The sequence below is a fragment of the Manis pentadactyla genome, chromosome 11 (genome assembly GCF_030020395.1).
Source record: "Manis pentadactyla isolate mManPen7 chromosome 11, mManPen7.hap1, whole genome shotgun sequence".
Classification (NCBI taxonomy): domain Eukaryota; kingdom Metazoa; phylum Chordata; class Mammalia; order Pholidota; family Manidae; genus Manis; species Manis pentadactyla.
In genome coordinates, this window is record NC_080029.1 from 68,838,468 (window position 1) to 69,415,183 (window position 576,716).

At 36.2% G+C, this 576,716-nt stretch overlaps 1 protein-coding gene and 1 non-coding gene across 2 annotated transcripts; one reads left to right on the plus strand and one right to left on the minus strand.

Moving 5' to 3' along the window:
- Positions 1-68,605: 68,605 nt before the first annotated feature.
- On the plus strand, positions 68,606-392,618 carry PRKD1 (protein kinase D1). Its single transcript, XM_036881284.2, has 18 exons — positions 68,606-69,009; positions 264,167-264,305; positions 321,203-321,334; positions 322,673-322,833; positions 343,496-343,706; positions 343,871-343,948; positions 346,269-346,473; positions 347,948-348,071; positions 349,613-349,690; positions 351,002-351,281; positions 352,307-352,359; positions 353,562-353,634; positions 355,822-355,928; positions 371,767-371,928; positions 372,448-372,546; positions 373,493-373,760; positions 390,759-390,844; positions 391,642-392,618. Exons 1-18 carry the CDS (start codon positions 68,764-68,766, stop codon positions 391,858-391,860), a joined length of 2,721 nt encoding a protein of 906 aa, XP_036737179.1. The 5' UTR covers positions 68,606-68,763; the 3' UTR covers positions 391,861-392,618.
- LOC118910332 (U6 spliceosomal RNA) lies at positions 163,335-163,437 on the minus strand. Its single transcript, XR_005023913.1, has one exon. It is a non-coding gene; the product is annotated as a U6 spliceosomal RNA (small nuclear RNA).
- Positions 392,619-576,716: the final 184,098 nt, after the last annotated feature.

A 576,716-nucleotide genomic window follows, 5' to 3' on the forward strand; every position in this document is an offset into this window, starting at 1 on the left:
TTCTGTGAGTCTGCTGCTGTTTTGTTCCTTCAGTTTTATCTTTGTTCTTATACTCCACATATGAGTGAAATCATTTGATACTTGTCTTTCTCTGCCTGGCTTATTTCACTGAGCATAACACCCTCTAGCTCCATCCATGTTGTTGCAAATGGTAGGATTTGTTTTCTTCTTATGTCTGAATAATATTCCATTGTGTATATGTACACATTTTCTTTATCCATTCATCTACTGATGGACACTTAGGTTGCTTCCATTTCTTGGCTATTGTAAATAGTGCTGAGATAAACATATGAGTGCATATGTCTTTTTCCAACTGGGCTGCTGCATTCTTAGGGTAAATTCCTAGAAGTGGAATTCCTGGGTCAAATGGCATTTCTATTTTTAGTTTTTTGAGGAACCTCCATACTGCTTTCCACAATGGTTGAACTAGTTTTCATTCCCACAGCAGTGTAGGAGGGTTCCTTTTTCTCCACATCCTTGCCAACATTTGTTGTTGTTTGTCTTTTGGATGTTGGCCATCCTAACTGGTGTGAGTTGATATCTCTTTGTCATTTTAATTTGCATTTCTCTGATGATTAGTGATATGGAACATCTTTTCGTGTGCCTGTAGGCCATCTGAATTTCTTCTTTGGAGAAGTGTCTGTTCAGCTCCTCTGCCCATTTTTTAATTGACTTATTTGCTTTTTGTTTGTTGAGGTGCATGAGCTCTTTATATAATTTGGATGTCAACCCCTTATCATATATGTCATTTATTAATATATTCTCCCATACTGTAGGATGTCTTTTTGTTCTACTGATGGTATCCTTTGCTGTACAGAAGCTTTTTACTTTGATATAGTCCCACTTGTTCATTTTTGCTTTTGTTTCCTTTGCCCAGGGAGTTATGTTCATAAAGAAGTTGCTGATGTTTATGTCCAAGAGATTTTTGCCCATATTTTTTTCTAAGAGTTTTATGGTTTCATGACTAACATTTAGGTCTTTGATCCATTTTGAGTTTACTTTTGTGTACTGAATTAGATAGTAATCCAGTTTCATTCTCTTACATGTAGCTGTCCAGTTTTGCCAACACCAGCTGTTGAAGAGGCTTTTATTTCCCCACTGTATAACCATGGCTCCTTTATCATATATTAATTGACCATATAGGCTTGCGTTTATATCTGGACTCTCTATTCTGTTCCACTGGTCTATGGGTCTGTTCTTGTGCCAGTACCAAATTGTCTTGATTACTGTGGCTTTGTAGTAGAGCTTGAAGTTGGGGAGTGAGATCCCCCCACTTTATTCTTCCTTCTCAGGATTGCTTTGGCAATTTTGGGTCTTTGGTGGTTCCATATGAATTTTAGAACGATTTGCTCTAGTTCGTTGTAGAATGCTGTTGGTATTTTGATAGGGATTGCATTTTATCTGTAGATTGCTTTATGCGGATGGCCATTTTGACAATATTAATTCTTTCTAGCCAAGAGCATGGGATGAATTTCCATTTATTACTGTCCTCTTTAATTTCTGTTAAGAATGTCTCATAGTTTTCAGGGTATAGTTCTTTCACTTCCTTGGTTAGGTTTATTACTAAGTATTTTACTCTTTTTGATGACATTGTGAATGGAATTGTTTTCCTGATTTCTCTTTCTGCTAGTTCATCGTTAGTGTATAGGAGTGCAACAGATTTCTGTGTATTAATTTTGTATCCTGCAACTTTGCTGAATTCACATATTAGATCTAGTAGTTTTGGAGTGGATTCTTTAGGGTTTTTTTATGTACAATATCATGTCACGTTCTGATGTATTTTTGAATTCAGGTTACTAGTATGTGTTGAGGATTTTTGCATCTATGTTCATCAGACACAAAAAATTTTTTTTATATGTGTTAGAATATTGGTCTGTAGTTGTCTTTTTTGGTAGTGTCTTTGGTTTTGGTGTTAGAGTAATGCTGGCCTCGTAGGATGACTTTGGAAGTATTCCCTCCTCTATTGTTGGAATACATTAAGGACAGATGTTTATCTCATCTTTAAATGTTTGGTAGAATTCACCTTTGAAGTCATCTTGTCCTGAAATTTTGTTTATTTGGAGTTTTTTGATTACCAGTTCAATTTTGCTACTAGTAATTGGTCTGTTCAGATTTTCTGTTTCTTCCTGGATCAATCTTGGAAGATTTTGTATGTTCCTATGAATTATTTACTTCTTCTAGGTTTTCCAATTTACTGGCATATAATTTTTCATAGTATTCTCTTAACATTTTTTGAATTTCTATGGTGTTGGTTATAACTTTTCCATTTTTCATTTCTGATCTTGTTTATTTCTGTCCTCTCTTTTTTTTCTTGGTAAGTCTAGCTAAGGTTTTGTCTGTTTTGTTTCTCTTCTCAAAGAACCAGCTCTTGGCTTCCATGATTTTTTAATTGTTTTATTCTTCTCTATTTTATTTATTTCTGCTCTGATCTTTTTATGCCTCTCCTTCTACTAATTTTTTGTTTTTGTTTTTTTTCTTCTAGTTCCTTTAGTTCTAGGGTTAGAATGTTTATTTGAGATTCTTTTTGTATCTTGAGCTAGGCCTGTTTGCTGTAAACTACCCTCTTAGAACCACTTTTGCTGCACCCCACATATTTTAAACTATTATGTTTCTGTTTTCATTTCTATCCATGTGTTGTTTGATTTCCTCCTAAGTCTCTTCCTTGATCCATTGATTATTTAGAAGCCTGTTGTTTAGCTTCCATGTGTTTGTGCTTTTTCCAGTTTTTTTCTTGTAACTGATTTCTATTTTCATACCATTGTGGTCTGAGATGATGCTTGATACAGTTTCAATCTTCTGAAATTTGTTGAGACTTGTTTTGTGTCCTAAATTGTGACCTACTTTGGATAATGTTCCATGTGTGCTTGAGAAAAATATAGTTTAGTTGTTCTTGAGTAGAATGTTCTGTATATATCTGTTAATTCCATCTGGACTGATGTGTCATTCAATGCCTGTTTCCTTTTTATTTTCTGTTTGGATGATCTATCCATTGATCTAAGTGGAACTTTAAAATCCCCTACTATTATTGTGTTTCTGTCAGTTGAGCTTCTGTGTTGGGTGCACAGATATTTATGATTGTTATGTCCTCTTGTTGGACTTTTCATTTTATCATTATGTAATGTCCCTCTTTGTTTTTTGTTACTTTCTTTATTTTGAAGTCTGTTTCATCTGATGTAAGTATTGCAACTCCAGCTTTCTTTTTGTCCCTATTTGTATGACATATCTTCTTCCATCCCTTCAATTTCAGTCTGTGTGTGTCTTTAAGTCTGAGGTGAGTCTCTTATAGGCAGAAAATAGATGGGTCATTTTTTTTTTTTATCCATCAGTCACCCTGTCTTTTGACTGGAGCATTTAAGCCATTTATATTTAAAGTAAGTATCAATGTGTGAACTTATTACCATTTTGTTAGATGTTTTCTGGTTGTTTTTGTTCTATTCTGATCATTTTCTTCTTCTTTTTTATTTTATGACTTTCTTTAGTGTTATGGTTGGGTTCTCTTCTCTTGCTTTTTTGTGGATCTAGTATAAGTTTTTGTTTGCAGTTACCATGAGGTTCTTCTATGGCTATGAATAAAACAATCTATAATAAGCTGATGGTCATTTAAGTTCAAATGCATTCTAATAGCACTATGTTTCTTACTCCCCCTTCTTCATATTTTATATATATAATATCTTCTTTTTATTGAGCGATTTCCTTAATTTTTAGGTGTAATTTATTTTCTACTTTTTTCTTCTTCAACTTCAGACTAGCATTTAAGTAATTGATCTACTACCTTTACTATGTGTTTGCTTTATATAATGGAAATTTTTTCTTTTCTTAAAGTTCTTGCTTCTATTTAGGGTCGTTTCTTCCTCCTAAAGAAATCCCTGTAACATTTCTTTTCAGACTGGTTAAGTTGTCGTGAAATCTTTTTAACTTGTTTTATCTGTGAAACTTTTTATGTCACCTTAAATCTTGAATGATAACTTTGCTGGGTACAGTATTCCTTGTTGAAGGTTTTTCCTGTTAAGCACTTTGAATATACCAGGCCATTCCCTTCTGGCCTGTAGAGTTTCTGCAGAAAAACAGATGATAACCATATGCAGTTTCCCTTTTATGTAATTTGTTGCTTTTAAGATTCTCTTTCTTTGATCTTTGACATTTTAACTACAGTGTGTCTTGGTGTGGACCTCCTTGGGTTCATCTTGTTTGGAGCTTTCTGTGCTTGCTGGATCTGGTAGAATGTTTCCTTCCTCAGATTAGGGATGTTTTCAGCTATTATCTCTTCAAATAAATTTTCTACTCCTCTCTCTCTCTTTTCTCCTTCTGGGACTCCTATAATGCAGATGTTAGGATGTTTGATGTTGTCCCAGAGATCTTTTAACCTAGTCTCATTTTTTTAAATTCTTTTTTCCTTCTGCTGTTCAGCTTCAATGCTTTCCATTACTCTATCTTTCAAGTCACTGCTCTGTTCTTCTGCAACCTCTAGTGTGCCGTTCATTCCATCCAATGTATTTTTTATTTCATCTGTTGAATTCTTCCTCTCTTCTTGGTTCTTTTTTAGACTTTCTATCTCTTTGTTGAGGTCTGCCTTGAGTTCCAATATTGTTTTCTTTAGTCCAGTATCTTTAAAACCATTGCTTTAAACTCTTTATCAGGAAGATTGGTTAACACTATTTCATTTACAGTTTTTTCTGTTTTGTTTTTTTCTTGTTCTGTCATTTGGAATGTATTCCTCTGCTCCTTTTGCATGACTTTCTGTGCTTGGTTCTATGAATTGGTTGAAATGGCTTGCTTTCCCTGTCTTGAAATATTGGCCTTGTGTAGGGGAAACCTCTGTGTAAGACTGCATGTGCCTCATTGTTTTGGCAAGTTTGAGGCCAAGTAAGTATGAGATGGACTTTTCCTGGTACTGGAGCTCCTAGGTTGTGGTCCAAGAAGTACAGCCTTGGGGGCCCATTGGAGGGGATCTTAGGTGGACACCTATGTACTCCTTGCTGGCAAGGGGTGGGTGGTGAGCCAGTGGTGGGTTGAGGGTACACTCCAGGCAACTCCTGGACTGGTATAGCTGAATTCCTTGTGTCTCTTCACCTGTATGCCTATGCACACTCTTAGCCACTTGGGACCACTCCAAGGAATTCCTGTGTGGGACACTCACCAGATCCCACTGGCAGTGTGGAGTCAGGATCCATGCATGTTGCCCCATGGCTTCTGCATGCTCTGGGATGTCCTGGGGAATTTCTGCTTCAGGGCCTGCCAAGTCCTGCTGGTGGTGAGGGGTCAGCCTCACACATGCATTGCCCTGTAGTACTCTGGGTGACTGCCTTGGCAGCGCTGGCATGCAGATCCATGCACCGCCCTGTGAGCTGGGGAACTTTATAGTCCTGCTGATGGGAGCTGGGCTGGTGGATAAAAGTGAGCAGCAAGGTGGGATTACTGGATCTCCTGCCGTGCGTCTGGATATAGGGAGTCAGGAGTCTGCCTCGATCAAGTCTGAGATGGTGTGTGCTCATCCTGCTCTCTGCTGCACTAAGATGTGCAGAAAGCACGTGACCAATGGCGCTGATCAGTTCCTGTGATTCCAGATTGCTTCCAGTGGTTTCGTTGCCAAGGGGTGGATGATTAGTTCTGAAACTTAGGTTCTTTCACTATGATCTAGTTGCACTTTAAACCACAGGGATATTTTTCCTGCACCTCAAGACAGGAAGTCTGAGCTTGGCTCTCCGTTATTTTCCTTCTCCTCCCCTCTGCCACTCACTGTGCTGGAGGTGAAGTTCTTGCAGTTACTCTGTCCCTGTCTCTCTTGTTGTTCTGGTTCTTTTTTTAGTTTGATCTTTCTGTCCCTCATTGTATAGAAGGTATTCACCTCAGTCTTCATTCTTCTTCAGGGTGAAATGCTCAGTGTGTAGGTATAGATCTGATGGTGGATGAAAGTGGATTCAGGCTCTCTCTACTCTGGCATCTTCCCAGAATCCTCTGAAGATTTGTCTAGTCAAGAAAATATTAAGGATCACTTGAAGGCATAAAAATCCCAGACATTGTCTAAAAGCCTTCCTTTGACATGTTCTTATAAGATCAACAAATGCCAGCATCAAAGCTGACAACTTCAAAGGCAACCTCAGAAACAACAGTGAAACTCATGTTGTCACAGAAGATAATACTACATGGAAAAAATGGATTTTGGCAATGTTGAGTAGCAAAATGACTTGAAGGAGATTTCTGAATGTGAAAATATTTTAGGAATGCTTTAACAATTTGTTTTGCTTATGTTTTCCTTTCCAGAAGAGTAAAATATGATTTTTTAAAATAAATAAATCTAAGAAAGCTCTGTCAGGATACAAAATCAACACACAGAAATCTGTGGCTTTCCTATATACCAACAATGAACCAACAGAAAGAGAAATCAGGAAAACAACTCCATTCACAATTGCATCAAAAAAAATAAAATACCTAGGAATAAACCTAACCAAAGAAGTGAAAGACTTATATTCTGAAAACTACAAGTCACTCTTAAAAGAAATTAAAGGGGACACTAACAGATGGAAACGCATCCCATGCTCATGGCTAGGAAGAATTAATATCGTCAAAATGGCCATCCTGCCCAAAGCAATATACAGATTTGATGCGATCCCTATGAAACTACCAGCAACATTCTTCAATGAACTGGATCAAATAATTCAAAAATTCATATGGAACCACCAAAGACCCCGAATAGCCAAAGCAATCCTGAGAAAGAAGAATAAAGTAGGGGGGATCTCACTCCCCAACTTCAAGCTCTATTATAAAGCCATAGTAATCAAGACAATTTGGTACTGGCACAAGAACAGAGCCACAGACCAATGGAACAGACTAGAGAATCCAGACATTAACTCAGACATATATGGTCAATTAATATTTGATAAAGGAGCCATGGACATACAATGGCGAAATGACAGTCTCTTCAACAGATGGTGCTGGCAAAACTGGACAGCTACATGTAGGAGAATGAAACTGGACCATCGTCTAACCCCATATACAAAAGTAAACTCAAAATGGATCAAAGACCTGAATGTAAGTCATGAAACCATTAAACTCTTGGAAGAAAACATAGGCGAAAACCTCTTAGACATAAACATGAGTGACCTCTTCTTGAACATATCTCCCCGGGCAAGGAAAACAACAGCAAAAATGAACAAGTGGGACTATATTAAGCTGAAAAGCTTCTGTACAGCAAAAGACACCATCAATAGAACAAAAAGAAACCCTACAGTATGGGAGAATATCTTTGAAAATGACACATCCGATAAAGGCTTGACGTCCAGAATATATAAAGAGCTCACACGCCTCAACAAACAAAAAACAAATAACCCAATTAAAAAATGGGCAAAGGAACTGAACAGACGGTTCTCCAAAAAAGAAATACAGATGGCCAACAGACACATGAAAAGATGCTCCACATCGCTAATTATCAGAGAAATGCAAATTAAAACTACAATGAGGTATCACCTCACACCAGGAAGGATGGCTGCCATCCAAAAGACAAACAACAACAAATGTTGGCGAGGCTGTGGAGAAAGGGGAACCCTCCTACACTGCTGGTGGCAATGTAAGTTAGTTCAACCATTGTGGAAAGCAGTATGGAGGTACATCAAAATGCTCAAAACAGACTTACCATTTGACCCAGGAATTGCACTCCTAGGAATTTACCCTAAGAATGCAGCAATCAAGTATGAGAAAGATCAGTGCACCCCTATGTTTATCGCAGCACTATTTACAATAGCCAAGAATTGGAAGCAACCTAAATGTCCATCGATAGATGAATGGATAAAGAAGAGGTGGTACATATACACAATGGAATACTACTCAGCCATAAGAAAAGGGCAAATCCAACCATTTGCAGCAACATGGATGGAGCTGGAGGGTATTTTGCTCAGTGAAACAAGCCAAGCAGAGAAAGAGAAATACCAAATGATTTCACTCATCTGTGGAATATAAGAACAAAGGAAAAACTGAAGGAACACAACAGCAGCAGAATCACAGAACTCAAGAATGGACTAACAGGTACCAAAGGGAAAGGGACTGGGGAGGATGGGTGGGTAGGGAGGGATAAGGGGGGGAGAAGTAGGGGGGTATTAAGATTAGCATCCATAGCGGGGTGGGAGAAAGGGGAGGGCTGTACAACACAGAGAAGACAAGTAGTGATTCTACAACAGGTTGCTACGCTGATGGACAGTGACTGTAAAGGAGTATATAGGGGGGACCTGGTATAGGGGAGAGCCTAGTAAACAAAGTATTCGTAAGTATTCGTCATGTAAGTGTAGATTAATGATTAAAAAAAAAAAAATGCAGTTCCTATGTGGTGACCTCTAATGAGTTCTACACAATAATATAAAGGACATATAAAAGTGTAGGCAAAGGGTCTGTTTGTGTTTATACAGAGGATCAAAGCCTAATTTGGCTACCCCGAAAATGAACTAAGAAACGATATGAAAGAGAACTTCCAACATCAGCACTCTCGGGAAGACTCATGCCAGAAGATGATCATCAAAAAACCCCAACAAAGATCCACGCACTGCTACAGCTGTAGATGCACTCATCCCACCAGCTCCTGGACTTGCCATGGGAATGAAGGAGATATCTAAGCTGGCCTGTGCATACAGTAAAACAACAAATTTGACTGGATCTATACTGTTGGAACTCAACCAAGAATTAGGAGAAGTGCAAATTGTAGCGCTCCAAAATCTTACAACTACAGACTATTTACTGTTAAAAGAACATATGGGATGTGAACAGTGCCCAGGAATGGGTTGTTTTAATTTGTCTGATTTTTCTCAAACTATTCAAATTCAGTTAGATAATAACCATCATATCATTGATAAGTTTTCACAAATGCCTAGGGTGCCTAACTGGTTTTCTTGGTTTCACTGGAGATGGCTGGTAATTACAGGTATGCTTTGGTTATGTAACTATACTCCTATTATGTTAATGTGTGTGCGCAATTTAAGTAGTAGCTTAAAATATATACATGCTGAAGTTACTCTACAAGAAGATATGTCAAAGAAATAATCAATCTTCCCATGTTTTCTCCCGCCTGCTACTTCTATAGCTTTTCTTCTTCCTTCCTAATTACAACGAATTCTTAAATAGAATTCGTGCCTCATATCAAATTTACCGAGTATCATAACTCCTCCAAGTGGTAAAGATACCTCAAGACAAATGCTGGGCATAGAAGCCACAGGGCATAAATATGCAAAGAAATAAAAAGCTAACCATTTCAAACAATAAGGCTTCTCTCTCACTTACCAACTTAACATTTCCCTGTGTGGCCCCGGAAGATGACTGGTTAGCCAGAGACGGGTAAGATTCCTCAAGGGAGGAACAACCTAAGACAGGCACAGTCGCAGGGGGGTCATCAGGTGAGAAATTGGGGATCAACAGAGGTGAGGCTTAGAACCTCACCCCCCCTGTTCTGAGAGAAATCTTCTGCATATGTGGATGTTTTATTGCCCTTGTCTAGCTTGGATTAACACATAGTCTACAGGCACACACCTGATCATCTACATTTGCTCTCTTACAACACTAAACTATGTTTTCTACCTTTATGTTGTATCTACCTACCACTTCAGCATCTTATTAAAAATAATAAAGAGAGAAATGTGGTATCCACATATAAATCAAGTATAAAAATCAAATGTGTATTCATATTTGAACTGACTGTTTATAGTTCATAATGCATGAGCAAAACCAAAAGTTTCTGTGATGACTGCCCTTGTACTGTTCACCATGTAACTTATTCACTATGTAAGAATTTGTTCTCCATGTAAGAACTTGTTCGTTATGCTTCAGAAGATTGGAGACTGACGAAAATTAGGCTTGGGGTGGATTAATGATTGTGCATTGAGCATTGACTCCCCTATACAGAATTTTATTGTTGTTAACAACCATTTGATCAATAAAAATGAGAGATGCCCTAACAACAACAACCAAGAAAAAGTACACACTTCCAATTGTAAAATAAATAAGCAACCGGGATGTAATGTATAGCATAAGGAATATAGTCAAAATATTGTAACAACTTGGTATGGTGATAGCTGGTACTTAGAATTATCATGTATATAAATGTTGAATCACTGTGTTGTACACCTGAAACTAATGTAATGTAATACTGTGTGTCAACTACCCTTCAATAAAAAATAATTATCTAAAAAAAAAAAAAAAAAAAAAAAAAAAAAAAAAAAAAAAGAAAGCTCTGTCAGTGGGTTGGAAATAAAGATTCTAAGGGATAAGAAAGCATTATATCATAGTTTAATAGTATTTTTTCATAGAGGTAGAAGAAATAATGGTACATTTTCAATCAAAGTTGACAAAAATTGGTAATACTATAAGCTAAAGATGATCAGAGGCTTCCACAATATCTTCACCTTGTCAATTTTTCCTCTGGAATATAATTTTGATCTGACCACCCTCCCCCATTCCCACTGTTCCTTCCCTAATTATGACCCTCATAATTTCTTGGAATATTGATACAATAGCCTTTTATAGATCACTTTGTCTTGGGTCTCTTCCCAGACCAATTCATTCTTTTCAATGACTGACTGATCCCCATGAAATTTGATTACATTCTGTCTGAAAACCCTCAATAGCTCTACATTTCCTAAAATAGGGTTAATAAATGTACTGTAAGCGTGTCCTCTCCTCACATACCATGGCTAATCAATCGTGTTTCTTTTTCTCCTTTAGTTTATATGTTCGGTGAGGGCCAGGTTTTTGTCTTTTTTGCCAACCATTAAATTTCAAATAATTATCATACCACTGGCACATAATAGGTCTCAGTAATTTTTGATGAAAGAATAAATGGGCCTAATATGCTTTTTAATCCATGACCAAACTCCAGGTAGCACCTATTTATCTCTTGGAGTTAGTACGCAGAGTTAAACATCCCAACCCTGTAAGATAATCTTTAACTCTTTAAATAGTAACCGAGGTCATTAAGAGTCTATCCCTATGTCCTTTCACAATCTCATCTCTTGTTTCTCTCCATCATGTACCCTTATACTCCAACCTCATCAGGCCACCTGAAATTTTCTGAATAATTTGCCAAACTTCGTAACTTCTTCCTCTGCACTTCCTTCATGCTGCTAACTAAATGTTATTACACTGTGTTAAAGTATTTGTGTCTGTTTGCCCTCTAGAAAATGAACTCTTGAAGGAATTATGCCATAGCCATTTTATGTTCTGAGTGTCTAGCATCATTTCCACCAGAAAAATGTACTGAAGCAAAACGTTTATGGATAACTGTATTAGTTTCCCAGGGCTTTCATTACAAATCACCACAAATGTGATGGTTTATAAAAACAAATTTATTTCCTCACAGTTCTGGGAGCCGGAAATCTGAAATCAGGGTGTTGGCAGGGCTGTACTCCTTTCAAAGTGTCCAATGGGGGAATCCTTTCTCACGCCTTCTAGCTTCTGTGGCTCCAGATGCTTCTTAGCCTCCATCTTCATCTTCCCTCTGTATATCTCTTGTACAGACACTTGTCATTGGATTCGGGGCCTAGCTGGATAATATTATCTCAAGATAATTAGATTATTGTATCTGCAAATATCCTTTTTACAAATAAGGTTGCATTCACAGGTTCAGGGATGTGGACATATCTTTTTTGAGGGCCACCATTCAACCAACTAAATGACTTCCTAGCATACATACTTCCCTCACAAATAATTCTAAGAGTATGAATTCAATAAAACATAAGGGTAGATCTTAAGGGACCACATGCAAAAAAACCCTCACATAATTTTGAATAATACTAATAAATATTCATGTTGCTTAAATCTCAGCTTAATGTTGCCATTTTGTATTACTGCACCTTTACTGATGTTAGAATTATGGCCATCTTATGGTATATCACTAAAATGAAAATAAATGATTCTATTACAGACCATGAAATATGATCACATCTCTGCACGTTCAAAGTAAGCATTCATTTTGTCTGTATACTTTCCAAAGACAAGTAAATTATCCTCAAATCTATATATAGTTGTATATGTGGGGGACCTGCATGGACTTGGCGATACGGACTTTGCTTCACTAAGGCTGAACACTTGTTACTCTATTCCTGACCTCTACACAGTCTCTTACTTCATCCCTGAACCTCATCTCATTCCTGAGGGAAAAGTCTACCACTGCAATAGCAAAAAGTTGAAGTAACAGAAAGACTGGTGCTTGAAATTTTACTCACTTTACATGTATGCCTGGAATCTTATCTCCTTCCCCACCATTTGCTTAAAGTGATATTTTATAATGTACAGCTATATGGGACTGGTTTTCTACTCATTTCACACTTCACATTGAAGATGGGAATTCAAGTCTGCTTAGAAGAAAGGCATTTTAGAAGAAACTGCATCTCTCTGCTGACTTGTCATTTTAAACATTTATTTGACTGGCTGCTATAAATATCTGAAAACTTCAGCAAGTTGCAAAATACAAGTCTGTTTGCTGGCATGGACTTTGAAAGTGATCCAACTGTCCCTCTTAGCTTTCTACAGCCCATACCATGACCCTGAATTCATGTAAATTGGAATGTTTTTATTCATTTAGAAAAGTTTAGATTTGGAGGCACCACTGTAAAAGTATCTAGACAATTGGTTTCACTTACAAGAAGGTAACCTGGATCTAAGTCAGATACCTTGACTTGATGAAGGTCACACAGACCTAAGAGTTAGGGCTTAGACCCACTCTGTCTCCATGCTACTCAGGATGATGTAGGCAGGGATGTTTGCCTGGCCTCTCTGGAGTATATATGCCACTATTTTCATGAAAAAACCAACAAATATAATTAGTCAACAACAATAAAATAATGAGAAGGAAGCACCAGGTCTTTCCTGGAGATGTGAACATCCAGTTTCACATGTCACTAGACATGTCAGAGTACCTCTGTTCTTTCATTGAGCATTTACTGTGCATTGCTGCCAGAGTCTGGTGGGGCAGAATTCTGTTTTCCTTATATGAACAGAACTGTATATGAAACCTGCTGATGGGTGGGCACGGTCCATTTATTCAATTGCCAGAAAATTAGAAAATTAGAGTTTGACAGGAAGTGTGGTAGGGAATGTTAGGCAATCATATCACTTTTGTCTGTTGAGTTCAAGATACATAGTGATGCTACTATTGTATAATGTAATCTGATCTTATTAAAATTCAAAGTTTTATAAACTTGCAAAAGAAGAGGAAATTTATCTAGATAGATAGGTTTTTAGTTCAGCAGCAGAAATTTCAGGCCAATTTTTTCTCCTTGAGCTATGATTTATTGGTCCAATAACTTCTTCAATTTCTATTTCCTCATTTAGGTTTCCACAACTTAGTCATCATTCAGTCTGCATTTTTACTTTGTAAGAAGGCCCTATAATCCCTTTAAATTTAGGTTGTTTGAGCTGTGAAAATGCTTACAAAAATAAACATGCTTTGTTTATTCTGTTCTAGTTGCTGGAAAACTGCACCCAATTCATGCTTTGGTTTTGTTCATTGTCTTGGCCGTTGTTTATTTTTCTGATGGAGTAAAGCCCATGATTTCCAGTCTAAATTTTTTATAATTGTGATTATTTTAAGTTATTTCTGTTATAGTCCCTGTCATATTTAGTTTGCAAACTATGTTTAGGGGCTAAAAACTAAAGTTAAGTAGGGAATTTAATTTTGGTTCTTGAATTTACTGACAAAGTGTCATAGCTACATTATTCTCTATTTCCCTGTGTCCCAGTCAAATAATTAGAAAAATTTAAGTTACTGTGCCCACTGAGCAATATAAATTAAACTCTGTATACTTTTTAATGAACCTTTTTATCTGTCAATCCTTGCTTAAAGTAAATATATTAAATGAATTTATTAAATCACATTTATTTCTATAGTTTGAACTTAGCATCAGTAATAAAAACCTGTTTCTAGAAGGACTTCCTTGGTTACTGCTTGGTACCAGACAGCCTTTTAAATAAATATAAATGGAAAAGTCTACCTGATTCAGTCATAAATTTGCTTCTCATGACTTTGTGTCCACTTAAATTGAAAACTCAGTACTATTAATGTTTCTGAAAGTAACGGAACGATTCCTTCTAAGGTTATATGGCTTAAATTCCATCTTCTTTTTCAAATGCACTAGGCTATTAATATTTATTTAAAGTAATTATTAAAATAGTCATTTCTTTTAACTTAGCTTTCTAATCAATTATTAAAGCATGCATAATGATTCAAAATGAACATATGCAAATTTGGAAACTCTGGCAGTATGGAATAAGCCATTTACTCCAATATTTGAGGAGTAATGCATGTAAGACCTGGTGCTGATTCTAGTTTGATTAATATCTGGCTCATCAGTCTATTCATTTCCATTTTTAATGTTGACATGTATAAACAACAGGTGCTATGCCTGTATACCTCCAATAAATGTTTTTTTCATTACACTATTACTTACATCATAAGAGATTTGTATCTGTCTATACATGCACATACACCAACAGTTAAGGAAAGTGATTTTTAAACCAATTAAATGCACAGATTAAAAAAATGCTATAATGAAAGGGTCTGAGATAAAAAGGTTGTATTAAAAAGAAAATGTTCTACTGATTATCAATTGCTTATTGAACTTTTTTTAACAAAAAATATACAGCTATGATAAAAATGCCTTTTAGTCTCTGCCAGTATAATGCTAATTCTCTTTAATTATCTTTAGAACTCAGAGGCCAAACTATTTGGCAGATAGTATGTCAGGATAATCTCTGCAGTCAGGTCTCTCATGCTCTTGGTTAAAACTCAGAGGTAGGATTGTCAAACTACACCAGAAACCAGCAGGTGAGCAAAATTAACATAGTGGTATTTCTCTTCATGAAATTGTAACATTTTTTATCCCTTTGGGAAGTCTGACTTTAAAAAGTGGATGCTATTTCAAATTTAGAAATTCTGCAGGGTGAGGTTTGCTAAACCGACTCTGGAGATTTACCAAGAGACAGACTTGTACGAAAAATACAGATCCTCAGCACCGCAGAGCATGTACTTGGGAATCAAAACCGACCCTAACTTCTCCATGCTCTCTGGGGTACTGCCTCACACATTAGTCCCCATTCTTGGGCATTCTCAACCTACTCTGCCTCACAAGCTCCCTTCTCTTTTCCTTCAGCCAAGCATAGGTCTCCCTCATTCTGAAAGCATCTTCTCTCAGCTACTCTTCTCCTCTAGTTAGTACTGTTCCTCTCTCACTCCCCTCACCAACTGGCCTTCTTGAGAAAAAATGGTTTATATTGGTTCAGTTCATTTCCTCAGCATTTATTCTCTCGGAGTCCTCTTACAGTCTCAGTTCTGCTTCCAGTTTTCTGAAAACTGCCTTCACTAAGGTCACCAAGACGATTCTTCAAGGGTTTGGAGGGTCACTGGGTTACAGGTTGAAACCTCAGATAAGATGGAAGTTGAATCTAGACTTCCAAATGATGCAATTAGGAGAAAGGCAGCCTAGGCTTTTCATTGTGGCATGAAGGAAGGAGGCACTTTTTAATGTTTCAAAATGTGTGCCCTCTGATTCAAAAGAGCTTACAGCTCAAGCCCAGTCAAGTTAAGGAAGCAAAGAGAAATTCTGACATAATCAAGAAATCTGAAAATAGAAACTTTGCATATTTTAACAAAAAAAATTACCCTCAAACGTACATAATTTAACTGAGAAATGAAGCAAAATTAACAGCTCAAGAATAGGAAACTTTTAAGAATTTGTGTAAAATGATGTCATGAAACAAGGCAAAAATAGAAGTAAGTCTAAGTGATTCAAACTTTCATGACAAAACTAATATCAGAGATAAATATTGCAAAAGAAGCTTTGTAATATAAAGAGCATATTTTAATTAAATTATCTGGATCAAAAAATAATAGATTATTCTCACAAGGATCAATACATGGATAGGGAACCCAAAAAGAAGGAGTTTATAAAATTCAAGCTGACAGAAGAGATTTACAAATAATTAATGACTAAAAATATATAAGGGTTTAAACTCTCCTAATAAAGAGAAAGATTTTCATATGGAGTAAAAAATTGAAATAAGTTCAATTACATGTTTTTTCCGACAGCTACCTCGTTAAGAATACAATTCACCTATTTAGGCTTCTGGGTCAAGATAGTTTCAAGTAATAGATAAAGTAGATAACTCCCTGTTATTATAGGGCCTGAGAGCTTAGATTTTTAAAAGGCAGCATAATACAGCAAACAATATAAACTCTTTAAAAGCTTTTGTAGTTTAAGAATTCAAAAATCTCCCCAAATCAAAAACCCGAACATTGAAAAATACACAATCTACAATGGAGTTGTTAGTTATGGACCTTTAAGTACAAGCATAAAAACATACAAATGCAAAATGTAAGAATACAAGAATTCATTGATAAAAATGTAGAAACAGACCACACTGTTAATATTTGATGAATGAAAGCAAAACATGAATAAGTTACAGGTGTGAATATATTGGAACGTTCAACTTAAGAAATAGCAAATATGTAATTTTTTTGTTTTACTATTGAGAATACCTACTTTTCAGAATCCAAGGACTGTCTGGAAGATAGTCTTACAGTAAGCCATAAAACAATACAGTCTACATATTCTGACCACATTAAAATAAGTATAAAATTTAATGTCTTACAGTTTAAATATAGGCAACTTGGAGACAAAAAAAATATTATTCTGATGCTTAAACTATAAGGTATTAAAAACAGAAATTCACAGTAGAGGGAGGGCTTATATTTAATTATTTCACAACTCAAATTTGTAAGCATAAGATTCTCATATTGTTAGATTTTGCTTTAAATTTTTGAGAAACAATTTAGGTTATAATTAAAGTGACTATATATTGTGTATGAAAATTCATAGGTACAAGTCAGGCTTGAAGCAATCCTTAAATGTTTCTATTATTAACCAATAAGAATTAAAATAAATTACACATAATGATTAAAAAGGTAGAAAGAGAACACAACCATGTAAAGAAATGAGGAAAAAAAGAATTAATTTACTTACAGATATCAAATCAAAAGTCCTAAGCAAAATGTTCCACAAATTTGAAAATTGATTTGAAAATGATTAATGAAGGCAAAGTTAGGTTAGTAGGAGAGATACTACTATCTTTGTATTAGTAAATCAAAGAAGAAAAAGTTTCACTGTCTGGAACAATGTTGAAAAACTTTTACTAAACTAGAAAGACAAATTATCAACATGATCAAGAATTTCTATTTCCAGCCAACTGCTGGTCCTTATACTTAATGGAACATTTCTATTAAGTTAAATTTAGGAATGAGGTAGCCTGGCATCACCATCTCTATTTTTATTATTTTTTCCCAGAATTCTAGCTAATGCTATGAAAGAAACCAAAAAACGAAGGAGGGAAGGAGGGGATGGAAAGAGGGAGAGAGGGAGGGAAGGAAGAGGAAGAGAAAGAAAGGTGGAGGAAAAGAGTGAGAAAAAGACAGTAAGTGGTACAAATATTAGAAAAGACAAAAATATACTTGGAGGTAACAGGATTATCATATAGTGCCCTAAGGATATGTTCTCTATTAACAACAACAAAAAACAGAATTTTTTATGAAAACAAATTAAATGAAAATGTTACAAAGGAAAAAATTTACATGAATGGGTATTTTCTATTGGATTTCTTGGTAAGATTCAATGGGATAAATATATCATTTCCTCCCAAATTAATTTACATGCTAAATTCAGTTCAAATAAAAATCTTCCCAGAATGTATAAACAATCTTAAAGTACTTCTCTGATGCTTCTGGAAGAACACATGAACAAATATTACAAGAAAAACTATAAATAAATAAGAGTGATGAGAAGGAAATTGGCTTATTGAATACTGAGACATATTTGTAAAGTTACAGTAATTAAAACATTAAGGTATAAGAATAGTCAAGTCAGTGTTATGAACTTAAAAACCTTTCAATAGGTGTATTTTTAACCATGTGAATCATCAGAGGAGACACTGAAACTTCATCTCTAGGAACTTGCAGTGAGGTCAACCATTGTATCTGCAACATTAGGGAAATCCACATATGGACCTTCTGAAAAAACACACAGACAAAATAACCATATGTTTATTTACAAGTGAAGGAATGAAAGCACTTAGTGAGCCTGGGTAAGGCATGACTGAAGGTAAAAAGGAAAATTCAAAATCTAAGTACATAAAAAAGGGGCACACAAAACAATCCTGTGATGCTGCTTATAGATAATGAGAAAAGGAAATCTGCAAAATAAGAGTTACTGGCAAAACATTTAAAGTAGTAAAATGTATTTAGAATTTTTCTTTTTCAAATATTTGTGGCTCAAGACCAAGTAGAATTGATAAAAGATCATCTTTTAAAGGATTTGATCACTTGTGAATGAGTGTTTTTGCAAGTTTTTGGACTTCATTCCAATTAGCAGTCCCTAAAGCAGATGCGGGATTCCATGTTCTCAAAGATTTTGTTACAGTCTTTGGTAAGCTCTTTAAAGTGGAAAATAAGCTGACCTTGTAGTAATATATCATTAAAGGCTCTCTACAAAATAAACTTTAAAAATCACAAATGAACTGTCCAAAAACTTGTCACGAGATAAGTTTTCTGCCTACAGACTTCATAGGAGAAAGCATTGACCTTGCTCTGGCAGTTGTCAGATATTTTTGTTTGGAGACAGAATAAGTGAAATAGGTGCTTGTCCTATCAGTTTATTTTGTAGCCTTAAATCCTGCAGGTGGAGCATGACATTTTTTTTTTTAAGAGATTAAAACATGATCATGAGAGTTGTGCCTCCTCCCTATCATTCCAGAGGATATTCCCATCAGGAAAAGTATTCTAATGGAATCCCTTGTCCACAGATTACCTTCTTCTCAGTGCTTGCTTTTCTTTGCCAGACACAACAATCTTTGAAATCAGTCCTTAGGTTCACCTCCCAATTGCTTTTCAAAAACTTCCCTGGAGGCAGGATAGGGGAGTGGACAGAGGCTAGGTCAGAGGAAAAGGAAACTGATTTTGATAATAGTTGTGCAGCTTTTTACAAGTTGACTTCTTTATCTGAAAAGGAAAGGTGATTCTATCTCTGCCCAACAGTCCCAAACCCTGGCTTGATTTTGTTCATTTAACCTTTATCTAAATAATGCCCCCATAATGTTATCTAATTATTTCAACATGTTAAGAACAAGAGACCATGACATGTACTTATTTATAGTCACGGTTCTATCATGGGGATAAGAACTGTAGCATACTATTTTATATTTCTACGGAGTATCACAAATTTTGAATTGAATGAGAATTATCATTCCATGTTACCATGTTGAAATGCTTTTAAAAGTCTAAGTTGATAAATAGAAGATTTTATAATTATTTATTCTCACAATAACAGAAATCAGAGGTTTACAGTATCTTAGGTCTCTTGTCTTTTTTTGTTAATCTTATTTAGTCCAACACTTATAATCCAAATTCTTTAATAGTAAACTCTTAGCAAGTGGTCTAAATTTTATTGTTGTGTTACATTCAATAACACTTCAAAGTTGCCTGGATGCTGGAAATAATTCTGTGATATATAAATTTAATACATTTTTGATAGAAATAATTTTAGATTTTCTTTCAAGATAGTAATTATCAGTTACTAATGCTAATCCTCAGTTTATCTTCAGAATGGTCAAACATATTTTTGTTAACTTAGATCTTAAGTACAATAGCTTTCTTTCGAAGTGAAAGTATCTTTTCTTATAGACATCTTCAGCTACAGCCAGTCTATTATAGGTGAACAATCTTTGGTCCACATTTATAAAATTCAAAAGGTTCTGAAAAATAAAAACTTTTCATGATTCACGTAGAGCCAGAATCAAACCCAAATTGCACTCATTACGTGGCAAAACCTAACTCGGACTGACCTGAAGCTATTTACATCTGTATCTATTTTTGTACAGTTTGTTACAAATACAAAAATATTAATGTGTTTGATTACAGAGTGTGGACATAGACTTGGATGAAGTTGTGAAGAAACATATAGTAAATGTATTGCATTGCTTCGTAAATTTGGAAAACAATTTAAATTCCCAAACACATCTGGGAATGTCAACCTGCATTTGTATTTTAATTTATGAAAACATTTTGATCAGAGCAGGAAAGATCATAAAACTTATTTTTAGGTTTAGTCTCTACAGGTAACTCCTCATCCTATTGCTGTTTGATTATTTGTTTGCTTAAACTCCCCTGGTTATGACCCTCATGTTTCATTCTTCCTTTACCAACATCCTATACTCAGTGCTCCTTTGTGTTCATTGGACTAAAAGCCACTCTTTTCACATCTGTCCGCTGTCACTAGCACCCCTCCTTGCTTGTCCCTTTGGGGAAAGAGTCTGTGCACACTACCAAAGTAACCCTTGGACTTGTTCTTCAAAATTTCTCTCTCCCAAACTCCAAATTCTATCCTTACTTACCTTTTACTGTTATTAACTGGCAACAATCAATTTCTGCAGTTTTTAAAACATTTTTGCTCTTCATAAAATGGGAAGCTTACAACCCAGTTTAAGCGAAATTTATCCCAGTGTTCTTTAAGCCCAGAGATTGGTATACTAAACAGTATTTAGCACATGTAAACTACTGAAGATGGCACAGTGTTTTGGTTAGCTGTCACTGCATTACAGACTATTCCAAAACTTGATGATTAAAAAAAAAAACAATTCATTTTTATTTTATTTCGTGATTCTGTGAGTCAGGATTTTGGACAGCCACAAGGGGATGTCTTCATCTTCACCACAATGTCTAAGGCCTCAATTCTCTCTGTCTTGACCCACTGCCTCTTCACATGGCTATTTTGAGGTCCCTCACAGCATGCTTGCCTCACTGAGTCAGACTTCTTACAGAGTAACTGAAGGCACTAAGAGGCAGAACAATGGAAATAGGCTGTCATCTCAAAGGCTAGGCCCAAATTTGGCCAAACATCATTTCCACCATACTTTATTGGTAAAGCAAAGAGAGAATTGTCAAAGAGCTTGTGGCCGTCTTCAATCTGCCACAGTGGGTCAATCAACTTCCTCTGTTCTCTGAAGTTCTTCTCTTTCCTTTTATTTTCTTTATTCTTTGATCATATGACCTGATTCCATGATCACCCTAAGTTGATTTCCGTAAGTTTTCCTGAGCTGTTATTTAAAAAATCCAATTTATTTGCATTTTCTGTAATGTTTTTGCTTCCTCCGTTCTTTCTACCTCATATATTACAAGAATGCTAATGAGGTGATGATAGCCCTAGCCACTTATTCAGACTGCAGTCTAGCATTTATTTGGAAATACAATCAGTGGCCAAGAAAGAGAGTATTTCCATCTTATTACTCCTCCAAAAAAGGCTCACAATGAGAAAATCCTGGATACCTCTGCAATATCATCACTGTTTTATATATATAAGATTAACAATTACAGAAATGAATTTAGAGAATGATACAGAAAAGATCAAAGGAGAGATTTTAAAAGGTCTTTATTTCTCCCTTCTGATACCACATATTCTTGAAGACTAGGTTCAAACATATGTATTTTATAGAGTATAATTAAAGTTCTTAATCACAAACAAGGGAATCCACCCTGGCTTATTTACAGAAAAGAGTTGAAGGAAAGGAAGGAGAGGTAAAGAAACCAAGCAGGCTCCCAGGAGCAACGAACAGGAACACCTCAGAGAATGGGCCTGACAAGGGATCTGTCACCAACACCTCAAGAACAAAAGCATTACTGGCAGTAACAGAAAAAAAAATAATCACCATATGGACACTTTTCACTTCTTTACTTCTGAATCATTGTTCACTCTGAATCATTGTCCTCTCCTAATGTTTCTTATTGATGGAACCATGGCCACAGGTCTCATCCAAGCTAGTAGACTCTCTAGGACAGGTAGGATTTTTGAAAGATGGAATCAAACTTGAGAAGGTAGATCTTAGGGTGTGGAAAAATATCAAAGGCAAAGTGGGTGTTTAGAATTTGTTAGGCAGACATAAATGAGAATTATCTATCTCAGCCCACCTTTCAGTTGACATACACCAATATACATTCTTTTACCATATTAAACTTAAAAATAACACAGCAATAATATTCTCTAACCTACCACTCTATAAATACCAATTATACTTTATAGGCTGTTATTTTTTTCCTGAAGGGAATACCCAAATTCTCTTCAATTATTTATTCCAGCTCTATGTTTGAGATCCTGGGGATATCCTTTTCTCCTCTGGTATATTCATAATTCCATCTTGATATTTTCTAACCTATGGACTAAAATATAATAATATTGGGAAGGGTGAGGCATGGAAAATTTTATTATATAATATATACATGATTATCAAGAAGTAAAATATAAGTGTCTACAGGTATCGTTTTTTGTAATTGTAAAACTGTAGTTGGTACTTACAACTTTGTGCTTTCACTATACATTCCAAGTTCCCCCAAATCTTAGTTATGGTTCATCGCCTTATAGAGTGACCCAAATATTTGTTTTTGAGGAAGCTGAACCTCTTGTCGATTTGTTTATATGAAGTTGTTAGAGTCTTTCATTTACTTTTACACCTGGACAAGCCACTCACTGTGAAGGCTTCTCTAGATTCCAGATAGAATTCTCCCTGTCCTGTCAATGACAAAACTACCTGGTTTTCACTCCACTTATAAAGATCAATTACCAACAACTAATATGATACTTTCTCTTATATCTCATTGACACAAAAAGTAAAAAAACTGCTATCAATTTCCAGTTTAATGGAACCATTTTTTTGTGCCCTTGTACAAGTATGTATCCATTGGGTCTAAGACATTGAAACAGCAGAATCCTCTGTTGCAGGCACAGGAAGTAAATCTCTTGTAAGGTAGGTATAATAGTGAGAGCTGCTTATCGCACTTCTACCTGTTGTATAGAGTTTTGTGGAGATGGAATAGAAATCACCATTGCTGGATTTTTTGATTCTTTGATGGAGGCACTGACTTCTGCAATTCCTCCAAAAATGTAACGTTGCTTCTGTTTTATTATGTTCAAAGAGAGTAAATTCTCCCACAGTTTTCTCTTGGCTGTTCTACCTTAATGGCCCTCATTCCCCAGGGTAAATAGCCAATATATAAATTTTTGCAGCCTCTGAGGTTATCTATTCTTACAATAAATTCAGGAATTGAGGGAGTACCTACAGGATGTGTTCACAGACCCTGGCCCCACCTTGATAAGTAATTCAATCCCCACTGCCATTTATCACTTGACCCTCCTCCCCATCAAGGTCCACTTCTCCTAGTAGAACATGGTATTTTGGGCTGCAGGATGAGCATTACATCAGACCACCTGACCACTGAATCCCCGGGGCACAGCACAGGTCCTTTGGGGGAAGGCTAACAGTAATATTTATTGTGATTTATATAACATTTATAGTGGTCATTGTTACTGTAATGACAGTGTAAATGTCAGTGCTCCGTACAGTTCTACTTGGATCTCTTAACATTTCTGTGAATGGCCTGCATCTATAATTCTTCTTCTATAAACTGCCTTTGGGAAGATGGAGCCACTTTGTCTGCCAGTGCAGAAAACCAATGTACCTTGAAGTATACACTTGGATTCCCTAGGACGGCCTTTAGTCAGTTTCTGTGGATACAAAAATATGAGAGCTCAGCTTCATTGCCCCTTAGCCCTCAATTGGGACAAACTCTGAGGCCCAGTTTATACTCCAGAGATCTCTCAGGGTCAGGCTGACACTAGGACAATGCCTAAAATTGCACTCTGATTTGGCTTCTCCTCTTCCTGGTCCAGCCTCCCCAACTCTCTTCCTGTCTTCTCTTGGGAGCAATTTTAAAAAACACCTCTTGTACAGGAATCCTCACTTCAGAGTCTGCTTCTGAAGGAACCCAATCTAAGACAATGTCATCACAAAGTTATCCACAAGAACTCTCAGCCTTTTCTTCATTCAGAAAATTCTGTGCTGTGAACTGGTTTAGGGAGCTATGGCATGGAGGCTCAATCCTGGAATCTGCTTTTCAGGTAGAGTTATTGCTGTTGCTGTTTGTTTATTTGTTTTGTTTTGCTTATACAGATAAAGTGAGACATTAGTGGGTGCACAACTTTTCAGGCCATAGGCCCCAGGCAAGATGCTTACTTAATTTTCAAAGAAGGCAGGAACAGCTCAAATACTGGAAAAATACATCCAATACTGGAAAAGAAGCCTATCTTCTGTAAAGGATGTTTATGAGTTGGAGGAATCAAAGTATTCTGAGCTTTCAACGTTTTCCCATTTGTCCCAATTACAACTGGGATTCCAATGGTTTTAACTTTCAGTAAGAGACATGATACCATTCGAATTCAATTGACATAATTCAGAAACCACAGGATTAGACTGTGCATTTAATTTTCACTTTCATCAGCCCTGGAGAGATGAGAGCTAATTTTAGGGTAATCATTTTATCACCCTGGCTTTTTGACTCTCTTGAGCTGAGAATTTAACGCTTTAAGCTCATCATTTCCTTTCTTTCAAAGCTCAGCACTTTCAGAAATGGTTGACTCACTTTTAAAGCTCTTGGATTCTTCACGCCCATTATACTGTTCTAAGGAAGCAACCATTTATTCCCTCAATTCTTTGCCTTTAATAGTCACCTTATTCCAGGTGGCCAAGGGCACAGATGATAAAATAAGAAACTGTTCCATTACACTATGCCATGGGTACCAGTGCTCTTCTCTGAGATTAACTGGATCCTCAGAGCTTTCACACCTAACCTGCCAGGTAATGAATCCCAGATATCCATTTGCTTGAGGGTTCCTTGCACCTCTGATACAAATTTTTCTATTGTTAGGAATCTTAGTTGCAAGCAACAACATTCATTCTGACTAGTTTCAGCAGAAAAGGCATTTATTAAAGATACTAGCTAGCTTATATGTTTAAAAGGGCTGGGGAAAGAAACAGGCTAACCTCACCAGGACATTACCCATAGTCTACTGCCAACTTCTGAACTGCTTCCAAAACAGTCCCAAGGGAGAAGCTGCCTGGGACACTGCCAGGCTCCACAACCCCCAGAATAAAATGGATGCTTTGCATAGTCTGCCCTTACTTAAACACTTCCAAACTGAAAATTCACTGGGTGTAGAAGATAGGTGGAAAATGGTTCCTTGCCCACAGTCCTGGGCACAAAGCAAGCTAGGAAATGCAGTTTTAAAATTCTATCTTGGGAAAGCAGAATTGAAAAATACCAAAATGTAGGTGGGGGTTCAAAGTATGTTGTGAAACCAAAAATGACAAGTGTATACTATATATGGCTACTGTGTTGGAAATACTTTCATAACACTTGAGAAAATATTTCAGTAACTATACCTCTTTTTGTCTCACATATTTGTAATATGGAAATGGTTCTTAAGTAGTATAATACTTTCAGCAAAGTAATAATAAGCATAGTTTTATTAAGAACATCTAGGTTCACGATGCCTTATCTCCACATGTATAATTCTACAAGTGCTATTGGAGTTCACTCTAGCCAATCTGTTTGTATTTGATAGAAATTCTTAGGTGGCAGTTAAATCACCAAATTTATCAGTTTTTTTGTCTGTTTATATGAGTTATCAATGCAAGATGTACAGCCCTTCATTAAGATATGAACAGAGGATGTGTATATTTTCTGAGCATGGCTTATTTATGTTTATAGGGAATTCTACATGACTGGAAATTTTGTGCATTCCATCTACCTATAAATAAATGTGTGTGTATTTATACACAAACACACTTATATGTGTATGTGTGTTTATACACAATCTCCATAAATGAGAAACCTGAAAATAGCAATCCTTGTATTTATTAGAATATAATAATTAATATTAAACAATTCTATAAGAAATCTTAAGATTTAACTTAAAAATAATTTCCTGAAGACTAGACACTGTTCTTTCTTCTTTCTCCCTTAAGTAATGTCATACATGCCTAGTCATTTAAATACCATTGACACATTGATCACTTCCAGATTTATGTCTGCACTCCAGACTTCTGAGCTTCAGAACCACACCTCCAATTACATGTGTTAAAGTAGATCAAGCTCAACATATTCAAACATACAATTGTCCCCTCCAATCCTTGTCTTCTTGTGTTTTCTACCTCAGTACACATTGCAGCTTTCTGCTTTTACTATCTTGGCACCCTGAGACTACCAGGGTATGAAAGGATGGAGGATGAAACACTGCAAGCAAAGAGTCCCAGCCTCCCATCTGTGCCAGCCATCCTACTGAGACTCTAGATTGTGAAAAAGGATAACTTAGATTGTCCTGCCCCAACAAAATCAAACCAACAAATTCTTGTCTCAGTATTTATCTCGCAGGGAACCTACATTAAGACGTCTATGTGAGCTTTCCCTACCTTCAAATTCCAATTCCAATCTAATTTCAAATGCTTCAGTTTTACACTCTGAATATATCTTGAATCCTTGTATATTTCTTTTACTTTCAACCAACCTATACTGTTGTCTTTGAAATGAGTTTCTAACAGACGGCATGTAGTTGGATCACACTTTTTCTTACTGTCTTTTCTTTTGTTTGTTTTCAGTCCGGCCTGCCAACATCTGGTTTTAATTGACCACCTACATTTAATGTAACTTTTGATATGTTAGGGATGAAGTTTTCTATTTTATTTGTTGTTTATTTCTTTTTTTCCCTACCCTTTTGCTTTTATTATCTGCCTGTGAATTACTTGAACAGTGTTGATGACCTCATCTTGATTTACTTATCATGTTTATTAGTATATTGGTTTATAATTTCTTAGTTATTGATCTAGATAATATACACATACATAACATCATAGTCTACTGTTACTGACATTTTATCATTGTGAGTGTAGACTTCCTTCCATTTAGGTCCCATTACTACCCATTTTTAAAGTATAATTGTCTTAAATATTTCCTCTATATTCATTGAGTACCACCTCAGATAGTGTTATAATTTTTGCTTCAACTATCAAATATGACTTAAGAAACTCATAAGAAGTAATGTAGTCTATTATTGACCCTTAGTTTGATCCATTCTGGTGTTCTTTCTGTTCTGAAGTTTCAATTTTTCTTTTGTTATAATGTCTCTTTTTAGAGAACTTCCTTTAGCCATTCTTTAAGAGTAAATTTCTTGGAAACAAACCTATTTATTTTCTTTTTTTAGAGAATGTCTCTATTCTCCTTTCATTCTTGAATGGTATATTGTTAGTTTGCTTTTTTTTCTTTTTCAGCTTTACTAAAGAACAATCGACAAAGTTGTAATATATTTAAAATGAACAACATAATAATTTGATAGATGTATACATTGTGAGAGGATTCCCATAATCAAGTTACAATTCTCAATTAAAAGAAAACTTTTAGGACCTTAAAAATGTACCACTTTCTTCTGACCTCCCTGGTTTCAGATGAAAAATCTACCGTTTGTTTCACCTCTAAAGGTAAGGTGTCATTTCTCTTTGGGCGCTTTGAAGGTATTTTCGTTGCCTTCACTTTTCAGAAGTTTAATTTTTGTATCTTGATCTGAAATTCTTTGGTTTTTAGCTTATTTGGGTTTCCCTCAGCCTCTTGAAGCTGTAGGTTTATGTATTTTCACAAGTTTTGGACATTTTCAGCCATTATTTCTTTGAAGACTTTTTCTGTTCCACTGTCTCTCTCTTTTCCTGGAAATTTGGTGATACAAATGTAGCCCTTTTGTATTATTCCATCAGTATCTGAAACATAATTTTTTACCAGTCTTCTCTTTGTTGCTCAGATTACATAAATTCTATTGCTCTGTCCTCCTGTCCACTTACTCTATTCTCTGTCATCTCCACTCTGCTAGTGAGCCTACCACAAGTGCATTTTCAGTTGATACTGTATTTTTCAGTTCTGTAATCCCCATGTGTTTTTTTAAAATAAGTTTTATTTCTTTGCTGAGATTTTCTATCTTTCATTTGTTCCAACAAAATTTATAATGGCTTGTTGAAACATTTTTATTATTATGGTTGCTTTAAAATTTTTGTCAGATAATTCCAACATCTGTTTCTTCTTGGCATTGCAATCTGTTGATTTTTTTTCGTACATGTGACTTTCTTGGTATCATGAATGATTTTTTTGTATCCTAGCCAGTTTGGAGGTGATATTATGAGATTCTGGATCCTATTTTTTTAATCTTCTTTTAGAACATGATCTCCTGGTGAGGTGTAGCCCAAGGGCTGGGTGAGTGTGTACATTCAGCATCTTGCTGGGCTTCCCTGACACCACCCAGGCAAAACTGGAGCACTGACTCACACTATTTCATCTGTCAAGCCAGAATTCTGTATCTAGTGAAAATATCTTTCAGGAATTAAGGTCAAATAGAGTCTCAGGTGAAGGAAGATGAAGAGAATTGAACTGTAGTCAACAGACTTGCTCTAAAAGAATTACTAAAGAAGGCTCTTCAGATAGAAGGGAAATGATACCAGAGGAAATGTTAAGCATTTGGAATGAAGGAAGAACAATACAATCCATGGGAAAGTTACATAGTAGCTGGGGATATGGAACAAAAGAGAGTTGAGCAACATGGAAGTTTAGGCTGGTGATCCAGAAGATAAGGATGTGGAACTATGGGGAAAGGGGCTAGGTTTAGGGCATGGGCTAGCAGGTTTTCCAGCTAAGAAGAGGGGTTGGAAGCTACATAGAGATGCAGGCCAGCCGGCTTTGTGGCCAAAGACACAGAGTGGTATGGTGGCACTGTGTGGAGGGTTAGCCAGTGCTGCTGAGAGATTGGTTGTGTTGAAAAAATAAGTAAATTAATGAGAAAATAATAAAAATAATGAGGATGATGGGAACCAATTTCTCATGCTGAAGAATATATTAATAAAATCAGAAAGGGAAAATGCTAGAAAACCCTGAGGTACTGGATTATAATTAGAGGTACCAATATGAACTCATTGTTTTATATTTGTACAATGGATATAAAAAGTTATAGAAGTATGAATGTATGTTTATATATGTATACATATATACATACACATATTTCCTAGCTCTATCTGCTAAAAGGAACTAGAAGGTAGGATCCAGCAGTAACAGTGAGCACCAGGCAAGGTCCTGATTTTAGTTTCTGGTAATTATCTGCCACTACAAGAAACCAGAACTTCTTGGGGAAATGTCTGACTCCAGGGTTGATGTTGGAGGATGAAGTGAGCCTGGAATACCTTTTTGTGCCTCAAATTAAGAATACTCAGTGATAGGGACATATCAAAAGAACACAGGTATCAGCCAGAAGGGGCTCACTGGACAAGTACAGGAAAATTTGAGCACCACAATAAATAATAATTAAAGATTTCAACACTTAAATAGGAATCCATGAGCACATGATTATAAATTTTTTTTTTTTTTTTTTTTTTATTGAAGGGTAGTTGACAACAGTTTTGCATTACATTAGTTTCAGGTGTACAACAAAGTGATTCAACATTTATATACATGATAATTCTAGGTACCAGGTATCACCATACCAAGTTGTTACAATATTTTGACTATATTCCTTATGCTATACATTACATCCCGGTTACTTATTTATTTTACAATTGGAAGTGTGTTTATATATATGTATATATATATATATATATTTTGTGTGTGTGTGTGTGTGAGGGCATCTCTCATATTTATTGATCAAATAGATGTTAACAACAATAAATTTCTGTATAGGGGGGTCAATACTCAATGCACAATCATTAATCCACCCCAAGCCTAATTTTCGTCAGTCTCCAATCTTCTGATGCATAACGAACAAATTCTTACATGGAGAACAAATTCTTACATAGTGAATAAGTTACATGGTGAACAGTGCAAGGGCAGTCATCACAGTAGCTTTCGGTTTTGTTCATGCATTATGAACTATACACAGTCAGTTCAAATATGAATACTCATTTGATTTTTAAACTTGATTTATATGTGGATACCACATTTCTCTATTATTATTATTTTTAATAAAATGCTGAAGTGGTAGGTAGATATGTGATAAAGGTAGAAAACATAGTTTAGTGTTGTAAGAGAGCAAATGTAGATGATCAGGTGTGTGCCTGTAGACTATGTGTTAATCCAAGCTAGACAAGGGCAATAAACATCCATGTATGCAGAAGATTTCTCTCAGAACATGAGGGGGGAGGTTCTAAGCCTCACCTCTGCTGCTCCCCATTTTCTCACCAGATAGCCCCCTGCGACTGTGCCTGTCTTAGGTTGTTCCTCCCTTGAGGAATCTTACCCATCTCTGGCTAACCAGTCATCTTCCGGGGCAATACAGGGAAATGTTAAGTTGGTAAGTGAGAGAGAAGCCTTATTGTTTGAAAAGGTTAGTTTTTACTTCTTTGCATATTTATGCCCTGTGGCTTCTATGCCCAGCATTTGTCTTGAGGTATCTTTACCACTTGGAAGAATTATAATACTCGGTAAATTCGACATGTGGCACGAGTTCTATTTAAAGGTTGTGATTAGGTAGGAAGAAGAAAAGCTATAGAAGTAGCAGGCAGAGGAGGGGCGGAGCCAACATGGCGGCGTGAGTAGGACAGTGGGAATCTCCTCCCAAAAACATATATACTTTTGAAAATACAACAAACACAACTAGCCCTAAAAGAGAGACCAGAAGACGCAGGACAGTGGCCAGACTGCAGCTACACCATCGAGAACCCAGTGACTGGTGAAAGGGGTAAGATACAAGCCCCGGCCCTGCGGGAGCCGAGCGCCCCTCCCCCCAGCTCCCGGCGGGAGAACAATAGGCAGAGCGGGAGGGAGACGGAGCCCAGGACTGCCGAACACCCAGCCCCAGCCATCCGGGCCAGAGCGCAGACACAGTACATGCCCAGGGGGCCCTGGATACTGGGGGAACAGGGAGTAAGACCTCTGAGCGGGTGCTGAAGCTGATGCCCCTGTGACAAAGAAAAGCGGGGGCTTTTTGAAAGTCTTAAAGGGACAGGGACTTAACAGCTTGACGGAAACAACCCAGGTCACAGTACAGCAGCTGGAAATTACAGGGAAAACCGGGTGCACTAAACCCCTGGGCAACAGCTCTGAGACCCCTCACGGAGGCAAACAGTCAAGCAGCACCCCCATCCATTACCCCACCGGGCGCTGCGAAAACAGAGAAGCAGCCTGAGACAAATTCCGCCCACAGAAAGGGAAATTTCTCCCTTCCAGACAGGCAAGACACAAAGACCCACTCTACACGCAATTAACCAACACAAGCCACTAGGGGTCGCAGTTGCCCCAGTAAAGAAAGGCCAGTAGCAAGTGAAAAGTTTGGCCCTCCCAGCTGACAGTCAATAGCACCTGTCAACATGAAAAGGCAAAAAAATATGATCCAGACAAGACTAACCCAGACAGCTTCGGCATCTGCTACATCTTCCCCTGAGAAGGAATCTGGGGAGATAGATTTAGCCAGTCTTCCTGAAAAAGAATTCAAAACAAAAGTCATAACCATGCTGATGGACTTGCAGAGAAATATGCAAGAACTAAGGAAGAAGAATTCAGAAATAAAACAAGCTCTGGAAGGACTTCAAAACAGAATGGACGAGATGTAAGAGACCATTAATGGACTAGAAAACAGAGAACAGGAACGCAGAGAAGCTGATGCAGAGAGAGATAAAAGGATCTCCAGGAATGAAAGAATTTTAAGAGAGCTGAGTGATCAATCTAAAAGGAATAATATAAGAATCATAGGCATTCCAGAAGAAGTAGAGAGAGAAAAGGGGATAGAAAATGTCTTTGAAGAAATAATTGCTGAAAATTTCCCCAAACTAGGGGAAGAAATGGCCTCTCAGACCACAGAGGTACACAGAACTCCCATGACAAGGGATCCAAGGAGGGCAACACCAAGACACATAATAATTAAAATGGCAAAGATCAAAGACAAGGACAAAGTATTACAAGCAGCCAGAGAGAAAAAAAAGGTTACCTACAAAGGAAAACCCATCAGGCTATCATCAGACTTCTCAACAGAAACCCTACAGGCCAGAAGAGAATGGCATGATATACTTAATGCAATGAAACAGAAGGGCCTCGAACCAAGACTACTGTATCCAGCACGAATATCATTTAAATATGAAGGAGGGATTAAACAATTCCCAGACAAGCAAAAGTTGAGGGAATTTGCCTCCCACAAACCACCTCTACAGGGCATCCTACAGGGACTGCTCTAGATGGGAGCACTCCTAAAAAGAGCACACAACAAAACACCCAACATATGAAGAAGGGAGGAGGAGGAATAAGAAGGGAGAGAAATAAAGAATCATCAGACTGTGTTTATAATAGCTCAACAAGCGAGTTAAGTTAGACAGTAAGAGAGTAAAGAAGCTAACCCTAAACCTTTGGTAACCACAAACTTAAAGCCTGCAATGGCAATAAATTCATACCTTTCAATAATCACCCTAAAAGTAAATGGACTGAATGCACCAATCAAAAGACACAGAGTAATAGAATGGATAAAAAAGCAAGATCCATCCATATGCTGCTAACAAGAGACTCACCTCAAACCCAAAGACGTGCACAGACTTAAAGTCAAGGGATGGAAAAAGATATTTCAAGCAAACAACAGAGAGAAGAAAGCAGGTGTTGCAATTCTGGTATCAGACAAAACAGACTTCAAAATCAAGAAAGTAACAAAAGACAAAGAAGGACACTACATAATGATAAAGGGCTCAGTCCATCAAGAGGATATAACCATTATAAATATATATGCACCCAATACAGGAGCACCAACATACCTGAAACAAATATTAACAGAACTAAAGGAGGAAATAGAATGCAATGCATTCATTCTAGGAGACTTCAACACACCACTCACTCCAAAGGACAGATCCACCAGACAGAAAATAAGTAAGGACACAGAGGCACTGAACAACACACTAGAGCAGATGGACCTAATAGACATCTACAGAACTCTACATCCAAAAGCAACAGGATACACGTTCTTCTCAAGTGCACATGGAACATTCTCCAGAATAGACCACATACTAGGACACAAAAAGAGCCTCAGTAAATTCCAAAAGATTGAAATACTACCAACCAACTTTTCAGACCACAAAGGCATTAAACTAGAAATAAACTGTTCAAAGAAAGCAAAAAGGCTCACAAACACATGGAGGCTAAACAACACGTTCCTAAATAATCAATGGATCAATGACCAAATCAAAATGGAGATCCAGCAATATATGGAAACAAATGACAACAACAACACTAAGCCCCAACTTCTGTGGGACGCAGCAAAAGCAGTCTTAAGAGGAAAGTATATAGCACTCCAAGCATATTTAAAAAAGGAAGAGCAATCCCAAATGAACGGTCTAATGTCACAACTATCAAAATTGGAAAAAGAAGAAGAAATGAGGCCTAAGGTCAGCAGAAGGAGGGACATAATAAAGATCAGAGAAGAAATAAATAAAATTGAGAAGAATAAAACAATAGCAAAAATCAATGAAACCAAGAGCTGGTTCTTCGAGAAAATAAACAAAATAGATAAGCCTCTAGCCAGACTTATTAAGAGGAAAAGAGAGTCAACACAAATCAACAGTATCAGAAATGAGAAAGGAAAAATCACAACAGATCCCGCAGAAATACAAAGAATTATTAGAGAATACTATGAAAACCTATATGCTAACAAGCTGGGAAACCTAGGAGAAATGGACAACTTCCTAGAAAAATACAACCTTCCAAGACTGACCCAAAAAGAAACAGAAAATCTAAACAGACCAATTACCAGCAACGAAATTGAAGCGGTAATCAAAAAACTACCAAAGAACAAAACCCCCGGGCCAGATGGATTTACCTCGGAATTTTATCAGACATACAGGGAAGACATAATACCCATTCTCCTTAAAGTTTTCCAAGAAATAGAAGAGGAGGGGATACTCCCAAACTCATTCTATGAAGCTAACATCACCCTAATACTAAAACCAGGCAAAGACACCACCAAAAAAGAAAACTACAGACCAATATCCCTGATGAACGTAGACGCAAAAATACTCAACAAAGTTTTAGCAAACCGAATTCAAAAATACATCAAAACCATCGTACACCATGACCAAGTGGGATTCATCCCAGGGATGCAAGGATGGCACAACATTCGAAAGTCCATCAATATCATCCACCACATCAACAAAAAGAAAGACAAAAACCACATGGTCATCTCCATAGATGCTGAAAAAGCATTTGACAAAGTTCAACATCCATTCATGATAAAAACTCTCAGCAAAAAGGGAATAGAGGGCAAGTACCTCAACATAATAAAGGCCATCTATGAAAAACACACAGCCAACATTATATTGAATAGCGAGAAGCTGAAAGCATTTCCGCTGAGATCGGGAACTAGACAGGGATGCCCACTCTCCCCACTGTTATTTAACATAGTACTGGAGGTCCTAGCCACGGCAATCAGACAAAACAAAAAAATACAAGGAATCCAGATTGGCAAAGAAGAATTCAAACTGTCACTATTTGCAGATGACATGATACTGTACATAAAAAACCCTAAAGACTCCACCCCAGAACTACTAGAACTGATATCGGAATACAGCAAAGTTGCAGGATACAAAATCAACACACAGAAATCTGTGGCTTTCCTATATACCAACAATGAACCAACAGAAAGAGAAATCAGGAAAACAACTCCATTCACAATTGCATCAAAAAAAATAAAATACCTAGGAATAAACATAACCAAAGAAGTGAAAGACTTATATTCTGAAAACTACAAGTCACTCTTAAAAGAAATTAAAGGGGACACTAACAGATGGAAACGCATCCCATGCTCATGGCTAGGAAGAATTAATATCGTCAAAATGGCCATCCTGCCCAAAGCAATATACAGATTTGATGCAATCCCTATGAAACTACCAGCAACATTCTTCAATGAACTGGAACAAATAATTAAAAAATTCATACGGAAACACCAAAGACCCCGAATAGCCAAAGCAATCCTGAGAAAGAAGAATAAAGTAGGGGGGACCTCAATCCCCAACTTCAAGCTCTATTATAAAGCCATAGAAATCAAGACAATTTGGTACTGGCACAAGAACAGAGCCACAGACCAATGGAACAGACTAGACAATCCAGACATTAACCCAGACATATATGGTCAATTAATATTTGATAAAGGAGCCATTGACATACAATGGCGAAATGACAGTCTCTTCAACAGATGGTGCTGGCAAAACTGGACAGCTACATGTAGGAGAATGAAACTGGACCATCGTCTAACCCCATATACAAAAGTAAACTCAAAATGGATCAAAGACCTGAATGTAAGTCACGAAACCATTAAACTCTTGGAAGAAAACATAGGCACAAACCTCTTAGACATAAACATGAGTGACCTCTTCTTGAACATATCTCCCCGGGCAAGGAAAACAACAGCAAAAATGAACAAGTGGGATTATATTAAGCTAAAAAGCTTCTGTACAGCAAAAGACACCATCAATAGAACAAAAAGGAACCCTACAGTATGGGAGAATATCTTTGAAAATGACACATCCGATAAAGGCTTGACGTCCAGAATATATAAAGAGCTCACACGCCTCAACAAACAAAAAACAAAAAACCCAATTAAAAAATGGGCAAAGGAACTGAACAGACGGTTCTCCAAAAAAGAAATACAGATGGCCAACAGACACATGAAAAGATGCTCCACATCGCTAATTATCAGAGAAATGCAAATTAAAACTACAATGAGGTATCACCTCACACCAGGAAGGATGGCTGCCATCCAAAAGACAAACAACAACAAATGTTGGCGAGGCTGTGGAGAAAGGGGAACCCTCCTACACTGCTGGTGGGAATGTAAACTTGTTCAAGCATTGTGGAAAGCAGTATGGAGGTACATCAAAATGCTCAAAACAGACTTACCATTTGACCCAGGAATTGCACTCCTAGGAATTTACCCTAAGAATGCAGCAATCAAGTATGAGAAAGATCAGTGCACCCCTATGTTTATCGCAGCACTATTTACAATAGCCAAGAATTGGAAGCAACCTAAATGTCCATCGATAGATGAATGGATAAAGAAGAGGTGGTACATATACACAATGGAATACTACTCAGCCATAAGAAAAGGGCAAATCCAACCATTTGCAGCAACATGGATGGAGCTGGAGGGTATTTTGCTCAGTGAAACAAGCCAAGCAGAGAAAGAGAAATACCAAATGATTTCACTCATCTGTGGAATATAAGAACAAAGGAAAAACTGAAGGAACAAAACAGCAGCAGAATCACAGAACTCAAGAATGGACTAACAGGTACCAAAGGGAAAGGGACTGGGGAGGATGGGTGGGTAGGGAGGGATAAGGGGGGGAGAAGTAGGGGGGTATTAAGATTAGCATCCATAGCGGGGTGGGAGAAAGGGGAGGGCTGTACAACACAGAGAAGACAAGTAGTGATTCTACAACAGGTTGCTACGCTGATGGACAGTGACTGTACAGGAGTATATAGGGGGGTCCTGGTATAGGGGAGAGCCTAGTAAACAAAGTACTCGTCATGTAAGTGTAGATTAATGATTAAAAAAAAAAATGCAGTTCCTATGTGGTGACCTCTAATGAGTTCTACACAATGATATAAAGGACATATAAAAGTGTAGGCAAAGGGTCTGTTTGTGTTTATACAGAGGATCAAAGCCTAATTTGGCTACCCCGAAAATGAACTAAGATACGATATGAAAAAGAACTTCCAGCATCAGCACTCTCGGGAAGACTCATGCCAGAAGATGATCAGAAAAAAAAAAGACTCCAACAAAGATCCACGCACTGTCACAGGTGTAGATGCACTCATCCCACCAGTTCCTAGACTTGCCATGCGAAAGATGAAGGAGATATCTAGGCTGGCCTGTGCATGCAGTAAAACAAAAATTGGACTGGATCTATACTGTTGGAACTCAACCAAGAATTAGGAGAAGTGCAAATTGTAGCACTCCAAAATCTTACAACCACAGACTATTTATCGTTAAAAGAACATATGGGATATGAACAGTCCCCAGGAACGGGGTGTTCTAGTTTATCTGAATTCTCTCAGACTGTTTAAGTTCAGTCGGACAATATCCACCATATCATAGATAAGTTTTCACAAATGCCTAAGGTGCCTAACTGGTTTTCTTGGTTTCACTGGAGATGGCTGGTAATTACAGGTATGCTTTGGTTAGGTAACTATATTCCTATTATGTTAATGTGTCTGCACAATTTAATTAGTCGTTTAAAACCTATCCATGCTGAAGTTACTCTACAAGAAGATATGTCAAAGAAATAATCAATTTTCCCAGGTTTTCTTCTGCCTGCTACTTCTATAGCTTTTCTTCTTCCTACCTAATCACAACCTTTAAATAGAACTCGTGCCACATGTCGAATTTACCGAGTATCATAATTCTTCCAAGTGGTAAAGACACCTCAAGACAAAAGCTGGGCATAGAAGCCACAGGGCATAAATATGCAAAGAAGTAAAAAGCTAACCTTTTCAAACGATAAGGCTTCTCTCTCACTTACCAACTTAACATTTCCCTGTATGGCCCCGGAAGATGACTGGTTAGCCAGAGACGGGTAAGATTCCTCAAGGGAGGAACAACCTAAGACAGGCACAGTCGCAGGGGGCCATCTGGTGAGAAAATGGGGAGCAGCAGAGGTGAGGCTTAGAACCTCCCCCCTCATGTTCTGAGAGAAATCTTCTGCATACATGGATGTTTATTGCCCTCGTCTAGCGCGGATTAACACATAGTCTACAGGCACACAACTGATCATCTACATTTGCTCTCTTACAACACTAAACTCTGTTTTCTACCTTTATCTCGTATCTACCTACCACTTCAGCATTTTATTAAAAATAATAATAAAAGAGAAATGTGGTATCCACATATAAATCAAGTTTAAAAATCAAATGAATATTCATATTTGAACTGACTGTGTATAGTTCATAATGCATTAACAAAACCGAAAGCTTCTGTGATGACTGCCCTTGCACTGTTCACCATGTAACTTATTCACTATGTAAGAATTTGTACTCCATGTAAGAATTTGTTCGTTGTGTATCAGAAGATTGGAGACTGACGAAAATTAGGCTTGGGGTGGATTAATGATTGTGCATTGAGTATTGACCCCCCTATACAGAAATTTATTGTGGTTAACAACTATTTGATCAATAAATATGAGAGATGCCCTCACAAAATATATATATATAAACACACTTTCAATTGTAAAATAAATAAGTAACCGGGATGTAATGTATAGCATAAGGAGTATAGTCAAAATATTATAACAACTTGGTATGGTGATACCTGGTACCTAGAAATATCATGTATATAAATGTTGAGTCGCTGTGTTGTACACCTGAAACTAACGTAATGCAATGCTGTTGTCAACTACCATTCAATAAAAAAAAAAAAAAAAAAAAAAAGAAGTAGCAGGCAGAAGAAAACCTGGGAAGATTGATTATTTCTTTGACATATCTTCTTGTAGAGTAACTTCAGCATGGATAGGTTTTAAACTACTAATTAAATTGTGCAGACACATTAACATAATAGGAATATAGTTACCTAACCAAAGCATACCTGTAATTACCAGCCATCTCCAGTGAAACCAAGAAAACCAGTTAGGCACCTTAGGCATTTGTGAAAACTTATCTATGATATGGTGGATATTGTCCGACTGAACTTAAACAGTCTGAGAGAATTCAGATAAACTAGAACAACCCGTTCCTGGGGACTGTTCATATCCCATATGTTCTTTTAACGATAAATAGTCTGTGGTTGTAAGATTTTGGAGTGCTACAATTTGCACTTCTCCTAATTCTTGGTTGAGTTCCAACAGTATAGATCCAGTCCAATTTTTGTTTTACTGTATGCACAGGCCAGCTTAGATATCTCCTTCATCATTCCCATGGCAAGTCCAGGAACTGGTGGGATGAGTGCATCTACATCTGTGACAGTGCGTGGATCTTTGTTGGAGTTTTTTTTTTGCTGATCATCTTCTGTCATGAGTCTTCCCGAGAGTGATGATGTTGGAAGTTCTTTTTCATATCGTATCTTAGTTCATTTTCGGGGTAGCCAAATTAGGCTTTGATCCTCTGTATACACACATACAGACCCTTTGCCTACACTTTTATATGCCCTTTATATCATTGTGTAGAACTCATTAGAGGTCACCACATAGGAACTGCTTTTTTTTTTTTAATCATTAATCTACACTTACATGACGAATACTTTGTTTACTAGGCTCTCCCCTATACCAGGACCCCCCTATATACTCCTGTACAGTCACTGTCCATCAGCGTAGCAACCTGTTGTAGAATCACTACTTGTCTTCTCTGTGTTGTACAGCCCTCCCCTTTCTCCCACCCCGCTATGGATGCTAATCTTAATACCCCCCTACTTCTCCCCCCCTTATCCCTCCCTACCCACCCATCCTCCCCAGTCCCTTTCCCTTTGGTACCTGTTAGTCCATTCTTGAGTTCTGTGATTCTGCTGCTGTTTTGTTCCTTCAGCTTTTCCTTTGTTCTAATATTCCACTGATGAGTGAAATCATTTGGTATTTCTCTTTCTCTGCTTGGCTTGTTTCACTGAGCATAATACCCTCCAGCTCCATCCATGTTGCTGCAAATGGTTGGATTTGCCCTTTTCTTATGGCTGAGTAGTATTCCATTGTGTATATGTACCACCTCTTCTTTATCCATTCATCTATCGATGGACATTTAGGTTGCTTCCAATTCTTGGCTATTGTAAATAGTGCTGTGATAAACATAGGGGTACATTGGTCTTTCTCATACTTGATTGCTGCATTCCTTGGGTAAATTCCTAGGAGTGGAATTCCTGGGTCAAATGGTATGTCTGTTTTGAGCATTTTGATGTACCTCCATACTGCTTTCCACAATGCTTGAACAAGTTTACATTCCCACCAGCAGTGTAGGAGGGTTCCCCTTTCTCCACAGCCTCGCCAACATTTGTTGTTGTTTGTCTTTTGGATGGCAGCCATCCTTCCTGGTGTGAGGTGATACCTCATTGTAGTTTTAATTTGCATTTCTCTGATAATTAGCGATGTGGAGCATCTTTTCATGTGTCTGTTGGCCATCTGTATTTCTTTTTTGGAGAACCGTCTGTTCAGTTCCTTTGCCCATTTTTTAATTGGGTTTTTTGTTTTTTGTTTGTTGAGGCGTGTGAGCTCTTTATATATTCTGGACGTCAAGCCTTTATCGGATGTGTCATTTTCAAAGATATTCTCCCATACTGTAGGGTTCCTTTTTGTTCTATTGATGGTGCCTTTTGCTGTACAGAAGTTTTCAGCTTAATATAGTCCCACTTGTTCATTTTTGCTGTTGTTTTCCTTGCCCGGGGAGATATGTTCAAGAAGAGGTCACTCATGTTTATGTCTAAGAGGTTTGTGCCTATGTTTTCTTCCAAGAGTTTAATGGTTTCGTGACTTACATTCAGGTCTTTGATCCATTTTGAGTTTACTTTTGTATATGGGGTTAGACGATGGTCCAGTTTCATTCTCCTACATGTAGCTGTCCAGTTTTGCCAGCACCATCTGTTGAAGAGACTGTCATTTCGCCATTGTATGTCAATGGCTCCTTTATCAAATATTAATTGACCATATATGTCTGGGTTAATGTCTGGATTGTCTAGTCTGTTCCATTGGTCTGTGGCTCTGTTCTTGTGCCAGTACCAAATTGTCTTGATTTCTATGGCTTTATAATAGAGCTTGAAGTTGGGGAGTGAGATCCCCCCTACTTTATTCTTCTTTCTCAGGATTGCTTTTGCTATTCGGGGTCTTTGGTGGTTCCATATGAATTTTTTAATTATTTGTTCCAGTTCATTGAAGAATGTTGCTGGTAGTTTCATAGGGATTTCATCAAATCTGTATATTGCTTTGGGCAGGATGGCCATTTTGACGATATTAATTCTTCCTAGCCATGAGCATGGGATGCGTTTCCATCTGTTAGTGTCCCCTTTAATTTCTTTTAAGAGTGACTTGTAGTTTTCAGAATATAAGTCTTTCACTTCTTTGGTTATGTTTATTCCTAGGTATTTTATTTTTTTTGATGCAATTGTGAATGGAGTTGTTTTCCTGATTTCTCTTTCTGTTGGTTCATTGTTGGTATATAGGAAAGCCACAGATTTCTGTGTGTTGATTTTGTATCCTGCAACTTTGCTGTATTCCGATATCAGTTCTAGTAGTTCTGGGGTGGAGTCTTTAGGGTTTTTTATGTACAGTATCATGTCATCTGCAAATAGTGACAGTTTGAATTCTTCTTTGCCAATCTGGATTCCTTGTATTTTTTTGTTTTGTCTGATTGCCGTGGCTAGGACCTCCAGTACTATGTTAAATAACAGTGGGGAGAGTGGGCATCCCTGTCTAGTTCCCGATCTCAGCGGAAATGCTTTCAGCTTCTCGCTATTCAATATAATGTTGGCTGTGTGTTTTTCATAGATGGCCTTTATTATGTTGAGGTACTTGCCCTCTATTCCCTTTTTGCTGAGAGTTTTTATCATGAATGGATGTTGAACTTTGTCAAATGCTTTTTCAGCATCTATGGAGATGACCATGTGGTTTTTGTCTTTCTTTTTGTTGATGTGGTGGATGATATTGATGGACTTTCGAATGTTGTGCCATCCTTGCATCCCTGGGATGAATCCCACTTGGTCATGGTGTACGATGGTTTTGATGTATTTTTGAATTCGGTTTGCTAAAATTTTGTTGAGTATTTTTGCATCTACGTTCATCAGGGATATTGGTCTGTAGTTTTCTTTTTTGGTGGTGTCTTTGCCTGGTTTTGGTATTAGGGTGATGTTAGCTTCATAGAATGAGTTTGGGAGTATCCCCTCCTCTTCTATTTCTTGGAAAACTTTAAGGAGAATGGGTATTATGTCTTCCCTATATGTCTGATAAAATTCCGAGGTAAATCCATCTGGCCCGGGGGTTTTGTTCTTTGGTAGTTTTTTGATTACCGCTTCAATTTCGTTGCTGGTAATTGGTCTGTTTAGATTTTCTGTTTCTTTCTGGGTCAGTCTTGGAAGGTTGTATTTTTCTAGGAAGTTGTCCATTTCTCCTAGGTTTCCCAGCTTGTTAGCATATAGGTTTTCATAGTAGTCTCTAATAGTTCTTTGTATTTCTGCGGGGTCTGTCGTGATTTTTCCTTTCTCATTTCTGATACTGTTGATTTGTGTTGACTCTCTTATCCTCTTAATAAGTCTGGCTAGAGGCTTATCTATTTTGTTTATTTTCTCGAAGAACCAGCTCTTGGTTTCATTGATTTTTGCTATTGTTTTATTCTTCTCAATTTTATTTATTTCTTCTCTGATCTTTATTATGTCCCTCCTTCTGCTGACCTTAGGCCTCATTTGTTCTTCTTTTTCCAATTTCGATAGTTGTGACATTAGACCGTTCATTTGGGATTGCTCTTCCTTTTTAAAATATGCTTGGAGTGCTATATACTTTCCTCTTGACTGCTTTTGCTGTGTCCCACAGAAGTTGGGGCTTAGTGTTGTTGTTGTCATTTGTTTCCATATATTGCTGGATCTCCATTTTGATTTGGTCATTGATCCATTGATTATTTAGGAGCGTGTTGTTTAGCCTCCATGTGTTTGTGAGCCTTTTTGCTTTCTTTGAACAGTTTATTTCTAGTTTAATGCCTTTGTGGTCTGAAAAGTTGGTTGGTAGGGTTTCAATCTTTTGGAATTTACTGAGGCTCTTTTTGTGTCCTAGTATGTGGTCTATTCTGGAGAATGTTCCATGTGCACTTGAGAAGAATGTGTATCCTGTTGCTTTTGGATGTAGAGTTCTGTAGATGTCTATTAGGTCCATCTGTTCTAGTGTGTTGTTCAGTGCCTCTGTGTCCTTACTTATTTTCTGTCTGGTGGATCTGTCCTTTGGAGTGAGTGGTGTGTTGAAGTCTCCTAGAATGAATGCATTGCATTCTATTTCCTCCTTTAGTTCTATTAATATTTGTTTCAGGTATGTTGGTGCTCCTGTATTGGGTGCAAATATATTTATAATGGTTATATCCTCTTGATGGACTGAGCCCTTTATCATTATGTAGTGTCCTTCTTTGTCTTTTGTTACTTTCTTGATTTTGAAGTCTGTTTTGTCTGATACCAGAATTGCAACACCTGCTTTCTTCTCTCTGTTGTTTGCTTGAAATATCTTTTTCCATCCCTTGACTTTAAGTCTGTGCACGTCTTTGGGTTTGAGGTGAGTCTCTTGTTAGCAGCATATGGATGGATCTTGCTTTTTTATCCATTCTATTACTCTGTGTCTTTTGATTGGTGCATTCAGTCCATTTACTTTTAGGGTGATTATTGAAAGGTATGAATTTATTGCCATTGCAGGCTTTAAGTTTGTGGTTACCAAAGGTTTAGGGTTAGCTTCTTTACTCTCTTACTGTCTAACTTAACTCGCTTGTTGAGCTATTATAAACACAGTCTGATGATTCTTTATTTCTCTCCCTTCTTATTCCTCCTCCTCCCTTCTTCATATGTTGGGTGTTTTGTTGTGTGCTCTTTTTAGGAGTGCTCCCATCTAGAGCAGTCCCTGTAGGATGCCCTGTAGAGGTGGTTTGTGGGAGGCAAATTCCCTCAACTTTTGCTTGTCTGGGAATTGTTTAATCCCTCCATCATATTTAAATGATATTCGTGCTGGATACAGTAGTCTTGGTTCGAGGCCCTTCTGTTTCATTGCATTAAGTATATCATGCCATTCTCTTCTGGCCTGTAGGGTTTCTGTTGAGAAGTCTGATGATAGCCTGATGGGTTTTCCTTTGTAGGTAACCTTTTTTTTCTCTCTGGCTGCTTGTAATACTTTGTCCTTGTCTTTGATCTTTGCCATTTTAATTATTATGTGTCTTGGTGTTGCCCTCCTTGGATCCCTTGTCATGGGAGTTCTGTGTACCTCTGTGGTCTGAGAGGCCATTTCTTCCCCTAGTTTGGGGAAATTTTCAGCAATTATTTCTTCAAAGACATTTTCTATCCCCTTTTCTCTCTCTACTTCTTCTGGAATACCTATGATTCTTATATTGTTCCTTTTCATTTGGTCACTCAGCTCTCTTAAAATTCTTTCATTCCTGGAGATCCTTTTATCTCTCTCTGCATCAGCTTCTCTGCGTTCCTGTTCTCTGTTTTCTAGTCCATTAATGGTCTCTTACATCTCGTCCATTCTGATTTGAAGTCCTTCCAGAGCTTGTTTTATTTCTGAATTCTCCTTCCTTAGTTCTTGCATATTTCTCTGCAAGTCCATCAGCATGGTTATGACTTTTGTTTTGAATTCTTTTTCAGGCAGACTGGTTCAATCTATCTCCCCAGGTTCCTTCTCAGGGGAAGATGTAGCAGATGCCGAAGCTGTCTGGGTTAGTCTTGTCTGGATCATATTTTTTTGCCTTTTCATGTTGACAGGTGCTATTGACTGTCAGCTGGGAGGGCCAAACTTTTCACTTGCTACTGGCCTTTCTTTACTGGGGCAACTGCGACCCCTAGTGGCTTGTGTTGGGTAATTGCGTGTAGAGAGGGTCTTTGTGTCTTGCCTGTCCGGAAGGGAGAAATTTCCCTTTCTGTGGGCGGAATTTGTCTCAGGCTGCTTCTCTGCTTTCGCCGGGCCCGGTGGGGTAATGGATGGGGGGGTTGCTTGACTGTTTGCCTCCGTGATGGGTCTCAGAGCTGTTGCCCAGGGGATTAGTGCACCCGGTTTTCGCTGTAATTTCCAGCTGCTGTACTGTGACCTGGGTTGTTTCCGTCAAGCTGTTAAGTCCCTGTCCCTTTAAGGCTTTCAAAAAGCCCCCGCTTTTCTTTGTCACAGGGGCATCAGCTTCAGCACCCGCTCAGAGGTCTTACTCCCTGTTCCCCCAGTATCCAGGGCCCCCTGGGCACGTACTGTGTCTGCGCTCTGGTGCGGGTGGCTGGGGCTGGGTGTTCAGCAGTCCTGGGCTCCGTCTCCCTCCCGCTCTGCCTATTGTTCTCCCGCCGGGAGCTGGGGGGAGGGTCGCTCGGGTCCCACCGGGCCGTGGCTTGTATCTTACCCCTTTCACCAGTCGCTGGGTTCTCGCTGGTGTAGCTGCAGTCTGGCCACTGTCCTGCGTCTTCTGGTCTCTCTTTTATTGCTAGTTGTGTTTGTTGTATTTTCAAAAGTATATATGTTTTTGGGAGGAGATTCCCACTGTCCTACTCACGCCGCCATGTTGGCTCCGCCTCGATCATAAATTTTTTAAATAAATAGAGTATCTTCTTAGGAAAAGAAAATATGATAGCGAACAATGAGCTTTATTACCTTATGGAGGAAACCTCCATTAGAGGACAGGGGCTCATAAATACTGAAAAAAACTTCCTGACATCCCTGGATCTGAGACAAACTTCTCTTATACTTTAGATTTGAAGCTGGCATTAAGTGATACATACATTCACTTGTCATTTTGGTATCTACAGGGTTAATAGTGATATACCTAGCTGCATTTTTGATATCAGAAATCTGTGTCTTTTTCTCTGTCAGTTTTACTAGAGGATTTTTTAGTTATATCAATTATTTTAAAGAGCTCAGTTTTTATTTCCTTGATTTTCTCTATTTTTATGTTTTTAGTTTTGTTAATTTCTATTCTTTATTATTTCCTTCCTTCTACTTATTTTCATTTTTTTCCTCCTATTTTCTTATGGTGGGAACTTAGGTAATTGATATGAGATTTTACTTTTTTCTAATGTTTGCCTTTAGTGATAAATTTGTCTCTCAGCATTGTTTTAACTGCATCCCACACATTTGTATATGTTTTAATTTTTTATTTAGTTCAACATATTTGTGTCCCCTAAAGAATTCCCCTCAGCCAATTGCTACTTAGAGGTATGCTGCTTGTTTTTCAATTGTTTTGAAATTTTCCTATTATTGTTCTCTAATTGATTAGAATGTTTGGTTCCATTATGTAAGAGAACATATTCTGTATGGTTTCAATTCTTTTGTTTGTTGATGTTTGTCTTAAGGCCCAGGATATGGTATATTTTGATAGATGTCCCATGGGTATTTTAAAAGAATGTATATTCTGCTCTTGTTGGGAGTGTTCTATAATTGTGAGTTCAATGTTGCTTGATAGTGTTGTTGATATCCTCTATATATTTGCTGATTTTCTGCTTAAATGTTCTAGCATTTGTTTAAAGGGGAGTGTTGACATCTCCAATTCTTAAATGTAAATCTGTCTGTTTCTCCTTTCGGTTCTATCAGTTGTCTCACAGCCCCCACTCCCCACCCCCACCACACCAACACTCATTTTGCAGTGCTGATGTCTGGGGCATATACATTTAGTATTGCTATGTCTTCTTGGTGGATTCATCCTTTTATCATATGTAATGACCCTCTCAGTGCTTCATAATTTTCTTCACTCTAAAGTCTGCTTTATCTGATATTAATATAAGCACCCCTGCTTTCTTTTCATTAATATTTACATGGTATCTTTTTCATCCTTTTATTTTCAATCTTTCTATAGTGTTATATTTACATTAAGTTTTTATAAATGGTCTACTTTGGGTCATGATGTTTAATCCACTCGCCAATCTCTGCCTTTTAATTGGTATATTTTGACCATCTACACAATGTAATTATGGATATGTTGGGGTTTATATCTGCTCTTTTATTTGCCTCCTGTTTATCTTAACTGCTTTACTTTTCAGTTTTTTATTTTATTCTTATCTTTCTGAACATTTTTATAATAATTCTTTGATTTATTGTTGTGTGTATATCTTGGTATAGATTCTTTTTAATGGTTACATTAGGTTTTACATTATTCATTCATAACTTATTATACTATACTGGTATCAACATTTTACCCATTCAATGAAGTGTAGTAATCATATCTTTCTTTAAGTCCCTTTGCATCCCACCTTTTATATTTATCTTATCTATCCCTTCTAGTTAGACTGAGAATTATAACATAGAATGTTACAACTTTTCTTTAAACCAGCAAATCTAATTTTAAAAGCTCAAGAGAAGAAGACATCCATGCATTTATTTTCCCATTGTTCTTTCTTCCTTGCTTATGTTCCAAGTTTCCTTTTTTTATTGTTTCCTTTCTGTTTCAACAACTTCCTTTAGCCATTGTTTCAGGGTTGGTCAGCTGGCAACAACATTCTCTGTATTTTCCTTTAATCTGAGAGTATCTTTATTTCCCCTTTATTCCTCAAGGATATTTTCACTGGATATAGAATTCTGTGTTGACAGATCTTCTCCTTCAACAATTAAATAATAGATCTTCCTTCTAGCCTACATGGTTTTGATGAAACACACTGTCTTCAAATCGTTTTTCTTCTAGAGATGAGGTAGTGGTATCTGTTGATTTTCTTTCTCATTGAAGTTAGGATTTTCCGGTTCTTGCTTTGACAGTGATTTTCCAATTGTATCCTGAATATTTTGGATATTGTGTTATGACCCTCTGGGTCTTATTTAATCTTCCTTAGCAGGTCTTTTTTGACACTGTTTGAGAAGGGGAAAGAAGATACCATCTAATTATAAGTAGGAGGAGGGGAAAGTCCGATTCCCCTGTCAGTCTCCATTGACAATCCAGTGAGTTTCAGCCTCCCCATTAGGCCTCTGCTGACACCACTCTAACCAGGGGAAGGGTTGCATCATTACCACTTGTAGGAGATGGAAGTCTAGATTTATCATGTGCTTTTTACTGATAAAAGATTGTTGACACCTCAAAGGATTGAACATCCATCTCCCAAGTTGGACTTCTCTGTTATCATTCCAGGGACAGAGTTGTGGGTTGTTGTTGTTGTGTGTGTGTGTGTGTGTGTGTGTGTGTGTGTGTGTGTGGTGCCTGTTACAGTAGGTTGATGAGGATTGAAGTGTAAACTTTCCTCTCAGTCTTTGATGATAGGTATGGGTCCCAGTTTTTCTCATGTTGTTAGACTGGAGCAGTGCAGTTATCATCTCAACATCTTCTGTTTTATTAGGCTTCTTCTCTCCTAGACCTTTGTGTAGAAAAAGCAGGCTTTTCCTAGGGCTTTTTCATTTGCATCTATTGGTGTTAATAGATTGTAGGTTTCTTCAGCACCCAGTTCAGACACTGAAGCAAAAAGAAAACACAGAGAACTTACTTCCATGATATTCCTTGGGTCTCAAAGTCCCTAGTCGGTCTTCTCTCCACTTTCTTGAGTTTCCCTACATTTCTTTTGTATACAGTGTCTGGGGTTTTTAGTTGTACTTTACAGTAGGAATAGGGAAAAGTATATCTACCTGATGTTATACAGAAGTGGTGGAAGCCCTACAAATGCCCTTTTAAATTTCTATTTTTGTATATAATTTACATGTCATGTAATGTTGGTATAATTATATATACATATATATTAAATGACAAATATACAAAAATATAGACAAGGTACATGTTCAATATTTTTTACTAATGGGGTGCATAGCCAGATGCAGATCACAGACCAACAATGTAATCAAAGCAGTGTTACTCATTTCTTAGTTTGCTAATGCTATCATAACAGAATACCACAGACTGGATGGTTTAAGCAACAGAAATTAATTGTCTCACAGTTCTGGGAGCTGGAAGCCTAAGATCAAGGTACCAGCAGAGCAGGTTTTTTTTTTTAAGGTCTCTGCTCTGCTGATGACTGTTCTCTTGTTGCATTGTCACACAGTCATCCCTCTGGGTTTACATGTCCCTAGTATCTCTCTGTGTGTCTTAAAATCTCTCTTCTTATTAAGATACCAGTGAGATTGGATTAGGGCCCACCCTAATGCCTTCATTTTTAACTTAAAGGCCCTATCTCCAAATACAATCACATTCTGAGGTACTAGGGATTTGGACTTCAACACAGCCATATTACTTACCATTCTGTCATTACAAAGTAAACTCTGCAAGTTAAGATTTTGAGATTAGGCTCAGAAGAGCCATTTTATAATGACCATAGCTTTATTCTAATACAGTACAGTGGAGAGTGTGCATACATGTGTACGTGTGTGTGTGCAATTGCACGCATGTATGTGTATGTATGTGCAACATATTTGTTCAACCTTCCCCAGCTTGTTTTAAGGCTGTGGGCTGCCAAAGTGCCCCACAGATATGTAGTTTAACAGTACTTAAAAACCTGGGTCAGTTAGAGATATTAATTATACTGACATAATTTGGGGATGAACAAAGCAAATTTTATAGGCCAAATAGAATAGTGTTTGAAACTAAAAACTATTATTTCATCAACTGTATCATTTCTCAATAACCTATGGCTATAAATTTGAAAAACAAGATTAGTTTCTTAAAATAGAAAGTTTTCTTTTAACATGTTTTTTTTATGTTATAGAAATCAATGTTAAACATCCTTTATTCCATCTGCTTTTGAACCATGTGTTTGTAATTTTAAAGGACCATACTTTAGCATTAAGATTAAATTGTAGTGAACAGAGTCAATAAAAAAAAGAAAATTAGATTGGCATTTATATTTTTAGCCAAAATGTATGGCTGGAAAGTAGGAAAGCAAATATTTTACAATTTCATTTGTCAATGACATTTCATAAAGTTAATAAATTTCTGTCATAATAAAATACAGTAAAAATATTACATATATTCTATTACTTTCCAAATATAGCATACATCACTGTTTTGATTTCTGACAGCAGAACTGTTCTCCTGAGGTGTCAAATTTGATTTGAATATTCAAGTTAAAAATTTACTGAAATGCCTTTCTAATTGAAAGAGTGGCTTTGTAGGTTTTATGTCAGCTTAACATATTTCACTATTATGAATTTTTTGAAATTTTGTATATCTTTAAATGATTTTTTTTAAAAGACTCTAGATATAATCCTTGTTAGTAGAGTCCATTACTCCCACAATTTATGTATTATTCTTATTTATATTTCTTTCCTGCATTCCTAAATTTTTATTTCAATTTATGAGTACATTTTCTGCCCAAGTAATAGTACTATTAGTCACATATTTTTAAATGTGCTGACAATCACAGAGATAAAATAACTGTTCTACCACAGGGAAATCACAAACTATATTCTAGAATATTCTGTAGCCACCCCAAATGATGTTTTGGAAGAATATTTAATGACATCAGAAAAATGCTTTGATGTATTAATATTAAAAATCAGATTAACAAAGATTTTGAAAATATGATTCCACACACACTCACATAAGAGTAGAAGAGAAGGTTAATATTAATTCTGAATTAGGAGATTATAGATGATTTTTACTTTTTTATATTTAGATTTTTTTCCAAATTTAAAAATTAACATGTATTACTTTTATAATCAGAAAAATAGTGATACATGTTATTCTAAAACAGAAGCAAAGCTGAAGTAGTTGATTTTTGGGAAATACAGGCCATTAGATTATGCTGTTTAGCTATTGGAGGCATTTTAAACTCAAGTCATTAACTCATTCAGTAAACAGTTATTGAACTATACCAAGTATCAGCATCTATTCTATGCCAGGTATAATAATTGGTTCTGGAGACTTGAAGAGGGATATGTGGAGATGATTACAAAATGGCTCCACAAGTATAAGATGCAAGTAAAATCAACACTATGTGTTAGGTTCTAGAGTAGCAGTCCTAAGAAAGTGCTATAAGCATGTCAGGACAGGGGAGTTAACCCTGTCAATCTGCATTGGACTAGATCACAAGAATAGAATTTACCTGAGCCTCATTAACTGAGTCCCACAAGGACATGTCTGTATGACACAGAGTTGGTTTCTGTGACCTGAGATTTTGAACAGGGTGGATATAAAAGCCAATTGTCTTGAAAAAATGTTTGCAAAATTTTAATCTTAAAAATGTAGTTGAACATTTTCTTGAAAAATACATTAATAAGCATTTGCTATGTTCTGGTACTACATGTTTTCTCTCAGGCAGCTCAGAGACTAAATCAGAGTCTAAAGTGTTTTGCAGACTTGTATAATATGAACAATTGGGAAAATCTAAAGGTTTTGTTTAAAATCAGACAAGAATTAGAAAATACATCTTTTTCCTTATTTAATTTTGGCTGTGAAGATTAGAGCTAAATGTTACAGTAGATATCATGGCTATTAGTTGAGAAATGTGTGCTATTTATTTTGTTAAATTTTCTATTCATTAAAATGGATTAATTTTTTTGAAAAAGACAGGTGAATATATATAATTATATATATTAAAACCACATAAATTCAATTATTTTTTAGTTATGACGTATTTAAAATATTATATAGACAAAATATTTTGGTAAAGGAAATAAAGGTTAAAATGAATCTTCCTCATTGGTGACTTTATTGTTTTATTTCTCCAAAGTAAAAATTTATTTCAATAATTAAATGTTTTAAGAGTTCATCGCAGGGTCAGACACAGATCAACATGTAAAGAAATAAAGAAAAGACTAAGATGTGTTAGGAAGTGATAGGATTGCTGTTGCTTGGACAAACTAACAAGCATTTAAATCCCACTTTAGACACTTGCTCACTTTGGCATTCGACCAGAACAGCAAAGCACAAAGGTTAAGGTGCTCTAGAATGTTCTTTCAACTAAAAGAGTAAGTACATAATTCTGTTCTTGAATACATTCCGAAACAAGTATAAAATATAATGATTTTTTCTTTTTTCAGTTTATAATAACTTCAGTTTTCCTAGACAGCCTGGATGACTGAACAAAAGAGAACATATTTATAAAATGTATATATAATATAATATAAAGAATTTATATAATTAAAGCAAATATAAACTTAAGTTTTAATCAAGAAGTAAATACTATACTTAAAGCTATATGAGGCTGAGGTTTTTAGTTTGAATGCATGTGAGATCAAATGTGTACTTTTAAAAATAATAAAGTATGGGAAAGAAGGTTTACTGTGGTTCAGTAAATCCTAAAACTAAATTTTTTTAGGATTGTATATTTAAGGGTAAGAATTGAAGAAAATGTAGCATGATGATTAGATAAAGCATGGCTTTAATTCCACATAAATGACTTCATTTTAATTATGCATCCTTTTATCCTAGTGGAAAATGAATTTTATAGTAATAAGTGGATTTTAGAAATAATGCCACTTAGGATTTTTCTAAGCCAAGAAAAGCAAATTATTTTTTCTTAAACTATTAAAACTATCTTTCCTGGTTATGTCACTAAGAAATAAATCTGCCAGATTCTTTCCCTTAAAAAGTTCATTTTCCAAATCAACCATTAGAAACCACACAGAGGAAATTTCGGCTCACAGATTTTTTTTTCCAGGAAGGGACCCAAAAGTTACTTCGGGTTAATTGTACCTCCTTTATTCTTTCTTGTTAAATTTTCAAACTTTAGTCAGTGTTTTATAAAATATGCTGAATAAAAGAATGTAAAGTCTCATAAAATGACATATACTAAAGAGAATAAATTAGGTAATGGAATATTATTAAGTAATGGAATGCATTTGGTAATTATAGTTGGAAAATGTTTGGCTATGACAACAAATAAGATTCAATAAGAATGGAGGGAAAGTTTGTGTTTCTGGAACCAATGGCCATGAAAATAGGATTAGAAGAATTGCATCTTAAAAAAAAACTAAATGTGGTGATGTTAATGGTTTCTGAATTTGAATGTTGGATTGACTTAATAAAAGCTAATGTGGACAATTAGAATTGGCAAATCTAAACAATAGCCTTCTGAGTATATCGAAGTTCAAGGAAAAAGTGTTTTATTCTGTTTTCTGCAGGGGACCTGAGCAAATTTTATGATACCTTGCAGTCAGCAGATTTTAGTTCTTATTAGAACAGCAGTCAAAATTATTACTGTCTAGGAAGGAATGATGTTTAGGAAATAAAATCTAACAAAAAACATGGTATAATAGAGAAATGCAAATATAGATATTTTGCATGTATGTAAGAAGTAAAAGCTTCAACATTTTGGACAAAAATTTTCAAGTGCAGTCATGACTTTAAAAATTAGAGAAATACAGGTTAAAGGATAGTCTTAAAAACTTAAAGCTAAACACTGGAACTTGGATCTATTTATTTCTTCTAGCCCATTGATGAACATAAAAACAAAAATGTCCTTCAATAGCCATTGCTAAGGCACTTGACTTTTTAGGAAAAAATTGTCTAGAAAACAATACATATACTTAGATAGCTCCCATATTGATTAAAGTTTTTAAAAAAACACAACTATAATAAGAATAATAATGGCAAATAAAAACTATAGATGGTTTTTTTGATCAGATTAGCAAATGCCTTTTTAAGCAATATAAGCAGGGGCAGAAAAAGATATTTATAAAGCAGATTGAAAGATATGACCCCATAAAATATTAGACAATGAATGACAAAAAGCATTTGTCTTTTGGTATAACAAAGGAATAACATTCTTTACATATAACAATCCCTTACTCATTAACATCAGAAAAGGAATATTCAAAAATAAAAACAAGGAATTCATATTAAAAAAAGATACACAAGTGATCAACATGCATATTAAAATGTTTAACCTTATATGAGTAAAAATCATATGAGAATGAAAAATTCAGTTTTGCCTATAAATTAATTTTGGGGAGGGGAGGGTCTTAAAAATCTTAGCACTCATATATAGTTAATACAAATTATTTTTATATTGAAATAACCTTTTTAAAAATTTACTCCTGCTCTTATAGTTTATGTCTATTTTTATTCATTCTCTTTGCAGATCTGTACTCATCTAAAATGTGTCTAAGTTTATTCATCATCTAGATCAGTTGTGATTTTGTAGCTGAAAGCTTGTCTTTGACAACCTCCTGTCCTTTTGGGGTCTCTGACTCTAAGATCATACATGCTTTATCTTTGAATTTTTGAAATCTGCTTTCTTAAAGAACAAATCAATTTTTCTTCTTGGTGGAAATTACTTGCACAAGTTCACTTCTTTTCTGTTTTCTATTCCATGAGGTCATCAGCAAGATAAGGCAACATTTTGTCACATGCTGAAGTTTCAGCAGAAGACTTCAGCAGTTGTCCAAATATATGACTGATGTCTCCATTAGGAATTTATTTTTCTGATGTGCCAGTTTTGTGCCATTATTTTTATTTAATCTGATCTTACAGACTATAATTTATGACACTTTTAAACAAACAATATAAAATGTCTAATATATATTAATCCTCTATCATCCATCCATCCATCCATCCATCCATCCATCATCTTTATCCTAATGCACACAACTTCCAGCACTCAGTCACATAAAAGGGAGGACATCCTGGGACCACACTTTCTTTACTAAATTTCTAATTTCCACATTGATATGTAATTTCTCTGAGCCTCAGTTTCTTAGGCTGTAAAATGGTTGTACTAGGGGACAGGATCCTTTCAGCCATAGAATTGCATATGTTTTCTACTCTCTCTGCTGTCCATTTCATCTGGACAAAGCATACAATGCTTTAAGACTAACTCCCATGCTAATCGGGTTTTCCTCAATCCTCCTGATTATTAATTGTGAATTACTGGACACTTCCCACATTATGCATCTGTCTTGCCCATTCATGCTCCTCTTCAGACAGTCTGCTTTAAACTATCTGAGCATTTTCTTTACCTTCAACTTTAACCAAAATTCTTTTTTTTTTTAATTAAAAAAAAAATTTTGGTATCATTAATCTACAGTTACATGAAGGACATTATGTTTACTAGGCTACCCCCTTCAACAAGTCCCCCCCACATCCCTGTTCACAGTCACTGTCCATCAACATAGTAAGATGCTGTAAAACCACTACTTGTCACCAAGTTCACAGTCACTGTCCTTCAACATAGTAAGATGTTGGAGAATCACTACTTGTCTCCCCTGTGTTGCACAACCCTCCCCGTGCCCCCCCAACACTATACATGCTAATCGTAATGCCCCCTTTCTTTTCTTCCCGCCCTTATCCCTCCCTTCCCACCCATCCTCCCCAGTCCCTTTCCCTTTGGTAACTATCAGTCCATTCTTGGGTTCTGTGCTTCTGCTGCTGTTTTGTTCCTTCAGTTTTCTTTTGTTCTTATACTCCACATATAAGTGAGATCATTTGGTACTTGTCTTTCTCCGCCTGGCTTATTTCACTGAGCATAATACCCTCTAGCTCCATCCATGTTGTTGCGAATGGTAGGATTTGTTTTTTTCTTAGGGCTGCATGATATTCCATTGTGTACATGTACCACTTCTTCTTTATACAATCATATACTGATGGACATTTAAGTTGCTTCCATATCTTGGCTATTGTAAATAGTGCAGCGATAAACATAAGGGTGCATCTGTCTTTTTCAAACTGGAGTGCTGCATTCTTAGGGTAAATTCCTAGAAGTGGAATTCCTGGGTCAAATGGTATTTCTATTTTGAGCATTTTGAGGAACCTCCATACTGCTTTCCACCATGGTTGAACTAATTTACATTCCCACCAGCAGTGTAGGAGGGTTTCTCCTTCTCCACAACCTCGCCAACATTTGTTGTTGTTTGTCGGTTGGATGGTAGCCATCCTTACTGGTGTGAGGTGATATCTCATTGCGGTTTTAATTTGCATTTCTCTGATGACAAGGGATGTGGAGCATCTTTTCATGTGTCTGTTGGCCATCTGTATTTCTTCTTTAGAGAACTGTCTATTCAGCTCCTCTGCCCATTTTTAAATTGGATTATTTGCTTTTTGTTTGTTGAGGCGTGTGAGCTCTTTATATATTTTGGATGTCAACCCTTTATCGGATCTGTCATTTTCGAATATATTCTCCCATACTGTAGGATACCTTTTTGTTCTATTGATGGTGTCCTTTGCTGTACAGAAGCTTTTCAGCTTGATATAGTCCCATTTGTTCATTTTTGTGTTTGTTTCCCTTGCCCGGGGAGATATGTTCAAGAAGAGGTCACTCATGTTTATGTCTAAGAGATTTTTGCCTATGTTTTTTTCTAAGAGTTTTATGGTTTCATGACTTACATTCAAGTCTTTGATCCATTTCGAATTTACTTTTGTGTATGGGGTTAGACAGTGATCCAGTTTCATTCTCTTACATGGAGCTGTCCAGTTTTGCCAACACCATCTGTTGAAGAGACTGTCATTTCCCCATTGTATGTCCATGGCCCCTTTATCAAATATTAGTTGACCAGATATGTTTGGGTTAATGTTTGGAGTCTCTATTCTGCTCCATTGGTCTGTGGCTCTGTTCTTGTGCCAGTACCAAATTGTCTTGATTACTGTGGCTTTGTAGTAGAGTTTGAAGTTAGGGAGTGAGATCCCCCCACTTTATTCTTCCTTCTCAGGATTGCTTTAGCTATTCGGGGTCTTTGGTGTTTCCATATGAATTTTTGAACTATTTGTTCCAGTTCATTGAAGAAAGCTGTTGGTAATTTGATAGGGATTGCATCGAATCTGTATATTGCTTTGTGAAGGATCGCCATTTTGATGATATTAATTCTTCCTAGCCATGAGCATGGGATGAGTTTCCATTTGTTAGTGACCTCTTTAATTTCTCTTAAGAGTGTCTTACAGTTTTCAGGGTATAGATCTTTCACTTCCTTGGTTAGGTTTATTCCTAGGTGTTTTATTATTTTGATGCTATTGCGAATGGAATTGTCTTCCTGATTTCTCTTTCTATTAGTTTATTGTTAGTGTATAGGAAAGCCACAGATTTCTGTGTGTTAATTTTGTATCCTGCAACTTTGCTGAATTCCGATATTAGCCCTAGTAGTTTTGGAGTGGAGCCTTTAGGGTTTTTTATGTACAATATCATGACATCTGCAAATAGTGACAGTTTAACTTCTTCTTTACCAATCTGTATTCCTTCTATTTCTTTGTTTTGTCTAATTGCCGTGGCTAGGCCCTCCAGTACTATGTTGAATAACAGTGGGGAGAGTGGGCATCCCTGTCTTGTTCCCGATCGCAGAGGAAAAGTTTTAGCTTTTCACTGCTCAGTATGATGTTGGCTGTGGATTTATCATATATGGCCTTTATTATGTTGAGGTACTTGCCCTCTATATCCATTTTGTTGAGAGTTTTTATCATGAATGGATGTTGAATTTTATCGAATGCTTTTTCAGCATCTATGGAGATGATCGTGTGGTTTTAGTCTTTCTTTTTGTTGATGTGGTGGATGATGTTGATGAATTTTCAAATGTTGTACCATCCTTTCATCCCTGGGATGAATCCCACTTGGTCATGGTGTACGATCCTTTTGATGTATTTTTGAATTTGGTTTGCTAATATTTTTTGGAGTATTTTTTTTTTTTAGAGGGCATCTCTCATATTTACTGATCAAATGGTTGTTAACAACAATAAAATTCTGTATAGGGGAGTCAATGCTCAATGCGCAATCATTAATCCACCCCAAGCCTAATTTTCGTCAGTCTCCAATCTTCTGAAGCATAATGAACAAGTTCTTACATGGAGAACAAATTCTTACATAGTGAATAAATTACATGGTGAACAGTACACGGGCAGTCATCACAGAAACTTTCGGTTTTGCTCATGCATTATGAACTATAAACAATCAGTTCAAATATGAATATTCATTTGATTTTTATACTTGATTTATATGTGGATACCACATTTCTCTCTTTATTATTATTATTTTTAATAAAATGCTGAAGTGGTAGGTCGATACAAGATAAAGGTAGAAAACATAGTTTAGTGTTGTAAGAGAGCAAATGTAGATGATCAGGTGTGTGCCTGTAGACTATGTGTTAATCCAAGCTAGACAAGGGCAGTAAAACATCAACGGATGCAGAAGATTTCTCTCAGAACAGGGGGGGTGAGGTTCTAAGCCTCACCTCTGTTGATCCTCAATTTCTCACCTGATGGCCCCCCTGTGACTGTGCCTGTCTTAGGTTGTTCCTCCCTTGAGGAATCTTACCCGTCACTGGCTAACCAGTCATTTTCCAGGGCCATACAGGGAAATGTTAAGTTGGTAAGTGAGAGAGAAGCCTTATTGTTTGAAAAGGTTAGCTTTTCACTTCTTTGCATATTTATGCCCTGTGGCTTCTATGCCCAGCATTTGTCTTGAGGTGTCTTTACCACTTGGAAGAATTATGATACTCGGTAAATTCGACATGAGGCACGAATTCTATTTAAGGGTTGTAAATAGGTAGGAAGAAGAAAAGCTATAGAAGTAGCAGGCAGAAGAAAACCTGGAAAGATTGATTATTTCTTTCACATATCTTCTTGTAGAGTAGCTTCAGCATGGATAGGTTTTAAACTACTAATTAAATTGTGCGCACACATTAACATAATAGGAGTACAGTTATGTAACCAAAGCATACCTGTAATTACCAGCCATCTCCAGTGAAACCAAGTAAACCAGTTAGGCACCTTAGGCATTTGTGAAAACTATGATATGGTGGATAATGTCCAACTGAACTTGAACAGTCTGAGAGAATTCAGATAAATTAAAACAACCCATTCCTGGGGACTGTTCACATCCCATATGTTCTTTTAACAGTAAATAGTCTGTAGTTGTAAGATTTTGGAGTGCTACAATTTGCACTTCTCCTAATTCTTGGTTGAGTTCCAACAGTATAGATCCAGTCAAATTTGTTGTTTTACTGTATGCACAGGCCAGCTTAGATATCTCCTTCTTCATTCCCATGGAAAGTCCAGGAACTGGTGGGATGAGTGCATCTACAGCTGTAGCAGTGCATGGATCTTTGTTGGGGTTTTTTGATGATCATCTTCTGGCATGAGTCTTCCAGAGAGTGCTGATGTTGGAAGTTCTTTTTCATATCGTATCTTAGTTCATTTTCGGGGTAGCCAAATTAGGCTTTGATCCTCTGTATAAACACAGACCGTTGCCTACACTTTTATATGCCCTTTGTACCATTGTGTAACTCATTGGAGGTCACAACACAGGAACTGCTTTTTTTTTTCTTTTTTTTTTGTTATCATTAATCTACACTTACATGACGAATATTATGTTTACTAGGCTCTCCCCTATACCAGGTCCCCCCTATAAAACCCTTTACAGTCACTGTCCATCAGCATAGCAAAATGTTGTGGAATCACTACTTGCCTTTTCTGTGTTGTACAGCCCTCCCCTTTCTCCCACACCCCCCATGCATGCTAATCTTGAAACCCCCCTTCTTCTTTCCCCCCTTATCCCTTCCTACCCACCCATCCTCCCCAGTCCCTTTCCTTTTGGTACCTGTTAGTCCATTCTTGAGTTCTGTGATTCTGCTGCTGTTTTGTTCCTTCAGTTTTTCCTTTGTTCTTATATTCCACAGATGAGTGAAATCATTTGGTATTTCTCTTTCTCCGCTTGGCTTATTTCACTGAGCATTAATACCCTCCAGCTCCATCCATGTTGCTGCAAATGGTTGGATTTGCCCTTTTCTTATGGCTGAGTAGTATTCCATTGTGTATATGTACCACCTCTTCTTTATCCATTTATCTATCGATGGACATTTAGGTTGCTTCCAATTCTTGGCTATTGTAAATAGTGCTGCGATAAACATAGGGGTGCATCTGTCTTTCTCAAACTTGATTGCTGCGTTCTTAGGGTAAATTCCTAGGAGTGGAATTCCTGGGTCAAATGGTAAGTCTGTTTTGAGCATTTTGATGTACCTCCATACTGCTTTCCACAATGGTTGAACTAGTTTACATTCCCACCAGCAGTGTAGGAGGGTTCCCCTTTCTCCACAGCCTCGCCAACATTTGTTGTTGTTTGTCTTTTGGATGGCAGCCATCCTTACTGGTGTGAGGTGATACCTCATTGTAGTTTTAATTTGCATTTCTCTGATAATTAGCGATGTGGAGCATCTTTTCATGTGTCTGTTGGCCATCTGTATTTCTTTTTTGGAGAACTGTCTGTTTAGTTCCTCTACGCATTTTTTAATTGGGTTATTTGTTTTTTGTTTGTTGAGTCATGTGAGCTCTTTATATATTCTGGACGTCAAGCCTTTATCAGATCTGTCATTTTCAAATATATTCTCCCATACTGTAGGGTTCCTTTTTGTTCTATTGATGGTGTCTTTTGCTGTACAGAAGCTTTTCAGCTTAATATAGTCCCATTTGTTCATTTTTGCTGTTGGTTTTCTTGCCTGGGGAGATATGTTCAAGAAGAGGTCACTCATGTTTATGTCTAAGAGGTTTTTGCCTATGTTTTTTTCCAGGAGTTTAATGGTTTCATGACTTACATTCAGGTCTTTGATCCATTTTGAGTTTACTTTTGTATATGGGGTTAGACAATGGTCCAGTTTCATTCTCCTACATGTAGCTGTCCAGTTTTGCCAGGACCATCTGTTGAAGAGACTGTCATTTTGCCATTGTATGTCCATGGCTCCTTTATCAAATATTAATTGACCATATATGTCTTGGTTAATGTCTGGATTCTCTAGTCTGTTCCATTGGTCTGTAGCTCTGTTCTTGTGCCAGTACCAAATTGTCTTGATTACTATGGCTTTATAGTAGAGCTTGAAGTTTGGGGAGTGAGATCCCCCCTACTATATTCTTCTTTCTCAGCATTGCTTTTGCTATTCGGGGTCTTTGGTGTTTCCATATGAATTTTTGAATTATTTGTTCCAGTTCATTGAAGAATGTTGCTGGTAATTTCATAGGGATTGCATCAAATCTGTATATTGCTTTGGGCAGGATGGCCATTTTGATGATATTAATTCTTCCTAGCCATGAGCATGGGATGAGTTTCCATCTGTTAGTGTCCCCTTTAATTTCTCTTAAGAGTGACTTGTAGTTTTCAGAGTATAAGTCTTTCACTTTGGTTAGGTTTATTCCTAGGTATTTTATTTTTTTGATGCAATTGTGAATGGAGTTGTTTTCCTGATTTCTCTTTCTGTTGGTTCATTGTTAGTGTATAGGAAAGCCACAGATTTCTGTGTGTTAATTTTGTATCCTGCAACTTTGCTCTATTCTGATATCAGTTCTAATAGTTTTGGGGTGGAGTCTTTAGGGTTTTTTATGTACATTATCATGTCATCTGCAAATAGTGACAGTTTAACTTCTACTTTACCAATCTGGATTCCTTGTATTTTTTTGTTTTGTCTGACTGCCGTGGCTAGGACCTCCAGTACTATGTTAAATAACAGTGGGGAGTGTGGGCATCCCTGTCTAGTTCCCGATCTCAGAGGAAATGCTTTCAGCTTGTCGCTGTTCAATATAATGTGGGCTGTGGGTTTATCATAAATGGCCTTTATTATGTTGAGGTACTCCCCCTCTATTCCTATTTTGCTGAGGGTTTTTATCATGAATGGATGTTGAACTTTGTCAAATGCTTTTTCAGCATCTATGGAGGTGATCATGTGATGTTTGTCTTTCTTTTTGTTGATGTGGTGGATGATGTTAATGGACTTTCGAATGTTGTACCATCCTTGCATCTCTCAGATGAATCCCACTTGGTCATGGTGCATGATCCTTTTGATGTATTTTTGAATTTGGTTTGCTTATATTTTGTTGAGTGTTTTTGCATCTATGTTCATCAGGGATATTGGTCTGTAGTTTTCTTTTTTGGTGGTGTCTTTGCCTGGTTTTGGTATTAGGGTGATGTAAGCTTCATGGAATGAGTTTGGGAGTATTCCCTCCTCTTCTATTTTTTGGAAAACTTTAAGGAGAATGGGTATTATGTCTTCCTTGTATGTCTGATAAAATTCCGAGGTAAATCCATCCGGCTCAGGGCTTTTGTTCTATGGTAGTTTTTTGATTACCGCTTCAATTTCGTTGCTTGCAATTGGTCTGTTTAGATTTTCTGTTTCTTTCTGGGTCAGTCTTGGAAGGTTGTATTTTTCTAGGAAGTTGTCCATTTCTCCTAGGTTTCCCAGGTTGTTAGCATATAGGTTTTCATAGTACTCTCTAATAATTCTTTGTATTTCTGTGGGGTCCGTCGTGATTTTTCCTTTCTTGTTTCTGATACTGTTGATTTGTGTTGACTCTCATTTCCTCTTAATTAGTCTGGCTAGAGGCTTATCTATTTTGTTTATTTTCTCGAAGAACCAGCTCTTGGTTTCATTGATTTTTTTCTATTGTTTTATTCTTCTCAATTTTATTTATTTCTTCTCTGATATTTATTATGCCCCACCTTCTGCTCACCTTAGGCCTCATTTGTTCTTCTTTTTCCAATTTTGATAATTGTGACATTAGACCATTCATTTAGGATTGTTCTTCCTTTTTTAAATATGCCTGGTTTGCTATATACTTTCCTCTTAAGACTGCTTTTGCTGTGTCCCACAGTAGTTGGGGCTTTGTGTTGTTTTTGTCGTTTGTTTCCATATATTGCTGGATCTCCATTTTGATTTGGTCATTGAGCCATTGATTATTTAGGAGCGTGTTGTTAAGCCTCCATATGTTTGTGAGCCTTTTTGCTTTCTTTGTACAGTTTATTTCTAGTTTTATGCCTTTGTGGTCTGAAAAGTTGGTTGGTAGGATTTCAATCTTTTGGAATTTACTGAGGCTCTTTTTGTGGCCTACTACGTGGTCTATTCTGGAGAATGTTCCATGTGCACTTGAGAAGAATGTGTATCCTGTTGCTTTTGGATGTAGAGTTCTGTAGATGTCTATTAGTTCCATCTGTTCTAGTGTGTTTTTCAGTGCCTCTGTGTCCTTTCTTATTTTCTATCTGGTGGATCTGTCCTTTGGAGTGAGTGGTGTGTTGAAGTCTCCTAGAATGAACGCATTGCATTCTATTTCCTCCTTTAGTTCTGTTAGTATTTGTTTCAGGTATGTTGGTGCTCCTGTATTGGGTGCATGTATATTTATAATGGTTATATCCTCTTGTTGGACTGAGCCCTTTATCATTATGTAATGTCCTTCTTTGTCTTTTATTACTTTCTTGATTTTGAAGTCTGTTTTGTCTGATACCAGAATTGCAACACCTGCTTTTTTCTCTCTGTTGTTTGCATGAAATATCTTTTTCCATCCCTTGACTTTAAGTCTGTGCATGTCTTTGGGTTTGAGGCGAGTCTCTTGTAAGCAGCATATGGATGGATCTTGCTTTTTTATCCATTCTATTACTCTGTGTCTTTTGATTGGTGCATTCAGTCCATTTACATTTATGGTGATTATTGAAAGGTATGTACTTATTGCCATTGCAGGCTTTAAGTTTGTGGTTACCAAAAGTTCAGAGTTAGCTTCTTTACTCTCTTACTGTCTAACTTAACTCGCTTGTTGAGCTATTATAAATGCGGTCTGATGATTCTTTATTTCTCTCCCTTCTTATTCCTCCTCCTCCTCCCTTCTTCATATGTTGGGTGTTTTGTCCTGTGCTCTTTTTAGGAGTGCTTCCATGTAGAGGTTGTTTGTGGGAGGCAAATTCCCTCAACTTTTGCTTGTCTGGGAATTGTTTAATCCCTCCTTCATATTTAAATGATATTCGTGCTGGATACAGTAGTCTTGGTTCGAGGCCCTTCTGTTTCATTGCATTAAGTATATCATGCCATTTACTTCTGGCCTGTAGGGTTTCTGTTGAGAAGTCTGATGATAGCCTGATGGGTTTTCCTTTGTAGGTATCCTTTTTTTTCTCTCTGGCTGCCTTTAATACTTTGTCCTTGTCTTTGATCTTTGCCATTTTAATTATTATGTGTCTTGCTTGGTGTTGCCCTCCTTGGATCCCTTGTCATGGGAGTTCTGTGTACCTCTGTGGTCTGAGAGGCCATTTCTTCCCCTAGTTTGGGGACGTTTTCAGCAATTATTTCTTCAAAGACACTTTCTATCCCTTTTTCTCTTTCTTCTTCTTGTACCCCTATAATGCAGATATTGTTCCATTTCATTGGTCACTCAGCTCTCTTAGAATTCTTTCATTCCTGGAGATCCTTTTATCTCTCTTTGCATCAGCTTCTCTGCATTCCTGTTCTGTTTTCTAGTCCATTAATGGTCTCTTGCATCTTGTCCGTTCTGTTTTGAAGTCCTTCCAGAGATTGTTTTATTTCTGTATTCTCTGTCCTTACTTCTTGCATATTTCTCTGCAAGTCCATCAGCATGGTTATGACTTTTGTTTTGAATTGTTTTTCAGGCAGACTGGTTAAATCTATCTCCCCAGGTTCCTTCTCAGGGGAAGGTGTAGCAGATGCCAAAGCTGTCTGTGTTAGTCTTGTCTGGATCAAATTTTTTTGCCTTTTCATGTTGATAGGTGCAGTTGAGTGCTATTGAAGCGTCTATCAGCTTTCCAATTGATTCCTGGCCTTTCTTCACTGGGACAACTCCGCCCCCTAGTGGCTTGTGCTGGGCAATTGTGTGTAGACTGTGTCTTTGTATATTTGTCCCGCCGGTATTGAGGAAGCTCCCTTGCGCAGGGCGTGGCCTGCCTCAGTCTGCTTGTCTGCTTTGGCAGGGCCCCGGAGGGGTAATGGACAGGGGGCTGTTTGGCTGTTTACCTCCGTGAGGGGTATCAGAGGTGTTGCCCAGGGGTTTAGTGTGCCCGGATTTCCCTGGAATTTCCAGCCTCTGGACTGTGACCTGGGTTGTTTCCATCCAGCTGTGGCGTCCCTTTCCCTTTAAGACTTTCCAAAAGCCCTCGCTTTTCTTTGTCACAGGGGGATCGTCTTTGGAACCTCTCAGAGGTCTTGCTGCCCTGTTTCCCTAGTTTCCATCCCTCCGCGCATGCACTGTGTCTGCGCTCTAGTGCGGATGGCTGGGGCTGGGTGTTCAGCAGTCCTGGGCTCCCTCTCCCTCCTGCTCTGCCTATTCTTCTCCCGCCGGGACCTGGGGGAGGGGCGCTCGGGTCCCTCTGGGGGCCAGGGCTTGTATCTTACCCCTTTCACTAGGCGCTGGGCTCTCGCAGGTGTGGATGTAGTATGGCTGTTGTCCTGTGTCTTCTGGTCTCTCTTTTAGGATTAATTGTATTTGTTTTCTTTTCAAAAATATATATGTTTTTGGGAGGGGATTCCCACTGTCCTACTCATGCCGCCATCTTGGCTCTGCCTCCAAAATTCTTTTACACATGTTGTCTGGTATTCAATTTCCTGAAGTTGCTATGTGGAACACTTGTTATGTGAAATGTTAAGATATGCTCCATAATAAAAGACAGCAACAACAAAAAATGTGGAGTTCTGAGGTTAAAAACTGTCTAAAAAGTAATAGGTCAAGTGGAATAAACTTTTGTAGGACTTCTCAGTGTCTTTAATTGCTGACTTAATTTAAAGCTTTAAAAAAAATAAAATTTATTTCCAAAATTACTTTAATATCCAACCTTTTCTTGAAGGGCATCCTACAGGATTAGCATTCATCTATGAAAATTATCATTAAGTACCTCGGCATACTTCGGCATTCCCAACTCATGTTTACATGGAGTCTTGATGAGGGTATTGGACCTTATTCTAAGATGGTATTCCCAGTCACTGTCAGCAGTCCATTTTTCCAGTAATGTCAGCCATAATCCAAAAAATTAAATTCCAGTTCATGAGTATAACTTATATCAGCAGCTATTCACTTTCTATATCCTTCCCCCACACTCCGTATTCCAAAGTTCAAACATCTAGAATGGATTGAAACCACTGAGTTATCTCTAATCCTTCAAGTGTTCTATGTATAGCTTGACGTTACCAGAGATATTCTGTCAGGTATTATCTATCGTTCATTCTCTTGTCATTCAGCAGAAATGGATAGCAGGTAGCAAACTGTCAGATCTCAGGTGTCTACTATAGAAATTGCAATAGCCAACTCCACGGCAGTTTTCTGCTTGTAATGGGGAACTCCAGTGGTTTTGAGATTTTTTTCTTCATCTTATTTCTCTTGATTCACTCTTTTGCATTTTATAATTTATCATCTTTGTAAAAGTAATTTTAATTCTCTAGGGCTTCTTAAAAATTCTCTCCCCTGTCCTTGCATCCTTTTCAATTATTTCCAACACCCTACAAGAATCCTTCATACTATTGAGAAAGCAGAGTATCAGAAGCAATTATTTACACAGCTTATTTTCTTCCTAAGTAAGACATCTAACTTCCTGTAAGCCTCATATAACTGATGAGTGCTTCAAGCGCCCCCTCTCTAGAGAGCTCCTCTAGTCTCACTTTAAAATATCTTCTCCACATTGGCAATTTCCAAATGTATTTCTGGCTCTCCTTTCTTCCCTGAACTCTGCACTCAGATATTAAGCTGTAGTTGAGGTTTAATGTCTAGTGGCATCTCAAACTCAGCATGGTCAAAGCAGAACTCTTACTTATTGCAACACTTGCCTCCTCCCTATGTTCTCTGTCTCAGTTATTGACACTACCCTCAGGCTAACAGCTCAGAAACTTAGGAGTCTTTCATAACTCCCTGGCTCTCTCCCTAGATACATGAGGAAGAGACCTTTAGTTCTGCCTCCAAAATAGATCCTGCATCTTTCCATTTCTTGGTATCTCTACTGCAGCCACAGTCATCCAAGCCACAAATGTTTCTAGACTGGACAACATCAAGTCTCCTACCTGGTGTCTCTGCTTTGGCCTTTTTCTCTTACAGTAGCCAGAGAGTGATCTTTTTAAAGCATGATATTAAATATTATCACTCCCTGGTTTAGAACCTTCCAATGGTTCAGCAGTACACAAAGAATAGAATAAAAACTCTTTACTATAGCTTTCAAGACCCTTTGTGATCTGGCTTCTACCAGTTCTTTGACCTCCTCTCTCACACTTGCCCCTCTTTTCTGGTGCCTTGAAAATGCCATGTACATCTCTGTGTTAGGCTCTCTGCACTAGCTGTTCCCTATGTCTCAGTTATTGACACCACCCTCAGGCTAACAGCTCAGAAACTTGGGAGTCTTTCATAACTCCCTTATTCTCTCACTCCCTAGATTCATGAGGAACAGACCTTCAGTTCTGCCTCCAAAATAGATCCTGCATCTTTGCATTGCATATGTTTTCTACTCTCTCTGCTGTCCATGTCATCTGGACAAAGCATACAGTGCTTTTAGACTAACTCCCATGCTAATCAGGTTTTTCTCAATCCTCCTGATTATTAATTGTGAATTACTGGACACTTCCTACATTATGCATCTGTCTTGCCCATCCATGCTTTTCTTCCTCAGGCAGGCCCCTTTCCATCCCGGTTTTGGCTCAAAAGTAAACTCAGTGAAAACTTCTTTTATTTCCTAGTTCAAAGTAGTTCACTAAGCACCCGCACCCCCACCCCAAGTCATTCATTACTACCGCATTATTTTTATTCATTGCAATTATGATTATCAGAAATGATCTTACCTATTGTTTTCCTTTTTAATGTGATCTGTTATGGCAGAGACAGTAAATAAAACCTCCTAGGGATATCAAAAGGGCATTTCATCAAGAATGATTCCAGCATTCTCCTACCTTAGCTGAATCTGGTACATTAGGAAAATTATAGTCTATCATTAAGAGAACCATTTCATAAGTAAATAAGCAGGTTAAACGCCAGTACATACATGTAGACCTCATCACACTGTCAGATCCAGAGAGTAAGTTCAAGTCCCTTCTAGAGCAGTGAATGACAATGTCATTGGCAGACACTGGGGAATGTCCTTGGGGACATTCAGTGCTCTACTACTGGCCATGGGAACAAGGTTTTAAGAGGAAAGTACCTTGCAATATCCTGTCTTGGGCCAGAAAAAGAGGTCACGACACAAACAAACAAGACAAAACAAAATACAACTGAAGACAAAAGAAAACATACATATCATTTTGCTTGGATATATGTGTGTGTGCATTTGTGTGAGTGCGCGTGAGCACGCGGTGTTGAGGGTAAGATAGGGAAGTGGAGATGTTCCATATGATTTGCCTGGCTCACTGTAAAATGAAAAAAACGTACTAAGAATTATAGTACGGTGTCAGGCAGCAGACACTGTGGCAGAGCATCCCACCTGAGTAGGGCCCTTCCGAGGTCCGGGCCTGCAGTCATACACCTATGAAGTCCGCCCTGCAGAGAGATTAGAATTCAGCTCCAAGGCCTGGGAAGCAACCCCCCTCTCCTACACCCACCAAAACAACAGCAACAAGAAACAACTACCAAAATTAGAGCAGATGGTGCCCAGCCTTGATGTTGGAGCTGAGAGCACCACTCTACAAAGCGGACTTTAGAGGGATGGAAAAGAAAGAAAACAGTTTCTGAGGCTCTAGAAGTGGGAGCGCCAGACACAAAGTATAAGGTAAAGGGAAAGAGGCCACATCAGACCTTCCTGCTGTCTTTGTGCAGACAATGCCTTTTCTTTCAAAGAAGACCACCTTCTGAATCTGGGCACTTGTGTACGTCGGGTGCTTGGAGTAGGTAGCGGTGGGTATCAGGGTGTGTCAGAGAGACAGAAAAGGTAGAGACAGGTTAAATACATTTCTGCGGGCTTCCTACCCTTTTTGGTAACAAACCCAAGGGGGTCCTAAAAGGAGCTATAATGTGGTTTCCGAGGACCCTCTGTTTCCATCCTCCCTTTGACGCTCCGAAGACCCACGGGGAACCGCAGGACTCGGCGTCTTGGGTCCGTCACTGGTCGCCTCACTGGTAAAGTGCGCTGTCCCCGGGCACTGAAGAGGCGGCGGGGACTGTGGGGACCGGGACGCCCGCGGCCCAGGGCGGCGGATCGGAGGAGGTGCGCCCTGTCCGTCCGCGGAGGCTGGAGTCCCGGCGCGGAGGCACGGCCCAGGCGCGCGGAGGCGGCCCTGCGCCCGCCGCTCGGTGCTGCCCCGGCGGGGGAGGCTCAGGCCCCGGGAGCCGGCGGAGGGGGCGGTGACCGGGCAGCCTGAGGCCACTGCGGTCCGGCGCCCGCCGGGCGGAGGCTCCGCGGTCCCGCCCCCGCCCGGGCCGCGCCGGCCCCGCCGCCCCGTCCCTCCGAGCGCGCCGCGGCGGCTGCTCCCCGGCGGCGCCTCCCCCGCGCGGCGCCCGCGCCGCCGGCCGCGCTCTCCCGCCTCGGCCATTTTCCCTCCTCCCTCCCCTCCCGGTCCTCATCCTCTCGCCCTCCCCCCGTGCGGGGACTTTTCCGGAAAGTTTTTATTTTCCGCCTCGGCTCTCGGAGAAAGAAGCTCCCGGCTCCGCCGCAGCAAAACTTTTCGGCCGCTGGTCGCCGCGGCCCCCGGCGGCCCCGCCGAGCGATGAGCGCCCCTCCGGCCCTGCGGCCGCCCAGCCCGCTGCTGCCCGCGGCGGCGGCCGCGCTGGTCCCGGGGTCTGGGTCGGGGCCCGCGCCTCTCCTGGCTCCCGCCGCGGCCCCGGCCGGCGGCATCTCGTTCCATCTGCAGATCGGCCTGAGCCGCGAGCCGGTGCTGCTGCTGCGGGACTCGTGCGGCGACTACAGCCTGGCGCACGTCCGCGAGATGGCTTGCTCCATCGTCGACCAGAAGGTAGGGCGCCGCGCCGCTCCCCTCGGGCGCTCCCCGCCGCGCAGGGTCGTCGGCCGGCCGGTCGTCCGTGGTCGCGCCAACTTTCGGGCCCCGGCGGCGCGACCAGGGGCCAGCCTCACCGGCGCTCCGTGAGGGTCCGGCCCCGGCTGAGGCTGGCCGCCGCACTGCACTCCCTGCTGTCCGGCTTTCCCCTCGCCCCATCTTACATGCCCGATTTTTGTGCAGTCAGCGTCCTCCTCGCCCATTCCCACTTCTCTCAGGACACGTCCAGGTATCTTGCCCTTCTCCCGTTGCGTCTCTTCCTACCCTTAAGATTTCCTGGCTCTCCCTTCTCTTGCCTCTGGACCCAGCACATTCCTGGCGCCGGAGTCCTCTTTCCTGCACCCCCGGGACACGCTTAGCACGATTTCAGCACCACTCCCTTCCTCTTCAGGCCCCTCTCCCAGGTCAGATTGATGCTGAGGAGTTCCTGGAATGATCTGGAGATAAGGAACTAATTACCTGTCAAATAAGGTTTTAGGAGCGGATGACTGATGCAGCCAGCTGTGAAAACAACTGGCCAGAGCACAACTACCCACCTTCTTGTCTTCTTTTAGTACAACCTCTGTGTGAACATGGGAGTAAATTTTTCAACGATAAAACCTTAAAGTTGCAGCCTTCTTGCTTTCTATCCCTGGGCATTGACAGTGGGGCATGGAAGTGCGTACACAGGCGTTTAAAGGTGGGGTTACTTTCCAGGAACACCCCAAGCCTGACTGTGCCCTTGAGTTGGAGGCTGTGGGACTCTGGACAGCGGTCACCGAAGGCAGGTTGAAAAAAAGGGCCATTGTCCTGGACCAGGCCACCCGGGGAGGAGACCAACCAGCCTGCTCACCACTGTTTACGTGCAATTCTGAATTTCGGGTTGCTTCTGTGGCCATCCAGAGAGATGTTGCATGGAAGAGGGTGATAAGAGTGTAAAGGAAAGGGGGCCAGTGGCGCCAGTCTTCTTTGTATAAACAAACAGCCAAGGTTTAGTGGGTGGAGACAGAGGTGTGTCTAAAGGTGATGAATTTCAACCCTGGACGACTAGCTAACACTTGCCTTATAAAGATCACTTGAATAATCATGAATGCTTTCTTTAAAATTTTGGAACAGAGTTTGCAAACCTGAGTTTGTGAATTGTGGCACTGAACACAGAGACATTAAGAAAAGCCCCAGGGAAAAATCACTAATCTGGGAAGTTGTAAAAGTTCTGGAGGCCACACTAAAGTAACAGTGAGTGCCAGAAATTTTGGATCATTGAATGGACTGACATTTTTTATTACACGGGACTGTCAGATTTTTGCAACTTCCATGTAAATGACAAATTTTGTCTAATTCTGATACAAACCATATCATTTGCCTCCTCATTGTCAATATTAAGGGATGTCTGTGATACATGAACAGGAGCGCTCTCCTGACACCAAAGACCTTCCTGCATTGGAAATTGTAGTCTACAGCTATCTCCGTTATGGTGCAAATCAGTTAACTAAAGAACAATTTTATACTGGATAAAAATATAAACAAGATATAATAAAATTAAAAAGCTAATACAATTGAGTAGAATTTTAACTTGCTTAATTTTAAGGCAAATGGCTAGAAATACAGAGTATTCAAAATAGGTCAAATTAATATGAACAGACTCTTTTTGACCAGCTTTAGAACAAACACATACGCACACACACACACACACACGCGCGCGCACACACATATGCATACATATATACGCACCTTAACAGAGTTTAGGATGGGGAGAAACGTGTGGTTCAAGAGGTTTGTTCTGTGATTTTGAGTGGAGAGTGAATTACAGTTCTCTCAGTAGCTCCCAAGAGGGTCTGTGTTAAATGGAGGCGATGATGTGAGTGCAAAGAGAGAGAGGCAGCCAGCACCTATGAAATGCAGCAAGCATGAGGCTAGTGATTACTATATTTAGAAAAAGTATGATTATTTAGAGGCCTTGAAATGGAAATAAACCCAAAATCGTAGAAACCTCAGTCATGTTCTACATAGAGATATCCAAGCGAGGACATCTGAAAGATGGATTTGCTTTGTGGAAGATGTTTTAGAGTGTAAAAATGTTATGGCGAGAAGAAAACTGGAGTTCAGGCATGAGCTAATTGAGACCTGATTCAAAACCCCGTGGGGCCAGACCTGGAGAAACACCTGGAGGGGAAAATCATCCCCGTGGGGACTGATGTATACTTGAGTAGCTCTTCTGTCTCTAAAAGAAAAGTTTGAAAAGTTTGCTCAGCATAGCCAAGGTAGAGATCTCACTTGCATGTTTTTAAGGTCATGGCAACAGTAGAGTTAGATTTAGAGATGTGGGTTTGGGAGTTATTTATATGCAGGATACTGTAAATAAATATTTACTGCGTGGTGAGTCTAGACATGAAAATTTCCGTCCATCAATCTATCTTCCATCATCTATTTTGAGATACATTATCTTCCCAGGTAGAAGCAAGATTAAGAGAACCAAATATCCATCACAGGGTAGCAGTCATCTCTTTGCTCTGTGGCTATTGGAATGGCAGAAAGGGTCACTGTGGAGTTAAGGAAATGGGAGGAGGTCCATTACCCCTATTGCAGGGTCTCTGTAAGTACTTTCTGAAGATATCAACTGTGAGAAAGAATGACAGGAGAGAAAAAGAAGAGGGGGAGGGTGGGAGGAGAAGGTTTTTGTTGAGAGCTGAGAGTCTGAAGTCATTTAGAATTTGCTATATAGACTGAAGTCAGGTTGAACTTACAGCAGAAGATTCTCCTAATTTTTTGAGTCCTCCACATTTCATTGGTTTATAACATGTGAGGGTTTTCATAGGATTTGTTTAATAGTTCCCTAAATATTAACAGAGGTCAGATTGGCTTAAATCTTCAGAAGTGTTAGCTGAAAATCCAGTTTATTTCAGCAGCATTTATGGGACATTTTCTGTGGGCTGAACAACTGAACTGAGGTAAATAGCATGAATAAGAGAGATCTTGTCCATGAAAAACTCATCTTTATTATTATTATTATTGTTTAGACTTTATAGTTTTTAATTACGTAGGTTTGAAAAGTGGCAGACATTCGATTATACTTGAAAAATTTTGATGGTAATTCAGCAAAAATATTCTTGTTTTAATATAATGTACCCTAAGTATGTACTGAATTTTATAACAAAAGATTTTTTTTTTCTTTTAGTTTAGATGAAAGATCTAGTATTGCTTTTTTTGTCTGTAACAATGTATGAATATAGAAAATCTAATCATTCTTTTTTTGTGGAAGTATTAGCCCAAGGTTTTATTTACATTTTACTTATTTCTTTACTTTGCAGGCATGTAACCTTACAGTCTGGTTGTATCTAAAGACATGCATTCTGTTAGTTACTCTACATGATTATTATTTTCACTTTGAAATAACAGTAATTCACATTGAAACACTGTTGCTTTCTACTATCAAAGTAACCCTGAATATATGGACTAAGAAGGAGTTGTTTTCAAATAAGGACCACTATTCCAAAGGAAGAATTAGTCTGGTTTCATAGTACATCCACCCATCCGTCTGTCTATCCACACACACACACACACACACACACACACACACACTCTCTCTCTCTCTCTCTCTCTCTCTCTCTCTCTCTCTCACTCACTCACACTCACTTTATTTTAAACAGGCAGCATTAATCTGGGGATGTGGGATGCAATTCAATTTATGTCTATCCATTAATTTTGACTGTTACCAGAAAGACAACTCGTATTTCCCTTTGAATTTACTAAAATAGTGCAATAACATCTACAGGACTCCTGGCATATAGTTTCACCTTGTACTTTCATAAATCAGCCATTTATCTAATTAAAAAAATAGGGGGATTTTCTAGAAGATAATTCACTAGAGGAATAACAAAGGTTAGTGTCTTGATTTGAGAGCAGCTTTGCTCTGCTGGTAATTGTTTCACTTTCATAATTGTAAGTTATTTTTTTGACAGTTGTAGGGTCATTTTTACCTTTATTGTTAGTTTTAGCTACTCTGCTTCTACAAAAATTGAGAAGGCTGGAAGTAATTAGTGGCTTGACTACACTGCATGTGTAACAAAAAAAATCCTTTTAAGCTAATTGGATCTTAAGTGTATGTTTTTAATTCAGGTTTTCTGTTTGTCTTTATTGTGTGTCCATTGATTTGATTTAATGATGGCATGTAGGATTTGTCATTTCATTAGTGATTTTTGAGTATTATAACTTTAGTACCACATATTTAAAATTTTAATTTCTTTTCAAAGTTAGTACTATAATAATAGGATTATATTTTGGTGTATATGTAATGCCTCTGTAATATGTATGTTACATTTGCGTACATACCTAAGTATCTAAGTGTGTTTTGAAACTTATCTACTGAAGCCTAACTATCCACATGTAGCCTCCAGATGCTGAAATATCGTTTTGTATTTTGTATTGTAAGCTGCAAAAAGTGAGGCCTCATTATGTATCTCATAATCCAAAAGAGAAACTCTGTTTTGTAGTTTTCTATCAATACACAGAACTGGTCACCTTTTCTTATATGTGTATACTGTCTAACACTTTTCACAAGGACAATATCCTTGGAGCCTGTGGAGTTAAAGGCTCAATCCTTCCAGTCTTTGGGCTGGAGAGAATTGGATGATTGGCTATTTTGGCAAATATGAATTAATTTGAGCCTGTAGATCCAGGATTGAGATAAATTTGAAACAATTTCAAATATTCTTTGAAAACTATAAGTGATGTGGGAGTGAGATTAGGTGTAGGGAGTGTAGGGGTGGGGTTGGAAAATTGTTAATAAAGTTTGAAAATTTGCCCCATACTTAATGCCTTTATTGCTCTGTATCAGTAGACTCTTATCATAATTATCAAGGGAAGTTTAAAACTGTATTTTGCCAGTTATTATTACTTTTTTTTTGGTGAGATGATTGTATATGTCTTCACCAATTTATACATGAATGACTTTTAATGGCCCTACTAGACAATACAAACAAAGCTGTAAGCTTATGAATGTATGGTGGTGACTTACTTTGAAGATTGAAGGTAATATGTGTAAAGGATAAATATACTACCTGTAAATAGGTGCATTATCAATAGGATTATTAATATTCTTGGGCTTTACAGACTAGCATACTGTCTTGTTGACAAAAGAAATTTGTGCTTTATTATCTTATTCTTATCTGAACATATAATTAACATTGTAGTATTAAAAGACAATATGGCTGTAAAGCCCAGGTAATATTTTTTTTTCTTTACCCTGTAACAGTAGGGCAAATCTTAGGAGTAGTTGCATTTTGAAACTGTCTCTTAAATCTCAATCTCTTAGAATTCATTAGGAGTTATTTGATTATTGCTAAAAGAAAAACATATATGCTGAAAAAAGTAAAGCTTATCTTCATTGCTTTTTATTATTTTTGACAAGAGGTTCATTTAAATATTTTTCAGTTGCAGGTGTAATTGCAATGATACGTCATTTGATAAGAAAGGGAAGTAAAATAGGTAATAGTGCAACATTTGGCTGCATAATCATTCTCAAATCTGGTCTTCAAGACTGAAATTAAAAGTTCCTTTGCAAATCAACCCTTAACAAGAGGAAAATACTTGGAAATGACTCACGGAGATCACACTGTGCTGTCATACTAGCATCTAGAGGTTATTTGCTAAGTTGTTATATCTCATGAGTAGCTAGTATAACATAGCAGACATATTATATTGGGATAGAAGCAATTTAACTGGGAAACAATTGAGTTAGCAGTTTGGCTAAGCCAATCGCCAGTCTTTCCCAGACCTTTTCATTACCTCTAATCACTAGCTTACCTCTCATGGAAGTCCATTTCCCATTATAAAACATTTAGACAACCACAGTCAGTAATTATTCATCCACCGCTTTAAAAAGAGTGGAATGACAATTACATGAAGTGTGTGTGTGTAAAATTGGAATAATTGAATAAGTTCTTGAGCTGTACCAAGAAGCTAGTGTAATGATCAAGATAGTGAGCTGGACTCAAGAGTGACTTAGAAGTGGGTAAAATGCAGTTCCATAGGAGTTGATCATAACATGAAAGTTCTTTACTATGTTTTATATTTGTTTGCTTTGTTTTCATGTGTTGGGGATAGCTAATCAATTTTTTTGACCTCTGATCTCTGACCATAACCTTGGTTCAAATGAAAGACCTAAGCCCAAATGTGATAATAGAGGCAAAACAAGGGTGTTTTAAAATAGTGTTCACCTTTTACTTGCCCTAGCATTATTCTAGAGAGGTTTTGAAAATGAGTTTTCAGTTTCTTAAGTCTCTTCTTAATATATGTTAGGATGTATTGGAACAACACAAAACAACAACCATCAAAAATGCATCAATTTGTCTCTATTGATAAAATTTAGATACAGAGAAAATGGTAATTTTTCTCATATATATTCAGAATTCTTTTCCATCTACAAGAATATGTGAAATTTCCCCTAGGAATTCCTCTGATACTGTCAACCAAATATTTTTGTGCCATTAAAAACCAACAATGACAGCACCACTTGAAGTTACTTGGCAGCAGAGAAACCCACTTTATGCCATTTCTTACTCTTTCTAGTCTCACACAGAAAACAGATAATTAAACTAACAAAACCTTTAATTACATGGCTATTATGGTCATTATGGAATATCATATAATTTATGTAGTTATAAAGGTAAGAAATGGTGTAAAAACACCACATATTGAGACACAATTAAGCCTGTCCAAATTTACAGTTTCCTGTATAGAAGTTTCTTCCAAAGTTGCAAAAAGGTTTTATTTGGCTAAAGCTAGACAGTTGATACAGCAGCTTAGCAATGTTGGCAAATACAAAGATTAGGTTTTTAAATATGCAATCATGCAGGAATTTTGTCCAACTTACTTTGACGAAAAGGAAAAAATTGATATGTACCCTTCACTGGTTCATTGGCTTTTATTTTGACTAAGCCACTGATTGATGAGGAATTTGTAGAATTTACTGCTTTTATTTAGGCACAATTTCAAAAATTTCTGAATGCCTCCCTCCCCCAAACTATCAGCAGCTGTTTTGTCACATATATATCATAAAATGAATGAAAGTATGAATGTGATAATAATAATCGAGCAAAAGGTATAAACGTGCATAATAAATGGTATTATTGGTAATCTAAGGATCTGTAGACAAGTACATTGCCTTGTTAATAAGAGAAACATTTACTTTTTATTAGGAAATTTGTCCAATTTATTTTGGTAAAAATGAATAATTTTTATATGTACCTTCTGTTCATATTGTTGGAGGGACTGTGGCATACATATGAAATGTTACACACTGAGACAATTGGAGCATGCTTCAGTAAACAAAGTTTGTTAAAGAAATAATAGTTCAGATCCAATTAAAAGAATATTAAATATGTGAAATAAAAATCTGAGTCTATTTCTTTTTTAAACACAATAAGATAAAAGGAATCTGAATATAACCTAAGCCTGAGTTGACGTCCCAGGCAAAAACATATTTGACATCAAATGAAACAACAGTTTATTCAAATATCAAATCCATGTACCACTACATCAGCCTCCTTTTGTGTATTTTTGTAATGGTCTAGGTTGATTATAAAGTAAGAATATTTTGCTTGGAGCTTATTCAGCTAGATTTATGCTGATGTAAATTTCAGACATTATTAAGCAAAATATTTTCCAATAATCACTAATAAAGATTAAACCATTAGATTAAGGTATTATTAAAATTTTAAAGCTGTCAGTGTTGGACATAATCAAAAAGATAAAAACCTTCTCCTAGATGGTCTAAATCAGTCATGCTAATGATGTAATAACTACTGGATAATTATAGAACTATTGCCTTACTTTGAATCGATAACTATAGCCAAAGTCAGACCAGGGATTCAAATCTAGTTCAGGTTGAATTAAGTTCCGAAGAAATTAATTGATTGAAATAGACCATCTATCACTGGTCAAATACTTATTCATGATACTGTGTCTCAACCTTTTTGTCAATTAAACATGAACATTATTTTTCCTCTTTTAACTCCTCATATTATTGAGAAATGGTAGGTTTTAGTCTGGTAGGGCCTCCTATATGGTACCAGGTCCTTGTAATACCTCAGAGTGGCTACATCCTTCTCAGAGTGCCAGGAGAGTCATGGCCGCCTTTGGGATGAACATATATAAGGGCCCTAGGGCACCTGGCATGGGGAATAGGAGGGATTTGGAGACATCCAAGGGTGATTTCTTTGCCTAAGAAAACAGATGATGAGGGTGGGACAGGAAAAGGAATCTCAGTTTGCAGAAAGGTGGGGTCTGTGGTCCATCTGTATTGTCTTTGCACTCAGCATCTTTGAAAGGTTTGGTCTGTATCCCAGATTTGGAAGGCTGCAACTAAGAACATGTGTGATCAATAGAATTGTGATTACTTAGAGATTGGTTAGTCCAGTTAGACCCTCAGAACAGTAGTAACACTAGAAGTTAGGGCTCCTTGACCAGAACTGGTGGTCTAGGGCAAACAGCAGTAGCTTTCACCATTGTCAAAAGCAGGAAAGAATGGAGGGAATGGTGGGGGCAGGAAGCTGGCAGTTAAACTTTGCCGATAGCCTTGAATCAGTGGTAGTGGGGAGACCTGAGCGGGCTGCCATGGGCAAGGCCTGAGGGATTATGAGGCTGGTGGCCTCTGAGGGCAGAAAGGGACAGTGACAGTGAAGCTCTGACCTTCTGTGGGTTATGTAGCAGGAATGGCCTCACTAGATAACTCATGAATAGCAGTGGGGAGACGTTTAGCAGGTGACTTTTTACAAGCACAGTAACACTCTTTGGACATTTTCAGAGTGTCACAGGTGAGAGGCTCAAGGAGCCACCTCAGGATGACTTGACTGTGAGGGTTTTCAGACGAGCTTGTCCCAGGAGTATTGGGTTGTGGTCTGCAAGATTCTGGGGCCTCATGGTAACAGTGGCCTGCAGAGGGGAGCCTCCAGGAGCAAAACCTTTCTGGCATTTGTCTGTGCCTGCCTGAGTCTTGGCTTCTTCTCATTTGTTTTCCTGATTTTCACAGTAGCTCTTTCCAATAGTCATTTTCTCTTCATTTTGAGGATGAGAACACTAAGGGTTAGGGAGGTTAAAGCATTTACCCCAAATCACTTAGCTATCTATTAGGAAAAAAAGCACTCTCCGCCACCACCCCCACCGCCATCTGCCTGTACTCTATTCACTCCACTATAGCTAATCCTAAACACAGGGGAGGGCTGGGATGGCCAAAGATCTGTACAGAGCATTTGGAATTATCAAATTGTGGGTGAGGGGGAAATATTAAACTTTCTATTATGTGGCTGAAATTTACTTAAAAACATTTCAGCTTTCACAGTGTGATATTACTTATATGTTAGTTTAAATTAGTCTTTAGTTTAGAAAGCTCCCCTCACCTGGAATTCACACCTGTTAGTGGTCAGCTACAATTCCAGTCAATTGGGAGGCTGCCACAAGGCATCTCTTATCAGGGGCAAGATTCCCACTCTAGGTATTGATAGTTAATGTAAGGAACGTGAACACGGACTCTCATTGGAGATATTAGGGCCATTAAGAGATGCATGATTGCCTAAAGTATTTTAGAGACTGCTCATACTTGAGGAGTCATGTGAACTGTAATGTATATTCTTAATAATTTGGTTTGAAATTTGGTTTCATTAAACTCTGGTAAGAAAATGTGGGGATAGCCAGTCCTCACCCATCCTTAAATTTCTACTGATATTTATATAAAGAAGTAAATTACCTTGTGTAATTTAGTTGGCCTAGGTTGATTCACAACACTTCTTCCAATGAAATATGGACACAGAGGTGTTTTGGAGGAAGTGATTATAGTAAGACCATATATTGATCAGTGTGTCTCAAGACTTGTGGATGTAAAAAATCTTAGCCACCACTGTAAATCAATGAATCATTTCTTCTTAATAGCACATTGATTCTGAGCAGATTCTGAGAAAGTAACTAAGGGGGCTTAAGTAAAATACCTGCCAGTGGTTGCTTTTCATTTGAGAATTATATGTATTGTCCCTATGCTAAGGATCATGCTTTGCTAAGGATATATTTTCTTTTCTTAAAAAGTTTCTGTATTTGTTTGCTTATTTTTGGTCAGTTATGAATGAACCCACCCTCTGGTAACCTTACTCCCACTTTCTGTGCATGATCAATCACAGGCTGTGTGAAGCGTCTCTTTCATCTCAGGAGTGCTTAACATTCTGAAAGGTCAATTTCCTTGCATTCCTTTGAATTGCCTGTGTATAGCACTAAGGTCGAATATTCCCTTGAAGACTAACTGTACTATCTTTAGGCTTTACAAAATGTAGTTGTATTTATGGGTGGACATGATTTAATTGGAAGTATATCCATAATTCAATTAAATTCTAAGGGTTCCTGTCCTGAATGATTATTGGGAGGCAGATAGTAGTTATTCATTCCTTAATGGACTAATAAGGTACCTGAAATATTTCCTCTTTTCCATGTATTTGGACATTATGCAGCTTTAATACCATGGACAAGTTCTCTTTTGACATGACACACTTGTAGTCTCTTGACTGATAAAAAGGCAGCAGATCTGTGCCACTGTGCTAGAAGTCTGAATTTACTAGATGTCTACTAGTCCAGTACTGTGTCTTATAAGCCTTATCCTGGGATAACCCATCATTAACTAGTAGGACACAAGGTACCAAGTGTTGTTTGAGGAGTAGTAAGGTGGATCACTCATGCTTAGCTCTTCTCTACCAAATGGCCAGTGATGAAAAATAATTGATTAGCTGCAGAGTAGCCCCTGAACAGGAAGGCTCTGTTCCCTTCCCTGCTCCAGACCTTAGCTTCATTTACTAATGTGGAATGAGCTGTTGTCACCTGGGATGATCTTTAGAATATTTAATGAATCCAATAGCTTACACAGATTTTCAAAGAATAAAAAGACTAGATCTTACATGATTTTTGCTTTTATTCAATTCCTTGGAAAGAATCAGGTGGACAACTGAACACATAGTGAGAGTGGACTAATGGACTAGTGGAGTTGAGCTAATACTCAAAGAAGAGTGGCCATCTACCTACTTGTCCAGAACAGTCCCAGTTTATTTATATTGTCCTACAGTTGTTTTAAACTCTGTGTTCACTGATAAAAACTATGGAGTTGTAAGTTGAAAACAACAAACAAAAACAGAAAGAAAAACTTTACTTAATAGACATTTTATTACCTTTTGTCCAAAAATCCTTGTACATTTAAAGACAAAAACAAAACTTATATGTAGAATTTGTTTCATAGAGAGAGTCATCAGATTACATATATTGGCAGTGTCACTTTGAGTAACTTTTCTAAATGGAGTCTAAGCTATAAACAAAAATAAATAAAAACCTTACTTTGGTTAGAATGCTATCCCCTTTGACCAAAAGTTTCTGTACAACTTAAAAAAGAAAAGATAACATTTAGAGTTGATTTCATAAAACAATTATTTGATTGTTATGATTTCATGAACCATTCTCACTTTGTAGTATCTAATATAATTTTAGCTCAATTTTTTCCATCCAATGGAAATCAAGATACTAAGATAGGTATGTGCATTTTTTTTGTGTGTGTCAAACAGCAAATAATTTTACTTATTTTGATGGTTCATACTACCTTTATTAACTTAAATAGATAAACAGATAGGCCTGCCTTGAAGCTTCAACACCCCTGGCAACCATCTAAACAGCAAAATATACTGACTTACATGTTGAGGGATATCATTATCATAGTTTCAAGTTTTACTTTAGTGTATTCTTTTGTCTGGAGAAAATACAAGATGATTAGCAAAAAAGAAGAGAAATTACGAACAGATGCCCTTGATTATTTAGAAAACTTGTTTTATATTTAAAACCAAGAAGGCAAATAAGGGAGATAAAATTTTGGAAATTGTGTTGTCCCACAGTAACAATGTGTAGGCTGTAGCTCCTATTTTCTTAGGTGTTCACAGGCATAGCCTGGATGAAGCAGATGTAAGAGTCACACCTATTACTGTACAATCAGTGTCTGTTGATGAATATACTGTTGAAGTAATATCAAGAATTATAGGTTCAGAAATTATGTTGAATGTTCTGGCTCCTGAAAAATAATGCAAGTCAATGGATCAAAAAACCACTTGAAAAGGAACTTGATTTTTCATAATAATTTCTGTTTAGAATTTTTCCCCCCATGGAAAATTATAATTTTTATACTTCAATTACATAATAGTTTTCCTTTTATTTTGAAAATTACAAAATTACCCTGTGTGTTAGGTTGAATAAATGACCCTCAAAGATGGCTGCCTCCTAAACCCTGGAACCTGTAAATACTACACCAAAAGGGACTTTGCAGATGTGATTAAGTTACTGATTTCTAGTAGAAGAGATTATCCTCGATTTTCTGGGTGGACCCAATGCAAACACATGAGTCCATAAAAGTGGTGAATCTTCCAGGTTAGGTCAGACAGATGAGAGTGAAAAGCAGGAGAGATTCCAACTATGAGAGGGGCTCCATCCCGCAGCCGACTTTGAAGATAGAGGAAATGGGCAAGAGTCAAGGAATGCTGGGTCCTTATAGGAGGGAAACAGGAGTTAAAGCATTGTAGTAGTGGTAGGAGACGTGACAATAGGAACAAGAGGTTGTAGTGATGCAGTGAAAGGGCTATGAACCAAGTCAAAACTGGAAGCTGGAAGAAATAAGAAAAGATTCTCCCCTAGAGCCTCCAGAAGGAAACACCTGTTGACTTTAGCCCAGTGTGACTGATTTCAGATTTCTGATTTCCAGAGCTGTAAGAGAGTACATTTGTGTTCTTTAAAGCTACTAAAAGTGTGTGGTAGTTTATTACAGCAGTTAACAGGAAATGAGTATGCTACATTCACTCATAAATGAGTATGAGAAAAGGTGAGAAATTCAGATAAGCCGCCAAATGGATCATATGCCTCAGAGTGAAACACAGTTAACATTTTGGTGAATATCTTATCAGGTCTTTTTTTCTGTAAGTGAATATACTCATCATAACTTACATATGGCTTTATTTGCTCTTTTCATTTGATACTATGTCTTTCTTTTTTTGTTTCATTTTTTTCCCCAGCTTTATTGAGATATAATGGACACCTAACATTGTATAAATTTAAGGTATACAAACTGATGATATGATGTGTGTGTGGGTGTGTATGTATTGTAGAATGATTACCACAATAAGGTTACTTAACAGATCCATCACCTTAGATAATTTTTTTTGTAGTGAGAACATTTAGGATCTCCTCTTTTAAGCAACTTTCAAGTTATATAGTGCAGTGTTGTAAACTATAGTCACTATGCTGTACATTATATTCCCAGAACTTACTTATAGCTGAAGATTTGGTACTCTTTGCCCAACATCTCCCCATTTTAATCACCTCCCAGCTCCTGACAACCACCATCCTAGTGTCTTTTTCTTTGAGTTCAGTTTTTTTTTTTTAAGATTGTACATACAAGTGAGATCTTACAATATTTGGCTTTGTCTGACTTATTTCACTTTTCATAATGCTGTCAAGATCCATCATGTTGTGGCAAGTGACAGTATTTCCTTCTTTTTGTGGCTGAATAATATCCCTCTGTGTGTGTGTGTGTGTGTGTGTGTGACATTTTCTTTACCCATTTATCAACACTTAGTTTGTTCCTATGTCTTGGCTGTTGTGACTAGTGCCACAGTGAAGAGGCGAGTGCAGACATCTCTTTGAGACAGTGATTTCATGTGGCTTGGATATCTCTTTCTAATCAGTCTTTCTTTGTACAGATGGGAAAAAAGAGGAAATGTCCAAACTCACAATTTCACTCCATATTTACTGTAACAATCAAAACCACATGGTTTTATTTTTCTTATTTATTTGAGGTAAAATTAATAGATAACATTGTATACTATTTCAGGTGTACAACATGATAATTTGATATTTGTATACATTACAAAGTGATCACCACAATAAGTCTAGTTAACATCTGTCACCTTCAGTTGACCCCCTTCACCCTTTTGCCCACTCCCTTACTCCTTTCCCCTCTGATAACCACCAATCTGTTCCCTGTACCTTTGAGTTTTGTTTTACTTGTTTTTCAGAATCCACATAAAAGTGAAATCATATGATATTTGTCTCTCCCTGACTTATTTCATTTAACATAATACTCTCAAGGTCCATCTATGTTCTTGCAAATGGCAAGATTTCGTTCATTTTTATGGTTGAGTAGTATTCCATTGTGTATATATACCCCTTATTTACACATTCATCATCCATTGATGGATATAGGTTGATTCCTTTTCTTGGGCCATTTGATACTGTCTTTCAATGTTAGTTTTAAATGTAAAATCTTCAGTGCTCTTGGGGGTAATTCTTGTGTGCATTAAAGGCTTTTCAGATATTTACTTTGGTTTTAAAATTTAATATTCACATTATTAAAATTGCAGGTTCAGATGTTAGTCTTAATCTTTTTTAGCACCTTTCATAAATACTTTTATTTTTTTTAAAGTCTAGCAGACCTTAACAATCATATTTTAGAACCTTTGAAGAATTATTAGTATACTTTATGAGTAGAATTATTTAGATACTTTCAAATATTTTAAATTGCATTTCTAAATTTAAGAGATTCAATTTCCTTTAAATTCTGTAATCACCTGCTTGATAAACCTGTGTATGTTCTTAAGTAATTCTTATACAGCTAATAGATGAAACTTATAAATATATAAATATGGTAAGGTTTAAGTTCTTAAATGTTTCAATGCCATACATATAAGCCAAAATTAATTGCTTAATTATATGTGCATAATATGTACAAAAGTATTAATATTATGGTTTTAATTCTCTTAAACTTTTCTGTGTTTAATTTTAAATATTTCCACATTTGAAAGATGTTTTTCACCTGGAAATAATTTCCAACACAATTTGTGGTGTTCCTATCCCATGTAAATTTCGCAGTTGTCTCTTGGGGTTGATGTTTCATAACCCCCCGTGCTTTTAGCTGGGACAAAGATTGGATTCTTACTGGCAGTGTGGATGAGTTTCACAGAATCCTATTTCTGTCAGTGGCTCCATCAAGAAAGGGGATAACTATGTATTCCACATCCCTGGATTCAATTTATGTATTACCTCTGTGTGCTGAAAAATCTCAAATTCCTAAACAGGTTGGATTTTGAATTTCTTTAGCTTTTAAGATTGGTGAATCCCTTTTCTACATTAGAGACCTTTGAACCTAATGGAATATTGCATTTTCATATTATTTCCTTCTTTTAAAACTGTATAATTCTTATAGACGTTAAGTATGTGATTTAATGTTGACAGTCTCTGAGGGCTTTCCTGACCTGGGAGTCACAACTCATAAGGTCATTCTTCTAACTCGGTTATCTGCCCCTGTAAGTAAAAGAATGCTCAGGGTACCACTTTCTAATGCCTGAATAGAATGGGTGTGTGGATTTATCACTATGTTTAACTTGTCCCCTATTTTTGGATATTTAGGATTCTTTTGATTTTTGTTTTTTGTTTTTTTAAACATTGTTATGTATATGTGTTGGCAGATTTTTTTTCACACTTCCACATCTAATACTTGTATTTGATCTTGTCTGTTAATATTCCTAAAGTTAATATTATCTATTAATCTTAATATTCCTAAGATTAATATGTAGATTCTAGTTTCTATTTCAGAATTTTAGTTATTCTTTGTTATTTTTCAATTTCAAAAGTACAAATGCATTGGGTTTTGGGGTTTTGTATTTGAAGAGAAAAATCAATTGAAGCAAGTAGCAAGATGCAGAATAAACTGCTATAATTAATAGCCAATACTTAAATCCATTATTGGGTAGAGTACATATGAATTGTATCTAGCAAATGCATAATGAACAAATAATAAACTAAAAACAATGGTGAACACTTTCCATTTTTCTACTTTTCCTTCACAAGAACTGGCCTGATATTATCTCTATATATCCAAATTCACTTTGATTTTTAAAAAAAACATGTTGAAAAACAAACATTTCTATATTTAAGAAAATCTCATAGAATAATTTCTTAAAAGTAAAATTTTACCTTTTTTGTTCTTACTTAGTTTTTTGTAGTATTCTTTAAGAAACCTGAAATACAAACACAGGTTTTAAAGACAAAAGTATGAATGTCATTTTTGACATTTCCATTTTCCTCCCAAAGTCCTTTCTTTTGCAAAGTAGTTAAATTTTTTATTAAATATCATAGAGCTGTCTTTGGTAATTTAAAATATATTTTGATTGAGAAAACTTTAATTTACATAAAAGGTTCAGAAACATCTTTATTGGTTGAATTAAGTAACACTGAGTAAATCCCATTAAAGATGTAAACACCTACCATAGGGACAGTGTTCTTTGATTGTTTTTTCACTGTTCTAGCCAAGGTATCTAGAACTGTGCCTGGCACTGAATAATTTGAATGAATGATTTGTCCCATTAAGTTCTTAGGAGCAGAACTGTGTAGTCAGTCTGTATGCAAATTAAGTCTTTTGTTACATCCGGGCTATTTGCTTTCTAGGAAGTGCTCATTTCTACCTTTGATCCATAATGATTATTCAAATAGTTGTGTTTTTAAAGTGAATTAGAAGGGTTTTGGAAATTAAGATGTATTTAGGGAGAGTGTTGGACTTACTTGAGGAAACATATGAAATCCTGGGATTTGAGTCTTCTGAGCAATTGGTATTCTTTTCATATAACTGGGCCAAGGATTTAAAGCTAGCAAAAACCTTCCTTCCTGAAATCACTTTATGATAGGGCCTGAATAAATACTTGTTGAATTGAACTGAGTCTTGGAACAGAAGGAGTCTTTTGTGGTTGTTAGTGAATACCTTGTTGAAATATTATGAAAGACACATCGGTGTTTTACTTGTCAAATCTCAAGTCTAATTTACCTGTAGATTTTTAAGAATATAATTGTGGAAATAATAAAAAGGCTGACATAAAAAATATAGTGGTAGGAGAGATGGTGATGGAGAGGGAAGAATAATGTCTTTGGAGGAAAAGAACCATCAGAAAATCACACAGACTCAACCAGTGTTAGCTGGAAATCCCTTTGCTGTTTATTTGCTTCCCACAGGCTTGTGAAGTAAATTTGAGAAACTCAGATGGTCTGACAGGAAACATTCAGCAAAGTGGCCTCCAGTGAGGGACTTTATAATAGTTAATAGTCACTAGTTTGGCTGCTTTGATGTGAGTCAGCAGGATTACAGTTTAAAACCATTTACCTTTTCTTTGTTTCCTGACAATTCTTAATCTTAGTTACTTTAATTTTTTTTTGCTTTTCACATCTAAATTCTTGAAGTCTGTGCTATTTACATAAAAATATTTTATAAATATAAGTGTCTTAAATATAAATATCTTAGAAATTTAAATTTCAACTTTTAAAATGATTTAAAAAATTAGGCTTGTTTTTAAAAATAATCTTTCTTCATACTTTCAATACTTACTATATAGTACAGGACAAGTGTTAAATTTGTCTATATCCACCCATTTGTGTGTGTGTGTGTGTGTGTGTGTGTGTGTGTGTGTTTCTTACCTTCTGGGATTTTAAAAAATCTTCTCCTAATTCTTATTTTCTTCTCTTTGTAATTTTAGCTCTTGACAACCCAGATTTACACCTCATCTGTTTTAGATTTTCTGCCCTGCTGTTTGTATCTTTTTTTTCCTTCAAAGTTTACTTTTTCATGTAGTTTTAAGCCTTCATGGACATTCTTAAATGTCTCATAGATACTCATGAGTTGATTTTTTCCAGAGTCATAAACCCCAGGAGGTGGATATCATATTTGACTTTCTGTAACCCCGTTGCTTTTTAACATAACATCCAGTCCTTGGATGAGGAATCTGTGATTTCCCAAGTACGTAAGTGCAGTATTTTGGGGAAACAATTGAATGCTGTAAGCCAGAAGTACTGTAACCTCTACAGTTACTCCTGGGGACAGCTTCTCCCAGCCAGGGGAGATGGTATCTTCTTATCACTCATTCATAGGAGGCAGAGCATTAATAATTTTGTAGTCATGTTTCTAAACTATCCTGCTTCTAGGCTATTTATTACAAGAATTGTCGCTATCTTTCCTGAAACATTTTACAAAGAACTAAGGTGGTGTGAGAACAGGAGTAATCTCGCCTTGGATTTTCACAATGGAATCAGTTTTCTCAGTGGGAAATAGTTGTTTAAAATCATCAATGTATCCTTAATTCAGGAATTTTAAGAGTAGAGCTCTTGTTATATAAAAAACATTACTCCTGTTTATTTTTAGACGTAACTTTGGGGGGAAAATGTGTTTCCAGCCTAGGGCAAATAAACCTTTGAACCTGAAATCAGTCAAAGGGAAAAAGAAAGTGGGAGAAACCTGCTTACAAGAAGTGATCTGCTCCTGCTCGCCCATGTCTGTCCCCATCCTGGCTGGGAAGAAGCCTCCCCCAAAAAACCTCTTTGGTCCCTGCAGGAATACTCCTCTCCACCTGCCTTGTAATCATCTATTGATAAGGAGATGGACTACTTCTCTCCACCCTTCAGAAACACCTATTGATATAGAGATGCACTAAGGCCAGGCAAGAGATTCTGGAAGTATTGCTGTTTCACCCACATCAGATTATTGAACAGCCCCCACCCCCAAATTCCTTGGAGTGTAGGAACTTGGAGAAATAGAGTCCCTGGAGGGAAACTTGGTCAAAATTACAACACTCTCAATGGTGTAGTATGACTTTCCTGTCTTTTCCCTTTAAGAACTTTCTCTCTGACACCCTTGAAGGTTTGCTGTTCTGTTACAGGTAGGGTTTGTTCTCCTTGGTTCTTGTCCCCATTGAAACAAAGAATTTTGTGCAGAGACACAATAGTGAAGCAGAACGTAAGTTTTATTTGAGTACACTCCAAGGGAGGAGAGGCCCAGTGAAGGTAGACAAAGGCCCTGAACTTTGAGGGGAGAATCTATTTATCATGTCCTAGCCTGGAGGCACCTCTGTGGTGATGTCATTTGATTGACACCTCTAGTCATACTCCCATTCCTCTTGGTGTGCTTGTGTTTTCCCAAAGCACACAGAAAAGCCCATGGGGTTGGAGGTGGGTGGAGGAAAGCTGCAATTTTATTTTACTGAGATTACGATGAGGTGTCTTTTGGGTGGTTAGTTTTGTTCGATTGTGCCTGAATTGTGATCTGGTTGGGATCAGTTTGGCCTGGCCCCAATAGGCAAGGAAGTTACTCCCCTGCAAAGCCTTTGTTGTCTTCAAGTGGGACCTCCTAATAGCATTTTTTCCTTGAACCTCATCTTCACATTCCCTGGTTGCTCATGTCTATCTTTCTACCTAACACTTCCACCTTGAGGGGGTCTGTCACACACTATCAGTGTGGTTGTGCATCTGAGAACCATCTTGGAAAGTGACATCACTCATCTGGCAGACCTAGAATACAATTAAACTGTCTTCAGAAAAAGTAACCTTAGGTTCTCCACAAATTGCTGATTTATTGGTCTTTTGGCCAAACTGATTTCCAACTGAAAATCTAAGTCTTGATATTTTAGGCCAGTGATTTTACACTAGGAGCAGTCAGGATTTAGATACTGTTCTTGTACCATCTCATCCAACTGGGAATAATATCAAATTGCTTTCAGATTTTATCAATCTCACTTTGGCCTTAGAATCTGTGAACAACAACCAATTGTGAGCTAATCTGTTTGAACTCAGCACATAACTGGTCATTTAAGCTCTGTCAGAACCTGCTCAGTAAAGGACCATTGGCATAAAGAATCAGTAGAAATCAATTTAAGGTCACTTAAAACAATAATAGCAGTTACTGTTATTATTATTATTATTATTTTCTTTAATATAGCTGACATTTATCAGCCATTACTATAACCACTCTTTTAAAGGGCCTACTTAAACAAACTCATTTACCCAAGAGGTAGGTAACTACTTTTACCCCCATTTTACAAGTGAGGAAATTGGGGCACAGAAAATATTGTCCAGGATTATATAGGAGTGACAAAGCTGAGATTTAAGTTTAAGCATCTAGCCTCCAAAGTTTAAACCACCAGACTATCTGTAGAAAGTCTTAAACATTTTCAGGTGGATTAATACATCTGAAAACATAAGGACTGCCCCTTCCCTTTAGCTTGTTTCTTAGTGATTTGATAATACTTTCGAATGAGCTGGATGTCTGTCATAAAGAACACGAAGAAAATATTCTTTTATAAATGGATAAGTTTTATTATTTGGGACTGTGGGGAGCCCAGACTGGAGACTGATCCTGTTAATTAATGATTGCCATAAAAACAAGGACCTATATATACACTTTCCTGAAACTATTATGTTGGAAAATGTTTCTGAGCTTATAATTGGTTTAAAAGAAGCAATCATATTATAGATGTGTGTGTATTTGTATATGTAAAAAAACTGTATTCATAAAACATATAATTACATGTAAAATGTATGTGTTTATTTATTTTAAGTTTCTTGATATCCTTCTCACAACTAGTTAATTTTAAAGAGCTCATTGAGACTAGCACTGTACAATGGTAGGCTTTTGTTGGATACTTTATTAGATTGTTAGTTTCACATTTTAATTATGGACTCTATATACCCATCACCTAGCTTTAATAATTCTCAAAATATAGCAAATCTTATTACATTAATAACCAATTTCTTATTCCCCAGTCATTAACCCTTCAGGTTCTTCTTTCCAGATTATTTTAAAGCTAAATATTAAGATTTTTTTTTTTTAATACAAGGTCTGGAAAGTCTTCAGAATGAGTTTTAGCAAGAATCCAGGTGTTGCAATAGTACTCCTCTCTCTGAGAAGGCCTTGCATTTAGGTGCTCAGCTTTCTAAGTTTCCTTAAATGTTCATTTTATTGTCTGCTAAAACATCTTCTCAGTTCAACTGGCAACAAAGAAAAGCTCTACTCCCGCCGTTATAACTGATGTTTGTGCCTTGCAGTTCCCGTGAGAGAGATGGCCTCAAGAGGAATTGCTTAGGATATGCAGTCTGTCCATTCTCCCATATCTTTCCCTATAGTCCTGAATCAAGTTATATTAAGCAGCTGTGTGCCAAAAGGCATTGCATTAGTGAAATGCAATTATTGTGGTGATGCCATTACCCCTTTTCTAGGTCAACTAGATTGTGATTCTGTGAGACTCAGGGCTAAAGGGTAAGGCCCATACATTGGTCATTGCAACGTTTGGTCTTCTTCATGAGGAATGGGAGGAAAAATTTCCTGTTAAATTTTAATTTCAAGGATAGCTGTTCTTCTTTGGAGCCATTCCTATGCTTTAATCTCATTGACAGTGTGGACTGTGAAATTAACATTTTTCTGTCTTGCGTTGACTGCTCTAAAGATCAGAACCAAATTTGGGGCTACAAGAGCAGATGTATAGGACAGTACAGCATGGATTTAAAAATTTGGCTCCACCTCCCCTTTGTCTTTACCCTTGTTTTTCTTTTTTCCTTTTTCAGTTAAGACAAAATGTAAACAAATTAACGTAAGTCCCAATAGTGGTTATCTCTGGTTTGGGATGAGACAGGTAATTTTGTTATTTCATTTTTACTTGTCTAAATTTCATGCCATATGCATGATTACAAAAGTAATAAGGGAAAGATGAAAATATTAAAAAATTTGAATCTATTAAATAATGAACCACTAATGTAAAAATTGTGGTTGGAAAGCCAGGGTCATGTGAGAATTAAAGGGATCTGTGGTGCAGGTTTTACTTTGTCATTTCCAATTAGACTTATTTGAAATGACCAAACAAATCTTTATGGCGTAGGGCTGTATGCTATGCACTTTCAGAACTCTATCTCCTTCCATTCTTGAGGCATCTACATAGGATGCTTCACATAGGAAGGACATTTTCCACTTTGGACCAATTAAAAAAACGTAACGACCCATCCTCAAAAGTACCTTCAAAAGGAAATGACAACTTCAGCTAAAGCTTTAGCTTTCCTGTATTGGCCTCACTTTTAGAAGGCATTGTACTCTTCTAATGAGCCGTATTATTGATAAAAATAATTTTTCCCATTTCTTCCAGTAAACAATGTATTTTGCATGAGATTCATGTCATGAAAATGAATAAACCAAAATTCCAATGCACCTCCAAGTCATGCTTTGAGCCCCATGAGCAGAGTGACATCATGACAGTGTGGGAAGAGCGTACTGGCTTGTGAGTAGAAGACCCAGTTATGGTCTTATACAAATGTGTACCTGGTACTTAGTTTTGAAAAGGGCCCAGCAGTGTTGCAATTCAAAGGTAATATTACTGAGTGAAATAGTTTGACATTTTCATTATTTGTTACAATAGATCAGATGCAAATATGTTTTGATCAAATGATAAATGTGGAGTTGAAAACTCATAGAATTAATGAACTTTTTATGCTTTACCTTTTAAATTGCTCTATAGTAGGGTTATTATAAAGATTTCTCTTTTTCCCTTTACAAAGCCAAGGGTTTTTATTAACAGTGGCTTTCACTGTGAACTCTATAAAAGAATGGTTAAGGGAAGGAATCTGGGTTGAATCCTGTCTCTGCTACTTGCTTTCTGAGTAACCTTGGGCAGTTTACTTAGGTTTTCAATTGCCTCTTCTGTAAAATGGGGGTAAGTGGATGATCATAATAACTTACTTTATAAGGTAACCCTGTGGGTTGGTATCTACAGAACACCCCGTGCTATGCATATACTAAGCAGTCAATTCATGCTAGCTATGATGACAAATTCATTTATAGTATTATTAAGGTCATTATTTCAGGGCTGTATGGGCAAAATCCTAAGGGATAAATTCTTATTTTACATGAACAGCCTCTCTGTGTTTAAGGGTACATTGTATAAAAGAAATTGATTCTTCAGTTTTTTGACAAGGTCTGAAAACTGACAAATTGATTTATATGATAGTAACTCTCATGAAATGGTGTCTAAATTTTATTTACAAATGTGCCTAAATTCAGGGTTATGAAAATACTGCTTTTATTTGATGTAAACTGCATTCTACTGGTGTATGCTTATATTGATTCTTAGTGAATTGTGGATTGAATTCAAAATAGCAAGTACTAATAACTTTGATATAAATATTTTCATATTTGCATCATAAGTATGAGAATTTGCACTTTGAACATTTCATGAATATTAATCAATTAAACTTCAGAACACTCCAGTGATCAAGATATTGTAAATCAGCCTTCAGGATGAGTATTAAAATTTGCCATCCCACAAAGATACTCTCTGCCTCTGTCCTCTAAAATAGCATTCAGATGAGTCTGTAATTTGATTTATCCTCAAATTTATCTTCCTTTTAGCTTTACAGAAGTATTTTTAAATGTCTGTACTAAATAGCAAAGGAAGGCTCAGGCAAGTTGTATCTGTGGACATAGCTGATGTAATCATTTGGGCTGGAGTGGAGCCTACTTAAGTCAAATTCTCAGCCAGCTCAATTAAAAACAAACCCCACATGAATAGTGATAATCGTGGCTTTTATTTTGGTTAGAATTACTGATGTAGTTTTGTTGTAAGATATAATGATACAGATGAACTGCTAATGTTTTGTTGAACTGATAATGCTTTGTCTTAAGAAGTTTCATAACCAAGTGAAGTGATAAAATGTGTTGTATTTTGCACTTGCCCATCAAAAGTACCAGTATTTGAAGAATGTGGGATTCATTTATTCAGTAAACATTTTGAAATGTATTTTTATTGTCCTAAACAGACATAGAAAAGAGGAGACAAAGGCCATGCCCCTCCCTGAGGAGCTCACAGACTACTCCTTGACTTCCTTAGGCACATCAGCTAAAATGCAGTGAATCTTTTGAATCCCTTTAAAAAAGAAGTAGCCTCTTTTGCTATTTCAAGCTTAGATTATTGTTATATTTAACTACCTGTGTAAACATTATACAGAGAGTCCCTGCCTTTCTTGTCTTACTGTGCAAAAAGACATATTTAACTTTTAAATTTGTGAAATTAAGAAACAGTTAGTAGTTTTAGGGTAAATTCATTTTAAGTTTATGTTAAGGGGATAACCATGTATGACATATATTATATTTCCTTTGTTTTAAGAAACATAGGTAACTCTCTATTAGTTTCCAAGATTATTTTTGAGAAAACACCCTCAATATATAAGAAATGTTAACTACTGTTCTTGAACATTACTTTACAGAATTTGTCTTTTACCAAAAATCATTGACTACTGTTGAAGAAAAGAACTTAACCAAATTATTAAAAAACCCTTAATTTTTTCCCCCAGATTTTAAGGTATTGTGTTTCTGTCATTAGTGATATAGCATATGTGACCAATATTTGTTCCTGTTAACTTTTCTTTTAATTGAGGTACAGTTGACTTATTTGTTGGTTTCAGGTGTACAACATAATGATTTGGTATCTGATACAGTGCAAAATTATCACACAGTAAATCTAGTTATTAACCATCACCACACAAATTGCAAAACAATTTTCTTTTGTGTGTTGTAATGGGAACTTTTAAAATTTACTCTCTTAGCCCCTTTCAAATATTCACTATGATATTATTGACTATAGTCACCATGCTGTATGTTACATACCCATGTCTTATTTATTTTATAACTGGAAATTTGTATTCTTGACTTTCTTTACCCATTTCACCCACCCTTCAACCTCCCTTTCCTCTGGTAACCACCATTCTTTTCTTTGTATCCATGATTGTTTTGTTTTTTAGATTTCATGTAGTATTTTTCCTTTCCTGTCTGAACTGACTTAGCATAACGCCCTTAGTGTCTATCCGTGTTGTCACAAATGTCGTTTCATTCTTTTTTTTGGCTAAGGATTCCATTGTATATGTATCAGAACTTCTTTATCCATTCATCCATTGGTGGACACTTAGGTTGTGTTCATAGTCATTACCCCAATTTATATTCCCACCAACAGTGCACAGGGGTTCCCTTTGCTCCACATCCTTGCCAACACTTACTTCTTTCTTTTTGACAGCAGGTTTGAGGTGATATCGCATGGTTTTGATTTGCATCTCCCTGACGATTGAGCATCTTTTCACATGTATGTTGTCATCTGTATGTCTGTCTTCTTTGGAAATTATCTGTTCAGATCTTCTGTCCACTATTGAATCAGATTGTTAGTGTTTTTGCTATTGAGTTTTATAAATTCTTTATATATTCAGGTTATTAACCCTTATTGGATATATAATTTGCAAATATTTTCTCCCATTGAGTAGGTTGCCTTTCCATTATGTTGATAGTTTCCTTTGCTGTGCAGAAGGTTTTTAGTTTGATGTAGTCCCACTTGTTTATTTTGCTTTTGTTACCTTTGCTTTTGAAGTCAGATCCAAAAAATCACCAAGACTGATGTCAAGGACCTTACTGCCTATGTTTTCTTCTAGGAGTTTTATGGTTTTAAGTTTTACATTCAAGTTTTTAATCCATTTTTGAATTAACTTTTGTGTGTAGTTTAAGATAGTACTCTGATTTCATTCTTTTGCATGTAGCTGTCCAGTTTTTGCACAACCATTATTAAAGAGACAGTTCTTTCCCCATTGTGCATTTTTTCTCCTTTATTGTAAATTAATGGGTCATATATGTGTAAGTTTATTTCTGGGATATTTCTTCTGTTTCATTGATCTTTGGGTCTGTTTTTATGCCATACCATACTGTTTTGATTACAATAACTTTGTAATGCCACTTTAAATCAGGGAGCGTGGTGCCTTCCACATTGTTCTTCTTTCTCAAGATTGCTTTGGCTATTCAGGGTCTTTTGTGATTCTGTATACATTTTAGGATTGTTTGTTCTGTTGTTGTGAAAAGTGCCATGGGATTTTGATAAGGATTGCCTTGAATCTGTAGATTGCTTTGGGTGCTGTGGACATTTTAACAGTATTAATTCTTTCAGCCCTTGAGCAGTCTGTTTTTCCATTTATTTGTGTCTTCTTCAGTTTCTTTTATCAGTGTCTAATAGTTTTTAGTTTATAGGAATTTCACCTCCTAGGTTAAATTTATTCCTAAGTACTTTATTCATTTTGGTGCAGTAATAAATGGGATTATTTTCTTAATTTCTCTTTCTGATAGTTTTTTGTTTATAGCAACACTACAATCTTTTTTTATTAAGATATTGATATACAATCTTATGAAGGTTTCATATACATAACATTGGCAACACAACAGTTTTATTTATATATATATATATATATGTTGTTTTTTGTACTTTGAAACTGAATTCCTTTATTCTAACATTTTTTTTTGGTGGACTCCAGGGTTTTCTATATAAAATCAATCATTTTGTCTGTGAATATCAAATAGTGACATCTTTACTTCCTCTCATCCAATTTGGATGCCTTTTATTTCTTCTTCTTGTCTAATTGTGGTGACTAGGACTTCTAATAACTATGTTGAATAAAAGTGGTGGTGTGGGCATTCTTGTCTTGTTCCTGATCTTAAAGGAATGTTTTCAGCTTTTTGCATTGGGTATGATGTTAGCTCTGTGTCTGTCATACATGGCTTTTATTATGTTGAGGCATGTTCCCTCAATAACCACTTTCTTGAGAATTTTTGTCATAAATGGATGTTGAATTTTGTCAGTGCTTTTTCTGTATCTGTTGAGATGATCATATGATTTTTAGCCTTCATTTTATTAATGCATATCATGTTGATTTGTGCATGTCATTCTATCCTTGTATCCTTGACTAAATCTCACTTGATTGTTGTATATGATCCTTTTAATGTATTGTTAAATTTGGTTTTCTGATATTTTGTTGAGAATTTTTGCATTTGTGCTCATCAGGGATATTTGCCTGTATTTTTCTTTTTTGTGGTGTTGTTGTCTGGTTTTGGTATCAGGGCAATGCTGACCTCATAAAATGAGTTTGAAGGCATTCTCTTCAACTTTTTGTAAGAGTTTTTTGAAAGATAAGTATTCAATCTTCTTTAAATGTTTGGTATAATTCACCAGTAAAGCTCTCTGGTCCTGTACTTTTTGTTTTTTGGGAGGATTTTGATTACTGATTCAATCCTCTTACTAGTATTTGATATATTCAGGTTTATGGTTCTTCATGATTCAGTCTTGGAAGACTGTAAGTTCCTGGAATTTATCCTTTTATTCTAGTTGATTTGTTGGCCTTTAATTGTTCATAACACTCTCTTGTGTTGCTTTGTATTTCTGAGGTGTCAGTTGTAATTTCGCTTTAATTTCTGATTTTATTTGTAACTTCTCTCTTAATTTTCTTTTGTAAGTCTAGCTAAAGGTTTGTCATGTTTATCTTTTCAAAGAACCAGCTCTTAATTTCATTGATCTTTTCTATTGCCTTTTTAGTCCCTGTTCCACTTATTCTGCTCTGATCTTTTTCATTTCCTTCCTTCTACTAACTTGGGCTTATTTCTTCTTTTTCTAATTCCTTTAGGTATAAAGTTAGATTATTTATTTGAGATTTTTGTTTGTTTTGAGATACACCTGTATCACTATACATTTCCCTCTTAGGATTGATTTTGGTAAGTTGTGTTTCCATTTTCATTTGTCTCAAGGTATTTTTTAATTTCTTTTTTGATTTTTTTGTTAACCCATTGGTTGTTCAGTGGCACATTGTTTAATTTCTAGATATTTGTGATTTTCCCAGTTTTCTTCTTGTATTTGATTTTTAGTTTCCCACTGTTGTGGTTAGAAAAGATAATTGATATGACTTCAGTCTTCTAAAGTTTATTGAAATGTTTTGTGGTCTAATATATAATCTGTCCTGGAAAATGTTCCATGTACATTTAAGAAGAATGTGTATTCTTTGGATGGAATACACCAGATTTGAGCTAATGTATTGTTTAAGGCTGATATTTCCTTTTGATTTTTTGTCTGGTTGATTTATCCATTGATATAAGTAGGGTTTTTAAGTCTCCTAGTAGTATTGTGTTCCTGTCTATTTCTCCCTTTATGTCTGTTAATATTTGCTTTATATATTAGGTGCTCCTATGTTGGGTGCATAAACATTTACAAATGTTATATCCCCTTGTTGGATTGACTGACCTCTTTGTCATTATGTAATGCCCTTGTTTATCTTTTATTACAGTCTTTGTCTTAGAGTCTATTTTGTCTGATATTGGTATAGCTACTCCAGCTTTCGTTTGGTTTCTATTTGCATGGAACTTCTTCCATTCCTTCACTTTCACTCTATGTGTGTCCTTACATCTGAAGTGAGTCCCATGTAGGCAGCATATAGATGGATCTCTTTTTTTTTTATCCATTCAGCCACTTTCTTTTGATTGGAGAATTTAGTCTATTTACATTTGAAGCAGTTATTGATTGGCATGTACTTATTGCCATTTTGTTAATTGTTTTCTTATTGTTTTTGTACTTCTCTGACTCTTTATTCTCTTGCTCTCTTTCCATGTGATTTGATGACTTTAGTGCTGTGCTATCTTTTGTGTACCTACTATAGGTTTTAGCTTTGTGGTTACTTTGAGGTTCATATATAATAGCCTATATATGTAACAGTCTGTTTGAAGTGGAAAGCAACTTAAATCTTAAAGCACTCGGAAATTACATTTTACATTTTTTGATATCACATTTTACATCTTTTTATTTTGTCTATCCTTAACTAATTGTTATAGCTTTAGTTAATTTTGCTCCTTTGTATTTTAACATTGTAAGTGGCATTTAAGTGATTAATCCACTACCTTTACTATATATTTATCTTCACCAGTGCAGTGAGAATTTTTACTGTCATATTTTTTTTATTATTTATTATTAGGCCTCTCCTTTTCAGCTTGAAATCCTTTTACATTTCTTATAAGGCAGGATGAACTCCTTTAGCTTTTGTTTGTCTGAAAAACTCTTTATCTCTTTTTGAACTCTGAGTGATAACTCTCCAGGTAGAGTATTTTGAATATATAGTGCCACTCCCTTCTGGCCAGCAAAGTTACTGCTGAAAAATTTGCTGATAATCTTATGCGGTTCACTTGTACCAGTGTTTTTCTTTTGTTTTTAAGATTCTTTCTTTTTAACTTTTGACATTTTAATTACAATGTGTTTAAGTGTGGCTTTTTTGTTTTCATCTTATTTGGAACTCTCTGTACTTGGAGCTGGATGTCTGTTTTCCTTCCCCAGGTTAGGAAATTCTTACCCATTACTTCATCAAATAATTTTTCTGCCCGTTTCTTCCTCTTTTCCTTCTGGGACCCCTGTAATGTGAATATTGTTCTTTTGATTCCATAGTGCCCTTAAGATATCTTCACTTTTTAAAATTCTTTTTTCTTTTTGCTTCTCTGTTTGGATAAATTCCACTGCTCTGTCTTCTAGATGGGTGATCCTTTCTTCTGGTGCATCCAGTCTGTTTTTGAACCCATCTAGTGCATTTTTCTGTTCAGTTATTGTATTCTCAGTTCTATGACTTCTGTTTGGTCTTTCTTACATATTTTATATCTTTATTGAATTTCTCATCCATTCTTCTTCCAAGTTCAATGAGCATCTTTATGACCATTAATTTGATTCTTCATCCGGGAAATAACTTATCTCCATTTCATTAAGGTCTTATTTTCTAAGGTTTTATCTTGTTCTTTGTTTGTAACACATTCCTCTGTTTCCTCCTTTTGTTTGACTCTTTTTTTTTCTGTGTATTAGGTAAAATAGCTTTGTCTTCTGGTCTTGAAGGAATGACCTTGTGTAGGAGATAAAACTCTTCTTTCAACCTTGTCCTAGCTCTTGATTGACTCTTGTTCCTGTGATTGTGTAGGCAACCTGAATTATTTTCAAAGGTCTCAGTTGTTGAGAGGGTGCCGGGAGCTATTGGTGTTCCAAAGAAGGGGATATCTGTCAGCACCTAGTTTCAGGCTGATTGGAAGTGAGATCCTTAGGTAGCAGCTTTAAAAGTATGCAAATATATACAGTCTTTAGGGCTATAATCATAAACATTATTGGCCTTGAGACCAGGCAATCTGGAGGTGTCCCATTGGCGACATTTGCAGAAATCTGGGCTTCACAAAAGCACTTTCTTGGAGGTACCAGTGAGCTGCTGTGAGGCTGAGGGAGTTAGCAAAGGTGTCCCCTGGCCTATATTCCCTGACAGCAGCTCTTTAGCCCCTATATGTGTAGCAAATCTGAAGTCTGCCCTTCATGCTAAGGCTCCAGGACAAGTAAATAGGCCTTTTCCCAGAAAAGCTTGGGAGTATGCTTCAATCTGTTTGTGCAGTGCCCTATGGGTAGCTGCCTGCTAGGAACTGTCTCTTTCTTTTTACTGTCCCATGGGACCCAGCAATGCCATGCTTCCCCTGGCCACCAGAGCCAGGTGATTAAGGAGTGTCCCCTTAGTGTACTGCTCATGCTCATTAGCTTTCTCAGGCTGAGGAAGAGCACAAGGCCTGGGCACACCTGCAGCTTCTGTGGGGCTGAGGGGAAGTGCAGGGCTGGGGCACGCCTGCTGGCTTTGTGTGTCTGTGGGAGAGCTCAGGGTCAGAACGCCCCCACCACTCTGGGGCTATGGGAGAGTGTCAGGGTGTACCCACTGCCTTTAGTGGGTCAGCGTGAGCATGCTGGGCCAGGGTGTGCCAGCTAGCTGGAGTGGGAGAGTGAGAGAGTTAAGGTCTAGGGCATGCCCACCTGTGTTATCAATGCAAAGGGAAAGCAAAAAAATTGGTGCCAACTCGTGCCCTGCAGAGTGTCCCAACAGAACCCTGCTGCCCTGGCAGATACTGTAAGATTAATGAATGCATTTTCATATAGTCTAGGTGCTTTTCAAACTGATGCTTTTGCATTGGTTCCTGGGGTGAGTGAATCTGCACACGAGCTCTTTAGGAGAAATATCTCAGTTCTCTATAGCCCTTTGGGTCTCCTAGATGTGACCCTGTTGTTTTCAAAAGCCAGACATTTTAGAGGCGTGTCTCTGTTGCTGGTCCCCAGGATGAAAGTGCCTGATACGGGGCACAAACCCCTAGTTCCCCAGGGAGAAGCTCCTGATTTGTGAGATCCCTCCTGACTGTGGGGTGCCATGCTGGAGGTACCATTTTGGTATGATCAAGTCTCTACCTCTTTGACCCATTTTGATGTGGCCCACTTACCATATTTGTTGTGAAGGAGCTGTTGAGCTAGTTTTCAGGTCTTTTCAGAGAGAATTATTGCTTCTGTAGCTAAAGATTTTGTGTGTCCACAGGACGAGGTGATTCAGTGTCTTCCTATGCTACTATCCTGGACCATTCCAGATTACTTCGACCCTTACGCTTATCTCTTCAAGAAAGGAAAACATTAGTTTTCTACTTTTGCATAAAATGCCCTCCAAATCAAATTTCATGTACGAAGACCTTTTTTTTTCTGATAACTGTGCATCACAATCTCTTAAGCAATAACCCAGCTTTTCTTGGATGTTTAATAGACTTTTTGGTGGGTCCTATTTTACTTGATAGCTTACTGTAGCTATTGTGCACTGAACAGTTAGTTAAGCTGTCAAAATACTATGAGATCATACAGAAGCAGTAAGTTTCTGCCAAGTTAGTACATCTTTTAGAAATGCAACTGTAATTCTTAATTATATCTTTGGAAAAAACATATGAAGGCACTTCTAGGTACATAGCTCTTTACCTATTTTCTTTCCTTTTTTCTGTTTATCTTCATAAAAATGCTGTGAGATTGGCATTGTTCTCATTTTATAGATTAGGAAACTGTCACACAAAGAACTTAGTAACAAGGCTGCATAGTTAGTAAATGACAAAGGTCTATTTGCTCTACAACACTTGCTTTTTCATACTGGATCGTGGTTCTGCCCCAGAGATCGTTGCACTGCAATGCACAGTTTGTATGACATTTGTCATCGGGTCATGGAAATACTCCCCTTTGCAAAATGAATTGGAAATGTTACAGATGTGCATGGGGTTCTATCTGTACAGAGATTTAGTGGGGGCTTTGGACCACACTTTCCTTTCCAATACATGCTTCCTCTTTGTTTTCTCTGTAAGAGTGTTTATTTTTAATTCCTTTAAAAAAATCAGTTTGAAACATAAAAACATTATATAATGCTTCCTTACATGGTTGTGCTTTAACCCTAAGGTGAAATGTGAGTTGCCGGAGTCACAGTTTACTACTAAATAGTCTCCAATTTATGATGCATAATTTTAAGATCTCTGAAATTGGAATATGTTTAATCTCTGTTCTGTGGCATTATGCAGTGTTCATTCTTTTATTAACTATGTGACCTTGGGCAACTTACTAACCTTCTCTGAGCTTTCTTTTAAAATTTTGGGATGTATCTCCTGATCTTCCTTCTCCACCTGTTTTGTGGGTAGATCTTTTGAGGCAAAGTAACAAGATCATTTGTAAGCCAATCAGCACTATAAACATTTAACATATGAAAGGCATAGTCCTGGGACCCTTTCCCAGTGATTCTCCTTGTGTGAATGTGGGGAGTTTAAACAGCCCATTATATAAAAAAGAAGATTGTACCAATAAGCATGTGAAATTTTGTAATAAAAATGCACATAAAGCATCTTTGAGAGACTAGTTTTCGCCTATTAAATTAGTAAAGATGAAAACAATTAATAATACTTGGTGTGGAAAATGACCATTCTGTATGTCATTGATATGAGTATAAACTTGGAATCATCTTTCTGGAGTATAGTCTGGGAATATGTACTAAAAACATGGAAAAATTCTTGTCCTTTGATCTAGCAATTCCATTACTTGAATTTTTAAAATGAAAATCCCACATGTAAACAATCATATATGCAGAAATATCCATTGTATAGCTGTTTCTGGAAGGAAACCAACTGAAGACAACTCAAGTATCTCAGAATAAGGATCCAGTAAGTGAATTATGTTATATTCACATAATGAGGAATTATGCAGACATTAAAAGTATGGGTATAGAGCTATACTTTTATTTCCATGAAAGATGTCTGTGTCATATATGATTAAGTGAAAAAAGTATAAAACATAGAAAATGAGACAATAAAATATGTGGCTATATATATATATATATATATATATATATATATATATATATATATATATATGTATCTGTATCTGGAAAGACTCTGATCATCTGAAATGGTAAGTGGTTTTCTCTGGTTGATGGTATTATAATGTTTTAATCTTTATTATATATCATTTTTAATAAAGTATGAAATTTAAAAATATTTTTGTAATGAAAGTCACGAAAGCATTTTTTGCTTTTAAAAGGAAAAACAGAACACATTTTGATTATTTTCTCTCATACTTTGTGTGTATAGCCCCTTTCACTCCCTTATTCTTCTGCTAAACATATTAGTTACTAGGTTTGTTTTCTTCTAAAGCTCTTACAAGAAGACGTTTGTATGTAGTTGTAGTGACAGAAGCCAAGGAGATTCCTGCCCTTTCCCTGAATTTTGTATCCTTAATTCTCATGATAAATTGGAATGTCTTGAAGCTCAGCCTTTCTGGACCACTTTATGTAAGTAAGGTTTAGCCACCATAATGTAATGTACTTTTACTTGTTTTGTATTGTGTTTGCCCAGCTTTATACCCAAAATGCAGATTTTTCTGATTGAGGGAGAAATAAATCCTTTCTTTTATTTTCCTGATAGCTTACTCTGATCATCAGGGACAGAAAACCACTGATATCCACTGGTCCTGTCGCCTAAGCAAATTTTACTTGTAGGAGGGAAAAACAAACCTATGTTTAGGCTAAAAGACTTGCTGGGGAATGTTTGTGTATATGCACACATCTGCACGTGTAGAAGCTTTAAAAATCTGATGATTGGAAAATATTAATGAAAAATGGATTTACTAAATATAAGAGTCAAGAAATCTAGATTTAAGCTTTTGGCTTAGGATATTAACTATGTAAGAAAATCATTTAAATTCTCAGGTTCTGTTTTCTTATCTACAAAATAGATGAGAAAAAATTGTTCATATTTTACCTTATAGGGTTTGGGACATGATTCAATCAGACAATCCTTTGTCCTTACTTGATTAACTTGTTCTACAAATGGTGTTTATTTACCAGTACTGCTGTGTACTAGGCACTATTCTAGGTGCATGGATCTATCAGTTCACTTAACAGACAAAATTCCTGCTTCTTTGGAGCTTAGATTCTAGTGGGCAGAGAGGAACAGTGGAAAATAAGCATAATAAACAGCAAATTATAAAAAATGTGATTAGTGCTATGGATAAAAGTGGAAGATATGGGCGAGGAGAACCGAAAGTGCTGTGGGTGGGCAGAGGAGGCTGGTGGAGGCACAGATTGAAGTTTTATAGGGTGGTCAAGGTGGAGAAGGTGACATTTGAGCAAAGACTCAAATGAGGAGAAGGAAAAGCCATGTGGATATCTGGAAGAAGGTAGCAGGCTGAGATAACAGACAGGGCAAAGGTCCTGCAGCGTGTGAGGGGCAGCAGTGAGACCAGTGGGACGGGAGTCAATGGAGTGAGTATCTGAGGTCAGACTGAGACAGCCTTGTGGCCTCTTTAAAGACTAGCTCTTCTTCTGAATGAGAGATGAACCACTTCAGGGTTTTGTTAGAATAAGTAATGTGACCTGATTTAAGTTTTTAAAGGGTAACTCTTGCCTGCTGTGTAGAGACTAGACTGCAGGAGTAAGAGTGAGAACAGAGAGGCGAGTTAGGAGCTTTTACAGAAATTCAGATGAGAGATGATGGTGGCTTGGATTGGAGAGAACAGTCTAAGTGGTGTGAGTAATCCATGAAGCACAGTATAAATGAAAGCATGTTTATTTTTATAAACATGACATTGAGCTAGAGGGTATCTACTCAAAGTTTTCTTCAGGGCTTGGAATTTAAATACATACTATTATTTGAATGGATGCTTTTTAACATCATATGTCTAGAAATTAAATAGGACCTCTTATTTTTAGACTGCTTTTGCTAAAGCCCTTGTAAAGAATCAAGTTTCAAGCTCATAAAGATTTCTTTTATGTTTCATCTGATAACACATGCAGCACATGATCCTGGGGTGATTCAGTATTGCCCTTGTTACTGCAGAAATTGAGAAATCACTCTCAACACCACCCTCTCTCTCTGTCCCCTCTCTACTTTATAATCACCAAATCTTGTCCATTGTGTTTTCAGATGATAAATCTGTTTACTTCTCTCCATCTCTGCTGTTAACCCCATGTCCTAGACATCATTAGTTTTGCTTGTATTTCAAGTATCTTCAGACATTTTCTACTTAGTAAACAGAGTACAAATGAGAGTCTCATCACATCACACCAGGTAAAACCCCTTCAGTGATTTCCTCTGTAGATATTCTCCATAGGTGCCTGCTCATTGTCTGCCTTTCTCTGACTTGCTCTGAACCCCAAGAGGTACAGGCTACATCACTGGAACTCCTTTGGCTTCCAGATTTCCACTGAAGGTGAGATGTTTCTCCTTACACCTAGGATGAAGTCCACAATCCATGACATGGGCAAACATTTGCAAAGAAGGCCATCCACAAGCTGATTAATCTGCCCAGGAAACTCAGCTCACTGCTTTCTTCATCTCTGGTCCTGACAGGTGTCTTTCCTTTCCTTAAAGACTCCAAGTCCCTCCTACTTCCAAGGGTTCATACTTCCCAGTCCTTCTGACTGGACCACTTTCCTCCACTTTCCATCCCCTTCACTTGTCTCACTCTTGCTCATTCTGAATATCTCAGCTTTAAAGTCACTTCCTCAGAGAAACCTTCCCTGGTTATACACTTTCATTTATCACTGAATTTTTCCTTTGTAGCAGATGGCATGACTCTACATAAATATTCATATAATTATTTGCATAATATATCTCTTCTGTGCTAGATTCCAGGCTTCATGAAGGTCAAAGATACGTAAGTTTTTGTTTATCATTTAAAACTTTGCTTCAGAAGTACTTGCTACATACAGAACACTCACAAACTCACTAACTGCCCAGAAAATGGCATTCAGAAAGTGAAGATAGCTTCATGGGTAGTTTTAGTAATTATCAAAGAAATTTTGCTGTGTAAGTTTGCAGTCAGACCAAGGAGCAGAATTGGAAAGCAGAATTGCAGCTAGAACTAGAACTAGAATCCAGGCGTCTTTGCATTCTTTCCCCTGCTGAAGCTGAGCCTCATGAGCCCAGCAGTGCTATGTACAATCCTAAGCATCACATGCTAAAGAAAACAGTGTGAACAAGGCATTTCTCATTTTTCAGTTTTGGAGTTTAAAAAAATATATGTATTTTTTCCTTACCTATCCTTATTATAACTTTTGAAACTGGAATTATTGACATTTTTTTCTAACCTTAATGAAGAACAAAGTTATGTTTCACAAAAAGAAATAGAGGAGAGAGGGAAAGCTTGGGCACTAGATATGTGGGTACAGATAAAAAGAATGTCAATAAGACTTGAAAAACAAAACTTAAGAAACAGTATTATATATAATACTAGTTATTTAAAAAATAAATTCAATTATTTTTAAAAAGAATAACTTTGGTCATTAATGTCCTAACTAAAGTATACCTTTTAAAGAAAATTTGGTTTTGCCAGTAATAAACTGTTATACACATTAAATGGTTTGAAATCTGAGCTTACACGTATTTGTTATGAAACTTTAGTTATGGCTACTATTTCTACTAGCAAATGGAAATGTACTAATCTCAGAGTATTATAGCTTAGTTTTATCTCATTCATTTTTAAAAATTTGTACACTGACAGGGTCCATCAGTAACCATTTCAGAAGGAAGTAAACAGATACGTTATTGAAATACATATGGTATTCTAAGTATTTCAGATTTGTAGAGATGAATGGAATTTATTGTTAACTTTATAAAGAAATAGTCTTTTATGGACTTTTTAAATGGTGCTTCTATTCCAAAATAAGTTTTGTGGCTGTAACATTCTAGAAATAGATGTGTTTGATGGAAATGTTGACAGATTTTTATTTGTAAGCAATGATTGAAGCCACCTACAGTTTTAGTGACCTCCCTTCTGATGAATGGCTATTCATACTTATTATTATCATTCTAATAATAGTGTTAGAATGCCAGCTGGGCAGTGTATAACATTTGATGTGATCTCACGTCTAGTGAGTCCATGTCTCAAGTACTGGCACTCAGCACATTAAAGGCAGTGCACACCTAAGGAAAAGATTCAGCCTTGAGCCCCCCCACGAGTTAATAATATAGGATAGGAGGTCAGGACATATATGTAATAGACCTTGTAGCATTAAGTCATTCTTGGGTAAGACTTATTGTGAGGTCTGTCAGCATGGAAACTGCAAATCAAACTCTTAAAAGCTATGATGCCTAACACTCTTGTCACTTTTTTTTGGCATGGATTGCCAGAAGTGATTCCACATTTAGTAGAAAAAGGCATAAAAGATTGTTTTTGATACAAAGAGAAACTTTCTCAGTAATTTGGTGGCTAAGGTGACTCCTCACTAAGGATTCCTTAAAAGAAAAGAGAAAACCCAATTAACAATTATTTAATTATCTGTTGTCTCCTATGTACTTATCAAGGTGTTACATACTCAATACATGGGTGTGTTTTTAAATGAAAGAGAGTGGTTGTATGTATAGACATGGTTGTTGAAATGAAAGTAAGGTGCCGAAGAGCTGTGAATAGGAAAAGCTTCTGGAGGATTTGTGACTTGTAAGAAGTGTGTGACACAACATCCCCCATATAATAAGAGGACATGCAGTTTGATGAAATTAAATAATTTTTCATTTATGCCAAGTGAAGTCATTACTATTAATAACCAAGGCAATGAGTTAAGTTATTTATTTGTGAGCGTCAGTGGGCCTTACAACTTTTGATGAAAGTCTTTTAGGAACTTTAAGAGACAAGTAAGGAAATCCTTTAGAAGTTTTTATAAAAAATAAATTTAGAGTGAATTATTTCGGTATGCTGACATATGAATATGTTTGTAAATAGCTAACTACTTATAAACTGTCTCTGAATTTAATTCCATAAATATCCTCTAGATACTTTTCAGGCAATGTGTTTTCTGTAAGGGCCAAAAAAGGGGTGAGGTAATGTGTCCTCTAGAAATTTTCCATATACATGGCAAAAAAACCCCACAACAATCTAGAAGGAGATTTAAATAAAAAAACAAACAAAAAATTTACCCCAGTAGTAAAGACAGATTGTGAGAGACTGTGTCTTGGAGAGATGGGGTGCGGTACTGTTTAATTAGAGGGATCTTGGAAGCCTTCATGGAAGAGGTAAGCACTGGGACAGACCTTGAGGGGAGAGCTTATTTGTGCCTATGAAGATGGGGAGGGAAGAGGCATCATGATTTTAGGGGATGGACGGTAATTGTATAATTAGCACAATGTATGGATACCACAGACTGAAAAAGAAGGAGAGAGAGAGAGAGAGAGAGAGAGAGAGAGAGAGAGAGAGAGAGAGAGAGAGAGAAGGAAAACTGGTATTTAACGAAATATTTCACTTGAGTTTTTCGTTCTTGTCACTGAATTGAACAGAGGGTTTTGTCATCCTTGGTGGCTCTGCTTCCATTTCTGATTATTACTCTAACTAGGATGTTTTGTTAAATCCATTGAGTCTGAGCAGCCTGTACCTGTACCACACTAATGATATTTATGCTTTTTTAAAGGAGTTTTTCTGCCCACTCATTTTACCTTTGCAACTTATTACATAGCTGTCTTTTGGGCGTTCTGCTAGCATCCATTTGCCATAAGTGTGCTTTCTGATAGTAATGTTGTGCATTACTGCATTTCTTCTTTGATAAGTCCTCAGTGTCTAGAAAAGTGCCTGGGTTATAGGACACACTTGTTAAATATTTGGTTAATGTTTGGTAGGGATTCTTGCTTGTTATTTGAAATCAGGAATACTTTGTGTGAAATGAAGATAAAACTTGTCACAGAAACTGTGGCCATGCTGATAGATACAATTTTTAATCATATAAAGCATCTGATTTCACAACAGTGAGTCAGTTTCATAAAAAATTGCACATCTTTGTTTATCACAGAATGCAATGTCAAATAGCAATCTGGTTTCTTTGTATAATTATTTCCTGTGTTTGTACTACCATCCAGTCATACGCTATTTAGGCAATGTCTACCTTGGAAGAGTTATTTTATAGGAAAATATCCTTTGCTTGGAAGATATTTGGAATAGTTTACCTTTAACCATAATAAATATTGAAAAAAAAGAGATGAGTCAAGGGGCTTATATCAGTGCTGTGAAAGTCCTTAAAGTGTGTCTGAATTGTCTAATAAGGTTACTCCCTAACTCACCTTCATTCTTTACATTGTCAGGCATTTTCTTATCTATGTTTTATCTGTCTATCATCTGTATCTATACACACAGATACACAGACATATTTCTTTTTGGGTAACATTTATTATGTCAGGTCCTGGGCCACATTTGTTATTGCTCCCACATATTTGCTTCAGAGATGAAGAATTGAGGATTTGGGAGCTTAGCTCTTGGGCCAAGAATAAATATAGTAAGTTATGGGCAGAAATTAAAATCTAGAGAGATTCTTTATTTGATTGGGTTCTTACTTTCAAAAGATACCACCCAGAGATTTATTCTTTTACTTATAACAGGTTGGGAGAATTCATAAAAGTTCTCAACAGTGAGAAAAAAATAAAACACTTGAAGTATCTGAGCATGTCAGAAACTAGTGGCTCTTTGCTTTATCTTAGGAGAATGGACAGGTGTCTGGAAAGAAATGCATTTGATAAAATATTGGCAAAAGTATTAAAAGGCTATTATGGCAGTATCAATAATATAATCACCCAGGGATTTAAGAAATTCCTCTGTTAGAGAAAATGACACAAATTATTTGCAAACCTTTTTAGAGAATTACCAAGGAAAGATTTTTAGCTTCAGTGGTTTCTTATATTTCCAGGGCTAACATTTGTCCTAAAGTTTCTCTCTTGAAGAGCCCAGAAGAATGCATAGGATTGAAATGTATCCGTGAGCTTCTTCAGATTAGATTGGCTTAAATGCCTGGAGTATTACCAGTTGTTATTGCCAAAATTCTCAGTTTGTAGCATAGGGTATACTTTTGTGCTTCTGGTAATAATTTCGGGGTATGACTGTGTCATATGATTTCAACTCCAAAGTGAGCAGTTTTTATAGTGAAATTAGCTTAGTTATTTTATGCTACAGTAGCATAGACCTTTGGCTTTTACTATGTATTTCTTTTTTATTTACTTATTTTTAGTAATACTGCATTACTGTCTTACAGTAGTGTAATTTTATATTTACTTGTGTGATTCTCTAATTGATGTCTGTCTTCTTTATTGGCCTCTCCGCTCTACAAGAACATTTTTTTGCTTCCTTCTGTATTACCAGAGACTAGAATAGTGTCTGCCTTTGAATATATGCTCTGTATGTTCTTGTTGGTTGAATGAACCGACCTCTGAGGGATTTTTAGACTAAGCTAGATAAGAAACCATTTTATAGCAACCTTGATTCCATTATTTTCTAAATGCTAAAAAGGCGTTTATAAAGGCTGGAATTGTCATTTAGTAGCCCATAGTCTTTAAGTGACAGCTTTTCCCATTTTGATAATCCTACTTTGATTTACCTGAATTTATTCATAACTGAACCTACTTAGATATGTTGACTTGTCTGGTTTTCCCAACAGTTTTTTTTTTTTTAAGAAAACAACATAATATATATTTGAGATACTTGCCTGTATTTACAGATGAGGAAATTGAGGTGAAATAATTTATGATCACTTAGCTAATAATTAGTAGGAAGATGGAAAAAATTATACTTTCTTATCTACTTTTTTTTGCAAAGAAAATACCCACTTACATAGTAGTTGTCAGTTGCTTCTCTCTCTATTTAGAGGTACAATAATACTGCAAATAATGGTACTGTCATTTCACCGTTCAATATGTAACTCTTTCATTCCTTTTTTTATGTCCATGGCATTGGTCAAAACTTCATAAAAAAGGTTTAAGATGTGAACAATAGTATTTCTAGAAAAATCTACCAGTGTTTCTTTATCAAGTAATATTACCTGTTGTTTCATATAGATCTTTTTCATGTAAGTGGAAACTTTTTTTATCTCTAATATGAGCAGGTCTTAGTATGTTACCAGAAGAAACTCTGGCAGTGATCATTGCAACTACAAATTCTAATAAAAATTTTGGTTTGGAATAGTCATTTTACTTAGATCTGAAACATTTCTGTTTTTAAAATCATATTTCAATCATTTTAGGCTAGCAGTATTTATACTTATAAATTGCATTAAGATTCAAATGAGTTTAAGAAATAGCATCAAGAGCTCAAGGACCTAATTTTAGTACTTTTAATCTGAGGAGAGCCCAGACTTGGAACACTTGTGAGGCGTTTGCACACAATAGTTCAGGGGACAGGAGAATAGATGTTTTGGAAGTTTAGGTCGCTATCACTGCTTTTTCAATCACATAAGCATCTGATTTCAGTATAATATAGGGCTGGCCATGCTCAGCTTTACTTAAGTTATTTTCACTTTATAAGTTGAATGATTTTTTGTGAACTTTTAAAAGTCATTTTAGAAACATGGTTGAGTATATATCAGTAAATACTGGGAATTTTGGAACTAGGTGAACTATAAATAATTAAGTATGGTAATAATAATGAACTATGCATTACCTAGGAGCTGAGTCTGTGATTTGTGTCAGTGCCTTCTCTTTCCATCACTCCTTTCCTTTTTGCCATTTCATCACAATATGGAGTTTTATTCCCATTACTTATGCCAACCTTGTTGGTCAGTACGGATGTCACAGATTTCTCAAATTCCCCTTGTGATTTGCTATCCTTTTAGTGTTGAATGAAACTATTTAGGTCTGAATTTTTTTCCTTCTCTTTAACATATTTGTTTACCGAAATACAGCATGTACTCCAGGTCTCTAGGGTATTGTCTCTCTCTTCATGAGATGCCTTTTCAGCCTATTCCGTGTAAAACTTGATGCGTCTTTCTGTAGCCTTTCTTGCATTGTGATGTTTTTCCACTCATATGGTATTTATACATTGCCTCAAGTCTTGATGAGTGGGGCTCATGTCACTTAAGATGTTATATTGTATATTAGTAATTTGAGCTTTTCTATCTTTTTCACTTTACAGTCTTTGAGGAAAGGCTCTAATAGACCTTACATAGTTTTATATCTGTCAAGGAGCCTAGTGTTGTTCTGTCTATAGATCAGGTGCTCAGTTTGTCCATTGTATTCTTGGCCTCACAGAACAGATAGCTTATTGATGCATATTTGAAAGAAATATTGCTTCTCCTGCTTCATTAATATAGACATATTAAATGCATACACATACAGGTATAAAAAAGATCAAATCTTCATGCAACATAGAGAGCTTGCAGTGTGTTGACTCCCCATTATGTACCTGTTGCACCCCTAGTAGGAGATCTGACATCTTTGTGCAACAGAAAGGGAGAGCAACACTGCCAGTAGGCTGCCACAGAAGTTAACTTATGTCTACCCACAGGGCAGTTAGGAGTACATCCTGAGCTTTCCTTGTAGTTTGAGCTGATAGTAAGCATTAGAACTGTCTCTATAAGATTTTATGTTAACATTGGCAAGAAACAAACCATTGACATCAGGCATAAGTCTTATTTTGAGTTATGCTTTTGGTGTATTGTTGCTGGGAAAATCATGCTAATCCTCACCATCTGCAGCTACCGGATGTGCCATTGAGAGGTGCACAAGTTCCTTTCCAGAAAACTGCTTAATGTTGAATGTCAGTCATTCATGTTACAATGACAGAAGAGGAAGAATAACTACAATTCATATTTTTCCTTTATCATCACATACCAATCCGGATGATTAATTCTGTGATAAATTAATGACATGGGATAACAAGCAAATGTACTTAACTGCTTAATCCATCTTTTGTTCTGTTCCAAAACAGCTATAGAATAAGCTAAAGACTGTCCCATTGAGTGCACATGTGGGTGTGGTTATTACATCCTGCCGACTGCCTTCCATTGCCCACCTTGTGTGGTTTATTAAGAGAATTGGCTGGAAGGGTGTCAGCAGATGGTGCTAGGCACAGAGTGACTTCCATCACTGTAAGGTGGAAGTGCTTTCAGGAACTCTCTCCCAAATACTATTTTCAAAATGAACTTGTTCCTTTGATTACACCAGCAGCTCTTCATCCAGATTCCTCTATCATAGAAAACATTGCCTTCAATTTAGTGGAACTATGATTTCGTGTTTTCGTTTTGTTTTTTGTTGTTGTTGTTGGGGAAGAGAGGAAAAGAAAGAGAAGCAGTTACAGTCAACTTTCATCTGAGATCTTTCCGTGTTCTACCTGGGTCTGAATGTATGTACACCTAGAGATAATAGAAATGCTTTATGTTCTAGTTTCATATCTTCTCAATTTTGGCAGCTACTGCCAAGCATTAAAGGAATGCTAGGGCACAGAAGCAATTTGAACTGTTAAACACGCCAGGTACACCCTCAAATTCCATTGATTTTTAGAATATTAATGAATAACAGTGTTTGCCAGCGGCTAGAATTTACTGCAAGCTTTCCCGGTACAAGACGGTGTCAGAGTGGGAGCAAGTCTCTTCCTCTCCTTTCCTTTATTACTTGTTCTGAAGTTCCTGCCAGCCACATGCACTGTTGCCTGAAGGGCTTTGTATGGACATCAGAGAGTATTTTCTCATAGTTTAGGCATTCTGTAAACATGTTCCAACCATTGTATCAGAAAAAAGTATTTTGATTTAAGCTCCTCTCCTTAGGGAATGGGGAATTCCCCTTAAGCCCGCTAAATGCTGTTCTTATTTAAGTTGTGTCAGAAACTGAGGCTTTTTTTAAGTTATAATTGTTTCTACAAACTGCCCTGGATAAATATCTGAAGTCGCCTTTTGGTCCTATACTTGGTATATGGTGGTGTTCCTAAGTCCTGAATAAATGGGGATTTATAAAGGGATGTGAAGAAAGACCCAGCTTAGTCCAAAAAACATGGGGTTCTCTTGGATGAATAAGAGATCATAAATGTCAACAGTTACTCTGTTTTACCTTACTGAATAATAGCGCTCACTGAAAGCTCATCTCAGAAATAAATCAAACCATACATTTCATTTTTTTAGGACTGAGGATTAGAGTCTACAAAAAAAGTATTTTAAACAATTTTTGCTGGTTTCTGTGCCTTTGCCCTGCTTGTTTCTACTGCCTAGAGACTTGTCACTTGACCTGAGCAAACCCCAGGCTCAACACCAGGCAAACTGTTACTCATTCTCAGGCCTTAATTTACTCATCTTCTTTGTGGAATGCCTTTTTTTTTTTTGTCCACTTATGAGGGAAGAATTCTATGCTTGCTCCATTCTCTACCCCCACCCTCCAAAACTATATATATATATATACATATATATATACACACAAACTATTTAATTTATAATTATAAAATTATAATTATATATTCTTACATGCAAAATTTTCATGTATGAAAAATCATCTTTGCTGTCCTTCAAGGTTCATGAGGATATAAAATTGTGGAGCATAAATTATAGACCAAATGATTTGTAATTCTTTTAATTTTTAACAATGTAATAACAAAATGCCAAATTAAGTGGTCATTGGTATTGCTAATATTAGACTTGAAATATTAATGCATCAATGTATATTTGTTTTTTATGGTCTAATTCTCTGTACAGTTTTACATTTAAGACACTATTTGTTATATGTTTCACATAAAAAAAGAAGTTACCTGGTTGAAAATCTTAGCTGCAAAAGTAAACTTTTAAAAGTTTTGTTCATTATACAACCAGAACAGTGTATATACACTTTGTAAAAATTCTTTTAATCCTAATCTCAGTAAATTGCTCTTCACATTTTTGTTTGTAGCCCTATAGACCTTTTAAATGTACTTATGTATAAACTTTTAAGTAAGAAGATGATTACACCATGCATATTGTTCTTTAACTGAACATCACTTTTGAGTTGGCAAAATTACCCAAAACATTTTAGGGTAGGAGTTGCCATTTGATGATTATCCCTGCAGATGATATTCACATTGAAACTATAAGGTCACCCATATGGAGAGGTTAAAAATAAAATCTGCTGGCCTTCAAAATCCTCTTATCAACCACCTAACGGGGTCAGATGCTGACAGTGATGCATCTGAGAGCAGTGAGTAAAGACAGATTGCAGAAGTTTCATAATTGGAATTGTGTTCTCAATTTTTTCATTTTTGTTTATCTTTGTTCTCAGTCTTGGGGTCTTTGGACTGTGCAAATTTAGGTGAGAAACCTCAGATGGTGCCCCAAAAGACTAGTAGTCATTTATATATATTCATGTATAAGATAAAGTATTTTATGATATGCCAATCAAATATAACCAGAAATCAGAAAATAAGTGTTTTCCCAAAGTAACTTCCTTCTAAATGTAGCTAAAAAGAGCCACTTTGTCATTAAAGTGAATGAATATTCATTTTTAGAACAGACATGTTTGGATTGTGTTAAACATATGTCTGTTAGTGAAAGTGTGAGTCACAAAGATAAAATTTCATCTAAAAATATCTATAGAAAAAAGCAATAAATATACACATGGTAAAATACCTTTTCTGTTAACTTTCACTTCTTTATTTTTAAAGGTTGTGATACCTTTTTTTCTCTTATTAAAACAAACTGGAGACCATGTTCATACCTCATTCTTCACTGTAATCGTGAGGTAGAAGCAACCCAAGTGTCCATCAGTGGATGAGCGGACACACAAATTGTGGTATATATACATGTAACAAAATACTGTTCAACTGAAAAAGGAAGGAAATTCTGATACATGCTGCAACATGGATGAATCATGAGGCCATTATGCCACATTTAAATAAGCCAGTCACAAGAAAGACAAATACCATATGATTCCAGTTATCTGAGGTGTCTAGAGTTGTCAAATTCATAGAAACAGGAAGTCGAATGGTGATTTCTAGGGGCTGGGGAGAGGGAGAAGCAGGGAGTTGTTTAATGGGTGCAGAATTTCAATTTTGTAAGATGTAAAATTCCTAGAGATACACAACAATGCGATTATACTTAACCCTTCTGAACTGCACTGTCAAAAATGGTTAAGATGGTAAATTTTATATTATGTGTATTTTACCACATTAAAAAAAACTGGAGAGAAAGTACAACTTTTATACTGGAGTTTATTTTTAGCCACAATTGTTTCTATGTCATAAACACCCAAGATTGGTTTTGTGCCATTAATAGAATTATAATATAATACATAATTACTGAGCAAATGCACATTTATAAGAAAAAAATAGTTAAGGTTCTGTGGCAAGTCACTTGCCCCTAAGTTGTCCTAATTCACTTATTTTTGGTAGAAAACATTGAACATAGTAAATTATTATTTGTATACTAATAAAAGCTAATTAAAGTATTGAAATTCACCATGTCCAAATATGTATTTAACAGAGATCCTATGCTTTAATGGTCATTAATTCATAGTCCAGAAATATTGTTTATTCTAATATTTATTAACTGCTTACTGTTGTGTTAGAGACTGAGCTGGGTCCCACATATATAATGATGAATAAGTTAAGTCTTGTCTTCAAGGAATTCAAAGTCAATTGGAGTAAGGGGGGAAAGAGTAACAAACAAAATTACAATAAAGTACCATGAAGATTATGAAAGGGGTAAATTACAAGGTGCAATGGGAAATGGTAGGAAGAACTGGGATTTTAGGGTTTCTGTTCTGGGACTTCAGGGAATACTTTATGGAAAAAACCAATACCTTAGTTCAATGAGAGATGGACATTAATTCAATGAAATGGTTGGAGAAGCAAATGGAGGGAACAATGAGTATGGAGGGCTGTAAGTAGATCTTCTGTTCTAGTTTTCCTAGGATTGTCCTTTATGCCTGTTGTACAGCCAGTCCATGGTTTCTTTTTCATTCTCCTATGTGTAGGTGTGGTGGCCTGCCTGTGGGGCTCAGAGAAGGTGGTCAGTAACTCAGGGTGGTTTACTATGCTTAGAGTGTTGAGTTTGGGGGTGGGGGAGAGAAGAGACACCATAAGTCAGAGGAGGTTTTATAATGAAGATATACTCCACCTTGTAACATGATTCCAGTGGCAGGGAGAGACCATGCAAGATTTTTATAGAGGAGAATAGTATGGAGAGAAGAGATTGGAATGGAACAAGTAGCAGGACCATCACTAATAAAGCAGCAGTCCAGTGGGAGCAATGCCTGACTTTGGTCATGGGCATAGAGAGGAGTGAATGAATTCCAGAGCTATTAACAAGTTAGACTCAACGACATTTAAGAATATGTGAGTTTGTGTCTGGGCACTTATGTGTGTGTTTGTGTGGATGGAAAAGTAAATGATGACATTATAACTTGGACTGCTGAGTCAATGATGGAGCCGTTCACCAAGATAAGGACTGAAAAGAAGAGGTTTTGGGAAAACACATGCATTTTTACTGACGTCTTGGCAGGGAGAGGAGTGGATAAGTCCGGTGGAAGTCCATCATATGGGACCAAAAGAGGTCCAAAATATGGAGCCCAAGGGAAGAAAATAAAGAATTTAAAGATGATAATAGCTCATTACCAAATCTAACCAGAGCAAACCAACAAAAACCAAAACAAATAACAAATACAACAAAACTGAGCAAGAGTGGGGTCAAAGAGGAAGGAGGAAAACCTAATGCCATTTCAAGAAACCAAGGGAGTGGAGTGTTTTGGAAGCGATAGTCAGTGGGCATTTCAGTGGGCATTTCAGGGGGGATTTGGCAATGAAGTGCTAGGCTGTGTGCTTGGTGGGAGGCAGTTCAGAAACTGTGTCAGGTCTGGGCCAGGTTGGAGATGAGAAGTGGTGGCTGTGGGTAAAGAAAGCCCTTGCAAAAATTTTCACTATAAAAAGATGGAGAGAGGAGTAGCACTAATTAGACTGAAGAGAATATAATAATATAATTTTATATTTATTAAAATTTTTGTGGTATAATACACATAACATCAATTTACTACTTTAATAATTTTTGAGAGTACAATTAAGTACATTCATGATGTGCAACCAACACCACTATCTAGTTCCAGAACTTTTTCATCACTCCAATGAGAAACTCTGTGCTCATTAGATGTAACTGTGCTTTCCCTCCTCCTGCTACCCTTTGGTAACTTCTAATTTTCTTTATGCCTTTCTTAGATATTTCATATTAATGGAATTGTACAATATTTGTCCTTTTGCACCCTGTCATTTCACTTAGCACAATATTTTAAAGGTTTATCTGTGTTATAGTATGTATCAGAACATTCATTTTTATGGCCGAATAATATTCCATTATGTGTATGTACCACGGTTTGTTTATATATTCATCTATGGACACTTGGGTTATTTCTACCTTTTGGATCTTGTGAACAATACTGCTATGAACAAGTACCTATTTAAGAATCTGTCTTTTGAGTATATACCTAGAAGTGGAATTGCTGGGTCATGTGGTAGGTAGTTCTATGTTTAACGTTTTAAGAAAACAGGAATCACCAAACCATTTTTTACAGTAGCTGCAACATTTTAAATACCCACCAGCAATATGTCAGAGTTCCAGTTTCTCCACATTATTACAAACACTTGTTATTTGCGGTAATTATATATGGTTCCTGGACCTTAATAATGATACTACTTCCTACCATACTGGCTTTAGTATACTCCCCCAACACCACCACCTACCCACCCAATTTTTTAAAAATCCATCTCTGAGGCATTATCTACATTTTATTGATGTAAAAACTGAGGCATAGGAAAGTTCAGAATTTTGTCTGAGATAAGTGTACCACATCTTTCAGGGTAAAATCTTTATAGTTACAAAGACCTAATATGCTTATTGTATTCATCATTGGATTTTCCTTTTTCTTTTCTATGAACATTAGCTAAAATTCAGAGCTGAAATGTGTGAGATTACAAAGCAGTCTGCTTGTTCAAAAATAAAGTCTGCTTACATAAAGCAGCCAGCTTTTACCACGCACTACTGAGCAATGAAAATATATATTAATACATACACAACAGTCACGTTTGATGAAATTGTTAGGTAAAACTCTAGCAAATAAATCTTAGTAACATATAAAATGACTGCATGAATTTGATCTGTGAATGAAGTTTTCCATTTTTTTATAATTTTCTAAGTCTTTTGAACACACAGCATTGGTAAAAACAATTTGATTGCGTATTCCATATCAAGTATATGCTGTATATGTATGTTATAATAAAATTTACATGGTAAAATAAACATTTAATAAAGAATAACTATGAAATTATTTACTAGGAATATATTTTCTCTCTCTTTACAGTGGTTTTCCTTCCCCATTTCTGGGATGGGTGCACCCCTACTTGTGTAGATTACTGATGAAAAAATGGCCAGCAGCCATCTTAAATGAAATGTTCAGACACTTTTTAAAACAAATATCTAAAATATCCTTTGCCCATGAAGGTCATTTACTCAAATCAATTTACCAGATACATGTTGGATATCTGTTATGTACAAAGCATTTTTGTACATGTCATGATCTTGTTTTGCTCTCTGCAAAATGGTAGCTGTTTTTCTGTATCAGTAATCTCTTGTGAAATCTTATTTTAACTTAATATCTAGCTAAAATTCCAAAAGTTTGTCCTTGGGGAAGTGCCTATAATTATAAAATTAGTGTAGGCAACATCAAATTTATTCTTAAGGCAATATTTGCAACCAACCTTTATCTATAAGGTGAAATTTACCTCACAAAGCTTTTTGAGCTGATGTTTTGGCGTTTTGAAGAAAAACACAAATACGTAAATCTAATGGACTGTCAAGGGGAAAACAGCAAATGACTCTATGTGATTTCAGGAAAACAACATCTAAATACATATATGTATTTTAGTAGCCTGAATTCACTTGAATATGTTTGTGTCTTGACTGCTTCTGTACATCAAGAAACTTTCCAAAGGGGAAGAAAGAATAGGATACTTGGTGTGGAGATTGTAAATGGTTTTTGAGTCAGAGCAGTCAGTCATTTTCTTTTTGACTGTAGTAATTATTTAAGAAGATTTAAATTGTATGTGGCTACATTTTAAGTACATTTGTAAGTTTTTCTTAAATGGTGTGTTTTGTTTCTTCATTGGGTAAATGAAATGAATTTCCTCTTCTGAAACATCATATTTAATTTTTCAAGGTCAGAATGTGTGAACTTTTCCCTCAGTGGCTCCTGAAAATCTAATGGCTAAGTAGAGGTTACTGTTCAGCTAAACTCCAGAGATGAGACTGAGTGAGAAGAATAACCTCATGGGAGCAGCTTAATAACAAATGCAGCTATTGTTACATTAGGTCTGGAATAAGCAAAAGATGACAATTTTCGATTTGTGCAGGAGAGTCAAGAACCCAGTGTGTTTCATATCTTTCACATAGCTCATCCTTATTTTAACTGGATTAATAGATGGTATTTTGGGCCAAGAAGTTTACTGTCTCATGCAGAGCTGACTTGATTTCCAAATATGTTATATCCTTTGGAAAACAGGTTCATATATGAGACCCATGAGGATCCAGACCTAGAAACAAACACTTGGCAATCAATTCATGTAAAGCAGGTAAGAGCACTTACACTGATGCTCAGACAGCAGACATACTAGAACTGCTCTGTCGAACAATGATGCTTGTGGTGTTGATGTGCTGATAAAAGTAGCTAACATTTACGAGAACAGAGTAGAACCTACCTTGCTTAGAAGCTTGCATGTATTATCTAATTTAATCCTGAGGTACTCTCATTATCCCCTTTTATAGCTGAGGAAACTGTGACACAGCAAGGACAAGTCCCCTGTTCAAAGTCACATATTTAATGGACTTGTCAACATGAGAACTCAGCCTTTGTGACTGACTATATGGCCTGTGTCTATTACATTGTACTGCCTCTAATTCTGGCAATAAATTTTTTGGCAGATGGTGATCACAGAAGTTGCTTAAAGTCACAACTTTTAAGTACTCTTTTCTCCACAGGCAAATTATGTAGCTTTTATCCCCCCAAAATTATATTATCACTTTTGTAGTTTCGGAGAAGAAGGTGTGAAAATTTGAAGTTATCTATTCTCATTTAATTTCTCACTTTACATGAAGAACATACCGTACCCAGATCTAAATGTCACTACCAATTGTTTCTCACACTTAACAAAAGGGAAAGTGCATGCTCAGTTTTGAGCAGAGGCTTCGTTGTAGTACAACAGCCCTCAGCCAAGTTTTGGCACTTGCATTTGGCAAAACATCCCAGGCAGATGAGTGATTCATATGGTAGGAGCACTGCTACTCAAAAAGGTACATTAATATAATATTAGCATCTCTAAGTGTTTGTGAAATAACCTTAATGCAAGGACTAGAATATTGATAAAAAATTTAAAAGAAATTATTACTACATTTAATAAAGATATAAACAAAGAGTAATTTATTGCAGAAGTCTGTGATGATTCAATTCCAAGTTGTATGTGGTACCTGTAATTATATTTTAGAGAAATATTAAACAATATGGATATAATAATCTGATTCTTAAATATCATCATTACACTGAATTCTAAGTGTAATTCTATAACCACACAACAGATATACTATGTCACAAGCAATACTTGAATGTAACAAGAAAGAAATGGAAATTTAAACTTATGTGATTTCAAAATAATTCTTAGCATTTTTTCAGGGGTTATTAAGGCAAATGAAAGGGGTTTTTACAAGGTATAGTTCACTTCCAGTTTTATTCCATAGAATTCACATTATTGCCACAGCCTACGAATGACAAACATTTGTGGACTATGGCAGCAATCTGTTGGGTGTTTCAATCTATTTTGAGCTGAAATTGATTAGCACTTTATGAAAAGTGTACAGAAAATTGCCATGCTTATCAAGGCAAATCAAGCCATAATTCTATCTTTTTTTTTGTACACCTGCAGCTATGAATATTTTTTGGTGGATACATTGAGATGTGCTCAAGAATATACATATTGGACTGCATATCATGCAATTTATTCTGATCTTACTGACAGTTTGCAAACAAAAACTGAAAACAAGATGCAACTGTGTGCGGCTCCCAAACTGTAGGTTCTGATTTTGGCATCTATGAATGCATGAGGAATAGGGCTCTAGCTGAAGAGGTGTGTGTTTTTGCTCATCTAACTGTGAAATCTAATCTGGGCATTTGTTTGGTGAATTTCATGTAATATGGAGGAAATCTGAACTAAGGTTTTACCTGATTGCCTTTATTTTTACCTCACCTCGGTAATAATAAGAAGTGGAAAGGACCTGGAGTTTGTAGTGACATGAGTTAACCATATTCAAGGAGAGTCATTCAGAATGAGGAAAAGAGGAAATGAGGAAGTGAACAATCATAGTGAACTTCGTATTTAGAGAGAAAGAGCTCTCTCTGTGTGGCAATACTTCAAGAAAAAGCAAGTATTGTAGGCCAAAGGAAAAGGAGGAAGACCATGGACTACCTGGTATTATTTGATAGGATTTTTATAAAGAAAAACTATGTAGAAATAGGCTGGTTTTCATCCTGTTACTCTGAGGCATAGTTAAGGATATAAAGAGATTAAAAAAAGAAAGAAATCACTGAAAATTTACATTTGCTATGGACTAAGATATTTACCTAAAGCTCATCTGAATTTCAGCAACTGTTATAAGATCCTAAAAGTAGCATATTGTGTGCAAATATTTTATTTTATGCCTGGCTCTACCTAGAAAGAGATCATGAATCATCTTGCTAAACTCTGTATTTGCAATGAGTCTATTCTGATAAAATTCTGTATCTTACATGAAAAGCATTTCTAATAAAAATTGCCTTAAAATAACTTTTTTAGATGTTTGTTATGAAAAATAAAGAGGAAAAGGTAAATTTAAGTCACTCACGATCCTAACAGTCAGAGATAACACTGTTAACATTTTGGAGTTTTATAGAGATTTGATATGGGATCTGGTTTTTTACATAATATATCATTAGCCTATTTCTATGTTATTAAATACTCTCCTGTAATATATTTAGAAAATAAACAGTGTTTTTAATCATATGGACTCTCCAGCATTATCATACAGATTTCCAACATCCAATCTCTACCTGGTTGGATGTTTAGATATTTCCAGTATTTTGCCATTAACAATGATAGTGATTTTCATCATCATCATCAACATTAAAAAATTAATTGAGGTGAAATATACATAACATAGCCCTCACAGTATTGTGATCTACTACCTCTGGCTAGTTCCAAAGCCTATCCATCACTCCAAAGTAAAAGCCCTTACCCGTAAAGGATATTTCTCTTTCTGGCCCCAGCCTACCTCTCCATCATTATTTTTTTTCTTTTTATTAAGGTATCATTAGAATCTTATACTCAGGTTTCACATGAGCAACATTGTGGTTACTACATTCCTTCGTATTGTCAAGTCCCCACCACATACCCCATTACAGACACTGTCCATCAGCATAGTAAGTTTCCATCATTATTTCCATTCCTCTCAAGGTTAAACTCTCCAGTCTTTCAGAGCCCAAGCCAGCCTTGTACACTCCTGCCCAGTCAACTTTGTCAGCTGTATTCCCTGTTGCATTTCTCGCCATTCATTCTTCAAGCCTCAAGTCAGTTCTCATCTCCTTTGTGAAAACTTTTCTTACCAGCTAAGCCTAAGTTACCTCTCTCTTATGAAAATTCTTAGCATTCATGTCTATACTGTTCATTTGGCCCATTTTTTCATCTTACCTTATAATGCCAGTTGAGTAGCATGTGTTGCCCAAAAATTATATTGCAAACAATTTCTGTTTTGCTGGAGTGGTATCTTACCTATTTTATGTTCCCTGATGATTATCTTAGTGCATAGTAAAACAGAAAAGCACAAAATGAATTAAAATTCAGTGTTTTGCTTTATAAACCTTAGTGTAGTGCTTAGCACATAGTAGAGTCCTAAAAACATTTGCTGACTGATTATAACATATTTATACTTTTATCGAATTCTCTCTCTTGAGGTCAGAAGTTGTACAAAACTAATACCTTTGTAAGAAAGTTTTCTATGTACTCTTATTTATATTACCTGAGATTTTTACTGATATGTTTAAATCCCTGATATATTTAAATACTGAGATTTATTGAACAATGCAAGTTCATCATATGTAAACCAACATTTCTTCCACCCTTCCTTTTGCTTCCCTCCCTCCCTTCCTGACTTTCTGTCTCTCCTCTTTTCTTCCTACCTTCCTGTCCTCTCCTCTCTTTCCCCTCTCCTCGCCTCTCCTTTTTTAAGTAAGAGTTTGGTCTCATCTTTTCTCACCCTTTATTTCTAGGTGTGATGTTTGTTTGCACATGGCAGATTCCAAGTGTGGGATTCTGAAATGTAGGATTACATTTTTGCTTTTGTTTTCATAATTGTACTAGTGGCTAGTAACTTCAGAAAATATTCCACAATGACCTGTGGGTCCTTTTTGGCTATTATTTCTGGTATTTCAGAGCTGTTTTACTAGAGATATGAATTATATGATTTCTTCTAACAGTATTTGCCTTGCACTTGTGTCCATATTGATTGGCCTTAGTAAGTTGAATGCATGTTTCCATAGGAACCAGAAGTAATAAATTGCTATTACTATGCCTAGAGTTTCATTGTTCCATGAAGACATTTGCAAAGCAAGAGAATTTATATGCTAAATAATCTATCCATTTTGCTTTTAAAAATAATTTGTATTTTTGTATAGCTCCACTTTACTCCAAAAAAAATCTTTATTTTCCTTATTATTTCAGAGGAAAAATTCCTACTAGGAATTGATGCGTTTTTCACACCCCACTTCCCTTCTTATAATTCCACGAAAAACAAATGAAAAAAGAAATGCAGTGAAGATCAGATTCAGAGTGAAAACTCTCAAAGTGTACATACCTCCACGTATTTCTGAAAGACTTTTTACAGTATAAGGGACACCATTTATTTTTATTGTTCTTGTAATCAGTGAATTGGCTGAGCTTAATTTTATTGACACTCCTTTTAAAAACAATTCAGCCTGATTTCATGAGTGACATCTTTTGCATCAGAGAGGACTCAACTATGCAAAGTGGCATCTTTTGAGGAATGCTCATTACCAGAGTGGCGACAAGGAACTCAGCTCAAGCAGTTTCCTATAGTGATTGCAAACTGGCTCACTTCCCAGCTCTGAATAATTTCAGCATGGGTTTTTCTTGATTGACCATCAGCCTTCAGCATCACTGAATACATACATAGCACCCACATGCACACACACACTTGGCTAGACGTAAAATAAACAAACAAAAGACTCTTATTAAACTTGAACAGTTTATGCAGAGTGATTTAATCCTTTCTGCATAAATAACATCCCTGTTCTGTTATGCTGCTTTGGAATATGGAAAGCCTATAAAGCTTCACTCAAAATTTTCAGAAGGCATAGTCAACCATAGAATGCTTTCCAGTGATCCAGATATTCAGGGTCTATGACTAATGTTCTGACATAGATTCTCTATAGTCTCAAACAGATTGCCAGACTACTCATTCTGAGACTAATTTGTGACTGCCACTTCTGCCTTCTAAAGTGGCTGGCTTATTTTCATTAATTCTGTCATCTGTTTTTGGGATGTTTACCATGTGCCTGGCTCCCTACTAGACAAAGTGTCAGAAGCTCCCCTATAGTTGCCCCCATGCCCATTCTGCCTCTGGCATCACTTCTGCATGCCACAGTCATTGTCATCTCTTGACGACACACACTTGACCATGTTACCCTCCTGCTCAAAACATTTCAGTGAGGTCCTATTACAATTTGTGTAAGTTCCAAACTCCTTATCATAGCTCACAAAGCCTTATGCAGCATAGCCCCTGCCACCTGGCTGACCTCCTTTCCTTCTATTCTGTCCTTTAACCACAGTGTTCCAGCCACACTGGCTGTCTTTCTGTTGCTAGATGAAGTCAGGATCTTTCTCATCTACAAGCCTTTGTATATGCTATTCCCTCTGCCTGGAACACCCTATTCCCTGTTCTTCCCAAAGTTGGTTCCTTCTACTCCTTCCTGTCTTACCTTAGATGTCACTCCTCAGTTCTCCTCTGAACACACTGTGTAAATTAGCTTCTCCATAACTCTATCTTGATATACTCTGTTTACCTTACAGCACATTCAGAGTTCTAAACTCATAGTTACTTGCTTTATTATTTTCTGCCTCCTCCATTAGCAAATGATGTGAGGAAGGAGTTTATCAACTGTGAGAGTAATGTTTCCTTTGAATTTTAGAGAAGGTGTGGTAGGAATGAAGGTTTGGGAGAACCAGAAAGATGGAAGGTTGTGGCCAGATTAGCTTCTGAGATTTTAAAGGTACAGCAGTTCTCAAGACAACTTTTGGGGTGAGGCTGTGGGTGTAGGAGGCTAATGTCAAGTGGAGTTGAAATGAGGGTTGCTGGAGATGAGTGTCTGCCATGACCAGGCTTCATTAGGCATTGAATACATAAGCCTTAAAACAAAATCCAAATTGTATATTCTTGATTCCTTTGTCTAGATTAGTTGACCATAAATACATGGAATTATTTCTGTGATCTCTGTTATGTTCCATTGATTTGTGTCTTTATTTTTAATGCCACCACTGTATGGATTTGATTACCATAGCTTTATAATATAGTTTGAAATCAGGGAGCATGATGACTCCAACTTTGTTCTTTTTCTCAAAGTTTCTTTGGCTATTCAGGGTCTGTAGTGGTTCCATACAAATTTTAGGATTCTTTGTTCTAGTTCTATGAAAAATGCCATTGGTATTTTGATGGAGATTGCATGAATATGTAGATTGCTTGGGATAGTATGGCCATTTTAATTATTAATTCTTCAAATCTATGAGCACTGAATATCTTTCCATTTATTTGTGTCATCTTCAATGTCTTTCATCAGTGTCTTACAGTTTTCATTGTATAGGTATACAGGTCTTTCACCTCCTTGGTTACCTTTATTCCTAAGTACTTCATTCTTTTGATGCAGTTGTAAATGGGATTGTTTTCTTAGTTTCTCTTTCTATAGTTTGTTGTTAGTTTATAACAACACAACAGATTTTTGTATGTTGGTTTTATACTCTGCAGCTTTACTGAATTTTCTTATTAGTTCTAATAGTTTTATGATGGAGTCTTTAGGATTTTCTGCATATAAAATCTTGTCATCTGCAAGTAGTCAAATGGTTACAGTTTTACTTCTTCCTTTAAAGTTTGGATGTGTTTTCTTTTTCTCGCCTAGTTGTTCTGGTAGGACTTCTATGTTCAATAAAAATGGAGATAGTGGGCATCCGTGTCTTGTTCCTAATCTTAGAGACAAAGCTTTCTTGTCAGCTTTTCACCAATGAGTATGATGTTAGCTGTGGGCTTATCATATATAACCTTTATTATACTGATATATGTTATTTCTATACACACTTTGTTCAGAGTTTTTATCATAAATGGATGTTGAATTACATCAAGTGCTTTTTCTGCATCTGTTAAGATGGCCATATGATTTTTATCATTTTGTTAATGTGGTATATATCATGATGATTGATTTGCAAATGTTGAATCATTACATTCCTGGAGTAAATCCACTTGATTGTGGTGAATGATCCTTTTAATGTACTGTTGAATTAGGTTTGCTATTATTTTGAAGTATATTAGGGAACACATTGGAAAAAAGTGTTTGCTGATAGAAAATTAAGGGAGGATTTCTTCTCATGTCTAGCTGCCAAAGTATTAATATGGTGCTAATAATATATAACTGATTAAAATGTTAACTATTTGACTGCTTTGTTTAAATAATGTTTGTGTTGCCTGTTATTTCTGGAAGAAACTAATGGACAGAGACCTCTAAATGCCATAGTTGTATTTAGGGGTAATCCTTTTCTTTTCCTTCTTTGTTCTGAATTAATGGCAATATACTTACTAAATTCCCATGCCTTGTTTTCTACCACTTTATCTTATGTGAAATTTCACAATGATTAATGTACACATGAACATCGTCATTCAACATGTTTGAATAATGGTAGTTTTTGTTCATTTTGGTTTTTGGATAAAGTTAATCAATTAAAAAATTAAATCACACTTAAGGAGTATTGAACACAAAGTAAACTTTGTTGATTAAAAGCTAAGGACCTAGAAGTTGTAAATTTTCAACAAGAATTATTGTTTCCCAGATGAATGAAAATTAATGGATAGTTCTGCTCAGTAAAATACAGGACTAGCAGAGGGATTATTGTAATAGGTAATCTGTAGAGTAGCCATGTGAGTGGGGTATGGTATTTCATTTCCTAGCATTACCAGAAAGCAGTGGCAGAGAGAGATATGGCAAATGGCAAGACACAGATAGTTCAACTAACAACCATGGCAATTGTGATTTCCTCATTTGCAGCATTTTTTAAAACTTATTTATTCATTCAGTAAATGTTTATTCAGTGCCTGCTCTGTTGTATTGGAGGCTAAAGAATATTAGAAAGGGAATAAAGACAAGCACAGTCATCTCCCCTCATGATGTTTACATTATCTTCACATGCAAGTGAGCATGCAATTTTCTGCACCTACTTGCCTTGCATTTTGTATGTTAATTTCATATTAAGTAATTCCTGATTGATATTATCATACATATATGTTGGTAGCTGCTTTGTGTATATTTTTATAATTAGATATTGCTTGCACATGTGACTTGTATCTCAGAAAAATACAGAAAATAGTTGAAGATCTGAAAAGACTACCATAATTTCTCAGTTCATTAAAGACACAGCTATTTGAGGAAAATCCTCATTAAATATTTTGAGTCTGTGGCTTAATGATCAGACCTACAGATGATTCAAGAGCATCCTCTAGCAAACTGAGGATTCAGTGAGAGAAATCCAGTAGGTCTGTGCTAAGTTTATTCACACGGGCTGTTAACTCTACTGCTCTAGTTCCTTTATTTCCCTGCCCTTTTATACCTTAATCCCAGGCTTTTGAGATTTTAACTAAATTGCTTTTTCTTCAAATCATTTTCTGAGTGATTTGTTTTGGGTACAAACTGGCCATCAATTTATCTACACATTCACACTCCCTCTTTGGCTTGTTTGTGTTGTAGGGGACATTTAAAATGTTCTGAGCCTTTGCAGTACAAAAATGACAATATGCTGTTGATAAAAAGTAGTGACATTCTTAGGAGAAAAAGTAGCTGTGCTTTCTTTTTAAGGGCAGAGCCTGCATTTAAAAAGAGAATTGGATTAATTGGTAGACAAATTGAAATTTCATATTCAGGAATCCTTATAGTCTTTTAAGTGCAGACTCCACTGTTTGGATGTTGGAGTGAAACTTTCCATATATATATATATATATATATAGTCTTTGATTCCTTCTGCAGAGTTATAAAGATGTATTCCGATGAAGTTACTTGGAAAGAATATTAATATGTTATCAGTTGAATTCACATATGGCCATTGGCCAGTAGTGAAAAGTATGTCCCAGTTAATGTGATTTAGTTCTGCTTTTTAATTCATAAAATAAATGCCCTTTTTAGAATCTTGCTTCAGAGACAGAGTCATTACTTTAATTGATCCTGTATATCCGTATTCTAAAAACAAACTGCAAAATGGTATCCCACCATTTAATTTCAGGTTTACCTTAAATATTTTGTTGGCTGTTCTTACAGCCTCTGTTAACTCAATTTAGCCAAAATTGCTGTTATTCTTTTGTGGCTTTTGAGATCAGACCATGTCATATTAGATTATCTGGAGAGCTCCTTATGCTTTACTGATTTTTGTGGGGAAAAAGTGTGCATTTCAGGACACTGTTCTCCAGGGTTATGGACATTACCCAAATATGAATGAAAGTAAGAATGAATATGTAATATGAATGAATATGAATAGTAAGAATGTAGAATGTCCTAAGGAGGCTTGAAAACAAAGAACAAGAGAATTGCGGTCACATTTTCTTTGTCATGTGTTTTGCTTGATTTTCCACTATACGTTTACTTTTTCTCCCTTTTTTTCTCAGTTATATGAAGTCACATTGTGATCAGAGCTCTGGGAATACACTGAGGGCTCGTTTGGCTTTCAGTGGTTAGTTCTAAAGCCACATTGGGTGTTGAAGCCTAAAATCTTTGTTTTGAAAGAAGTAAAGTGAGAGATTTGGAGAGAAAGGAAGATCATGAATTGAAAATTTCAACAAAAAGAAAATGATTTCATTAGCATCAAGTTAAGATGGGAAGAGAGGAAGACAAGAACACTAATGAATAGAAGCCATACTTGGAAGTGAAAGCTGGGGAGAAAAGAATTTTTATGTTTAAATATTACTTTCTCATGGGACCCATTTCCATCCTCTTAGACCAGGTCGGGGGAGGGCACCTCTTCTGCTTTCTCACAGCCCTAGATGCCTTCTTGTTCATGGCGGCTACTGTGGTTGTGCATGTCATTATTTAATGACTATCTGTCTCTCCCTGTTATTTTTTTATTCCCTGGCATTCCCAGTAAACATCATGGAGCATGGCTCATGGGCTCAGTGCATTAAAAATAAAACAAAATTCAAAAGTTGGAAAAACAGACAATTAGAAGAATGAGAAATAGTGTGCACATTATCATGTGAGGGCCAAAGAATACAACTTTTGTTATGGTTCCCCAGATGAAGAACAGACAACAGAACTGAGAAATAAGATGGTTTGTTTTCGGTTCCAGGGGAGTGGTATATTTTCTTCATACAAATGAAACATTCAGTTAAAAAGTGTTTCAAAATTTTTGTATCTGATACCTTGTTTTTACCTTAGTATACTTTAAGTAGGTAAGAACTGAAATTTATACTCGCTTATTGATTGCTTTAAAGAATGATATTGAATAGATAACAAAGTGACCTACCTAAATGTCCAGAGTAGGAAATAAAATAAACTCTTTGATTTTTGATCCCTATACTGACTCTCTTCTGCCAATTTTACTTAATATATGTTTTCCCCATTTGAGAGGTCAGGGGAAGGAAACCCTTGAAACTCTGCTACAGTTATTCAGTAAGAAATTTTCAGTAAAGAGTGGCAGCCTGATCTAGGTATTCAAATGTTGCTGTCTTTATCCAAGCCAAAGTTGATTTTGCTTTATGAAGCTGCCAAAGAAGAAAATGCCTGGTAAAGAGGTAAGATAGTTACATATGGTATAGAAGTCTCTAGAAATGGTGTGTCAGGATACAGTTTGTAAATCAGGGTTCTTCCTGTTAGAGATAAATGAGGTAAAACCAACTCCATAAGAACTGGCGTCAACTGTACTGAGGGGATTCTTTTCTGCTTCCCATTTTTCCCCACAGCTATCACTTGGTAAAGGTTATGCTTGGTTTAGGAGTTGCCAGTTATAGTTTATTTGGACTATTTTTGTCATTTATTCTGGTTGAAAAGTAAGTTTAACTTGGCTTACTTGGTGTATTATCAAATAATTTTTAATCAAGAAATATAAAGTAAATAATGGAAGGGAGGTCCTGTTTCATCTAGGCTTAAAAATCAGGCTGGTCTGTTTTTTAGTGAATGTGGAAAATGTAACCTGTCTAATTATAGAATTAACACATAATTAGGTGAGATAATGATCTGGGAAAAGCTAGGAAGTTGATGCAGTGGAAAGTCTATTGGCCCTCGAGTCAAATGATCTAAATTTGAGTCCAAGTTCTTATCGAGTGACCTTAGGGATATCATTTGACTTATTTAAGCCTCAGTTGCCTTATTTATAAAGAGAGGATAAAAACACCTACTTCAAGGGGTAGAGGTAATATCTATAAAAGCACTTTAGAAGTTGCAAATGGTTAAACACATACAAGCTATGACTATTAAATGAAAAAGGCATTTGTAATACATGCAAATCTTAGAATAACATTAGTAAACAATAGCTAAGTGTGATCTTAATTTCTAGAGTTATAGCTATAGATTAAGCATCTCTCTCTGTCAGCTCTAGGAAACAATGTCTCAGATGATATTAGAACTGAATGAGTTTAAGTTTGAACTGTCATGAAACCTCCATGTACTGCTTCTTGACTTTGCTGCTTCAAGTCTGAGAAGCCTGGTTTGACATCCTGCCTTGCGGTTTTTAATATTAGAAGCACTATTATCGTCTGTCTTCCCTTATGTTAAGAGGAGTATCTTCATGTCCCCTTCTAAGCTACACATTACCTATGCAATTGAGTTTGGATTTCATTCTTCCAGAAAAGCATAGCCACATATTTTCCAGTAGACCTTCTGCTCCTTCATAGCTTCCAATGCAATATAGTGGGTCTTGGCGAAAACTGAAGAGCTTGTCTTATAATCATGACTCTCTTAAGGAATAGCACTCATAGCAGAAAGATGTGTACTTATTTTGGAGATAGTAGCTGTGACATATTTATTCATTTATTTATTCCAAGTGAACTGTTTATTTTCCTGAACCACTTCTTGCCCGTCCCCTCTTACTCTTTAGTTTTTCAGGATGAAGAGCTGATTTGACTAGTGCTGAATTATATAGGAAAATGTTCTAAAACGCCAGCGGTGTCCTTTAATACATTTGATTCAATTCAAAGATCAGTTTAATTGTTCAGGCTGTGAACATATTAATTATACATTGTTTTAAAGAAATATCTTAGACTGAATGCATTAGACTTAATTATTTTAAAACATGCAATTTCCTGAGCATTATCTCCAGCTGAAGAATTACAGATCTCTTTCTGGGCCTTGAATGTTTACTACCAAGTCATGTAACTTTTTGATCATTAGTAGTTACTAGTTATTAAGTTCCCCTTTCCATCTTTGAATTCTTGTAATGAGATCAGGATTATAAAAAGAAGCTTATTTTGTTTCACCCATTTATCTCCATGAGGAAGCTGGGTGACTGAATATAAAGAAATTATTACTGCCAAACTTTTAAATAAGGTTTACAAAGCAGCTGGACTTTGACTATTGATAGCCTGATTTATTTTGAGAATTATCAAACAATTAATGTGTAAGTCTATCCAAGTGAGGAAAGGGTTTACTTAGTATAAACAATGACTCCTGGTCTAAGAAGGTAGATTTGACCTGCCTTATGCTATTAGTTAATAATCCAGGTCTTTTTGTAATTAAAAGGATAATAATTTCTTAGAAATAAATGGTATTGTGCCATTAATAGAATAGAGGAGACTTCTGTAATATTGGCAGTAGATGGCTCCAGGGGAAGTGACTTTCAGACACTAAACATGAAGTAGGCTGTAGTGTCTCTTCCCTCACTTTTCTAAATGTCAGTATTTTTTCCTACATAAAAAGACATGGGAAGATCTTGCTGTTTCATTTATGTGATTTGGCTTCAGAGGTCTTTTCAAGGAAAGAGGATAAAGAATACATGGTACTGGAAGAAAATGTGGGGAAAGCAATTATATATGGAGATTTTCTACCTTTGGTGCCGGTAGAAACTCTCTTTGAAGGTTTGCCATTCTTCTTAAAAGAATATTCCTGGGGAGAAGTGGTACCAATGCCAACCACCAATATAACAAATGACCTGTACTGTTTCAAAGTGATCAGAGGGGCCTTATTTAAAAGAAAATGATCACAAGCCTGGAGAATAGTCAGTCAGACACTTACGGTGTGAAATAGGAAGTAGAGACTGAGTGAGGAAGGGACCTAGGGTATTGTTTTTAAAGGTTTGTGTGTTTAACTTCAGTGTCTTATGAAGACATTTCCTGTTCAATCATTCACTCACTCAACAAATATTTACTGAGCATCCATGATTTACCAGACACTGTTGGGTGAGAACAGTATATACCCTCGTGGAGTTTATGTTCTAATGAGGAAGACAGACAATGAATTAACAAACAAATAAGTATGAATTATAAGTTCTGATAATGATATGTGCTTAAAAGAAAACCAAACTGAGATCGGGGGAGAGATTAATTAGGGTGCTGTTGACACTGGGTTGACAGGATGCCTTCATTTATTCACGTACTTGTGCCTCTGATCGCTTGTTAGCTGAATGAAGTATGTTACTCATCTTCAAGGGGACAGGTATGGTTTCTGCTTCCAGGGGGCCATGTGAGTGGGTTCTGTGGAGCTTAGAACTCATTTTCCTGTACAAAAAAATGTTAAACGAATGAAGTTAAGATTTCTAGCTGGCTCACAGAAGTCCCTTTAGCCCATGTTAAAGCGTCACTGTGGTACTAATGGTGGGATACTGCATTCTGGTTCTTAGGAGAAGGAAGAAACTGAGGACTGGGAGGGAGGAGAAGGAGCATGTCTGGCAGCTCTCCTGTGATCAGACTTCTGAATTGGCTACTTTTTAGTTTCCCATTCTTCTATCAGATTTTCAGCACCCCAGACTCCTAATTTCCTCCATGCTACCCTTTTCACCTCCACTCACCCTGCTCTACTCTTAGAAAGTGCTCTGCGGTAATCCAGCATTTTCTCAATTTTTGGTTCTCCCTCAGGGACCTGATGAGGAGAGCAGTTAGAACTACTCGTAAGTGTAAGGGGGAGACACAATGTGAGTGTAACCCTAACCTGAACAAAGGCATTTGCGTTTTCTAAGAAGGATCCTTGAATCACTGATCGCTGGGGTTTTAAGCTGTCTAATAAAGTTAAGTGAAAGTACTCAGAGCGTGTAGAGGAACTAGTTAGTGTGGGCAGGGGTCGCTGGGTTCCTTTCCTCTGCTGCCAGGTAACATTTGCAATGTCGCTTTTTGCCTTTTTCTTCTTTTCCTCCAAACAAATTGGATGGTTCTCTCCGATGGCTCCCATGCCAGCAAGGGAAGAGAGAGCAGGGACAGAAGGCATTTTAATTTCCTGCCTTTTATAAGTTGGACGTTAGTAAGTCAGGTGGTCGTGGGTAGATTTGTTCCACTGAGGTAGGTAGGCTGGGCCTTCACCACATGGGCAGAGAGCCAGTCAGAAAGACAAGAGCGATTGTATCAGAGACTGTGCTCTCAACTGTCTAATATGCTAAGCATTTCACCGGCGCACGTGGCCTCATTCAGTGCCCACTGCAGCCCTGCAGGGTGTGTGACAAGACCATCCGCAGGAAGGCCGGGGTCGGGTCATGTGCCCAGGGCCACGCGGCTGGTGGTAGCGTCGGCGCTCACACCCAGGTTTGTTTGACCCTGAAGTCTCTCTCCTCACCCCTCTCATCCCAGAAGTAAGCCGGGATGACTCCTGAGCACCGGTCCCCTGTTAGACTTGAGCCGTGTTAGCTCAGGATCATACGTGGCTCCTCCTGCCCTCGGGCGAGGTAAACGGGTTGCTGCGGGAGGGGAGACGGGCTCCCGAGCTCTGTTGGGATGGCTGTTGTGTCGGCTGTTTCTGCTTCTGCCAGCCAGACTTGAGCAGGCTCTTGGGGCCTCGGGCTCGGACTCTGCCCTGACCGGCTCCTCTGCTCTCTCTGGGGGCATTTACAATGGAAACATGGGGCAGGGAATTCGCGCATGGGCCGCAGCCCTGTTGGGCCTTCTCATGCTCTTTGTTAACAGGCCTCTTGCCACAGATTTTAGATAAAGTTCACGTCATTTAGCTGTTCGTATTTCACTCCATGGGGATACTTTCACTAATTGTTTATTTTTATTCCCCAAAACACCTCATAAGAAATCTGTGATTTTAGTGTCTTTGTTCTGCTGGAGAGCACCTGACAGATATTTGGTTGTGGTTATATTACCAGAAATACAGGTTTCAACAACTTGCTGTGTTATTTTTTTTCTTCTTTTGAGGGTTTCGGGTAATGGATGCTGGTGCCTGAGTTGCTATATTTGGATGTAAAATGATCTGTTTGGCTTAAGTGAAAAACTTGTAGACTTGGCAAAAGGATTTTTCTTTGTATAGCTGTCAGCTACTTTTTGGTTTTCTAGTATTTTCCAACTGGCCAATTTTAACTTCTTTTATTCCCTTTGTGATGTATTGGATGCATCCTTCATCCAGATGCACAAATTTTAGTGAAGCCCAAAGCTGAAGGAATAGAATAATTCCATAGTGATAGGTGTGTATACAGTTCATGATTGTATTCTGTATTATCAAAGATGTCAAGTATACTTTTGCATCAGAAACTGCATCACCGGAGAAGTCAATAGAATTTAGTGGAAAGAGTAGGAATCCAGATGGCCTGGGTATGGTCCTGTCTCTGCCACTTACTAGAAATGTAACCTTGGATAAGTTCCATTATTTTGTGGGTCTTAGTTCCCTAGTTTATAAATTAAAGCTATTATTAAGGTGGCCATGAAGGCTGTAGTTCTGATCTCACATTCTGTAATCCAAGGGAGAAATAAAATAGGACACAGGAAAGTGCATTCTAGAAATGAAGAAAATAAAACTGAACAGTTAAAAATGTGTCATGAAATATAGAAACAATAGCAAAACAGAACTGCATCTGTAGATTTCAGATTGAGATGTGCTAGAAGGATATGGATTTGGAATTCACTACTATAATCTACCTTAAAACATTTCATCAACATAGTGTTATATTAGGTTTGTGTTAGTTTAAGCTGTATCCTAGGGTAGTCATTACCTTAGTCAGGAATACATATTACTGAGAGCTAAGCATTTATTCAGAAGTTCAACTTGAAAAGGTGGATACTGCCAGCTATCATTGTCTCTAGTCAACATGAGTTTTACTATTAAGCCAATAAATATTAGAACTGGATTTTCACTGGTGAAATGCATGGTTTTTTGGTTAGCATAATGGATGTGAGAATGAGTTTTTATTTTTAAATAAAAAATTGTGTTCAAGATTCATGGATTGGGTATAGTATCTTAGACATACATCCTGCTCCTGCAAGAACATGGCATAGGAATCTAGTGAGGCCTTCAGGAATGGCAATGGAGTCATGAATCCTAAACTAGCCAATTGATAATTTAGAGCATTGTCATTGCTTGATAACTGTTCAAGTATAACTGAGACTACTCTCTGTAGATTGTTCCATGGAATGTGTGATCAAAGCCCCTGAAAGAATAGAAACCTGGGACCTCATTGGAGTGCATAAACAAGTTTAAAAAACTGGGATTTTTTTGTTTGTGTGTTTTATGTCTATTTGCTGTTTTTTATGCCTGATAGCTAATTAATATTCTAAGTGGGTCACACCTTGTTCTAAGACGTATTTTCATACCTGCTTATGGTGTCTAGGGAAAGAAATTCAGACCCTTCACTTCTAAATATTGGTGATGGCTGTCAAAAAGAGCTCCATAGTTGTGAATGTCCAAATTAGCCAAGTTTTCATGACAGTCAGAAAATCCTCTGACACTTAACTGTGATGATTTATGTAGCATTTGAATCTTGGTTTTGCCGTCTGCACATTACCTCCCCTGGTGGTTGTGGTTACTGAGATAATATATGCACTGTTCTTGGCACAGCTCTTGGAATAATGGTCAAAAAGAAGGCAGGGTTTCATTGCATATTACCTGACATATTTGTGCCTGACCAGATTCCAGATGAAGCCAGTGATGTCAGACATAGCCCCTGGCCTCTACAGGACTCACGGAACCTGCTGAGTTAAACACCTGGTCCAAGATGGGCCAATTAGATTGCCTTTCTTAGGGATTTGGCCACTGACCCTGCAGTTGATCTCTGTGTGCAGCTAGAACTGTATAACATGCTTAAATTTGGGAGCTGTGGGGTGGCCACCTTTCTTCATCCTGAAGTCCAACTCCATTTCTGCCTTGACTGTAAGAGAGACTTTTGTGTCTGTCTAGTGAATAAAATAAATAATAGGTTTTATTTGGGCTAGTTCAGGTTAGTTTCTTTTAGTTATAGGCAAAAAAACCCACAAAACAAACTATTCTATTTTTAAGGTAACCAAGTGGTATAGAATTAGTCACATCTTTCTCAAACTGTCAGTAGCATTTGATGTAGTTGTAGTTGTCTTTGTCTGTCTTAAAATACTTTCTCACTGGGTAACTATTATACTGCATTCTTCTGACTTTCTTCTTACAACAGTGGTGACTTGTTTTCAGTCTCCTTTGCTGAATTCAGGTTCTCATTCCAGCCTCCAAATGCTGGAATCTTGAAAGGCTCAGTTGTTGGCCTTCTCTTCTCTTTACGCTTACTCCTGGTTGTTTCATCTTGTCTAATGAGATCAAGTCCTGTCTACTTAACTAAATATTACCTGTCTGGTGATGGGGCCCAGTTTTGATTTTTGCCTTAGCCTCATCCTTGAGCTTCAGATCTGCATATTTAATGGGATAGTTAACATCTCCTCTTGAATGCCCAGTAGGAATTCCAAACTTAATGTGTCCCAACTGAACTCTTGATTTCCTTTGCCTGTTTCTCCCATTGTCTTCTTGATCTTAGTAAATGGCACAGATGTTCATCCAGTTGCTTGGTTAACACTGGTGTAGTGCTTGATTTCTCTCCTTCACTTTCATCTGTTTGTCGTCCATCAGCAAGCGCTGCCAGCGCTGCCTTTACAATGTGATCCAATCTGACTCCTCCTCATCTGTCACCTCCTTGTGTTTGCCGCTGCCAGCCTCACCTGCCAGTCTACTTCCTAGCTGTCTCTCTGCTTCTGCCCTTATGTCTCTGGTTTCTTTTCTTCTCAGCAACCAAAGTGATCCTTCTAAAGTGTCATATCATATCTGTGCTCTACTATAAACCTTCCCAGTGGCTTCCCTTTGCACTGTGAGTAAAACCCAAAACCCTTAACATGGTCCACTGGACTGTGAATTCTCTGACCTCTGTCTGCCCTGCTGACCCATCTTCTGTGACTTCCCTCCTTTCTCCTTCCAGCTCCTCTCCTGTGGTTTAAGCATGTATATTTAAGCATGTAGGGCTTTTGTGCTCACTGAGCTCCTGGTCTGGACTGTCCTTTCCTTGGATATTCATGTGGCATCCTTCAGTTAAAGCTCTGTTTAAATGTCACCTCCCCAGAATGACTTACCCCAGAGAGAATTTGACCAAATTCAACATACCCCTTCCTTACCCTCATGCTTGATTTTTCCTAACTAGTTTTATTTTTCCTTTTAGCACTTATCACCACCTGCAATTGTATTTTACATTTATTTGTTAATTATCTTCCACAGTAAAATCTAAGCTCCATAAGCCAGAGATTTGTTCTGTTTATTCTTGTATCCCCAGGGCTTGGAAGAATGCTTGACATCAATAAATATTGATTTTAGTTTTGTAAATGAATTAATACATACCACCAGCAACTGTCACCACTTAGATGTTGAAAAATACACAATTTGTTGGTTAGGTATAGAATATTTATAGTGTATTTCCTTCATTTTAAGTTCAATTTGTATTTTTTTATTTGAAATCAAGTTCATCTTACAAATGATACCCATATTTAATGGTAGTGTAACATTCTGAGCTGTTATTAAATAGATTCATCAACTTCTCATTCTAGATTTAAATTTTGAGCGTAATACAGGCCTGAAGTTCATAGAGTTACCAACCTTCTTGTCAAATATTTAATAATAATAGATGCATAGTTTGTTGTTTCAAAGTGTTTTTTTCCCAACAGAGGTTTTTGCTACATATTCTTTATTATTTAGATAGTAACAAATCTCTTTCAGACATTATTTCCATTGTCCTATATATTATAAGTCATACTACAAGTGCCAGGTAGATTCTGGTTTTGATTCTTTCTTTCTTTTTATTTTTTTTGCAATTGTATTAGTTATATCAATTTAGCAAAATATGCTGCTATGTAAATGTGACATATTTTCTAAATCATATATAATCAAAATCATATGCTGTCTTCCATTTACTCGTATTTTTGGGATTCTACATTGATCTTGTGTTCAGAGTTTATCTAAATATTTTCCAAATGTTGAATTTAGTGGAAAATATAATTCTGCAGTTCTTTTAAAATATATTTTTGCTTTTAAGTTGTTATTTCAACATTGCAATTTTCATTTCCTAAGAAAGGTGAAACTGTAATAAATTCTTAGCCAAAGAAAGGAGATTGGTGTCCAAAACAATTGACTAAATTAGGACTCAAGGAGGAAGGCAGCCCCACACTTCTTGACTTAGCATCATGTTTGAACTTTGAGAAGCAATATCATAGATCTGTTATCCTCTTCCTCCTTCCCACTAAGACTTTTCAGTAAGAGGATTGTTGTTTTCACTATTTGAGAAGCTACAGTGTTAGAGTTTAGTGGATATTTGGAACTTACCATAAATATATTATTCTGGTTTTATATTTAAAAAAACCTCTTGTGTTTTTAATGGCTTTTTATCTGCTTAGTGTCTAATGACTCAGTGGTAATATAAGTTTGTTTATTTTGGTAGGATCATTTTCCAGTACCTCAGCTCTCTAGACACTTTCTTTTTCTTAAATGAAGTATAATTGGTATACAATATCCTATTAGTTTCTGGTGTATATCATAGTGATTTGGTATTTTTATGCATTGTGAAATGACCCCCATAATATGTCTTCCATGTGTTACCATACAAAGTTATTACAGTATTAGTGACTGTATTCCCTATGCTGTACATTATATCCCCATTACTTTCTTGTTTATAACTGAAAGGTATACCTTCACCTATTTCCTCTGTCCCCCAACTCCTCCCCAGTCTGATAACAAGCAGTTTGTTTCTCATATCTTATGAGTCTGTTTCTGGTTTGTTTTATTTGTTCATTTGTTTTGCTTTTAGATTCTACAAATAAATGAAATCGTGTAGTATTTGCCCTTCTCTCTTTGACTTATTTCACTTAGCATAATACCTTCTAGGTCCATTGGTGCTATTGTAAATGGCAAGATTTCGTTATTTTTATGGTCAAGTAATATTCATATATATATATATATGTATGTATGTATTATACCACATCTTTTTTATCCACTCATCCATCAGTGGACACTTTGGTTGCTTCTGTATCTTGGCTACTCTAAATAATGCTGCAATGATCATAGGGGTTCATATACCTCTTTGAACAGGTGTTTCTGTTTTCTTTGGATAAATACCTTGAAGTGGAATTATTGGATTGAAAGGTAGTCTTACTTTTAACTTTTTGAGAAATTTCCATGCTATTTTCCATAATGGCTGTACCAGTTTATATTTTCACCAACAATGTATGAGGATTCTCTGTTCCCACATCCTTGCCAACACTTACTTTTTGTCATTTTGATGATAGCAAATCTGACAGATGTGAGATGATTTCTCATTGTGATTTAAATTTGCACATCCTGGATAATTAGCAGTGTGAAGCATCTTCATGTGCCTGTTGGCTAACTGTATGTCTTCTTTAGAAAATGTCTATTCAAACCTTCTGCCCATTTTTGTGTTTTGTAATATTAGGTTGTATAACTTCATATATTTTGGGGTTTCTCCCATTCAGTAGTTTGCCTTTGCATTTGTTCATGGTTTCCTTTGCTCTGCAAAAGCTTTTTAGTTTGATATAATCCCATTTGTGTATTTCAGCTTTTTGCCTTGACTGAGGAGACTGGTCAAAAAAAAAAAATTGCTAAGACCAGTTTCAAGGAACATACTGCCTAGGTTTTCTTCTAGGAGTTTTATAGTTTCAGGTCTTACATTCAAATCTTTAAATTTATTTTTGGGTAATGTGTAAGACAGTAGTCTGGTTTCATTCTTTTGCATGTAGCTTTAATGTATGGTTGAATTTGAATTTGATTTGCTGAGGATTTTTGCATCTATGTTCATCAGGGGTACTGGCCTATAATTTTCTTTTTTTGTGGTGTCTTTGTCTGGTTTTGGTAAAAAGTGTATTTTATAACCTAGTAAGCCTTTCTTGAAATAATTATTTTGGTAGTGTGTTTTAGATGGAAGCTATATTAAACGTGTGGATTTTGTATCTAAGATAGTATAATTTTTTAATATTTATGACAAATAGATATTTAATTAACTTCTCAATAAATTAGTTTTTTTCCTTTTAACTTTAAGCTTTTTTTTTTTTTAACAGACCACTTATGTTTTGGTATAACTTAATAACTGAGTATCTTAAGCAAGAAAACCTTTTTGTTTCAGGGTTATTAATTTTACTATGCATTATAGAAAATTTAGAGATTGCGGAGAAGACTTGTGGTGAAGAGTGCTAGGTGCCTTCCTATCCCTTCTTTCTTCTCCATTAATTAGGAAAAACAGCAACAACATGGTTAGCCTGGCTTGCTGACGCCCATATAAGGACCTTTATCTTTGTCATGCTATAGATGGCTGTGTTCCAGCCAGAAGTGTTGTGTGATCCTTGTGAGAAATCATCTTCACAGTGAGAGGGCTCTGTCTTCTTCCCCTTGTTCTCCATCATGCTGACTGCAATAGGTGTCTGATGGATAAACTCAACAGCCTTGCTAGACCATGAGGATGAGGTTTATACTGTTAGGGTAGCAGAGTGATGAACTGGAAAGTGCCTGGGTGGTTGATAAGTTTGTGGAACCATCATATCAGCTCTGGGATGCCAACCTCCAGACTTTTTCTTTAATGTGAAGAAAAAATTAAGCTCTGTCTTGTTTAAACTATTGTTACTTGCAGGTGATGATTTCTTATCCTGCAGTATAGGTATAAATGCTGCTTCCCTTCTTGCAGCCTTCACCTGTGTCTGTGCATCTGATACACATATGTGCATAGTACACATGCACAAACCCCTACCAAACTGATGCCAACTGCTCATAGTGTACCTTATTGTATTTGTGTTTGTCTCAATATTATATTCTCATTTTCTCATATCATCAAAATTATTTTTAAACATTTTTATATCTACTTAACATGTCTCTATATCATAATCTGTTTAATTGGTCCACTATTTTTGGATACTTATTTGTTTTACTATATAGCATCTTTTTATCTATCCTAGGAATATATTGATTCATATTTTGACATACTGAGTATATGTGGTGTCCAAAACCATATTTAAACACAGCACATACAATTCACTTTTACTTCTGCAAGAGCTCTTCCCTCTGAGAGATGCATCTTCATTCTCCTATAATCCCTTGCACTTGCCTCTAGTATAGTGCTTGGCAATCTTATTTATTTTCTTCCATGCTTCTCTCAGTTGCCCTTCAGGAAGGCCTGGAACTGGGTTTGGCTACTTGCTGAATATTTGGTTCATTCAGCTATTGCAAACTCTCCACACAATAGCTCTATGTTTCTCTAAGCTTGAATTGTCTTATCTGTAAAATAGGTGTAATACATTTTTTCCACTATTAGCATCTTGAGGATAATGAGATAATATGTATACATTGCTTACTACAATTCTGGACCCAAGGTCAATACTTAATAAATAACCTATTGCCTTCAAGTCTTTACTCAACTGTCACAGTTTCAGTGAAGCCTATCCTGCAGTTATTCACTTTCTCTGAAATGCGTTTTCTGTAAGCTGCATGGTGGGAGACTGTCTGAATTTCCTTTACTTATTTCAACTTTTTGATGACCTTTTGCCCAAAGCTTGATTTGGCCAGTCATTCCCTCCTCCCTGTACTTCCCCCATCTCTCAATATCTAACCCTGGGCCTAGTTCATATTTCCAGGAGTCTTTCAGAAAAACGGGTTCAAAAAAGAGATAGCTTTTATGCCTGTTATGTTCCCAATCCTGTCAGTTTAGTTTAGTTTTGGAGGGTAATGTGGGTCAAAAGTGGACAATTGAACAGAAAAGGATTACCTTATTATGTATTAAAAGAGTAATTCTTCAGGACAGTGTAACAATTTGGATATTGTATACATCCAAATAACAGCCTTGAAGTACTGAAAGCAAAGCAAACAGAATTGCAGGGAGAAACTGACAAATCTGTAATGGAAATAGGTATGTTGTTTTTTTTTTTTAAATAGGTAGGTTTTTAACATATTTTGCTTAATAATCTATAGATCAAACCAGTGTTTTTCCTGCGTTAGCATACACCACAAGCATTTGGAGAGCTTGTTAGAACAGATTGCTGGGCCCCACTTGCCATTCCCAGGCTTTCTGATTCAGGAAGGCTGGTTTTTTCCAGTAGTTTCCCAGGTAACTGTGATGCTGCTGGCTTGGAATCACACTTTGAGAACCACTGAATCAAACAACTAGAAATGAGAAATTAGTAAGACATAGAAGATCTTGACAACAATTAGCAAACTTGATCTAATGGACGTATTAGAATATTGCACTCAATAATTAGAAAATAAACCATATTTCCAGTCATACAGTATTTCCAAAGTGGACCAAGAACTATGGCATAAAGCCACCTCAAAGCACCACATGTTGTTATAATACAGACAGCATTTTTTATCACCATACAATTAATTAAAAACCAATATAAACAGATAACAAAAAAACGCCCCATTTATCTCAAAAGTATTTTTAGAAAAGTAACTCTAAGTAGTTTCTTGGTAGGTTTATATAGAGGGCTTCAAGTTACTGTAATTTATTTTTATTAATAAATAAGATCTGAAGTACATATGGCATAATGCTAAGAATGTACAAATTGGAGGTGGCTCCATTGATGTTTGTTTTATTCTGCTGTTCAGTTTTCTCTTTGTTTTAAATATTTAAAAAAATGCTAAGTGACGTAGAATCCTATAGCCATGCCCTGAACTTTATGTGGGATGGCAAAATAGGGACATTTGCCCAGACTTAAGAGCCCAGAAAATTCACTACCTGTACCTGTGGAACTTATCTGAAAGATAAAATCAGAAAAACCGTACAATCCAATTCACTTCACTAGGCATCCTTAAATCTTCTCTTCTGAAAACTAGTATGTGAATATAAACAGAGCATTTTGTGTTCTGCTGAGAAATCTGTACAACTTCCAAAACCCAGCAGTAATGAAGTAGCTTAATAGTATCTTCTAATGAAGTACAACATTGACTAATCAAGAATGTTTGAAAAATGGGTGTACTGATGAAGAAAATCTGACATATTCAAAATTAATTAGAAAAGCTTTTTATTGTGGTGCAAAAAATATGATCAAATTCTTCTAAAATATAGGTGTGTAGTATTTATATATATATATATGTATATACACTTATACACAAATACATATACAGTTCTGTGTGTATCACAATACAGTTGGCAAACCTAAGTAAATCTTATTAATGATCAAGAATCAATTTTTAGTTATGATTATTCACATCAATTATTGTCACTCTATATATTACTATAATTAATAAGAATACATGACATTTTATTTAATTTCTATAAGCTTTAGGTACAAAATGTAGACCTTATACTGAATTTATGCCTGACAAAGCTACAGAGTATAACTGCCTTTTTAAAATAAATCTCTTATGCTACTGTATTTCATTATAATTTGTCTTTCTTGGAAGTAGGTTTTCAGTTACTCAAAGGTTAATATAAATAAATTTGATTACTGCTATACTTTTAGATTGTTAAATATTAAACTTCTTTAAATACACATAAAGAGCTGAATAAACATCCTTAGTGCTAATGGCTAATACTTATTAGAAAATAGATGATTGAAAGTGCAGTGGTTTATGTACTATGAACCAAATGATATTTATTTTGAAGGCAGACCAACCACATACTTCAGGGTGCAGCAAAACAGGGTGACCCAAAAGTAGGGGATGTCGTTTTTGTTTTTCTTTTAGTCTTGCAAATAATTTAATTTTGAAATCTTTTTAAAAAACACTTCAGTCATTTGACGTAAGGGTTTTAGTTTCCATTAGTATATTTATTAGAATTACTTAAAGTGTGAAGGTGCACAATCTTCTTTTCAAGTTTATAGGGCCATGTAAGGTCTGCCCAGCCATGGATATAAAAACCTTTTCTGTACAAGGAACTAGATGGAATCATTTTCACTATACTTATAGCCAGAAGCTAAGCCAGCCATCCTGGTGATAGGTCTGTGGTTGTGACTTTATTATGATTTTTAAGATTACTTTGTGGAATCATGTGGCCTGTCATTTCTTCCTGTCACTTCCTTCTTGCTAAACTTTATCCTTACTCAGCTCTGGCCTTCCAAATTTCTTCAAAAGCAAATCCCATCCATGACATGCTTTCAGAGTCTCGTCAGTTCAGATTGAGGAAATGAGTCTTTGAATGAGAAGCAGCCAATTTTTAATCAAAGTTGATCTAAAATAACAGTTTCTTTAAATCTATACTTTATGCCTGTTGAGGTAACTGTACTATTAAGATTTTTCATCCAATTAAAAAAGCAAAAGCTGAACCTGTCATCCAATTTTCAATTATTCAAGCCAATAAAGACAGGGAACAGAATATGAGATGGAAAGTATTATTAGTGTCCGTCACCATAACCAAGTTGCTAAATAAAAAGCAATGGGTAGTTTTGATCTTTTCATTTTCTTCAACTGCTCCAGTATTCCTATAAAACTATTTTTCTTCAGTGCATTGAAACAGTATTCACAGCATGGATACATGACACATTTTTAATTGAATTTACTTGTTGGCTGGTGTTCCTACATTTATTTTGATTTCTTTATATGCTAATTTTAATTGATCAGATTGTAAACTCCCAAATAAGAAGGATAAGTTTAATTCTTTGGTGAAAAAAATAATGGGACTTAGTACAGCATTATGTAATAGAAGGTAGTCATTCATAGCATTTAAAAGCATTAACTCTGGAGTCCACTGCCTGAATGTGAATCTTGGCTCCACTATGTTTAGCTGTATGGCCTTTGGCTAATAAAGATATATATATATGAGTCAGTTTCCTTCTCCCTAAAATGGGGATAATATTTGCTTCATGGTGCATGAGCATTAGTGAGAGACTCCTTGGTAGAATACCTAACACAGTAATTACTTTATAATGTTAGTAACTTGTTATTGATATTTTAATAAATATATTACAACATAGTACCACTAGTATTTAGTGAAGTAGAGAACAAAAGTACTGGAGAAAATTAATTCTATGTAAATTATGTATAAACTGGCAAACTAAGCATTAAATAATTAGAGTGTGCATTGGTTAATTTTTCTTATTCTAAGATTTAGATCTAACTAAACCTAAAACTTAATTATATGTGAGAACTAGTGTTAAAGAAAAATATTTATTGAAATACTGGTGATGTCTGCATATACTTTTGAAAGAAACAAGACAAAATTATCCTTTTATCTTAAAGAAAAAAAACATTAAAAAAATCAAGCCTCTATTTCAAGCAAAACAAGAAAAGTTAGACAATGATCTGTCAACACAAACTAGATAAATGGTAGGGCTTTATTTTGCCCAATTATACCTTGGATTTATGAGTTCCCCCAACCAGAACAATGAGCAGCTGACAGCTTCTGCCTCTAGCAGAGCCAGATTGATGAAACTCATTAACAGGTTTTAAAAATTATTATTGAGAACCCTTGCTTGAATATATTCATGTAGTTTAAAATGGAGTTTTATGAGCACATACAATTTAATATTAAAACCCACATAATTATATTTTAAAGGAAGAATAAGTATTGCTATAGGAAATCTATAGAGAGGATCTCCATCAGGGGGATATTGAGAAGGACATGCTCTTTCAGAAGAGAGCTGTCTTCGTTTGCTCTGTATTTTCCCTTGAAAGGTCTGAATAGCTACTGTCTTGAGAATTTTTCTTCTCTTTTTTCAGACTCACTACAGTCTATTCAGTAATGGGTCTGATGGATAGAAAATAGAGGAGTGAAAGGGATTGTATATGTGAAATTGAAATTGGTAGAATTCAACAAATAGCAATATCAATGTATAGGAAGAATAAACCAACCAAAATAAAGTTCTTTCAGAGATAACTCAGAAAATGGATATGTGGTCAATTGTAAAGTAGAATCCTATGTTATACATTTCTTATTCTGAAATGTTCCTCCTAGATGGGAAGGAAAAGCTGTTCAATTCTGTCTGCTCTGGAAGCAACAATAAATATGTGCCATCAGAATCCATTTGCTCTGAGACACACCACCTTTGCTTTGTGAGTGATGGTTTTTATTTCAGTAGATATATTGAAGAAAGGAAGTTACCTATCCCATTTTGGGAAGCTGAATTTAAAATAAAAGTTTAATTTCATAGCTGCTGTTTAGGCCCTTAGGAATTGGGGTTGTGTATGTCTGTTTTGCAGACTTATTAACAAGGAATAGAATTTTGTAGATCACATCTAATGGCAGAGCATTAGATATATTAGATGTGTAGAACTATTGAAAATACTATTTACTTTAAAAGAATGATTTCCAAAAGAATAAAGGATAGGGAGAGCATTCGTTAGGCACCACCTTTCAAAAATGAATTCAAATGCTATGCCTTTCAGATATATGTTTTTAAAGGAATATTTTATGGATAATGAATTACAGGGAAAAAAAATGATTTTGTCCTTATTATCCCTCTTATAATATTCTTTAGTAGTACATAGTTTATATTTCCAACTTCCCTGAAAACTTAAAAATGTATGCTACCTCAGTAATAAGAAAAATTGACTCAAAAGAAAAAAGAAAGCATGTGCAAAGTCTGATACCCTGGTATAAAGATGGTAAAGTAAGTATCACAGATGGGCCACTTGATAAAATGAATAATCATATGAGTTCCTGGGCCTCCTGTTAGATGAATACTGTTACTTTAATAAAAATTTTAAGTATTTTAATATTTTTAGTTAAAACAATATAAAATAAAAAGATGCTTCCACTTAAAATGATGAATTCTGAATTTTATTGATAATGGCCAAAGACTTAAATAGCCATTTTGAGGAGCATTATGCTCAATGCAGAGAAGAAACTAGTCCGATTCTTGTTGTTCTCTTACTTTTCTTTGAGGAAATTGTTATTCATTCCTGTAAATCTTGGATGAAAAATATATATGCTCAAGTCAATTTGAATTTTTTGTGCTAAATCAAGGGGAAGAATTATATAAACTTTAATATCTCAGAATTAAAGTTCCTAAGTAATCATGGATACTATAAACAAAGCTAAAAAGCCCATTTAGTCCAAGAGAAAACAACATATGTAACAGATAAATTGAAAAAAATTTTACAGATCAATAAGAAAAATACAAATAAGCCAATGGAGGAATGGTAAATGTTAGATGAATTAAGTAAGAGGAAATCTAAACAATTAGTATTAAAGCACTAGTTCCCAGGGAAATGCATAAAAAACCACTTCATTTCCACTAACACAGTTGAAAAGTTTAGACAATACTGTGCTTTAGAGAAAATTTGGCAGAGGCATCGGGTGGGGGTAACTCTGTATAATGGGGGGAAACGTGAAGTGCTACAACCCCTTTAGAAGAGTAATTGGCCATATCTAGTGAAGCTGGAAATACATATATACATCAAGTCAGAAATTTCTGCAAATAAGTCCAAAGAGACATGTATAAATATGTTCACTATAACATTGTTTGTTATGATGGAAAACAGAAACAACTTAAATAATATAGTGTGTTCATAGGATGGATTTAACTAGAAATTTAAAATAATTTCCTGAATATACATTTTTATATTTCAGGGACAGATCACCCAAGGATAATTTTGAGTGACAATGCAACATAATTATAGTGTATAACATGTTCATAGATAAAAGTAATTCTATGTAGGTCAGTTATGAACACCTATCATAAGTAATAATCATAGCATGATTGAAGCATGATCTGGAAGAATACACAGCAGATTTAGGAATAGATAGATATAAACCAGAAGAACAAAAGAGACTAAAAAATTAACAAACCTCTGCACAGAATGAGAAAAAGATACTTGAATGACTACTGGACTGTGAATGAGAAAAACTAGGTTTAGATCTCTTTCTGCCACTAATTTAACTGTGACCTTAAACAAGTCTGGCCTGTTTCCTAATCTACAAAACAAGATGATGTTATCAGGCCATCTTACATTTTCTTCCAAATTTGAAAATTTTATGCATTTTGTAGCTGTGTAGCTAGGCCAATTTTGTAAACATTCTTTGTCTCATTTTACTCATCTGTAAAATGGGGAGTAATAATAGTACCTACTTAATTAGGGTTGTTTTGAAGAGTATATGAAATAATCCATGTAGAGTGCTTAGTTCTGTGCTGGCAAGTATTATCACTCAATAAATGTAAGCTATTACAACCTTGACTTTATGAAGTTTAAATTAAGAAAACAGGTCAATTATAGTATACTTTAGTCATAAAGAATATTTCCTTCTTTAGACACTTGGTTTAAAGTTTTTTCTAGATATTACAGTAAACTTAGTATATTATAGTCCACAAGGACTCATGTCTTAAATAAAATAAGCTGTTCATACTTTTTCTAAATGTTGGTTAGATTATAGTTTTTAATCTGGAAAGGAAAAATTATATATGAAATAAGGAAAAATTTAAAGCAGTCTTTGATACGTGAAGTTTTTCTATGTATTGATTAGAAAGTAGACTGTCTACTTGATGCATGTCCTCTATTAAATCTGCTGATTATTATGGTTAAATATTTGAGGAAGTTGTAACACATAGACCACTTTGGTGGGGTATGTTGGTCATGGGGGCGAAGCTGTGCATTTGAGGAAGACTGAGAAATAGTTTATTGAGAAAACACCATTTCATCCTCTAACAAGAGAGTGGAAGCACAGAATACCTCCAGGGTGTACCCGACTTAAATCTTAGATATAATTCAGTAAAATATAGATTTCTTAAATGAGAAGATTTGACAATGTGGATAATTTAATTGTAAAAAGACAAACTCCACTCTGAATGTCTTTTTGGCAAACAAGGCCCATTAACGCATGTTTCACTACAGGCTCTGGGTGGAGGGGAGGGAGGGAGGGAGGGACAATTTGTAGTACACTGTATCTACTTTATGGCTACTGATTTTAAACAATTTCAGATTACCCTTATTGTCTAATCATATGTTTGGGAGGATGGGCTATTTATGAGATGTTAGCTTTCCAGATGCTTGAACAATGTGCTTTAAATGCTGTATTCATAAACCAGCCCCCAAAATGCAGCAGATTAGCTGTTTCTAATCTTTGAATTCAGAACAAATGTTAGAAAAAGGAACACTTGCAGAGCTGTGGAGTCTCTATTACCTCATTAAAATGTATTTATAAATGAAGTAGACAGAGGAGCAAATGTCTGCACAAAACATTGCTACTTCATTAATTTTTTTTATTACAAAAGCACTCTCTATGAAATCTGTCAGCCTAAAGGAAATAAGTAAATCAGTTGTCTTTCATTTTTGTGTTTTGTTTATCTTCCCTGCTATGCAAACGCAAGTTTAAAAGAAATATTTTAGCAGTAAATATGAACTTAGTGAAATGAAAAAATGTAGCACATGACTAGGAACAACATCTGGTTCAAAGTATGCATAATGCTAGGATTTAAATGGGGAAGTTGAATTTGAACAAGGTTCTATTTTGCTTAAATGTGAGGTTTCAGTGTTAGTGGAGAAGTATGTTGTGATGGGCTTGAAGCCTAAGGGTAATTCTTTAAAGGTTTCTTTTATCAAGAGTAGCTAGAAACAACAAACGGCCTACAAACCTTTTTTCCCTTCCAAATTAGGATATTTTGTTTAAAACATTTAGGTTTAAAAGACACATTAAAAATATTTTTAAAAGGACTGAAAATACCCTGATACTAGAATGATGGAATGATGGATCTCTATCATCATTATTAGACATTATACATAAATATGTTTACAACCCAACACAAAGAGTGAACCCTAAGGTAAACTGTGGACTTTGAGTGGCAGTGCTGTCTCAGTGTAGGTTCATCAGTTGTGACACAAACACCACTTTGGTGGGGTTATGTTGGTCATGGGGGGAAGCTGTGCGTGTTTGGGGGCAGCGGGTTTATGGGAAATCTTCCTCTCAATTTTGCTGTGAAATCACACTGTAACATTTTTCCTTATTAATTTTGTATAAGGCAGTTTATTTTGGATCCTACTTAAGAAAGATCTGATAGTGAACTATCTATCTTTAGTAAAAGACCTTTAAATGGATCTTCTTTTAAGGTTGGACCTTATGCCAATTATCTATCTATTTCTATGTAATGAATCACCCCAGGATTTAGTTACATAAAATAACAAAAATTTTTAAAAATGTTAGTATATTCTATAGATCAGGACTAAGAAAGGGCACAGGGAAGCCTTGAGTGGCTGGGGCTGGAATCATCTGAAGAGTTCTCTAGTCCCGTATCTGGCTCTGGCAGGGGTGATTGAAGACTATATATGTCCATTCCATGTGGCTTGGGACATAGCAGCTGGTTTCCCAGAGGTACCTCCTAAGAGAGAGAGTCCCAAGAGAGAGAATTCCAAGAGAGCCAGCGGGAAGGTCCATTGTCACTTAAGGATACCTGAGGAAGTCACATACCATCATTCCCACTGCATTCTATTGGTCAGACAATAGTAAGCCTGACTGGATTTCAGGCAAGGGGAGTGTTGACATTTGGAAAGTTACAGTTGACAAACAGTCCAATCTTTAAATCCTGCTTGATATAACAGGACCAAAATATAATCAGCCCATGTTATTATCCCCTTTGGGAATTAGGTCCATACCTTGGTGTAGACTTGTTATAAACAGCTTTTATGATCTGGCAAATACCTACTTGTCATTCTCTATCCCACTGAAATTTATGCTGCTCTTTACTAGAGTGACTTTCCTCTGCCTCATGGCAGTGACTGAGTACACACACACACACACACACACACACACACACACACACACACATACGACTCTTTGAACAGTTGCCACTACTTGTTGTCTGTCTGGTGTCAGTTCAAATGTCACTTTTTCAGACCTCATATCTGCTATACATACTCCTTTCTATGCATACCTCTGACATCACACTCACATTGTAAAGAAACAGTCTTTTTATATTTATTTTCCCCTATGATACATCTTTATCTTTATTTCACTAGGAAGCACCTATCACATTTCCTGGCAGATGTAATCTGAGAAAAATCTCTCTTCTGAAATCCAGAAGAGAACACTTATCTTTGAATTGCTTATTAAGGAAAATTGGAGACCCACTAGATTTTTTAGAACCAAAAGGATTATTTCTCTTTGGAAAATTCTTATACTCAACAAAATTTTAAAACCTGAATATTCTAATCCTCCCATGGGATGCAGCAATAATCTTAAAGCATTCCCTGTTGAAGAGACTGATTCTCTTGCTTTTTCAATATGTACTGACAAGTGGATAATTCCAGAGTTAGTGTCCAGTTGGACTAAATAAATGTTGTCATCATTACTGACAAATGCTGGGATATTTGGAATCATAAGGCTCTCTAATTTTTTTTTTTTAAACTTAAGCAAGACACATTCTCAAGTATCTGCCTAGGGGATTTCATGTGGCCAATCGTGTAATTATTTGCAGTTCACCTAGAACGGCAACCAGCAAAAGAATGTACTTAACAGAGTTGCTGGTAGAGTCACTTCCTCCTGTATGGTGAATAGATTTCTTGCATATGAATATGTTCTGTTGATGTCAGTCAAGCTGTTTTTTTTTCAAGTAACATTTTGACAGGTCTTTTGATACACAGATTATCCATTGGAGATACTGACATTGTGCCAGACTATTGGTTTAGGGTCCTGAACAGAAAATGATATTGACTCTAAATTGACTTCCCCTTGATAGATCTCATCTAGCAGGGAAGGGAAGGGGCCACTGTGTGTAGTGCTGCCTAAGACAGTGGTGGTTCTGAAGGGGGATGGGAGAGTTAAGAATCATGTTTATTTAAAAAAAAGTCATTTTGGTTGTTCAAAATGATAAAATATAGTTCCTACCTTTAATTTTCATAAATGGAAAATTGTGAAAGCTTGTTTTGGAAACTTGGACAAAACATTATTGAGCTTAGTCTGCTACCACTATGTTTGATCTTGTAGACTTTGGCAGAAGGTAGCAAGTGTGACAGAGGCTATTTCTCTGAAATGAATAAAGGATCATTAAAACATGTGGATCCTATTACTTCCATTTAAGAATTTTCCAAGTACAGAATTGCTGAACCCTCACCATAGCTGATAACTCACTTAAAATTCACATATAAACTGATTAAAAATCACAAAGGCCTGCCTCAAGCATTGCATTCCAGCTGTGCGTGTTCTGATTATACTGAATGCGTGCAGTGTGTGTCCAAAGAATGTGTCAGTTTATGGAGAACTGGGGGAGTTTCTAAGGCTTAACCTCAGAGTTCTCAAACTGTACATTTGGAGAGCCAAAATACACAATGGAAAATACACACAATCTTGCTGTTTCTAATTAGAAGTGGGCTTCTGTTTCTTTAATTTCAGCAGGTGGTTATTAATCATTAAGATGAAAAATGTTTATTAATGTGAATAGAGTATTTTGGAATGTTTGCAATTGAACACCAAAGACTAAAAACCTTTTTTTTTCTCTTGCATCAATAATTTATAATGGTCTTATCCTAATGTTTCTGTCCTCTGACTTATTATTCAAGAACTTTACAAAAATACAGAAAGGTAATATTTGGTGAGTACCTATATGGTACCAAGCGCTAGGCTTGTATATTTGCATAATATATTCAGTTATTTCCAACTGGATTCTCAGTAAAGTCAAGCAATTTGTCCAAGTCTCAAGCCCGTAAAATTCAAATGTGACTTTCAAACTTGACTGCACTGTTTCCAATCTTGAATTAGTCTTTCATATGTTACTTTTGGCATAATTAAAAAATTTCTTCACAGAAATATCCAGGTCTTCTTTAGTTAGATGTCCCTTTAAGAATGTAATGGGACTGAACCAGGAACTGTGGGAGTATTTTCTTGGTAGCAAGAATCAGTAAAGAATGTCCTTTTTGCATCCTAGCTGCTTGCGGGATAGTCCCTAAACAGAATAGTTTCCAGATATGCATGAACAAAACCCAGGATTCTGTACTTAGAGCAACATTTTAAAAAATGTTGATGAAAATCTAGATATTATGTACCTTAAGTAAAGAGCAGAACATTAACTGCTTGCAAACACATTGATTGCTTTTTTCCTTTGGAAGCTAAGGATCTCTCAACATGAGATTTTCTTTATAAACAATAATGCTACTCTTACAGGAGGTTCATCATAAGGTCATCTTTTTGACTATCCAGATTGAGGCACTAAAATAATTATTGCTGTCTTAGCATGCTGGACCAACAGCAAAGTTAGTTTGGATTGAGCCTTTATTTGCTGAGTTAGAAAGGCACAAAGTATTGACCCAAGAGAAATACTCCTAAGTGAAAAAGAAGGTTGTACAATGTACAATAGCATAAAATTCAGATCATTTCTGGAGAAAAGAAACCAAAGAATTCTGTATCAGGCATACTTACATCATTTGTTTGGAAGCTACTACACTTGATCTGTGACTGATGATTTTTTCTGTAGCTCATGTGTAGTGAATACTTGCACTCAGGTGCTGGCCATTATTTATTCAAATGATTGTACAAGAAAAACATTGCTTTCTGTATTGACCTGGGAGGTCAAGAATATGGAAAGTCTGGGCAGTACATTAATCATGAAATTTAAAGAGAAAAAACAATTAATTAGGGAAGAAATTGGTTATAGAGTTCATTGTGAAACCTGGTTTCTATGCTGAGTTACTCATTACTGGCATCCCTGTTTCTGTGGAAGGGCAGGTGTTGCTGTGGGGGATGCAGGCAGTGTTTAAAGGTGAAGTCTGTGTGGTTGAGGAGGTTGTGTAGGGGCATGTTTGTGTGCACACATTCATGCTCTCACATGAGCATCTCTAGGCTTTGCATGTGGGGGAGGCTTATTGTGTACCTCAGAATCACTTGGCATTGCTATGTTGAAATTAGAAGTTGGCATTACTGTTACCATGGTTTACTATTTTTCCCATTAGTAATTTTTAAAAGAAGGGTGAATGTGTTCAGTAATTAGTTTGTGAACTGTTTTCTCTTTGTGTTGCTTTATAAGCCTTGAGTGGCTATAAAGGCTCTCGTGTGTCCATGATTATACTTCCATTTAAAATTAAGTCCTTTGCTTAATTTTCAGTATGTAAGGAGAACATGAATAGAATGAGCACTTAACTTGAGTTGTATCCAAACTTAAAAGTCACTATCTTATGCAGATACAGTAGAAACTTGGGGCTAGTATAATAATCAGGATATAGTAAAGCATCTGGTGTCAGTGAATGTGTGTTGAATGTTGAAATGTGGTTACAGGGAGTCTAACCCATATGCAGGTACTTGTTATTGTATAATTCTGTCCTCTCATTCTTCTTTCTCTTAGTTTTATTTCTGATCATCTTCAAATAACTATCAATAACTTCCATCTAAATCCAAACAATCTTTTATTTAATCATCACTTCTCTCCTGAACTGCAGTAAATTTTAAACTCAATCCCTGGTAAATGACATCGCTGTTAGTGAACCCCAGAGTGTAAGCTGGCAAGCGGCATCATAGCCATCCATCCCCTGCTCATTCTGCTTCCCTATCTGTTTCCTTACTGGTACTGTCTCGGTTCAAGCTCTGACCCTAACACTTGAAGACTGTTGCAATTACCTGTGAACCATTCTTTCTGACTCCCATCTTTTCTTGATACAAGTTCGACATTTTAATCAGAATTGTCTTTCTAAAAAATTTCATCACTTAAATTTTCCTGCTGAAAATATTCAACCATTCCTTCCAAAGGATTACCTTGTAGTTCCTTAGCATGCCATGCAAGCCCATTCAGGATCTGGTTCTAATTGCTTTTACCTCCGCACCTTATCTACACCCCCAGAAGGGGCTGTGCCCCAAGCCATACCTATCCCCTTACTACTCAGTAAAAAAAGCTTACGCTTTCATGACTCTATGCCTTTGTCTTATGTCATTACTTGCTTTCGCCTGGGATTTCCTTCTTTCTTCTTTTCCTGTTACCTGGGAAAGCACTTAATCATCCTTGAGGTTCTTTTCCCTGACATAGAGTAAATATTTATTGAATAACTGAATGAAGCTAAGTCTCACCTATTCACTGAGTCCTTCTCAGAACACTTGATACACACCTTTATTAGAGCACATTCCATAGATTCAGTTGTAATTAAAGAGTAATATGTCTTTTTCTCCTTAGTTTGTGAGTTCCTTAAGATTAGTGCCAAAGCTTACTCATTCTCTCTTTACCAGCGCATAGCCCAGCGCCTGCATAGGGGAGGCACTAAGTATTCACTGAGTCAGACCTTTAGCGTTGTAGCCATAAGGTGTTGCCTATGGATTGATGGTGTGGGTGAACCTTATTTACAGGGCTGATCTGGGGTGGCTTTGTGATCCTATAACCATTGTGTCTAAGGTAGATATTCCTCACCTCATTGCAGAGACTGACTTTACAGGAACTGGAATGTATCTAGGAGTGCCATTTTGAAAATACCTTAGTGTCAGAAATAACTGGCACTCCATTTGGACCAAGGTCTTTAGAGACATGGATGTCTGTGATAGTCTACAACATGGTATCTGTAACTTGAGGGCAGGTTTCAGAGACCCCATGCTTCTGTCTGTGTCCTGCGAAGAGTGAGCCCAATCCATTTGGTTTCATTCATACTTCTGGTTCAGGTCAATAGTTCTTCACTGTTGCTTTTTAAACAGTTTTTTATTTGAAAATAATTTCAAATTCATGGGAAATTTGCAAATAATAAAAATAATACAAAGAACATTCTTCTAACTTTTTCTCAGATTCACCTAAACATTTTACCCATTTTCCTTTCCCTTATTCTTATGTTTTTTCCCCCCTAAACCATCTTAGGATGTTACCTACTTACGTCTGTCTACTGTAATGTGCCTTTCCTAAGGATAGGGTATTCTTTTATGCAAACTAAGGTATAATTATCAACCCCAGTGAATGTATCACTGATAAAGCACATGAATCCATCATTTGTATTACAGTTTTATCAACTGAGTCAGTAACTTCAGAGCATTCTGTCAGTGCCCTGCCCCAGTACAGAATCTACCTGGGGTCCGGTATTGCATGTAGTGATTATGTCTCTTTACTATCCTTTAATGTGGACATTTCCACAGCCTTTTTTTAATGTATTATGAAATTGACTTTTGAAGCATACAGTGTGTCAACTCTTTTTTTTTAGTAGCACATACCTTATTTGGGTATTTAATATGCCAGTAGATTTTGCCTTTTTTTTTCTTAAACTAACACAAGTTGGATTTGAGCTAATAGGTTATTATCACATCTAACATTAAAACTGTTACTAATTTTCTTCAAGTTAATTAATATTATTTGTTAAACTTCACACAGAAATAAAGCACATTTTTCAAAAAATGTTTATATCTAAAAGAAGCAGATTGAATGCACCAGTTTTTGGTAAATACACAGGTTCTTTCTAGTACTGCAGGAAAAAATAAAATGCCTACTATTGGCTTTTCACTGATAACAAAAACCAAATAAAAATAATTGTATTGGAGAACAGGTAAAATTTTTCTTTTACTTTGAAATAAAATGAAGTATTTACTTCAAATGGAATATTCATTACAGTATTTGAAATTTTAAATGCCAAGAAGATTGAGCTCATCTCCAGTTCCATATGTTGACCAATTAATTGATACTATAATTGATACTGTACCTTTAAAGAAAAGCTGGTGCTGGTTTTTTTTTAGGAAAGTGTGCTATTTTTACTACAGGAACTTATACATTAATTCTTTGAAGAAGAAAACCCTCAAGGCTTTAAAACATAATACATGAATGTTTAATAGGTAACAAATATTTGGAATGTTTAAACAAGAAAGTAAATTAGCATTGAATTAGGGAAGCTGCTGTGGATCTTCATCCCCCCAGTGGAGAGAATTGTGTGGTGTGGTGTTTCTGTTTGTTGCGGTTTGTCATCTGTTCTGCCATCTCAGCTAAACTCATGAATTGAGAAGCAGCCTGGGCTTATTTCCACAACATTCAGACCTTACTGTGCATTTACATTGGCTTACAATATGCTTCTCTTTTCCTTCAAAGCTTGGTCATCGCTCATTTTCACACCACAGTGTGTCTGCACAGCCATCGTGCACAGTGCAGTCAGATTATCATTGGCAGCAAGGTAAAAGGGATACTGTCAAATGCTTATTTGTTAAAACTTTAATTTGTTTCTCTCTCTTCATTGTTTATGATAACCTCCCAGAAACTTGAAAATAGCATTTCCTTCCCTGCTGTTTTTTGTCATTTGTGCTTGGAAGTGAGTTTTTTTTTTTTTTTCCAATCAAGAATAGTTATGTTGCCTTTACTGAGAAGGAAAAAAAAAAAAACTCCAAAGCTATACAGTTTTATTTTTCTCTGTAGTAAAGGCATTGTGTTTTCTTTCTTACTGGATCTTTTGGTGGAGCTTCTGAGAAGAATTCAGGAAGCAGTGTCGGGAGGCACAGAGTAAGGCAGTCATGGAGAGCAATGGGCTCTTGAGTCTTACCACCTGGGTTGAAGTTTTGGCTCCAAGCAGTTCACTAGCTGAGTATTCTTGGGCAAGGTACCCCATCTCTCTATTCCTCTACATTCTTATCTGTGAAATGCGAATTATATAACTTTCTTATTCATGAAGTTGTTATGAGGGTTTATTGAGTTAATATTTGTAAAATACTTCAAATAGTGCCTAGATTATATATAGTAAAGGGTATGTGCTTGTGAAGTAAAAACAAGTATCTCCCCCTCTTCCAGTCTTAATATCTACCCTTTTTGTTCATGAATGTTAGTGGAAAATAGAACTCACAGCTCTTTAGAGAGTCTTGCTCAGAGATCTTAATTGAAGATCTATAGATGGTTTTTTAAATTTAATCTTTTCAATTGTGACAGTGTGCCAATTTGCCCCCACCCTTATTCTTTGGCTTGGTTGAGAGGAGACATTATTAAAAGGCTAAATATGTTTACTCACTCCTGGACTTCTAATACTCATAGCATATCTTTATTTTGCCTTAGAAGGAGCCCCACTTTATAGTTCTTGTAAAAGAACACGTAGTTTAAAATTTCACAGATGTGAGGTATGTAAACTTGAGAGAAGAACTTGTAAAATTACTCAGAACATGTAGTTTAAAATTTCACAGATGTGAGGTATGTAAACTTGAGAGAATACATTTTCAAATATGATCCTAGGACATCTATCCTCATTCTTCAAAACAAAACAAAACAGAAAAACTCAGTAATATAAAAGCAGAGTATATAAATGTATATTTAGAAAAAAATTAGTTGTTAATCCTCAGGCCTTAATATGTCTTCTTTATCTAAATGCAGTTAAAATGAATCATTTTTTAAGCCATAGTTTATATTTATTTTATACTGAAGGTAGCAACAGAGAAAACATGATATTTTGGACTGCCAGGAATTTGGGGGCATTTCAATGTGTGGATGTCATTTTGGTGTCCTATGGTCACGTGGAATCAATTATTCTATTGAGGGCGTGATATCCTGGATGGCAGCTGTCTTAGTTCTGGCCGCTATAACCAGTGACCATAGATGGGTAGTATAAACAACAAACGTTTATTTCTGAAGGCTGAAAGTCTACAATCAAGGTGCCAACAGACCTGGTTTCTGGCAAAAGCCCCCTTTCTGATTTGCAAATGGCCATCTTTTTTGCTGGGCTGAAAGGAGCCAGCAAGCAAAGGCAAGCTCTCTTATGTTTTTTCTTATAGTCCCATCATGAAGGCTCCACCCTCATGACCTGGTTACCTCCCACAGGTCCCATATCCTAAGACTATCACAGGGGAATTCAAATTTAAACATGAATTTGGAGGTACATAGAAACAACTTTTACATTCATTTGAAATACAAAACCATTAGCACAGCTGAAGAAGCCCTAACACACCATATTCACACAGGACAAAGAGTAAATATAAACTTTTGAAGATTATTAATGACATGGTTGAGAGTATATATTTAATAGAAAAAAATCATCTCGCAATTAAGGACAATAGATATTAAAAGAAGTTCGTATTTTGGATAGTGAATGATGAGAACTTAAAAAGCAAATAACTTTCCGATTACTTAAATGTATGCATGGGTAACAATTTTTCTCTTGTGTAAGTTTCATAACAATAGATTAAAAATAAGGCATATTTTTTAAAAGGAGTGAACATCCACTCCAAGCCACTATGGCTCTGTTGCCCTTCCTGAATGTGTGGCACATGGTTGGTTCTCTTATTAGACAGTGGTGTGAGCTCAGGGAGCCTGGTTTTCTCTCTGTGCTGTTTTCTATAAAGTGCTGATTAAAAACTTCAAAGAGGACTTGTGATTACTGACATGGCAATGTCCATTCATTAAAGTATTCCCTTTGCTTATAACAGTGAAGGTAGAAATATAATTTCAAGTTAAAGAAGAAATGAGTATTATTAATATGTAGAAAATTGGCAACACATTTAAATTGGTAGACATGAGAGCTATTTTAATTTCTATAGCTTACCTGGAAATAAAAATTGGTTCTGGAGTTGTGCAATAGGAGCAGTAGGAAGGCAGTGCTCAGTGCACTCAGAGTCCACTTAAAGACTTTCCAAGTACGTGCATTGTTAATGTCTGGGAAGAATCCTGAGACAAGGAGATAAATTCCACTCTGTCCAGCCAGGTGGGTGTTACATGATGCATTAGGCTGAATTGTTAGTGAATGTTCCACTGACTAGTTCTGTAAATTGTTCCAGGCTCTCTATTTAAGTACCACTTGGATGAATGGCTAGACTGGAATCAGTAAATTTCTCCCTGTTTTCTATTTTCATATTTGGACCTGAGTTTGTGCCAAAGGCTTGTATTTTATGTTTGTATTTTTCCCTCATTGTTATGATTAACATCTTGCTCTGAACAATTTCACTCGAGACATTTTGAAACTGAATTTCTAGAATCAAGAGGTGAGAATATGCTGGAAGGGTAAATCATGAGACTTCATATGGTATTCATGTTAACTATGATATATTGGTAGATTAGAGAGGAATAGTAGAAGTTAGTAGATTAGAAAGAAATTACCATATATTTGATTTATCTTAAATAATTTAGTTCTTTCAAATGGTAGTTTTGCCATGTTGTGGTTAATTATTTAATGTTACAGTATCATGCAGTCAAATGTAGTAATTTTTCTTTGATGGTTGAAAGGTCACTTGATGTACTTTTGATAGCTCTTTAGCTCTAAAGGTAGTGAGAAACCTCCGAAATAGAGCTTGGAAGAAGAGCAGGGATGTTTGAACAGCAATTGATTTGGATGGCACATGTCAGAAAACTAGTTTTTAAGAATCAACAGAAAACACTTTGCATTGTTTATCTAAGTTAAACCACAAACTTTGTCATCTTAGACTGGTATTTATTTAAACATTAAGCCATCCTTGTAACACTTTATACAGTGACACAATTAAAGTTGGCACTTACCTATATTTTGCTTAGTTATCAAAAGATTTGCATGTAGTTAACTAAATTTCATGTAATATAAGTAGCTTAGTTTCAAGTGCTAAGGAATCAGTGATAGTACAGAACAGAGTGAAGGTTTTTGTGGTGATTAGATACAAAACTGCATTTGTGTAGGTGCCAGCGATGGAGGCTACAGGGAGTCGCTGAGCTGGGCACACAGCCAGCCTGGGATCCAAGCCTCTGCTGAGTGGAGAGGGTTTGAATCTACCTTTGAGAAAGTGTCTGGAAGTCAGGTGTGTGGACTGTGGTTAGGGCACATGAGGACATTAAAGGTGAGCTATTCAGAACTTGCAGGCACAAGATGGGACAGGGGAAAGCCCAGTTCCTCAGCACACTGGCAGTCCAGGGTAGGAGCTTGAGATGGCCAGAATAAAACCAAAGCACCCACGAAGAGATGTTAATCGTCACTCAGTGCTGCTCTCCTGCCTCTGGAGGTTTATTAAGTGATTTTTGTTTGACTCCCCAGCTCAAAGCCTGTGGCTAGATGAGGCCTCAGTAATTTGCCACACCAGGCAAACCCTGACTTAGAGTCATTGGCATATCCACATCTGACTAGTGCTGACAGTGATTAATTATGTAGTGGTGGGGAGCATACAGTCAGGTGAGGTGGTGAGCCAAGTGCTGTTTTATTTGTGGTTCCCCCACTTCTGCTTTGATATTTTAACTCTAAAATGAAGCCAAAGGGAAGTTAGCTAGTAAAGAGAAAGAAGCCGGGTTGGAGAGAAGTCTGTACATATCCATTCATTAGTTCAGTCTTTCATTCAACACTTGTTTTTTGAATGCCATAGTATGTAATTACCAAGAGTCAGTGAATATTCATTTATTTTTGAAATTCAAATTGCATTTGACTAATGAGCAGCCCAGTGTTTTACCCAGACATACAGAGTTAGCAGTGGCAAAATTAATTTGGATCCCAAACATCTTGGTTTAATTAGTTCTTCAGGTCTCTGTAAAGTCCTGGCTTAAATCGAGGTGGGTTTGAATGCTGTTTCATGGAGCAAGAAATAGTAATTAGAAACATTATTTATACTGAGTTGGTGCTAAGCACTTGAGAGGTCCGTGTGGGAACAGGCTGCCATGGTTGATATAAATTGTTAAAGTCTATTGAGTGTTTCTAATGTGCTGGACTCTGTGGGGTTAATGAGTCTCTTCTATGGCCTTATTTAATGCAGTGAGAAGTAGGTGCCCTTTGAGCACTCTGTGTCACTGAGGCTCTCCAGTCATGGCCACACCCTTTCCCCTTGGACTGTGACAAGATTGGTCCCCTTTGGGCAATTGGTCACATACACAGCCCTAAAAAGCAACACAGAAATCTCACCTGCCTCAGTTCCTTGGGACTCAGCCTGGAGAATTCATATTTTCCCTGTTATACTTTTGGTGTTTCAGCATATATCAGGCAAGATATTTTGTCTTTTGTATATAAAAATTAAGTAACTGTACCACTATCAAATATGCAGTTGTGAATGGTATATAGACAAAATTTCTGGATCTACAACTTATTCTAAAGTTGATTTTGTGCTATTCCACACACAATTCTTCCCATTTTCTGAATAAAAGAATGATTTTGCATAAACCACTTTGGTTTTCAGACTATTTTTATAGTTCCTAGATTGTGTGTTTTCATTTTCTCTTTAAGTAGATAAGTTTCCACAAGAAATAATAGCTGAGCACATTCCTCCTGATAGTATACTATGTGGTTAACATGCTGACTGCAGATTTTGGATTTGAGCTAGTTATTTAAAAGATTGCTGTCTTACATATACTAAATTCAAATAATATTCACTTTAATGTTCTGAATATATGCAGGTATAGGTAGTTTGGTAATGGTTATATGCTTATTTTGTTCACTTAGTAGTCCTTGGAACTTTTTTAAAATTGATATAGTTACAATATAAAGTTGGGGTAAATAATACAGAGAAGTCCCTTGTACAGTTTTTGTGGTTTCTCCTAATAGTAACTATAGCTCTGGGGGGAAGGGTGTGCCCAGCCTGGGGCAAATCTGCTATGAAACTGGTGAAACCAAAATAAGTCAAGGGAAAGGGTAGGTTGGAAAAAACTGTTTTTTATTGCTCAAGGCTTGCTCGAATACACTAGCTAGGCCCTGCCCTGTCTGTCTCCTCTGGCCACTGCTCATTCTGCCACCTCTGCAGGCTCTCTACTTCCTGCCACCTCTGGGAAGAACTCCATTGGAGGATCCTTGGTGACTGGCAGACGACAGACCAATTATGTACCAGGAATGGAAGAGGAGAAACCGCCATTTCTCTAACCCTGGCCCCAGAAGCTGCAGGAGATTGCAGTGGTAAACACCTATTGGTATGTAAATGGACTAAGGCCAGGTGGGAGATTCTGGAAATTGTGCAATTTACCCCATAGCAACATTTTGTAAAATTATAGTATAGTATTGCAACTAGGACACTGATACCGATAAAATCCACTTTTTCTTCTGACTTACTCAGATTTTCCAATTTTTAATGTGTACTCATTTATCTATGAGTGTATGTGTGTGTATATATTTATATTTAGTTCTGTAATATAAAAATATGGAACACATAACAAATTTGTGTGTCATCCTTGTGTAGGTGTCATGCTAATGTCTCTGTTGTCCCATTTTAGCATATATGCTGCATAAGTGAGTACAGGCCTTTGGTTTTTTTTTGAAAAGATGAATTTTTAATAACTGCTTTTACTGCAAGGTTGTCATACAGTTACAAAGCAGTTAGACATTTCTGAAAGGTAATACTGTTTTTTAAAATTTTTTATTAAGGTATGATTGATATACACTTTTATGAAGGTTTCACATGAAAAAACAATGTGGTTACTACATTTACACATATTATCAAGTCCTCACCCATACCCCAATGCAGTCATTGTCCATCAGTGTAGTAAGATGCAACAAATCCACTATGTGCCTTCTCTGTGCTACGCTGTTCTCCCTGTAATCATCCACACTATGTGTACTAAACATAATACCCCTCAATCCCCTTCTCCCTCCCTCTCCACCCACCCTCCCACACCCCTCCCCTTTGTTAACCACTAGGCCCTTCTTGGAGTCTCTGAGTCTGCTGCTGTTTTGTTCCTTCAGTTTTGCTTCATTGTTATACTCCACAAATGAGGGAAATCATTTGGCATTTGTCTTTCTCCACCTGGCTTATTACACTGAGCATAATGTCCTCCAGCGCCATCCATGTTGTTGCAAATGGTAGTATTTGTTTCTTTCTTATGGCTGAATAGTATTCCATTGTGTATATGTACCACTTCTTCTTTATTCACTCATCTACTGATAGACACTTAGGTTGCTTCCATATCTTGGCTATTGTAAAAAGTGCTGCAATAAACATAGGGGTGCATATGTCTTTTCAAATCTGAGAAGTTGTATTCTTTGGGTAAATTCCAAAGAGTGGGATTCCGGGGTCAAATGGTATTTCTATTTTTAGTTTTTTGAGGAATTGCTTTCCACAATGGTTGAACTAACGTACATTCCCACCAGCAGTGTAGGAGGGTTCCCCTTTCTCCACATCCTCGCCAACATTTGTTATTCTTAGTCTTTTTGATGTTGGCCATCCTAACTGGTGTGAGGTAATACCTCATTGTGGTTTTAATTTGCATTTCAATGATGATTAGTGATGTGGAGCATCTTTTCATGTGTCTGTTGGCCATCTGAATTTCTTCTTTGGAGAACTGTCTCTTCATACCCTCTGCCCATTTGTTAATAGGGTTATTTGCTTTTTGGGTGTTGAGGCATGTAAGTTCTTTATATATTTTGGATGTTAACCCCTTGTCAGATATGTCATTTACAAATGTATTCTCCCATATTGTAGGATGCCTTTTTGTTTTGTTGATGATGTCCTTTGCCATGCAAAAACTTTTTAGTTTCATGTACTCCCATGAGTTCATTTTTGCTTTTGTTTCCCTTTCTGGAGGAGATGGTTTCAGGAAGAAGTTGCTCATGCTTTTATTCAGGAGATGTTTGCCTATGTTGTCTTCTAAGAGTTTTATGGTTTCATGACTTACATTCAAGTCTTTAATCCATTTCGAATTTACTTTTGTGTATGGGGTTAAACAATATTCCAGTTTCATTCTCTTGCATGTAGCTGTCCAGTTTTGCCAACACCAGCTGTTGAAGAGGCTGTCATTTCCCCACTGTATGTCCATGGCTCCTTTATCATGAATTAATTGACCATGTATGGTTGGGTTTATATCAGGGCTCTCTAGTCTGTTCCACTGGTCTATGGGTCCGTTCTTGTGCCAGTACTAAATTGGTTTGATTACTCTGGCTTTGTAGAGCTTGAAGTTGGGGAGCGTAATTCCCCCTGCTTTATTCTTCCTTCTCAGGATTGCTTTGGCTATTCGAGGTCTTTTGTGGTTCCATATGAATTTTAGGATGATTTTCTCTAGTTCATTGAAGAATGCTGTTGGTATTTTAATAGGAATTGCATTGAATCTATAGATTGCTTTAGGCAAGATGACTATTTTCACAATATTAATTCTTCCTATCCATGAGCATGGGTTATGTTTCACTTTATTGGTATCTTCTTTAATTTCTCTCATGAGTATCTTGTAATTTTCAGAGTATAGGTCTTTCACTTCCTTGGTTAGGTTTATTCCTAGGTTTTTTATTGTTTTTGATGCAATTGTGAATGGAATTGTTTTCTTCATTTCTCTCTCTGCTAGTTCATTGTTAATGTATAGGAGTGCCACAGATTTCTGTGTATTAATATTGTATTCTGCAATTTTGCTGAATTCAGATATTAGATCTAGTAGTTTTGGAGTGGATTCTTTAGGGTTTTTTTATGTACAATATCAAGTCATCTGCAAACGGGGACAGTGTAACTTCTTCCTTGCCTATATGGATGCCTTTTATTTCTTTGTGTTGTCTGATTGCCGTGGCTAGGACCTCCAGAACTATGTTGAATAGAAGTGGGGAGAGTGGGCATCCTTGTCTTGTTCCCAATCTTAAAGGAAAAGCTTTCAGCTTCTCGCTGTTAAGTATAATGTTGGCTGTGGGTTTGTCATATAGAGCCTTTATTATGTTGAGGTACTTGTTATCTATATGCATTTTGTTGAGAGTTTTTATCATGAATGGCTGTTGAATTTTGTCAAATGCTTTTTCAACATCTGTGGAGATGATTATGTGGTTTTTGTCCTTTTTGTTGATGTGGTGGATGATGTTCATGGATATTTGAATGTTGTACCATCCTTGCATCCCTGGGATGAATCCTACTTGATCATAATGGATGATCTTTTTGATGGATTTTTGAATTCGGTTTGCTAATATTTTGTTGAGTATTTTTACATGTGTGTTCATCAGGGACATTGGTCTGTAATTTTCTTTTTTTGTAGTGTCTTTGCCTGGTTTTGATATTAGAGTGATGCTGGCCTCATAGAATGAGTTTGGAAGTATTCCCTCCTCTTCTATTTTTTGGAAAACTTCAAGGAGAATGGGTATAAGGTCTTCACTAAATGTTTGATAAAGTTCAGTGGTGAAGCCACCTGGTATAGGAGTTCTGTTCTTAGGTAGGTTTTTGATTACCAGCTCAATTTCGTTGCTGGTAATTGATCTGTTCAGATTTTCTGTTTCTTCCTTGGTCAGCCTTGGAAGGTTGTATTTTTCCAGAAAGTTGTCCATTTCTTCTAAGTTATCCAGTTTGTTAACATATAATTTTTCATAGTATTCTCTAATAATTCTTTGTATTTCTGTGATGTCCATAGTGATTTTTCCTTTCATTTCTGATTCTGTTTATGTAAGTAGACTCTCTTTTTTTATTGATAAGTCTGGCTAGGGGTTAATCTATTTTGTTTGTTTATTTTCTCAAAGAACCATCTCCTGCTTTCATTGATTCTTCCTATTGTTTTATTCTTCTCAATTTTATTTATTTCTGCTCTAATTTTTATTATGTCTCTCCTCCTACTGACTTTGGGCCTCATTTGTTGTTCTTTTCCTAGTTTCATTAATTTTGAGTTTAGACTGCTTATACGGGATTGTTCTTCTTTCTTGAGGTAGTCCTGTATTGCAGTATACTTTCCTCTTAGCACAGCCTTGGCTGCGTTCCGCAGATATTGCGGTGTTGAATTATTGTTGTTATTGATCTCCATATATTGCTTGATCTCTGTTTTTATTTGTTCATTTATCCATTGGTTATTTAGGAGCATGTTGTGAAGCCTCCATGTGTTTGTGGAATTTTTCATTTTCTTTGTGTAATTTATTTCTAGTTTCATACCTTTGTGGTCTGAGAAACTGGTTGGTACAATTTCAGTCTTTTTGAATTTACTGAGGCTCTTTCTGTGGCCTAGTATATGATCTATTCTTGAAAATGTTCCATGTGCACTTGAGATGAATGTGTATTCTGCTGCGTTTGGTTGTAGAGTTCTGTAGGTGTCTGTTAGGTCCATCTGTTCTATTGTGTTGTTCAGTGCCTCTGTCTCCTTACTTATCTTCTTTCTGGTTGATCTGTCCTTCAGAGTGAGTGGAGTGTTGAAGTCTCCTAGAATGAATGCATTGCATTCTATTTCTCCTTTTAATTCTGTTAGTATTTGTTTCACATATGTGGGTGCTCCTGTATTGGGAGCATAAATATTTATAATGGTTATATCTTCTTGTTGAATTGACCTCTTTATCATTATGTAATGTCCTCCTTTGTCTCTTGTTACTTCTGTGTTTTGAAGTCTATTTAGTTTGATACAAGTACTGCAACTCCTGCTTTTTTCTCTCTGTTAGTTGCATGAAATATCTTTTTCTGTCCCTTCACTTTTGGTCTTTTGGTTTAAAGTGAGTCTCTTGTAGGCAGCATATAGATGGATGTTGTTTTTTCATCCATTCAGTGACTCTACATCTTTTGATTGGTGCATTCAGTCCATTTACATTTAGGGTGATTACCGACAGGTATGTACTTATTGCCATTACAGGCTTTAGATTTGTGGTTACCGAAGGTTCAAGGTTAACTTCCTTACTATCTTGTCTTGTACCTTATAGTCTAACTTAACTCACTTAATATACTGTTACAAACACAATCTAAAGGTTTCTGTTTCTCCTCCTTTTGCTTTCTCCTCCATTTTTTATTTATTAGGTATCATATTTTGTATTCTTTGTCTATCCCTTGATTGACTTTGGGGAAAGTTAATTTAATTTTACATTTGCTTAGTAATTAGCTGTTGTACTTTCTTTACTGTGGTTTTATTATCTCTGGTGACAGCTATTAAACCTTGGGAACACTTCCATCTATATCAGTCCCTCCAAAATAGACTGTAGAGATCGTTTGTGGGAGGTAAATTCTCTCAGCTTTTTCTTATCTGGAAATTGTTTAATCCCTCCTTCAAATTTAAATGATAATCTTGCCGGATAAAGTAATCTTGGTTCCAGGCCCTTCTGCTTCATTACATTAAATACATCATGCCACTCCCGTCTGGCCTGTAAGGTTTCTGCTGAGAAATCTGATGTTAGCCTGATGGGCTTTCCTTTGTATGTGATCTTATTTCTCTTGCTGGTTGCTTTTAATAGTCTGTCCTTTTCCTTGATCCTTGCCAGTTTTATTACTATATCTCTTGGTGTTGTCTTCCTTGGGACTCTTGTGTTGGGAGATCTGTGGATCTCCATGGCCTGAGAGACTATCTCCTTCCGCAGATTGGGGAAGTTTTCAGCAATTACCTCCTCAAAGACACTTTCTATTCTTTTCTCTCTCTCTTCTTCTTCTTCTGGTATCCCTATAATGTGAATATTGTTCCATTTGGATTGGTCACACAGTTCTCTCAATATTCTTTCATTCTTAGAGATCCTTTTCTCTCTGTGCCTCAGCTTCTTTGTATTCCTCTTCTCTAGTTTCTATTTCATTTATCGTCTGCTCCACCATATCCAACCTGCTTTTAATACCCTCCATCGTGCTCTTCACCAATTGGATCTCTGACCGGAATTCATTCCTGAGTTCTTGAATATCTTTCTGTACCTCCATTAGCATGTTGATGATTTTTATTTTGAACTCCCTTTCAGGAAGAGTCATAAGGTCCATGTTATTTAAGTCTTTCTTGGAGTTATATTAATTTTACTCTGGACTCGGTTCCTTTGGCGTTTCATATTTGTATATGGCACCCTCTAGTGTACCTGATCAGCCCCTGAAGCAGTGTCAGGGGTCACAGGGGAGCAGTATTGGTGCCTGGGGTGAGGAAAGAGCTGTTTCCTCCTTCCCAGCTGCTATGCCTGTCTCTACTGCCTGAACCAGTGGGCCGAGCACAGAAGTATAAGCTTTTGTCCCAGAGTAGCTGGTATGGATCCCTGCTTTCCACAAGTGGCTGAAATCTCAGTCTCTCCAGGAATTCTGCCTGTATAAGCTTTCCAACCCCGTAATCATGCGAGTATCATGGAAGCACCATGAAATCTAGTTTTTTGCTCCCATGGCAGATCTCTGGAGCTAGGTATTCCACAGTCCCAGGTATTCCACTCCCTCCCTGCTCCGTTTCTCTTCCTCCCTCCAGTGAGCTGGGGTGGGAGAAGGGCTTGGGTCCTGCCGGGCCACAGCTTTGGTACATTATCCTGTTCAGTGAGGTCGGCTCTTTTCTCCAGGTGTGTGCAGTCTGTCTCAGTCCTCTTTCCTGTTGCTCTCTCAGGATTAGTTGCGTCAACTGTATTTTCCAATTGTATATGGTTTTAGGAGGAAGCCTCTGTCTAACCTCTCATGCTGCCATCCTTAATCCAGTCTCTATTCCAGGCCTTTTATTTTATATGAACCAGGGCTGGCTTCGGGGACCTGTTACTAGAACATTAGGTAAGAGTTTAATTTGTGGCTTTGCTATCTTGAAATCCTTAGTCTTCTGTTTGAATTTGTGTTTTGTAAGTGAAGTTCAGTGGGATAGTGGGGTCTACCCAGTACTGGAAGCCTTGACTCCTTGGGGTGGGTACTCTTCTCTCCACTTCTTCCTCCTCCACCTCCTAAGACCTAAAGGACCTGGCTTCTTGCTCCACACGCCTGCCCCCAACTGCTGTTGTCTTCAGTGCCTTGCAGAAGAGGGTGGGACCTGAGCCCAGGTGGAAGCAAGAGCCCAAGACCTTTTGAGACAGGACACTGATGCAGCCCCAGGCCCAAGTGTCACAGAGAAGCCTCAGTGGGGCAAACCTCTCACCCACCCCAATCTAAGTACTTACTGCATCCTTGGGAAGAGATTGCACTGCTCCTGGGGGTCTGTGGGTTGGGCCAGTGGGCCTGGGGGAAGGGAGGTACCTGACTTCACTTTTCTCGTCATTGGTGTGCAGAGCATTGGTCTGTGGATGGAGGGAGGGGGATCTCAATATCTAATGTCTGAGAAGTCTGTGGGAACTGTGGGGACAGGGGAGGCCATATCTCAGAAGTTCTGCACTCATGCTGGCTGCAGGTATCTTGTGCCTGTGGGAGCACAGCACTGAATAGCAAACAAATAATACCATGGGAGATAGAGAGAGATCACAGAAGAAAGGAAAAATTTTGATATTTTAGTACCTTTAATTGAAGTTTTTCTCTGCCTTTTAAACAGAGGGTCCCACATTTTCATCTGACATGGGTCCTGCAAATTATGTAGCCCATTTATTATAAGGGATAGTGTTATCTTGAGCAATCATTTTCTTTGCACAGTATCCACTTGTTTTCACTGCATTGTCCTATATTTGCTTCAAATTTCAGTGACATAATAAGAAGATATTCAGAGAACTATGTGGGAACTAGAACAGCACAAAACCCATAATGATATAAATATGTGGTGGAAAATTACAATAAAACCCTTGCATCTTCCACTTTAATTTTGCCTCAAGGAAATGGCAAAGTGCCCAGATGGCGATAACCAGTTCCAAAGAGCGGCCAAAACTGCTAGGTGCTGAAATACATAGTTTGTTGCTTTTCCCGTTTTGGTGCTTGACTATAGGTTTTGAGGTTGGTGTTTGAAAGCTGGAGCAGGTGCCTGACACCTGGAAGTGTTTTCTTTACTGCCTTGCTAATATCAACACAATGAAACCTATTGAGGTGTATTTTTAAGTAACACTGAAACTCCTTTACATGTGTATATATGTCTATTGAAATACAATCATAAATAAGCCTGAAGTGTTTTCATTTGGAATTCAAAGGGATATGATTTGTGTCTTGGAACAATGAAGGATTCTTATGAAAAGGAACATGCTGATGGAAAACATTTAGATAAAATTAAAATATTTGAAAAGTTTGTAAATGTAGATTGAAGTACCAGCATAACAAAATTAAATTGCTTCACCTTAGAACCCTACAAACAGAGGTGCCTAGTAAACATCAGGCAGTGGTGCTATGGGATGATGAAGAAGTACAGTTGTTCTGACAAATTTCAATCTTGGAGACTGAGAGACCTCTCTTGTTTCATTTGAAAAGGACATCTTCATTTTGGTGCTTAGAAATACATTTGCACATTAGATCATTTCAGGACACTGGAAGGTGGTTCCTTTTTCCATTGAAGGTTTTTCTTTTCCTTAAGTTAGTGTTGGAGTTTTCCCTGAGCATCTCTGCATATATATTGCATTAGGGATCGGTGAATGTCAGAAGTTTCCAAGGTCAATTTTTGTTTTAATGCTTGTTTGAACAACTTGATCTGTTTCCCAGTGCTCATTTAACCAAACAACCACTTTGTTTATAGTTCTGCCTGACCTGAAGTATACTCTGCAGAATGTGCTGGCTGTTTTTTGTTTGAAACTACATGATTCATACTGGGTCCAGCAACATGAAGGCCAGGCAAAGGAGGTTCTTTGAAATGTAGGACTAATAAGAGTGTGTTTTTCATCATTACTTTCACATCCTAACTCCCTCTCTGAAACCTATTCCTAGATCCCCAAATAAGAGCAAAAAAATGGAAAAAGCAAAAAACAGCTCCCTGCCCCAACTGTCCCCTCCCCCTGCCCCAGATTTAATATCTTCTTTGCTCCCTACTCACTCTCACAAAGTTGTTAATTAGAAGCAAAATGTCCAAATGTCTTTGTTTTTCCTACAGAGAGACCCAGGCATTTGCCCAGATAACCTGTAAATTAGGTCATTAGTATAAGAATAATCATGCCCTGATGTGTTTGAGTGCTTTTTTTAGACCAGGAGGTGGAAGTAAACTCCTCATGCCCTATGGTGGTTGCTGAGCTCTACAGCCTGACTTGCCTTCCTCTTCTGGGAGAGGACTTGTCAAACAGATCGGTTTTCATTCAGGCACCTGCATCAGGTGGAAGATGTCTTTGTGACCACAGTACACTCTCCTCAATCTACTTTTCTCCAAACATGACTGCATTTTCTAATTTTTCCCTTTTCCAGCTTCTTCTCACTTTCTATATTGCTTTAACTTTCAAATTGTCTTTCTCCTTTCTGTTGCATATTCAACTGCATTGGCAACTTACAAGTACTTATATCACCTTGTGGTCATTCATACTTTCCATGAATATAGAAATGTGTTCCAGAGATCAGAGTGTGTGCTTTGGAGGCATCCTGCAGGGGACTGTGCTTGGCTCCACCACTCACCAGCATTGTGACTGGGCAAGTTACTTAACCTCCCCTGGCTTCTTTTTCCACATCTGTAAAATGGGGATGATAATGTAATTTCTACCTCATAGAGTGACTGTGAAGATTAAATGAGTTTTTCCTTATCAAGTATTTAGAACAATTGTTGGCACAAAGTAAGTGCTTCACAAATGTTAACCAATATTATTACTTAATTTTGTTTGGCTCGATTATGTACCATTGGGCCTTCTATTAGCATCCTATTTTTCTGGCAACACCTGTTAATATCCCAGATAATAAGTGTAAGATAAATTCTAACTGAAATAAGCAGGCAACGAGAGGCAAAAAAGGGACAGGCAGTTTATTTGAGTGCGATTACAGGGTGATGTTCCCTGGTCTGGCTATCACAACCAGGGAAGTCACGCTCAGCAGGGCAGGCAGCGAGATTTTAAAGGAGGTAGGGGGAGGCAGAGCTTAGATTTACAGTGGCACGAGGATTGGCTAGCCTAAGGCACATTTTTCAGGTTGGGAGGGGGCAGTAGCCGGGGACTTTGGCACGTCATCAGTGTCTGACGTGCTCACCCCTCCCTCTCGTGCCTCCAACCTTACATTCTATCCTTTTAGTTATAATAGGCACCGACTTGATCTGGCTGTTTCATGCTGAGACGGGGCGCAGTAAAGGGTGTAGCTAAGTTTCTATCACTGGTCAGTTGAGAGGGTCTCGGAAGGTTGGCGCTTCTATTCTGGGTTTCATTTCTATTACTATTTGCAGTTTTGTGGCTTCTAGGCAAGATAGAACAAATTGTGTTATTAGGTTAAGTAGCAACACCTGGAGTTGGATTTTCTATTCTGGAAGGACAAACTTGATGAGATTAAGAATGCATGGCTGAATGTGAGAACTAGAAATATGAAGAGTCTAATCGAGAATCATAGCTAGGTATCATGGGGAAACTAGAATTCTGGATCGAGTTTACATCTCAATGACTAGTATTAGGATTTAGTATAGATAAGACTGCATTATTGAAACAATACTTTTCTCTAAAATCACTCTCATTTTTATTAGAAGTAGCCAGATTAAGAAAAGAATTAGCAGTTGGCTTGATTATTTGCATAAGTGCAGCAAGAAGAGTAATTGATTACATGGGATCTTTTAAATGTGCTTTGCTGGGACTTTTTGTAAAGAATTTCAGATTAAACTTTTAAAGGCTTCTCAAGGTCAGACAGCCAAGCCAGACTTGCCATCAGGTTGTGCCTGCAGTACCTGTACATTTGGGTGAATTCCTCTCTTCTTGAGGTTCTCAAGACATTCCTGAGGTTCCTGCACCTGCCAGGAAGTGACCTTCTTTACTCACCTGGTAAAGATGCTGGAAACTCTGTAAGCAAGGTACCAGGCCAGTTCTTCTAAGGGGCTTTGTGGGCTTTATAAAGTCAATCTTAGTTCTTTAAAGCTGTTTGTTCATATCTGAGTTTACACACGTGTCTCTCAGGTATGACGTTCTAGTCAAAGCCTTGGTAATATAACCAGTGTTTTTAATTGGTCTTCTTACAAGGAAAGCAGATTCTTATTGAACTTGTGCAAATAAACATACTGCCATGAAATATAAAAATAGTTACTGAGAGTTTTTAAATTCTGGAGGGATCAGGTAGAGAGAAAGATAAAGTTTCAATTCTGCTTATAAAGGCAGTCATTTACTAAACTGTTGTCAGCTTAAGAGAAAAAGCTTAAAACACTTTATCAACAACATTTGAAACAAAAAGCCACAAAATCATTTCCTTAGTTTACTTAATCCTATGTAACTAATACCTGTTCTGCTGAAATTTAGTTTTTTACTAGTTTCGGAGTAATAAAACAGTCACTATAAATGACAAAAGACTTACAAATGACAATGGTTGAAGATCTGATGAGAGCTTACTGTAAGACAGTTGTCATAAGGAAATTTGGATATTTCTGTAACACAAAACATTCAGTAACAAAGTTTAGCATCATTCCTTTTGACAGTTCTTTCCAGGTAATTAAGCAGGTAATTATATATCAGATAAATAGGCCAAATTAGCCAAATATTTTCTCCAATGAGAAAAACTTCTTCTGACATGTTTTAGGGGCCTTCTGGGAAATATCAGAGTTAACTAGAGGTAAAAGTACCTTTTTTGAATTTGATTTTTTTTTTTTTTGGCACTTGCTTAAATAGGATTATAGGTTGCCATGAAGCAATACTTATCCATTTAACTAGAATGACAACAAAATACCTTAAAGGCAAATAAAGAACAGTTAGAAAAGTTTAGCTTTTAGTCCTTTTAATATTAAAATCTTATTATCTTAAATACTCAGACAACTCATTGAGACTTTAAGCATGAGAAACTGCTTTGATAAAACAATTAGAAAAACCTTTTGCAATCTTTCAACATTAAGAGCAGACCTTCAGTTTAAGAAAACTTTGTCTTTTTAACTGAAAACAAAATTCCAGTTTTGCTGTGTACTTGATACAGAGACTCATTTGCCTTAATTTTATATAGCATGACCATATCAATTCTTCCACAAACTTTCTACAACTTCTTTTTACATTTAGAGTTCTCTCTCTTTCAATAAACAGCTGTACTTTAGAACAAAGTTATTTTCTTTTATCAAAAGACACATTCTTTAGCATGCAAAAATGTTTTCTTTATTACTTTAACTAGTTTTAATTAGAACTTAAAACTATTAGGTACCTTAATATTCAGTGAACACTGAGAAGTAGGCTATTATAAACTGTTACACTAGCATTCTTTGAAAAATTTACGAACACATTTTATAATTTCTGGAATCGTGTGCTTTACAGCATAATCTCATTAAGCACAAAATATGTTTAAACTTAGCAAAACTTAAAGGTTTTAGGTTCCCACGAAGATTTTCAGGCTGTTTTTAGGTATACACACTGTAACACACAAGATGTTCACTTGCTACACTTACTTTAGTCATTCTTAACAACTATGCTAGATTACTTACAAAACTTTTACTGAACATTAGACAAAGTTAAGCCTTTCTTTAAGCATCTTCTTGAAATGTTTAACAGATAACATCAACTTAAATGACTTTAGGTAAATTTTGGCAGCTGATAACTATAAGGACATGTCCATTTCAGTTAAACTTAAATTAGCATTAATGCTTAAATTTTTTATTAGATTTTCTGGAAGTTTTAGAATGCCCAATTTTCACAAGTGCTTGTTTTTAAATCAATTTTTATTAATACCATCCGGAGGTAGGAAAATATTTTTCATTTACACACTTAGACAAACATGCAAATTGAAACATAACGACTATAGTCAGGAACACTTTTCATATAAAAACATATACACAGACAGACAAACTGGTATAAAGGTCTGGGCGGGAGCACAAAGTCCAAAAAGCCTGCACATATGGGATTTCACCTCACTCTCCACTCCGGTGGCAATAATTAGTCAAGTCAGTGAGGAGGCCAAAATTGAAAGTTCCCTCAGGGGGCCAGCGAGATTGATTGTCCAAGGGATACTGAGGCCCGGCCTCAGAGCAAAGAAAGACTAGCTTCTGTTTGCGAACTTCCTGGGACAAATATAGAGTAGCCAAATTAGAAATGAGACACCTCAGCGGGGTCTGAGCCTCTGCTTTTGAGGGCTGGTTCCCCATGTCTGCACCACTTCTCAATTAATCCCGCTGAGAGGAGTGCCCAGTGTCCCAAGTGCACCAAGTCAGGGGAGATGTTCTGGGAGCCTGGGTGAAGGACGTCTCCCACACCGTAGGGCCAGGGGCAGGCCGGATGCCCACAGAGGGTGGGCTGGATGCCCTAACCTGGACGTAGCTACGATTTCTAACGGACCAGGTAAAATGGAGTTAGGAAGGGAAACAGACCAGGGGAAACTGAGGGACTCACTGGAAAATAGTCCACGCAGCGAGAGCAGGCTGAGGGCCCAGGTTGGGGAAGGAGGGGACAGTGCAGCTGGTGGTCGGTTGGGGCCGCACACTCACGCTCCTTCCTGGGTTTCGGCACCAAATGTAAAATAAATTCTAACTGAAATAAGCAGGCGACGAGAGGCAACAAAGGGCCAGGTAGTTTATTTGAGCGCAATTCCCGGGTGGTGTTCCCCAGTTTGGCTGTCACAGGCCAGGGAAGTCACACTCAGCGGGGCAGGCAGTGAGTTTTTAAAGAAGGTAGGGGGAGGCAGAGCTTAGATTTACGGCGGCGCGAGGATTGGCTAGCCTAAGGCAATTTTTCAGGTTGGAAGGGGGCAGCAGCCAGGAACTTTGGCACGTCATCAGTGTCTGACGTGCTCACCCCTCCCTCTGGTGCTTCCAACCTTACAATAAGGTATAGAGAATGGAAGTTCCATGGCCAGAATCCTCACCTGATCCTAATATCTACACATTGTAATATACATGCAATGATGTAATACTTAGCCTACTGCACAGGCACGTATTTGTATATACATTGGCAATATGCCATTACTGCCAGTATTGTATTAAAAGAGTTCCCTGGTGCTAAGAGAGAGCCTAAAGAAGAGAGCAATAGAGCAGGAGAGAGGAGAGCAGAGGCTGGAAGTGAGGGCAAAACCTGGGGCAGAGCCTGAACTAGAGGGAGAGATAGAGCTAGTGGGATTCTAGTGCTCGACCTACCACTGTGAGAATAAAGCTTGGTATGGGCCCCTTTTTATCCTCAACGTTTCATTGTCATTTTTCAGTCTCACCAAATCCATAGTGAACTTACTAACCCAGGGCTGAAATCCTCAGGAGAGACAGGAGTTCCCTTGGAACACATTTGGAATATGCTACTCTTCAAAACAAGTTTAGCATTGGCATTTTCTCAAGTCATTTTCCAAGGATGGCACTTTGAGGTAGAAGATACAGAAGCGGAATGTCTCTTATGGTCAAATTCTTTTTTTGTACCCATCCCTCTCCCAGTGAGTACACCTTTTGCTCTTTCTCCCAACCAAACAGGTATGTATTCTGACATCCTGATGCTTCACATGTGATCAGCTGACCAGCATCATGGGCAATGCCTGGGAGCTTGTAGAATGTAGATCCGAGGCCCCACCTCAGACCAGCTGAATCAGAATCTGCATTTTAACAAAATCCCCAGGTGATTCTTAAGCACATTAATGTGTGAGAATATTATTGAGCTGATACTTATGGGTCTGGAGAACCAAAATTCTCCTCTAGGGGAATAGTTAGAAATCAACCTGAATTTCATTTTACAATACATAATATTGACTACTTCTACAAGTACAGCACTTTAAGCCCAAGAGATTTCCTGGAAAACCCGTTGGCATTCTCTTGAGCATAATTGTTATTGATTAATGTCATGATTAAAAGTAGTTTAGGTCTACTGGGAAGTTTAGCTCATTCAAAGAAAAAAAAATTGATCTGAGCCTTTAGTCAGTCATTCTTAACTTTTCAGAAAACACTTCAGATAAATAGCAATAATCTTAACAGTGAGGGATTTGTCTCTAGGGATAATCCTTCCAACAATGACTTGCATTGATTAAGTTCATTGCTTTTGAACTGTTCACTTTGTTGCCGTGGTAACTGTTTTAAAATTTAGGATGCATTTTCTTAGTTGGGATTGAGTATGGGGAAGGTAGCACAAAAAAGCACATTTGAGCTTCTTCTGCCACTGGTTAAGTACTTGATAAGAGTCTCGTGTTCTTGCTGATTTCTGAAACAAGGTTTTTGGACATGTTTATGTGATAGGTAGAATATTGAAGGGTCAGGCTAGTATTAGGATTCTTGGTATCTCTGTCAGCTGTCAAAAAGGACCAAAAGCACTAGATTATTAGTGACAGAACTTTGCTTTTTAAACCAGCTTAGTCTTATAAAGCAGGTATAATAGTGTTGTTAGATATTGTTCTCTTGCCTTTCACATATGTCTGTCTTTATGGGTGAGTGGAAGATTTGGAAAATCTCCAGCTTGCTGTGGTTGTAAAGAATGAAGGCTCAGCTTGCTAGATTAGATTTTGACTTATGAAACACAAAATGGAGTGTATTAACTCATTCAGCTCCCTTGGCTACCATGCATTCTTTATAATTGCAACCATAAATATTAATTCAAAAAATAGAACTTACCTGAGTTTCCATAACATTTGTTGCTTCTGCACAAAGAAAGACAGCAGAAATAAAAGACTGCTTTCACTTGTCTCCTATTCTTTGCCTCATCAAGGGGATCTTTTAAAAATGTAATTCAGATATTGTCTCTTCCTCATTTTAAATGCTTCCCATCACCCTCGGGACAGAGCATGACTCACCGAGACTGAGCTTCTAGTCATCCTGTATCTGTACCTGGAGTTCCTGCTGGGGAGAAATACTTGACATTTGCCTGAACACTTGAAGCTCTCTTAAACCTCTGAACTCCTCTACCTGGATTACACTGTGGTCCCTTCCTCCCTCCCTTCCCTCCCTGGTGCCACAGCTTCAAGACTCAACCAGTGGTACCACCTCGGGGGAACCTTCTATAACCCCACAGGTCACTCCCTTCTTGAGCTCATACCTCTGCTGTGGCATTTGTCATACTGTATTAGTCAGGTTCTCCAGAGAAACGGAACCAGTAGGTGGTGCGTGTCTGTGTGCGCGTGCATGTGTGTGTATGAAGTTTATTTCAAAGAACTAGCTTATGTGATTGTAGAGGATGGCAAGACTGAAATTCACAGGGCAGGCTGTCAGGCTGGAAGCGCTCAGGCAGGAACTGGTTCTACAATCTTGAAGCAGAATCTCATCCTCCTCAGGAAGTCTCCATTTTGCTTTTAAGTCCTTTTGACTCATGGGATTAGGTCCTTAGGTCCATCCAGATTCCTGAATGTGATCCATTACGTAAAGTCAACTAATTATAAATATTAATCACATCTACAAAGTACTTTTACAGAAACATTTATATGAGTGTTTGATTAAATAACTGGGTACTGTAGCCTAGCAAGGTTGACACACAAAACTATCCATCACACATGTCGTACTGTAATCGTTTATGTACCTGTGTTTCCACTTTAGAACTGTGAGCTTTCTCAGTCATAAACAAACGTTACCTTTACATAATTAAAATATTTACTTGTAGACTGCTTAAATTGTAAAATTTTAAAAAGCCCATAATATTTCGATCGTTTAAATATATTGGTCCTTAAAAACTTGTGAGTCAGTTTGCTCATGAATTATAATGAAGTTCTCCATTGATACTGTGCTAATATTTTTAACTGAAGGGAAAGAAAGGAAGCAGTATATTTATTAATAATAATTTATACATTATATATTTGTAGATGTTCATGAGGTACCTTATTAAATTATTAAACTTATGGAATATGGGTATAAAAATGAAAGAAAAAGATCTGTAGAAAAATTGAGATTTAGCTTGTTTTAGAAATAAAAGATCTGTACCATTATATGTACATAAACGCTATATTTATTTCCATTCAGAAAAATCCCCACTATAAAAATATTAAGTATACTTAAGTATGGCAATGGAAGCCACCAAGTTTTGTTTTATAAATATTTAAAACATACTGCTTTATAAATATTTAATGTCAGCTTTTTTCCCATGCTGGGTCACCTTATTTTGATCTTATCTTTATAGTACAGATTTTTGAAAATATTGTCCAAAACTCTCTTCCCTCATGAAGACTTTCAGGATTAATTAGTATATTTTGATGTTCTTTTTTTCTCCTTAACCCTTTTATATGTGTTCACCTTTGCTTTTTTAAAAAAAGTACTGATATGCTGTTCCATAACTTTCAAGCATCATTTACGTTAACGGTTTGACTCTCTTAACATCACTATTTGACATCTGCACCTGGGTTCATTATTTAAGGCCAAATTCAGATTGTTGAAACCCATCTTCTTTGTCTTTCCTGCTGCCCTATATCTGTGTTTTTCCTTGTGTATTTCTCTTAGTGGTGCTGTTGTACTCCAAACTTGACTTGGAGTGCACAACTTTTCCCAGTCCCTCACCTTTCACTCCAATCAGATGCTCAGTGAATCCCAATGATTGTTCTTTCCTTAGGGTCTCATCTTTACATCCTCTGTTTTTATTCCAAGAACCATATTTCCAGCTTGGATTATTATTATTACCACCTATGGAAACTGTTACAGTAAATCTACTGGAGAGTTCTCCTTAAAAATCTACTGTGTTATTAACATGTTAATTATGCTAAGATAGAGTTGCAATTTTGATATTCACCAGTTCAAAAACAAACAAAACAAAACTTGGTGGCTTCCATTGCCATTAATATACAAAAACACTTTATAATCACTTTAAGTGTTCCAAATGGCAGTTTACCTTTACAGTTTTCTGTTCAGTTTTCCTATACATGGACATCAAAATTGGAGTATTTATTCTAATCAATATATACATTGTTTCCCCATCTCTGAATGTTAGCTTTGCTTTTCTTTCCATCTGGAATGGTCTACTTGGAATTTCTGCCCCTTAAAGTATTTTTTATCCTCTTTTTCCGGAAGTCTGTGGGTCCCTTTAGCCTTTGACATAAAGATATGACTCAAAGACCAACTTGGGGAAGGAGAATAAAGGGCAGTCTTGAATGGCCTGTCAAGCTGGCTTATGACATGACTGGTTCATTGAGGTAGTTTCTGGTTCTCAAAATTTAAGTTACAGAAATTTTATTTTTACTTCCACCCAGAGTTGCCATAGTTCCTAGAAGACAACCTCCTGCTAATAAAACTCACAAAAGATATTTTTATGAACTGCAGTGCTTTTTACCAATTCCGAGCGAGTGGTGTGCTGTTCTAGGGTATAGCCTCTGTGGCCAGAGATGGGTCCTTGGACTCGTGAGAAAGAATTCAAGAACAGTTGAGCAGCAAGAGTTTATTGGGAGAAAGTAAGTTTGGGTAAAATAAACCTACAGACCTGACAGGTGGGCTTTGCAGACCTTCAGGGAGCCATGCCTGGGGAAGCATTAGGAAGTCTTCTTTATGTAAAGGAACCTGAATACTCACTAAATGGGTGTAGGTTTCAAAGCGAACACGTGGAGTTTTTTCGAGTTCTAGCTTTCTTCACCCTCACATCAGGAGGGAGAGTTGTGGCTCTATTTGGTTTTCATCGGAGCTGTCCCGGCGGGGGAGGTGTGATTTTTACTGTGTTTATAATGGAGGGGTGTGATTTTTATTATGTTAGTGAGCGTATAATGTATTTTGGGGTGAAGTTTGGGTCAACTTCTCCTCCCTGTTGGAACCAGTGAGTTTTGGGCCGTCTGTTACCTAGGCTAACTCTCCTCGTCCCAGTAGGACAGCTTACACAGAACGTCTAGAAGCAAGCCTCTAGCCAAATGTAAACATCGGCCGAAGTCCCCCTCCCCTTCCCTGCTCCTGTCTGGCTGTTTACCTATCGTAAGACCTGTCTATAGCAAGATGCTTGTGAAGCAGAATCAGTAACTAGAAAGTTGCTGAATTGGCCCAGAATTGAAACATAAGGAATTGACTGATATTGAAGGATTTAGGTTATGGGAAAACCTCATTGTCTTATTGGGTCACCTGATAAGTTTCTTTCCCTTGAATAATTAGATATAAGTAATGATGGATTTTCAGGTCTTCATCTCATATCCATCACCCCAACTGTCTGAATTGCAGTTCTCCCTTATGTTTTCCATTCCAGTAGTAGTGCCATTCTAAAAATGTTGCATTGTTTTAAATTTAGCAACACTCTTTCCTTATCAATTAATATGTAAGGTAATCAGGTCTACAAAACCCCTCTTAGATCCATCTACTACAGTGTCTTTGGATGGCTGATTTCATACATTAAATGCTTAGTTTTGACCCTTCATACTCTCAAAATGTGCCTTTTGTTTGAACTTACACCAAAATTCTTAAATTGTTTTATACATTAGATGCATTCACTTCTGTGTTTCTTTCTTAATATGTTTGAATCATGGTCATTTGCAAAGTGACCTTTTTTTTTTTACTGTTTGTTAGGTCTAAATTGCTTGAAAGCAGGAACCCTTTTTAAATTCTCGTTTGTTTTTTTCTATAGTCTCAACTATAGTGACTTTGTTAAATTCATTCCAGAAGTGAATTTTGACATTAGTTCCTTAATTTACCTATTTACTAGTTCACTTTTTCTCTTCCTTTCTTCCTTCCCCCTTCCCCTCCCTCCCTCCTTTCCTTCCTTTTTTCCTTCCACACACATTTATGAAATACTTGCTACATGCCAGGAATATATTACTGTCTGGTTATACAGTTGTAAAAAACATAGACCCAAATAACTCAGTACTACCACTCATTGACTCCTCTGACCTCCTCAGTTAATCCATGTAATAGCACCAAAATGTGTTACTACAACTTCCACACACACACACTTCTTTCCTTTTCTGCAAACAAGCATACTGAGGTTCAAAGAAGAAAAATGGCTCACTTAAATCCAGGAAGTTAGTGAAACAACTGGGATTTAAGTCCAGGACTGTTGCCTCCATTTTTTTTCCCCTATTGTTTGTTGTTGTTCATTGGAGGCAACTCTGTGGTTTGAGGTACTGCGATGGTTAGTTATATATACTAGCTTGGCTAGTCTGTATTTTAGCAGTTGTAAGTGAAACATCGATCTCTGTTGCTGTGAAGGTGTTTTATGCTTGTCATTTGCATCTACAATCAGTTGACTTTAAGTAATAGTGCAGGTGGCCCTCATCCATCAGTTGAAGGCCTTAAGAGCAAAAACTGAGAAGGCATTGCACTTCAGGACTGCACATCAACCCCTGCCTGAGGTTCCAGCTTGCCTGTCTATATGCCCTATAATTTTGGACTTGCCAGCCTTCACATTCACCTGAGCCATTTATTTATATAAATTACACTTGACCTTTGAACTGTGTGGGTTCACTTCTACATGGATTTTTTTTCAATAAATATGTTGGAAAAGTTTTGCAATAATTTGAAAATTTTTCTTTTCTCTATTGTAAACTGATCTTTGTTATAAGAATACAGTGTATAATACATACAACATATAAAATGTGTGTTAGTTGAGTTTTTATGTTATTGTTAAGGCTTCCAGTCAGCAGTATTAGTAGTTGAATTTTGGGGGAGTCAAAGTTATATGTGGATTTTTGACTGGGCAGTTGGCCAGCACCCCTAACTCCTTTATTATTCAAAGATCAACTGTACATATATATTATATGTATGTATAAAAATATGTAATATGTAAAAATATATAAAATACATATATAACATGTTATATATACATAGTGTATACACACACTATTCAGTTGTGTTTCTCTGGAAACAAAGATTTATTGCCTGATAAATACAAGTTCTGGATAATAAAACAGACATAAGTATTACACAAAAGTGTTTACTGCATTATCTTAAATTCCCAAATTAAAACAATGTTTTAAATTTAAAATCTATTTGGCATACAGCATTTCTGTTTTTTTTAATAGGGAGAATTGGTATCAGTGGTATTATCAGGAAGGGAGCAAGTGTGGAGAGACAAGAGAGGGACTGGATTGTTTCCCAAAGTGACTAAAACCACCAGAGACATACATATGACAGCTGTCCAGGGAAAGATTTATATGATTGCTAAAGACTTTCTCTTTCAAGAAAATCAAGCAATAACAAAACAAAAACCTTTTTTTAAAATTTTTTATCTTCTTACTTAGCATCTATCTGTAGAGTTTGTAGTGTTCTGTAGAGTTTACTTTTGGATTTTATAAGGTAGAGCAAGTCAAATACTTTCCTGAAACACTGTCTTTCCAAAGTAGAAGATTTTGAAGAGGAAAAGGAGTAGTGATTTTAGAAATTTGGATTGCATAACAAAAGTACTTTCATTGTTAAACCCAAAGTCATGGCATTCAATCTATAGATTGAATTTGTTTTTTATTCGTTTCCTGTAAATAAGAGATAATACTCTAATAAACCCCAAAGTCTCAAATACAGTTTTGCTGTAAGTAGAAAAGGACAAAATCCAGGAACAGAGTTTTAAGTAAGTATGACTGCTCTGCTTTACTCGAAGTACAGCCTTTCCCAGGGACGAGTCATCACAGCCACACTGACTGAAAGCACACAATTGTGGTAGTTGTGTTCTGCAGAGGTCCTTAAACACTACTGAATCAACAAACACTGAACCATTGCTCCTGGGGGAATACAGTATTGGTTCCTCTGAGCCTCTGGTCACATTGTGGTTGACCAATAAATACATGAACTTGTTGATGTGTTTCTGTTTAAAGACACTTTGTTTAATATACTCATAACCAGCAGCGCTGTAGCTTGTACCTGAATGAAGCTTATTAAACACACATAGTTTCTCCATAAAGCCCATCACAGCTTTATTCTTAGAACATGAGACAGCAATTCAGCACTATGTTTGGGGACCATTTTGAACAGTGAAATCACCAGGAAGCACAAAATATGAAAAGGTGGCACTAGATAGACTGAGAAAAGTACACTTATTTACAGAATGAAGAGCCAAAATAAGAAAGCAGAGTGTCAACTGAGGATGTGCACATTGGGCAATTCAGAAATTTTGCCGCTTCTATATGACCCAGAAATGTCTGTGAATGACCCCAAAACACCATGAGTATTGATATTGGGGTTGCAGATACAGTTTAGCCAGTAAGCAAATTCACAAATAGAGAATCTACAAATATTGAGGCTCTACTGAAAATAGTTTGGGTCTTTCTGGACAATACATACATTTGTAATTATATAGCCTCCCCTGAAACTACTCAGTAAGAGAGTACAGTGCTGCCAAAGGAAGTTGGACTTCTAAACATTTTATGTTCATTTGCAAGATTCTTTAACACACATTTTAAATCCTTGCTACTGCAGCCTTTCAGGAGAAGAAACTATGTGCTATAAATAACAAAACTCCAAATATTGCAATAGGCTTTTCTCAGGAAACCCTAAGCAATTTCAGGTGTCTGTTTTGAACTGCTGGCATGGTTAATAACATCAACTCAAATAAACAAAAAATCAAAATCCAAGCAATGTGATGTGTCATCTTTTCCAAAATATTAGTGGAGAGGCAATTTGTTTTCTTTCACCAAGATTTACAAAGTCAATTCATTAACGTGTTATGTGTTTAACCATGTTAAAACAATTACTTGTTTAATTGAGGTTTTTCACCTTTTAATGACTTTTGTCATATTGAAATTTGCCAAGAAATTAGCAAGTCTACAACTTTGATTCTTGCAAACTGTGTATGTACTTTTAGGTTGATGCCAATCTTCTAATTCTTTGTCAAGCACTTATGTGCAAATTTCTGTGGTTAAAAATCCCAAATAGGCAAACCAGGGCTTTCCTTGGCTTAAGCAGCTGCCACATCATGGAGGTACCCCAAATCCAAGAAAGAGGAGTTAAAGAGAGATTAGCTTCTTTATAGCTACTGAAGCAAAATTAGAACTCAAGGGCAGACGCAGAAGTAGATCAGCTAAATTCCTGGTGAAATTATTACCAAAAGAAAGAAAGGGAAAAAAAAATGAAAGAAAATCAGTGATGTGGAAGATGATTTGAACATTTTATTTCAGTGTTTCTTCAATTATTGTGCACTGAACAAGAAGAAAAGGTAGGTTATTTATTTTGAAAAGATACTGCAAACCACTTTTTTCTTCAGCCATTTTATAAATTAGAATGAGAGAAGAAAGATTTATATTATAGCAAGGAGAATTATTTTAGACTCGTGGAAAGGGACACTACCAGAGGACGAAGGTTATGAATATTTATAATCTGAAATATAAGAAGTAGATCAGAGAAATTAGCATAGGCAATAATCATATTCATATAGTGACACTCTCTGACTTGGAGAGAATTCTATTAGGTAGTCAGAAAAAAGCCTATTGCTACTTGAAATTATGTATACGTGGATCCCTAACATTCTGGGCATGAATTTGAAAGACTCACTCATCAAGATTTTTAGACACATTATATTTGCTTTTGCAAATTAGAAGCTCCAACCACAGATGCAAGTGTACATTGCCATGTGTGGAATTAATGCTTCAGACAGCTTATGAATATGTATGTGTATTTTTGTGGTACTTCTGCTACATAAGTCTGAAAAGCAGTGGGAAGTGGGTGGAACTGTGTGGAACTGCATATTGCTGTCAGGAAAGTGCAATTCTCAAAGAAAAAATTATAGGGGAAAATTTTCATTTCAGATGTGTCTTCAAAGACATAAAATTTTCCCAAAGAGGAAAGCTGATATTTGTCTATTTTAATTGTTAGAATTTCTGTTGACATTTTCATAACAACTTGAGAATGTTCTGAGGACAGTCCTTTGTATTTGAGTGTGCATACATCATACATAATGATTTCCGGAATGCCTTAAATATTAATATGCAGTAAGATTTGGATGATATTTATTTTTATAGTTACAGTTGTAACTGATTGAATGTCTGTTACTGGTATGTATTGGTTTGGGTCCAGCTTAAGTTTTAGTATGAGGTTTTGTTTCTTTATATCACCTGGATTTTGATATTAACTAGTGATTACCTCAAAATTTTGTTTCGGCAAAGAAATGCAAAATAAATTGTAGTGCACTTGGAATTCATTGTGATTTATGTTCCCCAGGCCTAGGTCATGGAACCTGGGTGGACTGGGGAGGAACAGGAAAGCTAGGGTGAATGGCTCTTTGTGCAGTCGGGTGGTCTTGCAGCGGTGGAGGTGTCTTGAGATTCCTTGGGGTCAGTGGGACACAGGGTCTACATTAACTGATTGTGGTCCCCATGCATAGTTTGAATTTATTACCCACTATGGTCAGTGCAAAGTGACCTCTTTCATAAAAGTTTTAGGTGTAACTACTTAGTGATAAGTTGGTTTAAAAATGTGGCTAGAGCAGGATCACATCATATTTACATATTTTATATACTCTAACAAAACAATTCTGATATATCAGATGTTTAAACCATTCTTTCCAGAGCACATTTTAAATATCAGATTTGAATGGGTGATAATAACATCATCCCTATAGCTCTATTTTATTGAATTAAACTTATTATATTTGCTCAGTCAACACCAACGAGGTTTTAATTCACTTAACTGCAAGTTGTTTACAAGGCACCTTAATATCCTTCCTAAAAGACCACCTGTTACAGTTTTGCTTTTTTACCTTTTCTGGGAAGTGTCCCTCAGGGGATGTCCTATTACCCAGAATCATTTATGAAAGGGAAAGGAATACTTGGGTGTTACTCTTTTATATGTAGTTAGAATCCCTGTGCATGTTAATTACTTTGAAAATGGGACTGGCCTAATTGAGGGTCAAGTTTTCTAGATAAAAATACTTTTTTCCAGTTAGCCCAGATCATCATTTCTTATTAGCCTTCTTCCTCTTTAGAGCTCTTCATTGGATTAGGAGGTATTTTGTCTGGGAACTTCATAAAGAATTGCTGTAAATTTTTATTGTCTTGAAAACAAACTCTCCCCCTTGCCTCTGCACCTCTCTTGCTTTTCTAGCCATTCTCGTTTCCTTTGACAATAAAACTCAGTGAGTCTATACTCATCTCTACTTCTCCATTAGTTATCTCTTAAATATACCTTAAGCAGACTTTTGTCTGCCCTGCTCCACCAGAAATCTGTTCAGTTTCAGCAGTTGCTTCCAATCCAAGTTCCTGTATCTGCCAGTCAGTGCTTGGTCTTCATCCTGACCTACCCCAGAGCAGCAGGGAGTGTGTCCTGCCAGACGCCTGTGACTCACTTGTTCCTTCCTCCTGGTGTTCCAGACCGCCTCATGTTGGTGTACCCCAGGGATCAGTACTTTTCCTCTTCTTTTCTCTATTTGCATTTATCACTGGGGGTAAGTGCATGACCTGATGTTAAATATCATTTATAGGCTGATGACTGCCAAATGAGTATCCTTAACCCAGAATTCTCTCCCAACATTCAGTGTTTCTATTTCAGAAGTTACAGGAGTTCCTGGTTCACATCCAAAAATTTTAGACCAGTTTTGTATCTTCCACTAAAAAGAAAAAGCCATCTACAAGATGATAGAGAATGCAGTTTAAAAAATTTGATATTGTTGTAATTAAACATTCATTTTAATTTCCTTATTCGGAATTGGGGAATTTAACTTCACATAGACAAACTAGAATCACTCAATTCAGGAAAGCACATCGTACGTGTTTAAATGATTTTTATGCATCCTTGTTGATTGCTGTTTCATACTTAAAGTTATTTACCTAACAAACTATTTCATGCCAACATAATATACCATATAATCCTATTGGGAGATATCATTTAGCCAGAGAAATCATATCCTTATTTAGAAGAGTGTTACAAATAATGCATATCACTGTTATTTATATATCAATAGGTGAAAGAAGAAAATAGCATTTATAATTAAGGAAGGAACACATATACAAATATGACCAGCTAACACATTTAGAATGATCTTACTAAATTACATTTATTTTGTTCATCTTATTTTGTAAACGTCCTTTTTGCTTATTTACCAATAACATTTAACTGTTTTAGTTAACTTAAAAAGTTGAATTTTGTAACTCAAATATGCAGTCCACAGCATAATTCTTGTATTTTCAGCCTTAAAAATGTTCAGAATTTTAGTAATGAGCATCCTAGAACAATTTGTGTTCTGTTAAGTGTCCTAGATGCTTGCTTTAATACCCGGAGTTTAGGAATATTCCAAATATTGTATTTGTCATTATTACGTAGTTGATCAGTTTTGCTATAATTTCACACTGGAAAAGAAATCTGATTTGAAAGCAGTATCAGACTGCTTCATTTTAACCACAGAGTCACCAAAATATAGTAATCATTCTCTAAGTGATACTACTACTTCCTATGTTGAAGAAAAGACAAAGTTAAAGATCCTAGAAATGTTCATTAGGATTTATTATATGAAAATGAAATGAGAATATAATGGGAACACGAATTATTTAATGCACAATATTGAAAAAGAATAAAGAGGTAGATAAACTTTCCCTATAACTCCTGGTTCCAAAACCAGGAACACATATTTAATATATAAAATAGATTAAAAGTAATTAAATATATATACATAAATAAATAATATATTTAAAATATATAAACAGAAGAAATGCAAAAGTAAAAACTGGTTTAGGGATCAGTTTCTGGCTTTCTCAATATTTAGATTCTCAATAAATTTAATGATATGATGAACTCGATACATCTATTTAATGACTAGAAGATTGATATTGGCATTTTGAGAATTAAAATATGTAAGAGTGATATTAAAAAAATAAGAAAATGGAATTAAATTTCATATAAATGAAAACAAATATAAAGTTAAAAGAAAAAATGTTCACTTAGTAATATTATAGAAATAAAAATAAGAGTATATTAATATCAATCTAGTAAATTATTGAGTAACTAAAAATTTTAACTCTGTTTTAGGTGACTGAAGGAACATGTGTGAACTCATGTATTGCTGCTAGTATTATAAATTGGACGAATTTACCTTTTTTTTTATTAAAGTATTATTTTATGTACGATCTAAAGTTGGTTTCAAATATACAACACAGTGGTTCAACAGTTACCCATATTATTAAATTCTCACCCCCCTCTAGTACAGTCACTATCAATGTAGTAAGAAGTAACAGAATCATTAACTGTATTCTCTGTGCTGTATTACCATCCCCATGACCAACTTATATTACAATTGTGAATTATTGTGCCCTTTCATCCCCTTTCCCTGTCCCCTACACCCCTCCTCGTCCCCCTTGGTAACCACTAGCCCCTCCCTTCACAGTGTCTATGAGTCTACTGCTATTTTGTTCCTTCTGTTTTGTTTTGTTTTTATACTCCACAATAAGTGAAATCATTTGGTATTTGTCTTTCTTTGCCTGGCTTATTTCACTGAGCATAATACCCTCTAGATCCATCCATCTTGTGGCAAATAGGAGAATTTCTTCTTATGGCTGAATAGTATTCCTCTATATATATAGCATGTCTTCTTTATCCATTCGTCTACTGATGGACATTTAGGTTGCTTCCATATCTTGGCTATTGCAAATAGTGCAGTAACAAACATAGGTGTGCATATGTCTTTTCAAATCAGGGATTTTGTTTTCTTCAGGTAAATTCCTAGAAATGGAATTACTGGGTCAAATGGTATTTCTATTTTTAGTTTTTTGAGGAATCTGCATGTTGCTTTCCACAATTATTGTACCAATTTACATTCCCACCAACAGTGTAGGAGGGTTCCCATTTCTCCTCATCCTTGCCAGCATCTGTTATTTCTCGTCTTTTGGATAGTGGCCTTCCTAACTGGTGTGAGGTGATATCTCATTGTGGTTTCAATTTGCATTTCCCTGATGATTAGTGATGTAGAGCATCTTTTCATGTGTTTGTTGGTCATTCGTATTTCTTCTTTGGAGAACTTATTTGGAAATAAAAAATTGGGTTATTTGCTTTTTGGTTGTTGAGGTATGTGAGTTCTTTATATATTTTGGATGTTAACTACTTGTTGGCTATCTCTTTTGCAAATATATTCTCCCATACTGTAGGCTACCTTTTTGTTCAGCTGATGGTGTCCTTTGCTGTACAGAAGCTTTTTAGTTTGATGTTGTTCATTTTTTATTTTGTTTCCCTTGCCTAAGGAGATGTACCCGGGAAAAATTGCTCATACTTATGTTCAAGAGCTTTTTACCTATGTTTTCTTTTAGGAGTTTTATGGTTTCATGACTTACATTCAGGTCTTTGATCCATTTCGAGTTCACTTTTGTGTATGAAGTTAGACAATAGTCCAGTTTCATTCTCTTATATGTAGTTGTCCAGTTTTGCTAACACCAGTAGTTGAAAAGGCTGTCCTTTCTCCATTGTATATTCATGGTGCCTTTATAGTATATTAATTGGCCATATATGTGTGGGTTTATATCTGGATTCTCTATTCCATTGATCTGTGGGTCTGTTCTTGTGCCAGTACCAAATTGTTTTGATTATTGTGGCTTTGTAGTAGAGCTTGAAGTCAGGGACCATAATCCCCTGAGCTTAGTTCTTCCTTCTCAGGATTACTTTGGCTATTCAGAATCTTTTGTGGTTCCATATGAATTTTAGAACTATCTAGTTCATTGAAGAATGCTGTTGATATTTTGATAGGCATTGCACTGAATCTGTAAGGAAAAATTTATCTTTATATTGAGAGAGTTACAACTGTGCTTATACCTTTGATTCTACCATTTGGCTTCTATTTCTGAGACTTTTCCTTCAGAAAATAACTGCAAAATAAAATACTGTGGCAAAGACAGAGAGAAGTATCATTTTTTATACCAATTTATGAAGGTGTATCAATGAACAAGTATGTTTAAAATAAATAAGTAAATCAGTGTACAACATTTGACCTTCACAATGATTATACATAGTCTAAGAGTTTGTATGTAGAAGGGAAATGAAAGGGTTAGGTCAAAAATATTTTCAAGAACCCTAATATTTTATAGATATTATTTTGTGTAAGGGGTACTTGATAGCTTTGTTTACTTTTTAACTAATCTGAATTTCTTGTTATAATTGTTGCATATTCATACTTTAAAAAGGAATCAATAATTTTATATACTAAAGTGTACTGTATATCATAGTGTATATTATAAAGCATGGCCCTTGTTTTGTCTGAATCAAATTAAGACTTGGATTATTCTAAAATAACTTTTTGAAATTCTGAGCTTCCTTTTATAAATCATCATTTTAATCTTAAATAAGTTGGATTTGAACCATAAATATATGTTAATATGTCTGCATTTTACAGCAACAAAACAAACATAATCATTGTGCACAGCAGAAATTTACAAACTGCTAATAAGCTTGATTTAAAATGGCCTCAGTAAAAATTAGTGTTGGAAGGAACAGTTGATATTTAGTAAATTCAGAACACAGCCATGAATTGCTGTGTTTAGAAAAGGTACTCTTGTAGCATGCCTGTTTCATTGTCTATTTTTAGCTCTCTGGTTAATGCAAGATACACCTATGGATAGAATAAAAATAATATTGTATACTTAAGAAAAAATGTAATAAAATTCTACACTTCATTTTCTGTAGTTAGATGCAACTGTGGATTATTTAAAATCTGCTTCAATCGTGTTATATAAGAGTTCTAGAGCCCAAGATCATTTTACAAAGCTTCAGACATTAAAAAAAAAAACAAACCCAAAACCAAACTCTAAAACAAACCAAAAACCCAAACTTGTACTTGTTTTTTCCTGTTTGAATCAGAAATATCCACTGTTCATGATATGATTATTTTGAACACTGCTCCTGTTTAAGTGTAAGAAACTAAATCATTCAAACATGATAGTGTTTTTTCCCCCCAACTTCCCACAGAACACACATTGAAAAGATAACTGTGGGATTTAGGATACACAAGTATCTTAGAACAAGTTGATTCTTGATAGTGGCTTTTGTTTTTCTTGAAGGAGAATATATCTCAAATTTACCTGAAAGGTGGGAGAAAACTGAACAGATGAAGTGTTTCTTTGGTTATTAGAGTTGGGATGATTTTTAAAATACGTTGCCCCTTTAATTTTTCCAATGGGCATTTGTTCTTGCCAACATTATGAAGATGACTACTGTATATGAGGTGTAGAATTGGATGTCTTTTTAAGTGCAATTCCATTTTCTAGTCTGCAGAAACACCTACCATTTAAATAAAATTACAGTGCTCCTACAAGCAAAAAATAGTCTTTTGTTACCTTTGTATATTTATGCATATTTTGCTTTTATTTTAACCAGAAGAACTTTCTCCAATTTTGGCAGCACTAATAATATGCAGATTGTCATTTTTTTTCCATGGAGCAGGTATGAAGTCTTTAAAGAAGAATCTGATTTGTAGCTGTCTCTATATTGCCATTACATTTTCTTGTATGTTTTTTAATGCTTTTTATTTTGCAGTTAGATCACTTTTGATCCAGTGAACATTAGGAGGATGTTTGACTTTTTAAAGCAATGGCTTCAAATTGGCAACACTTTAATATGGGCTATTTTACTAAAACCTTGCTAAGTGAGTTTGAATTAATTTTCCTTTCTAGTTTCCATTATGTCATTGCTTAACAAGTATTGCTGTGTGCCGGTATTTGGAAGTTAGTAACAAGTTTCCATATAGATAATAAACCTTTTCTTTCTGCCCAGATTCTTCAACAGTGTCACTTTCTGACACTTAGGACATTTTAGCAATTTTCCTGGCTGCTGTTATCACTGAGATAGCAAAATTATTTCCTCTTCATTTTTTTGACTTACTTATAATGGTCATCACATTTCAGCATCCAGGCTGAGATTTCACAGGCTCAAATTGTGCTGAGATGTTGGTCTTGGAAACTTTAAATATTGAATGAAATTCTTTTCTACAGAGGAAATGCTCATAATAACATTTGGGATAAATTGATATATGAAACATATGTAATATTACTAATATTTGATAACTTTACTAAGAAAGTATTTCATTCTGCTTAACTCCACAAGATTAATACAAAATTTAGACCTTCTGACCTTATGAGATTTCATTTTTATACTATTTCATGTTGTAGACTGTGCTTGGGATAAAACTTACCTGTTTACAAATTTTCTGTGACATAAACCTATAGTATGAAAATTCAATTATAATATTAAATGGCATAAGAATTTTGACATTTTAAAAGTTTTATATTTTTATATTAGAACAATTTTGTGTAAATTGAGGGGACTTCTCATAACTTATCTCATGGGTGGGAAAATGTGAACAGAGCTTCACTTTTCTGACCTATGACAAGGAGATGATATGTCTATTTCATAAAATGAGAATTAAACTAGGTGCTCCTTTAGAATGGCAAAAGTTAAAATGATTTACCAGAACCAGTGTTTGTAAGAATATGAAGGAACTAGAACTCTCATACACTGCTTTTGGGAATATCAAATGGAAAATAGTTCAGTAGTTTCTTAAAAAGTTAAGCAAATATCTACTACAGCTATTCCAGCTATTCCACTCCTGGTATTTACCTAGGAGAAATGTACTATACCTTGGTCTAGTATGTCCATACCAAAAGTGAAGTAGCCTCACGCAGAAAATTGCCCAACTATCAACAAGTGAATGTATAAACAAACTGTGGTATATGCATTCAATGAAATACTACTTAGCAATAAAAAGAAATGGACTATTGATACATGGCACAACATGGATGGATCTCAAAATAATTATACTGAGTGAAAGATGCTAGGCACAAAAAAATACATAATGTATGATTCCATTTATAGAAAATGCTGGGAAGTGCAATCTAATCTATAGAGCAGAAGAGCAGATCAGTGGTTGCCTGAAATCACAGGCTGGGAAGGAGCTAAGGGACTACAAAGGAGCTTGAGAGGTGAAAAGTATGTTGCTATCTGAGTTAGTTTGGCTGTTACAATAGAATACCAGACTGAGTGACTTAAACAATAGAAATTTATTTCTGATAGTTTTAGAGATTTGGAATTTGAGATCCTGGTGTTAGCATGGTTGGGTTCTGGCGAGGGCCGTTTTTGTGGCTTGGGGACAGTACTTCTCACTGTTAGAGGCATACCTTATGTTATTGTACTTCACTTTATTATGCCCTGTGTTTATTACATTTTTTACAAATTCAAGGTTTGTGGCAGCCCTATGTCATACAAGTTTGTTGGTACCACTTTTACAACAGCATTTCAAGGGAGCACACTTGGTGTCTCTATGCCACATTTAATGATTCCCATAATATTTCAGACTTGTTCATTATTATAATTATTACGGTGATCTGTGATCAGTTCTCTGATGTCTCTGATCTGAGACAGATCTCTGATGTCACTATTACGACTGTTTGTGACACCATGAACAACACCCATCTAAGACTGTAAACTTCATTGATAATGTGTATGTACTGACTGCTCCACAAACCAACGGTTCCCTAATCTCTCTCCCTCTCCTCCAGCCTTCCTGTTCCTTGATATCCAACGCAATTGGATTCAGCCCAGTTCATAACCCTACCGTGGCGTCTAAATGCGGAGGTGAAAGGAGGAGCGCACCTCCCTCACTGTAAGGCAGAAGCTGGCAATCATTAAGCTCAGTGAGTAAGGCATTTCAGATGCCAAGACAGGCCAAAAGCTGGGCTTCTTTTACCAAACAGTTAGCCAAGTTGTGCATGCAAAGGAAAAGTTTCTGAAGGAAATTAAAATTGCTGCTTGAGTGAACATATGAGTGATAAGTAAGTGAAGCAGCCTTATTGCTGATAGGGAGAAAGTTTAGTGGTCTGGATGGGAGGTCAAACCAGCCACAACATTCTCTTAACCCAAAGCCTAGTCCAGGCAAGGCACTAGTTCTCTTTAATTCTGTGAAGGCTGAGAGAAAAGTTAAACTAGCAGAGGTTGGTTCATGAGACTGAGGGAAAGAAGCCATGTCCATAACCTAAAAGTAGAAGATGAAGCTGCAAGTGCTGATGTAGAAGCTACAGCAAGTTATCGAGAAGATCTAGCTGAGATCATTAGTGAAGGTGGCTGCACTAAACAATTTTTTAATGTAGGTAAAATTGGAAGGTGATACCATCTAGGACTTCATAGCCAGAGAGGAGAAGCCAATGCCTGGCTTCAAAACTTCAAAGGACAGCCTGACTCTCTTGTTAGGGGCTAATGCAGCTGGTGACTTTTAAGTTAAGGACAGTGCTCATTTATCATTCCAAAAATCCTAGGGCCCTTAAGAATTATGCCTAATCCACTCTGCCTCTGCTCTGTAATAGAACAACAAAGCTGGATGACAGCGCATTTATTTACAACATGGCTTACTGAGTGTTTTAAGCCCATTGTTGAGAAATGCCACTCAGAAAACAAGATTCCTTTCAACATATGACTGACTGCTCATTGACAGTGTACCTGGTCTCAACCAAAAGCTCTGACAATGAGATGAATGTTATTTTCATGTCTGGTAACACATCTTTTCTGCAGCCCATGAGTCAAGGACTAATTTAAGCTTTCAAGTCTTCTTATTTACAAAATACATTTTGTAAGGCTACAGTTGTGGTAGATAGTGATTCCTCTGATGGATCTGGACATATTAAATTGAAAACCTCTGGAAAGGATTTACCATTCTAGATGCCATTAAGAATATTTTTGATGCATGGGAAGAGGTCCAAATATCAACATGAACAGGAATTTGGAAGGAGTTGGTTCTAAACTTCATGAATGACTTTGAGGGGTTCAGGACCTAAGTGGAGGAAGTAACTACAGATCTGGTGGAAATAGCAAGAGAACTAGAGTTATAATTGGAGCCTGATTTGCTGAAATCTCATGGTAAAACTTCAGTGGATGAGGAGTTGATTCTTACAGATGATCAAAGAAAGCGGTTTCTTGAGAGAGAATCCACTTCTGATGAAGATGCTATGAAGATTGTTGAAATGAAAACAAAGGACTTAGAATATTGCATAAACCTAGTTGATAAAGCAGTGGCAGGGTTTGAGAGGATTGACTCCAGTTTTGAAAGAAGTTCTGTGGGCAAAATGCTGTCAAATAGCATCACATATTACAGAGAAATCATTTGTGAAGGGAAGAGTCAAGTGATACAGCAGACTTCATTGTTGTCCTATTTTAAGAAATTTCCCCAACCACCCTAACCTTCAGCAACCATCACCCTACTACCCTGATCAGTCAGCTGGCATCAACACTGAGGCAAGACCCTCCACTAACAAAAAGATTACAACTCACAGAATAGCATATTTCAGCAATAAAGTATATTTATATTAAGGCATGTACATTGTTTTTTAGACATAATGCTATTGTATACTTAATAGACTACTGTATGGTATAAAGATATCTTTTTTATGCACTAGGAAACTAAAATATTCATGTGATTCACTTTATTGCCATAATTTGTTATCTTGTGGTAATGTGGAACTGAACCTACAATATCCCTGCAGTATCCCTGTGTCCTTGTATGGTAGAGAGTTCATCTCTCTTATAATGGCACTAATCCCATTCATGAGGGTTCCACCCTCATGACCTAATCATCTCCTTAATTAGCTCCCACCTCCTAATACCATCATTGGGAATCAGGGCTTTTACATAAGAATTTTGGAGATGGCACAGTCATTCAGTCCATAAGAGTTCCTTTGGGATGATGCCTATAGTCATTATGTTGATTTCTGTGGAGATTTCAGTGGTGTATTCCTATGTCAAAACTTACCAAATTGTGCGCTTTAAATAAGTGTAGTTTTAAACAAGATAGCCCATATCAAAGCACCTAATAAGTTGCTTAGAAAATGACAATCTCACAATGAATGGTATTAAATTGAAATGATAAAATGATGAGGTGGGGAAAATCAGAGACAGTTTTACTTGTAATACAGGGTAGAAAATGGTTAAACAATAGTTTTTGTTTTTTTTTTGGTGTTGAAACTGCTGTGTATGTTTAAGGACTGTTATATACAGTGGTTTATATTTGTTTTCTGCTTGCAGTCATTGAAGCTACTTGCGCCCTGTTTCAGTCACCTGGTTGCCCACATGTGTGAATGAATATAGTAGTAGGTCGTGGACTCTTCAATTGACTTCTGAGGCTGGGGCTTACTGGGATGGCCCAGACTGGGAAGAGAGATGACTGAGGAATGTGGACAGATGCAGAAGGGCAGAGCTGAATGCATCAAGAATGCTAAGTTTCTCAGTGCCAACTGGAGGAATGAGGGACCTAATTATGACTGCAGCTGCCTGTGCTCATCCCTGCTCCTTGTATTTCCCAGCAGGTAACATGTCAGCTCCCATATGAATGTCAAATAATGTATTTGGAGTAGGAGAGCCAGAAATATCCCAGGAAGGCGTGTACTGTTACGCCCCTGATGATCAGATCTGGTGATGAAGTAATGACAAAGACAGTGAGACTGGCAAACTCTAAGGCCCTTTGTTACTTGTTCTGAAACAACAGACAACATAGTTGTTCTTCACACATCTGATTCTATTCATAATTTATTCTAAACATGCCTGATCTGGGGGACCAGGAAAGATCTTGAGCTGAATGGTCTGAACTGTGCAGTCGTTATGGTCATCACCATCATTACAGCCTCACGGAGTGGCTGCTGTGTGCTGGGCACCAGGCTGAGTGTTTTTCATTTTAATTTTCCCAGTAACTTTGTGAAAGATAAGACTTTTCTGAAAGCCTTTCTTCCTTCCCTCTTCCCCAAATTAAGTTCAAAATTCATTTTATATGATCTCTTAACAGCCAGAATATAGCACTATAACACTGTGACTGTTGCAGTCATATAATGGTTTGCACAATCAGTTGATTAATATCTATATCCCCTCTAAAAGGTGGAGCTAGATATGTCTGTGCACACACCTCTACATACTGAAGCTTAATATTATTTTTTGAGTGGGTGAATGACTGAAGTGTCATCATAATTTAAGTTTCATGGTATAGCAATAAAGAAACTGTGATAACAGTGATTCGAAGTTACATATGAAGATGTTTCAACTAACGATAATTTTAAACAAGTGAAAAAAAACTGAGCAGAATTATAAGCAGTGCAATTAAAAAAAAAGCATAGAGTTGCGAAATTGGAATGATGTAGATAGGATAAATCAGATAGAAAAACCCTCTGGGGGGGTTGCTATTTCCAGGGATTGTTAAACTCAATCAATTGATGATACCTTCATCAATGAGAGGCATCAGCTCTTTTTTTCAAAAAGTAAAGAACCTAGTGGTATTTATGGCATATGATCAGCGAACTGTTGAATAAATTATAAATCTTCTGTTACATTATAGCTGGCATGATGAAAACTAAATAATTAGACTGTATCTGTAATATACATTTTTCTGTCATAAGTTGCTCACTCAGCGAAGCATACACCATTAGCAAATATAACTTTTATGATACATATCTTTAAATGGCGCATACTTAGATCATACTTCTAACTAGTTTTAGTTCTTACTATTAAATAGTGAAAAGTTCCCAAATCAAATAAAACAGAAGATAATTTAAGTATTAAAATTCTCTAAAGGAAAGGTTCATAGTTATAATTCATTTCCCTTACCTAATATAAAGTCATATTTTGTGTCTTGTTTCAGGACTTTGTTGCTGTTGCTATTAGTAATTTACTCAAAACTCAGGAGAAATCATTACAGTAAAATACCTTCAAAATAAAGCAAATTACCCAAAATGTCAGTCATACCAGAACATGTTCATTCAAGTGCTCTTGAAAAGAGGACACTTGACTACAACACAGAGGAGCATTAATAGCATTCAGAAATGTTCACTGGTACTTTAGAGTATCAGTTCAGAACCTTCTCGAAATGAGCAGAACTTTAGTCTTCAAGTGAACTGGGCTTCATGATACATTATCTTAGGAAAACAAATGTTTTTAGGTACTCAAGGAATAGGTACTCAAAGAATATTTCGTAAACATATTTCTGGATACACAAACCATACAGATATTCTCGACAAGACAAAAGAATAGTGATTTCATCAAAGAGGAAGAAGACAAACCAGCCACTGTATAAAGTGGTAGCAGAGTGAATCACATACATTAATGCATTTATAAAAATATTCACAAATGATAGAACTGTCTCCTTTTAAATACTCTCTAGGAAGAATATACTGACTTCTCTTTTTCCCTGTCAAGTTCCTTTAGTAAAAGCGTGTTCTATAAGTATGTGATGGGAGTTCTTATGTAAACTAAAAATCTCTGAATATACAACATACAAAGTGAACATAAAAAATGTTTCTGCTCTAACCTGGTGGTGGATATTTGTCATTTTTTAGCTCCTCTGTATTTTGGGGACTTCCCTACCTTTTAAGACAGAGCTCTCTGACATAAGTGACACTGAAAACCCCTTCCCTGACTATTCTGTGCTAATTCCATCCAGTTGCCTGAGAAAGTAGTGGTCATCACACCGATGGCAGTGTCTGGCAGGGTCTTGCTGTGGAAGTGTTGGGGGTGCAAACTGGTGGCTTAGTGTCCAGTCATGCGACCTCTTCCTTGTAACTTGAGGCATTTCATGGCCAGTGAACTTTCTGGCTCTCTGGTCCTCTCAGGATTCTACAAGCTACTCAAAGCTCTTTAAGAATATTCATTTTCTTCATAAATTATCAGACCTTGTTTCTGTTACATCCAATTAAGAACAATGATATAAATTCTTCTATTTAAACTGTCATCAAATCTTGTCATTTCATGCTTCAGAATGACCTCTGCCAAGCACAGCTCATCTCAGTAAGCATGATTGCTACAACTGCTTGCTAAATATCCTTTTTTTTAACCTTCTCCCATGATTTATCTTTTAGAGACACCTCCCTAAAACACAACTGTTATTATGATGCTTTCCTATGTCAGAACCCCAGAATACTTCCTTAGTATCTGTGAAGTACTATTATTAGTATTTGTATTATTAGTATTAATATTATCCCTAAAGGCTGTGAAGCTTTGGAATCAGATGAACTTGAGCTAACAGCCTTACTTTTTTTCAAGTTAAATTGTGTGACCATGAGCAAGGGAATTTATCTCCTTTCACCAGTTTCCTCATCTTTAAATGTGGGACTATCACATATAAAATGTTATTGTGGGAATTGACATGAGAAAATGCAGAATAATGTGGACTGCCTCTATTTCAAATCCTGATTCCACCATTTAATAGCTCTGTGAATTACCACAAGTTACTCAACCTCCCTGTGCCTCGGTTTTCTCAGCTGTAAAACAAGGACGGGAATAGGTCCTAACTCCTGTATGTAATATGCTTAGAAGAGTGCCTGGCACAGTAAGCGCTCACTTAGCATTCATATTATTAGGAGTAACAAACATTCAAGTAATGGCAGCACTGATTTCCTCCTCCTTCCCCTCCTCTTCTCTTCCTTTCTTCCTTTGCTACTACTACAAAATCAACTGCTGTGTATACTTTCTGGAGGTATGATTTAATAAGAAAGAAAGCAAGAAAAAAGTTAGGAAATGCTCTTAAATTCCAGCTCTAGCTGAGCACTTTAGGTTCATCATAGTCTTACTCCGTCTCACCCTCACGATGCCCATTGTCTCTGGTGACACACGTCTCGTTCTCTCTAGTACATGCCACACTAATCACATTCCCTTGTTGCTTTTGTGCTCAGTCCCACTTCCTGTGCAAACAGGGAGGGCATTTGGCTTTTTGACTGGTTCCACCATGAGCTTATACACATCCCATTTTTCAAGATTCCATTCATATTTCCCCTTTTCTGGAAACCTTTCCCATATACTCCAGCTCCACTGATCTTTTCTTTCCCTAATCTAATATATATGACACATTAAACTTAGCCCCTTCACTTCTCTACTATTCCTTATGTATATTAGTTTGTGTGTTTGTGGCTTGAAGTAAGAGTCCTGTGGGTGGGGGCCAGTGACTCACTCACTACTGGTCAAAAAATGGTTGACTTTCATTAAATGCATAATCCTGAATTAGTCACTCTAGAGTAATTTCCATGTTGTGTGGGTACATATCATAGTCTCATGTCTAGCTTGTGGTCCCTTACCAATTTAGGTCTTTCAAAATAAGAAAAATCAATTTTTAACAATAGTCAAACTTAATGAAAGTTTGGAGTAAGTTGTGTTTCTTTCTGTAGAAATAATATATCAAATGTGGTTAAGTTATATAACCTGATATATTTATATTTATAAAATGAAGTGATAAGCAGCACAAATGGCCCTGATGAGCACAACAGCTCATCAGGAAAATAGATCTAAAGGTAATTTGTGTGTCACGTAGAAACACACACACACACACACACACACACACACAGACACACACACACACCCCTACATAATATAACCCTCCTGAGTTGTCTTCACAGTTTTTTAAAACTAATTCTTTTTAAAAGAGTTATCTATAACTATGGTTGGTAGAAAGATTTATCAAAAAGTATCTTTGTTGGTTACTACCCCTTATTTTAAAAACATTTTAGTCAGTCCAAAATCTTGAGATTTTATAAGGACATTTTAGCATTTAAGGAATCTTAACCCACTGGGCCCCAGAGAAAACTGAAATTATTAAAACACAAAAAGTGAGCCCAAACAAGAAGATGCTGTAAAGTGAAGATAAAAAATATAGTCACTAAGATTTTTCTAGAATAAAATCTTATGAAGAAAACTCATATCAGTTGTGCTTCTTAAGGAATGTGTGAGAAATGAAAATTGTGAAGGTAGACATGTAGGGGATAGCAAAGAAAAAATGAGCATTATTAAGATTTCTGAGGGACAAAATCCTATAGTCTTTGAAGGCAGGTTGAATATACTTTTATTTGTTTGTTGATTTAAAGTGTATAGTCTCATAACATTTTATGTTAGGTAGAGCTTTGCAACCTATGGGAAATTGTCAAATGTCAGTAAAAATAAGATTGGTATCCACTAGGTATCAGGAATTTCAGATAATAATAGAAGAAAAAAATGTATACTTATACACATAAATCAATATGCTATACAAAATATGTAAGGTATAATGTATGACATGATTTATAATATGTAACACATAATACATAACATTCATTGTATATTATTTTGTGTAACATATATATAGTGTTTAATAATATATTAGTATGAATCTTTGTTTATGTTTATATATGTAAATAAATTTCCTCATATAAGAGTCCATACCACACTTTTCCTATACATTTTGTGTATATGTATATGTAACATGGTATATAGTTTTTTTTGTTAGTTTCCTTAATAAGCAGATGGGTTGAGGCTTGAGACAGTAAATTAATGCTTTCTCCATGTAAAGGGAAATGTTGGCATGGACTTTTTGTCAAGAAATAGTTACATAAATTTCTGAGAAACATTGATATTCCATATTCCAAAAAATAAATAAAAAACATAAAAGAGCTACCCAGGGAGGAGTCCTTCAGAGTGTGTCCCCAGAGGATAGAGCTGTGGTGCTTTGGCTTCTCCTGTTAGTGATGTGCGAAGCTCCCATGACCTGTTTTTTTTTTCCTTCAGGACTCATATCTGTTGACGATTCTGCTATTTTCTGGTACAAGCCACTGTAATGCTTTTAGTTTCCTTCTTATCTGCTAAAATTTGGCCCAGGTTCAGCATGTTGCAGTGTGGATGGTAGAAGGAAATGTAGAGTTTAGGAATTACAAGTGACTTGGTCTCCCCAGTTTGGGGCAGTACATGTCCTGTTGTGCCTGAGACACCTGTAGCCAAGGATGGTTGTAATAGAGGGGAAACATCTTTTTTTTTTTTTTTGTAGATAATTATTTTTTATTGAAGGGTAGTTGACACACAGTATTACATTACATTAGTTTCAGGTGTACAACACAGTGATTCAACATTTATATACATAATAATTCTAGGTACCAGTTATCACATACCAAGTTGTTACAATATTTTGACTATATTCCTTATGCTATGCATTACATCCCAGTTATTTATTTTACAATTGGAAGTGTGTATTTTTTTGTTTGTTTGTTTTTGTTTTTGTGAGGGCATCTCTCATACTTATTGATCAAATGGTTGTTAACAACAATAAAATTCTGTATAGGGGAGTCAATGCTCAATGCACAATCATTAATCCACCCCAAGCCTAATTTTCGTCAGTCTCCAATCTTCTGAAGCATAACGAACAAGTTCTTACATGGAGAACAAATTCTTACATAGTGAATAAGTTACATGGTGAACAGGCAGTCATCACAGAAACTTTCGGTTTTGCTCATGTGTTATGAACTATAAACAGTCAGTTCAAATATGAATACTCATTTGATTTTTATACTTGATTTATATGTGGATACCACATTTCTCTCTTTATTATTATTATTTTTAATAAAATGCTGAAGTGGTAGGTAGATACAAGATAAAGGTAGAAAACATAGTTTAGTGTTGTAAGAGAGCAAATGTAAATGATCAGGTGTGTGCCTGTAGACTATGTGTTAATCCAAGCTAGAAAAGGGCAATAAAACATCCACAGATGCAGAAGATTTCTCTCAGAACAGGGGGGGTGAGGTTCTAAGCCTCACCTCTTTTGATCCCCAATTTCTCACCTGATGGCCCCCCTGCGACTGTGCCTGTCTTAGGTTGTTCCTCCCTTGAGGAATCTTACCCGTCTCTGGCTAACCAGTCATCTTCCGGGGCCATACAGGGAAATGTTAAGTTGGTAAGTGAGAGAGAAGCCTTATTGATTGAAAAGGTTAGCTTTTCACTTCTTTGCATATTTATGCCCTGTGGCTTCTATGCCCAGCATTTGTCTTGAGGTATCTTTACCACTTGGAAGAATTATGATACTCGGAAAATTTGATATGAGGCACGAATTCTATTTAAGGGTTGTAATTAGGAAGGAAGAAGAAAAGCTATAGAAGTAGCAGGCAGAAGAAAACATGGAAAGATTGATTATTTCTTTGACATATCTTCTTGTAGAGTAACTTCAGCATGTATAGGTTTTAAACTACTAATTAAATTGCGCACACACATTAACATAATAGGAGTATAGTTACATAACCAAAGCATACCTGTAATTACCAGCCATCTCCAGTGAAACCAAGAAAACCAGTTAGGCACCTTAGGCATTTGTGAAAACTTATCTATGATATGGTGGATATTGTCCAACTGAACTTGAACAGTCTGAGAGAAATCAGACAAATTAAAACAACCCATTCCTGGGGACTGTTCACATCCCATATGTTCTTTTAACAGTAAATAGTCTGTAGTTGTAAGATTTTGGAGTGCTACAATTTGCACTTCTCCTAATTCTTGGTTGAGTTCCAACAGTACAAATCCAGTCAAATTTGTTGTTTTACTGTATGCACAGGCCAGCTTAGATATCTCCTTCCTCATTCCCATGGCAAGTCCAGGAACTGGTGGGATGAGTGCATCTACAGCTGTAGCAGTGCGTGGATCTTTGTTGGGGTTTTTTGATGATCATCTTCTGGCATGAGTCTTCCAGAGGGTGCTGATGTTGGAAGTTCTTTTTCATATCGTATCTTAGTTCATTTTCGGGGTAGCCCAATTAGGCTTTGATCCTCTGTATAAACACAAACAGACCCTTTGCCCACAATTTGATATGCCCTTTATATCATTGTGTAGAACTCATTGGAGGTCACCACACAGGAAATGCCTTTTTTTTTTTTTATCATTAATTTATACTTACATGACGAATATTTTGTTTACTAGGCTCTCCACTCTACCAGGTCCCCCCATAAACCCCTTTACAGTCACTGTCCATCGGCATAGCAAAATGTTGTGGAATCACTACTTGCCTTCTCTGTGTTGTACAGGCCTCCCCTTTCTCCCACACCCCCCATGCATGCTAATCTTGATACCCCCCTTCTTCTTCCACCCCCTTATCCCTCCCTACCCACCCATCCTCCCCAGTCCCTTTCCCTTTGGTACCTGTTAGTCCATTCTTGAGTTCTGTGATTCTGCTGCTGTTTTGCTCCTTCAGTTTTTCCTTTGTTCTTATATTCCACAGATGAGTGAAATCACTTGGTATTTCTCTTTCTCCGCTTGGCTTATTTCACTGAGCATAATACCCTCCAGCTCCATCCATGTTGATGCAAATGGTAGGATTTGCCCTTTTCTTAGGCTGAGTACTATTCCATTGTGTATATGTACCACATCTTCTTTATCCATTTATCTATCGATGGACATTTAGGTTGCTTCCAATTCTTGGCTATTGTAAATAGTGCTGCGATAAACATAGGGGTGCATCTGTCTTTCTCAAACTTGATTGCTGCGTTCTTAGGGTAAATTCCTAGGAGTGGAATTCCTGGGTCAAATGGTAAGTCTGTTTTGAGCATTTTGATGTACCTCCATACTGCTTTCCACAATGGTTGAACTAATTTACATTCCCACCAGCAGTGTAGGAGGGTTCCCCTTTCTCCACAGCCTCGCCAACATTTGTTGTTGTTTGTCTTTTGGATGGCAGCCATCCTTACTGGTGTGAGGTGGTACCTCATTGTGGTTTTAATTTGCATTTCTCTGATAATTAGCGATGTGGAGCATCTTTTCATGTGTCTGTTGGCCATCTGTATTTCTTCTTTGGAGAACCGTCTGTTCAGTTCCTCTGCCCATTTTTTAATTGGGTTATTTGTTTTTTGTTTGTTGAGGCATGTGAGCTCTTTATATATTCTGGACGTCAAGCCTTTATCGGATCTGTCATTTTCGAATATATTCTCCCATACTGTAGGGTTCCTTTTTGTTCTATTGATGGTGTGTCTTTTGCTGTACAGAAGTTTTTCAGCTTAATATAGTCCCACTTGTTCATTTTTGCTGTTGTTTTCCTTGCCTGGGGAGCTATGTTCAAGAAGAGGTCACTCATGTTTATGTCTAAGAGGTTTTTGCCTATGTTTTTTTCCTGGAGGTTAATGGTTTCATGAGTTACATTCAGGTCTTTGATCCATTTTGAGTTTACTTTTGTATATGGGGTTAGACAATGGTCCAGTTTCATTCTCCTACATGTAGCTGTCCAGTTTTCCCAGCACCATCTGTTGAAGAGACTGTCATTTTGCCATTGTATGTCCATGGCTCCCTTATCAAATATTAATTGACCATATATGTTTGGGTTAATGTCTGGAGACTCTAATCTGTTCCACTGGTCTGTGGCTCTGTTCTTGTGCCAGTACCAAATCGTCTTGATTACTATGGCTTTGTAGTAGAGCTTGAAGTTGGGGAGTGAGATCCCCTCCACTTTATTCTTCTTTCTCAGGATTGCTTTGGCTATTCGGGGTCTTTGGTGTTTCCATATGAATTTTTGAATTATTTGTTCCAGTTCATTGAAGAATGTTGTTGGTAGTTTCATAGGGGTTGCATCAAATCTGTATATTGCTTTGGGCAGGATGGCCATTTTGACGATATTAATTCTTCCTAGCCACGAGAATGGGATGAGTTTCCATCTGTTAGTGTCCCCTTTAATTTCTCTTAAGAGTGACTTGTAGTTTTCAGAGTATAAGTCTTTCACTTCTTTGGTTAGGTTTATTCCTAGGTATTTTATTTTTTTTGATGCAATTGTGAATGGAGTTGTTTTCCTGATTTCTCTTTCTGTTGATTCACTATTAGTGTATAGGAAAGCCACAGATTTCTGTGTGTTGATTTTGTATCCTGTAACTTTGCTGTATTCCGATATCAGTTCTAGTAGTTTTGGGATGGAGTCTTTAGGGTTTTTTATGTACAGTATCATGTCATCTGCAAATAGTGACAGTTTAACTTCTTCTTTACCAATCTGGATTCCTTGTATTTCTTTGTTTTGTCTGATTGCCGTGGCCAAGACCTCCAGTACTATGTTAAATAACAGTGGGGAGAGTGGGCATCCCTGTCTAGTTCCCGATCTCAGAGGAAATGCTTTCAGCTTCTCGCTGTTCAATATAATGTTGGCTGTCGGTTTACCATAGATGGCCTTTATTATGTTGAGGTACTTGCCCTCTATTCCCATTTTGCTGAGGGTTTTTATCATGAATGGATGTTGAACTTTGTCAAATGCTTTTTCAGCATCTATGGAGATGATCATGTGGTTTTTGTCTTTCTTTTTGTTGATGTGGTGGATGATGTTGATGGACTTTCGAATGTTGTACCATCCTTGCATCCCTGGGATGAATCCCACTTGGTCATGGTGTATGATCCTTTTGATGTATTTTTGAATTCGGTTTGCTAATATTTTTTTGAGTATTTTTGCATCTATGTTCATCAGGGATATAGGTCTGTAGTTTTCTTTTTTGGTGGGGTCTTTGCTTGGTTTTGGTATTAGGGTGATGTTAGCTTCATAGAATGAGTTTGGGAGTATCCCCTCCTCCCCTATTTTTTGGAAAACTTTAAGGAGAATGGGTATTATGTCTTCCCTGTATGGCTGATAAAATTCCAAGGTAAATCCATCTGGCCCGGGGGTTTTGCTCTTTGGTAGTTTTTTGATTACCGCTTCAATTTCGTGGCTGGTAATTGGTCTGTTTAGATTTTCTGTTTCTTCCTTGGTCAGTCTTGGAAGGTTGTATTTTTCTAGGAAGTTGTCCATTTCTCCTAGGTTTCCCAGCTTGTTAGCATATAGGTTTTCATAGTATTCTCTAATAATTCTTTGTATTTCTGTGGGGTCCGTCGTGATTTTTCCTTTCTCGATTCTGATACTGTTGATTTGTGTTGACTCTCTTTTCTTCTTAATAAGTCTGGCTAGAGGCTTATCTATTTTGTTTATTTTCTCGAAGAACCAGCTCTTGCTTTCATTGATTTTTTCTATTGTTTTATTCTTCTCAATTTTATTTATTTCTTCTCTGATCTTTATTATGTCCCTCCTTCTGCTGACCTTAGGCCTCATTTGCTCTTCTTTTTCCAATTTCGATAATTGTGACATTAGACCATTCATTTGGGATTGTTCTTCCTTTTTTAAATATGCTTGGATTGCTACATACTTTCCTCTTAAGACTGCTTTTGCTGTGTCCCACAGAAGTTGGGGCTAAGTGTTGTTGTTGTCATTTGTTTCCATATATTGCTGGATCTCCGTTTTGATTTGGTCAGTGATCCATTGATTATTTAGGAGCGTGTTGTTAAGCCTCCATGCGTTTGTGAGCCTTTTTGCTTTCTTTGTACAATTTATTTCTAGTTTTATGCCTTTGTGGTCTGAAAAGTTGGTTGATAGGATTTCAATCTTTTGGAATTTACTGAGGCTCTTTTTGTGGCCTAGTATGTGGTCTATTCTGGAGAATATTCCATGTGCACTTGAGAAGAATATTTATCCTGTTTCTTTTGGATGTAGAGTTCTATAGATGTCTATTAGGTCCATCTGCTCTACTGTGTTGTTCAGTGCTTCCGTGTCCTTACTTATTTTCTGCCTGGTGGATCTATCCTTTGGGGTGAGTTGTGTGTTGAAGTCTCCTAGAATGAATGCATTGCAGTCTATTTCCCCCTTTAGTTCTGTTAGTATTTGTTTCACATATGCTGTTGCTCCTGTGTTGGGTGCATATATATTTAGAATGGTTATATCCTCTTGTTGAACTGAGCCCTTTATCATTATGTAGTGTCCTTCTTTATCTCTTGTTACTTTCTTTGTTTTGAAGTCTAATTTGTCTGATATTAGTACTGCAACCCCTGCTTTCTTCTCACTGTTGTTTGCCTGAAATATGTTTTTCCATCCCTTGACTTTTAGTCTGTACATGTCTTTGGGTTTGAGGTGAGTTTCTTGTAAGCAGCATATAGATGGGTCTTGCTTTTTTATCCATTCTGTTACTCTGTGTCTTTTGATTGGTGCATTCAGCCCATTAACATTTAGGGTGACTATTGAAAGATATGTACTTATTGCCATTGGAGGCTTTAAATCCGTGGTTACCAAAGGTTCAAGGTTAGCCTCTTTAGTGTCTTACTGCCTAACTTAGCTCTCTTATTGAGCTGTGATATGCACTGTCTGGAGATTCTTTTCTTCTCTCCCTTCTTATTCCTCCTCCTCCATTCTTCATATATTGGGTGTTTTGTTCTGTGCTCTTTTTAGGAGTGCTCCTGTCTAGAGCAGTCCCTGTAAGATGTCCTGTAGAGGTGGTTTGTGGGAAGCAAATTCCCTCAGCTTTTGTTTGTCTGTGAATTGTTTAATCCCACCGTCATATTTAAATGATAGTAGTGCTGGATACAGTATCCTTGGTTCAAGGCCCTTCTGTTTCATTGCATCAAATATATCATGCCATTCTCTTCTGGCCTGTAGGGTTTCTGTCGAAAAGTCTGATGTTAGCCTGATGGGTTTTCCTTTTTTAGGTGACCTTTTTCTCTCTAGGTGCCTTTAAAACTCTTTCTTTGTCCTTGATCTTTGCCATTTTAATTATTATGTGTCTTTGTGTTGTTCTCCTTGGATCCTTTCTGTTGGGGGTTCTGTGTATTTCCGTTGTCTGTTCGATTATTTCCTCCCCCAGTTTGGGGAAGTTTTCAGCAATTATTTCTTCCAAGATACGTTCCATCCCTTTTCCTCTCTCTCCTTCTTCTGGTACCCCTATAATACGGATATTGTTCCTTTTGCATTGGTCACACAGTTCTCTTAATATTGTTTCATTCCTGGAGATCCTTTTATCTCTCTCTATGTCAGCTTCTATGCGTTCCTGTTCTCTGGTTTCAATTCCGTCAATGGCCTCTTCCATCCTATCTATTCTACTTATAAACCCTTCCAGAGTTTGTTTCATTTCTGTAATCTCCTTTCTGGCATCTGTGATCTCCCTCCGGACTTCATCCCATATCTCTTGCATATTTCTTTGCATCTCTGTCAGCATGTTTATGATTTTTATTTTGAATTCTTTGTCAGGAAGACTGGTTAGGTCTGTCTCCTTCTCTGGTGTTGTCTCTTTGAACTTTGTCGGCCTGTAGTTTTGCGTTTTCATGGTGATAGGAATAGTTTGCAGAGCTGGAACGAGTGATGGCTGAAAGAACTTCCCTTCTTGTTGGTATGTGGCCCTCCTCTCCTGGGAGAACAGTGACCTCTAGTGGCTTGTGCTGAGTAGCTGCTCTCAGATGGGGCTTCTGCTTCCTGCCCGTCTGCTATGGAGTTTATCTCCAGTGTTGCTGTGGGCGTGGCCTAGTTCGGGCTGCTGCTCCAATGTGGTGGAGTCGCGTTGGAGGGGGAGCGGCCGGGAGGCTATTTATCTCCGTAAGGGGCCTCCCTGCTCCCTGCAGCCCAGGGGTTAGGGTGCCCAGAGATCCCCGGATTCCCTACCTCTGGATTAAGTGTCCCGCCCTGCCCCTTTAAGACTTCCAAAAAGCACCCGCCAAAAGAAAGCAATGACCACAAAAAAAAAAAAATTAAAAAATTAAAAAAATAAAAATATAAATTAAAAATGGCCGCTCGTTTTTCTTTATTCTCCATTGCCAGCCTCAGGCATCTGCTCACCAGTCTTGCTGCCCTGTTTCCCTAGTATTGGGGTCCCTATCCCTTTAAGACTTCCAAAAAGCGCTCCTCAAAACAAAACAGCAAAAAAAAAAAGGCCTCTTGCTTTTCTTATGTCCTCTGGTGCCAGGCCTCCGGTACCCTCTCACCGTTCTTGCTACCCTGTTTCCCTAGTATCCAGGGTCCCGCGCATGCACTGTGTCTGTGCTCTGGCCCGGATGGCGGGGGCTGGGTGGTCGGCAGTCCTGGGCTCCGTCTCCCTCCCGCTCTGCCTATTCTTCTCCCGCCGGGAGCTGGGGGGAGGGCGCTCGGGTCCCGCCGGGCCGGAGCTTTCAAATTACCCCCTTCGGGAGGCGCTGGGTTCTCTCAGGTGTGGATGTGGTCTGGATGTTGTCCTGTGTCCTCTGGTCTTTATTCGAGGAGGAGTTGTCTTTGTTATATTTTCATAGATATATGTGGTTTTGGGACGAGATTTCCGCTGCTCTACTCATGCCGCCATCTTGGCTCATCCGGGTAACATCTTTTAAAACTAGCTTCAGAAAGTTTAAAGCATTGAGTAACCTACAATATAAAATATTCTGCCAAAAAGAAGGCACTAGCTTCAGAATAAGAAGACAATGGAAGAAGTAGGTTAATGATTGAGACCTGTTATGTCATGTTCCTAGATGACAAAGAGAAAGGTATTTAATAATTACTTTGTTTTGATCTTTTTTTTAAATTAAAGAGAAGGAGCTTTAAACTCTAAACTTAGAACAAAGCTCTAGCTAACAGGAATTTGATGCCTTAATAGATGTGGAATAGTGAATGCACCCTTAGGTGTAATGAAGGAGTTTTGTGTTGAGTTTATAGATTTCTCATGCAGGGATTTTGGGAACATCATTAGTCATCTTTATAGATTTAAAGAACTGATGAGTTCTAAGAGATTAAAGATAATTTTCCAGAAGGGGTAATAGAAGAATTTATAAATTACTTTTTAGTGAATTTAATCTTAAACTTCTATCAAAATTTCTAAACAAAATTGAAGCTGTGTGAACAGTTAGAAAAATAGCAGTGATCACTAGAAGATGATATGGCTTCCAGAATCCAAGAAGAAATCATATGCTATCTTGTGTTAAATTGATTAAACAAGGACGTCACTAGACTGAGGTGTTTCTAATGCCCTAGTAGCCTATGTAAACAAACCAAAACCTAAGCCTATAATGGCTCAAGATTAAGAAAACAAAACCTAATCACAAACAGCCAAGTAGGCTTCATCAAATAAGGAAGCAGCATAAGCTATAACCAGTCAAATCATTTTCTTCTGGGCCTTCTCTGTAGAAGTCTTGCCCCAGCTCCTATAGGTGGAGTGCTCTTAACCACTTCTGGTTTGTCACTGTCCTAATCCAGTGGATTTTTGCTCAAATAAACTTAAATTGTTTAATATGCCTGGCATCATCTTTTAATAGTTGACATCTCTATTTAAACAGTTACTTGAGTGGGATGCAGAGAACTTTATGCATGTGGTGAGTCTGGAAGGTTTTTACGAAAGACTTTCTTTTGATAGTCTTAGGGAGTACATGGGAAGCATGGGCTTGATGGAAATGGTTAGCTTAGTTGTTAGTTGTGAACAAACCCATCGAGGACTGTTTAGTAGGTCAGTGTGTTTCCCTGTGAGAGGTTTCTAGTAATGCATTGCAAGGTTCCATCTTGGGGCTTTATCCCGTTCAAAAGTTTATCAGTGATCTGGGTAAAGACTAGAAGGCCTTCTTGTCCTTCTGGGTAGATCTAAAGTCCTGGGGTGGTTAGTAAAGGTCTGGGAGACAAGAGTACAGGCTGCACAGTCACATAGACTAGGCACAAATGCTGATTCTAATGAAGTTACTTTAAAGCTTTTGGACTTCTACATCTTTAAAATAACCAATTTTCTGTGTTACCAAATAGTAGATACTCATTGAATGTTAACTGACTGACCTCTTGGTTGAAAGAATAAAGATGAACATTTCAAGCAACTCAAAAATTGGTCTATAATTAACAGGGATATATTTATTATGTGCAAGCATAAAACTAAACATAAACTCTAGTGAAATTAATCACCTACACATAAATTGTGCATGAGAGAGGGAGGTATTCTGTAGGATTTGCTGACTGTTTTTCAGGTAACAGTGTAATTTTGCTGACAAAAATAAGTTTTATCCCAGGCTTCTTAATAGAAACATAGTTTAAGTACATAGTACCATGTACAGTTTAAACATTTTATTTTGGAGAGCACATTGACTAAATGGAGTCCTGTCCAGTGATGGATCCTGAAACCACATCCTTTAAAAAATAGTTGAAGACATGGAATATGTTCAACCTGGAAATAAGACAATAGACCACCCTTCAGGTATTATATTATGGACCTCGTGATGCTGAGAGATTGGTGTTTAGCATGGTGCCAGAATGGACAACATGGACCAGCTGTTCCTATTCACAAGAATTCATTAGAACTTCCTGACAATTAAGCTACTAAGATTATGGATCCTGTCTCATTGGAGGATGAGTTCACCATTGTTGAAGCTTATCAGGCTGGATACGCACTCAACAGAGAAGAATTGGATGGAATTATTTCAAGGGTTTTGGGAGACTCCTTCTCTCAGAATTGGAGCTGTACAGGCAGATGAAACAAGACCTCCAGAAACTGAGTAGACTGTCCAGGTCAAATGGAAATCTGGGCAGGTTTTCTATTGCAGGAGCAGAAAAGATTCAGAAGAGTCTGACAGCATGAAAATCAGGATTTAGAGGTGAGGATTGGGGACTATAAATTCCTAACCTTAAGTAGAGTTTCTTCCTCAAGAGTCAGGGATTGATTTAGTCAATTTTTAAGTCCAGTGCATTGAGTGATACCAAACTATCCCTAAATACTGTGCAGTATGTTGAACAAATGTTTTAATAAAAGTTTGTTTCCTTCTCCTACCCCTAAACATCTATAATTTTATATTCTGAACTAAAGTTTCACATTTAAAAGAGTCATATTGTTTGTCCCCTAAAATGTTATTTCAGAATCTGTTAGAAGCTATGAATTATGTCCAGCAGTCATATTTTTACAACTACATTTTTTGAAGGTATTTAAAAAGTCTGTGGGAGTATACATATATAAATTACAGGTAGCACTTCTACTCCTGCTAAGGTTGTGGAGACAAGAGTCACATATTTCCTCTCCTTATAATTTATCTGAAGAATATGGCATTGATTCTCACACAGTCAACGCTGTTCAGCACGAGCTAGAGTCACAGACAATACCCTTGAAAACAGCCACGATTGAGTAGTAAGAATGATGTCTGTAAGGTTAAATCAAGCTAAAGTTGTATTGAATAAGTGTCATCCTGTAATATCCTGCCCATTTCCCCTGCTCCTTGAATAGTCTTTCCAGGATGTATGTGTTATAGTTTTTGCTGATTGAGAAAGCTATCACAGAGAACCAAAAGCCAGGACATAGGTCCAACTAAGCCTACAGTGAACAGTGGGGCAGTAAAGAGGGTTACCAAAAGGCACTACAGGGTAAGAACTGATCTGACAGTGCATTCAGAGAAAAAAATTGATCATTGGTCTAATGGAGACTGGGATTAAACTCAGTGTTGCTTCCCCTTCTGTTACCAGCTGCCCCATTCACCCCCTCCTCTTATTTCTTCCCTTTCCTCCCCCTCCTCCTTCTCTTTCTCCTCTTTTCTCTTTCTCTTATTCCCTCTTACTATTACTTCTCTTCTTTTTTTCATTTTTTTTTCATTATGAAATAGAACTGGCAACTAGGAAAGTCCATAAAGCTAAAACTATGGTTTAATGAATTAGTATAACGCATAAATCATGCATTCATCACCAGGTCAAGGAAAAAGATATTGCCAACTGTCCTGTGTGTCCCTTCCCAATTATAACAACTTCCACTTCCCAGTTTCTTTGCTTTTTAAAAAAATTTTACCACTGCGTGTTTACGCCTGAATAATATTGTTTGGTCTTACGTGTTTTTGGCTTTTATATAAATGGAATCATACGATAGGTACGTTAGTGACTTGCTTATTTTCATTACTATAATGATTTTTTTATGTTATCATGTATGGTTGTAGTTTGTTTATTCTCATTGCTATGTAACATCCTATTTAGTGTGTCTAAACCAAGATTTATTTATTCATTCTACTGTTGATGGACTTTTAGGTTGTTTCCAGTTGAGCTATTAAGAACAGTGTTGCTAAGAACATTATGTGTCTTGATGTTTCCTATTCATGAGTTTCTGTAAGATGTACACTCAGAGTGGAATTTCTGTAGCATGTGAGTTTCTTCACTTTTACTAGAAAAGGTCAAATGCTTCCAAAGGTTTCTTACCAATTGTTATTCATGCAGTTTGAGAGTTAACTGTTTCTCAATTCTCAAAAACGTGGCTGATTCTCAGGCTTCAATACCAAGCAAGAGGGTATGTAGTGTCTTTAGTTATGGCTTTATTTTGCATTTCTCTGATTATTAATGAAGTTGAGCACCTTTTCTTGTATATATTCCCCATTTGTATTTCCCCTTTTGTGAAGTATCTATGGAAATCTTATACAGGTCTCTTTATATTCTGGGTACTAGTCCTTTGTCTATACCCGTGGCACATTCTTCTCCCATTCAGTTGATTACACTTTCCTATCATTATTATGTCTTTTGATTAACTGAAGTACTTTATTTGAATATAGTCATATTCAGTTGGGTTCTGGAATGGAATGCCTTTCTCCAGAGAGAATCTGTATTTGCTTCTGCCAGGTACCTGGAGGCACTTTGAGACTAGCACCAACAAAGTTCAAGGCTTGAGTTTCATTGGAGGGTCCTCATACCACCAGTCTGGGTCACAAATCCATTCTGTTTTACCTGTACCCTGAATCTAAGTTGGAATTCCAAAAGGAAAGTATATGTGCTTCTGTCAGATGATCTCATATTAGACCTCCACCCTGTGTCAGCCTGGGACTTTGATTTCAGTCACATTCTACTAGTTAGGCCATCGAGACAAAAGTTCAAGTCTACAGGAATCGTGAAATGTGTCAGAATTGGCAGATGCACTCTTGAAAAGATATCTTCCATGCTAGCTTCTCTCTCCAGGTTCCTGTTTTTCCTTCAGTATTAACCTGATAACTCCTTGTTATCTTGTCAGTTCTTTGGTGCTTTTAAAGTGACTTAATAAAAAAAAAGAAACTACCCAGCATTTTATATAAAATATATATATATATATATATATATATATATATATATATATATATATTTTTTTTTTTTCTCAGTGGAGGAGGATTGGTTTGAAAACCTAGTTCATCATTACTTCAGACTGGCAGTTCTCCAGCGGTTCTTTATCAAGGGTGCATATCAGAACCAAATACGAATCTCTTTTTTAACCCCCAATATGCATGTGGTTGGGTCCCACCACAGAAATTGTGATTCAGCATGTCTGTGGGATAAGACATGTCTAATATAAGAAGTCTCCCTAGGTGATTCTGTTCTGCAAAATGATTGAAGTATCATTGTAAAAACAAAATCAGTCAATTAACCTATCTACAAAAAACCAACATAGACTATTCTAATCCATAAATTTAAAGCAGATTAGAGTTAACAAATTCAGTGAGGTGCAGGGTGATTTAGGTTGCTTGGATTGCATTTGGATCCAGGATGAGCCATGTCCTAACTAGAGTAGAGCTGCTGTGGCCAGTTCTCTACTCCATGAGGATTCTTCGGCAGGAAGAATAACAGGGAAAACTGGTTCTAGAGGCTCAGTTCCCAATCCATTGTCCTTTCTATGGCTCCTGTGAAGTGCAAACACATCCTCAGCACTTTGAACGTCTGTGGGAGGCCCTAGGCACCACCCAAGGCTACTGGAGTTAATTTCCTGGCTGTAAAACATCTGCCTTTCATTCTCCCTCCCACCAGGAACACAATTAACAATAATCACAACCCCCTACCTCCTTCTTATCACTAACTTGTAATTCATATTTAAAATACTTCAGTATAGATAGGAATTTAATTGTGTGCTCAAGTTTACTTTACACATATAAAGACCTTGGGGGAGTCCGCAATCTGAAGTGGTCACTAAGCACACTTCAAGTACTGCCATACAGATATGAACTATAAAACTCATTAATTAGTGAAATGGATGTTAGAGATAATTCTCCAATGGTGAGACGAGTGTGGCTTGTTAGGAGTTATGCAGGTACCTCCATCCTTTGTATGAAAGGTGTATGAGAATCTTGCAAGTAGAACAGCTAACACCTCCAGAGTGAAGTCCCTAGATGGAGAATTCCAGTTCTACTCAAAGGAGCATTCTCTCTCCCGGTTAGGCTGGAGGGTTAACTTACCCTTCTGGAATGATGAATCTTTTATGCAGAGTGGTGATTGGAGTGCCTAAAAATACTGAGAGGGGAGTGAACACTATAGTAACAGGTAGCATGTTGGTATTTATGCCTGACTGATAATGCTTGTTTGAATTTGGGGCTGAGTTCAGTCTAGGATTTGTTGTCCTTAAAACATGTTTTGGGAGGGGGCGGAAGATGGCGGCGTGAGTAGAGCAGCGGAAATCTCCTCCCAAAACAACATATATCTATGAAAATATAACAAAGACAACCCTTCCTAGAATAAAGACCAGAGGACACAGGACAATATCCAGACCACATCCACACCTGAGAGAACCCAGCGCCTCGCGAAGGGGGTAAGATACAACCCCCGGCCCCGCGGGAGCCGAGCGCCCCTCCCCCCAGCTCCCGGCGGGAGAAGAGCAGGCAGAGCGGGAGGGAGACGGAGCCCAGGGCTGCCGAACACCCAGCCCCAGCCATCCGGGCCAGAGTGCAGGGCCCTCGATACTGGGAAAACAGGGCAGCAAGAACAGTGAGCAGGCACTGGAGGCTGGGCGACAGAGGACATAAGAAAAGCGCGCGACCATTTTTTTTTTTTTTGCTTTTTTGCTGCTTTGTTTTGGCGAGCGCTTTTTGGAAGTCTTAAAGGGACAGGGACCCCAATACTAGGGAAACAGGGCAGAAAGACCGGTGAGCAGAGGCCTGAGGCTGGCACCGGAGAATAAAGAAAAAAGAAAGACCACCTTTTTTTTTTTTTAATTAAAAATTTTTTTTTAATTAAATTTTTTTTCTTGTTTTTTTTTGTGGTCGTTGTTTTGTTTTGGCGGGTGCTTTTTGGAAGTCTTAAAGGGGCAGGGCGGGTCACTTAATCCAGAGGTAGGGAATCCGGGATCTCTGGGCACCCTAACCCCTGGGCTGCAGGGAGCAGGGAGGCCCCTTACGGAGATAAATAGCCTCCCAGCAGCTCCTGCTCCAACGCGACTCCCCCATTTTGCAGTACCTGCCCTAGCCAGGCCACGCCCACAGCAACAGCGGAGATTAACTCCATAGCAGCCGGGCAGGAAGCAGAAGCCCTGTCTGCGCGTAGCTGCGCAGCACAAGCCACTAGAGGCCGCTGTTCTCCCAGGAGAGGAGGGCCACAAACCAACAAGAAAGGAAGTCCTTCCAGCCGTCACTCGTCCCAGTTCTGCAGACTATTCCTATCACCATGAAAAGGCAAAGCTACAGGCAGACAAAGATCACAGAGACAACACCAGAGAAGGAGACAGACCTAACCAGTCTTCCTGACAAAGAATTCAAAATAAGAATCATAAACATGCTGACAGAGATGCAGAGAAATACGCAAGAAAAATGGGAGGAAGTCCGGAAAGAGATCACAGATGCCAGAAAGGAGATCGCAGAAATGAAACAAACTCTGGAAGGGTTTATAAGCAGAATGGATAGAATGCAAGAGGCCATTGATGGAATTGAAATCAGAGAACAGGAACGCATAGAAGCTGACATAGAGAGAGACAAAAGGATCTCCAGGAATGAAACAATAATAAGAGAACTGTGTGACCAATCTAAAAGGAACAATATCCGTATTATAGGGGTCCCAGAAGAAGAAGAGAGAGGAAAAGAGATGGAAAGTATCTTAGAAGAAATAATTGCTGAAAACTTCCCCACACTGGGGGAGGAAGTAATCAAACAGACCACGGAAATACACAGAATCCCCAACAGAAAGGATCCAAGAAGGGCAACACCAAGACACATAATAATTAAAATGGTAAAGATCAAGGACAAGGAAAGAGTGTTAAAGGCAGCTAGAGAGAAAAAGGTCACCTATAAAGGGAAACCCATCAGGCTAACGTCAGATTTCTCAACAGAAACCCTACAGGCCAGAAGAGAATGGCATGATATATTTAATACAATGAAACAGAAGGGCCTTGAAACAAGGATACTGTATCCAGCACGACTATCATTCAAATATGACGGTGGGATTAAACAATTCCCAGACAAACAAAAGCTGAGGGAATTTGCTTCCCACAAACCACCTCTACAGAACATCTTACAGGGACTGCTCTAGATGGGAGCACTCCTAGAAGGAGCACAGCACAAAACACCCAACATATGAAGAATCGAGGAGGAGGAACAAGAAGGGAGAGAAGAAAAGAATCTCCAGACAGTGTATATAACAGCTCAATAAGCGAGCTAAGTTAGGCAGTAAGATACTAAAGAGGCTAACCTTGAACCTTTGGTAACCACGAATTTAAAGCCTGCAATGGCAATAAGTACATATCTTTCAATAGTCACCCTAAATGTTAATGGGTTGAATGCACCAATCAAAAGACACAGAGTAACAGAATGGATAAAAAAGCAAGACCCATCTATATGCTGCTTACAAGAAACTCACCTCAAACCCAAAGACATGTACAGACTAAAAGTCAAGGGATGGAAAAACATATTTCAAGCAAACAACAGTGAGAAGAAAGCAGGGGTTGCAGTACTAATATCAGACAAAATAGACTTCAAAACAAAGAAAGTAACAAGAGATAAAGAAGGACACTACATAATGGTAAAGGGCTCAGTCAAACAAGAGGATATAACAATTCTAAATATATATGCACCCAACACAGGAGGACCAGCATATGTGAAACAAATACTAACAGAACTAAAGGGGGATATAGACTGCAATGCATTCATTCTAGGAGACTTCAACACACCACTCACCCCAAAGGATAGATCCACCAGGCAGAAAATAAGTAAGGACACGGAAGCACTGAACAACACAGTAGAGCAGATGGACCTAATAGACATCTATAGAACTCTACATCCAAAAGCAGCGGGATATACATTCTTCTCAAGTGCACATGGAACATTCTCCAGAATAGACCACATACTAGGCCACAAAAAGAGCCTCGGAAAATTCCAAAAGACTGAAATCCTACCAACCAACTTTTCAGACCACAAAGGCATAAAACTAGAAATAAACTGTACAAAGAAAGCAAAGAGGCTCACAAACACATGGAGGCTTAACAACACGCTCCTAAATAATCAATGGATCAATGACCAAATCAAAATGGAGATCCAGCAATATATGGAAACCAATGACAACAACAACACTAAGCCCCAACTTCTGTGGGACACAGCAAAAGCAGTCTTAAGAGGAAAGTATATAGCAATCCAAGCATATTTAAAAAAGGAAGAGCAATCCCAAATGAATGGTCTAATGTCACAATTATCGAAATTGGAAAAAGAAGAACAGATGAGGCCTAAGGTCAGCAGAAGGAGGGACATAATAAAGATCAGAGAAGAAATAAATAAAATTGAGAAGAATAAAACAATAGCAAAAATCAATGAAACCAAGAGCTGGTTCTTCGAGAAAATGAACAAAATAGATAAGCCTCTAGCCAGACTTATTAAGAAGAAAAGAGAGTCAACACAAATCAACAGTATCAGAAACGAGAAAGGAAAAATCATGACGGACCCCACGGAAATGCAAAGAATTATTGGAGAATACTATGAAAACCTATATGCTAACAAGCTGGGAAACCTAGGAGAAATGGACAACTTCCTAGAAAAATATAACCTTCCAAGATTGACCCAGGAAGAAACAGAAAATCTAAACAGACCAATTACCAGCAACGAAATTGAAGAGGTAATCAAAAAACTACCAAAGAACAAAACCCCTGGGCCAGATGGATTTACCTCGGAATTTTATCAGACATACAGGGAAGACATAATACCCATTCTCTTTAAAGTTTTCCAAAAAATAGAGGAGGAGGGGATACTCCCAAACTCATTCTATGAAGCTAACATCACCCTAATACCAAAACCAGGCAAAGACCCCACCAAAAAAGAAAACTACAGACCAATATCCCTGATGAACGTAGATGCAAAAATACTCAACAAAATATTAGCAAACCGAATTCAAAAATACATCAAAAGGATCATACACCATGACCAAGTGGGATTCATTCCAGGGATGCAAGGATGGTACAACATTCGAAAGTCCATCAACATCATCCACCACATCAACAAAAAGAAAGACAAAAACCACATGATCATCTCCATAGATGCTGAAAAAGCATTTGACAAAGTTCAACATCCATTCATGTTAAAAACTCTCAGCAAAATGGGAATAGAGGGCAAGTACCTCAACATAATAAAGGCCATCTATGATAAACCCACAGTCAACATTATATTGAACAGCGAGAAGCTGAAAGCATTTCCTCTGAGATCGGGAACTAGACAGGGATGCCCACTCTCTCCACTGTTATTTAACATAGTACTGGAGGTCCTAGCCACGGCAATCAGACAAAATAAAGAAATACAAGGAATCCAGATTGGTAAAGAAGAAGTTAAACTGTCACTATTTGCAGATGACATGATACTGTACATAAAAAACTCTAAAGACTCCACCCCAAAACTACTAGAACTGATATCGGAATACAGCAAAGTTGCAGGATACAAAATCAACACACAGAAATCTGTGGCTTTCCTATATACTAACAATGAACCAACAGAAAGAGAAATCAGGAAAACAACTCCATTCACAATTGCATCAAAAAAAATGAAATACCTAGGAATAAACCTAACCAAAGAAGTGAAAGACTTATACTCTGAAAACTACAAGTCACTCTTAAGAGAAATTAAAGGGGACACTAACAGATGGAAACTCATCCCATGCTCGTGGCTAGGAAGAATTAATATCGTCAAAATGGCCATCCTGCCCAAAGCAATATACAGATTTGATGCAATCCCTATGAAACTAACAGCAACATTCTTCAATGAACTGGAACAAATAATTCAAAAATTCATATGGAAACACCAAAGACCCCGAATAGCCAAAGCAATCCTGAGAAAGAAGAATAAAGTAGGGGGGATCTCACTCCCCAACTTCAAGCTCTACTATAAAGCCATAGTAATCAAGACAATTTGGTACTGGCACAAGAGCAGAGCCACAGACCAATGGAACAGACTAGAGAATCCAGACATTAACCCAGACATATATGGTCAATTAATATTTGATAAAGGAGCCATGGACTTACAATGGCGAAATGACAGTCTCTTCAACAGGTGGTGCTGGCAAAACTGGACAGCTACATGTAGGAGAATGAAACTGTACCATTGTCTAACCCCATATACAAAAGTAAACTCAAAATGGATCAAAGACGTGAATGTAAGCCATGAAACCATTAAACTCTTGGAAAAAAACATAGGCAAAAACCTCTTAGACATAAACATGAGTGACCTCTTCTTGAACATATCTCCCCGGGCAAGGAAAACAACAGCAACAATGAGTAAGTGGGACTATATTAAGCTGAAAAGCTTCTGTACAGCAAAAGACACCATCAATAGAACAAGAAGGATCCCTACAGTATGGGAGAATATATTTGAAAATGACACATCCGATAAAGGCTTGACGTCCAGAATATATAAGGAGCTCTCACGCCTCAACAAACAAAAAACAAATAACCCAATTAAAAAATGGGCAGAGGAACTGAGCAGACAGTTCTCCAAAAAAGAAATTCAGATGGCCAACAGACACATGAAAAGATGCTCCACATCGCTAATTATCAGAGAAATGCAAATTAAAACTACAATGAGGTATCACCTCACACCAGTAAGGATGGCTGCCATCCAAAAGACAAACAACAACAAATGTTGGCGAGGCTGTGGAGAAAGGGGAACCCTCCTACACTGCTGGTGGGAATGTAAGTTAGTTCAACCATTGTGGAAAGCAGTATGGCGGTACATCAAAATGCTCAAAACAGACTTACCATTTGACCCAGGAATTCCACTCCTAGGAATTTACCCTAAGAACGCAGCAATCAAGTTTGAGAAAGACAGATGCACCCCTATGTTTATTGCTGCACTATTTACAATAGCCAAGAATTGGAAGCAACCTAAATATCCATCAATAGATGAATGGATAAAGAAGAGGTGGTACATATACACAATGGAATACTACTCAGCCATAAGAAAAGGGCAAATCCAATCATTTGCAGCAACATGGATGGAGCTGGAGGGTATTATGCTCAGTGAAACAAGCCAAGCGGAGAAAGAGAAATACCAAATGATTTCACTTATCTGTGGAATATAAGAACAAAGGAAAAACTGAAGGAACAAAACAGCAGCAGAATCACAGAACTCAAGAATGGACTAACAGGTACCAAAGGGAAAGGGACTGGGGAGGATGGGTGGGTAGGGAGGGATAAGGGGGGGAGAAGTAGGGGTGTATTAAGATTAACATGCATGGGGGTGTAGGAGAAAAGGGAGGGCTGTACAACACAGAGAAGGCAAGTAGTGATTCTACAACATTTTGCTATGCTGATGGACAGTGACTGTAAAGGGGTTTATAGGGGAGACCTGGTATAGGGGAGAGCCTAGTAAACATAATATTCGTCATGTAAGTGTAGATTAGTGATAGCAAAAAAAAAAAAAAAAAAAGGACAGTTCCTGTGTGGTAACCTCCAACGAGTTCTACACAAGGGTATAAAGGGCATATAAAAGTGTAGGCAAAGGGTCTGTTTGTGTTTATACAGAGGATCAAAGCCTAATTGGGCTACCCCGAAAATGACCTAAGATACGATATGAAAAAGAACTTCCAACATCTGCACTCTCTGGAAGACTCATGGCAGAAGATGATCATCAAAAAACCGCAAGAAAGATCCACGCACTGCTACAGCTGTAGATGCACTCATCCCACCAGTTCCTGGACTTACCGTGGGAATGAGGAAGGAGATATCTAAGCTGGCCTGTGCATACAGTAAAACAACAAAATTGGACTGGATCTGTACTGTTGGAACTCAACCAAGAATTTGGAGAAGTGCAAATTGTAGCGCTCCAAAGTCTTACAACTACAAACTATTTACTGTTAAAAGAACATATGGCATGTGAACAGTCCCCAGGAATGGGTTGTTTTAATTTGTCTGATTTCTCTCAGACTGTTCAAGTTCAGTTGGACAATATCCACCATATCATAGATAAGTTTTCACAAATGCCTAAGGTGCCTAACTGGTTTTCTTGGTTTCACTGCAGATGGCTGGTAATTACAGATATGCTTTGGTTATGTAACTATACTCCTATTATGTTAATGTGTGTGTGCAATTTAAGTAGTAGCTTAAAACCTATACATGCTGAAGTTACTCTACAAGAAGATATATCAAAGAAATAATCAATCTTCCCATGTTTTCTTCCGCCTGCTACTTCTATAGCTTTTCTTCTTCCTTCCTAATTACAACCCTTAAATAGAATTCGTGCCTCATATTAAATTTACCGAGTATCATAATTCTTCCAAGTGGTAAAGATACCTCAAGACAAATGCTGGGCATAGAAGCCACAGGGCATAAATATGCAAAGAAGTAAAAAGCTAACTTTTTCAAACAATAAGGCTTCTCTCTCACTTACCAACTTAACATTTCCCTGTATGGCCCCGGAAGATGACTGGTTAGCCAGAGACGGGTAAGATTCCTCAAGGGAGGAACAACCTAAGACAGGCACAGTCGCAGGGGGGCCATCAGGTGAGAAATTGGGGATCAACAGAGGTGAGGCTTAGAACCTCACCCCCCCGTTCTGAGAGAAATCTTCTGCATACGTGGATGTTTTATTGCCCTGGTCTAGCTTGGATTAACACATAGTCTACAGGCACACACCTGATCATCTACATGTGCTCTCTTACAACACTAAACTATGTTTTCTACCTTTATCTTGTATCTACCTACCACTTCAGCATTTTATTAAAAATAATAATAATAAAGAGAGAAATGTGGCATCCACATATAAATCAAGTATAAAAACCAAATGAGTATTCATATTTGATCTGACTGTTTAGAGTTCATAATGCATGAGCAAAACCGAAAGTTTCTGTGATGACTGCCCTTGTACTGTTCACTATGTAACTTTTATTCATTATGTAAGAATTTGTTCTACATGTAAAAACTTGTTTGTTATGCCTCAGAAGATTGGAGACTGACAAAAATTAGGCTTGGGGTGGATTAATGATTGTGCATTGAGCATTGACTCCCCTATACAGAATTTTATTGTCGTTAACAACCATTTGATCAATAAATATGAGAGATGCCCTCACAAAAAAAAAAAAAAAAAAAAAAAGGACAGACTTCCAATGGTAAAATAAATTAGTAACCGGGATGTAATGTATAGCATAAGGAATATAGTCAAGATATTGTAACAGCCTGGTAGGGTGATAGCTGGAACCTAGAATTATGTATATAAATGTTCTACCACTGTGTTGTACACTTGAAACTCATGTAATGTAATACTGTGTGTCAACTACCCTTCAATAAAAAATAATTATTTAAAAAAAAAAAAACATGTTTTGCAGAATGAACAAAATAGTAGTAGACTCATAGATACTGAGGGGTAACTGGTAGTTACCATGGTGGAGGGGTTGGGATGGGTGGGTGAGGAGGACGAGGGGGATAAAGGGAAATTCTCAGTCATAATGTAGGTTGGTCACGGGGATGGTAGTATAGCATGGAGAATATAGTCAATGATTCTGTAACATCTTTCTATGTTGATAGGTAATAGCCACTCTAGAGGGTGTAAGGATTTAATAATATGGGTAACTGTTGAACTACTGTTGATTGTATATCAATTAAAAACATGCCTAGTTTTAATTTATGTTAGTTGAAAAGTAGCTTTGCTCTTTAAAATATTAGGCTTCTGAGTTATTTACCTCCATACAGTTTCTGTAGCTAACAGAAATATGTGGTAAAGGCATTAAGACATAACATTACAGTAAAAAGTGAAGCAAAATCTGAGAAATGATTATTCTAGGGAAGACTACTATAGGAGGTGGGCTTTGTAAGAGATGACTGATACAGTCTCATCTAAAAAATTTTCAGTCTAGGTGAATTGAAGATTATTAGGAGACAGTGGTTCTGAAAAGTGGCAACACTCTGTTACTTCTGTGTTTAAATCCTGGTTCCTTTCAGTGATAGAGGGGGCATAGTGATGAAACCAGAAGAAATTTGTAGACAGAATGATGAAACCAGAAGAAATTTGTAGACAGAATGATGAAACCAGAAGAAATTTGTAGGCAGAGTGATACACTGTTTAGTTTTCTCCCCCTTGTTTTATGTGTCATATGTAAACAATAATGGACAATAATTTGATTATTTTATTCTTCTAAAGGACAAATGCATAGGTTCCTAAATAAAACTCATTTCTGTAAACATGTAGTTTTTAAAAAACAAACAAACATGTTTGCTGATTATCATATATTTGTCAAAAGAATTGGACAGCTATGACTGGTCAAATTAGTGTAAATCAGTTTGTAACCCTATTCTTCTCCAGTTTTCCTTCAAGAACCTCTTCATTTAGGGAAACTCACTTCTCTCGCTTTCAGGGGGAAGGAGAATTCTTCTCTGTTTTACACAGGAGGGCTCCTTTTATTTATTATATCCTGTGCTCCCACCCCCCTTTTTTTTTTACTTGTTAAACCACTGGCTAACAGAATGAAGTAGTGATAGCATCAGCTCAACAGCACAGGCAAATAGATTATAATAATAATAATAAAATCAAGCCTGAGAACTCCAAATGTGCAGTAGTCTGGAGCTGTATAGACTAGAAAGCAGAAGTTTCACCCTTCTCAGCAGGTTCTGAGCCCCTCCAGCCTTCTAGAGGAATGACACAGACTTATATTTTTTGAGTGCTGTTAATTATCTCCAGTCATCCCAACAACTATAAGAAAAATGTGTTCTTACTCCCATTTTGTGAATAAGAAATCCAAGGCTCAGACAGTTCCAAATAACTTGATAAATTTAAGCACTGAGCCTGGGACTTTAAAATGCTTGTGCTTTCAATGCTCTACTGAATTGCAGCCAGTAATTATTGATATTTAGTCTGTGTTTAAATTTTAAGTTATGTTTAATAAGTACAGTTAAAGAGGCAAGGACGCATGTATTGTAGTTAGAAATATTTCAGTACTTCTAACTAGAAATATTTCAATACTGGGTGCTTAAAATAAGGGGTTAAAATGGTAATTAAAAGTAAAACATTATGCCGTCTAGCTAACGAGAGTGTGTCAATGACCACCAATTCTCCAAGAGTTTTGTTTAGGTTAAACTTTAACATATACGACTATATAAACATAAGAATATATAAGTACATAAAAACAAGCTACCAAAACATAAACAAGCAGCTGTAGAACATCTAGAAAGACTGAAGAACAAAGTGGACTGACTTACATTGTAGGGCCTGGTACAATGGAACTACTAGTTTGTAATCAAGAAATATTTACCAAGGTGCATTTTAACTATCATGTTCAGTGTCAGTTACATGTGAGAAAATGTCAAGTGAGATCCAAGTGTCAACTTAGAGTGATTTTGAAATCCAAAAGCAGTTGTAATGAGCCACTGGTGCAAGCAGGATGGATTGTGTGTGGTCTCACTGGCGTAAGGCAGCGACTACAAACTAGCTCTCCAAACAGTTTCTCCAGTATGAGTAAAGAGGGAATTTGGGGTTGGCTGAATGGAATGCTGCCTATTAAAAAGAGAATAAGAGAGCTATTGAAAACTGCCATCCCACAAAAATAGCAAACAATAGTTCTTGCCCATTCAGTGACACAATAGTCTCTTATTTAATAACATTGGGAATGTCTATATTTCTAAAGCCATTACATGTGTGAATAGTCAACTGTATAGTTATCCAGATTATTTTAACTCTTGACCATAAACCTATGACTATGAAAAATTTGAAATTAATTTTATAAATAGGGAATATTTTGCCAATAACTAATATGCAGTTTCTTAGTCATAAAAAATACATGTACAGAATTTTCTGTACAAGTGCTCTCTTTAAGAATTTTTACATAGTGAATTTTGCCACAGCACACTAGCTTTTCAACTTATGTGAGTTTGGTACCTTATAGTACAATATGTTCTAGCACATGCTTGTGGCTCTTAAATTTTCTATGTGCTTGGTAGGCTTTCATATTTCTTGCATCAAAATACAGTGTTACACGTTTTAATAGAAGCCCTCTCTTTTGTGCTAAAATGACTCCCAAACTTATCTAAGGATCACTGAATTTTACAGCCTCCAAGCTACTGTCAAAATGCAGAAGGCTAGGAATACATTTGCTTTCTTGTTCTGTGGTGGCTTCTGGAAAATTTAAATGTTTAAATTAGTGTTAGGACAGTGCTTAAAGTTACCCAAAGTGTGAAGATGCTTCACACATTTTATTAAATGACCGGTTTAATGATTGAGTTAAACTTTCATACTAATAGAAAGATTGGATTTTTTATATCATTAGGGTCCCTTACATGGGCCGTGGGCTTCCCACACACCAGGTGATTCACATGCTCTTCCAGGAGAATTCCATGTGTACTTGGCATAGTCCCAGTTAACTCTTTTTTCATTTTCTTTTGTTTGTTTCCTAATAGTATGTCTCACTAGCACTTTGTGCACTTCCTGCCTTTGCACCTAATCTCAGCAGCCTATGCTAACTACAGTGTGGAACCCACAAAACCCAGCACAGTTAGAGCAGTCTCCTTAGGCTGGGAACCCTGTGATGGTTAGGACCAACATGGCCATGTATGACAAATGAACACCATCTGGAACATGTGGAGACACTACTGCTTTGAGCACAGCTTTATTCTTATACACGAAAATTTATAAACTGGCAGTTTGTAAGTATAGGAACTCTTGTATTTAAAAATCTATTCCTACTGGAAGTAAATATGAATGTGTTCCTATCAAATGAATATAATTGCAGTATGGAAAACCGTTGATGTGACAAAAACAGTCTTTTCTTCAAGAGTGATAGATTGGCATTCCAAAATTAACATGTTCTCTGCCTCTGAAGAGTGAGTCTTTTCTCAGTCCCAGCTTTGCATGTCCTGGCCTCAGGTTGGCCTCAGGTGGGCAGATCTAATTTTTTAAGAAAAATCAGAAATTACATGAAAGCTCCCAATTTCTAAATATTGGTCAAAAGTAAAGTAGGGACCACACCCAACACCTTGGTGGACTTGACCTCGTGCTCTAAAGTTCATTTGAGAAACTGACTTTTTACAAATGTGACGTGAATAAGTCCTGATACTGCAGTAAAACTCCAGTTACATAGTTGCCAACTGTTTGCATCTGCAGAAAAAGGAGTAAGATACTCCCTGCTCAATCTTTTACCCACTTGGCACCCTCCGAGAGAGAACAGACTTTCGCTAAAAGAGGTGCCTGAGGCCCCTGACCTCCGCTGAACTGAGCAGTCCCTAAGTCTCTCACTGTGGAGCCTGGGAGTCAGGTCTGTGCAGCTGCTGAGGTTTGACGTACTTTTGCCACTGCTGATGATTCTCTTCTCCCTTTCTGTAGTTATCGCTTCCCTCGTCTCCTTCCTCATTGTTCTCTCTGCTCACTGAAGTATCTTCTTTTCTTTCTTTCACCATTCCATGATTTTATCCCCCTCTCTTGGTAAGAAGAGATTTTTATTTACCCTGTAGGAAGCTATAATTTTGGCAGAAAATTACCAGTTTCTGAGCTGTGTAATCAGAAGAAGAGACACACCCAGGAAAGAAACCTTGCATCCTGGCATTTCCTAGCTCCTAAGAACAGTTTCTCATCTTCTCCCCTAAGCCTGCTCTCCTCCTATGTTGCCAGTTTTATCTAGTGGGTCAGTCCTGGGATCTGCATCCCAACCCCAGCCTCTCCACTTCCCTGTGCACACCACACCATCCATATCAAAGCTGCTGCCCTTCCCTGCATCCTCACGGCTACATCCTGGGGAAAGCCCTCAACATGCCCTATTTGGATGGCTGCCTCTCCCACTCCCACTCCCTTTAAGCCAGTCTGGAAAACCTCATTCATGATCAGGCCATGTTCCTGCTAAAAAAAGCAATCAAACTCTTTGGTATCCACAATAGGACAAAAAGTTTTGGGTGTAGCAATCAAGGGCTGTTCCCTGCCTACCCCTCCTGTCATTTTCCTGAAATGTATTTTGTTAGAGCCATCCTGTCATTAGTCATTTCCATGGAGTGCTCTGTATTTGCACATGCCCCTCTCTGCACTCAGCTACACCTCATGCTGCAAAAGCAGGTGAGATGACACTTTCTCCTTGCAGCCTTCAGGTGGGGCTTGGTCCCCCTCTTGGGTGCTTCCTTGGCACCCTACATTCAGCTTTATCATTGCATAAGTCCTGCACAGTTCTGCTTCTCACTAAATTGTGAGCTCCTTGAAAGCAGGAAATGTCTTTCATTCAGAATCCTTAGGGTTGCACGTGGTGCTTGTCTCTGCCCAGGCATGGTGCTGGAGCCTAAAAATGGTGGAAGAGCTGATGGACTGCAATTATTCATGCCTTCAGGGTATGGAGCTGTACCAGTTTACTAGCAGTATGACGTGTTAGCACTGCTGATCTTTATTAAGATTCATATACCATCAATTCATTTAGCCCATATCTTAAATTCCTATTTTTTATAGAGTTGAAAACTCTGGGTTATAATTAAATGATTTTTAGTCTTTACACAGACAAGTTTAAAATTAAAAACATAAAGTTTATATGACATGAATACTGTGAAGTTTATATGAAACATGAAGGTTGGTATGGTCTGAATGCTTGGGTCTCAAATGCAAATGCTGAAATCCTAATGCCCTGTGTGACTGTAATTAGGAGGTAAGACCTTTGGGAGGTGCTTAAGTCACAAGGGTAGAACCCTCATAAAAAAGACCCCATGTAGCTCCCTAGACCCCTCTACATTGTGAGGAAAGGGTGAGAAGTCTGCACCCTGCAAAACGGCCCTAAGCCAGCGTGCTGTGCTGGCACCCTGATCTTGAACTTCCAGCCTCCCGAACTGTGAGAAATAAATTTCTGTTAGCCACCCAGCCTGAATGGACTAAGACAAAGGGACTTCAAAGTCAAGTAGCCTATCTACTGGAGAGTATTTAGGTCAAAAAAGATACAGAAATTGATCTGTGGCCACTCTGCCCTTGGTTATAAAATCCATGAACAGCTCCCTGAAAGGGCAGTGCTTTGTGATGACCCCAAGTCTGGGGCTACCACTGTGGTACCTTTTTGCCACTCTGCAGGCTCACAGAATCTTGTCTGCAGGACCTCAGACTTTCTCATCATGTGATAAGGGCTCCAGCCTGCAGTGAGGCTTTAGGAGGGACCAGTGGCCTGGTTGCTAAAGTCCCATGAGCGCTCAGTATCCATACTGGTCCTGTTTCCACCACATCAGAACCTTGGACAGTTTTAGTGTAAGTTTTGTCTTGTTTTATTTTAAAGGACTATCTATACTATTAGTGCTTTTTTAAGCATTGTTTTAATTCTTGAAAGCTTAATTGATAAGAGATGAACTACTATGTACATATTTTCAGATTCTAAAAAAAAAAGTTCCTCAAAATCTTGAATATATCTTCATCACTGACTAAATTTTGATTTAAAAACATAGAAAGGCTTTATACATAGTACAGAGAAAGAACACTTCAAACAGACTTTGGCAGCATGTGTCATTGTTTCTAAATGTAAAGTTTTTAAACATAGCTTGGTACAACAGTTTGTTACAGTTAAAATTCAGTTTGTGTCACTTGTAGAAATCTAAACATTGTTTCTCTGTCATATGTCTTTGAAATGATATCATATGTTCTGGTAGCTCATGGGAGTATATAGAGTGCCAGAACTTACTAGAGGAAAAATATATATATGTATAACCATTATAGATGTAGACATAGACATAGATATAGATGTGACTATATATAAATATACTTTTTCCTATTTCTTTCTGATTAGGTTTATGAAACCTTAATGTCACAACTGGGAATTAACTATGGAAACTGAGTGATAAATGTGTGTGATAATTAGCAAATATTTCATGTGCAGATCTATGACACTGTGACCTAGGCAGTGTGGAGCTAAGCTGACGGGGGAGAGCTAAAGAGAAAACTGGTTGTTCACAAGGTGGAAGAAAGCCAGGGTCTGAAAGTGAGGTCAAGGCCACTGTTGAAGAGGGCTCTGTCCCAGCACACGTTAGAACAAGCAGAAAATGTGGGCCCCTGTCAAGGCAAGGCCACCGAGTCAACAACTTTTTTCAGGCGATGTTTTAGGGAAGCAGGAGAACTGAGGAGGGTCCAAGTTTACAGGCTGCGGTGTGACAGCCAAATTTTTAGGAGTCATATGATTACAAATGTCAGAAACTAGTTGAAAAACTTTTCTTGAGTAACTCTTAGTACACCAGACTGATGACCAGGGATGGATTTGGTTTTATCCAGGACTCAAACAGCATCACCAGGGTTTCTCTCTCAGTTTTGTTAATTCCACATTGGCTCCAACCTGCAGATTGATCCCTGGTCTCTTCCCTTATAATTCCAAGCCTCATATTCTTATGCTGCTAACCAGACAATGAAGAGCTTAATTTTTCCAACTCTGAATTTAAAAAAGTTTAGTCTGCCTAGGCCAATTATGTATACCCAACCCCTGAATTATTCACTGTGGCAAAGGTAACAGATTTTTCTGATTAGTAGGTTTCAAATACGTGCCCCACCTCTAGAACTGGGGATAGAGACACTTCTCCGAAGTGTAATGTCTGATTTGTGAATTCAGATAAAAGGAATCTATTCCTAGAAAAATAAAAACTATGCACATTGGCACAAGATGCAGTAAAGTGTTGGAGTTAATCAATTAACTATTAAAAACACGTAAGACAGTATTACTTGGTGTTAGAAATTAATAATACCAAACTTTTAAGGAACTCATTCCTATAGATGAAAGTTGTTCCAGAAAATTGAAAATGAGCAAAAATTGTCGAGCTCATTTATCAAGGTTAGTGTAATCCCAACTCTGAAGCTTGATATGTACAATAGAGGAAAAGATTATTATAGGCCTGTTCCTCTTATGACTGTCTATCCTACAGTAAGTTAAACATTAACTAAACAACATATTGCAAATAATGCATCATGATCAAGTAGGGCCTGATATTTGATGTATTTTTTTAAATGTCAGAATAATTCATCATGCTATTAGATCAAAGGTGAATAAAAATGAAATGATCATCTTAATTGACTCCAAGAAAGCTTCTGAGAAGTCTCAGTATATGTTTATGAAAAATGTATCTTGAGAAAAAATGTATTAAAAAGGGGCATTCTTATTTTGGCAAAGGTTATGTATAAAAATCTTGCAAAAATAATTGTTTTTCATGGGAAAATTTAGTATGTATTTTGAAACATGAAAAGTTAATAGGTAAAACACAACACTTTGTTAAAAAAAGAAATGGAAATTTTGGAATAAGAGAGATAAAGGTTTTATTATTTACAAATGACATGACCATCTGTAAAAAGAAAATGCCCAAAGAATTAACGAACAATTAAAAATATTAAAAGAATAAACCAAGCTCCAGGGTACAAGATCAATTTTCTTCTCAATTTTTTTTATTAAGGTATCATTGATATACAATCTTATAAAGCTTTCACATGAGCAACATTGTGGTTACTACATTCACCCACATTATCAACACCCCAACCCCACTGCAGTCACTGTCCCATCAGCATAGAAAGATGCCACAAGCCACTACTTGTCTTCTCTGTGCTACACTGCCTTCCCCATGACCCCCCACACCATGTGTGCCAATCATAATGCCCCATAATCCCCTTCTCCCTGCATATATCCTTTTGAATCTCGGATCTTGTTTTCTTCAGGTAAATTCCTAGGAGTGGAATTCCTGCGTCAAATGGTATTTCTATTTTGAGTTTTTTGAGGAACCTCCATATTGCTTTCCACAATGAACGACTTTACATTCCCATCACAGTGTAGGAGGGTTCCCCTTTCTCTGCATCCTCCCCAGCATTTATTATTCCTTGTCTTTTGGATGTTGGCCATCCTAACTGGTGTGAGGTGATATCTCATTGTGGTTTTAATTTGCATTTTCCTGATAATTAGTGATGTGGAGCATCTTTTCATGTGCCTGTTGGCCTTCTGAATTTCTTCTTTTGAGAAGTGTCTCTACATATCCTCCACTCATTTTTTAATTGAGTTATTTGCTTTTTGGGTGTTGAGGTGTATGAGTTCTGTATATATTTTTGGATGTTAACCCTTATTGGATATGTCATTTATGAATATATTCTCCCATACTGTAGGATGCCTTTTTGTTCTACTAATGTTTTCCTTTGCTGTACAGTAGCTTTTTAGTTTGATATAGTCCCACTTGTTCATTTTTGCTTTTGTTTCCCTTGCCCGAGGAGATGTGTTCAGGAAAAATTTGCTCATGTTTATATTCAAGGGATTTTTGCTTATGTTTTCTTCTAAGAGTTTTATGGTTTCATGACTTTCATTCAGGTCTTTGATCTATTTTGAGTTTACTTTTGTGTATGGAGTTAGTAATCAAGTTTCATTCTTTTACATGTAGCTGTCCCATTTTTTCAACACCGGTTGTTGAAGAGGCTGTCATTTCCCCATTGTATATCCATGGCTCCTTTATTGTATATTAATTGGCCATATATGTGTGGGTTTATATCTGGGCTATCTATTCTTTTCCATTGATCTATGGGTCTGTTCTTGTGCCAGTACCAAATTGTCTTGATTACTGTGGCTTTGTAGTAGAGCTTGAAGTTAGGGAGCATAATCCCCCCACTTTATTCTTCCTTCTCAGGATTGCTTTAGCTATTCGGGGTCTTTTGTGGTTCTGTATGAATTTTAGAACTATTTGTTCTAGTTTATTGAAGAATGCTATTGGTGTTTTGATAGGGATTGCATTGAATCTATAGATTGCTTTAAGCAAGATGGCCTTTTTGACAATATTAATTCTTCCTATCCATGAGCATGGGATGTATTTCCATTTATTGGTGTCTTCTCTAATTTCTCTCATGAGTGTCTTGTCATTCTCAGAGTATAGGTCTTTCACCTCTTTGGTTAGGTTTATTCCTAGATATTTTATTCTTTTTGATGTAATTGTAAATGGAATTGTTTACTTGATTTCTCTTTCTGCTATTCATCATTAGTATATAGGAATGCAACATATTTCTGAGTATTAATTTTGTATCCTGCAACTTTGCAGAATTTATTTATTAGTTCTAGTAGTGTTGGAGTGGATTCTTTAGGGTTTTTTATGTACAATATCATGTCATCTGCAAACAGTGACAGTTTAACTTATTCTTTACGAATCTGGATGCCTTTTATTTCTTTGTGTTGTCTGATTGCTGTGGTTAGGACCACCAGTACTATGTTGAATAAAAGTGGAGAGAATTTGCCTCCTTGTCTTGTTCCTGATCTTAAAGGAAAAGCTTTCAGCTTTTTGCTGTCAAGTATGATGTTGGCTGTGAGTTTGTTGTATATGTCCTTTATTATGTTGATATACTTGCCCTGTACACCCATTTTGTTGAGAGTATTTATTATGAATGGATGTTGAATTTTGTTAAATGTCTTTTAAGTATCTGTAGAGATGATCATGTCATTTTTGTCCATCTTTTTGTTGATATGATGTATCATGTTAGTGGATTTTTTTAATATTGTGCCGTCCTTGCATCCCTGGAGTAAGTCCTACTTGATCATGATGGATAATCTTTTTCATGTATTTTTGAATTCTGTTTGCACATGTTTTGTTGAGCATTTTTCCATCTATGTTCTTCAGGGATATTGGTCTGTAATTTTCTTTTTTTGTGGTGTCTTTGCCTGGTTTTGGTATTAGAGTGATGTTGGTCTCGTAGAATGAGTTTGGGAGTACTCCCTCCTCTTCTACTTTTTGGAAAACTTGAAGGAGGATGGGTATTAGCTCTTCTCTAAATGTTTAATAAAATTTGGCAGCGAAGCCATCTGGTCCAGGGGTTTTGTTCTTGGTAATTTTTTGATTACCAATTCAGTTTCATTGGTGGTAATTAATCTGTTCAGATTTTATGTTTCTTCCTGGGTCAGTCTCAGAAGGTTGTATTACTCTAGAAAGTTGTCCATTTTTTATAGGTTATACAATTTGTTTGCATATAATTTTTCGTAGTGTTCTCTAATAATTCTTTGTATTTCTGTCATGTCTGTAGTGATTTTCTCTTTCTCATTTCTGATTCTGTTTATGTGTGCACACTCTTTTTTTCTTGATAAGTCTGGCTAGGGGTTTATCTATTTTGTTTGTTTTCTTGAAGAACCAGCTCCTGCTATCATTGATTCTGTTGATTTATTCTTCTCAATTTTATTTATTTCTGCTCTAATCTTTATTATGTCCTTCCTTTTACTGACTTTGGACCTCATTTGTTCTTCTTTCCCTAGTTTCATTAATTGTGTGTTTAGACTGTTCATTTGGGATTGTTCTTTATTGAGGTAAGCCTGTATTGCTATATACTTTCCTCTTAGAAGTGCTTTTGCTGTATCCCACAGGTTTAGGGCTGTTGAGTTGTATTTATTTGTCTCCATATATTGCTTGATCTTTGTTTTAATTTGGTCATTGATCCATTGATTATTTAGGAGCATGTTGTTAAGCCTCCATGTATTTGTGATCTTTTTTGTTTTCTTTGCATAATTTTTTCTAGTTTCATACTTTTGTGGTCTGAGAAGCTGGTTGACAAAATTTCAATCCTTCTGAATTTACTGAGACTTTTTTTGTTGCCTACTATATGATCTATTCTTGAAAATATTCCATGTGCACTTGAGAATAATGTGCATCCTGCTGCATTTGGGTGAAGTGTTCTATGGATGTCTGTTAGGTCCATCTATCTGTTCTAATGTGTTGTTCAATGCCTCTGTCTCCTTACTTATTTTCTGTCTGGTTGATCTGCCCTTTGGAGTGAGTGGTGTGTTGAAGTCTCCTAAAATGAATGCATTACATTCTATTTCCCCCTTTACTTCTGTTTCTATTTGTTTCACATATGTAGGTGCTCCTATGTTGGGTGCATAGATATTTATAAAGGTTGTATTTTCTTGTTGGACTGACCCCTTTATCATTATGTAATGTTCTTCTTTGTCTCATTACTTTGTTTCTTTTGAAGTCTGTTTTGTCTGATACAAGTACTGCAACTCCTGCTTTTCTCTCCCTATTAGTTGCATGAAATATCTTTTTCCATCCCTTCGCTTTTAGTCTGTATATGTCTTTGGGTTTAAAGTGAATCTCTTGTAGGCATTATATAGATGGGTCTTTTTTTTTTTAATCCATTCTGTAGCTCTATGTCTTTTGATTGGTATATTCAGTTAACTTACATTTAGGGTGATTATCGATAGTTACATAGTTTTTGCCATTGCCGGCTTTAGATGAGTGGTTGACAAATGTTCAAGTGTAGCTTCTTTGCTACCTAACAGTCTAACTCAAGTCAATTAGTATGCTGTTTCAAACACAATCTAAAGGATTTTTTTCCCCCTTCTTTTTCTTCCTCGTCCTCTATCATATTCTGTATATATCCTTTGACTGACTTTGTGGGTAGTTGATTTAATTTTCCATTTGCTTAGTAATTAATTGGTCTACTTCATTTAGTGTGGTTTTATCTTCTCTGGTGAGAGCTCTTTAGCCTTAGGAGCTCTTTCATCTAGAGCATTTCCTCCAAAATACACTGTAGAGATGGTTTATGGGAGGTAAATTCCCTCAACTTTTGCTTATCTGGAATTGTTTAATTCCTGCTTCAAATTTAAGTGATGATGTTGCTGGATACAGTATCCTTGGTTCAAGGCCCTTCTGTTTCATTGCATTAAATATATAATGCCACTCCCTTCTGGACTGTAAGATTTCTCCTGAGGTGTCTGATGATAGCCTGATGGTTTTTCCTTTGTATGGGATCTTTTTTCTCTCTCTGCCTGCTTTTAATACTGTGTCTTTGTCCTTGACCTTTGCCATTTTAATTATTATATGTCTTGGTGTTGTCTTCCTAGGGTCTTCAGACTGGGGAGGTTTTCAGCAACTATTACCTCAAAGGCACTTCCCCTTTTCTCTCTTCTTCTGGTACCCCTATAATGCAAATATTGTTCCATTTGGATTGGTCACACAGTTCTCTTAATATTCTTTCAATCCTAGAAATCCTTTTTTCTCTCTCTGCCTCAGCTTCTTTGTATTCCTGTTCTCTAATTTCTCACATTTACCATCTCCTCTGCATCTTCCAATCTGCTTTTAAACCCCTCCATTGTATGTTTCATTTCAGATACTGTATTTTTCAAAATTTAGATCTTTCTTGAAGTTGTCCTTGAGATCTTGAATATTTCTGTAGCTCCATGAGCATGTTCATGATTTTTATTTTGAAATATTTGTCAAGAAATTTGGTGATTTCAGTTTAAATGAGCTCCTTTCTAGTGTTTGAGGGATTTTGGTTTGCACAAGTTTCTTTTGTTACTTTATATTTGTAATAAATAATATGGAATAATAACTTTGTGCAGGTGGCACCCACTAGTACCCAGAGCTCTACTGTCTGGAGCTGCCCAGCATCTGGAGCGATTGAGGGGGTTGCCAGTGATCAGCACTGGTGCCTCCCAGGAGGAAAGAGCTTTTTCCTGCTTTCTGGCTGTAGTGCCTGCCTCCACTTCCAGGGCTAGTCAGCCGAGCATGTAGGGAGCAACCTCTGCATTACACCCATGTAGCTGCTGTATATGAGGGTACCCTCTGGCAGACCTGGCGCAACCTCATGGGCTGCAGGTGTACGAACCAGTGCCGGCTGGGAGTAAGGAACAGCAGGCTGCATATCACAGTGGGCTCCTCAGTGCTGCATTGCATGCCAGGGATATAGCCCCTGAAGCTCCTGAAAGTTCTTAAACTGCTAGACTGAGTGTGCAGGGACAATTTTGTCTACCTATCCTTTCTCCTGAGCAGCAAGCTCTGTATAATCCTTGCCCCTTTAAGCAGCCTTCCCTTATTGGGAAGTCTCTCAGAGGGCCTGCCTTTCTTTTGTCCCACAGTGGCCCACTGTGGGTACCTGTTCTCCACAAGCAGCTGCAATCTCAGTCTCTCCAAGTATTCTGCCTGTCTTTGCTTTTCAACCCCACTGATCTCCAGAGTACCTTGTGATGTAGGTTGTGCTCCTGGAGCAGATCTCTGGTCTGGGTGTTCAGCAGTCCTGGGCTTCTACCCCCTCCCCACTCCATTTTTCTTCCTCCTGCTGGTGAGCTAGGGTGGGAGTGGGCTCCAACCACTGGATCATGGCTTTGCTACTTTTCCCTTTTCTGTGAGGTCTTCTCTTTTCCCCAGAAGTAGGCAGTCTGTTGCAGTCTTCTTTCTGGTCACTGTTTAAGGATTAGTTGTATTTGCTGTATTTTTGTATTATGAATGGTTTGGGGAGGAGTTTCCTTCTCACTTTTCATGCCACCATCTTTAAGCCCCTCCCGACAAGATCAATTTTCATAGGTCTGTTAAGTTTTCCCCATAACAGGAATAATCACTTCAAAATTACAGTTGTAAAAAGAAAAAAATGATACAATTGCTGAATATGCAGGAATTAACATAATTGAGTTTATACAAGACATATGGGGAATGTTAAAACTCTAATAAAAGCATAATAGATGATGTGCATAAAAGACAGTCCATGCTTTTGAGATTATATAATTTAATAATATAAAGATATTAAATTTCCTTAACTTTCACCTCAGTTATAGTTGGATTTGAAAAGTACTGAAAAAAAATTTTTATTGAAGAATAAAAATCCAGAAATAGTTGAATCAACCTTAAGAATTAGCAGAGAAATTTGGCCATCAATATTAAGGCATAATACTATTATGATATTTTTTTAGAAAGTTTTATTGGAGAACAAATAGACTGAAGAGATCGAATGAAGGGCTCAGAAATAAACTGATAAATATAGAAAAATTTTATATAAGATAAAGAGTTATACCACAGATCAGTGGGGAACCAGAGGGATTCGTTAGTAGAAAATGTTGGGAGAATTGTTTTACACTATGGAAAAAAGTAAAGCTGATGCCTTTTTCATACCATGTACAAAGTATATTCCAAGTAGATGAAACATGTAAGTATGAAAGCTAAATTGTAAGTTGAATTGAAGAAAGGTTAGGAGACTATCTTGTAATGGAAAGAGGGAAGAAGGCCACTTTAAATTTTCAAAAGCAAAATCGTAAGTAAAAAACTGATGTACTTGATGACATCACTTACAGAATTTGTTTTCATCAAAGGATACCACAGACAACCATTAATAAACTTGTGACTAAATGGGTGAAAATATTTGTCATAACTGAAACCCAAAAAGGGACCAATATATAGAATATAAGGAGTTTCAAAATATCCACTAGAGAAAATAACACCAATAGAAAAATAGACAAAGAATACAAACAGCTAACTTAACAACGGAAGAAATTCCTAATGCCTACAACCTCGAATTATTTTGTAATCAAATAAATGCAACTAAAGTTATTATGAGATGTCATCATTCACCTTATGTCATCTTCTTAAAGTACAAAACAATTAAAGTGGGTATGCCAAGTGTTGATCAGGGTTTGTGTGTTTAGGAAGTCTCAGGCACTGCTGGTGAAAGTGGTAGACTGGTGCATCCATCCTAGAGAGAAATCTGGCAGTATTTAGTTAAATTAAAATGTATAAATATTGTAACTCAGCACTTTGAGGTACATGTGGCCTTAACATTTTCTTACACAGGTAGATGGGGAGGCATGTATCACCATATCCATTGCAGCATTGTGTGTAGCGGAATGAGTTGGTAGAAATCTAAGTGTCATCACTGGAAAAGTGGATAAGTAAATTATGGTGGACATCAAGGAATGTTGTGTAGCAGGCAGAAACTATTGATCTGTGCATATAGCAACATGGCTACATCTCAAAAACAAAAAAGGAACAAAATATTATGTTGTATAATGCTATTTATGTAAATCAAAAGGTATGTATACACATGCAAACTAAAGATACACATGAAACACATTCTAATGGTTTTCTCTTGGGGTGGAGAGAGGAAAGAAGGTTAAGCTTTTGGAATCAAGGAGGAAAAACAAAGGGCATATGCCAAGGGAAGCAAGAAGCAGAGACAGCCTTTCCAAGAGAAATAAGAATGAAACCTGTCTGGCCAAAAGTGGGATCTTCTGTCATAGGAATATTCAAGAAATCAGGACATCAAAACTAGATTCTAGTAGGCAGAATATATACGAATACTGTTTGAAGCCCAACCTAAGGCACAGAGTGTTGACTTCATTTATAGTTATTACCAAATTGAGAGCCACTCAAGCCCTAGGACCAAGAAACGTAGAGAAAATGGCAGGCTACTTAAAGTGAAGGAGTAGGTTTGGCAAGCGTATGCAGAGTGGATTCTGAAATAGTCATCATGGCACAGTAAGCCAAAAACTAGTCATGTTACATGCAAAAGTTTCTAGCTCTGGTAAAATGTGTTTCATTGTGAATCTTTCTTTCTGGCTTTCTTTTGCTCTTCTTGTTTCTTTTATATGCCGCTTCATTTTTGGTATACAGTCATTCACATTTTTTGGCTCTGTCCCTGCCTAATTTTTTTACCATATGGAGTTACTTTTTCCTTTGTTTCTTTTCTTTTCTCTTTATATTTAAAATAATCTATTGTTACTTCTTTTTCCACATTTTTTCTGCTGTTCCAAATAGTCACACATGTCTGGCCCCATTTCTTTCTAAGAGGTTGATTTTCCTCAGCCTGCAGCCCTATCCTGCACACCTCCCACTGTTCCTATACAACTTCAGGAGGGAAATGGTAGGAGGGAATAACTTCCTAGGTTCCTTGATCTTATTTTCATGCACATATTTTAGCAACAGAAAGTAAGGTTATGAAAGAAAAAAACCAGAAAATCAGAAAAGTTCACTTCTAAATATACTCTTTTCACATTTTTTTAGCACTGTAGGTTGTTCTTTGATGACTTTACACAAGTGGAAAAATTAAATTTAATCATTGCATCAACTAACATTATTTTTTGGCCTTTGACCTTATGTTAAGTTGGTGATGCCCTCACAGATCCTCAAAAGTGAGGCCTACATAAGAAGTTGTTACCTGATTCCTGTTTCTAATTGGTGCAGATATTTCAGAGAGCATGGGTATAATAAAAAAAAATTGTTCACTTCTGGAGAGGAGTGCAAACAAGAAGTCATTCTTTTGGAAATCTATCTCCCCACTGCAACTCCAGCCATTATTTTAGCTTCTCCCTGCAGGTTTATAAGGAAGTTGCAACCTACTTTCACTGATTATTTCATCCTTTTCCTATAGAGCTCAGAAGCATTCTCTCAGGAAAAATAATTTATTATTTTTTAGTCATGATGGGGAACTGGAGGAATCTCTTTTCTGTCTCAGCCTCAGAGACTTAGGAGGCAAGACGGGACATTATGTCGTACTCAGTAGTATGCTGGTAAATGTTTAATAAACCAACTCTCTGAAAAAGGTATTTATTATAAATTTTAATGATACAAAAGGTGATGTAGTATGTAATTTACTGCTAGTAATAAAATGTACGATATCTTTAATTCCATATAGACAATTATATCTCACAATAATTTTTTCTATTTTTTTTGGTATCATTAATCTATAATTACATGAAGAACATTATGTTTACTAGGCTCCCCCCTTCACCAAGTCTCCCCCACATACCCCTTCACAGTCACTGTCCATCAGTGTTATGTAAGATGCTGTAAAATCACTAATTGTCTTCTCTGTGTTGTAGAGCCCGCCCGTACCCCCTCCACATTATACATACTAATTGTAATGCCCCCTTTCTTTTTCCCGCCCTTATCCCTCCCTTCCCACCCATCCTCCCCAGTCCCTTTCCCTTTGGTAACTGTTAGTCCATTCTTGGGTTCTGTGATTCTGCTGATGTTTTGTTCCTTCAGTTTTCCTTTGTTCTTATACTCCACATATGAGTGAAATCATTTGGTACTTGTCTCTCTCTGCCTGGCTTATTTCACTGAGCATAATACCCTCTAGCTCCATTCATGTTGTTGCAAATGGTAGGATCTGTTTTTTTCTTATGGCCGAATAATATTCCATTGTGTATATGTAGCACCTCTTCTTTATCCATTCATCTACTGATGGACATTTAGGTTGCTTCCATTTCTTGGCTATTGTAAATAGTGCTGCGATAAACATAGGGGTGCATCTGTCTTTTTCGAACTGGGCTGCTGCATTCTTAGGGTAAATTCCTAAAAGTAGAATTCCTGGGTCAAATGGTATTTCTATTTTAAGCATTTTGAGGAACCTCCATACTGCTTTCCAATTTTGTCTATTTTTAATTAACTTTCTTTTTCAAAACTCATATCCTATGAATGCAACATACAGTTGCAAATAGTGAGTGAGTACAGTTTGACATGAGTGTTGGTTTGTCTTCTTGTTTATGTGATCAAGTAAGCTGAAAATGAAACAACAATGGTGGATGTCAGAACTTCACGTGCTCACAAATGACATGAATGAGGTCTTTGCTGAATTGAATAATAGTAGTTTTGAATACTGGGAGAAAATACCTTCAGCTACTGTGCTACTGTGTGTGTGCACATGGGAGTGGCAGATTTCAGGGGCAGCAAAAGAACACAAACTCTAATCTACAGAGCTTGAGACATGTTTGCTTTACATTGTGTTGACCAAAGCAGGTTATATGGCCGACCTCAGAGTCATACTGGGAGGACACCAAAAATTACAGGATGGCTGAATGGACATGGATACAGGGAAGGAAATAATTGCTGGTTATTTTTACATATTCAGTGTATCATAGATGCCTTCAAATCCATGTCACAGAACACCCAATAGAACATTATTTAACTATAAGGACACACAAAAGTATTTAACATTGAGTTTGTAGGTAGGAGGGTCTAGGTCTCGCCCACCACTCTACAGTCTCAGGTCACAGGGATGGTACCTTTCCAGTTCCCTTGGCTTTGTCTTTTTGGTCATAAGATGGTCGCCCACATTCCAAACATCATAGCCTTACAAAACTTTGAATAAAGGCAGAAGGTATCTGAGGGGCCAGAGTAGTGAGAGAGCTTAATTTGTGTGCCATGTCCTTTTATCAGGAAGGAAAAAGTGTTCACAGTAGCTGCCAGGAGAACGCTCCTTATGTTACTGGCCAGAATTACAGTGTGTGACCTTCTCTAGCTTCAGGAGACAGGCATAGCAATTTTCAGGCTTTTTCCAGGAAGGGATGTTAATAGCTGAGAGATAGACCACTAATAGTGACTAAGCAGGACCAAGTAATATCCTAGGATCCCATAATTGATTAAAAGTTGAGTCAGTATCCCCTATTATGCCCTTGTATCACTCAAGTCAAGGACTGGAGGCATAGCAGAGTTTGGTTTAACAGTGTGGGTCATACCATCATCCCTTTACCACAGTAAGAAATATTCCTTCTTTGTACATTCAGTGGACCAAAGATGGAATTGTAATTCCCTCCACTGAAAAGTAAAATCCTGTTTCCCCAGAAAGATATGGATGTTGAATGGCCAAAACCACCACACGACCACCACAACAGTTGTTTCCCATTACAGGGATAGATCTGTAAATAGGAAGGTAAAATTTTCTGACTAATTACAAATACCTTGTGCCACACTGAATACTCTCAAAAGTATATGGCACAAGAGAATATGATTTGAAGCTTTGGTAAGCTAAAAAGTGTTAAAATTCATAGATAATTGTTCACAAGTTTATTTTAGTAGAATGAATTGATCTTCTTACTGGGATTTTCTTGGCCCACATTAGTTACAATACTGATTGTGCCTCTGGGGGAAACTTATAATGACTTGTGAGGCAGCAACCCTTGTTTTAGACAGTGCAAGGACAAGGTAAGAATTCCTTGTCAATCCATCAGACTGCCTTGTGATACCTCTTTCTTGTGATCTCATACACATTTTTTCTAATTTCTGCTGTGTGACATTTCATGTGTGTATGGTGTTAATCCCAACTAATACTGCTAGCAACTTATTATATTTCTTCTAAAGTGATCTTGCACATGGTAGGATGAAAATAAATATTCTATCTGTGATTAAATTAGAGTTTAGAGGTATACACTTTTTATATCCTCTCCTTGTCTTACTCAATAACTAATTAGAAGAATGTTGATAATTGATTATGGTTTACTATATGCCAGCCCCTGTCCTAATGACTTTACAGATAGGCACATGATTTACATGCACATAAATAAAGGAAGGTGACACCAAGCACAGGTCAGCAATGACCAGTAGGTGAGTAGTTGAGTTAAACGTGCCTGACCTGCTCCGCCTGTTAGCTGTGTTCTTCCCACGATCTCATCTTGGCGCTGGTGGTTGTATTGTGGAGGAAGCATTCCAGAAATGTTGGTAGGGAAGGAGTTGCTGGAAGAGTGACCGTCCCAACATAGACACATATACACACTTACAGTTGTATCTAACGTATATTCCAACCTGAATAGGGTATAAAATTCTGTCCTAGAAGGAAGGACAAAACCCCTAGCCTAGTTCTTAACTGTCTCTAACTGCTTCCATGCCAACCCTCCACTTTTCTCTCCTTTCCTATGTATTTGAAAAATGGGGCTCTAGTCTGGCACATTAACATGGTATGTGGGAGAGAGTGGGAGAGGAGATAGTGTCAGTACTTCTAAGGCAGTAGCAGAACTGATCCTTCTGTTGTACAACAGCTTCTTCCACCTCCTTAATTGCAGAGGAATTATATGCATGTAATGAGAAGCCGGAAAATTTTTTTAAAAAAAACATAAAAGACAATACAGTCTTTCAGAATCCCATTCCTAGATATATCTACAGTTAATGTTTTGGATTCCCTTCAAGCCCTTTTTTTATGAATGCATTTATTTTTAACAAAATGAGGGCTCTGTTGTCTATACTATTTTATAATCTTTTTCACTTACTGGAGCATCATGACAAATTTCTCATAACATTAAAGATTTCATTTTCCGCCATTCATTTATTTGTTTATTTATTTAGAACATTTTTATTAGGCCTTCATATGAGATTGCCACTGAATTTTAAAGGTGACATAGTAGTACATTAAAATGATTCATCTTAATTTATTTAATTTTCTATCATTGGATGTTAATTCATTCAGTAGACAAATATGTATTGAGCAGCTATTATGTACCTGGCATATTCTAGCTGCTGAGGATGTTGCAGTGAATGATGCAGACAAGACCCCTGCTTCCTGGCAGTTTACACAGAGGGAAAGGAAGTCAGTCTCCATGTAAATATATGCACAGGAAAGGTGAGGGGCTGTCTGACGGCTTCCATCAGATATCCATCCTCTTGATATTTGTCAAAAACTTAGGTTCATTGAAGGCTCTCTCACTCCTGTGGTGCAGTGGTGATTCAGGTTAAATTCCCTTTGTCCTGTAGTGTTGTTTCAGTAGAATTTATGGAAACAAAATAGTAAGTGCTACATCTACCATCTTGAACCAGAAGGTTTCTTGGCTTAAATAACTAGAAAGAACTTTCCCAACCAGATAAATATACTCTTCTGTTTCTTTCTTATTTATTTATTTAATTAACTATTTATTTTACATTTAATTTCTTTAGTATATATTTTGGTTTGTTGTAGATATTTCAGTGTGTTTTCCTCCAGTATTTTGAAATCCAAAATCATAGCACATTATATATATTTAATAAATTATAACTGGGACTCTAATCATTAATATAATCAGAATATTTTCTATTGATATATTCTATTAGGAAATATTGCCAAGTAGTTATTCTGTAGCCAGGTAGATTACAGTGCCCATAGACATGTTATATAAAATAGTTGGAGTAGTTTTGATATATGTGTTTAGGAATTGTATTTTTAATTGATATTCTTTGAAGCTACTTACATTCAAATTACTTATAGTATATTGACAGTAGGACCTTATAGAATAAAATGGGGATTTATTATTCCAGAGAAGTGGCAAAACAAAATAAGACTCCTAAAATATGTCAATTCACAAATTAATGAAATATATTAATAATTGTCAGCTGTTAGTAATATTTGTTGGCATTCAGTAATGTCATCCAAATCAATAAAGTGAATCATTTCATAACTAAGCAAGAAAATTATATTCTAAAGTAGGTATCAAAATAGAGTGCTCTTAATAGTTCTGAAGTAAATGAAAATCTATTCAGTGAATAATGAGGGGAATTGAGAAGGGCTGATGATGTACTATTTATGGTGCATACATTCAACAATAGTTTATCGACTACTTGCTCTGAGTGTGGCCTTGTCCTGGGTTCCGGGAAGCAGTAATGCACCAAACACACAGTCCTTCTATCATGGAAGAAATACACATTTTAGTGATTAAAAAAATACCGTACATATATACAGTGAGATAAATAATATAAAGACATTTGGACAGAGACCCGGGTTAGGTGAAGGTGTTAGTGGACCGTTGGGTGGAAGCATGTTCCAGGGAAAGGGAACAGCAAGAACCAAGACCACTGTGAGGCCAGCCGTGCTAAAGCTTTCTGAGAAGAGTGACTGAGGGAAGAGCAGAGAGTGGCCGTTGGTGAGCAGAAGAGGTGAACTGCACCAGGGTTGTGTGGTTATGTGTTGGTTTTGTGATTCAAGCAAGTTTTCCTTCCTTGCTTAATTTAAAGTTTTCTAGAGGTGATAAAGTCAAGCCACTTTGATAAGTCAACTGATGAAATACCCACAGTGGCCCAGAAAGTGAGAATTAGACCTGCAAAGACCTGGAGTTTCTGTACCGGCGAAGCTTCTCCAGGGTGAGCGCCACTGTGAACATGTGAGCGCTCAGATGTGTCTCAGCTGCAACTTCTGCAGGGAGAGGAAATCCTGATTTCTAAAAATAAAAACTGTTTTTATTTTAAGAGTCAAAGGGGAACAGACTGTCCGAGTAAATACAGGTCATTGACATGTTTTAATTGTGGAATTAGAACACATCATCTCTTTAAATCCATGGGTAAACTAGTCACCCATTTCTTAAATGGCTCCAAACTGGTCATCACACCTCCATTAAGAAGTTATGGGTTTGTTTTCAGTACTGCTTGGCTTGGTATTGTTAAGGAGAAATGAAATAATAGTTAAATCCCTCTAGTACCTTTGTGAAGTGAGATAGCTCACTTTGTGTGACTTAGTCATGCATTCACCACTGTATGTCGAGCACATGCTATGTAACCCGATGCTACTTTAGGCTCTTGAGGAATAGTGGGTAAGATGGAAAAGGGCCCTCCTCAGTGGAGCGTATGTTCTAGTTGGGAAACAGATAATGATTTTTAAAAATGGAGATAGATATGTAATATCTATATATAATTATGTATAGATATATAATTTAAGGTAATGATTTCTGTTAAGTAAAAGGAAGCAGGATGAAAGAAGTAATGAGTTAAAGGAGCTGTAATTTACTTAAGGTGGTCAGGAAAGCCTCACTGAGGAGGTGACACTTGAGCAACTTGGAAGAATTACCCATGTGAATTTCAGAAAAGGAGTATTCCAGGCAGGAGAAGAAGAGCAGGTGCAGAAGCCCGGAGGAAGAATGGGTTATGATTTACTTGAAGAGTGGCAATGGCCCAGGTTAGAGGAAGAGTGGTGGAGATGAGGGTAACAGCTGGCGTAAGAGCCTCATGGGCTCAGGGTGTTTCTTAGTGTAGAAGGAAGCCATCAGAGAGCTCTGATCTGACGCATGGTTTAAAAGGACGACTCCTATTCCTGTGTGTAGAATAGAATGTAGGGTCAAGAGCAGGAGGAGGGGGCTTGAGCAGTTGTTGGGGTCTGGGTGAGAGATGGTGGCTGTGGCTGGGGAGGCAGCAGTGGAGATGGCAACAAATTTTATATTTGGAGCATATTGTACTGTTACTGTGGAGCTAACAGGAGCTGTTGAGGGCTTGCATGTGAAGAGAGAGGGGGAAAGTTCAAAAATAATTCCAAGGTGTTTTGACCTGGACAGCTGGATGTTCATGTCATTTCTTGAGCTGGGGAGCAGCAAAGCACAGCAATTAGGGACTGGTAATTAAGAGTTATGTTGTGAACTACCGAGCTTTAAAATACAATGTTTAATTCAAATATTTCAGTGTTAATGTTTATATGTACCCATTCCCCTCCTAGTGAGTGAAAAGGGGTGTGGATCTAGAAGAAGTGTCATAGCCATGGGCCACTCTTTTATTAGCTCCCTTTTCCTTAGAATACAAGAGAGAGTTCTGACAACTTGCAGTTGCCAAGCTATTCAGATGGCCTGGATTTCTCAGATATCAGTGTATACACACAGATTCCTGTTAAGAGGAATTTGTTCTGCCCTCTTTTAAAGGAAAATGGGAACTTCTCTCAATATGTCTTACTTAAAACATTTCCCTTGAATCACTGTGTTGTACACCTGAAACTAATGTAATACTGTGTGTCAACTACCCTTCAATAAAAAATAATTATCTAAAAAAAACAAAACAAAACATTTCCCATCCTGATTTCTTCCCTCTGTACTGTCTTGTGGTTATAAGTAAATTAGATTATAAAAATACAAAAAGAACAGGATGAAGAATGTCAAGAAGTTAGCTTTTTGAGGATTGCCTGTGGCAACTCTAGGAAACTCATGAATTTTAGGCAGAGAAAACAGGGTGTCTCAGATCTTCATGTAGGTTGGGGCTCTTTGTCTATATTTTTCTACCTCTGTGTATATAGGCACTCAATAAAATAAAAATATTAACTTGTATTGGAATAACTATTCACATGGTATTAGTATAGTCATTAGCAGGCCAGCTACCTAGTTTTTCTTTTTAAAAATTTGTTATTGTATGTTACCACATAGATATGTGCAGATGACCTTTAATATATATGAACAATGAAAGAAAGCAATCTTCTTAATGCTAAGTCATAGTGTAAGGTTTCATTCACTTACATATGGAGATTGTCCACTTTTAGAAAGTTCAGATTATGCCAGTTTGTTTTTATGAAAGACCTACATTAGTACCTGTTTTTACTAACCAAAATAAATATGAAAGAGAATTTTCGTTTTTAGGAAAAATGGTGAAAAGCAAAAATGGCATTCAGGCTTTGTTGTGCAGTGAACAGGTATGGAGGCAGCATGCACCCCAAATAGCGAGTGGCCCCACCAGGCTCCTAACCCGGGAGCTACACTCAGCATCTTGGCATCGAGCACCATAGCTTTAAACCGTGTCTCTGAGTCTCTGTGCTTTATGTTGATTTATTTTCTGCAGCCATTAGCAAGAGGTGTCCCCAGGTATCAGAAAAGACTAGGAGAGGTTATTTTTTGGGTGTGGTAATACTCAACCACTTTTCAATATAAATTAGTGGTAATTGCTTGTCTTTATTCCATTTCAGCCTACACAAGGTTTCATAGTAATGCTCTACTTTTGGATAGTGGAGAAACCTATATTCATTTTTACTGTACCCTAAATCAAAGCACATAAAAATCTGTAGATTTTTTTTCCCCCCTCAGTGTCTCATTCTTTAATTCTGCCTCTCTTGGGATCCAGTGTATTTGCTCTCTCACCGTTCTTCAGATTTAGTCTTTGTATATTATCTGCCTTTGCGAGAGACAACAGACCAGGGGTCAGTTTTACTGGAAATATAATACATTTCTCTGTGACCCAGTAACCTGAATCACAGATATCCATAAAAACCTTTGCAGAATCTTTTTAATACAAGCTTTGGAAGGTCTTTGTAGGGGGGCCAAAACCTGCTCTTTCACTGGGAGCTTGGCTGAGGACATCTGGCCCTTGGGGTGAACTGAAAGGCCAATTTATTAAACATTACTTCTGATGGTGTGGCAGATGGCTTTATTATCTTTGGCCACTCCTGACTATTCCACAGATTACAGCATTCTTTCCAGAAGCTGTATAGCATTTTACCAGAGGACAAGAAATTCTTTCCTATGTTGGGGAACATCAAAGTAAGTGAGAGAAATTGTTTTCATTTTGATCCTTTAAATCAGATGTACTGCCTGCTTATCAGTACAAAGAAAAAAAAAAAATACACCAGCTCCCTGGAGATTTGGTTTTCAGGAAATGAGATTTTTATCCATGAAACCAAAGGATCATTAGTAGCACAATCAGAACAATGGAATTTCACAGTATCAATGCCAACATCCAGGTGTATCGCCCTTGGTTATTCTAGCACAGCACTTGAAATTAATGTAACAATGTCCTAATAGGAATAAATACAAAGAACGGAGTTGTTAAAACACTGGTTAAATTATTTTCACCAAATAAAAGTTGGTTTGTAGAAAAATAAGACATCTTAGTTATAATGAATATATGTATGAGAAAAGTTACAAAACTGGAAGTGAAGAAAGCCTGTGTGAAACCTTTTTAGTTTCAGGATCTGGCTGGAGCCAATTAGAAATCATGAAAACTATATTGAAGTTGTAGAGCCAAGCAGAAAAATAGCAGAACACTTAGTATGCCTGATGTGTATGGCTGAGTCATCCATCATCTGGAGTTTTTGATGAAGAACAAAGTGAAATGAAAACCTTAATTTTCTTGTACTAATATATACTTAAGTGTACTGACTTATTTTATTATAGTTATTTATAATAACAACAAAAAACACATGTCAAGCAATTGCTTAAGGTCTGGCCCTATTATACATACTTAACATATGTTAGCACATTTAATCTCTACAGTGGTCCTGGGAGGCGGTCAGCCAACAAGTAAATGTATGTATGTAAGTGTCTGTGTGTGTGTGTATGCATATACACACATAGGTCACATATATACATATCTGTTAAATATAAAAATATGATTGGGAGACATTTATTTATAAACATTGTGATAATGTGCATGGTGAATTTTTAAGAAGAGGATAGTATGTGCCACATTTTTTAAACTTACTTCAAATTTTATCGTCATAGAGCTTGTCATGTGCATACGTTTGGGAAATGCTAATTTAATCATTGAAGTCCCATCTAGGACTACATCCAAGGGATTCTTAAATGAATGAGCAGTCTGTGGGGTCTCATGTGGTACCAGAGCTACACAGCTGATCCTGCCATAGGCATTGGGCCCCATGTGGATTATCACGAGATGTGAAGGGGTGACGATGTGGGAGCCAGCAATACTTTTTTCTACCCTTAATCAAAGGAGGCTTAGCATCATTATTTTTAAGGATAATAAAAAACATGTAAGATTTTTGCACAGATGCCTGCTTTGCTGGGAACTCTCACCTCATACCACCCTTCATCCAAAGTTAGTGCGTTTGAACACTGGATCTGAGCTGAAATGTCATTTCCTCAGGGAAGTCTCTCCTAATTCCCTTCTAGTCCTTTGTTATATGCTTTCTTAGACTGGCACTCCATTTCTTTATAACACTCCTCTCACTGTGCTCTTAAACCCTCATTTGTGTGATTACCTGTCTAATGTTTGTCTCCTCTACATGTGCCCTCCTGCTTCTACAGCCCCCCTGACTCATGAGAATAAGGGACCATGTCTGGTTTGAATTATCATTGTATCTCTAGCTAGTGACCCAGTGTCTAAGTGTTTGCTTGTTACTCACTGGGTGAATGAAGGACTGTGAGCACTGTGAGGCCTGTATTTACCTGTTGTGAGAGGTGTTATGGGTGGTATGTGTGCTGTAACAACCCAGGTGAGTTCTTGTGGTGGTTCCTGGATTCATGACATCAGCTTTTCCACTTCATTTGGAAAGCTGGTGTTCGCACCCAGTCCTTGTTTCTTAATGGTGTATCATTCACATATGGTATATCACTTGCTAAGAAAAGTGTCTTACCTCTAAACTCTTCTTCCCTAACCTGCATTTCTGTATTTATGACCCAGGGCATAAGCCAGGCAATGCTCCTCTCTCCTGCACCCTTCCTCAGTGTTGTTATATTCCTGATTATTACACATATTTAGGCCTATCCAATTATTCTTTTTAAAGAAAATTACCTAGAATGAAGTTAATTTAGTAAAAATCAAATATTTTAGAACATGAGAGTAAACAGTTAAAAAGGAGATGAGATAGTTATTTAGTTTTTTTATGAAAGGTTGATTTTTTTAACTGACTTTCGTAAAATTGGCAAATTGTTCAAGCAGTCCCATAACTATTTGAGGGTTAGTGCCATCTTTAAGGGTTCCATAAATACTTTTTGTAAATGTGTGCTATAAAATTAGCATTTCCTGATAATCAGTCTGTGTGCACTAATGTTTAGAATTTAGTTTTAATTTAATGGAAAATTATACTTCATGCATCTGAAATACAGACACACACTATAGTATACTAATACCATTATCCTTCATTCATCATCACCAGTGAAGATGGTAGTCACATGTGCAAATTTTCCAAATAAGAGTACATTTTATTTTCCAGTTATTTTAGATAATTTAATAGAAATCTTTTCAAATGTATTAATACTATGTATATATGTCTTTTTATCTAAAGGACCAATAATTCTGTAAGTATTAATTATTGTTCTCTTTACAATACTCTTTTGAGGGTGGGATGTCTAAGACTACTGACTGCACCTGTCTTAATGACCCCAGCCAGTTTTTCTACCATGGTAAGCTGTCCCTCCTGCTGTCAACAAGCCTTCAGTGGGCCAGCCCTTTGCCACTACCTTGTCTAGTGAGAACTGAAGTTTTCCAGAGAAAATCTTCTACAGAACTCATTAAGTCATTCACTTTGGTCTTGTCCAAAATCCAGAATCTCTAGTTGCTGTCCTGTTCTTCATTTTACCCTGTGCTTACATCCTTTACCATTCATTCATTAAAGTAATGAACAAACATATAGCCTTATTAGGAAATGTAAAAAATCTACAGTATGCTATAATGACAATTTTACTCAGAGGGAAAGAGTGTAAAGTACATTTTTTTCTATTACTAAGCTGCACATCCATGTACCTAATTACTGTTGTATGAATAATTTTAGAGTGCCTACTAAAGCTTCTAAGAGCTGTCACTGACTAGTCATTTGTCAAGGTATAATGCAGGATAATATGTTTTTACACAACAATGGTGAGGCTCTTATTAATTATTACCACCTATAATTGCTTGATATGAACATTTATTTTAAAACTTAAAAATTATATACAACAAGGTAATTATTTAAAATACCTCCAGGAAGTTGATACACAGAAGTTGCTGCACTAGTGTTAATGATGTATTAAGTCATTTCTTATTACTTTTGTCTTTTTTAATAGATGACATGTTATTCAAATTAAAATAGAAGGAAAGCTACTGCCAACAATTAAGCATCACACTGAGTCACATCTGCTGCTTAAAGATAAGCACAGAATTTATTACACAGACTTCTTTAGCAATATTGAATGTCTACATGCCAATATATCAATATGCCCAGGGAAAGAATTTATAGCCTGGCTTTATTCCCCAGGGATATTACAAATTCAGGTTATATGCATGTTTCTGTGTTTTATAACTGAGTTTTAAGTCTCATAACCAAAATCTACCATTTCACATTTAATCAAAACTTTAATTCCAGAAGATTTCATGCAGACCTCTCTTTGGTGAAATATATTCCTTCTCTTCTCAGATAATCTTTTTTCCTTTTATTTTCCTTTGCTGTAATACAAATAGAGGGTAAGGCTAAGGTCCAAATTCAAAATTATTAGTAGAAGTGATTATTTAAGCAATGAGATTTTGAACTTAATGGAAAGGAAAATGATTTTAAGAAAGGATATCTAATTCCTCAAGGGAGGAACAACCTAAGACAGGCACAGTCGCAGGGGGGCCATCAGGTGAGAAATTGGGAATCAACAGAGGTTAGAACCTCATCCCCCCTGTTTTGAGAGAAATCTTCTGCATCCGTGGATGTTTTGTTGCCCTTGTCTAGCTTGGATTAATACTTAGTCTATAGGTACAGGCCTGATCATCTACATTTGCCCTCTTACAGCACTAAATTATGTTTTTACCTTTATCTTGCATCTACCTACCACTTCAGCATTTTATTAAAAAAATAATAATAATAATAATAAGGGAGAAAGGTGGGATTCACATATAAATCAAGTATAAAAATAAAACAAATAATCATATCTGACCTGATTGTTTATAGTTCATGATGTGTGATCAAAACAAAACTGAAAGTTTCTGTGATATGACTGCCCTTGCACTGTTCACCATGTAAGAACTTATTCACTATGTAAGAACTTGTTCACCATGTAAGAACTTGTTCGTTATGCTTCAGAAGATTGGAGACTGTTGAGAATTAGGCTTGGAGTTGATTAATGATTGTGCATTGAGTCCCCTATACAGAATTTTATTGTTGTTAACAACCATTTGATCAATAAATATGAAAGATGCCCTCTCAAAAAAAAAATGATATCTAAACAGAAGAGTCCTTGGGTCAGATTCTAGATCTGCCTTTAGGAAGGCAAGAGTAGAATATATGAAAGCCCTATCTTGAACAAGAAAAGGAATTTTTTTTGGCAGGAGGGTGAAGAGAGGAATATTAGAGTGGCTTTGTGTTTCTAAATATGGACCTTGAAGATTTCTAAAGTTGATAGACCCTTGGTGTTAGGCATCCCTTTTCAAGGAAACATTGGATTTGTGGAGCAGGGAGTGATATCATTGCAGGTGCTGGTGTGAGAGAAAGAATTGCAGAGTGAACAAGGCAAGGGCTTTGAACTGTCTGCCAGGGTTATCTCCATTTGGACAGCATGCCTATGGCCCAGAAAATACCAAAGTAAAATGGAGAATGCATATGTAAGTGGCTCTGAACTGGACAGTTGTGCTGTATTACATGGCTTGGGCAATGTATAGTGAATCTTCTTAGTTCAACATTGAATACCATTTAGTCTTCATCATTTCAGAAACTGGAAGTTTTCAGAGGCCTTTAAAAATATTTCATGAAAATAGGTATTACAGACTTATTATCACGACACATCTTTGGGACTGAGAGATCAATGATTCGACCAGCGATCTCGAATAAAAGTCGCCACTGAAGAGAGAGCAAATACTACCTTTGATAGTGGGGTCTTAGTTACTGTAATGGGTGATGGAACACCGTTCATTTTTCTGCCTAGCTTGGGGGTGCTGGGGAGGACCCTGGGTGCAGGAGGTGGGGAGGAAAACAGAAAAGCTAAAAAATCCTATGGTTTCTGTTTCCCAAGGTTACATTCAGAAAATAGTCTCATAGCTGTGTGCTCATAGTGAGTGGAATTCTTTTCATGTTCCTCCTTTTGAGGTTATGAAGTCACCAAATAAGACTCCTGTGCCCAAATTTGAATACATTTCAGAACTATGCCTCAAAATAATGTATTTCACTTTTTCTTTTCTTCTTTCACTTATAACTTGTGTTTCTAAGTGAAAATTTAGTGTTCAGTGAAGTTTGTAGTCTTTAGTCATCTTATATTTTTGTTGTTAAAGCTGTAGTGCTGTATGCATGGTAATCACCCAGTGCTTATTCACTAAGTATTTGCTGTTTCTTCATATACTTAAGTTTTTGAATGGCTTAAATTTGTACTCTGTTTTTAGATGATTTTTTAAAGTTGTGAGGTGACTGAAAAGCAGTAATTTAGTTTCTTTGGCAAAGTTAATAGTATGAGTTTATGACTGGTGTCTTTGTTCTTACTCATGGCATCCCTCAGAAGGATCCAGTTGGCCTAAGGACCTTCTGCCTTCAGTACCATCTTCAGTTGCCTTAATCTTTCCTGCTTTTCAGAGCCCAGTGCTGACATCACTCAGGTACAGCTTCACCAAGGGAATTGAGAGATATTTTCACCCAGCTTTTTGTTGGGCATTCTTGTTAAATAGTTGCTCAAAATGTGTCATTGATGTCCCTGTATTCCTGGAACAACACTTAGGGAGCACTTTGGCCAAGCTAGGAAGTGGTAACATCTTTTTAATTTATTTGCTCATTAAGGGTGACCAGTCATGGCACTACTTGTTGTAAATAGGAGAGTTCTTGGAAAATGACTTAGGAATTATTTTCAGTAAGAGGAGTACAGTATTCAGCTGCCTAATGTGTTCTGTTATTGAGCAGAATAATTTAATTTCAGGATTTTCATCACCTTTAGCAAAAGTAAACTGGCAGTATATTTTCATTTCCTAATCAGGCCATCTCTCTCTCTCTCTCTCTTTCTCCTTTTTTTCAACTTGACTGAATCATGGATTAACTTGTTTTTTGTATTGCTTGTTGCTTGCCCTTGTGATTGGCCTCAACTGTGGAAAAGCACCCTCTGTTCCTTACAGTGCCTGTTGGCCAGGTCGCATTTCAACTACTCATTAAAACATGTATTTATTCTACTCTGGAGTGCATTGTCTGGCCAGCCATGAATTTATAGTGAAATGTAACAGTAAATTGTGCTCTGTGGTCAAGAATGCCAAATGACACACACAGCACAGAGGTTTCCAGTACAGGGTAGAATTAAAGAGCTTAGGACCAGTGCTGGGATTGTTGGCCATATTTTCACAGTGGCCAGTTTTGTTAGTCGAACTTGGAGAGAGCTTGAAATCATTTATCTCAGATGTTTGTGCTCACAACCACAAAGCCTCTGAGAAACACAGAACTGATCTTGTAATAAGCTCTAGCTGAGTTTACAAGCCTCTGAGCCTTTCTGAAAGCCTGTTTAGTTTAATGAGGGTTTTCAGATTTCAAAGCTCACACACCTTCACATAAAAACAGATGATTATGACCAAATTAGGGAATGTTGTTCTATGAGTGTTTCCCCCAATATGTTCTCTTCTCAGTTGTCAGGCATTGTTCTGTTACACTTTTCACCTTCCAGACATCATTTATAAATACAATTTTTGAAAGTCTTATTGTATATAGTTTCTATTCAAGCAGAATATTATGTTACATAAAAGAAAAGATTTTTTTCCCTCTAACATTAAAAGACAATGTGCATATATTTTGTTTCTGGCCAATAATAAAAGGTGTAATCTGAAAAAAATCGAACCCTCAGCTCTTGCTGCCATGACAACTATCCCAAGAGGCTAGGCCTCCATGTTCACCCTTGTGCCATGCTTCACAAGGCTCTATAATCTATTTCTGAATGGTTTGCTAATGAAGAGTGAAAAGCCATGTCTCTAACCCAGTAAGAAAGAATTTGGAAGAGAGGATATCTATACCTCAGTTCAATACAATTTATATATTGGACAGATAAACTTCATGAATATTATAACTATCTTCATTTAAAAAATTTAATTTAGTCTTTTTAAACAATACGTTTAATATGTGTGGATTTATTGGTATTAGTCCATCTATTCTTATTTTTCAAAATGTTTTCTGAGCCACTGTGGGGAAGTTGGGGTTCCTGTGGCCAGGATCCTCACTGAACTTAAACCACCTGATGATGTAGCTGGCCTGTTGCTAGGCTACTGCTTCCACACCTTTAGGCAATAAACCATTACTATGCTATATAGAGAGCTTGGCCCAGTGCTCTGAACGGACATAGAGATGCTAGTGCTCGACCTACCGCCAGAGATTAAGCCAGGTAATAAACCCTTTCACCCCAAGATCGTTCTGCTGTCAATTTCTTTGGTCACATTGAATCCATAGCGAACTTGCCCTGGGCTGAAACCCATTGGCAAGACAGCCACCCTTAGAAAGAAATACAGTAATTAGGATATGAGGCATTCAGGCCTTACTTGAATACCAAATCACTTATTACATTATGCCCATGGTTTTACAGAGGCACAACACAGAATGTGATGTTCAAATGTTAGCAATTCAGGACCACAGAGAAACAGAATATAGTGATGTCCTTGAGGAAAGCAAGAGGCGTGTGGATAAGGCCATCTTGCACGAAAATGGTGGAGAGCCAGCAGAGTCCTTGTCTCCTAAGCCCCTCCTCAGGATTCCTGCGTGATCCTTCCACCACACAGGCTCACTGACAAGGCATTGGTTAGAAGACACTGTAAAGTTTAGCTATTCTTTGGAGAAACAATTGCCTTGCATCTCCTGCCTCTCCAGCTATTATTTTCTATTCATCCCAGCCCAAACACTGAATCCTTTCAATTTTCTCTCTCCTTTCTTGAGTCAGAATCAGCTACTCATGGTTTAAAGATATGGTAAAAGGATCTTTGCATTTGTTAATATATTATATTTTGTATTGTAACAACTTTGTATGGTGATAGCTGGTACCTAGAATTATGATGTATATAAATGTTGAATCACTGTGTTGTACACCTGAAACTAATGTAATACTGTATGTCAACTACCCTTCAATAAAAAATAATTATCTACAAAAAAAAAAAATATATATATATATATATATGTACATATTATATTTTGAAGAACATTTGTACAGTCTCTTAGCAGTTAAACTCAGTGTAGCTCAAACTGGGGTTTGAGAATTATATAATAACTACATTTTGTATTTTTATTTAATCAAATACATGTTGCATATTTATTTTAATGTAATCTTAAAAATGCACTCATAAGTTATGCACATTTTTTTCTATAACTTAATTTTCTTGCAAATGACATTTACATAGAATTAAGTAGTCCAAAGGTTGGGTAAAAAAGATTAATATTCTATATCTAAAAAACACATGAGACTTTGGGTTCCATTCACAAGGATTACTTGGTATGGGACATGCTTGCCTGCTCCAAGCAAATAGAAAACAATATAAAATATGTATGAAATGCTTGTTTTAGACACTGGCCAATAGATAGTGTGGGACTGTGATTCCTGAGAGAAGGGAAAAAAAGCAAGGTAAGTACTACAGTCATCTGAGCTTCCTGCCCAGAGGCAGGTCCCAGTACAGTCTAGGCAGAGAGAACCCAAGAAGCTTGGTTGCCTGGTTGCAGGAAGGAGACACAGAATAGAGCTCAGGATGACCATGTCAACAGGAGTTTTAGGGGAGGAATACTGGAAGGTGGGACCTATACAAAGAAAGAGCTCTAGAAATCTGCTTAAAGGTTCCCTTGAGTATTGGACTAAATAGACATCTGTGTATGCATAGGGTAAAAAAAGCTATAAGGCAGAAGAAAGAATAGCTGTTGGAAATTATGAAATGAACACTTTCCTGATCTCACACAGGGCTAGAGACATTTGAGTTTCTACCAGGCAAATAGGAGAGATTTCGCTGAACATTTGGGAACTCCATAGAGATGTTCAAAGAATCATGCATTAATGGTGGAGCTAAATTATCCCTAGAGCAAATACTGTTCTTGAGCTGCCTTAACAAAGCTTAAATTTAAGCTTTGAAAAGATAAAATTGATTTGTAAGTACCTTAATGTTTTGCCAAAACAAATATCAACATTCTTTAAAGGAAGACAACAATGTCAAACTGCTCACATTAATTAATAAAATCTGGCATTAATTTAAAAAATACACATGTGAAAAAACAGGAAAATGTGACCCATAATAAGGATTAGAAGAGTTGATGGAAACAGACCACAAATGGTAGAGGTTATAGACATAGCAGAAAATAACCTTCAAAAAATTACATGAAAATAGGAGATGAACGACATGTACACGGAAAATCATGAAACACCACTGAAAGAAATCAAAACAAACAGGAATAAAGAAAGGCATTGTGTGTTCATGTTTTGGAAGAATTAATATTATTAAAATGTCCATACTACCCCAAGCAATCTACATATTCAATGCAATCCCTATCAAAATCCTAATGGCATTTTTACAGAAATAGAAAACACGATCCTAAAATTCATATGGAACTACATAAGACCCCAAATAGCCCAAGCAAGTTTGAGCTGGAGGCATAACACTTCTTGATTTCAAAATGTATTATGGTAACCCAAACAATATAGTACTGGCATAAAAACAAATAGACCAATGGCCAGAGCAATCAATAAAAAAAGAAAGACATAAATATAAGAAAATAATAATGAGACATCACTAAAGACCCTACAGACATTAAAAGGGTATAAGGGAATAATATGAAAAAATGTTTTTGCCCATAAATTTGACAACTGCAATGAAGTGAATAGGTTCCTTGAGAGATACAAATTGCCAAAGCTCACTTAAAGGGAACTTGAAATCTAAGTAGTGCTATTACTATTAGGGAAATTAAATATGTAGTTTTAAACCTTACAAAAAAGAAAAATCCAACCTCAGATGGCTTTGCTGAAGAATTCTAACCAAAATTTAAGGAAAAACTTGTACCAATGCCATATAAATCTTCCTGAATATGCAAAAACAAAAGAACCTCAATCCATATTCGTTAACTTCATTAAAAAATTACCTCACAGGAGATCATAGACTCAAGTGTAAGACTCCAATTAATTTGTAGAATAAGACATAGGAGAAAATCTATGTTACTTCAGATAATACAAAGATTAATTAGATGTTAAAAGTATGGTCCATAAAGATATATTTAATAACATTGGTTTCATATAAATTAACAACTTAAGAAAAAAAATGTTGGTATGAAAGGACAAACCACAGAGTGAAAGAAAATATATGTGAAACATAACCAATAAACTGCTTTTTTTCTATAATAGAAAGTATTGCCAGAACTTAATAAAAAAACCAAACTACAAAATTTTCATAAAATGGGCAAAGGAGTTGATCAAATGTGTATATGTGTGTGTGTGGCAAATAAGCACATGAAAAGATACTAAACACTAGTAGTCATTGGGGAAATGCAGATTAAAACTATGAGATACCATTACACACCTAATTAGAATGTCTAAAATAAAAACAACCAATATTACCAAGTTCTGTCAAGGATGCAGAGCCACTGGAAATCTCTTGCATAGCCTGTGGGAATGCAAATGTACAGCCATTTTGAAAACAGTTTGTCAGTTTCTTATTAAGTTATACAACCATTTATCTACACCCCAGAAAAATAAAAACTTATATTCACACAAAAACCTCTAAGTGAGCATTTTTAGCAGCTGTATTTGCAATAGTCAAAAACTGGAACTAACTGAAATGCTCCTCAATTGAGGAATGGATACATTCCTCATTGTGGTACAGCCATACAATACAATGGAATACTCAACAACAAAATGAAATAGATTAATCATGTACGCAAGAACACGGAAAAATTTCAAATTTACTATGCTAAGTGAAAAAGTCAGGTTCAAAATTATGTACTGTATGATACCATTCATATGACATTCTTGAAAAGACCGAATTATGGGGACAGAAAACAGATCAGTGTTTGGCAGGGGCTGGGGGTTAAGGGAGAAGTTGACTATAAATGGGCATGGAGAAATTTTTTACTGATGGAATTGTTCTGTATCTTGTCTGTGATGTGATGTGTATACTACATTTATGGCATTTGGTTTTGGTATACATTTTTCAGAACTTGCAGAACTACATACTACAAAGGTTTAATTTTACTATATGTTTATTATACCTTAACCATTTATAATAGCATAAAAATATTAAATACTTAGAGACAAATTTAGCAAATATGTCCAAATATGCATGCACTGAAAGCTACAAAACATTTTTGAGAGAAATTTAAAAGAAGCTAATAAATAGGGCAATATACATAGTTCATGATTTCATTTGTATGAAATTCTACAGAAGATGAATTAATCTATGGAATCAGAGAGCAAATCTGTGCTAGGGTCAAGACTGTGGGTAGCACCAACTACAAAAGGACACAGTAAAATTCAGGAAGTTGATGAAAATGTTTCATGGCTTGGTTGTGATTTTGGTTGCATGGGTGTTGATGTTTGCCAAAACTCATAGACTTATACACTTATAATATGTCCATTTTATTTCATTAAATTGTACTTCAGCGAAGTTTATTTTTGGAATAGTACATGAACTATCCATTGCTTTTTCCTTTCCTTGTACTCTAATTATTGGAGAAATTACAAAAAAGGGAACTATTTTTTTCTTTTAACTAGCATAATGAAAGCAGTTACATCATTTCAGCTCTTGTGTTTCTTTTAAGGAAACTAACTTTACTAAGTGATGTGCAGAAGTAATTTCAAGCCAAGTCATCAACAGACTCCTAAGAGCAAAAGGATGTTCTGAATGTACCCATTCTTAATTCATACAAAATGTCTCATGTGAATGTAGACCCTAATTTTATTAGTAAGAAAAAATAAAGAGGAATTCACAATATATTGTGTTTATCTTCAGAAGATATCATGTTCTGGACATTTCTCCATGACAGTAGCCCCTTAAAAACCACCTTTATTGATGTAACTGTCAAACCCATCACTAGTTGCAGAAATAGGAAGACAATTTTCTCTCTTTGGCTTATGATCTTTTTCTATGACATTACAAATATCGATTTATAAAAGAAATAAAAATCCTTAATTATTATGTGAAAAAGTCACATACAAGAAGAGCCCTTTTAACATACCAAATTAACCTAGGTCGTTTTAACAAAAATACTCAAAGCTGGTGCTGATGGACCTTCTCTCACACAGCTCATGAGATTTGGGTTGAGCTTTGTAATCCGTTTGAAATTTGTTTTGAGATCCTTAAGGCTGTTCCTTCCCTTTTATCAAATAATTCTACTTTTAAGCAAGTAGGGCTACGATTTGAATTTAGGGTTCTTCCTTGCATTAGAAGGAAGAAAGGAAATGCAGGGAATAATAGTAATAGTTAATATTATAATAACAATTGTTAATACAATAATTTTCCTGGGTTTGTTCACTATGACTTGTCATTTGTTTAGGTTTCAATATATGCCTGCTATTGGGAGATTGTCCTTGAGTAATAAATTCTTTAATTTATCCCTGTGCAGAGAATATAAACTATTTATACTTAAACTTATGTTTAGCTATTGTATTTATCTATCTTACCTTTATTGCATGAAAGCTAAAGGCAATGTATGGGCAGCAACAGAAGGGAGAGTTGGGTTATCTCCTTTGCTGTTAGAATTCCTGAGTCAAAGATTCTAGATAACGCTTCTGCCCACACACGAACACATTTAGATTTATTGACTCATGTCTTATTTTTGAATATGCCAAAATGGACTGACCTTATTTTTGCAAACAGATTGCAGCAGTATGTGTAATGGAATTGCAATAAATTAACTCCCATTTTTATGCTATTGGATTGCTATAGATCATATGAAAATGCACAGTTCTTCCCACTTATTAAATTTCTTAACCACCTTTGCCAGGAATTGTTTTGAATCTTATCCCCTGTTCTCCTGTTTCTTGCTCTCCAATGAGATGATTTTGTCATTATGCCCCATGATAGGTGATTTCTTTCCTCCTAATTTGGAGTCATGTCAGTGTCAATTTTTGCCGTGCATTTTTATTTTGAATGTTCTCGAAACTTAGAACTGTTCTAATTAGCTTGTATTTGTGCCCTGACATTTATTTATTTTGTTTTCATTTTAAATTTAGAGGATTTTGACATTTAATCTGTTGTGGTATTTGTATTTACAGTTCCCTGAATGTGGTTTCTATGGAATGTATGATAAGATCCTGCTTTTTCGCCATGACCCTACCTCTGAAAACATCCTCCAGCTGGTGAAAATGGCCTGCGATATCCAGGAAGGTGATCTTATTGAAGTTGTCTTGTCAGGTAGTATATTTTTTTCTCTATCCATAGATTAATAATTTGCATTTGAAGAATTCTTGGGCATAAGGCAACATAGAAAATACACATCAGACTTGGCCCTAAAAGGAAATTTTACGGTTCTATCTGTATCAACTCTCAAAATTATTTTGGAAAATCCAAAAGGTCTCCCTTGAATTAGCTGTTTCCATTCCCAGTACTGTCACAGTCACGTTCTCCCCAGTCCCCCCAAAGCACACACGTGTGCTTTCATTCATTACTGATCTTTTGGACAGAAACAGCAAAAGCAAACAAAACCTGACCTACAGTGAGGCTAAGACAGATGTCCAGACCGCAGATGTCCTGAGTATCTTAAAGCCAAGAAATAACAGCAGGGCTAAGAAACCATTGCTTTAGTTGAGTCCGAAGTCCAGTAGATCCAAGCCAAGCCCAACTCAGAATCCAGAGCTGAGGGGTTAGAGCAGGCTAGGCCAAGCCAGGCCCTACGGCACTAGCTAACTCAATGGCTGAGCAATGGCCGCATTGCCCTCTGTCCAGATTTATATTTCTTGTTTAGAAGTTAGTAACCTGTGTCTATCACTGCAGAAAAAGTGGATATATTTAACTTAAAAAAAGTGCCAGAAGACAGCTCTATGGGAATCCTTATAATAATAATCATTGCAATATTGTGATGAAGTCCAGATTTTTACCATTTATTTCCTTAAAATTGAGTCATTATTGAGAAACTCAGATTTTTCTATTTATTTTTGTTAAAATTAAGCAATGAGGAACTCATTGCTGCTTTCTCCCCTCAGCCTTCTTTCCTTGCTGTCCCTTTGAGTAAAGGAAATTCGTTACTTCCACAATTCTAGGCTCCTTTTCCTCAAGTTCTTCCACTTGTCCTGAGCCCCACACTGAGTGCACTGATTATGATTCAGTTGGTCTGTGTTTGATTTAGTCTAGTTTGCTTTGACTTTATCGATGGCCTATCACTGTATGAGTCCCGGGATTGCCACATTTTCATTGTGTAGATAGATTATATAAAACAACCCGTTTTGCAAGGTAAAAGTAATACTTTTCCTGTTTATAAGGTTGCCCATTGCTAAATAAACAAACCAAGAGCAAAAGCTTTCATGGGGTCCCATTAAGCCAAGCAAAAGCCACTTGCTTTGACTGTGTTCTCCCTTTGCTTTTTGTTTGTTTCCTTTGTCATTGGCCTATGCACAACTAGTGCCTGGACATCTCGTTTTCTAAGTTTCCTGTTTCTGAACGCCAGGGGCTGCCTGGAATAAATTATTCAGGGAAGTCACGCACTGGATCTATTCTCACCATAATTCATATTAAACTCATAGCCAGACTGTTTCACAAATAATGTAATATGTTTTATGAGCATTTTTTCCCTGTGGCAATGTCTAGAAATCTTTGAGGATTTTTTAAATTGCATATCTAAATTTATTTTTCTTTTCATTTTACTTTTGTTATCAAGAGCTTTATAGTAGTACCAGACAGACTGGATGCAAGCTGTGTGTGGGTGTGTGTGGGCTTGTGGAGGGGGGCTGCCCCTTCAGGTTTATCCCAAACTTCGTGAGCAGACCTGCCCTTCCCCACAGACCTGTGCCCTCCAAAGAGCCCCTCCTGCCCGAGGAACAGCATGCCACTTTCACTTGCCCTCTTTGCAGACCAAGGACCCGTTGTGCTTGTACTCAGTCATCCTGCCATCTACCCTTTGGGTTCTATGTTCTGCCTCTCCTGTCTCCCTGGCCACAATTGCTGAGGTGTTTAAAGACAGAACTTTCTCTTTTCTTTTAGTAGTTAAACAACTTTTATTACAAAAGAACAGTGTGTGTTCATTGTAGGAAATATGGACACATTAAAAAGTAGAAAAATTACCCTTAAATCCTATCACCCAGAGATAACCATTGTTAATAATCTATTACAAGCATTTCCAAATTACCTCAGCAAGTGAGGAAAATCCCCATTTCCTTTCTGGTTCATAATGTCCACATCCAGACACAAATTTTGTCCAATTTTTCTTTTTTTTTTTTTTTTTAATCTTTATGCTGGTTTTTTTTTCCTTTTCTTTTTTTTTTTGAGCAAAGTTGATATGCAATATTATATTGGTTTCAGATGTATAACATAGTGACTTGGTAATTGTGTACATTACCAGATGCTTGCCATGGTAAGTTAGTTTGCCCTCTTACAATACCAAAATATTACAGTATTATTGGTTATATTCTATCTGTTATACTTCCATTTCTATGACTAACTTACTTGCAGTTTGTACCTCTTTATCCCTTTCACTTATTTCACCCATCCCCCAGTCCCTTCCCTATGGGAACCAATAGTCTGTTGTCCATATTTATGGGTCTGTTTCTATTTTGCTTGTTGGTTTTGTTTTTTTAGATTCCACATATCAGTTAAATCACATGGTATTTGTCTTCCTCAGCCAGGCTTATTTCACTAAGCAGGACACCCTCATGGTCCTTCCATGTTGTCTCAAATGGCAAAATTTCCTTCTTTTTTATGGCTGAGTAATATTCCATTATGTACATGTACCACCTCTTTAACCATTCATCTATTCATGGGTATTTGGGTTGCTTCCATATCTTTCTATTGTAAATAATGCTGCAATGAACATAGGTGGACGTATGTCTTTTCAAATTAGTGATTTTGTTTTCTTCAGGTAAATTCCCAAGAAGTGGAGTTGCTGGGTCACATGGCATTTCTATTTTTATTTTTGAGGAACCCCCGTGTTGTTTTCCAAAGTGGCTGGACCAGTTTACATTCCCACCAACAGTTTAGGAGGTTCCCTTTTTTCCATATCCTGGTCAACATTTATTATTTCTTGTGTTTTGGATAGTAGCCATTCTGATTGGTGTGCAGTGATACCTCACTGTGGTTTTGATTTGCATTTGCCTTACGATTAGTGATGTTGAGCATCATTTTATGTGTCTGTCAGCCATCTATCTGTAGGTCTTCTTTGGAGAATGAAGGACAGACCTTTTCCTCACTTGCTGTCCCAGCACCTGCTCAGGGTGGCCTCTCCTACTCTTATCAGCTACCTTGTTGGTATTTAAAAGGAGCCAATTATATAATAGCCCAATTCCAATTTTGAATGTGGAGCCTTTGAACCCTTTTGTCATTCCACATACACCTATTTCCCTAGTCCTATTTCCCCACTGTCATTTAATAGTCAAGTTAGTTATTCAGTTATACAAATTTAATTTTACACATACACACACACACACACACACACACACATGCACACACACTCAGTTATACTTAGCTCTCCAGCATTTACCTGCCAACTTCCTTGGTAGCTATATTCTCCTACCTCCTCTTGGACTCTAATGCTTAGCATTGTGAATTTCTCAATAAATGTTTAAAATTAACATTCCTTAAGATCTCCCATCCCTCCATTTACAGCCCAGTCTGTCCCCCATGCCTCTCACCTTGTCTGTTTGTTGTCAGTCATCTGCAGCATAGTCCATAGCTGACCTCACTGCTGATCTCTGCTTGGGGCACCGAGCTGCATCTTAACCATCACTGCCACATGCCCATACCTGTTTCCTGTCTTCTTCACTCTAGTTTTCATTTGCTAGCTCTCTACCATTTTTGGACTATATTGTTCCCTTTCTTTTTCTCTCTCCATAGCACTTGGCCCATCCTATGCATGTCTGACATCACTATGATGCAGTCTCAACTACTTTGTATGTTCCTAGCAGGGCCTGCTTTACTTGTCTGTAATCTGAATTATGTACTTTACCATCCATTTTTTTGCCATTCCTGTTTCCTGAGCCACACATCACTTCTGGACACAGTCCCCTGACACCATGGCACAAGGCAGATCGACCTCACCTGGCCTCACTATTGTTCAGCAGTCCTCTCCCCCCATCCTTTTATTACCAGAGTCATGAGGTTCTCAATAAACATATGAGTTCAATAATTGACTATTGGCTATCACATTAGAAGTTATCTCATAAACAGCACTTTATAAAAATATTGATGTATTGTAAAAATATTACTTCTAGCTATATCCTCAAAAGTAAACTGAAATTCAAGTCTCCTTGCCATGCATTCAGTCAACCCTGACAAGAAGTTGGTACCTGGGATGTGGGAAGGATTGCATTAATTATAATTTGAGGCAAGACAAATGATAGTAACTAAGACACTTAGGCCATGGGTACAAGAGAGTTCATATCAAATATTCATTCCTGAACCAGTTCCTGAAGAGGATGGAGTGCTATGATTGGGCACTTCCTGAAGATGTGATTAAAGATCAGCTTCCTTCAGAGTGCAGTGGGTATGGGAGTAGAGGAATAAACACTGGACATACCTTTATTGCCTTCCAACCAGTTCCAGAATGTAAACATGCTGTGGAAATTTTCCTCTTGAAGACTAAAATTCTACCATTAAATTGTATTTATTTAAGTTTCCTTGTTTCTCATGAAAAATTAAATTGCACTCTGTAGTTCAACATAAATATAATCTGTTTCTTTGAATGCTTACCCAACATTCCACCAACAGGAAGATTTTTCTGACAAAGAAGTAGAGTGAAATGTGAGAAAATATGGCAACAATTAATTTTGAGGAAGGTTAAATACTCTTCTCTCAGAAAACATCAAGAAGTTTCTTTTGCTTGTGCCATTTTTCTGCTGAGATCTTTCATCATCTGTTAGTACTAACCAAACTGCTCCTGGCTAATTTGCTGATTTTTTTCTCTCTTTTTCTTGTTGAGAAACATGGCTTGTGTGAGCTAGTACATTTAGACCCAGTAAGCTAGGAAAATATTCCTCATGGGTGGGTGGGTTGGGTTACGGAGAAAAAAAGAAATAACTGTATGGAAGTTCCCCACCATGTACTCTCCCACCCCTGGCAAATGTTCTTTGTCTGTTGAGCAAAGAATTAGCAATCGCTACTATTGTTATGAAGTAGGAAAGCACAGCAAATGGAATATCTCTAATTAAAGTCAAAGTCAGGTTCAAGTGTGTGGTACTGAACTGTAAAATAGAGTTCATGGAATTTATCTGAAGTCTTCTTCGTGATGGGTCTCTATCAAAGACTGGTAATTCAGCCATAGCAAAACAATTAATAACAGCACTGCATTCAACTCAACTCATTCAACTCAACTCAACTGCACAACTCAGCTCTTTTTTAGTTTTTGTTTTGGGGTTTGATCGCTAATAATGTGTGTGTGTGTGTATCTATCTTCTAGGTGGTTAAATGGAAAATAGACAAGGATTAAAGAATTTTTCAAATACAATCACAATTTTTAAATCAGAGCTAAATGCTGAATCTTTCCTTCTTTCATTAATGGTAAAGATCATATTTTTCATCATTCTTTATAACAGATTATCCTGTATTATTTTTAACTTTTGCAAAAGACTTTTTCCACATTTTCCACAGATGTGGTCATATGTTCTCCACTATCTAGAGGTGGGGGCCCCATTAGAAAGCTAGTGCTGTAGTCTCAGCAGAGGGGATATGGGTCTATTTTCAGGCAGTGACAAAAGAGCCCCTGAAAATGAGGTAGAGAGAGCAAGAAATTGTTTAAAGGTAAAATTAAAGAGCTATAATAACCATGTGGATATAGTTGAAAAGGAGTATGAGAACATGAAGGAGACTCTAAGGAGAGCTGCAGTCACGTAAGAGCCATCACAGTTCCTTTTCCCCATCCCAGGTGTTGTCCTCATACACTGTTCATTGTGTTTGCCAAATGGTTTTTGGGTCTGCCCTGAAGGGCTGAAGAATTTATTTCTTGGGCATATAGTGCCATTGATTTACTTTGTGATTTTGTACAAGTTTTATAACCTCTAGATCATGGGTTTTGTTTGTTTTTTCATCTAAAGAAAGGAACTGACAATGGATGAAAGTATCATACAGCACTAATAATACATGGATTCTGTGTTTTCTTCAGTCTGCAAGTAAAGTGGTATGCCTAACAATTGGCTGGATCATCTGGTTCGTATCTTTTCTCTGTTCCTCACTACTTGTACCTTTGCCAAGACATTTAATCATTCTGTGCCCCAGTTGTCTTGGCTATAAAGTGGAGAGAACACTACAACTTACATGGTAAGGTTGTTCCAATAATCAAAATACGTTAATGCATACAAAGCACTTCAAAGGGTTTCTATACATAGCAACGGCACAATATGCGTTGGCTATTGTGATTGCTCTTCTCACACTCTAAGCAGCCTTTCCCTGTGGTGTTCATGGTTCGTTAAACATACCACAGAAGGAGCCCTGGTCTGATAAACTTTGAGAAATGTTGTGTTAAACAATATTAAAAGAATTATTTATGCAGGATTCTTCAGAACTTCGGTACATGAAAATGTGAAGCATAACTCTCCCAGATTAGTTCCCAGATTCACTTGGTCACAGAGTACTTTTTCTTTCCTCCAAGTATCTGTTGAGGCTTGGGCCCGGCCGTCCACACAGGAGACGCTCCTCTGGGTCAAGCCCCTGGACCAAATGGTCTGAGAGGGCTTGTACATTACACACAGGCCATTTCTCTCTCACAGACGGCAATATTTGCACCATGGAGAAGCAGGAGTTTGAAAGAAAGAATCTTTGTTTATATAATAACACAAGTTTTTGAGACAGTTTACATAAGTAATATTTCCTTCACAGTGACTCAGGGAGGTAGTTAAATCAGATATATTAAAAGCTATAGAATATAAATGTTCACTTGCCCACATCCTTCAGTAAGTAGAGGTAGTACCAGAGCTTGAATCTAAGTGTTCAGTCACTCTTCACACACTTCAACCTTAGGTTAGCCCTTTGAACATGGACCAGTAAGCTGGAATTCTTAAGGACCTGTTAAAGAATTTCTACCACAGTAAGGCAGTTTGTATTTCAGGGAAACATTAATGATATTTGTAACAATAAAACCAGTAATGAGCTACAAGTTCCATTGACATGATTTTTACCACAGAACCATTATCCCCCTCTTCTCATAAAAAAATAAATATTTGATAAATATACAAACTGTGATCAGATTAAGAAAACCCTGGAGGCTCTTTTCTATAGAGCTAAAAAATATAAAATCTGAAATAATAAAGTAACCATGCCCCTGCCTAAACAGGATCCCATGATACAATTTCACAACTCTGATCAAAATTGAAATAGTGTCTTAAGGTCCTCATATTTAAGGGGTCCTCATGACCATGTTTTTCTTTTACTAAGATTCAGTGCCTAAACAGCAGCCAGGAAAAAATATGTGGTAAGAAAATTCTAGCAAGGTCCTCCTTTCTTCTATAGAAACTGATTTATATGGCATTGTGACAGTTATATCCACTCCTCTTAGGTTTAGTACATTGCTTAGCAGTGTTTTATCCCCCTCTGAAGTATGGGCAGGAGAGAAAATCCTTGAGATCAGTGTATTGCTGTTTCTCCAAGAGTGTGTTATATGGATACAGTTTTGTTTGTTTGCTTTTAGGAAGGCAGAATTAAATGTGGGAACCACCTTCCCAGCCCTAATACTGCTTGGGCAGTTAAGTTTGCAAAATACTAGCTTTTTGTATTTATGTTTCTTTGTAGTTGTTCTTGCACATCTAAATTTGCCAGGCTGAGTAGTGCCAATTCCTCTCCAACTCTAGTTGCAATTATCTATGCGGGTGAGTTTGTCACAATGGAAAAAGTAACTGTAAAATTACAGGTCATTATTCTTTTCTTCTAAGTATGGTTTATGTTAAGTGTGTCTTCAGCATTTCCTTTTTATTATTTTAATATGAATTCTCTTTTTGTCCCTGTCTTTCAAAAAACCTGGTTTTAGTTTCTTTGTGCCACACTAAACTACTTTCATAGAAAAATGAATACGGATAGCAGGCTGTCAGGATGTTTCCATAGACTTCCCACCTCTCCCAACTTGTGACCTCAGTGGGGACATGGAGACTTGGTGCAGTCTTTCCTTGCTGTTATCATTTTCTCAGTTACTTGTTTCTGTGTGGAGTGGATTCTCTAGGGAGGTATGGCACCACAGTGTGTGGCTTCTCTCTTTGTACCCAAGTACCCCTAACTGTCAAGGCAGAGTGAAGACATTCTCCCTAGGTGACTAACATGGGGCATAAGACAAACCCTAAAGGGAAAAGTTCTTTGAAGAATCTTATTTCATTTGAAAATTTTATGCACATTCTACATTCTTTATTATATTTCTCTTGCTTAATTTTGAGTAAGTAACATTTCTTGTCTATGTTGTTCTTTAAGAAATAATGATAACATTAGTGATGGTGGTATAAAGACATAGAGCATTTATGATGCATTAGGCACTATTCTAACACAGTGCCTAGCATATATTTACATATATTAACAGAAATATGCTTCATATTTATTTTATGGATATATATCCACATATATCCACATTCAATTTGGTAAGTAGTGGACTTTTAGTCAAAGACTTTGGTTTGAGTCCCAGAGCTGCCATTTATTTCTTATAATATATTTGGCAAGTCACGTTATTTCATTGAGTCTTTACTATCACTTGCCAAAAAGCAATAATAATATCTCCAATATAGGATTGGGCTGTAGATTTCATGAGGATAAATATAAAGCATTTCATAAACTACCTGGCAGATGTGAAGTAGTCAACCCTCTTGCCCTCCCTCCACCTGCCTGGACTACGCATTTGAAAAAGGATCCATTTATTTTTATATTAAATCCTCAGGACCTGACATATCACATGCAGTCAATGTCCATTTGTTGAGTGAATGAATGAATACTTGAATTAACAAAATGAACAAATCAACAATTGAATGATTAAATCAAGGCACTATGTATCATATCCAGAAGCTGCTGTTGTTCTGTAGGAATTGAATTTCAGTGCTTTCTGTTGGTTGTCCTTGGCCTAATCTATTAGGAATCATCAGATCAATCCTTTTATTCTAGATTCTTATTATCCTCTACATATTATCAAAAACGAATTCCTCTTTAGAAATTATTTATTTTTAGAAATCTATTTCTGCTTTCAAAGCATTGCCATGTTTTTCACATTTCTCATGTAAAATGAAACCTAATTCATAAAATACCTATTGTTTTCCCTTCTAATTCCTACATCCCCTGGATTATGCGTATCACCATGACCAAGTAACCTCATTTGCCACCAAACTCAGTTCACTCTTCCTTGAATCAGTTTTTTCAACCATTTCTCTTTTCTTCCAAATATTCTTGCTTGCTTTCTAATATGTATTCAGTAGCCACTCCTTTTTAATGTACCCCCCCCAATGCTAATCGCACTTCCCTTCATCACTTGGAGTCTCAGTGCCCATACCTGCATTAAAGCTCACAGTGGTGACCCTAGAGCTGGCCCAAGGCTCTGATTTTTCCAATTTAGTGTTTGAAAGGAAGAAGACTGATGTCCTGAGATGCTGGCGATCTTTCCTGCTGCTCCCACTCCTTACATAGAGCTCTGTAGCTTTTTCCACCTAGCAGAACAGCTGCCCCACTGTGCCTTAGGGTCATCTGGCAAGATCTATAGGAAAAGCTGTCATGGGCTCCAAAACTGGAGTCTAAATCTCCATAGATCTCTGTCCATACACATACCGTGGTTTTCGAAGAGGGACATACCAAAACTCTCTGTTAACACAGATTAGCCTAAGGCCTGGTTCTTCACCATCTGGCAAGTGGATATCTAGGCAGAAATCATAGTTTCTCCCTCTCTTTTTCTTTCATCTATTACTTGTCTAACTGAGGACAGTATTATAAATCATCCAGATAATCAGAAAAAGAACAAAGAGAGCTTTTTGTGTGTATCTCTGGTCTCTGTGTAACCAAAAATTCCTTCTATTCACTTCTTAGGGTAGAGATAATAGTCTCATGTATATAAATCTTACCATGTTAGCACCTCAGTATAACAGGATCTCAGAAGTTTTTGCATATTCAGAATCCTTCTAGAAAATATAGTAAGATGTTAGCTTGTTCTTTTTGCCTCTTTTTATGAATTGGTTTATAAAACACACAAAAATGTCTTATTAATCTACTATACTTACCAATTTGACTCTGAATTAATTTGGGGCTTATTTCCATAGATCATACTCCAACTCAAAAATGAAGATTTTTTTCTACATCAGAGAGACTGAAATAGATGAGTTGTAGAAGCTGACCCTAATGTAAAACATTTTTTAAGCAGTAATAGTGTCTTGTAAACAGATATTTCCTTGGCTTACTTCTATGTAGAAGTGATAGGGACTTCTTTAAAGACAGAATTTTTTTTAAAATTACTAGTTTTCTGCTTGAATTAGACAGCACAAATCTTGTGCTTTAGGCTCTCTCTGGAGAATAAAATTGCTTGGGTTTTTATTTTGTCCATTTCTTATAAAAATGTGAAATCCTATTGGTGAGACCTGGCTGAGAGATATGCAGTCTAGCTAGTCCTCTAGTTCTGCCCAGTTCAGCATGGTAGCCATTATGTATGGCTATTTAAGTTAACGAAAAGAAGTACAACTAAAATTCAGTCCCTCAATCGTACTAACTACATTTCAAGTATTTAGTAGACACATTGGCTAAGAGCTGCCATATTGATAAAGAACATTTTCACCATCAGAAAAGTTCTGTTGGATAGATCGCAAAATCTCATGGGATAAATTGTCCAGTCTGTCAGCTGTGATTTCCTTATAGGGTAAATTCCTTAGGTTTTAGTGCCCAAACAGCTCTATTTTATACGGTCACTCTTATGACATCTAGTTTTTCTTCTTGCTTTGGCCTTGCTCCCTCACGTTTGAATCCATGGCCACCTTTAATGGGATAAGTCAATACTAGATCACTTTACTATACTAATTCTTTGTATTTGGCCCAACATTCAGTTTCCCCTGGGTTTCTTAATTTCTCTATCTTATTTCATTATGTGCTACACAGAATACCCTAGGGTTAAAGGCACAGACTCTGGAACCAAACTGCCTGAGTTCAGTTCCCAGCAGCGCATTGATTAGCTCTGTGGCTGTGGAAAGCTATTTAGTGTTCAGGTGACCATTTCCTCATCTTCAAACTGAAGATTAACTATGATAATAATGTAAAGTATCAATCTATTACCTAGGGTAGAAGGATCTTGAAAAATCATCTTAAGAAGGAAGGGGACAAGGAAAGTAGGTAGAGAAAGAAGGGGAAACAGATCAGGAAGAGCAGTGTTGCATCATGGGACCATCTTTAGCCTCCTTGTACAATTTATGCATGGCTTCATTTATTTGTTTTATGTCACATTTTTTCAAAGTATATTTATGGCGGCTTAATAAAAACATAAAAAAATAGAATAAAATACCAGCAATTGACAATGAGTGTTGTCCAAGTTAGAAAAGACATTATTTAAGAATGTAAATTATAGAATACTTATTTAAAAACAATTATATACTTATCTTCATTCCTTTATAAGCTACATTGAATCAGAGGAAAACCTGCTTCTGAGGGCCAGACCTTTTTTCAGTATAGTGCCTGGCCGTTTACTCTCAGGAAAATCATCTTTCTGGGTTTTTAGGTAAATTTACAGAGTAGCATTCTGAATGCAATTTTTAAAGTGTATTGATTAAAATTAATCAATAAAGATTAATACTGATCAAGATCTTATGTGGGTGGGTTCTCCTTTTCAGTATGATGCCGTATGGCCTTCTTGACATTTTCCTATGCAGCAATACTCCCCTTAGTGGTAGGGGAAACTGTTAACATGTACTTTGTATCTACATTCATCTTTCTCTCTCTCTCTCTCTCTCTCTCTCTCTCACACACACACACACACACACACATGCACAAGAGAGGAGAGCCTAGAGGAGGAAAGAAAGGATAGAAAGGTTCGATTATATTTGATATACCATCAAAATTGATATGCCATTGAAATCAGTGAAATAAAGCCATTGAGGGCTACCTGCATTAACAAGAGTCAATTGGAGAATGGCTACTGAGTGGCTGCCTGATGACTTCGTGGGCCTGCATTATCTCTGTTTGAAGTAAAGGTTTGGGCTTCACTTGAAGAACTGCCAAATATCCCTTTTTGATGTCCCATGATTGGTGGCACGTAGCACTCGATTCAGTAACTCAGCCATGCCACCATCTGCCCAGAGCTCTCATTCTGCCGGTTGGCATGTCATTTATTTGCTTTTAACATGCAACCCATGTAAAAATCCTTCATAATCTGCCAAAATTAGAAATGCAGCTGTTTTAAGTCTTAAACAGCAATAGCACTCTTCATTATGCCAATGTGGAGGAATAAAATAGAAAGATGTATTTGAGAAGAGCAGTATTACACCAGAATATATTTGTACCTCCACTATTCTAAGTTATTTTTAAGACATCTGTAGCCTATTACCAGTGTTGACTTCAGGCTCAAAGGGAAATTGACAGATAAATATACCAAATATCTCTCTTCTTACATATATTTTAATGTAAGATTTTAGATTTGAGTCAAGCTCTGAATTCTTTTAATTTTTTTCTTATGTTGTGAAGCAATTTCGAACTTCTCAGTTTCTTGAAAATGAAAACTTTCTGGCTAATTCTGGGTCTCATCTTACCCTATTTTTATTTTCTCCAGAAGAATTTTGAGGTTCTCATCATTCCAACTTGTTAATCCTGAGAACATGATAATGTTGAGCTGTGTGGGGAATTCTCAGTGAGGCCAAGCAGTTGGTCCTCTATTAAAAAATGGGAAAAAAAAAGATTTTTTTTCTCCCTCACATACAGTAATCCTGTGATGGTCAAAAATAAGAACCAGAACTATAGCAAAACCTACCCCTTGGTTAACTATGTTATCCACAATCAGATTATCCAGGAGTAATAGACATTAGGAAACAGTAAAGATCTGGAACAGAGATTCCATCCAAAGACACCTTTCTTCACAGTGACAGGACATACCTGTTCTGAACCTAAAGTTGGATAATGTGAAATTGGTTTGCTCCATTCATTCACTACACTTTGATATTCGTATAGCATTTAAATTGAATTAATTTGGTTATGTGTTAATGCTGCCCCACATAATCTTTTGCCATTTGAATGTTGAGCACTTAAAAAAAAATCTCTTGTATGTGTGAAAACTGATCTGTAAAAAAATCACTTCCTGTGGAATCAGAGTGTGAGAAGCGATGATGGAACAGACACAAGTTTGCTGAAATGGATGTACTTGATAGGCATTTATCTTACATATCCAACAAGATTGATAACACTGAAGAACAGGGACAGTATATTAAAGAGTTTTAAAAATCCATTTAACAATTAACTCAGTGCCAGACATACAATAGTCAACTCTGAAAATACTTGTTCATGACTAATATGCTTTTCTTGGCAATTTATGACTTCATAAATGGGTCTCCATTTTGAAAATAAAAATTTAAGCTTGGTTTTAAGAAATTAAAATACTTGCACAATTCTGAAGTTAAAAGACACACTAGATCTTATGACATGTTATTATAAAAATCATTGTAAAATGTTAACTCTATAGCCTTAACATACTACCTTTTCTACATAGAACAAATGTGTGATGTTTACATATTGAGCCAAATAGATTCATCTTCTTGTCCTTCAAGCTTAACAGCAGCCTCTGATTATCTCATGTATAATCTCTACTCTTGCTGGTTTTATGCTTTTAAAAACATTTAGTGCTGAGCAGAGGTCTTCGTTTGTTATCTCTAATGACTGAAATCTATTTTTGGCCTCCTGGAGTCTTTAACACAAAGAATAAGCAAGACAAGCAGCTTTGAAGTCAGACTGGCCTCCGTAGATGAGATCACACAAGTGAGTCAGTAGTCATACCTGATAGTTGTTAAATAAACTGCTTAATCCTTGAATGGTTTTATATTTACAGAAAAGTTGCAAACATAGCACAGAGAGTGTATTTCACCCAGAATCATTTTCCTGTCATGTTGTCATTTCACACTGCCATGGCACATTGTCAAAACTAAGAAGTCAACTTTGGCACAGGACTGGAACTTGCCAGTTTTTTCCCCATCAGTGTCCTGTTTGCTCCAGGACCACGTCAGAGTACCAACTTGCATTTAATTGTCCTGTTTCTCTGGTCTCCTCTGGCTTGTGACAATTTCTCAAACTCTCCTTATTTCCTAATTAAACTGGGGTTATGGATATTTGGTAAGAAAAAAATACCATGGAGGTGAAATACACTTCTTATTACACATCACATCAGGGGTACCTGACATCCATACATCCCTGATGACACTAACCTTCACCACTTGATGAAGGTGGTGTTGGCCAAGTTTCTCCACCAAAAGTTACTCTTTCTCTCTTACTCTGTCACTGAGTCTAGTCCTCCTTTAAGAGGGTGGGGAGGAGATAAGTCCCACCCTCTGGAAGGGGGGATATCTACATGTATTAAACTGAATTCTTCTGGAAGGAAGATGTGTCTCTCCTCCATTTATTTATTCAAAACCCAATTTTAAGGTTTATTTTCCACTAAGTTTGATAATATAAGTTCCAGTGCCACTTGTCGTAATGTTTTTGAGCTTAGCTTTTCATATTAAAACATGTAAAGAGAATACACACCAACCATCCCAGCTGAAGAATTAGGGAAACCATAACCCTGAGAACCCTTTGTGTTCCCCTTCCCTCACTCTGTCCCTTTCTGTTGCCTTGAAATTTATGTTAATCATCTCTTTGCATTTATCATTTTACGTGATGAGATTTTAAAACTTGAAAATTTGGTCCCTTCTGAAATGGTTTAAGTAGGTGTGATTCGTAGCCAGCAAAAGCTGTAAAATAATTACACTTCAAAAATTTTCCCTTTCATTGAAGGAAATAAAATGCATCTCTTCCTTAATTCTTTGTAATAACAATGATGAAGCATGTTCTTCGTACTAAATAAACTCTTACCAAGTGTCTTCACTCCATAACTAATCTGCTGCTGAAGCAGGTGTTAATCATGCAAAAAAATCCTCTTATCTTAGATCTGAATTTTCTGTAAAACAAAAACTTAATGGCAATTTTCAAGTGTCTAAATGCAAATGGAAGAAACTTGGACATTAACGCTATGGTAAAAGTTAAGTTACAGAAACATGTATCTTAGACAAGTACAAAAATTTTTACTGTCTTGTGTAGAAGGAATGATTGTGACTTTATCTTGATTTAAATACCTTTGTTTATAAAAAATATGTTATAATTTATAAGGATGCTAGGTGTCTTTACCTTACTGGGACTAATAGGTAATGACAAAATATTTACATGACTTTTTTTGGCCACCGTATAAATTTTGAGAATTACTTTTTTTTAAGATTTCAAATGTTTATTCACTTACAACAGTAGTCATACAATCACCAAAGATTCACAAGATTCAAATCCTAGTAGTTATCTCAACTCTCAAAGTCATTTAAATTTGCCCACTGAAGACATGCAGAATAATTCTAATCCCACTCCTTTAAATCATCCTTTAAATATTTAATCCCCCAAAGTCTCCTCTTTTCTAGGACACATTTTCTTTTATTTTTTTACTTTGTCTTTTTCATAGCTTTATTGAAATATAATTAATAAAGAAAATTGCAAAGTGTTTGAAGTATACACATGACAATTTAATATATGCATACATTGTGAAAGGACTGCCTTCACTGAGTTACTTAACATATCTATCACCTCACATATCTACTTTTTTTTTTTCCTTTGGTGAGAACATTTAAGTTCTACTCTCTGTAAAGTTCAATTATACAATGCAGTGTTATCAACTGTAGTCACCGTGCTTCACATAAGATTCTAAGACCTTATTTTATTTATCTTATAACTAGGATGTATTTTGATAGCTCCTTCAAGTGCCCACTTACCTAAAGATCATTTGGGTACTTGATTTGGTCATCCTATTAAACTGTCCTATCTAATGTCATCTTGTTTGCTTGATAAGGGCATCACTATGTGTTAATCCATTAGATAGGAAGGCTAAACAAACTAGAATGACTAACAATACTTACTTATTAAGCAACATTTGTGTTTTGGATAGGAGGTGAGCCTCCAAATGTAAAATTGACAAATTTACCTTTAATGTCAATCAGAGGTATAGTCAGAAGTGAAGGGTAGTTAATGAAGATTGAAATCTCAGAAGCCAGATATTTCAAGAGGTCATGACAGGATCAGTATCTGTAAGGCTGAAAAATGTGTCCCAGAGGCCATTTTATGTTGATGGATAAGCAACAAGTCCAGGTAGGTGCATCAGCATTCAGAAAGCCAGTGGACACAGGCTAGTTCAGGGGTCCAGAGAAAGTTACTAATATCATGAAGTTGTCAGTTAATGAGCTTCATATACAAGCAGGGAGTTAAACCCCAGAAGTCACCAAAAGTGCCTAAAATGGAGGATATGATTTGGAAGTGACAATGACAATTGTTAGCTGTTTGGTTGTATCTGGGGAAGAAACTGATGGTGGGGTGGGGGTGGCAGGGTAGACCATGATGCTGGACCTATAGCAGTGTGCCATAAATTTTTTATTTAGCTATTGTTATTTTTTTTCCCCAACTAGAATATAAGTTCCAGAAAGGCAGGTGCATTAGCTTTCTTTTTTATTGCTTTACCCCAGAGAATAGACCCTGACACTTAGTAAGCATAATAAATAAATGTAAGTTAAGTGAATGAATGTATGAATGAATCTAATAAATCAGCAAGTTCTATTGATACTGCCTTCTAGTTGATATCTGTATCTCTTAACTATTTGCTAGTTCAAGTCGCCATATTCTGTCACCTGTACCACTGAAATGGTTTCCTTGCCTCTAGTCTTATGTCCTCTCATCCAGTCTCCTTTATTGTGCAACCCTCATAAATTCTAAAGCCTAAATTGGGTCATGCCATTCATCTATGTGAAATCCTTCAATAGCACAAGCATAAAGCCTCCTACTCCTACATGGGTTATGAAACTGTTTGTGATTTGCCTTCAGCTTATTTCTGTAGCCATATGGCCCCCTATTCCACTCCCTACCCTACCGAACTCCAGTATGTGGGCATCTGGAAACTTGTTTTATTTCTTCCAATATTTTATAATGTCCTATCTTATTTCCAGTGCCCATTTGCACCTGCTAGTCTTACAGTCTGTACTATTCACATGCACCTCCATTCTCCTTTAATATGCCTGACCTAACTTCTATTCATCTTTCATGACTTGGCATGTATATCATCCTCCAGGAAGTCCTATCTGAAACACCAAGTTTGGCCAGGCATCTCTTCCTACCACATACTCTTCCTTACTGTTTTTAAAGTAGATGGTATTCTGTGAGGGAATGGGTCATGGTTATTCAATTTGTAAGTTTAATAGTAATATCATTGGATTTTTGGTAAAGATTCTACTGTATATAGATTCTACTGTAAGCCATTTACATGTTTTTGACTTTTCTTCTTGTCACCATACCCAGGGCCTTGTGCACCATCTAGCAATAATTGTTTACTAAATAATTATTGTTGACTATATTAAACTTCCACACTGATTATCATCCTGGGCCTTTAAGTCAGACTTGGATTTAAATATGGTATGGATGATAATCAGTTTATAACATTATTATTACTTGTCCATACCAAAAGAATTTTTTGAATGAATGTGTGTATGTTTTTTTTTATTCATAACTTGAATAGCATCTAACAGTGCTCCTGAAAAATACTCATCACTGAACAAAATAAAGAATATACAGGAATGTATGGATTGAATTTTCATTGATGTTCAAAGGCATAAAAAGAAGTGGGGAAACCAAATATCCATTAACTGATGAATGGATAAATAAAATGTGGTATATCCATTCAGTGCAATATTATTTAGCCACAAAAATAAAGTACTGAAACATGCTACATAATGGATGAACCTTGAAAAAATTATCTTAAATGAAAGAAACCAGATACAAATGGTAATGTATTGCATGATCCCTTTTATATGAAGATGTCCAGAACAGGCACAGCCATAGAGACAGAAAGTAGATGAAAAAGAAAAGAAAAAATAAATAGGGAGATTTTTTTTTTTCTTTTTGTCTAGAAGATAAAGGTTTGGTGGAGGAAGGGCAAGGGAAGGTATTATATAAAAAATACTATCTTTTGTATGCAATTTCAGTTGCTTTAAGATCTTTCAATTGTTTAAGATTGAAATTAAGACTCAAGAAGCTGAAAATAAACTTTATGTCTAGAGCTTACTTAAGGAAAGATCATTAATAAAATTATCCTCTTTTGAGGATAACCTGTGAATGTGAGCAATTAAAAGGATTTGGCTGGGCTGTAGCACCTTGCAGTTCTAAAGTACAATATGCTTTGATCCTTTTGTAGCAGAAATTTTCCATTTTTGCCAATGCAGATCTACTCTTATCTTTAACTTATCCACATTTATGTGGTGATATGATATTCCTGATGGAATACTACCACATCTGTAGCTTTCACAGGACAAAAACTGCATGGACTGAATTGCATGTGAGTCTATACACACACATGTGTGTGTACAATAATTAGTTGGTGCCCTAATTATTTCCAGTAGTGTTCAATAATTATTTATTTTTTTCATTTTCACTCTTTGTCTTACATATGATGAGCTCACAGATTTTTATGTATTCATTTGAACTAAAGCACTAGACATAACCCAGAACCTAGTGGAATATGATGATTCACATGTAGCACTGTACATGATCTGCATATCAAAACTACAACCCCAGAATTTAATTTTCACACCTGGTGTAGTGAAGGCTTAGCAGAAGTGAAGTAGATTTCTTGAAGGATGAAAGGCAGAAAAAAAAAAGAGACATTAGCTTTAGTCTACAATCTGGTAGGTGTAGTCATATAGTAATAGTTAACACTTGCCCAGAAGGTGATGGATTTAAGTCGGAAGCTTCATAGATAAGGATCAGTAAGTGGAGATGAGGTGACTGAAGCAGAAGCATAGACAAAGGATGATCAAAAACCCATGAGAAAAAATCATGGATTTGACTACATCATAGAAACTCTTAATAAATTCCTCAAAGTAGAAACCACCAACCAGGGCTATGTTGCTTAACCTCAATGCAATAAAATAAAATAAAAATAAAAAAAATACAATCGATCAACTCAGAAATTTAAAAATACCCTTCTAAAAATTTAGGTTAAAGAAAAAAACAAATGATGAAACTATAGACTATTTGGAAATGAATGATAATGAAAGCACTGTATGTCATGCACTTTTAGGATATTGCCCAAGTGGTCTTAAGAAAATATGTATTCTTAAGTGCATTTATTACAACACAAGAGTGTTTGAAAATAATGTATTAATCATTTCACTCAAGAACATGTAAAGAGAACAATAAACTAAGGGAATCACAAAAGATAAAAGAGGCTATAATGCATGATTTTTACCAATACCTTTGAAAATCTAAATGGGGTTTATTCTAGGAGTGAAGGATTCTACACTTTTAGAAATTCATTAATGTAATTTTCTACATTAGTAGATAAAAAGAGAAAAATGATCAGCTCAAATGGTACTGGGAAAGCTTTGTACCCTTTTTTTGTGATAAATCTGTAGCAAGTTAAGAATAAAGATAAACTTCTTTAGCATTATAAAGCATATTTTATGAAACCTGGATCAAACATTTCATGGAACAGTGAAGTGAAAAAGAACCATTCTCATAAAAGTCTGGAATAAAATACAGTAGAGTGGTCTCATGCCACCATCTTTAAATACTGTACAGGAGATTTTAGCTAATGACATATGAAAAAGAAATTACATATAAATATTAGAAAAGAGAAAAACCAACTATTACTTTTAAAGCAATTTGATTTTCTAATTGTTAAATCTGAGGAATTTAACTGGAAAGCTCTTAGAAACACTCAGAAGAATAAGCTGATAATAAACCATAAATCATGAAAGACATCCATAAAATACTTAGGGATAAACCTTAAAATGTTAATGCTTCTAAAAGAAAACTATTATACATTCCTGGAAGACATTAAATCGACAGCAAAGGAGATAGTTCTATATTCCAAGCTAGGAAGGTTCAATAAAATAAATATTTCTGTTCTTCCCAGATTAGTGATGAGTTTATTGCAATCTTAATAACGTTTAAAAGAAATTTTATTTCATGTGAAAAGCTAATTTGGAAGAGAAAATGTTCAAGAATAAGACTATTGAGGGTGTCCAGATTATGGCTTTCTTGTGATTGCTAGAAGTTTGGAGGACTTAAGTTTGAGGCAGGAAATATACAAGATGAGCATGCAATATTTTGTTGTTCTAGAAAGTGAAGTAACTATCAAGAATTAATTAGCTGGGAGTGACATCAACAAGATGGCACTCATTCCTGACTTCGCTCTCCCCCACAAAAATAGTTAACGACTATTCAAGAACAAGACACCACATAAAATTCTAGAACATGAAGAATAAGACTAAAGCACCACCCTGTACTTCAGAGGCCAAGACTTTGAGAGTAAGAGAAGGGGCTACACATTGACTGCATTGCCCCTCACCAGGCTATCATAGACCACACAAAGAGGTCTCTCCTGAGTTCCCGTTCCTCCAGTGGGAAAATAGAACTCAGAGGGGACAACCAGCATCCCTAGCATTATGGGTTGCTTTGCAGGAGCCCCTACTATTACCTGCACTACAAGGATTTCAGGGGTATGGGTGGGGCTCAATCACTGGGAATCTGAATGACTGCAAAGGGAGGAAGGGCTTGCAACAACCAACACATAGATCTTGGCAGACCATGTTCATACCTATAGTGCCCATGCAGTAATCTCAACTAGCAACATTGCTCATTTGCAGAACCAAGATGGGGCGACACTCTGACCAGTGTGGGGTGCAGATCTGTCTGATTTGGATACTCAAATAAGTTGTTTTGCTTGTTTGGGAAATTGAGAGTAGTCTGGAGCAATGCAGGCAAGGGAGCTGAGACATAGACCCACCCCCTGCAGAGAGTGTCTTACAGCCCCATCTGATAAGAAGGGCTGGCAACAACTCCTGGAAGCTGTGCAGCCCAGTGGCACTCAAGCTGCGAGGTGTGTGGGCAGAGCCAGTAGTTTGCAGAACAAAGCCAGTGGTCCTTTTCAGTCAGGGAACTTGGTGTGCTGTTGGTTTGAGTTAAAAAAACAAAGAGCTTTACCAGTTTTAGAGCTGCTCTTCTGCTGTGCCTGGGCAGGGAATCTAGTTTTTAGCCCCACCCATCACTGAATATAGCCTTTCAGCTGTCCAACCAGGGAACCTAATGAGAGCACATGGAAGCTGCGTATCTCATTCAGCAGTCCTGTGTCCAGTGGAACTTGACCAGAGAGCATAGCCCGTGGCTTCTCCCATGGCAAAACCTGTGACCTCCCTCCCTGACCAGGGAATTCAGCACACACTCAGGTGTGATTTAAGTCCCCAAACAATGAGCTGTGTAGGCCCTGAGCCTCATCCTGCTGCCCTGCCAGAGATGGGAAGCTAATTCATAGCCCCATATATACAGAATTTAGTACCCAGTTCTGTCCATCTAGTAAGCCTGACCAGAGAATACAGGCAACCATGGATCCCATCCTAATACTCACTTGGGTAGGGAACCAAGCCATCATCAGTCCTGTGCAACTGTCCTCAGCTATTTGGCACACTCCCCATCTCTATCCTCAGAACGTGAACAGCTGCTTCACCCAAAATTAGACCATAACAGCAGTCCCCATTTCCCCAAGAACATTACAGTCAGACACACTAAGAAACCCAAACTGAGCTGACTGTTGAACTGTCTGTCTGTCAAAACAAATCTGCAGTCTGGTAAAGGACCCTAATTACTCAAATGTGCAGATATCAATGTAAAGAATCAAGGATCACAAAAAGAAAAAAAAAAGAGGTAAATATGACACCACCAAAGGAAACTAATAAAGCTCCAATACCTGACCCTAAAGAAGTGGAGATCCATGAACTTTCAGGCAAAAATTTTAGAATAATCCTCTTAAGGGAGTTTAGTGAACTACAAGAAAACACAGACAACTAAACACAATTAGGAAAACAATGCATAAACAAAACAAAAAGTTCAACAAGGAAATAGCAACCATCAAAACAAACAAGTAAACAGAAATCCTAGAGTTGAAAAATACAATAACTGAACTGAAAAATTCAGTAAAGAGATTTTAAAAATAGACTTCACTATGCAGAAGTCTCTGTGACCTGGAGGAGAGGACATTGGAAAGTAGCAAAATGAAAAAAAAAAAGTCTACTGGAATAATAGGATAGGACACAATGAAAAGGAACAGTATTTGCTTATGGGAATTCAGAAGAAGAGTAAGAGAAAGGGACAGAAAATATGTTTAAATCAATAAGGCTAAAAACTTCCTGAAACTGAGTAGATAAATGTATATTCTGATCATGAGGCCTGAAGGGCCCCACATGAGACACATTATAATCAAATTTCAAAGGAAAAAGACAAAGAGTTATTAAGAGCAGTGAGAGAAAAGAGAAGTTGCATGTAAGGGATTCCTTCCATCAAGATAACTGGCAATTTCTCAACAGGAATTTTTAAGGTCAGAAGGGAATGGAATAACATATTCAAAATATTGAAAGAAAATAATTGTCAACCAAGATTTCTGTACCTGGTGAAGCTCTCCTTCAGAACTGAAGGAGGTATAAAGACTACCCTGAAGAAACAAAGCTGAGGGAGTTCATTAACACCAGACCTGCCTTCCAAGAAATGCTAAAGGGAGTTCTTTGAGTGGAAGAATGCTAATTAATATCAACAGTAAAAGGTAGTGCAAATCTCACTAGTAGTGGTAGTTAGATTCTGCATTATGGTAATAGTGTACATCATTTACTTACTACTGTAGTTTAAAAACTAAAAAAAAGAACATAGTAAAAATTACCATAACTACAATAATCCATTATTAGTTATACAATATAAAAAACAAAAATGGAACAGCACTAATCTACAATGTGAGAAGGAGGAGGAGAAGTAGAAGTGTAAACTTTACAAATTCTGTTTTAGTTAACTTATTATCACTTTAAAACAGTTTTAAGATCAAGATATTTGATGTAAGCTTCATGGTAACCACAATGAAAAATCCTGTAGTAATTACACAATAGCGCATGTTATAGAATGCAAAGCATACTGACACCAAAAGACATAAAAACACAAAAAATACAGCAGAATATGAAACAAGGAACAACAGATCTACAGAGTAACCAGAAAAAAAAGAATAAAATAGCAATAGTAAGTCCCTACCTAACAATAATTACTTTAGATGTAAGTGTATTAAATTTTTCAATTAAAAGACATAGAATGGATAAATGGATAAAAAACAAGATCCAACAGTATGCTGTCTATTAGAGACTCACTTTAATCTTAAAGATACACATAGAGAGTGAAGGAATGGAAAAGATGTTTCAAGCAAATGGTAATCAAAAACTAGTAGGGGTAATCATGCTTATATCAGACTAATAAACTGTAAACTAAAATGGTAAAAAGAGACAAAGAAGGTCATTATATAATAATAAAGAGGTCAATACATCAAGAAGATATAGCAGTTGCAACTATTTAGGTGTCCAACATTGGGGTGCCTAAATATATGTAGCAAAAACTAACAGAGCTAAAGGGAAAAATAAACAGTAAAATGTCAGGGACTTTAATATCCTACTCTCCACAATGTATAGATCATCCAGAGAATCAATAAGGAAACAGCAGATTTGAATAACACATACAGACCAAATGGAAATTCAACAGTGTCTTCCTGAACAACCAGTGGATCAAAGAATAAATTAAAGGGAAATAAAAAAGTTTCATGAGACAAATGAAATGGAAATACAACATACTAGAACTTGTGGGATGCAGCAAAAGAAGTTCTGAGAGAACTTCATAGGGAATATCTGAAGGAAACACAAACAAATAGATATCTGCATCCCATGCTCACAGCAGAATTATTTACATATGGAAACAAGTGTCCATTGATGGATGAATGGATTAAAGATATGGGCTGTGTGTGTGTGTGTATACAAATACAGTGGAATATTATATCTTCACCCATAAAAAAATAAGGAAATCCTACCATTTGCAACAGCATGGATGGGCCTTGAAAGCATTATGCTAAGTGAAATAAGACAAAGACAAATACTGTATGATCTCACCTATATGTGGAATATTAAAAGACAACTTAGAATGGTAAAAAGGTACAAACTTTCAGTTATAGTAAGTGCCTGGAATGTAATGTACAAAATGATACTATAGCTAACACTACTGTATAATACATAGCAAAGTTGTTAAGAGAGTAAACCCTATGTGTTCTCAACACAAGGAGAAAATTTTTTTCCTCTTTTCTTTTTTACTTTCTTTTGACTGTATCTGTGTGAGAAGATGGCTGTTGGCTGAATGAATTGTGGTAATCATTTCACAATACATAAATTGAACCATCATGCTATATGCCTTAAACTTATACAGTGATGTATTTCAGTTATTTCTTAATAAAACTAGGAAAATAAAACAACCATTTATTTCACTCAAGAAAAAAATAGGACTATTAAGTCTTGTCAGAAGGATACAGGAGCCAACAAAGTCTCCCAAAGAGTAAATATGGCACAATTTAAGCATCAAAAAGAACAATAAGTCAACTGATGGAAACATATTGAATATATATAAAAATCTGTGAACTCATAATGTATAAGACAAAAATAGGATGAAAAATAAAAAATAGTGAAACCACAGGAAATAATTGGGGCACTAATTATTGCAAATGATAGCAAGTAAAAGGAAATAATTAAGAATTTATCTTGCCTTTCCTGTACTAACTGCATTGCAAAACAGTCAAATAGCACCAGTTTATGGGAAAAGATATTCTTTATAGAAATATTCCATCTAACAATGTGGATTAAATGACAGATTTTAAAAATCATTATTTTGCTGCCTCTAACAAAATCACTGATTCAGGCAGGAAGCTTTGGCTCCCAGATTTTAGTGTGCATCAAAATCTCCTGGGAACTTGTTAAAACACAGATTGTTGGGCTTCACCCCTGGAGTTTCTGATTCAGTACATTTAGGGTGTGGCCAAGAATGTACATTTCAAACAAGTTTCCAGGTAATACTGATGCTGGTGGGCTGAGGACCATCCTTTTCGAGCTTCCACAGCATAAGAAACCTTGGTGGGGAATCTCAGAATGGAAAAATCAAGCTATAACCACCTGAATCTACTCATTGGTCGGCATTACTAAAGCGGGGCAACCATATATTGTGGAAATGATCAGGCTTCTTCAACATGTCAGTGGTATTTGACAGAGAGAAGGAAAGAAAGAAGAAAAAGGAAGGAAGGGAGAGAGGGAGGGAGAAAGGAAGGAAGGAAGGAATCTGTCCTAAACTAAAAGTGATTTAAGAGACATAACAACCAAATGTAATCTGTTGAATTTATTTGGACCTTTTTCAAACAAATCAATGATAAAAAGAAGTTCTGAAATGTTGGAGACATTTGTTTATGAAATAAGAATTACCAACAAATGAAGTTTTTGTTAGTTTCAATAGATGTTATGGCATTTGTGATTATGTATGAATATGTCTTTTTTAAAGAAATAACACTCTAAAATATGTAGGGGTATAATGACAAAATGTGTGTAATCTGCTTTAAAATACTTGCAAAGAATGAAAGAAAGATTTAAAAGGGGTAGGTGAAGCAAATGTTTCAAAATCTCAGTAAGTTTTGAATCTGGTATTGGGAATGGGAGTTCACTATACTGTTCTTTCTACAAGTTGGAAAATTTTCATAATAAAAATTTAAAAACCCATCTAAAAGAAGAATGATAGAGGGGTACTGTCTTGCCTGAGGGGTATTGCCCCCATACAAGTTCACTCTAGATTCGGTGAGACTGAACAACAACAAAAGAATGTCTGTCTCCAGCAGAGAACTGGGCGGAGCTCTTTGTATAGTAACACTGACAATAATGGCTCATTGCCAATGTGTGTGTAAACAGTAGCCTAGCAGTAGGCCAATTACATCATGAAGTAGTTTAGAGTCAGGTGAGGATCCTGGCCATAAGAATGTTCATTTTTCCTCCAGGTACTCACTGTTCCAGATATCAAAACATACTATACATCTACATAATTAAAACAATGTGCTTTTGACTTAGAGATAGGCAGATTAGTAGAAAAATATAGTCAAGAAAGAGGCATATTTGTGTATAAAAATTTAGTTTCATTTTGGATCAGTAGAAAGAAAAAATGGATTATACAATAGGTAATGTTGGGTCAATTGTATATTCACTTAGAAAATAAATTCTAAAATAAATTTTAAATCAAGAGCCAGGAAGCAAATCTATAAATTGTAGGTAAAAGCATTCTGAAGGGCCGTATAAAACTCTAAGTCTATAAAGGAAATAATTGTCAGACCCAAACTTATGAAAATATTTAAACTTCTGAACAATTAAATAATGTCATAAACATAAAGCACTAATACAAGGATTGGAGAATGTTTTTCCATATAAGACAAAGGATTAAGGTTTTGGATCTCCTGCAGACATAAGAACAAGTGAAATTAAAGGAAAAATGTGCAGAGGTCTGGACAGACACTTCACAAAAGGAGAATTAGAAGTATGAGGACAAATGAGAGACTGTTAATAAACATTTGAAAAGATGGTCAACCTCATTTGTAAGTAAAAAATTCAAATTAATATAGTTTTCACCTAGTAGATTGTCTAAAAAGTAAAAACCCAGACAATATCCAGTACTGATGAGAGTACAGAGAAATGTGCAGCCTCACATGTTATTGGTTAAACAAATTTGTAAAGTTCTTTTGGTAGGCAACTTGGTAGTTCCTTTCAAAAATTTTAAAGAGCAAACTCATTGACCCAGCAATTCTTCTAGCAATCCATTCGTTAGAAATAAACTCTTACATGTAAAGAGACAAAGTTATTAGCAACAAATTAAAATTCACTATAAGTGCCCATTAATGACCAAAAAAATTTTGACACTTCATTGTCATGAAATATTATATAGTAGTTAGAAGGAAAACTGTAAGCAATCTATATTTATTGACATGGAAATATTCCTGACATTGAATTAAGTGAAAAAAAGTGAGCAAATTATATTCTGCATTACGTACTCTGTCCAAGGCTGCACCGGACTATGTCAATCTGTACTTGCACTGAAGCATCTAACAGGAAAAGACTTCTTCACTTAGTCCCAAACAAAATTTCTTTTTTTATCCAAAAGTAAAATTTATTTTACTTCATTAAGGCAGAGTGCAGGGTGAACTTTGTGTTTTCTGACTTTTTTATAGAGTCCTAACTGCTGTTAATTTTGTCCTTAATTTCAGGGCAAATGGAACATGATTATGTGGACTGTCAATACTCACACCAGCAATTGGTGCTATTGCATATTGGGTGGAGCTGTCTGGGAGACTCAAGCATTGTCAAATGGCTCTACATATGTGCATATGGAGGGTTAGGATGGTGGTCTTCCAATGAGCAGGGTAGGCCCTCTCCAACTTTAAGAGTAATAAAGGCTTCATTATAAGAAAGCTAAAAAGGAATTGGAAAGGCTAGAATTTCCCTATAGCTTTTAAACTTCAGTGACAACCTGGGAAGCCAGAAATTAATTTAGAAGGCCAAATTGTACCCACCATCTATGATTTTTCCTTAATAGAGCATGTTTTACTATCACATTTCTTCCCTGTCAAGCTTGCTAGAGCTAGATAAAGCTTGCTTTATGAAATTTCAAACTGCACTATGCTTTCCTTATAAATAACCCTGCTACATTGGTTACGTTGCTCTCTTGATTGAAAAACGACTTCCTAGGGAGCCACATCACAGCTATGTCATTCACTGTTAGTAATTTAACAAGTTTTATATATAATCTCATGATCCAAATAATAATAATTAGAAACATTTATTTATATGTTTTAAATGTCATTTTTTCAAATTTTCCAAAACTTAGTTTCAAATATCCACATTTTGAAGTAAGGAAATACTGGGTTAGTACTCCAAATACTGATGCTTTGACAGATCCCATATGATTAATAACAGTTTTTGGAAATATAAGGTGTAATAAAAAAATATGCCTCAGTGAAGTTTTTTGAGCATCACTCATTTTCTTGTGAATTTTGACCTCAGGTTACTTTAGAAATGCGTAGTACCTCTTCAGATACTGCTCTACAACTTTGAACAGGCATTTATTCTCAGGTGCTCTGTCTTCTCTGGCATATAAAATTACAGGGTTCTTATATAATATCAAAAAGTAGAAAGCTGTGGGAGTTACACAATTTTGTTATGTCAAACAGGAATACATTAAAGCTTACTGTTTGTTAGGTTTAAAATACATTTGCTGAAATTGTTGGAGAAATTCAAGCACAATCATGTCAAAAACAATGAAAAGGAACTGAAGTATGATTAGCTAGAATTTCTTTAGTCCAATTTACAAAACAAAATTTTATATTAAAATATTATTCCCTTTCCCCAAAAGTTATTTTGCATAGATTTTAAGAAAATAGACATTAACAATAGGATAACATTGTTAATTAGTGGGTGCCCTAAAACAGTTTCATGAAATTTTAAATGTTACAAGAAGCAGATCTGCATACGTGATGTGGACTATCCTTATTTTAGAAAATAGTAATCGGATGGAATTTTGAATTTAATTGTTAAATGTATAATCCTGTGTGCATGTATTCATTTCTGCAATAGAAACACTGGGTATTGTGTTTGTGTTATCATTTGCCATCTGAGTATAAGTGGCCATCTGCCTTGGAGCACAGTGTAAGAATACTTTTCAAAAGACATAGCCATATGTTTTAGCTCCTGATACTGAGATTTTAAATTATCTGGTCAGAGTAGGAATGGACTTAAATAAGGGGACATGGTACATGGACCAGATGCAACCTGCAGGTATGCTTTATTGACCCAGCAAAATGTTTTCTTCAGAAAATTACACCATTTTAAAATGTAGAGATTTCATATAAAAGCTGGATTCCAGTTTTCTTGAAAATCCAGAGAAACTGGCACTCAAGCTCAGTATTCCCTGCCAGCCACCACCTGGAGTAGGTAGCCTCTCCTCTGATGGATCTTCAACTCTCCTGTGCACTACACTCACCTCCACTCTCTACTGTCTTCCTAACACTGAGGCCATATCAATTGCCACTCATCTTTGCAACTGCAAATTATGCCTCTCATAATTCAGAAATATTTAGCAGAAACTGTGTCTCTAGCAAATGACAGAAAACAAAAAATTGAAACAGCTGAATGTTCCAAGAAGAACAGGTTGAAATAAAAGGAAGTGGTTCACTTTATTCATTCTGGTTTATTTTCCTCTAGGTCTTATAGACATTTAAAAATATATATTTATGGAAATTTAATTCATATCATAAAATTCAGCCATTTAAAATTTATAGTTCAGTGGTTTTCAGTATATTCACAGAATTGTGTGGCCATCCCCATCTAGTTTTAGAAATTTCCAACACCCCCAAAAGAAACCTCATAACCATTAACCATCTTTATAGACATTTTAAAAGTGTGAACCTGCTGGAAGATGTGAAGCAAAGGGATCAGCTTTAGTCTGTAACAGATAATTATTTCAAAATTGGGGAGATTTGATTTTCATGTCTCATAACAGCTGGCCTTTCCTAGCTTTGTGTTTACCTCAAATCTTATAACCAAGCTTCTCATCTCTTTTTCCAAAATAATGATTTGTAAAAAGCAAAACCAAAAACCTTATACATAAGCACATAAGTAGGCAAGTACTTGGCTCCATGGAGTATTACCAGATGCTTTCCTCGTGATAGACCTGAAGCCATTAATGAGCAGCCTGTATGCTTAATGTACAGCTCATGGTTTGGTTTGGTTTTTTAATGTATCGGGCTAACCTTAGCCACACTGCACCATGCTTTGCAGAAAGCTAGATGCTTTATGCTCTGGTTACTCCCTCATTTTTCAGCATATACCGAAAAGAACACTTATAAATGACTGACTTCTTAGACAGAGTGACTTTAGCTGGCTCAAACCAATCAACTAATCAGCTTTTTCCCCCCTCAGTGCTCTCAGTGCTCTCAACTGTCAAATAATTCAATCAGAAATTTATATTTTAAGTTTATTGGCCTATCATTTTCCTACTTTCTTTTTAAAATCTAGGATCACATGTGCCAGTTTCCATTGCCTGGCCATCCTCCTTGTTTCTGAGATTTCTCTGAAGATTCACTCTAAACTTTTTCCAGTTGGAAGATGTCTCCCCTGAACTCTAGACTTTCATATCCAGTTGGCAGCCACTGGGTTGAGTAGGCTACTCATCATCTCCATTTGGAATGTTTGATAAGGTTTGCAAAGGCAATACGTGTCCAAAACTGGACTCCTCCTTAATTCCTCTAGACCTGCTGCTCCCATCCTCTTCCCTTCTAGGTGAATGGCCACTCCATGGTGTCTGCTGCTCAGACTACAACCTTATAGTCATCTTTGCTCTCTCTTTCATAGGCTACATCTGCTCTGTTTTCAGATCATTTCATTCTGCCTTCAGTATGTATCCAGATGCTAATCACTTTTCTCTTTCTCTACTGCTTTCACCCTGTTTAAACCAGCTTCATCTCTCACATGCTTCTGACTTCCCCGAAAACATTCTACTCACACTTTGACAGCCGGGTGATCTAATTAAATCCTAATTTAGTAGTCTCTTTACTATTCGTAGAACTCACCAAGTCTGCTTCCTCCTCTGGGTCTTTGCACATACTGTTCCTTCTTCCTGGAATGCTTTTGCCCCAGATATCTATGCAGTTCACTTTCATTTCCTTCACTCTCACTCAGATGGTAACTTCTCTGTGAGTTCTTCTCTAGACATACTATTCAATTCTTTTCTCTTTAAAAGTCCTTTATACTCTCTCTCTCTATATATCCTTATTTATAATGCATATATTCAGTATAATATATATATCCCTATAATCTCTTATTTATAGTAATATTCCTTATAATAAATCTATCCCTTATATATGTTATATATATTACTGTATAGTTATAAGAATATATTCTAATAAATCTATATATAATACAAAGATATATATATACACATATACATCCACATATATATCTATGTGTATATACATAGAGAGATTTCTTATAAGGAACAGACTCACATGACTACAGAGGTTAAGAAGTAGTGCAATATGCCATCTGCAAGCTGGCGAACCAGGAAGGCTGGTGGTATAGTTCTGAAGGTCTGAAGGTCTGAGTCTAGTACAAGTGCCAATGGTGTTAGTCCCAGTTGAAGTGCAGAAGACCAGTATCCCAGCTCAACAGTCAGGCAGAAAGAGTGAATTCTCCCTTCATCTACTTCTGTGCTATTCAGGACCTCAATGGATTGGATGATGCCTTACTCAGGCTACCAGCTCAAATACTAAACTTTTCTGGAAATACCCTCATAGACGTGTGCAGAAACAATGTTTAACCAAGTATCTGGGCACCCCATGACCCAGTCAAAATGACATGTAAAATTATCACACATGGCTATGTTCTTGCATTGATTTCTGGGTTCTCTGGGATTATATTAGTTTTAATATGGGAACTTTGTATTTGCTACAGTTGTGGGGAAATAAATGGAATGATTTGACCCAAACTTGCAGTAAAGAGTATCGGATTTCCTGCATCTTCAACAATCCTTGGGCACAAAAATCCAACCGTGATGGGCTTCAGAAACAAAGTACTTAAAGTTCTAGATTTCTGACTTCAAAGAGGTATTTTCTCAATATCAACCTTAAGCAGTGAAGACATAAGTTGTAACATTTTTAGAATTTAACCAATTTGTCAGGGTACCAGAATTGTACTGCTTGTGTAACTTAAATGCTTTCCAGACATTGTCTCTAAGTAAAGGACAGATGTTTGTTATTTGTACTGAAAAAAATGCACAAACTCATTATCAAATAAAGGAAGATTTCAAAATATACAATGTATTACTGAGCAATTGTTTAAGAAATAACAGGGCCTTAGAATAATTGCTTTCTTGCACATTGTCTGTACTTCACCTCTTTATTTGAGGATATTTGTAGTCATATAAAATTTAGTTACTGTGAAATGAATCAACATTAGCCAATTCAGAGAAAACTATTGTAGTTATTTGGCAAAAGTATGTCTCAAATAACTTCCAGTATCATAAAAATCTTCTGTTAATCAGGCTCCCAATAAAGACATGATAACAGTTATTTCTTGAAAGGACAAAGAGGAAGGATGGGTGAAGCAGGTGTTTGTGGAGTAGCATTCAGAGTAGGCTGAACCAGGGGAAGTTGAAGATATCGAATTAGTATTTTAAGAATGGCCATGGCCATCCTTATAAAAAAAAAGTCAACTGAGTTTGTAATGTTTCCATTAATTTACATTTAAACTACACTTCAATTATGAAGGGAAAATGTTCTGTCTCCTTGTATCACATATATTTAAATCCCTTTTTCTGGTGGCCTCCAAAATTTATGATTGTTTTGTCTCCTGTCTCTAAAGAGAAACAATCCTTTCTCTTAAGGCAACCCCAAGAATGGTCATTCTGTGATGTTCCCCTTGACTGAAGCCTAGTGGTTCAGTCCATGCTGTGATACTCTCTTGGATTAAAGCCCAATCCTACAGTCAGAGCGCTCTCTTGCTTTCAGAATGCAAACAAGGCAATGTGAAGACAATCTGAAGCTCTAGGGATATTTAATTTTTTATTTAATTGTGTACATAGAGAAATTTAAAGGCAGGAATTGAACCATCTGATAGGTACATTTAGACCAAAGGCTATTGGAACATTACATTTTCTTTTGAGCAGAATTTTAAAAAATGAATGGGAAGTCTGTTGTGAACTCCATTTAAGGGCATTTTAATGCTCTTACAATGGCCCACTCATATTATTATTATAAGGGGTGGGGCTAACTTATAGGTTAATTATCTAAAACCACAATACCGAAGTAGAAAAATTTAAGTTTTACATAAAACTTGGTTGTGTGCTTTGTTTCACATTTAAAATATTGCATTTATATGCATCCATGAAAGTTTAATATGCTACTTACTTTGGTGGAGCAACTACCTAGAATTGTATGTGTATATCTCTAAAAGCCCTCAACAAAGGAAGGCTGCCTCTTCATTACGGCAGGCATTAGGAAGGGGAAAACCTCTTTTTAAAGCTCCCATAGTGAATGCTAGTTCAGACTATTCTAAATGCGCCCACATAGTTTGGTGGAAATGTAGCTCTTCTGTTTTTATATAATGGTGACAAATCATGGGGATGTTTGTTTTAATTATAAGTGCCAAAGAAGTGACTTATTTACAACAGTCATATTAAACCTTGTATGCTGCCAATCCAAAAATTCTACCCCTCAAAGTACCATTGCTGGTATGAGATGCTGCCTTGATAGAACAGAACTTTTTTCTTATGGCTGTTGTTTTGGCCACTCTCTGCAGGGCAGTGTGGAACTCAAGGTGTAGAGGTCATGATGGCCCATATGTTGTCAGAAAGTTCTTAGTCCCATGGGAGTATCTTTAAATTTGACCACACAAGTAGTTCTAAACTTTGGCTACTTATTAAAATCACAGGAGACTTTAAAAAAATACCTATGTTTCACCATCTGTGAGACCTGTTCAGTGTCTGTAGATATAATCCAACATGGACATACCTTAAAAGCCCCTCAGGTGATTTTAATGTATAGCCAGAAGTTAATCACAACTGGATAGAATAATCATTGGCCTTGGGACCTGGCATGGTGGCCTATGTGGTTCAGCTATGGATTTTAGGGACTTGGAACAATAGAGAAGATCAAGTGTATGAAAGACCGCAATAGTATTATTGTGTAAAAATGGGCTCCTTCTCAACTCCACTTAAGTTTCTGCCTTAATATAATTAAGCATGCCACTTATTCATATCACAAAAGCATATTGGGCATCTATTATTATATGCCAGGCACTGTGCCATCATGAGATAAATTGGGGCTTGAGATAGTCATGCAATTACCATTTTGGGACCTAGAGCCAAATCGAGGGTAAACAAGTTACAGTTTTCATATAGTATCACGGTGAAGACAAGCCGGTGAGGAAGCTATCTACCCATACTAAGGAGAAGACAGAAGTCAAGGGAGAACAAATGAGGTTTAAGCTGAAAACTGAAGGATGACTAGGACTCAGCCAGATGGGGTAGGAATGGGGAGCTGTCTTGCCAATGGGTTTCAGCCCCACGCAAGTTTACTATGGATTCAGTGTGACCAAAGAAATGACAGTAGAACATTCTTGGGGTGAAAGGGTTATATCCAAATTTATTCCTGTGGTGGCAGGTCAATCACTAGAATCCCATCCACTCAGAGTGAGCCTGCATGCAGCAAGCCTGTCCCTGCCTCTGGGCCCCTCTACCCCTGCGGCCATCTCAGTCTCTGCCCTAGGTGCTGCCACCACTCCAGTCTCTGCTCTCCTGCAGCCTTGCAGCCATGCCACCTTGTGCCCAGAGCACTGGGCAGAGCTCGTTACGTAGAGTCCATAACAACGTATTGCCCACACGTGTGTAGTGACCAAGCCAACCAGGGCCAGGTGAGAATCCTGACTATAGGAACCTTCACTTTATCCACGGGAGCATTCTGAGGAAATCAGATACTCAAAGGCCAGAAGCGAGAAGGAATGCATGTGTGTCACAAAATGAAAGAATTTCAGTGAAGCTGGAGTGAGGGATCCAGGGTTAGGAGAGTTAGATGAGGTCAAACAGAGAAACAGATCTTAGGATTATAGAAAGAGTCATGTCATTATTCACTAAAGCCGTGGTTTACCTCTTGCTAAAACATTGTGAGTAGAATGCAAACAGAGACCAGAGTGAAGGCAGAAAGAAAGGACGCTGAAGCAGAAATCCAGGTAAGAGGTGACAGTAGCTTTAGTCAAGCAGGAGAAATGGAAAAGGCAGAAATGTGAGACTAGGACTTTGTTACTGGGTATTTGGAGACAGCGAAGAGGAACAACGCAAAAATGATCCATGTGTGAGGAATGGGCAGTTTGATCGAATTTAAGTAAGAACCTAGGAGGAGAAGCAGGTTTTGAGGAGAAATTGGTGAGTTTGATTTTTAGTATTTTACATCAAAGGCTCCTGTGACCTGAAAAATCCAACTACCTATTAAGATAGCTAGTAATAGAAATCTAAACTCCCGACAGATATTGGGGCTAGGACCTTGGGGAGGACAAACATTCATGGGATAATGAAGCTGGGCAGTAGATGACATTGTCCAGAAAGTGAGAAGAGAAAGGAGCCTGTATTTGAAAGTTTAAGGAATAAAGGAGTTTGTAGTGGAAGTACCTGTCCTTACATTGGACATCAGTATAACTGGGTGATAGTTCTGGCTTTGCCACTGCTTGTGACTATGCCGTAGGCAACTGATACAACTGTTCTCATTTAATTTTCCCAGCCCATACCAGGAGAAACCCCTGCCTCCACCTGACTTGTAAGGTTCTGCAGAAGGCAGAATTGTGATGTACCAAAGATGCCCATGTCCTAATCCCTCCCTGGAACCTGTGAATATGTTAGGTTACGTGGCAAAGGAGAATTAAAGTTGCAGATGGAATTAAAGTTGCTAATCATTTGACTTTAAAATAGACTATTTGTGGGTCCAATATAATCACCACAGTTCTTAAATGTAGAGGAAACAGGCAAAAGAAAGAGTACCCATGAGCTGGCAGCATGAAAGAACTTGGCTTGATGTTACTGGCTTTGAAGAGGGAGGAGGGACCATGAGCCAAGGAATGCCAGCCTGTATTAGGAGAAAAAAACATGTTGCACTTGGTAACACCAGCCTAAAGAAACACAGTGAGCCAGCATGACCTCTGCCTCTGGAGGGCTTGAGCCAACAGGTCACATTAACTTCAGCACAGAGGAGGTGGTCAAGGCTGGACTGTGGGGAATGAAGTAGAATAGATGGAGCTTTAAGAACTGAGCAGAGAAGGCTCTGACAGCAAAACTCTGACATTAGTATATTGTCAGCTGGTGGTAACATCAGCCCTGTCTCACCTCCGGTGGAAGGAACGGTAGTGATGATAGATTGCCTTCTTCAGTATTTAACAGAGTGTCAAGTATTGTCTTAGTCACATTACAAGGACTCCTCAAAATGTTTTGTTAGATAAGCAATGCGATTATTATTCTCCTTTTATAGATGGAAAAGCTGGGGCATAGAGGGGTTCAGGCCACTGAAAACCTGGTGATTGGTGAGTCAAGTTACAGGGCCTACAGGCCGAGGCCTTGACTGGGAATCCAGAACATCTATCAGCTAATAGAGCAAGTCCCCAGCCCCTGATTTAGCGTCTGTGGCTGACCCTCTGGGAGGAAACATGGAAAACCCAAATGGGGAAACAGATACATAAGGGATTACCTAAACATGGATCCTAGTATGGACAACAGGAAAAAGATGCAGCCCTGAGAACCGGGTATTGGAGGTCGCTGAGTGTGGAGCAGCTGCAGAAGCATGGCTGTCACAGTGACAAACAAGGGTAGCTGATAACATGTCAGAATGAGGACCACCAGCGTAAAGCTCCCCACTCTCTCCCAGCTGAGCACACCTCCCATAGGCACTCCCCTGAATGCCTCCACCCAGACACCCAGTGTGTGGGCCCTGCTGCTCGCCAGTCCATCCAGGCAGTCAGGCATGTCCAGCAAGCGTGTCACCAACTGAATCGTAGAACAAACTCTCCACTCAAGCGAGAAAGAACTCCAAAGGATTCCAACTGAGAGGGGAAGGGAGAAGGGAGGTTTCAAGCTACCAGTGGGACAGAGTCTCTGTATCCAATTGCACAAAACTATTAAAAAAGGTAGGAAGACCTTTGAAAGAATTGTGCAGACCCAGTCCAAAACTGCATCGTGTCTTCCCCTGTAGAATACCGTAACTATGGAGAGTTATTATGTGTGTCTTTGAAGACTTTAAAATGGAAATAAACATTTTCCCCAAATCAGCTGTCATCATCAAAATGAGAATCTGTCTTACTGTTAGAAATTCTGAGTTTAAAAAGTTTCTATTTCTAAAACTAAATGCTGATGAGAGCTATATAGTCCAAAATAGAAACATTTTTTTTTTCTAAGCATAAACATCTGAAGTTTGAGTTATAGTTAGCTGGTCCAGTATTGCAAAGAAAAGATGGTTAATATACACACACAAAGTAAGGATAAAGATACATCTTTGCTCATTCTCTGAATTATAACCATTCATCTTTCTAAAGTATTGAACTAAATTTTCACAAAGGATGCTATTTGCCTCCAAAGATTTATCACCTTTCCTGGAAAATATGGCAAAGTATTTATCACAGGATTGGGAATTTTAACCTTCCATATTTTGTCCAATTCACCCTCAACCTAATTCTGATTTCTTTTAGAGTCTGGAGACATGAGTTAATTCATAACAGCTGTTTCCTCACTGGCTACATCATGCCTCTGACTGACAAGTTGCTTTGTAGGGTACAAAAGAAATATAAAAGGTGATAAATCTCTGTCTGAAGGAGCCAACAACCTAGTTGAGGAGAGAACGATGCACTTCAGTCATTCACGTACAACATAGGACATTACCTCAAACCCAGTGGCCCTGTATATCTTAAAGAGCAAATGCTCTGAACATTATAAAGAGAGGATAGTTAGAGTGTTAGGAAGACTTTCCGGAAAAGATGTTCTTGAACTGGACTCTGAGGGCCGGTTTTGAGGAGTGTAAGGGACAATTCAGTAACAAAGTCCCATCACAGCGGTACATGTGGGCACGGGAGTTCATTAACTGTGAGAAAATGGTCTTTGGGGTCAGAGAGCCCAGTGCATCCTTACTCTGCCAGTACCAACTAGCATGACATCCTTGGACTAGTGCCTTAAATCCTGAAAGCCTTAGTTTTCTCATCTGTTAATTGATGATAATAGTAGAGTCTATCTCTTTGTGTTTTGGGATCAGGATTAAATGAGATCATAAATGTAAAATGTTTAACATAATGCCTGATATATGCTATGTGTATACTAAATGTTAGTTATTATTTCTTCATCCATATTCTACTCCATAGTCCTCTTTTCAGCACTGGATAATGTTTTAAACACCCGTCTCATTGGACATCCCCTCTCCCACGGCTTCTGCTGAACTCCTGTGTGCTCTCTGACTCTGGCTCTAACATCCTCCGAAGGCCTCCGCTTGGCCTCTTTCCTCTGCTGGTTCCTTTTCACTCCCGTGTCTTTAGGAACTGCCTGTGGGCTGGGTGACTGCTCCGGTCTCAGGCTCTCTCCTAACCTCCCTCCTGAAGCACATTTGTTGGACATTTCCACCTGGAAATCCACTGGCACTCCTAGCTTAACATATCCACAACAGAACTCATTGTTCCTCCTGCCGGTGACCTGTCATCATTAACAGTACCAGCTGGTTTTCAGTCTGTTGTAAGGGCTCAGTTGATGGCTTTTCTCAGTAACTTCTCAGCACATCCATTGTCAAATTTATAACTGCATTTATTTTTCTCCTATTTCTTTTCACTGCTAGAACCCCTGTAACTCTTCCTAACTAGTGTCCTTGCCCCTTTGCAATTTATCTTTCATGTTTATCTTCCAAAAGCCTGAGGCTGATCTGGCACCACCTGTGCTCTGTAGCCTCCATTGCCTCCCATGCCACCATCAGATGGATACTGTTGCCCTGCCAGGCACCCAGCCCTCTGTGCACAAGCCCTGACTCATCTGGCTTCGCCCTGGCACACTTCTGTACACCCCCTTGGGTATTCCATGGTTCAGCCAAAAGGAACAACTGTGCTCCTTGAACTGTCCTTAGCCTTTCTGGGCATTTCTTTCTGCCTGGAATACCAGCCTCTTCCCAGCCTTGCCTTTTAAGTTCCACATTCACCCTTCAAGATCCAGCTGAGGTCCCAAGTTCTACATGAAATTCCCCTTCCCCCATTACAGCACTTGTATTCTACCGCTCCACATAGTTGTAGACATTTTATTCCTTCTAGTAAACTGTATTTTACTTCTTTTCCCCAACTCCCCTTCCCTGACCACTTCCTCGCACTGTGTCTTCTATGCAGTTGCTGTTGACCAAGTGTTTCTTGAATAAATAATACAGTGAGAAATAAAAAGCCATTTATTTTAAGTAAGGGACAGATATGGATGAAAGTAGTATTTCAAGAAGCTTAGTCTGATACTAGTTACATGAAGGGTGTGAGCTAATTTTTCAGAATATTTGAAACTTATAAAGGGAAGTAATGAGACCCTGAATCTACTGCATCCTTTCAGTCAGTCATAGAGAGGCTGTAGACAAGCCTTTGAAATAGAGGTTAATGGAAATTCTTCTAATTTGTGTCTTCTTTCCTACCAAGGTGCATAGTTTCATCATCACAATATTTGTTGATATTCCCAGACATGACATTTACATTTCTAGATGACCTTGGTATGACAGAAAACTCTAAGTCAGATTGCATACCTGAATCATTAACTACATGAATACTCACACAGACACACACACTTTATAATTCAGTGGATATCAAAGTATGTACAAATGATCCATTGCCATTTTACTAGGTTTCACTTTCCATTTGTTCATTATCTTCAGGGTCAGTGTATTTTTTTGCTATGGCAAATGTCTTTGGTAGTATAATTGAGAATTACATCTATACTCAGCAATTCAGCTGCTCATTTTCTCATCATACTCATAGTGTTATTGGCTTGTATAGATCCTTCTGAAAACATTTCACCATTAGGTATGTGAACACAAATTGTACCATGTTACATATTTGAATCAAAAGCTCAGTTTCAGAAGTATGGTCCATGAGGGAGGTTTTAGTTTTACACAAAAGACAATGTAACTATGACAAAATAGAAATATTTCTCAGAGATAATATTGTTTCTTATTGAATATAAAGATATTCAAGTGTATAATCATTTGATATACTAAGTGACCTCCTAATTATTTCCACATAATAGAAGTCTCTATTTGGTTCATATTACTCAAAGTGCAATGGAGAATAATATCTGTCATAACAAGTTTCCAAATATGAATTGTCTGGTGATATGAGGAAAGCAGGGCTGGTCCTGTGTGGACATCCTTTGTGACAGTAACAATGTATTCACCTTTTCTTTCACCCAATATGAAGATATCCTTCATCTGTTATTGACACATATTAATAAAATAAATCTGTGATTACTTAGAAGCAGAACAAATGTTCAAGGATACCAGTTTATCCCCTTTTTGTTCTTGAGATTTTTAATTCATCACATATTCTCAGTATACAAAGACAAAGGTTCAGGAGGCCAACTTAAAAGTAAACAAGAAAATGTTCAGTTTTACTGTGGGAAAAAAATTGAGGGCAGTAGCTAAATAAAGTTTGGGGATTGTTTTTAATGCATTAGCCTCCCGTTTTTGAAAGTAAGAAAATATGAAAGACAGTAGGCAAACAAGAAGTGATACTTTATTTACAGGAGGAAATTTGTTGCAAAATACTGTAGGAACTCTACAGAGCTAAGCTGAAACAAATAGAAGAGTGCTTCTGTGGATTAGTTTTCTTTTGCTACTTTAAGGAATTACCACAAACATATTGACTTATAACAGTAGAAATTTATCTTACAGTTCTATAGGCCAGACATCCGGAGGAGTCTCAAAGGGCTGAAATCCAGGTGTTGGCAGGGCTACCTTCCTCTTTGGAGGCTTTAGGAAAGAGGATGTTTCCTTGCCTTTTCCTGTTTCTAGAGGCTGCCCACATTCCTTGGCCCATGGCCGCCCACCATCTTCAAAGCCAGCAATGGCTAGTTGCATCCTTTTCATTTTGCATCACTCTGCCCTTGACTCTGTTCCCCTTTTCTACATTTAAGGACCATTGTGATTACATTGTGGTAACCCAGATAATCCAGGATAGTGTCCCTATGTAAAGTCAGCTTATTAACAACCTTAATTCCATCTGCTACCTTTCTTTGCCATAACATATTCACAGTTCAGGGGATTTAGATGTAGACTTCTTTGGAGGAGGGGAGGGATGATGGTTCTGTTGATCACAGTCTTCCCTCTGGCCTGCAAGGATTCACATCCAGCCCACAGCCAAAATACATTTACCACATCCTAAGATCTCAGAAAGCCATTATAGAATAAACTCAAAGTCTAAAACCTCAGCAGCTCTAAAATCTCCAAGCTCATTATGTGCATTTGAATACTCTGGGTGTCCTATTGAGATGTAGATTCTGATTCCCTATGTCTGGCAAAGGTAGGAGGACATGGTATGGATGTCTGAGATTTTGCATTTCTAAGAAGCTTCCAGGGATGATGCTGCAGGTCCACGGACCACATTTTTAAATAGCAAGAATTTAACTTCTTTTCCAAAAGCCCTGGTGGGGATTCTTAGAAAACTTTTTCTGAGATTTGGATTTGGACTTTTGGATTGAATACACAGGGAAAGTCTTTGGCTGACTTTAACACAATGCTATTGGTAGACACACCCACACACACCCCGCCCCCCCCACACACACGGAAGACAGGGAAAGAGGAAGAGGAAAAAGAAAAAGAGATAGTAAACAACAAAAAAATTTTGTTTCCTCCGTGTTTACTGCTTTCCAGGTATTATTCTAAGAGCTCACTCAAACCTCAAAGACAGTTAGGTCCTTTTATTTTTCTTAACTCCTTTGTAACATGACACTGAGGCACAAAAAAATGACTCACCTCAGCCCACCTAGCAGGTGCGTGATGATGAGGAGCCAAAGGCTTGTGCCCGGGGCTCTGAGCCAGGGTGTTCACTCTTGGCCATGACTTAGAACTACAGTATTTGCACTCCTGCCATCTTTGCCATATTGTAGTGGATATCCTAGCTGCACATACAGGTCAAGTTGATGAGGGAAGTAGCTATAGCCATGGGCTTTCCCGGCAGATTACAAAGAATACTACTGCCAGGCAGTCCTCAGCTCTCACTTCCTAGGCTGCAAGGAAGGCTGAGAAGGAAAAGGGATGAGAAATACAGTGGCTATTTATTATTACATACATTCTTTAAGCTATACGTGTTATGTATGTTCTTTGGTATATGTGATACTTTTCACTAAAAGAAGTTACAATCATTTTTTTTTAAAGAGTCAATATTATATGTCCTATTGCATTCTGAAGCATCAGCTTGAAATCCAAAATTGGCCATCAGCTAATCTTAAATGAACCTCTTTCCCACCACTTGACTACAGTAACCATCCCTTTCAGTCATGCTGATTGCTTCAGTACCCCTCACTTACCATAAGGTTTCCTCCTCTGCACCTTACTTCCGTTGTGTTTCTATCTGAGAAATTCTGTTTCTTCTTCAATTCAAGATGCGTACTTTCCCTTCATCCTTTGCAGCATTATCTTTCTGTATGCTCTTCCTTCTCCTTGCCTGGCACTCTTCCTGACCTTTACAATCTGCAAATCCATGTTTGCTTACATACAGGGTTATAGTCTACTTGACCTCTTTTGTTTGCCTTTTATTATATTTATCATCTTTCCTCAGCTAAAATATAAAATCCTAGAGGGTTGACCATGAATCTTTTGCTGCTTTGTTTTAAATATTCCAGAGAATGCTGTTTTTGTTTGTTTTAATCAAGTCAAGTGTCGAAATAATCCAGAGAATGTTACTGTAAATGTGGAGTGAGCCAAAAATGTTGATACGATCTTTGAATGCGGAGAACAATGGACTTTGAAAATGACTTCAAAGCTCTACTACATGTAATAATCCTGCAGGCAAAATCACCTTTCAAAGAATGTTTTGCTCAGTATCACTTGTGCTAATGTTATGTTTATAGCACACTTTTGGAAAATGGGCTAAATTGCCATATGGTACACATTTAATCTATTCTCTGTTTATCATCAAATCAATTTTCTTCCATTTAAAATTTTCCATTTTTAGGTTCATTTTCATCGGCTTTTTTTTAAATATATGTAGCACATGGCTTGGTTTCTAGTTTTGTACATTTTTCTTTATACTTTCATCTAGGAAAACTACTAAAAAGAGTCCAGGAAAATGATTGCTTTCTTTCTTACCATATAGTCATCTGGTTAACAAGCAGCTCCTAATAATCTTGGAAGTTTTTTAACTTACCTAAAGCTGGAAGTTGATGTACACATTGTCCTGTTTTTAATGTTTATTTTGATGCTTATTAACATTTCAAATGATATTTTTTGATTTAAGGTGAGAATTGTCATGTAAAATGTATACTGTGTGTTGTGACTCAAATGTTCACAGTTTATTGATTTAAATCTGCACATTTATGGTAAAATCCATTATTTTCATCAGAAATAAAATTAAAATCATTTAAGTATCCAAATACATAAATAGTAAGATTTATCCAACATCATACAATTTGGGATTTAATCATTGGAATGTCCTCTTTATTTTCTTGTTCACACACACACACACTTTCCGCTAGAAAGAAACTGAAATATCTTTAGGATATAACAACTCCTCAACTTTCCCCTACCCCCTCAAAAAAAGAGCATTGTATATGTAAGTTTAGGTGAGATTTCTACCAAACACTTAAGCAGAAACTATTTCAGAAAATATAAAAGTTGAAAATCTAAAAAGTTCTCCAAATTAAAAAATTTTAATACTGAAATCTGGAAAAGACAGTGTAAGATGAAAAGGAATGCAATGGATTGAATGTTTATGTCCCCCCAAAATTCATGCTGTAATCCTAACCACCAAGGTAAGTTTTAGGAGGTGGGGTCTTTAGGAGACTATTAGGTCTTGAGGGCCAAGTAGGCCATAAACAAGATCCCAGAGAGCTCCCTCACCCCTTCTACCATGTGAGGTTACAGGGAAAGAAAGCCATCTGTGAACCAGAAAATGGACCCTCTACCAGATCCAAATCTGCTAGCGCCTTAGTCTTGGGCTTCTCAGCCTCCAGAATTGTTGTTTGTAAGCTACGCAGTCTGTTAAAGCAGCCCAAATGGCTTAAGACAGAACACACTATAGCCCGTTAAGGTTTTGAATACATACTATTCACTAGGCATAGTGATAAATAAAACTTTTTCAGAGGTGTAGAGACTTTAAATAATTTGTCAAGAATCACCAAGTTACTTATACTAAAATTGCACTTAAAACCCAGGAATATCTGAATCAGAACCCACATTCAATTAATGAAATAATATTTTTGCTTCCTGGATACAAGAGTCTTAAATAAAATGTTGGGAAAAAATAGAAATACAGGAATACAAAAGAATAATACAAAATAACCAAGTAAATTATTCTCGGAATAAAAAAGTAAGTTGACATTATTCATAAATCAATTTTTATAATCTTTCATGAGTTTTATTACTCTTTTAAAGTAATAAAGAATAGCTAACTCAAATCAATAGGGTCATATTTAGCTAAAATATATGAGGCACAGTCCAGTCAAGGTTAAGAAGAAAAGAGCTATCTTTACTGGTATTCAGCATTGTTTGGGAGGTTCTTAGCAAATGAAGTAACACCACAAAAAGAAATGAAGTAAAAATATTGGAAAGGAGCAGGCAAAGTGATACTTATTTGCCATTTATATGATTGATGACTTGGAAAATCCATCTGTAGGTCTGAATTCAGATTGATCTAAATTATGCTCTAGAGCTTTTCTATTATTAGTTTGTAGTCTAAATTTGTCCACACTCAAAGACTTAATTTCTTCATCAATAAAGTGAGGATTATAATAGAATTTATTTTGAGGATTTGGGAGATTAAATTATATAAATAATATATTGCTTTTAGTACAGAGCCTAACTAAAAGTTCAGTAAATGTCAGCCTATTATTAGTAAGTGCAGTAATTTTAAAGTATAAGAATAAAAATGAAACGAGCTTAGTAAATAAATGTAGAAAAAAAATCACTATATGTTTTACATACCAGCTACGAGGTCCTTTTTCTTTGCTAAATTCTCACTCTGGAGTGGTGCTGATACAGCTTTCTGCAATCATGGAAATGTTCTGTGCTTTCCAATGTAGTAACATGTAGCTATTAAGAACTTGAAATGTAGCTAGTGTGACTGAGGAACTGAATGTTTTTATTTTATTAAATTTAAATAAATTTAAATTGGAGTAACAACATACAGCTTATGGCTGCCATATTAGAAGTTAAAGGTCTTGAGGATCTCATAAATTCACATGGCTTCGTTTGCTATTATGCTGATGATTTCTGTTAACTCTCCTGCTCACTCTTTATTCTAAACTTCCCTTGCATGCTGTATAACCATTTGCCTACTCCTTACCCATCCCTGCTGGAAAACCTTGGTTTCTCAGTTGTACAATTTACTTACAGATCCAAAATTGAACTTGGGAATTGCTCCCATTGATGTTCAAGGAAATGAAATATATAGACATTCCTTATGAATAGATAGACATTCAAAATGAAAGACTTTTTGCCTCCCAGTATCATTCCACCTTCTTTAGCAATATGAGCCCTTTTTTTTTTTTTTCTGTTTTGGACACATTTTCTGTAGGATTCCTTTCAGTTAATGTCTTCTAACAGTGTCTGTCCTCCTGTCCAGAACTAATGGCCATTTTGGAGCTGGAGGAAAAATCAAGTTGAGGGACTGTCAGGGTCAGGCGGAAGGAGCCTTGGATCGTGGAGCAGCCGTGGCAGCGCGGCGCTACCCACCTCCGTGTGTAAGAGTGTAACACACGTCTGTTCTTGTTAATGCCATTGTTATTTTGGGTTTCTTCAAAATAAATGTATAAACCTAATCCCATCCTAAGACAAGTACTAGATCCACATAATGAAAATATTAAGAACATTAAAAAATTGATTCAATGGATAATCATACAAAAGAACAATAATAATGTTTGCTATCATTCTTACGTTTGATTAGCACCCTACCTGGCACATATAGTAAGTGTTAAATAAATTTTTGTTTTTCTTAGTTAAAAAATATTTGTTGAATGAATGGATATTCCTTTGAAAAACATAGAAATAATGAATTCATTCAACATGTATCTACTGAATACCTGAAATGCCAAGCAGTGTGCTCTCCTCTGCAGAATAAAAATGAAACTAAATAAAACAAAGAAAAGCCAAACAAAAACAGGGAATTAAGAGTAAGTACCTTGGCATAGTTATTTTCACTGATGATTTGTAAATGTTGATTAGAGAGTTAGCTAGGATAAACTTTCAATTGAGAAACAGTGTTTTAAAAATTATTCTACATGAAAACTAAATAAAAATCTAAGTTACACTATTCCATTCGCGTAATATTTTCACATAACTTTAAAACAAGTGAGCTGTGAAATGAATATGGACAGAATAAGCTAGATTGGACAAGCTTTTTGCAAACATCATAGTGTGTTAATAACTTTATAGTAAGACTCGAGAAACAGAAGAATTTTCTAAATATTAGCATATAATATTTATATGAAAAGGTTATTATATGCCAGGCACTTATCTAAATGCTTTATACCTATTAAATACTTCAGTCCTGAGGGAATTACTATTATATTTATCACTGTCATTTTACAGATGTGGTAACTGTCCTGCAGAGTTGAGAAACAGGAGTAAACTTAGACACCTAGTAAGTTGTGAAGCTGGGTTTCAAATGTGGGCATCATTGCTCCCAGAATTGCATCCCTATCCCATTACACAATCTTTTCAGCCGCTATGTTATTACCTATATGCCCAGCATAGGGTAAACTCTGCCACCACATGGAATAATAATCACAGTAGAATATCCCTCTAGACTAGAAAAAGAGCTTCTATCAGAATTTCAAGGGGTGCAGATGAATTTGAAAACTACTTCATTCCCTCCCTCCCAGCACTGGACTATTTCACTGGGAAAACATTACTTCTGTTTAAGAGTCACTTACCTAAACACCATAACAGGAAATATCAAATTTAGAAAAAAAAATTTTCTATCTCCTTTTAAACATTTTCCTATTCTGTTTATCCTTTATTGTCCTGAAATCACTAGGTAATTGGTTCAGAATTTATATCATGATAAAATCAGCCCCTTGTTTCTTTTAATAATAATAACATTGTGATTTGTGTTTTAAAAAGGGAAAGGGAATGGGATTAAAATGAATGCTAAAATCAGGTATGACTATAATAGTACTATGTGAGAATAAAATATATATTAAATGAGTAAATGAACAAAGCTGAAACAATTCACTTCCCATATACCTGCAGAAAATTTTGATAATAAAAAAATTAGTGTTGTTACACAAATTGACCACAGGCTGTCCAAACAGTAAATTTTAGATTAAAAATCATAATCTACAACTATTTGTGATGTTTTCTAAAATTTGTTTGGTAGTGATGTCTTGACTGTCCAAAATAATCCCTCAAGTAGGACCAAATCAGTTACAAAGATGGAATATAAGGTCCTGAAATATAGATAGCTCTGAATATGAGTGAGTTATGTTCCAAACTGCATTAGTTTGTAAGTTGAATATTTAGAACACAGAACGATTTTGTTCTGTGTTCTAAATATCATGTACAGTGATACTGATTCCAAACTAGCTCACCAAAGCCCACTGCACCCGTAGTGTGCCCACAGCAAGCTAGATCTTGTGTGCTTATTTGCCATCCAGGTAGCTTCTTGAGTCAACTGTCTTTTCAAATCTTTTGCCTATTTTTTTAATTGGTTCTTTTCTTCATATGGTTGAGAGTTTTAAACATATTCTGGATACAAGTCCTTTATCAGAAATAGATTTTGCAAATATTTTCTCCTAGAATGTATCTCTTTTCTTCATTTCCTTAAAAGGTCTTTCAAACACCCAAAGTTTTACATTTTGATATCTTTAAAAATAAGTTACATTTTTGATGTACCTAGGAGCTTTGCTTAAACCGAGGTCATATACATTTTCTCTGAGACTATAAGTTTTATAGTTTAGGCTTTATATTTACATCTGTGATCTGTTGAGTTAATTTTTGCAAATGTTGCAGAAACAAAAGATTATTATAAATCTATGTATGCATGTTTAAGAAAATGTCTGCTATATTTTACATTTTGTGCCCTACTGCAGTATAGTGCTGAGTCCAATACTGTTATTTTTGAATGTTTTGTCATTGAAATGATTATGAAACTATTCTCTAAGTTAATGATTATACCCATTTCATAGATGAGGAAAATGAGGTGTAGAGAGTTCCTGCAGCTTAGAAGCGGTAGGTACAAACAGCAGTGAAGCCACTTTCTCCTACTCTAAAAGTCATGTGCTGACCAGTGCTGTAAAAAAGGAAATTGTTGCTTTCAACAATAAACACGTTCCCCACCTTATGAATGTCTGTTCAGATCACAAATAAACATTCCTTTGCACCTCTGCCTCCCCATTGGACCCTAGATTCCTACCACCCTCAATTCCAGCCTTACCCTGGGCCCCAATGAGTGGGTAAACTGATGCCCTGATAAATGTATATAAACTGAAGGCCTGTTGAAAGGTTCCAGCTGGGGAATTGGTAAGCAAATTAGGGTGTGTCTACCAAATAGAATACAATTCAGCAATGAAAATGAACGGACTTTAGATACACACCTAATCTGAATGAATTTTAAATACATTATGCTGATAGAAGCTACTCTCAAAAGGCTACATTTGCATAACATTTTGGAAAAGGGACAGAAAATAAATCACTGGTTGCCATGGGGAAGTGATTCTCTTCAAAGAGACACAGGTAAACTTGGGAGGGGGTGGTATGATCGTTATCTTGATTATGATGTTTGTTACACAATTGTGTATGTTTGCTGAAGCTGTACACAAAAAAGGATGGATTTTACTTAATGTAAATTACACCTCAGTAAACCTGACTAAAGAGCATAAACTCAGATTTTCAGTTAATAAAGTTCTTTTATTCTGATGAACCAGAGTGGACCAATGGATCAGTCAGCCTGATTCTTTAAAAAAGAATACAGAGTCCCTCAATAGCAAATTTCCTTCTGGAACTCCTGAGCAGTGGTCAGAACAACCCTGCACACAGCAGGTGCCTGGTCAGCAAGCACGGGATTGAATTCAACTATCGTTGAATTGTTCCTTCTTCTAGAGTGGGAATATCCAGCAGATTTCACAGTTTTGAAGGGGTTTGTTGTTTATGAATCAAAAGTAAGCATGTGTTTTTATGAAAAGTACAGTGAGACTTAAGGAAACTTGAAGCAAAACATATAGGACCTTGGCCTGGTGTCTCTCTGCGCAAAATGTATCTGACAACAGTGATGCCATTTGTCACCAGAAACCCTACTGTCTATTAGAATATTTCAGCATAGTTCTATACCTAGCCTTTGTCTACCAGCCTTTTATAAGTAGTCTAAAGGGCAATTTGTATGCTAGTGTTCCTCATGTAAATGAGGTCATTATCCTTTTAAAGGTATAATGTCTCCTGGATGCGATGGAGCTTTCGAAGAAACAGATTTGACCTTTCCTTCCCTCTATTCAGGGTGCCTGCAGAGCCTGCACTCATTAGTTGGAATTTGACTCCATGACATTTTTACTTAATTTTCTTTTTCCTCTATGTTGGACACATGGGGCAACCATTTATGTTCTTTCTTGACCTGAGATGCTCTCTAATTTCTTTCCAGCTGTGGCATTTGTCATTCAGTCACATCAGGATATGGCAACCCTTCTTTCCCCACGGCAATTCCCAACTGTTAATTGATTCATTTTAGAGAAGGAACTAGACACAGTCCTATGGACTGAGCTCCATTTAATTACTGTTAACCAGAATAGTGGATAGAAAAGCAATTTCCTCTCAAGTGGAAACATTTTTTATGAGGTAGTAAGGGAAACAAATAATACTAATTTTCAAACCCTTAGTTTTTTTAAATGCTTGGGAATGGCAATAGACTTAAAACCAGTATTTCCCTCTAGTAGTATTTGTGATGATGATAATAGTAATGATTATAAATAATATTAATAATAACTGGAATTCAGATCCAGGTCTTTCTGATTACAAAGCCTATATGTTAACCATTATGTTAATCATCATGGTAAGAAATTTTTGTGGTAATTACCACCGGTGTGCCAAAGACAATGCCAGTTGCTTTCTTCCTCCTGATAGCCCAGCAAGGTAAGCTTCACTAACCAGTTCAACACAGAGGGACGCTGTCACTCAGAGGGGTGAGGTAGCTACCCAAGGCACCTGTTTGTTAGGATGGATGTCCATTCTCTTTATTGCCAGTACACCACACTGTTTGTAGATTACTAAGGTGTTAGTAGGGACATCTCTGGAAAGCATTTGCTAGATACTTTTTAAAGTGTGATCAAAATTATGGTTCTGATAGCCTTTGCTTTTGAACTTGAAATATAAGATTCACAGATTATTAGGATTTAATGAAGTGTAGACTCTTGGAACTGCAGGCAAGCCATAAGAGTTTTAATAGCCTTGCTTTATTTATTCAATCCCATTTATTAACTGATCACTCAGTATGTGCATGTAACTTCAGAGAAGGTGTGCTCTCTATCCTCCAGCAATCTGTTTTGATGGGCATGAACAGGTAGAGGAGTAAGGGATGGTAGTCAAGAGTGATACGTTTTATAGTACAATGTGCCCTGGAGCCTGTGAGAGCAAAGAAAAGGGCAGTTTACATTAAGTGGGGACAGACTATCACAGAAGGCTTCTCAGAGCCCGTGCTGCTGAGCTGAGTTGTAGGAATTAGGAATTAGCTTCGTGAGGGGTAGCTGCCTGCCAAGCACCGAAAAGTCCGTGTGAAAGGCAGTGATGGAGCAAAAGGTATGTTGGGAGTGTTCTTAGCCGACTTCTCAGATGGAAATGGATGGAATAAAGTAACTCCATAGAGTAGCTCTCTTTTTTTAGTTATGTAGAGTTCCATTTTGTATGTATTTCATCCTAGAAGAAGACATTGCTGCTTCCAAAGCTTATGTTCTGCTGCAGCCCTAGAGTTCAGGCTCCTGGGAGGAAAACAGAGGTTACATGTGAACTGTAACTCTCTTGCGTCATGAATAAATCCTAAGCTTGAGTAGTGTTTTAGTCCTGCCGTCATACTCTTCTACTGTCCTTCTGCTTGCTTCTGGTTAAAAAGTAAAAGAACAAGGATTTGGTATTTTTTCTCAACAGGAATGAATACATGTGAACTTTCCTAATTTTCATAATACAACATAGGATGGTCATCTGAATGCCTCGTAACAACAAGCATTAGCTTTCTATGGCCTAACATACAGAAATATTATAAATAAACCTATTATAGTTATGCTAAATAAGAGAGACTGTTTTATGGCTCTTTGGCGAGTCAGCCCACAGTGCCTGCTACATGAGCATGCTAATGTATCTTTCCCACTCAGTTTCTTCCATCACGTTGAAGACTAATGAACTCCTCTTACTTTCTAACATCGTTTCTCCTCTAGAGATTTGATAAGCATTCACTTTCATTTCCTTTTAGTTGCTCATCAGGGATCGTGATTTTATTCAGCTTTTTACTCATCATTTTTATTCAGTATATGTTAGTATAAATAGGAGATAAGTTTCTAAATTGTATTGTCCCTGAAGTAACTCGTTGTTGCTAATTGTTAATCGTTTGTTAAATAATGTTTCCCTTCTGCTTTGATTTATGATCTCTCTTCTGTGGTATTTTAAATTCATACATAGTGTGGTGTCTTGCCAATGGGTGTCAGCCCCAGGCAAGTTCTCTATGGATTCAATATGCCCAAAGAAATGGCAATAGAACGTCCTTGGGGCTAAAGGGTTTATTACCCAGCTTGTTTTCCCTGTGGTTGGTGGAGCACTAGAGTTACTTCTGCATCCAACAGTCTGCAGGTCTGTGCAGGGCCACAATAGCATGGAAATGATCAGTTGTCATCTCTCAGATACTTGCCTCATTGACAGTTTGCAGTCACCTTTGCTCACTGTCCTGACAGTGCACCAAAGATGATGGAGTGTCAAGAAGCCAAAATAATTACAATTATAAAGAACTATGTGATAATCCCATAAGTTATCTATAATTAAATAAAATTAGACTATATAACAGCATTCCCTCTTTTCTTTATCCCATTCTCTGCTTTTCAAAGTATGCTTCATCCTTCAAGTTTTTCGGAGTTTGTCCTAGAAGCTCTCCCTGACAGCCCAGGTAGTCTCAGTCAACCTTTCTTTTTTGTTTACAACCTTGCATTTTGATTATTTATGGATCTGTCATCCTCATTTTGACTTTGAACCTCAACAAGAAATACTACTCCTTGTGATTTTCTATATCCAACATATACTATATTACTAGTAGGTTCTGGATATACTAGTAAAGCAAACATAAATCAACTATATGCTTGAAGGTTTTAGGACTGCTTGGCCTACATGTTTTAAGAAAGACATGAAAATATCTTAATTTTGAAATGTTTGCTTTTATAACTATCACCACCAAGTAGAAGTTATAGAAGAGAGCTTGGGGCTCAATATAAAAAAATCATTCTAATAATTGAAGATACTCATAAATGCAATAAACTGATTTGTGAATAGTCATCATCGCAGCAGTATAAGCTCTCAGGGAACCATGAATAACTTATGTTTGTCTATTTGTGTGTGTGTATGGATGAATGCTAAGATGTTAAAGTAGATTTGGTTTCCTATCTACAGAATACCTTAAAACTGATGAGTATGTGTATTTAAGTGGGGAAGAATGGTGTCCAGCAGTTATTTTCAATATTTCAGAGGTTGGGAAATAAACAAATTTATCTACAGCAAATCTTAACCTCTTAAAAAAATATATATATTTTCCTTTTGGCCAGATTTGTCAAATGAATGTGGTGACACTGGTTATCGTGGACAAAAAGCTCCAATTGGCTGTTAGTTTGGCATTACCTTTGATTTCTGTAAAAATTAAAAAATCCAGTTTTGTTACTAACTCCAGTTTGTTTGGAGGGGGAAGGGTTTCAAAAAATGGAGTCTTTGCAGAAGCATGTTAAAAGGGCATTTTTAATCCATGAACTGAATTGATTTCATTCCATTGGTTATTTCATGGACTCTTTCTTCCAGTATTTTTTTGCATCTCTTAGATTAGGAAGCATCTTTCAATGGTGGTGTGCTATAATTAACTGCAGTGCTTTTTTTTTTTTTTTACTATTTCCTATTGATTGATTAAGATACAGTTTACAAACCATAATGTTTGAACGGTCAGAGAAAAATGATAGTTTGATTCAGAGTGGCTGAGAAAATCTGTATGGTTCAGATGTGAAGGCTGTCTGAATCAAGATCCTGTGTTTACCTAGGGAAGCTCCTAAATTTCTGAGACTCAGTTTTTTTCTCATCTGTAAAATGCGGATGTTAATAATAATAGCTGCTTCATAGATTGCTTGTGAAAAACTGAATGAGATGATACTTGCAATGTGTTAACCTTTTCTGTTTCTATGTCTTCTGTCCCAACTTGCCAATGCTAGAACGAGTTGATGTTTCTCCCCAATTGGTAAAATTACCTGTAAAAAAAAAAAAGACTTATTGAAAATCTTGGAGGATTTAACATTATTTTATTTTATTATGCAAATAATTTTGACCTCCAGAGATTATTTATTTTCCTCTGGAATCCTCATTTCTTCTTTACTGCTAACCAAACAGTTTATTCCATTTTGTGCAACAATTATAATGACCCTTAAAAGAACTACTGATTATCTTAGAGTTTTTGGCTCAATTACCTGTTTCAAATGCTCAGTGACTAAGGAAAGCATGTCATTTTCTCCTCTCCTGCATACTGGAGTATAACAATAGACTGTGAATAGAGCAAATCAAAGAGACACAAATACTAGTATAAGGGGCCCATTGTTTAGTTTGTAGCCCTGTCATTTGGTTTTAATTTAGGTCGTCTGATTGATTATGACAGAATGACAGATAGCACATTGTTCCTCTCCTGGAATCACAAGACACTTTGATATTCCTATTCTTATCTGTCCATTTTGATTCCATAACTTAAATGAAATGGAATTACAGCATTCACTTTGTTTTCGCGTGCTAAGTGATTATCTCTGAAGTGCAATTTTGTGATTAGGCGAGATGGCATGCATACACTCAGCTAATGCTGATTTCCCCCAGGGTGCAGAACAGGTAAATTCATAATGAATGGATGTTGTGCTTTGATTTCAGATGGATGCAAAGCCTTACCACACTTGGTAGTTTTATTTTTTAAAATGTGTTTAATTATTCTAAAATTAACAGGAGAATATTAAAATTGAACTTTAGAAAATGGCATTTAAACATAAGTCAAGGGTGCTAACTGCTTATGAATGTTAATCCCTTTCAAAAAGTGAAAAAACAAATTTACCTGACATAAATTGGTGGGGGTGGGTGGAGAGTGCTGGTCACTGAAAATCTTCAGCTTAATTATTTATATTTTTTCTGATTAAATCAAAATATCCGAACACAGCTTGCTACTAAGATTGTCAGTCTAAAGTTTCTTACTTTGAAAGCAAAAGTAATTATCCAACTGATTGCTCTCATAGTATTGTCATGGTGGTTTGGTTCTGAGGGGTGACTTTTTTTTTTCAGGGGGCAGGGGGAGGGAGAAGCTAGGAGTTAATGGTTAGCACAAAGAATTATCTTTAATGTTTTAAAAACAAATTTTGTCCATGAGTATAGAGCCCAGTTTTAAAGAGCTTTTACTTACCATTCCCAAACTTTAGACACATTTTGACCAAACCACAAAAGTAGATGATTGGTACCTAAATCATACCTCTTCACTGACTTAGAATAAGCATGGACCTTTATACTGCGTATGTTGAAGTGAGAAACAGAATTCTCAATTTCCTAGACTTACTTCAGTTGTGATGCTTTTTATGAGGAATACTAATCAGTCGGAATTCCATGTAGGCAATGCCAGCGTGTGGTTATTTGACTGTGGTTCTTTGACCTGGTCCTTCTTCCACACTGAGATACCTTAATGTAGTGTCCTGTAGGTTAAGAAGAGCTCAATAAATCTTAGTTATTCTTGTTATTATTTTCATTATCTTTCCAATTGAGTAAAAATACTAACTTTAATGAGTTGATAGGTGATTTTCAGTAATAAAGCACATTAACTTGAAATAAAATGCTCTTATTCAAGATTCAAAGAAAAAACAACCCATTAAAATTTTAATTCTCTATTGTAGTCCAGTTATATGTCCTGTTAAAGCACTGATAATATTATTTCTGGTAAAAGTTATTCATTTTCTTGCATGTTCTTTTATCACCCTGAGGGGTGTGATACCCTTAAAGCAATCCTCATAATTTTGGACACATATCTCACAGAAATGAATTGCATTTCCAGCATTCACTCTGTCACACCTTGCATACTTGAGTTTAAAACAAGGAAAGCTCTTTATAATTACACTCTGTGAGTCATTTGTCAGCCAGTAGCCTGCTGTCTGAGGACCAACCCCGAATGGTTCTTCCCCACATCATAGGGCTGTTAGCTGTAACAGCTGGGTACAGATAGATAGGGAAGATAAGAGGTAACACCAACATGATGAAAGGGAAGTGGATCAGGGGCCAAAACACCTGTGAGTTGTAGTCCTGTTCTGTTTAGGATCTATGTCTCTTAGGCTGCATTCTGTAGCTTCTCTGAACTTGAAAAGTTTTTTTATAGTTATTGTGGGTTGGTTTGTTTATTTTTACTTGTCTTTCTTGCTAGTCTGGCGGACTCTGTAAAGATGTCTTTCTCATTATTATATCTTTATTCTGGTGCTATGCCATTGACAGCACTTAAGATGCTTTACAAATGTGTGTTGTAAAAGTAAAGCAAGGAGACAAAAAGAAGGAAGAAAGGGGAAGGCAGAATAGAAGGATATATTTAAGACCTAACTTTCTCTCCAAATTCTCTTTGAATAAAACCTTCTGAGATCAAGTGCACATGGTTCTGCACATGGGGAGATAGAGTTGCCTTAAGGGTTCAAACAACTCTATCTCCCCAAGAAGTGGCTCTCAGCTTGACAAATTGGTGAAGTGGCTACATGGTTATTTTTAGGTCATAATTATTTATGCCCTACACTAATGGAAGTTTAAACTTTTAGGGCCTGGAGAAGTCACCATCAGTTAGACTTTTGTGTATGTATGAGAAACTGAGGCCTGTGATGATGATGTGTCACCCAGGTAACGGCAAAACCTTTCAGCTCCTCTCACTGCCAGTTCAGCAGCTCTGTTCTCTGTACTGGGCAGCCTCAGCATTAGGTTATGTGTGCAAATAGGTCTAGAAGGATACACCCCTTCCCATTAGAATTTGGGGGAAGGAGTGATCTTTCACTTTCAATTCCCTATATACTTTTCTGTTTCTTAATTTAAACAACAGCAAAAATATGAACTACATTTATAACATACTAAAAATATCATATGGAAAAGTATAATTGAAAAAATAAAGAATCAATACTCTGCATGAATATCATGTAGCGTACATAACAATAGGCAATAACATAAAGTACCTTGAAGCACTAATACGATATGCTAAACTGTATTTCTCAGAGTAGACTGGAATTCACCAGTGTTTGTAAATCTCTCAGCTTGACAAATTGGTGAAGTGGCTACATGGTTATTTTTAGGTCATAATTAATTAATTAATTAATTAATTTTGAAATTTTGGTATCATTAATGTACAATTACGTGAGCAACATTATGGTTACTAGACTCCCCCCATTATCAAGTCCCCAGCACATACCCCATTACAGTCACTGTCCATCAGCGTAGTAAGATGCTGTAGAACCACTATGTGTCTTCTCTGTGTTGTACTGCCTTAGGTCATAATTTAAAAGCTCAGTTACCTTAAGGGTTCAAACAACTCTATCTCCCCAAGAAGTGGCTGCTCAGATTTCTTAATTGCCTCCCGATGTGGCCCTGCTTTTCTAACATAGCTCTTATGGTCATATTCAAGTACACTATCTTTGATTTGTCTAAATGTAATTCATCAAATGTTTTCCTTTCATGAATATTTCTGAATACCTCTCTGATTTATTTGAGGAAGAGAGAAAGCAAAATATTTTTAAGTAGCATCAGTTATTTTTAAGTCTGGTTGAGCTATCCTTTCATTCATGCTTTCTTCAAGCATTTTAGCTGTTTTCAGAGTGGCCTGAAACCTTAGCAAGCAGAAAGAAGAGACGAGACAGGGCTGTTGAGCCACCACCACTTGTAAAGCTGTGCTTGGTAAGAATGGGGTCTAATGGCTGAAAGTCAGACAGTGTTGCATCTTCTCTTTCCTAATTTTTCCCAGAGAGTTATATCCATACTTGCATATTAATTACCTTACATATAAGAATTATCAACAGATCTGAGTACCCATTCAACTTACTTTTCAACATTGCCATTTTTACAGCTTCCGCCACCTTTGAAGACTTTCAGATTCGTCCCCATGCTCTTTTTGTTCATTCATACAGAGCCCCAGCTTTCTGTGATCACTGTGGAGAAATGCTGTGGGGGTTGGTGCGTCAAGGCCTTAAATGTGAAGGTAAGGGATTTCCTTCCTCAGCCAGATGGAACATGTGCTGGAATTATCTCCTTATGTTGTGCCCTCTGCAATGTCCTCTTTCCTTCAGATGTCTTCTCAGGGATTTTTTTGGGGGGTGCCTGGATTATGTTCTATTCATTTCTTTACATTTCCTGTCTTTAACATATTTGCTCTGATTTGGGAAACCTGGTTCTCATATTTTTTCCCCTATATCATGTGGATATGTTTCTTTTGTATTGGTTATTTTGGCAACAGACTAAAAATAAATTTTGCTTCTTATATCAGCACTTGGAATAGTAGTCATTTAATAAATTTTTGTTGAAGTGAGCAGAGATTCAGGAGGTTAATCAAACCGTGAAAGGTCACTCAGTTATTGAGTGGCAGACTGGAACTTATACTCACATTTCTACTACAATATCATAGTTTTATAATCTTCTGTGGAAAGAACTCCTTAAAGTGCATAATTGAACGTTAGAACACCATGATATAATATTAAAAACTTACCAAATCATACCCGGTTCTCTTTGTATTGGGAAGGATATTGCTGTTAGAACTTTGGCCAATATAAGTAAGCACTTATGATGCAACCTATAAATAAGGTAATCACAGTTTTTGAATTTTTGTCTTTGAGAATAAAGGTTAGGAGACAGTGATCTAGAAGAAACTGCCTGAAGTGTAGTTTTATGAAAATTTTTCTGGCTTTCGGGATAACACCTGGGGAAATTCTGAGTAGTAAGACTACATGGGCTATGAATAGTAGAATTCGTGAAAGGGAAATGGAACTTCCTTAATTATCGACCATGTGGAAACCAGAATGTGAGGTATTTTACATATTTTCTTAACAATTCTACCAGGTAGTTATTACCCCCATTTTCTAGACAGAAAACTGACATAAAGCAATTTGTCCAAGGCCATGTAGGCAAAGAAGTTGTAGAGCCAGGATTCCAATCAATGTAGTTCAAAAGTTGTGAAGCCTATGATTAATTTTTTCCTTATATGACTCTCACATTAGAACTTGCAGCAGCTGAAAATGACTCTTACCATCTCTTTGGAGTTTTGCTTCTAGATCTTTCAAAGCCAAAGTCCATTATTTCAGAAAACATTGAAAAAAGTGATAACTAGGGTAGTTGCTGAGCTCTTCCAATTGAATCAGATTTCAAAACCTAGCTTATTTACAACTAGGAAAAGAAATGAGTAAAAGCTCTTAAGAAAATTTGAATTTCCAAATAGCCTTAAGAAAAGTGAATGCAGTACTATTTTTAAAATTTTTGACTTACAAATAATAAATAGCTTTTAATTTATGGTTGAACAAAAGTCATGTTTACTTTCTTTTTCCAGGATGTGGTCTGAATTACCATAAGAGATGTGCATTTAAAATCCCTAACAATTGCAGTGGTGTGAGGCGGAGAAGGCTCTCGAATGTTTCCCTCACTGGGCTCAGCACCGTCCGCACAGCATCTGTGGAACTCTCTACCAGTGCTCCTGATGAACCCCTTCTGGTACAGCCTCCTGCTTATCTGTTTACTGGGTTGTGTGGCAGTGGGGCAATGTGATAACAGTGTCAGTCTCGGACAGTACCCTGGCGGGGAGGACACAGCCAGGGTGTTACTGACTGGGTTTCTTCAGGGCCCATGCTGTTGATTGGTCAGTACTTCATCAAATATCTAACATCTTTGAGTTTGCTTTTATTGTGAGCTAGTGCACTTATGAAATATGTGAGGTTTCATCACAGCCATAGGGCCAGAGCAGCCCAAACTAATGTATGGATGTTGCAAATATTAGTTTGTAAAAATTTGGAAAACCAGAGATAAAAGCTGTTCTTCTCTGAAGATTATTAGAGTATTTTGTGGCATAGCTCAAAAATATTTATTCTGGGAAACAATTTGAAATTTGCTCTAATAACAATATGAAAGTCTTTTAATTGCTGGTGTTACTGCCATACATGCTAATATACTGTCAGAGTGACACTGATTAACAAATGCCATGAGAAAAAGAGCACCTATTAGTTTAGTATTTCCCTTAGCTCTAAAATATATATATATTTAATGGGTGGCTTAAATAGTTTTCTTTAAGAAAGTTAAATTTGGATTTTCCAAGCATTCCAAACATAGTGAAAAGGTGGTAAATATATAAATTTTAGAAGTAAGAATATTATTCTCAAATAAGCTAATGATACGATTTTCCATTTGCTTTCTTCTCCCAATGGATATTACAAAGACTCTTCAGAACCTAGCCATTATAAAAATCAATTAAAGAAAAAATTAAAAATAACTAAACTGTTTAGGTTATATAAATCCCTCTTGAAATGGGGAAGGATAATACATTTTGAAGACATTTCTAAAACCTATTAGTCCATTGTTTGGAAAATATTTTATTGTGATCTCTACGTCACTTATATTTTAACATAAACCAGACATAACTCAAATGAATGTGCATTTTGATAAATAGGAAAATACTATACTCTGTTTTCTTAAGACTTTCTTTTGGGAGTTTCTTGTGTTTTGAGTCCTTTATGAAGTGAACCTGTTGGTGGAAGGCAGGTACTAAATCCTACTCATAACTAAAATATATTATATTTGGGTAACTATTCAGGATGCATTATATATTAATTACATATATTTGGGCTTTGTGTGTGATTATATTTATTCCATAAAGTTGTATTGGAATTAATGATTTTACTGAGAGGTGCATTAAATAGTGATAAGGTGCTTTTAAATAACTAATATCACCTTCTCAACTCTAAAGTTTCTTGATTTTGAATTTTTGTAAATAGTTATTTTATGTCACAGCATTACTCTTGATTTTAAGGATAGTCACTGACTCACACTGTTTATAAAATAGATATGTAAAAAAACAAGTTTAAGAAAGAAAAATCATAAATTGTGTATTGTTTTCAGTCTTACCAGGAAAAGGTTTTAAAAAATTACTTATCTCACAAGAAATCTAAAGCTCTAAAGTCATTCATCATTAGAATAGATTAGAATATAGATAATGCTAAAGATTATTCTTTTAAACTATCTCAACTCTTTTAATATATAGACACACATATATATGTGCATGTGTATATATAAATAACACATATATACACTTTAAAATATCATATATATGTAATTTACATTTTTATAAGTATAAATTATATATTATATGCATGCATATATATGCATAAATTTACATGTAAATATAATTTAGCTCACATAACTATAGTCTTTAACACAGACTTTTGTATTTTTAAACCATATTAGTTTATCTAAACTACATAATTATTTAATTATTTCAGTTACTTGATTACAAACTATATTTTGCATCAAATGTTGGAATTTATTAATGCTTTATTTGCTGAATGGAAATTTTTTATAGTAGAATGCTTAAAAATATATTTTAAAAATTCAGTTCTAACCACATTTGTCAAGAATGCTCGTAGAAGATATTTATGAGGTAAGAAAATATTGGGGCCATAAGGTACTTTGAAAAATAGTATTATCATAGACTTTCATAACCTTGTATAAAATGCCCTACAGGTAACCTTTAAATGAGAAATACAATTGGAAATGATGTTTGTGATAGTATTTAATATATTTGCTCTCAAAATCATGTGCTTCATGCATCAAAGCCCTTTGTGCTCTCCTGGGGCCCCTGTGTGTCTTTTTTTATCCAATACCTGAGGAGGGAAGAAACACTGGCCCACCTTGAGGAGGGCACATATTTCTCAGTTGCCTTGGGTCATGCTTTGGCTGCTGCTTCATGTAGGGACAAAACCACTTTGTTCTGCCCAGGCATGCTTGGAGTGTAATGAATATGCCCCTTTTCATTCCTGGGAGAGACATACAACACCAGTAAACTATACTTTAAGATGTATAGTGAGTGCCTAATCAAAGGTAGTATTATGGAAATAAGAGTAAGACCTTTTAGTTCTGTTGACACTAAAGAATATTTTCCATTTCTGAAAAGGATGATGTCCTAGATAATGATGGCATTGCTTATTAATGCCACAAACCATCCATGTTGCAAGTCTGCCATGAAGAGTGAATAGATTTTTTCCTTAAGTAATGGAAAATGATTTTTCTTTTCCATACTTGGTTGTCTATTTTGACTATTAAATTCATCTCACATTAAGATTAAGACATTGATAATTCCATTAATTTGTCCATTTTGGGCATATAAACTGAATATCAGATTTCTGTAGTGCTAGTAATAAAAATATATAACAACATAGAACAGATGATAAGCTTTATCTGTCATCATCTCTTAAGAAAATCCAAAATGTAGTCAAAAAGGTCCTTAAGTAGGACACACTAATGCATTGTGTCATTATATGTAAGTATACTTATTAGAATTGTATCAGTTTTAAAGACTATTAGACACTTGCAAAAGAGAAGTCAGGATTATATCATTTCTTTATGTTTTGCTCATCTTTTTATTTGCAAATGTTCTTGTGATATTTGGTTAAAGTCAAAACCAATTTTAACTATGTTATGCAAGACTTGGGCAAAAAGTTAATAATCTGATCCAGAACTTCTGCTCCTAGGTATGAAGAAGCTTGTTTGTATCATATTAACTCTCCTGCAAGGGAAAGTTAAAAACCTGGATAAAATAGAACAGAACAGAACAAAACAATTTGAAGGTACCCAAAAGCAGCCAAGGCGATCAGGATTTGAGGGACTAATGTCCCAGAAAGAAGGAAGTCATAGAGAAGTCAATGCACAGGACAGCCCCACACAGCAAAGAAGAGTCCAGCCCAAAATATCAGTAGTGCTGAAATTGAAAACCCCTGAGGTAGAACAAAGCTGGAGAATTTCCAAACATGTTATAAAGCCACAGTTAAGATAGTGTGGTATTACATAAAAGCAGAAAAATAAGCCAATGAAAAAGAACAGAGTCCAGAAACTACATACTTATAAGAATACTTGTAAAATTGTGATCAAATCAGATATTTATGAGATAAGAAAATATTGAGGCCACAAGATACTTTGAAAAATATTGTTATAAGCACACATATACAGATCAATAGATTCATGACAAGGATACCACTGCTATGAGAAAAGGACCTTTTCAACAAATATTTCTGGGACCAATTCAGTATCTGTAGAGAAAATATGAATTTTAACTCTACCTTACAGCTTATACTTAATAATTTCTGATTGATTTGGAGCTTCTAGCAGATAACATAGAAAAACATCTGCAAGAACTGGAGGCAGGAAAAACTTTTTTGGCAGGATGCAAATCACTGATGACAAAGGAAAAATTGATAAATGGAGCATCATTAAAACTAATGAATTATTTTCAGCAAAATACATCACTGAAAAAGTAAAAAAGTAAGTCATAGAACGGGATAAGATATTTTCAATATATACATACTGTAAAATACTCATATCCAGATTGTATAAAGAACACCCAAAAAAATTTAGAAGACAAACAACCCCATTTAAGGAATAGGCAAAATACTCAAAAGCACTTTACAAAAGAAGACTGCCAATAAATGTGAAAATATACTCTACATAATTAATTATCAAGGAATCTAAAATTAAATCTGCAGTGTTTTATCTCTACACCAGAATGTCTAATGTTAGGAAAAAACTGACAATATCAAGTATTGGTGAAGATATTAAGCAATTGAAACTCAAATACATTGCTAATGGGGCTACAAATTGACTTAACAACTTTGGAAAACTTGACAGCAGTTTCCTTCTAAAGCAGAACATATGTACATCATGTGACTCAACCTTTCTACTACTAGGTATATATTCAACAGAAATGTATATGGACATGCATAGAAAGATATGTACAAGCATTTTTTAAAAAGTTTTTAGACTTCATTTATTTTTAGAGCAGTTTTAGGTTCAAGGCAAAATTGAGAAGGTTAACAGAGATTTCCTGTGTACCCTCTGCTCCCACACATGATACTTTTGCATACACTGATGAACTTATATTGACACATCACCACCCCAAGTCCATAGTTTACTTTAGGGTTTTCTCTTGGTGTTGCACATTCTTTGAGTTTGGAGAAATAGATAATAACATGTATCATACACAGTATTTTCACTCCCTTAAAAAGCCTTTGTGCTGCACTTATTCTACCCTCTTCCCTCCAGCACCTGCCAACCACTGATCTTTTTACTGTCTTCATAATTTTGCCTTTCCCGAATGTCATTTGGTTGGAATCATATAATATGTATCCTTTCCAGACTAGCTTCTTTCACTTAGTAATGTGCACTTAATTTCCTTCATGTCTTTTCATGGCTTAATAGCTCATTTCTTTTCAGTGTGGAATAATATTCCATTGTCTGAATATTCACATTTTGTCTATACACCTAGTGGACATCTTTGTTTCTTACAAGTTTTGGCAGTTATGCATAAGGCTACTATAACATCCATGTGTAATGGATCTGAAGTGTGTGGGGTTTTTATGTAGACATGTTTTCAACTCTTTTGAATAAGCATCAAGGAGTGTGATTTCCTGGATCATATGGTAAGAGTATGTTAAGTTTGTGAGGAATTGCCAAACTGTCTTCAAAACTGGCTGTACCATTTTGTAGTTCTGCCAGCAGTGAATGAGAATTCCTGTTGCTCCACATCCTCATCAGCATTTGATGTTGTCAGTATTTTGGATTTTGGCCATTCAGGGTATGTAGTGGTATCTTGTTGTTTTCATTTGTATTTCCCTTACAACATATGATGTGAAGCATCTTTTCATATGCCTTTTTGTCTTCTGTATATTTGATGAGGTGTCTGTTAAGATCTTTGGCCCACTTTTAAATTGGATTGTTTGTTTTCTTATTGTTGAGTTTTAAGAGTTCTTTGATTATTTTGGACAACAGTCCTTTATTAGATGTGTCTTTTGCAAGTGTTTTGCAAATATTTTCTCCCAGTCTGAGGAGGCTTATCTTCTAATTCTCTTGATGATTTCTTTTGCAGAGCAGAAGTTTTTAATTTCAATGTAGTTCAGTTTATTGATTATTTCTTTCGTGGATTATACCCTTGGTATTGTAACTAAAAAGGCATCACCATAGCCCAGGTCATCTAGGTTTTCTTCTATGTTATCTTCTAGGAGTTTTATGGTATTGTTATTTATATTGAGGTCTACAATACATTTAAAGTTAGTTTTTCTGACATGTGTAAGGTCTGTATCTAGATTCTTTTTTTTTTTCTTATGGTTGTCCAGTTGTTCCAGCACCATTTGTTGAGGAGACTATCTTTGCTTCATTGTATTGCCTTTGTTACTTCATCAAAGATCAGTCGACTATATTTATGGGGGTCTGTTTTGGGGCTCACTATTCAGATCCACTGATCTGTTTGTCTCTTCTTTCACCATTACTGCACTTTCTTGATTATTGTAGCTTTATAGTAAGCCTTGAAGTTGGGTAACAATTGTCCTCCAACTTTGTTCTTCTCTTTTAATATTGTGTTGGTTATTCTGGGTTTTTTGCCTCATTATATAAACTTTAGAATCAGTTTGTTGATATCCATAAAATAACTTGCTGGGATTTTATTTTAGAATTACATTGGATCTGTAGATCAAGTTGCAAAAAACTGATATCTTGATGATACTGAGTCTTGATATCCATGAACATGGAATTTCTCTCCACCTACCTCTTCTGTGATTTCTTTCATTAGAGTTTTGTGGTTTTCGTCATATAGCTCTTGTCCATATTTGGTTAGATTTATACCTAAGTATTTCATTTGGGGATGGGGGGGGGTGCTAATGTGAATGAATTGTTACAAACATATTTTTGACATCTTTACTCATAATAGCTAAAAGTTAGAAACATATAAATAGCAAGTTATAAAGTTATTAGGTTTCTTCATCACAGGTCATATGAGGAAAGGAAAACCTTTTTATCAGAATAACTAATAATTAAATTTAGTTCCTAGATTTCTATCAGCTAGTCAAAAGAAAGTGGGCTATAGAAATTACATTATTCAATTACAGGAAATATAAATTCTTTGGGTGCTAAATGAAGTGTAATGTAAATCATTTTAATATACATTTCATTCATTTGCATAATAAGCATTGCTTCTACTATAGTTTGACCACGGATGCAAAACCATAATTCAAATGATCTTCCTTCATGGGGAAAACAAAACTATAATATAATACAAGCAACTACTAAAGGAATAGGTGGCTCTCCTTTTTTGGGGGGAATCTGTGGACATTTCTGGCAATTATAACTTGATAGCAAGGTGAAAGGACAAAGCTGTGTGTTTCCCAAGCTTTTCTTCAAAATTATGGCCCTATAAAATATTCTGCAAATAAAAGATTTTCCTGGTCAAATAAGATTGGGAAATGCTTTTTGGTCCACTCAACTACTCGACATCACAATAACTATTAAGCATAGTTATGGGTCTCAGAAATCTTGCAAAATGAAATCAGTGTTCCTAAACTGACTCAAATATGGAATTGTTTGTTTCTCATTAAACTTAGGAATATCTTATGGGAAAAAAATAACATGTACTTTGAGAAATGGTAACTTAGAAGAATAAGTGACGTAATGCATTTTGCTTAGACCATCTTCAGATTTCATGAAGCTGAACAGAACTCAGGTGTACCTGAATTCTGATGAGATCCCAGAGTAAAGGTATTCAGGGCTACAAACTGGAGGTGTACTCTGAGCTTTGCATATCAGCTATATTGATGATGATAATATCTTATTTTGGAAATTGAGAAGCTTGATTGATTTCCTCTCCCAAAGAGAAAACTTTGCCACCTCTCTATATAAGTGTTTCATGAAAGTCATGTTTGGGTTGGTTCAAATGTGATTGTTTACCCTGACTTCTGCACAGGCTTCATGTCAGTCCAAAAATGTAGCAGGTATTACTGGGCAACAGTTAACTTTGGCAGAACCTCAATCTAAATGTACACCACTTCCCAATGTTTCTAACAAAATGGGTTAGCTATAGATTGCAAGTTAGGATATAGGGGTTCAGAGAACACGTAATAGGATTTTTCTCAAATAGTTTATTCAACACTGGAAAAATCAGATTTCAAGACACAGTCATGCATTTTTGTTGACTATATTTTAGTTTTCATTTGTTTTCTAGTTATCAAATAGAGCTTGCCTGCAAAAGCTGGAGGGAAGAGGGATGAAAAGGAACATATTCAGTATAAATTACTAGATATGTGGCATCTACTTAACTAAGATGTTTCTTAAATTTTCCATTGGTAATCATTTAAAAAAATTTCAGAGTAACTTTTTGAATTATATTTCAACCTTAAATGAAATCATACAGAAAACAATGTATGTTAAAAAGACTAAAATGAGCAAAGAATGCTCTGTAGGCATATTTTTCTCATTAAAACTCTAACCCACTACTGGACTTTACAGGTTTGAAAACCACCGACTGATATTGATTATTCACTAGCTTATTGTTGCCTGCAGGCAGGTAACAACTGTGTAATATTTGATTACTTTAATGACCTTTTCCTTTCTTTTCCCTTTGAGAGGATGAATTACGGTGAAGAAAATCTAATCTTTCACTTAAAGGTCAAAAATACTTCATTCTGACTAAAATTTATTTTCAACAAGGTGAAAGAGCCATCTTTCATCACTGACACTATGCCAAGTAGATTTTTTTTAAATCTCTGCCAGCTCACAACTGTAAACTGTTTTTGCAGTCTTGACTTCGTGTCTATAGTTCCATTGAAATGTTAGAAGTAGTTTCCAACTCAGACATCTCTGTGGCTGTAAAGACCGATGAGTGTTAGCATTTTGCTTTTCTTAAAAGCGCACCTATATTAAACATTATTGAGTAACAATGTATTGCTTTCCTCTAATAACACTGTTTTCTTGTCTTTTCCTCCCTTTATTCTACACCTTTGCTGCTTTTTTTCTTACAACTTCATGTTTCAGTCTCCTGTGAGTCCTGGCTTTGAGGTAGGTACTAACGCTATTTGGACTAAGAATGTGCTTTCACCACCTTTTGCAAACCAGCATTATAATATTAGAGTGACACTAGACAATTATCTGTATTGACTCTAAGAACATAATCAGCTCAAGATCCAACCTTTTGAACTGCAGAAAGCCCACAGGTTTGTCTATGAATCTGAGCAGATGGGTTGAGAATTAGCAGAGTGTACTGTCCGCACTCACTTCACCCACATTAACATGAGCCTTGGAACTGTGTCCTGATACCAGGTACAAGAGAACCATGCAAACTGAGGTCACAATTCCTATATACACAGGTTTTTGTTGGCGTAGTAAGGCATAAAGCAAGGTCTACCTGCAGATAAACACAACTTTTTCAAGAAAAGAGCTTTTAGTCCTTAATATTTTATCACAATTGAACTATTTTTAAAAAGGATGGTATGCAAGCGAAGATAGCAAGCTCTCAAGTCAAGAAGAAATTACATGTGGAAAAGACACAAATTTCCTTCATAAAGGTTTGAATTAGTCTCCCTCCAAAGCTGGCAATTAATATCTTAAGCAATTAATAAACTGAAAAAGGAGGAGAGGCATTTAGGTCGAGTGTCAAAGCAGAATATACAACAGTATTCTTCTTATGATAACTTGTTTTGACCAATTGACTTGTAAATGTTTAGTTTGCCTTATTTCTGTACCTCTAGAAAATTGAGAGTTGATATACTGTTATTTTTCCCGCATGATGCTATAAATTTCAAATGCCATTATTAGTAGCCATTCTAAGACGGCTCTTGTTAACTCTAACAAAGGAAGCTAATGGGAACATAATCAGGACATTCATAGTTAACAAGTCAAGATACCTTGATTCATAAGATGTAAAATGAGGAAATCTGCTTCGATAATAATAAATTCTTGTGTTTGGAAAGATCATCTTAGTTTAAAAGCTGCTCTACTTAGAAAAGTCCAGGGTAAAAGCTAGGTAAGTGTAATTTTTTATATTCTTCAAAATTTAAATTTTGTGACTTAGAGTTCCTTCCAGTCATAATTTTAAATGTGAATTAGTATATTTCCCTTCAAATTATCCTTTGGGAATGAAGCCAGAGAAGCATGGAAGCATTTTTTTCATTTCATTCTCCTACATCACAGTCAAGAACAGATTTTATCAAGGGGGACTGAAGAGTAGTCTGTTTTTCTGTGGAAGTTGTACAACTTAAGGCAGCCAGGCCTTCACAGTACAGCTAAGATGCATTTTCCACATAAGCTATTGTTCTTGAACTTGCTTGTATCTCCTTTGTTGAAAAGGTAGCAGACTTTTCTTTTCTCTTTACAAATGTCTTGGAAGAAAATGTTGCATAAAATTTGCCAATATTTTAGTGACAGTTGTGTGAATTGCAGAACAGTTAAGGAAACCTGGTCATGATTCCACTTTTAGCATGTCCTGGTCAGTTTATGCTTTCAGGTTTGGTACTCCAGGATGCAAAAGTATATCAAATTAGGCAAAGGCTGTGCCCTCATGGAGCTGGCAAAAATAGATAATATGCAAACAAATAAATATAGCATATGTCTTTGTAAAAGTTTCCTGGTATTACATCACAATGATATATATTAATTTACTTAATCAATCTCTCCTTTGATTGGGTTGTTTTCATTCTTTTATTTTAAACAGTGCTGAAATAAACATCCTTTTGTGTATTGTTTGCACATTAGCAGAAGTATTAGGTTTCTTGATCAATAAGGATTTCTTCTTAGAATCCAAAGGGACTAAGAATATATGGATTTTTTTCCCAAATAGTTCCTCAAAAAGTTGTAGAAGTTTAAATCTGTGACTCCACTGACCACAGTTTATAAAAGTTTCTCTTTCCTTATACTCCTCCCAACAATAGATTTTATCAATATCTTAGGCTCCTTTTCATTAATTTGATAGGCCAGGAATTTTCTATGCCTAAATACTGTGTCTTTATTGGAGGATAAACAACTTTTCATGTATTCATTGTCATTTGTCTTTCACCTATGGTGAATTGCCTCTTTCTTTACTGAGTTACTAATTGGTTCTTAGAGTCTTTATATATTATGATAGTTGTCTTCTGTCTATTAATATATGATGGAAGTATATTTTCAGTTTTATGTGTGTTTTCACATCATTCCCATATTGATATTTTACACATTTTCACTCATTCTCTTACTGTATATGTAGATTATTGGAAATAAATCAATGTGGGCAGATTAAACATGATAATTCTGTCAAATGATTGAGGAGAATATTTTTTTCTTGAGGTAAAGAGGCTGAAGTCAAGGTAGAAAATGAAGCAGAATTTAAGACACTGGTGTCATGTGCGACTGCAGAATGCAATCGATGACACCCCTTTTTTTTAAGTAAGTTAGGTCTTATGGAATTTTTTTAAAATTTAAGAACTTTACTGGAGGTTTTAAAGATGTTTTTAAATATCTTTCAGGAAGGATTTACTTTTATAGCTTTGAGATTAAGAGGCTCTTCAGAGAATTTATTTCTGGCGAAACTAAATGCTTCTAGCCCCATCTTTTTGGTAATTCTTAACATTCAGACCACCTTACAGAAAATACTAGGAAATAAATAGCCCAAAATTTTCCCCATGTTTGACTATTCTATACCCTCACTTTTTGCATCCTGTAGTTTTATGAAAGTTAGGCAATATTCAATGTAACTTTTTATAGAAAGGTGCATATTTTCAAAAAAATAATTTACCATTAACTGCAAATATTTTCATGAAATTTCCTGGCTCACATTTAATTAAGACAAGTATTGTACTAAAAGGAACTCTTAGCTTCATACTTTCCTAGAAAATCTCCCCCCAAAATGACTCATTCAGTTACTGTTTTTGTTCATTAAAAAAAAAAAGACAAGAGAATACCAGTATTACAATTGTCAGTGCATTAGCAGTCTGTAACTGGATATGATCCTGATACGCTTTATAATAGTCAAGGTAGATTCTTTTTAAATGAACGAATACTGAAAAAAAAAGTTATTCCTAATCCTGAATGAGACAATGATGATTTATTTCTGGCCAAATGAATATTTTCCAGGACATTTTCCAAAGTAGCAAAAGTCTATCTAGAAATAGAGGCTTTAATTGTTACTCATGTTCTGGAGTTCCAGGAATCCTGGTGATTCATCTTAAGTAAAAAGTCATTTTTCCATTTAAATATGCACCATGACATTCATGTAGTACATTTGCCAGAGATTGCAAGATTTCTTTTGATGATTGTATAAACTAGTTCTCCAAATTCAAACCTGGGCAGTGTATGCTTTCAGTGAGGAAAGAAGATGTCCAAGAATTTTTCAACCAGCACTTAATCCACCTCCTGAGAGTCAGAAGAATAGGTGCAATTAGAGGCCTGTCAGGAGGGAGCCCTTCAGTACAATTAAGAATGTGTGGTCTACTTTGATAAGCTACTAATCAGCTGTCACCCAATATTATTCAACGTGTTTGGCTTATCGTATGTGTATTGTTGATTCATGCTCCGAACCAAAGCTTCCAGATGTGTGATTCTAAATGGTAACCTTAGCAGAAGAGTTCTTCATATATGCCACTTGCCCACACTTATACAGGTCTTAGAAACAAATGCATCTTTAATGAAGGGCCTGAGCTCCCTTAAGGAAAAGGTACCAGGCTTCCTTAACACTCCCCACAAGTCATTCCAGAAGACACAAAACATTGCTCTCCACCTTAAGGTGCAAAACAGCGTGCTGCCCCACCTTGTTACTATTAATAGACATTTGCTTAGTGGCCATCTGTATCCACCTATTGTCATGCCAGACCTGGCCGGATTTCAGACTCTTCCCCTTTAATTCCCAGCTGGTTATGACCGCTGAGCTCCTGGCTGAAAAACCAACACTCATGTTTGCTTTGAGAGCTCATGTGTCTTCATGAGTGGTCCTATCCAGAAACAAAGAAATAAAGGTTGGTGTAGGAGAAATAATAATGAGGCATGAGGAAAGTGGGGGATTAGAATTGGTACTATAAATTAGACTTCTAGAAACTTAAGAAATAATTCAGCTTCTAAAATATTTATCTGTTTTCAGAGTTATTTAGGTACATTATTTTACTTGATCTATTAGACAGGGTTTTTTGATATTTGGTTCAAATATTGATCAGATTGACCAGATGAATTCCTCTCTCCCTTCTCAGGAAAAGCAAAAGTATTGCCATTTTGATAATAAAAACGTATAGCGAAGTGCAAGGTGAAGCAATGTCCAGATGCTATGAATAAAATATACCTCTTTCTCCAAGTAGCCCAGATTTTCGTGATACCTATTTCTCTGTATCTATGAGCTGAAAATGCATTCCTGCATTTTTAAAACCTGAGTTGTTTTTGGTAGACAAAGTAAAATGTCTCATCTTTTTCCTCTCTCTTTTTTAACTGAGTTGCATTAAAATCTTCTATTTGGTTCTACCATGTTGTTTTAGAAGCATATGTGCATTCATACACACACCTCTATGTTCAGCATTGACTGTTATAAGCTAAGATTCTATAAAATATAAAATTATCCTGTGGGCCATTTCTGAAAGGAAAGGCTCTAACCTTTGTAGCCTTGGACTATGTTTACAGCATGCTTTTCGAGCTTCTCCTTCGTGTCTCCGAGGCAGTCTTCAGTGAAACAGCCTCTTTCCAGATTATTTCATTCAGCTTCCCAGTGAGCTCATAAACCCAGGCCAGGCCCCTGACAATTGAGGCAGGGTCCAATGCTAAGGGAGTGTAATTTTTACTTTTTCCACATGATCTATTTGCCCTTCACTTCACTTTCTATGTGTAGATCAAGTCTGACATTGGGAGCCCCAAAACAGAAGTTGCTGACATGCAAAATTATTTTCTTCTTCAGTGGAAATACTTCTTTCTGAATTGTATAAACAGAGTGCCTGGCCTTACGGTTGCATTGATTTCAGAAAAAAAAGTCTTCTAATAGTACAATTCCCCTTTCCTCCAAGAACCCACAGATTTGTAAGGTGTTGCTAACTGACATTTTGAGAGCAGTACTTGTAATCTGCAGCATTCTCGGGCAGTCCTGGTGCTTTCCCTGCAAAGGGTGGATCACTTAAGAAAATAGTAAGGTTCCTTTACCCTTCATTTCTGTTTACTTAAAAAAGTTAATGTAACTTCTAAGACTACTTTAGCACTCAGCAAATCGAGATCACCTTGTATTTTTAATAAGAGATTATATATGCTATTACTGTGAAAGCTTTCAAATTGCTGCAAACATAAATAGATTCTCCACTGTGAAATACAGCATCCATCATCACTAAATGAGGGGCACTGTAGCAACCCTTTTCTGCCCTGTAGTAACCCTTTTCATGGTTATAAAAAGGTGCTGATTGGCTTTTATTTATGCTACATATTTAGGGTAACCAGCAGAAGCGCTAAACTCATTTATCTGGCACACTAGGCTGGTAGTTCAAGGAATGGAGAATCAGAAATGTAACAGAATAGCACTGAACAATTTGAAACTCACCCAACACCCTATCCTCTACTCAGTAAATTACAGGGCATGGAAACATGTGTGTTCCTATGTGCATTCCCTTTCCCAGGGGTCTTCAGACTTGTCTGTTGCCCAAGAACTACTCAATGCTGGAAAATCCCTGATTCCTTGTGTGGGAGATTATGTTCATCTAAGAGTTGTTGAAAAGAGTTGATTGTTTCTTTTGGCTTCAGAAAGTAGTCAGCATCAGACTGAGCATTAACAATGATGTTTTACCAGCAGTGACTATGGGCAGGGTTAAATAATCACTTCGAGATAAACAGGTTTCAGAGTATATAAAAAAATATCTCTAAGCAGTCTAAAGATTGGAAGGACTGAGTTGTCCTAAACCAAATTTTAATTGCTAATAATAATCAACATAGTCTTTGCGTGCCAAGACTCACTTCAGGGTCCTCACCAAATGCTTCTTCTTCAGGAAACCCCTTTTCTGAATGATCCTTTCACCTCGCCAGTGAAGTGGTTTATCTGTTCTTGGAACTTTCATCTGTATGGGCACTTACTCTGTGTCAGGCAGTATTCCAGAAGTTTGTGACACAGTGATGAACAAAGTAGTCAAGACCTTTTCCTCAAGGAATTTATACTCTATTGAAGGGAGACAATAAAAAACAAATAAGTAAATAGGTAAATAAGACAGTTGCAGGCTGCAGTAATGGCCCCAGAAGAGACACAGTGATGTGCCAGAAGGTAATAGAGTATGGACAAGGAGTAGGTCGTACTTAGATGGTCTGGAGGCCTCTGGAGAAGGTGATAGGTGAACAAAAATCTGAAGAATAAGGCAGAACCATACAGAAAGAAGGAAAGAGCATATATTGTTGCTGTTAATAGAAACAGTTATGTTGTGTCCAGAATTCTATTGGATAATAAACTCATTGGGCACAGAAACTGTTATTTCCTGGTCTTTCTATATCCTTCTGCATCTGATTTGGGCCTTCATGTAGGATTTGCCTCAGGAAGTACTTGTTAAGCCAGGTAGATTCATCTTGATGGCAATAGGAGAGAACTGTTGTGAGGTGTGTTCTGCCCCACTCTTTGATGGATAGTCCAAAAACTTCTAAAATAAGGAATGAATGTTTGATTGGATCAGTTTGCACACAACTGTGCTAATACCTTTTAAACATAATAGTACCTAAATAGGAAAGTAGGCAGCCAACTGAATGATGCTTATGCAATAGAAGCTGTTTATTTAGCTAGTCATTATGTTCAAGAAAATACACATGACTCAGATTCTATCCTCCAAATCAGACAAACTGGTTAAAAGTCTCTTCTGTGGGTCAAGGTTAAGTTAAGGGATTCACAACTTTTTCTACATTGCATTTCAGCATGTAGAACGTACTGTTGCTTAATTATTCTGTCTCTTATGAGCTCTTCCTTCATGATTTAAGTGAGGGGAAGAAAATAATATTTATTTTAATAAAACCAGACTTGTGAGAGCTGGGACGGACTGAGAAGAGAAGAATCATCATTAGGATCTGGAGCAAGGATACCTGAATTCATAGTCCTGCTACTTACAAGCTGGGTGATCTTGGGCAAACTATTTAACCTCCCTGTGATTCAGTTTCTTTAGCTGCAAAATGGGATGACAACACTAATGGTCACGTGATTTGAGTGAATTAATGCATGTAAACTACTATGAAAAGACCATGGCACATATAAAGAGTTGTAAAAAGTGTTTTATATCATTATTTAATTCAGGTCTCAGACTCCCCATGAACCACATTCATTTCCCAAATAAACTGACTGGCATGATGTTTCAAATTTTTTTCCTAGTTGGTAATGTTGAGGAAGAGTTACTTCATGAAACAACTATATTTTCTGTGTCTTTTGAAAAACTAAGCAGTCTGGGCTTACATAATTCTTAGGCAACTATTAGCAGTATTTGAGCAGTGACCATCCTTTTTACACTGAGCCTGTCCTCTCCAATTTACTGTACCCTCCACCATTCTCTATTGCTTCTCTGACACTAAAGGCCATCCATTAATATTAACAAGCTGTACGTATTTGAGCTTGCTACCCCTCTCTTTCCAGAGTAAAAGAGGTCTTACGGATTTCATATTCATGTTGGATATGCCAAGTAGAAGTGAGGAGCAGGCAGACAAGAACAGAGAGCAGTCGCAGTGAAAAATCCAGCTAATTGTATGCTCTTAAAATTTAAATCCTTTAAAGAAATTATGTCAAAGTTATAGCCATGTACTATTTAATTTTTAAAAGATTTATATTCCATTCTTTGTTTTGAATATCTCTATTGAAATGTCTCATCCATTATTTCCATGCATTCAACTTCTTGAAAAACATTCATTCTGTTGAGCTCAAGCAATACTTACTGTTTATCATGTAGCAGGCACTTCCTTCCACTAACAAAGGACTAGTGTGATTAAGACATTGTCCTTCTCTGGAAGCTTATTGTCTACTGATCGAGACAAGTTCACAGAGAGATGTCAACATGTATACTAAAGTATTCTCTACTTTTTTTTTTCTCTTTATCTCAAGGGGAGTTTATGTCACCCTAAATCCACTCCCCATATGGAGCTGTGAAATGAATTTTAGCTAATAAACATAAAATTTTTAATATTAAAAAAGTTTTCATTTGAACCATGTTTTTGTCAAGTGACTTTCACCTCTCAGGAAATCTTATGTTTGATTTTTACATAAATGACAGTGAGCAAACTGTAAGTAAAAGCAGCATTTCTCCCTCTGTTTTCTGGCTTCACTAATGAAGAGAATTTGTTTTGAATTGTGCAGTGGAATATACCTTGTTGGGAAGTTCAGAGTCCTGTTAAATGTTTAAAGACATGCTGGCAGCTGGAGTTTCCATAATGTAATCTGAGCAATCATTTCCTGGGAAGGTTCCACACTTGCTGAGTCATTAATTTAACATACCAGGTTAAAAAACACATCCACTCTCTAGAAAAGCAAGACACATAGTCTTTGTAAATAGGTGCTGGGTGCGTATGTTTTTGAGTTTAGCAGTAATTTAGATAAACACTATTGGTATAAGGATGTTACAGATGCTTCACAAAACTATAGACTTTAAAAATTTTTTAATCTTTATAATCATTATTTATCTAATCTTTAATCCTGGCTTTAAAATTCAGCTTCTATCATTTTTCTGTTCTCATATTCTCTCCCATCCATTACACAGAGAACAAAAAAGAGACCTATCTACTTTCTATCACCTACAATTTGCCAAATCAAATCATTTACATCCACCCATCCCAATTCTATCCTTGAATCCAAATACCATACTTGACAGTTGTGTCAATTCTCACAAAAGTTCCACACCTGTAACTTGATCCAAACTCCTCCACTCAGGAAGAGAACAATTCATAGGACCATTGGCTAATGTAAAACTGTAAATTTTTAGAAGCATCTCTGCCTGCATATGCTTTCCATAATTATAGAGAAGGGAATTTTAGATCTGTTCTGCAAATTTTGAGCCAGTTTTTGCTCTGAGCATAATAATGGAGCAGAATGAAGCAAAATGTAGCTGTTCCCTTTCCAGAGCATTTCAACTTTCCTCCCTATTCCTGTAAAAAACAGTTGTCTGCAGATTGCCCAGGTTCACCAAATGCACCGTGCCAAACTGGGAAAGCATGTAAGAGTGGAATTTAACTTAAACACCATTTAGTTAATCTAGTAAAACCTTTACTAGTGTTGATGTGGGTAAGGAAGAATTTTATCTTTACCAGAGTTAACTTGAAGAAAGATCTTACTTAAAACTGTAGAGTACTGTGCACATTATAATCATACAAATATAAAATAAAATGAAAAAAAATGAAGTTAATAAAGAAACAAAATAATACTTTATCTCTTCACTGTATATAATAATGCATTAAGTGCAAAAAAGCCTGGTTATTTAAGTCAGTATTACCCTTTGAATCCAAGTCTGGCTTTATGTTGAAGTTACCGTAAAGTCCAAGCTACTTAGATTTAGATCAATGAGGTTTTTAAAGCATCTGTTTCCTCTAAAATGACTAAGTTCTAAATTTTTGTCTATGCTGCAACTTGGCATATCAAACAAAAATTATTATAATTAAGGCTTTCTGGTGTACATGCCTTTAAATAAAACTTCACATCATAATTGAAATTATACATTTTTTGTTTAAAAAAATAACAGAATATTAATAATGAAAAATGTATCACTGAATCTGAAAATCCTTAGAAGTGTTTGGTTTATATTCACATCAGCAGAAATATTTTTAAAGGAATAATTGGGATGACTATGGAAATGGTGGTTCTTAAACATTTATGTAAACAGCGATAAATATTTATTACAGGGCAGTGGACTTACTTCACAGGCTTTTGTTTTCCTGTTTATTTTATAATCTGTTATATATCACTGAAGGGCTGGTTTTATATTTCGATTGGAGAATAAACATAAGTATTTACAAAGCCATCAGGTAGTGACCCAGTCTTTCTTTTTCTTCTTAGCATCGCCTCATGATAAAGTACACACAAATGTATGTGTGTAACTGATGGAAACATATACTATAATTCTGCAAACAAAACTTCCGAAGGCTTCTCCACTCTTGCCTTCCCAAAGTGTTTGTTATCTAATCAAATTGAACAACCCAACCTCCTTCCGGTAGTAAATCAGTTCCCACATGAAAAGTCACCATGCATGTACCCCCTCTTTTAAAGATTTTAAAGCTTTGCCTTTTCATTTAGAAATATAGGCCACATTGAAAATAATTATGTTCGAACAGTAACAAAAGGTAACGAGAAGTATTTCTGGCTGTGTTGCTAGTTGATTTTAATTTCAAAAATATCATGAATGACAAGAGGGCACTCTTTATTAATGCTATTAAAATCTTAAATTGCTCTTAAATCTGAAATACTATGAAAGTCTTAATTTCTGGCACTATAAATTATGCAGTTTGTGAGTCATTATTCTGTGCCAAGAACACATGGCTCTGTGAACCTCACCATGGCCTGATTATGTGTGTGGTGTAGTCTCTGGGCCACAAAGTGACAGCCAGTTTCTTCTCCCTAAACTCATGTAACATTTTCAACTTCTTTATGTAATCCTGCCTTGAAGGAAATAAATGAAATGACTCATAGTTTAAGGCAGTGTTTATGTGAATGTTACCAGGTTGGATGAGAAGAGAACATTTCTTTTTCTCAGATTGCCTCCATGGTATAGTAAGTAACCCTCTGTAAAACTGGCTCTGTTAGCACAGCCTAGAATTAGGTATCTTACATTAAGGAACATAACTGAAGAGTGATTTGATCAAATTTTCATAGGATTTTCCAAATCTGAGAACATTTCAAGTCTGCTAAGAAAGTGTGACCTCAGATCAACATTTATTCTGAGTGTTAAAACTTCCCAACCGTGGAAAAATATCACTTTTTATTTTCGTCTATGCTTAAAACTGGTATGTTGGCTATAATTACTCAAGATGGACACATAAAACAGGGACCTAACTCTGTGGGTTTAATTATTTTTCAATTCTGTTGAAGATATTCAATATATTCATGATTCTGGTTTGGCCATCCTTTGGTCCATCTTTATAAACTTGTAGACTTCTCTGTAATAATTGAGCCTTTCCAGAGTAACTATGCTTTATGGTTTTCTTTTACTGAATTGCAATTACAAATATAACTGTAGACCTCAAGCCCCTATTTAGAACCTCATCTCAAATTTCTTTTTACCACAGCTAGTGAATCTGCAAAATCAAAATTTCCCCATTTTGTAATGAATGGTGTTACCCTTTGGTGCAGATAGGCATTGAAATGGGTGGAAATTGTGTATAAATGTCATTTATTTCTCATCCTGTCAATAACTATTCCAAACTTGAAATTAACTGAGTATGGTGATAATACAAAGGCTCTGGAGGCAAACAAATGTAGGTTCATGTTTTGACGCACTATTTGTCAGCAACTGACCCAAAAGGAAGTATTTAATCTTTTTGAGCTTAAGTGACTCAACTGTAGATAGCAAGGCCTGTGTAAGTTCCCTAACATGATGATCACTAAGAGTAGGAACTTAACAAGTGAGGTAAATAATTTTATTACCTATTAAAAGATAATTCAGTTCATCTTTTTTTCTGACAATTCCAAAATATGTTTATTCTGATGATTCTCGTGTTTCCCTGATATCAAGAGATACCATGAAATTGTCTAAAACAGAGGCATAATTATAGCCAAAACACCAATATTTTTGTGTCTTCAAAGGCCACTAGTTGCTATGTTTTTCAATTATAAAAATGATGGTATAATTTTAACCCTTTACTTTTATGGTTGAGAAGTAATTTAGAATCATATTTATTTTTTTCTTTGAGAGAATCCAAAGAAATTGTAGCACTTTTCAGATGTAGTACTATGTGGGCAACTTGAGTGGATTTACTTTTCACCTTCTGTCTTCCTGAACCACTTGCATTTTCTAACCACGTTCATGTAATAGTTGAGAAAATGTCAGTGAAGTGGTATGTGCAGTGGGGTTAGTGACCATGTTTGTGTTTGCTTTCAACTTAATTTTTCTATATTAAAACTAATTGTTACTTTTTAAAATCCAAAAATTATTTGAAAGCCCTAGAAGTCAGGTTCAAATATCCTGATCTCCAGTAGTCTTATTTTTAGACTATACAAAAACAAATTAATTGAAATAAGAAAATAAAAGCAGGATTAATTACCACATATAGTCCTGATTTATAGATAGCTTTAATTTATTTCTCTCACTTGCTTAAGGATCAAACCACTAGTAAATAGTAAAGCAAAATGTGATTTAGAAATACATAAATATATACATCAAATAATATCTTACATCTTATTATTCTTTAATATTTTTCAAACATTTAGCAAAAGTCACCATCAGAGTCATTTATTGGTCGAGAGAAGAGGTCGAATTCTCAGTCCTATATTGGCCGGCCAATTCAGCTCGACAAGATTTTGATGTCTAAAGTCAAAGTGCCGCACACGTTCGTCATCCACTCCTACACCCGGCCCACCGTGTGCCAGTACTGCAAGAAGCTTCTCAAGGGGCTCTTCAGGCAGGGCCTGCAGTGCAAAGGTAAGGATGTTCTTGCCACCAAATATTTGTCACCTGCCAAACTTTGACCCTTATATTAATCCTCAAACCTCATCCACTTGAAATTACAATTTTTTTAATTTCACGAGTTCTCTTTGATGGATTCTTGGTTTTATTTGTTCTCTTTTAAAAATCACCATGATTAGATTGCAGATTCAACTGTCATAAACGTTGTGCATCAAAAGTACCAAACAACTGTCTTGGCGAAGTGACTCTCAATGGAGGTAAGTGAAAGATCAGCCGTCATCTGCTTCCTCCTGGGTGGAGGGGTGTCAGTTACGACTTAGAAGAATATTTCAACTTCTTTTTTCTGTTCAGATACTTGTGACCCAGTCCAGAGTAAACCATGGCCTTGATTTTTTCTAGTTTACTAATGTAGGAAAGCACCCATAATTGAGTTTTGATAAAAACAAAAAGATTTTCTTGATTTTTACACAGTGTACGGCTAGTACTGAAAATTTGGAGGTCCAGAATTTCTTCCCCCAACTGTCTCTTTTAACACTTCTGACCTAGTTTGTTCATAAATGTGAAAAATGTTGGAATGCCTGCAAATTACCCCCAGTCTCTCTTCAGTCTCTTTCCCCATCCTTCTCATTCCAAGCTTCGAGACAAAAGTGATGTTTTTTCCCTTGTCTGTCAAGGAACCACAGAGATGGACCCATCAGAAATGCTTGCTTGCTTCATCCAGTTACTTCTGTTATATATGTGCTTGAAAACCTGAATTTTTAATGTTAATAAAAGAACTTTAATTCAACTCTCGACTAAAATCAAGACCGTGTAGTGTATTAAGAAAGAGAGTTTATTCAGAGTCAAGTTGAGGTATATAACTCTGGAAGTTAGAAAGTTCTGAGTGACTGTTCTGTAGCTCTTTGGAGACAGTTTATATGCAGTCTACAGGGAATATGTGAAGAAAAGCTGCTACACTAACACATCAAGCAGGGCATCAAGGGTGTGTCGGGTCAGTGTCTTTCAAGGACAGACACGTTCTGGCGCTGTCAGTGTCTGAGAGGAGGCAGAGTTTAGGAGGGTTACTCATTTTCCTAAAGTATGAGAGCCAGATTCCGGTTCAGTTTTGTCTTCTTTGAACATTCAAGGCTATTTATCCTCTTGGCCCTGGGAGGGGGTGCTGTGGCAGTCTTGCTGAACTGGGTGAGGATGGCTGTATGGCATCTTCACAGCTCAGCATGACTTGCCCTGGCAGACTTAGGGCCTCTACACCTTGCATAGCTTTCATTGCCTGTGAGGCCACCACTGGGGGACCACGAAAATTTCATTTATATCACACAGCCAATTAAAAATACATATCATTTTCTATAATTTGGTATATTACTTTGGAAAAACTCTTAACTGCATTGATTAACTCTGAAGGACACCTAAGAAAAAAAGTATCTTGTCCCAAAAGAACAGCTCACATTTTCTTCCCACATAGTATTCCTAATGGTTCTTAGCAAAACATTTGACTTACTACAGCATGCCAGCTTTTTCCATAGACAGTGGACTGCTCTAGACATTCAGTCAGACATCAGTTTTCTGATTCCTCTGGAAAGAAAATAGTAATCGAAGATCACAGAAACAGTTCAGTATCTTTGTTGCTAAAACACTAAAGAACAAGTGATCTTTGCTATAGAACTTTCTTCTGTGGAAGAAATATATACCTAGAAGAAGAAGAGGGGAAGTCTCTTTAGGAAGACATTCCTATACTAGTTTATGCCTTGGAGATTTGTGAATTATCTGCCAAAATGGAAAGCTCAGCAGTCTTCCCTTTTCCTGTGGCATGTGGTATTGACTTTGTTCAGGCCCAGGAAATGTCACTGTGTTCTTGATAACTAGAACTGAAGGGGAATAGTGCAGTTTTTTTAATTTTGTTAAGTACTTTGAAATTGCATTTTCCCCATACAGCTAGAAAATCTGGTAAAATGTGAATTTTCCAAGCTTGGCAGGCTAAGGTCTTTGATCAATCTATTTTCAAATTTTAAAATAACATCCTGCATTAGTAAGTAATTATAATTAACTGCAAGCCATAAACTGCATAATGACAGGATTCAGTATATCTTAAGCACTTAGAAGCTCCTGCTTATATGACCAGTTTAATGGAATACATGGCATAAAAACCAACTGGAATAATAAGAATCCATGAGTCTGAGTCTTGCATATGAATATTTCTTTCATCCTCTTGTCCTTACCAAGGCTGTGTTACTAAAATATCATCAGTTCCCTCTTCCCTCATGCCTGGTATCACTGAGCTTCATGGCACTTTGTGTCTAACCCACCCTTGGCTTCCTTCTGAGGCTCTCCATGACTTTTCATGTTTTAGGCTTAGGGGCATGAAAAATAAGCATCGGCTTGTACAATTATGTATTCAGCCTCTCATAATTTAGATACTGATGAGCTACAAAAATATGAAAGGGGAAGAGAAGATAAATTCTTCAAGTAACTGTTTTTTTAGTGCTTCCAATTGATTTGTTTTAGGATTGCCTAACTTTCTCTTAAGCCCTGGTTCCAAGATTCTAGGCTTATCTTCATGGGTGCCAAATAATTTTTTAGACTTGCTTAGCCCTGGGGCAGAGTCTGACGTGGTCATGGAGGAAGGGAGCGATGACAATGACAGTGAGAGGAACAGTGGGCTCCTGGACGACATGGAGGAGGCAATGGCTCAGGATGCTGAGATGGTGATGGCAGAGTGCCGGAATGACAGTGGGGAGGCTCAGGATGCAGACCCGGACCACGAGGACTCCAGCAGAACCATCAGGTGAGAGCCACGCTCCCAGTCTCAGTCCAGCACTGGGATTTCAAGCGGTGTTTACTATTTAAAGCTCTTTGATATTTTAATCTATTATAAAATAAATTAAAGTATGTGCTTAATTTGTTTATTTATGGGCTGTGTACTGTAGAGGAGAGGCTTTTAAGTTAGAAGGGCTAAATTCCCATGGAGAAATGTAGTTTGCATCCTTTCCTAGCGTTGCCTCATTCTTTGACCCATTATCTTTTGCGTGTGAAACACACTCATATTTGCCATCCACCCATTTACTACTAAATTAATGTTTATTCAAAACTCATTGTGTGGAAATACAAAGATCAGGGACCAACCTCAGAAGAAAGCATCTACTTTATAGCTGGCCCCTAATATACATATCATATATGTCTCCGTCTTCCTGCTCTTGATTTTATTTCAGGAGTCTGTGAAATTTTATATTTGTGATCTAACTATCTATATATCTGATTATTAAATGATCCCTGTTTTTTATATCAGGGGTCAGCACCCTGTGGCCAAATCAGGCTGCTGCCTGTTTCCTAATGAAGTGTTATTTGAACATAGCCATGCTGATTCATACTGTCTGTGGCTGCTTTTATACTGCAAATGGCAAAGTTAAGTATTGTGCAAAGCTTAAAATATTTATTAGCTGACCCTTTACAGAAAAAAATTTCCCAACTTCTAATTTGTATTATAAAGTTAATTCAAACTTTTGTGTCCATTTTACATATGCCGTGTTTATCGGCAAATTAAAATTGTTCATAGAGTAGAGCAATAAAATAATGGGATTTTTTTCCACTTAATGAAGTAAGAAATATTTTTAAGGTACTGGAAAATATTAATCTTATGACCCAACTGTCTTTTGAAGGTGTACTTTTCTTTAATATCAAAATAGGGAGTAGGGGATTGTGTTTGCATACACACTTTGGGGGAGGAAGGAAGAGACAGGAAGGAAAGAGGAAGAAAGAAATGGAGGATCAGATGATTCCATGAACAACAGTTATTTAGAAGTTAAGTTTAAAAAGTAGATTCTAATTTTTATGAAATTATCCAGAAGGAGACTTATATTCATATTAAGTGATATGATCTATAAATGATTAATATTTTGCCTGTAATATGGAAAAAAGGAAGCAAATAAGCTTTCTTGTGTGATTCTGAATACTGTTGCCTCAGTACACAGAGAGTAATCTACTTGATGTTTACCTGAAAACTGAACACTATGTACAAGTTCAACCCCAAAACTAAGATGCTTATTATCCTACTCAAGATTTCTAAAGTGAACATATAAAGTGCCTATCACTCACCAGAGTAGTATAGATTCTGAACTCTGGTACTCTATGATACATTTCACTAAAAATGGGATGTGAATTTTTTTAACTTTCATTTTTAAACAGCAGGAAAAAGGTTTTATGCAGAAAAGAAGATCTGTATCTAAAAACATTTCATTCCTAAAATATTTTGACTTTTGAAGCCCATCAACGAGCAACAATATCCCACTTATGAGAGTAGTGCAGTCTGTGAAACACACGAAGAGGAAAAGCAGCACGGTGATGAAAGAAGGCTGGATGGTCCACTACACCAGCAAGGACACGCTGGTAAGATCCAGCAGGCAGTTTCTCTTGTCTTGCTGGCTTTAATTAGAAGAGTTGCTAATGCCCTGTGTGGACCATGGGATGTGTGAGTTACCAGGAGCAAAGCTCCGTGCAGGTGCACCGCAGGATCTGCTGGAGCCCATTAACAGTCTGTGGGTATCAGATATAGTGAGCAAGCAACTTTTTAGTGCGGGCAGCAATCTCGGGGAAACAAATTCATTTACCTCTATTACTTGAGATGATCTTCAAACAACTTGGAGTCTGCCCACCATTTTACGGCAATCATGAAAATGACAGTATATGCTTTCAGAATGCTCCTCTGTGGTTCAGAATTAAAACGCACAGACACACGCACTGCACTTTAGGGAGAGTAAAAACAATGCTAAATTTTGTATACCTCTTAAATCCTTTATTAAGTGTTCATTTAAAAGCTAACTTATTCAGAAACATGGTAATCTTAAACTTTATTAGATAAAAACAACATATTTTTAATTTTTTAATATAATCTCAGTTGTTCACTACTCCAGATTTTAATAGTTGATGAATGAGATTGTACATGTGTGTAAGAGAAGAAATTTGATCTACGCTTCAATTAAACCAATTGACATTTGGTGATAAGTTTCTTTCTCAGTTACTGGTCGTGTTTTCCTCATGGCTATTTATAGGATTCCCATCATTTCTTTAGATAACTAGACACCCATAACCTAATCACTCTGTTTATAATCTCAGTCTCTTCTCGAGAGAGGTTTACATGACTTAGAAATCAAGTGAATACCATGTAATTCTTCCCAGACATGGTAAAATACTTAAAGCATATTTACTGTTTCTCCTGGTCTACGATTAATTGTGGAAGAGACCAAGAATAACATTAGGGCCTTTGGACTGAAAAGATTAAGAACACATACACACACATATACCCTAAAATCATGGAGCATATACCAAGGGTGAACAAGAGCCTTATCTCCAAATCATAGACATTTACATCTGGAGTGAGCTTCAGGGAAGGTAGTGCTTTAATGCACTCCCCTGACTTCGTTAAGTTGATGCCATGAAGTCAACCTTGCCATCCACAAAATATTCTTCAGTTCTGTGTAACATGCAGAATTCTTGCAACTCTCATGGAAACAAGAATACCTAGCTGGATCAGCATGGCATTCCTTATGTCCAAAAATAATAATGTGTATATATTAGTAAGCCTTTTTATTTTTATTTTTTTTAGTACAAATCCACCTTTAGCTCTTCAAGCAGTCAAATATATTTAAAAATACTTTTTTCTATTTACTGTCAGGCCCTAAGTGTCAGACATGGCGCTAGGTACTAATATATCATCTCCTTTTTTACTCATAACTCTGATGCAAATGTGCAGTTTTATCACACATTTGCTAAATGGTCACCTCCTGGAATATGAAGTTGAGTGAGGTCCAGAGCCCATGCACTCCCTGCCATCAGACTTATCTTCCCATTGGGAAAATGCTTTGATTTTGTCAATCTTGGGTATTAAATTTTAAGTTTTTAAAAGATCCTAAATCTAACTTGTGTTCCAGCGGAAACGGCACTATTGGAGATTGGATAGCAAATGTATCACTCTCTTTCAAAACGACACAGGAAGCAGATACTACAAGGTAAGGGTGGCTTTTTCCTTGATTGGAGCGTCATGCTGCCTCTTGGTTTCTCATGAGAATGTAGAGCATCAGAAATACAAAATACATCCAACAGACATGATCATTTTTGTACTTACTCCAAGAGGTATTTTTTCTTCTCTGTAGTTTACAAAGCTGGGGGAATTAGGTTGTGATCCCATTATAGTCTTCTGTGAATTTAAAATTTCCCTGAGGAGTGCCTCTGGCCCCATGGGATGGCGGGGGGTGGGGAGGGGAAACTTAATTGAGTATCTTTTTAGAGATGTGTGAATTTTAACTAGAAAATTGGAGGTCACAGCAGATTAGCTGCAAGTAAACTCCTGAAATCCACTACATCCAGCTTTTTTCTTTTTTTTTTCCATCTATAACCTTGAAGTGCATTGCTGGGAGTTAAGAAACATTGTATAATTTCTCCATGCATTGCCAATATTCATAAGAAGCACTTTCCCCTAGAGAAAACTTTGGCAGCAATTTTCATTCTGTCTCCCCACATGAAATAATACAGATGTCCCATAATATATCACCCAGTAAAACATGGTTCCAAAAGAAATTAATAGTGAAAACAGTATATATGTGCGCTTTCAAAATTAATGCAGGATCAAAAAAAAAATTAATGCAGTCTCAGGCACAGTGGATATGATTCTCCTTGGCCACCTCACACAGCTCTAACAGGAAGAGGAAACTTACTTAATTTCTAAATTAAAATTTTATTTTAAACATTATTATTTCTTGTCATTCCATGCCTGATGGAAGACAATGTGGCGATTAACTTTTTTAATATCAAAATTGTCTTAAAAGCAATTGTTTTTAAAACCAATCTCTGTGATTTTCCTCACTAAAACTATTTATTTGGCTATATTACATTAACATCTATCAAATCAAATCATATAATTCATTTTCAATGCCTTAAAGAATAGCTAAAATTTAAAAACACCATGCATACCCAATGGCATTTAAAGAGTGTTGTGATTCTACCTCACAGTTATACAAATTCACATTTAATAATTCTAGGTGTTAAGACTCTGATGCAGGTTCAAAATCATTCTTATTCATATTTATTCTTGCCCATGAACATAGTAAAAAAGTCACTTGAATTTCCTGGGAAAAGGAGATGGGAAGGTTTCCCCTCATAAAGGGATTTTTGAATTTTGCTTAGTAATATTCTGTGTTTTAGAAAACCATTTTATGTAAATGATGGCTGTTTGTAATGTCATTCCTTACTGGTCCTGGCATGAGTTTTATTTGAAAGTTTACACAACTGCGAAAATCTACATGTAGCCCTTTCTTCCACAGGAAATTCCTTTATCAGAAATTTTGTCTCTGGAACCAGCAAAACCTTCAGCTTTAATTCCTAATGGAGCCAATCCTCACTGTTTTGAGATCACTACGGCAAATGTGGTATATTACGTGGGAGAAAATGTGGTCACTCCTTCCAGCCCACCACCAAATAGCAGCATCCTCACCAGTGGCACTGGGGCGGACGTGGCCAGGATGTGGGAGATGGCGATCCAGCATGCCCTCATGCCCGTCATTCCCAAGGGCGCGTCCGTAGGTCCAGGAAGCAACTCGCACAGTGAGTCCGCTAGCTTTCTGCCTGGAAAACAGATGAAGAGAGCCGCCTGGGGGCCAATTTAGTTTATTGGAGAACATTCCAAACAAACAAAAAAAGCTGCTTCACATACTAAGATGTTCATTAAATTATCCTATTGATTTTATATTGAAATTGAACAAACTCATATAAACCTTATATATTAGGCAATAGCAGAGACCTACAGCTATTGGTCATAAAGGAAATAATCTAGTCAGCTTGATCTTGATCTGGAATGCCAGTCCTGCTATTTGCAAATCTTGAGTTACCACGTTCCTCCAAACCACCGACCGTGGTGCTCTGTGCAGGATACTTGGTGTGCAGGGTGCTTGGAGATCCTTGATGATATTATCCCAGGGAGAAATCTGTGCTCACCAAGAACGAGATAGATTTACCAAAATACAACTGGGATCAAGTACTGAGGATGAATTTTAAAAAGATATTTTAAAGGAATAGCTATATAAAAATGTAATTTTGAATTTCATAATGGCTATTAATGAAGCCTGTGGAAAAGTCTGTTTTTTCACATCATAGTGTGTTACCTGATGATCTGTCACAACTTTTTAATTGATCTCTACAACCAAAGTACATATTGATAGACTATAAATGCCTATTTTAGTACTAAGCAGTTCACATGAGATCTCTATAATGCCTAAACCTCCCCAACAGGTGAATGGCCATGATTTGCCTTTTTTACAGATGAGGAAAGCAGGCCCTGGAGAGAAAGAGTTGTCTCAGCTTGATCCACAGCTGCAAAGTGGCATGCCAGTATTTGAAACCAATTATTTATGACTCCAAACTCTAGATGACAAAATATTATTTTTCAAAGTCAAGTAGAGAGTAAATCTGCAATTGTAAAAGGAAATAAATATTCTAATAGACATTTTCTTAAAAAAAATCTAAATACTGTGATTTAAAAACAACCCTGCAGCTTGATTAGTAAGCATGGTTTACTTGTTTTGCAATTACCTCTCTTACTTCTTTTGTGTATTTTTAACATGTATTTCTAGGAGATATTTCTGTCAGTATTTCGGTATCAAATTGCCAGATTCAAGAAAATGTGGTGAGTATGAATCTACTAATATAAAACTTGGTGGTACTGTAATTCTTTATTGGAAAATAAAAGCATCATAAAATACATTTTTATTCATCCAACATTTTAATTTTTCAGTATTTTCTAGACAATAAAATAGGTCAATTTGGATCTTTATCTTCCATAATATTTTAGAAATGTTACATTATATGGATTCTTCCAGTGATTTTTCTGTAATCTGTTCTGTTGTGTAGAGAACTAAATACCTATTACTCATCTCAGATAAGCATTTATAATGCAATGCCTGAATTTTCATGTTTGCCCATCTTGGTACTAGAATTTTCATGGTAGATGTTACACAATTTCAAATTCAGTAAATTATTTGAGTTGCATGAGTAGCTTTAACATGCCTTTTATTCTCATTCCTTGATTGCTGTCATATAACAACGAGTTGCAAATGCTCTTCATCACTTGTACATATCAAGGAGACCCCAGAAATCTGCATAAATCAGACTGTATGGGTCCATAGTCTAACATCTCAGTCAACTGTGCTATATAACTTCAGCCTTTCAGCTCAGTTCTTGAAAATCATAGATCAGACATATTATGAAATAATTCACGCTCCGTAGTATGTTTGCTTTATTTGTTGTATTTTGACACTATGGCAGGTAGCCAAAAAGTAATAAACCCTTTTCTACATCATCTTGTGACTCAGACCTTTTACTCTACTTTGCCTGCTATACCTATGACCAAAAATGTTTACAACCATACTTATACTGATGTGAGTTTATATTTTAAAGAATAAACTCAGTAAAATAACTTCTGTGTAATGATTGAGATCAGGACTCACACACACATGTGATTGATTGGAAACTGTGATTATTTAACCTGAAATTTCTAAATACCCATCTCAATAAGCAAATCCCTTTTTGAATACTTATGGTAAATGCCACTGTATAGTTTTAAGTCTTATTTCTCTTTATTAAGACACATTTGATTGGATTTTAGAAAACCTCTGCTGCCTGAGAGCCGAATAATTTTCAAAACATTACGTAAATTGAAGAGTGCTTTATTATAGTGATATCTCAGATTTCATCTAACATTTATAATCTAATTCTTTACCTTAAAATATTTGTTAATATTTATGATATTTTTAATAAAATTATATAATTTATTAGGATTAACGTTTTGTTCCACTTCATGTTTGTTTTTCACTGGACTTATACGGCTAGGACATCAGCATAGTATATCAGATTTTTCCTGATGAAGTACTGGGTTCTGGGCAGTTTGGAATTGTTTATGGAGGTAGGTTAGTTTACTAGTATTTTTATTAATTTGAAATTTTAGCTGCTTGTGTATAGAAAAGTAATCATCTCCAAGAAAAATATAAAAGACAAGGCCTATGTATATTCATGGTTGTATGTATGTCTCTTGGTGTTTTACCTTTTAGAGATTTCTCTAGGGGTAGTCATTACTTGGAAAATTGGTATATTTCTGTTTGGAAAAAGAAATTTTTTTACTTCTAAAAATCTTTTTTTGTTTAAATATTGACAAACTTTGTGTACCATATTGTTTAAATATTGGTTTATTTAGACAAAATACTGAGAACCAAGGAAACTGTAATTCATAAGTTAGTTCTATTTCCTTTGAGCATATATTACCAGAACTCTATAGAAATCCGTTCATATAACTAGAAAAAAAATATTTTAATTCTGATATCTTTAACAATGTATGTGTTTCATTAAGGTTTGCATTTTTTAAATCTTTGAAGTGAAATACTAAATTTTTGCCTTTTTTTCTTATTATCATTTGGTAAATTTATTATTTTAACATCTACTATTTTAGATTCTAGACAATTCAATTATCTTTCAAGTCTTTAAGAAACATTTAATATTAATGTTTTACCTGCCTTATAAAATGACATAACTTTCAGTTTCTGAGGTGGGGTGCTCTGAAATAATTGCGAAGACTCAATATTATTTATGATAGTATAATATTATGCTGTTTTAATTAAAAACTAAGTTCTACTCTATTTACAAAATAAATCTGATTCTTATGAAATGCTTTTTTTGATGAGTCAGCAGCCATTGAGCTTTTTATTAATGCGTAACAATGTTGTACTAGGAGAGCAAGTACTACATAGAGTTTTGCTCTACAATGTAACAAATGCATGCAAAAAAAATCATGCTCCATAGAACATGGTAAGTACACATAAAGACACATAATGTGAGGCAGGCATGAGACAGCAGGGTCCAGGTGATTTGTAACCTTCAACACTGAAGAAGCATGCAGAGGTGGCCTCCACAAGGAAAAATGAAAAGTTAAGACTAGGCCCATATGGGATGAAGTAGGTGAGAACAGATCTTAGAAGAGAGGTTAAGTACTATAGTGACAAAGGATGAGAGACAAAAGAAGTGTGACCTTGAAGAGAGCAGTTGAGTTAAAGGGCTGAACTTTATACTCTTGGGATGGAGTTCGTAGTGAGTCAAGAAGTAGAGGGTGGTATTCAGGAAGCAGAGAATGTGAAAACCAGACAATTTGGTAGTGATAGCAAACAGTCTTGAAGCACTCAGAAGGAACAGTGAGGAGGGATATAGGGGAAACAACACCAATTTCACAGCAAATGTTGAAATAATGGACTTTCAAGTTAGTCTGTATGTGACAAAAATGTGAGTAATAATTAGTTCCATTTTCCATTTTTGTTTTCAGATTGATTTTCATTTTCCATTTTCAGAATGAGTTAACACTAGTAGATGCTTTATCACTACAAGATAGTAGTGCGGAAGTTAAGAGCTTGAGGGTGCCCTATAGATTCCCTGAAAGGTTTGTTGTGAGAATTAAATGGGATGTAGTCTATATAAAGGTCCTATCTTGTGGTGTGATAAGGATGATAGTAATGGTGATGAGAATCTAGGTTTTATGCACGTGTGTAGTTATCTGGGCACTGTGTGCACCTTACGTAATCTCATTTCATCTGCTTCTCACAACTCTGCATTGAAGATGAGGACCCTAGCTCAGAAAGCTTGAGTGATTTGCTCAAGATCACTGAGCTAGTAAGTGAAAGAGCCACGACTTTTACTCTTTCCATTATAATATGTATTAGTTTATCAGGACTTTAAAGTTATACTTTCATGAGGAGAGCACTTTGCTGGTGGTATGAATATTTTCTTTATTAAATAGCTCAATATCCTGTTTCTAAAATATATTTTTATGAGAAAATATCATGCTGTGAATACATATAACTTTTAATGGACATTGAAACAGACTTCTTTTGGTTCTAAATTGTGGCTAATTTTATAATACATATTTATTTAGAATAATGGAGCTAAGAAATGAAATCTTTATGGATGTAAATCAGAGCTCATCAGAAGGGTTAATTTATTCAGTGAAACATTAAAAAAATTCCTATAAGGGTCCTTATAAATTCTGGTGTTCTCTAATGTAGATGCTATTTAATAACATTATGTTAATATTTCCCTTTTTATTTTAAAGGAAAACATCGAAAAACTGGAAGAGATGTAGCTATCAAAATCATTGACAAATTAAGATTTCCGACGAAACAAGAAAGCCAGCTTCGCAATGAGGTTGCAATTCTGCAGGTACTGCTGTGTTTTTCATCTAGAGGCTGTAAAATACACCCTTAACTTCTGCAATACAAGGAAAAGTTTCCCAATATCTGTGGCATATATCTAGGAACCACTTTAAAATAACTGAAAAAGCAGAACAAGCATCAGACTACTGCCTGGAGAGTATCTTTCCTGAGTTTAGGCAGCAGTTGTTCTTTTTTATGTGCTTGATTCTAGGTTTTAATATATTATTAATACTCATTAAATGGGTAATGTTTCAGCATTTGCTCATAGTGGACATGCTGAGACCATTTTATTTTACATTGTTAATGACCTTGTCTTCATAAACATTCCTCCTTTAAGCTGTGATAATTATAAGGATTGAGTATGTAACTGTCAGCATATCAGGTAAATGAGTATTTCATGTCTGAGAATCAGATCATCTTGATATTATTAATGTCCCCTTTGTCTTTCAAGGTAAGTCTTTCATTTAACTGAGCATGTTACTTAATTCCTCTCATTAATAGCAATCTCTTTTTAAAGCCAGAATTTGTTAATAAAAGGTACTATGCGGTATGTATCATTTTTGTAACTATTTAAACTTTTCCCCCACACCAAAAGGAAATTGAGCAACTGCTCCGTAAATGTGGTCAACATTGCTATCCGTTCTAGACAGTTGAGACCCTGACAAATGTCTATTTTTATATAACACTGCAGCTCTCTACTTGTCCTGCAGTCTGATCATAATTTCTAATTCACAATCTTATTGAATAGTTTTCATTTGAACATTACTAGCAAAGCAAACCATTGCATTTCTTCATTTATTGTTTCATTTAGCTGCCATTTATTGAGTTTCACACAATAAAAAGTTGAAAAGATATGAACTGTGCTCTAAAGGAGCTCATACATACAGACAATGAAAAATAATGCCTGTTGCACATAGAAAAATAATATAGACTTTTCTGGGACTCATGATTTCTAAAAATGGTGTTTTTGTGCTTTTGGACAACTAATGTAACCCAGAGAACTACCACGCCACGGTGTTTTCTGTTTTCATGGGGAAGGAGATAACCACGGCTCTGAAGATGCCAATTCACAAATTCATAGCTTAGTGCTTGCTGATCAGTTACCAAAAAATTATGTTTAAAAAATTATTAACTTTGCAACACTAAGCTCCACGTGACATCTGAAAACTTAATAAAGGACATCTCCCTAAATGTCCACATGGTGTCCTGCAGGCAGATTGCCTTGCAGCACAGCAGCCTCCAGACTGGCATATGTACAGATATTTATCCTTCCCTACAGGACATGACAGAAGTCTTGTGGTTAACATGGCTGCGGTCTCTCTATATTTTACTGCAATTGCAGAAGACTGACTAGATGTTGCAGGTTTAATTTGCTATGTCTAAGCCCTGTCAACACACGATCAGTTGCAGACTTGGTAGTAAGCCAGAAAAACAAAATATATCTGTATATAAATTGCCTCCTTTCTTGTTTTCTAAAAGAGTAGATGCAATCAACAACTCAGATGCAATAAACAGATATTTGGCAAAATTTTCAATATAACGTGATTTTCTAAAAAAAAGTTTGGTAGGTTGAAAGACAAATTCTTCCCCTTGAGTATATGAATAGGTTGAACAACTCATGTTACCTGAAGTCTCAAAAATCCTCGTCACTTGTCACTGCTGCCCAATAACCCCAACCATTATTTGCTTCATTCATCAAACTTGTGTTTATTGGTTGTATATCATGAACTAAGCACAATTATCTCCAAACTTGTTCATCAGAAATAGGGAACTCATTGTGGCCACCAACTGAAATAAATGAAAGAAATTCTCCCTTCTGTACTTCCTTACTTCCAATTTGTGCTCTACTCTGTTTCAGTTCTTATTCATCATTTCCCTTCTTGTCTTTGATTTCCCACATTTTGAGAAAATTCAAGGCCCTTTGCCATCCCCTTGTTCTACTTCTGCCCGACCTTCACCCTCTGGCTACTTTTTAATCTTCATCCCACTTGACTAATCTCAGTCCTTCAATAGCATTGATTGTTCACTCCTTTTTAAATCTCTCTCCTCACTTCAGCCCCGCATTTATCAGATCCTGTTACTCCTTCCCTGCTAGCTTTTCCACCTGTCTTCTTGGACATCTCCTTCCATTCATCTCCGTGGGTTATGCTGATTTGGAACTCATTCCCAGAATGAGGTCATCCTCTTTGAGAGTCATCTGTCATCACTTCACAGGTCATGCCTTAATTTATCTCTCAGCTCTGATCTTTCACAGGCACTCCAGTCTGATATTTCCAACCTTAGGACATCTCCACTTGGCTGTGCCCATCTTATCCCAAACCAGCCAGCCTAAAGCCAAATGCTTGATCCTAATGTCTTTTCCCTGCAAGCCACTGTCTCCTTAGCTTGGTCTATTTTGCTCTCATTCTTCCAGTTTCTAAGGCAAGAACCCTTTTTTTTGTAACTAATGAAAATATTGGACCATTCAGCAGTACCTGCGACGTACTTCCTCTGTACAAGCAATTTACTGATCATTTGGGCCATATAAAAATGAATTAAACCCTTTAAGATGTTTCTCATCTATTTGGGCAGTCATGTATGAGTAGCTGCGACCAGTGTAGCTGTGAAGGTGTAGTGCAAGGAGTCATGGGTTATGACTGAGGCCAGGATGTTGGACTCAGGGAGCACTTCAAAGAGAAGGGGCATGGGTAAAATCTTGAAAGAGTCATACACTTTTGATTACTGAAGAAATATTGGAAAAGGTTATTAGACTCAGGTGCCACCTTAGTAAAATGAATATTCTATGAAAAATGAGAGAAAACTTTAGATCATTTTAGAATATGGGTCTTGAAACACTTTTCCTCATGTGTCCTCAAAAAGGATTCCAAGACACTGTGTAAACTGCCTATGTATTTTTAGTTGACAGCTTTAACTATTTTGTCAGATATTTAAAGAGTTTTAATTTTATACTTATTGAAAATACTGATATTTGAAAATACAGCTGTTATATCACTCCTTTAAATGTATGCATTAGAATCTAATCATCATAGACATTTGATATTCTTTATCGGTCTTTTAAAAAAATACATGAATAGGCTCTTCCTTAACAATAGTATATTTTACAACATTTCTTGTTTTCTTTGAATATATTACAGTTTTCTCACAGAATTGTATTCCTATGTAATGTGCTTTTCTACTTGGAAGTTCTTTGTTCATCCCCCTTTCATAACTATTTACAAAAAAAATAACTATTTTTAAATTTCTTGATGACAGCACATTACATGTTTAAAGCATTCTCCTAATTTAATTATCATTACAATTATTATTAGTAGTAAAAAATTTATCCAGCAAGATAAATATTCTTTAGATTTGTATCTATGCTTGTTAAACATAAAAAATAAAGTGTTACTGAAAATACATTATTAAATGAGATTGATTTTTTAAATTTAGTTCATAAATTGGTGGATGAATATTACTTGTTGTTTGAATTAGACCAAGTTCAGCAACAATTTTATTACTTTTTTTAAACTCTAGGAGCCAAGTTGTAAGCCAAAAAAAAAGAAAGAAAATGACAGTGATGTATCTTTAGAAATTTATTTTAATCTTCCCTCTGTTAATAAATCTATTATATCGTTCTCTACTTTTGGTGAAAGCATGAATTAGAAACTAAGTTTCAGAAAAATTAATTTCCAAGTTATTAGGGTCATTCAGTTCATACCAACACAATATTTCAAATTTCCTCTTATTTTTCTCCCAGAGGATTTTCCTCCCATGGCAAGACACCCTACTAATATTTGGAATGTGTGGGAAGCCTACCTTCCTTTTGGAAAGTAGGAGAAAAATTATTGTGAAAGGAAATTTGGGGATACAGAATTTGAAGACTAGAGGGTTATTTTCAGATCTGTATTAGAAGAGTATTTATGGACTGTTATGATTCATCCATCATTGAAAGTATAGTTATTGAGTGCTCACCATGCCCCAAGCAATAGGGACACAGATGTAAACAAAAATAAATTTTCATAAAATTATCCCTAGACTTACATAGCTCTTAAAAATCTTTATGTTCTCCAAGAGTATGCCTACCATAGTTTAGAGTTTGCTGTGGTGGGAAGAGTGTACACTGAGACCAGAAAATGGCTTTTGTGTGAGTTCATGGAGGACCTTAGATATTATGCCAGGTCAGTTGGATTTTATTATGCTTGGGTGATTGTGATTATTGAAATGTTTTGAAAAAGAAATTGTTATGACCAGATTAGTATTTAAGGATGACATATTATAGAGAAGAAAATTTAAATGCAAAGAAACTTACTTACAGGCTGTTTTCAGCTAGTGGTGACAGTCAAAGTACCCGCATTCCTCCTCTTTATTTCTATAAGGTCATCTTGCCTTCAGTCTTACCATTTCCATTGCCACTGGTCTAGAGCAGGCTTTTAAACATGCCTCGATTACTGCAATAGGTGATGTTCCTGATAGTTGGGGCCTCCCTCTCCTCCCCTCCGTCATCATCTTCCTGGCCCTCCCTTTCCCTGGCCCATCCTAAAGACCACAACCAGATGAGTCTTTGTGGATTTTCATCCTATCCCTCCTTACATTAGTAGTTTTATTTCATCAAACCTATCTATTTTTTCTGGCTTTTAGCACTGTAGGTCATTTCACTGAAGCCTGTTTCTCCTCTTCAACTGAGTCTTTCATTTCTCTTCAAATCATTGTCCTCATCATACTCTTAGCTTCTGGCCATTACTCAGCTTTTAGTTCCAAGCCTGGAGGCCCGTCTTGGTGTACCACATTGGACTGTGCTTAAGATCCACCAATCCTCCCTGACTATCTTGTGTTATTTTCCACACCTCCTCTTTACTTATGGCTTCTAGTCTTAGTATAAAGTAGTACGTTAATACTTATCCAATAATTCTTAAGTAGTAATTAGATTATAAGTAATCTGAAGGTCTCAGCATGCCTTTTTTTTCCCCAGCTTCCACAATGCCTAGCATAATAGTAAAGACATTACAGGTAATCAGTTAATAGTTGACAAAATTGTCTTAAATCACATACTGTATTTTCTCAAATTCTTCCTCAGAGCCTTTGTTATAATACCTTTTATATAAATAAATCATTAAACTTTAGGATCTAGAAAATCATGGTAATTTATGAGGAGGAAGAGTTTGTGGAAGAGCCCTTCATTGTTCCAGATTTTACAGGCTGTCTCAAAAGCTGAGTCCTGGAGGGGGAAAATGGGTTTAGGGCGCAAAGGAAATCAGAGAACATGTCAGAGTGATACTTTTAAGATGGCAGAACCTCTAGATCAAGAGATTTGCTAGCACAGAATGACACTGTGGTGGTATATTGGCTTAAAAATAGAGAAATAGAGCTGTAGAGAAAAAGTGCCGCCAGTCAGGAAGACAGGGAATATATACAACACTGAGTAAGAGTGTCAAGGCGGATGTTGTAACAGGTAGAGGGGACATTGTGCTGACTGACAATAGGCAGCATCTAGAAATCCAGACTGCATGTCCAGATGGGTTGCAAGATCACAGGGAAGAAGCTCAAGTGGTGTGGCCCCTGAAACATACTAGTTAGTAGAAAAGACAGAACCCTGGTCCTAAATGGATTTGAGTCCAGAGAAAGAATTAGGGCCACATATAACACAGTGCTTAAAGGGCATGGTTCTGGAGTCAAACTGCCAGTGTTAAATGTTCAGGCTTGTTATCTAAGAGTTCATAGGAACGTGGATATGTTATTTAAGCTCTCTGAGCCTCAGTTTCCTTATATAGAAAATCTCGCAGAGATGTTATGAGCATCAAATGTAATAATTTTGTGAATTTCTTAGCCATGCCTAGCATACAGTAAAAGTTGCATAATTATTAGATGTTACCAGTATTACCACCACTGGGTTGTAAGTTTTGCTCCTAGGAGCAAGTTCAAATAACTTGATGTTGAATTCCCTGAAGACAGAACCTAGAGACACATATTTCCATCATAACAAAGAACATGGTTGACTCAAAACCCAAGGCTGGGGCCTAAATGCCTTAACATATTCATGGCCCATGGTAGCCACTCAGTAAATATTTACTCAACAAATTATGAAGCCACAACTGAAGGAACCAGAGGGACAGAGAGTTTCAGGGCATGCCAGTAAGATAACAGAGTATTTTTTACTTTTGTTCCTTTTTTGTCTAAAAATTTGGTTATTTGTCTTCATGGAGCAAGATTAAGTATCTATCTTGTAAATAAATGGCTTTCTTCTCTTAAAAGAGAAGTGGCTTTCTTTTTTTCATCTAAAAAGATGATCAGGAGTAGGTGGAGAGGAGACAATCATGATAGAAAATCAAAGAATAATGTTGCTAAGTGTGGGTGGGAAAATGAAAATTTTTGCAAAGTCAATTTTTTTTTTAAATCACGGAGTTTCTTCTTTCTTAGAGAAAAATATGCAAATCTGAGTACTTTTTCGTTTAGTGTATACTGAGAGGTTTATTCATCTGTTGTGTCACATATATGTGTCATATATAATATGTCTATAATATCTCTTCAAATTTTCCTTTCTTTGTATTTTATTGCATGAAGAATTTCCATGAAATTGTTTCTTTAGACAAGATATATTTTGCATCTCTAAGGTAATCTTGTTATCTTCTGCATGTTCCAAAAAAAACAAAGCCTTTAGATTATATATATATGTATACATGTCTAAAATAGAGGGGAACAGAAAACAAAGGTATATCACAAGAAAAAGAAAACTAATTTGGAAAATTTTCCAAATAGATATTGTGTTCAATAAGAAGTTAGTCAAAATTTAGTGACAAAAGTCCAGGTTCCAAGTTAAAACTTGTCCATTTTATTTTCTAAATCTTTTAATCTTTGTTTCCATAACTAAGATTAGAACTCATCTGACCTGTTGTGCTTGCTTCACAGGAATGTTTTAAATAACTAAATTAAATAATATATATTTTTTTAAATTAATGTTTCTCATCATGTTTTTAGGAAAACACTGGTCTTTTGAGTTCCTTTATAGAAGGGGTTAGGGGTGAAGATTCCCTCACTATGCAGTTTAAAAAATATTGTGTGCTATCTCTAAATGTTGGATGTGAACAGTCTTTCACTTATTAAAGGTTTCCAGAAGCCCTGTACTTAAGAACTTGTTTAATTTTGAGAGTATGCCAGTTATTTGGATTTTGCCACAGAACACTTACACAAATATAAGATATCACCTTTTGACCTTTTTCCACATAATGTTCTGTCTTCTAATCCTACCCAGTGGACCCTATATGTTTGCTCCAGTTCCTTTACCTGGTATATATGACATCAGAAGGATGTGTCTACACAGGTCATTTAACATTGTAATAATAATGTTATTCTTTCTGGAGTGCTGGCAACTAAATATAGAGGCTGGGCTATAGTGATACAATTTGTTTAAAATTACACTTCAAAATCTAATACCAAGACTCCATTAGATTTATGTGTTCATGTTTCCAGCAAGGCAGATTAGGAGGAAATAAAAAAGTCTTCCACAGGTGTCTCCATTGCTCTGCATTTGAGAACAAACAGAAAAGATACCCAGATATTTGGTCTTTTATTCAACTTTTTATATAATAAACACATCTTGAACTACAAATTCCAATTTCCTTATTTTAACAAGCCATACTTTAAATTCTTGCCTTTTCCCTGAATACAAACTGAATAATGCCATGGAGGGGCATACTTTATGGGTGGAATGTTACTGGGCTTTTTTTAAAGTAGTGATGAGTTGTTAATTTTCTGTTTGAAGCCTTTGTTGCCGATTCTTCAATATTACACCCTTTTGCCTACATTGAAATTCCGGCCTTGCCTGGTAACTAGGGATTAGGTATTAGAATGCATACAAGGTCCTTGCTGTGTGAGGGTCTTCTGCAAATTCCTGCTGCAGAAACCACTCCCTCTGCCCCAAAATTCAACCATATACAAACACTGTTGCCAATGAAACCTCAGTGTATGAGTTCAGGGAATGGGCTTAGGACATCTGGATTTTTTTTTTAATTGCCCCTTCATATCTTTAATCTGAAGGATTCCTGGTGGTGGATAAAAAATATTATGTATTTCATACTATTTCTACCTGGTGAAAAGTCAAGAAAGGCTGGAAACAACATGAAGATGATGAGAGAGGTTTTTTTAAGCGGTGCTTTCTGTGTGCTCCTCCACTGTCCCTGCATTTAGCTTCTTCTCCTTTTATAGGGAAAGGAGAGGACTCATTATATTTACCGTATATCTGTAGCAAACCTAGGTTGAAGTATTGACAACTGATGAAGCAAGGAATGACTGAAGAGGTGTTATAGATAGGTTTATGGATATACATGATTACAAAAGTTGTGTATCAGGCCTCAGGTGATTTTTTTGCTGTGTAAATAAATATTGATTGTTTTTGTTTTCTTCTATTTGGGCCAGTGACATTTAATTGAATACACAAGACCTACAGCTAATTTAAGATGAAAATAAAATGTTATGGTAAATTGTGCATTAGAAGGTAGCCACCTAAAAGTTGGCTCCCTTTCTTGATGACCCAGCCCAATACATACACTGTCATTAGCAGTTAATGAAGATGCTTCAACTTATTATATGTCTCCCACACAATTTTGGACTACATTAAATCAGAGTCAGTCTTTGCTAATTAATGCTACAACACAAGTTAATTATACTCATTTTGATGGATGGTACGAGCAAACACTTCTCACCAGGAATTATCTAAACATTTCTGAGTTCCCAGAGTCCAGTGACTTAAATTTGATTGTGGCCCCGCTGATCTAAATGTCAGTGATACTTATTCACAGGAAGATGGATTATTGTATCTCATCTTGCTGTTGAAGTAATATTGTTTGCGTTTCTTCTTTTGACAGTATATTTAGCTTTATTTTGTAATAGGGTAATGTTAATGTGCATTTCTAAAATTGTACAGATGAAATTTCCCGAAGGGGCTGTCTCCTAAAAGATAACTGCTGAGCCTATGAGCCTGTTTAAATTGTAGACTATTTTGTCAACTGAATTTGAAATGGGAACATGGTCACACGCAACAACTGAGTGATCTCCATTCTCTCTTTAGGCCAGGAGGGCTCTCAGGTGGAGCAACACAGCCTGCACCTGGCTGGCCTAAGAGGCTGGCCTAACATAGAAGTACCTCTGCTATCACTGAGGCCAAAAACAGAGCAGGGGAAAGACAGGGGGTGCGGAGGACAAGCCCGAAGGTGCAAGTTTATGGCAGCTCATACTTAACCTCATTAGCCTCTGTTAGGTGAAAGGCAAAAGGAAATTTTCTTTCTGCCACTTACTCTAAACTTCAAGTTATCAAACTAAAGAGACAAATGTGGCCCAGGCCTTTTAAAAAGACAGAAAACCTGCCTAATAATAATATCAACTAACCCTTACTATGTACCAGGCATGATTCCAAGTATTTTGTATACATTCAATAAAGGCCTAATTACATTACAAGATTATACATACTATGATTCTCCCATTTTACTTATGAGGAACTGGCAGTCAGGAACTTGGAAGTGGCAGGACTGGAGTTCATAGCCAGGCAGTCTGTCTCCAGAGACTGTGCTCCCGAAACTATGCTCCAGGCCTCCAGGCTTTCCTATAGGCCTACCTGTCCTGAGCCAAATCACAAACAGAAAGAGACCGGAATTGAAAGGGCCTTTATATGTAAGGGGGTGGAAGTATAGTGATCATTGTTACCGGGAGAGCCCATTTTCAGTGCTTTTTTTCCTCATCCTCAGGGCAATAATGAAATCTCATAGGAAATTAGGTTTCCAGTCTCCTGTAAGGGAGGGTCAGCATGGAGGGAAAGAGATAATTTAGAAGGAATATCCTGACTATGTCCTTTAGCTGCTGCCGCTTTGCTTATCTCCCTCCCATGACTGCTTCCTAGTGACCTTTGAGAATGAGCTGAAATTGGGAGTATCTCCTTTTTGAGAGCCAAGATAAAATAAATATAGATCACCTACAGAGTTGGAAAATTGTGTGTTTCTCTCTATCAACTATGCTGAAATATTTACCAAAGCAGTAGCTGAAACTCACATTTTGAAGGAGTGGTACCTAGAAACCACCAGGACATCATTGTCATTCCTTTGGGACTTTAGAAAATGATTTCACAGTTAATACCAATGCGGCATCTCTGATAATCACATCCATATTATTGGTATTCTTCATAAAGATTATTACATATGATCCTATTGGTCATTATTCAGAATCCTGAGGTTGCTCATTAGCAGATTCAACTGAACTCACAGTGAAAAAGTCACGTACTGTATTTTCTTCTGAGGAGAGGATATAAGTATATGCCATATTTGATGCAAGATGTGTTATCACTAAATGTGTCAGATATCTATTGGCATCTCTTCAATAAAATCATTTAAATCTTAAAGAATATTATTTATGTACTGAAGAAAGGAGATACAGGGAGTCTTTATCTTTCAACCAAATTTACAAACTTGTGTTGAACATTTAATATGCACCAGGCACTAGGCTTGAGCTGACTGGGATTATAATAGAAAAAGTAACAGCCTTAAGGAGCTTGCAGTCCTGTAGGTAAGACATGTAGGTTCACCAGTAACTAAATTATGATAACTGTTATCAAAGAGGGCTGTCCCAAAGACTGAGAAAAGAGAAGCATCTAAGTGAGATGGAAGCTGCCTCACAGCTGAATATTCACGCCAGGCGAAAATGATCTGGTTCAGGCAAGAGAAAAGTGTGAAAGCCTGGAAAGGAGAGAGAAAGAGCAGGGTTTGTTTTGAAATCGTTTAGTACAGCTAGAGGGGAGGTAGATTTGTAGCAGAAGAGAAGAAGCTGGGGAAATAATCTGGGTGGGAGGAGGAAAAGAAGCCGCCAGGGAAGGGCCCCATGCGTCTTGTGAAAGGGGGGCCCTCTTCTGAAGCTGGTGGTGGTTCACTTAGGGACCTGAAGAATCACTTTTGGGAAGATCACAGTGGCAGCCATTTGAAGAAAGGGTTGAAGGAAAACAAGACCTAAGACAAGGAGATTTTTCGAGAGGCTGTGGCAGGTCCTTACAGAAGAGAGAAGGCTCAAACCAAGGGAGTGACTGAGGCCAAAGGTGAAGTGTCAGTGTGAGAGGAATTCAGGAAGTAGACTCTGTTAGTTTTAGACACCAATTGGTTGCTGGAAATGAGGGAGAAATAAATATTTAGAATGACTCTTTGGTGGCTGGTCATTTACCAAGAGTGAAAACACCACTAGAATAGTAAGTTTAGAGAGAAAGACACTGATTCCATTGTTAGACATCTTTCATTTAAATGAACATACCAAAGGAGAGTTGGATATAAGGATCTGGAATTTAGGAGAGATAGCTGAGCTGATCGTATCCATTTGGGTATTATCTTGAATGAGTCTTTTTATAGTCAGCTGCTCTCCACATGATGACTTTTTTAGCATCTATCAGGCAATTATATGCTATTTCCCCTTCAGAAGGCATTAGGTAATTGTGGTTTCTAGGACTGTTAAATGAAGCCTAAATTATAAGAGAGTGTAATTAGAAAATGGATAAGGTGGTGTACTCTTTTCACAACCTGGCAAACCGGTCAGAGTGAGAACCAGCCGAGCCACTGCCACAGTCCTGCACCTCTGAGAAGGGCAACTCACATCCCCATCCACACCACTGTGCAGGGGAATAGCCTTCCTTCTGCTCTGCATGCCATTTAGAATTTAGATCTTGGACTCATCACTTTTAAGGTTTATTTCTCTGTCTCAATATGAGCTAAATAATTTGGTGGTTTGATAAAAAGGAATCCGAAGTCTCCATATTAAGGCTGTATTGCCTGCCCCTAAATATCCTGTTGAGAAGTTATATTGATTTTAATTCTCCTCTTTCCTGCCTGTCACATGTTTGAGTATAATGATCTTGAAGGTCAAGACATAAAAAATGACAGACAGAAATGTGTGTCTGTCTGTCCTGAAGAAAGGAGATACAGAAAAACAGAGAAAGACAGAAAAAATGTGATATCCTTAACTTATCTCAGTGAAATATATGGACTGAATTTTCAACTCCAGATTTATAGTAAAGCAGCACCCTTAGAATTAAAGAATATAAATATGAATGAAATATTAACACATATCCAAAAAATATAAAACAGAATTACATAAACTAAAAATGTTAATTAGTTAAATTTTTTGTATAAAATATTGTTACCTCTATAAAATCTTTGGCTCTTAGTGACTAGTTTCCATTAATTACATAAGAATTCTCTAGGCGACTTCAGTCAGGAAAATTTTTGTCTTGGTCTCCAAATGGTATTTCCTCCAGACTTCGAAACAACTTATATTCACCCCATGGATATGTCATCAATCTGTTATGGATGAATGGATACTGTTCTTTCCTGTACTTACTTGACTGACCACATGTTTCATTTCCTGAAAACTAAATGACTTAAATGCAGCAAACAGATGGTCATAGCATCCTATAGTAGCTTATTCTGCCATGAAATTTATTTTCCGGATTCCTGAGGTGAGCCTGAGAAGTTAGCAACAGTCCTTCCTGAACATTAATATGCCATAGCCAGTGTTACAGTAATCAAGCCATTTTTCAATTAAGTCAGTTACTTTGGACATTAGGAGGAGGTTGAAAAGGTATTTCGTATTTAGGTAGGAAATTAGAATTCTGAACAAGTCACATGGACCACTTCGGTTGAAGCTTATTTTTTAGAGTTGCTTTTAAGGTATGGACTTCTTACGAATTGTACGTGATAATAGAAAATAATAGCTTGTATTTTTTTTCTGTTTTCAGTCTTCAAATATTGTCTTCTTTAGGCTAAAGAAATACTTCTCATCAGTTTAGAATAGAGAATTTGCATAAATAAGGCATGATGCTTTATATTCTCTTTTTATTTGTTACTCTCAGAAAAACAAGTTTGGTAATTTGGTTCAATGCAAAAAATTACAGCTCATGAGTAAGCATCTATGATGGTCTTGTCCCAACTCCTCATAATAAACTTTAAAATATCAACTTATTACATATCAGCTATGAAGAAAAAATTAAGTTATTTTGTTCTTGGAATGATTTTTCAGCTACCACTCAATGTATTCTTTAGCAAATCTATGAAGCATAAAGATTTTTGTAAAAGATCAAGGGCCAAGTACAACAAACCTATGAGTTAAACATTTCTAAATTGTCTTAACAGTTGTGTAGACATGGCTTTTAGTTTAGCTTTCAGTGAATATGTCTTTTAAAAATCTATATAACTAAATATATAAAAAGTCCTGTATTGATAAATAGCAAAATTTTCCCTATCCTTTTCGTTAAGATGCCATTAGAGGACATTTGTAGTGTCCCTCAGAGTTTACAGTAAACGTGCCACAATATAGTTGACAGGGAACTATCTCATTACTCTATCGTTTTGGCCTGGAACATTCTAGGAATACACCAATTAAATTAAAACTTATGTCCTCTCTGTAGAGGGGCTCTTCAAGTCATGTTTGTAGAGCAGGGAAATGGAAAAAGGAATACATTGAGTGAAAGATTTTAGTCCCTCTGAGAATGCACATACTCGGAGGAGTACAGGTGGAGACACATGAGGACAGACATTGCATAGTATTTGGATAGTTAGGTAGGAGAGCTAACTGGTCATCTGCTGACTTGCTCTTCTCCCCCAACCCCATGGCCTAAAATAAGGTCAGCAGAAGCAGCAGGCTGAGCTGCTCCGGCACCACTGTCTTCCCAGGCCCCCCAAGCTCACTCTCCCTTACCCTGTATCTTCTTCTTCCCATTCCAGTGTTTCCTCTGCTGCAGACACAGGGAGCTCCCTTGCCTTGCAGCCTGCTTCCATTGGTCTGCTCCTATCCTATTCATTGTTCCTGCTCCCCAGCCAGACAACAAGGCCTTGGACATTAAAGGAAGCCAGACTCTCCAGAACACTGCTTAGTCTTTAAGGTCACAGTAAATAAAAAAGAATCAGTTAAGAAGATACTCAAAGAGGAAGGTACACTTAGCACAACTCATAGATACTGTGGAAATCATAACTCAGGCAGGGCTCTCATGTCATCCCCAAAGCTTCTGCTGTGACCGTTGATTTAGAAGAGGAGAACTGAGATGCCTGATGCCCACAGGCTGGCAGTCTGTCCAGGGAGGCTGTCTTCTCTGTCAGGGAAGAGGATAAATGAGATGGTACAGGTATGAAAAATGCTATAACTGATATTCCATATTGCATCTCAGATGGATATATGCTGTCCTTCCTTAAAGTCTCCCACCTAAGGACCCGGTGCTCCCATACGGTCAAAGTCAGGCAGCTGTCTGGTCCAATTTGTACACAGTCAGGACAAATACAGTAAGAGTAGTGACAGTGGGAGCTTGTTAACCCAGCCCTCTCCCATGTGCTTCACCTCCACCAGGGGCGAGTACGTGGAGGCCCGGTCCATGTGAAGTAACCAGATTTGACCAGTTATCAGTGCAAAAATTTCAAGAACAATGACCCCAGCCCTCTAGAGGTGAAAGGTTATTGGGTAGACAAGCAGGCATCTACACAGACCTGAACTTTCAGAAACTTGCTGTCCCATGACCACATTGTGCTGTGTGTTGGGCACCAAGGCATCTGAATCAAAAAAGACCCATCAAATGTTTGAGGCGAGATCAAAATCACCAAAATACTGAGGTGGTGGAAGGGCACGCAGAGACACAGGTTATCATCACGGGAGCCCCTGCCCACCGTCACGTGGCTCTGTGTCCAGTTGATGGCAGCCTTTCCTTGTCGGCGGGTAGCACATGGATGACAATGCAGATTCAGCCCCAGGCCCTTCTGCCATTCACATCCATCCCTCAGGTCTGAATAGTGAGCCATTTCGGGTTTCGAGTAGTTTGCGAAAATTTCATTTCACATACAATTTTACCACTTACAAAGATTTCTTTTTTCAAAACTAAAGCATTTAATTTTTTTCTCTGTTCCTCTGTTCACATTTAACTTAGTCCCTGTTTTTTTTCTTTATGTAGTTTTTGTTCATGATTTTTTTTATTGAAATATAGGTGGAATATATTTTTTTTAATGTTAGAATTTTTTTTAATGTTAGGAATTTTTTGTTGTTGTGCACAGAAAAAGAATAAAGGTCAAATGATCAAAGGCTTTTGTTGTTAACCCCAGACCAACATTCAGACTTTGGCATCATTATAAGAACCCATCTAATGTTAAGAGTAATTTCACTTGACATGTGTCACAATTAACTGGTCAAGCCGAATACAGCTTGTCATTATTAGCCATTACTTTGTTGTGGAAATAGTTATTGAGTGCTTGAGAACTGTGCAGGACTACCACATAGCTGGGCTACCTACATACACAGGTGTCCTCAGCAAGGCAGGGGCTCAATAATAACTGTTTTTTTGCTATTTTCATGGTGATCACTCCATGCAAGAGCTTCCACAGCAAACTATTACAGCCTCCATATAGCAGAGCAATTCCAAAAGATTTTGACCAAGGTGCTTTGTTGGTACAGTTAGATGCAGTACATGAACCAATTTTATTTTGTCTACATTAAATTTCTACTGAGTGTGTAGAGATGGCCTATTTATGCTTATTTAGGACAGTATGCTTAATACTGGAGACGATCCTAAGAAAGTATGGGTCTCAATATGGCATTCTAATTAAAACATGATTAGCAATTCACTGTGCTAGAACTTAGATTTTTAGCATAGAAAAAATAATCTCACTATGCAAAAGAAGTGAAAATGTATATTTTGGAGACATTAGAATTTCAAAAATATAAAGCAGCACATGTGGAATTTAGAGATGTTAGAAATCTAAAGTGTGAGTTTCTCTATAGCTTTAAGCTGGAACCATTTTGTCTAATCACTGAGCTTGCCAAACAGTATCAAAAAACTCATTTTCTTCAAGTGCTTTATTTATCTTTAATAGAACCTTCATCACCCTGGTGTTGTGAATTTGGAGTGTATGTTCGAGACGCCTGAAAGAGTGTTTGTTGTTATGGAAAAACTCCATGGAGACATGCTGGAGATGATCTTATCAAGTGAAAAGGGCAGGTTGCCAGAGCACATCACGAAGTTTTTAATTACTCAGGTAAAAAATCAATTAGAGACAGAAGAAAAGATAGTATTTAATATCAAATGTTATCACTATTTAATTATAGCTTTCTATCCTTTAGTCCCTACTTTTAAACTCTAAATTACACTTGCAAATTGCATTATTTAATAAATGTCTGTGGTACCAAGAGTCCAGCAGACCAAAGGAGCACTCGGTGTGCAGGCCCAGGTATTAAAAAATCCTCATGAAATTTTAAAATGCACAGTGGCTGAGTCCTGGTCCTTTCCAGATATTCAGAAATGGGTGTCCCTGTTAGATATTATTTTCTTGGTTGCTGTATGAATACCATAATATGGTCCTTTTCCCACTGATGTTCCCTTAGAAACCTGCTCTGTTAATCTAGCTTATTTCAGTGTCTTAAGCATCAAGAAGCTTAACTGTTTGTTCATTGTGAGTTTTCTTGTGGCCCTTTACGTTTATGTCCTAATAGAAAACTTCTTGAAATAAACTAAGAGAACAAAATTAAATTATTTTGATGATTTTTCTTCTTTATAGATACTTGTGGCTTTGCGGCACCTTCACTTTAAAAATATTGTTCACTGTGACCTCAAGCCCGAAAACGTGTTGCTGGCATCAGCCGACCCTTTCCCTCAGGCAAGTATAAAAGCCTTTGTCAACAAAAAGGCAGCTGACAGTATCACTGTCTCCCTCAGCATTCTATCATCTCTTTTAACTCAAAACCTTTATTTGTTTCAAGTTTTACCTTTTCATTTTCATCCATGTGTTGTTATATTCTCTGGACTGTGGCTTTGTCTCCCTGCCCTCCCACCTCAGCCTGCCTGATACTACACACCGACCCTGCTCCTCCGGCTTTTTGGCTTCTGTCACCTGCAGATCCTGAAGAACTGGCAGCCCTATGCCAAAGTTTAGCACTGGCCTAAGGATGAGAATACTCACTAGCCACAGGGATATGCCACCAGCACCCTCATGTTTGGCAAGACGTTTAAGTTCAGTGTCCTCAGGGACAAGGGCTAAAGTTGCTTCTTTTCCTCAACTCAGAGGATAGAAAACAACTGGATGTCTCCTCAGAGATTCTTGGACCTGAAGCAACCTGGCCCAGGTGGCTGTCCTGCGTTACCTCCCTGACACCTTCAGGTCCCACCCAGGTGCCCATGCAGAGCTAAGTCTGAGGATTACTGTGAATGACATGAAGGCCCCTGTGCTGATCCTTCAGCCTGTGTTTATAATAAGCCCTTGAGTCAAGTTGGTTACTTTGGGGATTTGCATGATGTTTTCTTGTCTTGGAAAACAATATTACCCACTTCTGAGTATACATATTTTCACATCTATCTCTCTGTTTTGGTGAGGAAGAAGGGAGGATGTTTAGATGATTTTTTATGAATGAACGTATGCTTTTGTATCAGTACATAAACCGCTGTCTTCAGGTACATGAAATGGAAAATAGCTATTATTACTTCCACCGTGAGAAACTCATACAATGTATATAAAGTATCATAGCTGTCTTTGGTGGACCTGGACTAAGATATACACAGACACACATTGTGACTTTACCATTTCTGCCAACTATTATTATCAACAGGTGAAGCTTTGCGATTTCGGATTTGCCCGCATCATTGGCGAGAAGTCGTTTCGGAGGTCTGTGGTGGGCACCCCCGCTTACCTGGCTCCTGAGGTTCTGAGGAACAAGGGCTATAATCGCTCTCTAGACATGTGGTCTGTTGGAGTCATCATTTATGTCAGCCTGAGTGGCACATTCCCATTTAATGAGGATGAAGACATACACGACCAAATCCAAAATGCAGCCTTCATGTACCCACCCAACCCCTGGAAGGAAATCTCTCATGAAGGTACTCTCTTCCATTCAAAAATGATAATGGTGCAACCCTTAAACCATTACTGTATTATTATTATAATATATGTGATTATATATTAATTATATTATTAATCCAGCTGTGAATTATTAACTGAATAAAAGCTCCTTGTAAATGGCCCCCTTGAGTAGAGAGCAAATTGATTAAGGTGGGTTGATAAGAAAATGGAGACCAAAAATATCTCATGATGAAATGTATATATATTAATAGAGAAATTGAGAAACATGTATTAAGAGGTAAGTGAAACAAAGAGAAAGTGTTACCATTTGGGTATATTTTCTTAGAACATATAAATACTTATACATTGATGTAATGGTACCAAATAATCTTTACTTACCATAGACCTGTTTCTATATTAAACACTTTTAATCTGTTATGGACACCAGAACTTTATAATATTGATAGTTTAATGATCCTCTTACATATATTTGTTCACCAAGTTCTTTGTGTACTAATTGCCTTTGTGTGAGATTTGAGCGTGTATGATATTTTATTTAGCCAGTTAGGATGCTTCTATTTGTTCATTAGTAGATCATCCTTACATATAACTTCTATCTCTGATGATTTCTTCAGGATAGATTACCTCAGCAGTGGGTTGCATTATTTAACATCAAATGCTTCTTAATAAATCGGTCTGTCTCCCACAAGAGGAGAGATTGTTTTAAATGAACTGGCCAGGCAGTCAGTGCTGGAAAAATGGCTTGCTCAATGCTTCATAAAGGAGTTCCTCAGTGAGCGTGCTTTGGGGTGTATTTAATTCTCAAAAAAACCAAAGAGATAGGTTTTACTATTATAGCTGCACTTCAAGTAAGAACACAGACAGAAGTGACACCCCAGGCCAAAATAACAAAGCTAGTCAGTGGCAGAGCCAGAATTAATACCTGGACAGTCTGAGCATACATTCTTTAATCACTAACCTGCTTCAATTTAGTTTTCAGCCTACATCTAGTTCTAATTTTGTTCAGATTTTTCACCAGCTAAAAAGGCACATACATTCATAAACATCTACTTGATACTTGTTATTGCATGTGGTTGTGTAGCAATTGGAAAAGAGCACATGTAAATTGCCAGAGTTCTGACTACTGTTAGTATTAAATGGCGAGAGATACCCATTGTCAGGGCCTTGAGTTACTATTAGCAACAAGCTTCCACATCCTTTAACTGGTTGTAAATCATAGCTGGATAGCTATCTCTTAGAGAAATCTGTGACCTACAAATGAACTGTCAGGTAGCCAAAGGACTAATTAAATATTTAGGATAATTCAACAAAGGCCAACAATGAAGTATCACTACCTTTCTTGGCCAGGAGACAGAAAGAAGAAATTATCAAATAACCTTGTGACCAGTACCCTTGTTAGGAAACATTACCTTTAAATATGGTTAACCATTATGCTTGATATGTGCAATCTAGAAGTCCAGTACTAATGTTGTTACCATAGTGCATATCTGGAATATCTGTGAACCCAGTTACACATCTTCCTATTATGTGGGAATAGGACATTGTGAAAACAACCTTCATGTTTTTAATTATTTTCCTTGGAGTAGTGGAATGAGTGATGCCCACCCTCTCGTACCATGGAAACGTGCTGGCCATGATATGTAGATTTGACCTATTTCAGCCAGAAATGAATAGCTATAGATTGTGAACATTTAGTTATCACTGATAATAGAGACCAGAGGCATAAATATCAGTGGCTTATGAAACTCTTGCTGGGAAACCACTATATACTTACATCATAGGTAACATGAAAGTAAAGGACAAAACGTGAAATGTGTTCAAAGAACTTGAAGCTAGCTAGAGAGATGAGTTGTATGAATTTGGAAAAATTATCATTTATGTCCTTGAATTGCTAGCTAGCTATAAAATCAGGGTCTTCAGGTTCTGGACTGCACTAGTCAGAATGGCATTTTCAAAGGAGACAGAACTTAGGCCAGGCACTAAAAATTGAAAAGAATGAAAACAGCATTTCATAACGAGTGACATGGGACAGTTCAAAAGGCATTATGTTTGATCAGGAAGTGCACATTTTACTTGGCTGTAGATACATCTCAGCCCTAAAAATGTCCTGCCACTCAAAGTGATGTGAGACTAGGGCAGGTAGAGCCCAAGCTCGTGGGTGAGAAGCTCGGGTACCAGTCCGGGAGCTAACCGGCCCCTTACCCCCTCCTTGGGTCTGCCTCTGGCTCACCCTTGCCTTTGTTACACAGGAGTTGTGCTACTTGCTACCCAAGGCTCAGGATGGCGAGTGAGTTACCAAACCGCTGGTATATGAGCAGAACTAATACTTGATGTAAAGAAAAGTTAGTTAAATTATATCATAATATTACTGAAGTGTTACATTACCGGCCTAGCTTCTATTCCACTATCTTGCTGAGAACAAAAAACTTTCTGATTACAAGTTGTAATGGGGCTGGTACCAAGTAATTTAAACACTTAAGATCTGATAAATCTGCAAGCAAACTGGTATTTGGTAAAGGGTGGTCACAACTGATGTTAGTGAATTTTCAGTCTCAGGATACTTTAAACCACACCACAACCACTAAAAATCCAGATACAAGGAAGTGATAATCTAGGCACTCACCTCATTGACTAAAGTCAAAGGTCAGGATCAACAGTCAAGCAGTTTAGATATCATCCTATCTGCCATTCTAATTAGCCATCACTTACCTTCTTTGAGCTTCAGTTCCTCTCTCACCTGTAAAACAGAATGATTCCTGTTTATATAATGTGGTTGCAATGGAAACTAAATGAGATAAAGGATGTGAAAGGCACTTGTGAAGGCATGTGTGGGGTGAGCCAAGGATTTGGATCAGGAGGAGGGTAGCCGAACATAAGCTAAGCAATTGTTCTGGTGGGTGACCAGGAGTTGATTGTATAATTTTAGAAATTGTATGCAAACTGAAGTGCATATTTCTAAGTGTTCTTCAGATGTATTGTTTGTTGTATTTTTTTCTTGCCATGAAAAGCAAAAGTTTTAATGTCTGTAAAATACGTGGAAGTGTCAGAATGAAAAAATTACTTTATCATGCATTTTTTTTCTGTTAGTGTAGACATGGACTTGATACCATATAATACTATATATTGGAGTGTTTCAGCTGTCATTTTGCCATTTGATCCTCACAGCTACTCTCTAATAAGTAATATATTTTAGTCTCTGTTTTAGAGAGAAACCAGAAAGGTTAGGTGACTTACCTAAGGTCTCCCAGTGGTAGGTCTTGAACTTGAAATAACTTGTCTCCATTCTTTGTACCATACATTGTTGCACACCAAAGGGTGTTTGTTTTTTATGCATGATATTTAGGAACCTGTAGGAAATATTTTAAACTCGTTATATTTGCCATGATACTGTAACAAGCTGAGTACTGGCATTCTGGAGATATGCTTACTAATAATTTATTAGTGAATTAATCAGCACTGTTGTGTGCAAATAATAGAAACCTATCTGTAACTTAGGCAGAAGATAGTGTATTTACTAACACAACTGGGAGATCCAAGTGGTGAACCTCATCCATCCAGATCCTGCGGTTCAGGTGTCTCATTTCTCTGTCTGTCAGTTCTGCTTTAGTTTGTGGTGGTTTCCCTCTCCAGTGGACTCTTCATATGGTGCAAAGTGACCCCCCAGCAGCTCCAGGCTTACATGCTACTCATTGTACATGATCTCAGAATGAAAGAGCAATTTTCCCTCAGGAGCCATAGAGTCTGTGAAAGGGGCACTGATTGGCTCTGCTTAAATCCTGGGAATAATCACGTAGTCATTCAGGAGCCTGACTCTGACTGGCCATGTGGGTGATGGAGAGCACCTCCAGATTGGAGAGAGGAGGCCCCTGTGGGGAAAAGATACTAGGCTAAAAACAAACAAAAGCATTAACAGAGGCCCATTATAAAAATATATTGTTTTGGGAATCAAAGTATGATTTGAAAAATGAGAAAAATTTGAGGAAAACTTAAGGTAGCATATATTAGAGGCAAAATGGTTATAGTAAAATTAATTAAATTTTGAAAGGAAAATATAAAAATAGCTAATACTTTTACATTTGCACTGTAGCCAAGCACTGCTTTGAACTTAACATATATGAACTCATTTAATTGTCCCCAACCTTTGAACACTATAATTTTTTCATTTTGAAGCTGAGGCAGTACCCGAATAGAGCATTAAGTGGCTCGCCTGGGTGGGGCCCGGGTGTAAATCCTGAAAGCTAGTTCCAAGGTAGATCTTCTTTTCCACTACATTTACAGCCTCTTGATTTTCTTTCTAATGGATTTAGCCATGCTGTCATTAGATTTTTAATACACTTTCACTAGCCTAGAGCTAGCGTAGCAGCACATTTTTTAATAATATCTAAAAATACAGCAAAACAGGATCATGTTGTGATGCGCACCTGAGTTGAGAGATCTTCCACTCAGTGTCTTGATGGCTTCATCCAAATTATTGAGACTTACTCTCTTAGGTCTCAGTTTTCATGTCTGAAATATGAGGATCTTAATTCCTAACTCACTGGGTCATTTTAAGTATTAAATGAGATTCCACTGAAAAGCGCTTAGCACAGTGATTGACATAACTAGATTACCTTAAATATACTGAATGCTTTACATCATCTGTTTATCAATATTTATGTATTTTACAAATCACTTTTACATGATCTATCATTATATATGTATTTATACACACATACACATATGTAACTACAATTATATGAAGTTATGTATGTAGCTAAACATATTTAATTAGTTACATATAATTATATATATAACTAAATACATACATTGTGTATATATATATATAGTTATACAAATGTAACTACATTAGAATGCATGGTATACAAAAGAACACTCCAGGATGAATCACATGATTACAAATAATCACACAGAGGAGACTAGATAATCACAGGAAGGGAGTTTGAGAACTGTTTGGTTCATCCTGAGGCAGGGTTGTGTGTCCCACCTTTTTTCGCTTCATCATTGTGACTATCTGGATGACCAAGTGACATCATCTGGTTGATCGTTACTACCCATCAGTAATCACAGCCTCAGTCTCACCTCCAGCTCTACCTCATAATAGATTGAGTTTATCCCTCAGTGTCCCTGTGACCTTTTCAGGTCCTTGAAAGACTTGCACATCAATTTTAAAATATTTACCTGATTAGGCAAATTTACTTTATCCTATGGAAAGGCAGCAGCCCATTATCACTTAAACACTTCTTAGATAACCTGGTGAAACTAAGGAAAATTGTGCCTTACTTGATCATATACAATATTCCCTTCCTTTCATTACATTTTTAGCAACTCCAAAAGAATGAGAGATAGTCCAGGCTATCCTCCATGTTTGTCACATCTAGTACATCAGAGAGTGAATCTTTCATGGATGTTGACAAAAAATCAGATAATTGCAGGTGAGACTCAGTCTGTTTTAATAATTAGGTACCAGAGGTACCAGTAGAAATATTACTATTTCTAAGTAGAGTTTGGAAATAGCAAATAGAAAAACTAGCTAATAGAACACTGGCATATTTCTAAGGGAGAGGATCCTAATAATCTTGCTAAAGAACCTCCTTGATTATGGCTCATCTTAAACGACCTGTCATGGTCTAGCTCTAGATCTACAGCAGGCATTGCTTTAACCTCAGTCAGAGGAGCTGCTTAAATGGAGATGGCCAAGCTCCGCCCCTGCACTGAGACTGAGAACATGGATCACCAATCAAAACTCTGCTCCTTGAGAGCCTTAATCCCCTGGAAGACCTGACATCCTCCAGTACTCTAAAACATGTTGAAATTAAGCTCCCAATATTCAAATTAAAATAAATTATAAAATTCCTCTCTCATTCCTAACATCATTTGCACCCACATCATCTTCTTTATCACATACTTAATATAAGGACAAGTTATGTGTTCCAGATGTCAAATGTATTTCAATATAGATTGCCGTGAAAATAGTAAGAATAGAAAAGCTTCTCGACAAGCTTCTTTATGTCAAGAAGAAAGAAGAAAAAATATATACACTTCAGGAAATAGAAAAAGGTTTATAATAAAGTTATGTGTAATAAAGAAGAAACTAACATGTGTCATGATTTTGAGCAATTAAAGGAATATAGGAAAAGAGAATCAATCCTTTTAACGTTTAAATTCTCCTTTGTGTGGGCATAGGTTTAGAAATTTGACGTTATAGGGCATAGGGGGTATGGATTATAATCTTATAGTTCCTAATAGCATATATAAATTATTCACACATAGCTTATTAATTTTAAATTTTAGATAACCTTTAGACCACACATGCCTGACTTCATTATGATTATGCAAAAGGATGTGAATAATGAAACTTCTCTAACACTGGGAAGGAGGAGGATAAAGAGGAAGTGAAAAGAGCTGTAAGAGCCAAAACTTTCAGAGTTCATAAGGTTTCTGCCTAAGGGAATTGGTTGAGTTATGTACATTTATGTGCATGATTTAATCATAAGTGCTAACACTTTTGTAAATATTCCATATGTGGAAATGTACATATGTATCTCACACAATATATAATGTCATGTGCATGGCACTGTTCTAAATCACAAAGGTAGCTAGTACATTAAATCAATATAACTAAGTTAATTGGGAGGAGGAAGACAATAAAATAGAGGAAACGGAAATGAAATAATTCATTGTCCTTAATGAAAGGGAATCAGTTTTTTAAGTGTTTCTTCTCAAACTATGACCTGGAGCGATGAGAAAGCATTTGTTAAAGATACGCTTCCATCACCATATTGAATTGGTGTGTTCAATTAGAGACACATGGTAAATTTGAGGAAGATTAATAATAGACCATGAAAATCATCAGAAAATTACTGTTTTTTTCCTTTTGAGTTTCGATATTCCCTTATACACCATTAGGGAGGCAAGCAGGCAGTAATCAACACAAAGGCAATTTCGGACACTGTCTCACACCGAGCCCCCGGCCCCTGCAGGCAGAGATCATATTCTGAGTTCACAGGTGAGGTCTAGACAAGCACCTGCCCTCAGGTCACCTGCTGGGTTAACTGCTCAGCGCCAGTCACATGGTTATTCGGTATTATCAGGATTTAAGATCAGACACGAAGCCTTGACATTCTATATATAAAAAGGGAAAAAAAAGAAATGCCCTTGCATGAATCCATACAGCTTGTCTTTCATTCAGAATCATCGTGATGGTTCACGAGTGGCATAGGTTTTTTCCACTTGTGTGCTCCGGGAGCCTCCACGGTAGTATTTCTGCCACTTCCTTTCCCTGGTAAGCACAGCTAAAACTTACTCTTTCATTTGGTCTCAATCTTCTGCTGACATGTATGTACAGTATAGAATACATGGCATCTCAAGAGATAGAATGGCTATCCTAATATACCAGTATATTTGTCAAAGCACCTAAATTTTATTTTTAAAGTAATTTTTGTTATTCAGTGTGGTACATTCAAATAAATTGGTCATAAGTGTGTTTTTTCCCCCAGAAATTGGAGATGAAAAATACAGCCAGTCCAAACACAAAGCAAAGCTAAATAAAAACCTAACACCAATAGCACATGGTATGTTTTCAAAATCCAAGTGTTCCAGAATGCTAAACACTGAAGTTGGAAGTAGCACTTTGCCATGAAAAGGAACCAGCTGTAGGTCCCTCTTTCACTACATATTGTTCAAAACAAAAAATAACCCTATTGAAAATAAGCCTTGGCTAGTTGAGACCCAGAAATCCAATGGTATGAGAAACAAAAGAAAGACAATTGTCATTTTAATAATTAAACTGTGTTTGTGGCAGTTTATGAGGCTTGCAGATCCAGCAAGCCTGCTGAATATTAATGAATAGATTGATTTGTCAACATATTAGCACCGATGTCAGACATAACAGTGTGGAGATGTGCGGAGACTAGCCAGTGACCTGCTTAAAAATGCTTGACTGGGAGCCAGGAAATTCTATCATGATTGATAAACTAAATGAATTATGAGGGACAGAACTTGCATCGGGGTTTAACATTTTAACGTTTTAAATTGGGGCTTAACATTTTAAACAAATTTGTTTAAACACAAGTCTGAAATGACTTGTGGTTCATATTTTTAAAACATATATTTTGTTCAATAATAAGGAAGTTTAAAATGAAGAACCAAAGGCATATATTGATTTTTAAAACTCTACCAGAAAAGCGGATGTTAAAATTATGTATATATATCCACATCCATTTCAAAATCCAAATGAGATAGTATCTGAAAGATGTGCCACCAGGAAAGGAATCATTTATTTTGATAGCAAGTAAAATATAACTAATAGAATTTTCTGTAACAAATGATAATTTGATTAGAGAAGCTGCTAAAAAAAGTTTTAGCAAGATCTCTGGCATTATAAGTGCTCAGAAATTAGTAGTTTATTTACCCCTGAAATTGAAATGTTTCCTATATATCCCAATTATAAAAGTAAAAATGCACTTTTGAATGTATAGTTGAGTTGAAATGTAACATCTCAATGTATGTGGGGATGTCAGGATAGAGGAACAACAAGGGTTAAATATTCTGTGAGTTTTTCTTCCATAGTGACAACAGAGAATAATATTTAAAATACATAATGTTAAAAATCTTATCTAACCCCACTATTTCTCTACAGTACCAATCCAATGAGTAATATTCCAGAAGATTCTTAAATTGCTCCAGTGATGGAAAATATACAATTTCATGAGAACCCCTTTCCTTCTTAATTTGACCCTTGCACAATGAGCAAAAATGTCATTGTGTTTATACTCACTGGCAGAACAAGCCCACTCCTTTTTCCAAATAAAGCTCATCTCAGAGGTTTGAAAGCAGCCATCACATCATCCCCAGGACTTCCCTTGTCCTGGGCAATCAGTTTTCTTTCAACCTCCTGTTCACTCTGGTCCACTCTCCTCTTTGTTTATGTTCTTGTGAAATCAAACCCCAAAACTGTTCAGGCTCAAGGTTCAATGAGCCTAGTTAAGAGTAAGGTGGAGCCACCACTTCCCTTGTTATAAAGAACACATTCCTTTCAGCATGCCATAAAAATACCATAAAATAACAACTGATTTGGGAGCAGAAGTAGCCTCATGTTCAGCTTACTGTGCATTTACAACCTGAATTCTTTCTCTTGGTTGTTGTTATGAGCCACATTTTCCAATTCTGTACTTAGACCTTTTCTTGAGGGGTGGGGAGGCAGGCCCTAAATAGAGGACTTCGTTTCATTTGTCCCTGTTAAGTGTTATCTTACCAGCATGGCCCATAACCTGAAACTGCAGGTTTTCTTGGAACTTATTTGTGTAATCCAATGTGTGTGCTTTTCCGGTCAGTATATCTGAGTCCTGGAACCTTTCTGTATCTTCATACTGAAACACTGAGACAGGTGGGACTGAAGACAGATACCTTTCTCTGTGTCCAGATACCTTTCTTTGTGTTTGCCTCCATCTATTCATAGACCCTTTGGGCAATACTAAACCGGTAATTAACTATTTTCAATGTTCTTGTATCCCCAGTACCTTGCTACTAAAAATGTGGTCTGAGGTTCTGCCTAGGAGCCATTAAAAACAAACTCTCAGGTGCCACCCCAGACCAACTGAATCAGTATCTTCAGTTTTAAGATCCCTGGATTATTCATAGGCATGTAAAAATCTAAAGAGCACTGCTTAGCACAAGCATTTTCAACCCTAACTGTACAGACCAGAAACACCTGAGGCACTTCTAAAAATACCAATATGTGGAGACCCCTCCCCTCAAGATTTTCACTTGATCTTTGGCTTCTGTGCCAGCATTGTTGAAAAACAAAAACAAAAACCTCTCAGAAGGATGTTAATGGGCAGTGGAAAAGAAAAAAAAAAGTAACTCTCTGAACATCATTAGACTAATATAAATATATTGATGTCTACTTTAAATTTTGCAATTTGGCTTCAGTTTGGAAGCCACTGTATGCTGTGTTTAAACAATTCATGATTTCCAAGATCACGTTTCTAGTCTTCACGAGGAACTGCAATCGAATGTAAAGCAAAGGAGTAAGCGTTGATAGAATAACTTTCTATAGAGGAAAGAACCTGAGAAGGAAAGACACTACTGGCTTGGGTCTCTGAAGGTCTTGCACTTCACTGGATTGAGGTCATTGACTCCAGACAGGGGGAGTCCATGGTATCCAGCGGCCTTGTTTGCTGCTGGCAGCCTCTGGTTTCAGCCCCTGAGAGGAGCGTCCCACTTAGTGTTGCTGGGCAACAGCCTGCTGGACTGAGAGCTGGAATGTGAAGGGTTGCAAAACGATTTTAAAAATAAACACACAACTTAGCATCAGCATGAAGCAAGCCAAAGAAGTACTGAACACAGCCCTGTGGCAGGCAGCGAGGCAGAATGGAAAGGGGAAAAAAGAAAACACTTCCATGAAGGCAAGGAGCTCAGTGGTTGATAGATGATGGCTTCATCACTAGAAGGATAGTTCTGTTCTGGTTTCAGATTTGCAGGTTTGTACCTGAATAATTTGTGGGTGTACCTAAAGAAGACAGTAAATATGAAATGAAAAAGTACATAAAAATGGTAAGTACTGTGCCTGGACAGAACAGGTCAGCCCTGGGGTTTCACAGGTAACTTCTCTTCTGCAAGGTAAACATTGCAAAATAAGCATGCTCTGTATTGTAGATATTCCCAGCATGATTCTAATTTTCTGATAGAAGTCACTCTCCCTGTGACCTGTTATATTTTGTAAAGTTGTGATGTCCTACCATCCAGGAATATTTTTAGCCAAAAGGATGAAAACCATGTGCATATAATGTGGATATTAAAACTTAGAGCTGAGAAAATGGCCACTTAAATTTTTAATTAATAGGTTCAATCTACGGAGTGCTATTTAGTGAGCATTTTTCTAATGCATCAAATGATGCATTTCTAAAAACTATTTATGAAACTTATGTACAAAAATGAATATATAATCTGCGTAACCTTAAAGGAATGAAAATCTTGTGGTGAGGGTGGGGAGACACAGGCATGTCCTGAAACAATACAAGATGAGAAGTGCAAGATGACTGAGAGATGTGACCTGAGGAACCTATTATGTATTCAAATATGTCCAATTCCATTCTTTTAGGATTTTCTCCAAGCTTTGGATACTTGGCCCTAGCAATGGCAGTGCAAATGTCCTGTCTGCCTACACAGAACCTATTGTGTCCATGCTCGTGGTATTTGCTTTGAAATATTGAATGACTACAGTACAGTTTCCACAATTTCAAAGAAAATTCTGAATTTTGATACCAAAATAAAATGGAATCCGTACAGTTAACACTCTTATGGAACATTGCTTTTCATATTAAAACACAAAGCCCTTCAGCTCCTGCGTATACTATTTAATTTTGGTTTTGTTCAGATATATTTGTGTACCTGGCAAACAGCCCACACAGAATTTCAGCTATCCTAACACCCTTTCTGCTGTAAAGTCCCATTCTAGTAAAAAATAAATAAATAAGAATGTTTGATTAAATTTTCTCTTTGCTTTCTTGACATTTTGATCTCTCAATTGATGGGGCAATGAGAGGAATTGTTGTCCAGGAAGTTAGGAGGACAGTAACTATGTTAGCCAAGAATTTCTTATAGCTAAAAAAGAAATTTCAGACTTCAATAAAACAGATTTTTTTTATAGGAAATATTTTTCTTTTATAGGTGATGTTACTGTAAATCCATAGCTAGAGACATTTTAGAAAGTACAAACTCTTTGCTCATAAGGGCTTGGGGAACCTTTAAAAATGAAAATTTGATCCATACAATTGTTAAAAATTTTCCAGTAAAAAAGGAAAGGAAAGACTTTGCACATTTCCCCCATGTGGTTGTCCAAGGTGTGAGAGCTTGGACTTAAGATATTTACTAATAGAGTGGAAGGAAGGGATTGAGCTTAAAGATGAATAAGGCACCAACACTCTCAGAGTAATATTAGAAAGGCTGACTTCCAGAATAAATGGGCTGGTACAATCAGAAAATAATCCTACTACTCTCTCAAAAACTTGGTATCGTATTTGCTGTAAAAAGGAGGAACAAGCCAGTGCCTATTTTTCTCCTGCTTTCTCCTAGCCGGAAGGGAGTCTTCTTACTGAGAGAGAAAGTGGCAGAGGGTGTGAAACAAAAAGTAGAACCCAGGAGAGTAGCGGATGCTCTTTTCCTGCCTGGCATTGGCCCTAGCCCAGTGCCAGCTGTTTAAAATGGCATCTGCTTATTGCCCGAATCCACAGAGACTAGCACTGTGTTGCAGTAAACCCCACCTCGTACATATATCTGTGGAAGGGAGTATTGGGTAACAGAAATTCCTGAGGCATTCTCTACATCTCTAAATACCCCTGTCTCACAGGCTCCAGATCCTCACAGAGCTCTAAGGAACCGGGAGTCTCTGCATTCTGCCTTTACCCCTTGGGCACCAGCATCCCTTTCTGCCACAGCCCTCTTTACCTCCTGTGTCCCATAGCCAGACCAACTTCCTTTTCACCTTTACTTTGCTCTGGGAAGAAACTCACAGATTCGTCTCTCCCTCTCCCTCTGCCCCACTCCCTGTAGTTCTGAAGGCATGCCCTACCATATTCCCTCTAGATCAAAATTCTGAGTCTTATTTGCCTTTTGCACCTGAAGTTGAGAACCCCTTTAGACTTCCTTTCTGATGGTTGACTTTCTTTAGAGACTGCCATGGCTACTCCAGTTTTACTAGTCTTTTTGCTCTGTTGCTACTGGCTTCCCCCTTCCGGTAACTTGGATCCTTTACACTCATTGCATTACACACGGCAGCCTCTCCTGGGAGCTGTCACTGGCAGGGAAATGGTGGTGTCACACGAGGACGCTCAGTGGCTGCTGTGAAATACTATAAATGTTCAGACTTAGTGAATATTGAAGAAGCTAACAGAGGTGCTCTTAGAGCCATTGTGAATAATTTTTAATAAATCATGAGTAAAAAGAGAGAGATACCAGGATACATAAAACAAGCCATAGTTTTCTGAATTTCTTTCTAAAAGGGGGGGAAGAATGGATTCTGAAAACATCCAACAAGAAGCTCAACATTTATCCTTGACAATCCTACAATGAATGATTGAATAGTTTGCAAGGATTTAGAAAACAAATCTTGGTCCTTAGAAGGAAATCACTAAAAGTTTATGTGAACTAAAAGTCAGTGTTAGTTTACTTAGAATCCATTATTCCAGAATAATTTCATTTTCTTTTTAAAAAGGAGTGTTGGATTTATAGAATGAGTAGTACTCAGAGCAGATGTGCTTTGACTATCATAAAACATTTGAAAATATCTCCCACAACATCCTTTAAAGAAGATGATGAAATACAGACTGGATGGGAGTACTCCTAGGAGGAAACACTGCTTTTTTATCAGTCTTGCTAAAATAATAATTAATAGACACAACAGTTATGAATGTAACTTGGGATAGAGTTATCAAGTCCAGTATTTAAGCCTTGTCCTGAAAAAGTTCCCAATAAACCTACATAGCAGATAGGTTTATTCATTTGGAAGTAGTGGAAAGTTGGGGAGATTTCTTGATAGGAAGGGATCAATCACATCACATTCAGAATTGTCTTTACAAGCTAAAATACTTAGTTAAAATCACAAAGATAAAATTACAGATAGAAAGATAGCTGATAGATTGAACTACCCCTCCATTTAAGTATGTAGAAGTTTGGTGGAAATGCAACTAAGAAAAATTTGTTTAATGTTCAAGATTAGAAAAATTTAAAGTGTAGTTCATATCTGACTTCATTATCAGTCAACAAAGAGTCAATGATCTGTTCGGGCTGCCGAATGCCGTCATGTTTGAGACCCCAGCTTTGGAGCCAGTCCCTCTGGGTTTCTACCTCAGCTCTGTTACCTAGGAGCTGTCTGACTTTGACCTTTGAAACCTTTAGTTTTTCCTTTTATGTAAACTGTAGATTAAATAATAACTACTTTCATAGAGTTGTTACGAGGAATATCTAAGAATATGAATGTAAAATTAAAAACAAAAAAGAAAACCCTTAATCCTAGACTGTATGAATAATATCTGTGTGCACAAATCAAGTTGGCAGTTAATTATGAGGAAAATTCTAGTCAATAATGGACAAAGACATTGAAAACATGCTAGTGACCATTAAAATAAGGGTTCACAGGAAGACCGAGTCCAAAGGGCAACCTGAGGAGCTGTACAAGGTGAAGTTAAGGTGAATCACTGTCATACAGAATAGAGTCAGGTTTTCAGTTACACCTAAAAATAAGTAGGATTAACATGGGTGAGTTATAAAAAGATGACTTTGGACACAATATAGGAGAAAAGAATTCTTGTCACTACTACCATGTAACACAACTGACATGAAATAGACCGGACCACTGAAGATAATCACTAGAACCCCAGCTAGTTATAGTTCACAAATGCTAAACACAGCATTTTTTTCTTTGAGTAGGATATTCATTAAAGGTCAAAGATTCAGAATGGTGCATTTTTCCATTTTGGTCATATGTGTGTGTGTGGTGTGTACCCATATTTTGTCTTTGCAACTAGATTGGAAGCTTTGTGGATCCAGGGCTTTATCGTTAGTTTCTTAGAGAAAATTTGGTGAATGAACAGATAAATGAATGATTGATACATACATGTAAGGAAAAGAGCCATTGAAGAGAACATTAGGGGAAAAAAACTTCAGAATCTCTTTTAAACATGGGTTTATGAAGGCATTCAGGTTGGTGCAGGTAAAGCTGGATTGTATGAGAACTTCATTAATGAAAAGGATGTTTTAAAAGTTCCAGAAATAATGACAGTAGAATGGAGTTCTCAAACACTAATGATGGACCTATTTTTTCTGTAACACCAGATTCCCAACATTTAACTACAGGTTCCAATACTCAGTAGATAATTATTTCTGTTACTTTGCTGCCAAGAACAACAAAATATATTTATAAGCACACAAATACACATACACATATTTATACACACATGCATCCCCTCTAATTCTCTACATATATCCTAAACTATTGCCTCTTGGAGGTATTCATCATTACCTGGCTGTGCTTATTCAGGTCACCTGGGCAATGGCTGTAGTCAGATGTGTGATTCTATGCTTTACTCAGCAAAGAGTTTTTCCATCTTCACCTATTCCATTCCCTTCAGACCCTCCTAGTTTCTTGTCTGGCAGTACTTCCCTCCCCGTTAGGCAGGGAGGTTCACTGCTGGGACCTATTTGGGTACAAACCAAACCTTCTGTTGAGTTACTGTGCTCCTACCTTCCTAATTACATAATTCAAAGCAGAATGAGTGAATTAAACACATGTATTTATTCCCTGCAGTGCCTGAAGAAGCATATGATGTGGCATACATACAGTAGCACATAAGCTCTGCCTTCATCCTTCATCCTCCATTTTTGCTGTGTGACTTCACAGCAGCAAGAATGGAAGGTTCACTTTACACATCAGTGAGTAAATCATGTGAATGGATGTTTTAAAAGCACAAGTCCAATACACAGGTCACTAAGAGAACTAACTATACGTTCAAAAACTCTCTGAGAACACATGCTTGGGATTTGAAATTGTCCTAAGTACTGTGTTTCCTAAGGTATCCTAGCTAAGGCATGGACAACATTTAAATGTGTGCAGTTGACTTTACCTTCTCCAATCAGTGAATTCTTAGGTGTTTGATTCTACAGGCCATCCATGCAGACAAATGCTTGGAATATTAATGTTAGAGAAAGACCATTCTGGATTACCAAAAGACTGTAGAAATCATTTCTTTTTGCCTGATAATGAGAAGGATTCTGATTCATTCTGATTGAATCAAACAGTCTTCATTCCAGATGGCCTCTGGACTCCTGTGACAGTCTGTATTTTCAGGACCATCCATGTTAATACAGACCAAACAATAGAATCAAAGCTACCTGACTTGAGACTTGATAGTTGGGGAAGTTGGGGAGTTAATCTGAAATCTTCTTTATCAGCTACCTATTTAATTACAATTTTTGGTGGAAATATCCATCTCTTAAGAAACATAATAATCAGGGTAGGTTAAAGGTGAAAATTAACTAGTGAAATGTGAATGAATGATTCCATTAGTATGGCAGATTTCACTAAGCTCTTTTTGGGAAGAAAATGCTAAAATGATGAAAGAAATATGGGAAGTTATTACAACACTGAGTGGGAATCATAAGGTAATAAATAATGAGCTATTAATGGTCTAGGCTGAAAATATAATTTTTCAGAAAAGTGAGAACTCTATCACATGGTACTATAGGTAACTAAGATACTTTGTAGATTAGATAAATAGAAAACCAAACCACTTTTTCTCCCTAAATTATACTTGTAAGAGTCCCAATCACAGGCAGATACTAAGCTGGATATTTTCATTTTAACTTCATAGAATAATTTTTGTTGGACAAGGTTTTTGCTGTGTTCTCCTAGAAAACAATGGAGGCTGACATAATTCCAATTCATTGGTTATTTTTAAAAGCATAGTGAAAAAGACAGTGTTTTCCTACTGAGCCATTGGTTTTTAGGCTTTAAGTTTATCATGAGTCATAGCCCATGTTATGCTTATTTTATTCCTTTTAAATATGGTGTCCAGATGTCTGTCATTTAATTCAAGACTATGGAACCCATTATGTATATTCAAACTTCAAACACATTTTATAACAAAATTACTGCATGCTTTCTCTTGAATATTAGTTTTATCCTACCATTAGTGCAAAGCATATTTAAATGATGTATATGTAAGTAAAACTCCTACTTTAGAAAAATGTTTTAAGACTAGACCAAGAGAAATTAATATCCTACTCACTGAAGACTCATACTCCTTCCTCCAGAATTATTTCCTGTTTCATTTTTTAGCATCTAAAATAAATGAAGGCCAAGGTTTTCTCAAGTGGAATTTTCTTCAGGTTCTAGTGCCTATTACCACTGTGCTACATTTAACTGTGTGAAATAACAGATGTAAAATAAACTATAAATGAATTCTGCATATGTTCCAGATTTTTCAGCCATTTTTACCAATAATTAAAATTTTTTTCAGCCATTGATCTTATCAATAACTTGCTGCAAGTAAAAATGAGAAAGCGCTATAGTGTGGATAAGACCCTGAGTCACCCGTGGCTACAGGTAAAAATCAATGCTTGGATATTTTCTCAGTTAAATGACCTTCTAAATATTTATAATTTGATTATTATATGTAAAAATCTTTTGTCATTTTTAAAAGTAATTCTAATACCAATTTGTTTGCCAAATGCCTACAACTTCTTAGGATTTAATAACAATGAAGTGTTTCTAAACCTCTCTACCAGGAACATTTGACAGGGGAGAGACATACCACACACACATTAAAATCAAAAACAAAAAAACTAAGGGCCATAAAAAAACTCCAAGGACCAGATATCAAAAGTATCTGTATGTGTAATCCTGATAAATGCCCAAGTAGATGCCCATCTGATCATGCACTGTATTCATTTGGAAGCTATGTTTTTAAATCCTAGGCTTATACTCATGGAACAAATGCATGGCAAATGTAAAGTATATGCATGTGTTTGTTTTCTCTTAAATATTTGTTATTTTCACATTGAACTTAAAGTTCAGATAAATGATACTCTGAATTACTGAAGAATTATTTGTAGGCATTAAATGTGAAAGGAACAGCAACATTCATAGCTGCTTGACTGCAAGCATTAATTGGCCACCCTTTGGTACATGACATCATATAAACAGTATGCATTTTTTAAGTTTAGGCAAATGGATGGCTTGGTGCTGATGCTCTCACATCAGGGTGCCTGGTTAAAGATGCAGCACTGTAAAGAGTGGAGAAAAAAGGGTAACTCCTCAGTTGTGGGAGCTGACAACATATGAAACAGTGTTTTAATGAGTTTCATCATCTCCATGGTAATATTTTGGAATTTCTTCCACAGGATTATCAGACCTGGTTAGATTTACGAGAGCTGGAATGCAAAATCGGGGAGCGCTACATCACCCATGAAAGTGATGATTTGCGGTGGGCACAGTATGCAGGCGAGCAGGGGCTTCAGTACCCGGCACGCCTGGTCACTCCAAGTGTTGGCCACAGTGACAGTCCTGAGACTGAGGAGGCAGAAATGAAGGCCCTCAGTGAGCGTGTCAGCATCCTCTGAGTTCCAGCCCCTATAATCTGTCAAAACACTGTGGAATTAATAAATACATACGGTCAGGTTTAACATTTGCCTTGCAGAACTGCCATTATTTTCTGTCAGATGAGAACAAAGCTGTTAAGCTGTTAGCACTGTTGATGTATCTGAGTTGCCAAGACAAATCAACAGAAGCATTTGTATTTTGTGTGACCAACTGTGTTGTATTAACAAAAGTTCCCTGAAACACTAAACTTGTTATTGTGAATGATTCATGTTGTATTTAATGCATTAAACCTGTCTCCACGGTGCCTTTGCAAATCGGTGTTTTTCTTACTGGATGCTCTGTTTGTTAAGAGTCTACAGAAGCTGCCCATGAAATAGTTCTGTTTTGTGTGTCCCATTGGTGTTGTCATTATAAGCAAACTCTTGAAGAGTAGATTATTACCAGTGTTCTATGAACAACTTCAAAACTCATGTGGAAAAAAATGAATGATGGGGTTTAGAGGGTATGGACATACAATCCTAAGACAAAGATGCATGTAAGAATTTTCTGTTCAAAACCTTTGCCTGCCTGGTGTGCCTCAGTATATTTAAACTCTAGTAAATGGATCTAGGTGCACCTACTATTATGCCTAAATGCCTTAGAAATGTAAACTGCCATGTATAACAGATATATTTTCCCCCTTTCTTACAATACCTTGCTGTACTATGGAAAATCAGCAGCTAAGCAAACTTCGCCTTCTTGTATTTTTCAATAATGACAAATAAATATTCTTCTCAAAGCATGTGTCCCTCTGAATAAATTATTTTCATTTGTAATCCCCACTAGGGTTTTCATGCCAATTAGGAGCAGAAGTATCTGCTCAAAAAGCAGAAAAAGGTTTAGAGTCTAGAATTTAACTTTAACTCTAAAGCCATAAAAGTGTGCTTCAAAGTGTAATAAAATCTTTCTGTCTTTCATGTCATGTACTTTCCCAAAAAAGACAGCTTTCAAAGAGAAAAATGACCAAAGCCATACAGGACATTTGGAGGCATAAGAAAACTGTAAGTAGAAATCTCAGAGTAGCTTCCTGATTTAGTCAATATAAGCCAAAGATTGAGTAGAATAATGACTAGTTTCTTTCCAACAGTATATAAACAAAAAGGTTCCAAGGTGAACTACAGAAATACATACAGATTGGAAAAGAATTCCTAAAGAGAAAACCAACTGAAGTGAAGTTCCTAGAGCATGGGGAAGAGAAAACTTATCTTAGACCCAATAGACTTTATGTGTATGGGATGGGTAATGGGGGCTGTTTTCCTTTGTAGCAGGATGACAATGAATTATCTATTGTAACTATGTAACAGAAAAGTATAATGAATATTTGGAAGAATTTTGTACATGTTGTGAGACACGAATATGTTAGAGAAGTATGTTGACTGCAGACAATATTTACACTTAGAGAATGGGGAGAGAATAGTTGATCTTCTCAATTAGTACAATGCAATCAGTATTTTGTACTATTGCTTGTCACTTATTCTAAGGGATTTAAAATTTATTTTGTGTCCAAGTCTCAGGAATAGAGCTATTTTGTTTATTTGAAATTGTTTTAAGGAACAAAATACTGGTTCATCTGAAGACACACTAAAGTCCATGCAGAACAGCCTACTACTTTTAGTTGCCAAAAGGGAACTTGTTTTTTCATCCTTGCCTGTCCACATTACCAGAAAACATTGTTCTTTCCACCCTCTCTCTTGCCTTAACTCCTATTCATCCTTTTGCCTTGCATTTGACCTATGTCCCTTGTCTTTTTTGTTCCTTTACTCCTCTTTATCTTCTTTTTTGTTAGATGGATATTTTTAATGGGCCATTTTTATTCCTTTATTGGATTTTTATTATTTTTAAGTTTTTTTAAATGATTGATCTACAGATTATAAGATGCATCTTTACTTAACAGTCTGCTTCAGGTAAATACTAACTCAATTCCAGTGAAATGTACAAACTTTGCTCCAACATAGTTCAGATCCCTCCACCCTTATTTGTGATATTATGTTATGAGCCCAATAGTGCTGATTTATAACTACTGCTTTATGTGATTATCCTCTGAATCAGTTGAGGGAAGAAAAGAGAAAATATGTGCTATATTTTGTATTTACATACCTTTTCATTGCTCTATTTCCTTGTGTGAATATCAAGGTACTATTTTACCTCAGTGACCTCCTTTAGTATTTCTTTATGGCAGGTCTGTTGCAACAAATTTTCTCAGTCTGCATTCCTCAGAATGTTTTTGTTTTGCCTTTATTTTTAAAGGAACATCTTGCTGGATATAGAATTCTTGGTTGATGGGGTTTTTTTTTCTTTCAGCATTCTGAATATATCGTCCACTGCTTTTAGCCTCTTTTTTCTGATGAGAGGTCACCTTTAATCTTGTAATTCCCTTTTATATGAAGAATTGCTTTTCTCTTGGTAGCTTTCAATATTTTTTTCTTTGTCTATCAACAATTTGACTATGTCATGTCTGAGTTTGGATTTTCTTGTTTTTTTCCTACTTGAATTTATTGAGCTTCTTGCATGTGTAGATAAATGTTTTCATCCAGTTTGTTGAAGTTTTGTCCATTGTTTCTTCAAATACTTTTCTGCCCCTTTATCCCTCTCTTCTCTACCTGAAACTCCCATTACATATGTCAGAATACTTGAGTCCCACAGTTCTCAGAGGTTCTGTTCATTTTTCTTCATTCATTTTCTTTGTATCCTGCAGATTGGATAATCTTTACTTATCTATCTTCAGATTCACTAGCTCTTTCTTCTGCCAGATCAAATCTGCTGTTGAGCCCCTTCAATTAATTTTTCATTTCATTTTTTCTTACCCAGCTCTTAAATTTATATTTGGCTCATTTTTATTATGCTGCTCTTTTTAAAGACTATTTTCTATTAGGTGAGTTACTATTATCATACTTTCCTTTAATCCTTTAAACATGGTTTCCCTGAGTTCATTGAACATTTTTGTAATACCTACTTTTAAGTCTTTGTTAAGTCCAACATCTGTGCTCTTTTTAACCCTCCCCTCAACCAGAGTCAGTTTTCATTGAATGCCTTTTTTTCTTGTGTATGCATAAGACTTTCCTCTTTCTTTTCATGTCTTGTAATTTGTTATAAAAAACTAGGTATTTAATATATTATAGCATCTATGTATTGTGACTTCCTCCAATGCTGTGTGGCTTTTTGCTTTTTGTTTTTTGAGATTTTTTTGGTAACTTTCTAGAATTAATATTGTAGAATCTGTCTTCCTTGCAGTATGCAGTTGCAGGTCTCTCTGCTCAGTTTTATTTTGTATGTGTTTATTTCTTTTAAGCCTGACTTCCTAAATGCCACCTCTGGACCAGCATAGATCAGTAGTCAAAACGACAGCTCAGAGTTTGTGTTGAAGCACCTTCAATCAGTAAGTTATCCTTTGCTGATAGATCTGAGTGTGGGTTAGGTTCAAGCAGTTAATACGTTTCTTTCCCCCAGACCTTTTACTTTATGTACAAAGTCTTGCATTCAACCAGGTAATGAATAGATGCCTAAGGCTGAGTCTCTTCTGAGTGTGTGTACAGTTTTGTACATACCAGTAGCCTTTCAGCTACCAGGGATTTTTGGAAGGGAACCTTCTCTGTATCTCCCTTTTAAATTTCTGCTTATTCTACCAGTCTGTTCATTACCCCAGTCAGCATTGGAACCTCCGGATGACCAACATTGCAGCTATCCTGAATAGCCCTGGAAATGGGTTTTTCCATGCTCTCAAATCAAATCAGGCCCCTCTATCAGTAAGACTCAGTTTTTTCCAGCCTTCCCCATCCTAGTGGGACTCCCTTGCCATGATGGGAGGAGGCAAAAAGGCCACAGATTCCTGTTGTTCTTACTAAGGTTTAGTAGTTTTCCCTGAATAAATTCTAATCAATTCATTGTTTGCCCTTTGCCAATTTCCAAAGACCTAAAATGGTTGTTTTGGAAAATTTTGCCCGTTTTATCATTGCTTTTTGGAAAAAGATTCACTGAGCTCCTCCACTATTCTGGAAGTCCCCAGAGGCAATATTAACCACACTTTAAAAATAGCTATAGGTCATTAAAAAAACCCTGAAAACTTATATAATCTATTATAAGTAAGAAGATTAGTTAGGAGAAAATATTTATGGAATTCCAACTTTTCTCATTTATTTAGATTTCTCATGATGAGCTACTAAACTATCAGGTAGTTAAATATTAAATTATCTTGTGAAAGTGAAACATTTTTAAATTGCTTTTATTCCATTCTCACTCTCTTGGGCTCCTAGTGCCTGAACACTCCCTGGACCTAAGTGGGTAAAAACCTTCCCTATTTCCATAAGGTATGAGTGAGTGTGAGTGCAGTCCATGTGAACCTTCAAACCTTTAAAGCTAGTCTCAGCTAACAGCAGCATGCCACTTGAGGAGAATGCTTTGGCACATATACAAAAATTTGGCATTAATGGTTACTATTCTGCATGTTTCCTCAGCATCTTGAGCTTCATTGTTCCTTCTAAACATTTCCTTGCAGTTCAGAGAAATAATTGTTTTTTTTATCTCCTCAGAGGCTCTTTTTTCCCCACATCTGGGGATATATTTATTTGTGTACATATTCCAAGGAACAAAATCACTTTTATCATCAATAAATCTCTTCTCATTAATGTCATCAGTAACCCCTAATTCAAAATTGATGGATTTTCTCAATATTGCATAGAGGTTAGAAACTCAAATGTAGAGACAGACTAACTTTGGCTTGAAATCTGAGTGACCTTGAAAGCATTGTAATCTTTGATGTTACCTTAGGGGTGTTGTAAGAGACCGAAGAGAATAACACGTACAGCCACCAATAGTTCATATTTATTATTCTTTATAGTCATTCAACAACTATTTTTTATCCCTTTCTATGTGCTAGAAATACAGTAGTTGAAAAGACAGATGTGGTCACTGCCCGTATTACCTATGAACTTTGTTCTATTGTGTCCTGCCTCCCTCAGTTTTGGTGAATTACTAACAAGGGCATGAACTTTGAAGCTTAACAGGAATGGATCAAATCCCAACTCCAAGTTTTGCTAAGTGAAGTTAGAAAAACTACTCTATAGTCTTTGAGGCTACTCAGGAGTAGAAGGGCAACAGTGAAATTTTAGAGTGCAGAATATTTTAGAGTATCTTACTTAGCTGTAAAGTAAGTACTCAAATTTCTTAGGCAAATTCCTGCCATATGTTGCAGCTCAACTTATACTAATTTCCTCCTCTCCCATACCTCTGTATGCATTTCCCAAGGTTTTTGTTTTCTCTTTCAGTATTTTCTCCTGATGTGACTTATGTGCATGAATTCAACTATTACTTTGCCAGTACTGCCAAATTCATTTTGGCCACCATAAGCTCTCAAAAATCCAATTTAATTTCTCCTTGAATTTATGAATTTATGGAATATGTGTATCTATAAGTCCCACCATGACATAAATTCAACAAGTCCCAAATCACCATTATCATTTTAACCATCTAAATCAGCTGCATTGTAGAAAGATTCTAAGTGAAATCTTTTTCTTCAGGCTCTTTCTCCCCCCTGTCTACTCTGCACACTACTGCTAGATTTATCTTCCCCCAAATTGCTTTCATCACTGTGCTCTTATGTTCTGAAATCCTCAAAGACTCTGCTGCTCCCACTTACTTACAAGGTAACTTCAAATTCCTTAGTGTTATGAAAGCTGCAGGGTCCAAAAACTAATAAAGTACTGTTCAATAAGAATTTCTTATACCCCACAGATTTCTAGACCACAGAAATGAATGTCAGAGCTTATACAGAAATTATTTTCACCTCTTTGAAGTTCATTTCTTGTTTCTACAAGAAGCTGAACAAGATAACTGCTAATTTATCTTCTAATACATAGATTGTATGAAAGCATAGTTTAATTTGAATGTCAACAAAGTGTCCTTGATGTATACTTTTTGTCACCTCTTTATGCTTTCTAGTTCTCTGGGGTAAATGCTGCTTTGGAAAAGGAAAGGTCACACCTTCCCTACGTCTCCTTTGTATCATAGATTATGTCCAGGGACTTTTGACAATAGATGATTTCTTTAAGTGAACCTAGGCTTCCAGCGAATCTCTGCTGAAAAGTGTGAACATTTGCTGCAAAACTTCTTTCTGTACCTTAGGTAAAAATGGTAATATTTTAAATCAAGATTTATTTTTCTGGGAAATGGAAGAGTCTTAATGTCTTATGTGGTTTTGGGGATATACCTAACACCCTTGGATCTTTTCCTTTTGAATTATTTAGGCTGGCTCGGTCTGAGAACTGAGGTTGAGCTTTACTTGAGCTTTGGACACTAAATGATCCCAGTAATCAAGGAGATTCAAATGGATTTTTATTATCTCCTAATTTTGCCTCCACACTTTAAGATAGGTAACTGACTACTATTGGTTGGCTTCTAGATTCCACTAGCTGCCATAGAGACAGGGATTATTACAGGCAAGTACCTGAACATGACCTATATTTAGGTCTCTTCAAAATCTCCAACAAAGTGGATTCTTTGCAACCTTCACCCTCTAAATTAAGGCAAGGAAGCTGAAAGAATCACCTGTATAAAGATGTAGAAGTAAGAGTGAACCTGACATGAATAGGGAAAAAGCTCCTGATGAAGTAGAGGGTTAATATGAAGGACACTCGGGAGATAATGTTGTCCAGGTTAAGCAGAGGTAGATTATCAAAGGCATCAAAAGACGGGAAGAATTCACACATTGTCGCCAAATAAGTAGTAAGCAATTGGCAATTTTTGTTGAGAATTGTGGAATTTTTTATTTTGCACTTAAGAAAGAAACAGTACAGTTTTTGTTTGGGGGGGGTCTAAGAATTTAAATAATATCTTTAAATTACACTTAGGTTCATCTAAAGATTAAAAGGCTTTTTTTAAAAAAGGAATGTAAGCAGAGTCTAAGTTGACTATACTTGCATTACTTCCATTTGAAGATAAAGTACTGTTTGCTGTCAGATGTGAAATTCTTTCTCATACTTGATTCACTTTGTTCAGACACCAAGATAAACTAAAAGCATCTAAGAGGAGACAGTGACTCTTGAAGAACACTCTGTAGGCAAAACTGCAGAATAAGCCACATTTGGACTCCATAAAATTGTAGCTTATGTACAGAGAAATAATCATTAGAGCTAATTATCTTTAGACAGACTGATGTTTAAAATTCTAATTACAAAGTTTTAGCCTCATTAACACATGTGCTTCACTTTATATCTTGGCTACCACATTTTAATGTTATATTCATTAAATATAACATGAAAATGAAGATCATCATAAACTTCATCATATAAGCAAAAGAAAAAGTAGGTCCTGGGTAATGATAACAACACTTTATATTTGCATAGCAACTTCCTTTTAAGCTCAAAACATTTCACAAACATTATCTCATTGATCCTATGAGTACAGCAATAAAAAAATGTTTCTTAGGTCACTGAGTTTGGGACATTGGTGCATTAAATGGCTACAGTTTGTTCCCAGTGTTGCACAGTGAACTATGAACATATGAAGTAAAAGTAGTTCAGATTCATTTATTATTTAAAAATTTGAATACAGTAAAATTGACCCTTTTTGGTCTACATTTTTTATGAATTTTAACACATATAGATTAATGTCATTGCCACCACATGGAAGATACAGAATTGTCTTATGACTACAAAATGCTTCTTTATGATACTCCTTTGTAGTCAAACTCTCCCACATTTTCCCCTGACAAACACTAATTGGCTCTCCAGCCCTTCTGATTTGCTGTTTTCAGAATTTCATATAAATGGAATTGTATATTATGTAACTTTTTGAGGTTGATTTCTTTCCCTCAGTATAATGCCTTTGAGATTCCTCTGTGTTGTGTGAATCAATAGTTCATTCCTTTTCATTGCTTAGTAGCATTCCCTTGCATGGATGTATCTAGTTTGTTTATCCATTCACCTATCACAGGACATTGAAGCTGTTTATAGTTTGCATTGATTTTTAATAGAGCTGCTATATATATTTGTGTACAGATTTTTGCATGAAAATAAATTTCATTTTCTCTAAGTTGAATACCCATGAGTGGTATTGCTGGGTTATATGGTGTCTGTTAACTTTATACAAAACTGACAAATTGTTTTCCAGACAGTCGAATTACCACCATCAATGTATGAAAGTTCCAGTTGCTCTACACTCTCACTAGTATTTACTGTTGTCACCCCTAAAAATTTTATTTACCCATTCTAGTCAGTGTGTAATGGTAGGCCACTGTGGCTTTTGCTTATTTCCATAATGGCTAAGATACTATTATTAACATGTTTATTTTCCATCAGTATATCTACATTGGTAAGATATTTGTTTAATTGTTTTATTCTTGGTAATTTTGTAGATTCTTTGAGATTTTCTACACAGTCCTCTTCATGTAGAGATAATTTTGCATATTCCTTCCCAATCATAGGCACTTATTTCTTGCTCCATTGTATCTCAGTTGTTATATTTAGGCACATGGATTTATTTGTATTATTTCCTTATTATCCTTTTAATATGAGGAGCCTGTAGTAATCTTCCATTATTGATTTTGGCAATTTCTGTCTTCTCTCTTTTTCTTTGTTAGTCTACAAATTTATTAACTTCATTGATCTTTTCAAAGAACCAGCTTGTAGTTTCACTGATTTTTTTCCTGCTGCTTTTTTGTTTTAAATATCATTAATCATATCGTCATTATTTTCTTCTTTCTGCTTGCTTTGGGATTGCTTTTTAGTTTCTTAAGGTGCATCTTCAATTTTGATTGAACAATTATTTTTAATATAGCATTTTATTGCTGTAAATTGTCCTTTAAGCATTATTTCAGCTGCATCTCTCAAATATTGATATGTTATATTTTCATTTTGATTAAGTTCAAAATATTTTCTAGTTTCCCTTCAGTCTTCCTCTTTGACCCATGGATTATATAGAAGCATGTTCTTTAATTCCTAAATATTTGGAGATTTTTTTCAGTTATCTTTATTTTATTGATTTCTAATTTAATTCCATTATGATCAGGCAATATACTTTGTATGATTTCAAATCTCTTGAATTTGTTAAGATTTGCTTTATGACCAATATATGGCTAATCTTGAGAACATTACATGTGTACTTGAAAAGAATATTTATTCTGATATTGCTGGGTGGAGCATTCTGAAAATGTCAGCTAAATCTGTTTGATTGATGGTGTTGTTAAGTTCTATATCCTCTGGTTAGCATTTGCATGGTATGATTTTCTATCCTTTTATTTAAACTTACTATATATATATAAGTTTCTTGTCAATATCATGTAGTTGGGGCTTTATATTTTTAAAAATTCATTATAAAAAGTTTTTATAATTATAATATATATAATATTTTTATAATATATATGTTATATATATTATAAATTTTAATAATCTTTGGTGTGCCCAATTTAAATTTAATATTGTTGATATTTTTGGATTTGGATCTACCATGATCTCAATTTTTCATTTCCTATTTTTTCATTTCCTTCTTTTCCCTGTCTTCTGTTGAATTGTTGGAATATATTTTAGTATTCCATTTTTGTTAATATGTTGAATATTTTACTATGTTTTTGGAATTTTTTATTAGTGGTTGATCTAAGAATTATAATATACCTACTTAACTGTTCACAATGCATTTATAATTAATATTTCACTGCTTCCAGTGGAACATAGAAACTTTACTACCTTATAGGTCCCTTTACCCTCCTCTCTTTATGTTTAGTTGTAACATGTATTACATCTACATATATTGAAAATCCCATCAAACTGTTATAATTTTTGCTTTCAACCTTCATACATATTTTCAAGAGCTTAAAAAGCTTGTATTTGTCTATTATATTTACCATGATATTTACTATTTCTGTCCCTCTTGCTTCACTGCTGGCATTCCAAGTTGCCTTACAGTAGCACTTTTATTCAATCTGAAAACCTCCCTTTTGCACATCTTTAAGAGCATTTCTGCTGGCAACAGATTTTCTATTTTTCCTTCATCTGAGAGTATATTTTGCTTCCATTCCTGAAGGGTAATTTCACTAACAATAGAATTATGGGTTGACATTTTTTTTCTTTCAGTACTTTAAAATTACCCCACTGCCTTCAGACCACTACTTTCTTGATTCTGATAAGAAATCTGCCTTAATTTAATACTGACTCCTGTTACACATAAAATGTTTCATTTTTCTCTGGCAGCTTTCAAGATTTTTTGCTTGTCATTAGTTTTCAGGGGTTTAATGATAATGTTTCTGGGCATGGGTTTCTTTGCATTTATCATGTTTGTTTCACTGACCTTCATGAATCTCTAAATTTATGTCTTGGGCCAAATTTATAAAGTATTCAGTCAGTATTTCTTTAAACAGTTTTTCTTAACCATACTTTTCTATTATCATTCTGGGACTCCAAGAACATTAATGTTCAGTCTTTTAGTATTATCCCACAGGGCCCCAAGACTTAATTTTTTTTCAAATTAAATATTTTCTATTGATCTACTTTCAAGTTTTCTGACTTTCCTCTGTCATCTCCATTTTGTTCTTGAATCCATCCAAGTTTTTAGTTTTTCTTAGTGTATTTTTCAGTTCTAAAGTTTACCTTTGGTTATGTTTTTATATCTCCTATTATTCTGCTGAGACTTCTTATCTTTCCATTAATTTCAAGAGTATTTGGTGTTATTTCTTAGAATACAGTTAAAATAGGTATTTGCATTTTTTTCCTGTTAATTTCTTTATCTGTGCCATTTTAGGATATCTATTGATTGTAATTTTTCTTGTGTAGTGTTGAAGTTTTCTTGTTTCTCTGTATGTTGGATAATTTGTGGGTTTATCATGAACATTTTGAAAAGTATTTTTCTTTTTGTCTTGGCTGAATCTTATGGAGAATTATTGATTGTATTATTTATTTCTTAATTTTAGTAGTCCTTGATCCTGTTAGGAGTCAGTCTATATATTCCTACTTGCCTTTTGTGGGCTGTAGCTCTACAGTCAGTTCACTTTTTAAAGGCTTTGCAGTGCTAATTGTACCTGTCTTTTGTGTGGCAGTGTTGGAACTGGGAAGCGGTCTACCCCACAGTTAAATTCTAAAGCCTTTGGTATACTGATTAGATCCAGATTTAAGCATACACAACTTACGACTAATAAGAGTTCATATACAATTTTTTGGAATTGTTTTCCTGAGTTCTCTCCCTTCTGCGATTTCCCTGACACCTTTTGTCTCAGGAACCTCTGGCTAGTAAGCAAAGACTTTAAATTTCCCATTCTGCTGCAAATTACTATGGCTTTGTTTGTCTCCAGGGCCAAGCAACCAGAGGATATATATTCAAAAAACAAAAAACCCCAAAATGATGAGGCTCTTCCCTACATTCTTGGAACCAGAGTTTCTCTGGTCAAAGGGACATGTTCCCTTATTTGAGTTTTTGGTGCCTGCCTGACAGTCACTACCACTCCTGTCACTGCTGCTGGGGGGTTGCCTGGGGGCTGGTGTGAAAGACAACAGGAAAAAACACAAACAGATTATTTTTTCCACTTTCTCTGACTCTAGGAGGCATCTTTCCTGCTCATTAGTGAAGAAATAGAGTTCTTCTCTTGGAGCTGTTTCTGTTCACATTCAATGTACAGACCCAGGTTTTAGGCTGCTTTGGATTCATTGCCAAGTGAAACCAGAGAAGAAAAACATGGGAAATTCATTGCTGACTTGGTGAGAATTTAGGTTTTGTTTTTTTCTCCCTCTGTTTTCTACCATTCACTTTTCAGAGTCTTCAGATAGCTGCTGTGTGCATCATGTCTAGGGTTTTTAGTTGCTTGGGGGGTGGAGAAACAGGATGGAATGTGTTTACTCCATTTTGATTGGAACCAGAAACCAAGGTTTAGATTTCTTGAGTCCTAGTCGTCAAACCAATCTTGAAAGTATGCTTTAGTCTAGAGACTAAAAACAAATTTCCAAACAATAATAGTATGTAAGATTTAAGTAACAAGGGTGTCAAAATCTCAGGCATTTCATTTAACCCTGTCATGACTCTATAAGTGTTATGTGATAGTTGTTTTATTTATTTTTACTTTACAGATAGGGGACTGCAATGCAAAGATATTAAGTATTCTACCCCAGGTCACAGAGCTAATAACTGACAGAGTCAGGATTTGAATCTGGTCTGGCTCCAGAAACCAGCCTCTTAATCATACGATGTGCTTAATACTCTATTTTCTCTTTTTATTTTATTTCAGTGCACACAGTATCATACATTTATGAGAGAACATTGTGTTTAATTGATATAACTACACTGAGTTTAATTGATATAACTACAAGTGTAACATATTAGAAAGAGAAAAAATAAATTGGCAAAGAGGTGGTATTACCATTTCTCAAGGGTCAAGAAATTATTTTGGGAATCAAAATAATTTTAAAGTTCCACTGAGCCTTTACGATTATGTGCATGTCAGCTGGATTTTTTCACACAGTTCTCCTTTTCCTCTCAGATTACTAAACTCTAACATTAAGGGGAAGGGCATATGGAGGGTAGGAGGTTTCTGTAAGTTTTGTTCCCTGCTGCAGCGGCAGGAAAAAAATATTTTTTATTAAAATAATCAATAGCTTTCACTTATCCATAAAATTAAAGTCCAGCCAAGGCACTAATGAGTCCTATAAAGAATGACATCTGTGGAGTAGGGCTGGTCTTGGGCCACCACAAGAAGAGTACAGAAATTGAAACCAAGTTTTTAGGAATTTTCATGGCAATTTGATAGAGTAATTTTATGTTACTGGATATAATAATTAAAAAATGGACTTGAGTATTTTATTGTTTTTCTTTTTATTTATTCTCATAGTAATTCATTTTTGCTGTATTTTCCAAAAGTGTAAGTATGCAATGAATTGGAAATTTAAAACAAAACCCAAACAAAAAACAAGATTCTTCACCACCACCAGTTTCAGAAGAGCCACACTAAAGCATAGTGAGTGACTACCTTCTAAGTTTAAAAGAAGCAAATGGCAAAATAATTAGAACACAGGGTCCCTGACATGATTTTCTTTCTTCAGTGATTCTTAACTTTTCTAAAAAGTATGTATGTATGGCATTCTAAGTAAGGTTGTGTTTGTTTGTAAGAGACAAAGGCTTGGGGAGTTCCCCAGAGCTGGTTTTGAATCTGTCTTAAAGCTGGTGTTTGTACTTCTTCCTTCAAATTTTAAGATTGGAGGTTAAGCCCCTCCAGTCCCATACGAAAAGCCCAAAAGGGGCTGAAGCAGGGGAAAACCACTGAGGCTAGGCAAGTCCCAGTCCGAGGTTTCTGAGGGCTGAAGGTCCCTTTGGAGCACCACAGCCCTGTAGTCACAACCTTTGCAAGAGAAAAGGGAATGAAGACAAAACAGAGGAAAATGCAGGCAAGTGCATTCCTCCATGTGCTCACTGTTTCCCTTACTATTCAGCTGTCAGCCACAAACAGGTCTTTCTCCTTTAATCTAATCAGTTCAAGGGACACCCTGCTAATACTTTTTTCCATCCACATGCTACATAAACATTGATATCTAGTTAAATATGGCAATCAACCAACTCCTCTTGAGGTTCCCTTAAGTATCTAGAATTCTATCTTAATGTGAAATAATGTATTACAACAAACACTAAATGTGTTCTCCGAGAAAAGAACTGTCCACAGTGTGGAGATTGTGTTCCTTGTGATACAGTTTACCACATTTAATCAGAAAAAACTATTATGTTTGTTCAAGACTTTCTTTTCTTTTTTTCTTTTTATTTTAACTGATCCAAATCTCAGTTTTGTAAAAGGTACTAACAGAATTGAAAAACAGAAATGTATAAATGTCTCAATTTGTTCCAACAAAAATACTAATAAGAATTAGTCCAAAAATACAGAAAACAAAAAGAAGTCATTACATGTATCGTGTTCTATGAATTAGTCCATCAATATTTGTTCATAGCCTTCAGAAAACAGTTGCCTGAATATATTCAAGTCTTTCAGTCTACTTGAGCCACTCTATCCTGTTAAGGTAAGTATTTTTTTAAAGGTAGGAAACAGTGTTTTGTCTAGAATTTCCTTGATACTCTTGGGGTAGTCTGATATTTCTCCCAGTATGACCTCTCTTCCTGCTTGCAAAATTATTTTTGATCTCCTGTGTTTTCTCTAGTTTACATTTACTCAAATGTGAAACATAACCTTTAATTTCCCTAAATTATTACTTCCATGAGGCATCTGTGTTTCGAAAACCTTTCCTACAGATTGGAGTTCATAATTGTCCCTATGTCATAGAACTGTTAAGAGCATAGAATAAAGTTATAAAAGTAAACTGCCTGGTATACAGTAAATATCTAATAAATGTTGGCTCTTAATGTTTGGGGATAGTGGTATGGGGTTACATCAGAGCAGAGAGAATGAAATGAAATATTAGACATCCCTGCTCCCTCTGGAATTTCTTTAGCTTGTTCAAACATGGACATTTCCCACTAGGTCAAACTTGCTTCTGTAACCTGCTTGTTACTTTTTCAGTCTAGCTGTCCTTATCTCAATTCCTGGTACTTAATTTAAAGAGGAACTCTCTCTGCCTCACTCTCTCTCCCTTGTCTCATGGCACCCCCTATCCCATGGTGTGGTGGAGAGACTGGGTCAGACAGGAGACCAGGAATCTTTCGATGGATTCTTCCATCTTCCAAACCCAAGTGACCTATCAAGGAGAAATTATTCTAGAGTCAGATAAGCTAATCAGTTGTCAAAGTAAAGGTTAAAGTGGCTCCTGAACTACAATTAGATTTTAGCCAAAACTGCTTCCAGAAATGAAACCATCATTGAAGCAAGGAGAGTTTGATTGTGTGGAAAATTACTCTTAGAAAACTGATATCAAATATTGTTCCTTATTTAATCCTCTAATAAACTATAGCCCCTAATCTGAACAAGAAATAAAGATTTTGAATTTACTTGTTTAATCAATTCAGTTAAAATTATATTGAAACATTCTTTCCAAAGAAATAAAGTCTGATATTAACAGAACTCTAAGAAAAAATAAAAACTTCAAATATTTAATCAAAACAATTCTACTTAATGGATTTTTAGAGATTGCTCATGTATTTGTTTCTTAGGGTTGCATTCACAAATTACCACAAATTTTGTGGCTTGAAACAACAGAAATGTATTCTTTCCTAGTTCTGGAGATCAGAAGTCCCAACTCAAGATGTTGGCAGGGCCCTGCTCATTCTGAAGTCTCTAGTGAAGAAGGATCCTTGCCTTCTTCTTCCTGCTTCTAGTGGCTCCAGGTTTTCCTTGGTTTATGGCTGCATGATTCCAATCTCTGCCTTAGTTTTCACATGATCTTCTTCTCTGTGTCGCTCCTCTGTGTGTCTTGTATAAGAATAGGTGCCATTGAATTTCATACCTACCCTAATCCAGGTTGGTCACATCTTGAGACCTTTAACTTCTTTACATCTGCAAAGACTATTTATTCCAGATTAGGTCACATCCACAGATTTGAGGAATTAGGATATAGACACATCTTTTTGAGACCATAAGTCAGACCTTTGTAGCTCAAAAAAATGGAAAATGAACTGAGTTGGGGGAAAAAAAAGCTGTTCTAGCAAAATTTCATTAATTGGTTAGAATTAGGGTAAGCATGAAATAATAAAAAATACTTGAAAATCTAATTATATTTTAGTATATATAATAATTTTAGCAAAACGAACAACCTGTCAAATGAGTTATAGTACCAGTGAAATGAGAATGTTGCCCAGCAAATTTGAAAGCAACTCCTTTTTCTCTTAAGAATATTCTTTATATTATTATGTATGGTTGCTGATATGGTTAGCAGATACTTTAATCACAAATCAATTTCAGTTGATCTTTTATGAATAATCAAAAATTAGTTATTTGAATTTACAGAATACAATTCATAAATTTTAAAAGTTGAAGAATTCCATAGTTGAAGAATTAAAACTTAACCTGAATTCACTAGGAGACTTGCTTATTTCAACATGTATTCCTATAGGTTAATATTATTCCATATTCTGGAAGAACCCACAGTTTGATAAACTTAAGAGGGGAAAAGAGGATATTAAAGTCTTAAATCTTGACCCACAAAATCGCAGTATATTAGAATATCAGTAATTTCTAACCAAGTGGCTAAGGAAATTAAAATTAATTACTTTTTATATCAGAAGATAATTGACACAAGAAACATAAGGCCTTTCATACCTGCTTGTCTCAGTTACGTTTTGATCTAAAGAATTCTCAGCCACCCTCAGAGTAAATCAGTAGAGTATCATAATGTGCCTTTAATTGTATTCACTAATATTCATTTGGGAAAAGTGTATCATAGTTTCTATTTCAAGGACAAAAGCTGGAATATTAAACCTTGCTTTTGTCTAGAACATTCAGTTTGAAGCTAATCTTTTCAAGGTTTTTCTCTGAGGAGGTTATTGTGCTTTAACAGTTCAGTTCCTGAAATGTAACAAACTTGCTTTGTTGCATTACTAATGGTTTCTTTCAAGAGTACCGTATTTAGGGCAAAGGTGGATGAATTTAACCTGGTTTAATAATTGCCTCATTTTCCTGAGACTACATCAGCATTGGAAATTAATAAAGGAATATGTATCAAAACAACTATCAACATAGGATGTCAGTGGTTTAATAGCGCCATGAAAATCATCAGAGCCCCAATCCTGAACTAGAACATCAGCAGACTTTTATTTAGGACTTACTATATGTCAGTAACTGTTAGCATGTGTTAAGTCATGTAATCCTCATAACAGATCTATTCTTATCATTCCCATTCTATTCATGAGAGAACTGATGAGCAGAAAGAATAAATAACTTGTAGTGAGAAACTAACTGAGGTGAGATATGAATCAGGTAGTCTGGGTCAGAATCCTCTAACCCTCCCAGACTTTTTTACTTGATATTATACAACAAACATTTTTCTAAACCATAACATTATTTGAAATGCTGTTTGCATAGCTGCACAACATTCTTGAGCTTTACTGTAATTTATTTTATTATTTCTCTATTGTCTAAGTTTTCTGTATTTTTTGCTATCAGAAATAATATTTATACAAATGTCAGAACAACTGTTTGATGATTTACTTTTTTAAAGTGGAATTTGACAAATACAAGAATATGAATTTTTTGAGGTGCTTAATACATTATGCTGAAAGCTTCCAGGAAGTTTGTATCAGTTTATAACCTCAGGAGTACTAGATAACAAAAATAGTATGAGAAAGGCACGTAGGGTGAGAGTTTGTAAGTTTGGGGAAAAGGCATGGATGGAAGAGTGGCAGAGACTAAGACGGAAGAAGTGAGCAGGATCCAGACCATGAAGAGTGCAGAGAAACCAAAACAGATACCAAGCAGTCCCAGCTTTCTGGGTTGGATGTCGAAGTCCATTGGATTACCAGAAGAGAAATCAAATGACCAAGTAGGCATTTTGGGAGGAAAATAATGAGATCAGTTTTAAGTATATTAAATATAAATCATGTATGATATATCCAGACGGCTATGTTAGATTTTCTGGTCTAGGACTCAGGAAGCCAGGACTTCAGATGTAAATTTGAGAGTCATTATGTCATTGAAAATTGGTTGATCACTCAAAGTATTTATTTCGTGGAAAAAGAAGCCAGAGCATAGTTTTTGGGAACAATAATGTTAAGAAGAAGTCTTAGAATCTAGCTTCTCTAAACCAAGAATTTTTGAAATATAAATAACTGTAATTTTGTGATAACTAGCACTAATCATATAATCACATCATGGTTCTGAATTTGGGTAGTAATAACGCCCACTTTCCGACTGACTCATGTATACATATCAAACGTATTTAAGATGTTGCAAGAGAAGGACCCAATAATTTTGTCTTTGAAATACACATTTTGGATTTAAGAAATTCAGTGTTCCTCTAAAAAGGGCAAACTTATAATAAATTAGAATAGAAACACGATACTCACACTCATCTCAAGAGCCAGGAATTTGGAGTAATTACCAAATTTTGAGAAATTAGTATAATTTTGCTATTCTCTAGCCAGCAGACAATCGTAAGAGGAGCCTTCCCCTCACTCCATCCCCCCAGGTTGAAAGACATTTTTTTCTTCAGGATAATTACATCCAGAAGATGTAGATTTGTATACTTTGCCACCTTGTGGTCATTGTAGTTATTTGCACGACTCCACCTGTGCTGTTTGAAGATTTTCCTATTAAAATAGCTAGTTGTTCTTATATAGTTAATCAATGACAATACCAGCAAAAACATATTAGAATAAACATGAAAGACCTTGACAAAAAAGATGCTCATGCCCAAGATGAATAGCCTAACTGATGAACATATTATGGACTTCTAGGTCTGCTTGATAACTTTCTTTGTACATTTCTTAAATTTTTTTCCCCCACATGTTGCTACAGTAATTATTTTGACACAGAATAAATGTTAATAAAAAAAATTTTTAAAGGGTGTAACTCTTGACAGTGTGAATATTAGCATAATCTTCTTTTGCATTTTGCTAAGGTTTTAAACAGAAAATAAAACTCATGACATTATATATGTAATATAGGTATAAATAAATAAGACACCTTTCTGTACAACTAAAACCAAAGCATCCACGGGCACTTAGGCTAAGGTCTAATTTCTATATTTTCTAGTTTATATGAAACAAATGTGCTGGAGAATTGAATTTTTTAAATGTCTCTAGAGGTTCAGTAGCTATTGCCTGACAATTAATGTAATACAGATACATTTTTCAGAGGTTTGGGTAACTCGCAAATTAACTACTGTATTTTTTTATAATTTTATCTCATCTTCTGATTGCTTTTCACTGAGATTTGATTTTCCTATGTTTGTAAATCTACAAAATATTCAAACATTCGTGTTGAAAGCCACTCATAGAACACTATCTTGGTTTAGTGGTCTTCTTAAGCATAAACAGAGCTTTTCGGCATTCCAGGTCACTAATTCCCTGAGATAATGAACTGAATTTTGAACAATAGTTTCGTAAGAATAATCATTCTTAAGCTTCATTTTACTTTTCAAAATATATGAAATGCTATTTGAAGGGCCCCCACCAGTAAGATGGCGAACTTCCGGCTTCTCTTCCGGGTCCTCAGTTCCTGAAGGCGCCACCTGAAGCCCAATCACCTCTCTCCCCCCCTCCCACTCCCAGCACCTAGCCAATAGCCACCAGCCCCGTAGAAGTGACACCACAATCACCCCATGCCCCTTCCTATATAACCCAGCACCTTTCCCCAATAAAGCGGAATTCTCCGGTGAATTGCTGCTGTGTCACTCCTTTCCTTTCACTATTAAAATTTAGCGAACTGAACAGCTTGGCTAAATTTCCTTAATTTTTTCCCTAAAAAAAAAAAAAAAGACATGCTTTGACTCATTTAAGCTTTGGTGATACAGTTGATAGACTGCATATTTATTTACATCATTCAAATGAAGAGACTTCTCCAAAGTTACACCAGTAGTAAGGAGCCCTTCAAGTGCAAAACTTGAAAACACATAACGTCGACTTTAAAAGAAAGCTGGGGGAGAAATGATTATCATTCTGTCTCTATTACTAGAAAACCAACCCAAATTATAGATGCTCTTGATATTAGGTCCATAGTGCCCACATTCTGTGTAATGGGCTCTTAGGAATTATTTTGGCTTATGTATCCAGGAAAGGACTTCCCCCTCAGAACCATGAAGTAGCCAGGACACACAGGATTCTGTCCCATATTTGTTCCCAATTACCCACCAGCTTTAATTGGAGTGAGGAGGGAGGGAGATTTCCTAGAAGGAAGATTGTTCTCTGCTGCACATTGGAAACAAATGGTAGAACCTTGTTAAACTATACCTCTGAGTTGGGGAGTCTGGGTTTTTCCTCATAAATAAGAAGCTCTACTTACACATTAAGAATGGTCATGGCAGGGATACTGTGAAAAACAAGGATAAAAAGGGATAAAAGGAATGAGTTTTGTTCACATACTAGGGAGATTTGATGCAAAGATAGTAGCTTCATTCCATGCATGTCACGTTAGATGTGATATAATAAAGGAATCATTTAAGTTAAAAAATAATATGTCAGTTCAAATGAAAGCTCTATTTACATTCCAGCTGAACAATTTCCTATTTAGGCAAGTTTTAAACGTCTCCAAGTCTTTGCTTCCTCATATATAATATACAAATATATTTGCCTCAAGCAAACTCATGGACATTAAATAGGAAAATTCTAAAAATTATACAAAGGTATTAGGATGGCATAGACTATGCTGTAGTAACAGAGAAACCCCAAAATCTCTGACTTAACACAAAAAAGGGCTAATTTTGCTCATATTATAGTTTGATGCAAACCTGGTGAGGCTGTTTTCTAAGCAGAAACCCGGAGATCTTGAGTTTCTAGCAGCACAAATGGGAGAGAGCACACAATAGAAAGCACACCCCATTTTTGCTGTCTAAGGCAAAAGTGACATCACTTCTATGTAGATGAGCACTTGGATATCTAGTGCAAAAACCAACAACCTCTACTGCAAGCAATGCATATTTATTGTTGGAAAATTAGAAAGTACAGATGCACATAAAGAAAAAAATACATGTTAATTAAGCACAATCCCCTTTTCAAAATTTCAATATCCTCCCAAACTTCTCTACATATGCATTTTCATATACTTTTAAATGAGTACACAGGTTTTCAATAAATGCTGTTCCTTCTCCCTTGGAGAGTCTACCCATTTCTCTTCCACTCAAGAAAAGCATACAAATTGGGAACAAGAGTGACATTGTAAGGGTAAACTTAAATCTGCTCTAGTTTCCTTAAATACACATTAGTTACACATTTCTGAAATTATTGGCAACAGATTACTTGTGACACAACTTTCACCCAAGACCCTGGGTCCTGATTCAGAGGATGAAAACCCCTCCTTGTAGAACCTGTCAGTAGAGTTAGGTGTTGATGGAAGAAGCCATTAAACTTAGAGCATATTGCCCTGGCTACCTATGTTGCTACCTTAATTTTACTTGACAAAGTAGTGTGTATGATTTTTCATTGTTTTTAATGATGTTTGTATATTCAGTAAGTCAAATTGCAACACTCAATAAATCCTATGTTTCTGTTAAAAACAAGTCACAGTGCCCACAAATTTATTTTTCTTTCTCTGGACTCACTTCATATCAGGTGGCCATTATAAATACTACAAAACAAACACTTTATTTTAGAAAATTACAGAAAATAGCCTCAGCTCTTATAATGTTACAGAAATACATAGTTATCTGGAAACCCAAAATGAAAATGTCTACGAGTTAATATCCAAATGGACTGAGAAGAAATGATTGATTTTTACAAGCCTTTTAAAAATTATTTTTAATGCTAAGGTGGGTATTTCATTATAGATAAGCAAAGCTATAGAAATGTATAGACAAGATCATATATTCCTGCCACCAGGACAGTAAAGACAATGGTTGTATAAGTTTATTTTTTTATAAGAAAAAATAATTAAATCTTAAGTGATATTCTTAGAACTGTAAAATACACTGTTGGTAGTCTCAGGAATACACTCACAATAATTTACTTAAACATTCTTTGCTGAACTTAATTTAAGGTATTAAATTAATAGATGCTATTCATTTTCAGTCTGTTACATGCCACATACTGTGCTAGGAGCTGGTCTGTGCTCTACCTCATGTATGCACACACAAAAATTTGCAATATAGCTTTAGCTTCATTTTACAAAGGAGGAAACTGAAGATCAAAGAACTTATATAAAGATAGAATGCAGTGTAACCAGGCTTGGAATTCAGATCTTTTTGCTTATAAAATTCCTCCTCACCCCACAGTTTTCCAGTACACATTTTCAGGTCCCTATTCCAGGCATACAATAATTGTTGACTTAGTATTTTTGTATATATAAGGGCTCCAAAATTATCTAATGCATGCCTTTTGTTTTACAGATATGAAAACTGAGGCAATGTGATGTTTTTTTCACTGTAATACAATTGCATATCAACAGAGCTGGACCTAAATTCTGAATTTACAGATTCTCCAATGTTCCCTCATGAGTATTTCAAACAATAGGCATCAAACAACTGAAGACTAGAAAATTGGGAGTGGCGTTCAGGACCAAGCCATTTGTGTAATGCTGCAGAAAGAGAGACAGGAAATGTAAAATGCTCAGAGAAAATCAGAAAAGCCATGATGGATTGAGGATGAAGTATGGGCACAAATTTATCTGACTCCTGAGACTCTGAAATGATGATTAAAGAAGTAGAGGAGAAGCTCACAGTCTGGAAATAGGAAGACAAAGAAGAATGCTCGTCCTTGACAAACATTGAGTTTCTTCAAGCCTTGCCGTATTATCTCTCCCTTAAAATCTTTTAAAACTTCCACTTCAGTCTGTTACATGCCACATACTGTGGCATGAACATTCTTGACAGTGATGAACCTTCTTACAATTTGGTGTCCCCCTCCTTCCTGTATCTTCCGTAACCACAACACAACTTTGCTTAATCTGTAGCAACAACTGGTGTTGCGCTGTTCTTGCATATTAGTACTGGCATGGTTTTGATTATCTTGTTAATGAAAATGTTTCAGTTTTTAGTGGACTATAAAAGCAAGATAAGATGCTATGTTAGAAGGTTAAGAATTTCCAGTTTCAGCTGCAAAGTTCTTGCCTTACTAGAATGAACCACTCATCTAGGGTATGGAAGCTTCCCTCCTTCTACTTGTGTAAACAAGATGATCCAAAGTCTGAGCTGGAGGCATCACCTTTCACCACAAAGAACTGATGTGAATCAGGGTGTGGAATTAAGGCTAAAATTTTTTAGTTCAAAGATGAAAGTTTCTGGGATATGGAAAAATTGTGTCCTGTTGTAATAGTGTTTTAGGAGGTTTGGAATAAACCAGTGATAAAACATTTCTAAATCCCAGCAAACAATAAACTCACAATATATATCTGTAGGAAGTCTATCATATAACTTGAGCAGCTAGAGTTAACAGGGAAAGATGGGAGAGTAAGAGGATGATAGAGAAGAAGACAAAAACAGGAGAGTTGGAGAGAAACAAACAGATAAACAGCCAAGATAAATGGGCAAATAGCTGCCCCAATCCATGAAGAGCTTCTTGTCCCAATACCAGGTCACATATAACTTAGTTGTACTTCATTTTGATGAGCCCATTATATCATTAAAATACAAATAGTATTTGTCGACCTGGTTTAACTGGATTTCTCATCTTTGCAACACACACACAGATACACACACACACACACCTTGACAAATGCATTCATTTTCTCAGTGCTTCAAGAAAACTTACTGTGTATAACAAAGGTAGTGTATTCTCTGTATAGAGTATGAAATAAACAAAACAGGAGTTGAGTTCTACCTGGTATGACTTGATAAAACCAAGATAATACTACAGGGTGTATTTATCTTTTTATATATTTTTTCAAAGCAGCATTTATAAATATCCCATGTTCTCTGGGGATTTATAGAAAAGCAATAAAAAGACATAATTCCCAACTTGGAAAAGTTGGAATCCAGCAGTGGAGGTTCACAGTCTGGCAAACCCTGGAGAGTTCTGTTGTGGACTAGAAATATCTCTGCTATTGAATTAATCCATTGAGGTTGTAGGCTGCCTGGAGTGGGTAATGTCTGCTATTACCACTTCAGTCTATATTCCAGTACCATACCATGTCAGTATTTCTTGGGGTCCCTCCTTCTCATTATATTGTTAGATATCATACTCTATAATTGCATTTATAGAAAATCCATTAGCAATATGAATTCTTAAACACAAGATTCCGTTTTGCTTGTGAACAAACCAGAGTTACTTGCCATTTTAGTCAGCTTGACTGATATAACAAAAATATCATAAACTGGATGGTTTAAACAATTTATTTCTTACAGTCCTGGAGGCTGGGAAGTCCAAGATCAAAGAGCTGGTAGGTTCAGGTCCTGGTGAGGCTCCCCTTGCTGGTTTTCAGATGGTCGCCTTCTTGCTGTGTGCTTATATGGTGGAGCTGGAGGGCTCTGGTCTCCGTCTCCTTGGTAGGGTACAAACCATCATAAGACTTCATCCAAACCTAACTTCATCCATGCCATAACTTCATCCAAACCTAATCACCTCCCAAAGGCCCTACCTCCAAATACCATTACACTGAGGATTAGGGCTTCAACATAAACTTTGGGGAGACAAAACATCCAGCCCACACCACTTGCCCAGGGTCACCACTTGCACAGGGTATTAGTGATGAACCAATGTTCTGGTTTTTCTAGGCAAAATTTTAGTTAAAACATGAAATGTAAACATGTTCTTTTGCCCAACTGAGATAAACAGACTTGAATTCTCTTTCCTGAAATCTAATCAAGTGGAGAGGTCTAACCCTGGCCAAGTTTTCTAAAACATTCAAAACACTCCACTGACCTACAGCTTTGTACATTGTTAGCAGCTGAAAACATAACATCATAGTTTGCAAAAGCTAGAGTTACAAAGTGTTTTGAAATAGTTCTAGAGACATGGTTATGCTTAAATAGCTCAGCAAAACATTCAGTCCTGCATTATTTACTGTCTTCCTACTATGCATTTTGTAGGCACTGTGCAAGATGGTGAGAACTTGGCCCTCAAATGAATTTTAATCCAGAAGATTAAAACACAAAGGGACAATATGTCAAAACTTGTAGAATGCCTGTAGCATTCCTTAGAAGTCTGACCAAATCATCTGGCTCAGCCCTTCACTGGGCAGAAGATGAGCTGAGGTTCAAAGTCACTCATTACCGAATTGGCAGAACTAGAACCCAGCACTTCTGACTATTGTATGAGGATTGCTTGTTTATCAGAGAGTGTGTGCACACTAGAGATCCTATATTCACAAAAAAGCGTATTTGTTTTGAGGACTCATTTAAATTCTTGGTTTTCTTATTTTTTGTAGGAGTCAAGTTTGCATCCCAAAGAATATTATGAGTTTCCAATTTCAAAAATGCTGTGGAGGCTGGGCTGGAGGGAAACAAGCTGCCATCTTGTGAGCAGCATTTGGAGAGAGCCAGGTGCTCAGGAGGGACCTGTGGTGGCTGAGGGCGACCCTCATGGAGCAACCAGGCAGACCAGAACAAAAAGCAACCCAAGGGTATGGATTCTACAGCTGCAGAGAACTGAATTCCACCAACAGCCTGAAGGGGCTTGAAAGCATCCCCCAGCCTCAGCAAACGAAAACTACAATAGTTCCTAATGCTGATGACTGCTAACTGAGGGAGCTGAGTCCCAGAAAGGCTCCTTTCAGAGACCGATGCAGAGCAGCTGCATATGAGGTCGTGGTTTGGGTATTTCCCCCTAATGTGTCTGTTTCCTGAAAGTGCCGTAACACGTCACCATGCACTGGGTGGCTGACAGCTGGAATTTACCATCTCACCATTCGGGGGCAGGAAGTCCAAATTCAAGGCGTCATCAAGGCAACCCCCAGGGCTGCAGCATTCAGATGTGCACTTCCCAGATGCAGTTCTGAGTTCTGGAGGTTAAAAATCCAGGATCAGAAGATGGCGGCATGAGTAGAGCAGCGGAAATCTCCTCCCAAAACCACATATATCTATGAAAATATAACAAAGACAACTCTTCCTAGAATAGAGATCAGAGGACACAGGACAACATCCAGACCACATCCACACCTGTGAGAACCCAGTGTCTCATGAAGGGGGTAAGATACAAGCTGCGGCCCGGTGGGACCCAAGCGCCCCTCCCCCCAGCTCCCGGCGGGAGAAGAGTAGGCAGAGTGGGAGGGAGATGGAGCCCAGGACTGCTGAACACTCAGCCCCAGCCATCCGGGCCAGAGCGCAGACACAGTGCATGCGTGGGGTCCTGGATACTAGGGAAACAGGGCAGCAAGAACGGTGAGCGGGTGCCTGAGGCCAGCGCCTGAGGACAAAGGAAAGCGAGTGGTATTTTTTTGTTGTTGTTCTTGTTGTTTTGTTTTGGCGAGTGCTTTTGTGAAGTCTTAAAGGGGCAGGGTGGGACACTTAGTCAAGAGGTAGGGAATCCGGGATCTCTGGGCACCCTAACCCCTGGGCTGCAGGGAGCAGGGAGGCCCCTTACGGAGATAAATAGCCTCCCAGCAGCGCCTGCTCCAACGCGACTCCACCATTTTGGAGTAGCTGCCCGAGCCAGGCCACGCCCACAGCAACAGCGGAGATTAACTCCATAGCAGCCGGGCAGGAAGCAGAAGCCCTGTCTGCGCGCAGCTGCGCAGCACAAGCCACTAGAGGTCGCTGTTCTCCCAGGAGAGGAGGGCCACTAACCAACAAGAAAGGAAGTCCTTCCAGCCGTCACTCGTCCCAGTTCTGCAGACTATTCCTATCACCATGAAAAGGCAAAATTACAGGCAAACCAATATCACAGAGGCAACACCAGAGAAGGAGACAGACCTAACCAGTCTTCCTGACAAAGAATTCAAAATAAGAATCATAAACATGCTGACAGAGATGCAGAGAAATATGCAAGAGAAATGGGATGATGTCCGGAGGGAGATCACAGATGCCAGAAAGGAGATCGCAGAAATGAAACAAACTCTGGAAGGGTTTATAAGCAGAATGGATAGGATGCAAGAGGCCATTGATGGAATTGAAATCAGAGAACAGGAACGCATAGAAGCTGACATAGAGAGAGATAAAAGGATCTCCAGGAATGAAGCAATATTAAGAGAACTGTGTGACCAATCCAAAAGGAACAATATCCGTATTATAGGGGTTCCAGAAGAAGAAGAGAGAGGAAAAGGGATAGAAAGTGTCTTTGAAGAAATAATTGCTGAAAACTTCCCCAAACTGGGGGAGGAAATAATCAAACAGACCACGGAAATACACAGAACCCCCAACAGAAAGGATCCAAGGAGGACAACACCAAGACACATAATAATTAAAATGGCAAAGATCAAGGACAAGGAAAGAGTTTTAAAGGCAACTAGAGAGAAAAATGTCACCTATAAAGGAAAACTCATCAGGCTATCATCAGACTTCTCGACAGAAACCCTACAGGCCAGAAGAGAATGGCATGATATATTTAATGCAATGGAACAGAAGGGCCTTGGACCAAGGATACTGTATCCAGCATGACTATCATTTAAATATGATGGTGGGATTAAACAATTCCCAGACAAGCAAAAGCTGACGGAATTTGCTTCCCACAAACCACCTCTACAGGGCATCTTACAGGGACTGCTCTAGATGGGAGCACTCCTAGAAAGAGCACAGAACAAAACACCCAACATATGAAGAATGGAGGAGGAGGAATAAGAAGGGAGAGGAGAAAAGAATCTCCAGACAGTGTATATAACAGCTCAATAAGTGAGCTAAGTTAGGCAGTCAGATACTAAAGAGGCTAACCTTGAACCTTTGGTAACCATGAATTTAAAGCCTGCAATGGCAGTAAGTACGTATCTCACAATAGTCACCCTAAATGTAAATGAACTTAATGCACCAATCAAAAGACACAAAGTAATAGAATGGATAAAAAAGCAAGACCCATCTATATGCTGCTTACAAGAAACTCACCTCAAACCCAAAGACATGTACAGACTTAAAGTCAAGGGATGGAAAAACATATTTCAGGCAAACAACAGCGAGAATAAAGCAGGGGTTGCAGTACTAATATCACACAAAATAGACTTCAAAACAAAGAAAGTAACAAGAGATAAAGAAGGACACTACATAATGATAAAGGGCTCAGTCCAACAAGAGGATATAACCATTCTAAATATATATGCACCCAACACAGGAGCACCAGCATATGTGAAACAAATACTAACAGAACTAAAGGGGGAAATAGACTGCAATGCATTCATTTTAGGAGACTTCAACACACCACTCACCCCAAAGGATAGATCCACTGGGCAGATAATAAGTAAGGACATGGAGGCACTGAACAACACAGTAGAACAGATGGACCTAATAGACATCTATAGAACTCTACATCCAAAAGCAACAGGATATACATTCTTCTCAAGTGCACATGGAACATTCTCCAGAATAGACCACATACTAGCCCACAAAAAGAGCCTCAGCAAAATCCAAAATATTGAAATTCTACCAACCAACTTTTCAGACCACAAAGGTATAAAACTAGAAATAAATTCCACAAAGAAAACAAAAAGGCTCACAAACACATGGAGGCTTAACAACATGCTCCTAAATAATCAATGGATTAACGAACAAATTAAAATAGAGATCAAGGAATATATGGAAACAAATGACAACAACAACACAAAACCCCAACGTCTGTGGGACGCAGTGAAAGCAGTCTTAAGAGGAAAGTATATAGCAATCCAGGCACACTTGAAGAAGGAAGAACAATCCCAAATGAATAGTCTAATATCACAATTATTGAAACTGGGAAAAGAAGAACAAATGAGGCCTAAAGTCTGCAGAGGAGGGACATAATAAAGATCAGAGAAGAAATAAACACAATTGAGAAGAATAAAACAATAGCAAAAAATCAATGAAACCAAGAGCTGGTTCTTTGAGAAAATAAACAAAATAGATAAGCCTTTAGCCAAACTTATTAAGAGAAAAAGAGAATCAACACAAATCAACAGAATCAGAAATGAGAACAGAAAAATCACAACAGACTCCACAGAAATACAAAGAATTACTAAAGACTACTATGAAAACCTATATGCCAATAAGCTTGAAAACCTAGAAGAAATGGACAACTTCCTAGAAAAATACAACCTTCCAAGACTGACCAAGGAAGAAACACAAAAGTTAAACAAACCAATTACGAGCAAAGAAATTGAAACGGTAATCAAAAAACTACCCAAAAACAAAACCCCCGGGCCAGACAGATTTACCTCGGAATTTTATCAGACACACAGAGAAGACATAATACCCATTCTCCTTAAAGTTTTCCAAAAAATAGAAGAGGAGGGAATACTCCCAAATTCATTCTATGAAGCTAACATCACCCTAATACCAAAACCAGGCAAAGACCCCACCAAAAAAGAAAATTACAGACCAATATCCCTGATGAATGTAGATGCAAAAATACTCAATAAAATATTAGCAAACCGAATTCAAAAGTATATCAAAAGGATCATACACCATGACCAAGTGGGATTCATCCCAGGGATGCAAGGATGGTACAACATTCGAAAATCCATCAACATCATCCACCACATCAACAAAAAGAAAGACAAAAACCACATGATCATCTCCATAGATGCTGAAAAAGCATTTGACAAAATTCAACATCCATTCATGATAAAAACTCTCAGCAAAATGGGAATAGAGGGCAAGTACCTCAACATAATAAAGGCCATATATGATAAACCCACAGCCAACATTATACTGAACAGCAAGAAGCTGAAAGCTTTTCCTCTGAGATCGGGAACTAGACAGGGATGCCCACTCTCCCCACTGCTATTTAACATAGTACTGGAGGTCCTAGCCACGGCAATCAGACAACACAAAGAAATACAAGGAATCCAGATTGGTAAAGAAGAAGTTAAACTGTCACTATTTGCAGATGACATGATATTGTATATAAAAAACCCTAAAGACTCCACCCCAAAACTACTAGAACTGATATCGGAATACAGCAAAGTTACAGGATACAAAATCAACACACAGAAATCTGTGGCTTTCCTATATACTAACAATGAACCAACAGAAAGAGAAATCAGGAAAACAACTCCATTCACAATTGCATCAAAATAATAAAATACCTAGGAATAAACCTAACCAAAGAAGTGAAAGACTTATACTCTGAAAACTACAAGTCACTCTTAAGAGAAATTAAAGGGGACACTAACAGATGGAAACTCATCCCATGCTCGTGGCTAGGAAGAATTAATATCGTCAAAATGGTCATCCTGCCCAAAGCAATATACAGATTTGATGCAATCCCTATCAAATTACCAGCAACATTCTTCAATGAACTGGAACAAATAATTCAAAAATTCATATGGAAACACCAAAGACCCCGAATAGCTAAAGCAATCCTGAGAAAGAAGAATAAAGTAGGGGGGATCTCACTCCCCAACTTCAAGCTCTACTACAAAGCCATAGTAATCAAGACAATTTGGTACTGGCACAAGAACAGAGCCACAGACCAGTAGAACAGATTAGAGACTCCAGGTATTAACCCAAACATATATGGTCAATTAATATATGATAAAGGAGCCATGGACATACAATGGGGAAATGACAGTCTCTTCAACAGGTGGTGCTGGCAAAACTGGACAGCTACATGTAGGAGAATGAAACTGGACCATTGTCTAACCCCATAGACAAAAGTAAATTCAAAATGGATCAAAGACCTGAATGTAAGTCATGAAACCATAAAACTCTTAGAAAAAAACTTAGGCAAAAACCTCTTAGACATAAACATGTGTGACCTCTTCTTGAACGTATCTCCCCAGGCAAGGAAAACAACAGCAAAAATGAACAAGTGGGACTATATTAAACTGAAAAGCTTCTGTACAGCAAAAGACACCATCAATAGAACAAAAAGGAACTCTACAGAATGCGAGAATATATTTGTAAATGACAGATCCTATAAAGGCTTGACGTCCAAAATATATAAAGAGCTCACCCACCTCAACAAACAAAAACAAATAATCCAATTAAAAAATGGGCAGAGGAACTGAACAGACAGTTCTCCAAAAAATGAATACAGATGGCCAACAGACACATGAAAAGATGCTCCACATCGCTAATTATCAGAGAAATGCAAATTAAAACTCACACCAGTAAGGATGGCTACCATCCAAAAGACAAACAACAACAAATGTTGGCGAAGCTGTGGAGAAAGGGGAACCCTCTTACACTGCTGGTGGGAATGTAAATTAGTTCAACCATTGTGGAAAGCAGTATGGAGGTTCCTCAAAATGCTCAAAACAGACTTACCATTTGGCCCAGGAATTCCACTCCTAGGAATTTACCCTAAGAACGCAGCACTCAAGTTTGAAAAAGACAGATGCACCCCTATGTTTATTGCAGCACTATTTACAATAGCCAAGAATTGGAAGCAACCTAAGTGTCCATCAGTAGATGAATGGATAAAGAAGATGTGGTACATATACACAATGGAATATTACTCAGCCATAAGAAGAAAACAAATTCTACCATTTGCAACAACATGGATGGAGCTAGAGGGTATTATGCTCAGTGAAATAAGCCAAGCAGAGAAAGAGAAATACCAAATGATTTCACTCACCTGTGGAGTATAAGAACAAAGGAAAAACAGAAGGAACAAAACAGCAGAATCACAGAACCCAAGAATGGACTAACAGGTACCAAAGGGAAAGGGACTGGGGAGGATGGTTGGGTAGGGAGGGATAAGGGGCGGGGGAAGAAGGGGGGTATTATGATTAGCATGCATAATGGGGGGGTGGGAGAAAGGGGAGGGCTGTACAACACAGAGAAGACAAGTAGTGATTATACAACATTTTGCTATGCTGATGGACAGTGACTGTAAAGGGGCTTAAAGGGGGTACCTGGTATAGGGGAGAGCCTAGTAAACATAATATTCTTCACGTAATTGTAGATTAATGATAACAAAAAAAAAAAAAAAGAAAAGAAAGGGGGATTACTCCCTGATAGGATAAAACTAACTGTAAATCAACGATTAATGCATGCTTTAAATATCCTTAATTTTGATCATTTAAAGGGTGTCAGATGATCAGCTATGGAAGTACATTTTTTTAATAAAAGAACAAAAAATGCTGTGGAAAGTTTCCAGTACCAATTTATAAGGTATTGTTACTGTTCACAATATTTTTCTATTTTTAACTCTTAAAAGGAAGTTGAACAAACTGGTATCCTCACAACATAGAACACATGTTTGGTGTTAAATACCAAGTCGTTAGATTAATTAATTAATAAATAAATTGGGGACAGGGTAGTGCAAAGGTAGAGTTTCAAGAAGAAGTAATTGAGTCAGTTCTGAAAAAACATTTACCTCATAGCAAGTGTATCCACCTGGGTTATAAATAACTGAAAACAGCACTTCCTATGAAAGCATAAATCTGATGTATGGCAGCCTTACCAAGCAAAATTCTAATCAAGTTTTCATGGAAAGTGATAGAACAAATGACAGATAAATAGATGGTATGATACAAAGGTTGATACAATGTTCTTCCTTTAGGTGCCTTTGGATTTCAGACATACTCAGATTGAACCTCCACCATTAAAAGAAATCTTGGTCTCCTGAGAGATACCATGGGACCTCATAACCCTTATTCCACTTGCAGGTAACTTTCCCATGGCCTGCTGTTCAGGCCGGCAGCTACTGCACAAAGCCAGGCCTGCTTCTACAGCAGCTCTAGGGCAAGCTCAGGCAGGAAGCCAGTCACTGACATCATCCCCGGCCCCTCCATAGTCACAGAATTGCAAACCCTCTTGTTTTTGTTTTTCTTGTTTAAAAGTTTTTACATGACCTCAGAGTACATGTTTTTTTATTTGTATTAGATCACTTAAATCTCTCCTTTTCATACAAAAAAAAAGTCTCCAAATGTACAGAACATTAATATTTGTTTAAGAGGGATGGGTTTATAAAAAAAAAGCCTTAATTCCCAAGAGGTGGCACCCACTGTGTAGCACAAAAACTGCCATTGACTTGAAAGAATACTCTGCATTTAGAGGGATGGAGGCTAAAGGAATAATCACAAAGTTATGGACTAGGGTTAGCGCTGGGTGTTGTCCTTCGTCCCTCCAGATGCCCCGCACTGCTGGCTACTGCTCTGTGTTCCAGGAGGCTGAGCTCTGGGCTCTGCCTCACCTGGACTCCCTGCTCTGGCCCCACTTGGCTTCAGCCAGCGGGAGGAAACAGTAGGAGAAGGAGAGAGGAACGAGAGGTCTAGCAACTGATTTTCTGGGCCCCCTCTCTAAAGAGAGCCTGAATGCTGGCTGAATCCCCTCCGTGAAGGCTGCAGTTTTCATTTCATCCCACAGCCTTCCCCATACAATTGCCCAAGCGGCGTTTGGCAGTGACTCCTTGCCTTTTCCTCGGGAGGCTGGGACAGTGGTGGATCCCCTTGGTGTGAGCCACAGGCTGCTGCTCTCTCCTCTTGGTTTCCCTTCTTCTCTCGACAGACATAGAAAATCTTAAGCAAAAGCATAGAGCTAATTAAGCTCAAAGAGGTTAAGAATTTCTGTCTTCTTTGCTTGGTGCCCAGAAGAGTACCTGGCAAATAGTAAGCACTCAATACATAGTTGTTGAATAAATTGTTATACACATAACTGTTTAGTGAAAATTATAACTTTAACTTGACAAAGATGATATTTATGATTTTCCAACATAGAAACTAAAAATAAATTCCTGCATGCATATGAAAAAAACCCCAGTCACATCAATTTTTGTTATATGTACTTTATTGTTGCTACAAATACGTGAATAAAAAGATATTAATGAATGAGAGTGACACTGGCAGGGTCTTAACAAATAACTAGAGAAAGATGGTCACTACTTAAGACAGAACTGAAATGTTCACTACTTAAGACAGAATTGAACCTTGTAGGCAAGAGATAGCTCATGCTTTCTCTTTCAACTTCCCCAAAATAGACATGCCTACTTTTATGTCCCTTATGTAACAGATATGTATCTAGCCCCGTCTGGGCACCTGCTCTTCTCTAGAGGCTGGGTGGGAGTAGAATGCCAGATACACTAGACCTCACCCCTGCGCCCCTGTGGAAATGTCGTGGCACAGGGGTGGGGCTGATGAGTACTGAGTGTGAGGGGAGACTGAGAAAGGGTTATCTGACCCCTGTCTTAAGGCTTCTTGACAGGAGTGCTGAGAGATGAGAAAGTGGTAGCCAGGTGATTGGAGCAGAGCTAGGAGGAGAAGGGGGTTCCAGGCACAGGTGACAAGAGCAGGCGTGAAGGGCTGGAGAGTGAAAACATGGCTCACTCGGGCAACCAAAAGTGCCATGTGGCCAGAAAACAAGATTCAAGAAAGAGAATATTGGAAAATGAGCATAGAAAAGTAAGGAGATGTCCAACCATGAAAGGCTTTATATAGGACTCAAGGGAGTTGAGGTTTCACACTATTTGTGCTCATAGAGTGGGGGGAAAAGTAAGAAAATAGTTTTCTTCCCCTATTCTCCAAAACAACATGCATATGCACATTATACTGGCGAACTGGGAAGAAGTTAAGGATTCCAAAGTTACTGTAAAGCAATGATTCTCAAGTTGATATTAATCTATATTCTTTGACATGCTTAAAAAACAACTATGACAAAGTAGCTAACAGTATTTGTGTTTACTATGTTACAGGCATTCTTCTAAGATCTGTATGGGTATGCTTCCCTTTACCACTAACATTACCAACTATTAGATTACCCTATTCCGGAGTTACTCTCAGTACCTGAAACTTACAGATAAGGAAGAAGAAGCACAGGAAAGTTAAGTGACTTGCTCAGTCAGGTCCACACACATGGGGGGCAGTTGCTTTTCCTCTCCTCTTAGAGAAGGTAGATTGGGAAAAGACCTGAGAAGAGCATTGATAATTGAATGTGAATAGTAAGAACTATCCTGATAAGCTTGCCTTATAGAAAGGCAACAAATTGTGCATATATATTATATCATGGCATAGATAACAAGTTTAGTTAATGCATAAATTAAGCCTTTATACATTGAAGTTGATGTAATCAGAAACACAGCAGTTAAATTGCTTTTCTAAGGGGAAAATTTAATAAACTTAAAAAATCAGGGGAGCCAAGAAAACTAAAAAATGAAACTTCAATCCAAACAGGTTAAGAACCAGTAAATCAAGACAATGTCTGGTGCCTCCCATTTTCCTAACTTTAGAATTAAATGACATTTTATATTACCATATGGGGGTATTAAAGAATTATTCACCAGGCAACCATTTGAATGTAGTCTATACTTCTAAAAGAAAAGACAAAAAGTTATTTGAGTCAAATAACTTCTATGTCTTTAGGTTTATTAGAAGCATTCATCTTCAAGTAAAAGAAGTCTTTGGTGGTTTGACACCAGCAGATGGCACCCTAACAAAATAATTTATGTGCCATAGGTGAACTTTTTATAGCCCTCAGTACATCCAAATGCATGGTGAGCTCGCTGTATTCTGGACAAGCTGGGCAGGAAAGAGAAAAACCAAAGACAATACTTGCTCTTTCTGAGTTAGATAATTTTTATTTTTTAGAGAAAAAAGCAGAAAGAACATTTTCTTTATTATTCTTTATTTTGTGAATATGTAGGTAGCTTGAGCCATTATTATAAGAAAACCCTCTATAAAACCGCATAAAAATCCAACTGTAAAAAGTAACATGATTATGTGGAAAGGAATAAAGTGAACCAATCCATATGTTATCCAGCTAAAAAAAGGACAGAATTTATGGAAAGAAATATTCTTTTTGATTGCTTTAGTTGTTGGACATATTAGAGTTTTGTTTCATTTTTTAACAGTTTAATTGAGAAGAAACTTTACCAAGAAGTTCACACTGAAGCTATTTGCTATGACACCCATTTCAATATCAGACCTGTTCAACTTGAATTGTTCCAATTAGGTAACTGGTGCTTGAATGCTACCCTCCTACCTCCCCCACTACCCCTCTATTCCACCCCCACCTTGCCATTCATGTATTAACTGTTATTTTAAAGTAAATACAGGATATTTTGTAGAGAATATGATAAATGCATCTATAAGGGATTAGTATTTTCCTGTTTTGGAAGATGTCAGGGTTACTACTTTTTCTTTCTTCTTCATTTTGTCAGCTTTTTGCTTAATTCCAGGTATTTGATTTAAGGAATCAAGATTTGCAGCTTGCCTATCATTTCTTGTCTCTGAATAGAGTAATGGCCCAAGTTATTAGCCTCTTTACTAAATCCTCTCACCTGTCTCAGTCTCCTAACCAATACTTACTTTCTAAAGATACCATCCTTTAATGACTTTGCAAGGAACTATAATAAAAGAATCAGACTTTGGTATAAAAACTACCCAGGACCCAGCCCACCCGTCACTGGACGGTGGAAACAGCAGGCATGAGGCAGCAGCAACAGGTCACTTTCAGAGCTGACTTGCTCCCCTGGCGCACATCCTGTGAGGGAGAGGACAGGGCAGACCCAGAGGGCGCACGAGGCTGCTTTCAGGACGGGCATGAGGAGGTGGGGCCCAGTTGTGAAGACCAGTAAGGATCCCAAAGAAGACTGCAATTCCTCTGCCTTCAAGGTATGCATCAAGGAAAAGACTGACTGCAGTTAAGTATATAATTCCATCTTTTTTAAGACCCTGAATGAGAAGAAAGACTAAATAGGCTGATTTGTTATTTCAGAGACAGGAGTGTGTGGGAAGAAACAGAGTGATTTGCGTGCTGAGAAACAAAATGGTTACTGGAGGCAAAGCCCTCTCACATGAAGAAGGAAAGCAGCTCACTTCCACCCAAAAAACAACTGCTTGAAAGACGAAGGGAATGAATCTCAATAAATTAATGACCTGCCTTGAGAAGATCATTCACTTGTAAGTAATAATGGGTAACATTAACTGAGCATAAACTATGATGTGAGGACTCTCTAAGCACTTTATATTAATTAATTAGGTAAATACTTGCAACAGTCCTATGATCTTGGTACTATTGCACATATATTCTAAAGCTGAGGAATCTGCAGCATGAACAGCTTTACCCAAATGAGGATAAAGTAAAGGTTCTTGTGGCCAGGATTCTCACCTGGCCCTGGTCAGCTAGCTCACTACACACATGTGGGCAATATGTCGTTACTGATATATAAAGAGCTCCACCCAGTACCCTGGGCGATGCAGTGGCACGGCTGCAGGGCTGCAGGAGAGCAAAGATGAGACTGGAGTGGTAGCAGCACCGAGGACAGAGACTGAGACAGCTGTGCGGGTAGAGAGGCCCAGAGGCAAAGACCTGCTTGCTACATGCAGACTCCCTCTGAGTGGACAGGATTCTATTGATTGACTTGCCACCGTGAGAATAAAGTTGGGTATAACCCTTTCACCCCAAGAATGTTCCACTGTCAGTCATTTCTTTGGTCACATTGAATCCACAGTGAACTTGCCCAGGTCAGAAACCTATTGGCAAGACACCAAATCACTCAGGTTGTCTGGATCCGCTTTTAACCACTAATCCATGCACCTTTCTAATAATTTCCTATGAGCTTCTTATGAGTGCTGAATTTTCTCTGGGAGAAGTCTGCAATTTTACTTGCATTACCACTGTCTACATAAAGATGGAGAAAGACTAAGGTTTTTACATAGCAAGAAGAGAAGGTGCTTTTCTTTACTTAATTTTGGAGCAGTGGAATTTCCTGGGTTGATAACAAACCTCTATGCTGCCACATCTTTTCACCACCTGGAAATGTGGTTCAGCTGGTCAGTGAACCCAAGTGCCTGGTCAGCACAGCAGATCTATCTATCAGTGTCTGCAGAAGAGGAAAGTGCCCACTCCTCAAGAGTAACGTGAAGGAAAAGTGCTTCAGGACCGTGGGAGGCACAGGGAGAAATGCAACAGCAGGTAGAGACTGAGTCAAGGAAACTAATGCTTTAAGCAAATGCAGGGAGGTCATTTTGGAATCACAGCAAAAGAGTCATCAGCAAAGGAAAACACCAGGATGGTTGAAGTCAACAAAGGGGGCCTTCAATGCTTCTCTCTCCCCCTACAGACACCCTTTTCTGGGCATGAAAGAGAGGTTCTACCAGTTTGGGGTCTCCCATTTTTCGACAACTGTTCTAGTATTCTTTAGCGAGAAACCTGTCTGGAGATGCCTTGGCTAAACATTAGGTTATTGGTGTCATTTGTGAGTCTGTTCTTCTACCAGATAACTTTTAACTGCCACCCGTGCTAGCTAACTCTTTGGTCAAGAAAGAGCAATTTAGCCCTACTTTCTTCACTTTTATTTCCTTCTTGGGATTCCAAAAATGGCAGTGGCTCCTGGATCTTCTCCCTAGCAACTATCTTTCACAACTCACTTCCCATCAACCCAATTTGTTTTCCCACTTTATCCTAAAGAACTCCAAGGAGGGAAGCTAATAAAACCCATTAAGCAGAAGTTGGGTAACTACAGTCATTAGCGTCTCTGAAGTTTTTTTCTCCTTCTGTGTATCATCACCATCAAGGCTAGGCTGCTGTTTAGCAAAAAGCACCTGTCAAAACAAAAGAAGAGTTTCACACCTCACAGTTTTAAGCCCCAGGTAAGAAATTCAGCCTGTTGGATGCAAAGAGGAAGACAAGAAACCTGAAACTCCAAGACTTGGAGAAGAGTTAAATGAATTTCCTCTGGGTACCAACAGGCTTTTGTTTAACATGATTAAATCCTCTTTGTTTCATTACAGACATCAATTTGAAAACAAACACTGTGATCAAGATAAAGGCCTGGAGCAGCATTCTGTTTCTCTTTCTCTTTCTTCTTTTTCTCAGAGAGCTATCACCACCTCTCAGCGGACAGGCTTAAAGGAACTTAACTGGCTCACAGAAAATGGATGAGCTGAGCTGTGCAGGTGTACAGGAAAGCTTTGTGCTGCAGGGTTAGGGAATGGAAAAGTGTGAAGCACTTATGTCCAGGACCAGATCTAGTGATAAGAGGACCAGCTTCTTTTGCTATCTAATTAATTGTCTTTCTTTTCAAAACACAGGCTTTGATTTCAAGAAGCACCTGAAGAAGATAAGATCTAGTCCTCATATTGGGGCTGAGGGTGGGGGAGGGAGTGCATCATGCAGACAGGGAAGATGGAGAGGGGAAAAGGCAGACACTGAAGAGTCAGTAACCAAAACAACAAAATATTGACCAGTCAAGAGACAGCAGACAGTTGAGTTATATCAGGGATGCAAAGAAATTGAAACTGGTGTGCACTTCCAAGGTAATTCTTTCCATATTATTAAATTGCTTATTTTATTGTTGTTAGACAGCACTAATTCCTTTTTTTAAACAAAACATGGACGTTGTCAGCGTAGTAGCTACACTGAGCTGACAGAAGTTGGGGTCATCTGTATACACATTTTAATTACCTCTTTTCAGTCAGGGATATCATTAGAAGTTTATTATTACCAGCCACTATCTTGTGATCTTAATTGGCTTCCTTCACAGACGACACCATGAAGCCAATGCAGGAGCTCTGGCAGCCACCCAGAGATAGTGACCAGATCGGCTGCACTTTACACTGATACTGTCTTCCGCTGAATGACAACCATCAATTTAAATTTTAATGCTAGACATGAGGTGGAAGCTTCTGTTAACACCTGTATGCAGAGATGTTCGTGATTCCATGGTGTTGAAAAACATACTGAGAGGTAATGACTTTTCATACACTTTTGTTAGGGCTATAAAGAAGTTACCTATAGTGGGAGAGGGATATGCCAAGCAAGCAGTTATTCCTTTTGGCTCTCTTGGATTCTGGTAACGTGAAAAAAGAAACAAAACACAAAAGTTTGCTTACCAAATGGAAAAATCTGGATGCATTGACAAGCAAATTAAATCTGCAGCACGGGCCATGGTTATCCGGCTGCTTGCTACTCAGAAATCATGGAAACACCCTTAAATTAATAGTTAGCATTAATAACATTGGGGCTGAATCAATAATAGTTATTAACTTGGTTTCCAAAGCATTTGCAATCATGTTGGGAAAAAGATCAAATTCTGAGGCAGGGGGAAAAAGAGAAAGATTATGAAACAAATATATTGTAATGTCCTGTTGTGGATGAGAAAGAGGAAGTGCCTTTCTATGAATAGAATGAGTGTCTTTTTCTTTGCAGAAGGAAAAGAAATCCTGAAATTTTAAAGACTGGGGTTCACACTTAAGATCAGGCCGATGAACTCTGGGAACATTACTTGGATACCGTCTTATTATAGGTTACTATACTTTTGATTCTGGCCCTTTGGGCTATTCCTTAGGCTCTTGTAGAAAACAAGTATTCTAACTTTGGGTTAGGATAAATTTCAGTAAAATTTCAAACTCTACCAAGAGAAAAAACATTTTTAAAAAGCAATGTATATCAATTGATTACTTTATTCAGAATAATAATGGTTAGAAAGTGTCTTTGTATTCTTATGGTTAAGATTCAAATAATACTGCTATTAATACATTCCTGAGTTACACTTTTAAGAGAGATTCTTTTCATTCATCATATTCTGCAGTTTAAAGGGACGTATCTTCAAAGATCATTGCAAAAAGAACCTAGTAATGGGTGGAGTAATTTTACTCTTAGGAGTAAAATTTTCCATTCAGTGAATTGAACTAGTATAGGTATTAACATTTTTGGAAAGAGCCATTAATCCACTTTACTATCTCCCCAGAATTTTGGTTATCAGAGGATTAATACATTTGTTTTCTTTCTGGCAAATACTCTATAGCAGCCTGGAACACATAGGCTGCTTTTCCAAGACTTTATATTCACTCTTTAATAGCACTCAACCATCTAATTATAGGTAAATGTTATGAAATTTTAGAAAATATAAATGACAAAACCAACTTCAGTTTGTGAAATTCCTGGAATATGAGGTCATGTCATGGTTATCCAAATGTAAGTATAATTTCTATGCCATTTGTATAGGTTTAAATTTAAAATGTCTTTTAAGACGTGACATTGATATATTCTTTCTACAAATACAGCTAAATTCTCACTGAGAAGGATCTTGAATTTAAAAAATTGAATGAAAATTCAACTCCCCATAATTATTTTGAGACAGCTAAATATGGTTTAAACTACACACAGTGAACTGGGGAACTAAATAAAATAATTCTTCTCCTTCACTACCGAGCATAACCTCTTGGTGGCTCCACTTCTGTTATTGAAATGGTCATCTTTTGCCTCCAGGGAATAAATGGTTTCCTTCTCATCCTCATTTTTATTTACCTGGTGAATTTCCTCTTTTAGGAAAGCATGAAGAGTAGCTTTACATTTCAAATGCTTTACTGTATTGAAACAGGATGGTGAAAATACAGCTGTTTAAAACATACTTTGAGCAAAAAGGCAATGAAATACTATTTTTAAGAAGAGTTATAAAACCCAAGTGCCAATCACTCTCAGAAATGGTAAAAATTACTTGCACTTTAATATTTATATTTATATTTATCCTAAGAAAAAAGTTTTTTTTTTGTAGAAAGAAGGTGCAGAAAAGGGCACAGTATTAGCTAAATATTGTACCTTAGAACATCAGTCATTTCCTTCTCAATAGTACTGAAAGGGTCTAATTTATAAGTTTTTCCATCTCCCTGTTATGCTGGTTTGTAAGTTCTGACACTGCTACTGGTATGTTAATGAGAAGCTAGCGTTCCATTAAGAGAAAACCATATGCTCTGCTGCCTACTGTGAAAGAGAAAGCATGTAATGTGGCTGTTGCCTTAGTAACACATTAATTCATTTTGTCAGTGTTGGCACAGATCATTTCATTTATAAGAAAACAAGTATAATAGTTTACCACATCTATAATATTTACAGTGTTTCTGTTACAAAACAGTGACAAAATGAGTTTAAAAAATAGAGTTAGTATAATATCATTAAAATATGGAATTTGTGGTAAAATTTTCTCTGTAAAAATGAAAAAAAATAAAGATTGGTGTAAAATTTCTCCTCACAATCCTACTTAAAACATTTTAACACCAAACTGTTTGCTTTTTAGCATATTTGTATTATACTAATAACGTGCGTCTGCTGCAAAAAATTTAGTCCATGGAAAACACAAGTGCATTAACAGTTTTTAATGAATGCTAAACAAAATATTTCATACAACAGTTTTGTTAAATTACAACCATTATAAACCTAATCGTATGCTAGTGTGTTACTCATAACAAGGCTAAACATTTATCTAGTTTTATCTGTTCTTCCAGATGTTTATTAGTATTCTAGCACTCCTAAAACATTTAAATTAAACCACTCCATTTTCTCATGTGAATGCATTTTAGGTTTATTCACAGAAAATCTAGTCACATGTATATCTAAATAAATATAGTGCACTGTATATGCTTTATGCACAAGTGATACTTAACGTGAATTGAGATAATCCAAAAGCGTGATAAAGGAGAGAAGTGATTAGAGGAAAGACAAGTTCCTGTTTATTAAAGTATGCACCTGCAGCAGAATATCAGTTCTACCCATCCTGAGGGTGTCCCACACCTGTAAACACACATTCTTACCAACAAACATTTTGCATCTGTGATGTTCACCTACCTTTTTTAACCAATCAAAAGGGGCTGGTGTACAAGATAGCAAGCAAGTATCATTTACCAGTTTATCTAGTGATTCAAGTTTTATCATTTCAAAGGAGGCATTTATACATTTACAGAAGTTATACAAATGGGTGCAAAGCATCCCAGAGCTGACCATCTAAGTAATGAATGGCCAATTATACTTTCAACATTAAGAAACACCTTTCTAACATATCAGTGTTCCATGGGTTCATCCAAAGCTTCAGGAGCCAAATGTGGGTGCTTTTGTTTTTGCTCTCCCCACTATATTCACAGCAGTGCTCCCAAGTCTGATGGAATTCTTTCTAATTGGAACCCAAGACCTGAGAATACTTTTAAGAGTCTCCTTTACAGACCCGCAATGTGATTACTCTGGGAAACACTTAAGGAAATAAAATTTATGATTAGCTTTGATGAAAATGACTTTAGTTTTAACTTCATAATATCTCTGCTTTGATATGAGTAAAATACTTTGAATGGCTACATCACCAGAAGAGAAAATATAACTAAACATCAATGTGATTTTATATGATGGGGAATTAAATGTCTGAAATGTAATCATATCACATTGACTCACCCAATAAAAGTAACTTAATGAAGTATTTTATCTAATTCATATGTTTTTACTTATTAGTTTGTGGTGCTTGAAAAAATAAAGCTGTAAACTTTTCAAGATCCTTCTTTCAACTCAAGCTATTTCTATCAATAAAACTGGTTTGTCAGCAATTAAATGGCACCACACTTATGCTTTAAGTATACTAAATTATGGGTAGCTTTATAATAAGATTCACTGATTAAATGTACTATAAATAATATGATATATATTACTATGACTTTGGTTAAATAAAAAATAATTTTGTGGTGTATAACACCTCAAATTTTAAATCCTTTTGAAGTCACTTGTTACTTGGTCCCCTCTCCATTAATTAATGCATTAATTAATGTAAAGATAGAAAATAAGATTATAAACTGGAAAATATACATATGTAACTGTATAAATATGCCCAAATATACATATATATATTTTTTCTTACACTGTTTTTTATTGAAGAATAATTGACATACAGTAGTGTATTAGTTTCAGGTGTACAATATAGTGATTCCATATTTATATATGTTAAGAAATGGTCTAGTTACCATCTGTCACCATGCAAAGCTGTTACAGTATTATTGACTGTATTCCCTCTTCTGTATATTATTACATCCCTGTGTCTTATTTATTTTATAATTAGAAGATTATACTCACTAATACCCTTCACCTATTTAATTCATTTCCTCTGGCAACCATCAGTTTGTTCTCTGTATTTTTGAGTCTGTTTCTGTTTGTTTCATTTGTTCATTTGTTTTGTTTTTTAGATTCCACATATAAGTGAAGTCATGTAGTATTTGTCTTTGATTGACTTTGCTTAGCATAATATTCTCTAGGTCTATTCATGTTGTCACAAATGACAAGATTTCCTTCTTTTTTATGGCTAAGTAGTATTCCATTGTGTTTATATATACATATATGCATATATCTATATATATTATATATATCATTTTCTTCATCTATTGATGAACATTTATGTTGCTTCTATATATGGGATATTATAAATAATGCTGTGATAATCATAAGGATACATATATCTTTTTAAATTAGTGTTTTTGTTTTATTTCAGAGGAATACCTAGAATTGGAATTGTACTATTTGATATATTATTTTCTCTTGATAAGTAAAACCATATATTTTATATCTAATATTATTACCCCAGTGAATTATTATTTTGTCAACAATGATTTTCAAAATCCACATTTAATATTAAGAACAAAGAATATCAATGTTGTACCTACAAGACCAAGAAAACAAAATAAAATAAAAATTCACAGAAAAAAATGATCTATTAAGTTTAGATACATCATACCCCATAATCAGGTTAACTATCTTTTACTCACTGGTAGCATCAGCTGTATTTATTTCCATAGAGAAATATGAGTAATACACAATGGCAATCATGAAGGACAACTACGGTCAGGTCAGCTTTATATAAGGAGTTCAACTCTGGTAATAATTATTGTGTTGCTTTATAACTGCTTACTCACAATATTACAAAATGTTGTAATCTTTATAAATTACCATTTTGAAATTTATATGAAATATAATCAATACATAGCAAGTAAAAGTAGAGTTTTTTAGCTTTTTTGAGTTTTTAAGAACTATAAAGGGGCCTATAGTAAATGTAAAAAGAAAAGATACATGTCAAATAATAAATGCTTAACAAATACTTGAGTGAATGAACATAAAATACGTATACTTGCATTCAAAGCAACCCTCTAGTCACATAATCATTAAATTTACGGTACGTATAAACTTGTTAGTGGAGCATTTTGATTATGAGTGCTAACTATAAGTATTTAAAATTTAGTAGTAGCTAGCTATAGTTAGTAGCAGGCTTAGCTTCTGGAGTTACTCTTTCATGGAGTAATGTTTCAGTCCAGTTCACATCAATGTGAATTTGCTAAGTGGTGGAGAATGTGCAGGCAGAAGTAAATTACCTCTCAAATCATTTAGAACTTTAAGATTAGATCAGGTAAAATTGTTTATATTTGGAGAATGACTAATTAATGTCAGCTTCACATTTATGCCTCTTTAATACTTTCCACTTTTGTTTAAGGGCATATGATTCAACAAAAAAATTGGTCAGTATTTGCAGCATAACTCAAATCAGACATGGTAAAGACTCAATTTCCCCTATAAATGAATCATTTAAAATAAATTTATGAATACTCATTATTCCCTAATTAACTAGAGTAGCACATTTACACAATATATCCTTAAAGTGTATAAAATGTACACATATATTTTATCATAGTTATATTTAAATAGTTGTATATTAAGAATGCAAATGTTAATAGATAACAAAAGATATTTTACCTGAGATGTAATTTGTTATTGTCACAATTTATTTAACACAAAATACATAATATGATACAAGTGATAAACTTTAAATAGTTGGATACAGAAAAAAATTGGTCTTATACATTATGGAAATAGAGACAGAAAGATGTCATATAAAAGATAAAGGTGTGATTTGGGCAGTATTTTCTGGGAAAATGCAGATCACTGTCTTAAGTTTTTCTTATTTATTATCTACTACATGAATAACATTTCCTAAGGAGGAATATATAAAATTATTATGCATGTTGTAGTATTTTAGAATATATTCATATTATTTTATGTACTTGCATTAACTAATATACAATTGTTGGTTCTTAACTTAAATTTAACTATTCCAGTGATTAGGGTACTCTAGTCCTAGGATACCATTTTCTCAGCTTAAAGGTAAACATATTATAGCACATGTGACCAATACTTTTCATGATACAGTTAGTATATAAAAAGGCTTTATTTATAAATATTGGAGCACTAGATAGTAATCTGTTCTTTCGGTTGATTTAGAAAGAACATGTTGGAATAGAAATTTTCCCAAGTTGATGTTAAGATTTTTCAAATGTGTACACAATGCATTTTTTTGAGTTTTGTCTCCTTTTAACTTTTGGTCACATTGATAAGCAGCTCGGCTTCAGAGCCTTATAATACGGAGGCATATGATTATATCTGAAGTGTGGACTTTTTACTTATGGGATCTTATGTTCTAGCCAGTCTCTCAGGGTTTTTCATTTGTTTTGCTTTCTCCTCTTAAATACAGAGAAAGAATCTTATATCTCAAAAAGAAAGACTCTTGGGGGAGGGGGAAGGTAGTAAAGAAAAGTACACAATATCAAATATGAATTCTTCTATATAGAAAATTATATATATGTATATATGTTATATATAAACTGATTTTATCAAGAATTCTATCCTCAAACTACACCATATTTTGATAAAATCAAAGAATATCTTCAAGAACAAAGATATACTAAGACATCCATGTCACCACTGGACCTTTCCATCTTTAATGTATAAATGCTGCTTGCAAAATTTTTACCATGCTAGTATTTTCTAATTTGTTAATAAAGGTTAATACAAGTTTTCTCTAAATCCCATTCTATTCAAGTCCCCTCAAGGCTGCTTTACTGGCCATTTTTATAAACTTTTGGTTATGCACTTATGATGAACATTTTAAAAAAGAAATTGATGTTACCACTCAAAGCAATAAATAATTATTTCAGATTTGGTGTATGGGGAATGCTAGACCCATAGCCTCCTTAAAGAGCTAATTAGCTTTTCAAAGGTGGGTTCCCTTATTTGTACAAAGTTAATATTTGTAAACAACCAACTTTTTTTTCATTTCCTTTTTGTGTGAAAATAGATCTCTGATTTTTCCTGCTGAATTCATTCATGCTCCAGGAGGCTGGAAGTTTTGGCTTCTTCATCTATGTATTCCTAATAGTGCTAAGTCATTGCTCACTAAATGTTTGACGACTTAAACTGAAGCTGTACGATGGGTGAATTTGTCCTTACTTATAAGAGATGATGTTGAACATTGTGTTAAAATATTTATTTAATGTATGGAAATAATTAATTTCATTAGGTAAACCTAGAAAATATAATTCCCCTTCTTGGTTTCCATGTACTGAATGCATAAGCAATTTTGGCCATAATTGCTTTGGAGAATTATGAGCTTATGCAACATTTTTAAGTAGTATACAGTTGATTGTGTATTAAAGGTTTCAAGAAATACAGAATGACACAATATCTCAGGCTAAAGTAGGTAAGTAATCAATATTCATACCAAGTAATTTTCATGAAATTAATTTTGACATTTAAGAATTCTTTTATATATGTTTTCTTTTCAATGGTCATCAATATACTTGTAAATTGTCCATAGAGAAGTTGCCACTCAATTGAGCATCTAACCTGTTGAGTTTCATATGTAATTCCAGAAAGATTAAATTATTTATTCAAGATTATAGTTCAAATACTGTTTGGAATTAAACAGTTTCTGCCAGTTTAGATTATTTCTAGATATAGGTAATTTTAAAAGATTTTTATAATCATAAACTTGCAACATTAATTACATTATGGTTCAGATGGGGGAAGTAAAATCCACATTGAAAATTATAAAACAAACATTTTGTTTTTACCTTTTAATTTTATTTTTCTGTTATTGAGCTCAAATTTTTTCACTGAACATATATACAAGTCAGTCATTACTTAATAACCTAATGATTCATTGAGATCATTATATATGTTTGCTATATTTACCTTATTTATCCCTAAGACAGATGCAGAACACTATTACCATAAAATTTATAAAATTTTAGGCTTTATCAGAATGCTAATGGCACAGATACATACCACTTTGGTTTTATAAGCCAGAAGTAATTTAGAAAGTTTTATCTTACAAATAATGATAAGCTAAAAGTTGGAAAGTAGATTTCTGGAAATTTGAGTGTATCTTTATACATATATAATATGATAATGACGAAGGGAGAGGAAGAAACTGAGAGGACGAGGAGGAGGCTGGAGGTGGTGGCGAAGGAAAAAGAGGAGGGGGCGGAACACTACTGAAGGAATTTTTTCTGAATGAACAAAAGTTGAAATAGAAAAAAAATAGGTAATGTAGAAGGATGTGTGTGTATGTGTGAGAAAGGGATTGACTGAAGTTCAGTTATGTGTTTAAAACTGGAGAGAAGGTTGAGGCATGAGGAGAATGTGCTGGGGGCCTAGCTGCCATCGGAGGAGGAAGAAGATGGCATGAGACAGATAAGGGCCAACAGGCGGCACCAATGGATTGAGACAGTTCAGTTGCTCAGCAAGTATAGCCAGTCAGTCTGATATTGGGAAGAAGAGGAAAAGACTGAAAATATTGCATAGGATACATATTGGTTGTAAAGAAAGATTAAACAGAATAATTTCTCTGGTAGAGAGAAAAACAAAAAATGATTATTGAACACCAACTATTTGCTGAATACTGTTACAGGCCCTGGGATTATAGCAGTGAGCAAATAGACATAGTTATGAAGTTCACAGCCTGATGAAGCCAGTAGGCACTATTTTGGAATGCCATCAACAAGTAAACTTTGATAAGTATAAACTTTGATAAGTTGGAGGAAATGCACCAGGATTGTGTTAGTTTATAGCACAGATGCAATACTTGTCCTGGGAGCAGCAAGACTTTGTGGAAGTGATGTTTGAGCTGGGATCAGAATAGGAGTGAATGGGAATTAGGCAAAAGGTGGTAGAAGGAAAAAACCCTAAAACAAGAAAGAATTTAATGTATTCAGGGGACTAGACAAAGGACACCATGGCCCAGAATTTGCAGACAGGAGTGGTTAGATACAAGATTGGAAAAGTAGAATGAGAAGGTCAGGTAGGGCTTTTGGCAACATTAGGGTTGGGCACTTTATCTTACGAGTCATAGAAAATGGTTGAAATTTTTAAACTAATGTGTTATTTCATCTTATTTGTGTTTTCAAAAGATTACCCTGACTGTGATTTGGAGACAAACATCAGAGTGTGTATTTGGGGTAGTGGGTACAAGGAGTGTTAAATGGGGGAACAGCATGGATTCAGTAGTATTGATTTGGAGGCTCCTGTAGCAGACCAGATGGAAGATGATAGTATCTTTGACTAGGGTGGTAATGGTGAAGGTGGAGCAGAATGGGAAGATTGAAGATGTGTTTAGGAAGTAAAGTGTGCAATATCAGTATATTGAGAATGGGAGTGAGAAAAAGGAGGATGTCAAAGGCTATACTTGGGATGAGAGACCTTTTCAACTATAACTGACGATTATTTTCTCACATTATCCTGCACTCTGGTTTGAAATTCATGCATGATTTTGAAATTAAGGGATCCCAAAACATCGCATTGCAGTGGTAGCTCTGCAAAATAATTATTAGGTCCATTTCCGAAATGATGATAAATTCAGTGTTCTGTTGTTCCCAAGGTTTTCCTCCTGGAGGTAAAAATGACAAGCATCCTTGTTGCCTGCTTTATCCTCTGACTTTCCTTTGTCCAGGATGCCCCTGAATTCCGTGGTAGATGGCTAACGTGTGTTCTCTACACCCCTTCTGGCCCCAGTTGGAGATGGAAAGGCTTTGTAAGTTCCAGATTGTATTCGCTTCAGGAAAAAAATATGGGTCTCTGCTACTTATTATCAGGTTTTAATATTGAGAATTTAATTTAAACAAATTATTTAGGTTAACGAAAGTATAAATAATGTGAATATAAATATTACATCATTGAATTTTCTTATCATTCTCACCTGCTATGAACATTAAGCATACCACATGTAATTATACTAATGTTAAATTTGAAGGATAAGGAATTAGCAGTTATTGACATGTGGCCATCTTAGCCACCAAATAAAGTTAAGCTGTGTTTTCTTTTAAGCTCATGACACAGATTTAAGCTTTTTGCCCACTAATAATGGTTATAATGTTTAAGCCTGTATCAAGGGCAAGAATATATATATATATATATATATATATATATATATATATATATATATATATATGTATGTATGTGTGTATTATATATACATGTAATCTCATGTAAATCTCACTAGTATCTTAAGAGGTAGATTATTATTATTCCCATTTTTCAGAAGAAGAATTTTTTTTTACTCACTAATTTTTTTTTTTAATTAAGTAACTTGTCTAAACACAGATCTGGCTCATTTCAAAGTTCTGTGTTATATCATCTTCTTAAGACATTTCATGATTTATATATTTATTGAAAGCTGTTATAGACTGAATCTTGGAAAGAAAGTACTTTTCAGTATTCTTTTTGTGTTTTAAAACTAGAGTCAAGTTGGATATTCTTAGCCTAAAACAAAGTTTTGGAAATAAAATTTAAGAAATACATATCAGTTGCTCTTTGAAAAGCTTTTGCTGACATCTGACTTCTGAATATAGGTGTGTAAAGGCCATGTGTTGGGCCCATGCATCATATAGTGATGCATGCTTATATCTGGGAAAGTCATTTAACTGCATTAATAATTAATTGTTTCATTTTAAGTGTGAATAGTAACATTTGCTTCTAGGAACTCCAGGATGACCAATGACTATAATTGAAATAATTGGTTAAAAAATATTAGTAATTATGAATTTATAAATGAATAGTTTAAGATAATTCAATACATTTATTATCTTTTACCTACCAAGTTAAGAAATGTGCTATGACCCTAGAAAGTCTCAAGAAGATTGTAAAAAGGATATTTTCACAACATCTAGAATTCCCTCTCCATGCATATCAAAGTGGAAAAAGGTGATGGTAAAATTAAAAATCTTTCCAATAATTATCTTACATAGGGAATAGTATTATCACAAGTTTTTCTGCCTAAATTTCAAAACATCATTTATTTAAAATGAGATAAGTTAATTTGATCAGATAAAATATAAAACTGATATATATTTGTTTAATCAAAACAATTACAGTTTGGATACATTAAATAATTTTAGGAAAAACTAAGCAAAGTAAATAGGAGAAAGGCAGCTGCATTTTTGGAGGCTGTCACAAGAGGGCATTTATGGATTAACTCAGTAAATCTTTCTGTATTTGAAAAAACTGAAAAACATTTCTAACTCCCAAAAGAAAACTAAGAATAATTAATTAATAAACATTTAAAGGGAGAAAAAAAAAAGTCTCTAAAATTTCTATTTGATATTAATTCTGCCTTAGGAAATTGGCTGCTCTTTTTCAGGTGTTCCTGTCAAATGAAAAGTAGCCTATACTTTTAAGTGTTAGATGTCAGTAACTCATTTCTCCAAAATATTGAGATCCTAAAAAAATATATCAGCTAAAAAAAAAAAGAAGAAACATCCACCCATATTTTGTTTCTAACATTTGTTTGTATATTATTGGAAAACAAATATGTAAAATAAATCTTATTACTACAACTCATAAAAGGTAATTACATTTTTTAAACATGATTTTATCTTTTGTGCTGAAAAACAAGCTAATAATATTCCTAAGTATTTTGAAAACAGGTGCCATTTAGACAATACAAGCATAAATGCCTTACTAAAATAATGAAAAGCATAGTGTCATTAGGAAGTAGGTAAAACAAATTGCTAGAAAGAAAGTGCTTTGGGGCCCAGTTAACAGGGAAAAAAACAAACAGAAACAAAGTTAAAATATTTTTACTCATGATGTCTTGAGATTTTTAAGAGCAAGGCCTTTTTGTAATACTCTTCTGTAATCCCAACCCAGCATGGTGCTGAGCATATAGTAAGTAGGCACTCAGTGAAGATAGCTAAATGAATACATGAAAGCATTTCTTTAATCGGGGATAAATTTAGAAGTGGCAGGGCAAGGGAGAATCTTCAGTGATTATTAATTAAATTAATGACTTTCTTGTTGCATTAATTGATGTCGAACCTTCAGATACAAAGGGAAAACTTCATTCAGTCACCTGGGGTTTCCAAATAACTGCAGAGTTGGTGCCACATAAACAAAACATCAGGAGAGCTAATGTGACAATATGTATATATTCAATTGGCAAGAACAAAGAAGTTGTAAATATAAAGCAATAATGTATGTAATATAACCTGGGAATCCCAGAGCTATAAATCTTCATGATTGCCTCATCTATCCCAGTGATACCAAATTTGTAACATGACAGATCCCTATAATTTTTATCCAATTGAGTCAATATTTTCTTTTTTTAATCAAAGACCTGTAATGGGCTATAAGAGTATTTAATAATCATTACATAATCCTTACCATATGATTTTATATAATTTCAATCAAAAGTAAAGAAATGTGACATTTTAGATAACCTTCAGTTTTATTACAGATAAACATACAATTTCCTTTAGACATTTTAACATAATTAAGATAAATTTCATATTTATGTTCCTATTTATGCCAAAGCACAAGCTTTAAAAAGCTATTTTCATTATACTATACTTCAAGGAAGACAGTAAGACATTGAGAAACAGTCTTACTGTTTGTGTGAGTTAAACAGCACTGGATTCAGAACTCAACTCCCAATACTTATTAGGAAAACTGCTTTCTCTAAATCTGTTTTTCATCATAAAATTGGGATAATATTGCCTACTTTAGTGGATTATAGGTTGTACAGTTGTAGGTTATGAGGTTTAAAATTATAGATAGTAAGTTTTAACATATGCAAATTGCCTAATAAATAGCAGGTAGTCAGTAAAAGCCAGCCTTTATAGAGAACTATAGATTTTAGAACCCCTATTGAGAAATTTTTGTTGGTAGCAGATATAGAAATGATCATAAAATATTTAAAATGCCGCTTTATATTTTTCAGACACTTTTGTAATTAGTTTGGACCATGAGAATAGTTCTGAATGAGACAATTAAAAGCTGTTTGCCCCATTCATCAATATCTTTCTACTGTGGTGCCCTGTGATGCCTGGTCCCAAGTTGGTGGAGTCTCAACATAACAAGGCCTCCATCAGCTGGGTTGCTTGGTGACTACATGGAGCAGAACCCTTACAGATCAGTGTTGGACATGTGCAAAATTTAACATTTGTTGGGTTAGGCCATGGATATTTAAGGGTTAACTTAATGCTGCAGCATCATTAATAATTTGGCCTAACCCCAGTACTTCATTTTATTAAAAAGGAAACTAAAGTCCAGAGGTCAGTTTGTGTAACACTCAAGAATAGAATGCAAAGATTAAATAAATATAGAGGTATCATGGATCTTCTCTTGTGTTATGTCTTATGAATCACAGAGCACTTTCTCAAGTTTCTCTATATAAATATGCCTAATATATATTCCTAAATTCCTCTAGTTTAACAGACATTTCAAGTTTTTTTCCTTATCATTTTTTTCTTCCTTCTATCTATATTCAGTATAAAGGCCTACTCAGGCCAGATAATCTTCTGGGAAAAACTCCTTAATGTCTACCTATTCTTGTCTTCACCTCTGTCCAGATATCATTATTTTTGTGTTTTAAGCTATGGTCCAGATAGTAAATCCCATTCATCAAGAACATATTTGAAACCAGAAGTTTATTTCCCAGTACTTTTCTCTAACAATTGGTTGAATTTTTTAAAAGATAAAATATAACTTTAAAGTACTTTAAGTTCTAATTTGAATTAATCAAGTACTACATTCTACAAAATATTATTTTATGCCATTTGCCCTTAATGAAACTTTTCATTGTACTAAAGAGGTGTGGACTGAGATTTCTGGTTATAATTTGAATTTGCTTTCCCAAAGTTTGGCTACCTCTTGAAAGGATTAACTCCTTTTAGTAGTCATAGTACAGTGATGAGAAGTGGGGTTATTTAAATCTACATTTGATATATTCATTTACTTAATCCTCAGTCCTCTTTATTCCTTTGCCCAATAATTAAATGTTAAAAGTGGTTTTTTGAGTATTTTATAGAAATGGGAATAGTTGTTAAGAATGAAAGTATAGAAACAGAAAAAAACTTTGCAGGACACACACATCTAAGGGCAAAAAAGATGAAGAGGAGCCAGTGGAAAAGAAAGATTAGGCATCAAGTAAGTAGAAGTGCAGGCAATACAGTAAGTTTTTGAGGACCATAGGATAGTGTTGCAGGAAAGAGATGGTAAGCATCACAAGGCTCTGAGAGATAAGGATTACAACTGAGAGAAGGCATCTGATTTGATGACAAAGACATCTTTGGTGGTTTTTAAACATAATGATTCTTAAACTTCTTTTTCTCTTTGTAACATAAAATACATAACCACTCCCATCAGCAATAATGCATTGTCTTAGCAGCAAATTATCAGCAGTGACTTGCATCTGAATCTCATAGTAGAACATGGGCAGTTTAAGAACCTTTCAAGTTGTTCAGATCCATCATCCCAGTCAGCCACATAGCTCTTTCCTCTGTCCCACTAAGAACCATAATTCCAAAGTCTGGTTTTCTCAGACTGTCCTCTGTGCAGTCCTGGGGTTCATAGATTCAGGTTTGGGGCCTATGAGTTCACCGTGAAAACATTTAAAATTCTATCTTTTCATTTTAGTTAAAAATCTAAAAAATAATATGAACATAATCATTATTGAATATCCACTTGCTACATGGTCAGTGCTCATGTGTGCACTGAAAATATATTTTTTAGGAAATGAGGAACAGGTGTCATGTCTATCAGTGTGTGCTGTACTAATGTTGGTTTCATAGTACCTCTTGGGGAAGTTGGGGGAGTTACAGTATGATGTGTACTTCAGAGTAGAGGCACCTGAGCTCAAAAGAAGCAGAGCAGTAGGAGGTCATCCCATATTCACTTTGTGAGCTCTATTGTGTGGACTCTGTCTTTGTTCACATCAATCATTAACAGTATACTGAATATAGAGACCTTAATGAGGACATTTTGTTTCTTCTTGTGGAACTAACTGTATTACATAGGCATTTAACATAGATTACAACAATATAAAGATACTAAATTTATCTTTAAACAAAGAAGGCAAGTTTAGAGTTCTCAAGGGCCATCTCATTAGAACTGACATATTAAGATTGCTTCCTCAAAGAATTTAGGTTAAGTATAAGGACTGATTATCATGAACCAGAATTCAGACTTAATATTATTCACACACACACACACATATATATATATATGTATATATATTTCTAAAACTGGGACATATGGATAGGCATAAGTATCATTGATATCAAAATAGAGAAGCAGATATTATGCTACATTATATTATTGGGAAACACAACCAAGTATTTTTTGAAATAAATGTATCTAATATATTACATTGATAGTATTAATTATAATTTGTTGGTCTCCCAGTTTGTATTTAATTTATACTTTATGGTTATGTTATCATAATGGAAAACAGTTATATACAGAGTTTAAATTAAATTTGTATCTATGCATATTTAAGTAACATGAAAATGCAAATAATTTAATACTGCCAATGTTTTAGAAGAGTATTCTGTTACAAGAAGTACACATCTCAAATATAAGAAAAACTGTTCTAGAGTTCCCTTCATAAAGTAATATGGATAAAACGCAGATTCCTTTCATCTAAAGAAAGTATGTTGAGAAAACAGTGGTTGTAGTGATATAAAACATCCATTTGATAAATGTGATGGAAAAAGGAAAAAGAAAAATAGGGCTGCAGCTGGAGAAATCAACTGAGTCAGGCAGGGTGGGCAAAAATAGAGAAGATCCAGGCATGAAGGGAAGCCAGTGAGGTCAGAAAGCCATGGAAGGAGAGTCCAAGGAGAGCAGATTATGGGGAAACAAGATCTGTCCTGACACTTGCTATATGGAAACAGACTGATAACACATGGTGACTTGCCACATGGCGTCAGTCCATGAAGCAGCACTATGCAAAAAACCAGGACATTATCTCCTCTGCCCTCCACTTTCTGCCAACAGTCTCTTGTTGGTAGGGTCCCTAACCTTACCTGATGAGAAGGATCATTGAGGATAACTGTTAAAATAAAAATTCCTCAATCCCATGCCAAACATTCTGAATCAAAATCTTCATGAGACTGCTCTGGGAAGCTGTGTTATTCATAGGTTTCCAAGGTAGTAAGATCATCTGGTACTTTCTGTGACATTGTTTACTACAGTGTTTATCAAAATACGGTTCACAGAGAAGTAGTATCAACAATACTTACAAAATCTCAGTCTTCACCCCAGACCAGTGAATCAGAAACCCCAGAGGTGGGGCCTAAGAATCTGTATTTTCACAAGCCATCCAGATAATTTGAAGCGTGCTAACCTTTGAGAACCACTGAATTAATGCAAACCAACTGAAACAGAATCTCTGGAAATGGAGGCCTAGGCATTTCGGATTTTTTAAAAAGGTTTCCTAGGTGGTACTAATATGTAGCTGTGGTTGAGAAGCACTAAGAAATCACATACTAAATTATGTATCAGGTATTTGGTTGATAAGGATTGAGTAATAAATTAATTTATAGCACAGAAGAAAGCCTCCCTCCCAGATTCCCTCCTGTGCATTATTATGCTAACTAAAGCACTTCTTTCTGTCCCAAGGCCCTCCCTCACTTAGATCATCCTCCTCATGTATTTACCATAAACACATCATCATATCAGTGGTTGTTCGTTGATTGAATAATCACTTAATGCATTAGTCCTAAATAATATCTTTCCTATTACAGGTATAAGAAATGGTGTTTACATGCTGAACCCATACTTAATTTTCTACATGTTCTCTCTCTAATTTCATCTTTCTTATGCCAGGAAAGATTAGACTATACATTGGTGAGAATGATATTATAGATAGGAGTAACTTTGCTCCAATTTATCTAAAATTTTATCTATTTCTGCAAAATTTGGTAGTTTATTATAAGCAACAAATTCCTTGAGGCACACTTCACAATCAAGGCACACAGCAATACTGAGTATTTCAAGATTGAGAACAGCAGATTATCATATATGGAAACTAGTCAGGTTTTTGAACTCCAGTTTAGAGCCTTTTAGCCTGAGAGACACAAAATTATTTTGCCCAGGAAAGAGTGTATATAAATGGTCTATGTGGTCTGCTTTAGGCCTCCTTCCTTTTCTAATCACAGTGGGCCCCAAGGTGAGAGACTGAAGATTTCATTAATTATCCTAATTCCCAGAGTCACTCTCCTTTAAAACTAGGCCTCTCCCTTTTTGAGACCTAGAAGGAGGGCTCGGGAAAAGAAAGAGTTATGCAAAGGAAAGAACTGTCCATTTTTTAGATATGTAGCATAGAACTGGGATAAACTGGTACAAAATATTTGTCTATTAAACTATGTATCTATCAGGATTATCATATCTGAGACCTTCATTTTACATGTGAAAAAACCGAGCCTGAGAGTTTGTCCCTGAGCTTCCTCTCCTGGTGTGCCGTTCTCTCCTAGATGTGAGTCAGTTCAGAGGAAGTGTAGGTGAAGGTGAGTAGGCTGGTCTCCCTCTGTGAGTCATCTCCTGGGATTCTAACTCATTATCTAGAGCCTTGGAAAACTGCATTTTGACTTCTTATTAGAAGACAAGAGGAACACTTGTCATTGAATAAGAGAAAAATTCTGAATTGAATGGAAAAAGAAGGAAAGGACTGGGCTCATTGGATAAATAATAGGAAGCAGAGACATAAATGAACATGAATCCCAGGTCACTTGAAAAAATACACTATTTTTAGGTAATACATCAGGCATTACTTCCAGTGTATGTAGAATTATTCATAAAAGAAGTTATTATATCTACATGTTCATAAGCTTCTCAGTGAGGCCATAAAAAATGGATATAGGAGTTGGACAGGCTGATGGGGATCGAACTTCAGAAAGAGGAAATACAATTTATTCCTCAGTTTACCAGTTCCCTTGTTCTTTGTTCACACACGCATGCATTTGTTCACTGAACAAATACTTATTGAGAGCCCACACAGACAAAATATCTGCCTTCATGCAGCTTTTACTGAGTAATAAAGCTCAGAGCCATGATATAGCACAGCTTATTTTGAGAAACCAGTGAACTATAGTTTGGTGTGACTAATGGAAAAGATTCACAGTTCAGCACTGGGTGACAAGCTAAAGATTTAGGGAGAAACTCAGAGATATGGGGAAAAACTCAGAGATCACTTTAGAAAGATTACTCTAGCTGTAATGTGGAGGGATTGATTGGCAGTAGCAAATTTGGAGTTGTAGAGCTCACTTATGGAGCTATTTTAGTAGTCAATGGAGATAGACAACCGTAGACAATTTCAGCGGGGACAGACTAAATGGGGTGGACACTGCAAATGTAAAAGATGACAAGCAATGTAACTTGACTTCCTTTTGGCCATTTTGTTCTAGGTATGGCTCTTGAATACAGAAAAATCTCCATTTTTATAACTTAATTCAACAATCTCTGTTTTTGAATATAGGAATTTAATAAATCCATATTATTATGGGTAACTGAATATTTACTCCTAGCATCTCTTTTTTTGTTTTCTACTTTGTTACCATTCCATGATGTTTTCCTGCTACTCTTTTACTATTACTTTTTACTTTCCTCTTGTCTCATTCCTTACTTTTGCTAACCTGACAAAGATATCTTTTGAATTCCTCCTTTTTTGGAGAGTATTTGGAAGCTCTATTATGTAATTTATTTTTCTAGTAGTTACCTTCATTTTTTAAAAGCGAATGCATTTAGATATTTTATCTACATAACTGTAGAAGGACAAAATTAAGCTAAGGAAAGATATAATGACATTAATCCTCATCTTCCAAATAATTTATTAGTTGAATAGCTGTAATTTCTTAGAAATAAAGAGAGCTGATACCATAATCATAGTGGACGAGTTTATTATGTTAGAATTTAACAGATGAACTAGACAAAGTATGTTAGTGATATAAAGGATTTGATTAACAAAAATAAAAATCTTAATTATACCCCCTAATACACACACATATACAGAGAGAGAGAAAGAGGGAAGAATATATATATATATATATATATAAACGTTTGTGAGAAGAAAAGAAATTTTCATTACAAAGGTTACAAGTGAAGCTTAAACAATAATTCCTAAAGTGTGCATCATGCAGAATATATGGTGTACATGATTAAATAAAACAATAAGTTAAGAACTAAAAAAACACAGAAGAATCAGGCACATGAGTAAAGAAGCTATTCTAAATAACACACAGACTAAAAAGCCAATCAAAATAGAAGCAAATGATTTGCAATTTAATAAAATAAATGTGACTATTAAAACATATGACTACAGTGCAGGCTGTAGTTAAGAACTATGACCTTACATGGTTTATTATTAAATAAACATTGAACAAATAGAAAAAGTGAAAAGCAGCAAAAAGGCACATAAATGTAAAGATGAATACATTCTAGTCATCTATTGTACAACACTGTGCCTATTGTTAACAATACTGTATTTTGCACATAAGAATTCACCAAAAGGGTTGATCTCATGTTAACTGTTTTTACATCAATAAAGGAAAAGATAGAAGATTCAACAGTAAAATAGGAAAAAAAATAGAACTGATGAATAAAGCTAAAGTTTTCACCTCAAGCTGTTGAATGAATCTGATGTGAATGCAATGCAGAAAGACAACAAATTTATAATACTATACATTAATAAATTGATATAATTATGACAAGTAATGTGACCATATTATACAAAAATATTTATAAACACATATCAATAAATTAAGACATTATCTGTTGAATAAATTAAAAATGCAGTCAAAGATATACCACTAAGTAAGGCTATAGACCAAAAGTTTATATGTACATTCTATTTAACCTCCAAGGAGCTAGTACATCCTATGTTGTTTAAATTATTTTTGAGCCAAGAAAAAGATGGAGAACTTCCCAGTTCATTTTAGAAAAAGTAAGATGTCACAAATAGTAAAATCTCATACATTTACTTTTCACACAACACTGTGTATACCAGTCTCATTTGTTCATGTAGAATTAACAATGTACATTATGTTATTATATTCTGTACTGTATTTAAAGTTATTTATTTTATTAATAATACATAATGATAAAATATGGTTTACTCCATGAATCCAAGGATTGCTAAATTCTAAGAAATAGACCAACATAAAAGAGGAATAATTTATAGTAGTTCTGAGTGCAGACTCTGCATCTAGACTGCTAGGTGTAAATCCTGATTGTTCTACTGAAAACTGTGTGACCTCTTTATGTGTCAGCTTTTTCATTTTAAAGTTGGGGGTAATAATATGACATACCTCAGTAAGTTCATGAATATAAAATGTTAATTATGCTTGGTACATAGAAACTATTAGCATTAGCGATTATCATTATCAGTAAACTGATGCCAAAAAACTTATGATTATACAAAAATACTTGACAAAATTCAGTCATTTCTAATAATTCCTTACAGGCAAAAATAGGAATAATAGATACAACCTAAATGTTTTAAAATATTTATTAGAAACATCAAACATCTGAAATCATATTAAATTATGAAATGCTAAGTACTTTAAAGAGAGATTAAAACAACAAAAACAGATTATCAGGAGCAAGTAAAAGATATTAGTTTTCTCAGTTGATAGGTAATGTGAAATTTACTTAGAACATGTGACAGACTTTACAAAAGCAAGTTTATATCATAAAGTTGAAGGATACAAAATATATATAAGTCAATGGCTTTTAAATTTATGCTGGTGAAAAGTAGCTAGAAAATAAAATGTAAGCAAAGGATTCAATCACCCTTGCATCAAAAACTATAGTAATGAAGTTTGTAAGAATGATATATATATATATTTCTACATATATATATACCCATAATACATATGTGTGTATGTGTAACTTGAAACTTCACTGAAACATACATGGATTGGTCTGAAATAAACCATTAAGTAGGATTTCAAATCAATAGGAATAGGCTTTTTCAATAAGTGGTTTGGGAAGAATTAGCAAACATTTGGAAGAAAATGAACCTGCCTCACTGCATATTTAAATACAAATTTTGGATGCATCAAAGGCATGAGTATGTTTGTGTACAGTATTTGAAATAAATATAACATTTTCCTTGAAGATTATACAGAATTGAGGGAAGATTTAATTTTCTTTTTCAAGATGGAGTTTGTTTTATAAACTTATAGGAAGGAGTCAGAAAGGAAGGATGCTTTGGAATAGAAACATGTAAGAAAATAATAAAAGGAATGAACTCTCTGAGAAGTCATGAGGGGAGGTGACACAATGCCTTAGTGGAGATGATCGCATTAGGGAAAAGAGACTTCTTCCTCTGCAGCCAGAATGTGGAGCTACCATATGAGTAGTTAGGTTTCAGGTTGTCAAAAAAACAGAAAAGAACTCAATGCATTTTTTCTTGATGAAAACTAGAGATTGTGGAAACAAAATTATTTCTTGTGAGGAGTGGGTGGAGTTCCACCAGAAAGGCACTTGCGAGAGTGGTCTTTAGCCACAGAAGGAGTGAGAGAAGTCAGCAGTTGGAAAGTCTGCATGGGACACTATCGTTTCAGTAGCCTCAGGCTGTGAGAGCTTCCTTCTGTGAAGGCGCTCTGCCTCCAGGAAGCAGCTAACCAGATAGAATTATAAGGTCTGCTTGCTGCTGTCCATGCTAACCCTTTTGAGATTTATGAGACCATTTATGAAACCTTTTCTTATTTCTCCCCTGTAGTCCCAGAGTATATGGACTGAGGAAAACTTGCCAGACCAGGAGTTATGTCGGAATAATTATCATTCCCCAGATATTTTAGGAGCCTCTTGTGGAGATGGGACTGTTGGGGCAAAATTACCTTAGCTTAGAGTACCAAGGTTTCTCTTGATGAAATAACTGTTAATTTGAAATGTATTTTCAAAATTGATATCATAAATGCTTCTTTTTCTTTTTTTCTTTACAAGCCAAAGAGATGGCCAGCTGACTTCTTTTGGGACAAAATAGCTGGAAGAAAAATAGGAGCTGTTAAGCTAAAACCTGCTATGCCAAGTTGTAAACTACAGCACATTTTCATGGTTGAGTGGAAAAAATCCTGAAAGACCAGGCTTATAATGGCAGTGCTGACAAAACCGGCTCTAGCAGCACAAACGCAGGACTATTACCAGGCCCTTAGGGTGGACCAGTTGATATCATTTGCACTTTAAGCAGTTTAGGTGTTAAATTGCATGCAATTGCACAGTGTGATAAAACACCCTTCAAAGATATGAAATAATCCCTCTTTTTTCCTGCACTATTTTCTTACAGGAAATCTTAACTCATAAATGGTAGTATTGGGTAATTTGTTTCTAGTAAAATGCAGCATAATCCATTTAGTTACAATGCTTATCCCATTCCAGTGGCAAAATGTAACAGGTGTAGGGTATATTCAACAGACAGTGAGCCTAATTTAATAGATCTGAGTTTAGATTCAGATCTTCCTTCTTATTTATTCCTTTACTGACTTTTAATGGCAATCTAAAACCATCTGACCACAAGAAAACAGGAAAGTAGCCAGAAATGGATTTTTTTTAGATGTGAACATTTTAACGTAACTGCTTCTCTGTCATCTCTCCTTTCCTGGGTTTGAGAGCACAGTGAAAATAATCTGTTCCATTCTGGGACAATATAGGGTTTGCTTGCTCAGTTTTGTTCACTCATGTCATTTTGGTTTAATTCAGTGATCAACAGCTGTCATGATCAACCTGAAGCTGGGCTAATGATACAGAAATAAAGTAAAAATGATTTTAGGTTTTTGGTAAAGGCTTCTTGACAGTGACAGCATTAGGGGAAGAATTTTTTCTATCACTTTATGGAGATTGCCAATCTTAAATTGGTCAAACAAAGACACCAGAGAGACTCTACCTCTTAATGGAAATGCTGGTTACAGGAGTTTTTAAATATATTTTAGAATACATTTCAAATAAAAGCTTCATATTAGTTGATGACCCTTGTTAGAAAAGATCAAGAAATAATCTTTTGGAGAACTGAGAAAAGAGGAACTGCAAGAACCAATGAAAATGGTTGACCAGGAAGATGGAAACATACTGGTTTTTTTTTTTTTCATAAATGAGGTTACTTATTAATGTCTTGGATTAATCTTTTTTAGGAGGTGGAAAGGTTTTAAAACACTGTTCTTATAATAATATATCAACACAGTAGAGTCAGGACAATACCTAACGGTTAGCAAGAACTATATACTAACTACCTCTCTAGAAATTCTATACACAAAGTTCTTTACAATGAAATAAAGCTAAAAGATGTAAGTGAATATACCCGTCCATTCAGCCAGCCATCTATCTACCCATCCATCATTCCACTCACCCATAAAATATTTATTTTCTATTTCTCTATGACAGACAAAGGTAGGTAAATATTACGTACTAAGGTTACAGCAATGAATAAAATTCAACATTCATCCACAAGGAATTTATAGAACAGGGATGAGACATTCAATAACAGTAAATGCACAGATAGAAAAACTGAAAAACAAAAACATAGACATAGGCTATATAGCAGGCAAATGCTGTTTTGGTGAATGGGTTCCAAGTGAATAAGATGCGATTGTTTACATGTATTGCTGTCTAGTTAGCTATGTGACTGCAGGAAGTAACAATTCTCTCAGCTCAGTGGGCTACCTTAAGGAACTAGATGGAATCAGAACAACTGCAACTGCTGACTGAACCATAAATGTATGGACTAGGCCAAAATGTTGCAACAAAATTTTCAAAATTTTAAAGAGACATTTATGTATCACCAATGCTACTGCAGTGAACTTCAGCTAGAGAAATGTGGCTGGAGAATCTGGTGGTCTTTTAAATGATATTTTTGGTTTAGTTGGTCTGTGCATTGAAATGGCCTCAAAAAGTCCCCTGGGTTTGAATACAGGTGTTTGTCCATCAGAACTTTTTTCACTTAAGCTTAATTATGCTTGTTGGTTGCTGAGAATGGGGATCTATGCCTATTGTCCTAGCTGAGGGTAGGAATATTCTTCATCTCAATAGTTTGGATCTTCACAAAAATTTGAATATCCTTCAAATAACTGCTCTTAACTGTATGCTTGCATTGTTCCAGTTTCATTTTATTTATTTACACATGTAAACACACACACACACACATACAAATGCACAGGGTTTTTTTTCTTCCAGCATAAACATAGCATTGTTTTGTAATTTGTTTCCAAACATAAAATTTCAAAAGAATATCCAAGTCATCAGTTGCATTAACCAATGCCTTTTGAAAGATAACCTAATAAAAATACATGAGAGATAGTAATAGACCTCAAGTTAATCTGTCATTTGTCTTTGACAGTGGTGCTTGAAAGTAATTGACAGGGGACCTCAAGAAAGCCACCATCTCAATGCATGAATGGGTTTGCTCAGAAGTATAAGTACCCAGAGGATAGAAGGGAACTTTTACATTTTCTTTTCAGTTGAGATCTTTCCTGTTTAAATTTTAGACATCTTTATGATTATTATTAGGTTTTTATAGCTTCATAGTTGTGGTTAACAAGGCTAACAACCTATAAATAGAAAGATTATTTTCATAAGAAGTGTTCAGTAATATTTCTCCTTTCATTTTGCCTGGTACCAAGTTGGGCTCTTTCAATTTGAACCATTTAGTCTTTAAAGAAATTCCTTTTTTAAAAAAATTTGATTCTTCCTAATTTTGGTTTCATTTTTTTTGGAAAAATATATAATTTATAAAAGTCTCTCTATATGTTATATATATTATCTTTTGGTGCTATCTTCTTTTTTCCCCTCATTATCTTTATCACTTCATTCTACTGTAAGCAAATATATAGCTGATATTTGTGTTGATTTACTATCTCCATGGCATTTTTAAATTCAGTAATGCTTTTCCTTCAGTTTTAGAATTTCTTTATTTCTGAAATGAAGATAATCTCTCTCTCTTATAGTAGTATGTGAATTGTGGCAAGAGAATGTGTTCTATAAATGGTCTCTTTTGGAAGTTACTAGACATTTTATTTCTTAGTGGCTGATTATTTTTTTCTGAGTTTTTAGAAAAAAAATATGTTTCTCAGGAACAAAGCTCTCTGTATATATTTACAGTATACATTTGCCAATCATTCATTCAGTTCTGATCACATAAAATGTTAAGCTAGTTCACTCCACAATTATAGTATTATCAAGTTACTGTACATTGTTCAGGTTTTTTACTTTATATATCTCAATATTACCTTCTTTGGTGCCCAAAAGCTCCTGGCTTTTGTATCTTTTAAATTTTTAGTCTTAGAAAATGTCCATCCCTCCCACTTTTCTTCATTCAATGATTTTAAGTTGAGTTCTACTTTTATGACTTATTTGTGCTGGAAATCTCATGGTTTCCTCTCAGATCCACTCTCCACCCTTTTCTGTTTGTCTCTGCCTCCAGATGCTGTTTTGTATGGACCACATAATCAAGAGATACCCTTGTTCCCTGGCTTCTAATTGGGTCAGGCTACAGGGAGCACTGTCAGGACATCCTGGGGACGGAGGGAGGATGAAACTGGGATACCTAGTCTGCAGGTTCCTTCCTTGTGGAGATGTCATGTGACTATGGGTTTTGACAAAGGTCGCAACTCCCATCAAATAGCCTCTCCTTGTATCCTCTATGTTCAAGTAATAACTCCCTCCCTTCACCCACTCAGACTTAGGGGTGGTAATAATTTACTGCTATAACTACTGCTAGTTTTCCTAAACCCTGTCCATTCTTTATAGATAGTTCCTTTTATTAAACTCTCTTCAAATTATCCAAGCTGAAAGTGCTAAGCATTTTTCTGCCAGGACATTTACTGACATAATATTTTCAACCTTGCTTTATTTTTATTTATGGTATATTTTTACTTTTCTCTTTATTTTCAGTCCTTCTGTGTTATTTTTAGTATGTCTCTAAAATATGCATTTATAGATTTTCCTTCTTGTTTATTAAAACTGAGTGTTTGGTTCCATGAAAGGGACTTTTTAATTCATCCATATTTGTTATGAACTCTGATGTATCTTATTCCTAACATTTTATTTTTTGCTTCCTTCCTGCTATTTGCATTCATTTAATTTTTTATTTCTGTGAAATGATTATGTTGATTTTTGTTCCTTTAAAAAAATCTCTGTAGAAGTTTGGAAGTTTTACATCCTGTTTCTTTTTTCCCTTATTTATATAAAAGAGTTGACTTTATGTTTCATTATTATCATAGAGAATATTGATAACCTAATCTTCAAGTAGGATTTGACTTTGGCATCCTTTTATTTTCTACCACCCCAAGACTCCAAATTTCTTAAAAATCAGAAATTTCCCTCCCAAATAGTTACAAAAGTTTATTCTACAATAACAGCAAAGATGAAAAGAATGTATGGGATAATTATAGTTTTGGAAGTGCTAGAAAAGATGGCCATTCCTCATTATTAAAAAAAATTAATTAATGCTGGACTTAACTGGTAACATTTATTATTGTAAATTAATTTTTGATAATAGCTACTTTCTTAGTAATGCAACAATTCTAATATAAAAATATAGACTATTTAAAAAATAATTGACCTGCTTCAAGAATTATTTTATTCCTTAATTCACCATATATTATTGAATCCTACTGTGTACCAAGCATTGTCATAAATCTATGAGCAAATTAGACAAAAATCCCTGCCCTGGAGAAGATTATATTCATGGAGCAGAAGACAGACAAAAATAGTATGCATAATGAATAAAACTGGTCTTCTTTGGCTTCTCCCTCTATTATGCTATTTTGAACTTTGTTTGAAGTCATAAGCGAATCTTCTTGCTTTTCTTAGATCTCTTTTTATTTGATCTCTTCTGAGGCCTTCAGTATTTATAAAAGGAAGGCCTCCTTCCTGTCTTATAAATTTGTATTCTCTTACCTTCTCAGACTACAAGAGCTTGATTAATTCTTTTTTTTTTTCTTCATGAGTTTCTGTACCTTTTCCTACCCTTTAGCTGAGAGTATGTTTTTAAGTCTAAGACATTGGCTCTCTTTTTTCTCTAATTTCATTAATCACTTCTACAAAGTAATCTACATAATAATCACTTCTACAAAAATTTTCTGATTTCCTGTTGCCAAATCTCTACTGGATATTTCTTTCTTAGCTGATCATTTTCTCCTCCAAAATTGCTGTTTTTTTCTTTTCTGTCCTCTGTATTTTGTCAATATCATTCTTATTCTTTCCTTCAGCAAGGTTCAATGTAATAATAATGCAATGATAATAAGAAATAAGAATTATTGAACTCTTTCTATATGTCAAACACTGTTCCATGCACTTTATATTTAATAACTCATTTACTCCTCACAAAAACCCTATGAGGTAGGTAAACTTAATTTCTGTATTTTATAGATGTGGAAACTGAAGTATAGAAATATAAAAAGTTTTCTAAATGGTTTCCCAGAATCCACAGCTTCTACTATCTTTATCCAAACTCCTTCCAGGCAGTCTCTAATCAATATTTCTAAAACTTTCCCTTGATCATGTAAAAAAACTCTTACTTAAGTTCTTAACTGTTTGTACATTGTGCTTTTACTCATAATAATGTCTCTCATTTATTGAGAATCTACTATATGTGCTGAGAACTGATCAAAAAAAAGGCCAAAGTTTGAAATTTGTATATATTAATAAGTGCTTTTTACTTTTTTTGTTTTTTTAAGTAAACATTTAATTTCAGAATAGTTTTAGATTTGCAGAAAAGTTGCAAAGAGAGTACAGTGTTCCCAAATACCTGACACCTGTTTTCCTCTATTGTTAACATCTATGTTACTATGGTAAATTTGTCACAACTATGAACCAACTTGGGAACATTACTATTAGCTAAACTATATTTTATTATTATTATTACCTAAACTCCACTTGATTTCATTAGTTTTTCTCAAAAGCTCTTTTTCTGTTTCAGTGGTTCCATGTGGAAAATATACTTTGCTCTAATGCCCAATCACCCACACAGGCTTACTGCAGGAAGCTCAGGTTTTTTGGTCAAGTTTCTTCCCCCAATTATTTCTGTAATCCCAAGGGAAATTTAAACGCTGCACATTTATCTTACTGTCACATCTGTCCTCACTGAGCCACCTCATTACAAGTCCTTCTCTGGCTGCCTCTTTGTCATCTGAAAAACCAAGCCAACACTTGCACAATATCCTCTGAATGTCTTGTTTCTGCTAGTGGCCATGAAGAGTAAAACAACTGTTATATTAATGGAATGAAGCTAAAATATTAAACTATCTTCGAACTTCAGTACACCTTTGACATCTTCCTCTTCTTAGTCACCCATTTTCTGGTTCACCAAATCCACTTACTCTTCTTGGGCAACATCTTTGGATTTTTCCATTCATTTCATTTCATGGTGTTGTGATAATAGACCAAAGTTTGCTCTTTGTTTTTAAGCTTAGTATGGCTCTGCTGTATGAAAAACCCATAATTGTGAGAGCGTGCATATTAGACGGTGTTTAGTGTTCTGATCAGATATGACCTTCACACTTAAAGGTATACATGCTCACTTTGAACAGCATGGTAATTAGGCATAAATTGTAAGTGGTAGAAATAAATAACTGGACTTGGTTATATATATTTTTTCTTTGAACAGCTTCCAAGAAATAGCCCATTGATTTCATGAAGGTTCCCTCCCACATTTTCAGGATTTAACATGGTATTTTCTTCACTTATAGAATAACTTGTGCATACTTACAGTATTTATTATCATTGGGTAACCAGATACCCGTGAAATGATGGAACTTCAACTCTGAGCACTATTGCCATTTGTTACACCGTGGCTTCCTTTGAATAAATTGGATGTAAAAGACTAGAACAAGTTTAAGTTCACAGTTTTGGAGAAATAGCCACTGGGAAAATCATATGACATAAAGAAATGTAAATGACCTTTCTATTTAGGAACTACATTTCAGGATTTTTCAATAGAAGTGATGAGGTGAGTCTGGACAAAAGTTCTTTGAACATTGTGGTTCCCTTTGTTTTTTCTTTGCTGCAATACGGCTTCTACGTATCCCTGATCTAGATGGAAAAGAATGCCTTTGAAACATGCATTTATTGTGAATCATAGAGCATATCTCTCTGAGAGCATATCTGAGTTCCAGGTTCTATATCACAAACATGTTATGGCAGTTGCAGTGTTTTATAGGGCGGATGACCTGAGGTCTGGTTCGACATCTCTGAGTATTTAAAAACACCATAGTTTGGCAGGTAAGAGAGGACAAAAATGTCTTCTCTGGCCAATTCCATGTCCATTTGTTTCTTCATTTCCCCTCAAGGGGAAGTATTGCAATGTTTTCTGCCAGACTGTAGGATTTAAACTGAGACACCTTTGCTAGTGAGTGGGGTTGCTAAAGGTTAAGAAACATGCATTCTTCCCTTCCCTTCTTATTTCTCTTTTTCCCTTTCTTTCCCTCCTGTTCTGCTTCCCACTCACCCCAACTTTGTGCATTCACTAAACCAGATGAGGGCTTAGGACTAAATTATCTCTTTATTTCTCTCTCTTTTTTTCACCTTAGTCTACTAATCACTGCATTGGGTTCTAATAACATTGACAGTGATTTAGATTTCCAAGATTGCTATGGAGAATGATGGAGCTGGTTGGAAGGTAGAGGTCTTTTCTTACATGTGTTCCAAGCCAGGTTTTCTAGAGTTCCACACATGGGAGAAGTGGGTGCTGGTCCAACTATTATAACAATGGTCCTTTCATTCCCATTTTGAAGTTTCTTGCTTTTAGCTCCAGAAGTTGCACATTGTGAGTTCAAGCAATGGTAGTTCTAGGTTCTGATATTGCTGAACATAATCCCACCAAAGTCCTGCAAAATTTCACCTCAGTTCTCGTGGGACGGTTCAGCTTGCTTCCAAGGCTCCCAGAGGGAGAATGGGGGTGGGCCAGTCTGGAGGTGTTGAGAGAAGCACTTCACTGCATTCTGATTCTGTTAGCCTTCAAACTTACGCTTAGTGCCTCTGCCTTGTGGGGAAAGCCCAGGTGGAGACTGTGAGAACAGACTTGTCGTGGCACCTCCCTCTCTTATTTTGTTACCCTGAGAATGCCATTCCTCCCACCAAGGAGAAGTGTGATTGCTCGCATATGCCATCTGCTTGCAAACCCCTGTGAGCTGAAATTCTCCCCCAAAAGGTTTATGTAAGCCCCCTGTGAACTCAAACCACTATGTTTTGCTCAGCTCAAATAAACATCGAAAAAGTATCTAAGCATTTGAACTTATAATAACATATTTATCCCAACACATGAGGCTACTCATCATTGGTGTATGTGTAATATATAATTGCAGCATACAGAAAACAAACAGCTCTCGATCAGAGAAGTCTCTCGATCCCATGGGGCACTAATCATCTACCAAAAATAGAGATGGTTGGGGAAAATAACTTATAATTGCATTGGCAATCCACTATTAAAGTATAATTTCATGTTGTTTTCATTTCTAGCAAATAAATAATAAAAAACTGATTTGAAAAAATTGCTTATTGCACTTAGTAGCAGACTCAAACATGAAATCTAGAAATTGAGTATGTATGCATACTTTATTAAGTGTACATTTAAAAAATCAAGGAAAAAAATATGCACACACACATATATGAACTTGTACTCTTTTAATTTATAAATTTAGTTTATGCTCATAAAATTTTAATTATGCTCTTTAAAAATATAAATTTATACTCAAGTTATAAATAAAAATTATGAATATATGTATATTTCTCTTTAATGTTTTTAAAATATTTGTATTTACCAAGACCTCATCTTGCTATATGTTCTCAAGATGGAGGGATTGCATTGTAACTATATTTGTGCATGTGAATCATGAGACTGCAGGTCAACTAGCAAGGTGACCCTGAAATTATATAGCAGTAATTGAACCCGGAATTATTTAAACCAAAGAATTTATGTTAATTAAAATCATACAGGCTTAATCAAGGAGGAATAAAAGTTTTATTATAAGGCAAAGAAAATGAATGAAACTAAAGTTAATGGGTTACCAATGCCCATAAAGCAAACGGTTTGTCCATGTTTTTTCCTTGTTGCTATTTCACTGAAATTTAGTCATGAAATGGGTCAGGGCTGAAGCATGGTAGGGAATGATCTTTCATCTATGAAATATTATCCCTGTAAGTCTCATTTAAAACTCTACCTAATAGCTAGTTGTAACAATGAACAACAAAAATAAGTCATTTGTTACCACAATAGAATGAAAGGCGTCATGCAAAATTAGAATAATATACATAGTAATAGATAATGAAGAATAAAATCTATCTTCCAAATTGTAAGGAAGAGCCAAGATTGCCCTCCACAGGTTTTCATGGGGGCAGGGCATTCGGTCTAGACACAGCCAGCAATAAGTGTCCCCACTCCTCGATGTGACTGTAGAAATTTATTGTACTTTTTGGTGCTAGAACATACTGAATGTAGTCTTCACCTTTAAAAATGTATAAGGCAGACTTTCTAGTTGCTGAGATGAGCTACTAGGAAAACACATTCTGTTGAATACAGTTGATCTATATAGGTCAAGGGAGAGATTCAAATCTGACCTCAAGAGCTTCCTCTCAGAAAACAACATTTTGGGCATGTACATAAGCTGCCCAGTATATGGGTTTGCTTTGCAAGTCAATTTTTTTTTAAAAGGTTCCCAGGAATGGTACCTTTTGAATTTTTAGTTTGCCTGTCTACTGGAAGGGGCAGTGACTACTAAGCAGTAGATTTAATGGAACTGAGCAGAACTTCCAATGGCTGGTACCTTAGGAAGGTGGATTAGTAAAATGAACATTGCTTTATTGGTGACAATAAATCAGTTAGTCTATACTTAAAGATGGAAAATATGAAGGAAACCCCACAGAAGTCCAAGTAGGGGAAGAGAAAAATCTGAGACAGCTAGTTGTGTGGGTTTTATATAACATATAACCTTTTTAAATAAAGTGATCTGCATTGGCTCATGTAGACTGTGGGAAGGCTTGGCGAGGAATGCTTTTGGGTATATTCAAGTCTGTATAAATGACTCCCAATGTGTCATCTGAAAGCTGTTAGGATTGAAAAAGGCACTGGAACCAATTCTTTCTTTTGTCTCCAGGAGGATTTGAACAGCCCACTCTCCTGGACTCAGAGAGAAGTTTTTTCACACCTCTTCCAAAGACACTGGTGCCGGAAGCATGCTTTGGGCCATATGTAAGAAGCAGCTAGTGCAAAGATAGCCTTGCCAGCGTATTCCCAGCGGCCTTTAAAGGGCAAGGGCAGAGGTAAACTGAGGCAACACCCTCAGAGCCACTCATGCTTTGCAGCCTCTCTGCCAAGTATGGTGCCACATTTGGGGATTATACTTACAGAGGTTAAGGAAATGGTATGAAGCAAAATCTCATCATTACATGTAGGGAATGCAGTCCCTGAATTTGAGTTTCTCAATATCTTAAAAGGGGATACTCTAAAGCTCAAATGAAATAATAAAAAACATCTCAACCCTTTCAAAGTGCTAAGCCTAAGATATTATGAGCTGGTATAAAAACTCAGTTTCAAAAAGAAAATATAACAACACTGCATTGTGAAATGGGTCCCATCTCAAGCCAGCCGAAGTGTGCATATTCTGGTTTTACAGAATTGGCAGGATCCCCAGCACGTCAGAATCATCTCATTACAGGACACTGGCTGGTGGTGTGGTCCTGCGAGGGCTTCACCTTTCACTGAACATGCCAGCTTCGGGGCCGTATCTCAGGGTCACCAAATTTTATATAAATCAATATTATTTGTCATAACTCTCTAAACCCATGTAAGCAGTCCAGATTTGAACTGTACTGCTCTGAGAACAAGGTTGCTAAAAGGGAGCAAGGGACTATTTTGGAAAAAAGGTCCCTAACTATTAAATACTTTAACAAATATGACTGTTAACTTAGTACTGCTTCAGAAAATCAGGAAAATAAGCAAAATCCACCCAGAGACTGGCGCTTAGGTGCTTGTGTTCCCAAGACGCTCACCCCACTAAGAAGGTGAAGAGCTATATTCTCCCCTGTAGAAAACTCTGGATGGTCTTGTAAGTGAGCATTAAGTATAGAGCTTTACAGCGATTAGCCTGGAGGTAACAAAAGCCTGAATGGATGAGTATTTCACTGATGCTATACCAATAGTCCCACATCAGATGATACTTAACAGAATGTATATATTTCTAGTTTCTCATTTTAAATGTCAGAATATTGCATTTCTTTAACTTTATGATTTCTCTTCCATCAAATATACTATAATGAGATCCACAGAAAAAATGAACAAAATAAAAGCAAGCACATATTTAAGGCTTTTGATCCATCTGAATTTACTCTTCAGAGATGTATTCCTACAAATTCAATTTAAGATTTATTTCCTTGTACTTTTACCAACATTAAATATTACATTAAAAAATTTCATAATTAATTCCAATAGATAAAAATGCTACCTATATATCTTTATGGTTAATTTATAATTATTCATTTGTGAATTCAGTATCTATGTAATCTGAACTCATTTTAGAACTTCCAGTGGAAAAAAAATCCATAACTCTAAGTCTCAGTGACAACCCATTGTCATTAAATTATTTTTGAACCTAAAGTATTAAGTTTAAATCTCATGTATCATCAACAATAATGGCTAGTATTTATTGAATGTTAACTATCTGCCATATACTCTGGTAAGGGCTCTCAGACATCACACACAGGTCTACCTATTCGTCCTCCAGCTACTTGTCTACTTCTCAACTTCCCCTGACAGTAGAACTTACTATAAGTCCATGCTTATTGCCTCTAGTTTGTTACCCTCCCCAAAGTTTTGCCTCAGTCCACTTGAATACAGATTCTGTATGTCATTTCACTGATTCTTAAGGGCACAAGCAATTTCCTTATCATCGAATTAAAAATCATTTTGTATTTCTAATCTTTCTCGACCTCAGCAGACATTCACAAAGTTTAACAGCTGCTTAAAAAAAGGATTTAAATGAGTGAGTCACTTTCTCTCTTGGCCTCTGTGACACCATAGACTTCTGGTTTATCTCCTCTGGCAGTTTTTCACTTCATTCTCTATGGGCTCCTCCCTGTCCTGCCATCCAGTCAAGGTGGGAATACCCCAGAGATCAGTCCTGGATCCTCTTCTTGCCTTCTACATTTTCTTTCTAGGGGGTCTCTTCAGAGAATGTTCATGCCACAAGGGCAAGGACGGCTATCTGAAGTTTTTTCAATGTTGTATCCCTAATTCTTAGAACGGTACATGGTTCATATTAGATGCTCAATAGATATTTGTTGGGTAAGTGAATGAATGAATGACTCTCTGCTCAAAGTGTATCATCTCTATGTTGATGACTTTCAGATGAGAACCTCCTGATGAACTTCAGCTTGTGGACCCCAGATCTATGACTCTGATCACCTCCCATGCCTCCACAGGAATGGTGAAAAGGTACTTCTACCTTGTCGTGTCTGAAGCGCAACTCTTGATGACTCTGGCCTGTTTGTCCTTCAGTCTTCTTCATCTCATGACATGGTTACTTGAGAGAAAAACCTAGCATTAGTCCTCGATTCCCTAGCCCCACTTTTAATCCTTGAGAAAGTCGCTTTAGCACTCTTGCCAACATATCTTGAATCTGTCCATCTGGCACCATCTTTGCTGCCCTCACCTCTCACCTGGACTACAGAAACAGATTCGTCACACTTCTCTTTCTACAATAATCCACATAGAACCCCAACAGAGTGTTTTTAAAATGTCATCTCACTTTTCTATGTAGTACTATACTTTCTAATGGCTTTTCACTGCTCTGATATTACAATCTCAACTTCTTACCAATACTTAAGATTTGAATCATCCTTAGTATTAAGTCCGGATGTGAACTGGAATGCAGTGTATGTTAATATCTACAAGATTTGGAAGTTTGCTGTGTTTTTAGGTGGAAGGTAGCAACCCCCCTTGTTAATAGCTAATGACTAGCTTATCAGATTTTTTAGTTCAGATTTTATTTCCTAAAATCTGGTGCTTTGTAGGGAGAAGGATATGGATAGAGGGTATTTCATAGCTGTTAGGATAGGCACTAAAGGAATACATATTGAAAATGAATGCTACAATACTGAAAGCTTATGGCAAATGCTTAAAGTAAATATTGTATTTATACTTAAATGAATAGGCAAACTGCAACATCAGAAATGACCACAGGCTGTTGCTATTTACCCACAGTTTGGGAATAGGTAGCATTTCTTACTATACAGGATTTTTTTTAATTGACTGTCATTTCATTGTAGTATATTGACTAACTTATTACATATATTATATATTATAGGTATATAATTATGAATATTGAATGTATGTATGAACACATGTATCTCAACACTTTGGTTCTGTTTCATGATTGTTTGCCTATGGAAATGAAGACTATTTTAATGTGTGAGGACGCTAGAAGAAAATAGTGTAGAATATGTGATTTTTACTTTTATTCACTTTTTTAATAGATATTTTAAAATGTCTAATATTTTCTCATAAATGTTCACAACTTGACATGTAGGTATTTCATATACTCAACTATTTAAAAAAAATAGACATATTATTTTCATAGGCATATGTCCAATCATACATAACTCTATGGCATTTGTATTTACATAGTAGTTATAATTATATGATACATAAATCCTAGTATTTTTAGTTATATTTCTTACTGTCATTTGGGTTATTAAATAGTAGATGTTATTCACATTTAAATTGTCAATCTCTTCAAATATATCTAGCTTATTGTCGACAGCCTTCTTTTAGATTTTAACATATTTGTGAGAAAGAACTAAAGATTTAAAGGGATTAATCAATTCACTAATCAAGTCTGTCCACTTCACATTTTATAGAGATAAATTACCATGCTATTTTAGAATATAGTATCATTTGTTTTTCAGTCTCTAATATTAGTGTGAAAAATAAACTTCTCTTTGTGTTGGGTATTTTTGATCCAGCAACACCCAGCTGTTAAAAAGGTTTTAAAAGAAAACTATTTGTTGTTAATTTAAATGACTTTCAAAATCAACCCCTTAATTTCCCTTGATATCTGTCAATCTTCTTGGTCTTTGAAATCTTTAGTTAAAAAAGTACACCTTAAAATAGCCTATTATTAATTCCAACTTTAAAGTTTGCATCCTCCCCAATCACTAAGAGAAACTAAAAGGTATCACAACTTTATGTTTTTAATATGGGAACATCTACTGCCAATGTATAATGGACAGCCTAAATTTCAAATGCAAATTTGACAGTTGGGACAATGACTCAAACTCCATATTAAATATTTTAAAATCTATCTAAGGGTTCTGTAGAAGGCTCGTAAGGTGGTGTATTGTGAATGCCAAGGCTGTTACTTTCTGGTGTGAACTAAAATATTAAAAGAAAAGTCTACCATGAATGTGAATTTTTAAAACATCATCAAGTTTTTTCTCTTTCTGACCATTTTCATATTTAGTTAACAAAATAAAAACTGAAGCAAATGACATGCTAAAGAAAAAAACTCATACTCTTTAATTGTGTATTAATGTATTCTAAACTACTACTGTTAAGAATGTCTTGACTACAGTACTAAACTGGCTTTCTTCCAAAAGTTTAAGAAGTTTTAAATTATGAATATTTTTAAGAAATGCATAAGTATAGAGAATTATAAAGCAGTAGCATGTGTTTCCACTACCAAGATTTACATTGGCTTCTTCAATTCTTAAAATGAGTAAATATGGGAAATTAGATAGGATTCTGTTTATATAGGATTCTGTTTATATACAGTAGGTCCCTCCTGCACAGAGCTGAATTGAAAGATGACAATCCTCAAAGCTAAACTTTTCCTTTAAAAAGCAGCTTTTCAGTTACTCAGATTACTGAAGATGGATTTGAATGGAAACTTCTACTTACACATTAGAATGCATGGCAGAAATAATTTTACCCTGAAACTTTAAGAGTAATTCATTTACCTCAGCCAAGAGGGCACTACAATTTTATACCTTTGATATGTTAACTTTAATTCATTTACTTGAGCCACAAGGGCACTATAGTTTTATACCTTTGAAATGTTTAACTTTGAATTTTACCAAAATCACCAGTTAAACTAGCAAAAGCTAAATAGTTAAAAACATTTCTATGAAATTAAGTAATTTTGAAGTACTAGATCAGATTGTTTAATATTGGCAATACCAATTTTAGTTTTAGTAGAATTGATAACAAATGTTATGAGTTAGTAATAGCAAGGCAAGAACTTATAATATGTAAAGAATCTAAGAGACAGGCAAAGGATAATTCAACCTATACTATGGCATTTCAGTAGGGGTTACTTAAAACATTTCTTAATATAGGAAGGAGTCTTACTGTAAATATGGGTTAGGAGAGAAAAGGTACAATACTGTTGAACATAGAGTATTATGCAAATTTCCTAGCATGTCCATTGGAGAACCCCACTGACTCAACAGATCTTTCTCTTCTTTCTGGACTGAACTGCCCCCCAAACTCAAAGGAACAATAATTAATTAAGAAGTGCTGTCTCTTGTACTTTACCTGTTATAATCTCTCTCAAGTCACCAGCTGCGACCCCTATAGTGACCTATGCTGTTATTAATAAGAAAAAAATCATTATCTCTCTAAATCAAAGATGTGTGGATTATTAATAACTGCAGTGTTTTTTCTATCTTTAATTTGAGTCAGTCTGCTGGCCCTAGAGTGTATTAGGAAGTTGGATTGAAAGGAACTAAAGAGGTAAACATTTCAAATCATCCATTGAAATCTTTTTTAAAGGTTAAAGCTTAGTATTTAAATATCATGGACTTTGGCTGGACATCAACAGGAATAGCAGAAGGAACTTCAGATATTCACTCCTACATAAGGGAATGAGCATATTTGCAAAATGGTTAAGATAACTTTTTCAGAACTCTGGAAATTACCCAGAGCCCTACAACAATCCAAGGAACATTTATTCAAGAAAATGGTTTAATCTTGGTAAGAACAGCAAGATTTGTGGTATGTTAACTTGCCCTAATTCCACCCTTGACTCCCCAGCTGCAGTAGCTCCACAATTGCAATGGAAACAAGCAGCTTATAGGACACTGAAATGGTCATAATGGGATTAAAGCTTTTTCAAAGCTGCATTCTCAGAAAACTATAGACAGTTGACCTGTCTGATAGGCCTCTGGAAATCTCCACTTGCAAGGCTTGCATTTAACTGACCCAACTCAGAGATCACTCAGTGAAAATAGTTTTTTGCCTGGGAGAAAACCACCAGTTGGAATTATTTAACATAACAATTGGAACAAACAAGAAGCAGACCCAAAATATGCTAGGGAATGAGATGTCCGCCAGGAACTTTGAAAGCTCCTATGTACATTCCTGAGGATCTAGAAGGCCACAATGCACAGAGCTGGGCACAATGCAAGGGCTGTGTGAATGCCCAGGAAAGGCTGGAGAAGGTGCTAAGTTCTCACCTTAGTTGTCCTTGAGGCTCTGTGAAGGCAAGAAGTGAAGGCTAACACCAAAATGTAAACTGTCTGCCTGGACATTGAAGGAATGCCCCCATCACATGTGCAGAGAACCCCAGCAAGAGCTGGGAAATGTACTACATTCCACAATTTAAGGAAATTTTTCTCTAATCATTAGTCACCTACTAAGCTAACTGAGCTGTGACTTCAGGGACCACACACAATGAAGAATACAGACTTCCCAGAATCACAGTTAGTTCAGGAAAGTCACTAAACAAACAGTAGCAGCAGTGACAATAAGCTGTGGGATAGGGAATCCAGTTCACAGAGTCGTCACATTACATTGATCTAAATGTTAATTTTCAACAACAAAATGGTGAGATATCTAAAGAAATAAGAAAATATGAGCCATACACAAGAATAAGAGCTGTCAATAGAAGATGCCCCTAAAGAAGTCCAGATGTTGGACTAATTACATTAAGACTTTAGCAATTTAAAATATGTACAAATAACTAAAGGAAACAATATCTAAAAAACTAAAAAAAAAAAGACTAGAATGGTGTTTCACTAAATAGAGAATATCAATATAAAGAATTTATAAAAAAAGGTATAATTAGAAATTATGGAATTGAAAAGTCCAGTAACTGAAGTGAGAAATTCACTAAAGGACTCAGTAGCAGATGTGAGATGGCAGAAATAAAAATCAGTGAATTTGAGGATAGGTCAGTTGAGATTATGCAATCTGAAGAACAAAAAAATGAAGAAAATGGAACACAGCCTCAGAGGCCTGTGGAACACCTCTCAGCACACCATCATATACAAAATGAGACCCTCAAAAGAAGAGGAGAGAGAAAGAAGCAAAAAGAATACCTCCAGAAATAAACTGGGCCAAAACCTTCTCAAACATTCTGCATATCTAAGATTCTGTATATCCAAGAGTTCAAAGGATTCCAAGAAAAATAGATTCAAAGAGATCCACACTCAAACACAATACATCCAGCTGCCAAAAGCCAAAAACAAAGACCGAATCTTGAAAGCAGCAAAGAGAAGTGATTTTTCATATACAAGTGAATCCTCAGCAAAATTAAAGGTAGTTTCTCAGTGGAAATTACAGAGGCCAGAAGGCTGTAGAATGGCTAAGAAAAAATGAGTCAATCAAGAATTCTATATCCACCAAAGCTGTCCTTCAAAAATGAAGGAGAAATTAAGGCATTCCAAGATAAACAAAAAAAGAGAATTTGTTGCTAGTATAGCAGACCTGCCCTAACAGAAGACTAAATGGAGGCTGAAACAAAAGGACTCTAGATAATAACTTGAATCCACATGAAGAAATAAAGAGCACCAATAAAGATAACCACATAGGTCAATATAGAAAACAATATTAATACACACTTTAGCTTGTTTTTTCCCCTCCCATTTGATTTTAAAAGAAAACTGTATAAAGCAATAATTATAAATCTGTGTTTATGGGCATGTAATGTTTGAAGAGGTAATATGTATGACAATAATAGCACAAAGGAGTGAAGAGTGAATGGAACTATAGAGGAGCTCAGATTTTATACACTGTTGAAATTAACTTGGTATTATTTTGAGCTGGAGTATCATAAATTAAGATGTTAATTGTAAAGCCCAAGATAGTCACTGAGGAAAAAAACTCAAAAATATATAGTAAAAGAAATGACATTGAATTAAAATGGTTCACTAGAAAATATCTAACACATAGGATACCAATGATGGAGGAGTAGAAGAATGAAAAAAAAACATATGTTATATAGAATAATAGCAAAATGGCATACATAATCATCAGTAATTACATTAAATGAAATGAACTTACTGCTCCAATTAAAAGGCAGAGATTGGCAAAATGAATTAAAAACACAATCCAATTATATGCTGTGTGTAAGACATATACTTTAGATCCAGAAGCACAAATTGATTAAAAGTAGAAAGAATGGAAAATGATATACTGTGAAGCATTAACCAAAAGATACTGGAATGACTTTAATAATATCAGACAAAATAGACTTTAAGAAAAAATTTGTTACTAGAGATAATGAAGGACATTTTATGATGAAACAATCAATACATCAAGAAGACATAACAATTATAAACATTATATGCATACAGTTAAAGTGGTCTAAAATACTTGAAGCAAAAATTGATAGAATTGTAGGGATAAACAGATAATTCACTAATAGTTGGAGATTTCAATAACCCAATGTCAACAATGGATAGAATGAATACCAGACAGAATATCAACAATGAAATAGAAGACTTTAACAACACTATAAAACAAGTAGACCTAACAAAGAGTTACTGAACACTCCACCCATCAATGGCAGAATGCACATCTCTTCTCAGGTGTACATGAAATCTTCTCCAGGATAGACTATATATTGAACCAATTTTCAATGCATCTAAACATTGTAAAATCATATCAAGTATGTCCTACGACCAAAATATATTGATACTTGAAATCCATAGTAAGGAGAAATTTGGGAAATGCACAAATATGTGGAAATGAAACAATAAACTCTTAGATAAGCAATGGGCCAAAAAAGAAGTCACAAGAAAATAGAAAACACTTTGAAGTGAAAGAAAATGAAAACATGGTACACCAAAGCTTGTGGGATGCTGCTAAACCAGTACTTGGAAAAAATATATAGCTGTAAACATCTATATTAAAAGAGAACAAAGATCTCAAACAAGTAACCTAAGTTTCCACCATAAGAAAAAGAGGAGTAAACTGTACCCAAAATAAATAGAAGGAAGGCAATAATAAAGATTAGATTAGAAATCAACAGATTAAAGAATAGGAAAAAAATTTGAGAAAAATTTTTGTAACCAAAAGTTGGTTCTTTGAAACAACTAACAAAATTGAGAAATCTTTAGGTAGGCTGCTAAAGGAAAAAGAGAAAAGATTCAACTTTTTAAAATCAGAAATAGAAGAGAAGGTATTACTACTGATATAGAAATAATAAGAATTATAAAGGAATACTATGAACAATTGCTGGCAAACAAATTATATGACCTATATTAAATGGGCTAATTCCTAGAAAGTCACAAACTATCAAAACTGAATAGAGAAAAAAAAACCAAAATCTGAATATATAGTTGGAATATTGAATTGGTAATAATAATCATAAACTTCCTATCAAGAAAAATCCAGATCCAAGTGGCTTCACTGTGAATTCTACCAAACATTTAAAAATGAATTAACACCAATTCTTTACAAACTCTTCCAAAAAATGGAAGAGGAAAGGACACTTCCCAGTTCATTCTGTGAGTCCCAGTATTATCTGATACCAAAACTAGAAAAGACATCACAAGAAAGAAAAACTACAGACCAATATTTCTTATAAATATAGACAAAAAAAATCCTTAACAAAAGCTAGCAAAACTAATCCTGCAACATACAAATAGTATTTTATACAATCACTAAGTGGGATTTATATTAGGAATATAAGGTTACTTCAACATAAACAAAAAAGATTTAATAATCTTTTGACTTAATAATCAAAGTAATACTCCATATTAATAGAGTAAAAGACAAAAACCACATGGCCATTTTAATAGATTTGAAAAAGTATTTAACAAAGCTCAACATCCTTTCATGATTAAAAACATTTAAGAAACTAGGAATAGAAAGGAGCTTTTTCATCTACAAAAAAGCACTATGGAAAGAACATCTGTGAAAGACTACAGCTAACATAATACTTAATGTTGAAAGACTGAATGCCTTGCCCCTAAGATCCAGAACAAGATTAGGATCCAGTCTTATCACTTCTATGCAACTTTTTCCTGAAGGTCCTAGACAGAGACAAGGACAAGAAATAAAAAAGCATGCAGTTTGGAAAACGTGAAACTAAGCCATCTCTTTTTGCATATGGCATGATCTTTAATATAGACAATCCTAAGAAATTCACACACATAAAACCTATTAGAGTTCAGCAAAGTTGCCAGATGCAAGAACAATATACAAAAATAATTGTATTTCTATACACTTGCAATGAACATTCCAAAATGAAATTAAGAAAGTAATTCCACTTATGGTATCATCAAAAAGAATAAAATATTTAGGAATAAATTTAAGGAAAAAGTGCAAGATGTGTACAGTGAAAAATATAAAACACTGTTGAAAGAAATTTAAAAAGACCTAATAAATTGAAAGATATACACTTAAATATCAGCTGACATCAACTGTGATGAGTATTGGTAAGAACAGATTTTCCACTGCTTCACCAACTATTCCACCCAAGCACCTCAAGCAGTAGGGAGGAGTAGACTGGCACTCCATAGAGACCTAAGGAGGGAGCGTGCTTGGACTGAAGTATTTTGCTGAGAATTTTATCTTATAAATATATGTGAGAAATTCTTATGCTGAATACATTTTTCACACAACATATCAATTTTAGCACAAAATAGGTTTTATCCAACACTTTGCAATAATTACGAGATGATGCAACATGTTGAATCTGAATATGCAAACTGTGGTTTAAGAAACAGCGTTTCACCTCACATCCATTAGAATGGCAACTGTCAAAAAAGAATCCATAAAATAACAAGTGCTGGAGATGACGTGGAAAAATCGGAACACTTATGCAAGAACACTTGCACACTACTCATGGGAATGTAAAATGGTACATCCTCTGTGGAAAACAGTATGGTGGTTCTTCAAAATATTAAAAATAGAATTACTTTGATTCAACAATTTCACTTCTGAGTATATACCAGAATATATTCCAGAGTATATCAAAGAATTGAAAGCAGAGTCTTGAAGAAATATTGGTGTGCCCATGTTCATAGCAGCATTATTTACAATAGCCAAAAGATGGAAACAACCCAAATGTCCATTAGTGGACGAACAGATAAACAAAACGTGGCATATACATACAATGGAATATTATTCAGACTTAAAATGGAAGGAAATTCTGACACTTGCTTCAACATGGATGAACCTTGAGGACATTATGCCAAGTGTGGTAAGCCAGTCATAAAAAGACAAATGCTGTATGATTCCATTTATATGAAGTGCCTACAGTAGTCAAATTCACAGAAAGTAGAATGGTGGTTGTCAGAGGATGTGGGGAGGGAGAATGGGAGCTATGGTTTAATGGGAAGACAGTTTTGATTTTGAGATGAATAGAGTTCTGGAGATGGATGGAGGTGACGGCTGCCCAGCCATGTGAAAGTGCTTAATGCCATTGAACCACACACCTACAAATGGTCGAAATGGCAAAATTTATATTTATTTTGCCTCAATTAAAAATGAAAAGGAAGAAAGAAAAAAGAAACAGGACTATGTGATAAAAAATATCCATTTCCTGGGCATAAACTGCTTTATTTCACTGCTACCATCCTTATCCAAGCTACCTGGATCAATGTTTTACTGGGTCCATAGCTTCACTGTCAGGTGACCATATATTTGTCATCCAAAATGGGACACCTTTGAAAGTAAGAGAGGGCACTGTTAATAGTCATCTTAAGACAACTGGCATAAGCCAACGTTGTTCTAGTCTCAACAGAGAAACCCGAGTGATCTTTGAAAAACATCAGATCATGTTTTCCTGAAAAACTGCAATAGCCCTCTATTTCCACACATGGCTAATGACTTTCATATTGGACAGTGCTGATTTAGATGATTATATCCCTAAGCTCTCTATATTTCCTAAGAATTGGATTTTTCCTCACTTAGGGAAGTTTAATAGTTTCCATAATTTAACAGCTAGTATGTAAGCTCCCTGCGAGTGGTACTATATGTTTATTGCTTGCTACACCTCAGCATTCAGTTCAGTGTCTGGCATGAGGTAAGGAATTTACATTTGTTTAAATAAAGAATAATTATATTAGCAGGTATTCAAATGAAAAATGATTTTTAAGACCATAAAGATATTTAGAAATACAGCACAGCATTTGAGGAATGTCTACTGGAACTGTGTTTTTTTTTTCTATTTCCAATTTCTCTGGTAAATATTACGACAGATAATATAGAAATGTTTGGACTAAAAGATAAATAAGTAGACATCAAAGGATCAAGATTATGTCAATGTAACTGGTACATCATGCTGGAAAAGCAAACAATGTATTTGAACTTTGTCTTTCCTTAACTACTATGGAGTTTTTCATTATTCCTAGCATTTTTTTTTGATGCAATAGAAATATCTGTTATATTGGCTTCTACTTGAAATATATCCACCGATTGAATCATCTTTTACGTAACTGCCCTTTGTACTTTTCACTTTTGGGCTGTGGGTGAGGAGGGAATGGGAAATATTGGTGGCATGCAGGGCCCACAAAGAGATTAAGTCCTGCCTCTCCTCTACTTTAACTTGGTTCAGATGAGGAACATATAAAAATGCATGTGTGTGAGTATCAGAGAGAGAGAGAGGGAGGAACAGAGACACAGAGAAACAGAAGGGGAACCTGAACTTACGAAAATTAGAGCATAAGGATACAGAGACTTGTATCAACATGGCTATGTGTTCCAGGCATAGTTCTTAGAAATTGGGCCTATCATTTTTTAAGTCAATGGATTTTTCAATTTTATTATATTACAAGACAATTATGAGTAGTTTCTGTATTTTATTTATTTATGCACTCTTCCGAGCACCAAGCTTTCACTAGGCTCTTTGAAAATGTTATTTAAAAATAATAGCTTGTCAATTTGCATTTGTTATCAATCAACAGCGGCCAAAATTACATTTCAGTAGCCATTTGTGGATATGGCCCAAATTTGTAAAGATTTATTAGATTAGTATTACTGCAACCAGGGGGCATTTTGAAAGCTCTGCATTTCATATATGCAATGCAAGTATCTTCTTGATATATTAAATTATTGTGATAAAAGTTGTATTAATTAATAACAGATGATTAAAGATAAATATTGAAGAATGTTCTTGTTGAATGGATGGACAAAGTGTCTAAAAGCATTTGAGGAAAGAGTTTATTAAACATTTATTTTCATGAGGCTGTCAGCAGTTTAAGGAAACCAGTATGTGTGTGTGTGTGTGTGTGTGTGTGTGTGTGTGTGTGTATAGGAAGTAAAGACCAATGGCAAAGATAAATTTTTAAAATTCATGGCATTAAATTCAGAGTTAGCTCATAGATGCACAGAACTTAATCTCTTTTCTCTCTCATTCTCTTCTTTTATAATTTGTTGGCCATGAAGAGGTTGGAGAAGGCTGTTAAAGAACAATGGCAGGAGAATAGAGGATCACAGAAGAAATCCAGTAATTGAGCCACTCTGCCTTGTAAGTAACCCATTGGAAGGTAATGGCTCTGGAGAATAAGTTGGTAAGGGCACTTAATTATCGCAGCCTTTAATTTAATGTGAGCTGCCTGAACACCAAGAGTTTGATCAGCATGTGTTATCTAGTTAAAATAGGCACTTTTTCTCAAAATAAACTGGGTGCATAATGTATGCATCTCAAATTCTGATTTATAGTGTATCTAAACTTCAGAGATAAGGATTCAGTTAAGGTTGCATTTAAAACAAACAATATGCCATTATCTTTAAAAATGTGGTTATTCTAACTTCAGGATTTAGTTTCTCCAAAGTCTTGTCCCTTTATATACATGTGTTTTCTCACATATATGTAATGAATGATGATGGTATCCAGTGAAATAATATTGCATTTTCAAAGCCACTTACCTTTTAACCCACCCGTAACAATACCTACTTACACTGATTATGTGGTAGTTGGGCCAGCTGCCTTATGACTTTTTTCCTATTGAAGTTACATCTATAAATGACAGAAGGTTTAACCTTTATTTAGCAGGAGAAGCCATTAATCTGTCTTCAGACTTTTCCCTACCTCCCACAGAAAAAACAATTTGTTCTTCATAAGTTTGTTTGGAAATGAAACCAAATTCTATGTTTCCTCTACAGATGGTTGACCTCTTTCAGTTAGTGGCTGCATTACTCATTTAAACAATCATACAGGTCAATATAGAGTACTCTAAATTATTTAGTCTCTTAGTATTTTTCAGACACTACTGACATTTGGAGAAGCTCCAGCTGCTAGTTGTACCTGAATTTGAACTCCACCCAATGATAACAAGAGTTTTAGTCTGAATTCCAGAGCCCATCCATTCACAATGCCTACTAACCCACTTGACAGTCTTGCACATTGGTCCTGAGGGATTATGACCTTAAGAATCAATGTCGACACATGATGATTATTTTCAGACGAAAAGTTTAAAGTACGTGTGATTTTCAAAGACTCATTCTTACCTGGAACCTCTTTCTTCTGAAGCCTAACTTTAAAATACCTTTCTTTTTTGTTTGTTCCCTACAGACAGCAATTCAAATCTACCAAACAGACTAGCAAAAATATTTTGATAACCTTTTCTATCCTAATTTGTACTGGAGGCTGTGTGGGTACTGAGATCAACATTAATTACTGTATAACATTTCAGCAGTGTGGTTCATGGAGATGTCAGGGAGTTAGCTAAAGGGGACTTGGGGTCCTGGAAACAGCAGGGGGGGGGGACAGCTAAAGAACATATGCTCCACAGGACAATGGGGACTTACAAACATGAAATGTAGAACTAAGGTGGAAATAAAACCCAGGACTAAGGACCAAGGAAAGCCAGCAAAAGTTAGGTTTATCAAGGTAGAGAAAAGAACAAATACAATACAATCTGGTGGTCTTTCTACCACCTTTAAATAATTTTAAAGTTAGTAAAACTTATGTCCCAGCCATGAACACAACGGCTTGTAAAAATGGTTCTTTAAATAAGGGATCTAGTTTGTTAATCTATCAGTTTGAATTAATGAATTTTTAATTCAGATTCCTTTTGCAGCTTGAATTTAGATTAATTACAGGTTTTAAATTGTCACTAGTCGGAGCCCAGCCAAGGCATATTTCCTCTCTTCTTTACTTGTACCCTGGGAATTCATGAATCAATTTTTTTCTGGGTCATGACTTTGCCCCACCAGGAGTAGAGAAAACCCTTCAGTGAGAAGAAAATTCAATGGCAGGGATCCCAGTCAGTCAGAATTTATACGAAAAAATGCAAAGAAGTAAATGACACAGGAAATTCCCAGCTATGAGGGAAAAAGGCTTAAAATCACATATATAATCTAAACAGTAATGAATTAATAAATACTTTTAAACACAGCAGTATTCACTTCCATCCTTGTAATTTAGGATTACTGGATATTTTAGGAAAGGGACTGCTTTTTGCAGGCTTTTTTTTTAAACAGCAGAGGTCACCTTAGTACAAACCTCTTCTTGGGGGAGGGAATGCTTTCTGTTCAGTGGTGATAAATTAAGTACTTTTAAACCATTAACAAGTCTTCTCTTATTTCATTGAAACTCAAAAATCAAACACACATGGTTAGTTGGATTTTTTTTAAAGTTAAACAAAATGAAATTGTTTCAAAATTAAGTTACTTTCTAAGTTTATATCCTTTAAAAAAATGATTCTTTTCAAAAATGAATGAGAATAATATGAAATGATTTAAGTAATCATAGCATCAATTATACTTCCAATTTCTTAATGAATTCCATTTTGTATTTACTATTAGAAAAATATCCAGTAAATCATTCTGGCTCAGCCACTGTGGCTTATTTTTAAAACTAATTGTATCTATAAAATATGTTCATTAACAAAATATAGCTAATAAATAGATGACTAAATGTTAAAACTTCCAAAAGTACCAGGGGGGAGTTACTCAATAGAGCTCTATTTAATAAAACATGCATTAGCTTAGATAAATTGGTAATAATCTCAATTTTTATTTTGTGACTGTTCTAACTTTAGAGTTCATCTAATGTTGCATTATGTGCGAATATAGGCATTTGGTTTTCAGATATTTAAAGATCAGAAGGTATATGATGAAATGTTTGTTTTACAAGGTTCCATGTAAAATATTCTTTTAGTTGTCTAAAGTTCATTAGAATATACTTTTAATTAATAATTATATCCAGTTACATTAAATGATCTTTAAATATTAAACCCATGCTTTCTAATGAACTCATTATCTTTATCAATTTTAAACAAATACTTCCAATATCCTTTTATTACATATGCCAACATATCATTTTCATTTTATAATGAACAATAACTATTTTGACAATGAGAATAAGATTTATTAACACTCTTTCTCTGCTCTGTCCTTCTCTCCCCACTGTTTCAAAGTTCTGCTACAACTTTCATTCTAAGACTGCTAAGATAGATGCTATCTTTCAGGGAATGAGGTGGGGGGTGGGAAAATTCAAAGAAATAAAAATGCCCAGGAGAGTCTTAAATGGTATTTTTTATTTTAATCACCTTATTAGATTTTTTGCTTGAGTGATTTGTGCAGAAAACATTTTATCTATTTTGTTTTCCTCTGATTACTAAACTGTGTTAAACACAAAAGTCTACTTGAAACTAGCTTACAGTTTAAAGACAGGTTTAATAACAGGTGAACACTGGAAAATATGCAAACAAAATGGCAGACATGAATGACTTCATTTAAGGCATAATTGCTTCTCATCAACCCAAGAAATCATGCAGAAACAGTCTCTGTTTTACCCAGCCAGGAAGAGACCAGAGAAATCACTCAGGCAGAGATACCAAAAGGAAGGTCCATTCTTGGGTCTCAGCCAGACAACTACTCCACACACAGATCCAAGTGTAAAGACAATAGTCCTTAGAATCACAGTTCATCATAACAGATAATTATACAGCAAGTAAGACAATAAGGTTTTTTGGCCTCTGACTATATAGACTAATTGCTGGCTATGGAGCTCTGCCTGGAAGGCATACAACACAGCCTCTGCAATGTCTTCTTATTATGTGAAGACTGCTATAATTTGGGTGGACAAGAGGTTTAGTGTCTGGTGAATTTCCATATGGTAGTTCTTTCTCTTTTATGGATTTCTTTTTCTCCCTGACAGTCATGCAACAGTATTCCAAATGTTTGCTGACATATCTACCTGGAAGGAGTTTTAAAGGAAATAATCCTGCCTAATATTCCAAAGAAGTTTTCATTTGATTTTTAAAAAATTTGATAGAAATGGACATAAGAAAATATGGCCCCTGAACTATAGGATTTGCCTTTATACCTTGCAAAACATTAAAATTAGGATAAGATGTCAAGTTTTACTTAAATTGTGTGTGGGTGTCAGCAGATTTGCTGGGTAATACAGGCAAAACCTCAAGTTAACAAACACTGCTTTCAAATATGCATCTGGCAGGAATAAAGTCCCACCTTTATGTTTGTCTTGTTTTGTCTTGCTCCTTTTACTCTCTAGCAGAATATATCATGATTGTATTTATTATTTATGTATATATTATCAGGAAAGATGAAGAGTCTGCTTTTAAGATACTGACTTAGTAGAGCGAGTTCCTGATAAGATAGCAAGGGAGTGCAGAGGCTCTGCACCAGAGACCCACTCATCCCCCATCAGAAACAAACATGCCTCTCTTTAACTGTGCAGCTCCCAGTGCCAGCCCAATTAACTTAAAGTTGAGTTTTGACTCAAACTGGTGACCCGTCAAGCCAGAGAGCCCTTTTCTACATCTGGCATCATTGAACCAATTTAGGGTAAAAATAATCTCTGCTATTGTTTTTATGTGTGTGTTGCTTTTCTTGTTTTTTTAAAAAAATAATTGATGTTTTGAAGACCTACAGAGGTCTTTGGGATTCCTAAAGCTTTCTACATGATATTTTTATGTTTTCCCCTCTTTGGGAGGAAAAAAGAACTGGAGCACAATCATTTTTATTGAATAAAGTTTGCAGTTCATGAAAGGCTTTCTTGCTCCCATTTGCAAGTGCTGACCATTACATCATGCGCCCTGAGGGTTGTGCTAGAAGAGAGAAGAGAAGGCAAAATCAGCAAAAATAAAAGAGTCTTCCTGACTTGAATTGAAAAATGTGCTTGTTTTTTGTTAAACACCACAAATGTGCAGGAAGGCTGGCAAGTGTAATAGCATTCTAAGCATGTGCTACTTCGGAGGTACAAGCCCTCGCCTAAAGAAATACACATGAAATGTATACTTTGATCCCCAAGATTAGTTCAAATAAAACTATAGTTTCCAAGCTGTTTCACCTATTTTGAACTTAGTTTAAACATTCTATTAAATAGGATGGAATAGGTACTACCCAAACTAATTTCGTTTCATTCCCTTTTACTGTGAGCTAACTTGAAAAATAATTTTCCAGTGGAAGAAGAAAGAAGGGGGTATCTTGAAAAAAAGGTGAGCTTAGAATCAAAATAAGCAAACAAGAAATTCTGTGCTTAGCAAATTTGCTCTGTTTTTCCAGGGTTACTCCTATTTTTCTAAGAATGCAGTAATATTTGGCTATTGAAGATGTTTGGTATCTAAGGTTATGTATAAAGAATACTCAGACTATTGTAAGTAATATTATAATAGAGGAGTGTAATGAGGTGCATGTGTCCAAAAAGGGCTTTGAGCAGTGTCTGCAATTTTGCAGCTATTAAATACTCATCTAATTTGACCCCATGTGTCTACTTTTTTATTGGGAGTAAAGTGAATTCACAATATATTTGTGGTTTGATTTGCGGAAGAAAATGAAAACAAAACCAAGTTCAACAAGGCCAATCACTTTGCTATTGTGGTGGTATTCTAATGTATTCTCTTATTCTGTGTGAATTTTTTTTTCAAAGTACACAGATCTTAAATATCATAGCTAGAAAGTTGATATGGTTTGGATTTCAGATGATAAACACTACCAAACGGTGTCATATTAAAATGTAAAAACTATGCATGCGTGCCACAGCCTCTGCCTGCTATGAGTTTGGTTGTACGAATGTTTTTCTGACTTCTAAATCACACATTTGCTAAAATGAGCTCTGCTAGATATCAGTTTGCGCACAGGCACAATGTGTCTCAGTCAGATTCATAAAACAGATAGCTGAACTAGACTTTGACTTTTGACATCAACAATCTGACTTCAATATTTCTCCACAGAAAGAGACTCCTGACTCTGCTCTGTTTTCATGTGATGGATAGCTTTTCAGCTGCTGACAGCACAAAACATAATAAATGTATTCATTAGCATTGGGGACTGCATATCTCCATGTCTTAAGTTTTACAGCTAGTGGCTTTGAAATGCCACCCAGAAACACCTGCAAGCACTGCCTTGTCTCTGCAGAACTGCAAAGCCACTGTGAAAAAATATTATTATAAAGTTGTCTGTATATCAGCATTTCTTTGCTAAACAACCTTTTAATTGCCTACCCTCTAATTTTTCTTTGCCTGGAAACACTTGAAGGCACATATTTTCATTTAAGCTGCTCTGTTTGACTCCTCTGATCATCTGGGTTTTCATTGTCATTGCTTCACAATAATTTAATGTCATATATAATAGCATCAAATTGGGAAAAGCCCTAAAAGCTGCCAGTCCGCAGTGATCTGAATGTTCCCGCGTTCAAGCATAGATAAGCTTGATTTGTTTGTGCCAACATTATTCATCACATTCTGTGTCTAACTGGGCCAGTGTTCTCTTGCTCTTGTGTTTTCAAATCCTCTTTCAGCATACACTGAACCTTCTTAATCACTGTGTTTTCTATACTACAGTTACAAAATGGTTGCAAGTATGCATTTGTGACAAAAAAAAACATATTATGATGATGCTTACCGCACTACTATCTAAACATTTTACCATGATTTTCTTTAACTTGGTTCTTGTTAAACAAATTTCATTTTGTTTGCTGCTAGAAGAGGAGAGTTGGACCACATGTGCAATTCGACATTTGTTTCAGATTTTCATTTAATAACATTACAAAAAGCTAACTACCGTTAATGGAAACTTGTGAGTCTACTCCAAAGCTGGTCATATATGTCTTCTTGGAAGGAGAAGAGTTTTATTTTATAGCTAATTAAAAGTTTCTAAAGATGCCATGGATATTTTTTTGTTCAAATTAAAATTAATTAGAGTTATTAAGGAGCCATGAAAAGAAGGGTTTGAGAAATAGTGAGAAATATTATTTAAACCCTAATGGAATTCAGTGAAACCCACAGGTCTATTACAGGCCCCTGATTTGCCAGGATCACTGCAGGGAATCTAACATTAATAAGCACACTGGTAATTAAATCATTTGTTACTTTGTCTGTAATGTTGTAATGTTTCACTGATACTCTGTCAGAGCTCTTTGTGCAGATCAGAGCTAATCAAAGGTAATCAATTTTCAGCATTTGAGAAATCTGTAAATGATTATACATTCATCAGATCATTTAGTGGAGTGCAAGGAAAGTGCAATGCAATTAATCTTCCTGCATGAGGAGGAATTACCACCACAGAATTCAACAGTTATAATTAATTTCATTGTCTTGCTGTGAATTTTGATTGCTTTTCTTTGGACTGTATAGTACAAATGATGATTCATTGCAAAGTATTTGCAAAGCAAACACACCAGTGTGCTATGCAAATTAAAGTAGCTTTATAACAGATAGGTTTCAAACTTCCTATTTACTCAGGGTTGTTGAGTACTAATTTGCCAAATAATAATTGCTTGTTAACTTTATACACTCTTCCCTTGACTATCAAGATTGGTAACCAACATAAATAGAAAGCACGTGTTATTTTGTATCTTATGGTATGTATCCAAAATACTAGTTAATACTTAAACTTGTTCACTTTACCAAATAATTTAAGCATTAAAAAGGGTTATTTACCCCTGAATAATTTGCTACTTATTTTACCTACACAAAATAGATAGTAGCAATAGATTATGCTTTTCTTATGAGTGTGTTTCTTCCAACATTGTGACTGTACCCCTTTAAGAGACTTTCACTTGAAACATTTAATTCTTAGAATCCATTTGCATCTAGAATGTTGCTTATTGAAAGAAAAATGTAATTTTTTGGTACATAGTAGTATGTTGCCAGAACACATTCTCCATAATTTACGGATTTCCTATATAATTCCTTTTCAGTTTCCTCAATCTGTTAATTTAAAATGTGCCTGTGGAAAAAAAAACAATTCAAAATAACCTGAAGGTTCACCTCACATTTTGTGATAAAATGAAATGATCAAAAAAATTAATATTAATGACAATGAAAAAGTGTGCATAACTTTAATACTGTTTGCCAGATGAGCCCGGTTCTCATGGTTAAAATGTGGAGCAAAATTTTTCTTTTCTTTAAATTACTTTGTGACATCAAAGTCTCTAATGTTGTTTCCCAAATTAAACTTTCTGTCTTAAAATCAGCTCTAGTTCTTCCAACTCATAGAGGTCCACAAACATGAAACACGATTTTAATATTTCTTAATCAAGAAGTTGAGCCAGGTACCTGATTTGCAATTGAAAACCAACATAAGATGTGACTTTTCCCTAAAATATATACTGTCTGTGATGTTACTAAGGACTGTGTTGAATGTGCATTGAAGAATAAGTCACTTTTCCTGTATGTTGATCTTTTAACCAGTGGATAGGCTTAAATTAGTTTAAACAATTACTTGCTAAAACCAGAAGGGTTAATATAAGTCTTTTCTACTCCAAAAACCAAACAAAACCAAAAAACCTTGAATAGGTTAACTGACTAAAGTAACACATCCCAAATAGTGTGCAATTAAAATGTCAAGGTATCTTCACTTAAAATTCTGGCAAGGTAAATAATACTAGGAAACAGAACACAATAATACAAATATAATAGTGAAACAATAGTTTTTTCTGAGAGAATTAAATTATTAAATTGTCCAGAAGTCCAAAGAACTAGCCTAAAACAAATTAGTTCCCAAACCACCATTTTTCTGTCCAAATCAGTAAAACAACTATGGGAAAATTCCATGGTAGTATCCTTTCACATACTTTGAAATATTTGTCTAATGTGGAGATGCAATGAATGCCTCATTTAAGATTTTGATAAAAGATAACATGGTACAGAAGCAACCTGCTGGCCACCCCCACCCTCTGAGTGTGTCTGAAAATAAACTGCAATCCCCCCAAAAAGGAAAAAATTTAAATTTTTTCAAAAAATAAAGGACACATAGTACATAAGTTCATTGTTTCTTAACCTTCAGTGTACCTATATTGTCTATTTTTTATAGGAATTGCTTCCTTTTAATTTAAGTTGCCATGTTTACCTTTGCTAGTATCTCCTTTTTAACCATTTTCCATTGTTGCTGGGGTCATAGAATTCCTATATGACAATTCCTTCTAGTTTTCACATTTGATGCACCGTGCTAATTTTGGGTATTTCAGTTAGTCCAGAAATATTATATACTAAATATAGGTCTAGCAATTTAAAATTATTTGAACTGCCAAGCTTAGAAAATTCACTTAAAGAAAAATTAATCCTCTCAATTGATGCCTTCCATCATAATTCCTTAAGGTTGAATCTGCAAATATCAATCCATATGATTGTTTTGACTAAATTTACTGATCAAATAATTCGGAAAAAGATAGCCTCTTTGAGTTAATAGAGGAAGTAGAGGTATAAAGCAATAAAAGTTAAATGTATAATGCAGCATATTTTGTATGAAGATCATGGGCTTTCATTGGTTAACCTGTTCAAAGTGCTATGATCTTGGGAAACTTTCCTTATGTAATCTTTCTAAGTCTCATCCATAAAATGGGGATAATAATCTATTTTGCAGGAAGTTGTTTCATTGCAAATGTACATCACTGGCATACAGTAAGCATTCAAAGAAGAAAGCTATTATTACAACCCATGGAATGAAGGAATGGAAATGTGTAAGGTGAAGATGGAAGAGTGTAAGAATGAGCCCTAGCTGCTGTGTTTTATATATGAATGTAAATCAGTTTTTCCACCAGATTTGCCTCTTAGTTACAAAAATCAGACAAATAATAATATAGAATGTTACTGATTAAAGAATTTAAAACACATGATTTGGATTGGGTTAGGTGTTAGGGATTTTTCCAGTCACTGATTCCAGAAAGTTTTCCTTTTTTTCCCACTAATACTGTTGAACTACTCTAAGCTTCTCTTTCTGAATGTTCATCAACTTAGGTCTCCTGCATATTTATTAAAAAACAATGTCTATAGGTCTCTTAACTTATTATGTTCTCCTTCATTTGCATTGGGACAGACAAGTAGAAATATTTTATTCACTTCTACTAGCTGTTTCAGCATTACCTTTAATAGCAAAAATTCAGAATGTCATTTATTAGATTTATCATTAATTTATTAAGCAATGATTTTCCAGATAGGATTGTAAAATACAAGAATTTCAGAAAATGTTGGCTCACCAGAAGTCAATTTGAAAAATTTAGTCAATGGTCGATAGGAAGTTGTCAAAATGCAAACTAAATATTTTTAAGAGTAAAAGTATTTGAGGAAAGATTGATTTTCATGGTATAGTTTATAATTCTTGGTTTGCTCTTTTCTAATTCTCTTGTAAAATTTTCTAGTTTGAATATAAATGAAAAATCTTTTTAAGTGTTAAAGTCAGGGATTATTTTATAAGAATGCAAAATCAAGTTTTGTTTTGATTTAAACAATTACAGATTAAAAAATTCATTATCTGTCATTGAATTAAAAATTTGGTGAAGCCAGGCTTCTCCCAATGCAAAATTCAGAGAAACATTTTATAACTCAGTAATTATCCTTATAACAGAATATATTTGATGAATATTTTCTTCCACTGGTAACTGCAATGATCTATCTACTAAGTAACAATTGCTTTATCCTTTTTCCTATTTTTTAAATTCATAAAGTCTAATTTTATTTTGTTGGACAATCAAGTGGCTTTGAGGAATCCCTAACTATAGCAGCTAATAAAATGCAACTGGGGAATGATAAATATATATATATATATATTTTTTTTTTTGATAGATTTTGCAAATGTTCTTTTAAAGCATTAATCTTTGAAATTTTTCTTTGATACAAGATTGAGAGCAATATAAATAATCTATCTGACTTAGAGGATCTGAAAAAAGAGAAAGAAAAAATAGGTTCTTGCAATATCATAATTTATGTGAAACATGGAAAAAAAACATGCATACATAACACCTTTCCTGTCTGGCTACATCTGTATTCATTTGTTGTCAAAACAGGTTTCCATATTTAACTTCTTTTTTTGATTATACCTTTTCCTTTATTTCCTGGAATGATATGTTATTATCTCTGAAGTGTAGATTTCTGCCAAGTTCTATGCACTTCAGTGTTAAGAGTATGGCCCACAACTCTGGGAATCTTTGTTGAAGCTGTAGAAATAAAATGAATAGTATAAAAGCTTGATGGCATCTGTGGATAGGAAACTCATTAAAGGCCCCAGCCCTCTGTTTTATTTCTAACCACATTTTCCCTGTGGGATTTCAGTGTCTCGCAGGATGAAACCAGCAGGACTCATTACTTACAAAACAATGTTTAAAGTCCTTTCGTGGTGATGGAATGCTTCTGCCAGTCAGGTAAAGAACCTAGGCCTTTATCCTTTAGGGGACAATGCCGGCTAGCTCACAAACTGCTTGGAAAAGTCATGCCTTTGAATGTAACTGCAGGTGTTGCTCCCCAAAGGCTGTTGGTTGGTACCCTCCTATGCAATGTACAATGGGATAATAGAAAATTCACTATGGAATTCAAACAAAGTCTTAGAGAAATGGAAATAATAGGAACACAAATTTGAGACTTCCTTAGTTTTTCCCACGAACTAAGGACCATGACTAATACCCTCAGGGCAAAAAACATCCCTTTGCCTTTAAGGGATGTATACAATTCAGTGTTTCAAGATAAATAAGTTTCATGACCTCACTAATTTTGTGGCTTCCTTTCATTTACTAGAAAATAAATTTAAGCCATAGAAGAAAGCATGTTATGGACAGAACTTTAAGACACTCAATCTAATAAAAGATCAATGCCTTTGAATATAAAGTATAACAAACAGTTTTTTTTCTTCTTCTTAAAGGAATCATTGCTTTAACTGGGTTCCCTAAATCAAATTAGTGTAGTTCTGACTGAATTGCCTGTCTTTCTTTGGCAATGTGGCTAGTGGCATTTTGGAAATATTCTTAGAACTTGTAAAATTCCTGCAAGAATAATAAGGACCTTGCCATTGTAGAATCAAAGAGATTCAATCACTTAAAGTAGTACTATAGGCTTGTCAAGTGGAATTGCTTTTACAGATTTGCTGAATAACTCATCCATAATGGCTGAAAATTTCAGCCATTTTGTTAAAACACCCATGGCAGAAGAGATTAGTGTGCACCATAGAATAGCATATGTATAATCATGAAGAAGTTTAGACCACGCCTGTGCCAACAAGTACCATTTAAATATCCCAAGCTCCAGTCATTACATTATGGAAAACAATGTGAGCTATCTAAAAAATGAAGTGTGGCTTGCCCTCCACTAGCTGATGAGACTTCAATAGCATTTAAGCTTGGTAAAATGTATTTCTAAATAAAATTGCTATCTTTACAGATGAAAAGGTCATGTAGAATTTGACTGCAAGGAATTAAAAAAAAAAGTTAAATATGGCAACTATAGAGAGGAAGTTAAACAGTGAGAAAGTGCTAACCTAGTTGTTGAAGAATTACTATCAATTAGATTCCTATTAATAATAAGATAAGCTGACAACAAACATCTGGGTTGCTAAAATGAGAAACCATTAAGTTATTCCCTTATAAACACATTTTTGACAATGGAGACTTGTGTGTTATTTGTCAATGGGTGTTTCAACATGCAGACATCCAGCATTTATTTTCACAATTTTATTTTGAAAAAGCAAACAAGAAATACATTGCCATTTTAAAGATTGTCCCTCAAGCCTCTGGTGATTTGCAGAAGCTATTGTCGAAGTAGGTTCTTGAGAGGAAGGGGAGGCAGAAATTTTACATATTTTTAAATGTAAAATTCACCTCTCATTTTCTATCCAAAAAATGTCAAGAATACAAAGGTTCAGATGGACTTCATGGAGAATATTTTTCCCAATCTACACTTTGAATTTTGAGTTTTGGGGACTAGGTTTAGCTTGAGTTGTATATGGCATACAACAGAATAAAAGCATGTATATAAAAGTTATCTTCATCTTAAATTTAAATTCATCTGCTAGCTACCTTATTTAAACAATAAAAGGAAAATATACCCCAGGGAAGATGGTTAAATACCATATGTAAACAATGATGCCATCTTCTAATTTGAATGAAATATTAATGGAAAGAAAGAGCAGATGAATATCAGAATATATTATGAATAGATTAAATGTGACAGAAGGGTATTTTCTACCAAAAAAAAGGCGGTGAGAAATTTAATAGATATAAATCATAGTCTCAGTAAAATTAATGCATTTGAAATAGGATATATAGAAGTCATTTAGCTTCTCTAAGAATTTCAAGAGCTATACACTTGCAGATTAACAAACTGAGTCAGAAGGATGATAACTCAATTTGATAATAATTTCTTTTGGTTTTCACTGTTTGCAGAGGTCATGCAGCAGGTCAGCTGCCCTATCAGGAATCCAAACTTTAATTCTACATTCTTTCTATAACATTCCTCTGTTCTCCAAAGCAAAGTTGCCTACATAGAAAGGATTAGAAAATTTCTCTTGCACACAAAGTTATTTGGCAAAAAAAAATCAGTTAACTAACCCACGTAATGAGCCATTCAATGGTAAAATCAGGATTTATTTGACATGTTCCAAATATGCCAGCAATTGCTACCTCTTCTTCCAAATCCCAGGGAGTCCTTCTCTACCAAGCTTTCCCATTCCAGCTAGCTGTCTTAGGGTTTTGGAAGAGGCCAGTAAATAACTTCTTTCTCTCATAAGTTTAGAATCAATGAAAAGATAGGTATTGGAGGCAGCTGGATGAAGCTCAGACTGCTAGCTTTATTACTGGTAAATGATGGGAAGTAGGCTCTAGCAGGTGAACCACTCAGTACATCACTCGAAGTAAACCTCCTGACCTGCTCAGGTGATGCCACATACCTGCGGGCCTCCCTCACAGGGCAGAGGTCTCTTGACTAACAGACGTGTGGATCTAGACACTCTCACCATGGTCAGACAAACCTGAAGGAGAAAAATGCTGAGGTTTCTCCTGAAAGAACCTTCAGAAAAATTGCTCCCCGTCTCCTGGGACCTGAGAGTGAAGGCTGCATGGGGCCCTGTGGACCTTTCCCCTCCTAGGAAACACAGCGGGCATTTCCTCTCTTCTCAAGGAGAAAAGAGAAGTAGAGAATAGCTGTCAGTTGAATCTTATTATTTCTGCTTCTGAATCAAAAGTCTCACTTGTTCTGTGTACTTACTTGCTTCCTCGCTCTATGTCAACCTTATACTATTGCTTTTGGGATTGCTCTTCATTCCACATGTTTATTTCTTCTTATCTTCCTAGATTATCATCTAAATATTTGGGACCTGGAGAGGAGGGTTTTATTTTTTTACATACTGTAGAGAAAATGGAAGTTGCTATGGCCAGGATCCTCATCTCACCCTAAACTACTTGGTGATGTAATTGGCATATGGCCAGGCTACTGCTTCCACACCCATGGGAATGAGCCATTGTTGTTGGTGTTACCATATAAAGAGCTCCTTCCAGGGCTTTTCTCGGAGGCAGAGATGGAGACAGATTGTGAACACCCCAGAGTCAGACGTTATTCCAGCACTTGACCTTAGTATAAACCCTTTCAACCCTGACATTCTTCCATTGTTTTTATTCAGTGTCACTGTGAACTTGCCAGGCAGCAACCCCCTCTAGCAAGACACATAACCTATCTGCCTATCTGCATATATGTCTATGAGAACATCCAAGCCAGATACTGTAGCTGAAAGGATAGAGTAATAATGATAAAACCAATGGACTTAATTTTCGAGGGGCTAGAGGAAGCAGGTGCCCATACTTATATATTAATGACTAATTATAATCTGCTTCTCTCTCATTCTCATATTTTTGCAGACTCTTCCCAGTTTTCATTCTCACTAGTGAGTAGCCCTTTTGTACCAATCAAATGAATTGATTGCTTTAGGCAAGTAAACTAATTTGAGAAGGATATGGATCCTCCTACTTAAAAATTGTCTTTGTTAGATCAAACCAGTGCATACTATTGCAAACAAGCACTAAATTACTGAATAAAACCGATTTCTGTCTTTTGCACATAAGAGAACCTGTTACTGATACTCAAAGCTTGGTTCCAGCGCTAGCAGCATCAGAATCAGGGGAGCTGTTAGAAATACAGACTCCTGGGTGCCATGCTGGACCTCCTGAACCACACCCTGCACTTCACAGGTAACTCGAGGGAATGTTAACTTTTCAGGAACACTGGTGTAGGAAATTATAACCTTCTCCCATGTGATCAACTGGTTGAGGAGGAGACTCAGGCCCTACTCCATTGAGACTCAAATTACACAAATTTGTTGGAGCTGTGGAGTGAAGGAGTAGTGGGCCTGCATCGTTCAGTTCTCATAGTAGACAGAAGAGTTTTAATCTAATAGCTGGGATAGTGTGTGGGCAGGCAGAACCCTGCACAACAGGTCCATGACCATGAGCAGTGGCAGGGCATTATTCAGACAATATGGACTGTGCACTCAGACCTGGGTTTGAATCCAAAGTTTGTCATTTACCAGAATTGTGAGCTTGTCAAGTTACTTTTCTTCTCCCAGCCTCATATTCTTGTATATGAAAATAGGATGACACTGACCTTTAGATTTATTGTAAAGATCACATTAAAAATGATATAGTAAGTGCATGCATACAGCAGGGAAACAATACATTTTAGTTTATTTCCCCTTCATCTCCTACAAGTCAAAGATGTCCTTACTTGTTTTAACAGCCTCAGCTTTAACATTCCTGATTCTATACCAGCAGATATGAGACATGTGGAGATAGGGATGTTAGCTCCTTCCTACATGAGGCCATTGTCCTTACTGGCTAAGCAATGACTGTCATACTCTATTCTGCTTCTGTAGCACAAGTATCTCCTGTGTATTCATCACTAACTATTCCCACAACAACCCCAGGAAGTGGGAACAATTTCTATTCCCATTCTCACAGGTGATAAAGAGGCACAACAAAATTATGGACCCAGGTTCTATGAGTTTAAGTTGATGTCAAACCCTGTGCTATTCATCCAGAGATCACATTAATAACAATTATGTTAGACATGGAATTGGAAGGATTCTCCTTTTTCATGTGGTTTTCGTATGACCAAGGGCACGTGTTTCTGTTATGACCAAGGTTAAGAGTGAAGTCCAAAACCTGCAAAGAAACACAGAAGCACAGGTAGGAGATGCCAGGCCTTAGATTTTGATCTCATTTTTCTAGGTATGAGTCACTCCCTTCCATCTGGCAATAATAATTCCTTTATACTGCAAAGTTAATTACTTCATCTTTCCTATTCCCTTGGGAAATAATTCTGGTTTTCCACAACCTACTTTCAAGGATTCATACTAAATAGTCAATGGTTGTGTGGATAAGATGGGCCGGCTGCCTCCCTGGCCTTCCTCTGTGGTCAACCATTCCCCATTTACTTCCATATGGAGAAAAAAAATGTGTGCTAATTTACTTCTTTAGCCTCTTCATTAAAACTGTTATAATCCTCAAATTTTATTAAGATATTACATTTATATTTATAATAAAATGTTTCAAAAGTTTCAAAACTATACTCAAAATGTTAGTTTTAAAGGAAACTTAAAAATTCTGTATGCTTTTATTGTGCCATTTACTCATTCATTCAACAACTGTATATTGTGCATCTTCCTAGGTACAGAGCATTTCATAAGCACTGAGAGCACAGCATTCAACAAGACAGACAAGATGCCCACTTTCCTGGATCTCGTGTTCCTGTCAGAGGAGAGAGAACTCGTGCTCTAGGGGTAAAGCCTTTGATGTCCCATTTCATCACTCTTGTTCACTTTTAGCTAATGATGAAGGAAAAAGACACAGAATGTTTAATTTAGTGAAATGCATCCAGTATTTTTTAACTACATGAATAAAAATGATTAGTAACAGTCTTTACTTGATGAAAACCAACCATTTTGATAGGTACATATCTTAACATAATCAGGTTGTCTCAGAAAACATTGAATGATGGTAATAATCTAAATAAACTATCATTTGAACTGCATGATAAATCAATTAATATCCAAATATATGAACTTAGCTGTCTAAGTTCGTATCAAATAATGTCCAGAAAATATAGTATAAAACATGAAAACATCTATCTAGCAATTCATGTATTATATACATCATTTCTAATAAGTTTACTATTTTTGATATAACTAAATTATTGCCAGGTGCTATTACTTAACTGATCGAATCGACATTTTAATCACCTATACTTAAGTAACAACTCTTTGAAGAGAAATGTGCCTTGGAATTTTCCAGGTAATTATTATTCTATGGAAAGGTAGTGTTGCACATTTCCTGAGAAAGGTGCTCATAGTTTTACTTTTCATCCAAGACTATTTCATTTTCTATTTTAAACATTTCTTTTCTTCCACTCCTGACATTTGAATTCATCATTCATGTCTGTGACATGTTTTCATATTATCATTTAATACTGATGTCAGTACCAAACAGTAATAAGGGTGCAAACATCTGTTGTTTACTCTGAAATGATTAGCTTCCATATATAATAATAAAAATTTACCCTATTGCAGTAATGTTTAAAAAAAACCTTGCAAACATTTTGGACTCTGGTGATACCTTTAAAAAGGCAATGGAAAACCAGATATATAAAGTTTGCCTGCTATTTGCTTAATCCCAGTGTAATCTAGTATGAGTAGGACTAAAGTTCATTGCAGATAATGTTTATATTAAGGAGAGTCTGTTAAATATATGCAGAGGCCTGCTTGGTGTTTAACGGCACTGAGACTCAGAAACAACACAACTGAAGTGATAGAATCACCTAGGCTTCTGGTGAGGAAGGCCTGTTACTTTACTCTCCTTTTCCATGTTGGCTGGTTGTTTCTTTGGTGACATTTAAGAACAAGACACAGTTGGTTCATAATACTACTGCTGACTCTAAGCTGAAATGGAAACATCTGGAGGTATCACAGTTCTTTGCCTGGGTAACCTTTATTCCTCCTTTGAAGTTCTGCTCAGGCATCATTTTCTAGAGCAAACTTTCCCTAAACCCCTAGGTTAGGCCAAATGTTCCTCTTTGAAATTCATGGTACTCAAGTGGATACCCCTAACTCAGAACTCATCACAGGATTATTTTTGAGCCATCTCGTATATGAAAATCTTCCCTATTAGACTGTAAGCAGAGACCCAGCCTTATTCACGTTTGTATCATTGGTACCGTTAGTCTGGAAGGTCTCTCTAGTGCACCAGGTGAAACTTCAACCTAGACGGGGAAGGGTTCTTGACTGAATGAGAAAGAATTCTCCAGCAGGTTGGGAGAGTGTAGGTAAGGAAGGAATTTATTAAAGTGAGAGTAGCAGGGAATGGTAGCTGCCTTGCAGGTGGCTGAGAACAGGAAAGTGCAGGGGGAAAGAAAGTTCACTGAACATTTCTTGATATAGGGCAGATTCTCTTGCTATCTCTTTAAGCCAGGGTCACTTGGCATTCGTGTCCACTTGGATCTGCACTGCGTGGGGACTAGCCCCTACTACCCCAGGATTTGGGGGAGCTGCAGAGCACAGGATGGAGAGAGATTATGTTCTGAGAACTACCCCAAAAAGGAGACTTTAAGGCAGGCTCTTGCAGCCACAGTTCCCTCCGGGTCACCCAGGCGACGGGAACTGGCAGACCCATATCTGAGCTCTCAGCAGCCCTTCCCTGCCTATCAGGAGCAAAGTGCAGACTAAGAGAAGACTTAGAAATAGAATGAAATAGCAAAGAAACAAAGACGCTTACCACTGAAAAGCACAGAGAGACAAATGCAATTAAGTTGAGCAGTGAGGAAGCTTTATTTAAAGTTTGCACTTAAACAGAAAAACTGCAAAACTGCAGGTGTCCTCAGAGATGATGCAAACTACAAGGTTGGGGGTTCCCTCTTTTAAGGATTTTTCAAAGGGCCAGGGGGCATAAACTTGTAAAGTGGTCTCAAAATACTTACCTCCAGTGAGAGACATTAAGTCTCTTCTCTTCTATTATCAGTTCTCCATGTAATTCTGCAAAATTAACTTAATACAAAAAATTTACTGATACAGTTTCTCTCCAGGATGGCAGCTTCCCTCTGGGAACATATCAGTCAAGACCACCCACCCTGCCCCCAAAGTGGATTGAGTTATTGTGTGTTTGCTAAAGAATATGTTAGGAATCTTACTTTCTAACTTCCTGGTTTTTAAAATGGAATCTTCCTGTTCATACTACACTGTTTATATCTCAGATTTTTTGGAAAATTAATCATGATGCTCGTCTCCCGTCTCTGCCCTCCATCAGTACCAAATACAGTGATACATTGCCAGATCATGGATGAGGGGTCAAAAGTTGTACGAAATGACAATAGTTAGAACGTTGCATCAGGCAATGTGCTAGGTAGGCCCAGGATGAACAAGATACTTTGTTTTTTTATGATATAATCATCTAATAATCTAGGCATAAATAAATACTACTGTGACATTATGCACAGGTTGCAATGGGAAACAAAAAGGGGAAATTAATCAGCCTGAGGGAAAGGGGATGCCAAGGAAGTCTTGTAGAAGATCTAATGTGGGAACCCAGTATTGAATGATACATAGGTGCTCAGTGGGTGCCTCAAGAGCAAGAGAGCAAGACAACTTGAGTAAACTACAAAGAGTTAAATGGGTCTGGAGTTTAGGACTTTAAGGGTAGAAGATGGTGCTGGAAGAGTTCATAGGACTTAGAACAGGATGGACACATCTGAAATGCCAAATACCTAGTTTTTAAACTGCAAAATGAGAAGCCATTGGGAAATTTTAAGTAGAGGAGTGATGCAGTAAGGTTCAATTTGAGAGTGATGATTCACACGTGAGGGAAGATAAATTATTGTGGGGGGGCACAGGAAACAAGGACACAGGATATTGCTAAACTGGAACTAAGGTATAGGAGTCAGGGATAGATTAGGTAATCAATAGGTAAAATCAAGATGTTGAATAGGTAAAATCAAGAGGGTGTGGTGAATTTAAGGGCGAGGTGTCTGGCAAGGTGAATCAAATTTTCTGGATTGGCCCATGGCGGTTTGAAAGTGACATTCCCTGAGCAAAGCAGTACATGAGGATGAGGATGTGAGCACAGCTTTGAACAGGGTGTTTTTGGGGAGCCTGGCCGACAAGAAAGGAGTCTGATAGTCAGTTAGGTATACAGGTCAGGAGTTCAAGGACAAGATCTGTAGTAATGATACAGAGTTGGAATTTCTCATGCTGGTTGAGGCTGTGGGTGTTATAGTGGACATTGGTATTTTGCACACAGATCCCCTGGGATCCCTTTTGTGGTTTCTATTTTCTAGTCAGCATCCCACCCCAGATTCCTTAGGGTTTTGTATCTAGGGGCTGGAACCTGTGGAGGGCTGCCCTTAGGTACTGTGGCTGCTTTACCTGCAATCTCAGAAAGCTGGATGCAGGTGGTTATTTCAGTGCCCATGGACAGACCAGTGATCAAGTGGTCCAGGAGTACAAAAGCACAGCTCTCTGCCTGCAGATGGGGCAAACTATGAGGTGTGCCCTCCAGGACTTGGCCCCAAATAGCACTTTTGATTCATTTGTTCCCATCCCTTACTAATCTCCCTGAGAAGAATTTCTTTAGCAAATCACTTGTACACAAATTCTTATCTCAGTATCTCTTTCTGGGGATGTCTACCTAAGACATGTTAGGAATAAGACCACCCAAGTAGAGTATTTAAACTGAAAAGGGAAAATGTCCAAGAAAGGAACTCCAGGGAGTATTACCAGTTAAGAGGTAGGCTGTGATCCGTTACCTTGAATCCCACATTTGTGGGCAGGGCCATTTGAGGAGGTGAGGACTGTCCTCGCAGACCAGGTGGTTTCCTCACCTCTAGCTCTCTTCCTGGCAGGCTGAAATTCCTGTGGCTGTTAAATATGAAGAGATGAGGGATTGTCTGGTGAGGCATCACACTGATCCTGTTAGCAAGGATGTTGATAAGCATAATATTGGCCCTAATAGGAAATAAATCCTGAATTGGGGCCAAGTGGATACTGTGGATTTATTTATTAGGGAAGAATGAAACTCTAATTCTTCATATATGGGGAGGAGCTGTCATTTTTCCCCCTTTAGTCAGTATAATGTGGTAATATCTATGCAAATAAATACAGATTTACATAATTATTTTTCTATATTATTTGCACCATTATTTTTAATGAGTATTGTATACTGTTATGTATATGAATTATGGTTCAGTAAAAACTAGTCTTTCCTTGTTAGATACTTTGTTTTTTTACATCTTTCTGGTGATGAACAACCTAAGACACATATCACTTTTCATATAGTTGATTATTGTCTTGGGGAAAATTTCTTCAAGTGGGACTTGTTGGTTAAAGGGTATATGTTATAGATTTTGACACTGGTAGTATATGAATTTTTAAAACTGTTATACCATATTCACGTGTATAACTTACAGCTTTGTTTTCTCATGATTCAACATTATCTCTACCATAAGCCCCCATTTTCACTTGATAACAGAAAATGTTGCCTGGTTGATTCCAGGTGGAATCAGTCCAATAAATTAACCTTACACTTAGTTAATGCAGATTAAAATTTCAAACATGTGGAGGTTTAAATTTTCTGCTCTGGTTCTCACCTTATCCTCTCCTGGGTCCATTCAAGGTTCCAAGGACCTTTATGTATTACCCACAGGGCCTGAGAGGGGAGGTTACTTTCTGCTCTGGCTCTGAGTTTGTTCTACACTGGCATTTCCCTGGATGTAACTTATCAAGCTTGTCCTTTGGCACAAATGGCTTCCAGTGTGTCTTCTATGATGACTAATCTGTGGTGTTACTGGAACCTGGCTTGGATCTTTGGAACAAGTGTTTTCCCTGAGATCCCACCATGTTGCCCACAGCTATCTAATGGGAATAGTATCCAATGTTGTGTTCCCCTCATCCTGGCCATATGACCTCTGAACTCCTGCTGGATTTCCCTCTCAGTCAATGCTCACATCCCACCTTTTAATGTGGGAATTTTGGATTTGCTTCAACACCAGTTAGGGGTTGCACAAAAAACTGTAGAAAATGCAGGAAGTCTAACAATTTCCCTCTTTTTGCTTAAGGTCAAGTCACTAAGTAATTCTGAAGAGAATGAGGTTGAGCTTGGAGGAGAGTGAAGTTTTGAAAGAGCAGCTGAGAAGAAAAAGCAAACCAGGGGGTAGAAAATTTCAAGTAGTATTAAAAGTGCAATATAAGTTCCCAATCAAAAATTTCTAGTGGGAAAAACTGGGCAAATATGTGATACTTTCTCCATCATTGCTCAGTGATAGGCATTGAAGACTGGGAGAGAACAGGTGGGTGAGAGACTGGAAGTAAAGAGGATGTCAACAAATCGTGGCAGTAAAACAGTAAGTGAGCTGGACAGATGGCAGGTGTGGTTAGAGAAGAAGGTAATGGATTTTAATAGTTTAAAGGTAGAAAATTTTGCAGTGATGAAACCTTTCCTGAGTGGGAGGTTGGTAAAGAAATGGAAAACACTAAACTGAGTAAGCCAAATCATGGTTTTATATGGAAATTGAAGCTGATTAGAACAAAAGTTGAAGTTGGGGTGAAGAAAGATCTGGGACAACAAGCCACATTCTGAAGTGTTTGAAACATGTAGAGAGGTGATGGGGGAGGTAAATGGAATGAAAAATGTGAGTGGCAACAGAAAGAGGAGTAAAACATGAGCCAGGAGAGGGCAAAAGCCCTAGAGGAGGACAGATTTGACATGCTGGAGAAGATAATAGTCTGGAAGTGGAAACCAGGAATGTGGAATAACCAGGAACTAATCAAGCCCTCCATTCCACTTCCCCAACTCCTAACATAAAAGACACCAGGAGCCTGAGAAGAGCTGTTCCTGGGGGAGAAACAGGTTTCAGCGAGGGCAGAGAGGCAGAGGGAGTTTGTCAGGCAGCTGACTCAGAGAGCAGGAAGAGCAAAGTGGTAAGAAAGGGAGAGTACAGAGAAGATTAAATGACCGGTGGGGCTTGCATCTTGGATGATAGGCAAAGCAGACCGGATCGGGAGAGAAATTTAGTTGACTGTTCTCAGTGTCCTAAAGAGAACTTTCACAAACTGTTTGCTGTTTGTGGCTGAGGTCTCAGGAGTTGTAAGCTTTTCCATTGCATCTCTGTGACCTAGTCAGCAGAGGGTAACTTGGCTTGAGGTTGCAAACAGAATATTGATTAAAATACATTTTGAAGATTAAATCCAGACTTGGCAGTTGGGAGCAAGAGTGATGTGCTAAATGTATCAAATAAAAGTAGAATTTACTTGTGGGACAAAGTGGTTAAAATTCTAATGTGAACCTAGGCAAAATCTAGTGTGAAGTTGTTGAGTTTCTTGGATTGTATGGTATAACTAGCAAAAATATTATCGAGGACTTTTAAAGTCACCTTTCTCAAAGCAGATGCTCATAGAAGCAAAAGAAAGAGTCTATTTTGTCTCAGATCTGAGAATTATAAGAGGGGGGTGAGGTGAACACCCTGCAAAAGCCACAGCTAAACGTGACTAACTCTATTTGAATTTTATCATCCTTAGTTTTTACTCTTAGTTATAATAACAAAATCAAACCACAAATCACATAGGAAAGAAATAAAAAAATAAGTAGAGTAATTCAGTGAGAAAGAAATGACAGCATGCCTGTTATTTTCTTGTTATCATTTCTGCTTCTCCAAGAAAGTGACAATAGTATTAGGCAATCTAGGTGTCTGCTCCATGTTACAAGCCTGCCTGCAGGGGCCCAGCTAAAGATTTCAGACTTGAGCTGGGTCCTAGCTCTGCATTTCTGTTCTGTCTTTAATCAATTACTTCCTGTTTGATATGAGTTAACAGTTCCTTTGGTAGTTTTTTTTCCCCCTCTGAGTCATCTTACTTGATAACGTCAGCCATGGGCTCACTGGCACATGTTGTATTGTCAATCTGTGATTCTCACTTTGGGCCATTTCTGTTGCTTGTGTCTCTTCTAGTTGCAATTTCCCTTTGGTCGCCATCCCCTATTTTAGGAGAACTCAATCCATGTGCAGAGAAATATTATAGGTTAATCTCAGCAGGATGTGTGAGAAAGAGACCTTGGAAACAGGATGAAACTTGGAGTGTCGTAATTCTATTTGCAGAGACTTGATCCTTGCTTACATGGACCGATCACAGTTGCTGAAAAAAAATAACTCTGTGATATTTTCATGGATTCAGCCATATGGCACCACCCTACCTGAACTGTCATTCTGTTTTCCCTTACAGACACTGAGGAATGCAATATGGACATCCCGTCTGACTACACAGTATACAAACTCTTTACCTAATGTTGCAGATGGGTTTCATATATCCAAGGGGCTGTTTATTAATGTGGATATTTTTTCTCTTGCTTATTTACATATTGCTCAGAAGCCTGCCTACAACATGGAAATGATTTGCATGCATCTCATTTTTTAGGAGTAAGGCACGCTCCTACACAATAAGGCACATCATTTCACATAGAGGCAAGTCATTTTGGGGTCTCCGTGCCCATGTTTTGTGGGAGCAGTGCCATAAAAGCACTCTACACAAGTCATTCTACAATTTACTTGGGGTTTGGAGCAAATAGAAAGAGGTGCTTAAATGCTTGGAAGTAGTAGGGTAAGGTAGGGAAATAGTATCCTGAGGGAGTGGTTGTCAGGAGAATGAGGACAAGCCTTAGAATAAGACAGGTTAAAGAAATATTCCTGGTTTTACTATTTACTACCTGTGCAGCCTTAGAAAATATCTAACCTGTATCAACCTGGCTCCACATCTATAAAATAGGAAAAATAACACATATCGTAAAGTTGCGAAGATTGGACATCATTTATAAGTGATTGAAAATGGAGCAGAAATGGCATTATTAAAAATATTGTTGTTAAGAATTATTTAGGAATTAATCTGTTTTCTCAGGCCAAGAGTATTGATGCTTCCAAGAAGTAAAGATAACTGCCTTTAATTATTTGTCTCTACTCCATAAGAATTCTTGAAAATGTACATTCCCAGTCCCTGTGAAAGTGCCTGGCAAGTAGTATATTCTCAGACCATGTTTGTTTAATTAATTAGAAAATTGATTCACTCATATGAAAACATTTAATGTGCCTAAATAGGTATTAATATTTAGGGTGATAAAATAAAAATTTTATAGACAATCACTGGATAATTTTCTGGCAGAAAAAGAAATCCAATATGAAAAGAGGTGGATTTGTTTCACTCTTTTCTTGCCTCAGACTCTTTTGGTTAGAAGTGGAATCCTGACACTTGGAGAACAAAAGAATAGGACACCATTCAGTGAATTTTTTCATTTTTATAGACTGCCTTCCTTTAATAGAATTCTAGCCCACTGGACAATAGGGATCTTGTCTATTTTATTTTCTACAAAAAAACTGCTTAGGGCCTAAAACAGTGTCTTGAACATAGTAGTAGCTCAATAGTTATTGAATAAATTTCAATCTCTTTGTATCTAATATCTGGAGAGAAGTTTATAGTAATACATCTTTCTTCCTTTTCACCCATAGAATTATGAAGCCCAAAGTCCTTCTTTGCAGAATGGTTTTTTTTTAATTCCAATATATATTTTTATTTTTAACAAAAATATTTCTTCTTCTACTATTAACTTCTGCTTCTATCACTTGGTTAAATGGCAATCCAAATAGTTTACCCTGCAATCATTTGTTTCAGTGAAAATTCTTAAATTTAGCTATCCATAGCAATCAAATAAGTGTTTCTGTTTTTGTTTTATCTGTGTAGACTCAGTAAGGGTTTTTCAGGTATTCCTGTTTGGAACAGACTTAGCTAGCACAGCAAGCTTTTGTGGAGGAAAAAAAATGTACATTAATTATTTTCTCAGGACTTAATTTCTTTTTTGTTTCTATTCAGATAAAACTTCCAGATGGATGGCAGATCATAGAATCACATTTTCCTGCTATCTTATGGCACATTGAAACACTTGATTTGCAAGCTGGAACACAACGATCTGACCATGTAACTGTCAACAGCATAACTGAGTATACACCTTATGCCTGGATCCTCTAATTTGCACGTTTTTTTCTGACACATTAGTAAGTCTACAGTCTGAATCCTTCAATTCATGTTCACTTAGAAGTCAGTAAAGTTTTAAAATATACCAACTCTAATAGGAGTCTGAGATAACCAATAAGCAACAATCATCGATTATTCCCAAAGCCAATTAATATCTCTTATTGGAATTAGAGCAAGGTTTGGCATAAATTAAATTTCTTGTTCTTCTTATAGTACATTTTCTGATATGCATAGCTGGCCACTACATGAGGTGTCACACACACTGGGAGGGATTTCACAATTGAGCAGAAAGGTGGATTCTAGATTCCCAGCCCATTTTCTGGTTGTGTGAACTTAGGCAAGCTGTTTAAATTTGGGGCCAGTAATTTCTCATAGAAAAAAGGGTTTCAATACGATTATTTTGAGACCTTTATATCTCTACAATCTGTATGATTTACAAACCAGATAGATCAACCCTAATCATTGAAAAATCAGTACATAGTTACGTGAAACAAAGTAGATCTATCACAATACGTCCTTTAATAGCAAAGACACCTTCAACTTGCTTACCTTTATATGACAAAATACCATGTCAGCAACAGCTTCCCTCTTCGATGATATCATTCTTCAGCAATATACTTTAAAACATTTGAGGGATTCAAAGGATCACTCAGAATTTGCATCTTACAATTTGAGGAAAATTAAGCTCTGACAGAAATAGGATTCAAGGTCTGGGTTAGGGTGCTCTGGAAAATGTTAAATATTTTTTAAAAACCAGCAATAGCAAATATAACCGTGATTTATGGATCATGGTAGAGCTCCGGCATGTCTGTGGCTTCTCTCTGTATTCTAACATGTTGACAACAGAACAATAATGATGTTTAATTCAAACAATCTTTTTATGGCAGGCAGTATGTGAGAAATATTTTTGATATATTCATCATGTTTTTGTGTTTCAGGATCATCTTGCAAAAGCAGGCTTGAATCCTTCCTAAATGCATGGTCCTTCGATTTGAACTGATAGAATATTATGACTTCCTTTGTCTTCTGTTTTGTGATTTTGCCAGTAGTTGAAACAAGGAGAACAATAGAGTGTGTACATGAATAGAATTGAATGTTACAGAAGGTGTAAAGATACTGAAAGCTGACAAAAAAGGAACACTAATGAACCAAAAAAAAAATTGGTTTAATTTCTTGAGTTAGGGATTTCTATATCTATATCTCTGGTTCTTTTGTTTTCCTTGAAAACAGAACAAATAGTTTATTCAAAGGGAATTAATTCCCTCAGTACTAGCTATATAATACAATTTATTTTAACTCAGATGGAATTTGTGTAATAGATAACATAAAGACAGAGATAAAAAAAATGATACTAGTCTTTGTGGGGTAAAGGCCCCACATAAAAATAATGGCACCTCAAATACATGTGTTGAAATATAAAAACAGTTGCACATATAAAATGTAAATGTAAAAATGCGACCTGATGAATTAACACTCCAGACTCTTCTCCCTCAGTCAATCTATTTGGATATTTTAGTCTATACTGAAGTGCAAAGAGATGTAGCTCTAGTGTAATTTTAATTTTTAAACGCTTCTTTTCAATGGAGAGGGAGCTCTTAACAGATGGGCTTACCTGCCTCCCATCTTCATTCCCTGTTCATTCTCTGCCTTGGTCCTTCTCATCCTGCCAATAAAAGATCTCCACTGGTTACTTTGAATTTTCATGTTTGTGGAAAGATTGTTTTCTTTCTTTAAAAAAAGCATATTGTGGGGATATATTTTATGTTTTTTCTATGTGGCCCCTAGTTTTGTAGTTAGATATTGCTCTCTGCATTATAATAGATCCCACAGCTAATGGGTCCCAGGTGAGAGCACACTTTAGCTTGTTCCTGGCACAGTGGGTCTATACACTTCATCTGCCAAACCAAATAATGCCTCTTTACCTTCCGCTGTGCAGGATCTCTGTGGCATTTCCAAGGAGGTGCAGGGACTCGGTATTACAGCCCCAGGTTCTGCCTCTGCTTCTCTCTGCCCCAGCTGCATGTGTTTTCTTTGCCTGCCTTCAGTCTCTATAGTTTGGGATAGGAATGATGGACGTGTTCTCATCTAAGGTGTTCCACAGTGTCTCAGAGGCCACTTGGGGTAATTTCTAACTGCTTGCACTTCTGATCTTTGGTAGTAAAGTTTTTTTCCATCCAGTAAAGAAACACCTTCCCTTTTGTGTCCAGACTGTTAAATGTGGTGATCTCATGGCAATAATCCCAGCTCCAGGGTAACACCAAGCTTTCAGTTTTAGTGTACCGATGCTCTGTTCCTGGAACTCCATCCCCTGGAGGGGGTGCTTGAATTTGCCTAGCAAAGCCACTTCTGAGCCTCACTCATGATACTTTTTCTCTTAGGACACCCATTGTTTCTCTCTGTAATCTGGCTTCTATTTTCACTCCCTTTTAGCCTATAAGACATATTAGTATATGTTTGGATTCCTTTTGAAGAATGGGTTCAAGTTCCCCACGATGTTCATGTAGCATACAAATCAGAGGATGCGGCTGTTGACCTTTGCTTAAGTTTCTGTAATCAGATAAGGAGGCTTTGTCTTACTAGTGTCAGCTCTGGCCCAAATAAATCATGTTACACCACATTTTTTCATTTGGTCAGACTAATTTATTTGTTCAGAGTACAGGAGGGAGAAAGATCTCTCCCTTCACTGCTAGTCTAAATATTATACTAGCCAAGCTGCCTGCTTTGTTATTGGCTTGAGGAGAGTCAGTGGCAGGGCATATGGGGGTTATCATGACTCCATGATTTAAATTATAAAGTATTAGTTGCACATTCTAGACCAACAGATAAGAATGGGGTGAGGAGAACCCTTCTCCACAGTTGGGGTCAAATGAGAAAAAAATGGGGGGAAACATGGTAAATGCGAAATGAGCATGAGCTTAGAAATAGAGAAAGAGGGACCCACAGATTTTGCAAGCAGAGTAGCATTTTGCGGCATTCTGAAGATTTGTTTTGGAAACGATGCTCAAAAATTCAGAAAGCTTCTCTGAGTTTTGGAATGGAGACACAAAACCAGAGAGGTTTTCTTAAATCATACCCAAAAGAGCTTTGTTACTACCAAGAGATATGAAGATGATGATGTCTTAACAAAGTGGGGGTACAGTTGTGAAAAGACTGAGAAACAAGTCTGACCTGGATAGAAATAGAAGCCACCAGCAATAACCCAGACTAGGAAGGGAAAATAGATGAAAGGGGCTTTAAAGTTGAAACTGATTATTCCTAAAATCTACCTTATTTTCAATTATTTCCTAATTTTAAAACATTTTATATTCTGAGTTTTCCACATTTGGTCACTGGGTCACAATGGATGCCATAACAGAAAGGGAACATAGGGTAGAAAAATAATTTAGTGTCAAGAGGTGGGTCCTGAGAAAGGTGAGTGGCTGAGATCTCAGATGCTGAGAAGGGAATTCAGATTTTCCAGTTAAATGAGAGATTCCAAGGCAGAAAGTATGTGTACAAAGTCTCCTGTGTACGTTACAAAAAATCTATGAGCTCATCCTTTTTAATGACATTAATGTATTTTTCTAAAAGAGGGAAATTTATATCTGTATACAGTCTGTCTCAGGAGTAACCTTACAATTTTGATTCTCAAGCTTAACTTCTACAAATTTTTATCAATAGAACTTTGGAAAACTTAATTTCAGTGTATTTATGCTTCATAGTATAGCTAGGCTTATTACTCCATCTTTTCTTATAGTAAACAGAGTATTTGTATTAATTTCAACTTTAAAGCTTTTTTTCACATGAAGCAGAAGATATACAAATAGGAAAGGTCTTTTTCTCCCCTGTTTTTTTTATTGAAGTACAGTTGATACACACATTATATTGGTTTCAAGTATACAACACAGTGATTCAATAGTTACACACATTAAATCCTCACCCCAACTAGTGCAGTTACTATGTCAACACAGAAAGACGATTGGCTATATTTGCCATGCTGCCCTACCATCCCCATGATCAACTAATATTATGATTGAGAATTTTTGAGCCTTTTATCTGCCTCACCCACCCCAACCCCTCCCCCATGGTAGCCATCAGTCACTTCTCAGTGTCTTAGAGTCTACTGCTGTTTTGTTCATTCTGTTTGCTTTGTATTTATATTCCACAAATAAATGAAATCAAACGGTATTTGTCTTTCTCTGCCTGGCTTATTTCACTGAGCATAATACCCTCTAGATCCATCCATGTTGTTGCAAATATCAGGGTTTCTTTTCCTTTTATGGCTGAATAATATTCCATTGTATATAAGTATCACATCTTTATCCATTCATTCACTGATGGACACTTTGGTTGCTTCAATATCTTGGCTATTGTAAATAATGTGGCAATAACATAGGGATGCATGTATCTTTTGAAATTAGGGGTTTTGTTTTCTTCAGGTAAATTCCTAGGAGTGGAATTACTGGGTTGTATGAATTTGTATTTTCAGTGTTTTGAGGAACCTCCACACTCCAGGAAAAAATTGCTCATGCTTATATTTGAGAGCTTTTTCCTGTGTTTTCTTCTAAGAGTTCAATGGTTTCCTGTCTTATATTTAGATCTTTAATCCATTTGGAGTTTACTTTTTGTGTATGGAGTTAGACAGTGATCCAGTTTCATTCTTTTGCCTGTAACTGTCTAGTTTCCAAACACCAGTTGTCTTCCCCACTGTGTATTCATGGCTCCTTTAATGTATATTAATTGAGCACCTATGCATGGGTTTATATCTCTGCCCTCTATTCTGTTCCATTGATGTATGAGGTCTTTTCTTGTGCCAGTACTATGCTGTTTGATTATTGTAGCTTTGTAGTATAGCTTGAAGTCAGATAGCAAAATACAGCCAGCTTTGTTCTTTCTCAGGATTGCTTTGGCTATTTGGGGTCTTTTGTGGTTTCATATGAATTTTAGGGTTATTTGCTCTACTTCACTGAAAAATGCCATTGGTATTTGGATAGGGACTGCATTGAATCTGTAAAATGCTTTGGCCATTTTGACAATATTAAATCTTCCTATCTGTGAGCATGGGGCAGATTTCCACTTATTTGTGTCTTTAATTTCTCTTATCAGTGCCCTGTAGTTTCCAGAGTACAGTTCTTTTTCCTCCTTGTTTAGGTTTACTCCTAGGTATTTTATTCTTTTTGTTGCGATTGTAAATGTAGTTGTTTTTCTGATTTCTCTTTCTGCTACTTTATTGTTAGTATATAGGAATGAAACAGATTTCTGTGTATTAATTTTGTATCCTGCAAATTTGCTGAGTCCAGTTATTCTAATAGATTTTTGGTGGAGTCTTTAGGGTTTTCTATATATAGTATCACATCATTTGCAAATAGTGACTATTTTAGTTCTTCCTCACCAATTTGGATGCCTTTTATCTTGTCTGACTGCTGTGACTAGGACCTCCAGCTGTGTTGAATAAACACATTGAGAGTGGACATCCTTGTCCTGTTCCTGATCTTAGAGGGAAAGCTTTCAGCTTTTCACCATTGAGTAGGATTTTAGCTGTGGGTTTGTTATATGTGGACTTTATAATGTTGCAGTACATATCCTCTATTCCCATTTTGTTGACAGTTTTTATCTTGAATGGATATTAAATTTATCAAATGCTTTTTCAGCATCTATTGAGAACGTCATATGGTTTTTACCCTTTTTTTTGTTAATGTGGTGTATGATATTGATTGATGTATGAATATTATACCATCCTGGCATCCCTGGAATAAATCCCACTTAGCTGTGATGAATGATCCTTTTGATGTATTTGTTAACTTGATTTGCTAATATTTTTTGAGGATTTTTGTATCTATTTTCATCAGGAATATTGGCCTGTAATTTTATTTTTTTGTAGTGTCTTTGTCTGCTTTTGGTATTAGAGTGATGCTGGCTTCATAGAATGAGTTTGGAAGTATTCCCTCCTCTTCCATTTTTTAGGATACTTTAAGAAGAATGGGTATTAGTTCTTCTTTAAAAGTTTTGTAGAATCCAGCTATGAAGCCACCTGGTCCTGAAATTTTGTTTGTTGGAAGTTTTTGATTACCAGTTCAATTTCATTATTGGTAATTGGTCTGTTCAGGTTTTCTGTTTCTTCCTGGATAAATCTTGAAAAGTTGTACTTTTCTAGGAATTTTTCCATTTGTTCTAGGAGGTCCAATTTATTGGCATATTATTTTTTAATATTCTTTCTAATATTTCTTTGTATTTCTGTGGTATCTGTTGGGACTATTCCTTTTTCATTTCTGATTTTGTTTGTGTGCTCTCTCTTTTTTTCTTGATAAGTCTGACTAGGGATCTATTTTGTTTATCTTCTCAAAGAACCAGCTCTTGTTTTCACTGATTTTTTTCTATTGTTTTATTTTTCTCTATTAATATCTGCTCTGTTCTTTATTATATCCCTCCTTCTACTAACTTTGTGTGTCATTTGTTCTTCTTTTTCTAGTTTATGTAGTTGTGAGTTTAGACTGTTTATTTGGAATTTTTCTTGTTTCTTGGGGTAGGCCTGGATTGCTATGTACTTTTCTCTTAGAACCACATATTTGCAGTGTTCCACATATTTTGAACTGTTGCATTTTTGTTTTGATTTGTCTCTATGTACTGCTTGATTTCTTTTTGGTTTGTTCATTGACCCATTGATTATCTAGAAGCATATTGTTTAGCCTCCATGTGTTTGTGGGGTTTTTTTCTTCATATGATTTCTTTCTAGTTTTATAACATTGTGATCTGAAAAGATGCTTGTTAAAATTTCAATATTTTTAAATTTATTGAGGCTCTTTATATGTCCTAATATGTGATTTCTTCTTGAGAATGTTCCATGTGCACCTAAGAAAAATGTGTATCCTGTTGCTTTTGCGTGAAATGTTCTGTACATATCTACTAAGTCCATCTGATTTAGTGTGTTGTTCAGTCTATTTCTCCCTTTAGTTCTGTTAGTATTTGTTTTACGTATTTAGGTGGTCCTGTGTTGGGTGCGTAGACATTTATAATTGCTATATCCTCTTGTTGGACTGACCCCTTTATCATTATGTAATGTCCTTCTTTGTCTCTTGTTACTTCTTTGTTGTAAAGTCTGTTTTGTCTAATATAAGTATTGCTACTTCTGCTTTTTCTCCCCATTTATAGCATGAGATCTTTTTCTAACAAATAGGAGAACTCTTAAACATAAGGATACAATTTTTAGTGATTCATAAATATCTCACTGCTTAATATAGTCCAGAAATTGTAATAGTGTCCATATCTTTGCTCCTTGGGGATCAATTATATCAGCTTCCAAATATCTATGTTTGTGAAATAGTTCCACTAAAATATCTTTACCAGAAAGACATCATAAATTTCTATTACATTTGGTTGAAATATCCAAAGAATTTCTTCTGCAAAAATCAGAAAAAATAGCTGAATAATAGCAAATATTGCCTTTATTTGATCCATTGCTTTAGAATGAGTGTCCAGTTCTTGGAGAAAATGATGGAAACATTCAAACCCAGTGTATTTTGTCTCCTGGAATTTATACAATGGTAGAATTGAAATAAGTCCAGTTCAATTTATTCATCTCTATAATCAGCCTTGGTGTCATTTTTGTTTTTTTATTATAAATGCAGAGATATGTTGTATCATAGGGGTTCTAGATGCAAACAGTGCCTGAAGCAACCTTGAATTATTCTGAACTCTAATGAACTTTCTCTCCATACAAATCCATGTAACTGAGTCCTGTGTATAGTCCATGTATACTGTCCATGTATACTGAATGTATAACTAAGATTTCTTCATATTGCTTTCCAGATATGTTATAATTTTTAAAGGATAAATAATAAAATGTGCTAATTTGAAACATATTTATAATGCATTATATATATAGTGTAGTATTTTTATATAAGTAATAAAGAACAATCATTTAAATAGTTTTAGAACTTAGACCAACAAATTTTTTTTTTCACAGAATGCTCTTCTATCATTGATGTTTATTAGAATTGCTGGCACATATAATAAAAGCTGACTAAGTTTTAGTTGGTTTTGCTACTGTTTTATAGTTCTCTACAGATAATGTACACCTCTATGTATCTGAAGTCCACCATTCCTATCACTACACTGTAGCCATGATAACGAACATTCTTGACTAGATCCTGAATGAAATGAAATTGTCTCTAATTTTTCATTATGTTTAAGTTTTTCATAGCTCTTTTGTAAATAACCCATTATCAAGCAAAAGAAGATTCCTTTTATTTCTAATTTACTAATCTTTTTTTTTACCAGAAATAAGAGTTGAATTTTATGAAATAATTTTCTTATCTATTATGACGATTATATGGTTTTTATCCTTCAACTTGTAAATACAATATTAATAGTTTTCAAGAGGTTGAAGCACCTTTGAACATTTGGAATAAAACCTACTTCGTAATGTATTATTTATATACTGGTTTTTGGAATTTGCTGATATGTTGTTTATAAATATTAATAAACAGTACAGGTGTAGAGTTTGTCTTTTTGTGTGTTACTCTTTTTTAGTTTCGGTATGGGGGTCACAACATCTAATTGAATGAATTTGGAAGGTTTCCATTCTCTTTTTATTCTTTTTTGGTTCTTTATAAGAATTTATGTAGTATAACAATAGTCCTTGCTGACTTTTTTCCCCCACCTTTTATTTTTAAGGAATAGTTTTATATTTTGTTATCTTTTGTCTATTGCTACGAGAATTAAGTTTATAATATTGTAACAGTGAATCTATCTCAATTTAAAATATAGATGTGTTGTCCTCTTCAATCTCTCACATACAAACATTATGCAAATTATTTTAGAGTTACCACTTGTTTCCTGTAATAACACTTCCATTTGGTGCGGTTTAATTCTTTTCTGGGTTGGCCATGCTGACTAGTTTCTCTCTTGCTTGTGGTTTTCCTCAAATGCCTGCCAATTCTTGGTTATCTCTTTTCATGTGTAAATGAAGTTCTAGGTTGAACAGTCCTGATATCTGAAATAGAGTTTCAAGATATCTGTAGACAGCAAAAAGTTGCTAATGGAATTTGAAAACCATTCTCATCACTTCACGCTTTTTACTCCCCAGCCATGAGAACAAACAGGCCCTAGGGCAGTTATAGCAAAGATTAGGGTGGGTGAAAAATGATCCTTAGTTCAAAAATATTCATTCTTAAGGATGAGAGTAAGTAGTAGGGAACTCTCTCTTGTATCTGTGTGATGCTGAAAACTTGCATGATTATAAAAAGCTGAGTTAAATTTCCTTTACTTTGTGTTCAGTGACTCAGAGATAACAGAGGTTCTATTTGTTTTTAAATAAATGTGGAGAATTTTTCATTTAACTTGCCATATCCAAATCTTGGTTCTTGCGTGTGGAAAAGGAGTTAAGCGGTGTCCAAATTCTTAGTTGCTTCAGTTATAATTGCAATCAGTTTACCACAAACCTTGGGTTAATATATGTCATGGGATATATAAGGGAAAATATATTAAAAATTAAATATTTTTAATTAAAAAATAATTAGAGCAAGGATTCCTCAAGAATTCTGGTGGGGTGGAGGGTAATCCTCGTCATGCAGAAACACGTTAGTTAGTGCTCAGGGTCCAGTCCGGGCATTTAGAAAGCTGAGCTGTTCTCTAGGCTCCGTGGAATCCACCTTTTTTCTTTTCTTGTTCTGGGGCCAGCACCAAAAGAGGCTTCTGACCAGGCGGTGGAGTTCAGCTAGAGTTGTTGGAAAGCCACTGTTTAACCTCAGATGGCTGTGAACCTGACTTTTGCTAGAACGTCCACAAAGCCTCCTCCTCCCACACTACCATATTTGCCAGTTCTTTACATTTATGCAGATGTCAAGATACCAATGCTGAGGACACTGGCTGGGCTGTCTTGTGCTCTTGGTGCCCCATAAATACTTCAGTCAAGCAGCTATTTCAGGTTGTTGTCCCAAAACATAGGCATGGGACAGTGATGGACAGACTGACACACGCCTCTCAATACTGGCCTAAAACCCTTGGGTCTCTTCTGGATCCCTCACCTCCCTGCTTCCTTAAGATGAATTCTTTTCCAGGAAGTTCCTAGGTCCTTTATGCAAAGAAATCATTGACAGGTCTATCACAGGTGTTCCCAGACACAAAAACTTTTCTCAGTCATAGAGTGCAATCAGTTTAGATTGCCAAGCTTGGAAATGGATGAAAGGATGAATAATGAATGCATAACAGTGAATAAATAATGTTCTGTTTTAAAAATCTGGGACCTGCTTAGTGGACACAGATGTTCATTTTGCTATTATCTTTTATAATTTGCATAAAAACATCATATACATACATATATTATATATGAAACATTTCAAAAGTAAAAATAAAAAAGGTAAAACAAAATGAGTATATGTTTCCAGGACCTCTCCATACCCAAAAAATTAATTCTTGAAATATATATACAGACTAGGACTACAGATAAATCTATACAAATGATGGCTAGTTTACATGGTATAACCTGATCATTCTGTTAAATTCCATCTATTATTTAGATTTCCAAGTCTGCTTTATATCTGAGTTCAGAATTATTTTACCTTAAACTCACCTTTCACACGGGCATTACTTGGAGAGGCAATTGAAGGTGAAATTGCCCCCTTTAGTTTGACTAACACATTAACAAGTATTAAAATGACAGATTCTTTAACTGCCGTCTTTAATGGCACAAAGGGTCTGAACCTAGATGGGGAAGGGAGAAGTGACATAGTACATTCCAGTGGGGGAGACAGGCATAGCAATCAAAGTCCTGGTTGACTGGGACAGGGAAGGAATAAGAGGGAGGCCTGAGGATTCCTGGGGAGGAAGCCTGGACACCTGTGAAATCCATCTCTGAAAAGATTCTTGTATCCTTCTATTATTGCCCTGTTTCACTCTCTCATTTTCTATTTAGGTTATCACCTAATATTATTATCCTGATTATTCCCCTTGACTGAAGTGTCTACTCCACCACCAAGCATCATCCATATTATCCTTCTAGCCCAGATACTTGAACAAGTCATTCTCTTAAAAACCTTCAATGGCTCCCTATTACTACAGAATAAAGTACAAATTCCTTGGAGTGACATTCAAGGCCATTCCCTGTTCCTCATTCTACCTCTTCTGCAGTATGCATTGATGTTTGGGAGCTCATGCTCTGGACTGTCTGGCTTCAAATCTTGAATCTACCATTTACCTATTGCATGACTTTGGGTGTGATACCAAAGCTTCTCTGTCTCTGTTTTCTCTTCTAAAATAACAATAATCCTAACTTTGTATGGGATTGTTGTGAAGGATAATTGAAATAATACATGTTAGGTAGAAGTGGTACATGCTAAGCACTCAATAAATGTTAGCAATTATTAGAAATATCATAGTATATAATCTCCTCCATGTAATTTATACATATTTAAGTATTTATATATATTATTTATATTAAAGTATTTACATTTCCCAGAAAGTGCTAAGTAGGCTTTCAACATCCTCCCAATGCCACAATTTTGATTCTATCCTGGAAGTTGCAAATTTAAGTATTTTTCAGGCATTTGGCAAAACAAGGAAGGGAATTGTGTGAATTAGAGAACATATGCCCTTTCTTCACAAAGGTAGGCAAATTAAAATTTATATATTAATACAGTGCTAACCAAAAGAATTATGTCTGTGGTTCCTCCTCTACTTTTGTGGAAAATACAACCCCATCACTTCAAGACCAACAGCAAATATTAGTTTTTCCATTGATTTCTTTGACTTCCTCCTTCCTTGGTACTTACATAGTGCTGACTGTTATTCATGCCCCACTGTAATGTTTATCATATTATAAGTTAGTTACCTACATAATTGTCTGGTCACTTAAGATTTTAGTTCTCCAAGGACAAGCAAAATGAATTATATATTTTGGCTTTTCCAATATCTAGCTACAGTTTACTACATTTTTAAAAATGAATGGTGAAAATACCTGGGATTTTTACAAATACAGAAAGCCAGTATGTGTAGGGATGAAAAGGGTTAAGAAGCTCAACTGGTTGGGCAGTGGAGACCAACATAAACTGCTTCCCATGTTTGTATTGGCTTTGATGGGAATCTCACTCATGGACTGTTGCCCTATACAGTCTTTGAGCAAATTTAGTTATTAATAACAGCACTATTAATCCTCTGCCAATTCAACAAAGCAAGCAATTAAAAGATGCTTTGATAAAGTAATAGACTTTTCAAGGAAGGGTCCCTTTCAAGGGGAGTTGGCTGGTTTTTACATAAAAATTCCTAAGAATCATCAAAATTATTAGTGGAAAATACTGAATAAAAGATTAGTTATTTTTCAGATGTGGTAAAGATGGTGATTTTATTTTGTTTCTTTAAGAAATGCCAGTAATTACCCAATAGAATGCTTCTATTTTTATATACAGCAGACAAACCAAAGCCAAACAAACAGCTCGCTTCTCTCCATGAACACACAAGAAAACAAAACACACACAGCCAAAACCATCCATAAGAAGGGGCATGGCACTTGTCTAGGGTCTGAGGGACTGTTCAGGCCCCGTGGCTATTCAGGACACACGGAAGCAGCTCTCACCTCCCACTGCCCAGTCCCCGTGGCTCCCCAGTGGCTTCAGAAGGTGGGCTTGCTTCTTTCTGGGTGTTTTAATCAGCTTAGGCTGCTGTAACCAAATATCATAACCTGGGTGTCTTAAACAACAGAAACTAATTTTCTCACAGTGCTGGATGCTAGGGAGTCCATGATCAAGGTCTGGCAGGGTGTGCTTTCTGGTGAGGGCTCCCTTCCTGGCTTGCAGATGACCACCTTCTCCTGTGTGCTCCCACGTGACCTCTTCTTGGTGTGCTAACTGAAAAGAAGGAGAGAGATATCACTGTCTTCTTATAAGGCCACAAATCCTATTGGATTAGGGCCCCATTTTTATGACTTTGTTTAACCTCAAGTACCTCTTAGAGGCCTTGTCTCCAAATACAGTCACACTGGGCATTACAGTTTCAACATATGAAGTTATGAAGTTTGGTGTGGGACATGTTTCAGTCCAAAGCTCTAAGCAAGGTCCTCTTAACAACTTGCTTTGAGTGCCAGTTCACAAAGTCATTCTCTTTCCTTTTGATCAAAACAGTTTTTTTGATTAATTATATCATAAACATTGACTTTCTATCTTTTGGACCTCTCTGAACATCTTATCACTCATGAATTGAATGAGTTTTGATTATTATTGGGGCAGAGTCTAACAAATAAAATGTCTTTCAAAACCTTAAATAAAAATACCAATGAAGGAAAAAATTACATTGTAATATCCTTCCTTTCCCCAAATTTTTCACAATGTATTTATTCATATCGATATGATCTCAATAAAAAACAAAATCCCAATGTTTATTTATGATCACATTCAACATTAAAAATAGTACCAACATTTTATGGATTCTCCTTAGGCTAAATTCTTAAGAATCCCAAAGTTAATGGTGTAAATATAGTTCGACCAAATAATTCAATTGATAAACATAATGCAATAGATTCATCAAAGGAGAGAAAATGAGATATTTTTAAATACATCTTTTAGGTGTTTCCAATAAAGCTTGACATTTTTTCTTCATCTTTGAGACACCCAGTCCTTCCTAGAAACTTTCTTGTCGTGATAGTACCTGCAGAGTGATACCACTAGCAAACCTGGCTGTTTGTTTCTGAGTAAGAACATCTGTGCGACAGACTGTCTGAGCAGTCCCCGTTTCAGGCTGTGGCGTGGATCTCTGACACCGAGGCAGTACTGCACCAGCTGGTTCTGTGCTCAGTACTTTGCTATTCCTGGATGATTTACCTGTTCTCAGCCCTGTCACCTTACTGTTTCTGCCATATAATTAAAAACCCATGTTACTGGATTCACTCTGCTATGAATTAGCAATGCTATCTGTGTTCTTTCTGAGCCTAAACTGGCCATTTTTACTTTATGATACATGATTTATTTTTAAATTCATACAAGATGCTTGATTATTTATTTGTGGTATATTTTAGCTCTCTTGTGGAGTCTCGATCAGAGTAATCCTCTTCTAATGTATTCATATAGAGTGAAGATCTAAATTTCCTAATCAAAATCATGTCAGCAAAAGTAGAGCTGCTCTTATGATAACATTTTAGTCTAGAAAATGATTTTCCTTTAAAAGGGATTCAATGGACATGATGACATAAAAAGAAGCAGCAAAATTACACACAATCAGTTCACATAATCAAAACAGCAATGTTTTATATTCAGCAAGGATTTCTTTTTTACTATAATAAATGGAAGAAAATAGTCCTTTTGAAATTCTGCAACTGTATTACAACTACAAATGCAATACTACTAACATTCTGTAGCATTAGGTACAAGCATTTTCAAACCTTTAGAGAAAAGGATCCCACTGAGTCATGGCTCCTAATAGACATTTGGATATTTCATCACTAACACCGGTGTTCTGCTTTCACTTTAACCTCATTAGGAACCCACAATTAAACCAATATTTGTCTGTTTTTAAAACAGCCTAATTCATGCAAATAGTTCAAATGGTTACATTTTAATCACAACTGCCTGGAAAAGAAATATATACCCCAATATATACATTAGAAGTGTATTAAGACCTATGGAAACTCTCTAGATCTATCATGACAGTCTGGTCCTTTCTGTGGGATGCTGTAATGACTTCTGTGCATACTTCTATCAGCATGGTATTCTAGATGTGTTGTAAGGTGTGTCGAGTTTCTTAGTATGATTGAAGTTCTGTGAAACGGGAACCACATATTGCCTATCTTTATAATTCTAGAACCTAACCTGGGCGTTCCTAAAATGATGGTTGATTCACTTCATGGAACTAAAGGAACATGGACTCGTATTTGTATGGACTAAGGTACTAAGTTAATTTCCTTCACAAGATGTAAAATTATAGTCACACCAATATCTATTAAGGAGTACCTAATCAATTGCAGAAAAGATGTGCATACTCATAATCAAAGCTCTGCATCTCTTTTATTAAAGGCTTTTTGATTCATAATCACACACACCTTTTATGAATTTCAATTGGTTAGATAACCACTTCCTGCTGAGTGATCAAATTATCCTTTAGTCTTTGTAGACTTGGACTTTAAGGATTTTATTTATAAAGTGTATTTCTTTACTTTTACTGTGAACTATAACAAACTGTGTGAATTTTGGAACTGTCAGCTTACATACTGTGGTGGATATATTTGGGAAGTAGAGATGGAGTGACAGAGGAGGCTGGAGAATTCAAAAAACTTGTAGGTGTCCCTCAGAAGTTGGGCTGCCTTTAGTGTACAAGACGTTGCAACCTCAATTGAGGATAGATACATACTGCCACAGTGGGTTACAAAGGGCTGGTTATGAGCCTGGAAGTCACTAAACATTTTAAAGGTAGAAGAAAATACCATTGAGAAAGAGGACTTAATTCCACAGGGGCAGTCTGCCTGGCTTCCCTTTGCTCAGAAGCTATTTTTTCCTGCTTCAAACCATAAGGATATCAAGAAAGGAAGCCTTTCCCTTTTCTTGAAAGCAAACTGTAAAGATTCATAAAGATTCACAGATCAGAACAGAACAGCCTGTTAACGGGAAGTTGTCAGAGATTACTCTGTGACTTAGAACTAGCATTATAACTGGCTGAAGTTAAACTGCTAAGTTTACAGCAACCAAGAATCTAGCTTCGGTGACCAACAATACAAAAACATAAGTGAGCAATAAAGTCATTGATGGAAACATGACCAGGAAGATCATTGCTTTTGTAGCCATGTGGAAACAGCCTAATGGTAGTCAAAGAGAGTGTATAACATTCAAGACCTATCTTGACAGCAGCAGGACATGAGTACAAGAGGGAAAGCATAGAATCAGGAAATGCACAAGGAGAAGAAGATAAAGAACAGTAGTACTAGTAATTATGCCCTCATATTGTAGTAGAAAAATTACTGTGAACACAGAGAGTCCTTTATTGCTTATACGAAATATCAACACAGAGCCCAGGAACTGGACAATTTGACTAGGGAATAGAAAGAAAAGAGGCCAAAAAAAAAGGAAGCTAAAGAAGAGTTTGCATACAATTTTCTTACAGGAGTGTATAGTTCTTTGTATAGATCACACATGCTGTTTTTTGTGTTTCACAGTAGTAACTTGTGGCTTGCATTTATGCACTTTATTATTAACTTTTTTCTGAGCTTGAAAAATCTTCTAATTTATATTTTTTCTGATTCTCACTTTAATTTAAAAAGTATGTTTAATTATGTCATGTGTCTATTTGCTTAAATATCCTCAATTATTTGAGATTAAGGCAGATAATTTGAAAATAAAAAAATAAGTACATGTGTTGAAGTTAATTATATACATATAACAATTACCTTAAGCACAAGTGTAATTAATTATATAGTATATTTTATATAAAATTTATAATTAGGCATATAGTTGCCTACATTAATTATGTGCACATATTTACTTAAGTGTTAATTTAGGCATTTCTATAACTAATTATAAAAAGTTATAAAAATGTATTTGTTCACTGAAAGTGTTATTTAATTCCTCTGAATTGATTAGTTTTTTTCTCCTCTGGATGCTGAAGAACCCGTTCAAGCATTATAATCCATACGCAGAATGCAGGGGAACCCAACCAATATTAGGCATCATCTTGGGATATTTGTCCAAAATAAAGTACAAATTATTACACCTATTATGAAAAAGGAAGCGCATGGCCTTGTGAGCCTCACTGAATTTCAGAGACATCACAGACCACATGTTTGAATGCTCTTCTGACTTACACAGGTGACATAAAAGGCTGCCTTTTGATTGAGCCCTGTAAAGGGCTTTGTATCAGGTTTAAGCTGTAGTAAAGGTAGCTTTGCTGCTTGGCCTTTATGGTTTGGTAAACTCCATGGTGTTTGATGCACCCTGGTGGGAAGAATGGCATGTAGATTTTACGGCAAGCACCAATGAGCATATCACAACACAGACAGCGAGGGTTTCGAAACAAGAGTCTTCCTTTTGCAGTGAATAATTTACACCTTGTCAGAAACAGCTATTTGTAAGGATCTGGTTCCAAATAGAGAAAAGGCTCTATCTTGTAGGGCAGACTGACCCTGACTCAACTGGCCATGACAGGAGGCCTGGCCTGGCAGTGTTCTCTTTTCTGAATGTGAGTGCCTCGCCACTTTATTCTTTAACCACTAGTCTGATACAAAGACAAATCTTAAAAAATAACTTGGAACATACTAGATTGAACTATATGAAAATTATGTTTTTTTATAGATAAAAATGATATCAGTAATTGCATATGCTTCAACATAACAGAGAAAGAATAACTGACGTTTATTCAGTGCCTACTATATGCCTAACACAACTCTTTCCTCACTCTTTTTCTCCCTTCCTTCTTTCCTCCTTCCCCTCCCCCTCCATTCCTTTCTTTCCTTTCTTCACAATGTACTTTCCATCCTATTGTATGATTTGACACCTTTATTCCTTTCAAAGCTTCAAAATGCATTTGTATTTTTGCAGCATTTACTGCCTTGATTTTTTGTGATTATGGTTCTTGGTTGTGATAAAAAATTGCGTGGAAATCATAACCAGCCCCAGCTTACAAATGGATAGAAAAACCTTCTTTTAAGATGCCATCCAAATGTATGAGGAACATCATTGAGCATAATGTTAGAAACCTGCAGGCAATAAAACAAAATGCTCAAAAATTAGTAAATAAAGGTTTCCTGGGTTGAACATAATTTCAGCCAAACTACAAACATTAATGGCTTAGTTGGAAGCATGCCTGACTTTTGGTTTCTTCTTCCTTTTTTATCCTTTAGGTACCCGAAAGCAAAAATAACACCATCTGATACCTAGAATTACTGAGTAAACTTTTGTACCACTGAAAATGCACATCAGGTGCTTGGACAGAATTGCGGGGGACAGTCTGCCCTTGTCATCTGGTAAGTTATACAAGGATGTGTGCCGCTCAGAGTTAAGAAATATTTCTTTTTAAGAGAAGAGGATTGGTTTAAAGTACAAGGATTAAAAAAACCTGTACTAATTTCTTTTCTCCACAAATGGTATAATAAGATCAACTCAATGATTTTTAATTGAATAAATTTAGAAACATTATTAATATTTAGAGGCTATTTTATCCCACCTTATTTACTATAATATTTACTGAAATAACTGCAACTAATAGAGAAAAGCAATGTAAAATGTTCCTTAAGGAATTGCATCGATCATAGACATATCTTCATTTTCAAATTTTTAAAATAAGACGTCAAAAGGTAGAATAAAGTCTAAGAAAAGGATACTAATATCAGCTAGTCCGAGTCCTTTTAGTTTTCAGATGAGAGAGGATGACTTGATGGAACCGGAACTCGTGTCTCCTGACTCCCCGTCCCTGTGCCGTACTTCATTACATACATGAAACAAGATGAGAAACATTCGCATTCAGTAGTGAGGACCACTTTGTCAATTGTTGTATAAGCATGCGTTGGCTCAGTATATTTACCAAGTGTAAAGAAATATAGGTATACCACATCCTAAATGTGCATGACTTGAGTAGTTGAGGGTAATATGAGGATGACTGATGTGTGATTAAATTTTTCACAAAGTATACAGACTGCTTGGATATTATCTTTAAAGCAAATAGGAAATTAATTTCAATCTAAAGAGTGTCTTAACTACACAGAATAGTAGAGAGGAGGGAGGAAGGATTTTCAAACAATGAACTTAGAAGACATAGTTAATTTTTGACATGTTTCCATATGCTTTTACCTACAAGTCACTTGAAGGAAATGACCTAAAGTTTTTTTCCTGATGTTATCTCCTTAGCTCCTAACCATGTCATTTTAACTAGCAGAAATGCAGCCCATTTGTACTTTTTTCCTTCTGCATCAGTTTCGATTCCTTTTTATATACTTGCTTTTATCTAGGTGTCAGATTCTCTCTAAATGATAGATTGTAATCTCAGCTATAGAAAAAAATGAAACTTACAAAATGGATGGATTTGATTTTAAGAGATGTGATCTAGCCAGGTGGCAGCTACAGAGAGATGAGCATCTAGTGAGCTTCGGCATTATGTGGGTTTTACATTAACTCTTGTTCTCATGCATATAAAAATATTCCTTAACAAACTTGTAGTTTGTAAAATTATTTTAGAAGTCCTTCCTCTTTAGATCTTTGAGGATAACCCCAAACCTCTGGCAGTTTTTAAGTCAGAATATGAATTATATTCTGAAAAATAGTCAATTTTTTCCCTCTAAATATATATAGTCATTTATTCAATCTTTTTATATATTGAGAATTTACAAATGCTATATATTGAGCACGTTTAGCAAGGTGAGTAAGAATGAATAAAACCTGCATGAAGCATATAGTCTAATGGAAGAAACAGGGAAGTAAAGAGGCAATTATAGTTTAACAGACCTCATTATAGGGGTATTGAAACCACAATAGAGGGAAAAAAGTTGTGGCTTTTATAAGGCAGGGACTGTGCTGGCAACTGCTTAAGTTTTATTATAAAGAATATATCTGTGGCATTGAGTTGAAGGTCTGTGCAGATGCTATGATCCTCCTAGAGTACATCAAACAGGCATCAATAGTATGTAAGCTGGATCTTAAAAACAGCTGAATCTAGAAGGGAAATGCAGGATAACCAAATTATTTAAATGATTTCTCCACTCTAAAGCAAAGTTTAAAGAACCATATTTAAAAGAATCTAGTTTCATATGTGACTGATGATGTTTCACATGAATTTTAAAGGGAAGTGGTTTGGGGCATAAAAGAGGTTAGAGGAGGCATCTAATTCTGTTGAACCAGCTCTCCCAGTATGGTTTCATTTTAAGTTAAGTTTTGCGTTGGAGTTTCTAAATATCATGCTCCGATTTTAGGTATAAACATTACATAGGGACATTTCATAATTAATAACTTTTCTTAGTAGTAGCAACAATTCAATTTCTCTATATTCAAGCAGATAATTAAGAGGTGATAGTTTTTACACTGGGAATGTCCAATGGAAAAATGATGATCTTGAGTTATTGAGACCTGTGTCAGGCCTCTAAGTGCCTTCTATGTATTAACTCATTTAATCTTGTAACAACTCTAATATATATACAAACATTATTTATATTTTACAAGTAAGAAAATTAAGGCCAGAGAAGGTAAGTACTTTTCCTAATGTCAACATCTAGTAAATGGTAAAAATTTAGGTAATCTCCTCAAGGAGTCACTTGTCAATCTCAAATTCAGAAATTTTTTATAGTCAGACATTCACAGATCTCTTTTTAACAACAGGTCTGTAGTTTCAGAGAACATTAAAAAGTATCCTATGTTTTCTGGATCCTATATTTAAAAATTTGGATTTAATTATCTGACCTCATGAAACTCCATCTTAAAATTTGATTTTATTTAAACAACGGTGAGATGCACAATCAGACCTGTCATAAAAATAATCATTAGATGGAAAACTGATATATACTTTTCTTTTAAAAATTACCTTATATTTAGTATTTTTCAGGTTTAGAAAGCTGTCTTGTCAATGGGTTTCAGCCCCGGCAAGTTCGCTATGGACTCAATGTGACCAAAGAAATTGACAGCAAAATGTTCTTGGGGTGAAAGGGTTATACCCAACTTTATTTCCAGGTGGCAGGTCAGTCACTAGAACCCCATTCACCGAGAGCAAGTCTGCATGCAGCAAGCTGGTCCCTGCGTCCAGGCCCCCCTGTCCGCACAGCCGTCCTCTGGGCCCCTCTGCCTGCACAGCCATCCTACACAGCCATCCTGCACAGCCGTCCTCTGAGCTTCTGTCCTCGATGCTGCCACCACTCCAGCCTCTGCTCTGCTCTCCTGCAGCCTTGCAGCCCTGCCAGTGTGTCATGCCCAGAGCACTGGGTAGAGCTCTTTATATAGAGTCAACAGCCATGTATTGCCCACAGGTGTGCAGTGAGCTAGTCAACCAGGGCCAGGTGAGAATCCTGGCCATGGGAACTCTCATTTTATCCACAAAAGCACAGATATTTGTCCATGCTTATCTTATACTCTTTCCTATTACGAAATTTAAATTTGCTCCAGTATCTTGGTTTTATGTATCCTTTTACCTTTTTTCCATGTCTTTCCTCCAATAACTTCTGTCTCTTTTCTATTTCTTCAGTAGTGTCAGACTTCCAAATGAGTAGTTTTTCCATATACCTAGCTTCAGGTCTATTCTTCCTTCTGGATCCATTGTTGCTGGTGGTTGAAGGTTCTGTGTCTGAACCTGGGGTGGAGTTAGGTGAGGAGAAGGCAGAAGTATATTGCCCTGGTAGCTATAGACTGATACTTTCTCCATGCTCTTTCCCCCACATTCCTGGCTTCTGAGGGCAGTGTGGCATGTCTTTACCTTGTGCCTTCAAAGCAATGTTTCTTTTAAATCCCTGCTTCCCATACCCAATGACACCTGATATTTTGATGTCATTTCTGCTTTCTTGTCATCTGGCTAGCAGAGCTGTGACAAGTGTGTCTTTGACAATCAGGTGAGACACTTTTATTAGAGAACTCCTTATTAAGAATTATTTCCCAACAAACCTATCACGTGGGAACATTAGCTCAAAATCAGGCAAAATGCCTTCAAACAAGACACATGAATCCCATCCCAATCTTTTTCCTTCCTTTCTTTCTTTCTTCCTTTCTCTCTCTCTCTCTCTCTCTTTTTCTTTCTTTCTTTCTTTCTTCCTTTCTCTCTCTCTCTCTTTTCTTTTTCTTTCTTTCTTTCTCCTTCTCTTTTTGTAGGTTTTTTTTTTGATAAAAAGTAAGAAGCTGTGATTTGTTTTTTGACAAATGAAGAGTAATGTGTAGGAGACTGGAACATAGGAGGAGGGAGAACGCAGGGTACTTCTGTCTTCTGAGTCAGGTTTGCCACAGCCCCTGGCGGGGTTGTGTTCCTTTGTTGCTTTCACTTTGTGCTCCAGTAAGACTCTTTCTTGCCCTCAACCCTGCAGGCTCAAGGATGTTAATGGATTCCTATTGCTATCAACATCTAGGTGCCTCAGATCCCAAGTTAGTTCCATCATTTCTGTCCACACCTGTGTAAAATGTCTTCATCAAGATCTCAAAAGGTCAGATGAGTGTGTCCTCTGTTTCTGCTGGGACTCATACTCACATTCAGTAGAACTTAAAATCCTGAATCTCCCCTAGCAAGTATCCTAAAGCTAAAGCCTCAGTAAGCCCATGGTTTGAGACCCTAGTTAAAGCTGGGCAACATTTCAGGCAACTGTTGCCCTAGGACATTACAATAATGTCCAACTTTACAGCTGGAATATATGTGTCATCATTCAGTTCATTCTGTTTAAGGTTTATCATTTATAAGACTCCACTTTTAGGACCAGATTCTATATCAAGTATGATATTATTATTTGTAAGTGGCAGAAAAATCTAACTTAAACCAGCTTAAATATTTAAGAAGATATATTATCTCATGTAACATAAAAACCAGAAGTTGGAAGGGCTTTAGTCATGGTTCCATCAGAGCAAAAGGTCTGTTATTTTTGTATCTTCCCTCTTTATTTCTCATGCTGATATCATTTGCTTTTCTGACTTCATTCTTATGTGGCTTCCCTCATGGTTCCAAAATGGCTGACAAGTGCAACCAGAATTACTAGCTTCCTGGTTTATGTTGGGCAACAGCCCTTGACCCTCACGACTATCATATCCATGTCCTATGTTCTATAGTGTAGAATAAATAAGAACAACAATAACAAATATTTTAAAAATAAAGCAGGAGACAATGATCTTATGAGACTTGGTGGAAAAATATCTGAATTCTGAATAATGGAATACAGGAAGGTTGCTTTTTTTTTCCTTAAATATTAGGTGACAGTTAAATACATTCCAGAACTTGTCTATATTTTATTGTGACAAAATGACTTTGAACACTTCCAACTTGTAGCAGCCTACACTTATTCTTTTTTACTTATATTTTCCCCACAGGCAAGAGTTATCTTGTTCACTACAACATTATTAAATATATGGAGCATATGCTTTCATGAGAATAACAGTGTACAAAACGTTTAGCTATTTAACAAATAGCTATGAAGTTCACTCTGTTGGTCAAGTACTATTAGAAAGTATAGAAAGATGCCAAGAGAATGGTGATGTGGTCCTTGGTGAAAAATGCTTCCAGATCATCAGCTAGGCAACATCCCATCTACCATCCACTTCTGGTGAAGATAAATGGTTAGATGCTGTTCAAAAGGTACATTTCAATTTTGTTTCCCAAAGTGTGTTCCAAATAACAGCACTTTTAAGCTGCAATAGTAAGGTTACATGGCCCAATAAGTTTAGGAAATGATGTGTTAAAGGATAATTTCAAAATGTGTCTTTATATTTGGATTTCTCAGAAGTTTTAATATGAAAGTGCACATTGCAAGTTGTCAAGAGGGTGGTAGAGTATGCTGTGTTTCTCAAATATATTTATATAATAGAGACTTTTGAGACTACTGTTTGAAAGAGTGTATGTAAATAAATGACAGGTTAAGTTACTTCTGAATCAGGTTATCTTGTACTTATATTTAAAATTTATAAATGTTTACATGGTTTGAAAAATGTTTTATTCATTCAGCAGATATTTAAGATTGTTTACTTTGGGCTGCTATAACAAGTTCCATAGATAACAGGATAGCTGATTAACATCAGAAATTTATTTCTTACAGGTTAGGGAGGCTGGGAAGTCCACAGCCCAGGCACTGCCAGATTTGGTGTCTGGTGAGAACCTGCTTCTAGTTTCATAGATGGCTATTTTCCCTGTGTCCTCACATGGTGGAAGGCCTCTTTTTTAAGGTCTAATCCCATTCGTGAGAGCTCCACTCTCACTATCACCTCCCTAAGGCCCTACCTCCTAATACCAGCCCACTGAGGGTTAGGTTCCAACATATCAATTTTGAGGGAACACAAACATTCAGTCAATGGCACCCTCCTTATTTGGTATAGTGAAAAGGACCAAGCAGGAGCTCCATAACCTTTGAGGCATAATTATCTCTGTTAAGGCCACTTATATCTATTGACAGTGTCCCACTATGCTTGGGACTTTGTAATAATAGACCCTGACTTTAAGGACCTGTTAAAATTTGAAAGACCAGATTGACATAAAAAGTAATTAAATCTACCAGATACTGTGTGCTCAGTGACAAATATCATATAACAAGTGTTCAAATTACGGGGTCATCACCAAGGACTATAAAGGCGAGAAAAGTCTTTTTGAAGAATGTCGGAGTTAAATTGAACTTCGAAGGAAGAATAGGCCTTGTAGGAATTCTAGGTGAAGAGGGCATTTTGAGATCCTGTGAGAGTGGTTTCTCAGAGAAACAGGATGATTCCACCGAATTACAGAGATTGTCTTTCTCTACAAGATTAATGATCAGCCTTGTTCTTCATCAATGTAGATTGAACATCTTTGTCTTAAAAAAAAGATGTAGAGCAAAGGATCCATTTGAGGAATTACATATCTCACCCACCATTTAAAGAGCTCTTTATATCAGGAATGGTTTTAAAACATTTATACAACTTTGAAAGTAAGAGAAGTTACAGCATTTTAAGACATTTTCAGACCATGCCAAATCTAAATGACTATTGGAAATCTAATAAGAACTGGAGTTCTTGTCACAGAAAGCACCTCTCATTGTCATCTAATTTCAGGGTTATCTACTAGGGATAGTGGAAAATCATGAACACCAAAAATTGTAGATTCTGTAATTTCCTTGCCTTTTGCAATTTTTCTTGTTTTCTTCCACAGGTAAGTTTTCATTTTAAGGAAATACATTTCTGTCCTTTCCAGTAGCAAAGGTAAAAACCTTAAAAAATTCTGAAATTGACATGCTATATCTCAGCTATACTAGTTTCAACTAAGTCAGAAAAAGCCTATAAAGTAAGCTATAATTATTCCATTTCCACTTTAAGAAGTCACACAGAAGCCTGTGTTGGGTCCTTTAAATTCTAGCTGTTGTTGAGAATTTTATTGTTTCATAAGCACTGGAGTTAAGGCACTTGAAATTACCAAACTGGTTTGTCTTTTTTTTTTCCCTAATGGGCCATTTTGATTTTTCATAAAAGTTGTTGATCCTACTCATTGGAGTCATGTTCCAATGGTCCACTTACTTCATTTTGGTGAACAAGCCTGACAACATAAGAATGTGAAATAAGTTATTGCCTAAAGTCACTACTTGGAACCCACAAAACTTTAGGCTTCTCACTAACACTATTAAACAAATCTTTATCAAACATTTAGAGTCTGAGGTACAATTCAAATTAGAGGAGGGGACCAAAGATGGATGAGTAAATCATAGGCCATATTTTCAAAGGTTTTATTGTCTGCTTGATGGGGCTACCAAATACCTAAGCAGCAGTGAGTTAATGCAAATATGTGCAACAATATTGAGGAATAAGGTGAGAAGTCAAGGTAGGGAGTGACAGCAACTGGGCTACTGACCAAGAAATGCTCTCTGTGGTAGAGAATATGTCTTTAAAAGAAAGTGAGAGATTCTACTAGGAAAAGGGTCCGGAGATGAAGGTGCAAGTGAGGGGTATGTTAGGAACAAAAGCAGAGAAACAGGAAAGTGACAGGCTTCGGAGGATAATGAGTAATATCAGTTGGATTGCCTCACAGGTTTCCAGTGGGGAAAGAGCCAGAGCAAAGTTTGGAAGGTAGGCTGGGACCACACCGAAGTGCCTAGGAAAGACAGGGTGGGGGTATGGCCATGATTCCGTTTTGACAATAAAAGTATTACTTAAGATAATGTTATCACTGGCACATAGACTGTAGGTCAGTGTAGATGACACTGAAGTTGGCTACCAGGTAGGAGGTCCCTGACTTACTCTTGTGATACAGCCTTAGCTCTGTGTTAGAAGGAGACTCCTGGAGCAAAATAAAATAACTCAGGTCAAACGTAGAAGGTATTTGAATCCAAGAAAAATTTTTACTAACCCTTGATTCATTTTTTCTTATTTCAGACATAAAGTATTGAATGAAAGCTCTCCCTAATGCCTAGTTTTATACTAGCTTACTGTTCCAAAGATAATGATTAATGCCAGTAATAATGTCTTGTAGGTTAGGATACTTAATGATTAAAAGTGTTTCCATATGAGTAGGCTATAGATTAAAAGAAAAATAGTATATGGCCCCTAGATTGTAATCACCCCTCAACACAACACTGCCCTACATTCAGCATTGAGCCTTAGCTGCTCCTGCTTCTCCTCCAGCATTTCTGTTTGGGGTTCAAAGGGATTTTGTTTTTCCCTTAGCAAAAGCACTAATACAGTCTGCTCTCCCATATAAAAACAGCTTTTTTAAAATTCTTCACCACTTTCTATCACCCCTTCAATTACCTCAATCTTCCTTTTTCCTTCCTCCCTTCTCCCGTTTTCTCTCTTCTCACCCTCTTTTGTTCTCACTCTCTCATACACAGAAAGGGTAAAAATATATTTATTTTTTACTTCCTAACCAATTACTTTCATTCTCTGTTAGCATTTTTTGGGCTATAATTCTTTGGTTTTGTGTTAACTTTTATGATTAAGAGCAATTTCTAAAATATAACACATTATATTTGATGCCTTTTTAAACATTTCTAAAAATGTATATGTAAATCTAGCGCTTGTACAGTAAGTTATATTTTTCTTTTGACATTTTAAAATATAGAGTTGTCAGATAAAATACAGGATACCCATTTAAATTTGAATTTCAGATAAACAACAAATAATTGATTTGTATAAGTGTATCCCAAATATTGTGGGGAGCATACTTACACTAAAAAGTACTTGCTATTTATCTGAAATTCAAATTTAACTAGTGTCCAGTATGGTTTTCTGTTTTGTTTTTGCCAAATCTGACAACCTTTTATTCAAATGCAAATAATTACTCTTCTTTTGCTGAAGCATTTTTAGGTCTAAGTAGCTGAGCTCACTAAGACATTACTACAGGTATCTGGCAGGACTACTCCAGTTGGAAAGAGCACATGAAAATACTTTTTCAAATAGCTTAGCCAATGTACACAGTTCTTGATGTCACTTAAAGGAGTCATACTCTTCTTATTAAAAATAAACCAAATCTCACTAAATAAGAGTAAATAGTTCTCAAGATAAAATACAAGAAAGGTTGGCAACCCTATTCCACTTTCTAGAATTCTTCAGATAATTTTACTATTTTCCTTACATGCTGGGAGCCAATGATCCAAAATATTTGATTGCCTTTGGGTAGTTCAGATATGGAACTGTGAATTGGTATATTTTCTAGCTTTCAGAAGGACGATAAAAATGATATTAATGTGATTTTATCAACATGGATTTATCTTTGCTTATCCAATTGCTCCCAAGGTAAATTGAAGTAAATTTTCTATTGAGAAAGAATGTCTATTATATACTGAATCACAATTACATATTATAAAAATCATTATAAATTATGAAAATGCAGATTGACTTTCACTTTGGGAAAGATAAATTAGAGTTTTCTCTGAGTAAAACTAAAAACTCTGGACATTATATATAAAACAAACATAAAGAGATCGGAAAAGTGAAGAGGAAAATTTACAAGGGACCCCAGGACCCAGAGTGAGTTCCCTAATTTTTTTTTCCCCTCATGTATTCCAGACTTGGAGGTGAAGAAGTTGGTAACCCAGAAATGCCAATAGGTGCAGACACAAAAAGCCCCAACAAAAGCCTGCTCTCTAGCCAAAGGACAGGAAAGGGGCCGTCTAGCAAAATAGAAAACTTTTAGACAATTGCTGCTTTACTTTAGCCAAAACAGTGCAGAAAAAAATGTAGCCCAGCTCCTACTCACACTAGCAAAGGCTAAGTGGGGAGTCCAGAATCCTACCCTTTCTAGGCTGTAATGAGTCTCCTCAAATCCCTCACTACGGTGGTGTCAGAGAAGCTGAGCAGAAAGCTGAAACTTTCATCCCCCACTAAGAAGTAATGAGCCCTCCCACCACCTCCCTGCCTGTCCTCTGCCCCTGCCCCATGATGTCAGTAGAGACCACCCGGAGAGCCTGAACTTAAAACCTTACCTAGCTATAATGAGGTGCCAGTCCCCTCCCCAGCAAGGGTGGTGTCTTTCCATCCTCTACCCCTACCCCTGTGGTGTGGGTAATGAAGCACTCCTAACCCTCCTAGCCAGGGACTCATCAGTGGAGGCAAAATAAATCCAAAGTAAGCAGAAGTAAGGAAATAATAAAGAAATTGAAAGAACAGCAGAGGAAATATACATGAAATAAAGAGATGGCTCTTTGCAAAGATTAATAAAATTGAAACCTCGAGCCTTGTTAGTCTATCAAGTCTTACTAGGAAAAAAAAGGAAACACAAATGATTAACAGCAGGAGTGAAATGGGGGTATCATTCCAGATCCTGCAGACATCAAATGAATAATAAGGGAATACTATATACTAGATATAAAAACTGGGGCATGAGACATTTCTCACATCTTCCCTCTGAGAGATGCTGGCGCACTGGGGAGCGGCAGATGGAGAGCTCGAGGTTAGTTAGCACCCATCCTGTGATCTCAAGAAAGGATTACAGCCAGCCCTCAGATGTGTTTAATGATAGGCCTGCCCTTCAGGCTGAAGCTATAAAGATAGCTCATAGGCTTCCTTCACAGGAAGACGGAGCTCCTGGGTCTCTAGTATCATGCTGTGCCTTGGGGGTGGTACTTATTGAAGGACTTTATCTCTGGTTACAATCCTGTGGGATCCGTGAGTCTAAACGTGCTGGCCACCAGAGCCAGGCAATGGAGAGCATCCCCTGGCAGCAGCCACGGAAATGAGGGTGCCAGACAAGGGCAAAAGGTCTCCTCTGGGAGATTCTGGAGAGCTGGAGTGAGGCAGAGGGAAAGCGCAAAGACTGTGCCTACCAGTCTCTGCTCCCTGAGAACACTTCCATAGGCCTCCGTAAGGGTCCCAGACCAGAAACCAGCCCCTCAGGCCAAAGCTCCTGGACAAGCAAAAAGGCCTCTTTCTCAGAAAGTCCCTGGGTGCATTCAGTCCGCAGCGCGGTGCCCTCAAGTGGCAGGGAGTCCGCCCAGGGCCGTCTTTGCCCTTATTACAATCCCGTGGGACCCAGGAATTCAAGCCCCCTTGGCCTCCAGAGCCAGGTAACCAAGGGGTGGCAGCCATAAAACCTGATTTACCAGACATAAAAATTGGGGCAGACGTGTATAGAGGCTCCCCTCCCGGAGACGCCGGGCTCCGGGCCGCAGCAGGGAGAGCGCGGGAAGATGGCGGCCAGCGAGTGGCAGACGCGGAGTGTACACTCGGTCCCCTGGAAAAAGGAAAGGAAAGATGGTGCCCTCCAGCTTTGGCACAGGGGAAACCACGCAGGAAGCTGGCACCAGCTCCCGACCGGAGGGTTTCCCGCAGGCCCCTGCCCCTCCACCGTGGCTTGAAAAAGTAGCTCGAGTCTCCCAGGGAGGCCGGTGGTTCCCGAGGCGCGGCCGTGCCCGGGTGAGTCTCGCGGGCTCCTCAGGGCCGTCCTCGGTGTGCGCCTGCCCTGCGGCTTCTGCGGGCCTGATTTTGGGGGATTGTCGCTCAGGGACTGGCCTTAAAATTTGGGACGCCTATTGTGGGGTTGAACCGTCCACTCCCCAGGGCGGAGCCCCGGGCCAGGCCCCTGCTCACTGCGGGTCCCGCCGCGCGGCTGGGCTTGGGGCTGTCTCGGCCTCGCCTGGCTGCTTCCACGTGGTTTCCTGCCCGTCTGGCCCCTGGCCTGAGGTGCCCGGACGCTCTGCCAGGTTTCAGGTTTTTTCAGAGGAAATTGTTCGTCTATAGCTTCAGATTCGGTGTCTGTGGGAAGAGGTGATTGAGGATCTTGCTATGTTAGCATTTGAAGTAGAACCTTTAAATATCCTAATACAAGAAAGCAGAGCATTTGAATCAGCAAACTTGTGGGGAACCAGGTTGAGGTGAGAGATGACATCAGACTCCTTTTTTTTAGACATATCCATTTTCCTCTACTCAAATACTTTTGAATTCTTTAAGGAATGCTCAAGGTAAAGCCATCTTGTTTATACTTTTGTGACTCAGCTCAGCTGAATTGATTCTGAGGCTGATCCCCATGTATTTAATTGTGACTATTTTGGGTCAATTTTAGTAGTTTACACTGAGGGAAGAGAGTTCATTACATTTTCAGTGTGGTGAAATGGAACGTTCCTATGGATCATTGGAATGAATACACTTGCCTTTCACAAAAGTCATTCAGGGTCTTATGTTTTGAAAAGATTCCAACTTTTTCCCCCTGAATATACAGAACTCAGGCACGGTAACAGACACTTCTTTTTCTTTTCCTTTGTCGTTATAAGCTTTTCTAACTTTCTGGAAACAACCAAATTCAGGTTTGATTTCATATGACTGTAAAGAGATGCTAAAAGAACTTAGACAAAATTTTGAGGACTCTAGGAAGGGTCATACTATTTTTACTTGTCTATCTTTGCTCACTCAGTATTATTTCCAAGTTGATGTAATTATTTTAAAGATTTAGAAATTATTAAAGTTTATAGAACTATTCTTATTTTTCCCTCAAACTTTGCCAGTAATATGCCTATTAATAGCAATTCCATAGTTTGGTGATTCAGCTGGTGGCTGGTCAGAAGTGATTGCTACAACTCACCTATAAGTTTCCTCTGATGTTTACCTCTATTTTTACTTAGATATGATATGAACAAATAAAGCAATAGAACTAAAATAAAATGGAATGCAGCTGAGCTGTTTTAGTGTCAGAATCAGCTCATGTACTCTGAATAGTATCTTACATATTCCGTATTTCTTCAAAAGTCAAAACTGACTCACATATTGAATACATGGAATTAGTAACAGTAGGAGAGTTACTTAAAGAGCCTGCAATAGAAGTCCACATTTCAAAAAGAAAAAAATGAAATAATATTTGTAAGCTATAAGTTCTATTTTGCAAAACCACGTTTTTTTCTGTGTTTTGGTTTTTATATTCAGGCTTTTAATCAAAACCTTTCATATGCAACAACATACAGAATGCTTGAATGAATGAGTGAAAAACATGTCAAGTCTGGTCAGAGAGTGGACTTTGGGAGTGGCTTCTTAGGAAAATCATCTTTTCATTCTAGAAGCAGAAATGGTCATGTTTCTATATACTGTTAGACACAGAGACCAAGTATACCAACTTTTGAACTATGTGCTTCATATTTTAAGTTTTCATTTATTATGACAGTTATTATTGTAAAAACAGGGCATATTTATCTCATCCTCACCCTCTCAAGTGTGTCCTGTTCTAGTGTTTCTCAAGATGAGGCCTATTGGAATGTACTATTTTTTTCTGTTTACTGGTAGATAGTTGTTTTTCCCCCAAACTGTAATAATACAGTTTTTATGTATAGCCATGGCAAGACAGGGAGTTGGTTACCTAAAATAATAATTAGTAAAATGTGAGTCCTTTAGGTATAATTTGGGAGAGCTGTCAAAGGATAGGACTATATTTATTAGAATACTATAATCATAAACATAAGGAATTCCAGAGTTGTCGATAGAGCAGGGTGATTTACATATTGGATGACAGGAAATATAGAAGCCCAATCTATGCTTCCATTGTTCAGTGACATGATCTCCAAACCTTAAAAGAAACAGACAATAAAGAAAAGTAGAACTGGAGTTATTTTGTAAAGAAAAGGGACATCCGAGTGAGCATTAATTGATCTCAAGTAAAACTGGTGATAATACAAGTAGTTTCTACTTCCATTAAGGAGATGAGGAATACCATGTAATTTGTCATCCAAACTTGGGTAATTTTGAAAATGAGTGGGGTCTATTAATAAACATGAAAAAATAGGCAAAATGCAGAATATAGAATTACCCCAAGAATGATTCCTTTATTCATTAATTCAACAGGCACTCTGCTAAATACTTGGGAAAAAAATGAAGAAGATGCCATCCCTGTCCTCAAAAAAGATCAAGGCCATAAGGGTGGAATACATACATTTTTTTACAAGAAATAAAGATAAAACTCTTTTTAGGGAGCACAAAGGAGAGGTTTCTCTCTGTAAATGAGGATGCAAAAAGATGCTGTTAAGCCTTTAAAATCTATAGGGTTGAGAATAATGAGTTCTCAATCCCATTTGACAGCTGGGGAAACTGAGACTGATGCTATTCAACCATCCAATAGCAGGTTTGAGGCTGATGTATCTCTGAATCCATTCAAAATTGTTCCATCCCACTCTGTTTTCCTTATAGGACTTAGCAGAAAGAACCGGGCATATGAAAACACTAGAGATTTACTTTGCATTGCTCTTCAGACAAACAGTAGCATGAAGCTTCTTTGTGATTTATCCTTGCAGTGAAAGAGGTCTTAACAACCCAACTTAGTCACTTTTAACCTTATGACTCTCACACCATACAGTCTGTTCTTTTCATGCTTTGACATATCTAGTATTTTTTTTTTTAAGGAAGCCTGTTTGAGACAAGGTTTTCCTTGCAAGTTTAATCTGGTGACAAGAGAAATTGCAATTTGCATATTGAACTACTAGGATAACTGAGCCTTCTACTATACCACATTCTAAATGGAATTTCATTATAACCGAGTATAGCCTAAGCGGATTCCACTGTGTATCCATATCAACTCAACTGACAGCCATTGTGAAAATATTTCTCAGAAGATGAGTTATTATATTCTAGAAACATACTCGTTAACTGGATATTGTGCTAGTCCATAATATCTGGGGTGAACCTGCCCACATTTTCACTTAGGCACGTGTTACATAGTCAAGCTATTCTGCCATTTGTAATTTCTTCAATGCTACTCATTTCATTGTTCATATTGTTGACTCTTTTGACTCAGTTCACAACATATCATTAAACAAACATGAAAAACATGAATACCTGAAACTTATTTTTAATATAATTTGCTGTTTTTACATTACTATAAAAATGTTTATTAGTTCAGTGTACCTATTTTAAAGGTGAAATTTTAAAGATAGAAAATGGTAACTGTAAGAAAAGTAATGTGCTCTCTTTGAGGCAGAAAGTGAGAAAAGACAATGCCCTACATTCTCTGACTGACAGGTGGATATCACATTAGATGAAAATAATAAGAGATTTAGTAGACTGAAGAATAACTTCCTCTTGACAGTGCCCTGACCCTTGGCCTATGGCCTAACTCTTGTTAGCTTCACTTAACACAGGGTAATTGTCACAGGTGTAGGATAAAAGACGTCTCTACTGAAGCTACCAACAGTCTGAGATTTATTTCTTTTGATGACCACAAATGTGCTGTTGAGATAAAACCATAAGTTCTGACCTTCTCTGACCTATAAGGACATGAAAATTTACCCATGAGAAAATAAAATTGTAGGTACAAAGAGCTTTCTTTACTGTTTGGCTTGAAGATTACTTTTGTAACAGGGAGGGTACACACATCAGGGCAAAGTGGTGGTAAATATGCTATTGTCGTTACCTGTAAGCATGTTTCACACTTAATTGTGACACAGATCTATAGAGAATGCTCTGTCTACAATAGACTCCCTGAATTTTTATAATTATTAGTAAACTCTTACTATATCATACTCTGGAAGTGTGTCCTATTCTGAAATGTTTCTTTTGTATTTATATGCTAATCACCTTCTTCAAAGGAAATCAGTTCTTTGAGTTCTATTTAAATGTTCTGAAGGTTGTGGCTTTAAGAGTACTTACCAATGATGTGGTAACAATTGGTGATTTCTCATGAAAGTTAATGCTTCCTCCTGTAAGAAAATATATTGTATTCTTTTTCAGCAACACAGGTAAGAAACTCAGAAAACACAATGAGGCACAATGAGTTATGCAAATTCATATCATAACAGAAGAATATTACAAGGGGAACCAAATGACTGTAACATTATTAAAGTGAAGTCAATATAGTCATGTACCCATGAATTTAAAAAACTGCTGAAGAATGAATATTGCTGGTAAAATGAAAATGACTTCACATTTCATTTAAATGAAGTCAAAGAGGCAACCTGGCAGTGTTTTCAAAATGTTTTATCATGAAGGAAAGGAAGTCAACTCTTCAAACACTTGGCACAGTAATATGGTGTATTTTATTATTCTACTTATTGGGTGTAATACTAGAATCATCAAAATGTTTATTACTCAATATGAAGAAACCATAACAGTTTCCTAACCACAGTAGATTTCCAGGATCCAATTTCTATTCAAAACTATGTAAAAGACATAAATTACTTTTAACTTCATTGAGGGTTCTTCCTCAGGTTACAGGTCTTGCCCTTCAGCAGTTTTTATCCACAGCATGCTTTGATGACATAGAATTAGTATATATATATATATAAGCTTTAGCATCACCAGATAAGGGAATACAAAGATTAGGTTTATCTTAACCTGATTCTATAGAAAATTGCCTTAATTGGTTCAGTAAAGGTGTAGCCAAACCCATCTGTTTCCAAAATATCGTGCTTTCTTGTTATTAAATCATGAAAATAAGGGATTATAATCATGTAACTTATTGTCAGGCATAGTTGCTATAATAATGCCTTCTTCCCAGATTACCATCTTTTCAAATGTGATGAGATCATCAGGTAACGGTGTAGGATATGAAGGCTTAGCATGCTGTGTTGTTAGCACATTAAAAAAAGAAATTGCTGGGATAATTAACAACTACCTATTTGTCTGTGGGATGCATTCATTATGGCTCTACAAATTGGAGGTCTCCAAAATCTGTGCAATAAAATTTACTCTTTGTTCAGGAAGTTCCCCTTGGATTTGGGGAAAATTCTGGTTTGCTGTGTCTATTGTAATTGTGACAGGCAGTTGACATGTCTCATAGTTTAAATGTAGTGGCAAGCAGGGGGTGGTACAATGATGAAAAAACTGCCATTCATTCTTGTGCAAAGGAAAGGTGTTTCTTAGCATATTCCAACTTATATTCAGACTAGAGTTGGGTCTCTGGGGTTGAAGGTCAAATCTGTGAGGTCAAAGCTATTTCTTGTCAATCTTCGTTCACTAATGACACATGAATTGGAAATTAGAACAAAGTAAGTAAAACGAATAGCCAGAAGGTGAGTGTCTGTTTTATTACTCAGAAGAGCTGGGAAATCTGGCCAATTGTTGCCCTATGTGGCTTGAATGACAGTTGTTAAGTTGAAAAAGGGACAGTGTGATGGGAATGCCACTTTAAATCTCAATTACCTCCTCCACTCCAATCAGCTTGGTAGAGCTTTAATGAAGTGCAATTCTCTGTCCTTTTCCTCATACTTCTATCTCTAGAATAAGCCTCACATTCAAGTTTGACAGCAGTACAATCAGTTTTCCATTCATCACTGGCCCTGTTTTAACCCTGCTGAAAAAGGGCCTAATGTACGTGGCAGTGATGGCAATTAGGCAGAAAAGTAATATTAGAAACAGACAAAAGCCTGAGTCTTTTAGCATTACAGGTGTTTTTTTTTTTTAGCCTGTTCTAGACATAAAGGAATAGGCAGTGTTGTTAAGTTCCCTTCTTCAGTCTTCTCTTAAGCTGAAAGTCCAACGATTTCAAGATTCAATTAATTAGACACATGGAGAGCCAAAGAACAAGGTAAAAGCTAAGTTCTTTCTAACTGAAGACACACTTAGTAATTGGCCCCTTATTAAAATGGATATCTTCTGGGTGTATGTTTAATAAAGTTGATAAAAACTCGTCATTTCCTCATTAGGATAGCACATGAATACACTATGTAGAAAAGAAATCTTAAAGAGAACAAACAGGAAAATATCATTCTGTTAAATGTAAGAATGTAAAACATAAAAATTGAAAAGCTTAAGAACTAGAGCTTCAGAGATGGGAGATGTTAATGCATTGTGCGTGTGTATGTGTGTGTCAATGTGAATGAGTATGTAAGCTGAGATTTTTTTTTAAGGCAAGTCTTGGCTCTTCAATCAGTTTATCTTGGGATGCAAAATATTTAAGCATTTGAGTTTTATAACCTGGATCAATGATATTTTCTATGACTTATTTTTTTAATCATAAGGATAGATGACACATTTAAATGGCTTTCTCATTAAAAACAAATGCAAGCTTTCAAAATCTATACATTTATGTCCGCATGTGTAAGAATCCATGTAATAACCATGCCTGTATCTTTGCACAGAAAAGTTATATATACATGTTTAAGGTACACACATGTACTGTTTAACCTAGTTATCTTTGTAAATATGTCCATACAAGTGTGTGAAATCTTAGAAAAGATACAAGTTCGCTGATTTTTGTGCATGTTTTAGTTGTTATATATGTTTTCCTAATGGATATTTTTATGCCGATTTTGAAAAACATCAGCCAGGTTGGGGTGTTTTTCTGTTTTGTTTTGTTTGATAGATTCCACAGGAACATGTGGCATCAGTGTAAGGATCTTGTTTAAGAGAATGGAGGCTTGGAGGGAAGAAAAAAAACAGATGCAGCAATTAGGCGTCTCTTGCTGCTCATTGGGGAGGTGACACAAGTGGGTGATAGTGGCTTTCACCTCTCACACTCCCTTCTCTCCTGCCTGATTCCTAGAACAATCCCTGTCAGAAACACTCTTTGAAAAAGGCTGCATTAGACAATGGCTCTTCACCCTTATTTTACGCTTTAAGTAGTGGAGCAGAATGCTGTAAGGGGCTGAAAACAAGGCGTAATCTGAGAAAGACGCGCAGGCATTGTTATCACTGTGAAAACCAGAAGAGCCCCTTTCAGAGCCGTGACTGAAAGTGCTCGGAAGACCTTTAGTCCTTTGCACTCTCCCAATCACCAATTAGACAAACATTAACATCAATTAAGCTGTTATACGGCACAGGTTCCATATAATTACCTTAATGGGTTGACGCTTTCTTTAGCAGCAATTTCTTAAACAAACTTCATCTTTTGTGCAACAGGCTAAGAAAATTTTCAGCAGGGAGCATTTCCTTTTGTCAAGTTTTCTAAAGAGACAGCTGAATTGTTCTATTTAACAACAAACACCTTCACTAAGGACCCTCGTCTTGTCCCCGTTCCCACCACATTTGACTACTAGGCTCAAAGCTTATTAACCATCAGAGACAAAAAAACGGACTGGCCAGGGGAGCCCAGACACATGCAGGGCGGGCAGTACACAAAGGACCAGTGAGTCTGGCACCGGTTTGCAAGCAGACCCTCGGAGAAAGCACCAATTGAATTAGTTGCCTATTTAGTATCCAAAGCGCCAGATCCGTCCTTACCAAAAGCACAAAGAAAATGAAATAGAAAAACAGGATCTTGCTCATAAAACAAGACAAATCTGTCTAATTTATTTTGTACCAGTAAGTGCTAATTAAATGCAAGCTACTCAGATTCTTCCTGTTCCTGCCTCACCTAATTCGCTTAGAATCACGACAATGCCAGTCTGATTTTTCCCCCTGTTTAACAAACATTCATTTGAAATGTACTCAAATACAGCTATAAAAATACAACCCTTATATCACTTCTATTTTTATTTTATATAAAGTCCATGTGTTTTTACTCTGTTGTGAAATTATCTGGGGGGAAAGCTCTTGGCAGAAACAAGTCCTTAAACTATCCTTGTGCATCGTAAGGAATAAACAACTTGAGATGCATATAATGAACTACAATTGTTCCTCCCCACCCCCGTCAGGGTTGGAGTAATGTATGTAACCAAATTTTACAGCAATTCATTAAAAGTCAGAAGCCTAACTCTTCTATCTACAGTTTTTAAAGCAGAGTATGATTTAAAAAAACAAAAAAACAAAATGAAACAAATAGAAAATATAGACTAAATGCCTATGCCAAACCAATGTCATTAAAATGTTTTTCTTTAACCCCCTTATGCCCCAAATTTCTCTTTTTTTCTTTCTTTCACATTCCTACTGCTCATTTTCACATACCTGACTATAACAATATCCTCGGGAGTATGTAATTCATTTTATATCTTTAAGGTCAGGGTTTGGGCTCCAAACACAGTGTTTGCTCCATTTAGTCCTGCCCTTGTAAACCCCCAATGCCTCTTTGGGTCAAAAGCTAAAGGCCACAACATGAAAAGATGATGATGAATTTATGTTTAGATTTTTAACCTCAGGCCACTGTCACCCATGGCCAGAGGATTTTATAGGGAAACAGTTCTAGGATGGAAACATATGCAATTACAAAACAATTGTTCTTGTGTGGTCAAGAACTAGCATTTGGGAAAAAAAAATATGTATGTGTATGTGTGTGTATACATATATACACACACATACACATACACACACACAGACACACACACACACACACATATATATATATATATCAGAGATCATTTATATACGGTATCTAATTGGTAGCATATTAACTGAAGAGCTTTATGATCATCAAATAAAATAAAGATTAACCTGTCTTAAACTTTTCCCTAGGTAAACTTAATATATAGAGTGATGTTCTTCATTTCAATGTTAGTCTGTTATTTATTAGAAGTTATTCTTTTGTACTCAATTTATACTTTATAGTCACACTTTGGTTAAAAAAAAATCCTTTGAATTTTCCTGTATTACTATCTTGGTGCCTTATGACATGACTTTAAATACAGAACTGTGTTGCTCCTGTTTTCTTTATTGTTTATTTCTGTCTGCTCCAGCACAAATACAGCTACAAATTGGAGATGTCATATATTAATGTGGAAGCCCAAGTAAAGAGTTTCCATCACTGAATTTTCTGACTGGAGTTCAGTCACTCATGATATAGTAGGAACATGTAAGATTAAATCAGGAGAGTCCTGAAGAAGAGATCATGGTAGATATCCTCTTAACATTTACTTTATAGTTAAAGAATCATTAATCTTTTCATAATGGACAAGGAATTGGAGTTAAAAAATTATTTCTTTGTAAAGTACCACCTGAGAATTATTTTTTATATATTTATATCCTTCCTAGACCTTTTACATAGGACAGATATAATTGGATATAACAAGGAGGGACAGGATGCCAGGTGGCAAGATCCCCTCTGTAACCACAAAGAAAATGTGTGCAGAATCTGAAGATACCTTTTCCAAATTTCTAGTATTAGGAATGAATCTGTGATGTATGAATGGATATTTTTTTTTCCATTCAACATATCAGGCAAAGATCTGAATAAAGTTAAATGTTCGCTTTTTGACACCCATATCAAACTGAAAACACCTCAATCAACTGTTGGATGGATTTGGCATAATTATTGATACACTTTGCAGGATTTAAACAGTGAGGATTCAGTGCTCACATACCACATTTGAAATGAACACAGCTTATCAAGTAGAGTTCTGACATGTGTGACTCTTAGTATCATTTTGGAAGTGAAATAACCTGTCAGATTTTAAAATGTGTTAACAACTGGATGGTTAAATGGCAGGGACATGAAGAAAGGACATGGGCTTGGTTTGAGATTTTGTTCTGGAGTAGAGTCACTAACTGCCAACATAGAAGTAATCATAACAAAAGTTTTTTCCCAGGGGTTCTGAACAAAAATTCTGTAGTAGAATAAATAAACTACTATACAGTTAGATTATCTTAACTAACATCTGCAGTCTTCCTTACAATAGCCATTTATTGATGTCATTCCAAATACATTAGAAGTGGCAGATGATTTATTTTGCCTTTGAAAAGTGTGTATAACCATTCACTCATTCAACAAATAATTTTATATGTACCAGACATTCTTTTCTAAGTACATTATCAAAATTGAATAGTGCAAAACACCTAACATCCTTTTATTGGAGATGTCTTAACTTCTTAACTTTAAATGGATTAAATCAATTTAGAAGGTATAGACAAAAAAAATCTACTTTCAGATTTGTACAATTGCTTACCCTGTTTAATTTATGTCTGGTGCCTGACACATAATAGATGCTTCAAATATGGTCCTGTTAGTTTCTCTATATTCCAACACTAGTTAATTTTTGACTGTATGCAAAACTGTCAAACAAACAAAAAAATTCTCTGACCGCTGCCATCCTTCATTTGTACTCGTCTCATTGCCATCTATAACTGATTTCTGCTATGACACCTTTTTGTGTGTGATTTCAAAATGCACTTTCCTTATTTCTATCACATTCCCCTTGGAAAAATGTGGGACGGCTGTGTGCAGGAGGTAGGGTGATGGGTGGTATTGGGAGATGGCTCAGCATTTATTTTTGAAATTAGAGCTTAAATGACTTTGTGTTTGTGTGTATGTTATACTTTAGATTGAACTGGAATCTACCAAAGTAAGAGTTAATGATTATGGCTCTTTAAGGAAAAGTAATGGAATTGATAACAACAATAGGTGGGCTCAATACAATTTCCCTTTTAAGAACAGAGAGTCAGTCAGTATCCATGTTGCTGAGCATCTGAGGTGCTGAACAAAGCTCTGGGTACCACTGGAACTGCTGCAGAAGGAGTTAAGTATTTGATATACAAGGGTAATTGAAACCTTCTTCTGATGGACTTCAGGACTTGGGGTCAGGACCGTCATACTGGGATAGGACATTTATAACATATCCCCATATCCCTTGACAACTTCTTGCTTCCTGAGGAGATTTTGGCCATCCATTTATGCTAAAGTTGGTATGTAAGTCCCTTCCAACCATGAAAAACTATAATATCTTTGATTCATAATTACTAAAGAAAATAGGTAACAGTCATTACATGCAGTTGATCTAAAGGGACACCTAAGGGCAAAAAAATAATTCCATGCCAAAACTGATCCTTCTGACTATTACTGAGGTTCTGTCAATACATCCATATTCATATTTATATCCACCTATGTGAACTCTCTGTTTTCTACCTATCTTCTGGATTATCCTAAAAAAATGTACTCTCTATTAAAATAAATACAATAAAAATGTACTCTTAATTCAACAGAATGACATACTGTAATTGTTCAATAAGTGGTATATACACACTTATACACTGACAAAAGCAAAGAAGTAGTATTATACTGAGATATTTGGAAATGCGAATATACAGCAGTTCAAATATCTTGAATGTACATAGATACAAAGGAACAAGCCCATAGAACATCTTGGAGGGAGGTAAGCAGTTTCATTTAAAATTTTGAGGATAAAATAGGAAGGCAATGCCTGGCAATAGACATACAAATAAATATCTTCTTTGGGATTCTTCACTGCTGTATTTCACAGTTCAGATTAGTGAAAGGAAGGTTCTTTATTGCAAAGGAGTGTTTTCAAGCCACTGGAACCTGTATTGCACATTGTTTCTATGATCTCAAAAATCATATATATTTTATTAACCTTCCGCCTTTACCCAAGCTCTTCCCTAGGAGTTATATTGTTTAAAGAGGGACCATCAGTGTATTAGATTTGGACTATATTTCAGTTTTTAATCTAATTCTTTTATATTTTCGAATCATGTTCTTCTTTTTACTCTGAGTAAAAGTAAAACAAAAACCTGGGGGAATCATATTTCTTTTGAATACTTTCAAATTGTCCTTCATCCTTCTCATGTAATATTTAAAACCCAAACCCTGTTGAAGTCAATTCATTGATGATCAGTCCTGGATGGTTTTGTGTTTTATTTCTGACATGCATACATGTTTCTGCTCTGCTGAAGTATCGTCAATGTGCCAAGTATTCTTTCATCCTTGTGAAATAAAAAAAAAAGTCTTCATAACCCGATTATTTGAAGATCCTGTCTAAAGTTGGGCTTCTGGATGTCTGGGGGTCAGGAATGTTCACCTGATTTATTGACTTCCCATTTAGTTGATCTGGTATAGTCTAAATGCCTCAGAGTTTCTAAAGCCACCCTGTCGTGTGTGATCTTTTTAATGGTTCAGGCTGGTTAACAAACACTTTCTGCATTGTGCATCCCTATCTAGTAGAGGCCAGAGTTTTCATTCCGCCTCTGGAAAGTTTCATCCCCATTTGCAGGTGGTGGTGTAAACAGGGAAGATTAGGGGTGTGTCTAGGGCTATGTCATTCCTCAATGCCCCTCCTCCCCTCTTTATGAGAAAGGAGTGACAAGAGAAGACTAGTTGACTTGAGGAGAGTTAGTCAAGATGATATGTACCAGGGTGGTGTGAGTAGGGAATATGAAACAATAATGGAAAAGGTGAAATGAGGGAATTTTGGAAAATACAGTAAGAAAAGTAGGCACAGTCAAAAAGAGGCCTTAACAGCCTCTATAGAAGCAGCTTGTTTGTTTTGTTTTTGATGTGGTGTGACAGTGAGTGTGCATTAGGTCAGTTAGTGGTATCTCAGATCCTATAAAGGAAAGAAAGGGGGGAAAACCCTCTCCTTTTCCCAACCCTTGTTGTTTTGGTACAGCATCTCAGGAAAGGATTATGACACAGCAGCCTTGCTTTTTATAAATGCATCATCTTTTTCTCATATAAATATTAACTACATTTGGCTTTTGGGGTGTCACACAATTAGCAAATTAGTTGTTCACTAAGAGTATTCATCTAAGTTTTATAACACTTTCCCCACCTTAATTTTAGAATATTACATACAGGGGGTGGAAAATTGCCTTCTTTTTTATTGTACTCATTGAAATCCCTTCTCTTAATGCTAAACTCTGGAGTTAACAGTGGCAGTTAGTTCTGTCATCAGAATATCAGCACTTCAAATGGAATTTGGAAAATTACAAAGACTGCACTGGCATTAGAACAGAATCAATCCTTTCTATACAATAAATGCACTTTCATTTTGAAGCTTATGCATTCCCTTTAATATAGCCCCCCTTTCAATTCAGTTCATTGCATTTATTACAAGAGATGGAAATTAAAAACTTCCTTCAAGGTTTCAGGTCTTTTGTGCAATATTTATGAGAAAGAAAACTTTTTACTGTTCTTTTATATATGACATTTAGTGAATTGAACTAATGTTATATAAGAAGTAAAACAAACTGCTCATTTGCACTTATATATTCAAGTATGAAGTACAATATCCATTTCTAAGAGAATCCAGAGGTATAATGGAGGGCTTTTAGTTCCATGTTTAAAGTATCCTCATTCTTTCTCACCTGGTGTACTTCCAAAAGGCAGTATTCTAAGTATGACATTCAGAGAGGTCCAGATGCTCTGTTGCATCTCTCTGGAACAGCCATGTTGAAAATTTGCCAAAGGACTGTCATCTCTGTGGACTTGGAGTAATGAATCTTGGGTTATTTAAAGCTGAAACAGAGGCCATTTTATTTTAGTCCATTTCTTCTAAACTCTCAGGATTTTGCCATTGGGGGAAAAAAAATCTATTCCCCAGCAAATCCAAGAGCAGCTGGTCATGCTTTACCAGAGGGCTTAGCCCTCTATTATTAGAGGCTAGAGGGTACACAAGGGTGGCAGTGTATGCCATTTCCAAGAACTGGAGGGGTGACTTGAATACAACCTACAGTGTTTTGTCCATCACACCTATTAAGAGAGTTGTACAATGAAATTTCATTTTTGAGTTGAGTATTTAGCTTTTGGAGCCATTGTCTATTGGAAATACACAATGAGACCTTTAACAAGGTCCTCCTCTTAGACAGGAGCTGGCACTGTATAAAATAGTCATATAAGTTCATGTATTTCCATACGTTTCTCCAAATATAGGTTTTTCTGTACTCATCAAGTTACTAATCCTCTACTTAATATCACACTCAAACTGAAACCTAATTATATGAGTCCAGAACCATAGCATAATATTATGCAGACAAGCGCATATATTAAAGTTCCAGCGATAGTTTTAAAGATTTGTATAACTTGGAATCACCATTTTGAATATTATTGGTAAAATTATGAAAAGCAGTTCTAGGATCAAAACACAATGGCATGTTAATTTCATAGTAAAATGTGATCCTGCAACTGTAATTAATGTTATCCCTCTCAAGAGCTATGGGTCATTATATAGTTTAATTCAATTATTCTTGATTAAATAGAGTTAATCCATTGTAGGTATCCGTTAACATAATTCATGGCAGTTTATAGTGGATAGACCTATTAAAGATATATAGTGAGAAATATTTTATTTAACATATTTATACTAGTTTAGTTTTAGCACTTAAATATCGTAATTTGTCTGGCAGCACACACACACACACACACACACACACACACACACACACACACACACCCTGTGGTTTGTTTATTCCTTGCTACTTTTACAATCAGTTACTGCTTTGGTGAAGCTTAAAGCTTAATCCATTAAGAGCCATTCAGAACAAAACAAACAAACAAAGCTTTAACCACTTCAGTGACAACAGTGCAGAACCAACAAGCAGCCTTCTTAGAAAACCTTAGTAATTTTAGGATCAATAGTCTCATACTGGATGCTCCTAAGTGATAAAAGCTAGAACATTTCTGCTGCCAGGTTTTAGAGAATAAAACAAAACACAAGACTGTCTGGGAAAGCTAAATTGCTAACTCTAGTTTGGAAATACCTATGTAGTCCAGAGGGCTGACTTAAGTCCTATCAGCAGTTAAGATGAAAACAAACTAATTTAAGCAGCACTTTGGGTTGAAAATTTTACCTCCATGTCCTGAGAGTTGGAACTGTTAAAATATTTTTTAGTCTTCTTCCAAGTTCTACTACTTACAGATTTATTATTACTACTTTTAATTAGTGTAAGTGACATCTTTGGTATATCTATGTCTTTGAAAACATCTTCTACTGTCTTTATATTAAAGTATTTAGAAGAATTCAAGTCTATAATTTTAACAATAAAACTAACAAATACATTTATATATGAGAAAAGTAAAAACAAACTTTTTCCCTACAACATTAAAAGTCTGTTCATTTTCTTTTAGAATTATTCCATTCTATATTATCCTTTGTGAAAAACCCATTAGCTTCTTTTATAAATCCTCGAGTCTTAAATAATACACTAGGGCTGCAGAATATGTGTCATGGAAAAAAAATCTGCTGTCATTCTATAAAATAAAAAAAGGCCTCCTACATCTTTTGTATTCATTCCATTATCCTTTTCAGTTTCACAAAATAATCTTAAAATACTATATCTCCTGTAGTTATAGTTTTTTAAATGTCTTTGTATTTATACTTAATTATAAACTCAGTAATGAAATAGGAGTATTATTTATTATTTATCTCAAAATGTCAACTGGTTAAACTTTACCCACAAATTACCTAGAGGCATTAAATTATATACCTTCATAGGTAATCAACAGACACTGTTGGGATTGCCCACAGTATGTTTACAAGCTAATTTGTTTACTGAATATTGTCTACCCTTACATTTCTGCTCTTTTTTTTAAAAAAAAAAGCAGATCCTGACTGAAGAAATATGCTTAATATATGGATCTTATAAAAGAAATCTTTTTAGTTCTAAAAATAAGTATCTGATCAAAAGCATAATTTAATCTCTTTGCTGAAATGTTATCAAATAACACTGACCATCAACATTTACAGACTAAAGAAATAAATCACCCTGTTATACCATTAAAATGCATGATTTTCCTGTGTGTCAGGAATGCTGTGCAGTTTTGTCTGGATTCATTAAGGCGCTCACTGCATAAGTGCGTTGCCAACAGGGATGTGGGTGGCTGTAATGGCAGCCTGTAGGTTTGTATGGAAAACAAGTATGGCACTGTGAAAAAAATCCTTCTCTCACCCTACAGATACCTGTACGGAGAGCTTGGGAGGCATTTCCATAGGCTCACTGTCAAGTGAATATTAAAGCCCCCATTCACTGGGAAGCCAAGGTAAGTCTGCAAAATGCACTGAAAGAAAAGGAAAGGAGGTGGGGGTGGGGGTGAAATCACCTAGCATTGAAGCAGCCTAACCAAGTGACAGACACATAGACAACTCTGATGCTGCCAGAACAACACTCTGCACAGCCCACCAGCAAGCAGTTTGTCACTGCGACAAGAATATCCTCCACAATTTGGCATCAGGGTCCTTGGGCAGCCAACTGCGCCTGTACAGCACGAGACGTGCTCTTCGGCAACGGGGAAGATGGGAACCAAGGTTCTCGTTATGTCCAAATGTGTTATTTTGTGAAAAACATGTCTTTTGTCATGATCAACATAGAGGTAGAACAGTAGTAATTGATAATAACTGGGGCAAATAGGACAACAAATTGAGAAAAATATGGTCTTGTCTGTTTTTGAGGTATCTTGTGTGTTGAGAGGATTTCGGGGTGTTTGCTCTATTCATCCGGTATTTGATGGCACACTCCCGCAGTGTTTCACAGAAATAATGACTCTATAGGTACAAGAATGAACTGGGAAGATTTTTGGTAGCAAACTGTTCACTTTTAGCAGAACATACTCTGCTTTGTTTTAAATTTTATGTGTATGTGTATGGCTTGTTGATTAATATGTCGCTGTGTGCAGATCCTTTCTCACTGGTCTGATTTGAAATAAGACAAAGAGTTCAAGGTAAGTTGGGTTATAAATGTGCAAAGGAAAGACCCTTTACTCTTTACATTGCTACCCTGATAATCTATTATAAAAGTGCAGTAAAGGAGAGAAGCCAGGGGCATAGGATAAAGGTATCTGATAAATAAGCAAGTAGTGTTCCCCTTGCCAATTACTTGGCATCTTACTTTGTAATTAATGCCACAGTAATGAAAAAAGTGGTAGGCACAAAGATTGGGCCTTTTGTGCATTCTATACAGAACCAAACACTCATAAAAACCTAGCTCAAAGCTAGCCTAGTTTGGCTCTCTCCACAAACCTTGCTAGAGAATTAAAACAATCCTATTGTGTGTGTGTGTGTGTGTGTGTGTGTGTGTGTGTGTGTGTGTGCACGTGCGCGTGTGTGCCTGCGTGTGTTGCAATGTATTATATGAGTGACATCAGGCAATTGTGGTATTGCTGTCTTCATCCCACAGACAAGGGTGTCCTTCATTTCCCAGACATGATGGGAACTTGTGCCCATTCTGCCAGGATCCTACATCATGGTATCTATTATGCTGTTCACTAGTTGTCCTATGAAATACTTGAGTGAACTGCTGCTTTAAGTCTCTATGATAACTGCCTTGCAGTGCCTGATGTATTTTCTGGTAGCTTATATTTGTGCTCCTTGGGAACTTTCAGGAAATATTAAAACTACTTAAGATTTAAATAAAAGTGATAATACTAAGAGTCATTTTTAAGATGTGGGAAAGAATATAATTTAGGCAATTTTGATATTTAAAATACAGGGCAAGTTTTGAAAACATCCATCTAATGTATCAATATTCCTTAAAAATATAAAAAAATATTTTCTCTTGCTATCCACATAAACTGGACAATAATGGATGGCTTGGTGTTGGGGGTGTTGGAGAAAGGTATTTAATGTGAATGGTTAACTGAGAAAGATATTTAACGTGGAAATGGTGTTAGGAGTGGAGTATGTTGACTAGCTATGTACAGAGATGGTTAAAGGCAAAGGCCTATCTCTGTACTTTTGAGTGTAAGACAAAAAGAGAAGGCAGAACAGAGAGGTATGTGAAGAGAGAATGTTCAAGGCTAGAGGGTACAAAATGGAGTGGAGATCATAAAGAAAACTAACCCCTTACTTTTCTAAGCTTTGCATGGGGTGTTTTCCTTGCAACTCCCATTAAAGTCAATGGGAATCATGTGGCTAAAACCCTGTGTAACTCTTTGACAATTTACTTCCTAGTGTCTGGAAAAGAGTGCTACCTACTAAGGGCAATTTACTCATTTTAGTTTGTGACTCCCATACAAAGATGAATTTGATAGCATATAGCAGGGGGAAAAGAGAAACTGCATTTAAGGTTTTGTTATTGCAAAAGAAATCATCATTGAAAAGTGTCGCCTAAACTCTCACGTTGTTTAGCAACAACAATAAACAGAGGAAAGCAATCCAGTGAAAGAATATGAAAAGGAGTATGGACTTGATTACAGGAAAAATGGTGATTGCTAGTATGAGTTTTTTTGTTTTTTTTTTCATTTTAAATTCTCAAGCTCTGAACACAATCGAGGGATAATAAGAATAGAGGACAATTCTTAAGACACCAAATTGAAGCTCTTGATTACTTACTTATTCCCATGTACCTCAAGTTGTACATACATAAATATAGCTATGATATCCTTACAAAATCTTTAATAATACAAATACACTGAAAGGAGGATTATCATGGGATTCTAGTTAGAGGTAGAAATATAGATAAAATAACAGATATTTATCCTGCTGTAAGCAGTCACTGAATAAATGCACCATACACTCTACATAATTTTTGAAAGCTATAGAATGTGCATGCTAAAAAAAAACATGCTATTTACAGTTTCTGTCATGCACTTTGAAGTCAGAAAACTAACACTGGCTTTCAAAGTCTTTGTTTTTATTATAAGGTTTTTTATTTCTTCACTCTCAAAATGAAATGTCTAGGTGCTATGCTGCCTTACTGATAACAATTCTTATAACTGCACAACCATATAATAAGCTCGTGTGGGCTGAAGACACAGCTCCTGTGTTTTCTGAATCACTTCTCTGTGATTTGTTTTGTGACTTTTCCTTTGCAGGGTGAAGAAGTAAGACCCTACATGGTTCTGCTTCTTAGTGCATGGAGTAGAGTCACGTCTATGAACAGCTATTGCCTATGCAAGTTGGTGACTGGGCAATATAATTTCTCAGTTTTTATGGGTAAATAAACTTCTTGCCATGGATCTAGCTTGTGCTTCAATTTAGGTAAGCATACTGCTGCAGCAGCCTTGAAACCATTGCTCTCTGATTGTTCCATTTAGCAAATCCTGAACTTTACCACCAGGAAAAGCCATAGCTCCACATTGATGAATGCCTGGCTTTTGAGAATTAACATAATTATGACACCAAACCTATCAGTGATTTTCAGATAGACATTTCGGTAATTTTGTAAGAGTAAAAACTTTTCTGAAAGCATACTGATCTTTTTTATAGCCAAAATAACACACAGAGATGAATACAGTGATTTGATTGATATGTGAGAATATTTAGGGGAGAGAGATATTTTACTTAAGCAGAATTTAGATGTGTTTCTGGGCTAGTTTTTGATTATAAGTTTCAGGCTGTAGGGTTTTGACTGTGTTCAAACTTCTGAAATCTGACTTCCTTGGAGGAGGGGCTGGGAATTCACAAAATAATGAAAAGCATGTGCTGTTATTGAAGTAGATTGTGGCATTATTATAAAATCAGAGAGTGATAAATTTAAGAGATTAGAATACTCTAAGTTTTAGTTTTAAAACTCATAGCTGGTTCTTAAATCCCATGCCATTCATCATTTATGACCAGATCACATATCCTTCACTGAATGTATATTCAAAGATTTCCATCACAAATTAAACCTGAATTTAATTTAGCACACAAAGGTCTTTAGTCATCTATTACTTTTTCTCAATTTCTTCTTCTTACAGTATTTTTTTGTAACCAGCAAGGATCAGTTAATATCAGGGTTTAAAGCCAAAAGAAGAAAAAGTCAGACATTGTGGTGGCACTGTCATTCACAGTGTTACAGAAATTTTCCTCCTATATTATAATGCCATTGTTTCATTTTGGGCAAGAAACTGAATAATCATTAACACACTTCATAGAATCATAGATTTACAGGATTATGTATTCTAGATCTTTTATCTTAGAAATTATCTTTGATCTAAATGAAAAAGATATTTGAACCAATTAAATTCTAAAATTAATCTCTTTATTTCAGACTTGCTTCTCTGGGAATTTACTATAAATCAATGTTTGCTACCACTGAAGTTTAAGACGTCTTTCAGTATTCATTTTTTTATATGTCCCTTCACATGGCTAAGAAATTATTATGACTTTGACATGACATCTATGCAGTTTTTTGCAGTATATGTAGTTGGGGAAAGACATACATAAATAATATACTTTTCCTTACAATATCTCAAAATCACATATTTAGTTTGCAACACACACACACACACACACACACACACACACACACACACACACATACACACACTGCATTTCTTTTAGCTCGATGAGCACATTTTGAATGTATTTGCCCTGAAACATTTCCCAGTCCCAGGAATGGTGTTTCATGAGCTGAGTTTATCACCTGTACGAGAGAATTATACAAACGTTCTCACTAAGAAACCAAACAAATTATGTGTATAGTCAAATTAATGAATAACTTTATTCATAAGGATGAGTTTATATACATTATTTTCTTTACTGTGACTGCCTCTTCTCTTTTTACTGTATCCTATTTATCTATATATCTTCAAACATGAAACTTGAATAGTGTTCTACAACTAAAACTTATTTGGACAGCTAAAGCGTGGAGGGAGGTAATTTTTGGGTAAGGGCATAGTACTGTTAATGATGTTGATTCTCTGGCTCCATAGATCTTTGGGATTTTTCATATGGTAAATTTCTGTGCTCGAATTCAAAGATTAGAGGCCTAAACTCTTCTTTACTACATCTAAGAAAAGAAGCCACCGTACAATAGGCTGAGAAGTCTGGAGCTAAAGGTCACCAACATGCTTGTTTGGGACGAAAGCACAGACAGGAGATCCTCCTAAACAATGTTGTCTGCCCTCTCCTTAGTGTATGAGCACAACTTCTTTAACATGAAGGAGATTCAAGCACAGGTATTGAGAGATAAAGAGGCCTTTTAAAGTGAAATGAGATTTGAAAATGTTTCAAAGATACTCTAAAAGAGTTAAAATCTATTTCAAATAATAGTAAGAACTTTGAGCCTTAAAAATGATGGTGCAGAATGAAAAACTTTCTTTTTTATAATTCTAAAATATGCAGTGAACTAAGGTAATGGTTCAGGTGAAATGCAACATAATTTTCATAATTATTTAAGCATGGAAGGCACCTAATTGGTAGGTTTATTCATGGTATTTCAAATGGCAGTGTTGGGCAATGGAAAAACTGGTTTTTCAATACCATGCTATACAAATTTGAGCAAGTCACTTAACTGTTCAGGGCCTACGTGGATACAAAGCAAACAAAATTCTAACACTGTTGGCATATAGAGGAATGTAAAGTTCTTTCAGAATATTTTGGATACCTGACATTTCCACTGTTGTTTGAGCTCTTATGCTCTAGAGGGTATATTCTGTATACTATGATAGTTTCATTCATTTACTCATTTGTTCATTCAGAGATATTTACTAAGTATTGACTAAAGGGTGTAGCTATGCTTGCTATCAGTGACTTTGAGATTACTCAGATTAAGTGCCAAACCTGCCTAGTACTTATAGTCTGGTCAATGAAGCCATAAACCAAAATTAACAACACAGAACCCTGAGGGCTCTGATAAATGCAGGACAATATTTCAATGGAAAGTCAGCAGAGTACCTTCTAACTCTGCCTCAGAGACTGGAAGGCTTCATGTAAGAGGTGATCACTGAACTGGAGTGAGTGAAAATGGGGCCACTTCAACTTCGCGCCAGTAGACCGAAGATGGCCACACGACATGAGGCTAAATTAATTTGTGTTTTTTAGGAGGCCCTTGACTTTAAAATATTTCTCTTTCTTTGTGGCATTTGTATTTATTTATGGCATGTGTGAAAAAGTAAACATAAGTAAATGTGATTGTGAGAATTTTTTATCTTTTGAGATAACAGAAGTGATATTGCTAAATTAACAAACCCTAACAGGGAAATGTATGCTCAACTTGTTTTAAATATTTGCATGGATTCTAGGGCTTTCCAAGAACAGTTAAATATACATACGTTTTTGTCTTTTATACAGTGTGTTAGACTCTCTAACAGGTGTGAAATAGAAGCAGGTAGCAGGAAGTCTTGGTACAGAGAAAATGTTTGAAGCAAAATCAGAATTTAATGATCTAGGCCAGTGATTCACAAACTTTATTGTAAAAACCAACTAGAGGACTTGTTAAAGTACAATAGACCTGGTGTTGGACTGATTAATTTTCATTTTTCACAAACTCACAAGTGAGGCCGATGCTGCTGGTTGAGCATCACACAATGAGAACCATTGATCTAGACAAGGGCACCTCAGATTTAATCTGTATATGAATCACCTGGAGATCTTGTCAAATTGAAAATGATGATTTAGTAGGCCTGGGGTGGGCAAAAGCATTTCAAGCAAGCTCAAAGGTGATGCTGAGAGGGGGTCTGCTGACTGCACTGGGAGAAGTCTGAGACCATTCAAGGCATGTAACATGGTGTGGTGGTTTCAGAACCATTTCAAGTTCATTTAATGAGCAGCTACCATTGTATCCTTACCAACAAAGGCTGATAAAGAATTAATGTTTCTTCTTATATATCATGTGAATGAATAATTAGAACCATACTGAGAAGTATTTACTGAGCTCTTCCCTGTGTAAAATGCCTGCCCTAGTAACTGTAAAAGGTTAGGTGAAACATGGCTTGCTTCATTTAAGTAACTTCCATAACTGCATGGGAACTTTAGAAATGAAATACTATCCTGCATGGTCATGTATTAAATGCATTATATTTTTCTGGTTCTGATAAATTGTAAGTACAAAAGGTAAAAAAGAATTGGTCTAACATCTCCAAAAAGAAAAAAAAATCTTAGAAATAGTATACTACTCAAGTACTTGAGTTGTGTTATGTGGCCCTCCTCCCTGTTTAAAAATTCTGTTTAGTTAAACAAGTTCTATTTATATACAGCAAAGGTTGAACTAAATCTAGGAAAATGAGCTGGATAATATACTTGATTTTGATCAGGTAACGGTCCCTGGTAGATTCTATGGGTATGGGTGTGGGTGTGAAAGAGCCTTACTGATATGTGCTGGCTGTGTTCAACCTACATTTTCTCAGTAATTGATAATTCTTCAGTTCCTCTCATCTCCATAGACCTTTTAAAAAACAGAGGAGTGAAAAAATGGTAATGATAGTCCATTAAGGGATGTGAAGTAGAATTTTCTAAGAGAACATTCAAATAAAACATACAAGGAATAGCATCTGTTGTATATACTTTGGCTGACTTTGGCTGACTTTAAACACCCTGGGGATGCATACATTTTTGTCCTTATCCCCTTCCCATTCACAGATTTTCAAGTGATATGACACAGTTAAATTCGATGACTCAACATGGGTTTTGCATAGTTGTCAGTAAACTTCTTAGTTCTCATTTGATTAATTTTTTTTGGTGGACTGGCTCAAATAGTGGTGACCCACCATGCATATGCAAATACTAAAGCCCTAAGCCAAATAAATGTAAAAGTACTTGAAGTTAATATAATTTTTACTTTTTTTTCCCACAGGATATGTTTTCAATTATTATTTCTGAGGATAATCTATTTTCTTTACAACAATAATTTATGATTAAATGCTTTTGTAATTTCTACTCCTTCCATTTACCAAGATTAATTTCTGCTCAATTCACAAATTGGACTCTTCCAAGAAAAAATTTACTTAAAGGATGTTTAACTTCTTAAAATACCATACTTGCATCTTTACTTAATATCTATCTAAAAGAAGATACAAATAATATGATTTTAAAATGTAGATGTTTGGACTAGAAGAGCTGTGGTTCTTAATCTTTTTGGCAGTATGACCTTTTTAAAAGCTGTGGCTCCTCTTCCCTGAAAATGCTCATGAACTACACACAAATTTCGTGTGAATATGCACAAAGTAGTATATATTTACTGGCCTTTTGAAGGAAGATTAACAAATATGATCTTGATAAATGAAGTGAAATTAACCGAGTGACATCTTTCTTTTCTTCTTTCTTGCATAGACATTGAAACCAGATGGATCAATAGACTTTTTCTAAATACATCATTTTGTTTTTATTGTGAAAACCTTGCCTTACAAATAAGCCTTTATACTGATTTGTAACATGGAAGCCAGTGGACATCTGGCTTCTGTGAAAAATATGATTCATTCATTTGCATTTTAAAATTCCATTCATTCCATTTTTGAATTGTTCACTTGTCTTCTTTGCTTTTTCTAAAAACAACTCTTCTCAGTTCTCTTCAATTTCAAATACCCACAGAGTTTATGTTACTTATAATTCTGAACTTCAAAATTTTTGTTGAAATTTTTTAAATGAAAATCAATATTCAAGGCCCACACATGAGAGAACCCACAGTATCTAGGTTATCAGGAAGTTAATTGAAAACCAGTAAGGTGACAAAAATCAGTTTATCCCTAGTACTTTATATTGGTCTTGGATGACTTTGAAATATCTTTCAAAGGCCATTTAGAAATTTTCAGGATCAAAATTCTAATAAGTAGTTTATTCTTCAGGTTGGTTATAATATTACCTCAGAAATTTTTTATATATATAAAAGTGTTTATATCACTAATGATGTGCTATACACAAATTCTGGGATGAACAGATATAATGCTATTCGGCTGCAAATATTTTTTTTGCAGTAATAGCTTTTGTGAGTAAAAATTGAATGTATAATAACTTGAAACCTGCATGCATTCTTCATTCATTCTCCACCCTAGTCCTTCCTCTTTATAGTGGCAAATTCAGAATCTACTAATTTCAACAACATCCCAATCTTACAATAACCAAGAGCAGAATAATTCTGAAGTACCATTACAATTATAGATAAGACTTGTGAGTGTTTCATTTCTCATCTTAAATAATTGGACTGTGTGGTAAAATGGAAACCTAGCATTTCAAAAGGGTAACATTTTATAGTTATAGTTAAATTTAATCTCTTTTCATATTTCCCTATAACCAAATAGTTATATTCTGGAAAAATGTGAGTGTGAGTGTGTGTGTATGTGTGTGCACATGAAAAAAATTTTTTTTCCTCCAATTGAATGGAATAGCTGATGAATCTAAAACTAGATAATGGAAACAGGAATTACCGTGACAGGCAAAAATGAGAGAATGGGAGAAGTTAGTTTACATGATCTACAGCTGTGAATTGTGGACTTGATTTTGAAAGTATACCAGAAGATACTGCTTTTCTAAGAATATCAGTTACATGTGTTTTAAGGAGATTTATGTAGGTAACATATAGCAGGGACAGTAGAGAGGTATAGATGGTACCAAAAAGAACAGATGGTAGAAGTTCTCAAGCTCTGAGCTTGCATGCTCTCATTTATGATTCATGTGTCACCACTAATGTTCTTTGCTAACATCATACAATTTAGAAAACTCCTGGAAGAACGGACTGGACTTGAAATTAGAGAAGTGAATTTGATTAAGTTTCCCAGGCTGGATTTCATGACAGCTATCACACTGAACTAATTCACATTCCATTCAAGTTTTAGTGCCTATAACTGGGGAGTAAAGAAATGATTGTCTTAGTGATTTGGTCCATAGTTCTTATACAGAGTGAGAGCCCCCTTCTTGAGGGCACATCATTATAAACCCATTTGAGACAAGCTGGAGAATTTTATGAGGCTGGAATCATAGATGTAGATCCCTCCTAGAACTACACATGAAAGTAACCTGCTCCCTAGGGTAATCTGAAAGTAACCTGAAACATAATCAAATAGACCAACTTGATTCTAGTGAGGTAAGGCAAATTGGTCCCATCAGTCATTTAAAAAATGCCTCAAGTATTCTGTTTTGAGGAGGATAAGATGTACTATCATCAAAACACTCATTAGATCTTTGAGACGTTGTTACTACTTTCTAGTATATTGGGTGGAAGTTCCATATGGATGAAACAATCTGCAATTCCTTTAAGAACAAGAACAAGTATACCTCTCTCCCAGGGATGCAAACTGTCAGAATTCTGGATCAAGGGATACATTCTCTCTATTTAAAGGAAATTTAGCTGCCCTTCTGGTGGGAGATAATAAAGCTAGGTAAGGTGTTGAATGTTGATTGGCATGTCCGTCAGGCTTTTTATTTGATGTAACCAAAAGAATTAAAGGAGCTTTGAAAAAAGAGTTCTGGAGAGCAATGTGAACAACTGTTCAAAGCATTTTGTGTCTGGAACAGATATTCATGAACTTTTCTACTGAAGGAGATGCTAAAGTCTCTGAAAGTGACTAGAGGAGTCTGTGTTAGGTAGGTTAGGTTGAAAAAAAAATTGGATGCTTCGGTTGGCAGGTCACAAAACAAGTACTGGGTCAATCAGTCATTGTTTAGTAAAAATCCAAATGGGTTTTTACTGTGTTTTTGGTTCATTCTACCTTACTTGTGAGATGGGATAATAGTATCCCCCTGCTCACTTTATAGGTATGGAGTCAGGGCATAATAAAATAATTACTTCTTAATATAATAACTTTTGAGATTTTTTGGGGAAAAAAATGGAAGCTCACAGAACTCTAAGACAAGCATTCTACTGTGCTTTATAGTGCCTTTCATTTGGAGTTATTATTATAGAGGTATTTACAACCTTAACTTCTCTTTTCCATTAGTAAAGTTGAGGTCCAAAGTCTTCATGAAGTCAATATTGAATCCAAAGCTATGGAACAATTTCTTTGTTGGTATAGCAAGTCAGTAAAGAAGATGAAAAAGCAAAGCTTAAGCTCTCCTTCTGAAAACGATTTTTCTTTGCCATGTAATTATTTGTTTTTTATTAAGTAAACTTTTCATTGAAGAAAAACATATTCAAAAAATGCACAAATGTAAGTGTATATATTATTGAATATTTGAACACAGTGAATATATCCATGTAATCCTCAGTGATTTCAAGGAATAGAACAGTACTAGCATATAAGAAATCCCCCTTTGTCTCATTGTGTTATGACCTCAAAAAAGAAATCACTGATTTGATTCCTCTCTCCTCTAATTTATGTTGTTGACCTTTATATAAGTAGTAACATATGATTTGTATTTTGTAGTACCCATTCTGTGAACAAATGTGATGTAACTGCAGTTCATTTATTTTCATTGCTCTTGAGTATTTCATCCCATAAGTGCATCAAAATTTATTTATCCTACTTTTGATGGTCATGGGTTGTTTCCAGTTTTGGGCTTCTATTCATCTTCTTGTATGTGTTTTGGAAACATAAGTATACTTTTCTGTCAAATATATACTAAGAAGTGGAAATGCTGGATAATAAGATATGTTCAGATGTGGTAGATCTGACCAATTTTCTAAAATGGTTGTGCCATTTCATCCTTGTACCAGTAATATCTCATGTTGCTTCATATTCCACACCAGAGTTTGGTATTATTACTCTACTTAATTTTAGCCATTTTGGTGGACATGAAGTAATAAATATGTCATTATACTTTTAATTTGTACTCCTTTGGCAACTAATAAGGTTTGGCTACTTTTCCTGTTTGTAGTGGCCATTGGATATTCTCTTTTGTGAAGTCTCTGTTGCCCATTTGTCTTTTGGGTTATCTGCCTATTTCTTATGGTTTTGTAGTATTTGATATATTCTGCACATATGTCCTGTGTGAGATAAATGCTTTGATTCTTCCAGTCTAGAATTTCCCTTTTTCACTTTCTTAATGTTATTTTTGGATGAACATAATCTCTTAATTTTAATGTAGTCTTTTCCTTTATGGTTAGTGCATTTTGTGTCCTGTTAAAGATATCTTTACCTTCCACAAGGGTGTGATAATATACTCTTATTATTGGGGGGATGCTTATTTTTTACTTTTTATTTTTACATTTATGGACTGACCACCTGAACTGACTTTAGTGTATGCTATAGGGTAGGAGTCAGTTATAATTTTTTCCTTACATAAATTCAATTGGCCCAACACCATTTATTGAAAAGGCAGTTCTTTTCATTCTTTTTCTTTCTGGTTCTTATTTCTTTTTCTTGTTATTCTGACTTGATGTTGAACAGAAGAGGCATTAATGAACATCATTTTTTCCCCATTCTCAAAGGGGAAGAGTTCCTATGCTTTACTACCACATATGATATCTGTTTTGTGAGTTTTATATAGATGTTTATTAACAGATTAAGGATGTTTAATCCATTCCTAAAAGTATTGATTAATTTTCAAACATCTATGAAGTTTTCCATTTCCATTTTAGAAAATAGGTTTCTAATCTAACAGCAATGGTGTCAGAAAATACATCATGACATTAATTCTCTGAAATTTGTTGACTATATACCAACATTAAAAAATGCAGTCTATTTGGTATACATTCCATATACACTTGAGAGAATATCTATTCCATCATATTTGAAGACAGTATTCTAAATAAGTCAGTTTCATCAACAGTACTTATTTTCTTCCTAAAATATTCTATTTCCTTACTGGCATTTTTTCTATTTGTAGAAAAATCACTACTGAGAGAAGTATACTAAAATCTTCCAATATGATTTTTTATTTCTGCATTTCCCCTCTATTTCTGTCAATCTTATTTTGCTTCATATATTTGAAAGCAATGTTATTATAAATATATAAATTTAAAATTGCTGTATTTTCCTGATATATGAACTCTTTTATTATTATTAGAAAATGCCCCTTTTTATCTGTAACAAGATTTACTGCCTGAATATCTACCTTGTTTTATATCAGTATAACCCTTAAATTTTCTTGTGCTTAGTATTTGCAAGACTTGTGTTTTCCATCCTAAAATTTCAACTTCTCTGTGACATCTAAGAGCATATTTTCTCCCCAATAGCTTTAAAAAAAGATCACTGGACATCTTTTTTTTTTTTACAGTAGTGTTTAGTCCATTTATATTTAATCTAATTTCTGATACATTGGAGTTTATATTTATCCTTCTATTTATTTCCTATTACTTTTCCCACATGTTTTATGTTACTTTTCTTTATTTTCTTATTTTTTACTAATCAAATATTTTTAGCAATCCATGCCCCCTCCTTAAACCCCTGGTTAGTTTGTTAATCATAAAAGTTATGATTTTTTTTATTGATTTCCCTAAAGAGTATAACTCACACCCTTATTTTATAACCATCTTTTAAAAGTTTGTCCTTTTATGACTTTCCAGACAATGCAAGATACATAGAACACCTTATTTCCATTACATCTTTTGACTTTTGTATTATTTGTACACAGTTTAATTCTAATTGTACTTTAAATCACAAAAGATTTCTTTTTGTATATTTAATATCTATTTTGATGTATAAACATTTTTTACTATTGCTCTTATTCCTCTGTGTGCTTCTGGATTCATTTTCATTCTGCTCAAAGAATTTTTTTTTTTTACTATTTTCTTTAATGTGAATCTACTGCTATGAATAATATTACAGTTTGCACTTTTATTTCATTTTCATTTTTTGAAAGATATCTCATCTGGGTATAAAATTGTAATTTAGCAGGGTTTTTGTTTGTTTGTTTCCCTTTCAGAACTTTAAAGATAGTTCATTATCTCTGGCTTCCATTGTTTCTTTCACATCTTTGAAAGTAATGACTTTTCCCCCTCTGGGTACTTTTAAGATTAAACTCTTTTTTATGGTTTTTGCCTGTTTTATTATGAACTTCTGTGTAATTTTCTCTTTTGTAATTTTTTTTTGTATTTATGTGCATTGGGTTTCTAAGACACCCTGGATTTGTTCTTGAAGCTTTTCTATAGCATTGAAAAATCTTGGTAATAATCTCTGCAATATGGTATTTTCCATATTCTCCCTCTACTCCTCCCAAGGACTCAAATTGCATGTATGTAAGACCTTTTTTTTTAACCACAACTCACATATTATTTATAATATTTTCTATACCTTCCACTCATATTATTCTCCATGCTTCCTTCTGGATATTTCCTGCTAATCTATTCTTCCAGCTCTTTAAGCCCTTCTTGAGCTCTTTCCAAACTTCTGTTCAGCCTTTCTTTTGAAGTCTGAATTTAAATTACTGTAATTTTTGAGTCCAGAATATTTTTTATTCTTTTCACATGGTCTAGTTGTATAGTAAAATCCTATGCTATGGCTTGTTTAGTTTCTTGAATATACTGATCAATTTATCTTAAATTACATGTCTACTCACTAATATTTATATCACTTATGGGTGTGTTTCTGTCATCTACTTTTTCTTTTGATGCTTCTTATTCAATGAGACTATAATTTTTTGTAGAATTCTACACATTGTATTTGATTGTAGAACTGATATCTGTTATATCATTCCAGAGAGGATTCATCCTGTCCTGGCAGGCAGCAAAAGAACAGAATGTTTCGATCTAATGATGGATTGAGTTTACTAGATGTTGATTTTTTTTTGTCTTTGTGAGGGTTGGTTTTCTTCTTATTTATGCATTTCCAAAGGTATAGCTTTCAAGGGTTTCCAATTAAGAGTCTTCCTAGGGCAATGAGAATGCCAATACTCTGAACTGCTCTTTATTTGCTTTCTGCTCTGCTTCTTCACCTACTGATCAATGCAGTCTTTTTGTAACTTCACTGAAGAAAAGAGATTCTTCCTTTATTGGGGGTTTTAGGCCTCTCAAATTCCTGCCTTCCTTGATAGTACAAAACTGCAATTTTTGCCTTCTCAACAGGTAGCTGTTTTCTCATCTCCATGCCCTAGGCCAATAATTGGCATATACCATGAGAGGAAAAGAAGCATTCAAAAAAGTGGGCTTGTCTTAGTAAGCTTCTATTTTTCCAGAAGTTTGTCCATCAAATCCTGGCTCTCCTGAATACCTTCAAGCTAATATGTTTGTTATCCAGCTTTTCCTAACTGTTCTCAGCAACAGTCTTGATCTTCTATAAGCTACTCCATAGTATTGGGAAGTGAAAATAACTTCCTATGTATTTTTTCTTTTGAAAATAATAAAATTAGGCTATATTGAGTGATATTTTACACAGTACCAATTTGTTTTAAAATACACCATTTAAAACTCTATGTCACTTTGTATTGCAAGTAGCTCCAATAACTTTTTGAGTATCCTTTCTTGCATATTGTGAATCTGAATTCAGATAACTTTCCATTATCATTTAAAATACATGTACTATATACTTTAGGAGCATAATTATGTTTTGAATTATTAATAAGTCAGAATTTTGGTATGTCGTACTTCAGTTATAAAGTGATAACAAAATAAGAGGAAAAACATCCCTTAGGGCATCACAATAGTTAATTCTTGGGGTATAAGCTTATCACAATATTTGGTACTTGGGGTATAAGCTTACATAGTTGTTTTAAAATAGTCTCAGTAATTAGATTCTGTTGGATGAGGTTCAAGAAATCCATTCAGCAATATAATGATCACTGAATGTTGTTAGAATTAGTTTTTAGAATCATAGCTCTCAGTTATCTAAGAAATAGTAGAAGCATTTATCTAAAATATTTCCCAAGTGCGATAAGCCCTATAATCCCTACTCAAGAACCAGACATTAGGAAAACCCTATGTTACCTGAAAGGTTTTTGGAACTGCTATTTCAGCACCTTTTTCCTTTTTGACATTGAACAATCACTGTATGTATGTGCCAAAGGCCCATCTTACAGATTCCACCAAAATTGTGGTTATTCTTTCCTCTATATCTTAGTATCTTCATTCTCAGGGAGGCTTAATCCATGTTTTCCCTTCTTTCCCATTCCTTATGTAATTTTACTTGGCCTCTATCTCATCTTTTTACAATTTTTATTATCAAATAGTGACCTGATAAACAGTAATAAGATAAATGTTTCAACTGGAAGGCTTTAAACACATCTCAATCAAAATAATTCATTGTAACAGCTCCTGAATAAAATAATTTTAAGAGTATTCTGTTACATACATTTTCAAAGGAAAAACATTGCTATTTTTTGATTAAGCATTTTCATGAGCCTTTAAATTACAGCATTCTGGTTAAAAACTTATAAATGTGAGTTCTAAAGACTTTTTCTCTCCCAAACAGTTCAAACCTGGAGGATATGGTATAACAACTGTCATAGTAATTAAGATATTCTTGTGCTTTGAAACTTTTCTTTCAACCAAGGTAGCATCTGGTTTTCTTTATTTTGACAATTGCAATTTCCCAGTTTCAGGACTTTTTTACATTATCTTTCAAATTAAGGTTGCATAGTGTCTGTCAGTTTTCATGGTTTGCAAGTATAATACCCAATGGATGTTTTTATTGGAAATTGCAGGTTTTATTTTATATAATAAATTTTTAGGAGGGATGTAATTTGTAAATCTATGAAAGAATGAATCCACTTTCATTCAATCTCTGAATTATTTTATTTCTTTTGTTCTACAAAGATAAATTTGTCTCAAGAGCATTGAAGGATGCATTAGAAAACAGTATATGGTTGCCCCTTGTATGTAAAAGCAGTTTTGAAGATATTTTACATGAATAGAAAACAAGCCATGAAAAAGGAAATATTACTATGTTGTTTATGGTCTTTATCCTCAGATTTTACTGTCTTAATATTATCATAAACCTTATTTTCAGATTATTCCTTTTATATAAATTATCAACAGACCAGTATCACCATGGTTGTATTACTATTCTCTTGCATATATCATTAAACACCTTGATACTTAATTATGGCTTATAACTGGTGTTAATATAGAAATGTTGTGGCTTCAAAACATTGAAAATCCCTGGTCTAGCTGTTATAACACCATGTCCACAAGATATAGCTATATGCCTGTTTTTATACTGCACTTATGTTTAAATTTAATGCCAACATTTCATTGCTAAGAAACATGTTAAATGAGGATGGAGATGCCATATTTATTGAAGGGCACATCTACATTGGCAGGTGTTTTCTGAATTAAACATTTGTTTCAGATAATATTTTATTCAGCAGCATCTTATCAGCCAAAATGTTTTCTCTTTTTTTTTTTTTTCAAGTTTTGAAAATTCCAGTTTCCTTACCACATATTCTAAGCTGGAAATGTTTGGGAAGAAATATTCTTTTCCTTTGGTCCCAAATGCTTCAAAACTCTCATTTCCACGGTGAAAATCTTCTGTCCGGGGCTGGTATTCACACAGAATATTTCAGCTCTTTAGGCATTGAGCTTTATTTTCCAAATGTTTTCTTTAAAAATAGACTTTTAGATTGGAGCTTCTCATTTGGAAATAGTTGAAAGAACATGTAAGTATACAGGTCAAGGTAGCAGGACTGGAAAAATACCATTTAAAATATGACACTTGTCTAAGACAATTTTCATAGTACTTTCAGAACGATGAGTGACTAAGGTTCTCAAATTGACTGCTGACAATGTCTGGAATTAACACACTTAATTCTGAATCTGTGCAATTTGACCTTAATTTTTTTGTGAACAAAAGTTACACTTTGCACCGATTTGCATTGCTGCTACTTTCATTTTAAATTGGAATTTTTTATCACCATCCATCTGTAAGATACCTCCTGTTCCTAATTTCTGATGTGGATTCCCTCATTAATATGAGATTCACAATTGCATAGATTAAAAGTTATCTGATCATATCTGGCTCATCCCATGTTGTATCATTCTATTTCTGTATTTGATAGATAGTGATTTAACTGTGACAGTGTTAGTATATAAAGATAATGAGTCAGATAGTAATATTGGAAGAGTAAAATTTAATATATCTATTGATGTTTTATTTTACAGAATTTAAAGTTATTAGGTGCAGTTTTCTTTTTAGCTATTTTAGTAGAGTAGAAAATGTAGATTTTATATACTTTTGTCTTATGAATAGTAAAGATTTATATCTAAATAGTGTCAAAATGAGAATGTAAATAGTTCTCTAATTAAATGTTATGCTCATCTGAGTGAAACAATTTTCTTTTTATGATTAATCATTTTGAAAGTTCAAGTGAAAAAAAATTTCCATTTCTGATAATCTTCATAAGTACATGACACACTATAAAAAACATTGTTTGTAGAATATTTGAAAATCAAAAGGTTGAGTTACTGAGAAGAGTAAGAAACCTCTGGAATATACTGCCCACAGAAACTCTTAATACTCTTAATTGGTTGTTTAGATCAGGGACAAAGGAAAAAAAACTTGTCAAAAAAACACTTGAGTACAGTGAACTGAGGGTTCCTTTAAGAGCTGGATTTGATAGCCCTGTTAAAGCATTGATAGAGACATCAGGATTCCCTTCATAACCTGAGACTTAACTTGAATTGGCCAATGCTGAGGCTTGAGTCTACTTGGAAACTTTAAGCATTGTTCTTTAATTTGCTGAAAAAATGAGCATCTCTAACTATTAAAATGCTGTCTTTTTTATCTGAGAACTTACTGAAGGATAAAGGACTCTTGCTTCTCTCAGATTTCAATAAATATAATAAGCTCTATGGAAAGCAGTACATTTTTAATCTCTCTCCTTCCTCTTACCTGGTCCTAAGTACCTAATATTTGGGCTGTTCTTTCCCAACCTGCCCAGTGTTTTAAACCTGAGGACAAATACGTCCTTTGACTAGTGCTTCCTAAAAACTATTCATCTGTTTTGTCTTCTAGAGAATAAGGATGGCGCTACCCATTTCCCAAAGTGGTCAGACAATAAAGGAAATAATTTTTGTGAAGGTGCTTAGCCCAGTGCCTTGTACATGGAAGACACCATTACATTTTGGCTCTTTTACCATCTATTCTTTTTCCCCTAAACTGCTCTGCATGTGATGAGAACTGTGGTGGCCTGGGTGAGGAGAGCTTTTGGAGCCAGTGGGTTTCATGCTCATGCTTTGTGGAGGACCACCTGCCTTTGCTAGACTCTACTGCTGCTCACTGGACCTTAAACTCCTTTGCTCTGAGTTTCTATATATTTCATGCTATTTGACTTAATTGAGACCTGAAGCCTACATTTTTAGAAGTTATAAACTATTCCTAAGTGAAGAGAAGAATTGAAAAACAATTTTTAAAAAACAGTGTGAAAGCCATGGAGGGAAAAATGAAAAGAACTCTGGCTGGGTAGACAGAGCCCTTTGCTTTTTCTGAGTTTTGAGTGTGACATGATAGTAGGCTACTTTAACTTTTTATAAATCAGTTATAGTATTTGAGTGTTAAACTAGTTCAGGTGAAATGATTTTCCCAGAACACTAGTACAATGAGACAATCTAAAAACCCAGTTAAATACATTTGAAAACTATTATGTACTATGCCCTGTTCTTTGCAACCCCTAGTCTGTGGACATAAAATGACATTAACAGAGTCTACGAATTCCTGGAAAATAAAATTTGCTTAAGATCTCCTAATCCAGTGTCCCCCTCAAATGATGATTATTTCCTAAAATTCATTCTGGAAGTCAATGTTGATCTTAAGTGCATGTCAATCCTCATATTTTAATTAGCCATTCCTCTTAGTGAAAGAGGAGTATATGTCATCAAACCTTCAAATTTTCTATTGAACTATTTCCCTAAAGAGGTGTTATTTTCTGGCCTCTTTGGCTTATTTAGAGCCACAGAGTAATAACATTAGTTATTGTCAGCAGTTAAAAACAGCTCAACGAGAATGAAGGCAGCCTGTCATCATAGAACACCCATTTCCTTTGCTGTAATCCTGAATATATATGTGTGTTATTACAAAAAAGGTTATTAGTTCCCACGTTGTAACAGATTTTCTTCTTTGTGGGTTAAGTGTAATTTCTTATCAGCCAATATTAATTTAGTTCGATCTAGTAAACTCCTATCCCATGTCTCCCATTGGAATGCTTTGTGCAGAAGTGCCTGGTTGTGCCTCTCCCACTTTGGTGGCTGACTTGGGACACAGGACAGCAGACAGAGGTTCAGAAAGGTTAAGTGATGTGGTAAAGGAACTGAGGGGTAAACTCATGCTCTGGCGCATGGGCAGAGGCAAAGTGGCTGAAGGGACTCTTGACCTTTCTCAGCCAAACAAAGCACAGGCCCCTTGTCCTCCCAGTGTCCCATTTCTTCCTTTGACAAATGAGGGTTAACTAAATCCCAGCATTTCCAGGTCCTTTCACATTTTAATCATTCAAAGAACTCATCCATTAGTTATAATTCCTTTTCATCATAATAGATCCTTAGAGCATAATTCAGATCATGGTTAAGCATAGTTAAGTGAAGCAGAGTTAATTAATAGGCATTTTATATTTCACATGTCAGGTACCTTTGTAGATGAGGATGAACTCTGGGATAGGTGTCTCAGACATATTGGTGTGTGTGAGTGCACGTGTGTGCACACGTGCCCAGATGAAGAAGGAACAAACAAGGGCAGAAGAAAAGCAGTGAAGTAAAAAGAAAAAAAATTAGAGATGAATGTGAAGGAACGTGGTTGTGGTCTGGCTGACGGTTCTTTAGAAGGAGAGCTACAGCTTATGTTTGTGATGGAAAGAGGTTATGCAAAGTGCTGAACTGAAGGAATGTGTTAAGTGTGCATAGTGATGAAAGGTGGGAGTTTGGTATTGAAAGTGTCTGTTGGGAGTGGAGTAATGGCTGGGACATGTTTTCAATCTAAGTGACAGAAAAGTAGGAAAGTATAGTTTTTGCTGTTTCTGACCTGCAAGAATGAATGGTGTACATGTGCCAACTAAAGGAACAGCAGATTTAGGTTCAATTTTGAATTTCAGAGGGATTATCAAAATAAGTACTGCATTATTCCACCAGAAAGCTTCAGTAAACAGAGTACCTTATTCCTTTTTTATTAAAGGCTTGATTGTTAAATATTAAACTTGACATTTTGATTAGCATGACTGTCAAAATGTTCTCTGTCTTAGAGGTAATTAAGCATTATGTGAGAGCATATCCCATTTTTAAGGGTAACTTTTTTATCAATGCTAGAGAAATACTAACCATATAGGAAAAACATATATAATTTGTTGATATACAAGTCAGAAAATTACACTAATGGTTTTAATTTACATTCCACCCTAGCCTTCTATTTTACAGGCAGAAAATTTGTGCTTCCTTTAATTGCACAAGCAATTAAGCATTTACACTCTCAAAATTAAGAGAAAATGGCTAATTGTGTATGCAATATCTGTGCCCACCACCAACAGTGGCTACAAACAATCCTGTTACCAAATGAAAGGCAGGAATAAAAAGCCAGCCCCAAGTCATTGCCCTTTTTGAAGCTTGGAACATGCTTTGCTCATAACTTCAGTGGCTTTGAAAGTTCTGTTTTTGACAGATGTAGCATTAGCCTGTAGTGCTCCTTACGATCTGAAGTACAAATTATTATCATTTAAATAAAGTGGAAATGATGATGAATTCTGAACAATTTTACTGCAAGATATATTTGAAAATTTTCTCTGGAGTATTTTAGACCAGTGTTGCTGGAAATTTAATATGAGTGCCTGATTTTTAAAGTTACATGTCTTGTTCTTAGAGCCCACCCAGAGTTTGTCATTTTATACCTTTTCAAGACACCCAAATATTTACAGCCCCAAAAGTACCACAGGAGTTTCACTAAGTATAGTACATTCCTTAAAATTGCTGCAGAAGTGAACAAAGGATGGGTCTATGTCTTTCCATCTAAGATATGTTTCATTTGTATACCACTGAGTTTATATTGCTTTTTCCTCACTAAAATATGTAAAATATGCTTTCTCTGTTCAATGTGTATCTTTCAAAGTAAGAGTTTGGAAGTATCCATTTATTACTGGATATTTGTATTCACCATCTCCAAATAAGAGATAACGCTTTTTAAGACCCTTACCCAATTTAAATACCCTCCATGCAGTTACCAAATTCAGCTATTTTAAAAAATCATTAATAACAGTTGTTAAACATAAACATCCATGAGACTGAATTTTGCTATAACTATGCACTGAAAATCTCTCTTTCGCTAAATCTATTTCGAAGCCCACAGGAAAGCTGAGCACAGCCAACTAACTCTTAATTTTACTTTATTCCTTCATCCTGATATTCTAGCCATTATTTTGTTGTTTTTCAAAAAATCTAACTACCCTTGCACTTATGTCATAAAAATTCTGCCTTTTTTCCTTTTTTAATATTTGTATTCAAGACAAACAACAGGAGGTTGAAATCAGGCCATTTAAAAGAAACATCTGCTGACATTTATTCATATGCTACATGTTCCACTTTCATCATTGAATGTAATGATAAACACACATTCCAGTCAATAATGGCAATTCCCAGCCAAGCTTTACAAATGGTCTCTTTAACACCTAAATTGACAGCTCGGGAGATTTTGAGATAGAAGCTAAATATGGTACATTTGGACACTGTTTGCCTAAGTCTAGGATGTCTTGAAGACTTTAATAAGCAGACATACATTATAAAATAGAAGAAAGTCTTGACTGTGCAGGTATTGGAGCAGTTGAGTTTGATACTTTGTGAGCATATTCAAAAGCAGAAAAAAAGAAGCTTCAAAAACAAATGGCCCCTTGGAAGAGGAAAGTAAAATAAAGCTCTGGCCCACACTATGTGGAGCCTCGCTTCGTGGAAGAGAGAGAACTAACTGCATCTCATTTAAATTATAGATCTTGGTTGTGGAATGCTAAATAAGTTAAATATTTATTTTGCTCCCTGAGTTAATAAACCCTGCTCTGAGTTTCAATTATTATGAGAACATTTTGATAAAATATTATATGTGTCCCATTTATTGCTTGCAATGAATAATTGTGTCAGATTTTAATATGTAAGGATTTCTGTCAAGCCCATGCCATAGGTTTTTACACAAATTCCTAATTTTTCCTTAGAAAGGGATGTCTCACAGCAAAGTGAATTAACAACACTCAAGGTAACCATTAGAAAGCTCATGATAGGACTGAAATTAACTTGACTCACCACTGTGAGGACATAAAAAATATGCTCCTCGGAGGCATTAAGGATCCAATTTTACATGTATCTTTTATGCATATCTCATTACATTTTAGTTCAGATTGATTAACCTTATAACTGAATCATAGACTGTGTTCCAGCCAAGCAGAAAATCACAGCTTTACCCAACTTCATCATGTGTGAAGAGTTTTATTTTTCAAAACTCTGCCATTACCGTGATTTAAAACAGGTCACTCACTATTTAACTAAAAAGAATCTAGACATTTAATAAACGATCTTAGAAACATAATAACAGGTTTGTAATTATCTCATACAATGTCGTCGAAAGTACAAGTCACACCAATCTATAGTGCTCCAATTAATGGTATTTTTCTCTAAAATCAGCTCAATTTAGTAGACAGCTTGAAATTGTTTTTTGTTTTTTTTAAATTTGTTTCTCTATGCAGGACAAATGGAGCTAAATTTGGAATGTCATATTACGATGTTTTCATCTGCTTCCAAGGCATGTTGAGCAAAGTAGCCAGACAAATCCTAACACTTTATTGTTCTTTGTGGGAAAATCAAACATTCAGAAGATGAATTTATAGTGTTGTGTGCTGCAGCAATACAGTGTGGTGGGTGGAGGACAGGTCACAAGGATTCTCAAGCAGTATGAAAGAAGTCTGGACTGAAAACAGTTTTCAGAGTCAGCATTTAGATTAACAATGAGTACATTGTGGAAAAACCTTAACACTTTTTTCATAATGTCACCTCTCCCATATATTTTTTGAAGCTAGTTCAGTGAAATTTTCCTTCAACCACCCATTTTCACGTATTTGCATCTTTATTGCACAGTAAAATTATGATGGGTAAACCAATTTGTTAAAGCTTTTGGGTAGAATTTAGAGGTATAAGTTAATTTTTACCAATACTCTGTCCTAAAAGCTTTTTAGACATGGATGTTTGGCAGGAGTGTAACCCAGACTTTCAGTAACTACACTTGAGCAGAATGTACTTAATGGTAAATGGGAGAGACAGTAGAATGTGCTCTCTCCCAGGCCCCCAAAGCCAGAGCGAAGCGAAGATGGGACGCCAAATAAATCTGCCAGTGATTACGCTAAAGGAAATTATGATCTTGTTATAGAAACCATTAAAGGAAAACCAGAGTTGGTATGTAAATATTGTTGCATCATTATACCACTGAAAAAAACAACCTAGTGCAACATTAGTATGTTATGCAATTAACAAAATGAAAAATGAGCTGCTTGAATTTAAAGCTTTTAATGTTTTTCAAACAGATAATAAGCATTTTTGACACCACTGTAAAACATAATAGAAAAGGTCTCCTTCAAAGAGTATGTAATATATTTCGTCAATACTTATTATTCATTAAAGAGTTGATATACATTCACATTATCTCTGTTATTTTCTAACTCATCAAACAGCAATTATGTGGAAACTAAAGCAGGGTGAAGATCAAATATTTGTGAGATCAGGAAGTGATTTTTGTGATTTTGTAGAGATTTTTGGCCTCCATGTGTTTTACTGATTTTGAGAAAAATGGCTCAGATAGCCAACTTTGTGTAGGCAAAAGTCCCATTAAGTGTTATATGAAATATTTGAAATGTAGAATTTAAAAAATATTAATATACTTCTTCAGTCTTTGGATTATAAAATATAGTCTACATTTAATCTATTATTCATATTCTTATCGATTCCTGAAAACAAGCAATAATTTATATATTCAATTACTCCAGTAGAATCTAAAAAATACTTTAGCAGAGTTACTTCATTGGAAAATGGGAAAACAAACACTTCAAAATCTGCCATAAAACATTCTCATGCACTACAGTAAGCAGATATTGTGCAAATAATACAATATTCATATATGAATTATAACTATTCATCTTACCGTGCTATTTATAGCTGAATCAAAAAAATCACAATTATTTACTGTTTGAAAGTCAAAAAATTGCTCAGTCAAAAACAGTTTTATAAAAATAAACTTACATTACCAACAATGAAGCTATTTTATTTTGCAGATGATGAGTGATTTCAGTATCAAATTCAGAATAGTAAGAAAAAATTCATATGAGGACAATGCAATTTTCATAATTTCTAAATGGATATAATTTACTGTAGGCACTAGAAAGTTAATATGTTCTCTAAAGATTTCTTTGATTTAGTTGTTGCTAATTTATTCACTAATACAGAAAAAAATGCTGCAAAATTTTTCATAACAAAAAAAACTGTGCATATCTCTGTGTTTTAGCTGGCATGTGGTTCTACACAGATGGTTTGGGGCTTTCTTTGCTGCAAAACAGATGGGCCTGCACTGTCCCTTACCAATCAAAAGAGAACTTGAAAATATAGGAATATCTTTACCTACATTGCGTCCTTTAATTCAAGAAATTAAAATGCCTAAAAGTATAAATAACTGCCTATGGAAAATAATTTTTGAAATAGGATGTCATATGTTGAAATTATACAGCAACCCAGTTCATGTTTAATGCAAAAAATATAAAAAGTTTGGCTTGTACTTGATACTGTTTGTAACATACAACTATTAACTTAAGAAATTTACAACTATGGAAGGACTGTTATCATGTGTTCACCTTGCCTAAAAAACACTGCTGTTTTAAAACTTGAAGTGTAGTTACACATATTTCAATTCAAAGTGATCATTCTAAACAGTATAATCCACTGAACCATGTTAGCAAGCACATAGTTTGGTGTACTTATAACTAACATACTTCTCCAACCAAAATAGGAGTGAAAACAAAGCTCTGAATTAGCCTTAATGTTTTAAGTATTATTTTAATTATTCACAATAGAAATTATAAAGTCTTTTGTACATTGAATTAACAGTACAGCCCGCAATTCAGTTTAAGATGTCTGTTGAAATGTAGAAGTATGATATTCGGGACTATTAAAAGCACTCTTTGTTTTGTATATATATCAGTAAATTGTGCAAAGTGATGTGGTAACACACCCTTTTATCATCACCATGTGAGGGATACCTTGTGGACTCTGATTTTAGAATATAGTGTTGCTTATTGACAGAGACTCTCTTGCTTTCATCTCTTATACACAAATAAAATTGTCAACGTGTGATACTGTTACTAATGTTTTATGTTTTTTCAGTATACATTCTAACAGTGAGTAGCTTTGTTGAGCATAGTCAAGGCTAACAGCTCTCAGAAGCTGGTGTTTCTCTGTGGCATTATCCAGAAAGCCAAGTTTAGCTGTCAGGTCTACCTTTATTCACCCAGGATAAGTGTTTTCAGAGTACTGTGCACCCTATATTTTACTTCTCTCCCAAACTGCATTTATATGTTGTACAACCTTTCCAGGAAAGGAAAAGTGATGAAACTCTAATGCTTAACTGTAAGGAAGAAAAAAATCTAAAATCACTTATTAAATATCTATATCATCTATATCTATATCTGTGGAAACACACGTATTTACATATTTATTAGCAACTATACATGTAACTGTATCTCTCTTTAAATATAAATATATATGCATATATGTATGTGTATATATATATATGTGTGTATATATATACACACACATATATATATATGCACATTTACATAGATCTTCATTCCTTGCAAATATTTTATCAAGGAATACAGAAAGACTTTTTTCTGCATATGAGCAGTGTATCTTAAATTGGTTTCCTTTTTTAATATTCAGATTCTGAAAAGAAACAGTATTTTTCCTTTGTGTGATGCAAAATAACAGCTTCGCTTATATTTTTTCAATTCATGAAAACCAGTGTCTCTCATAGATCTATGATTAAAGGTCTGGCAGGCTAGTAAAAGTAAATGAAACTGAAAAATAAATATATTTAAGAAAAGAAACTGCTCTCAAGCACTTCCAAATACGTTGTCAGCATCTATATAAACAAACAATTGATACAGTAATTATTTTTTATCCATCCTTTAAACCAGTCTCTAAAAATGTTGTCTAGCCTAAACCTAGATCAAGTTGCCATAATTAGAATGAAGTAAGACTGTGCTCTTAAAAACGTCCCACATTTTAGTTTTTTAAATAATTCAAAGAGTCTTCTAATTTTTTTTACATTTGCAAAGTTTGCTGGAATAGTTTTCCACTGAAGTGTAAGTTATGAAGTTCTCTGGCTTAACATTCAGTCAATAGACATTAAACCCACTAGAAAATCAAGGAGTATAATCAGTGAAATTTAAACTTTGCAGGCTTTTTTTAAGAAAAATAATCTGAATTGTCATTAATATTCTGGCTATTGAGGGGAACCAATAAGTCCAAGATACAAATCCCAAGGAACTAACTGAATATTTTATGGCTTCTTCCTGGACTCGATTGAGATAGAGGATACACCTATACAACTCCTTGGCAGTGGAAAATTTAGACTGCCATCAGTCATTACTGGCTTATATGGCTCTTAAATGTCCATCTAAAAATGGGTCTGATGTACCCATAACATAAGAAATAGTGATGCCTATTTCTTGGAGAGTTAGAATTCTGCAGAGATGCTTTGTCAGTTTTTAAATTATTCTTCTGTTAATTATGTAACCCAGTTTCAATTTTGCCAAGCCACATTGACCTGAACAGAAACTTAAGATCCTTTATTTGACTTTTCTCAAAACTAGACTGTAAAATTATATTATGTTTCTTGCAAACAAATACTCATTTATTAGGAAGTAAAAGTTAGCAACTCCTACTCATTTTCCTCATTTTAACTATTAATATCTGTGAAAACTGTATGAAAATGTGAAGAGACGGCATTACTGTAATTTGTCTTGTTACTATTTCCAATTATTTGCAGTCCCTCCCTGCAACAGAATTATATTAGCCGCTGCACCCACTGACATCAGGCTTGGCCACAACAGGATGTTCTTTTCAATGGTCTGTGAACAAAAGTGATTTCTGCCATACCTAAGCAGCAACTGTAAGAGCATCTCCCATCATTCTGCTACTACTCTTTTCCCAATGTAGTAGATAAGGTTGTTCTTCTTGTACAAAAATGATACGAGGGGCAGAGCTACAGCTGCCCCCAGCTGACTTGATACAGGGGAAGAAGTAAACCTTTCTTTTGTGAGCCGATTTAGGAGTTATCTGTTACTACAGCAAAACTTAGAATAAGCTAGCTATTAAGGAAAGAAAGAATTTCCAAAAGATATTACATCATTTTGATTTTTATTACCTAAAAGGAATTCTGTCTGCCACGTGAAAGACAGATGAGGATGGGGAATTTGGGGTCAGGAACATTAGCTAAGGATACCAAGAGGAATAACCTTGCATTTATTCTACCAGGCAACTGACAGTTTAGTGGAGAAAGAAATGTGTATATGATTTCCAAGCTGGTGTGGAGCCCTGAATAGTGGGAGTCAGGGGTCATGTAAAGTGTTGTGCAGAAGACAGGCCTAAGGAGGAAGTAAAATGTGAATCAAATACTGAGAGGAAAGTGGTCAAGAATGATTAAGCTAAAGCACTAATTGTTTCCTGAGTAATCTGACAGATTATTGAGTTATTTGAATGTCGTTTTTATTTTCTTTATGATTAAAGACATAGTTTTACTTAGTGTTTCCTGGACTGCACATACTATTTCTTATGTTTCTAAAATTTTTTCTTTTAGTTAATATTTATTCATTTAAAAATATATGAGGTATTCAATTAAGTAGAAAATTTGAAAAATGTAGAGAAGCCCCCTTCCCTCCAAACTCCTCCACCAAAAAAGAAAACTCTCTGAAAATTATCCCCCAATGAAAACTTCGAACATTTTAGTGATTTTTTAAAATACTTACATTTTATATAAAAATTTTATCTTATAAAAAATGGTACAATATTATTTTGTAACCTGATTTTTCTACTATACCATTAATAGTTGCCATATTAATGCCACATTTTAA

Excerpts from the sequence above, each read along its gene's own strand:
- PRKD1 (XM_036881284.2), top strand. The coding sequence starts at position 68,764 with ATGAGCGCCCCTCCGGCCCTGCGGCCGCCCAGCCCGCTGCTGCCCGCG. Across the intron at positions 264,306-321,202 it reads TATTGAAGTTGTCTTGTCAG|CTTCCGCCACCTTTGAAGAC; the intron begins GTAGTATATTTT and ends CCATTTTTACAG. Across the intron at positions 351,282-352,306 it reads TCCAGGAAGCAACTCGCACA|GAGATATTTCTGTCAGTATT; the intron begins GTGAGTCCGCTA and ends ATGTATTTCTAG.